The 576,716-nt window shown below is 39.7% G+C and overlaps 4 protein-coding genes across 6 annotated transcripts; 1 reads left to right on the forward strand and 3 right to left on the reverse strand.

The window, feature by feature from the left end:
• Window positions 1-64,559: 64,559 nt before the first annotated feature.
• Window positions 64,560-338,485, reverse strand: LOC128650027 (uncharacterized). Of its 2 annotated transcripts, XM_053703679.1 has the most exons (16): window positions 338,446-338,483; window positions 332,674-332,719; window positions 331,445-331,573; window positions 310,838-311,056; window positions 286,779-286,869; window positions 286,606-286,682; window positions 249,925-250,035; window positions 236,046-236,105; window positions 211,793-211,949; window positions 211,512-211,710; window positions 208,271-208,349; window positions 208,014-208,103; window positions 151,475-151,547; window positions 129,775-129,842; window positions 103,580-103,707; window positions 64,560-65,303 (listed from the first exon to the last, which is right to left on the reverse strand). In XM_053703679.1, the coding sequence occupies exons 3-16, from the start codon at window positions 331,568-331,570 to the stop codon at window positions 65,180-65,182; spliced, it is 1,602 nt and encodes a 533-aa protein (XP_053559654.1). In that variant the 5' UTR covers window positions 331,571-331,573; window positions 332,674-332,719; window positions 338,446-338,483; the 3' UTR covers window positions 64,560-65,179. The 2 variants fall into 2 exon arrangements, with proteins under 2 accessions (XP_053559654.1, XP_053559655.1); XM_053703680.1 differs by lacking the exon at window positions 332,674-332,719 and having other exon boundaries at window positions 338,446-338,485.
• Window positions 338,486-346,031: 7,546 nt separating this feature from the next.
• Window positions 346,032-351,452, forward strand: RAB33B (RAB33B, member RAS oncogene family). The gene is made up of 3 exons (XM_053703681.1): window positions 346,032-346,196; window positions 346,776-347,044; window positions 347,285-351,452. Exons 2-3 carry the CDS (start codon window positions 346,793-346,795, stop codon window positions 347,717-347,719), a joined length of 687 nt encoding a protein of 228 aa, XP_053559656.1. The 5' UTR covers window positions 346,032-346,196; window positions 346,776-346,792; the 3' UTR covers window positions 347,720-351,452.
• A 127,061-nt stretch (window positions 351,453-478,513) lies between these two features.
• Window positions 478,514-521,719, reverse strand: LOC128650029 (uncharacterized). 2 transcript variants are annotated; one of them, XM_053703683.1, is made up of 8 exons: window positions 521,470-521,719; window positions 517,242-517,337; window positions 490,711-490,926; window positions 486,830-486,889; window positions 486,361-486,498; window positions 485,353-485,499; window positions 484,938-484,998; window positions 478,514-481,496 (listed from the first exon to the last, which is right to left on the reverse strand). In XM_053703683.1, exons 3-8 carry the CDS (start codon window positions 490,873-490,875, stop codon window positions 481,393-481,395), a joined length of 675 nt encoding a protein of 224 aa, XP_053559658.1. In that variant the 5' UTR covers window positions 490,876-490,926; window positions 517,242-517,337; window positions 521,470-521,719; the 3' UTR covers window positions 478,514-481,392. The 2 variants fall into 2 exon arrangements, with proteins under 2 accessions (XP_053559658.1, XP_053559657.1); XM_053703682.1 differs by having other exon boundaries at window positions 517,238-517,337.
• Window positions 521,720-543,896: 22,177 nt separating this feature from the next.
• On the reverse strand, window positions 543,897-567,271 carry LOC128650030 (histone-lysine N-methyltransferase SETD7-like). Its single transcript, XM_053703684.1, has 2 exons — window positions 567,118-567,271; window positions 543,897-544,373 (listed from the first exon to the last, which is right to left on the reverse strand). Exons 1-2 carry the CDS (start codon window positions 567,252-567,254, stop codon window positions 544,193-544,195), a joined length of 318 nt encoding a protein of 105 aa, XP_053559659.1. The 5' UTR covers window positions 567,255-567,271; the 3' UTR covers window positions 543,897-544,192.
• Between the last annotated feature and the right edge of the window lie 9,445 nt (window positions 567,272-576,716).

The following is a 576,716-nucleotide window of genomic DNA, read 5'->3' on the forward strand; positions in this document are numbered from 1 at the left end:
AGATTTTTTTCTCACGCATCCCAGCAAATCCAGTAAAGGCTCAGGCTTTTCTGAAGTGTGTTTCAGACCTGGAGTTTTCAGGGGTAATCATACCAGTTCCGTTTCAGGAACAGGGTCTGGGGTTTTATTCAAATCTATTCATTGCCCCAAAGAAAGAAAATTAATTCATGCCAGTTCTGGATCTAAAAATTTTGAATCGTTATGTGAGAGTACCAACTTTCAAAATGGTGACTATAAGCACTATTTTGCCTTTTGTTCAGCAAGAGCATTATATGTCCACAGTACACTTACAAAATGCTTACCTTCATATTCCGATTTATCCAGATCATTATCAGTATCTGAGGTTCTCTTTTCTAGACAAGCATTACCAATTTGTCGCTCTTGTATTTGGCCTAGCGACAGCTTCAAGAATCTTTTCAAAGGTTCTCTGTGCCCTACTTTCTGTAATCGGAGAACGGGGTATTGGGGTGTTTCCTTATTTGGACGATATCTTGGTACTAGCTCAGTCTTTACATTCTGCAGAATCTCACACAAATCAACTAGTGTTGTTTCTTCAAAGACATGGAGGATCAATGTACCAAAAAGTTCCTTGATTTCTCAGACAAGGGTCACCTTTTTAGGTTTCCAGATAGATTCAGTGTCCATGATTCTGTCTCTGACAAGAGACGATTAAGATTGGTTTCAGCTTGTCGGAACCTTCAGTCTCAATCATTCCCTTCAGTAGCTATGTGCATGGAAGTTTTAGGTCTCATGACTGTAGCATCGGACGTGATCCCCTTTGCTTGTTTTCATACGAGACCTCTCCAGCTTTGTATGCTGAACCAATGGTGCAGGGATTATACAAGGATATCACAATTAATATCCTTAAATCCCAATGTTCGACTCTCTCTGACTTGGTGGTTAGATCACCATCATATAGTTCAAGGTGCCTCTTTTGTTTGTCCAACCTAGACTGTGATCACAACAGATGCAAGTCTTTCAGGTTTGGGAGCTGTCTCTGGATCTCTGACAGCACAAGGGGTTTGGAAACTTCAAGAGGCGAGGTTACCAATCAATATTTTAGAACTCCGTGCTATTTTCAGAGCTCTTCAGGTTTGGCCTCTGTTGAAGAGAGAACCGTTCATTTGTTTTCAGACAGACAATATCACAACTGTGGCATATGTCAATCATTATGGTGGGACTCGCAGTCCCCAATCTATGAAAGAAGTATCTCGGATACTTGCTTGGGCGGAATCCAGCTCCTGTCTAATTTTTGCGGTTCATATCCCAGGTATAGACAATTGGAAAGCGGATTATCTCAGCCATCAGACTTTACATCCGGGAGAGTGGTGGCTCCATCCAGATGTGTTTTCTCAGATTGCTCAGATGTGGGTTCTTCCAGAAATAGATCTGATGGCTTCTCATCTAAACAAGAAACTTCCCAGGTCCAGGGATCCTCAGACAGAAGCGGTGGATGCGTTAGCAGTTCCTTGGTGTTACCAACCTGCTTATATCTTCCCGCCTCTGGTTCTTCTTCCAAGAGTGATTTCCAAGATCATCATGGAACAATCATTTGTGTTGATGGTGGCTCCAGCATGGCCTCACAGGTTTTTGTATGCGGATCTTGTTTGGATGTCCAGTTGCTAAACTTGGCCACTTCCATTAAGGCCAGACCTTCTGTCTCAAGGTCCGTTTTTCCATCAGGATCTCAAATCATTAAATTTGAAGGTATGGAAATTGAACGCTTAGTGCTTAGTCATAGAGGTTTTTCTGACTCAGTGATTAATACTGTTACAGGCTCGTAAATCTGTTTCTAGGAAGATTTATTATCGAGTTTGGAAGATTTATATTTCATGGTGTTCTCATAAATTCTCCTGGTATTCTTTTAGAATTCCTAGAATTTTACAGTTTCTTCAGGATGGTCTGGATAGGGGTTTGTCTGCAAGTTCCTTGAAGGGACAAATCTCTGCTCTTTCTATTTCACAGAAAGATTGCTAAGCTTCCTGATATTCACTGTTTTGTACAGGCTTGGTCCGTATCAAGCCTGTCATTAAATCAATCTCTCCTCCTTGGAGTCTTAATTTGGTTTTGAAGGCTTTACAGGCTCCTCCGTTTGAGCCTATGCATTCTTTGGACAATAAACTACTTTCTTGGAAAGTGTTTTTCCTTTTGGCCATCTCTTCTGCTAGAAGAGTGTCTGAATTATCTGCTCTTTCCTGTGAATCTCCTTTTCTGATTTTCCATCCGGATTAAGGCAGTTTTGTGGACTTCATTTAAATTTCTTATGAAGGTTGTTATTTCTAACAACATTAATAGAGAAATTGTTGTCCCTTCCTTGTGTCCTAATCCTAAGAATTCTTTGGAGAGATCCTTACATTTTTTGGATGTGGTAAGAGCTTTGAAATATTATGTTGAAGCTACTAAAGATTTCAGGAAGACTTCTAGTCTTTGTTATCTTTTCTGGTTCTAGGAAAGGTCAGAAGCCTTCTGTCATTTCCTTGGTATCTTGGTTAAAGCTTTTGATTCATCTGGCTTATTTGGAGTTGGAATTACAGCTCATTCTACTAGATCAGTCTCCACTTTGTGGGCTTTTAAGAATGAAGCTTCAGTTGATCAGATTTGCAAAGCAGCAACTTGGTCTTCTTTGCATACATTTACTAAATTCTACCGTTTTGATGTATTTGCTTCTTTGGAAGCAGTTTTTGGTAGAAAAGTTGTTTCAGTTTGATTCCTCTGCTTATGTTTAAGTTTTTTTTTCTTTTCATTATGAAAATAAACTTATAATTTGGGTTGTGGATTAATTTTTTTCAGCGGAAAATGGCTGTTATAATTTTATCTCTCTCTAGTGACTCTTCCGTGGAATTCCACATCTTGGGTATTACTATCCCATACGTTACTAGCTCATGGACTCTTGCCAATTACATGAAAGAAAACATAATTTATGTAAGAACTTACCTGATAAAATTCATTTCTTTCATATTGGCAAGAGTCCATGAGGCCCACCCTTTTCTTTCATGTAATTAGCAAGAGTCCATGAGCTAGTGACGTATGGGATATACATTCCTACCAGGAGGGGCAAAGTTTCCCAAACCTTAAAATGCCTATAAATACACCCCTCACCACACCCACAAATCAGTTTTTACAAACTTTGCCTCCTATGGAGGTGGTGAAGTAAGTTTGTGCTAGATTCTACGTTGATATGCGCTCCGCAGCAGGTTGGAGCCCGGTTTTCCTCTCAGCGTGCAGTGAATGTCAGAGGGATGTGAGGAGAGTATTGCCTATTTGAATGCAATGATCTCCTTCTACGGGGTCTATTTCATAGGTTCTCTGTTATCGGTCGTAGAGATTCATCTCTTACCTCCCTTTTCAGATCGACGATATACTCTTATATATATACCATTACCTCTGCTGATTTTCGTTTCAGTACTGGTTTGGCTTTCTACAAACATGTAGATGAGTGTCCTGGGGTAAGTAAGTCTTATTTTCTGTGACACTCTAAGCTATGGTTGGGCACTTTTTTATAAAGTTCTAAATATATGTATTCAAACATTTATTTGCCTTGACTCAGGATGTTCAACATTCCTTATTTTCAGACAGTCAGTTTCATATTTGGGATAATGCATTTGAATCAATCATTTTTTCTTACCTTAAAAAATTTGACTTTTTTCCTGTGGGCTGTTAGGCTCGCGGGGGCTGAAAATGCTTCATTTTTTACGTTCTTTTGCGTCAAAAGTGTTGGCGTTCCGGATGTGGCGTCATTTTTGGCGCCAAAAGCATTTAGGCGCCAAATAATGTGGGCGTCTTATTTGGCGCTAAAAAAATATGGGCGTCACTTTTGTCTCAACATTATTTAAGTCTCATTATTTATTGCTTCTGGTTGCTAGAAGCTTGTTCACTGGCATTTTTTTCCCATTCCTGAAACTGTCATTTAAGGAATTTGATCAATTTTGCTTTATATGTTGTTTTTTCTATTACATATTGCAAGATGTTCCACGTTGCAACTGAGTCAGAAGATACTTCAGGAAAATCGATGCCCGGTGCTGGAGCTACCAAAGCTAAGTGTATCACTTTTGGTATCTGTTCCTTCAGCTGTTGTTTGTATTAAATGTCATGACAAACTTGTTAATGCAGATAAAATTTCCTTTAGTACTGTTATATTACCTGTTGTTGTTCCATCAACATCTAATACTCAGAGTGTTCCTGATAACATAAGAGATTTTGTTTCTAAATCCATTAAGAAGGCTATGTCTGTTATTTCTCCTTCTAGTATACATAAAAGTCTTTTAAAACTTCTCTTTTTTCAGATGAATTTTTAAAATGAACATCATCATTCTGATACTGATAATGGTTCTTCTGGTTCAGAGGTTTCTGTCTCAGAGGTTGATGCTGATAAATCTTTGTATTTGTTCAAGATGGAATTTATTCGTTCTTTATTTAAAGAAGTATTAATTGCATTAGAAATAGAGGATTCTGGTCCTCTTGATACTAAAACTAAACGTTTAAATAAGGTTTTTAAATCTCCTGTAGTTATTCCAAAAGTGTTACCTGTCCCTGATGCTATTTCTGAAGTAATTTCCAGGGAATGGAATAATTTGGGTAATTCATTTACTCCTTTTAAAACGTTTTAAGCAATTATATCCTGTGCCATCTGACAGATTAGAGTTTGGGACAAAATCCCTAAGGTTAATGGGGCTGTCTCTACTCCTGCTATATTTTTAGCGGATGTTGCTGCAGCTTCAACTTTTTGGTTAGAAGTCTCATACAACAACAAGTAACAGATCATAATTCTCATAGCATTATTAACAAGTAACAGATCATAATTCTCATAGCATTATTATTCTTCTATAACATGCTAATTATTTTATTTGTGATGCCATCTTTGATATCATTAGAGTTGATGTCAGGTATATGTCTCTAACTATTTTAGCTAGAAGAGCTTTATGGCTTAAAACTTGGAATGCTGATATGTCTTCTAAGTCAACTTTGCTATCCCTTTCTTTCCAGGGTAATTAATTATTCGGTTCTCAGTTGGATTCTTTTATCTCAACTGTTACTGGAAGGAAGGGAACTTTTTTACCACAGGATAAATAATCTAAGGTAAATTTAGGTCTAATAATTGTTTTCGTTCCTTTTATCACAACAAGGAACAAAAGCCTGATCCTTCATCCTCAGGAGCGGTATCAGTTTGGAAACCATCTTCAGTTTGGAATATATCCAAGCCTTATAGAAACCCAAAGCCAGCTCCTAAGTCCCCATGAAGGTGCGGCCCTCATTCCAGCTCAGCTGGTATGGGGCAGTTTACGTTTTTTTCAAAGAAATTTGGATCAATTCCGTTCACAATCTCTGGTTTCAGAACATTGTTTCAGAAGGGTACAGAATTGGCTTCAAGTTAAGGCCTCCTGCAAAGAGATTTTTTTCTTTCCCATGTCCCAGTAAACCCAGCAAAGGCTCAAGCATTTCTGAAATGTGTTTCAGATCTAGAGTTGGCTGGAGTAATTATGCCGGTTCCAGTTCTGGAACAGGGGCTGGGGTTTTATTCTATCTCTTCATTGTACCAAAGAAGGTCTATTCCTTCAGACCAGTTCCGGATCTATCAATATTGAATCGTTATGTAAGGATACCAACATTCAAGATGGTAACTGTAAGGACTATCCTGCCTTTTGTTCAGCAAGGGCATTATATGTCTACAATAGATTTACAGGATGCATTTCTGCATATTCCGATTCATCCAGATCACTTTTAGTTTCTGAGATTCTCTTTTCTAGACAAGCATTACCAGTTTGTGGCTCTTCCGTTTGGCCTAGCATCAGCTCCAATAATTTTTACAAAGGTTCTCGGTGCCCTTCTGTTTGTAATCAGAGAACAGGGTATTGGTTTTTCCTTATTTGGACGATATCTTGGTACTTGCTCAGTCTTCACATTTAGCAGAATCTCATACGAATCGACTTGTGTTGTTTCTTCAAGATCATGGTCATGGTTGGAGGATCAATTTACCAAAAAGTTCATTGATTCCTCAGACAAGGGTAACCTTTTTAGGTTTCCAGATAGATTCAGTGTCCATGACTCTGTCTTTATCAGACAAGAGAAGTCTAACATTGATATCAGCTTGTCAAAACCTTCAGTCACAATCCCTTTGGTAGCCTTATGCATGGAAATTTTAGGTCTTATGACTGCTGCATCGGACGCGATCTCCTTTGCTCGTTTTCACATGCGACCTCTTCAGCTCTGTATGCTGAACCAATGGTGCAGGGATTACACAAAGATATCTCAATTAATATCTTTAAAACCGATTGTACGACACTCTCTGACGTGGTGGACAGATCACCATCGTTTAGTTCAGGGGGCTTCTTTTGTTCTTCTGACCTGGACTGTAATTTCACAGATGCAAGTCTTACAGGTTGGGGAGCTGTGTGGGGGTCTCTGACGGCACAAGGGGTTTGGGAATCTCAGGGGGTGAGATTACCGATCAATATTTTGGAACTCCGTGCAATTTTCAGAGCTCTTCAGTCTTGGCCTCTTCTGAAGAGAGAGTCGTTCATTTGTTTTCAGACAATGTCACAACTGTGGCATACATCGATCATCAAGGAGGGACTCACAGTCCTCTGGCTATGAAAGAAGTATCTCGAATTCTGGTTTGGGCGAAATCCAGCTCCTGTCTAATCTCTGCGGTTCATTTCCCAGGTATAGACAATTGGGAAGCGGATTATCTCAGTCGCCAAACGTTGCATCCGGGCAAATGGTCTCTTCACCCAGAGGTATTTCTTCAGATTGTTCAAATGTGGGAACTTCCAGAAATATATCTGATGGCTTCTCATCTAAACAAGAAACTTCCCAGGTATCTGTTCAGATCCCGGGATCCTCAGGCGGAGGCAGTGAATGCATTATCACTTCCTTGGAAGTATCATCCTGCCTATATCTCTCCACCTCTAGTTCTTCTTCCAAGAGTAATCTCCAAGATTCTGAAGGAATGCTCGTTTGTTCTGCAGGTAGCTCCAGCATGGACGGATCTTGTTCGGATGGCCTCTTGCCAACCGTGGGCTCTTCCGTTCAGACCAGACCTTCTGTCGCAAGGTCCTTTTTTTCCATCAGGTTCTCAAATCTTTAAATTTAAGGGTATGGAGATTGAACGCTTGATTCTTGGTCAAAGAGGTTTCTCTGACTCTGTGATTAATACTATGTTACAGGCTCGTAAATCTGTATCTAGAGAGATATATTATAGAGTCTGGAAGACTTATATTTCTTGGTGTCTTCTCATCTTTTTTCCTGGCATTCTTTTAGAATTCCGAGAATTTTACAGTTTCTTCAGGATGGTTTAGATAAAGGTTTGTCCGCAAGTTCCTTGACAGGACAAATCTCTGCCCTTTCTGTTCTTTTTCACAGAAAGATTGCTAATCTTCCTGATATTCATTGTTTTGTACAAGACTTGGTTCGTATAAAACCTGTCATTAAGTCAATTTCTCCTTCTTGGAGTTTGAATTTGGTTCTGGGGGCTCTTCTAGCTCCTCCTTTTGAACCCATGCATTCATTGGACATTAAACTTCTTTCTTGGAAAGTTTTGTTTCTTTTGGTCATCTCTTCTGCCAGAAGAGTCTCTGAATTATCTGCTCTTTCTTGTGAGTCTCCTTTTCTGATTTTTCATCAGGATAAGGCGGTGTTGCGAACTTCTTTTGAATTTTTACCTAAGGTTGTGTATTCTAACAACATTAGTAGAGAAATTGTGGTTCCTTCATTATGTCCTAATCCTAAGAATTCTAAGGAGAAATCATTGCATTCTTTGGATGTTGTTAGAGCTTTGAAATATTATGTTGAAGCTACTAAGTCTTTCCGAAAGACTTCTAGTCTATTTTTCATCTTTTCTGGTTCTAGAAAGGGCTAGAAAGCTTCTGCCATTTCTTTGGCATCTTGGTTGAAATCTTTATTTCATCATGCCTATGTCGAGTCGGGTAAAACTCCGCCTCAAAGGATTACAGCTCATTCTACTAGGTCAGTTTTTACTTCCTGGGCGTTTAGGAATGAAGCTTCGGTTGTTCAGATTTGCAAAGCAGCAACTTGGTCCTCTTTGCATACTTTTACTAATTCTACCATTTTGATGTGTTTTCTTCTTCTGAAGCAGTTTTTGGTAGAAAAGTACTTCAGGCAGTGGTTTCAGTTTGAATCTTCTGCTTATTTTTTCATTAAACTTTATTTTGGGTGTGGATTATTTTCAGCAGGAATTGGCTGTCTTTATTTTATCCCTCCCTCTCTAGTGACTCTTGCGTGGAAAGATCCACATCTTGGGTAGTCATTATCCCATACGTCACTAGCTCATGGACTCTTGCTAATTACATGAAAGAAAACATAATTTATGTAAGAACTTACCTGATAAATTCATTTCTTTCATATTAGCAAGAGTCCATGAGGCCCACCCTTTTTTGTGGTGGTTATGATTTTTTTGTATAAAGCACAATTATTCCAATTCCTTATTTTTTATGCTTTCGCACTTTTTTCTTATCACCCCACTTCTTGGCTATTCGTTAAACTGATTTGTGGGTGTGGTGAGGGGTGTATTTATAGGCATTTTAAGGTTTGGGAAACTTTGCCCCTCCTGGTAGGAATGTATATCCCATACGTCACTAGCTCATGGACTCTTGCTAATATGAAAGAAATGAATTTATCAGGTAAGTTCTTACATAAATTATGTTTTTATGGTGGTTATGATTTTTTGTATAGAGCACAATTATTTCCAAACTCCTTTGTTTTGTATATGCCATGCGCCACTAGCTCATGGACTCTTGCCAATATGAAAGAAATTAATTTATCAGGTAAGTTCTTACATAAATTATGTTTTTCTTAAATCAGATGGTGATTGTCCACAATTCGTTATGTGTGGGAAATACCCCCTGACTACTAGAAGGAGGCAAAAGACACCCCAGAACATCATAGCTTTAAATCCCCCCACTTCTCATGATCCTCAGCGATTTTCTTTTGCCTCCTTGATGAGGAATGAGGTGAAAGTGAATTGCAGATTTACTTGTTGCTGTAAGGGGATCCTCTAACCGATCTGAGGCATATTTCTCCCTCGCAGTAACCTGATTTCCTGATAGGTAGACGAGGAGTTATCAGCCAGGCTGTGAATTGTCTTTTCTCACTAAATTGTCTTTTCTCACTAAATTGTCTTTTCTCACTAAATTGTCTTTCTCACTAAGAAATGTCACAGGCCTCTCCCATGTGAAATGTGGATTTGTCCGCCAATTTTCTCGTCTACATTAAACTGCTCTTTGTAGATAATCAGATTTGGATGCTGTTACTGATTTAGAGCATTGGTATTTTGCTCGCACTGTCTTGTGTGGGCTCATCTTCTGGAAGAAAGTTGTTGCAACGGAGGTAAGTACTTTTCACCTTCATAGCCCACTGGCTATTGCTATGAACATGTAGACATGCTTCACAAAGTCTGAGGACATATATTTGTATACCATACACCTTATATTAGCCGTTTATAGCACTTTTGGGGCATTAAATTTTAGCTTGGTCGGCTTAGCATGCTCAGGCATTACTTCTGAGCTGTGCACAGTATATTTTTCTTCACCTGCACTAAATGTACTTTCTTTTACAAAGATATCACGAGTCCACGGATTTCATCCTTACTTGTGGGATATTAACCTCCTGCTAACAGGAAGTGGCAAAGAGCACCACAGCAGAGCTGTATATATATATAGCCCCTCTTTTCCCCTCCACCCTCAGTCATTCTCTTTGCCTGTGTTATACTAGGAAGACATGGTAAAGTGAGGTGTTAGTTTAGTTTCTTCAATCAAGAAGTTTTTTACTTTAAATGGTACTTGTGCGTACTATTTTCCTCAGGGGGATATGGAAGAAGATCATGAGGTTTGATGATCTTAGCATTTGTAACTAAGATCCACGCTGGTTCCCACAAGACTTCTGAAGGTAACCATGAGACATCTTCAGTGTGGAGACCGGTTTCATGCTACAAGCAGCATTAAGGTATGTGCAGCCTTTTTTTCTGAGGAGACTTGGTGTATTAGAACTGGCTGGCATTATTTCCCTGTATGGAAATGGGGTAAGCAGTAAAACCTATTTTAATAAGAGGGGTGTTACTAGAGTCCCTATTTTATATTTATCATTAGTTGATATTTAAGCATTATGTGACATGGGAGACAATATAAAAAACTATGTTTTTTATTTTTGGCACTTAAAACTTATTGGTTTTATGCTTGAGGGTTATATTGTGTGTGTATTTTTACTTTAGTGCAAAAACTGCATTTCCATGCGGTGTTGTTTGGGCCTACTCCAACTTTTGACCTTAAGGGGCGGAGCCTATTTTGGCGCAATTTCTTCAGGCTTAGCAGCAAACAGTAACTCGGTGGCTCCTGGACTGTGTAGCTGGTCTGAAGGGTTGGAAACTTGATTTGAAGTACACTGGGGGCAGGTAGGCGCCACAGCAGAGCTGTGGCGAGGTGCAGAGTGTATTTTTATCTATCTTTTGACTACATGTTGATATAAGTACTTCTAAAGCCTTATTTCTGCCCTTGCTTCTGGGTGCAGTAATTTTTGGATTAACCAACAATGTTAAGTTAAATTTGGGAATAATTTAACGTTTTTTGTGCATTTTGGAAAAATTGTTCACTTTTTCTATTCTTAAAGGCACAGTACACATTTTTTCTAATGTTTATGCTATAAATGTTTAAACGACTTTTGTGGTATTACTAGTCTGTTCAACATGTCTGACATTGAGGTTTCTCATTGTTCTATGTGTTTAGAAGCTATTGTGCAACCCCCTCTAACATTGTGTAACTTTTGTACTTAAAGGGCTTTACAATGTAAAAAGCATATTTTAAATAAAGTAAGTGTGCCTAGGGATGATTCTCAGTCTGAAGAGAATCGGGATATGCCATCCAATTCTCCCCAAGTGTCACAACCTTTTATGCCCACACAAGCGACGCCTAGTACTTCTAGTGCGTCTAATTCCTTTACTCTGCAGGAGATGGCTGCAGTTATGTCAACTACCCTTACAGAGGTATTGTCTAAATTACCAGTGTTGCAGGGTAAACGCAGTAGGTCAAGTATTAATGTAAATACTGAATCCTCTGATGCTTTATTAGCTATTTCCGATGTTCCCTCACAGTGCTCTGAGTTGGGGATCAGGGAATTACTGTCTGAGGGTGAAATTTCTGATTCAGGGAATGTTTTGCCTCAGACAGATTCGGACGCTATGTCATTTAAATTTAAGCTTGAACACCTCCGCCTGTTGCTTAGGGAGGATTTAGCGACTCTGGATGATAGTGATCCTATTGTGATTCCTCCAGAGAAATTGTGTAAAATGGATAAATATTTGGAAGTTCCTACTTACACTGATGTTTTTCCGGTTCCTAAGAGAATTTCGGAAATTATTAGTAAGGAATGGGATAGACCAGGTATACCGTTTTCTCCCTCTCCTAATTTTAAGAAAATGTTTCCTATATCAGATACCATTCGGGACTCATGGCAAACGGTCCCTAAGGTAGAGGGAGCTATATCTTCCCTAGCTAAGCGTACTACTATACCCATTGAGGATAGTTGTGCTTTCAAGGATCCTATGGATAAGAAATTAGAGGGTCTACTAAAGAAATTATTTGTTAATCAGGGAATTCTTTTACAACCTATGGCTTGCATTGTTCCAGTAACTACTGCAGCAGCTTTTTGGTTTGAGGCTCTAGAAGAGTCTCTTAAGGTTGAGACTCAATTAGATGACATTCTAGATAGAATTAAGGCTCTTAAGCTAGCTAATTCTTTTATTACTGATGCCGCTTTTCAAATTGATAAATTAGCTGCAAAAAATACAGGATTTGCTATTTTAGCATGTAGAGCATTGTGGTTCAAATCTTGTTCTGCTGATGTGTCATCAAAACATAAGCTTTTAGCTATTCCCTTTAAAGGTAAGACCCTTTTTGGGCCAGAATTGAAGGAGATCATTTCTGATATTACAGGAGGTAAGGGCCATGCCCTACCTCAGGATAGGTCAGTTAAAATGAGGGGTAAACAGAATAATTTTCGTTCCTTTCGGAACTTTAAAGGAGGACCCCCCGCTTCTTCTTCTTCCACAAAGCAGCATGAAGGGGTGGCCCCCGATCCGGGACCGGATCTAGTAGGGGGCAGACTTTCTTTCTTTGCTCAGGCTTGGGCAAGAGATGTTCAGGATTCCTGGGCACTAGAAATAGTGACCCACGTTTATCAATTGGAATTCAAGGATTTTCTCCCAAGAGGGAGATTTCATCTTTCAAAATTATCTGCAAACCAGATAAAGAGAGAGGCGTTCTTACGCTGTGTAAAAGACCTTTTTACTATGGGAGTAATCTGTCCTGTTCCAGGTTTTACTCAAACCTATTTGTGGTCCCCAAAAAAGAGGGAACGTTCAGACCCATTTTGGAACTCAAGTGTCTAAACAAATTTCTAAGAGTTCCATCATTCAAGATTGAGACAATTCGAACGATTTTGCCAATGATCCAGAAGGGTCAATATATGACTACCGTGGATTTGAAGGATGCTTACCTTCATATTCCAATCCACAAAGATCATCATCGGTTTCTAAGGTTTGCCTTCTTGGACAAACATTATCAGTTCGTGGCTTTTCCTTTTCGGGTTGGCCACAGCACCCTGAATCTTCACAAAGGTTCTAGGGTCTCTTTTGGCGGTTCTCAGACTGCAAGGGATAGCAGTGGCGCCTTATCTGGATGATATTCTGATTCAGGCATCAACATATCATCTGACAAAATCTCACACGGACACAGTGTTGTCTTTTCTGAAAACTCACGGCTGGAAGGTGAACATAGAGAAGAGTTCACTTGTTCCACAGACAAGGGTTCCTTTCTTGGGAACTCTGATAGACTCGGTAGCCATGAAAGTATTTCTGACGGAGGTCAGAAAATCAAAGATTTTGAATACTTGCCGAGCACTTCTCTCCATTCCTCAGCCATCAGTGGCTCAGTGTATGGAGGTAATCGGATTAATGGTAGCAGCAATGGACATCGTTCCGTTTGCTCGCTTTCATCTCAGACCACTGCAACTGTGCATGCTCGGTCAGTGGAATGGGGATTATGCGGATTTATCTCCAAAGATAATTCTGGATCAAGAGACCAGAAACTCTCTTCTTTGGTGGTTGTCGCCAGATCATCTGTCCCAGGGGACTTGTTTCCGCAGACCCTCGTGGGTGATAGTGACAACAGATGCCAGCCTTTTGGGCTGGGGTGCAGTTTGGAACTCCCTGAAGGCTCAGGGTGTTTGGACTCAGGTAGAGTCTCTACTTCCAATCAATATTCTGGAACTGAGAGGAATATTCAATGCACTTCAGGCGTGGCCTCAGTTGGCTTCGGCCAAATTCATCAGATTCCAGTCGGGCAACATAACGACTGTGGCATATGTCAATCATCATGGGGGAACAAGGAGTTCCTTAGCGATGATAGAAGTATACAAGATAATCAGTTGGGCAGAGGCCCACTCTTGTCATCTGTCAGCGATCTACATCCCAGGGGTAGAGAACTGGGAAGCAGATTTTCTAAGTCGACAGACTTTTTATCCGGGGGAGTGGGAACTTCACCCGGAGGTATTTGCCTCATTGATTCTCAGATGGGGCAGACCAGAATTGGATTTGATGGTATCTCGTCAGAATGCCAAGCTTCCAAGATACGGATCCCGGTCAAGGGATCCTCAGGCTGAACTGATAGATGCCTTGGCAGTACCTTGGTTGTTCAGCCTAGCTTTATGTGTTTCTGCCGTTTACTCTCCTCCCACGCGTGATTGCTCGAATCAAACAGGAGAGAGCTTCAGTGATCCTGATAGTGCCTGCGTGGCCACACAGGACTTGGTATGCGGATCTAGTGGACATGTCCTCTCTGCCACCGTGGAAACTTCCGTTGAGACAGGACCTTCTCATTCAAGGTCCTTTCCAACATCCGAATCTATTTTCTCTGCAACTGACTGCGTGGAGATTGAACGCTTGATTTTATCGAAGCAAGGATTCTCTGATTCCGTTATCAATACTTTGATACAGGCTAGAAAGCCTGTCACTAGAATAATCTATCATAAGATATGGCGTAAATATCTTTATTGGTGTGAATCCAAGGGTTACTCATGGAGTAAAGTTAGGATTCCTAGGATTTTGTCTTTTCTCCAAGAAGGATTGGAGAAAGGGTTATCAGCAAGTTCCTTAATGGGACAAATTTCAGCTTTGTCAATTCTGTTTCACAAACGTTTGGCAAATGTTTCAGATGTTCAGTCTTTTTGTCAGGCTCTATCTAGAATTAAGCCTGTATTTACACCTATTACTCCTCCCTGGAGTTTGAATTTAGTTCTTCGAGTTCTGCAAGGGGTTCAGTTTGAACCTATGCATTCCATAGATATTAAACTATTATCTTGGAAAGTTCTGTTTTTGGTTGCTATTTCTTCTGCTCGAAGAGTATCTGAGCTTTCAGCATTACAGTGTGATTCGCCTTATCTCATATTTCATTCTGATAAGGTGGTTTAAGTACCAAACCTGGGTTCCTTCCTAAGGTTGTTTCGAATAAGAATATTAATCAGGAAATTGTTGTTCCTTCCTTGTGTATTAATTCTTCTTCTAAGAAGGTGCGTCTGTTACATAACTTCGACGTGGTCCGTGCCTAAAGTTTTACTTACAGGCAACTAAGGATTTCCGTCAATCATCTTCATTATTCATTGTTTATTCTGGAAAGCGTAGGGGTCAGAAAGCTACGGCTACCTCTTTCTTTTTGGCTGAGAAGTATCATCCGCCTGGCATATGAGACTGCTGGACAGCAGCCTCCTGAAAGAATTACGGATCATTCTATTAGGGCTGTGGCTTCCACATGGGCTTTTAAAAACGATGCATCTGTTGAACAGATTTGTAAGGCTGCGACTTGGTCGTTCCTTCACACTTTTTCCAAATTTGATACTTTTGCTTCTTCTGAGGCTATCTTTGGGAGAAAGGTTCTTCAAGCAGTGGTGCCTTCCGTTTAGGTTCCTGTCTTGTCCCTCCCTTTCATCCGTGTCCTATTGCTTTGGTATTGTTTTCCCACAAGTAAGGATGAAATCCGTGGACTCATCATATCTTTGTAAAAGAAAACTAAATTTATGCTTACCTGATAAATTACTTTCTTTTACGATATGACGAGTCCACGGCCCACCCTGTTTTTTTTAAGAAAGTTTTTATTTTTTTGTAAACTTCAGTCACCTCTGCACCTTTTTAGCCTTTCCTTTCCTCTTCCTATACCTTCGGCCGAATGACTGAGGGTGGAGAGGAAGGGAGGGGCTATATATACAGCTCTGCTGTGGTGCTCTTTGCCACTTCCTGTTAGCAGGAGGTTAATATCCCACAAGTAAGGATGAAATCCGTGGACTCGTCATATCATAAAAGAAAGTAATTTATCAGGTAAGCATAAATTTAGTTTTTGTTTCCTTTGGGTTCTTGTCTTTTGTGCTCATCGGTAGCGCAGGTGGGCTGGGGGTTAACAATGTTAGCACTCTTCAACACATCTTTCCTAAAATATAATCGTTTCCTGTTTCTGTGTCGCTGTAAGGAATGCTCTCAGGACTGGTGGAGGTTGTAAGGCAATCTTATCAACAGAGCTTAATTTTTAAATTATAGCTACTCCACATCTTTCTGGATGTTCAGCCCTTCTTTGTCCGAAAACAAACAGCCGAACAAGTCTACCCCATCCTCGAAGAAGGCAAGACGGTACAGCCCCTTTACCAGACCAGTCTTTGATTGGGGATAGTTTTAGTCTCTTTTGGAAAGCTTGGGAGAGATCTGTTCAGGATCCCTGGGTATTGCAAATAATTTCCCTAGGGTATCTAAATAACTTTTGTTCAATGCCTTCTCGAGAAAGATATTTTCTTTATCAAGTGAGTTGAGATGCTTTATTGGCTCAATCTTTATTTGTTTGTGTAAGAGACTTGGAATTAATGGGCTTTCCTTCCATAAGGCAGGGAGAGTCCACAACTTAATTTACTATTGGGAAATACAACACCTGGCCACCAGGCAGAGGCAAAGACGCACCAGCCAAAGGCTTATATATTCTTCCCACTTCCCCTATCCCCCAGTCATTCTTTGCCTTTTGTCACTATAGGAGGACAATCTGTGGAGAGACTCGCTCTCTTGGTGGCTCTGTACAGATCATCTGTCCCAAGGCATGTGCTTCTTGAGACCGTCCTGTGAGATTGTGACTACGGACGCAAGCCATTTGAGGTACCAAGAAGGCACAAGATCCATGGATTCAGGAGTCGTCCTCCCTTCTGATCAATATTTTGGAACTCCGGGCAATCTTCAATGCCTTGAAGGTTTGGCCCCTACTGGGTTCCTTGGCGATGAAAGAAGTATCTCGGATACTAGAGTGGCCGGAGACTTACAGAGATGTCCTCTGTCAGCGATTCACATTCCGGGTGTGAACAACTGGGAAGTGGACTTCCTCAGCAGGCAATCCTTTCACCCAGGGCAATGGTCTCTCCAACCAAGGTGTTTGCAGAGATATGCAGCGAGTGGGGGACGCCGGAGATAGATCTCATGGCATCCCGCCTCAATACCAAGCTGCCCAGGTACGGGTCGAGGGATCTTCAGGCGGAATTGATAGATGCCCTAGGTTCAGACTCATATCTTTTTCCTCCATTACCACTTCTCCCTTGTGTGGTGGCTCGCATCAAGCAGGAGAGAGCGTCAGTGATTCTGATTGCTCCATCGTGGCCACGAAGGACGTGGTTTGCGGATCTGGTTGGGATGTCCTCATCTCCTCAGTGGAAGTTACCTTGTCGCAGAGATCTGCTGATACAGGGTCCTTTTGTGCATCAAAATCTAGAGTCTCTGAGGCTGACTGCGTGAAGATTGAACGCTTAGTATTAGCCAAGACACTCTGGTTCAAGCTCGTAAGCCAGTTACTCGTCGTATTTACCAGTGTGGAGGACTTATTTGTACTGGTGTGAAGAGCGTGGGTTTTCCTGGCATAAGGTTAAGGTTGCCAGAATTGTATCTTTCCTCCAGGAGGGACTGGAGAAGGGTCTATCTGCTAGTTCCCTGAAGGGACAGATATTGGCCCTGTCGGTGTTACTGCACAAGAGATTGGCTGTGCTTCCGGATGTGCAGTTCTTTAAGTTTTTGACTAGGAGCAGACCATTGTTTAGATCTGGGGCTCCGCCTTGGAGCCTAAATATTGTTCTTAGTGTTTTGCAGCAGGGTCCGTTTGAGCCTGTGCATACTGTTGACATTAAATTGTTATCTTGGAAGGTTCTTTTTTTTGTTGGCTATTGCCTCTGTGCGCAGAGTTTCTGAGATTTCTGCTTTACAATGTGACTCCCCTTATCTTGTTTTTTCCATGCTGATAAGGCGGTTTTACGTACTAAATTAGGGTTCCTCCCTAAGGTGGTGTCGGACCATAAAATTAATCAAGAAATTGTTGTTCCTTCCTTATGTCCTAATCCTCCTTCAACGAAGGAATGTTTGCTTCACAATCTGGATGTAGTTAACGCGTTAAAGTTCTTTCTTCAGGCTACTAAGGAATTCAGACAATCTTCCTCATTGTTTGTCGTCTATACGTGGAAGCGTAAGGGGAAGAAGGCTACTAAGACTTCCCTATGTTTCTGGTTGAGGAGTTTCATCCACTTAGCTTGTAAGACAGTGGGATGACAGCCTTTTGAGAGGATAACGGCTCATTCCACTAGAGCAGTGGCTTCCTCCTGGGCTTTTAAGAACAAAGTCTCAATGGATCAGATTTGTAGGGTGGCTACCTGGTCCTCCTTACACACTTTTCTTTCATGTAATTAGCAAGAGTCCATGAGCTAGTGACGTATGGGATATACATTCCTACCAGGAGGGGCAAAGTTTCCCAAACCTCAAAATGCCTATTAATACACCCCTCACCACACCCACAATTCAGTTTTACAAACTTTGCCTCCGATGGAGGTGGTGAAGTAAGTTTGTGCTAGATTCTACGTTGATATGCGCTCCGCAGCAAGTTGGAGCCCGGTTTTCCTCTCAGCGTGCAGTGAATGTCAGAGGGATGTGAGGAGTATTGCCTATTTGAATGCAGTGATCTCCTTCTAAGGGGTCTATTTCATAGGTTCTCTGTTATCGGTCGTAGAGATTCATCTCTTACCTCCCTTTTCAGATCGACGATATACTCTTATATATACCATTACCTCTGCTGATTCTCGTTTCAGTACTGGTTTGGCTATCTGCTATATGTAGATGAGTGTCCTGGGGTAAGTAAGCTTATTTTCTGTGACACTCCTAGCTATGGTTGGGCACTTTGTTTATAAAGTTCTAAATATATGTATTCAAACATTTATTTGCCTTGACTCAGAATGTTCAACTTTCCTTATTTTTCAGACAGTCAGTTTCATATTTGGGATAATGCATTTTAATTTAACATTTTTCTTACCTTAAAATTTGACTTTTTCCCTGTGGGCTGTTAGGCTCGCGGGGGCTGAAAATGCTTCATTTTATTGCGTCATTCTTGGCGCGGACTTTTTTGGCGCAAAAATTCTATTTCCGTTTCCGGCGTCATACGTGTCGCCGGAAGTTGCGTCATTTTTTGACGTTATTTTTCGCCAAAAATGTCGGCGTTCCGGATGTGGCGTCCTTTTTTGGCGCCAAAAAGCATTTAGGTGCCAAATAATGTGGGCGTCTTATTTGGCGCGAAAAAATATGGGCGTCACTTTGTCTCCACATTATTTAAGTCTCATTTTTTATTGCTTCTGGTTGCTAGAAGCTTGTTCTTTGGCATTTTTTCCCATTCCTGAAACTGTCATTTAAGGAATTTGATCAATTTTGCTTTATATATATGTTGTTTTTTCTCTTACATATTGCAAGATGTCTCACGTTGCATCTGAGCCAGAAGATACTACAGGAAAATCGCTGTCAAGTGCTGAATCTACCAAAGCTAAGTGTATCTGCTGTAAACTTTTGGTAGCTATTTCTCCAGCTGTTGTTTGTATTGATTGTCATGACAAACTTGTTAAAGCAGATAATATTTCCTTTAGTAAAGTACCATTGCCTGTTGTAGTTCCTTCAACATCTAAGGTGCAGAATGTTCCTGATAATATAAGAGATTTTGTTTCTGAATCCATAAAGAAGGCTATGTCTGTTATTTCTCCTTCTAGTAAACGTAAAAAATCTTTTAAAACTTCTCTCCCTACAGATGAATTTTTAACTGAACATCATCATTCTGATTCTGATGATTCCTCTGGTTCAGAGGATTCTGTCTCAGAGGTTGATGCTGATAATACTTCATATTTATTTAAAATGGAATTTATTCGTTCTTTACTTAAAGAAGTACTAATTGCTTTAGAAATAGAGGATTCTGGTCCTCTTGATACTAATTCTAAACGTTTAGATAAGGTATTTAAAGCTCCTGTGGTTATTCCAGAAGTTTTTCCTGTTCCTAATGCTATTTCTGCAGTAATTTCCAAAGAATGGGATAATTTGGGTAATTCATTTACTCCTTCTAAACGTTTTAAGCAATTATATCCTGTGCCGTCTGACAGATTAGAATTTTGGGACAAGATCCCTAAAGTTGATGGGGCTATTTCTACCCTTGCTAAACGTACTACTATTCCTACGTCAGATGGTACTTCGTTTAAGGATCCTCTAGATAGGAAAATTGAGTCCTTTCTAAGAAAAGCTTATCTGTGTTCAGGTAATCTTCTTAGACCTGCTATATCTTTGGCTGATGTTGCTGCAGCTTCAACTTTTTGGTTGGAAACTTTAGCGCAACAAGTAACACATCGTGATTCTCATGATATTATTATTCTTCTTCAACATGCTAATAATTTTATCTGTGATGCCATTTTTGATATTATCAGAGTTGATGTCAGGTTTATGTCTCTAGCTATTTTAGCTAGAAGAGCTTTATGGCTTAAAACTTGGAATGCTGATATGGCTTCTAAATCAACTTTACTTTCCATTTCTTTCCAGGGTAACAAATTATTTGGTTCTCAGTTGGATTCCATTATTTCAACTGTTACTGGTGGGAAAGGAACTTTTTTACCACAGGATAAAAAATCTAAAGGTAAAAACAGTGCTAATAATCGTTTTCGTTCCTTTCGTTTCAACAAAGAACAAAAGCCTGATCCTTCATCCTCAGGAGCAGTTTCAGTTTGGAGACCATCTCCAGTCTGGAATAAATCCAAGCCAGCTAGAAAGGCAAAGCCTGCTTCTAAGTCCACATGAAGGTGCGGCCCTCATTCCAGCTCAGCTGGTAGGGGGCAGGTTACGTTTTTTCAAGTAAATTTGGATCAATTCTGTTCACAATCTTTGGATTCAGAGCATTGTTTCAGAAGGGTACAGAATTGGTTTCAAGTTGAGACCTCCTGCAAAGAGATTTTTTCTTTCCCGTGTCCCAGTAAATCCAGTAAAAGCTCAAGCATTTCTGAAATGTGTTTCAGATCTAGAGTTGACTGGAGTAATTATGCCAGTTCCAGTTCCGGAACAGGGGATGGGGTTTTATTCAAATCTCTTCATTGTACCAAAGAAGGAGAATTCTTTCAGACCAGTTCTGGATCTAAAAATATTGAATCGTTATGTAAGGATACCAACGTTCAAGATGGTAACTGTAAGGACTATCTTACCTTTTGTTCAGCAAGGGAATTATATGTCCACAATAGATTTACAGGATGCATATCTGCATATTCCGATTCATCCAGATCATTATCAGTTCCTGAGATTCTCGTTTCTGGACAAGCATTACCAGTTTGTGGCTCTGCCGTTTGGCCTAGCTACAGCTCCAAGAATTTTTACAAAGGTTCTCGGTGCCCTGCTGTCTGTAATCAGAGAACAGGGTATTGTGGTATTTCCTTATTTGGACGATATCTTGGTACTTGCTCAGTCTTTACATTTAGCAGAATCTCATACGAATCGACTTGTGTTGTTTCTTCAAGATCATGGTTGGAGGATCAATTTACCAAAAAGTTCTTTGATTCCTCAGACAAGGGTAACCTTTCTGGGTTTCCAGATGGATTCAGTGTCCATGACTCTGTCTTTAACAGACAAGAGACGTCTAAAGTTGATTACAGCTTGTCGAAACCTTCAGTCACAATCATTCCCTTCGGTAGCCTTATGCATGGAAATTCTAGGTCTTATGACTGCTGCATCGGACGCGATCCCCTTTGCTCGTTTTCACATGCGACCTCTTCAGCTCTGTATGCTGAAGCAATGGTGCAAGGATTACACGAAGATATCTCAATTAATATCTTTAAAACCGATTGTTCGACACTCTCTAACATGGTGGACAGATCACCATCGTTTAATTCAGGGGGCTTCTTTTGTGCTTCCGACCTGGACTGTAATTTCAACAGATGCAAGTCTCACAGGTTGGGGAGCTGTGTGGGGATCTCTGACGGCACAAGGAGTTTGGGAATCTCAGGAGGTGAGATTACCGATCAATATTTTGGAACTCCGTGCAATTTTCAGAGCTCTTCAGTTTTGGCCTCTTCTGAAGAGAGAATCGTTCATTTGTTTTCAGACAGACAATGTCACAACTGTGGCATACATCAATCATCAAGGAGGGACTCACAGTCCTCTGGCTATGAAAGAAGTATCTCGAATTTTGGTTTGGGCGGAATCCAGCTCCTGTCTAATCTCTGCGGTTCATATCCCAGGTGTAGACAATTGGGAAGCAGATTATCTCAGTCGCCAAACGTTGCATCCGGGCGAATGGTCTCTTCACCCAGAGGTATTTCTTCAGATTGTTCAAATGTGGGAACTTCCAGAAATAGATCTGATGGCGTCCCATCTAAACAAGAAACTTCCCAGGTATCTGTCCAGATCCCGGGATCCTCAGGCGGAGGCAGTGGATGCATTATCACTTCCTTGGAAGTATCATCCTGCCTATATCTTTCCGCCTCTAGTTCTTCTTCCAAGAGTAATCTCCAAGATTCTGAAGGAATGCTCGTTTGTTCTGCTGGTAGCTCCGGCATGGCCTCACAGGTTTTGGTATGCGGATCTTGTCCGGATGGCCTCTTGCCAACCGTGGACTCTTCCGTTAAGACCAGACCTTCTGTCACAAGGTCCTTTTTTCCATCAGGATCTGAAATCCTTAAATTTAAAGGTATGGAGATTGAACGCTTGATTCTTGGTCAAAGAGGTTTCTCTGACTCTGTGATTAATACTATGTTACAGGCTCGTAAATCTGTATCTCGAGAGATATATTATAGAGTCTGGAAGACTTATATTTCTTGGTGTCTTTCTCATCATTTTTCCTGGCATTCTTTTAGAATACCGAGAATTTTACAGTTCCTTCAGGATGGTTTAGATAAGGGTTTGTCCGCAAGTTCTTTGAAAGGACAAATCTCTGCTCTTTCTGTTCTTTTTCACAGAAAGATTGCTATTCTTCCTGATATTCATTGTTTTGTACAAGCTTTAGTTCGTATAAAACCTGTCATTAAGTCAATTTCTCCTCCTTGGAGTTTGAATTTGGTTCTGGGAGCTCTTCAAGCTCCTCCGTTTGAACCTATGCATTCATTGGACATTAAATTACTTTCTTGGAAAGTTTTGTTCCTTTTGGCCATCTCTTCTGCCAGAAGAGTTTCTGAATTATCTGCTCTTTCTTGTGAGTCTCCTTTTCTGATTTTTCATCAGGATAAGGCGGTGTTGCGAACTTCTTTTGAATTTTTACCTAAAGTTGTGAATTCCAACAACATTAGTAGAGAAATTGTGGTTCCTTCATTATGTCCTAATCCTAAGAATTCTAAGGAGAAATCGTTGCATTCTTTGGATGTTGTTAGAGCTTTGAAATATTATGTTGAAGCTACGAAATCTTTTCGTAAGACTTCTAGTCTATTTGTTATCTTTTCCGGTTCTAGAAAAGGCCAGAAAGCTTCTGCCATTTCTTTGGCATCTTGGTTGAAATCTTTAATTCATCTTGCCTATGTTGAGTCGGGTAAAACTCCGCCTCAGAGAATTACAGCTCATTCTACTAGGTCAGTTTCTACTTCCTGGGCGTTTAGGAATGAAGCTTCGGTTGACCAGATCTGCAAAGCAGCAACTTGGTCCTCTTTGCATACTTTTACTAAATTCTACCATTTTGATGTATTTTCTTCTTCTGAAGCAGTTTTTGGTAGAAAAGTACTTCAGGCAGCGGTTTCAGTTTGAATCTTCTGCTTATGTTTTTCGTTAAACTTTATTTTGGGTGTGGATTTTTTTCAGCAGGAATTGGCTGTCTTTATTTTATCCCTCCCTCTCTAGTGACTCTTGTGTGGAAAGATCCACATCTTGGGTAGTCATTATCCCATACGTCACTAGCTCATGGACTCTTGCTAATTACATGAAAGAAAACATAATTTATGTAAGAACTTACCTGATAAATTCATTTCTTTCATATTAGCAAGAGTCCATGAGGCCCGCCCTTTTTTGTGGTGGTTATGATTTTGTATAAAGCACAATTATTCCAATTCCTTATTTTATATGCTTTCGCACTTTTTTCTTATCACCCCACTTCTTGGCTATTCGTTAAACTGAATTGTGGGTGTGGTGAGGGGTGTATTTATAGGCATTTTGAGGTTTGGGAAACTTTGCCCCTCCTGGTAGGAATGTATATCCCATACGTCACTAGCTCATGGACTCTTGCTAATATGAAAGAAATGAATTTATCAGGTAAGTTCTTACATAAATTATGTTTTTCTAAATTTTACAAGTTTGATGTGAAGTAGCTTCCAGGAGAAAAGTTTTACAGGCTGTGGTGCCCTAAGAATAGGGTCCGCCTCTTTTTTTGTTCCCTCCCGTTAATTATTTAGTGTCCTCTGGAGCTTGGGAATAGTTTTCCCAACAGTTAGGAATGAAGTTGTGGACTCTCCCTGCCTTATGGAAGGATGCTTACCAGATAAATGCCTTTCCTTCCTGGCAGGGAGAGTCTACAACCCCGCACATTATTTGTTTTGATGGGCGGCTCCCTTTTTTATACTCTTTTGGCACCTTTATACCCTGTTTCTCCTACTTTTCCTTGATCCCTCGGCAGAATGACTGGGGGATAGGGGAAGTGGGAGGGATATTTAAGCTTTTGGCTGTGGTGTCTTTAACTCCTCCTGGTGGCCAGGTGTTGTATTTGCCAACATTAAGGAATGAAGTCGTGAGGGGCGGAGCCAACTACTGAAAGGGCTAGCAGCACATCCAGGGAGCTCCTGGCTTAAAACTCGAATATTGAGGCTTAATATTGAAAACTGAATCTTTTGCGAGATACTTTCAACATATTGGTTATCTTAAATACAGATCTTCAGCTGAGAGGAATACTGCATTGTTTACAAAAGGAGAAGACACTTTGCATAGGCAAGATAGAACACTGCCCGAATTGACTAGGAGACAGTGGCAATTGCTATAGAGGACGATACCTTCAGCATAGAGATTTGCAGTGGAATACCTTTTCAAGGCAATAATGCTTGAGGTATTTGAAGATAGACTCTGCAATTTGTTAGGGGCTCACATGATGGAATTGCACTTAGCGCTCATGGACTGGCGCGAGAAAATTAAGGTGCGCCACACATCCCAAGATGGCGCCGGATCACAGCTTATTACTCTATCTCAGGAGATGCCCTGTACTATACTGGCCGATAAGGGGGCCGATATATGTGCTGGTAAAAAGGGGATAGGCTTGGGCAGCCAAGAGTCACAGGTAATGGAAACACAAAAATGTATCTGTTACTCACTTCCGAATCGGAACTATACCCCAGAGCGAATGGACGTGCACACAGGAGAAGGTAGTGAAGGGGCAATTGCCTCGGATCACATGGATGCTGATTCTATCTCTGGGTCTGAGGACGGTACAATACTCCGGGATACCCAAATGGGGGCTAGCCTAGCTCAAAGAAGGCCGAGGGATGACGGAGGTAGGCTGAAACAAGCGGACAGACAGGCGACCCTGAAGCTCGAGGAGCATGATGGCTTCAATTTGCGGTTCCCAGAACACCTCATACACTCAGACCGTGTTCTTCGGCTTTGTCCCTGGCCATTCACGGAGTTTTCTGAGTTAGAATGGACAGTACGTGGGGGAGCGAAACCATGTAAAGAGAAACTAGTGTCAACATACAGACATGGCATCGGGTAATTACTTTTCTGACTGTACCGGATCCCTGCTGTCGGTTATTAGTTTTATCTAAGCTTTGAACTATGCATGATGGCTCTACTAGTTTGATGTTTTTTCACTGTCTAAGAATATCATTTATGCTGAAGGCTGGGATAGCCTGGCGTTTCACCCCTATATGAGACTGTTTTGTCATATTTAGCCCCGAAGAGGTGAATTTTGCAAGCAGACCTTCTGCTTGGGCCGTTACTTTAGCGTATACTGTTTTCTTGGGATACTGAACCTTATGAAGACTGTGAATCTAAATGTCTGTTTGAACTTTATTTCTGTGTTCTATGTTTCTAGTGATAAGTCTGATACACAATATGTTTCACACAAGTATACCCTAGTGACCCAGTTGTCATTCTATACAGGCTATATCTAAAGGGACAGAAACCAGATTTTTATCTCCTTGATCAGAGAGATATTATTTAAAGTATAGGGTGTTCCTACTTACCTTTCCAATGTTTTGGTATTTTTCTATGTTAAAGATGTTTATAGTGTATACCAGAACTAGTTTCTAGTTGATGTGTGCTATTTAATTGTGATAGACCTATATACATATTTAAATGAATCCTGATGGGTTTGAAATATGATCTTGCTATGCCACCTTTTATGTCAATATACAGCTCCCATAGATTAGCGGCTACATATATTTATCCACATCTATAGATAATATTAACATAAGACCTCTTTAAGATTTCACTAGGACGCATCATCGTTTCTGCAGTTATACAGTTTATGTTTTTAGAGAACAGTTTTTATTTAGGTATTAAAAGTAGGTATGCTACGCAATTTCTGTTCTACTTTGCAGATGTATGGTGATGCAAGTATATATGGTTAAAGCCCCCTGTACCGGTAATGCTATTGCCCAGATAGTTTAAGTTACAGTGTTGTAGCCCTCCTATTTAGATTAATATGTACCTCGTGGCTCTCTGATATGCTGTCTTATGTTATTTGAAGTGCTTAGCAACGCCCCTAGTGTAATCCATTTTAATAATATAAAGTGTCTTAGAAATGTTTTTTTTTTTTTTTTTCTTCGCCCTGTGTTTTCTCCTAGCTAAGGGGTGGATATGTTTATTTGCATAAAAAAGGTATGTGCATATTGGACTAGTTAAAGATTTCTAAGGTAGACTGTGAATATACAAATGATATGCTACTGATCGCATGTAACACTGATTGCTATTATCTCAGACAGTTATAACAAGCCAAGTGCTGTATTCTCATTTTTCTGTTTGGGGGTATAGGGCCTGTACCCACATAACAGAATTATAGTACACTAGATTTTCTCTCTTCGGCACACTATTAATACAATCCCGTAGATCCCATATCTGCAACTAGTCACAGTCATAATCTTTGTTATATTGAAGATACTTACACCCCATCTAATACTATAATCCACTTCAGCAACTAAGAACCTAAGCATTTCCCTTCTCCCATGTTAATATAACTGGTGGCAATATTCGACCTGTGAGCGGCCACAATCACAGTGAAGCATTTAGCTTTGTTTTTAGTATCTATACCACACATAGCTAGTTAATAGATTATCTTTAAACATGTGACGTGTTAGGTCTCAGATTGTTTGAAACTTGGTTCCTATCAGCCTGACCATATATATATATAACTACATTCAGACATTTTGAATGCAATGTCGTATCTCCCCTCACCCTTTCCCACTCTGTCTATCGGAGTGGGTCATATCCAATACCCCTTTTCCGTCTGTGTCCAGTGGGGACAACATTCCCTGAGGGGTGATACAGATCACATCCTTTGCTCATAGTGGTTTATTGTGGAGTTACAAATTAATACATAGTTCTCAGGTATTTTTAGGGATACTATACTTTCTTTGTGCCATGTACTCTTCCTGAGACATAATAAGCTCTATGCTTTTACTTCACTTCTCTGCACCCTAGAACTTTCTTAACTCCATATTATAAACACTGCCCCAGGCTTATTGTCTACCTGATAGTCATAGGTTCAGAGGTATTGAAGCTCTGGCTCCGCCCTCCCCCCCCCCCCCCCGGGGTTAGTTTACTAAGTAAACAAAGGAACGCAGATTCCCTAGTAATTTTCCCTATTATTCTCTATTTACCTGTTGCAATATAGCGGCTAAGGATATCCCCATCCTTCACCACTCTCTATGACATAACAGATCTAGACAATGCTATTCTTATGTTTTCTATATTCCCCATATTTCTCTCTACTTGTCCACGAGTTACAACCTATTGCTTTGGGAAATAATGTCATAGTTATAAAAGAGGTTAGTATTCCAATACACAGGACTTGTTTATATATTTCCAATCACATGAGTTTATCTGTGAAAATGTTCTTCTCCTCTGTGTGTCAGTTGTGAATTATGAGCTTTGTTTAATACTCATATTATTGTCGAGACATATGCCTATGTCTGTTATTGTCCTGTAAGCTTGTTTATGTTCAAAGCTGTATGACCTCAATAAAAATAAAATAAAAATAAAAAATAAAAAAAAGGAATGAAGTCGTGGACTCTCTGTCAGGAAGGAAAGGAATTTATCTGGTAAGCATAAATTATGTTTCTTTCATGTAATTAGCAAGAGTCCATGAGCTAGTGACGTATGGGATATACATTCCTACCAGGAGGGGCAAAGTTTCCGAAACCTCAAAATGCCTATAAATACACCCCTCACCACACCCACAATTCAGTTTTACAAACTTTGCCTCCCATGGAGGTGGTGAAGTAAGTTTGTGCTAGATTCTACGTTGATATGCGCTTCGCAGCAGGCTGGAGCCCGGTTTTCCTCTCAGAGTGCAGTGAATGTCAGAGGGATGTGAAGAGAGTATTGCCTATTTGAATACAATGGTCTTCCTGTAGGGGATCTATTTCATAGGTTCTCTGTTATAGGTCGTAGAGATTTCTTCTCCTACCTCCCTTTTCAGATCGACGATATACTCTTATATACCATTACCTCTACTGATTCTCGTTTCAGTACTGGTTTGGCTATCTACTATATGTAGATGAGTGTCCGGGGGTAAGTAAGTCTTAATTTTTTTGACACTCTAAGCTATGGTTGGGCACTTTATATGTAAAGTTCTAAATATATGTCTTTAAACTTATATTTGCCATGATTCAGGATAATCAGTATTCCTTCATTCAGACTGTCAGTTTCATTATTTGGGATAATGCATATGAATAAATATTTTTTTCTTACCTTGAAAATTTTCAAATTGGCTATTTTTCCCTGCGGGCTGTTAGGCTCGCGGGGGCAGAAAATGCTTCATTTTATTGCGTCATTTTTTTGACACTTGTGTATTCAGACGTTTTTTTGCGCCAAAAAATGTGGGCGTCGGTTTCGACGTCAGAGGATGTGGCGTCATACTTGGCGCCAAAAAATATGGGTGTTGTACTTGGCGCCAATAATGTGGGCGTTATTCTTGGCGCCAAAAAATGTGGGCGTCACTCTTGTCTCCACCTTTTTTTCACATTATTTCAGTCTCATTTTTCATTGCTTCTGGTTGCTAGAGGCTTGTTCATTTGGCATTTTTTTCCATTCCTGAAACTGTCATTTAAGGAATTTGATAATTTTGCTTTATATGTTGTTTTTTCTATTACATATTGCAAGATGTCTCAACCTGACCCTGGATCAGAATCTACTTCTGGAAAGACGCTGCCTGATGCTGGTTCTACCAAAGTTAAGTGCATTTGTTGTAAACTTTTGGTATCTGTTCCTCCGGCTATAGTTTGTGATAACTGTCATGATACACTTTCTAATGCAGATTGTATTTCCATTAGTAATAATCCATTACCTGTTGTTGTTCCTTCAACATCTAATGTTCAGGATGTCCCTGTTAATGTAAAATAATTTGTTTCTAAATCTATTAGGAAGGCTCTGTCTGCTATTCCTCCTTCCAGTAAACGTAAAAGGTATTTTAAAACTTCTCATATTTCAGATGAATTTTTAAGTGACCGCCATCATTCTGACTTATCTGTTTCTGATGAGGATCTATCTGGTTCAGAAGATTCTGCTTCAGATACTGACACTGATAAATCTTCATATCTATTTAAGATGGAGTTTATTCGTTCTTTACTTAAAGAAGTATTAATTGCATTAGATATGGAGGAGTATAGTCCTCTTGATACTAAATCTACTAAGCGTTTAAATTCGGTTTTCAAACCTCATGTAGTTATTCCAGAAGTTTTTCCAGTTCCTGATGCTATTTCAGAAGTAATTTCTAGGGAATGGAATAGTCTGGGTACTTCATTTACTCCTTCTCAAAGGTTTAAGAAATTGTACCCTGTGCCATCTGATAGATTAGAGTTTTGGGACAAAATCCCTAAAGTTGATGGGGCTATCTCTACTCTTGCTAAACGTACTACTATTCCTACGGCGGATAGTACTTCCTTTAAGGATCCTTTAGATAGGAAGCTTGAATCCTTTCTAAGGAGAGCTTATTTATGTTCAGGTAATCTTCTTAGACCTGCTATTTCTTTGGCTGATGTTGCTGCAGCTTCCACTTTTTGGTTGGAGGCTTTAGCGCAACAAGTGTCAGACCATAATGCTTATAGCATTGTTAAACTTCTTCAACATGCTAATAACTTTATTTGTGATGCCATTTTTGATATCATTAGAATTGATGTCAGGTATATGTCTTTAGCTATTTTAGCTAGAAGAGCTTTATGGCTTAAATCTTGGAATGCAGATATGACTTCTAAGTCAACCTTGCTTTCTCTTTCTTTCCAAGGTAATAAATTATTTGGTTCACAGTTGGATTCTATTATTTCAACTGTTACTGGGGGAAAGGAACCTTTTTGCCTCAGGACAAAAAATCTAAAGGTAAATTTTCGTTCCTTTCGTCAGAATAAGGAACAGAAGCCTGACCCTTCCCCTAAAGGAACGGTTTCCGTTTGGAAACCTTCTCCAGTCTGGAATAAATCCAAGCCTTTTAGAAAGTCAAAACCAGCTCCAAAATCCGCATGAAGGTGCGACCCTCATTCCAGCTCAGCTGGTAGGGGGCAGGTTACGATTTTTCAAAGATATTTGGATCAATTCAATTCACAGTCTTTGGATTCAGAACATTGTTTCACAAGGGTACAGAATAGGTTTCAAGGTAAGACCACCCGTGAGAAGATTTTTTCTCTCTCGCATTCCAGTAAACCCAGTAAAGGCTCAGGCATTTCTGAAATGTGTTTCAGATCTAGAGTTGGCTGGGGTAATTGTGCCAGTTCCAGTTCTGGAACGGGGTCTGGGGTTTTACTCAAATCTATTCATTGTACCAAAGAAGGAGAATTCCTTCAGACCAGTTCTGGATCTAAAAATATTGAATCGTTATGTAAGGATACCAACATTCAAAATGGTGACTATAAGGACTATTCTGCCTTTTGTTCAGCAAGGGCATTATATGTCCACAATAGATTTACAGGATGCATATCTTCATATTCCAATTCATCCAGATCACTATCAGTTTCTGAGATTCTCTTTTCTATACAAGCATTACCAGTTTGTTGCCCTTCCGTTTGGCCTAGCAACAGCTCCAAGGATCTTTTCAAAGGTTCTCGGTGCCCTTCTCTCTGTAATCAGAGAACAGGGTATTGCGGTATTTCCTTATTTGGACGATATCTTGATACTTGCTCAGTCTTTACATTCTGCAGAATCTCATAAGAATCAACTGTGTCCATGACTTTGTCTCTAACAGAAAAGAGACGAAGTTGATTTCAGCCTGTCGAAACCTTCAGTCTCAATCGTTCCCTTCGGTAGCTTTGTGCATGGAAATTCTAGGTCTCATGACTGCTGCATCGGACGCGATCCCCTTTGCTCGTTTTCACATGAGACCTCTTCAGCTTTGTATGCTGAACCAGTGGTGCAGGGATTATACAAAGATATCACAAATAATATCCTTAAATCCCAATGTTCGATCTTCTCTGGCTTGGTGGTTGAATCACCATTGTCTAATTCAAGGGGCCTCTTTTGTTCGTCCAACCTGGACTGTGATCTCAACAGATGCGAGTCTTTCAGATTGGGGAGCTGTATGGGGATCTCTGATAGCGCAGGGGGTTTGGGAATCTCAGGAGGCGAGATTACCAATCAACATTTTGGAACTCCGTGCGATTTTCAGAGCTCTTCAGTTCTGGCCTCTTCTGAAGAGAGAATCGTTTATTTGTTTTCAGACAGACAATGTCACAACCGTGGCGTATGTCAATCATCAAGGTGGGACTCACAGTCCTCTAGCTATGAAAGAAGTATCTCGGATACTTGTATGGGCGGAATACAGCTCCTGTCTAATCTCTGCGGTTCACATCCCAGGTGTAGACAATTGGGAAGCGGATTATCTCAGTCGCCAGACGTTACATCCGGGCGAATGGTCTCTTCACCCAGAGGTATTTCTTCAGATTGTTCAAATCTGGGGACTTCCAGAAATAGATCTGATGGCCTCTCATCTAAACAAGAAACTTCCCAGGTATCTGTCCAGATCCAGGGATCCTCAGGCGGAAGCAGTGGACGCGTTGTCACTTCCTTGGAATTATCATCCTGCCTATATCTTTCCGCCTCTAGTTCTTCTTCCAAAGGTGATTTCCAAAATTCTAATGGAACGTTCGTTTGTACTGCTGGTGGCTCCAGCATGGCCTCACAGGTTTTGGTATGCGGATCTCATTCAGATGGCCAGTTGCCAACCTTGGACACTTCCGTTAAGACCAGACCTTCTATCTCAAGGTCCATTTTTCCATCAGGATCTCAAATCATTAAATTTGAAGGTATGGAAATTGAACGCTTGATTCTTAGTCATAGAGGTTTCTCTGACTCAGTAATTAATACTATGTTACAGGCTCGTAAAGCTGTGTCTAGGAAGATTTATTATCGAGTCTGGAAGACTTACATTTCTTGGTGTTCTTCTCATAAATTCTCCTGGCATTCTTTTAGAATTCCTAGAATTTTACAGTTTCTTCAGGATGGTTTGGATAAAGGTTTGTCTGCAAGTTCCTTGAAAGGACAAATCTCTGCTCTTTCTGTTCTTTTTCACAGAAAGATTGCTAATCTTCTTGATATTCATTGTTTTGTACATGCTTTGGTTCATATCAAACCTGTCATTAAGTCAATCTCTCCTCCTTGGAGTCTTAATTTGGTTCTGAGGGCTTTACAAGCTCCTCCGTTTGAACCTATGCATTCTCTGGATATTAAATTACTTTCTTGGAAAGTTTTGTTCCTTTTGGCCATCTCTTCTGCTAGAAGAGTTTCTGAGTTATCTGCTCTTTCTTGTGAATCTCCTTTTCAGATTTTTCATCAGGATAAGGCGGTGTTGCGGACTTCATTTCAATTTTTACCTAAGGTTGTGAATTCTAACAACATTAGTAGAGAAATTGTTGTCCCTTCATTGTGTCCGAATCCTAAGAATTCTCTGGAGAAATCTTTACATTCTTTGGATGTAGTAAGTGCTTTAAAATATTATGTTGAAGCTACTAAAGATTTTAGAAAGACTTCTAGTCTATTTGTTATCTTTTCTGGTTCCAGGAAAGGTCAGAAAACTTCTGCCATTTCTTTGGCGTCTTGGTTAAAGTCTTTGATTCATCATGCTTATGTGGAGTCGGGTAAATCCCCGCCTCAAAGGATTACGGCTCATTCTACTAGGTCAGTTTCTACTTCCTGGGCTTTTAGGAATGAAGCTTCTGTTGATCAGATTTGCAAAGCAGCAACTTGGTCTTCTTTGCATACTTTTAAAACTTTTGATTTGGGTTGTGGATTATTTTTCAGCGGAATTGGCTATCTTTATTTTATCCCTCCCTCTCTAGTGACTCTTGCGTGGAAGTTCCACATCTTGGGTATCTGCTATCCCATACGTCACTAGCTCATGAACTCTTGCTAATTACATGAAAGAAAACATAATTTATGTAAGAACTTAACTGATAAATTCATTTATTTCATATTAGCAAGAGTCCATGAGACCCACCCTTTTTGTGGTGGTTATGATTTTTTTGTATAAAGCACAATTATTCCAATTCCTTATTTTTGATGCTTTCGCTCCTTTCTTATCACCCCACTTCTTGGCTATTCGTTAAACTGAATTGTGGGTGTGGTGAGGGGTGTATTTATAGGCATTTTGAGGTTTGGGAAACTTTGCCCCTCCTGGTAGGAATGTATATCCCATACGTCACTAGCTCATGGACTCTTGCTAATATGAAAGAAATGAATTTATCAGGTAAGTTCTTACATAAATTATGTTTTTTTATACAGATCTCTTTATAGTACCAAAGAAAGAGGGTGCTTTTTGGCCTTTTTTGGTTCTCAAAATATTGAACACATTTTTTAAAGTTCCTGCTTTCAAGATGGAGACAATTCAAGCTTCCTTAAGTGCAGGAGGCTCAGTTAATGTCTAACATAGACTTAAAAGATGCTTTTCATGCCAAGTTCCTAAGATTTGCTTTTCTAGGTAAGCATTATCACTTTGTGGCCCTCCCTTTCAGCCTGGCTACTGCTCCCTTACAAACATGATGGGAGTTCTGTTATCTGTAGTTCAAGTTGAAGGAATTTCTTTAGTTCTTTACATGGACGACTTTCTGGTCTAGGCTCCTTCATTTCACCAGGCTGTATATCACACTTTGGTACTTTGGTTGCTTCAGAGTCACGGTTGCAAAGATAAAGCTTCCAAAAAGCTCCTCAGACCCCTTTTTTGGGGTTTATATTTAATTCTGTGACACTAAATTTGTCCCTGACAGATTAATTCAGACTGAAGTTGAAACAGGCCTGTGCCCTTTTGCAGATGAATCCTCTCACTGCTGAAGTTCAGTGTATTAAAGTTCTGGGTCTCATCGTTGCTGCCTCAGATGCATTTCCATTTGCTAGATTTCATGTTTGGGCCTGTCAATTCTAAATGCTGCATTAATGAAATGGGGATCACAAGCATCTGTCCCTAACTTGGTGGCAAACTCAACATTCCTTGGTTCAAGGGACCTCCTTTTGTAGGCCAGTATGGGTAGTAAGTTCCACAGATGCCAACCTGTTAGGTTGGGGTGCAGTTTAAGGTTCTTGAAAAAAGCAGGGAGTTTGGTCTCCAGGAGGCGAGGTTAACCATGAATATTCTGGAACAGGCTGTCTTCAGTGCTCTCCAAAGTTGGCCCGACCTCAGACCGGAATCTTTTATGCGATTCTACTCTGTGTCACAAAAGTGGCCTATGTCAATCATCCAGGAAGAACTTGCAGGTCCTTAGCGATGATGGAATATCATCATTGCATGTTTTTTGCCATACACATTCCGGGTGTGAACAATTGGGAGGCAGACTTTCTTAACTTCCAGTCTCTTCTCCTAGGGGAATGGTCTCTGAATCAGAAAGTGTTTGACTAAACTGTGGAAAGTTGGAGTCTGCCAGAGATGGATCTCATGGTCTCCTGCTTGGATCACAAAATGTCTCTGTATTGTTCCAGGTATTGGGACCCCCGGGCAAGTCTGATAGATGCCTAAGGGGTTCCCTGGTTGTTCATCTTGATATTTTTTTTCTCCGTTTCTGTTGCTATCCAGAGTGATATCCAAAATCAAACAGGAGCAAGCCTCAACAATTCTGATTGCTCTCACATGGCCTCACAGGATTTTTTGGCAAATCTTGTGCCCTCATTTGAGGCTTCCTCTAGAAGGATTTTTCCCGCTCAAGATCCTTTTATCAAAGTCGCAAAACTCTGAATTTGAAGGCATTATGATTGAATGTTTAGTTCTATCTCCAAAGTGTTTTTTTCTGAAAAAGTTATGATTCAGGCGAGGAAACCTTTTACCAGACATATTTATCATAAAGTCTGGAAATCTTTTTTGCATGGTGTACTCACAGTGGTTATCATTGGAATTCTTTCAGAATCCCCAGAGTTCTTTTAGGTAGGTCTGGATAAGAATTTGTCAGCTAGTTCTCTGAAGGGTTTTTTCCTCTCTCTCTGTTTTGTTTCACAAGTAAATTGCTAAAATTCCAGATTTGCAGACCTTTTGTTCTGGCTCTGATCATAATTAAATAAGTTATTTGTCTAGTTTCTCCTTTCTGGAATCTTAATCTGGTTTTAAGAGTTCTTCAAACTCAAAAAAATTAAACTACCTCCTGCTGAGCCGATCCATGATTTAGACCTTCAGCTTTTATTCTGAAAGGTTCTTTTTCTTCTAGCTGAGTTTCTTTGGATTTTTTTTCATCAGGATAAGGCTGTTTTTTTTACACTAGCTATTCTTTTGTTCCCTAAGGTACTTAAAGAGACAATATACACTAATTTTCATATAACTGCATGTAATAGACACTACTATAAAGAATAATATGCACAGATGCTGATCTAAGAATCCAGTATAAAAACTTTTAAAAACTTACTTAGAAGCTCCCAGTTTAGCACTTTTGATTAGTTTAACTGGAACACCAAGTGAAAGCAGACACTCCACCTTCCTCTGCATATGAAAAGACAGTTTACACAAACAGGAGCAAGCAGGAATAGGTATACATCAGTATACTTCTATATCTTTGGGGCTTGGTTAGGAGTCAGAAAATCAGCACAATTTTATTTAAAAATAAGCAAAACTATACATTTTTTAAAAAAAACTGTATGGGCTATATAATTGGATCATCTACAAAACATTTATGCAAAGAAAAATCTAGTGTATAATGTCCCTTTAATTTGTTCCTGATAAGTAACATTCTGCCTTCACTGTTTGTCGCTCTAGCCCCCCCTCTCATTTTATGGTGATATTATGAACTTCACTGCTTGGGTATAGAGTATGTATATATACTCGCAATTGATGATTCATGGACTCCAACCATCTGATGAAAGAAAACAAAATATATGCTTACCTGATAAATTAATTTATTTCATGATGATGGGAGTTCACAAGCCCTGCTCTTTCTTTTTGTTCAGGTGGCGGCAGTGTTTGTTTTTCACATTTATGCCCGCTTCATCTTTTCTGCTTTCATGTAATTGGCAAGAGTTCATGAGCTAGTGACGTATGGGATATACAATCCTACCAGGAGGGGCAAAGTTTCAAACTTTGCCTCCTATGGAGGTGGTGAAGTAAGATTTCTACGTTGATATGCGCTTCTCAGCATTTTTGAAGCCTGTTTCCTCTCAGAGTACAGTGAATGTCAGAGGGATGTGAAGGGAGTATCACCTATTGAATGCAATGGTTTTCCTCACGGGGATCTATTTCATAGGTTCTTGTGACGGATACCCGACTGGGTAGCGCTGTCGACCGGGTCCTTCCTCTGCCTGGAACAAGTGGCTATGTAGCCCAAGAAAGTTGGAGCTGGAGCTCACCTAAATAACTAGACAGACTAGCATATTCAGGTGAAACAAGAACTGCTTTATTGCACAGAAAACACAGCTTTTATAAATTTCCAACAGATGGGGGTAGTTACTACACAATGGGAAACAAATATTATACAATGAGACAAACATCAGACAATGGTTAGTTAAACAGATTCTAATCACATCCTGACTTACAAAAGGACAATGAATGACTCACACAATAACAGAAAGACACAGCACACCTAGACTAGATAACAACAGGGGTGAGGTTATAGGGGGTAGGGGTTTATTGCACAGAAAACACAGCTTTTATACATTTCCAACAGATGGGGTAGTTACTACACAATTGTAAACAAATATTATACAATGAGACAAACATCAGACAATGGTTAGTTAAACAGATTCTAATCACATCCTGACTTACAAAAGGACAATGGATGACTCATACAATAACAGAAAAACACTTCACACATAGACTAGCTAACAACATGGGAAGGTTATAGGGGGTAGGGTTTTAACCCTTGCAGCCTGGTATCCATGACATCTCCCCCCTTCCAGTTCAGCAGACCCGGCTAGATCCACACGGGTCTACTTGGGGCTGTCCGACGAGCATTCTATTTCAGTCTGCCGGGAAAGTCCATCGGCATTCCCATTGCTCTTTCCCGGCCTATACTGAACGTCGAAGTTAAAGGGCTGCAGGGCTAAACTCCATCTTAGTAAACGTCCATTATCTCCCGACACTCGGTTAAGCCACACCAGGGGGTTGTGATCGGTGAGGACAGTGAAAGGTTTTCCATATAGATACGGTTGCAATTTCTTGAGGGCCCATACAAGTGCCAGGCATTCCTTCTCCACCGCCACATAGCCTACCTCCCTGGGCAGCAGCTTCCTACTGATGTAGGCTACAAGGTGGCCTTGCCCTTCTTCGTCTGCCTGGCTTAGTACTGCACCCAACCTGAACATGGAGGCATCGGTGTGGACACAAAAACGTTTGGCAGGGTTAGGTGCGGTCAGGACGGGGGCAGAGATCAAGGAAGACTTGAGGCTCTGAAAGGCGTTTTCACATTCTGGGGACCACAGTACCTGTCGTGGCAGTCTTTTACGAGTCAGGTCGGTCAGGGGTTTGGCGAGGGTGCTATAATTGGGGACGAACCTTCAGTAATAGTCTGCGGTTCCTAGGAAGGCTAAGACCTGGGTCTTGGTTTGAGGGGTAGGCCAGTTTGCCACTGCCTCAACCTTTGCCAGCTCCGGCCTCTGCTGCCCACAGCCCACTCGATGGCCCAGGTACTGGACTTCCGAGCAGCCTATGGTGCATTTGTCAGGCATCAGGGTCAGCCCGGCAGCTCTGAGGCAATCTAGAACGATGCCCAGGTGTATCAAATGTTCCTCCCAGGTGTCGCTAAAGATGGCAATGTCGTCCAAATAGGCACAAGCATAGTCTTGGAGGCCATCCAGCAGGTGATCCACCATCCTCTGAAAGGTGACTGGAGCGTTCTTCATCCCAAACGGCATGACCTTAAACTGGTAGAGGCCGAAAGGGGTGATGAAGGCAGATTTCGGAACGGATTCAGGGTCTAGTGGGATCTGCCAATAACCCTTGCATAGGTCGAGGGTGGTCAGGAAGTGGCCCCGGGCGATTCAATCTAACAGGTCATCTACTCGGGGCATGGGATAGGCATCAGTGGTGGTTCTGTCGTTGAGTCTACGGTAGTCAATGCAGAACCGGGTAGTTCCGTCCTTCTTGGGTACTAACACTACCGGGGAGGCCCAGGGACTGTTGGACGGTTCAATGACACCGAGGTCCAACATTCCCCGGAGCTCCCGGCGCATACTGTCCCTGACGGCCTCTGGGACCCTGTAGGCAACCTGTCACAGGGGGGTCTGTCCCGAGGTCTCCACCTGGTGGATGGCTGTGGTGGTAAACCCAGGGACAGTAGAGAATATGTCACTTCTTTTTTCCAAGAGTTGCCGGACCTGCCTTTTCTGTCCGGGCCCTAACCTATCGTCTAGGGATACGTCATTCACCCCCTGGGGGGTGTCAGTAGGTCCGGGAAGCTCCGGCATTGGAAGACTTTCAGAGTCCTCCACTGCTGGTGCACAGATAGCGGCCACATCTCTGGGTCTCTCTATGTATGCCTTTAACATGTTCACATGAAATGTCCAACGGATCCTTTCATCTGAACACTTTGCTACCAGGTATGTGGTGTTGTTCAGTTGTTCCACAACCCGGTAAGGTCCTTGCCAAGAGGCCTGTAGCTTGTCTGTTTTGACAGGCTTCAGTGCGAGGACCTTCTGTCCCACGATCAGGGTTCGGGTACGGGCATTGCGATCGTACCATCACTTCTGTCTGTGCTGAGAGGCTTGAAGGTTCTCGCATACCTGGGCAGCCAGGTCCTTCAGCCTGTCTCTGAGCTGGTGTACGTACTCTACAACAAAGTGCTCTTCCCCCCCGGTGTCTCCCTCCCAGTGGGCTCATACCAAATCTAGCGGGCCCCTAACCTTTCGCCCATATAAAAGTTCAAAGGGGGAAAGCCCAGTGGATTCCTGAGGCACCTCTCGATATGTAAAGAGGAGGTGCGGCAGGAATCTCTCGCAGTCCTTGTGAGTGGCCGAGAATGTCTGAAGCAGTTGCTTTAGGGTCCCGTTAAACCTCTCACACAGCCCATTTGTGGATGGTAAGGGGCGCTGTGCAGGGGTTTAATTCCGCACAACTCCCAGAGTTGTTGAGTGATTTCCACAGTGAACTGCATTCCCTGATCGGAAACCACTTCCCGAGGGAAGCCTACCCTGGTGAATATCCGGAGCATCGCATCTGCTATGGTCTCCGCCTTGATACTGGCCAAGGGAATATCGGGGTATCGGGTGGCATAGTCCACCACTGTAAGGATGTATTTCTTCCCTGAGGGGCTGGGCCGAGCTAATAGCCCCACAATGTCTACTGCCACTCGGCTAAAGGGTTCCTCAATAATGGGCAGGGGATGGAGGGGAGCTTTCGTATGGTCACCCGTCTTTCCTACCTTCTAGCAAACCTCACAGGATTTACAGTATTCCTTAATATCTGCTGTAATGCCTGGCCAGAAGAAGGTTTGAGTCAAGCGGTGGTGAGTCCTTTGCTTTCCTAAGTGGCCAGCTAAGGGGATGTAATGCCCTATGTTCAGTAGGTTGGACTGAAACTTCTTCGGTACGACCATCTGGTGTTTGGGCACCAATCCTTTTCTCCTCTTGGAGATCCGGTACAGGAAACCATTCGTCTCCGGGCCCCTGGGTGTCAGCACCTACTCGGGTTCGGTAAGGGGCTAGGGTTGGGTCTCTCAAGGTTTCTTTGGCGAAGTCAGAGGGGGTCGCCCAGGAGGGGGTGTCAGTAAGTTCGTGGTTAGTAAGGACGGGCAGTCGGGGAAAGGTAGGAGTCAGGGTGGTAGGTCTTACCTTGGTCCCCAGAGTTGGTGCGGTGGCTTGGCATCTGGCCTGCTGGCAGGTAGTCACTGGGTAGGTATCCAGAGAGGCATTCCCCACAAAGGCGGACACAAGGTGGCCGAGGTCATTTCCCAACAGGACCTCGGCAGGGATGTGGTGAATAACACCCACTTCTACATTGCGGGAGTCAGTTTTCCAGTCCAAATGGACCCAGGCTGTAGGAATCCTGAGGACCTCACTTCCCGCTACCCTCACAGCGAGGGTGCGCCCAGTGCAGCCTGAGGGGGGAACGAGGTGAGGTTGGATCAAAGAAACAGTGGCCCCTGTATCTCTCGTTCCTTTAGCCGCCTGCCCGTTGACCCAGACAACTTGCCGGTGTTGTTGTCGGTTGTCTTGGTTTATTGAGCTGACATGGTGCAAGACACCCACTTCTTCTTCTCCTGTCCACTCAGCATAGGGGTCAGAGCTCGCTGTATGGGCACAATGGGCAGCGGCCTGATAGGTGCGGGCTTGAGGAGACCCCCACGAAGTTGAGGCAGGGTTTCTTGGTGGCTGGGCTGGGGGGTTTCGTTGTCTGGCTGGGCAGTTCCATATAACATGTCCAGGGTGTCCACCCCCATAACACCCCCGGAGATTGCTGCTCCCAGCCGGGTAAACAGGTGGCGGCCGGGTTTGTGGCTGCCAAAAGACCATTGGGAGACGGGCTGGAGTGGAGCGAGTTGCTGGCCGGGGGGCGGTGGCCGCCTGGCGACAGCATCCACATTTTGATTGGCCAGGGCGGCGGCCTGGTCAGCGGTTCTGGGTCCCTTGTCTTTTACCCAGTCCCTTATCTCTGCTGGGGTGTGGTTGTAGAACTGATCCAGGAGGATGAGTTGAACAGCTTCGTCTAAGGTGGTGATGTGGCACCCAGTAACCCAGGAGTTCAAGGATCTAGCTAAGCTGTGGGCAAACTCAGTATACAGCTGCTCCTCTTGTCTTTGTAGTCCCCTGAATTTTAGCCGGTGAGCCTCCGGGGTGAGTCCATACTGAGCAAGGATGCGCTCCTTCACCCTGTCATAGTTGCCTTGATCTTCGGAGGGGACAGTGTGGAAAGCCTCCAGGGCCCTACTGGATAGTTTCCCAATTAAGATAGTAACCCTATCGGCATTAGTGACCCCATGCATCCGGGACAGTGGGTCTCAAACATCTGTAGGTAGCGGTCAATATCTTCGCTCCCATCATCCTGGAAGGTTCGGAAAGCCCCATGAGGTAGTTTCTTGGGCCGGGAAGGGGGGTCCAGGGGATCCGGCATGACCCCCCATAGACTTCTGAAGCTCCAACATGTGTATCTTGTTGGCGTCAGTCACTATCCGAGTAATGATCTCCTCGGCTGTACTGGAATGTCATCCGCTTTGATCACTGTCCGACCCACCACCCTGTTCGCTAGCCCGATCGTCCTCCATCAGTTCGGCTACGAGCACTGCCTTTGTCTTGTTGCCGGCGACTTTCCCTCTAGTCTGCAGCAACGTTCTCAATTCTTCCTTCCGGAGCCCATGGTACTGCTCCATCCGGCAAGAACTTCAGTTGGTGGTTTGGACGTTCCAGGTAGACGGAAGCATCTCACCGCTGCCAACCAATGTGATGGATACTCTGCTACCCCGACGGGTCCTTCCTCTGGCTGGAACAAGTGGCTATGTAGCCCAAGAAAGTGATTCTAGCTGGAGCTCACCTAAATAACTAGACAGACTAGCATATTCAGGTGAAACAAGAACTGCTTTATTGCACAGAAAACAAAGCTTTTATACATTTCCAACAGATGGGGGTAGTTACTACACAATTGGAAACAAATATTATACAATGAGACAAACATCAGACAATGGTTAGTTAAACAGATTCTAATCACATCCTGATTTACAAAAGGACAATGGATGACTCATACAATAACAGAAAAACACTTCACACATAGACTAGCTAACAACAGGGGGAAGGTTATAGGGGGTAGGGGTTTATTGCACAGAAAACACAGCTTTTATACATTTCCAACATATGGGGTAGTTACTACACAATTGTAAACAAATATTATACAATGAGACAAACATCAGACAATGGTTAGTTAAACAGATTCTAATCACATCCTGACTTACAAAAGGACAATGGATGACTCATACAATAACAGAAAAACACTTCACACATAGACTAGCTAACAACAGGGGGAAGGTTATAGGGGGTAGGGTTTTAACCCTTGCAGCCTGGTATCCGTGACAGTTCTCTGTTATCGGTCGTAGAGATTCATCTCCTACCTCCCTTTTCAGTTCGACGATATACTATCATATTCCATTACCTCTACTGATAACTGTTTCAGTACTGGTTTGGCTACCTGCTATATGTGGATGGGTGTCTTCAGGTAAGTATGTTTTCATTATTTAAGACACTCTCAGCTATGGTTTGGCACTTTATGTATTTATATAAAGTTCTAAATATATGTATTGTACTTATATTTGCCATGATTCAGGTTTCAGTATATTTCCTTTTGCAGACTGTCAGTTTCATATCTGGGAAATGCATTTTTTAGAAATGAATTTCTTACTCGGGGTGTACTCTTTTTTCAATTGACTGTCATTTTTCAAATTCGCGGGCAGAATTAGGCTTGCAAGGGCGCAAAATGCTAAAGTTTATTGCGTCATTCTTGGCGCAATATTTTTTTGGCACGAAAATACTTTTGTTGACGCAATGTGTCATTTCCGGCATGGTTGCGTCATCTGTGACGCGGCTGTGTCATTTCCGGACGTTTTTGGCGGTAAATTTTTTTTTTCTGTTTGTTGTGCGTCATACTTGGCGCCAAATATTTTCATTATTTTAGACCCCATTCCGATTTGCCTCTTGCTTTTTCTATGACAGAGGGCTATTCTGTTTGCATTTTTTCCCATTCCTGAAACTGCCATATAATTTTGCTTTATATGTTGTTTTTTTCTCTTACATTTTGCAAGATGTCTCAATTTGATCCTGTGTCAGAATTCACTGTTGGATCCCTGCTGCCTGAGAACAGTTCTACCAAAGCTAAGTGCATTTGTTGTAAACTTGTGGTGATTATACCTCTAGCTGTGGTTTGTAATAGTTGTCATGATAAACTTTTACATGCAGAAAATGTATCCATCAATAGTAGTTCATTACCTGTTGCTGTTCCCTCAACATCTAATGCACAAGATATACCTGTAAATTTAAAAGAATTTATTTCTGATTCTATTCAGAAGGCTTTGTCTGCCATTCCACCTTCTAATAAACGTAAAGGGTCTTTTAAAACTTCTCATAAGGTTGATGAAATTTCAAATGACCAGCAACATACTGAATTATCCTTCTCTGATGAGGATCTATCTGATTCAGAAGATCTTGCCTCAAATATTGACACTGATAAATCCTCTTTTCTTTCATGTAATTAGCAAGAGTCCATGAGCTAGTGACGTATGGGATATACATTCCTACCAGGAGGGGCAAAGTTTCCCAAACCTCAAAATGCCTATAAATACACCCCTCACCACACCCACAAATCAGTTTTTACAAACTTTGCCTCCTGTGGAGGTGGTGAAGTAAGTTTGTGCTAGATTCTACGTTGATATGCGCTCCGCAGCAGGTTGGAGCCCGGCTTTCCTCTCAGCGTGCAGTGAATGTCAGAGGGATGTGAAGAGAGTATTGCCTATTTGAATGCAGTGATCTCCTTCTACGGGGTCTATTTCATAGGTTCTCTGTTATCGGTCGTAGAGATTCATCTCTTACCTCCCTTTTCAGATCGACGATATACTCTTATATATACCATTACCTCTACTGATTCTCGTTTCAGTACTGGTTTGGCTTTCTACTACATGTAGATGAGTGTCCTGGGGTAAGTAAGTCTTATTTTTGTGACACTCTAAGCTATAGTTGGGCACTTTTATATAAAGTTCTAAATATTTGTGTTTAAACATTTATTTGCCTTGATTCAGGATGTTCAATATTCCTTATTTCAGACAGTCAGTTTCATTATTTGGGATAATGCATTTGAATAATCAATTTTTTCCTTACCTTAAAATTTGACTTTTTTCCCTGTGGGCTGTTAGGCTCGCGGGGGCTGAAAATGCTTCATTTTATTGCGTCATTTTGGCGCTGACTTTTTTGGCGCAAAAAATTCTTTGTTATTTCCGGCGTCGTTTTTGTCACCGGAAGTTGCGTCATTTTTTGACGTTTTTGCGCCAAAAGTGTCTGCGTTACCGGATGTGGCGTCATTTTTGGCGCTAAAAGCATTTAGGCGCCAAATAATGTGGGCGTCTTTTTTTGGCGCAAAAAAATATGGGCGTCATTATTGTCTCCACATTATTTAAGTCTCATTGTTTATTTGCTTCTGGTTGCTAGAAGCTTATTCACTGGCATTTTTTCCCATTCCTGAAACTGTCATTTAAGGAATTTGATCAATTTTGCTTTATATGTTGTTTTTTCTATTACATATTGCAAGATGTCTCAGATAGACCCTGAATCAGAAGATACTTCTGGAAAATCGCTGCCTGATGTTGGATCTACCAAAGTTAAGTGTATTTGCTGTAAACTTGTGGTATCTGTTCCTCCAGCTGTTGTTTGTAATGAATGTCATGACAAACTTGTTAATGCAGATAATATTTCCTTTAGTAATGTTACATTACCTGTTGTTGTTCCATCAACATCTAATACTCAGAGTGTTCCTGTTAACATAAGAGATTTTGTTTCTAAATCCATTAAGAAGGCTATGTCTGTTATTCCTCCTTCTAGTAAGCGTAAAAGGTCTTTTAAAACTTCTCATTTTTCAGATGAATTTTTAAATGAACATCATCATTCTGATTCTGATAATGTTTCCTCTGGTTCAGAGGATTCAGTTTCAGAGGTTGATGCTGATAAATCTTCATATTTATTCAAAATGGAATTTATTCGTTCTTTACTTAAAGAAGTCTTAATTGCATTAGAGATAGAGGACTCTGGTCCTCTTGATACTAAATCTAAACGTTTAAATAAGGTTTTTAAATTTCCTGTAGTTATTCCAGAAGTTTTTCCTGTCCCTGATGCTATTTCTGAAGTAATTTCCAGGGAATGGAATAATTTGGGTAATTCTTTCACTCCTTCTAAACGTTTTAAGCAATTATATCCTGTGCCATCTGACAGATTAGAGTTTTGGGACAAAATCCCTAAGGTTGATGGGGCTATCTCGACTCTTGCTAAACGTACTACTATTCCTACGGCAGATAGTACTCCCTTTAAGGATCCTTTAGATAGGAAAATTGAATCCTTTCTAAGAAAAGCTTACTTATGTTCAGGTAATCTTCTTAGACCTGCTATATCTTTAGCGGATGTTGCTGCAGCTTCAACTTTTTGGTTGGAAGCTTTAGCGCAACAAGTAACAGATCATAATTCTCATAGCATTGTTAATCTTCTTCAACATGCTAATAATTTTATTTGTGATGCCATCTTTGATATCATTAGGGTTGATGTCAGGTATATGTCTCTAGCTATTTTAGCTAGAAGAGCTTTATGGCTTAAAACTTGGAATGCTGATATGTCTTCTAAGTCAACTTTGCTTTCCCTTTCTTTCCAGGGTAATAAATTATTTGGTTTACAGTTGGATTCTATTATTTCAACTGTTACTGGGGGGAAAGGAACTTTCTTTCATGTAATTAGCAAGAGTCCATGAGATAGTGACGTATGGGATATACATTCCTACCAGGAGGGGCAAAGTTTCCCAAACCTCAAAATGCCTATAAATACACCCCTCACCACACCCACAATTCAGTTTTACAAACTTTGCCTCCTATGGAAGTGGTGAAGTAAGTTTGTGCTAGATTCTACGTTGATATGCGCTCCGCAGCAGGTTGGAGCCCGGTTTTCCTCTCAGCGTGCAGTGAATGTCAGAGGGATGTGAGGAGAGTATTGCCTATTTGAATTCAATGATCTCCTTCTACGGGGTCTATTTCATAGGTTCTCTGTTATCGGTCGTAGAGATTCATCTCTTACCTCCCTTTTCAGATCGACGATATACTCTTATATATACCATTACCTCTACTGATTCTCGTTTCAGTACTGGTTTGGCTTTCTACTACATGTAGATGAGTGTCCTGGGGTAAGTAAGTCTTATTTCTTTCATGTAATTAGCAAGAGTCCATGAGCTAGTGACGTATGGGATATACATTCCTACCAGGAGGGGCAAAGTTTCCCAAACCTCAAAATGCCTATAAATACACCCCTCACCACACCCACAATTCAGTTTTACAAACTTTGCCTCCGATGGAGGTGGTGAAGTAAGTTTGTGCTAGATTCTACGTTGATATGCGCTCCGCAGCAAGTTGGAGCCCGGTTTTCCTCTCAGCGTGCAGTGAATGTCAGAGGGATGTGAGGAGAGTATTGCCTATTTGAATGCAGTGATCTCCTTCTACGGGGTCTATTTCATAGGTTCTCTGTTATTGGTCGTAGAGATTCATCTCTTACCTCCCTTTTCAGATCGACGATATACTCTTATATATACCATTACCTCTGCTGATTCTCGTTTCAGTACTGGTTTGGCTTTCTACAAACATGTAGATGAGTGTCCTGGGGTAAGTAAATCTTATTTTCTGTGACACTCTAAGCTATGGTTGGGCACTTTGTTTATAAAGTTCTAAATATATGTATTCAAACATTTATTTGCCTTGACTCAGAATGTTCAACTTTCCTTATTTTTCAGACAGTCAGTTTCATATTTGGGATAATGCATTTGATTTAATCATTTTTTCTTACCTTCAAAAATTTGACTCTTTTTCCCTGTGGGCTGTTAGGCTCGCGGGGGCTGAAAATGCTTCATTTTATTGCGTCATTCTTGGCGCGGACTTTTTTGGCGCAAAAATTATTTTCCGTTTCCGGCGTCATACGTGTCGCCGGAAGTTGCGTCATTTTTTGACGTTATTTTGCGCCAAAAATGTCGGCGTTCCGGATGTGGCGTCATTTTTGGTGCCAAAAGCATTTAGGCGCCAAATAATGTGGGCGTCTTATTTGGCGCTAAAAAATATGGGCGTCGCTTTTGTCTCCACATTATTTAAGTCTCATTTTTCATTGCTTCTGGTTGCTAGAAGCTTGTTCTTTGGCATTTTTTCCCATTCCTGAAACTGTAATTTAAGGAATTTGTTCAATTTTGCTTTATATGTTGTTTTTTCTCTTACATATTGCAAGATGTCTCACGTTGCATCTGAGTCAGAAGATACTACAGGAAAATCGCTGTCTAGTGCTGGATCTACCAAAGCTAAGTGTATCTGCTGTAAACTTTTGGTAGCTATTTCTCCGGATGTTGTTTGTATTAATTGTCATGACAAACTTGTTAATGCAGATAATATTTCCTTTAGTAAAGTACCATTGTCTGTTGCAGTTCCTTCAACATCTAAGGTGCAGAATGTTCCTGATAATATAAGAGATTTTGTTTCTGAATCCATCAAGAAGGCTATGTCTGTTATTTCTCCTTCTAGTAAACGTAAAAAATCTTTTAAAACTTCTCTCCCTACAGATGAATTTTTAAATGAACATCATCATTCTGATTCTGATGACTCTTCTGGTTCAGAGGATTCTGTTTCAGAGATTGATGCTGATAAATCTTCATATTTATTTAAAATGGAATTTATTCGTTCTTTACTTAAAGAAGTACTAATTGCTTTAGAAATAGAGGATTCTGGTCCTCTTGATACTAATTCTAAACGTTTGGATAAGGTATTTAAATCTCCTGTGGTTATTCCAGAAGTTTTTCCTGTTCCTAATGCTATTTCTGCAGTAATTTCCAAAGAATGGGATAAATTGGGTAATTCATTTACTCCTTCTAAACGTTTTAAGCAATTATATCCTGTACCGTCTGACAGGTTAGAATTTGGGGACAAAATCCCTAAAGTTGATGGGGCTATTTCTACCCTTACTAAACGTACTACCATTCCTACGTCAGATGGTACTTCGTTTAAAGATCCTTTAGATAGGAAAATTGAATCCTTTCTAAGAAAAGCTTATCTGTGTTCAGGTAATCTTCTTAGACCTGCTATATCATTGGCTGATGTTGCTGCAGCTTCAACTTTTTGGTTGGAAACTTTAGCGCAACAAGTAACAAATCATGATTCTCATGATATTATTATTCTTCTTCAGCATGCTAATAATTTTATCTGTGATGCCATTTTTGATATTATCAGAGTTGATGTCAGGTTTATGTCTCTAGCTATTTTAGCTAGAAGAGCTTTATGGCTTAAGACTTGGAATGCTGATATGGCTTCTAAATCAACTCTACTTTCCATTTCTTTCCAGGGTAACAAATTATTTGGTTCTCAGTTGGATTCTATTATCTCAACTGTTACTGGTGGGAAAGGAACTTTTTTACCACAGGATAAAAAATCTAAAGGTTAAAACAGGGCTAATAATCGTTTTCGTTCCTTTCGTTTCAACAAAGAACAAAAGCCTGATCCTTCATCCTCAGGAGCAGTTTCAGTTTGGAAACCATCTCCAGTCTGGAATAAATCCAAGCCTGCTAGAAAGGCAAAGCCTGCTTCTAAGTCCACATGAAGGTGCGGCCCTCATTCCAGCTCAGCTGGTAGGGGGCAGGTTACATTTTTTCAAAGAAATTTGGATCAATTCTGTTCACAATCTTTGGATTCAGAACATTGTTTCAGAAGGGTACAGAATTGGTTTCAAGATGAGACCTCCTGCAAAGAGATTTTTTCTTTCCCGTGTCCCAGTAAATCCAGTGAAAGCTCAAGCATTTCTGAATTGTGTTTCAGATCTAGAGTTGGCTGGAGTAATTATGCCAGTTCCAGTTCCGGAACAGGGGATGGGGTTTTATTCAAATCTCTTCATTGTACCAAAGAAGGAGAATTCCTTCAGACCAGTTCTAGATCTAAAAATATTGAATCGTTATGTAAGGATACCAACGTTCAAGATGGTAACTATAAGGACTATCTTGCCTTTTGTTCAGCAAGGGAATTATATGTCCACAATAGATTTACAGGATGCATATCTGCATATTCCGATTCATCCAGATCATTATCAGTTCCTGAGATTCTCTTTTCTGGACAAGCATTACCAGTTTGTGGCTCTACCGTTTGGCCTAGCTACAGCTCCAAGAATTTTTACAAAGGTTCTTGGTGCCCTTCTGTCTGTAATCAGAGAACAGGGTATTGTGGTATTTCCTTATTTGGACGATATCTTGGTACTTGCTCAGTCTTTACATTTAGCAGAATCTCATACGAATCGACTTGTGTTGTTTCTTCAAGATCATGGTTGGAGGATCAATTTACCAAAAAGTTCATTGATTCCTCAGACAAGGGTAACCTTTTTGGGTTTCCAGATAGATTCAGTGTCCATGACTCTATCTTTGACAGACAAGAGACGTCTAAAATTGATATCAGCTTGTCGAAACCTTCAGTCACAATCATTCCCTTCGGTAGCCTTATGCATGGAAATTCTAGGTCTTATGACTGCTGCATCGGACGCGATCCCCTTTGCTCGTTTTCACATGCGACCTCTTCAGCTCTGTATGCTGAACCAGTGGTGCAGGGATTACACAAAGATATCTCAATTAATATCTTTAAAACCGATTGTACGACACTCTCTGACGTGGTGGACAGATCACCATCGTTTAGTTCAGGGGGCTTCTTTTGTTCTTCCGACCTGGACTGTAATTTCAACAGATGCAAGTCTTACAGGTTGGGGAGCTGTGTGGGGGTCTCTGACGGCACAAGGGGTTTGTTAATCTCAGGAGGTGAGATTACCGATCAATATTTTGGAACTCCGTGCAATTTTCAGAGCTCTTCAGTCTTGGCCTCTTCTAAAGAGAGAATCGTTCATTTGTTTTCAGACAGACAATGTCACAACTGTGGCATACATCAATCATCAAGGAGGGACTCACAGTCCTCTGGCTATGAAAGAAGTATCTCGAATTCTGGTTTGGGCGGAATCCAGCTCCTGTCTAGTTTCTGTGGTTCATATCCCAGGTATAGACAATTGGGAAGCGGATTATCTCAGTCGCCAAACGTTGCATCCGGGCGAATGGTCTCTTCACCCAGAGGTATTTCTTCAGATTGTTCAAATGTGGGGACTTCCAGAAATAGATCTGATGGCCTCTCATCTAAACAAGAAACTTCCCAGGTATCTGTCCAGATCCAGGGATCCTCAAGCGGAAGCAGTGGATGCATTGTCACTTCCTTGGAAGTATAATCCTGCTTATATCTTTCCGCCTCTAGTTCTTCTTCCAAGAGTGATCTCCAAGATTCTGAAGGAATGCTCGTTTGTTCTGCTGGTAGCTCCAGCATGGCCTCACAGGTTCTGGTATGCGGATCTTGTCCGGATGGCCTCTTGCCAACCGTGGACTCTTCCGTTAAGACCAGACCTTCTGTCGCAAGGTCCTTTTTTCCATCAGGATCTCAAATCCTTAAATTTAAAGGTATGGAGATTGAACGCTTGATTCTTAGTCAAAGAGGTTTCTCTGACTCTGTGATTAATACTATGTTACAGGCTCGTAAATCTGTATCTAGGGAGATATATTATAGAGTCTGGAAGACTTATATTTCTTGGTGTCTTTCTCATCATTTTTCCTGGCATTCTTTTAGAATTCCGAGAATTTTACAGTTTCTTCAGGATGGTTTGGATAAAGGTTTGTCTGCAAGTTCCTTGAAAGGACAAATCTCTGCTCTTTCTGTTCTTTTTCACAGAAAGATTGCTAATCTTCCTGATATTCATTGTTTTGTACAAGCTTCGGTTCGTATAAAACCTGTCATTAAGTCAATTTCTCCTCCTTGGAGTTTGAATTTGGTTCTGGGGGCTCTTCAAGCTCCTCTGTTTGAACCTATGCATTCATTGGACATTAAATTACTTTCTTGGAAAGTTTTGTTCCTTTTGGCCATCTCTTCTGCCAGAAGAGTTTCTGAATTATCTGCTCTTTCTTGTGAATCTCCTTTTCTGATTTTTCACCAGGATAAGGCGGTGTTGCAAACTTCTTTTCAATTTTTACCTAAGGTTGTGAATTCCAACAACATTAGTAGAGAAATTGTGGTTCCTTCATTATGTCCTAATCCTAAGAATTCTAAGGAGAAATCATTGCATTCTTTGGATGTAGTTAGAGCTTTGAAATATTATGTTGAAGCTACTAAGAATTTCCGAAAGACTTCTAGTCTATTTGTTATCTTTTCCGGTTCTAGGAAAGGTGAGAAGGCCTCTCCCATTTCTTTGGCATCTTGGTTGAAATCTTTAATTCATCATGCTTATGTCGAGTCGGGTAGAACTCCGCCTCAAAGGATTACAGCTCATTCTACTAGGTCAGTTTCTACTTCCTGGGCGTTTAGGAATGAAGCTTCGGTGGATCAGATTTGCAAAGCAGCAACTTGGTCTTCTTTGCATACTTTTACTAAATTCTACCATTTTGATGTGTTTTCTTTTTCTGAAGCTATTTTTGGTAGAAAAGTACTTCAGGCAGCTGTTTCAGTTGAATCTTCTGCTTATAAAATTTAAACTTTATTTTGGGTGTGGATTATTTTTCAGCGGAATTGGCTGTCTTTATTTTATCCCTCCCTCTCTTGCGTGGAAAGATCCACATCTTGGGTAGTCATTATCCCATACGTCACTAGCTCATGGACTCTTGCTAATTACATGAAAGAAAACATAATTTATGTAAGAACTTACCTGATAAATTCATTTCTTTCATATTAGCAAGAGTCCATGAGGCCTGCCCTTTTTGTGGTGGTTATGATTTTTTTGTATAAAGCACAATTATTCCAATTCCTTATTTTTTATGCTTTTGCACTTTTTTTCTTATCACCCCACTTCTTGGCTATTCGTTAAACTGATTTGTGGGTGTGGTGAGGGGTGTATTTGTAGGCATTTTGAGGTTTGGGAAACTTTGCCCCTCCTGGTAGGAATGTATATCCCATACGTCACTAGCTCATGGACTCTTGCTAATATGAAAGAAATGAATTTATCAGGTAAGTTCTTACATAAATTATGTTTTTCTACTAGCTGCTGCTTCCGCACGCAGAGTCTCTGAGATTGCTGCCTTGCATTGTGACCCTCATTATCTGGTGTTCCATGCTGATAAGGCTGTTCTACGAACTAAGTTAGCATTTCTTTTTAAGGTTGTGTCAAATCGCAACATCATTCAAGAAATTGTGGTTCCTTCCTTATATCCTAATCCTTCTTCATCGAAGGAACGTTTACTGCATAATCTGGATGTGGTTCGTGCCTTAAAGTTCTATCTTCAGGCTACGAAGGAATTTAGACAAACTTCTTCTCTGCCCTCAGATTAGGGTCCGCCTCTCTTTACCCTCCCGTTAGCATTCAATGTCCTCTGGAGCTTGGGTATAATTTCCCACAAGTAAGGAATGCAGCTGGGAACTCTCCCTGTATTAAGAAGGATATCATAAATTATGCTTACCAGATAATTACCTTTCCTTCTCTACCGGGAGAGTCCACAGCTCCTGCCCGTGTTCTCCGAAGGGCAGCCCTAAATTTAAATTTATTCTTCTGGCACCTTTTTCACCCTGATATTTCTCCTACTGTTCCTTGTTCCCTCTGCAGAATGACTGGGGGATGAGGGAAGTGGGGGAGGTATTTAAGCCTTTGGCTGGGGTGCCTTTGCCTCCTCCTGGTGGCCAGGTTCTGTATTACCACAAGTAATGAATGCACCTTTGGACTCTCCTTGTACAGAAGGAAAGGAAATTATCTGGTAAGCATAATTTAGGTTTTTACAATTGAACATATTTGTTCTCTATTAAGGAAGTATTGTTTACTTTCGGTATTAAGGAGTCTAGTCCTCCTAATAGCTAAGCTAATAATCGTTTAAATTCTGTGTTTAAGACTTCTGAGGTTGCTCCTGAAGTTTATTTTCCTATTCCATATGCTATTGATAATATGATTGCTAAAGAATTAACCTGGTACCTTTTTTTTTCCTCCTTCTAGGTTTAAGAAATTGTATCTTTTACTTATGGCTAGTTTAGAGTTTTGGGAATGTACTATTATTTCAATGGAAGATAGTACTTCTTTTCAGGATCATTTAAGGAAGCCTGACTCTTTCCTTAAAGAGCATATTTTCATACTGGTTATATTCTTAGACTGGCTATTTCTTCGGCTGAGGTTGCTGCTGCTTCAAATTTCTAGTTGGACAGTTTAGCGCAGCAGTTATCAGATCCTGAAGTATATAACATTGTTATTTTATTTCAACATACAAACTTTTCATTTATGTTGCTATATTTGAGGTCATTTAAGTTTAATGTCAAATTTATATTTTTAGCTATTCTGACTTGAATAGCTTTATGACTTAAATCTTGAAATTTTGACATAGTGTCCTAATCTTTTCAGGGAAATAATTTGTTTGGTTCCTCTATAACTGGGGGTAAAGGACTTTTTTTGGCCCTAGACAAGAAATTTAAAGGTAAATTTTAAGCTCTAAATTGTTTTTGTTCTTTTCGTCTGTATAGAGAACTGAAAACTTCTCATTCCCCTAAGGCCTCTGGCTCTATTTGTAGACCATCTCCGAATTGGAATAAATCCAAGCCTTATAAGGAACCAAATCTGGCTCCTAAGTCTGCATGAAAGTGCGGCCCCTCAATCTAGTTTTCTGGTGAGGAGCAGATTAAAGGGACAGTCTACACCAGCATTTTTATTGTTTTAAAAGATAGATAATTCCTTTATTACCCATTCCCCAGTTTTGCATAACCAACACAGTTATATTAATATACTTTTAACCTCTGTGATTATCTTGTATCTAAGCCTCTGCAAACTGCCCCTTTATTTCAGTTCTTTTGACAGACTTACAGTTTAGCCAGTGTCTGCTCCCAGATAACTTCACGTTCACGAGCACAGTGTTATCTATATGAAATACGTGAACTAACACCCTCTAGTGGTGAAAAACTGTTAAAATGCATTCTGAAAAGAGGTGGCCTTCAAGGTCTAAGAAATTAGCATATGAACCTCCTAGGTTAAGCTTTCAACTAAGAATACCAAGAGAACAAAGCAAAATTGGTGATAAAAGTAAATTGGAAAATTGTTTAAAATGACATGCTCTATCTGAATCATGAAAGTTTATTTTGGCCTAGACTGTCCCTTTAAGTTATTTCAAGACATTTGGACAGATTCAGTCCAATATCAATAGAGTATTGTTTCTCAAGAGTATTGAATAGTTTTTTTTAGAAGACCTTCCATGGGAATATTCTTTTTTCCTCCTATTTCAACAACCCCTGTGAAGACTCAGGGTTTTCTGAAGTGTGTTTCAGACCTAGAGTTTTCAAGGGTGTTTGTACCAGTTCCTCAGCAGGAACAGGGATTGGGTTTCTATTCAAATCTATTCATTGTCCCAGAGAAGGTTGATTTTTTCGGACCAATCCTTTATCTGAAAATTTTAAATGTTTTGTAAGAGTCCCCAACTTTTAAGATTAGGACTATTCTGTTTTATGTTCAGTAAGGTCATTTTATGTCCACAATAGACTTACAGGATGCTTATCTTCACATTTTGATTCATCCAGACCACTATCGTTTTCTGAAATTCTCTTTTTTAGACAAACATTGCCATTTTGTTTGCTCTTCCTTTTGGTCTAGCAACTGCACCAGGAATTTTCTCAAAAGATCTCGGTGCTCTTCTTTCTGTAATCAGAGAGCAGGGTATTGTGGTATTTTGGACAATATCTTGGTACTAGCTCAATATTTTGATTTAGCAGAATCTCACACAAAACAACTAAATGTTGTTTCTTCTAGACATGGTTGGAGGATCAATTTACCAAACAGTTTCTTTATTCTTTAGACATAGGTTAACTTCTTAGCTTTCCAGATAGATTCAGTGTCCATGATCTTTTTCTCTTACAGACATGAGATGAATGAAGTTGGTCTTAGCTTGTCTAAACCTTCAGTCTCTATCATTCTCTTCAGTGGCTATGTGCATGTAAGGTTTAGGTTTCATGGTTGCAGCATTGGACGCAAACTCCTTTGCGCATTTTCATATGAGACCTCTACAGCTTTGCATGTTGTACCTGTGGTGCAGGGATTATACTTGGATATCATAGTTTATATACTTAAATCCCAACTCTTAACTCTCTCTGTTTTGGTGTTTAAACCATCACCTTATTGTTTGTCCTTCCTGGACTGTGATCTCAACAGATGCAAGTCTTACAGGTTGGGGAGCTGTCTGGGGATCTCTGACAGCACAAGGGGTTTGGAATCTTCAAGAGGCGAGGTTACCAATCATTATTTTAGAACTCTGTGCTATTTTTAGAGCTCTTCAGGCTTGGCCTCTATTGAAGAGAGAACTTTACATTCATTTTCAATCAGACAATATCACAACAGTGGCATATGTCAATCATCAATGGGGGACTCGCAGTCCTTTAGTAATGAAAGATGTATCTCTGATATTTTCTTGGGCAAAATCCAACTCTTGTTAAGACTTCATATCTCTGGTGTAGACATTTGGGAAGCGGATTATCTCAGCCGTCATTCTGTACATCCGGGGAAGTGGTTTCCTTTTCCAGATGTGTTTTTTCAACTTGTACAGATGTGGGGTCTTCTAGAAATAGATCTGTTGGCCTCGCCTCTGAACAAGAGACTTAAGAAACCTTTCCAGGTCTAGTGATCCTCAGGAGGAAATGATGGATGCTCTAGCAGTTCCTTGGTTTTACCAATCTGCTTACATTTTTCCGCCTCTGGTTCTTCTTCCAAGGGTGATCTCAAAGATCATATTGGAACAATTTTATGTGTTTCTGATTGCACCTGCATGACCCCTTGGGTTTTGGTATGCGGTCCTTGTCCGCATGTCCAGTTGCCAGCCTTGGTCATTTTATATAAGACCAGACCTTTTGTCTCAAGGCCCATTTTTCCATCAGGATTTCAAATCTCTGAATTTGAAGGCATGGAAATGAAATGCTTAGTTCTTAAATCATGGAGGTTTCTCTGATTTAGTAATTAATTCTATGATACAGGCTCGTAAGTCTGTTTCAAGAAAGATTTATCATAGGGTTTGGAAAACCTCTATTTCATGGTGTTCCACTCATGATTATTCTTGGCATTATTTTGAATCCTAGGATTTTACAGTTTCTTCAGGATAGTTTGGATAAAAGGTTTTGTCTGCAAATACTTTGAAGGACAAATCTCTGCTCTTTCTGTCTTATTTCATAGAAAGATTGCTAAGCTTCCTGATATTCCCTGTTTTGTTCAGGTTTTGATTCCTATCAAGCCTTTTATTAAATCAATTTCTCCTTCTTGAAGTCTCAATTTGGTTTTTAAGATTTTGCAGGCTCTTCTTTTGAGCCTATGCATTCTTTGGATTTTTATCTACTTACTTAGAAAGTGTGATTTCTTTTGGCTATTTCTTCTGCTAGAAGAGTTTTCTGAATTGTCTGCTCTATATTGTGAGTCTCCTTATCTGATTTTCCATCAACATAAGCTGTTTTGCTGACTTTGTTTTTATTTATTTTTGCTTTAAGTTTTGAATTCTAACAACATCTATAGGGAGATGATTGTTTCTTCCTTGTGTCCTAATCCTAAGAATACTTCTAAAAGGTCTTTCATTCTTTGGATGTGGTAAGAGCTTTGAAATATTATGTTGAGGCTACTATAGATTTCAGAAAGACTTATAGTCTATTTGTTATTTTTTCTGGTTCCAGAAAAGGTCAGAAAGCCTTTGCCATTTCTTTGGCATCTTGATTGAAGTTTTAGATTCACAAGGCTTATTTGAAGGAGGGGCAGTCTCCGCTTCAGCGTATTACAGCTCATTCTACTAGATCAGTCAACATATTTTGGGTTTTCAAGAATGAAACTTCAGTTGATTAAATTTGCATAGATAGAGCATGCAATTTTAAGCAACTTTCTAATTTACTCCTATTATCATTTTTTCTTCGTTCTCTTGCTATCTTTATTTGAAAAAGAAGGCATCTAAGCTAAGGAGTCAGCCAAATGTTGGTTTGTACTCTGGACAGCACTTATTTATTGGTGGGTGGGTTTATCCACTAATCAGCAAGAACAACCCAGGTTGTTCACCAAAAATGGGCCGGCATCTAAACTTATATTCTTGCTTTTCAAATAAAGATACCAAGAGAATGAAGAAAATTTGATAATAGGAGTAAATTAGAAAGTTGCTTAAAATTGTATGCTCTATCTGAATCACGAAAGAAACAATTTGGGTTCAGTGTCCCTTTAATTTTACCATTTTGATGTGTTTGCTTCTTTGGAAGCAGCATTTGGTAGGTTTTTCAGGCAGCTGTCTCAGTTTGATTCTAATGCCTATGTTTTGAGTTTTTTTGAATTTTTTAAGAAAACAATTATTTTTTGGATTTAATTTCTGACCGGAAATAGCCATTCTTATTTTATCCCTCCCTCTCTAGTGACTCGTGGACTTCCACATCTTGGGAATTATATCCCATACGTCACTAGCTCATGGACTCTTGCCACTTACATGAAAGAAAACATAATTTATGTAAGCATGTACTTGATAAATTCATTTCTTTCATAGTGGCAAGAGTCCATGAGACCCACTCTATTTTTTGTGGTTATGATTTTTTTGTATAAAGCACATTATTTTTCCAGTTCCTCTTTTTGATGCTTTTTACGCCTTTTTTTTTACACCTCACTACTTGGCTATACGTTAAACTGAAGTATGAGTGAGGTGGTAAGTGTATTTATAGGCATTTGAGGTTTGGGAGAATTTGCCCCCTCCTGGTAGGAATGTATTTCCCATACGTCACTAGCTCATGGACTCTTGCCACTATGAAAGAAATGAATTTATCAGGTAAGTTCTTACATAAATTATGTTTTTTCAAATAAAGATAGCAAGAGAACGAAGAAAATTGATAATAGGAGTAAATAAGAAAATTGCTTAAAATCGCATGCCCTATCTGAATCACGAAAGTAAAAAATTTGGGTTTAGTATCCCTTTTATATCATGGAAACTAAAATAGGATTTCCCATACCGAATCACCCACACACACTCTTATTTCATGGCCTGCCCTGACTGAAAGATAAAACAAACTTAAATCTATTATATATAATGATCAACAACACTAAAATACTGATCCCGAGACACTGGAAATCCCAGGTGATACCCACAGAGGATGGTTAAAAATCCCAGGTAGATCAGCTACTACAACTTCAAAGGTTCCTCTATATGAGAACGGGTAAGATAGATATACACGAGTACATATTAGAGAAGTGGAAATCAGGCTAGCCCGATTAACGGGATGTTGGACCCAGGACAGCAGCTACCCCACAATTATTTTTTTTTCTCCCCTTGCCTGATCTCTAAACCAAACCCTACTAACAAAATCACCAAAATAAAATCTGTTATTTCGATTTCATTGCTAATTTTTCTTAGCTTGCCTTTTTTATCTTATATAAAGTATAATCATTTACTGGATATAGGTCTGGCCGCTTATTAACGTGGTCCATATTCTTTAAACAATTTTCTTTCTTTTTTACAAAAAGGACTATTTTATGGACTCAATCATTTACAATTAGCGGATATCAGGCCTCAGCAAAAAGTGAAAATGTAACTTTGTTACCACACACAATGCTAGATCGCGTTTTAATATGATCACAATAGAAATGTGTTATGTGAAAATTGGTATGTACCAGATCTATATATCCTTATGCTCTTGTATATGAATGTATATTTGAATTTGTATGCTCAATATTTTTTTTCTTTCATGTAATTAGCAAGAGTCCATGAGCTAGTGACGTATGGGATATACATTCCTGCCAGGAGGGGCAAAGTTTCCCAAACCTTAAAATGCCTATAAATACACCCCTCACCACACCCACAATTCAGTTTTACAAACTTTGCCTCCGATGGAGGTGGTGAAGTAAGTTTGTGCTAGATTCTACGTTGATATGCGCTCCGCAGCAAGTTGGAGCCCGGTTTTCCTCTCAGCGTGCAGTGAATGTCAGAGGGATGTGAGGAGAGTATTGCCTATTTGAATGCAGTGATCTCCTTCTACGGGGTCTATTTCATAGGTTCTCTGTTATCGGTCGTAGAGATTCATCTCTTACCTCCCTTTTCAGATCGACGATATACTCTTATATATACCATTACCTCTGCTGATTCTCGTTTCAGTACTGGTTTGGCTTTCTACAAACGTGTAGATGAGTGTCCTGGGGTAAGTAAATCTTATTTTCTGTGACACTCTAAGCTATGGTTGGGCACTTTATTTATAAAGTTCTAAATATATGTATTCAAACATTTATTTGCCTTGACTCAGAATGTTCAACATTCCTTATTTTTCAGACAGTCAGTTTCATATTTGGGATAAATGCATTTGTTTCAATCATTTTTTCAATTTGACTTTTTCCCTGTGGGCTGTTAGGCTCGCGGGGGCAGAAAATGCTTCATTTTATTGCGTCATTCTTGGCGCAGACTTTTTTGGCGCAAAATTTTTTTTCTGTTTCCGGCGTCATACGTGTCGCCAGAAGTTGCGTCATTTTTTGACGTTTTTTTGCGTCAAAAATGTCGGCGTTCCGGATGTGGCGTCATTTTTGGCGCCAAAAGCATTTAGGCGCCAAATAATGTGGGCGTCTTTTTTGGCGCTAAAAATATGGGCGTCATTTTTGTCTCCACATTATTTAAGTCTCATTTTTTATTGCTTCTGGTTGCTAGAAGCTTGTTCACTGGCATTTTTTTCCCATTCCTGAAACTGTCATTTAAGGAATTTGATCAATTTTGCTTTATATGTTGTTTTTTTCTTTTACATATTGCAAGATGTTCCACGTTGCAACTGAGTCAGAAGTTACTTCAGGAAAATCACTGCACAGTGCTGGAGCTACCAAGCTAAGTGTATCTGCTATAAACTTTTGGTATCTGTTTCTCCAGCTGTTGTTTGTATTGCATGTCATGACAAACTTATTAATGCAGATAAAATTTCCTTTAGTACTGTTACATTACCTGTTGCTGTTCCGTCAACATCTAATTTTCAGAGTGTTCCTGATAACATAAGAGATTTTTATTTTTTAAATCCATTAAGAAGGCTATGTCTGTTATTTCTCCTTCTAGTATACATAAAAGTCTTTTAAAACTTCTCTTTTTTCAGATGAATTTTTAAATGAACATCATCATTCTGATACTGATAATGGTTCTTCTGGTTCAGAGGTTTCTGTCTCAGAGGTTGATGCTGATAAATCTTTGTATTTGTTCAAGATGGAATTTATTCGTTCTTTACTTAAGAAGTGTTATTTGCATTAGAAATAGAGGATTCTGGTCCTCTTGATACTAAATGTAAACGTTTAAATAAGGTTTTTAAATCTCCTGTAGTTATTCCAGAAGTGTTTTATCTCCCTGATGCTATTTCTGAAGTAATTTCCAGGGAATGGAATAATTTGGGTAATTTATTTACTCCTTCTAGACGTTTAAGCAAATTATATCCTGTGCCATCTGACAGATTAGAGTTTTTTGGGACAAAAATCCCTAAAGTTATGGGGCTGTCTCTACTCCTGCTAATGTACTACTATTCAGGTAATCTTCTTAGACCTGCTATATTTTTAGCGGATGTTGCTGCAGCTTCAACTTTTTGGTTAGAAGCTTTAGCGCAACAAGTAACAGATCATAATTTTATAGCATTATTATTATTCTATAACATGCTAATAATTTTATTGGTGATACCATCTTTTGATATCATTAGAGTTGATGTCAGGTATATGTCTCTAGCTATTTTAGCTAAAAAAGCTTTATGGATTAAACTTGGAATGCTGACATGTCTTCTAAGTCAACTTTGCTTTCCCTTTCTTTCCAGGGTAAATAATCATTTTCGTTCCTTTCCTCACAACAAGGAACAAAAGCCTGATCCTTCATCCTCAGGAGCGGTATCAGTTTGGAAACTATTTCCAGTTTGGAATATATCCAAGCCTTATAGTAACCTATAGCCAGCTCCTAAGTTCCTATGAAGGTGCGGCCCTTATTCCAGCTCAGCTGGTATGGGGCAGATTACGTTTTCTTCAAAGAAATTTGGATCAATTCCGTTCTTAATCTCTGGTTTCAGAAACATTGTTTCAGAAAGGTACAGAATTGGCTTCAGTTAAGGCCTCCTGCTAAGAGATTCTTTTTCTTTCCCGTGTCCCAGTTAACACAGCAAAGGCTCAGCATTTCTGAAATGTGTTTCAGATCTAGAGTTGGCTGGAGTATTTATGCCAGTTCCAGTTCTGGAACAGGGGCTGGGGTTTTATTTTATCTCTTCATTGTACCAAAGAAGGTCAATTCCTTCAGACCAGTTCTGGATCTATCATTATTGAATCGTTATGTTAGGATACCAACATTCAAGATGGTTACTGTAGGACTATACTGCCTTTTGTTTAGCAAGGGCATTATATGTCTACAATAGATTTACAGGATGTGTATCTGCATATTCCGATTCATCCAGATCACTTTTAGTGTCTGAGATTCTCTTTTTAGACAAGCATTACCAGTTTTGTGGCTCTACCGTTTGGCCTAGCCTCAGTTCCAATAATTTTTTTCAATGGTTCTCGGTGCCCTTCTTTCTGTAATCAGAGAATAGGGTTTTGGTATTTCCTTATTTGGACGATATCTTGGTACTTGCTCAGTCTTCTCATTTTCGAAGAATCTCATACGAATCGACTTGTGTTGTTTCTTCAAGTTCATGGTTGGAGGATCAATTTACCAATCAGTTCATTGATTCCTCAGACAAGGGTAACCTTTTTAGGTTTCTAGATAAATTTAGTGTCTATGACTCTGTCCTTGTCAGACAAGAGAAGTTTAACATTGATATCAGCTTGTCAAAACCTTCAGTCACAATCATTCCCTTTGGTAGCCTTATGCATGTTGGGTCTTAGGACTGCCGCATCAGATGCGATCTCCTTTGCTCGTTTTCACATGCGACCTCTTCAGCTCTGTATGCTGAATCAATGGTGCAGGGATTCCTCAAAGATATCTCAATTAATATCTTTAAACCGATTTTACGACACTCTCTGACATGGTGGACAGATCACCATCGTTTAGTTCAGGGGGCTTCTTTGTTCTTCCGACCTGGACTATAATCTCAACAGATGCAAGTCTTACAGGTTGGGGAGCTGTGTGGGGGTATCTGACGGCACAAGGGGTTTGGGAATCTCAGGAGGTGAGATTTCCGATCAATATTTTAGAACTCCGTGCAATTTTCAGAGCTCTTCAGTCTTGGCCTCTTCTGAAGAGAGAGTTGTTCATTTGTTTTCAGATAGACAATGTCACAACTGTGGCATACATCAATCATCAAGGAGGGACTCACAGTCCTCTGGCTATGAAAGAAGTATCTCGAATTTTGGTTTGGGCGGAATCCAGCTCCTGTCTAATCTCTGCGGTTCATATCCCAGGTATGGACATTTGGAAAGCGGATTATCTCAGTCGCCAAACGTTGCATCCGGGCGAATGGTCTCTTCACCCAGAGGTATTTCTTCAGATTGTTCAAATGTGGGAACTTCCAGAAATAGATCTGATGGCTTCTCATCTAAACAAGAAACTTCCCAGGTATCTGTCCAGATCCCGGGATCCTCAGGCGGAGGCAGTGGATGCATTATCACTTCCTTGGAAGTATCATCCTGCCTATATCTTTCCGCCTCTAGTTCTTCTTCCAAGAGTAATCTCCAAGATTCTGAAGGAATGCTCGTTTGTTCTGCTGGTAGCTCCGGCATGGCCTCACAGGTTTTGGTATGCGGATCTTGTCCGGATGGCCTCTTGCCAACCGTGGACTCTTCCGTTAAGACCAGACCTTTTGTCTCAAGGTCCTTTTTTCCATCAGGATCTGAAATCCTTAAATTTAAAGGTATGGAGATTGAACGCTTGATTCTTGGTCAAAGAGGTTTCTCTGACTCTGTGATTAATACTATGTTACAGGCTCGTAAATCTGTATCCAGAGAGATATATTATAGAGTCTGGAAGACTTATATTTCTTGGTGTCTTTCTCATCATTTTTCTTGGCATTCTTTTAGAATACCGAGAATATTACAGTTTCTTCAGGATGGTTTAGATAAGGGTTTGTCCGCAAGTTCCTTGAAAGGTCAAATCTCTGCTCTTTCTGTTCTTTTTCACAGAAAGATTGCTATTCTTCCTGATATTCATTGTTTTGTACAAGCTTTGGTTCGTATAAAGCCTGTCATTAAGTCAATTTCTCCTCCTTGGAGTTTGAATTTGGTTCTGGGGGCTCTTCAAGCTCCTCCATTTGAACCTATGCATTCATTGGATATTAAATTACTTTCTTGGAAAGTTTTGTTCCTTTTGGCCATCTCTTCTGCCAGAAGAGTTTCTGAATTGTCTGCTCTTTCTTGTGAGTCTCCTTTTCTGATTTTTCATCAGGATAAGGCGGTGTTGCGAACTTCTTTTGAATTTTTACCTAAGTTGTGAATTCCAACAACATTAGTAGAGACATTGTGGTTCCTTCATTATGTCCTAATCCTAAGAATTCTAAGGAGAAATCGTTGCATTCTTTGGATGTTATTAGAGCTTTGATATATTATGTTGAAGCTACTAAGTCTTTCTGAAAGACTTCTAGTTTATTTGTTATCTTTTCCGGTTTTAGAAAGGCCAGAAAACTTCTGCCATTTCTTTGGCATCTTGGTTGAAATCTTTAATTCATCTTGCCTATGTTGAGTCGGGTAAGACTCCGCCTCATAGGATTACAGCTCATTCTACTAGGTCAGTTTCTACTTCCTGGGCGTTTAGGAATGAAGCTTCGGTTGTTCAGATTTGCAAAGCGGCAACTTGGTCCTCTTTGCATATTTTTACCAAATTCTACCATTTTGTTGTATTTTCTTCTTCTGAAGCAGTTTTTGGTAGAAATGTACTTCAGGCAGCGGTTTCAGTTTGAATCTTCTGCTTATGTTTTTCATTAAACTTTATTTTGGGTGTGGATTATTTTCAGCAGGAATTGGCTGTCTTTATTTTATCCCTCCCTCTCTAGTGACTCTTGTGTGGAAAGATCCACATCTTGGGTAGTCATTATCCCATACGTCACTAGCTCATGGACTCTTGCTAATTACATGAAAGAAAACATAATTTATGTAAGAACTTACCTGATAAATTCATTTCTTTCATATTAGCAAGAGTCCATGAGGCCCGCCCTTTTTTTGTGGTGGTTATGATTTTTTTGTATAAAGCACAATTATTCCAATTCCTTATTTTATATGCTTTCGCACTTTTTTCTTATCACCCCACTTCTTGGCTATTCGTTAAACTGAATTGTGGGTGTGGTGAGGGGTGTATTTATAGGCATTTTAAGGTTTGGGAAACTTTGCCCCTCCTGGCAGGAATGTATATCCCATACGTCACTAGCTCATGGACTCTTGCTAATATGAAAGAAATGAATTTATCAGGTAAGTTCTTACATAAATTATGTTTTTTCAACAATAAAGTTTATCAAAAAACTAAAAAAAAAAAAAAAAGTTATGCTACAAAAGAAACCTGTTTTGTGCTAGTAAGCAAAGGCCATTTTTACAGTTGTAATAGTAGATGCTTCAAATGGACAACAATATAATTACTCTGGTGCATAGTAATAGAATAGGATTGGTTGTCAGAAAGATAAAGCAAGTTTTTGGCCTCTTATGAGTCCCCATTGTTAGGGCCAATATGTAATGAATGCGCCCCAATAGTGAAGTATGTCACTGTAGCAGATATCACAGTAATACAAACATGCTGTACTCACAAGTGCCATCACTATTGGTGTGCCCTCTTCTTTATATTTTTCAGTAATTTTTTTGCCTACTGTGAGGTGAATTCTGAAGTGCTGATCTACTCTTTTGTTCAGGGGGTGCTCTTTTCTTTGGCCAGTGTGCGTTGTAATTTCCACAGATGTTAGCCTGCAAGATTGGGGTGTGGTCAGGGGTTGCAGAGAGTGTGGTCTCCTCAGTTGGGAAAAGTTACCAATAAACATTCTGGAACTCCGGAAAATCTTCAAGGCTCTCCAGAGTTGGACTGACCTCAGGCCGGAATCTTCTGTTTTATTACAGTCAGGCAATGTCACAGTAGTGCCTTACATCAATCATCAAGGATGCAGTTCCTTAGCAATGAAGGAAGTGTCCCGCATTATCAGTTGGGCAGAACATTACTATTGCAGGATTTCAGCTATTCACATTCCAGGTGTGAACAATGGGGAGTCATACTTTCTCATGCCCACCTCGGACAAGCACATTTTTATACAAAAGTATGAGGTGTTTAACGTTCTTTTAAATATGTAGCAGTAGTGAAGTGAAATGTAATGATCAAGTAGATATGCATTATATAATGATTAAGAAACCACCTATACTTCAAATATTGAGTAATATAATCACTCTAGGCATAAGATTGCATGTTATAACTATAAATGCTACATTTGACAATAAATAGGATTAAGAAAATTATCAAGTTGCTTATCCAAAGGACTATGTCTATAGACACACAGCTAATTTTTTTTTAAGGATTTAGTTACCCAAAAGTTTGTTCACTGACTCATTTCCCCTCAAATGTACTACTACTAATGCTACATGCTCTGGTGGTTCTATTTCAAAATACTTAATTACTTTCAGAAAAATATGATGATATTTGACATACAAAATGATCATTTAAAATTTGCCACTGAGAAAGGAATGGTCCAGATTCAGGTATGTTGTGATAAAATCAGGAAAATCTCTCTTTTGAATTATCTCCATAAAGATTTCAGCAGCTGTATGGAGCCTCTGCTTCTCCCTACAAATAGGACAATATAATGTTAAACTGTTTGCGTACATATTTTACAAAAAACATAGAAATTACTATATATATATATATATATATATATATATATATATATACACACACACACACACACACACAGCTTTTCTTTCATGTAATTAGCAAGAGTCCATGAGCTAGTGACGTATGGGATATACATTCCTACCAGGAGGGGCAAAGTTTCCCAAACCTCAAAATGCCTATAAATACACCCCTCACCACACCTACAATTCTGTTTTACAAACTTTGCCTCCGATGGAGGTGATGAAGTAAGTTTGTGCTAGATTCTACGTTGATATGCGCTCCGCAGCAAGTTGGAGCCCGGTTTTCCTCTCAGCGTGCAGTGAATGTCAGAGGGATGTGAGGAGAGTATTGCCTATTTGAATGCAGTGATCTCCTTCTAAGGGGTCTATTTCATAGGTTCTCTGTTATCGGTCGTAGAGATTCATCTCTTACCTCCCTTTTCAGATCGACGATATACTCTTATATATACCATTACCTCTGCTGATTCTCGTTTCAGTACTGGTTTGGCTATCTACTATATGTAGATGAGTGTCCTGGGGTAAGTAAGTCTTATTTTCTGTGACACTCCTAGCTATGGTTGGGCACTTTGTTTATAAAGTTCTAAATATTTGTATTCAAACATTTATTTGCCTTGACTCAGAATGTTCAACTTTCCTTATTTTCAGACAGTCAGTTTCATATTTGGGATAATGCATTTTAACATTTTTCTTACCTTAAAATGTGACTTTTTCCCTGTGGGCTGTTAGGCTCGCGGGGGCTGAAAATGCTTCATTTTATTGCGTCATTCTTGGCGCAGACTTTTTTGGAGCAAAAATTCTATTTCCGTTTCCGGCGTCATACGTGTCGCCGGAAGTTGCGTCATTTTTTTGACGTTATTTTACGCCAAAAATGTCGGCGTTCCGGATGTGGCGTCATTTTTGGCGCCAAAAAGCATTTAGGCGCCAAATAATGTGGGCGTCTTATTTGGCGCAAAAAAATATGGGCGTCACTTTTGTCTCCACATTATTTAAGTCTCATTTTTTATTGCTTCTGGTTGCTAGAAGCTTGTTCTTTGGCATTTTTTCCCATTCCTGAAACTGTCATTTAAGGAATTTGATCAATTTTGCTTTATATATATGTTGTTTTTTCTCTTACATATTGCAAGATGTCTCACGTTGCATCTGAGTCAGAAGATACTACAGGAAAATCGCTGTCAAGTGCTGAATCTACCAAAGCTAAGTGTATCTGCTGTAAACTTTTGGTAGCTATTCCTCCAGCTGTTGTTTGTATTGATTGTCATGACAAACTTGTTAAAGCAGATAATATTTCCTTTAGTAAAGTACCATTGCCTGTTGCAGTTCCTTCAACATCTAAGGTGCAGAATGTTCCTGATAATATAAGAGATTTTGTTTCTGAATCCATAAAGAAGGCTATGTCTGTTATTTCTCCTTCTAGTAAATGTAAAAAATCTTTTAAAACTTCTCTCCCTACAGATGAATTTTTAACTGAACATCATCATTCTGATTCTGATGATTCCTCTGGTTCAGAGGATTCTGTCTCAGAGGTTGATGCTGATAAATCTTCATATTTATTTAAAATGGAATTTATTCGTTCTTTACTTAAAGAAGTCCTAATTGCTTTAGAAATAGAGGATTCTGGTCCTCTTGATACTAAATCTAAACGTTTAAATAAGGTTTTTAAATCTCCTGTAGTTATTCCAGAAGTTTTTCCTGTCCCTGATGCTATTTCTGCAGTAATTTCCAAAGAATGGGATTATTTGGGTAATTCATTTACTCCTTCTAAACGTTTTAAGCAATTATATCCTGTGCCGTCTGACAGATTAGAATTTTGGGACAAGATCCCTAAAGTTGATGGGGCTATTTCTACCCTTGCTAAACGTACTACTATTCCTACGTCAGATGGTACTTCGTTTAAGGATCCTCTAGATAGGAAAATTGAGTCCTTTCTAAGAAAAGCTTATCTGTGTTCAGGTAATCTTCTTAGACCTGCTATATCTTTGGCTGATGTTGCTGCAGCTTCAACTTTTTGGTTGGAAACTTTAGCGCAACAAGTAACACATCGTGATTCTCATGATATTATTATTCTTCTTCAACATGCTAATAATTTTATCTGTGATGCCATTTTTGATATTATCAGAGTTGATGTCAGGTTTATGTCTCTAGCTATTTTAGCTAGAAGAGCTTTATGGCTTAAAACTTGGAATGCTGATATGGCTTCTAAATCAACTTTACTTTCCATTTCTTTCCAGGGTAACAAATTATTTGGTTCTCAGTTGGATTCTATTATTTCAACTGTTACTGGTGGGAAAGGAACTTTTTTACCACAGGATAAAAAATCTAAAGGTAAAAACAGGGCTAATAATCGTTTTCGTTCCTTTCGTTTCAACAAAGAACAAAAGCCTGATCCTTCATCCTCAGGAGCAGTTTCAGTTTGGAGACCATCTCCAGTTTGGAATAAATCCAAGCCAGCTAGAAAGGCAAAGCCTGCTTCTAAGTCCACATGAAGGTGCGGCCCTCATTCCAGCTCAGCTGGTAGGGGGCAGGTTACGTTTTTTCAAGGAAATTTGGATCAATTCTGTTCACAATCTTTGGATTCAGAGCATTGTTTCAGAAGGGTACAGAATTGGTTTCAAGTTGAGACCTCCTGCAAAGAGATTTTTTCTTTCCCGTGTCCCAGTAAATCCAGTAAAAGCTCAAGCATTTCTGAAATGTGTTTCAGATCTAGAGTTGACTGGAGTAATTATGCCAGTTCCAGTTCCGGAACAGGGGATGGGGTTTTATTCAAATCTCTTCATTGTACCAAAGAAGGAGAATTCTTTCAGACCAGTTCTGGATCTAAAAATATTGAATCGTTATGTAAGGATACCAACGTTCAAGATGGTAACTGTAAGGACTATCTTACCTTTTGTTCAGCAAGGGAATTATATGTCCACAATAGATTTACAGGATGCATATCTGCATATTCCGATTCATCCAGATCATTATCAGTTCCTGAGATTCTCGTTTCTGGACAAGCATTACCAGTTTGTGGCTCTGCCGTTTGGCCTAGCTACAGCTCCAAGAATTTTTACAAAGGTTCTCGGTGCCCTGCTGTCTGTAATCAGAGAACAGGGTATTGTGGTATTTCCTTATTTGGACGATATTTTGGTACTTGCTCAGTCTTTACATTTAGCAGAATCTCATACGAATCGACTTGTGTTGTTTCTTCAAGATCATGGTTGGAGGATCAATTTACCAAAAAGTTCTTTGATTCCTCAGACAAGGGTAACCTTTCTGGGTTTCCAGATGGATTCAGTGTCCATGACTCTGTCTTTAACAGACAAGAGACGTCTAAAGTTGATTACAGCTTGTCGAAACCTTCAGTCACAATCATTCCCTTCGGTAGCCTTATGCATGGAAATTCTAGGTCTTATGACTGCTGCATCGGACGCGATCCCCTTTGCTCGTTTTCACATGCGACCTCTTCAGCTCTGTATGCTGAAGCAATGGTGCAAGGATTACACGAAGATATCTCAATTAATATCTTTAAAACCGATTGTTCGACACTCTCTAACATGGTGGACAGATCACCATCGTTTAATTCAGGGGGCTTCTTTTGTGCTTCCGACCTGGACTGTAATTTCAACAGATGCAAGTCTCACAGGTTGGGGAGCTGTGTGGGGATCTCTGACGGCACAAGGAGTTTGGGAATCTCAGGAGGTGAGATTACCGATCAATATTTTGGAACTCCGTGCAATTTTCAGAGCTCTTCAGTTTTGGCCTCTTCTGAAGAGAGAATCGTTCATTTGTTTTAAGACAGACAATGTCACAACTGTGGCATACATCAATCATCAAGGAGGGACTCACAGTCCTCTGGCTATGAAAGAAGTATCTCGAATTTTGGTTTGGGCGGAATCCAGCTCCTGTCTAATCTCTGCGGTTCATATTCCAGGTGTAGACAATTGGGAAGCGGATTATCTCAGTCGCCAAACGTTGCATCCGGGCGAATGGTCTCTTCACCCAGAGGTATTTCTTCAGATTGTTCAAATGTGGGAACTTCCAGAAATAGATCTGATGGCGTCCCATCTAAACAAGAAACTTCCCAGGTATCTGTCCAGATCCCGGGATCCTCAGGCGGAGGCAGTGGATGCATTATCACTTCCTTGGAAGTATCATCCTGCCTATATCTTTCCGCCTCTAGTTCTTCTTCCAAGAGTAATCTCCAAGATTCTGAAGGAATGCTCGTTTGTTCTGCTGGTAGCTCCGGCATGGCCTCACAGGTTTTGGTATGCGGATCTTGTCCGGATGGCCTCTTGCCAACCGTGGACTCTTCCGTTAAGACCAGACCTTCTGTCACAAGGTCCTTTTTTCCATCAGGATCTGAAATCCTTAAATTTAAAGGTATGGAGATTGAACGCTTGATTCTTGGTCAAAGAGGTTTCTCTGACTCTGTGATTAATACTATGTTACAGGCTCGTAAATCTGTATCTCGAGAGATATATTTTAGAGTCTGGAAGACTTATATTTCTTGGTGTCTTTCTCATCATTTTTCCTGGCATTCTTTTAGAATACCGAGAATTTTACAGTTCCTTCAGGATGGTTTAGATAAGGGTTTGTCCGCAAGTTCTTTGAAAGGACAAATCTCTGCTCTTTCTGTTCTTTTTCACAGAAAGATTGCTATTCTTCCTGATATTCATTGTTTTGTACAAGCTTTGGTTCGTATAAAACCTGTCATTAAGTCAATTTCTCCTCCTTGGAGTTTGAATTTGGTTCTGGGAGCTCTTCAAGCTCCTCCGTTTGAACCTATGCATTCATTGGACATTAAATTACTTTCTTGGAAAGTTTTGTTCCTTTTGGCCATCTCTTCTGCCAGAAGAGTTTCTGAATTATCTGCTCTTTCTTGTGAGTCTCCTTTTCTGATTTTTCATCAGGATAAGGCGGTGTTGCGAACTTCTTTTGAATTTTTACCTAAAGTTGTGAATTCCAACAACATTAGTAGAGAAATTGTGGTTCCTTCATTATGTCCTAATCCTAAGAATTCTAAGGAGAAATCGTTGCATTCTTTGGATGTTGTTAGAGCTCTGAAATATTATGTTGAAGCTACGAAATCTTTTCGTAAGACTTCTAGTCTATTTGTTATCTTTTCCGGTTCTAGAAAAGGCCAGAAAGCTTCTGCCATTTCTTTGGCATCTTGGTTGAAATCTTTAATTCATCTTGCCTATGTTGAGTCGGGTAAAACTCCGCCTCAGAGAATTACAGCTCATTCTACTAGGTCAGTTTCTACTTCCTGGGCGTTTAGGAATGAAGCTTCGGTTGACCAGATCTGCAAAGCAGCGACTTGGTCCTCTTTGCATACTTTTACTAAATTCTACCATTTTGATGTATTTTCTTCTTCTGAAGCAGTTTTTGGTAGAAAAGTACTTCAGGCAGCGGTTTCAGTTTGAATCTTCTGCTTATGTTTTTCGTTAAACTTTATTTTGGGTGTGGATTATTTTCAGCAGGAATTGGCTGTCTTTATTTTATCCCTCCCTCTCTAGTGACTCTTGTGTGGAAAGATCCACTTCTTGGGTAGTCATTATCCCATACGTCACTAGCTCATGGACTCTTGCTAATTACATGAAAGAAAACATAATTTATGTAAGAACTTACCTGATAAATTCATTTCTTTCATATTAGCAAGAGTCCATGAGGCCCGCCCTTTTTTTGTGGTGGTTATGATGTTGTATAAAGCACAATTATTCCAATTCCTTATTTTATATGCTTTCGCACTTTTTTATCACCCCACTTCTTGGCTATTCGTTAAACTGAATTGTGGGTGTGGTGAGGGGTGTATTTATAGGCATTTTGAGGTTTGGGAAACTTTGCCCCTCCTGGTAGGAATGTATATCCCATACGTCACTAGCTCATGGACTCTTGCTAATATGAAAGAAATGAATTTATCAGGTAAGTTCTTACATAAATTATGTTTTTTGGGGGGGTAAAAAGGTGTTGGTACTCTTTGATAGGCATGGGTATTTAAATGCCTCATTAGCAACCAAGCATTTGGCTCTTTTCAGAGCTGGTTATCTTCTTGTGAAGCAGCTGGGCCTATGTATGAGGTGCTAGTCTTTAGTGTGTGTAGCTATGCCTGTGTATGAGGTGCTAATCTTTAGTGTGTGTAGCTATGCCTGTGTATGAGGTGCTAATCTTTAGTGTGTGTAGCTAGGCCTGTGTATGAGGTGCTAATCTTTAGTGTGTGTAGCTAGGCCTGTGTATGAGGTGCTAATCTTTAGTGTGTGTAGCTAGGCCTGTGTATGAGGTGCTAGTCTTTAGTGTGTGTAGCTAGGCCTGTGTATGAGGTGCTAGTCTTTAGTGTGTGTAGCTAGGCCTGTGTATGAGGTGTAAGTAGCTAGGCCTGTGTATGAGGTGCTAGTCTTTAGTGTAAGTTAAGTAGCTAGGCCTGTGTATGAGGTGCTAGTCTTTAGTGTGAGTAGCTAGGCCTGTGTATGAGGTGCTAGTCTTTAGTGTGAGTAGCTAGGCCTGTGTATGAGGTGCTAGTCTTTAGTGTGAGTAGCTAGGCCTGTGTGTGAGGTGCTAGTCTTTAGTGTGAGTAGCTAGGCCTGTGTATGAGGTGCTAGTCTTTAGTGTGAGTAGCTAGGCCTGTGTATGAGGTGCTAGTCTTTAGTGTGAGTAGCTAGGCCTGTGTATGAGGTGCTAGTCTTTAGTGTGAGTAGCTAGGCCTGTGTATCAGGTGCTAGTCTTTAGTGTGAGTAGCTAGGCATGTGTATGAGGTGCTAGTCTTTAGTGTGAGTAGCTAGGCCTGTGTATGAGGTGCTAGTCTTTAGTGTGAGTAGCTAGGCCTGTGTATGAGGTGCTAATCTTTAGTATGTGTAGCTAGGCCTGTGTATGAGGTGCTAGTCTTTAGTGTGAGTAGCTAGGCCTGTGTATGAGGTGCTAGTCTTTAGTGTGAGTATCTAGGCCTGTGTATGAGGTGCTAGTCTTTAGTGTGAGTAGCTAGGCCTGTGTGTGAGGTGCTAGTCTTTAGTGTGAGTAGCTAGGCCTGTGTATGAGGTGCTAGTCTTTAGTGTGAGTAGCTAGGCCTGTGTATGAGGTGCTAGTCTTTAGTGTGAGTAGCTAGGCCTGTGTATGAGGTGCTAGTCTTTAGTGTGAGTAGCTAGGCATGTGTATCAGGTGCTAGTCTTTAGTGTGAGTAGCTAGGCATGTGTATGAGGTGCTAGTCTTTAGTGTGAGTAGCTAGGCATGTGTATGAGGTGCTAGTCTTTAGTGTGAGTAGCTATGCCTGTGTATGAGGTGCTAATCTTTAGTGTGTGTAGCTAGGCCTGTGTATGAGGTGCTAGTCTTTAGTGTGAGTAGCTAGGCCTGTGTATGAGGTGCTAGTCTTTAGTGTGAGTAGCTAGGCCTGTGTATGAGGTGCTAGTCTTTAGTGTGAGTAGCTAGGCCTGTGTATGAGGTGCTAGTCTTTAGTGTGAGTAGCTAGGCCTGTGTATGAGGTGCTAGTCTTTAGTGTGAGTAGCTAGGCCTGTGTATGAGGTGCTAGTCTTTAGTGTGAGTAGCTAGGCCTGTGTATGAGGTGCTAGTCTTTAGTGTGAGTAGCTAGGCCTGTGTATCAGTTTGTGACTAGTTTGTAAGGGTGCTTGGAGATAGGGAAATCAGTGAAAATAAATCAACATTAAACAATATACTAGTCATTTAACAAAATGAAGCTGTATTATCAATTGCAATGTCTTCTCAGGTATGAAGGTACAATATCATGCAGCGTACAAATAATGTTTAAAGGGACCTGAAACCCAACATTTTTCTTTCATGATTTAGGTAGAACATACAATTTTAAACAACTTTCTAGTTTACTTCTATTATCAAATGTACTTCATTCTCTTGGTATCATTTGTTGAAAGAGCAGCAATGCACTACTGGTTTCTAACTGAACACATGGGTGAGCCAATGACAATCTTTATATAAATAAATATGCAGCCAAAAATCAGCAGCGGGAACCTAGGTTTTTTGCTGCTCCTGAGCTTTCCAAGAAAAACCTTTCAGCAAAGGACAACAAGAGAAGGAAGCAAATTAAATGATAGAAGTAAATTGGAAAGTTGTTTAAATTGTATGATCTGTCTGAATCATGAATGCCTAATTATGACTTTACTGTCCCTGGATACACATTGGAAAGAATACATTAGTACCACAATCTATTCAGCCAGTATTTCCTCAGCTAATGTGTATGAAAATCTGCTTGCTGCCCAGTTAATCATCAGGGGACCTTTCCCAGAGTATAACCCTTCTCATTTTAGAAACTGAGCTAATAACATAAAAGAAAACCGGAGCACTCAGGTCACAGCAGTATACAGCTAGCCTCAGCATAGACAGATCACACAAATATCAGAGAGTATGCACAACAAAACAAAATTTATGCTTACCTGATAAATTTATTTCTCTTGTGGTGTATCCAGTCCACGGATCATCCATTACTTGTGGGATATTCTCCTTCCCAACAGGAAGCTGCAAGAGGATCACCCACAGCAGAGCTGTCTATATAGCTCCTCCCCTAAATGCCACCTACCAGTCATTCGACCGAAGACAAGCAAGAGAAAGGAGAAACTATAGGGTGCAGTGGTGACTGTAGTTTAAAAATAAAAAACACCTGCCTTAAAATGACAGGGCGGGCCGTGGACTGGATACACCACAAGAGAAATAAATTTATCAGGTAAGCATACATTTTGTTTTCTCTTGTAAGGTGTATCCAGTCCACGGATCATCTATTACTTGTGGGATACCAATACCAAAGCTATAGGACACGGATGAAGGGAGGGACAAGGCAGGCGCTTTAACGGAAGGCACCACTGCCTGTAAGACCTTTCTCCCAAAAATAGCCTCCGAAAAAGCAAAAGTATCAACATTTATAGAATTTAGAAAAAGTATGAAGCGAAGACCAAGTCACCGCCTTACAAATCTGTTCAACAGAAGCCTCATTCTTAAAAGCCCATGTGGAAGCTACCGCTCTAGTAGAATAAGCTGTAATTCTTTCAGGAGGCTGCTGGCCAGCAGTCTCATAAGCTAAGCGGATTATACTTCTTAGCCAAAAAGATAGAGAAGTTGCCGAAGCCTTTTGGCCTCTCCTCTGTCCAGAGTAGACAACAAACAATGCAGATGTTTGACGAAAATCTTTAGTAGCTTGTAAATAAAACTTTAAAGCGCGAACCACGTCAAGATTGTGTAATAGACGTTCCTTCTTTGAAGAAGGATTAGGACACAGTGACGGAACAACAATCTCCTGATTGATATTTTTATTAGATACCACCTTAGGCAGAAAACCAGGTTTGGTACGTAACACTACCTTATCTGCATGGAAAATGAGATAAGGGGAATCACATTGTAAAGCAGATAACTCCGAAACTCTTCGAGCCGAGGAGATAGCTACTAAAAACAGAACTTTCCAAGATAAGGGCTTAATATCTATGGAATGCAAAGGTTCAAACGGAACCCCTTGAAGAACTTTAAGAACTAAATTTAAACTCCATGGCGGAGCAACAGGTTTAAAAACAGGCTTGATTCTAACCAGAGACTGACAAAATGCCTGAACATCTGGAACCTCAGCCAGACATTTGTGCAAAAGAATAGACAGAGCAGAAATCTGTCCCTTTAAGGAACTAGCTGATAAACCCTTCTCCAATCCTTCTTGGAGAAAAGATAATATCCTAGGAATCCTGACTTTACTCCATGAGCAACCCTTGGATTCACACCAATGAAGATATTTACACCATATCTTATGATAGATTTTCCTGGTGACAGGCTTTCGCGCCTGTATTAAGGTATCAATGACCGACTCAGAGAAACCACGCTTTGATAAAATCAAGTGTTCAATCTCCAAGCAGTCAGACGCAGAAAAATTAGATTTGGATGGTTGAAAGGACCCTGAAGTAGAAGGTCCTGTCACAGAGGCAGAGTCCATGGTGGAGAGGATGACATGTCCACCAGATCTACATACCAAGTCCTGCGAGGCCACGTAGGTGCTATCAAAATCACTGAAGCTCTCTCCTGTTTGATCTTGGCAATCAGATGAGGGAGCAGAGGAAACAGTGGAAACACATAAGCCAGGTTGAAGGACCAAGGCACTGCTAGAGCATCTATCAGTGCTGCCTTTGGATCCCTGGACCTGGAACCGTAACAAGGAAGCTTGGCGTTCTGATGAGACGCCATGAGATCCAGTTCTGGTTTGCCCCAAAGTTGAATCAACTGTGCAAATACCTCCGGATGGAGCTCCCACTCCCCCGGATGAAAAGTCTGTCGACTTAGAAAATCCGCCTCCCAGTTCTCTACTCCTGAGATATGGATAGCTGATAGATGACAAGAGTGAATCTCTGCCCATCGATTATCTTTGAAACCTCCAACATTGCTAGGGAACTCCTTGTTCCCCCTTGATGGTTGATGTAAGCTACAGTCGTGATGTTGTCCGACTGAAATCTGATGAACCTGACCGCAGCTAGCTGAGGCCAGGCCTGAAGAGCATTGAATATCGCTCTTAGTTCCAGAATGTTTATCGGAAGGAGTGCTTCCTCCTGAGTCCACGATCTCTGAGCCTTCAGGGAGTTCCAGACTGCACCCCAGCCCAGAAGGCTGACATCTGTTGTTACTATTGTCCAATCTGGCCTGCGGAAGGTCATACCTTTGGACAGATGGACCCGAGATAGCCACCAGAGAAGAGAATCCCTGGTCTCTTGATCCAGATTTAGTAGAGGGGACAAATCCGTGTAATCCCCATTCCACTGACTGAGCATGCAGAGTTGCAGCGGTCTGAGATGTAGGCGGGCAAACGGCACTATGTCCATTGCCGCTACCATTAAGCCGATTACTTCCATACACTGAGCCACTGAAGGGCGAGAAGTAGAATAGAGAACACGGCAGGAATTTAGAAGTTTTGACAACCTGGCCTCTGTCAGTTCCCAGGAAGGAAACTCTTGTGAGAGGGGATAGAGAACTCTTCTTTTCATTCACTTTCCACCCATGAGACCTCAGGAATGCCAGAACAATGTCCGTATGGAACTTGGCAATTTGGAAATTCGACGCCTGTATCAGAATGTCGTCTAAGTAAGGGGCTACTGCTATGCCCAGCGGCCTTAGGACCGCCAGAAGTGACCCCAGAACCTTTGTAAAGATTCTTGGTGCCGTAGCTAACCCAAAGGGAAGAGCCACAAACTGGTAATGCCTGTCTAGGAAGGCGAACCTGAGAAACCGAAGATAACCGAAGATAAGCATCCTTTAAGTCCACGGTAGTCATGTATTGACACTCCTGGATCATAGGTAGGATGGTTCGAATAGTCTCCATCTTGAAAGATGGGACCCTGAGAAATTTGTTTAGGATCTTGAGATCTAAGATTGTTCTGAAGGATCCCTCTTTCTTGGGAACCACAAAGAGATTTGAATAGAAGCCTTGCCCCTGTTCCTCCTTTGGAACTGGGTAGATCACTCCCATAACTAGGAGGTCTTGAACACAATGTAAGAATGCCTCTCTCTTTATCTGGTCTGCAGATAATTGTGAGAGGTGAAATCTTCCTTTTGGGGAAGAAGCTTTGAAGTCCAGAAGATATCCCTGGGACACAATTTCCAACGCCCAGGGATCCTGGACATCTCTTGCCCAAGCCTAGGCGAAGAGAGAAAGTCTGCCCCCTACTAGATCCGTTACCGGATCGGGGGCTGATCTTTCATGCTGTCTTAGAGGCAGCAGCAGGCTTCTTGGCCTGCTTACCTTTGTTCCAGGCCTGGTTAGGTCTCCAGACCGGCTTGGACTGGGCAAAATTTCCCTCTTGTTTTGCATTAGAGGGAGTTGATGCCGCGCTTGTCTTAAAGTTTCGAAAGGCACGAAAATTAGTTTTTTTGGTCCTTAATTTATTAGACCTATCCTGAGGAAGGGCATGACCTTTTCCTCCAGTAATATCAGAAATGATCTCCTTCAGTCCAGGCCCGAATAGGGTCTGCCCCTTGAAGGGAATGTTGAGAAGCTTAGACTTTGAAGTAACGTCAGCTGACCAGGAATTAAGCCAAGAAACAAATGAATTGGCTAGCTTAAGCACTTTAAGCTTGTCAAGTATATCATCCAATGGAGTTTCTACCTGTAAGGCCTCTTCCAGACTCAAACCAGAAGGCCGCAGCAGCAGTGACCGGGGCAATGCATGCAAGAGGCTGGAGAATAAAACCTTGTTGAATAAACATTTTCTTAAGGTAACCCTCTAACTTTTTATCCATTGGATCTAGGAAAGCACAACTGTCCTCGACGGGAATAGTTGTACGCTTAGCTAGGGTAGAAACTGCTCCCTCCACCTTAGGGACCGTTTGCCATAAGTCCCGTGTAGCGGCATCTATTGGAAACATTTTCTTAAAAATAGTTGGGGGAGAGAACGGTACACCTGGTCTATTCCATTCCTTAGTAATAATTTCTGAAAACCTTTTAGGTATTGGAAAAACATCAGTGTAAACAGGCACTGCATAGTATTTATCCAATCTACACAATTTCTCTGGCACTATAATGGTGTCACAGTCATCCAGAGTAGCTAAAACCTCCATGAGCAACACGCGGAGGTGTTCAAGCTTAAATTTAAATGTAGACATATCAGAATCAGGTTGAAGCATCTTCCCTGAGTCAGAAAAATCACCCACAGAAAGAAGCTCTCCTGCCTCAGCTTCTGCATATTGTGAGGGGATATCAGACATAGCTACTAAAGCGTCAGAGAGCTCTGTATTTTTTCTAGTCCCAGAGCTGTCTCGCTTTCCTTGTAACCCTGGTAGTTTGGACAATACCGCTGTAAGGGTATGATCCATAACTGCCGCCATGTCTTGGAAAGTAAACGCCATGGGCGCGCTAGATGTACTTGGCGCCACTTGAGCGGGAGTCCCTTGAGCGGGAGTCAAAGGTTCTGACACGTGGGGCGAGTTAGTCGGCATAACTTCCCCCTTGTCAATTTCCTCTGGTGATAAATCTTTTAAAGACAGAATATGATCTTTATAACTTAAAGTAAAATCAGTACATTTGGTACACATTCTAAGAGGGGGTTCCACAATGGCTTCTAAACATAATGAACAAGGAGTTTCCTCTATGTCAGACATGTTTAAACAGACTAGAAATGAGACCAGCAAGCTTGGAAAACACTTTGATAAATGTAAACAAGCAAAAAATAAAAACGGTACTGTGCCTTTAAGAGAAACAAATTTTGTTAGAAATTGAAAAACAGTGATAAAAAGCAGTAAATCTTACGAAATTTTTACAGTGTGTATAATAGACTAACAGAGCATTGCACCCACTTGCAAATGGATGATTAACCCCTTAGTTTCAAAACCGGATCAAAAAAACGATATAAACGTTTTTTAACAGTCACAACAAACTGCCACAGCTCTGCTGTGGCCCTACCTGCACATACAACGACTTTTGAAGGCACAAACACCCTTTGTAGAGGTCCTAAGTGTTCAGGGGACTCCTTCAGGGAAGCTGGAACTCTCAAGCTGCAAAAACTACTGCACAATTTAGGCCTGAAATTAGGCCCCTCCCAACCTGTACTCACAGTGAGAGGGCCATAAAAAACTATCCCTAGGCAAAATCTAGCCAGCCATGTGGAAAAAACTGGGCCCCAATAAAGTTTTATCACCAATATGTAGAAAAAAAACGTTTAAACACTTCCAGCAAACGTTATCTTATTTTCAGTGTGAGAAAGTAATAAGAATATTACCTTTTACAGCAGGCATGATACTAGTCGTTATTAAATCACTGTAATCAAACTGTAATTAAACTGTATTAACAGCATTTTCTAGCATATTCATTTCTCAAGAAAAATTTAAACTGCACATACCTCATAGCAGGAGACCCTGCACGCCATTCCCCCAGCTGAAGTTACCTCATCTCTTCAGTTATGTGTGAGAACAGCAATGGATCTTAGTTACAACCTGCTAAGATCATCAAAAACCACAGGCAGACTCTTCTTCAACTTTCTGCCTGAGGCTAAAACAGTACAACTCCGGTACCATTTGAAAATAATAAACTTTTGATTGAAGATAAACTACATAAATTCACCACATCTCTCTAGCTACTTCCTATCTTGTCGAGAGCTGCAAGAGAATGACTGGTAGGTGGCAGTTAGGGGAGGAGCTATTTAGACAGCTCTGCTGTGGGTGATCCTCTTGCAGCTTCCTGTTGGGAAGGAGAATATCCCACAAGTAATGGATGATCCGTGGACTGGATACACCTTACAAGAGAAAACATAATTTATGCTTACCTGATAAATTCCTTTCTTCTGTAGTGTGATCAGTCCACGGGTCATCATTACTTCTGGGATATTACTCCTCCCCAACAGGAAGTGCAAGAGGATTCACCCAGCAGAGCTGCATATAGCTCCTCCCCTCTACGTCACCCCCAGTCATTCGACCAAGGACCAACGAGAAAGGAGAAACCAAGGGTGTAGTGGTGACTGGAGTATAATTTAAAAAAAATAACTACCTGCCTTAAAAACAGGGCGGGCCGTGGACTGATCACACTACAGAAGAAAGGAATTTATCAGGTAAGCATAAATTATGTTTTCTTCTGTTAAGTGTGATCAGTCCACGGGTCATCATTACTTCTGGGATACCAATACCAAAGCAAAAGTACACGGATGACGGGAGGGATAGGCAGGCTCTTTATACAGAAGGAACCACTGCCTGAAGAACCTTTCTCCCAAAAATAGCCTCCGAGGAAGCAAAAGTGTCAAATTTGTAAAATTTGGAAAAAGTATGAAGCGAAGACCAAGTTGCAGCCTTGCAAATCTGTTCAACAGAGGCCTCATTCTTGAAGGCCCAAGTGGAAGCCACAGCTCTAGTAGAATGAGCTGTAATCCTTTCAGGAGGCTGCTGTCCAGCAGTCTCATAAGCTAAACGTATTATACTACGAAGCCAAAAGGAAAGAGAGGTAGCAGAAGCCTTTTGACCTCTCCTCTGACCAGAGTACACGACAAACAGAGAAGACGTTTGTCGAAATTCCTTAGTTGCCTGTAAGTAAAATTTTAGGGCACGAACTACGTCCAGATTGTGTAGTAGACGTTCCTTCTTCGAAGAAGGATTTGGGCACAAAGAAGGAACAACAATCTCTTGATTGATATTCCTGTTAGTGACTACTTTAGGTAAGAACCCAGGTTTAGTACGCAGAACTACCTTATCCGAATGAAAAATCAAATAAGGAGAATCACAATGTAAGGCTGATAACTCAGAGACTCTTCGAGCCGAGGAAATAGCCATTAAAAATAGAACTTTCCAAGATAACAACTTTATATCAATGGAATGGAGGGGTTCAAACGGAACGCCCTGTAAAACGTTAAGAACAAGGTTTAAACTCCATGGCGGAGCAACAGTTTTAAACACAGGCTTAATCCTCGCCAAAGCCTGACAAAAAGCCTGAACGTCTGGCACTTCTGACAGACGTTTGTGTAACAGAATAGACAGAGCTGAGATCTGTCCCTTTAATGAACTAGCAGATAAACCCTTTTCTAAACCTTCTTGTAGAAAAGACAATATCCTAGGAATCCTAACCTTACTCCAAGAGTAACCTTTGGATTCACACCAATATAGGTATTTACGCCATATCTTATGGTAAATCTTTCTGGTAACAGGCTTCCTAGCCTGTATTAAGGTGTCAATAACTGACTCAGAAAACCCACGTCTTGATAAAATCAAACGTTCAATTTCCAAGCAGTCAGCTTCAGAGAAGTTAGATTTTGATGTTTGAAAGGACCCTGTATCAGGAGGTCCTGTTTTAGAGGTAGAGACCAAGGTGGACAGGATGACATGTCCACCAGGTCTGCATACCAAGTCCTGCGTGGCCATGCAGGTGCTATTAGAATCACTGATGCTCTCTCCTGTTTGATTCTGGCAATCAATCGAGGAAGCATCGGGAAGGGTGGAAACACATAAGCCATCCTGAAGTCCCAAGGTGCTGTCAGGGCATCTATTAGGACTGCTCCTGGATCCCTGGATCTGGACCCGTAACGAGGAAGCTTGGCGTTCTGTCGAGACGCCATGAGATCTATCTCTGGTTTGCCCCAACGTCGAAGTATTTGGGCAAAGACCTCCGGATGAAGTTCCCACTCCCCCGGATGAAAAGTCTGACGACTTAAGAAATCCGCCTCCCAGTTCTCCACTCCCGGGATGTGGATTGCTGACAGGTGGCAAGAGTGAGACTCTGCCCAGCGAATTATCTTTGATACTTCCATCATTGCTAGGGAGCTTCTTGTCCCTCCCTGATGGTTGATGTAAGCTACAGTCGTGATGTTGTCCGACTGAAACCTGATGAACCCCCGAGTTGTCAACTGGGGCCAAGCCAGGAGGGCATTGAGAACTGCTCTCAATTCCAGAATGTTTATTGGTAGGAGACTCTCCTCCTGACTCCATTGTCCCTGAGCCTTCAGAGAATTCCAGACAGCACCCCAACCTAGAAGGCTGGCGTCTGTTGTTACAATTGTCCAGTCTGGTCTGCTGAATGGCATCCCCCTGGACAGATGTGGCCGAGAAAGCCACCATAGAAGAGAATTTCTGGTCTCTTGATCCAGATTCAGAGAAGGGGACAAGTCTGAGTAATCCCCATTCCACTGACTTAGCATGCATAGTTGCAGTGGTCTGAGGTGTAAGCGAGCAAATGGCACTATGTCCATTGCCGCTACCATTAAGCCGATTACCTCCATGCATTGAGCCACTGACGGGTGTTGAATGGAATGAAGGGTGCGGCAAGCACTTTGAAGTCTTGTTAACCTGTCCTCTGTCAGGTAAATCTTCATTTCTACAGAATCTATAAGAGTCCCCAGGAAGGGAACTCTTGTGAGTGGAACGAGTGAACTTTTCTTTTCGTTAACCTTCCATCCATGTGACCTTAGAAAAGCCAGTACTAACTCTGTATGAGACTTGGCAGTTTGAAAGCTTGAAGCTTGTATCAGAATGTCGTCTAGGTACGGAGCTACCGAGATTCCCCGCGGTCTTAGTACCGCCAGAAGAGCACCTAGAACCTTTGTGAAGATTCTTGGAGCTGTAGCCAATCCGAATGGAAGAGCTACAAACTGGTAATGCCTGTCTAGAAAGGCAAACCTTAGATACCGGTAATGATCTTTGTGAATCGGTATGTGAAGGTAAGCATCCTTTAAATCCACTGTGGTCATGTACTGACCGTCTTGGATCATGGGTAAAATTGTCCGAATAGTCTCCATTTTGAATGATGGAACTCTTAGGAATTTGTTTAGGATCTTTAAATCCAGGATTGGTCTGAAATTTACCTCTTTTTTGGGAACCACAAACAGATTTGAGTAAAACCCTTGTCCCTGTTCCGACCGTGGAACTGGATGGATTACTCCCATTAACAATAGTTCTTGTATGCAGCGTAGAAACGCTTCTTTCTTTGTTTGGTTTGTTGACAACCTTGACAGATGAAATCTCTCTCTTGGAGGAGAGTATTTGAAGTCCAGAAGGTATCCCTGAGTTATTATCTCTAGCGCCCAGGGATCCTGGACATCTCTTGCCCAAGCCTGGGCGAAGAGAGAAAGCCTGCCCCCCACTAGATCCGATCCCGGATCGGGGGCCCTCAATTCATGCTGTTTTAGTGGCAGCAGCAGGTTTCCTGGCCTGCTTGCCCTTGTTCCAGGACTGGTTAGGTCTCCAGCCTTGTCTGTAGCGAGTACCAGATCCTTCTTGTTTTGGAGCAGTGGAAGTTGATGCTGCTCCTGCTTTGAAATTCCGAAAGGAACGAAAATTAGACTGTCTAGCCTTAGGTTTGGCTTTGTCTTGAGGCAGGGCGTGGCCCTTACCTCCTGTAATGTCAGCGATAATTTCTTTCAAACCGGGCCCAAATAAGGTCTGCCCCTTGAAAGGTATATTAAGTAATTTGGACTTAGAAGTTACATCAGCTGACCAGGATTTTAGCCACAGTGCTCTGCGCGCCTGAATGGCGAATCCGGAATTCTTAGCCGTAAGTTTAGTTAAATGTACTACGGCTTCCGAAATGAATGAATTAGCTAGCTTAAGTATTCTAAGCCTGTCCGAAATGTCGTCCAGCGTAGCTGAACTAAGGTTCTCTTCTAGAGACTCAATCCAGAATGCCGCTGCAGCCGTGACCGGCGCAATGCATGCAAGGGGTTGCAATATAAAACCTTGTTGAACAAACATTTTCTTAAGGTAACCCTCTAACTTTTTATCCATTGGATCTGAAAAGGCACAGCTATCCTCTACCGGGATAGTGGTACGCTTAGCTAAAGTCGAAACTGCTCCCTCCACCTTAGGGACCGTTTGCCATAAGTCCCGTGTGGTGGTGTCTATTGGAAACATCTTTCTAAATATCGGAGGGCGTGAGAACGGCACACCGGGTCTATCCCACTCCTTAGTAATAATTTCAGTTAGTCTCTTAGGTATAGGAAAAACGTCAGTACTTGTTGGTACAGCAAAATATTTATCCAACCTACACATTTTCTCTGGTATTGCAACTGTGTTACAATCATTCAGGGCCGCTAACACCTCCCCTAGTAATACACGGAGGTTTTCCAGCTTAAATTTAAAATTTGAAATATCTGAATCCAATCTGTTTGGATCAGAACCGTCAGCCGCAGAATGAAGCTCTCCGTCCTCATGTTCTGCAAGTTGTGACGCAGTATCTGACATGGCCCTAGCATTACCAGCGCACTCTGTTCTCACCCCAGAGTGATCACGCTTGCCTCTTAGTTCTGGTAATTTAGCCAAAACCTCAGTCATAACAGTAGCCATATCTTGTAATGTTATTTGTAATGGCCGCCAGATGTACTGGGCGCCACCATATCGCGCACCTCCCGAGCGGGAGATGCAGGTACTGTCACGTGAGGCGAGTTAGTCGGCATAACTCTCCCCTCGTTGTTTGGTGAAATTTGTTCAATTTGTACAGATTGACTTTTATTTAAAGTAGCATCAATACAGTTAGTACATAAATTTCTATTGGGCTCCACTTTGGCGTTGGCACAAATAGTACAGGTCTCATCCTCTGAATCAGACATGTTAAACACACTAGCAAATAAACTTGCAACTTGGAAATATTATTCAAGTAAAACACAATGAAAAAACGTACTGTGCTTAAGAAGCACTGAAAGATATATAACAGTTGAAATCAATAAACTTTGAAAAACAAAACACAAAAAAGGCTTGTTCCCATTAGCAAAGAAAAACTAACCCTGATGGCATAAAAAAGTTAAAGAATAAACGTTTTTTATCACAGTCAACTACAATCTCACAGCTCTGTTAGATTACTTCCCTCAAACAAGCTTTGAAGACCCCTGAGTTCTGTAGAGATAAACCGGAACATGCAGGAAAAAACAATGAGCTTCTGACTGAAATTTTTGATGCGTAGCAAAAGCGCCAAAAAAAGGTCCCTCCCCCTCACACACAACAGTGAGAGAGATTAGTAAACTGTCATAATTAGATCAAGCAACTGCCAAGTGGAAAAATAGTGCCCAAACATTTTATTCACCCAGTACCTCAGAAAATGAAAACGATTTTACATTCCAGCAAAAACGTTTAACATAAATTAAAAGTTATTAAAAAGCCTGTTGCTTTGCAATTAGGCTAAAGTCTTATATACACAGTGTAATTCCAGTGAAGTACCATTCCCCAGAATACTCAAATATTAAATATACATACATGATATTATGTCGGTATGGCAGGATTTTCTCATCAATTCCATTGTCAGAAAATAAAAACTGCTACATACCTCTTTGCAGATTAAACTGCCCGCTGTCCCCTGATCTGAAGTTTACCTCTCCTCAGATGGCCGAGAAACAGCAATATGATCTTAACAACTCCGGCTAAAATCATAGTAAAAACTCTGGTAGATTCTTCTTCAAACTCCACCAGAGAAGGAATAACACACTCCGGTGCTATTAAAAAATAACAAACTTTTGATTGAAGAAATAAAACTAAATAAAATCACCATAGTCCTCTCACACATCCTATCTAGTCGTTGGGTGCAAGAGAATGACTGGGGGTGACGTAGAGGGGAGGAGCTATATGCAGCTCTGCTGGGTGAATCCTCTTGCACTTCCTGTTGGGGAGGAGTAATATCCCAGAAGTAATGATGACCCGTGGACTGATCACACTTAACAGAAGAAATATGCTTTTTTTTTCACAACCAGACAACTTCTTGAATAATGATGACCTGTGCACTCTGAAGTAGACAGAGTTTGTAATATTGGTTTTCAAATCAGCCAGAGAGCAACAGACCTTTAACCCTTGCAAAGGGATTCATCTCACCCCCAGCACAATGTTCCCGCACGTTAGTGAAGGAAAGATAAACCAGAATAGTTTTCAGAAGCTACTGCAACTCATGATGGATTACATGACCGCAATAACTGTTCACAGGAAAGCTAAAGGGGAGGTGATTCCTCTAATTACAAAACCACATCTAACAACATAATTACCAGTCAGTTTGACAAGCTGCAAAGCCTGAGCCACTTCTCATGTAAACACTAAGCTGCAGCATTACTCTCACTAAGCTGTGCACATTTCAGAATAGTGTGTTTGCACACAAAAAAAACAACTGCCGTTTACTGCAGTGTCCTAGCCAGAGTGCTGCCATCGCAGGTCTACCTGCCCTGCTTTTTCTGTAGACGCTCCGGATCTTGCTTGGTGAGGGGAAAGTCAGGGAGGGCAGAGTGCATAGTGAATGGAACAGCCTCAGCTAGGTCTGCAGCAGTTAACTTGGATTTCTGGTCCTGTGTAAGAAGTGAAAATAAAAAGGGAAGAAGAACAGCACACCTGTAACAACCAGTTTTGGTACTCCCTATGTTTTTTTGTATAGTTTTCTTATTACTTCCAATATCTGAATGGACCAATTGGTCTTTGAGACTTTTATTTCTCTTAAATGCTGTCATGGGCATATTTTTAAAGGCCTCTATTTGTGGATTACAGTCCCTAATTATATGCCAATACTTTCTCACAATCTGATTAATTTTGAGAGTAAGTCTATTATACTGAGTAATAAAAATTAGCCTCTCTTGTTCATCAACCTTATTTTTTTGTAGGTTCGAAACGTTGTTCCTGTAAACTTTTGGGCCCAACTAATGAAAATAATGGTCTTTTAAACAAAGATTTCTTCTGGTGGCTGGAGTGCTTTGGATGTATGACCCTGTGTAAGAAGTGCACAGTTTGAAATCTGGACATATGATAACACTCAGGAGGCTCTCTGGGGGTATACACCAATGACCCCAGCATAGTGCAGCATTGGTTTAAGGCTTACTTACTTTAGAAGCTGGGAATCTCGGATGCCATCCTCTACACAGTCTGCACATCAGAAACTTGCAAGACACATACTGATGTCTAGACCTGAGGGCGGAGTCAGAGATTTCCAGTTTATAATATAAATAAGTTACATTTTGCAACGTTTCCCGCTATGCCTTTTCCATCTAAAGGGGAGGAGAGTCCACGGCTTCATTCATTACTTTTGGGAAATAAGAACCTGGCCACCAGGAGGAGGCAAAGACACCCCAGCCAAAAGGCTTAAATATCTCCTCCACATCCCCCAGTCATTCTTTGCCTTTCGTCACAGGAGGATGGCAGAGAAGTGCTGAAGATTCGGAGCAGTCTCTTATGGAGGGTAGTACTCTTCGGAATGGGACTGGAGTTTTAAGTAGTCCTGTCAGCCTCTCAGTGAGAGCCTGGATGAAAGTTAGAGTCCGGAGATACAGGGAGAGTCTTTCTGCAAAACCATTCAGACTCATATTAACAGCTCCACAAGCAATCAGTGTTGACAAGTTTCGCTGCCTGCTTTCTGCACTCAAGTCCTTGTCAGGAGCGATGCTTCTACCTGTCACACTTGAAGGGCCGTGTTCCTGTTCCACGGCGTTGATTCTGGTAAGATCGTTTCATTTTTTATACATAATGATAACACAGAAGACAGGGTCACAGTGTGGCACCTTTTATCTTATGGAATCAAGGGTTAATATTCCTAGAGAGGGGGTTATTGAACAGGGGGGTTAATACATAACATTGTTTAATGTGTTATTGCTAAATTATGTGCGAGATGTGGCTCTGGCAATGATGGAACTTCAGGTTGACTTCCGGGAGTATTTGCGCGGCCTATTTTTGCGCGTTTTCTCCTTAGTGCAGGGGCGGTCTTGTGAGGCATTCCAGGTGACTGGGTGTGAGTTTCAATTCCTCTGTTGATCAGCGGCATAGGAGACAAAGCGGTTTCTGTAGTCCGGGTCATAGGAGGTGTTGAGTGCCCCAGTCATTGGAGTATAAAGGTGCCTGGTTTTTAAGCTAGTCTAGTCCATAATAAAAGCGCAAGCTATGGAGGACTCTGATACGTTAGAGGGTACCGCTTTAACAAATTCTCATACCTGTGTTTATTGTGAGGAGGTTCTTGTAGATCAGCCTGCTCAACTATGTTCCACATGCCTTGATAAAGCTGCGACATCTAAACCTAAAGGGATGTCTAGTACTACTGAGCCATCCGCCTCTGAGGGCTCCCCGTCCCGGGAGGTGCGTTCCCTGCTTTCAACTCCGAGTGCACATGCAGCACCCCAGGGTCCAACCATTACTCCTACGGGAGAGATTTGTTGGCCGTCAGATTTTGCGGATCAACTGTAAACGGCGGTATCGAAAGTGATCCATGCCTTCTGCTAAGCGAAAGCGTAGGGCGTATCAAGGTGGCCTGGCCCAGGGGTTGTCTACGCCTATGGAAATATCAGAGGCATTATATGATGACGAGGCCCACTCTGACTCTTCGGAGGAAGCTCCTTCTTGGTCGGAGTCCATGTCATCTCATCCTCCGGCTGTGGAGGAGCCTGAGTTTGGTTTAGTATTGAGAATTTGCGCTTTTTGCTGAAGCAAGTGCTTGCTACTCTGGAGGTTCCGGAACCGAAGCTCCAGAGCAACCTTTGATTCCTAAGCTTGATAAGGTATATGAGGACAGGGTGGTGCCTCAGACCTTCCGGTTCCTGTTAAGATGGCTAATATTATTAAGAATGAATGGGAGCAATTAGGTTCTTCCTTTTCCCCTTCTTCTTCCTTTAAGAAACTGTTCCCCATTCTGGACTCTCAACTCGAGCTGTGGGGGACTGTCCCTAAGGTGGATGGTGCCATCTCTACCCTCGCGAAGCGGACGACTATTCCTCTCGAGGATAGTTCGTCATTTAAAGAGCCCATGGATAAGAAGTTGGAAAACATGTTAAGGAAAATGTTTCAACACACAGGGTTTGTTTTTCAACTGGCAGCGGCTGTAGCCGCAGTTGCCAGAGCTGCGACATATTGGTGTGAATCCCTGTGTGATATGGTCGAGAGGGAGACTTGCATCAACAAGATACAGGAGAAGATTAGAGCGTTGAAGGTCACCAATATGAAAATGATTCGCCTGAACGCAAGGGTTTCAGGATTTTCTGTTTTAGCTTGCAGGGCTCTGTGGCTAAAGTCTTGGTCTGCGGACATGAGGCTGTTGTCCCTGACTTTTCAAGGAAAGATTCTGTTTGGTCCAGGATTGGATTCGATCATATCCATGGTTACGAGAGGCAAGGGAGCTTTCCTACCACAAGATAAGAAGGTAGGCGCCAGCAGCCTGCCGCAAAAGTGGATCATTCCAAGGGAACAAGTCCAAGCAGAACAAGAAGCCCGCCGAGACTAAATCTGCATGAATGGGTGGCCTCCGACCGGTCTCCGGACCAAGTAGGGGGCAGATTGTCTCTCTTCTCTGAAGCCTGGTTGCAGGACGTTCTGGACCCTGTCATGACGACAATAGATTTGAAGGATGCTTACCTTATTATGTTCCAATTCACAGGGACCACTTCAAGTTCCTAAGATTTGCATTTCTGGACCAAAACTTCCAGTTTGTAGCCCTTCCCTTCACCTGGCGACGGCCCCGAGTGTCTTCTGGAGGCGTTTCTTGCAGTGGCCAGATCCAGGGGCATTGCTGTGGTGCCCTATTTGGACAACATCTTAGTTCAGGCGCCATTGTTCAGCCTCGCAGAGGATCATTTAAGGGCTCTTCTTTTATTGCTCCAATCTCACGATTGGAAGTTCAACTCAGGAAAGAGTTCCCTGGTTCCCAAATACAGGGTGGAGACTCTATGTCCATGAAAATATTTCTCACAGATCAACAAGGCAGGAAGATTGCGTCCACCTGTCTTGCCCTTCAGTCTTTCTCAAGCCCTTCAGAGGCTCAGTGTATGGAGATGATCAGGCTCATGGTTTCCAGCATAGACATCATCTCTTTCATTCCATCTCAGACCTCTTCAATTGTGCATGTTGAGACAGTGGAACAGCGATCATTCAGATCTATCTCAGCGGATATCCATGGATGCTTGGACCAGGGACTCCCTTTCTTGGTGGATCCGTCTGGAGCATCTGTCCCTGGGGACATCCTTCCTGAGACCGTCCTGGGAGATTGTGACCACGGACGTGAGTCTGACAGGATGGGGAGCTGTTTGGGGTGCCAGATTGGCACAAGGAAAATAGACTCGGGAGGAGTCTCTCCTTCCTATAAATATTCTGGAACTTTGAGCAATCTACAATGCTCTAAAGACGTGGCCTCCTCTGGGGTCGTTCGGCTTCATCAGATTCCAGACCAACAACATTACCTTGGTGGCTTACATCAAGCACCAGGGGGGAACGAGGAGCTCCCTAGCAATGAGGGAGGTGTTTCGGATTTTGGAGTCGACGGAGTCCCACAGCTGCTCACTCTCAGCAATCCACATTCCAGGTGTGGACAACTGGGAAGTGGACTTTCTCAGCAGGTAATCCTTCCATCTGGGGTAATGGTCTCACCTCTGATATTTGTCTCAGACGGGGAATGCCGGAAATAGATCTCATGGTGTCCAGACTCAGTTGCAAGCTACCCCGATATGGTTTGAGGGATCCCCAGACAGAGCTGATAGATGCCTTAGTGGTGCCTTGGGGATTCAGCCTAGCTTACATTTTCCCACCGTTACCACTTCTACCTCGTGTAGTGGCACAAATTAAGCAGGAGTGAGCTTCGGCCATCCTGATTGCTCCTTCATGACCGTGGAGGACGTGGTTTGCGGATCTGGTGGGGATGTCATCCTCTCCTCCATGGAGGTTACCCTGTCACAGGGATCTGCTGGAACAGGGTCCCTTTCAACATCAAAATCTTGTTTCTCTGAGGCTGACTGTGTGGAGATTGAATGCTTAGTTTTAGCCAAGAGAGGTTTTTCTGAAAGTGTGATTGACACTCCAGTTCAGGCAAGAAAGCCAGTCACTGGTCGCATCTACCATAAGGTGTGGAGGACTTACTTGACCTGGTGTGAGAAACACGGATATCCTTGGCACAAGGTGAAAGTATCCAGGATTCTGTCTTTTCTCCAAGAGTGTTTGGAGAAGGGTCTTGCAGCCAGTTCCTTAAAGGGACAGATTTCGACTTTATCAGTCTTGTTGCACAGGAGACTCGCTCAGCTTCCTGACATTCAATCTTTTGTTCAGGCTCTGTCTAGAATCAGACCTGTTTTTAGACAGTCTGTATCACAAACTGGTAGTTATGTGTATAGGTGGAACACAACTGCAGAATAAATAATAATATGTATGTTACACAGGACTGTCTAAAACCTCTATTACTGAAAAGGTTTCCTTCAGTCACGTGAATAAGTTTAATATATCAAGGATTGATAACTTATTCAGCAGAAAGTGAATAAGAAAAAGAAATATACTGTTAAGATCACCCTTGGATAATAACAGGAAAGGACAAAAAGATAAAGATTCAGACAGGCAGCATTTGAGCAACAGTGAACCAAACAAGTGAAGTTGCGGTTTTTAGGCTTAAAAGTTATGAATAAACTTCTTATGTATAATACAAGTCAGAGTTGAATACGTTATGAGATATGATGTTAAACTGTAATTTGTACCTTGGAAATGCAGGCAGTCAGGAGAGCAAGCAGGGTTACCTTCGTAGGTGAATCAGAGTAGTTAGAGTGAGACCGGAGGAGACCCGGAAGTGACGTCACGCTGTGTAGCGTAATCGGGAGAATCTCACTGACAGGCTGAATGAACACTGAGGGTATGAGCTGCGGTAAAAAGAAAGCAGCGAGAGGTAATAGAAAAACACAGTAGGTACTTTACCCCACAAGGAGAGAGAGTGACTTTAAATGGAATTCCAAAGTAGTTGGTGCTGTTTAGGATAAAGGCACAGAACTCCGTATTACAAGGTAGAGAAGGAAAAGGCTGAGCAGGCAGGTAATCCTCTCTGTAGCGAAGATCATCAATACTGAGCAAGGTGTAACAGGTGAGCGGCACTCTTAAGGAAGGAGGAACAAATCAGAAATTAGTGGGTGTAGTTAGGAGGAAAATGGGTTGAACCAGGCAGAACCTGACAGAACCCCCTCCTCAAGGATGCTGTTCCACAGCGGATGGACGAGGCCGGTCAGGATGGCGACGATGAAACAAGGAGAGAAGTCTAGGAGAGTTGAGATTGGAGAGAGGCTCCCAAGAATCCTCATCACTTGAATAATTTTTCCACCTGACCAAATACTGTAGAACACCCCTGGAGATCCTGGAGTCCAAAATGGATTCAACTTCATACTCATCATCAGCAAGAGGAAGGTTTGTAGGTGGAAGAAGAACTTGTGTATCTCTTGTGGGTACATAAGGTTTTAATAAAGATACGTGGAACGTAGGATGAATCCTAAGAGTGCTGGGAAGGCGTAGCTTGACAGCATTGGTATTGATAACACTTTGGACAGGAAAGGGACCAATGAAGAGACTGGCCATCTTCTTGGAAGGAACTTGTAATCTTAAGTTCTTAGTAGAAAGCCAGACTAAATCTCCCGGGGAGTATTCAGGCGGCTTCCTTCTCCTGAGGTCATAATAATGTTTCTGGTTCTCTTGGGCCAAACGAATGTTCTCCTGGATGACATTGAAATTCTCCTGCAGAGAATTATGGAGCTGATCCAGCGAAGGTGAATCCGATGAAGCAAGGGTTGAGAAGGTCAAGGTGGGGTGATAGGCATAGTTTGCGAAGAAGGGTGTCATTTATGTAGATGCATTGGTTAAATTATTGTAGGCGAATTCGGCCATAGAGAGATAATTCATCCAATCGTTCTGTTGATAGGAACAATAACATCTGAGAAAGTGTTCAAGCCACTGATTTAACCTCTCTGACTGCCCATTAGTTTGGGGATGAAAAGCTGTAGTAAAACGATGTTCCATATTAATCAATGTACATAATTTGCTCCAAAATTTTGAGGTGAATTGTGTACCCCTATCTGTCGTCAAGATAGAAGGTATTCCATGCAACTTAATGATGTGGTCAATGAACAGGGTGGCAGTTTCAGAAGAAGTGGGAAGTTTATGGAAAGGGATGAAATGAGCCATTTTAGTGAATAAATCAATGACCACAAGGATAGTTGTTTGATTTTTTGATGGTGGTAAATCTACAATAAAATCCATGGAAACATGGTGCCAAGGCTTTTTAGGGACTGGTAAAGGCATGAGCAAGCCAAAAGGTGGTCTTCTTTCTGGTTTGCAAGTGACACAAGTCCTGCAACTGGCGATATGATCAGAAATGGTGGATTTCATGTGTGGCCACCAATAGGTGCGTGAAACGAGATCCAAGGTACGTTGAAGACCTGGGTGTCCAGCTAAGGGAATGTCATGGCATGTCTGTATAATTTGTTTTCTCAAGGAGGGTGGTATGAAGATTTTCTTATCATAGTAGTAAATGCCATGCATTTTGGTTAAAGTTGGTTCAGGTGGGTTTGAATGTTCCTTGCAGTAATTGCGGAGATCAGTCAAGATCGTCGAAGTGAACCCAATGAAACATTGAGGGGAAACAATGTCTTTTCTGACAGAGATGTGAGTTGGTCGTTCTGGTAACCGAGATAAAGCGTCAGCTTTGATGTTTTTATTAGCAGGTCTGTAAATGATAACGAAATTGAAACGGTCAAAGTACAGACTCCATCGAACCTGTCTGGCAGATAAGGTTTTATTAGATTGTAAATACTGGAGGTTCTTATGGTCTGTGTAGATATTAATTGGCAGAGTGGTGCCTTCAAGAAGGTGTCTCCAGTGTTCAAGGGATCGTCGAATGGCCAATAACTCCTTGTCCCCAATGGCATAATTTTGTTCGGCAGGGGACATTAGTTTGGAGAAATAGGAAATTGGATGAAGAGGATCAGATAGAGATTTTTGTTGTGAGAGGACTGCTCCAATGGCGAAATCGGAAGAATCAACTTCCAGAGTATATTGATATGAAGGATTTGGAAATTGAAGGATTGGTGCGGAGGTAAATCTGGATTTCAAATAACGGAAAGCATGTACAGCATCTGAACCCCATGAGAAAGGTGTTGTAGAGCCTGTTAAAACTGTGAGAGGTTTTACTATTTTGGAAAAGCCTTTGATAAATTTTCTATAATAATTTGAAAAGCCAAGGAACCGTTGCAGGTCTTTTCTAGTCTTTGGTTCTGGCCAATCCAAAACAGCCTCAACCTTCTCTTTCTGCATCTGGATTCCTGAGGGAGAAATATCATATCCTAGAAAGGATACCTGTGTTGTGTGGAATTTGCATTTCTCCAATTTGGCGTACAATTTATACGCTCTAAGTCGCGCAAGGACTTGGCGAACATGCCTGATGTGTTCCTGCAAAGTTCTGGAATAAATGAGTATATCATCTAGATATATAACAATGCATACATCTAGAAGGTCTCTGCATACATCATTAATAAAGTATTGGAAGGTAGCTGGGGCATTGCAGAGACCAAAGGGCATTACAAGGTACTCGAATAACCCATATCTGGTCCTGAATGCCGTCAGCCATTCATGACCCTCTTTAATCCTGACAAGATTGTATGCCCCTCTTAAGTCAAGTTTAGTAAAAATAGTAGCATCAGAAAGCCTCTCGATCATCTCTGGGATTAGGGGCAAAGGATAACGATTCTTAATCGTGCATTTATTTAGTTCACGATAATCTATGATGGGTCTGAGGCTGGAATCCTTGTTACGAACAAAGAAAAAACCTGCCCCTGCAGGAGAAGTTGATGGCCTAATGAAGCCTTTCTTTAAGTTGTCGTCAAGATAGACTTTAAGATGTTCCAGTTCAGGATTACTTAATGGGTAAAGGTGTCCAATGGGTATGCGGGCTCCAGGAAGGAGATCGATAGGGCAATCATATGCCCTATGATGTGGTAGGTTCTCTGCCTCGGTCTTACTAAATACATCTTTAAATTCCAAATATTGAGAGGGTAAGCCCTCAGAATCAGTAATAGTGTGCAACAAAACAGGACTAGGGAAACATGTTTCTTTGCAATAAGTGGAACAAAATTTTATTTGAAAAGGGTGCCAAACAATAGTGGGGTTATGAAGTTGTAACCACTTCATCCCGAGAACCAAACAAAAATGGGGAGAGGGAAGAACATCAAAAGAAAGTAATTCGTAATGTCCTGATATATTAAGCATGAGTGGAACAGTCTCATGAGTTATAGGTCCAGAGAACATGAGTGAACCATCTATGACTCTGATTGGTATGGGAGTAGTTTTCTTTATTAGAGGTATATTTTCCCTAATGCAATAGTCCCGATCCATGTAATTCCCTGAAGCGCCAGAGTCGACAATGGCATCACTGATCCTCAGTTGACTTTGCTCCAACTGTAGGGAGACAGATAAAGTACAATAAGGAGAATGTTCAGGGGAAGGTAGAGATGTATAAAGGTAAGTGGACTTACATTTTTTGTTCTTCAAAAGTAGGGAACAGTCCTGAACAGCGTGACTTGGGCTAGCGCAGTACAGGCATAGATTCCTTAAGCGTCTGCGTTGTTTCTCCTCTTGAGAGAGGGGACCTCTGAGGAAGCCAATCTCCATGGGTTCAGCAGAGGGTTTCATAGCAGAAACACTACTTGGGGCCGAAGAGCCAGAAGTGGGTTTAGGTTTTAGGTCTGTTGCATACTTTTCAGCCTTCCTTTCACGTAGACGGCGGTCTATCTGGATAGCTGTTTTCATAAAAGCTTCCAGGGTTGTTGGTAATTCAATTCTGGCGAATTCGTCTTTTAAAGACTCTGAAAGTCCCAACCGAAATTGATTACGCAGGGCGACTGGGGTCCAGAGAGCATCCGTGGCGAACTGTTTGAAGTCTGATATATAGTCCTCCACAGGTCTCTTTCCTTGTTTTAAACTCCTCAGACTCATCTCAGCAGTAAGCTGAATATCTGTGTCCTGAAACATTTCATCCATACTGGTGAAGAAATCTACAAGGAATCCGAGAATGGGATCCTGGTTCTCTATGAATTTATCGGCCCAATTTCTAGGATCCCCCCTGAGAAAGGAGATTGTAGTGAGGACTTTCACTCTCTCAGTGGGGTAAGTCCTAGGTTTCATTGAAAACAATAAAAGGCAGGCGTTTTTAAATTGTCTATATGCTTTTCTGTTACCACAGAAGAGGTCTGGAAGAGAGACTTGAGGTTCAATAACACTTTCAGTCTGGTTACCCTTTATAGAGATAGACTCTGTAATTACTTTTCTCAGAGCAGCATTCTCAATTTGTAAATCATGCAGGCCTTGTGCCAGTTGATCTACCTTTTGATTGAGGTTATACACTACTTGATGTAGGTCTGCTGGTTCCATATTTTTTTTTCCGGCTCAGTATTATATCACAAACTGGTAGTTATGTGTATAGGTGGAACACAACTGCAGAATAAATAATAATATGTATGTTACACAGGACTGTCTAAAACCTCTATTACTGAAAAGGTTTCCTTCAGTCATGTGAATAAGTTTAATATATCAAGGATTGATAACTTATTCAGCAGAAAGTGAATAAGAAAAAGAAATATACTGTTAAGATCACCCTTGGATAATAACAGGAAAGGACAAAAAGATAAAGATTCAGACAGGCAGCATTTGAGCAACAGTGAACCAAACAAGTGAAGTTGCGGTTTTTAGGCTTAAAAGTTATGAATAAACTTCTTATGTATAATACAAGTCAGAGTTGAATACGTTATGAGATATGATGTTAAACTGTAATTTGTACCTTGGAAATGCAGGCAGTCAGGAGAGCAAGCAGGGTTACCTTCGTAGGTGAATCAGAGTAGTTAGAGTGAGACCGGAGGAGACCCGGAAGTGACGTCACGCTGTGTAGCGTAATCGGGAGAATCTCACTGACAGGCTGAATGAACACTGAGGGTATGAGCTGCGGTAAAAAGAAAGCAGCGAGAGGTAATAGAAAAACACAGTAGGTACTTTACCCCACAAGGAGAGAGAGTGACTTTAAATGGAATTCCAAAGTAGTTGGTGCTGTTTAGGATAAAGGCACAGAACTCCGTATTACAAGGTAGAGAAGGAAAAGGCTGAGCAGGCAGGTAATCCTCTCTGTAGCGAAGATCATCAATACTGAGCAAGGTGTAACAGGTGAGCGGCACTCTTAAGGAAGGAGGAACAAATCAGAAATTAGTGGGTGTAGTTAGGAGGAAAATGGGTTGAACCAGGCAGAACCTGACAGTCTGCTCCCTCATGGAGCTTAAACTTGGTCCTTAAGGTATTGCAGAGGGTTCCGTTTGAGCCTATGCATTCTATTGACATTAAGATTCTGTCCTGGATGGTTCTCTTTCTGTTGGCCATTGCATCGGCAATGGCTAATCTCTATGGTAAATTTCCTATTTCCTGACAGAACTCCCTTAGAAGTGGTGTGTTTCATTTCTGTGCACTCTGAGGCACTAGGAAATGTACTACCCACCTAGAGCTCTCCAAACCACGAGAGCTCATAATTGTCTCACATTCTCAGAGCAAGAGGCCAGAGATGCCATAAAGCTGTACCTTAACGTTTGCTGCCTCACCCCTAAATCCTACTGCTGTAGGCCAAATATGGCTTTGGGTTGAAGATTTAAAATTAAAAGGGATTTTGTTTCAAAGTTAAAACATTTCCAAGTAAAACACTAGCAAAGAACATAGGTTAAAAATACAGTTTTCAACAAATGGCTATATAAATTTGTTAGGATAGATAATGCATTATCCTTATATTAAATATACTGAGAAGAGTTTATTGCAATCGAATGAGGTTAGTATTGTGTCCCTGGAAGAGGGAGAATCACTTCCTATACTGGAAGGAAGAATGACACCCTTCAAAGGCACAGAAAAAACATAATTTATGCTTACCTGATAAATTTATTTCTCTTGTAGTGTATCCAGTCCACGGATCATCCATTACTTGTGGGATATTCTCCTTCCCAACAGGAAGTTGCAAGAGGATCACCCACAGCAGAGCTGCTATATAGCTCCTCCCCTAACTGTCATATCCAGTCATTCGACCGAAAACAAACAGAGAAAGGAGAAACCATAGGGTGCAGTGGTGACTGTAGTTTAATTAAAATTTAGACCTGCCTTAAAAGGACAGGGCGGGCCGTGGACTGGATACACTACAAGAGAAATAAATTTATCAGGTAAGCATAAATTATGTTTTCTCTTGTTAAGTGTATCCAGTCCACGGATCATCCATTACTTGTGGGATACCAATACCAAAGCTAAAGTACACGGATGATGGGAGGGACAAGGCAGGATTAAGCGGAAGGAACCACTGCCTGAAGAACCTTTCTCCCAAACACAGCCTCAGAAGAAGCAAAAGTATCAAATTTGTAAAATTTTGAAAAAGTGTGAAGCAAAGACCAAGTCGCAGCCTTGCAAATCTGTTCAATAGAGGCCTCATTTTTGAAGGCCCAGGTGGAAGCCACAGCTCCAGTAGAATGAGCTGTAATCATTTCAGGGGGCTGCTGTCCAGCAGTCTCATAGGCTAGGCTTATTACGCTCCGAAGCCAAAAGGAAAGAGAGGTTGCCGAAGCTGTTTGACCTCTCCTCTGTCCAGAGTAAACGACAAACAGGAAAGATGTTTGACGAAAATCCTTAGTAGCTTGTAAGTAAAACTTCAAGGCACGGACTACGTCCAGATTATGTAAAAGACGTTCCTTCTTTGAAGAAGGATTAGGGCACAACGATGGAACAACAATCTCTTGATTGATATTCTTGTTAGAAACCACCTTAGGTAAAAACCCAGGTTTGGTACGCAGAACTACCTTATCTGCATGAAAAATCAGATAGGGAGAATCACATTGCAAGGCAGATAGCTCAGAGACTCTCCGAGCCAAGGAAATAGCCATCAAAAACAGAACTTTCCAAGATAAAAGTTTAAAATCAATGGAATGAAGGGGTTCAAACGGAACTCCTTGAAGAACCTTAAGAACCAAGTTTAAGCTCCACGGGGGAGCAACAGGTTTAAACACAGGCTTAAATTAACCAAAGCCTGGCAAAATGCCTGGACGTCTGGAACCTCTGCCAGACGCTTGTGCAAAAGAATAGACAGAGCAGAAATCTGTCCCTTTAAGGAACTAGCTGATAATCCTTTGTCCAAGCCCTCTTGGAGAAAAGACAATATTCTAGGAATCCTAACTTTACTCCATGAGTAAGTCTTGGATTCACACCAATAAAGATATTTACTCCATATCTTGTGGTAGATTTTGCTGGTAACAGGATTTCGTGCCTGTATTAAAGTATCAATGACTGACTCGGAGAAGCCATGCTTTGATAGAATCAAGCGTTCAATCTCCATGCAGTCAGTCTCAGAGAAATTAGATTTGGATGATTGAAAGGACCTTGTTTGTATCAGAAGGTCCTGTCTTAGAGGCAGAGTCCATGGTGGAAAGGATGACATGTCCACTAGGTCTGCATACCAAGTCCTGCGTGGCCACGCAGGTGCTATCAGAATCACCAATGCTCTCTCCTGTTTGATTTTGGCAATCAGTCGAGGGAGCAGAGGAAACGGTGGAAACACATAAGCCAGGTTGAAGAACCAAGGCGCTGCTAGAGCATCTATCAGCGTCGCTTCTGGGTCCCTGGACCTGGATCCGTAACAAGGAAGCTTGGCGTTCTGGCGAGACGCCATGAGATCCAACTCTGGTTTGCCCTAACGATGAATCAACTGAGCAAACACCTCCGGATGGAGTTCCCACTCCCCCGGATAGAAAGTCTGACGACTTAGAAAATCCAGCTCCCAGTTCTCCATGCCTGGGATATGGATTGCTGACAGGTGGCAAGAGTGGTACTCTGCCCAGCGAATTATTTTTGAGACTTCTAACATCGCTAGGGAACTCCTGGTTCCCCCTTGATGGTTGATGTAAGCCACAGTCGTGATGTTGTCCGACTGAAATCTGATGAACCTCAGTGTTGCTAACTGAGGCCAAGCCAGAAGAGCATTGAATATCGCTCTTAACTCCAGAATATTTATGGGAAGGAGTTTCTCCTCCTGAGTCCACGATCCCTGTGCCTTCAGGGAATTCCAGACTGCACCCCAACCTAGAAGGCTGGCATCTGTTGTTACAATTGTCCAATCTGGCCTGCGAAAGGTCATACCCTCGGACAGGTGTACCCGAAACAACCACCAGAGAAAAGAATCTCTGGTCTCTTGATCCAGATTTAGCAGAGGGGACAAATCTGTGTAATCCCCATTCCACTGACTCAGCATGCATAATTGCAGCGGTCTGAGATGAAGGCGCGCAAATGGCACTATGTCCATTGCCGCTACCATTAAGCCGATTACCTCCATACACTGAGCTACCGAAGGGCGCGGAATGGAGTGAAGAACACGGCAAGCATTTAGAAGTTTTGATAACCTGGACTCCGTCAGGTAAATTTTCATTTCTACAGAATCTATAAGAGTCCCTAAGAAGGAGACTCTTGTGAGTGGGGATAGAGAACTCTTTTCCTCGTTCACTTTCCACCCGTGCGACCTCAGAAATGCCAGAACTATCTCTGTATGAGACTTGGCAACTTGAAAGCTTGACGCCTGTATCAGGATGTCGTCTAGATACGGAGCCACCGCTATGCCTTGCGGTCTTAGAACCGCCAGAAGTGAGCCCAGAACCTTTGTAAAGATTCTCGGGGCTGTAGCCAACCCGAAGGGAAGAGCTACAAATTGGTAATGCCTGTCTAGAAAGGCAAACCTTAGAAACCGATGATGATCTTTGTGAATCGGTATGTGAAGGTAGGCATCCTTTAAGTCCACTGTGGTCATGTACTGACCTTCTTGGATCATGGGTAGGATGGTCCGAATAGTTTCCATTTTGAAAGATGGAACTCTGAGGAATTTGTTTAAGATCTTTAGATCCAAAATTGGTCTGAAGGTTCCCTCTTTTTTGGGAACCACAAACAGATTTGAATAAAAACCCTGTCCTTGTTCCGTCCGCGGAACTGGATGGATCACTCCCATAACTAGGAGGTCTTGCACACAGCGTAGGAATGCCTCTTTCTTTATCTGATTTGCAGATAGCCTTGAAAGATGAAATCTCCCTTGTGGAGGGGAAGCTTTGAAGTCCAGAAGATATCCCTGAGATATGATCTCCAACGCCCAGGGATCCTGAACATCTCTTGCCCACGCCTGGGCGAAGAGAGAAAGTCTGCCCCCTACTAGATCCGTCGCCGGATAGGGGGCCGTTCCTTCATGCTGTCTTAGAGGCAGCAGCAGGCTTTCTGGCCTGCTTGCCTTTGTTCCAGGACTGCTTAGATTGAGCAAAAGTTCCCTCTTGTTTTGAAGCGGAGGAAGTTGATGCTGCACCTGCCTTGAAATTTCGAAAGGCACGAAAATTAGACTGTTTGGCCTTTGCTTTGGCCCTGTCCTGAGGAAGGGTGTGACCCTTACCTCCAGTAATGTCAGCAATAATTTCCTTCAAACCAGGCCGAATAAGGTCTGCTCCTTGAAAGGAATGCTGAGTAATTTAGACTTTGAAGTCACGTCAGCTGACCAGGATTTAAGCCATAGCGCCCTACGCGCTTGGATGGCGAATCCGGAATTCTTAGCCGTTAGTTTAGTCAAATGAACAATGGCATCAGAAACAAATGAGTTAGCTAGCTTAAGTGTTCTAAGCTTGTCAATAATTTCAGTCAATGGAGCTGTATGGATGGCCTCTTCCAGGGCCTCAAACCAGAATGCCGCCGCGGCCGTGACAGGCGCAATGCATGCAATGCAAGGGGCTGTAAAATAAAACCTTGTTGAATAAACATTTTCTTAAGGTAACCCTCCAATTTTTTATCCATTGGATCTGAAAAAGCACAACTGTCCTCAACCGGGATAGTAGTACGCTTTGCTAAAGTAGAAACTGCTCCCTCCACCTTAGGGACCGTCTGCCATAAGTCCCGTGTAGTGGCGTCTATTGGAAACATTTTTCTAAATATAGGAGGTGGGGAAAAAGGCACCCCCGGTCTATCCCACTCCTTGCTAATAATTTCTGTAAGCCTTTTAGGTATAGGAAAAACATCAGTACACACCGGTACCGCATAGTATTTATCCAGCCTACACAATTTCTCTGGTACTGCAACTGTGTTACAGTCATTCAGAGCAGCTAATACCTCCCCAAGGAACACACGGAGGTTCTCAAGCTTAAATTTTAAATTAGAAATCTCTGAATCAGGTTTCCCCGAATCAGAGATGTCACCCACAGACTGAAGCTCTCCGTCCTCATGATCTGCATATTGTGACGCAGTATCAGACATGGCCCTTACAGCATCTGCGCGCTCTGTATTTCTCCTAACCCCAGAGCAATCGCGCTTGCCTCTTAATTCAGGCAACCTGGATAATACCTCTGACAGGGTATTATTCATGATTGCAGCCATGTCCTGCAAGGTAATCGCTATGGGCGTCCCTGATGTAATTGGCGCCATATTAGCGTGCATCCCCTTAGCGGGAGTTGAAGGGACACGTGGGGAGAGTTAGTCGGCATAACTTCCCCCTCGTCAGAATCTTCTGGTGATATTTCTTTTAAGTTAAAGACTGATCTTTACTGTTTAAGGTGAAATCAATACATTTAGTACACATTCTCCTATGGGGCTCCACCATGGCTTTCAAACATAATGAACAAGTAGTTTCCTCTGTGTCAGACATGTTTAAACAGACTAGCAATGAGACTAGCAAGCTTGGAAAACACTTTAAACAAGTTTACAAGCAATATAAAAAACGTTACTGCACCTTTAAGAAACACAAATTTTGTCAAAATTTGAAATAACAGTGAAAAAAGGCAGTTACACTAACAAAATTTTTACAGTGTATGTAACAAGTTAGCAGAGCATTGCACCCACTTGCAAATGGATGATTAACCCCTTAATACCCAAAACTGAATAATAAAAGCCAAAAACGTTTTTTTTCTTTTTTTCAAACAATCACAACTGCCACAGCTCTACTGTGGCTTTTTACCTCCCTCAAAAACGACTTTGAAGCCTTTTGAGCCCTCCAGAGATGTCCTGGATCATGCAGGAAGAACCTGAATGTCTCTGACAGTATTTTTAGCTGCACAGAAAAACACTAAAATAGGCCCTTCCCACTCATATTGCAACAGTGGAAAGCCTAAGGAAACTGTTACTAGGCAAAAATCAAACCAGCCATGTGGGAAAAAAACTAGGCCCCAATAAGTTTTATCACCAAACATATATAAAAAACGATTAAACATGCCAGCAAACGTTTTAAAATACACTTTTATAAGAGTATGTATCTCTATTAATAAGCCTGATACCAGTCGCTATAACTGCATTTAAGGCTTTACTTACATTAGTTCGGTATCAGCAGCATTTTCTAGCAAATTCCATCCCTAGAAAAATATTAACTGCACATACCTTATTGCAGGAAAACCTGCACACCATTCCCTCTCTGAAGTTACCTCACTCCTCAGAATATGTGAGAACAGCCATGGATCATAGTTACTTCTGCTAAGATCATAGAAAACGCAGGCAGATTCTTCTTCTAAATACTGCCTGAGATAAACAGTACACTCCGGCACCATTTAAAAATAACAAACTTTTGATTGAAGAATAAACTAAGTATAAAACACCACACTCCTCTTACGACCTCCATCTTGGTTGAGGCTTGCAAGAGAATGACTGGATATGACAGTTAGGGGAGGAGCTATATAGCAGCTCTGCTGTGGGTGATCCTCTTGCAACTTCCTGTTGGGAAGGAGAATATCCCACAAGTAATGGATGATCCGTGGACTGGATACACTTAACAAGAGAAACAGTCTTTTGTTCCCATTCTGTGGACTTCTTCCATAAAGAAGAGGTGCTGTGACACAAATGTAAATGTTTATCTGACGCTAAAATATATAGATTTTGTTTGTTACCAATATTGGATAGTTTCTTAATCTGTTCATTTGGGCAGACTTGTTGAGCCTATAGTTCTTATCTGCTGTCAAAATCTATATCTCTATAATCTGATATCTGAAAGCTTAATATGGTCAGATGTTTTGCGGAGATATTCAAAAAACAAACATGCACGTTTATACTCACTGTGTGGAATGGCACAATTCATTAGTAAGTTGAGCTTCCACTTCCTGTACTAGAGCATGAACCAGGCTTCTGGTGACTATACGGTTGTCATCCTCCAGCTTAACTTGGTGCCTCATCCACTGCCACACCTGTTGTGTCAAAATATAGTAGAGGTCCATAAACTGCAATGTCTTCAGTAAGTGCACACATTGTAAGTTGATCTTAAAGCTCTGAGACTGAATCAATTCATTTCAATAAAATGTATCTCTCTGGTGCTTTCCTGGTACAAAACCATGTAAAGCACCATAGATATTGCATTGACTTCCTAAAGAAATATAAAATAGCTACTGCATCATTAAAGACAATCACTAAATATAGTTTTTGAGGAATACAGCCTATGCCTAACCTGGAAAAGTTGTAAATTGCAGAATGTAAGCTACTTAGTGACACAGAGAACTGGAAAGGTTTATGGAAACATATAAAGAGGGTATTATTACCCACAGAAACTCAGCTAGATAAAGTGAAAATGCCTGATGAAATGGAAAGAAACAAATTCTTAAGACTGACAGATAATTTGTTCAAAAATGTTTGCTAACATAAATTAATTTAAAGGCACATTTATGCAATATAATGTCACCAGGAATTACGATGTTGAAATTTTTAAAAAGTGTAGTTTACCAAGGCAATTACAAGAAAAATGCAGCTTGATGGTCTTTTCATCATTTAGAGTTCTGGACAACTTACTTTTCACATGGAAAATAATTGATCTTTCTTTCATACAGGTGATGAGAGTCCTTGATTCATTACACCTGGGACTTACTCTTCCCTACCACTAGGAGGAGGCAAAAATTCCCAAATCCCAAGAACTCTATAAAACCCCTCCCCCTCACCAGTAGTTCAGTTTTATCTTTGCCTCCACTGAAGGTAGTAAAATAATAAAGATGTGCATTTGATTATTCAGAGAGAGGGGTTCTCAGATTGAGTTGCAGCCCATTTCCCCTCAGAGTACAAGTTGCTTGTTGAAGGGTTGTATTTGGAGTATTGGAAGTAGCAAATATTTCTCCACTGGGTATTTAGTTACAAACGTTGCTGTGGGGTTTGCAGGGATTTGTCCCTGTGGGATCCAAAGTGTTCCTAGAAGGAGGGATACAGAGCCAACATAGCCCAGCACAGTTTAATACAGAATGTGTGTATAAAGGAAAAAGGCAAACTTACATATTTCAAAGCACCTCCAGGTGCAATACCCACAGGCTGGAGCTTCTCAGCCTCCCAGCTGACTGGTTCCAAAGGTTTCAGCAAACAAAAGATTGTTCTCAAAAAGACTCAGGGATAAAGATTATCCCGAAATAAAACCCAGCAGCAAGTGTACAAATTAAAAAATACTTTATTAAAAGCAACGCGTTTCTCAGCCTCTATGGGGCTGTTTCCCCAGGCTAATGAATAAAAATAATGAACATACACATGCTATATAAAACACATAAAAAAACTGATTAGAGGAATATTAATAAGAATCATGCGTATCCAATCCAGTTAACATAGTTGTTATGGAGACTCTGGTAAACATACAGGGTGATCTAGCCAGTAACACTGTGTTATTTAAACAATGAAATAAAATGTCAATACATCCATATCTATCATATATTATATACAAAGTTTCACAATGTTTGTACCCCCCATGTATACATTGTGCATCGTAGTATAGCCCCACATACACACATTAGGGAAATCACAAATAGTCCAGATCATACAAAACATAAACGCAACTTCAGACTGCTACATGTGTTCCCACCCCCTCCTTTCTCTCACAGACATTGGTAATAGCCAAAACTAAGTGCACATCATGTAATGTTATCAAAGTGCATCTTGCACTGATAAAGCCTTCTAAACAATGTATAGTTAATCCTTCTGTGGCGGTCTGTGTGCTCAAATGATAATCCGTGTGAAATCTCAATGCGTCTCAACCGAAACTCATTCCAAAAAACGGCTGCTGTCAAAAGACATCCGGGTATCGTAGAACCGCCCACACATGTGTTAGGAGAAATACTGGCCATTGATTGTTCGTCGAAAACCTGTGTCAGATGACAACAGCCCAGACATACTGAATACCCTAATCAGTATTAGATTTAAAGGGAGAGAGGCATTGAGTTCTCTTCAAGGGTACACATATACAAAAGATAGTTATCGTCATAGTGACAACTAACAAGCGATCATAAGAAAACTTATTCTCACAAAGCAATTACTGATCCTACTCGGTTATCCTTAAACCTATATCAATAGTGAAATACTGGATATACACTACCTAAAGACAATCCAATGATTGATACTTGCTCATATGAAAGCCAATACATAGAAACTGTTATAATGTTATTACATAATACTATAAAGGCCATATGTTAATATGCTAAAATGTGTCAGAACTAATCTAAAGTGCATAAAAAGAACATCTGAAATTAAAACTCCTGATAGTTGTATGCATAGATATACTAATACGGTGAACGTGGTGTCCTTCAGTACTATAACATAATCATACAATAAAATTAAATATATAAAGTTACTAGTATTTAAAAATGATAAAACAAATACCAGTTATTAAATATATGTGTAAGAGTTAAATACCCTAGAACCATAATAGAACTCTTATACTATCAATGTGATGAATAATAATAACTATATAAATATAATAATGTGTGTCATGTGATAATAAAGAGATAAGTATGTGTAAATGATGTGTGCTGTCGAAGACAGTCCTAGCTAGTGTATCAGGGACTAAAAATGCAGTGTAATCAAGACTGCATTAATGGATTGCCTAAACAAAAACATAGTGAAACTAAAAAATATATTAGTGATAAAGTGATCCACAGTTATGTGTAATCTACGTATATGTGTGTTAAAATGTGCTTTCATGATAAATCCTAACACATCTGTATGTAAACTATCATAAACAAATCATATATAATGTGGATATAATTTAATGAACCTCAAACTAATATAGTGCCTTGTTAGAGACTAGGGCCTCGATCCGATATGCAGCGTCACCCGCAAAAGCCGGTGACGCCAAATTTTGCGCTGGTTTGGTATCACATATACGGCGTAACATAGAAGTTACACTCGTATATTTCTGCCTTCGGCCGTAGTTTTTGGGCCCATAGACAGGTATACCAAACCAGCGCAGTTTGTTATCCAATATACAGTGTAAGGACTTACGTGGCGAAAATGGAGAAATCTTACTCCATTTTCACTTTGCCACAAATTGCAGGCGTAGTAAGCCTTACGCTGTGTATTGGAGCCCCGTAACTCCCTAAACTACCTGCAAAATAAAACCTAACACCTAACGCATGCGCAATGTCTATCTACCTGTCAACCGCGAACTGCAAAATAAAACCTAACACCTAACACCTAACGCATGCGCAATGTCTATCCACCTGTCAACCGCGATCCCCCACCGCAATCCCTAATAAAGTGTTTAACCCCTAAACCGCCGCTCCCGGACCCCGCCGCCACCTACATTAAATGTCTAACCCCCTAATGTGAGCCCCCTACACCGTCGCCACCTAAATTAAAATTATTAACCACTAATGTAATCCCCCTACACCGCCGCCATCTATATTAAAATTATTACCCCCTAATGTGAGCCCCCTACCCCGCCGCCACCTATATTAAATATATTAACCCCTAATCTAATCCCCCTACACCGCCTCCACCTATAATAAATGTATTACCCCCTAAAATACTAAAATGTCCCTACCCTAAACTAAAAATAGCCCTGAAAAGGGCTTTTTGCGTGGCATTGCCCCAAAGTAACCAGCTCTATTACCAGCCCTTAAAAGGGCCTTTTGCAGGGCATTGCCCCAAAGTAATCAGCTCTTTTACCAGCACTTAAAAGGGTTTTTTGCAGGGCATTGTCACAAAGTAATCAGCTCTTTTGCCTGTAATCTAAATCGCCCTACACCGCCGCCACCTATAATAAATGTATTACCCCCTAATCTAATCCCCCTACACCGCCGCCACCTTTATTAAATTTATTAGCCCCTAATCTAATCCCCCTATACCGCCACCTATATCAAATTTATTAACCCCTAAAATACTAAAATGTCCCTACCACTAAACCTAAGTCTAAACCTACAAATAGCCCTGAAAAGGGCCTTTTGTGTGGCATTGCCCCAAAGTAACCAGCTCTATTACCAGCCCTTAAAAGGGCCTTTTGCGGGGCATTGCCCCAAAGTAACCAGCTCTTTTACCAGCCCTTAAAAGGGCTTTTTGCGGGGCATTGTCACAAAGTAATCAGCTCTTTTGCCTGTAATGTAATCTAATCCCCCTACACCGCCGCCACCTATATTAAATATATTAACCCCTAATCTGACCCTCCTACACCACCGCCACCTATATTAACTATATTAACCCTAATTATATTAGGGTTAATATATTATATATATTAACTATATTAACTATATTAACCCTATCTAACTCTAACACCCCTAACTTAATTATTATTAAAATAAATCTAAATAATATTAATAATATTAACTAAATTATTCCTATTTAAAACTAAATACTTACCTATAAAATAAACCCTAAGATAGCTACAATATAATTAATAATTACATTGTAGCTATTTTAGGGTTTATATTTATTTTACAGGTAACTTGGTATTTATTTTAACTAGGTACAATAGCTATTAAATAGTTAATAACTATTTAATACCTACCTAGTTAAAATAATTACCAATTTACCTGTAAAATAAATCCTAACCTAAGTTACAAATACACCTACACTATCAATAAATGAATTAAATAAACTACAAATATCTAAACTAAAATACAATTAAATACACTTAACTAAATTACAAAAACCCCCCACTAAATTACAAAAAATAAAAAAAGATTACAAGATTTTTAAGCTAATTACACCTATTCTAAGCCCCCTATTAAAATAACAAAGCCCCCCAAAATAAAAAAAAATTCCCTACCCTAATCTAAATGACAAAAGTAATCAGCTCTATTACCAGCCCTTAAAATGGCCTTTTGTGGGGCATTGCCCCAAAGTAATCAGCTCTTTTACCTATAAAAAAAACAACAACCCCCCCATTACAACCCACCACCCACATACCCCTATTCAAACCCACCCAATCCCCCCTTAAACCCCCAAGTGCTCCTTACCTGTCCTGAAGACCAGCGGAGAAGGTCCTGTTCCAGGCGGCGACCTCTTCTTCTTCCAGGATCCAGCCGGCGCGGAGCGGAGGAGTTGAAGACCGATGACCGCAGAGATGAAGACCGTCCATCTGGAATTGAAGACCGGCGATGCTGGAACTGAAGATCGGCGACGCTGGAACTGAAGACCGCTGGAACTGAAGACCGGAGCCGGAGCGTGGAGGATCCTCTTCATACGATCGCCGCCGTACACTGAATAGGAATTCAAGGTAAACGATTAAAAATGGCGTCCCTTGAATTCCTATTGGCTGATTTGAGCCTTCAGATTCAAATCAGCCAATCGGATGCGAGCTACTTTAATTCTATTGGCTGATTTGAATAGCCAATAGAATAAGAGCTACTGTAATTATATTGGCTGATTAGAATAGCCAATAGAATTACAGTAGCTCTTATTCTATTGGCTATTAAAATCAGCCAATAGAATTAAAGTAGCTCGCATCCGATTGGCTGATTTGAATTTGAAGGCTCAAATCAGCCAATAGGAATTCAAGGGACGCCATCTTTAATCGCGTACCTTGAATTTCTATTCAATGTACAGCGGCGATCGTATAAAGAGGATCCTCCACGCTCCGGCTCCGGTCTTCAGTTCCAGCGGTCTTCAGTTCCAGCGTCGCTGATCTTCAGTTCCAGATGGACGGTCTTCAGCTCCGCAGTCATCGGTCTTCAACTCCTCCGCTCCGCGCCGGCTGGATCCTGGAAGAAGAAGAGGTCGCCGCCTGGAAGAAGACTTCTCCGCCTGGAAGAGGACCTTCTCCGCCGGTCTTCAGGACAGGTAAGGAGCACTTGGGGGTTAGACTTAGGTTTTTTAAGGTTGTTGTTTTTTTTACAGGTAAAAGAGCTGATTACTTTGGGGCAATGCCCCACAAAAGGCCCTTTTAAGGGCTGGTAATAGAGCTGATTACTTTTGTAATTTAGATTAGGGTAGGGATTTTTTTTTATTTTGGGGGGCTTTGTTATTTTATTAGGGGGCTTAGATTAGGTGTAATTAGCTTAAAAATCTTGTAATCTTTTTTTATTTTTTGTAATTTAGTGTTTGTTTGTTTTTGTAATTTAGTTTAGTTTATTTAATTGTATTTTAGTTTAGATATTTGTAGTTTATTTAATTAATTTATTGATAGTGTAGGTGTATTTGTAACTTAGGTTAGGATTTATTTTACAAGTAAATTAATAATTATTTTAACTAGGTAGTAATTAAATAGTTATTAATAGCTATTGTACCTAGTTAAAATAAATACCAAGTTACCTGTAAAATAAATATAAACCCTAAAATAGCTACAATGTAATTATTAATTATATTGTAGCTATCTTAGGGTTTATTTTATAGATAAGTATTTAGTTTTAAATAGGAATAATTTAGTTAATATTATTAATATTATTTAGATTTATTTTAATAATAATTAAGTTAGTGGTGTTAGAGTTAGATAGGGTTAATATAGTTAATATATATAATATAATAACTATATTAACTATATTAACCCTAATATAATTAGGGTTAATATAGGTGGCGGCGGTGTAGGGGGATTAGATTAGGGGTTAATATATTTAATATAGGTGGCGGCGGTGTAGGGGGGTCAGATTAGGGGGTAATACATTTATTATAAGTGGCAGCGGTGTAGGGGGATTAGATTACAGGCAAAAGAGCTGATTACTTTGTGACAATGCCCCGCAAAAAGCCCTTGTAAGGGCTGGTAAAAGAGCTGGTTACTTTGGGGCAATGCCCCGCAAAAGGCCCTTTTAAGGGCTGGTAATAGAGCTGTTTACTTTGGGGCAATGCGGCGCAAAAGGCCCTTTGCAGGGCTTTTTGTAGGGTTAGACTTAGGTTTAGTGGTAGGGATATTTTAGTATTTTAGGAGTTAATAAATTTAATATAGGTGGCGGCGGGATAGGGGGATTAGATTAGGGGTTAATAAATTTAATATAGGTGGAGGAGGTATAGGGGGATTAGATTAGGGGTTAATAATTTTAATATAGGTGGCGGCGGTGTAGGGGGATCATATTACGGGGTAATATAGTTTAAATAGGTGGCGGCGGTGTAGGGGGATCATTTTAGGGGGTAATATAGTTTAAATAGGTGGTGGCGGTGTAGGGGGCTCACATTAGGGGTTAATATAGTTTAAATAGGTGGCGGCGGGGTAGGGGGCTCACATTAGGGGGTATAACATTTAATATAGCTAGTGGCGGTGTAGGGGAGTCAGATTATGGGGTAATATAGATAATGTAGGTGGCGGCGGGGTCCGGGAGCGGCGGTTTAGGGGTTAATATATTTATTGTTAGGAGTGAGGGGGGGATTGCGGATAGAGGGGTATACATGTCGGGCTATGTTTGGGAGGCGTGTTAGACAGTAACGGGAGATTTAATAACTTAGTCAGGTTTTTTATGCGGCGGCAGTTTCTAAAGTGGCACTTTAGCATCTGACGGCGCCGTATATAAGATAGCTCGAGTTGCGAGCTGAAACTACGGGCGGCGCAGGTTTCCACGCTTGTGCCGAAACCTGCGCCATATATCGGATCGCGCCCTAGGTGTACTAGTATCAGTATATTATATGTCTAACAATGACATATATACAAAAAAAAAATAATAATAATGAAAAAATAAATAATAAAAAATGAATAATAGAAAATAAAAGAGGTATGTAAAAAATAAAAATAATAATAGTGATGTCCTAAATGATTGTGGCCATATCTAAATTCCCATTAAGTCTCTCTTGTTGGAGAGTCCTTAACTTGGTGATCCAAAAAGATTCCCTACGTCTAAGGGTAAGAAAGGCATTAGGTTGGGATCTACTTATTTGTTCTATAGGAATAATTTTCATCACATTCTCCTTTTTATTCCCTTTATGTACATGAGCACGTCGGGACACGCTGTGAGATGTAATCTTTTTCTTAATATTATAGGCGTGTTCACTCCACCTCCTTTTTACCTTTCTACAGGTACGCTCAACATACTGACCCCACATTGACAGTACAGTAAATATATACGACAAAAGTAGATTCGCATGTCATAATACTCTTATTTAAAAATGCTCATCTGTGTGTGATTTGAATGATGATGTCCCATGTGCTATATACTTGCACATACCACAACGTTTTTAAAACATTTGGACACTCTATTCTTGTTTGGATTTTTTATCAAACCCTTGAAATGGGATGTAATAGTATAGGGTTTTTATCTCTCACTATCTTACTCTGAGCCAATGTAGTTTTTAATGTTGGTGCCCTTCTATACACCACTTTAGGCTTGGGACCAACTATCTCACGGAGTATAGGATCACTTGCAAAAATTGACCAGTGTTTACATAGGATTTAGTGTATTTCCCGATGGTTCAAATTATATTTAGTAATAAACAAAGGAGGATTTGATTCCTTACATCTTTCTTGTTTTGCTTTGTCTTTATCTTTAATAAAATATCTATCTCTATCCTCTTCTATGACTTTTTTGAGATTCTTATCAATCAAAGTCACAAGGTATCCCTTCTCTATAAACCTATTGCCAATCACTTTCTCCTGCTCATCATAGTCCTGGATGGTGGAACAGTTCCTCCTGATTCTCCTAAATTGTCCGTATGGAACATTGTTTTTCCAACAACTATACTATTGAACACTATTGATATAGGTTTAAGGATAACCGAGTAGGATCAGTAATTGCTTTGTGGGAATAAGTTTTCTTATGATCGCTTATTAGTTGTCACTATGATGATAACTATCATTTGTATATGTGTACCCTTGAGGAGAACTCAATGCCTCTCTTCCTTTAAATCTAATACCGATTAGGGTATTAAGTATGTCTAGGATGTTGTCATCTGACACGGGTTTCTGACGAACAATCAATGGCCATTATTTCTCCTGACACATGTGTGGGCGGTTCTACGATACCTGGATGTCTTTTGAGAGCAGCCGTTTTTTGCAATGAGTTTCGGGTGAGACGCATTGAGATTTCACATGGATTAACATTTGAGCACACAGACCCGCCACAGAAGGATCAACTATACATCGGTTAGGTTTTACCAATGCAAGACGCACTTTGATAACATTACACAATGTGCACTTAGTTTTGACTATTACCAATGTCTGTGAGAGAAGGGAGGGGGTGGGAATATATGTAGCAGTCTGAAGTTGCGTCTATTTTTTGTATGATCTGGACTGTTTGTGATTTCCCTAATGTGTGTATGTGGGGCTATATTACGATGCACAATGTATACATGGGGGGGTACAAACATTGTGAAACTTTGTATATAATATATGATAGATATGGATGTATTGACATTGTATTTCATTGTTTAAATAACACAGTGTTACTGGCCAGATCACCCTGTATGTTTACCAGGGTCTCCATAGCAACTATGTTAATTGGATTGGATACAAATGATTCTTATTAATATCCCTTATATCAGTTTTTTTTTATGTTTTTTATATAGCAAGTGTATGTTCATTATTTTTATTCATTAGCCTGTGGAAACAGCCCCATAGAGGCTGAGAAATGCGTTGCTTTTAATAAAGTATTTTTTAATTTGTACACTTGCTGCTGGGTTTTATCTGGGGATAACCTTTATCCCTGAGTCTTTTTGAGAACAATCTTTTGTTTGCTGAAACCTTTGGAATCAGTCAGCTGGGCAGCTGAGAAGCTCCAGCCTGTGGTTATTGCACCTGGAGGTGCTTTGAAATTTGTAAGTGTGCCTATTTCCTTTATACACACATTCTGTATAAAACTGTGCTGGACTATGTTGGCTCTGTATCCCTCCTTCTAGGAAAACTTTGGATCCCACAGGCAAGGATTCTTTTTTGGATCTCCGGCTGCGCTTATTCAGTCTGCTGGGCAACTGTGAGGTTCCAGTCTGCTTTCTTGCACCTTAGGGTGCTGTTTGTTTGTGAGTATATTTCTTGTATACTTATATCCACCCTGTGTGTTTGGTATTAGGCCATTGGGCACCTCTGTGTTCTCTTCTTCTAGCATCTAGAGGCTGTTATTTCTGCTAAAGGAGGCTCTACAAAATATTGATTCAAATTTATGCACCTGTCTAATTTTGTTTTGATGCATATTGCACATATTCTGTTAATCCAATAAACATAATTTCACTAGTGAAATATTACTGTGTCCTTCAGTTATTTGATAGATCAAAATTAAATTGCTGATCCAAACAACCAATTATTTATAAATGAAAATCATGGAAATTGGCAGGGGTGCCTAAACTTTTGCATACGACTGTGTATTGAAGCTATGGTTGAGCGACAAATTGTCACTGACAAAACAATTATTTATTGAACACGCAGATGTTAAGGGTAAGGTGTCAGCTCGCATTAGGCAGTTCTTCAAGAAGTGGGAAAAGAATATACTCACCCTGACTATTGGCTTACAACGACAAATAGTGGCACCTTTTGTATCGACTCCCTATATTTTGGAGGAGCAATTGAAGGGGAATTGGTGTTTTGTGTAATGTAGGTTGTTTTACACAATAAAGGTATAGGCCAAGGAGGCCAGGTTTAGTTTAGTTAGTTTAGGAAGGTTTATAAATGAAAAATTATAGAGAACTTGGAGAATGACATCAGCACAATTTCTGAGAATAAACGAGAAAGTATGTCTGTAGAATACACTGTATGTCTCAAACCTGTCAGCTACTGTATGTTTCTGAGTACAATCAAAGAAAACATATGTAGTATGTACTGTGTATTTAGCAACTGTTAGACTCTGTATGGTATTGATGTGTGTATGTGATCCATGCCTTGAGGTATTAAAATAAAACTTGACCTTTATTCGTCACATTTAAAAACACAAATGGAAGAATATTCAGCAAGCAGAGTGAGCGCAGCACTGGGCTTACGCGTTTCGGCTGACAAGCTATGATTACGGCTTGTCAGCCGAAACGCATAAGCCCAGTTCTGCGCTCACTCTGCTTGCTGAATATTCTTCCATTTGTGTTTTTAAATGTGACGAATAAAGGTCAAGTTTTATCTTAATACCTCAAGGCATGGATCACATTCTTTTCTTTGAAGTACATTTGCCGCATCCAGAGGATCCTTCAGCGCCGCACAGCTGATTATCCCACACTCTGTTGCAATACCCATCTGCAATCGTCCGTTGTGAAGGGGAGTGACGTCACCAACCGGAAGTGCCGGGCCACCTTAGGAACACTGAGCCGGAGACGCTGAGGGAGGTGCAGGAGACCGGGGAGCCGATTGCTTCCACCGACAAGATATCTGGGTCTTTTTTCTCTCTGGAGCTGCTGAGTGAAAGGTGGAGGGTAAGAGTGCACCACGGGTGCTAACCCCTTTAATCTTCATATTGCCTATTGATTTGGGACTTGCTTATTTGGAATTGACGTCAGAGGAGATCAGATTGGGTTACTAATATGGCAGCAGAAAGGCACCGGGTTAATCTATCCCCTTATAATGCTTATTTGCTTACTTGACACTTAACACCTCTCTACTTTTTTCTTCTGTATGATTGATGTATGTATAACACTTGTTGCTGTGCTTCAAGATTCTCTAAATAAATAAAAGTTTTTTTGGGGAAAAATGTTTCTAGTTATGAGGCTGCTATGACCTTAGAGGGTGTGGTTTTTTTTCTTTGTTGATCAAGAGTCTTACTCTGATCATTTTACTAACATCCCTTTATTTAATTTTATGTTAAGCATATCCATTCTCTTTTTAAGACCATGTTTGCTTTCCTACTTACTTTAGAGGTTACATGATCCTAAAGTAGATGGGGATATACCAGTTAAACGTTGTATACTGTTTAATCCCTTGGTGTGTTTCTTGTCACTCTCTCAGTTTCTGAGATTATATCCAGAAATTGGACTAAGTCAGGTATTACTTTTATTTCTTCTCAAGGTTTAAGAATTTCTATCCTTTCAGGCTTCTATTATTGAGCTTTTGGAAGCTAATCTCACAATGGTTGAGGCCACTTTTACTTTGGCTATATGTTCTAGCATTCTTTTGGAAGATAGTTCTTCCTTTATAGTCCCTTTAGATAGGAAGTTTATTTCCTTCCTTAGGAGTACTTATTTGCAAGCATGTTATATTTTGATTCCAGTGATATATATTGCTTATGTGGCTGTTGCTTGATTTTCTCTTGATTCTGCCAGTGAGCGTTCTAATTCCAGACTTGTATCTCTTTCTTTACAGAGAAATATTTTATTTGGTTCTGGTTTGGATTTCCATTATTTGTTCAGTGAGTTAATGAGTTTTGCTTCCTCAGGACTAGTAGTTCAAGGGTATATTTTAAGCTAAATTTTGTGTTTTCTCCCTTTCATTTGAATCAGGCTCAGAAATCTTTTTCCTCCTAGTATCATAATTCTTCTGGTTCTGTCTGGAAATAGAATGTTTTTTGCTTAATGTTTCAGTGCCTTTTAGTGAATTTGAGAACTATACCCTCTACTTGCAAGTCTGCAAAGCTAGATACTGGGCCAATTTATTTTCTCTTGTGAATGCTGACAGGGTCAGTACCCATTAGTTAAGTTGAAACAGGCCAAAGCAGTTTAAGATTTTATCCCCCATTCAAGTTTGCAAACAGGTGCAGCCCTCGATAGAGAGGCTTTGGTAGGGGTTAGGTTTCTCCTTTTTTAAGTAGTGGTTTTAGTCTGTTCAGGTTCCTTGAATTCTTATTATAGACTCAAGGATATCAGATAGGTTTCAGATCAAGGGCTCTGTTCTATGTTCCTAGGAACTCTGTAAGCTTAGGTAGATGGGAACTCCAACCTATTCATTTTTCCATAAGTTGGAAGGAGCTTTCAGATCTATTCTGATCTAGAAACTTTAAACAAGTTTCTCAAGTTTGTACTTTCGAAATGGAAACCATTTAGACTTTTCTGTGAGGTCAGTTTATGCCCTCAATAGATTTTAAGGATGCTGACCTTTATGTTCTTATTTCTAGGAACATCATCGGTTTTTGAGATTTACTTTTTTGACAAGCTTTTTAAGATTGTTGCTCTTCTGTTTGATGTGGCTACATCTCTCAGAATATTCTCTAAGGTTCTGGATACCCTCTTATCTGAAATCAGTTTTAAGGGTATTACATTGTTTCCTGGCTTGGATGATGTCTTGGTTCAAGTTCCATCTTTTTATTTGGCAGTATTTCTCTCCTGCAGACTGTTGTTGTTTCTTCAATAACATGGTTGGAAAGTCATTTTTTTAAAAAAATTTCTGATACCTCAGATAAATGTTGCTTTTCAGAGGTTTTTATAGATTCAGTTTCTATGAGATTTTCTTTGGTAGAGCAAAGACAATTAAAGCGGGGGGTTTGCCTGTTAGAATCTTCAGTCTCTGTTTTTTTTCCCCTCAGTTGGTATTTCCATGGAGGTGTCAGGTTCCATGTTTTTGGCCTTGATTGCAATTTCATTTTCTCACTTACATATGAATCCTCTTCAGCTTTGTATCTTTTTCCTATGATACGTGGACCTATCTCAGTTGTGTCCAATAACTCATTTACATTCCAAAACAACCTGCTTCTGTCTTAGTCGATAAGCTATTAGCTCTTTATGCAGGGGGCTTCTTTTGCCTTTAAACTCTACAAACACAAGTTATTTTCAGGATGGGGGTCTCAGAAGGCATAAGGAGTTTGGTTTCCTCAGGAGGTGAGTTTACCTGTTGATGTTTTAAAGCTCAGTGCAATATTAAGGGCCCTTCAGAGTTGGTCTCTATTGAAAGGAATGTTTTCTTTGTTTCAGATTAGACTAGGCTACATGTCATTCATCAAGGGGTAATGTACAGTTCCCTAGTTATTATGATAGTTCCTCTATTTATTTCCTGAGTAGAAGCTTATTACTGTTTGATTTCTGCTGTTAATGTTCCAGGACTTTTCTTAGTCTTCATTTCTTCCATCTGAAAGAGTGGTCTCTTCATCTGGTTATGTTCTATCAGATAAGAGATTTTCGGGATCACCCAGAGATAGTTCTGATGGCTTCCTGGTTGAATCTCAATTTTCCCTGGTATTTTGTTAGACCCAGGGATCTTCGAACTGTGTTTGTGGATGCTCTGGTCTTTTATTGCAGCATGATTGTCAAGATTTGGCAGGAAGAGTTTTGGTGATTCTGTTTTGCTCCAGCTTGTTCCTACAGCAGTTGGTATGCAATCCTGGTTCTGTTGTCCAGTTTCTCTCCTTGGCTGCTTTTTTGTTTTCAGACCTTCTATGTTAAAGTCCTTCTTTCTATCCAGATTCTAGTTCTCTTGGCTTGATGGCATGGAGATAGAATCAGAACCCCTTTGTTCAGTTATTGAGTTTCTTAAACATGCTTGTAAGTCTGTGACTAGGGGGTATTGTTGTTTAAACATCTTGAAAGTCTTAATTTCTTGAGGTTGGAAACACTTTTTTCTTAGCATTCTTTTTGAATTTCCAGATTTCTTGCTATTATTAAAGGATGGTTTGGATAAGGGTTTATCCACCAGTTGTTTTCTGTTCTTTTTAGTGGTGTTCCATAAGAAGATTGTTAATCTTTTTGACATTCATGGTTTAGTCCTAGCCTGGCCTAGAATTAAGCCTGTTATTATTTTTCCTCCTTGGAACCTTTATTTGGTCTTGAGGATTTTGAAGGTTCCTCTTTTTGGGCCTATGCATCAGGTGGATATTAAATTTCTTTCTGGAAGTTTGTTTTAATTAGCTATTTCATTTGTTAGAATAGTTTCCAATCTTTATTGTGTTCCTCCTTATCTTATTTTTCTTTAGGATAAGGTTATGTTGGTGTGCACGCAAGCGAAAAGGGGTTTATCGCGTCTCTTTGCGTGCACCGGAAGTAGAGTGGTATTACGCATTGAAAGTAAACGCATTTGTTCATATAACATTGTCTAATAAAAAATATTTTTAAAAAATTGCATTGAAAAGTTAAAAGGGCTCTAAGATATGAGGTCTCATGAAAAAGGACAGCTTGGGTATCAGTTCCCAGGAGTAATGAATTGTGGGCTCTCACCACCTGTATGAAAGAAAACATAATTTATGCGTACCTGATAAATTAATTTATTTTACAAGATATGACGAGTCCACGGATTACATCCTTACTTATGGGATTACACCTCCTGATTAGCAGGAAGTGGCAAAGAGCACCACAGCAGAGCTGTATATATAGCTCCTCCCTTCCCTCCCACTCCAGTCATTCTCTTTGCCTGTGTTAGTGATAGGAAGAGGTAAAGTGAGGTGTTAGTTTAGATTCTTCAATCAAGAAGTTTTTTATTTTAAAATGGTGCCAGTGAGTACTATTTTTCTCAGGGAGAAATTCGTCAGTCAATTAATTCCCAAGAGGAGTTGGAGACATCTTATTTTTCTGTCCAGATGTTGACGATCTTAGCAAACATTATCTAAGATTCTGCTGGTTCCCTCAGAGCGGTTGAAGGTAGTGTAAAGAAATATCTTCAGTGTAGAGAACCTTGTCATGCTACAAGCAGCATTGAGGTATGTTCGGTCATTTGTTTCTGGGAAGACTAGATACATCAGAACAGGCTGACATTATTCCCTAACTGGGGAGGGGTAATCAGTATGCACTATAAGACAAAAATGGTGTACCTGGAATCCCTTTTATTTTGCTCATTTAATAGTGTGTTTGGTGTGTCACTTTAAATATCTGTGTGGGCTTACGCTGGGAGATGCGGTTTACTATTTCAGGCTAACGTTATTATGGCTTCATAACTGGCTTGACAGAAATTGCTGTTGCACTATTATTAGAAAGTGCGTGTATAGAGGGGCACATGGCTTTTCTTTAGTATCATATTGACAGACCGACATGTTATTTTGTCGTCCCATGCGGGTCTCTGTACGGCTCGAGTTACGCCCACGATGGGCGGGGCCTATTTTCGCATGCTCAACAGCGCAGTACTATTCCGGAATGGCAGCAGAGTCTTGAGGCTCCAGTGGGGCCTAAGTCAGTTTGCAATTGTTGGTACAGAGAGACTTGGGAGCGCTTCTTCTGGAGGGTCAGTGCGATCCGGGGGCAGGTAGGCGCCACAGCAGAGCTGCAGGGGCCTAAAGTGTGTTAAACAATTGAATTAAAGTTGACCAAAATTGATATATAACTGGTCCAGGATCAGAGCAATATTGTTAAGTGAATTTGGGCACATAAAGGCACTTTTTATTGTTGCGAAAGTGGTTTTAACTGATTGCAGAAAAATTTTGCGCTTTTATTATTTAAAGGTGCAGTACACCTTTTTAGTAAAAAAAATTTGTCTATGTAATTTGACTTCAGAGCTCAATATATCAAGTAAAGAACGACTTGTTCTATGTGTTTAGATGCCTTTGTGGAATCCCCTCTTACTTTTTGTCCCTCATGTACTGAAAGGGCCTTACAATGTAAAGAGCAGATTTTCTTTAAGGAAAGTGTGTCTAGGGATGCTTCTCAGTCTGATGAGAATCAGGGTATGCCGCTACTTTCTCCCCAAGCGTCACAACCTTTTTTCTTTTTTTTTTTTTTAAATATTTTTTATTGAGGTTTTGAATAACAAACATAAAAAACATAGTACGCCTTTTGATACAGAAAAAGATACAAACAAACTTGAGTGAAAAAAATCGGCAGTTATAAAATACATCATTAGTAGGCTAATGAAACCTCGGTTTTGCAATAAAATAGCATAAATGATTAACCAGTTAGGAACACAATTTTAGGCCAAATGGACCAGAAATACAAAAGATAACTGACGGTCAGGAGGACAGCTCTTCAGGAGCTTCTATAATATAAGGAATGAGTATATAATAAGGGGGGGGGCGGAGATTCAGTGGGTAAGCACCGCTATGTAAATAAGGGAAAGGATGGAGGGGCGGAGCCTTACATATAAAGGTGATTTAAGGAACATGGCGGGTTCACTACGATGGTTATCAAAGAATTAGCTGTAGGATAAATTGACGATGTGGTCATATGATATTTGGCAGCTTGAGATACATGTGGGCATGAAAGCAGGTATGCCATCAGGGGGATAGAAGCTGTATGTATAGGATGATAACTGGAGGGAGAAAAGCAATGGGACATAATAGCCCAAAAAGCATTAAAGGAATAAACTCCCACTTCTTAGGCTAATATATACCAAACTAACGATTAAAAGAATAACCTAACTAAAACTGAACTATGGGTGTCTGACAGCTTCCTATTCTGCCATAAAAAAAGAGAATCCTGACCTCTGAACTGAAATGCAAACCAACTAGCTTAACAAACTGGATCTCGTTTCAGGGATACTTAGAACCTAGGCAAAGATGTGGTTAAAACTTTTGGAGATAATTAGTACTGAGCAGATATAATATTCAGACTCAAACATAAGCTATACGTTTCCAAAGAATAATCTGTATATATGATCTCCCACATGTCTTGTGTGCATGTAAATTTACACTAAATGTGATTGCATAGCCGAGGTTCATTTACAAGAAAAACTACTAGCTATGTCAGTCACTCTATGACCTTATTGAAAAAAGTGAAAAAAGATAGTGACCATAATCACTTGTAGAAAGAGTAATAGAATATATGTTATGAGAGTATATAACAGAGCTGTATATATAAAATAAGGCATAGTACATTTGCTAGCATAGTAGCAGTGTGTAATAGTAAGACTGCGAAGGCTGTGCTAAACAGACAATATCATATAAGCTGAAACTGATTTAACCATAGACTAGCGCATAAAGCGTTTCCTTGGTGGAGTTAAGTTAGAAGCAATGTCAATATACTAACGTACAAAAATAAGGTCCTCTCCAATGGGTTAAGGAAACCCATAGCTTGTGGGAGACGTTATTTTACCCTGATGAGGAATATATTAGTCTTATTCAGGTATATTTGAAGATAGTACTAGTGAAACCTAATAATGTAACTTAACATGATACCAACATAAACTATATACTAAAATAAGCTAGAGACTGGTCTATTAACCCCTATCTGCCAAAACAGAGTAGGAGACCTGTGATAATTGGGATTTATTCTATATCGGCCCTGGTACCCCTACCTGTGAAATAGTATTAGTTGTAGTCTTAATATGAGTGCAAAAATGATGAACCTCGTATTGTACCTCATTATGAAAACTAAACAATCCTATTATAGAGGCAAGACAATATAGTCCTAACTTAGTTATGCACATCCAGCATAAGGGAACAATAGGATAGATAGAGGGTGGGATAAATATATAGAATAAGATAGCTTTTGAAATAGATTCAGATGCAACCTCATGAACTGGTCTATTATAATAAACTTCTGCTTGTGCTCCTGTCATTTTAAAGGTAGCATAAAGATCCATTCAAAAAATTGAACAAATGTACGGTGAAGTGTCTAGAAACTTGTTATATAATTCTAAAGGGAAAGCAGGCAGTAAAAAAATATTGCGTTTCAGATCGTTCCCAGATGCGGTGTGGCTATGATGTTCTCAAAACAGACCTCATTATAAACTAAGTTAGCTCCCATAGTATTAAGCAAACAATATTAGAAGCAATAAACATAAAGATCAGTCAGTCACAGATAAATTGAACAAATATATAGTAACATTGGGAGTCCTCAACATAATAGGGGAATAGGTAGCCATCAATAAGTAAAAAGTTTGATGGAGGAAAGTCTAAAGAGCCCAGCAGTCACAACTCCCATCGACATCAGGGATCTCCGCTGTTTCAACCCACTCCCACTGCTTATATGAACTTAGGGGGTCAACTGACCAGCATGTCTCCATGACGATGCTGTGGCCGCAGACTAACTGTTTAACATAAACCTCTAGAGATTGCTAAGATATAGTATATATTATGCAGATTCAGAGGCTTACAAATAGTAGTATGAAAGTAGAGAACTTTGGAGACATGCAAGACAAATATCAAACAATAAAGATGTCAGAGCCTTATATATCAAACATAATAGTTATCATGGGAGGCTGACATATCAGTAAAATAGCTGATAAACGTCTATAGAGTGAAATTTTGAATTGTAAAGTCTTAATACTGGGGGTGTCATGCTATTTCATCCGATCCCTACGGCCCAGAAAAGTCTCACCCTGGAGATGCATATCTGTTCCACACTCCCCTGGAACAAATAAAAACATAGGCATTGAGCATTGACTGGAGAGTTCAAAGAATTCAGCACCTGTTCTACCACTGGCAGTAGCAAACTGATGGCTGAAGCGGAGGTAATCTGGTCTGCATACACTCCTAGTTGGGCTACAATCGTGCGTGTCCGCTCAGATGGGAAATCCGCCTTGTGACTCTTTCTCTGAAGGGGTATCTTTCGCTTCGGATAGTTGGCTGCAATCTCTGGAGAGTTCACTGGGAATAAGCAAGGATAGTCTTCTGGGCTGCGCGGCTCCGACAAGTAGACTGTATCACATCTGGTCTTGTTTAGTAGGTGAGCTCGATCCGGTGAAAGGTTCTGTCGTGCGAGATGAGCTACAACCTCTGACTCCACTGAGAATTCAGGCACTGCACAGATGGCCATATCACGAATACACAGCATCAAGCTGTCAAATCCATCCTGCATAGCTTCCTCGAAGCCTAGTAGCAGCTCCAGCACTGTAGCATAAGAAGTCTCCATTTTTCTGGCACACGTGGCGGTATTAACTGTGGGTGAAATGATAGCAAGGTGTATTTTTCGCCGTTGTCAATGCTCTTAGGTACAGTTTAGGATCTAGTGAACATCTATAGCGATGGATAGCTGATATTTAATGTATAGTCCCCTGATTTAGGGTTTAAAGCCGGGAGCTCCTCATACCCACGTCTGGCTGTACCGGCAGTTGGCTCCGCCCCCCCAAGCGTCACAACCATTAGCGCCCACCCAAGCGACGCCGGGTTCATTTACTCTGCAGGATATGGCTGCTTCATTTACTCTGCAGGATATGGCTGCAGTTATGTCATCTACCCTTACAGAGGTTTTATCTAAGTTGCCAGTGTTACAGGGCAAACGCAGCAGGACAGAAGTCACTTTGAATAATGCGACCTCTGATGCTTTGTTGGCTATTTCCGATGTACCCTCACAGGGATCTGAATTGGGGGTTAGGGAACTTCTGTCTGAGGGGGAACTTTCCGATTCGGGAAGTATGTTACCTCAGACGGATTTGGACGTCATGTCCTTTAGATTTAAGCTTGAACACCTCCGCCTGTTACTTCGGGAGGTTTTAGCGACTCTGGATGACTGTGACTCTATTGTGGTACCACCAGAGAAATTGTGTAAGATGGACAAATACTTAGAAGTGCCTGCTTACACTGATGTTTTTCCGGTTCCTAAGAGAATCTCGGATATTATTACGCGGGAATGGGAAAGACCGGGTATCCCATTCTCACCTTCTCCTAATGTTAAGAAAATGTATCCCATAACTGACACTGTTCGGGACTCTTGGCAGACAGTCCCTAAGGTGGAGGGAGCTATATCTACCCTGGCTAAGCGTACAACTATTCCTATTGAGGACAGTTGTGCTTTCAAAGACCCTATGGATAAGAAATTAAGTTATTTATTCATCAGGGTTTCCTTTTACAACCAACGGCCTGCATTGTACCAGTTACCACTGCGGCGGCCTTCTGGTTTGATGCCTTAGAAGAGTCTCTTAAGACTGAGACTCCTTTAGAGGAAATTTTGGATAGAATTAAGGCTCTTAAGCTGGCTAATTCTTTTATTACGGATGCCACCTTTCAAATTTCCAAGTTGGCGGCTAAGAATGCCGGATTTGCCATTTTAGCGCGTAGAGCGTTATAGTTAAAGTCTTGGTCTGCTGATTTGTCACCTAAGTCAAAGCTTTTGGCTATTCCTGTCAAAGGGAAAACCCTATTCAGGCCTGACTTGAAAGAAATCATTTCTGACATTACGGGAGGTAAGGGTCTTCTCCTACCTCAGGATAAAGCAGCTAAACTGAGGGGTAAACAAAATAATTTTTGTTCCTTTCGGAACTTCAAAGGAGTCCCCGCTTCTTCTTCCGCTAAACAGGAAGGGAATTTTGCTCAAGCTAAGACCGTCTGGAGACCTAACCAGGCTTGGAACAAAGGTAAACAACCCAAAAAGCCAGCTGCTGCTCCCAAGACAGCATGAAGAGGCGGCCCCCGATCCGGGACCGGATCTAGTAGGGGGCAGACTTTCTCTCTTTACTCAGGCTTGGGCAAGAGATGTTCAGGACCCCTGGACACTGGAAATTGTGTCCCAAGGATATCAACTGGAATTCAAAAATTCTCTCCCAAGGGGGAGATTTCTTCTTTCACGGTTGTCTGTAGACCAGATAAAAAGAGAGGCATTCTTACATTGTGTAAAAGACCTCTCTACTATGGGAGTAATTCGTCCCGTTTCAATACTGGAACAGGGGCAGGGGTTTTACTCAAATCTTTTCGTGGTTCCCAAAAAAGAGGGAACGTTCAGACCCATTTTAGATCTCAAGAGTCTAAACAAGTTTCTTAGAGTCCCGTCGTTCAAGATGGAGACTATTCGAACAATTCTACCATTGATCCAGGAGGGTCAATATATGACTACCGTGGACTTGAAGGATGCATACCTTCATATTCCTATCCACAAGGATCATCATCAGTTCCTAAGGTTTGCCTTCCTGGACAAACATTTTCAGTTTATGGCTCTTCCCTTCGGGTTGGCCACAGCACCCAGGATCTTCACAAAGGTTCTAGGATCCCTTCTGGTGGTTCTCAGGTCGCGGGGTATTGCAGTGGCACCTTATCTAGACGATATTCTGATCCAGGCGTCATCTTACCAGCTGACAAAGTCTCATACAGACATGGTTCTGTCTTTTCTGAGGACTCAAGGGTGGAAGGTGAATCTAGAAAGGAGTTCACAAATTCCACAGACAAGGGTTCCCTTCTTGAGAACTCTGATAGATTCCATATCCATGAAAATTTTCTTGACAGAGGTCAGAAAGTTAAAGATTCTAAATACATGCCGAGCCCTTCAATCCAATCCTCGGCCATCAGTGGCTCAGTGCATGGAGGTAATAGGATTGATGGTGGCGGCAATGGAAATAATTCCATTTGCTCGTTTTCATCTCAGACCGCTACAACTGAGCATGCTCAGGCAGTGGAATGGAGATTATGCAAATTTGTCTCCTCAGATAGATCTGGATCAGGAGACAAGAGACTTTCTTCTTTGGTGGTTGTCGCCGGATCATCTGTCCCAAGGGACATGCTTCTGCAGACTCTCATGGGTGATAGTGACAATGGACGCCAGTCTACTAGGTTGGGGTGCAGTCTGGAATTCCCTGAAGGCTCAGGGTGTGTGGACTCGGTCGGAGTCTCTACTTCCAATCAATATTCTGGAATTGAGAGCAATATTCCATGCGCTCCAGACTTGGCCTCAGTTGGCTTCAGCCAAATTCATCCGTTTTCAGTTGGACAACATCACGACTATGGCTTACATCACTCATCAGGGAGGAACAAGGAGTTCCTTAGCGATGACAGAAGTATCCAAGATAATTCGGTGGGCGGAGGCTCACTCTTGTTATCTGTCAGCAATTTACATCCCAGGAGTGGACAACTGGGAAGCTGACTTTTTAAGCAGACAGACGTTTCATCCTGGGGAGTGGGAACTCCATCCGGAGGTCTTTGCCACCCTGATTCTCAGATGGGGCAAACCGGAATTGGATCTGATGGCGTCTCATCAGAATGCCAAGCTCCCAAGATACGGATCCAGGTCCAGGGATCCTCAGGCCGAACTGATAGATGCCTTGGCAGTGCCTTGGTCATTCAACCTAGCTTATGTGTTTCCACCGTTTGCTCTCCTTCCCCGGTGATTGCTCGGATCAAACAGGAGAGGGCTTCAGTAATTCTAATCGCGCCTGCGTGGCCTTGCAGGACTTGGTATGCTGATCTAAAGGACATGTCCTCTCTGCCGCCGTGGAAGCTTCCATTGAGGCAGGACCTTCTCATTCAGGGACCCTTCCAACATCCAAATCTAGTTTCTCTGCAGCTGACTGCTTGGAGATTGAACGCTTGATTTTATCTAAGCGGGGGTTCTCTGATTCGGTCATTGATACTTTGATTCAGGCACGTAAGCCTGTTACTAGAAAGATCTACCATAAGATATGGCGTAAATATCTTTATTGGTGCGAATCCAAGGGCTACTCATGGAGTAGAGTTAGGATTCCCAGGATTCTATCTTTTCTCCAAGAAGGATTGGAGAAAGGGTTAACAGCGAGTCCCTTAAAGGGACAAATCTCTACTTTGTCGATTTTACTACATAAATGTTTGGCAGATGTTCCAGACGTTCAGTCTTTTTGTCAAGCTTTGACCAGAATCAAGCCTGTGTTTAGACCAATTGCTCCACCCTAGAGTTTGAATTTAGTTCTTACTGTTCTTCAAGGGGTTCCGTTTGAACCCATGCATTCCATAGATATTAAATTGTTATCTTGGAAGGTTTTATTTTTGGTTGCTATTTCTTCTGCTCGTAGAGTTTCTGAGCTTTCAGCGTTACAATGTGACTCGCCTTATCTTCCATTCTGATAAGGTGGTTTTACGTACCAAATAAGGTTGTTTCAAATAAGAATATTAATACAGGAAATTATTGTTCCTTCATTATGTCCTAATCCTTCTTCTAAGAAGGAGCGTCTGTTGCATAACTTGGACGTGGTCCGTGCCCTGAAGTTTTACTTGCAGGCGACTAAGGAATTTCGTCAATCATCTTCATTATATGTTGTTTTTTCTGGAAAGCGTAGGGGCCAGAAAGCTACGGCTACCTCTCTTTCTTTTTGGCTGAAGAGTATCATCCGTCTGGCATATAAGACTGCTGGACAGCAGCCTCCTTAAAGAATTACTGCTCATTCTACTAGGGCTGTGGCTTCCTCATGGGCATATAAAAACGATGCTTCTGTTGAACAGATTTGCAAGTCTGCAACTTGGTCGTCTCTTCACACTTTTTCCAAATTTTACAAATTTGATACTTTTGCTTCTTCTGAGGCTGGTTTTGGGAGAAAGGTTCTTCAAGCAGTGGTGCCTTCCGTTTAGGTTCCTGTCTTGTCCCTCCCTTTCATCCGTGTCCTATAGCTTTGGTATTGTATCCCATAAGTAAGGATGAAATCCGTGGACTCGTCATATCTTGTAAAAGAAAAGGAAATTTATGCTTACCTGATAAGTTTATTTCTTTTACGATATGACGAGTCCACGGCCCACCCTGTCATTTCTAAGACAGGTATTTATTTATTTTTGTTACACTTCAGTCACCTCTGCACCTTTGGCTTTTCCTTTCTCTTCCTAACTTTGGTCGAATGACTGGAGTGGGAGGGAAGGGAGGAGCTATATATACAGCTCTGCTGTGGTGCTCTTTGCCACTTCCTGCTAATCAGGAGTCGTAATCCCATAAGTAAGGATGAAATCCGTGGACTTGTCATATCGTAAAAGAAATAAATTTATCAGGTAAACATAAATTTCATTTTTTTCATGGTGGTGAGAGTCCAGGAAACCCCACCCAGGGTTTTTAATATTTGGGGAAATAAAGGTCTGAAAACCTTACATCAATTATGTAAGACCAATACAATGATACCAAAAACATATAACGAAGTGATGGCTGAGTTTGATCTGCCCAAGTCTAATTTCTATGCTTACCTCCAAGCTCACCACCTAATTGAAGAATTAAGCAAAAAGACAGATCAGAATTGGTCAACAGGGAAAGTAGACATTACCATCAAGTTATGTTCTTGTGGGATTGTATCTATAAACCGTCTATATAATATGCTGAATGGATTTCACGGGGAACATCAATTAAATCTATTACTACACAAATGGAATAGAATTATAGCAGATGTTTCAAGAGAACAGATCATAAAGAGTTTTTCTCTAGTGGAAAAAGCTTAGATATAAATAGGTTCAGGAGAATCCCATTTTAAATGAATAAATATGAGTTATATTACTCTGTATAATTTGAGTAAATGGTATGGCAAATCAGAAGCATGTATGAAATGTAATGCAGAATATGCAGACTTAATACACTGCTTCTGGAAATGTCCAAAGGTTTTTCAATTTTGGAATAAGATTAATTTCCGGTTAAATCAGTTTCTCAAATGTAAGTTAAGATTCAATCCATGCTTGATATTTTTCCTCATGGAACATTCACATATGTATTCCAATTCTAGATTAATCAACACAACAATATTAGTTGGTCGGAATATGATCCTAAAGGCCTTGAAGGATAAAAGGGGGCTGAAATTTAGTGGCTTTACCAAAATGATATATCATCAGGTAGTGTTAGAACAATATTCGGTTAAAATGTTCAATGAAAAACATAGCGTTTCTTTGGTAAAAGGCAGCAAGTGATACTTTCCCTTCCACAAGATGTCCAAATACAAAATGTCTCGCTTTTCAGAAATTCAGAAATAAAATATAATATTGAGATGGGCAAATTCCCTATACATTGGCAAAGGTGGGTTGTTTTTGTTTGTTTGCCCCCCCCCCCGCCTCTCTCCAAATAGACTCCATCCTTAAAGGGACATTATACACTTGATTTTTCTTTGCATAAATGTTTTGTAGATGATCCATTTATATAGCCCATGTATTCATCCTGTTTTATACTTGAGATGATTTTAAAGTTGAGCATGCACAATAGAAAGTTGTAATCAATAGTCCTACCTCACCAGTTGAGGTTAAATGTTCTTTTTTTTCTTTCTTTGTTGTTAAAAAAAAAAAGATAAAAAAAAAAGGAGACCCTACCCTGTTTTTTTCTGGGTTGTTTTTTTCCTTTTTTTTTGCGCACATATTTTCCCCTTGCTCCTATTTTGTTGGCTATTATTACTTTTCCTTCCTCTTTGTTCAGTGCTATACGTTAGAGGTACTGGTGAGGTGGGAGGGGTGTTTATTAGATTTCTTGGGGTTTGGGAATCTTTGCCTCCTTCTAGTGGTAGGGAAGAGTAATTTCCAGGAGTAATGGATTGTGGACTCCCACCACCATGAAATAAATTAATTTATCAGGCAAGCATAAATGATGTTTTTTTGTCATGGAGGATGCAGTCGTAAAGCTTCCTGCCCACTTTCACTGTTATAGGGTAATACATATAAGGGGTCTCTGTGATTTCCTTTGATATAATTTCAGTTTGCAATGAAAATAAACAGTGTATTTTGTAGTAATGTTGCTAAACGGATAATATGCTTACTTTATAGAGAAATATCCTACAATACCTGTGAGCGGGATATCTCTGCAGTAGCTGAATCTTCTACCTTTCCACAGTAAAAGAAATGCCCTTCTCCTAAAATAAAAAATAAATATTTATGTAGACTAATGCAACATAGTATAAATAGTGTTAATATTTCACTCACACGGTTAAATGGTCATATTGGTGGTGGGATGTATGGCTCGTATTTGCTAGTCGAAATGGAGAAAGCACTCTCACTTAAAATCAGTGTAACTCACTGGGGTACCTTTAGCTTAATAAACAAACATGTATCCAATCTTCACACATAGAGCTTATTAAATGTAAACAATCTGGGTGCGCAATGTTGGATAGCTAAACATGAAACAGAATAACTTCTTATCCTTTAATAACATAAACCTTAATAAATTAGGACACCTTGCTTTTTAAGTATCCCTCGTTCTCAACAAACCCATTCCCATTAACCCCTCTTCTAGGTAACAAAGCTTATATCTACCTCCAGTTTTATAATGGTATATGTATGGAAGGTAAAACTAAACAAAATGTATGCTTACCTTATACATTCATGTCTTTCATTATGGTGAGAGTCCATAAGCCATCACATGTAGGATTATTAAAGTTCACACCCCACATATCAGAGCTTTTAATCCCTATTCCTTTTCCATGACTCCCCAGTCATACATATGGCCAAGAAAAAGAAGAAATAAAGTAGGAAAGTAAAAGCAGGGTAAGAGAAGTGCAATCTGGTACCTCTGCCAGCTGCTACAGAATAAACAAGGGCGGGTCTTGTGGTAAGCATACATTTTGTTTTTATTTCATAAGATGGTGAGAGTCTACGAGCCATCACACGTGGGATCCAACACCCCAGCTGTAAAGTCCACAAGACCACAATGAAATTTGATAAAAGTATGTAAAGACTATCAAGTAGCTGCCTTGCAAATCAATGGAAAATTCAATGGAAGCTTAATTTCTAAAAAGCCCAAGAGGTGGCAACTGCTCTAAAAAAATAGTGTAATTCATTCTGGGGGAGAATTCACTGTTACTAGATATGTTTTATGAATCAAAGCTTTAAACCAAGATGCCAAGATAATTATAGAAGCTTTCTGTCCCTTGCATGGATCACAAAAATAAATGAACAATGAAGAAGAATTTCTGAATTTCTTAGTGGCTTGAAGATACAATTTCAAAGCCATAACTATCTCTAAATTTTGACGTAATCTCTATTTAGTGTTTTCTTGGTGTTTTACAGGGAGATGGAACTAGCGTATAATTACCTGATTGATATTATCAGAAGAAACAAAGACTTTATACTCATGAAAAATCACAAGTGTATTGTGTTTATATGGGTAGGTATGTATGTATATACATATTTATACATATAAATACATAAATATACATGTATTCACATATATAGACATGTATACAGTTTCAGTATATGGCAGGGTTATAACACAATATATTTAATAATTATCCTTTAAACTAAACCCAAAAATATGCATATACTAGAAACCATAAAATTAATATAAATTCCTAAATTCTTTATTATAAGTAAATATCTATGAACACATTGAAATATATTTGAAGGAACCAGAATATGAATCAATATTATACATGTTTGAATTATTAAAATATGCTATGCAAAGTTCAAAAAAGTTGCCTTATTCATAATAGCCTCCCAAATCAGAGTTGCATTTAAAATATCACAATGAGACTCCAATATATTCAGCTACTAACATTCAAGCAATGTACTCAGCTATTTAGCTACAATTGATTCTAATACAATTCTAATTAGGATACTAAAGGTACATATATTCTTAATGTAAACAGTTACTTTAAATGTCCATTTATTTAAACTGGAACAAATTCTTACGGCTAGATTTAGAGTTTTGACGGTAACGACCCGAAAAGCTAACGCTGGCTTTTTTCTGGCCGCACCTTTTAAATAACTCTGGTATTGAGAGTCCACAGAATGGCTGCGTTAGGCTCCAAAAAAGGAGCGTAGAGCATATTTAACGCAACTTCAACTCTCGATACCAGAGGTGCTTACGCAAGCGGCCAGCTTCAAAAACGTGCTCATGCACGATTCCCCCATAGGAAACAATGGGGCTGTTTGAGCTGAAAAAAAACCTTACACCTGCAAAAAAGCCGCGCTCAGCTCCTAACGCAGCCCCATTGTTTGCTATGGGGAAACACTTCCTACGTCTGCACCTAACACTCTAACATGTACCCCGAGTCTAAAGACCCCTAACCTTACACTTATTAACCCCTAATCTGCAGCCTCCGCTATTGCTGACCCCTGTATATTATTATTAACCCCTAATCTGCCGCTCCGTAAACCGCCGCTACTTACATTATCCCTATGTACCCCTAATCTGCTGTCCCTAACACCGCCGACCCCTATATTATATTTATTAACCCCTAATCTGCCCCCCACAACGTCGCCTCCACCTGCCTACACTTATTAACCCCTAATCTGCCGACCGGACCGCACCGCTATTATAATAAAGTTTGTAACCCCTAATCCGCCTCACTAACCCTATAATAAATAGTATTAACCCCTAATCTGCCCTCCCTAACATCGCCGACACCTAACTTCAAACATTAACCCCTAATCTGCCGACTGGAGCTCACCGCTATTCTAATAAATGTATTAACCCCTAAAGCTAAGTCTAACCCTAACACTAACACCACCCTAACTTAAATATAATTTTAATCTAACAAAATTAACTCTTATTAAATAAATTATTCCTATTTAAAGCTAAATACTTACCTGTAAAATAAATCCTAAAATAGCTATAATATAATTATAATTTATATTGTAGCTATATTAGGATTTATATTTATTTTACAGGTAACTTTGTATTTATTTTAACCAGGTACAATAGCTATTAAATAGTTAAGAACTATTTAATAGCTACCTAGTTAAAATAATTACAAAATTACCAGTAAAATAAATCCTAACCTAAGTTACAATTAAACCTTACACTACACTATCAATAAATTAATTAAATAAAATACCTATAATTATCTACAATTAAACCTAACACTACACTATCAATAAATAAATTAAATACAATTCCTACAAATAAATACAATTAAATAAACTAACTAAAGTACAAAAAATAAAAAAGAACTAAGTTACAAAAAATAAAAAAATATTTACAAACATTAGAAAAATATTACAACAATTTTAAACTAATTACACCTACTCTAAGCCCCCTAATAAAATAACAAAGCCCCCCAAAATAAAAAAATGCCCTACCCTATTTTAAATTACAAAAGTTCAAAGCTCTTTTACCTTACCAGCCCTGAACAGGGCCCTTTGCGGGGCATGCCCCAAGAAATTCATCTCTTTTGCCTGTAAAAAAAAACATACAATACCCCCCCCAACATTACAACCCACCACCCACATACCCCTAATCTAACCCAAACCCCCCTTAAATAAACCTAACACTAAGCCCTTGAAGATCTTCCTACCTTGTCTTCACCATACCAGGTTCACCGATCGATCCAGAAGAGCTCCTCCGATGTCCTGATCCAAGCCCAAGCAGGGGGCTGAAGAGGTCCATGATCCGGCTGAAGTCATCATCCAAGCGGGAGCTGAAGAGGTCCATGATCCGGCTGAAGTCATCATCCAAGCAGGAGCTGAAGAGGTCCATGATCCGGCTGAAGTCTTCTATCAACGGCATCTTCAATCTTCTTTCTTCCGGAGCATCATCTTCCAGCCGACGCGGAACATCCTCTTCTCCCGACGCCTACTCGTCGAATAACGGTTCCTTTAAATGACGCCATCCAAGATGGCGTCCCTCGAATTCCGATTGGCTGATAGGATTCTATCAGCCAATCGGAATTAAGGTAGGAAAATTCTGATTGGCTGATGGAATCAGCCAATCAGAATCAAGTTCAATCCGATTGGCTGATCGGATCGGCCAATCGGATTGAACTTGATTCTGATTGGCTGATTCCATCAGCCAATCAGAATTTTCCTACCTTAATTCCGATTGGCTGATAGAATCCTATCAGCCAATCGGAATTCGAGGGACGCCATCTTGGATGACGTCATTTAAAGGAACCGTCATTCGGCGAGTAGGCGTCGGGAGAAGAGGATGTTCCGCGTCGGCTGGAAGATGATGGCTCCGGAAGATAGAAGATTGAAGATGCCGTTGATAGAAGACTTCAGCCGGATCATGGACCTCTTCAGCTCCCGCTTGGATGATGACTTCAGCCGGATCATGGACCTCCAGCTCCCGCTTGGATGATGACTTCAGCCGGATCATGGACCTCTTCAGCCCCCTGCTTGGGCTTGGATCAGGACATCGGAGGAGCTCTTCTGGATCGATCGGTGAACCTGGTATGGTGAAGACAAGGTAGGAAGATCTTCAGGGTTTAGTGTTAGGTTTATTTAAGGGGGGTTTGGGTTAGATTAGGGGTATGTGGGTGGTGGGTTGTAATGTTGGGGGGGGGGTATTGTATGTGGTTTTTTTACAGGCAAAAGAGCTGAATTCTTTGGGGCATGCCCCGCAAAGGGCCCTGTTCAGGGCTGGTAAGGTAAAAGAGCTTTGAACTTTAGTAATTTAGAATAGGGTAGGGCATTTTTTTTATTTTGGGGGTCTTTGTTATTTTATTAGGGGGCTTAGAGTAGGTGTAATTAGTTTAAAATTGTTGTAATATTTTTCTGATGTTTGTAAATATTTTTTTATTTTTTGTAACTTAGTTCTTTTTTATTTTTTGTACTTTAGTTAGTTTATTTCATTGTATTTATTTGTAGATATTGTATTTAATTAATTTATTGATAGTGTAGTGTTAGGTTTAATTGTAACTTAGGTTAGGATTTATTTTACAGGTAATTTTGTAATTATTTTAACTATTTTAGCTATAGTACCTGGTTAAAATAAATACAAAGTTACCTGTAAAATAAATATAAATACTAAAATAGCTATAATATAAATATAATTTATATTGTAGCTATATTAGGATTTATTTTACAGGTAAGTATTTAGCTTTAAATAGGAATAATTTATTTAATAAGAGTTCATTTATTTCGTTAGATTTAAATTATATTTAACTTAGGGGGGTGTTAGTGTTAGGGTTAGACTTAGCTTTAGGGGTTAATAAATTTATTAGAATAGCGGTGAGCTCCATGTCGGCGATGTTAGGGAGGGCAGATTAGGGGTTAATACTATTTATTATAGGGTTAGTGAGGCGGATTAGGGGTTAATAAGTGTAGGCAGGTGGAGGCAACGTTGTGGGGGGCAGATTAGGGGTTAATAAATATAATATAGGGGTCGGCGGTGTTAGGGGCAGCAGATTAGGGGTACATAAGGATAACGTAAGTAGCGGCACTTTGCGGTCGGCAGATTAGGGGTTAATTATTGTAGGTAGCTGGCGGCGACGTTGTGGGGGGCAGGTTAGGGGTTAATAAATATAATACAGGGGTCGGCGGTGTTAGGGGCAGCAGATTAGGGGTACATAAGGATAACGTAGGTGGCGGTCGGCAGATTAGGGGTTAAAAATTTTTTATTGAGTGGCGGCGATGTGGAGGGACCTCAGTTTAGGGGTACATAGGTAGTTTATGGGTGTTAGTGTACTTTAGAGCACAGTAGTTAAGAGCTTTATAAACCGGCGTTAGCCCAGAAAGCTCTTAACTGCTGACTTTTTTCCTGCGGCTGGAGTTTTGTCGTTAGATTTCTAACGCTCACTTCAGACACGACTCTAAATACCGGAGTTAGAAAGATCCCATTGAAAAGATAGGATACGCAATTGATGTAAGGGGATCTTCGGTATGGAAAAGTCGCGGCTGAAAAGTGAGCGTTAGACCCTTTCCTGACCGACTCCAAATACCGGCGGTAGCCTAAAACCAGCGTTAGGAGCCTCTAACGCTGGTTTTCACGGCTACCGCCAAACTCTAAATCTAGGCCTTAGTTACTTATAATTAAAACCAATTCTAAAATATAAATATATATTTTGCAAAGATAAACAACTTAGCATACAAAAGACAAACTTAACACTATACAGGACTATGAACACAGTTAAAATACTGAGTGCCCCTTTAAATCTATTAAATATGATTTGACTATGTTCTTACCAATTACCTTTGTTTAAAATATTTTTAAAAATATTATAACAACCATACATCACCAGTTTGAACCAAATTGTGGTTCAATCTCCCAAAAACTTCTTTGTTTTCCAAATATCTTTAGATCACCTCATTTGAAGGAAAGTTATTGCATAGATCAAGGTAAGTTTTCAGTTCCTTGCTTAAAAGGATTGTGTCCCCAAGAGAATGGCTGCCAGTTATCAATCACTAGTGACAAGCAGATCACCAAAAACTGTCCTTGTCTTGCATTTAGCTATTCCTTATATAATCATTGATGATCTTTTTTGTTCACGCCCTCGGTGCTTGTCCCTTCTTATTGGATACTTTGGGGAACACTCCCTCATTGGCTCTGTATGTGTGTCCTAATAGAAAATTTATTTGGCTGTCATACCATTCCAATCCCCTAGGGGGTAGCAGACAACCAACAAACACATCTCACCATCCAATTTTTTACAATTTAATTATTCTCGTAAAGTGATTATTTATCAGACCATAACTTTTTGCATCAATCACATACAACCTTAATTATAGATGGGGTAGTATCAGATCATTTTCCTGATTATCCCGATACCAAATACATTTGTTTTTAACATTATATTATATCAAAGTAAATTATACTGTTAATTATTCCAAAATTATAGCATTTATACATCTGTTATATTTTAAGAGATGTGTTTAAACGTTCATAAACATTTAGTGTATAATCATATGACATGACTCAGATCATCCCATGCAGGCAATCCTGTATTTAGTATCTTTTAGCCCCATCTGAAAGATTGAAAAATCATGTTATATATACTTCAATAATGGGATTATCACAATTGCCATTTAAACTATTACAAAATTTTAATCTATCTCCCATATATACATTCAATACAGTCTGAGGTATACATTTAATATGTTATCAGTTGTATGTTCCGTAAATTTCAAAGTTACATTGTAGCATGTGCTTTTGCTGTTTCGTTGGTCAACACATATGTTGTTTCAATACACAGCAGTTATAATTAGTCTTTGCTTTTCATTAAGTTCCAAAGAAGAAATCCAGCCATTTCTCAGACATTATGTCTTTGCTAGTCAAACTTTCATTGCTTCATTTACACAGCATGGGGTCATTTTACATGTGGTTATCAAAAAGCCACAGTTCTCTGAAAATGCCTGCATCTTCAAACACTCTGATAGACAGATCGGCTCCTCACCTTGGTCAGGAAATCCATATATGGGCATGTATCCTAATCTAGGCACCATACATTATGTTATCTTTTAATTAGGATAAACATGTCTTCACCCAGCCAAAACCATTTGGTAGGGGGTTGGGATTTACAGTGGAATAGAACTGTTGTATCCAAGATTTATGAGACACAAAATATAGATGGTTTCAGAGTAGAGATAGGGGTCAGCGATCATCTGATAGGGATTTTAAATTCACACCTCAGTGGGACATCTTTTGGAAACAGTCCTTTGTTTTCAGATGTGGAATACATAGAATATACAGATGATTATCTTTGAGGCAACCTGTTTTTACTTTGAAATGGTTGTTTAAGTTAAGTAGACCAAATGTTTTATTGTCCATACTTGGACGCATTGTAACTTTGCATACTGAATGGGGGAAGATTGAACTTTTTGGTCTCAATTCAAAGCATTTAATGTTTTGTGAATGAATGAATCATTTGGTATTGATTAGCCAAATATATATATATATTAATCTTTACATATACCTTGACAACATATACCATATCTCTTGTTATCCCTTTTATAAAAATTTTTTGTTATCAATATAAAGGTTATATTTCTTTCATAAGGTGGTAAGCCATTACTCCTTGGATTCCCAAAACTCCAAAAGCCCTTAAAAACCCTACCACCTCATTGGTAAACTAGTCATATCTTTTCCTCCGCATGACGAGGGTGAAGAATGGAAGTGCTCAGGTGTTTTTCTGTGAGAGGGGATCTCAGAACGATTTCAGGCCCATTTACCCCTCAGAGACCTAATGTTTTGACAGAGGGAAGTTTATGGAGCATTGGGTAGTGGCACCATTACATCCAGTGGGAACTAGTCACAGGCCTGCCACAGGTGTCTTGGGGACCAGTCCCTAGACTTCTCCTGTTGGATCGTCGTCATACTCCACATGTTCAGATCCTCTGTTACACGTAAAGCACTGGCTTGGCTATCTACTGGAAGCGTTTTGTTTCCTACAGATGGTAGGTCTAGTAATGTGGTTGCTTGATAGCATGTAGTTTATTTATGTGAGCACTCACATAGCTTATATGTTATTAGTAGGTACACATAGGGCTAGATTACAAGTGTAGCTGTAGCTTGCGCTCCTGCACACACGTTAACCCTGCTAGACATACAAGTTGAAAGTAAAACATTGTTGCTCACACGTTAACCCAATGTGCACAAAAAGTCGAACTTCGAATATCGCAACAGCATTGACATATTCCACCATAGACATCAACAGAGCGTGAAAAGTGAAAAACACCCAACAAGTTTGTTTTCTTAAGTAGGCTAACCTAACTTGAAATATTTCAAATTCCAATGTTCTTCACATAGCAGAATATGTTTTATGTATTCTTAAATAAATATTTCTATATATATAGCTGATGTTTTTTGTAGAGATGCACCGAAATTTCGGCCGCAGAAAGTCTCAGCCGAAAATTGCATTTTTGGTTATTTCGGCTTTTGGTTTTGTTGCCTTTTATTTTCGGTAAAATTATTGTGTAGCATATTTCAAATTTGATGCCAGCCTAGAGCTGCTGTTTGAGTTCATTACTTGACTTACTGTTTTGCATATAATAATAGTTTTCTAGGACTATACTTTATTTAAATAAATTAAATCTGATTCTGTTACACTGAACTAAATAAAGAATAATACTAGCGATGCACCAAATTTTGGCCGCCGAAAATGTGCAATTCCAATTTCGTCCCAAAGAGGACAAAAATGCCTTTTTTACTCAAATCTATTCATTGTACCAAAGAAGGAGAATTCCTTCAGACCAGTTCTGGATCTAAAAAAATTGAATCGTTATGTAAGAATACCAACATTCAAAATGGTGACTATTAGGACTATTCTGCCTTTTGTTCAGCAAGGGCATTATATGTTTACAATAGACTTACAGGATGCATATCTTCATATTCCAATTCATCCAGATCACTATCAGTTCCTGAGATTCTCTTTTCTAGACAAGCATTACCAGTTTGTTGCTCTTCCTTTTGGCCTAGCAACAGCTCCAAGGATCTTCTCAAAGGTTCTGGGTGCCCTTCTCTCTGTAATCAGAGAACAGGGTATTGCGGTATTTCCGTATTTGGACGATATCTTGGTACTTGCTCAGTCTTTACATTCTGCAGAATCTCATACGAATCAACTTGTGTTGTTTCTTCAAAGACATGGTTGGAGGATCAATTTACCAAAGAGTTCATTGATTCCTCAGACAAAGGTAACCTTTTTGGGTTTCCAAATAGATTCAGTGTCCATGATTTTGTCTCTAACAGAAAAGAGATGTCTGAAATTAGTTTCAGCTTGTCGAAACCTTCAGTCTCAATCATTCTCTTCGGTAGCTTTGTGCATGGAAATTCTAGGTCTCATGACTGCTGCATCGGACGCGATCCCTTTTGCTCGTTTTCACATGAGACCTCTTCAGCTGTGTATGCTGAACCAATGGTGCAGGGATTATACAAAGATATCACAATTAATATCCTTAAATCCCAATGTTCGATCTTCTCTGACTTGGTGGTTGGATCACCATCGTTTAATTCAAGGGGCTTCTTTTGTTCGTCCAACCTGGACTGTGATCTCAACAGATGCGAGTCTTTCAGGTTGGGGAGCTGTATGGGGATCTCGGACAGCGCAGGGGGTTTGGGAATCTCAAGAGGCGAGATTACCAATCAACATTTTGGAACTCCATGCGATTTTCAGAGCTCTTCAGTTCTGGCCTCTTCTGAAGAGAGAATCGTTTATTTGTAAATAAATATTTCTATATATATAGCTGATGTTTTTTGTAGGGATGCACCGAAATTTCGGCCGCAGAAAGTCTCAGCCGAAAATTGCATTTTTGGTTATTTCGGTTTTTGGTTTTGTTGCCTTTTATTTTCGGTAAAATTATTGTGTAGCATATTTCAAATTTGATGCCAGCCTAGAGCTGCTGTTCGAGTTCATTACTTGACTTACTGTTTTGCATATAATAATAGTTTTCTAGGACTATACTTTATTTTGATAATTTGTAAATAAAAACAAAAAAACGGTTAAATCTGATTGTGTTACACAGAACTAAATAAAGAATAATACTAGTGATGCACCAAATTTTGGGCCGCCGAAAATGTGCAATTACAATTTCGGCCCAAAGAGGACAAAAATGCCTAAAAATGTACATCCCTCCCCTGTTCTATTGAGTTACATGTCTATCCTTAGCATAAGGTGAGCAGCACAGCACTGGCATGGTACACAGAGCACACACATAAGTACCATGACATAATGATATTTGAAACCAGCAGTGCCCTTTTTCTTTCATGTAATTCGCAAGAGTCCATGAGCTAGTGACGTATGGGATATACATTCCTACCAGGAGGGGCAAAGTTTCCCAAACCTCAAAATGCCTATAAATACACCCCTCACCACACCCACAATTCAGTTTTACAAACTTTGCCTCCCATGGAGGTGGTGAAGTAAGTTTGTGCTAGATTTCTACGTTGATATGCGCTTCGCAGCAGGCTGAAGCCCGGTTTTCCTCTCAGAGTGCAGTGAATGTCAGAGGGATGTGAAGGGAGTATTGCCTATTTGAATACCATGGTCTTCCTCTAGGGGATCTATTTCATAGGTTCTCTGTTATCGGTCGTAGAGATTTCTTCTCCTACCTCCCTTTTCAAATCGACGATATACTCTTATATACCATTACCTCTACTGATTCTCGTTTCAGTACTGGTTTGGCTATCTACTATATGTAGATTTGTGTCTTGGGGTAAGTAAATCTTATTTCTTTTTATGACACTCAAAGCTATGGTTGGGCACTTTATATGTAAAGTTCTAAATATATGTCTTAAAACTTATATTTGCCTTGATTCAGGATAATCAGTATTCCTTCTTTCAGACTGTCAGTTTCATTTTTTGGGAAAATGCATATGAATAAATATTTTTTCTTACCTTAAAATTTCAATCGACTTTTTTCCTTGCGGACTGTTAGGCTCGCAGGGGCAAAAAATGCTTCAATTTACTGCGTCATTTTTGGCGCAAACTTTTTTGATGCAAAATTTCGTCATTTCCGGCGCCATAGTTGACGCCGGAAGTTTTCACGTGGTTGCGTCATTTTTGACGCATGCGTGTTACAGACGTTTATTGGCGCCAAAAAATGTGGGCGTCATTTTTGCGCCAAAAAATGTGGGCGTCATTTTTGCGCCAAATAATGTGGGCGTCATTCTTGGCGCCAAAAAAAGTGGGTGTCATTCTTGGCGCCAGTTTTTTCATATTATTTCAGTCTCATTTTTTTGTTGCTTCTGGTTGCTAGAGGCTTGTTTGTTTTGCATTTTTTCCCATTCCTGAAACTGTCATTTAAGGAATTTGATAATTTTGCTTTATATGTTGTTTTTTTTCTATTACATATTGCAAGATGTCACAACCTGACCCTGGATCAGAATCTACTTCTGGAAAGACGCTGCCTGATGTTGGTTCTACCAAAGCTAAGTGCATTTGTTGTAAACTTTTGGTAACTGTTCCTCCGGCTGTAGTTTGTGTTAGTTGTCATGAAAAACTTTCTAACGCAGATAATGTCTCCATTAGTAATAATCCATTATCTGTTGTTGTTCCTTCAACATCTAATGTTCAGGATGTTCCTGTTAATGTAAGAGAATTTGTTTCTAATTCTATTAGGAAGGCTCTGTCTGTTATTCCTCCTTCCAGTAAACGTAAAAGGTCTTTTAAAACTTGTCATATTTCAGATGAATTTTTAAATGACCGCCATCATTCTGACTTATCTATTTCTGATGAGGATCTCTCTGGTTCAGAAGATTCTACCTCAGATATTGACACTGATAAATCTTCATATTTATTTAAGATGGAGTTTATTCGTTCTTTACTTAAAGAAGTGTTAATTGCATTAGATATGGAGGAGTCTAGTCCTCTTGATATTAAAACTAATAAGCGTTTAAATTCAGTTTTTAAACCTCATGTAGTTATTCCAGAAGTTTTTCCAGTTCCTGATGCTATTTCAGAAGTAATTTCTAGGGAATGGAATAGTCTGGGTACGTAATTTACTCCTTCACCAAGGTTTAAGAAATTGTACCCTTTGCCATCTGACAGATTAGAGTTTTGGGAGAAAATCCCCAAAGTTGATGGGGCTATCTCTACTCTTGCTAAACGTACTACTATTCCTACGGCAGATAGTACTTTGTTTAAGGATCCTTTAGATAGGAAGCTTGAATCTTTTCTAAGGAAGGCTTATTTATCTTCAGGTAATCTTCTTAGGTCTGCTATTTCTTTGGCTGATGTTGCTGCAGCTTCCACTTTTTGGTTGGAGGCTTTAGCGCAACAAGTGTCAGACCATAATGCTTATAGCATTGTTAAACTTCTTCAACATGCTAATAACTTTGTTTGTGATGCCATTTTTGATATCATTAGAGTTGATGTCAGGTATATGTCTTTAGCTATTTTATCTAGAAGAGCTTTATGGCTTAAATCTTGGAATGCAGATATGACTTCTAAGTCAAGATTGCTTTCTTTTTCTTTCCAAGATAATAAATTATTTGGTTCTCAGTTAGATTCAATAATTTCAACTATTACTGGGGGGAAGGGAGCATTTTTGCCTCAGGACAAAAAATATAAAGGTAAATATAGGGCTGCTAATCGTTTTCGTTCCATTCGTCAGAATAAGGAACAAAAGCCTGACCCTTCCTCTAAAGGAACAGTTTCCGTTTGGAAACCTTCTCCAGTCTGGAATAAATCCAAGCCTTTTCGAAAGTCAAAACCAGCCCCTTAATCCGCATGAAGGTGCGGCCCTCATTCCAGCACAGCTGGTAGGGAGCAGGTTACGTTTTTTCAACGATGTTTGGATCAATTCGATTCACAGTCTTTGGATTCAGAACATTGTTGCACAGGGGTACAGAATAGGTTTCAAGGTAAGGCCACCTTACTCTCTCACGCATCCCAGAAAACCCAGTAAAGGCTCAGGCGTTTCTGAAATGTGTTTCAGACCTAGAGTCAGCTGGGGTAATTATGCCAGTTCTGGAACAGGGTCTGGGGTTTTACTCAAATCTATTCATTGTACCAAAGAAGGAGAATTCCTTCAGACCAGTTCTGGATCTAAAAATATTGAATCGTTATGTAAGAATACCAACATTCAAAATGGTGACTATTAGGACTATTCTGCCTTTTGTTCAGCAAGGGCATTATATGTTTACAATAGACTTACAGGATGCATATCTTCATATTCCAATTCATCCAGATCACTATCAGTTCCTGAGATTCTCTTTTCTAGACAAGCATTACCAGTTTGTTGCTCTTCCGTTTGGCCTAGCAACAGCTCCAAGGATCTTCTCAAAGGTTCTCGGTGCCCTTCTCTCTGTAATCAGAAAACAGGGTATTGCGGTATTTCCGTATTTGGACGATATCTTGGTACTTGCTCAGTCTTTACATTCTGCAGAATCTCATACGAATCAACTTGTGTTGTTTCTTCAAAGACATGGTTGGAGGATCAATTTACCAAAGAGTTCATTGATTCCTCAGACAAAGGTAACCTTTTTGGGTTTCCAAATAGATTCAGTGTCCATGACTTTGTCTCTAACAGAAAAGAGACGTCTGAAATTAGTTTCAGCTTGTCAAAACCTTCAGTCTCAATCATTCCCTTCGGTAGCTTTGTGCATGGAAATTCTAGGTCTCATGACTGCTGCATCGGACGCGATCCCTTTTGCTCGTTTTCCCATGAGACCTTTTCAGCTGTGTATGCTGAACCAATGGTGCAGGGATTATACATATATATCACAATTAATATCCTTAAATCCCAATGTTCGATCTTCTCTGACTTGGTGGTTGGATCACCATTGTTTAATTCAAGGGGCTTCTTTTGTTCGTCCAACCTGGACTGTGATCTCAACAGATGCAAGTCTTTCAGGTTGGGGAGCTGTATGGGGATCTCTTACAGCGCAGGGGGTTTGGGAATCTCAGGAGGCGAGATTACCAATCAACATTTTGGAACTCCGTGCGATTTTCAGAGATCTTCAGTTCTGGCCTCTTCTGAAGAGAGAATCGTTTATTTGTTTTCAGACAGACAATGTCACAACCGTGGCGTATGTCAATCTTCAAGGAGGGACTCACAGTCCTCAGGGTATGAAAGAAGTATCTTGGATACTTGTATGGGCGGAATCCAGCTCTTGTCTAATTTCTGCGGTTCACATCCCAGGTATAGACAATTGGGAAGCGGATTATCTCAGTCGCCAGACGCTACATCCGGGCGAATGGTCTCTTCACTCAGAGGTATTTCTTCAGATTGTTCAAATCTGGGGACTTCCAGAAATAGATCTGATGGCCTCTCATCTAAACAAGAAACTTCCCAGGTATCTGTCCAGATCCAGGGATCCTCAGGCGGAAGCAGTGGACGCGTTGTCGCTTCCTTGGAATTATCAACCTGCTTATATCTTTCCGCCTCTAGTTCTTCTTCAAAAAGTGATTTCCAAAATCCTAATGGAGCGTTCGTTTGTACTGCTGGTGGCTCCAGCATGGCCTCACAGGTTTTGGTATGCGGATCTCGTTCGGATGGCCAGTTGCCAACCTTGGACACTCCCGTTAAGGCCAGACCTTCTTTCTCAAGGCCCATTTTTCCATCAGGATCTCAAATCATTAAATTTGAAGGTATGGAGATTGAACGCTTGATACTTAGTCATAGAGGTTTCTCTGACTCAGTGATTAATACTATGTTGCAGGCTCGTAAATCTGTATCTAGGAAGATTTATTACCGAGTCTGGAAGACTTACATTTCTTGGTGCTCTTCTCATAAATTCTCTTGGCATTCTTTTAGAATTCCTAGAATTTTAGAGTTTCTTCAGGATGGTTTGGATAAGGGTTTGTCTGCAAGTTCTTTGAAAGGACAAATCTCTGCTCTTTCTGTTCTTTTTCACAGAAAGATTGCTAAACTTCCTGATATTCATTGTTTTGTACAGGCTTTGGTTCGTATCAAGTCTGTCATTAAGTCAATCTCTCCTCCTTGGAGTCTTAATTTGGTTCTGAGGGCTTTACAGGCTCCTCCGTTTGAACCTATGCATTCTCTGGATATTAAATTACTTTTTTGGAAAGTTTTGTTCCTTTTGGCCATCTCTTCTGCTAGACGAGTTTCTGAGTTATCTGCTCTTTCTTGTGAATCTCCTTTTCTGATTTTTCATCAGGATAAGGCGGTGTTGCGGACTTCATTTAAATTTTTACCTAAGGTTGTGAATTCTAACAACATTAGTAGAGAAATTGTTGTCCCTTCATTGTGTCCTAATCCTAAGAATTCTCTGGAAAGATCTTTACATTCTTTGGATGTGGTTAGAGCTTTGAAATATTATGTTGAAGCTACTAAAGGTTTCAGAAAGACTTCTAGTCTATTTTTTATCTTTTCTGGTTCCAGGAAAGGTCAGAAGGCTTCTGCCATTTCTTTGGCATCTTGGTTAAAGTCTTTGATTTATTATGCTTATGTGGAGTCGGGTAAGTCCCCGCCTCAAAGGATTACGGCTCATTCTACTAGGTCAGTTTCTACTTCCTGGGCTTTTAGGAATGAAACTTCTGTTGATCAGATTTGCAAAGCAGCAACTTGGTCTTCTTTGCATACTTTTACTAAATTCTACCATTTTGATGTTTTCTCTTCTTCTGAAGCAGTTTTTGGTAGAAAAGTACTTCAGGCAGCTGTTTCAGTTTGAATCTTCTGCTTATCATTTCATTTTTTTTATTTGGGTTGTGGATCTTTTTCAGCGGAATTGGATGTCTTTATTTTATCCCTCCCTCTCTAGTGACTCTTGCATGGAAGTTCCACATCTTGGGTATCTGCTATCCCATACGTCACTAGCTCATGGACGCTTGCTAATTACATGAAAGAAAACATAATTTATGTAAGAACTTACCTGGTAAATTCATTTCTTTCATATTAGCAAGAGTCCATGAGGCCCACCCTTTTTTGTGGTGGTTATGATTTTTTTGTATAAAGCACAATTATTCCAATTCCTTATTTTTGATGCTTTCGCTCCTTTCTTATCACCCCACTTCTTGGCTATTCGTTAAACTGAATTGTGGGTGTGGTGAGGGGTGTATTTATAGGCATTTTGAGGTTTGGGAAACTTTGCCCCTCCTGGTAGGAATGTATATCCCATACGTCACTAGCTCATGGACTCTTGCTAATATGAAAGAAATGAATTTATCAGATAAGTTCTTACATAAATTATGTTTTTTTTTTTTTAGAAGGAAACCAAAGTTCTGAATACAGTTTTCAAAGGGGGATAAGTAACATGTTTATAAACACTTGATATTATCAGACACAGCCCTAAGCACACACAGAGAATATGTATAAGCCTTATATACCGAGCTTATACATCAGCCTCTTGTGCGTAGACATTCTATTCGCTTGAGGCAAATATGCGTGCACACTATATATGCATAAGCCCCAAGCTTGCACACAGTTGGTACAAATTAGCACCCACCAGACAGTGTATACAAAAAAAGCACAGTAACTTTCTATAACCACCTTGCACGCAAGGTCATAGCGAAGTCTGGTGGTCCTGGTGATAGGTGACAGGCAGACTCCATATGGGGCTCCGGACATATAATCTGACGGGTCAGTGTGAGACCCAAACCAGTAACTAGGCGGAGATACGATAAGAGACGATCAGGTGCTGCCATGCCCATCACACAGATAACTACACCCAAAAACAAAACACATGTCCACCTCGTATTGTTGTCTGGTTATAACCACGCTCTTCCTTGTAGAGCTCCACCAGTTTCACTGCAGATCACGCCCTACGGTACAAGTGACCATGCCCATTTGTTGGAGCTTTCCCGCCTACAAGCTCTCTCAGCTACACACACACACACACACACACCATAGAAGAAGCTAACAAGTTATTGAGCTGGTTGTTCGTTCCTGAAAGTGCGCTTCTCTCTATGTGTATTATGTCTCCCTTCAAGAGTATTAATGGATTATCAATTTTGCAAAGAGTTCTTATTTTTCTTATACCAGGATTATATTCCTAGGTGTCATTGCAGACTCTTTGAAAATACCATAGGAGACAGGAGTTACTCACAGCTTGTTCAAATCTTCATTTCTTTTTCTATTTTTAGATCTTTGCATGAAGGTATTAAGTCTAATGATAGTAGCATCAGATGCTATTCCATTTGCTTGGTTTCACATGAGGCCTTTTCAGCTTCAACAGTGATGGAAGGATCATCCTTTTGATTTTTGAGGAAGACAATTCCTGATTTTTTGGTGGATTAATCTACAGTACATTGTTCTAGGGGCATTCTTTGTCGAAAATTATAATGTGATCTTAAATAGCACAAGTCTTTTGGGCTGGGGTGCAGTCTACGGGTCTTGCAGAATGCAGGGAATTTGACCTTCAGGGAGGCGAGGATAACTTTAAATTATCTGGACCTCCATCTAATCTTCAGGGCTACTCAGAACTGGCCTCTGTTGAAAAGACTTATTTGCGTCTCCAATCAGAAAATGTCACGGTGGTGGCTTACTTCTATATTCAAGAGGGAACTCACAGTTCCCTGACGATGAGGGAGGTGTTCTGAATTTATTTTTGCAGTTTTTATTCCAGGTGTGAGCATTTGGAAAGCATACTTTTCTGACGCAAATCTCTTCATCCGTGGAAGTGGTATCTTCATCTGGACATTTTCTATCAGATTATGGATTTATAGGGTTATCCAGAGACATATCTGATGACTTCTCAGTTGAATAGCAAGCACCTCCAGATATTTTGAGAGGTTCATTGTCCTCAGGCAGAGTTTGTGGTTGCTCTAGTAGCTCCTTGGTTGTTTTTTTCTCGCTTACATCTTTCCAGCTTTTGTTCTATTACCAAGAGTGATAGCCAGGATTAAAAAGTATCATAAGTAATTGATTTCTCCAGAATAGAAGAAAAAGCTGCATATTTAAAAGGACATTATAGTCGTTTTAGAGCTCATACTTTTTCAAAAGTACAAATATTGAATACATTTTTATAAATATACATGCATTAAAAGTTATTTGTACAACAAATATTTATTGCTTCTACTGCCCATAAAATTAACCGCTTCAGACTCCAATTACCCACTAAGTTGGACGACCGACATGTAGGTCAGAGCCTGCGCAATAAATCAGTTATGCAGCTCCTCTTCCCTCTTGTAACAAGATCCGGCTGCAGTTTTAGAGCAATCTGTCAATGCAATCTTGATCCGGTGTTCTGTTAAGGGACCAAACTTTTCAAAAGAGCGAACCACGTCACTTCCTGTGACGTTACATCAGCTGTTGTACACATTTTGCCCCTAATGCGCATGCGTGCCAGCGTCATCACATACCTGGCCGCATATGTCACTATGAAACTATTTAGACTTGTGAAATTCACAAGCCTTTCTATAGCACATGCGTGGGATTCTCTTTCGCAAATGGGGGGTTTATGGAACGCTGTTTATTCAACAATACAAATGGGATTTTACATGTACAGTTGGTGAATTTCCTCCGCAATCTTCAGCAGTTATTAACTTTTAGTGAACACTGTACCTATGATTATTTTATGCTATTAAAATAATTGTGAATAAAAAAGTAAAAAATCATTACACAAGATTTAAAAAAAATAATAACAATCCCAAAATAAGTCACGAATATAAGTTTATCTATTTTTGTACAGAAAATTTCATTTGAAAATGACGCCTTTCATAAAGCTAAACTGTCCTGTAGCTAGCTGAGTGCAATCTAGACAGGATTACCCACTAGGTTCATGTATTACATTTATATTCTTTATATATTTTATAGCGTTCCATAAACCCCCCATTTGTGATAGAAAATCCCACGCATGCGCTATAGAAAGGTTTCTGAATTTAACAAGTCTAAATAGTTTCACAGTGACGTATGCGGCCAGGTATGTGATGACGCTGGCACGCATGCGCATTAGGGGCAAAATGTGTACAACAGCTGATGTAACGTCACAGGAAGTGACGGGGTTCGCTCTTTTGAAAAGTTTGGTCCCTTAACAGAACACCGGCCCCTCTAAGCACGGGCACGTATAATAACACAGGCAATGGTTGCTATAGCAACCTTTGAAACGTCCTCATAGCTAATAAAGCTCTGTATAAATGGAGCTCAACGGAGCAAAATAAATTAAAGTCATTTTGTTATGGAGCCTGTGTTTTTTTTTTGTTTAGATGATAGTTTATTTAGTATTTATTTACTTTACTCCAGTTTTACTGCTGTCTATTGCTACTCATATCTATTGAGTCATACTATTGCTGTAATATCATATGTAAATATTTAATAAAATAAATCATTTTGTAAATAGAATTTTGAAATTTGTCTCAGATTTGCAAGCATGAGACTTTCCTTTGATTGACACGCTAACAGAGCTGGTATCAACGTAGCTTAGGGATACCAGTTCCTCTGCTAACACGTCAGTAAGGGTTCCTTCTGGTTCTGTGTCAGAGTGCTAATTCGTGCACGCTCCATGTCTGATCAGCAGGGACGGATTTACATCTCAGGTGCCTGTAGGCACAAAAACCTGAAGTGCTCCCCCACCCCCCAAAAAATTTTTTATTTTTTATTTTTTTTTATTATTATTTATGACAACTAAAAATAAATATTAGATGTAAAATTACATTTTCCCTTTTATGGAGATACACAAATACCAATTGCAATATTTGTTGTAACGGAAGCTACACCAAAAATCAATATTCACTTGACTCAAATGGCCATACAATTTCTATTATGTATAACATAAACAAATCATGCTAAACTTTTAATGCAAAATATTCTAAAGAAAACCCTATTTAAAGGGACATAAAATGTGACAGTTTGCTAGGGTATTTTATTATAGCACTAGTGCTTGCACAGAAGTGTGTTAGCCTCTTGCAAAAGAGTTAAACACATAGTCAATGTCAGTTCTGAGACAGCAATACACATCTGTGCAAACCCAGATGGGCTCATAGGACATGTTTACTGACAAGTCATTAGTGTATTGCTTTTCTGGAGATGACTTTGACTATGTGCTTAACATTTTGTTGGAGTTAAACACAGTTTTGTGTAAACAATAGCAATATTAAAACTAGCAGCATGCAAGCTCATCAACAACCTTTGCAGCCAGTGGAAGAAAATTATAAAATGTAGATATTTTTTCCACTACATGAAAAAAATCTTGTGAACTCTGATATTTTTGGTACAAATACACACAGATGTAAAATTTATTTTGTTCTGAAATATAAATATAATATGATGTTGCTCTCAAAGCAAAACATGGAACATAGATTATATGTAATCCAGGGGTCAACAAATGTGTTTAAAATTAGAAATTAGAAATTCAAATTCAAAACACAAACATACCACACTTACTTGATAAAAGAACAGATTAACAATATTAATGTGATGTGTGTGTGTATGTACAGTATATATATATATATATATATATATATATACATACATACAAATATGCCATGTGAGTGGTTTACACACATACACATTTTACAGCCTTACAGTCTACAAACTTTGTTGTCAAAGTGCCCTAAAGGCTGTAAATCACAATTGGCAGATTGTAATAAAGAGCAGAGCAGCTAGTCCCACGTAACCTCCTCACCTCCAAGGCCTTTATAGAACAAAAACATACAGCCTGAAGCAGAATGTAACCCCCTGGCTATCAAAATGCACTACAGCACATAACAAGTGAATACACTGCAACCCTCTCTGGTAGCCAAGGGGTTAAAGTGCTCTGCTTGTTATGTTGTCATTCTAGGCAGCATTAGAAGCCTTGTACAGTCCTAACCTGTTGTTCTGAAGCTTTCATTCCTTCAACAAAAAATGTCTGTTACACATCAGCATGGAGCTTGGCTGTGTGAGGCAACAGAAGTACATAAAATAAAAGTGAAACTAAACATGCCTGGCGAAAATGGGAGGGGTTTAGTTTTAATCTTTGCCCCTCTCTCCTTCATGGCCCCCTCAACTGCTGTAACATATTCCCAATGAAACATTCGACTCTGTAAGCACCTGGTAGCACAATTCTTACTAAAATTAATGCCCTCACAAATTTTTTTTTTTTATTGCTGACAGGCAGGCGCCCCACACTGCAAGGCGCCTGTAGGCACATGCCTACTGTGCCTAATGGGAAATCCGGCCCTGCTGATCAGCAAGGCAAAGCTGATTGACATGGAAATAGAAGGGGAGAAAAGCCCATTTCTGAGGCGTTTAGGAACGCCTCCAAGTGGGACTATTTATTAATAAACAAAGTAAGATTTATATTAAAGTAATTGTTAAAAAAAATCTATATATATATATATATATATATGCGATTATGTTATAAGGATTATAAGGATTTTTTTCATATATAGCTTTACCACCTTTATTATGGACCTTTAAAGGGCTTATCTAGAATAAGTGTATTAAAGGATAGTTTCATTTAAATTATGTTTACTGTCCCTTTAAGTCAGTTTTCAAATTCATATTCTCTTACCTTTGAACCAGGACTCTATAAATAGAATTCCAACAGAAATATTATATTTCAGACCATACAGGGTTACTCCTCCCTAATGGAAAAAAAGTGAAATAAAAAAATAAAAATAAAAAAAAATCAGATTTTATGAATCATATTAAGGATATATGTGCTGGACAAAGATATTTAAAATCATAATGCACAAGCAAATCTTTATTTTATAAAAATGGATATCTTTTAAGCAGACAAAAATTATTGGATACTTGTTAATTACTTAAATAGTCATAAATAAAGAACAGGTCTTTCCTGTAACTGCATAAAAGAAAGAAACGCTGAGAATAAAAACAAATTGTATGCTTACCTGATAAATCCTTGGATTAAACTCTTGGCCACTAGGAGAAGGCAACAATTCCAAATGCTCTAAGAGAACTTAATGCCTCCCAACTCTTTGGAATTCCAGTCTGACCTATAGCCAAGAAGGAAAAGTACAAAGGTAGGAAAAGACAAAAAAGAGAAATTGAGGTGCAACCTAGAAATTAAAAATGGGTGGTTCTCATGGATTCTCACCACTATAAAAGAAATTAATTTATCAGATAAGCATAAATGTTGTTTTCTTTCATAAGGTGGTGAGAGTCCAGAAGCCATTGCTCCTAAGAACTAATATCCAAGCTGTGGAGTCCATGAGTAATTGGCTAGGACACATCACAAATTGGTAGAATTTAGAGAAAGTATGTTGCTGCCTTGCAAATGCATTTAATATAAACCTCATTCTTGAAAATCATAGAAGAGGAAACTGACCTAAAAAAGGGCAATAATGTATTTTGGAAAAGACTATCCTGCCTCCAAGAAAATGTTGGTAATGAAGAGATTTAACCAAAAAGCTAAAGAACAGATGTGGCCCTGTGACCCTAGCGTGGACCAAGGGACAAACAAATCAAAGGATTGTCTAAAAACTTTTGTAATCTAGAAGTTGAATTCTAATGCTCTTACAATATCTAAATTAAGTAAGAGACCATCAAATAAATTCTTTGGATTAGGACAAGGAGATGGGCTATAATCTCCTGATTGATGTTATCCGAAAAATCACTTTAGGTAAAAAATTATATTGAGTCCTTAAAACCATTTTATCTTGATGAAAATAAGACACAGAAGCTTGCAAGAAAGAGTTAAAAAAATCTTCACCTTCCTCCTGTGGAGGCAATGATAAGACTAGAATACCGGAGAGGTAGGAGGGATTAAGAGTCCTTAGAGCTTGTGAATCTTCCCTTCTACTAGTAATCAAGAGTTGAATCCCAGGAGTAATGGCTTGTGAACGCTCACCCATCTTATGAAAGAACATTATCAAAATATAGAGCTTTGATTTATTTCACTTTTTACTGTAATGCCACTGAGGTCATCTACATGAGTAATACAATTCAATTCTCTTGTACGAAATATTCTTATAAGAAAAACATTTTAGATAGCATTAATGGTAATGAAATACAACATGCTGTTAATCTGCTGTATATTATGAAATCATCCAAAAAAGACAAAATGCAAGTAAGGGTGAAAATAATAAATATTTAGATTGAAATACTTTTTATTATTGTTGTACAGTATTAACAATACATAGGTCATTTCGGTGGAAAAGACAGTAGACATATTTCAAACAAATACAAGCCATTTAACAGTCTCTAATGGTCCACCGCTTCCTCCCATTTAATAAATTCTGTTAGTCGCTCTTTACCATGTATCATCAATCAAAGCTCCTATTGAAGCCAACAATTATTTATTCAATTTTCCGTATCTAAACATATGTAACAATCAACATATCTAACTAATGTAACCCTTATGCCAGTCAACTGCATGAATCATATTAATAAATTAACAATAAACATTTCTTAAATAATAAATATTTAAAGGGACAGTCAAGCCCAAAAAAAACCTTAATGATTCAAATAGGGCATGTAATTTTAAACAACTTTCCAATTTACTTGTATCACCAATTTTGCTTTGTTTTCTTGGTATTCTTAGTTGAAAGCTAAAACTAGGAGGTTCATATGCTAATTTCTTAGACCTTGAAGGCCGCCTCTAATCTGAAGCATTTTGACAGTTTTTCACCACTAGAGGGCATTAGTTCATGTGTTTCACATAGATAACATTGAGCTCACCGAGGAGTGAGCACTGATTGGCTAAAATGCAAGTCTGTCAAATGAACTGAAAGAAGAGGGCAGTCTGCAGAGGCTTAGATACAAGGTAATTACAGAGGTAAAATGTGTATTATTATAACTGTGTTTGTTATGCAAAACTGGGAACTGGGTAATAAAGGTGTGATGATCTTTATAATGTATTAGCAAACAGCAAGGAGAGAGAACAGGAATACAGACTTTATTCAGCAGCATCCATCTTAACAATAACTGCCCGCCCCCTCCAATCACATGACTAAAATGTTAACTGTTTGTAGTGCACAGAGTGAACTAAGCATAACTATTGAACTTAAACTATAACATAAAGCATACACATCATTACATCTTCCCCTTCAAATATGAAACACTTAATATGAGACAAAGTCTTCCCATATTTTTGGTTTGATAGCTCGACCATAACGAGAGAAAGTAACTGCTGGCTCACTAGCAGTACAATCAGTGTCAGGTTGAGAGTCATTCCCAGCATTATCGCAAGCTGATACACTTATGTTGTCCTCAAAGTCCTCAGTAGACTTTACATCCATGTTAGGGAATTCTGTGCATTCATTGCTTTGCTCTTTATTGTCATTGCTGCTTGGTTCCTCGAGTAGGGTATCAGCTGCAGTGTCTGGTCGAAGATGACGCCTGTTGCGTCTCAGTTTCTGTCCACACTTGGTTTTGATTATATATGACCTTGGTGAATTAGCTTCACTGACAATTCGAGCAGGTTCCCATGTATCCCCAGTGACTCTGTGTCTCACAGCTTGCCCAACCCTGAGTGGACCAAGTAACTTGGTAGATTTGTCAAAATACAGCTTTTGCTTTTTCATGTTTATGTTCCTCTGACCTGTTACCTGATCCTGTGGGATAGTCTGAGGCTGCAATTTCTGTGGTGCAATAGGCACTGTGGTCCTCAGTGCTCTACCCTATGAGCAGCTGTGCAGGTGAACATAAACCCTCCATGGGTGTTGCACGATAGTTTAACAGGCCTAGGTACACATCCTGCCCTGATGATTGTGCTTTTCGGATAATGGATTTGGCTATGCCAACATACTTCTCAGCTAAACCATTGGCCTGTGAGTGATACAGACTTACTGGTTTGTGCCTGACTCCCCATTCACGCAGAAAGCACTGGAATTCAGCACTTGAGAATTGCGGGCCATTATCAGACACAAGTTCTTCACACACTCCATGTCTCGAGAGTATTGTTTTGAAAGCCCATATGATTGCTGATGCTTTTAGATTTCTCAGCTGTACTAACTCAAAGAATTTGCTGTAGTAATCTACTACTATCAGGTAGTGGTTGTCCTCAAAATGAAAAATATCTGTGGCCAGTCTCTGCCATGCCCGTGAAGGAGTGTTCCATGGTGTGAGAGGTTCTTTTGCATTGTTTTTTTGAAATGTCTGGCAGGTTTCACATGTCTTCACAAGTGTCTCAATATCAAGGTCCAAATTAGGCCAGTAAACCACATCCCGTGCTCTGCGCTTACAAAGAGTAATGCCCAAATGTCCCTGGTGAATTTGCTCCAATATTTCTGCCTGCTGTGATTTAGGAATAACAATACGGTCACCCATGAATATGATATCCGTATGAAAGGATAGTTCATTTCTCACAGGCCAGAATCCCTGCAACTCAGGAGAAAGCTTCTTTCGTTTTTCTGGCCAGCCATTGCACATGACACGAATTAGTTTTTCTAGTACTTTATCTTGTTTGGTATCTTGTCTAATTTTTTCCAGCCGTACATCAGCTATTGGAATATTTACTAGTACTGTATGTACCTGTTCTTCCAATTCAGGTTCATCCCGTGCTTCATGTCCTTCTGGAAACACCCTAGACAGCGTATCTGCCATCGGAATTTCCTTTCCTGGTTTATATTTCACTGTGAGATCATACTGTTGTAGTTTCATAACCATCCTCTGCAGGCGTGGAGGTATAGCAGATAGTGGTTTTTGCATGATGTACTCCAATGGTTTGTGATCAGTTTCCACAACCACTGGGCGACCATAGATATACTGGTGAAATTTCTCACATCCATTTACAATGGCCAACATCTCCTTCTCAATTTGAGCATAATTGGCTTGTGTTGTTGTCAGAGCTCGTGAAGCATATGCAACAGGATGTCCTTGTTGCATTAGCACAGCACCTAACCCAAACTGGGATGCATCCACTTGAAGCACAGTGTTGCAGTTTACGTCAAAATATTTCAGTATTGGCCCCGGATGTTTAGTGATCAGTTTTTTTACTTTCTCAAATGTCTTTTCCATGTTTGCGTCCCAAGACCAAATAGCATCCCTTTGTAGCAATGCACGTAGTGGGGCTGTCAGCTGAGCGAGGCCCCTGAGAAAACTTGGATAGATAATTAAAAATGCCTAATGATGTCTCTAGTTCCTTCCTGGAGGATGGGGCCTTCATGCTAATAACTGCTGTTATCTTCTTTGGATCAGGCTTTAAACCCTCTTTGGTTAGAAGGTGTCCAAAATATGTAACCTCTTCTACCCCAATTTGCATTTTGTTTGGATTGAGTTTAAGATTTTTCTCCCGACACCGCTTGAGTAAGGCAATAAGGTTTTCGTCATGTTCTGTACGATCCTTTCCATAAACCAGCAAATCATCAATTATTACTTCAACACCATGTAGACCAGCAATCAACTCATGTGATTTCTTTTGAAATATCTCCTGAGCAGAAGCAATGCCGAAAGGTACCCTTGTGAAACGCCATCGTCCAAAGGGGGAGTTGAAAGTGGTCAGGTGACTGCTGGGTTCATCAAGACGCAATTGCCAGTAACCAGATTGTGCATCTAGTACACTAAACACTGTTGCTCCTACTAGCTTGTGAGCTATATCATCTATGGTGGGGAGTTTGTAGTGTTCTCTCATTATTACTTTGTTCAAATCACGTGGGTCAATGCAAATACGAATTGCGCCTGTGTTTTTCTTCTCTACCACAACCATAGAACTGACCCATTCTGATGGTTCTGTGACCTTTTTTACTACCCCCAACTTCTCCATCCTTGTTAGTTCTTGTTTGACTTTAGCCTCAAGGGATAGAGGTATTTTCCTTGGGGCATGAATGACAGGCTGTGCACCCTCTTTTATACGTATGCGGCTAATCCCCGGGAGGCACCCTAGGCCTTTGAATAGATCACTGTACTCATGCTTAATGTTGTCCTTTGACAGTTCGCTGCACCCACCATCCACAGCCATAATGATCTTTACAAGTCCAATATCTTTACTTGTTTTTAGACCTAATACTGCTGGGGCTTTTGTTTCTATCACAAACAATTGTAAGACCTTTTCAGATCCCTTGTAAAAACATTTTGCATGGCAGCGACCCATCACTTTCAGCTTTTCACCACCATATCCCAACAGTTTTGGTAGGTCTTGAGTCTCTAAGGGGAATTCATTTCTAAGGAGTTCCAGGTATGTGTGGCTTGGCACACAGTTTACTTGTGCCCCTGTATCTATTTTGAATGTGACTGGAGTTTTGTGAGCCCTATCTGTAGGGTTACATTTGCTTCATCTGCAGACTTGTGTGATTTCTGTACTGCTGCAAGATATATTGGGGTGCAATCTGAGTCTAACCCTGCATTGTCATCATTGTCCTCTATGGCGTGTACAGCCTGTGTTTGTGTCCTTGCAATATGTGAAAACAGTTTACACACCCTGGCAAAATGTCCTCTTTTCTTGCATTTATTACATATCTGCCACCTTGCAGGACAGGCAGCATTTTTGTTGTGCATGTTTCCACAGTAGCCACAGGTTGCTTGTGTGTTACTTGTCCCAGTGTCCCACTTGCCTTTCATCCCCTTGTGTCCTCTTTCTTGCCAGTATCTGCTGCTTTGATTTTCTATAGCACTGATCTGGTATTGTGTTCCTCCAGTACCTGCATGTCCTTTCTTGACATTTCATATGCTCTAGCAATCCTGATGGCTTTCTCAAGATTTAAATCTTCTTCCTGCAGCAGCTTTTCCTGAACTTCTTTAAACTTACTCGCCCATCAGAATACGGTCTTTTATCATATCACCTGCATCATAAAAAGCACAGTCTTTGGCAAGCAAGCGCAGCTGTGTCACCCATTCATCCACAGATTCACCTCCACACTGATTCCTCTCATAAACATTTTCCTCTGCACTGTGGTGTTTTTCCTTGGATTGCAGTATGCTTCAAACTTTGCAAACAATACCTCTGGTTTTTTTTTTGTCATCTGCAGTGATATCCCCCACTTGCCTGCCAGGCTCTGCATACATCACGTCCCTTTTGTCCCACACATATCAAAAAGTGTGCTGCCTTCTGTTGATCAGTCCATCTGTCTGCATCTGGGCCTGCAAACACAAGTTCAATCAGCTCCCTCCATTTTGACCAATTGTCAGAAATGTTCCCTGACTCTAAATCCAGAGAAGGAATGTTCTTTGTGTTGCTGTTTGCTGCCATGTCACTTTTCACCCCACTTCTGGTACCATGTGATGATCTTTATAATGTATTAGCAAACAGCAAGGAGAGAGAACAGGAATACAGACTTTATTCAGCAGCATCCATCTTAACAATAACTGCCCCGCCCCCTCCAATCACATGACTAAAATGTTAACTGTTTGTAGTGCACAGAGTGAACTAAGCATAACTATTGAACTTAAACTATAACATAAAGCATACACATCATTACAAAAGGGATTCTCTATCTTTTTAAACAACAGAAATTCTGGTGTTGCCTGTCCCTTTAATAAAAGAGCATTTGTCTTGCACACATTAACTTGTTTAGACTGATTTTTTTATTTTATTTGAGCTTTACAGGTTAAAACATTACAGGTGATCTTAGTACACAAGTATATAGTTACAAGCATATACCAGCTGGTACAATCATTTTACATAAACACTTGCATGGTCATTTATTTATACAATAATATAAATATAAAGGACTCTTAAATATTTCCGACAGAACAGGATCATTATAGAAGTTATTATAATTCTTAGTGATATTTTGATTAATAAACCTCATTTGTATAAACTATGTAATCATAAATCCACATTGGGGCCTTTTTAATGATTAAAGGGACACTATACACTAGATTTTTCTTTGCATAAATGTTTTGTAGATGATCCATTTATATAGCCCATCTGGGTGTGTTTTTGTAACAATGTATAGTTTTGCTTAACCAAGCCCCAAAGTGTTAGATGTATACTGATGTATACAGACTTCAGACTGCTTCTGTTTGTATAATGGGTCTTTTCATATGCAGGGGAGAGGGGGGTTGTGCTATCAGCCCCTTTAATTCGGTGTCCTAGGCTTATCTCATTAACAGTGTTAAATTGGGAGCTTCTAAGTAAGTTTTAAAGGTTCTACACTGGATTTTTTATATCAGTATCTGTGCATATTATTCTTTATATTAGTGTCTATAACATGCAGTTCAAAGAAAATTGGTGTATACCGCCCCTTTAAGGAAGTCACTCTTGGACCACAACTTAGCTCAGAAAAATAAAGCTACAGAAGGCACATGTGAAATAGAGCAATAATGCAATATACAACTAGCCTAGTGTGGACTTTAAATAAAACAAATTGCTAATCATACTAATATGATTAGCATTATAAAAGCTTTCATAAATAGTGTTCAATGCTGACAATATGGACGCGTTCATGGGGAGAAATAACCTAGAGGAGCTTAACTAATTGTAGCACTGAACAGTATTACTATGAAGAGGTTTTCTAGTCTAAAGATAATGCATAATAAGGAGGTTCATAACATGACACAGACTGCTTCTCTTTCTGTTTATAACAAGACATAAAATCACTAGATGGAAAGGCAACAAGTGATAAATGTAAGATTATACTAACACTTAGAATAAAAAGCTGGCATATCTCTAGAAGCTAACTAGAGTTTAAATGGTCTCGTCCTCCATCCAACTTAAAAGATATCATACACCATGAATAAAGTTATTAAACAACTTAACATGTCTTAATCAGACACCCCCCACACTCAAGACCACCACCCGAACATCCACTTCCTAAACTCACATTCATTGACCGCCCTCAGCTGACAGACTAGACACCTTCTCTTATTACCTTAAATTGGACAGAAGGTCATTTCAAGAGCCCGATAATCAATAACACAACAGTTTGCGCCTCTGCAGGAGCCATGTACGTATGAATATATATTTATACATCCATTTGAATTGTTTAATGTATTTTCTCATTTACTTAATTAATTTCTCTCTTACCTAGCTTAAATAACTTACCTATGCAATCTAACGGCTTAGATTTAGAGTTTTGTCGGTAAAGACCCGAAAAGCTAACGCCGGGATTTTTTCTGGCCGCACCATAAAAATAACTCTGGTATTGAGAGTCCACATTAAAGGCTGCGTTAGGCTCCAAAAAAGGAGCGTTAGAGCATATTTAACGCAGCTTCAACTCTCGATACCAGAGTTGCTTACGCAAGCGGCCAGCCTCAAAAACGTGCTCGTGCACGATTCCCCATAGAAAAACAATGGGGCTGTTTGAGCTGAAAAAAAACCTAACACCTGCAAAAAAGCCGCGTTCAGCTCCTAACGCAGCCCCATTGTTTGCTATGCGGAAACACTTCCTACGTCTGCACCTAACACTCTAACATGTATCCCGAGTCTAAACACCCCTAACCTTACACTTATTAACCCCTAATCTGCCGCCCCCGCTATCGCTGACCCCTGCATATTATTATGAACCCCTAATCTGCCGCTCCGTTAAACGCCCCGCTACTTACATTATCCCTATGTACCCCTAATCTGCTGCCCTAAACATCGCCGACCCCCTATATTTATTAACCCTAATCTGCCCCCCACAACGTCGCCTCCACCTGCCTACACTTATTAACCCCTAATCTGCCGAGCGGACCTGAGCGCTACTATATAAAGTTATTAACCCCTAATCCGCCTCACTAACCCTATAATAAATAGTATAACCCCTAATCTGCCCTCCCTAACATCGCCGACACCTAACTTCAATTATTAACCCCTAATCTGCCGACTGGAGCTCACCGCTATTCTAATAAATGTATTAACCCCTAAAGCTAAGTCTAACCCTAACACTAACACCCCCCTAAGTTAAATATAATTTACATCTAACGAAATTAATTATCTCTTATTAAATAAATTATTCCTATTTAAAGCTAAATACTTACCTGTAAAATAAATCCTAATATAGCTACAATATAAATTATAATTATATTATAGCTATTTTAGGATTAATATTTATTTTACAGGCAACTTTGTAATTATTTTAACCATGTACAATAGCTATTAAATAGTAAGAACTATTTAATAGCTACCTAGTTAAAATAATTACAAAATTACCTGTAAAATAAATCCTAACCTAAGTTACAATTAAACCTAACACTATACTATCATTAAATTAATTAAATAAAATACCTATAATTACCTACAATTAAACCTAACACTACACTATCAATACATTAATTAAATACAATATCTACAAATAACTACAATGAAATAAACTAAATAAAGTACAAAAAATAAAAAAGAACTAAGTTACAAAAAATAAAAAAATATTTACAAACATAAGAAAAATATTACAACAATTTTAAAACTAATTACACCTACTCTAAGCCCCCTAATAAAATAACAAAGACCCCCAAAATAAAAAAATGCCCTACCCTATTCTAAATTACTAAAGTTCAAAGCTCTTTTACCTTACCAGCCCTGAACAGGGCCCTTTGCGGGGCATGACCCAAGAAGTTCAGCTCTTTTGCCTGTAAAAAAAAAACATACAATACCCCCCCCCAACATTACAACCCACCACCCACCATACCCCTAATCTAACCCAAACCCCCCTTAAATAAACCTAACACTAAGCCCCCTGAAGATCATCCTACCTTGTCTTCACCTCACCAGGTATCACCGATCCGTCCTGGCTCCCAAAATCTTCATCCAACCCAAGCGGGGGCTGGCGATCCATCATCCGGTGGCTGAAGAGGTCCAGAAGAGGCTCCAAAGTCTTCATCCTATCCGGGAAGAAGAGGCGATCCGGACCGGCAACCATCTTGATCCAAGCGGCATCTTCTATCTTCATCCGATGACGACCGGCTCCATCCTGAAGACCTCCACCGCGGACCCATCTTCTTCCGGCGACGTCCAACTGAAGAATGATGGTTCCTTTAAGGGACGACATCCAAGATGGCGTCCCTCGAATTCCGATTGGCTGATAGGATTCTATCAGCCAATCGGAATTAAGGTAGGAATATTCTGATTGGCTGATGGAATCAGCCAATCAGAATCAAGTTCAATCCGATTGGCTGATCCAATCAGCCAATCAGATTGAGCTCGCATTCTATTGGCTGTTCCGATACCTTCATGTATGACTTTGGAATATCTCTGATTGAAAAAGCTGAACTCTCAAATTGGTTTGCTGGTAATGTACAGGGAGTGCAGAATTATTAGGCAAATGAGTATTTTGACCACATCATCCTCTTTATGCATGTTGTCTTACTCCAAGCTGTATAGGCTTGAAAGCCTACTACCAATTAAGCATATTAGGTGATGTGCATCTCTGTAATGAGAAGGGGTGTGGTCTAATGACATCATACACCCTATATCAGGTGTGCATAATTATTAGGCAACTTCCTTTCCTTTGGCAAAATTGGTCAAAAGAAGGACTTGACAGGCTCAGAAAAGTCAAAAATAGTGAGATATCTTGCAGAGGGATGCAGCACTCTTAAAATTGCAAAGCTTCTGAAGCGTGATCATCGAACAATCAAGCGTTTCATTCAAAATAGTCAACAGGGTCGCAAGAAGCGTGTGGAAAAACCAAGGCGCAAAATAACTGCCCATGAACTGAGAAAAGTCAAGCGTGCAGCTGCCAAGATGCCACTTGCCACCAGTTTGGCCATATTTCAGAGCTGCAACATCACTGGAGTGCCGAAAAGCACAAGGTGTGCAATACTCAGAGACATGGCAAAGGTAAGAAACGCTGAAAGACGACCACCACTGAACAAGGACACACAAGCCGAAACGTCAAGACTGGGCCAAGAAATATCTCAAGACTGATTTTTCTAAGGTTTTATGGACTGATGAAATGAGAGTGAGTCTTGATGGGCCAGATGGATGGGCCGTGGCTGGATTGGTAAAGGGCAGAGAGCTCCAGTCCGACTCAGACGCCAGCAAGGTGGAGGTGGAGTACTGGTTTGGGCTGGTATCATCAAAGATGAGCTTGTGGGGCCTTTTCGGGTTGAGGATGGAGTCAAGCTCAACTCCCAGTCCTACTGCCAGTTTCTGGAAGACACCTTCTTCAAGCAGTGGTACAGGAAGAAGTCTGCATCCTTCAAGAAAAACATGATTTTCATGCAGGACAATGCTCCATCACACGCGTCCAAGTACTCCACAGCGTGGCTGGCAAGAAAGGGTATAAAAGAAGAAAATCTAATGACATGGCCTCCTTGTTCACCTGATCTGAACCCCATTGAGAACCTGTGGTCCATCATCAAATGTGAGATTTACAAGGAGGGAAAACAGTACACCTCTCTGAACAGTGTCTGGGAGGCTGTGGTTGCTGCTGCACGCATTGTTGATGGTGAACAGATCAAAACACTGACAGAATCCATGGATGGCAGGCTTTTGAGTGTCCTTGCAAAGAAAGGTGGCTATATTGGTCACTGATTTGTTTTTGTTTTGTTTTTGAATGTCATGAAATGTATATTTGTGAATGTTGAGATGTTATATTGGTTTCACTGGTAAAAATAAATAATTGAAATGGGTATATATTTGTTTTTTGTTAAGTTGCCTAATAATTATGCACAGTAATAGTCACCTGCACACACAGATATCCCCCTAAAATAGCTATAACTAAAAACAAACTAAAAAACTACTTCCAAAACTATTCATCTTTGATATTAATGAGTTTTTTTGGGTTCATTGAGAACATGGTTGTTGTTCAATAATAAAATTAATCCTCAAAAATACAACTTGCCTAATAATTCTGCATTCCCTGTATAAGTGTTTTGATTTTTTTTATATTTTTAATGTTTTAAAGCAAATATATTCTTTATTGCTGCACCAGAGCGCCTCTTCTTTTATTTCTTTTTAGAACGAAGGTTATCCTAGTTTAAATAAAGCTGGTATTTAAAGAGGTACTTTATAGTTGCAGCCTTGTATTAAATAGACCAGTGTATTTCATATATTAAATATACTATCGCTAAGTCAAGTATTATTGAGAAAAGGGTTATGTATTAATATTCACAAATTAATTTTTTATCTACTGTGAAATAGTTTAGAAATTGCATTTAAAGTTGGGACTAAATTGGAATTATTTAATACTATATTATTTGATATAGGTTTGAATTGATTATATAATATATAAATCACTAGTTATTTAAGTGAAGTACATTATTATTATCAGGTATTTGTAGAGCACCAACAGATTCCGCAGTGCTGTAAACATACATGTACATTACATATCTTTGTCTAAAACTGTGAATTATATTTCCCTGGAAATCACATTAGATAGTGGGAGTAAAGATAAGATTTAATTGTGAGAGTTGGACATAGGCGAGTCCAACACGTTGTTAAATAAGCTATATATATTGAACTGGTTAAACTTTCTGGGCTATATACAAATTGTTCTAGTAAAGTTTAATGGTAATATTTGATGTTAATTCATTTTGAGTTAAGGTTAATTTATAGAAATATTCTGTCCATAATACTGAGGTACCAGACGATTAATTGAATATTGATTAATCTAAATATTTTATAGCTTGCTTTATACTCTAATATTGTATTAACCAATTGATATATATATCTGGTCATAAGTGATATTCAGTTACTACATAAATATAATCAATGTGTCATAGAGATTAACTTGTCAAGAATTTAGGAATATTTTAAATTAAGATTAAATATTGAATTTAATAATAATTTTTTTTGGGGTACACTACAGAGATTTTAACATCTCACTAAAGTGTATTGACAAGATTCTACTATATTAATTGGATATATTGCTGACAATAATTTTGTATTGTTATTAATATTAATATTCATAATTCCATTAATCAAAAATGTTGTTACGTAAATATATAACACATTGGAGGACACTCCAGAGACGCAACATAATATTTGGAGGCACTGTTGTAGACCATTACATCTTTATCACATTGCTATAATATTTTTTGTTGTAAAGTAGAAATTATTATTAAAACATTTTAGTGATATTTTAAAATTAAAAGTTGTAAAAAAATGTTTTTGCTAATATTGTATTAGCGTTTAAGTTAATTAAATACTAAGCTAAATCACAATGTCTGTTACAAAGAAGTGACTCAATTGAATCTGTACCCAGTAATTGAAATATATACCCCAAAAATCGCCCAATTAGTCAGGCAGAAACACTTAAAACTGAAGCATAACTCACCTTAAAAATAGATTAAATATTAGGGGAGAATTAGACGCCTTATATTAAGATGCTTAAGACTAAGGCCAAAAATATTTGAAATAATATGTGGTGTGACGAAAGTGAAATATTTCAAGGATTATTAAAACTTAGCCAGCCCCCAAAACCCAAAAAGCATGATGAAATAATTTTCAAAACTTGGGATCTGCTCCTCTATGTGAACGATGAAATGTCCAGCCAGATTGAAGGACAGAACTCCCAATTGGAACAACTGAGGGATGAAAAATATTCCTTAAGACTAGGTGAAGAAAATATGGAACAAGTCCAGAATAAAATTGATGCGTTTACCCAGAACAAGGCCGCCTTAGAAAAGCATAACTGAAAATTAGTAGCCAAAATAAAATGCTTGAATGAACAACTCATAGAGAGCAAGGAAGAAAAAAAATTAAGAGAAAAATATTGTAAGGCTAAAACCCAGCACCAGCAAGAGCTAAATTAGCTAAAAAGACAGTATAGCAATTATAGGCAACCCTCCACTATTAGTGAAAATAATGAGAATAATGCAGCTATTATGAAAACCCTAAAATAATTTGTGAGAGGTGAACTACAAAGCATTAGGGAAGAAATTAAACAGAGGACCCCAAATGGCTCAGAAATATACTTCCCAACTAGGTAGTCACCTAATGTTTTAAATTCAGGAACTTCTACACTTTAGAGGGAGAGGGCAGTTATTATAGTGAGTCAGAGGGCGGAGCCAGCTACAAGATAGCACCATATAATAATAATACACATAAGGGATCTCCCGTAGTAAAAATAGGACAGATAGGGAGCTCTCTAGCCCATACAATAAGGTCCCAAGAAGAACCCAAATGTACCGCATAAGATGTATGACACCCCTCAGGATATTTAAATTCTTAAGCAAATGCAGTACCTGTATTCTCAAGAGGGGGACTTCTATAATCGACTACTTAGAGGCCAATGAAAATGCTTTGTCTATATTAAATATTAATAGTGAGCAGTCTAAAATTGAATTTCTGCCATGGTATTTGATGGTAAACACCGGAAATTCTTTGCTTCACTAAAATATATGATATCCATTCTTGGAGTGAAACAAAGCAATAGTGTAAAAGGAAATTGGGGGCAGTATCGCCCCGCCAACCGCTGCAAAAGCGGCTGTATACGGTATGAAATGTGGCCCGAATCAAAGCCAATCTAATTCTTTTCTACACTAAAAGGAGCTTACTGCATGGCAGAGAACAAACCCAAATTTGAAAGCTCAGAGTTTGTAAATTTATTTCTCTTGTAAAGGTGTATCCAGTCCACGGGTTCATCCATTACTTGTGGGATATTCTCCTTCCCAACAGGAAGCTGAAGAGGACACCCACAGCAGAGCTGTCTATATAGCTCCTCCCCTAACTGCCCACCCCCAGCTCATTCTCTTGCAGCCTCTCGACAAGAAAGGAAGTTTCAAGAGAGAGTGTGGTGACTTAGTTTAGTTTTTACCTTCAATCAAAAGTTTGTTATTTTTAAACGGTACCAGCGTTGTACTGTTTTACTCTCAGGCAGAAATCTGGAAGAAGAATTCTGCCTGGAGGTTGATGATCTTAGCGGTTTGTAACTAAGGTCCATTGCTGTTCTCACACATAACTGAAGAGTTTGGAAAGAAAACTTCAGTTGGGGGGACGGTCTGCGATTGCCTGCTTTGAGGTATGTTCAGTATATTTTTTTCTAGAGAGATGATAAGGTCTAGAAAATGCTGACAGTGCCTGGTATATTTGAGGGAAGCCCTGATACAGTGATTTAACAGCAACTGGGATCATGCTTGCAAAAAAGGGTAATATTCATGTTAATAACTCATATTACTTAGTGTAAAAACGTTTGCATGTTTTATAGTAAAAACGTTTTTTCTCTGAGGGTGATAAATCTTTATTTGGGGCCTAGTTTTCCACATGGCTGTTATTTTACCTCCTAGGAGTAGTTTTTTAAGGCCCTCTGACTTTGAGTGCATGGTGGGAGGGGCCCTATTTTTGTGCACTTTATGCGCAGTTGATATACAGACTGAGACATCCAGCTTCCCTAAAGGAGTCCTATGGCATCTAGGACCACTATTGAGGGTGTTTTTCCTGCAAAAATCGTGTTTAAGGGCAGGTAGGGCCCACAGCAGAGCTGTGGTAGTATGTTTGACTGTTTTTTTAAAGTTTTTTCCGTTTTTCTAATCCGTTTTGGGGCCTAAGGGGTTAATCATCCATTTGCAAGTGGGTGCAATGCTGCTTTAGTCTCTTATACACACTGTAAACATTTTTTAGAGTTTACTACTTTTTATCACTGTTTTTGCAGTTTATGGGGTAGTTTTTTTCTCTTAAGGCACAGTACCATTTTTGTTTAATTGCTTTTTCACATTTATTAAAGTGTTTTCCAAGCTTGCTGGTCTCATTACTAGTCTGTTAAACATATCTGACATAGAGGAAACTCCTTGTTCATTATGTTTAGAAGCCATTGTGGAACCCCCTCTTAGAATGTGTGCCAAATGCACTGACCTTTCTGACGCTTTAGTAGCTATGTCTGATATACCCTCACAATTGTACAGCCGAAGCAGGAGAGCTTCTATCTGTGGGTGACATTTCTGATTCAGGGAAGGCGTTACTTCAGTCCGACTCTGAAATGACAGCATTTAAATTTAAGCTTGAACACCTCCGCTTGTTGCTCAGGGAGGTTTTAGCAACTCTGGATGAATGTAACACCATTGTAGTCCCAGAGAAATTGTGGTAAAATGGACAAATACTTTGCAGTGCCTGTTTACACTGATGTTTTTCCAATAATAAGAGGTTTTCAGAAATTTATTACGAAGGAATGGATAGACCAGGTGTACCGTTCTCTCCCCCTCCTGCGTTTAAAAAGATGTTTCCCCATAGATGCCGGCTACACGGGACTCGTGGCAGGACGGTCCCTAAGGTGGAGGGAGCAGTATCTACCCTAGCTAAGCGTACAACTATCCCCGTTGAGGACAGTTGTGCTTTCCTAGATCCAATGGATAAAAAATTAGAGGGTTTCCTTAAGAAAATCTTTATACAACAAGGTTTTATTCTCCAGCCTCTTGCATGCATTGCCCCCAGTCACTGCTGCAGCGGCTTTCTGGTTCGAGTCTCTTGAAGAGGCTCTACAGGTGGAGACCCCGTTGGATGATATCCTAGACAGGCTTAAAGCTCTTAAGTTAGCCAATTCATTTATTTCTGACGCCGTTTTTTCATTTAACTAAGCTAACGGCTAAGAATTCAGGTTTTGCCATTCAGGCGCGCTTAGGGCGCTATGGCTTAAATCCTGGTCAGCTGATGTTACTTCAAAATCTAAGCTTCTCAACATCCCCTTCAAAGGGCAGACCCCTATTCGGGCCTGGAACTGAAGGAGATCATTTCTGATATTACTGGAGGGAAAGGCCACGCCCTTCCCCAGGATAGGTCCAACAAATTAAGGACCAAACAGACTAATTTCGTTCCTTTCGGAACTTCAAGAGTGGGCGCAGCTTCAACTTCCTCTACTGCAAACAAGAAGGCCATTTTGCCCAGTCCAAGCCAGTCTGGAGACCTAACCCGGCTTGGAGCAAGGAAAAGCAGGCCAAAAAAACCTGCTGCCTGCCTCTAAGACATGAAGGAGTAGCCCCCCGATCCGGGACCGGATCTAGTTGGGGGCAGACTCTCTCTCTTCGCCCAGGCTTGGGCAAGTGACGTCCAGGATACCTGGGCTCTGGAGATTGTTTCCCAGGGATATCTTCTGGATTTCAAAGCCTCATCCCCAAAAGGAGATTTCATCTCTCACAATTATCTGCAAACCAGATAAAGAGAGAGGCATTCTTACGTTGTGTGCAAGACCTTCTGATCATGGGAGTGATCCACCCAGTTCCACGGGAGGAACAGGGGCAAGGATTCTATTCAAATCTGTTTATAGTTCCCAACAAGAGGGAACTTTCAGACCAATCTTGGATCTCAAGATCCTAAACAAATTTCTCAGGTCCCATCCTTCAAGATGGAGACTATTCGAAACCATCCTACCCTTTGATCAGGAGGGTCAATATATGACTACGTGGATGCTTATCTCCACATTCCGATACACAGAGATCATCAACGGTTTCTCAAGGTTTGCCTTCCTAGACAGGCATTACCAGTTTGTGGCTCTTCCCCTTCGGGTTAGCAACGGCACCAAGAATCTTTACAAAGGTTCTAGGGTCCCCTTCTGGCAGTTCTAAGGCCACGGGGCATAGCAGTGGCCCCTTACTAGATGACATTCTTGATACAGGCGTCGACTTTTCAAATCGCCAAGTCCCATACGGACATTGTTCTGGCCTTTCTGAGGTCTCACGGGTGGAAGGGTGAATGAAGAAAAGAGTTCTCTCTCCCCCTCTCACAAGAGTTTCCTTCCTAGGAACTCTGATAGATTCAGTAGAAATGAAGATTTTTCTGACAGAGGTCAGGTTGTCAAAGCTTCTAACTTCCTGCCGTGCTCTTTATACCACTTCTCAGCCGTCAGTGGCTCAGTGTATGGAAGTAATCGGCTTAATGGTAGCGGCAGATGGACATAGTTCCCGTTTGCCCGCCTACATCTCAGACCACTGCAACTTTGCATGCTCAATCAGTGGAATGGGGATTACACAGATTTGTCCCCCTCTGATAAATATGGATCAAGAGACCAGAGATTCTCTTCTCTTGTGGCTATCTCGGGTCCATCTGTCCAGGGAATGAGCTTCCGCAGGCCAGAAGGACTATAGTGACGACAGATGCCAGCCTTCTGGGCTGGGGCGCAGTCTGGAACTCCCTGAAGGCTCAGGGTTCGTAGACTCAGGAGGAAGTCCTCCTTCCGATAAACATTCTGGAACTAAGAGCGATATTCAATGCTCTTCAGGCTTGGCCTCAGCTAGCTGCGGTCAGGTTCATCAGATTTCAGTCAGACAGCATCACGACTGTAGCCTATATCAACCACCAGGGGGGTACAAAGAGCCCCTGGCGATGTTGGAGGTTTCAAAGATAATTCTATGGGCAGAGGTTCACTCTTGCCATCTCTCAGCTATCCATATCCCAGGAGTAGAGAACTGGGAGGCAGATTTTTTTAAGTCGGCAGACTTTTCATCCGGGATAGTGGGAACTCCATCTGGAGGTATTTGCCCAGTTGATTCACTTATGGGGCAAACCAGAACTGGATCTCATGGCGTCTCGTCAGAACGCCAAGCTTCCTTGTTACGGGTCCAGGTCCAGGGATCCAAGGCAGCGCTGATAGATGCTCTAGCAGCGCCCTGGTCCTTCAGCCTGGCTTATGTGTTTCCACCGTTTTCTCTGCTCCCTCGTCTGATTGCCAGATCAAGCATCAAGCTTCTGTGATTTTGATAGCTCCTGCGTGGCCACGCTGGACTTGGTATGCAGATCTGGTGGACATGTCATCCTTTCCACCATGGACTCTGCCGCTGAGACAGGACCTTCTACTTCAAGGTCCTTTCAAACATCCAAATCTAATTTCTCTGCGTCTGACTGCTTGGAGATTGAACGCTTGATTCTATCAAAGCGTGGTTTTTCGGAGTCGGTTATTGATACCTTAATTCAGGCTCGAAAGCCTGTCACCAGGAAAATCTATCATAAGATATGGTGTAAAATATCTTCATTGTCAGGCCTTTAGTTAGAATTAAGCCTGTGTTTAAACCTGTTGCTCCGCCATGGAGTTTAAATTTACGTTCTTAAGGTTCTTCAAGGGTTCCGTTTGAACCTCTGCATTCCATAGATATTAACTTTTTTTTTTTTTTTTTTTAATTTGAATTTTTATTGAGGAAAAAAAGCGAAATACTACAACATGTATAAAATAATCAATGTACAAACTATTCATTTCACAGCATAAACATTTTTATAACTAGAAACTTTAGTCCTCATTTTTTCCCCTTGTATCAATATATTGGGAACTCTTGGACCCATCAGGTGCTCTTATCATAGTACAGGGGTTATTGTAACAGTTAAAAATAAAAAACTTTAACAGAAAAAAAAACGCATCTAATAGCCGATCATGTCAAATAAATTCTAGACAAGGTGATGCATAGATGCTAATGCCAGAGCTGAACACTGTTAAACATAAATAAAGTATGGACACACTACAATGATTCCGGGAATCAATTTATAAAAACTTATTGATGTGAGCAAGGTATTTCAGGGACTGCCCATACAGCGGTTTTGAAAGAGAATTGGAGCAACGACTGCAATAAAGGCTTACTACATTTTCATGTTTAAACTAACTAGTAAGCTCCAACTAGAAATGTGTGTTTGGGTAGGTTATTGTTTTATTGAGTAGTATGTGTTGGAAGGTGTCAATTAAGATAGCACTCTATATATAATATGTATTATATGCCCATCTGTAGCCCCGGCCGCGGACCACCAGACAAGGCGCTAATAAAGAGTCAACACTCAAACTACAATAAATAATATTGTGAAACCTTAGAGCTTACATTGAATATGTTCATATTAATGACCTCCCCAGGGGCCCCCACTAACCCCCAAAGGAAGCAATCGGTGACGTGCCAATATTTGCTCTAGGACAGATCACAGAGTGACTAAGTGTAAATTTTCCCAACGTTGAAAAAGGGTTATATGCATAGACAATAAAAATTAAAGTAAACATAATATGAACTGACATTCTGCTTATTACAATACAGCTTTCACACCTCTTATACCCAGGTAGCAGAACTTAACAACAGAGATAATTAACCCTTTTGCCCAATTTACAGCAAAGACTATATTACCAACATGTTAACCACCTACCTAAGATTTTTCTTTTCTATGCCTTTTACTATTTATACATTATGTAACTGGATCTGAGGCACTATGTAGCTATAAACATTAGGTGTTTAAATAAACAAGGTATGAGCGAACATTTTCTGTTTGTGCAATTCAACTTAACACACACAGGCAACAACATTTTACCTTACTAAAAACCTCTACCATTCGCACAAACAGAAACTGTATTGCCAAACTAGGTTCTAGGGTATTCCAATCAATTCTCTTTTTACAGTGGTTACCACATAGTCTCTCTTTCTGTTCATGGAGCACTCCCAAAATGGGGGCTTATACTTAGATTCTGGGTCGTGTGCGATTGCTTTAAAATTGGTGCAGTTTCCTGATGGTACTATGCGGTAAAAATATTTTTACTGCCGAAGTTGTCTTCAGCAGGCTACGGTTCATTTCAGGCTGCATGGTCATGGGGGGGTCTCCGTCTTGCAGCATGTATTCTAAGGCGGTTTCTACAGGATCGCCCGGAAGCAGGGAGTTAAAAGGTTCTGACTTCATAGTTCCCCCGGGGCTCCCCACCAAACCCCAAGGCATTTGTGACAACTCCAAAGTTATGTCCCGTCTGACTATAGAAACGTGGGTTTCTCCAGAAGAGCTCTACCTGCTTCCCAATATCATCGTCATGTCCTCCGCCACAGATGGTCTGTAGTTTTCATCTGTTCAGGCGCCATCTGATCTGGTGGTGAAGCTGCAGCGTAGGCTCTCGCTGATTGAAGAGATAAAGCAGCTTTTAGTATGTTCTTGCGGTTATTGAACATTGGCATATGGTTTTTAACCTGTCCCTCATTGGTTCTGGCGATTGTTTCTGAAAGCAGGCCAGCTGTGGCAACTTCCCCTCAACCTGCGTGTCACTCTCAATGGCCTTTTCAAAATTTGTGCGCAGGTCAGGTCCCGGAGTTGTGATTGCTGCGCTGTGTTCACTTCTTACCCTAGTGATGGGCGCTCTTTCCAGAAGAAGTGTAGTTGGCTTTCGGATAGTGCTCTCTCTATTAATGGTTGAAACAGTGCTTCTAGCCTAATGAGCATTATGTCCCACTTGTCGAGAGAGTTCTCAACCCGCATGATGCCGGTTTGAATTATTGTCCTTATTTGTTGCGGCTGAGCTGCTGAGGGATGTGTTTTTTAGTGATAGCAATGGCTAATGCCTTAGTCAATCCAGCGCGCCAAAACTGAGCAGAGATGCGATCAGCTCTGGACAAACACCCGGGTTAAACCGGGGGGAGGCGCCGCCTGTGATTTGCTGCCGCTTCAGGCCTCAGGTGTCCTGTTCCGTCTCTGGGTTCATAAATACAACAATCTTTGCATAATTTGTGTTGTAGACCTTGTAAGATCACGAAGCCAGTCGTGATAGCACTCAAAGTTGTAGGTATCGAGCAATAACCGGCAGATAATAAACTCCTCACCCGGAGCTCTGGAAAGGTGCGACTGCTCAGAGTCGCTACTTGGACACGCCCCCATAGATATTAAACTTTTATCTTGGAAAGTTCTGTTTCTAGTAGCTATCTCATCGGCTCGAAGAGTTCCGGAGTTATCTGCTTTACAGTGTGATTCCCCTTATCTGATTTTCCATGCAGATAAGGTAGTTTTGCGTACCAAACCTGGGTTTCTTCCTAAGGTAGTATCTAATAAGAACATCAATCAGGAAATTGTTGTTCCTTCATTATGTCCTAATCCTTCCTCAAAGAAGGAACGTCTTTTACACAATGTTGATGTGGTTTGTGCTTTAAAGTTTTACAAGCTACGAATGATTTTCGTCAAACATCTGCTTTGTTTGTTGTCTACTCTGGACAGAGGAGAGGCCAAAAGGCTTCGGCAACTTCTCTTTCTTTTTGGCTAAGAAGTATAATACGCTTAGCTTATGAGACTGCTGGCCAGCAGCCTCCTGAAAGAATTACAGTCATTCCACTAGAGCGGTAGCTTCCACATGGGCTTTTAAAAATGAGGCTCTGTTGAATAAGATTTGTAAGGCGGCGACTTGGTCTTCGCTCCATACTTTTTCTAAATTCTACAAAATCTATACTTTTGCTTCTTCGGAGGCTATTTTTGGGAGAAAGGTTTTACAGGCAGTGGTGCCTTCCGTTTAAGAGCTGCCTTGTCCCCCCTCACTTCATCCGTGTCCTAAAGGTTTGGTATTGGTATCCCACAAGTAATGGATGAACCCTGTGGACTGGATACACCTTTACAAGAGAAAATAACATTTATGCTTACCTGATAAATTTATTTCTCTTGTGGTGTATCCAGTCCACGGCCCGCCCTGTCATTTTAAGGCAGGTGTTTTTTATTTTTTAAACTACAGTCACCACTGCACCCTATAGTTTCTCTTTTTTTCTTGACTTGTCTTCGGTCGAATGACTGGGGGTGTCAGTTAGGGGAGGAGCTATATAGACAGCTCTGCTGTGGGTGTCCTCTTGCAGCTTCCTGTGGGAAGGAGAATATCCCACAAGTAATGGATGAAACCCGTGGACTGGATACACCACAAGAGAAATAAAATTTATCAGGTAAGCATAAATTTTGTTTTTATGAACCCTTGCCCTCCACACATCAAAGTAAATCTGGCTAGCGACTTTGATGATAACTGTTCATTGGATTGGCTGATCAGAGAGAATACAAAATTATACTCCATTCAGCAGACCAATGAACATGAGGTTAAAAGAGAGCAAAGGCCCCAACCCCAAAATAATGGTCGAAACTAGGGCATCACCTAGCCCCCTAATTTATTATCCAAAAGAAATCTTAGGCAGAGGTGACCATAGATCTGGTGGTGAAGCTGCAGCGTAGGCTCTCGCTGATTGAAGAGATAAGCAGCTTTTAGTATGTTCTTGCGGTTATTGAACATACTAAAAGCTGCTTATCTCTTCAATCAATTTATTATCCAAAAAGAAATCTTAGGCAGAGGTGACCATAGATCTGGTGGTGAAGCTGCAGCGTAGGCTCTCGCTGATTGAAGAGATAAGCAGCTTTTAGTATGTTCTTGCGGTTATTGAACATTGGCATATGGTTTTTAACCTGTCTCATTGGTTCTGGCGATGTTTCTGAATGCAGGCCAGCTGTGGCAACTTCCCTCAACCTGCGTGTCACTCTCAATGGCTCTTTTCAAAATTTGTGCGCAGGTCAGGTCCCGGAGTTGTGGATTGCTGCGCTGTGTTCACTTCTACCCTAGTGATGGGCGCTCTTTCCAGAAGAAGTTGTAGTTGGCTTTCGGATAGTGCTCTCTCTATTAATGGTTGAAACAGTGCTTCTAGCCTAATGAGCATTATGTCCCACTTGTCGAGAGAGTTCTCAACCCGCATGATGCCGGTTTGAATTATTGTCCTTATTTGTTGCGGCTGAGCTGCTGAGGGATGTGTTTTTTAGTGATAGCAATGGCTAATGCCTTAGTCAATCCAGCGCGCCAAAACTGAGCAGAGATGCGATCAGCTCTGGACAAACACCCCGGGTAAACCGGGGGGAGGCGCCGCCTGTGAATTTGCTGCCGCTTCAGGCCTCAGGTGTCCTGTTCCGTCTCTGGGTTCATAAATACAACAATCTTTGCATAATTTGTGTTGTAGACCTTGTAAGATCACGAAGCCAGTCGTGATAGCACTCAAAGTTGTAGGTATCGAGCAATAACCGGCAGATAATAAACTCCTCACCCGGAGCTCTGGAAAGGTGCGACTGCTCAGAGTCGCTACTTGGACACGCCCCCATAGATATTAAACTTTTATCTTGGAAAGTTCTGTTTCTAGTAGCTATCTCATCGGCTCGAAGAGTTCCGGAGTTATCTGCTTTACAGTGTGATTCCCCTTATCTGATTTTCCATGCAGATAAGGTAGTTTTTGGTACCAAACCTGGGTTTCTTCCTAAGGTAGTATCTAATAAGAACATCAATCAGGAATTGTTGTTCCTTCATTATGTCCTAATCCTTCCTCCAAAGAAGGAACGTCTTTTACACAATGTTGATGTGGTTTGTGCTTTAAGTTTTACAAGCTACGAATGATTTTCGTCAAACATCTGCTTTGTTTGTTGTCTACTCTGGACAGAGGAGAGGCCAAAAGGCTTCGGCAACTTCTCTTTCTTTTTGGCTAAGAAGTATAATACGCTTAGCTTATGAGACTGCTGGCCAGCAGCCTCCTGAAAGAATTACAGCTCATTCCACTAGAGCGGTAGCTTCCACATGGGCTTTTAAAAATGAGGCCTCTGTTGAATAGATTTGTAAGGCGGCGACTTGGTCTTCGCTCCATACTTTTTCTAAATTCTACAAAATCTATACTTTTGCTTCTTCGGAGGCTATTTTTGGGAGAAAGGTTTTACAGGCAGTGGTGCCTTCCGTTTAAGAGCCTGCCTTGTCCCTCCCTTCATCCGTGTCCTAAAGGTTTGGTATTGGTATCCCACAAGTAATGGATGAACCTGTGGACTGGATACACCTTTACAAGAGAAAATAACATTTATGCTTACCTGATAAATTTATTTCTCTTGTGGTGTATCCAGTCCACGGCCCGCCCTGTCATTTTAAGGCAGGTGTTTTTTATTTTTTAAACTACAGTCACCACTGCACCCTATAGTTTCTCCTTTTTTCTTGCTTGTCTTCGGTCGAATGACTGGGGGTGTCAGTTAGGGGAGGAGCTATATAGACAGCTCTGCTGTGGGTGTCCTCTTGCAGCTTCCTGTTGGGAAGGAGAATATCCCACAAGTAATGGATGAACCCGTGGACTGGATACACCACAAGAGAAATAAATTTATCAGGTAAGCATAAATTTTGTTTTTATGAAACCTTGCCCTCACACATCAAAGTAAATCTGGCTAGCGACTTTGATGATAACTGTTCATTGGATTGGCTGATCAGAGAGAATACAAAATTATACTCCATTCAGCAGACCAATGAACATGAGGTTAAAAGAGAGCAAAGGCCCAACCCCAAAATAATGGTCGAAACTAGGGCATCACCTAGCCCCCTAAATTTATTATCCAAAAAGAAATCTTAGGCAGAGGTGACCATAGAAAACAGGCCTTCCCCAAAAAGTTTTGAGTCTGCCCCTCCCTCACCGAGTCCGCAGACTGATAGAAGGGAATATACTCAAAATGGGGGCATACCCAGATAAATAGGTATCCCCAAAGAGACGAATACCCACAAGGTAATCGGTATCTCTCACGATAACCAGACACCCCAATTAAATAGTGCACCCCAGGATATTAACGCTGGACAAGTTGAACCTCAAAGACAACCTCGTCAAAATAGACACAATAGAGCTATGATTCTGAGGGATCACAAGGATCCAGGAATCACTACCCATGTGAATCAAGAAATCGGCCCATGGGTAGAAATAATCTGTACAATCAGGTAGGTCAACTTAGTACCCAGTTAAATCAATTATGTGAACAGTTTGCTAATATGAGCCAAGCTTTCACGGATCAGCAACGTAATAATCCTTTTTTAGGGGTGGCGCCAGTGGCCAACAGTGCGCCACAGGCACAAGCATAAATACTCAGATATTACCTGAGAAAAAGGGGAGACCAAATGAGATAATATTAAAAATTAAACTAATCAAATTCTCTCCCCACAGCCCAGCAACAGAAAGCCTGACAGTGAGGACAGGTTTCCTCAGCCTGGAAGTATTAATGACTATCCTCTTTTGCAGTTCTCCCTAAGCGTTATTCCCACAGGTGGATGTGCAGAGCAGTCCTCACCTGGAGAAGGAAGCCATGACTGTGACGCAATACGCAGGAAACCCATTATCCCTATTACAGAGGAGGTGGTGGGTAAGAATTATACCAGATCAGGTAAAGTGGCTGATTCAGGTAAATCGTTTTTAGATTTGAATAATCCCCATAATCAAATATATATTGACAATGATCTCTTGCAAAGATATGTCATACAAATAGATTTGATTAATTATTGCCTCTGGAGTAGGTTAAAAGGGGACCCTGAATTATTTCAGGATTAAAATGCAGCCCTGAAATCAAACCAGCAAATGTCATATGCTGTGAATATGCAGGTGTCTAATGATATTGTAATCCCTGCTGGGGTTAATACATTTATATTACCCATACAGGTAAAAAGGGGTCAGAAGTTAAAAACGCCTGAAGTGCTTATTTGCATCTCCCAGAGAATGCAAAATATGGGTATAACAATGACCCATATTCCTATGGTAAATATTGGAAATATTCCAATACATGTTATTGTGTATAACATGAGCCCACAGGATATCACCTTATCCAAGGGAACTACCATAGGATATGCTCTGGAATCTGATTATTATACTTTCGGATTCCAGAATAATGTAATTGGGGTAATAGCTGAAAGGTACTTAAATAAAGATCAGTTAATAGAACAATCCTTTGCATAAATGCCAGAAGGATTATTCACAATTCATTCTATTTATTCTTTCAGCTCAGAGGAAGGCATCTGTAAAATTAAAGAAGACTCCCTGGTATTTGATCAACCGATCAAAGAACAAAAATACTCCAATATCCAGAAACATGGGGGCAATGTACATTATAATCAAGGGGACCTCACCTCTAGGCTTGAAGAAGCCTATGAGATAGGACATATACAAAAGAACGCTGAGAGTTTAGAAATATGAGCGATTAGGTCTGAAATAGGAACCAAAAGGGAAGCTGTGTCGGCGCCTCTCCCAACACAAACCTGAGCCTGCAGACCAGGCTGCTCGCTCTCAGGTGTAAATAGCAACAAGAAGAAATGTCCCTAATGCACGGTTCCCAGACCAAAAGAAATGTCCATTGAATTTGGCACTACACAAGCACTTTACTCAAGGTTAAATGTAACAATTTATACCTTTATTCGCAAAGTCAAAGTGACTCAAGCACCAGTGTGCAAAGCTGGAGTGTGCAAAGCTGGAGGAACCACTGCTTAAATACTCCAATATAACAGGCACAAAGAAATTTCAGCAGCACAACAGTAGTGAATTATCTTCCAAATTTATTAGGTACCTGGAGGTAAAATAATGACGTTTCGGGCTCAGTAGCCCTTAATCATATGACCTCAATGCAGTATACACCTTCCTTAAATACCCAACACCACAGGTGTGGTCAATCATATCATTACCTAGCTTATACCTGCAACAATTTTCTAATCTTAGCACCACCTAGTGGTGTATGTCAATTAATACATCAAATTTTTTTTTTAAATAAGTCTAACAGTGTTACATACTCGTATTTCAGCTACATGTTACATCTCATATCGAAATTTCAGAACAATACAAAATTTTATATTTACAAAGATAGTAGTGAGGGGCAACTCTTCATCTCAACGTTCATATCTAGAGTAGGGATTTTTGTAGAATCTGCAAAATCACAAAAAGATATTAAAATCAATTTCACGGGTCATTCCTTTAGGATACAGACAATCTAGCCTATAGATCCACATAGATTCTCTCTTTTTTAAGATCAGTTCTCTGTCCCCACCTCTTCGTGGGACAGGGACATGATCTATAATTTGAAATTTCAACTGTGCAATCGAATGGCCAAAAGTCAGAAAATGATTGGAGACAGGAGCATTAAAATCGTTACATCTAATATTAGACTTATGCTGTATGATTCTATCCCTTACTCTTTGGGTGGTCTCTCCAATATAAACCCACCCACATGGGCATTTAATCAAGTAAATTGCATAATTGGTATTACAAGTGTAAAAGCCATTAATTTTGTAAACTTTACCAGTTAGAGGATGTGTAAAATTACGGCCCTTAGCCATGTTATTACAATTAGCACACCCTAAGCACTTGTAATACCAATTATACAATTTACTTGATTTACTTGGAAAACAATATACAAGGTGCAGGGTCTGACTAGTTTCGGCTTGTGGCCGTAATCGTAAACCTAACACACCATAAAACAAGATTGATTTAAAAAAAGGTACACTACTCTCTAATTGGTTAATTGACATAGGGGGTTGGAACTCATGTTTACAGATTTAACACTTAAGGTACCATGAATAATCACCTAAACATTAGTAGCACATACTTTTCTAATTAACAAAGACATCAAAATAAGTGTTGGTTAAAGCAATAATGTGCATATAAGTTCAAAGGTTTCAAGAATACATAAATAAACAGTATCCCACAAACAGAGTTTGTCCCTAAACATATTTCAGTAAACTGCTTACCAAGAAAGGTAGGAATATTGTATTCCCTTTCTATTTTTACCTAAAATCATATGGTAGCAAAAGTATATATATATTTAATTAGAACAATACATTCTGTATGTAAGAGAGTTATTGGAGAAAAATTCTTTATATATATATATATATATATATATATATATATATATATATATATACATACATTTTCCCAACTCTTTGGTAATATCGAAGTATCATGTATAGCTATAAAACCCTGTATTGTGATTATACATATAGGTGTGTATATTGCAAGCTACTAGATTAGTAGTATGTACCTTATATGAATAAATAGTGATAACTGACTATAAGTCACTTTAAACAGAATTATATATATGTCCCATCATATATAATTATCTCACTTCTAATAGATATATAGAATGAGTGTATATGTATAGAGATGAATATAAGATAGAACATATATACACAATATAACGGGTTCAATAAACAAGAGGCATATGATTTTACACAACGTATTATAGTTAGCCAATGTCAACACTAGGGGGTATCGACCGCAGGCGACACAATGAAACGTGTAAAGGGCATCAAGTGTACCAAAGGTAGCAGAGGGTCCCAAACACAGAGACATAGAAATAGAATATTTCTGATCGACTGAATCTTAGGTTTAAACTATGTGAATGTACTACCAGTGATTGATTAGGTCAAATTCAGAGTTATAACCTTCTGGTATCTGTGTCCTTAATTTGAATATCCAAAAAGTCTCTTGTTTGGCTAAGAGCTTATCCTTGTCACCACCCCTAGGGTTTTTTTTTATAGCTTCAATAGCTCTCCATTTAAAAGTGGTGACATTGCATTGATGTGTTTCTATAAAATGTTTGGAAAGTGCTGAACATGTCACTTTATTCTTAATGTAGCCTAAGTGCTCTCTTATTCTGGTGCGTACATCCCTACTGGTTCTACCAATATATTGGTGGTGATGTTGTGTGCACTCTATTAGGTATACTACATAAGATGTCGAACATTTTACAAGACCATTTGTTTCAAATATTTGATTCGTAGTACAGGAATAGAATTCTTTGCCTTCAACCAAATAGTCACAGGCTTTACATCTTCCATCGCCACATTTATATGTTCCCTGAATACTTAACCAAGAACTAGGGCGTTTAGTTGATGGCAATTGTGTTGGAGATAGAATGTTGCCTAGGGTTATGTTTTTGGAATACACACATTTAAAACCCTTATTTGTCACCTCTTTCAATGCCCTGTCTCCATAGAGTATCGGAAAATATTTTTTTAGAATAGCACAAATTTCATAATATTCTGATGAATATTTTGTGATGAACATAGTTCTATCATCCATTGTATTCCTTGGTCTGTGTTCTAGGGCCTCCCGCCTCCCAACCTTAGCCACTTCCTTAGCCACGTTTCTTACCATCTCCGGTCGATATCCCCTTTCAATTAATCTATTGACCATACATTTACTTTCATCAATGTAGTCACTTTCAGAGCTACATATCCGTTTAGTGCGTAATAATTGCCCTTTTGTTATTCCTTTGAAGACATGTCTGGGGTGCGAACTCTTATTGTGTAGAAGTGTGTTGCCTGATATTGGTTTCCTATATAATTTGGAAGTAATCAAACCTGTCTTAGGATTACCCATCAATGTTACATCCAAGAAATTAATTGAAACTTTATTCCATTCACTTGGAAAGTGAACTCCATTGTCACAATCGTTCAAATACTGTAAAAAATGATATGCATTCTCTCTATCTGATGACCATATTATTAATAGGTCATCTATGAACCGTTTATATAGAGAGATATGCTAGTAACCCCTTCAAGAAGCATATCTCTCTATATAAACGGTTCATAGATGACCTATTAATAATATGGTCATCAGATAGAGAGAATGCATATCATTTTTTACAGTATTTGAACGATTGTGACAATGGAATTCACTTTACAAGTGAATGGAATAAAGTCTCAATTAATTTCTTGGATGTAACATTGATGGGTAATCCTAAAACAGGTTTGATTACTTCCAAATTATATAGGAAACCAATATCAGGCAACACACTTCTACACAATAAGAGTTCGCACCCCAGACATGTCTTCAAAGAAATAACAAAAGGGCAACTATTACGCACTAAACGGATATGTAGCTCTGAAAGTGACTACATTGATGAAAGTAAATGTATGGTCAATAGATTAATTGAAAGGGGATATCGACCGGAGATGGTAAGAAACGTGGCTAAGGAAGTGGCTAAGGTTGGGAGGCCGGAGGCCCTAGAACACAGACCAAGGAATACAATGGATGATATAACTATGTTCATCACGAAATATTCATCAGAATATTATGAAATTTGTGCTATTCTAAAAAAATATTTTCCGATACTCTATGGAGACAGGGCATTGAAAGAGGTGACAAATAAGGGTTTTAAATGTGTGTATTCCAAAAACATAACCCTAGGCAACATTCTATCTCCAACACAATTGCCATCAACTAAACGCCCTAGTTCTTGGTTAAGTATTCAGGGAACATATAAATGTGGTGATGGAACATGTAAAGCCTGTGACTATTTGGTTGAAGGCAAAGAATTCTATTCCTGTACTACGAATCAAATATTTGAAACAAATGGTCTTGTAAAATGTTCGACATCTTATGTAGTATACCTAATAGAGTGCACACAACATCACCACCAATATATTGGTAGAACCAGTAGGGATGTACGCACCAGAATAAGAGAGCACTTAGGCTACATTAAGAATAAAGTGACATGTTCAGCACTTTCCAAACATTTTATAGAAACACATCAATGCAATGTCACCACTTTTAAATGGAGAGCTATTGAAGCTATGAAAAAAAAACCCTAGGGGTGGTGACAAGGATAAGCTCTTAGCCAAACAAGAGACTTTTTGGATATTCAAATTAAGGACACAGATACCAGAAGGTTATAACTCTGAATTTGACCTAATCAATCACTGGTAGTACATTCACATAGTTTAAACCTAAGATTCAGTCGATCAGAAATATTCTATTTCTATGTCTCTGTGTTTGGGACCTTCTGCTACCTTTGGTACACTTGATGCCCTTTACACGTTTCATTGTGTCGTCTGCGGTCGATACCCCCTAGTGTTGACATTGGCTAACTATAATACGTTGTGTAAAATCATATCCTCTTGTTTATTGAACCCGTTATATTGTGTATATATGTTCTATCTTATATTCATCTCTATACATATACACGCATTCTATATATCTATTAGAAGTGAGATAATTATATATGATGGGACATATATATAATTCTGTTTAAAGTGACTTATAGTCAGTTATCACTATTTATTCATATAAGGTACATACTACTAATCTAGTAGCTTGCAATATACACACCTATATGTATAATCACAATACAGGGTTTTATAGCTATACATGATACTTCGATATTACCAAAGAGTTGGGAAAATTTATGTGTATATATATATATATATATAACTTCCTTCCTCTCTACCCTCTGTCCACATATACAGTGTGGTAAGAATTGAAAGTTCCCACAAGCAGCCTCCGTTTCCACAACAACCGTTTCCACAGTAACTAAGTGGTTGCCTCTTGGTCCTGCATACTTATAAATTATATATATCTATATTTATTCACATATCATTTTATATTTTGATATATAAATATATACACAAATATCCGTTTGGGTGCATATTCTCTTGTCTCCCTTACATGTGCTTTGGTGTTAACACACACCATCCATTTCTACTCGTCGCTGATCACTGGTCCCTGTGATCCAACAGGTGAGCATTTATTATTATTTATTTCCATCTCAACTACCCATCACTCATCTGGGGATATTCCCATTTCTGTTTTCCTCCCTTCCACTTGCTTATGAGGAACATCTTCTGCAAGCGCTATTAGAACACACCCGATTCCTATTCTCACCACTTTAGTCTCACCCAGGAGGAATGAGACATCACTAATAGCAGCAGGCATTGGACATCCTCATAGAGCATTTCACTGCACAACTACTATTGCTCTAATTGTGGCGCAACTACCTACAACCCTCTCTCTTCGCATATATATATATATATATATATATATATATATATATATATATATATATATATATATATAAAAAATAATTTTTCTCCAATAACTCTCTTACATACAGAATGTATTGTTCTAATTAAATATATATATACTTTTGCTACCATATGATTTTAGGTAAAATAGAAAGGGAATACAATATTCCTACCTTTCTTGGTAAGCAGTTTACTGAAATATGTTTAGGGACAAACTCTGTTTGTGGGATACTGTTTATTTATGTATTCTTGAAACCTTTGAACTTATATGCACATTATTGTTTAAACCAACACTTATTTTGATGTCTTTGTTAATTAGAAAAGTATGTGCTACTAATGTTTAGGTGATTATTCATGGTACCTTAAGTGTTAAATCTGTAAACATGAGTTCCAACCCCCATGTCAATTAACCAATTAGAGAGTAGTGAACCTTTTTTTTTAAATCAATCTTGTTTTATGGTGTGTTAGGTTTACGATTACGGCCACAAGCCGAAAACTAGTCAGACCCTGCACCTAGTCTATCGTTTTCCAGCTGCTGGAATTTTATCCGTTATTCAATAAAGAAGTTTTTACTTTTATCTGGAAGAGAATGCGCCTTCTCTTTGTTTATTGCTTTACTTGGGATTACAAGGAATCCCCTCTGCAATCTCTATCAGAGACAGTACCCGTTCTTGGTTTCCTGAAAAGGCTTGCATTGGCACAGCTGAAGTCTGGAAGATCCAGTATCACCAATAGCGGTTGGAGGATTCGAAAACACCCCCTTCTTCACGCTGACGTCAGACCCCGGCGTGTTTGGGAGAAATGTTTGGAGCGGCAACGGTAACAGTGGATACACGCTGAAGATATGAGCTGCGCCTTTGGTTCTCACGATTCCCACACCGGATGAGTGACTGTTCTCCAGCAAAAGAGATCGGCAGAAGGGTGAGTGATATATTACACCCTATTCTGCTTCAGTGGATGCCTTTGGTCTAGTTTGTTTTGGGGGGGGGGTGTAGTGCTCCATATTACACTAAGAGGATTATACCGCTAAATTGACTGTTTATGTGCCTGCAAGAGCTTTATTTACTAAGTGCTAACCAAGTAAAGATATCTTCTGTGACACCATTGACAGCTTGGGAAGTTCTCTGTTGTTAATGTTAGAATTGACTATAACATAACCTTCTCTTAGTTTCCTTGGTACAAGTCTAGATCCCATCTAGAATTTATTCCCTTAGGTTCTTTTGTTCCTAGTTTAAATATCCATTTTGCCTCCCTATCCAACAGTTTTCTAAATCTGTCTCCTCCTCTCTTGTTAGCTGGTATGAAATCAATAGCTTGAAATTTGAATGCCTTTTTGCTGTCTTCAATAGAAACTCCATGATTAGTATAATGTTTGGCTATGGGTGTCTTAGGTGGATCCTTTTCTAATGATGTCAAGTGTTCACGTATCCTGTCTTTTAGAAAACGACTTGTACAGGGAGTGCAGAATTATTAGGCAAGTTGTATTTTTGAGGATTAATTTTATTATTGAACAACAACCATGTTCTCAATGAACCCAAAAAACTCATTAATATCAAAGCTGAATAGTTTTAGAAGTAGTTTTTAGTTTGTTTTTAGTTATAGCTATTTTAGGGGGATATCTGTGTGTGCAGGTGACTATTACTGTGCATAATTATTAAGCAACTTAACAAAAAACAAATATATACCCATTTCAATTATTTATTTTTACCAGTGAAACCAATATAACATCTCAACATTCACAAATATACATTTCTGACATTCAAAAACAAAACAAAAACAAATCAGTGACCAATATAGCCACCTTTCTTTGCAAGGACACTCAAAAGCTTGCCATCCATGGATTCTGTCAGTGTTTTGATCTGTTCACCATCAACATTGCATGCAGCAGCAACCACAGCCTCCCAGACACTGTTCAGAGAGGTGTACTGTTTTCCCTCCTTGTAAATCTCAAATTTGATGATGGACCACAGGTTCTCAATGGGGTTCAGATCAGGTGAACAAGGAGACCATGTCATTAGATTTTCTTCTTTTATACCCTTTCTTGCCAGCCACGCTGTGGAGTACTTGGACGCGTGTGATGGAGCATTGTCCTGCATGAAAATCATGTTTTTCTTGAAGGATGCAGACTTCTTCCTGTACCACTGCTTGAAGAAGGTGTCTTCCAGAAACTGGCAGTAGGACTGGGAGTTGAGCTTGACTCCATCCTCAACCCGAAAAGGCCCCACAAGCTCATCTTTGATGATACCAGCCCAAACCAGTACTCCACCTCCACCTTGCTGGCGTCTGAGTCGGACTGGAGCTCTCTGCCCTTTACCAATCCAGCCACGGGCCCATCCATCTGGCCCATCAAGACTCACTCTCATTTCATCAGTCCATAAAACCTTAAAAAAATCAGTCTTGAGATATTTCTTGTATTGATAGAAAAATTGTGTAAATGCGCATAAACAGCACGGGGATGATTGTAAATATGTTATTTAGGCAAACCGGATTGGTTTAGTATATTTCTTCTAAATTGGATATAAAGCTGATTTTAGCTATAGTGGTCAATACAGACTAAGCATATTGTGTATAAATATAAAATGCTATTTTGAATGGAAATAAAGATAAAAATCTAAATAGGATAAAAATCAAAAAATAAAAATCAGAATGGCGTTACTTTTGTGGTAAGCAAAATGCTTTTATCAAGACTTGAATGGGTGATTAGAACTATAAAGTCCTGCGTATCTATGGTTCGAGTTCAAACTGGATCCTAAATAGTGATACGTTGTAACATAAAAAGTATCATGCACTATGTAATTATAGGCTGGATTAAATACGGTGTAGCTATATCAATGGATGTATACTTATCATCCTTTCTAATTAAAATATAAACTTTTAAAATGATACAGGGTGGAAAATAAACACAATCTTGAGCAAATATATTAATACAATTTATTGCACATATACTCTGAGGACATATAAATAAAACACTATGGTGACCGGTCACTAAGTAAAAAAGTAAAAAGGTGTGTGGTTAAAAAATCTATAAAAATCTTGGAATAATCTTGGATAAAATTCCTTCTTGGACCTATATCATTAATTCCTATAAATGTTCCAATGAGAGAAGTTTTAGGTTTTACAGGAAGTAAACTTCCGTTTCTGTTGGATAAAGTTATCGTAGAACTTTGGTGAGACTTTTTTCTTTCTATATGTGCCCAGTTCTTTCAAAATCGTGATGAGCGTTATATTTCTTGAAATAATTAAAAGTCTGATTTTCAGACCGTGTTAGTCTAACCACACTGCCGGGCTGATACACTCTGGAGTGCTTACCTGTTCTTTGGTTGTGACTTACTGCTGTAGCACTAGTGTCTCTACAGCTTGCGGCTAGTTGGTGACATCACACGCTACGTCTGAGGTTAGATGAAGTAGATCCGTCCGATATCCTTGCTTCTTGCTTCTTAACTCTGCGCAGAGTGCTCAGCTTGTGGAAGTAGTCCCACTTGTATCCTTCGCAATCCTCCGTACCCGTTGGTATTAAGAACTGGAAATATTTGTTGTTCTTTCTTTTGTATCACCATCAACGCGTTTCGCCACTCTTGGTGGCTTTATCAAGATGGTTTAGTTATGATAGATTACTTCTTTATAAATGCATTGGTAGATTTTCATTGGTCAGTGAAAAAAGCCTCACTTTCAACTTCTCTTTATTAAAGGTGGAATTTATAGGTGACTCTTAAGGTGGAATTATCATTGTTTATTCTTCCTCATAGTCCACATCTTTAAGGATAGCATGCAAATTAATGTCATTCTCTTATAACTAAAGAAAATTTGTGCATAAATTATTAATTATGAAACTACGATGTGTTTAATGTGCAACAGTCTATATTTAACAATTTTAACATTTTTAACTCCGACATTTATCTAAAGTATTCTCAAATTTAATATTGTAATTTCTTAATGGTAGAGGTAAATCTAAACGCTATCTATATAAAGATTTTATAAATTGATACTCCATGTGCCTGTATTCTGTGCAACTGTTTTTGAAACACATAATGATACATAATGTTGATTGTGTGTAATAGAGAGGACTGAACCAGTAATATTATTAGTATAGTGATTTCTGCGATATGAAATTTGGTTCGTGTATTTTAAAGGATCAAAAATTATACAACTTAGTTGTTAAATTGTTATTGGTTCTAAATAATATTCCTTATTATCTTATAACATAATCCAGTTGATAATACATGAACCAAATTTCATATCGCAGAAATCACTATACTAATAATATTACTGGTTCAGTCCTCTCTATTACACACAATCAACATTATGTATCATTATGTGTTTCAAAAACAGTTGCACAGAATACAGGCACATGGAGTATCAATTTATAAAATCTTTATATAGATAGCGTTTAGATTTTACCTCTACCATTAAGAAATTACAATATTAAATTTGAGAATACTTTAGATAAATGTCGGAGTTAAAAATGTTAAAAATGTTAAAATTGTTAAATATAGACTGTTGCACATTAAACACATCGTAGTTTCATAATTAATAATTTATGCGCAAATTTTCTTTAGTTATAAGAGAATGACATTAATTTGCATGCTATCCTTAAAGATGTGGACTATGAGGAAGAATAAACAATGATAATTCCACCTTAAGAGTCACCTATAAATTCCACCTTTAATAAAGAGAAGTTGAAAGTGAGGCTTTTTTCACTGACCAATGAAAATCTACCAATGCATTTATAAAGAAGTAATCTATCATAACTAAACCATCTTGATAAAGCCACCAAGAGTGGCGAAACGCGTTGATGGTGATACAAAAGAAAGAACAACAAATATTTCCAGTTCTTAATACCAACGGGTACGGAGGATTGCGAAGGATACAAGTGGGACTACTTCCACAAGCTGAGCACTCTGCGCAGAGTTAAGAAGTAAGAAGCAAGGATATCGGACTATGAGATAGGACAGCCTGAAATCTTTCCATGATTTCATCAAATAGTTTAGGAACAAATCTCCTTAGCTAATGACTGTTCCAGTGATGATGAACACCAACAGCTACGAGAACTCCTGATGGAGTACCAGGACATTTTTGATAGGGATTCTTATGACTGTGGGATTACAGACCTACACATTGCAAGAATCCAAACAGATCCCAATACACCACCTATATTTGTTAAGCAATACAGACTCCCTTTAGCCAGAAATTGGAAGAAAGGGGTAACATCAGACAGGTGCAAAACTCTTATAATAATCCTATTCTAGGTATTCTTAAACCCAATGGACAATGGCGTTTGTGTGCTGACTTGATACAGCTAAACAAACAAGTGTACATGTCTGGCTGGCAAGTGCCTCACATTTACCAGAGCCTATCGCAGATGCAGGGATCTAAGATATTAACTGCCATTGATTGTGTGCAGGGATATTGGACCATAAAGGTACATGAGGAAGACCAGTATAAGCTTGCGTTTTCATTCCAGAAGGTTCAATATGCATTCACCCGGCTCCGGTTGAATACATAAATTCAGGACATGAATTTGCTGTATTGATGCATAAGGCTATGCCTGATGCACTGAAAAGGGGGACCATACCTTATGTTGATGATGTATTGAACAAAAGCACAGACTTTGAAAAATACATCACAGAGCTTAAACATGTCATCAGCCAATTTAAAAGAGCAGGTGTCAAATTATTCCTACAAAAAGCTCAATGGTGCTGCGCACTTGTGTCAATTTATTGGGACATGAAGCTACTTTTGAAGGGTTAAATCATCAGAAGAAAAAGATTGAAGCAATAATAAATTCTAACCCAACTAACTTAATGGAATTAAGATTATTCCTGGGTATGACAAATTATTCTTGCAAATTTATGGACAATTATGCAGAATTAGCTAAACCACTGCTACATTTTCTAAAAAAGGATGTAGTATGGCACTGGAGTGAGGCTCAAGAGACAGCAATAAGAGAGCTGAAGAGGAAACTCACTCAAACACCGTGCTTAGCTTACCCTGAAGGCGGTAAACCTTTCTACCTAGAGACAGGTTACACAGATGTAAGCATGAGTGCTGTTTTATACCAAAAACATGACAATTTAAGCAAAGTCATTGCTTATGCGAGCAAAACTTTATCCCCTGTAGAAATAAAATGTAATGATTGTGAAAAGCCCTTTTATCTACTGTATGGGCTCTACTAAATTTCCACAGCTACATACAGAGCGAGAAAATTATTGTAGAAACGGCCCACCAGCCTTTGCTATATTTGCAAAGTGAGAAAATAAGAGATGGGAACCCGTCCAATAGCCACAAGTCTTTCCTTACAAGGCTGGCCTTTAGAAATTTGCTATAAGCAAAACAAAAAGAATCCAGTCACACAGGGTATATGTTGATGGTTGTTCTTACCATGCCACTATTGATAATGAGCACAGATTAGTCACTGGCATTGTTATAGCTAGGGCAAATGGATTCCCAACTATTTCTGTAGGATTCAACATTGGACCAAGATCCAGTCAAGTAGTAGAACTCACTGCTATTCTAAAAACCATTGAACTGGCTATTGAACAAGGTATTCATGAATTTGTGATCATTACTGACTCAAATTATGTGCGTGACAGTTTTGTTGAATACCTGCCAACTTGGAAACATGGAAAGTTGTTCTGTGAGATTGATAAATTAGTGGTTTCCAATGGGTTAACCATACCCTGTAAAAAGACCAAGGGTCATTCCAGGATTCAAGGTCCTGATAAAGAAGGCAATGATCTTGCAGATTCATTAGCCAAACAAGGAGCCATAACTGGAGAGCTCCTCAATATTGGAAACTTAATGGGTGCGATTCATGTAGAAGCCATTACCAGAAACCAGGCTAAACAACAAAATGAGCCTAACCTGGTACAATGGAGTCAGGATTCTCCTAGTGAGGACCTGATCACTAGTAAAAAAAAGAAGACCCCATTATAGGCATCTTCTATAAACACATACAAGACCCTGAAAAAAAACCCATCTCAAAAGAAGACTGTATTGGTAAGGAAGATCTTAGATTATTAATGAAGTCCAAATCACAATTCAAATTACAGGATGGTTTGTTAATTAGAACCTCCAAAACAGGTATCCAACAATAGGTGGTACCTACCCAGTTCAGGGGTCTCATGCTTCAACATGCCCATGATGCTCCCACATCTGGCTATCGTAGTGCCAAATTAACATATGAAATATTGCGTGACTTCGCCTTTTGTCCACATATGTTGAAGGATGTTAAAACCTACTGTCAAGGTTGTTTAATCTGTCCACAGTTCCAACCCACTGCGCCAAAGCATAGAGCGCCATTGCAGAAAAGGGGGGTGGTAATGCCATGGTCAGATATACAAATTGATTTTATTGGTCCATCAGTGCACCTAATAATAGTGCTGAAACATGTGCAGCATTGCTCATTAACCACATGTTTTTCCCCAGTGAATCGAATCTGAACTGGGAACCCACTTCACTAGCAAAGTAATGACCAAAATGTGGAAATTACTAGGGGTTAAAAGAAAGCTCCATATAGCATATAGAGCTTCCTCTAGTGGTATAGAGCATTACAACCAGTATATTGTGAAAATACTCAAAACGTTTGGGAGTGAAACAGGTAAGGACTGGGATGTAAAATTTCCTCTAGTCCTAATGGCATTATGAGAAACTCCAAGTAGTGCTACTAAGATGTCACCTTTTGAATTGATTACTGGTAGAAGAATGGTTCTACCTCAACATCTACTGTACCGTACATCAGACCAGAACTTGATAAATGCTGCCAATACACATCAATATGTAGAGAACTTAAGGAAGCACCTGCAATATGTCTTTGCATTTGCTCAACAGAACATAGAAAAGCCTGCAACTGCCACTAAAACCTATTATGTGCATACAAAGAGAGAAGCGCTCTACCAGGAACGAACAACAGCTCAGTGGCTTGTTCTATGGCGATTTACCACCCGGAAGCAGCCTCTTTTAGACCAGTGTGCTTTTCACAGAAGAAAACTTTCCTGAAGTATATCAGTCTGATCCCGCCAAGTAAGGTCAGTCCAGCCCCGAAATACCAGGCAATTCTCCTCTGAACAAGGAACATGACAACCCCAGACGATCGTTTCGGCCTTCTATGGGCCTCGTCAGTGAGGTGCAGCCACATTCCTCTAAGCACACTGAGCAAGGAGTCCACGACTGGTTTCCCCCATCACCCATAGGGAGACTTCCCCAGGGTCATAATAATTTGCATACAAAGAGAGAAGCGCTCTACCAGGAACGAACAACAGCTCAGTGGCTTGTTCTATGGCGATTTACCACCCGGAAGCAGCCTCTTTTAGACCAATGTGCTTTTCACAGAAGAAAACTTTCCTGAAGTATATCAGTCTGATCCCGCCAAGTAAGGTCAGTCCAGCCCCGAAATACCACGCAATTCTCCTCTGAACAAGGAACATGACAACCCCAGACGATCGTTTCGGCCTTCTATGGGCCTCGTCAGTGAGGTGCAGCCACATTCCTCTAAGCACACTGAGCAAGGAGTCCACGACTGGTTTCCCCCATCACCCATAGGGAGACTTCCCCAGGGTCATAATAATTTGCATACAAAGAGAGAAGCGCTCTACCAGGAACGAACAACAGCTCAGTGGCTTGTTCTATGGCGATTTACCACCCGGAAGCAGCCTCTTTTAGACCAATGTGCTTTTCACAGAAGAAAACTTTCCTGAAGTATATCAGTCTGATCCCGCCAAGTAAGGTCAGTCCAGCCCCGAAATACCACGCAATTCTCCTCTGAACAAGGAACATGACAACCCCAGACGATCGTTTCGGCCTTCTATGGGCCTCGTCAGTGAGGTGCAGCCACATTCCTCTAAGCACACTGAGCAAGGAGTCCACGTCTGGTTTCCCCCATCACCCATAGGGAGACTTCCCCAGGGTTATAATAATTTGCATACAAAGAGAGAAGCGCTCTACCAGGAACGAACAACAGCTCAGTGGCTTGTTCTATGGCGATTTACCACCCGGAAGCAGCCTCTTTTAGACCAGTGTGCTTTTCACAGAAGAAAACTTTCCTGAAGTATATCAGTCTGATCCCGCCAAGTAAGGTCAGTCCAGCCCCGAAATACCAGGCAATTCTCCTCTGAACAAGGAACATGACAACCCCAGACGATCGTTTCGGCCTTCTATGGGCCTCGTCAGTGAGGTGCAGCCACATTCCTCTAAGCACACTGAGCAAGGAGTCCACGTCTGGTTTCCCCCATCACCCATAGGGAGACTTCCCCAGGGTCATAATAATTTGCATACAAAGAGAGAAGCGCTCTACCAGGAACGAACAACAGCTCAGTGGCTTGTTCTATGGCGATTTACCACCCGGAAGCAGCCTCTTTTAGACCAGTGTGCTTTTCACAGAAGAAAACTTTCCTGAAGTATATCAGTCTGATCCCGCCGAGTAAGGTCAGTCCAGCCCCGAAATACCAGGCAATTCTCCTCTGAACAAGGAACATGACAACCCCAGACGATCGTTTCGGCCTTCTATGGGCCTCGTCAGTGAGGTGCAGCCACATTCCTCTAAGCACACTGAGCAAGGAGTCCACGTCTGGTTTCCCCCATCACCCATAGGGAGACTTCCCCAGGGTCATAATAATTTGCATACAAAGAGAGAAGCGCTCTACCAGGAACGAACAACAGCTCAGTGGCTTGTTCTATGGCGATTTACCACCCGGAAGCAGCCTCTTTTAGACCAGTGTGCTTTTCACAGAAGAAAACTTTCCTGAAGTATATCAGTCTGATCCCGCCAAGTAAGGTCAGTCCAGCCCCGAAATACCAGGCAATTCTCCTCTGAACAAGGAACATGACAACCCCAGACGATCGTTTCGGCCTTCTATGGGCCTCGTCAGTGAGGTGCAGCCACATTCCTCTAAGCACACTGAGCAAGGAGTCCACGTCTGGTTTCCCCCATCACCCATAGGGAGACTTCCCCAGGGTCATAATAATTTGCATACAAAGAGAGAAGCGCTCTACCAGGAACGAACAACAGCTCAGTGGCTTGTTCTATGGCGATTTACCACCCGGAAGCAGCCTCTTTTAGACCAGTGTGCTTTTCACAGAAGAAAACTTTCCTGAAGTATATCAGTCTGATCCCGCCAAGTAAGGTCAGTCCAGCCCCGAAATACCAGGCAATTCTCCTCTGAACAAGGAACATGACAACCCCAGACGATCGTTTCGGCCTTCTATGGGCCTCGTCAGTGAGGTGCAGCCACATTCCTCTAAGCACACTGAGCAAGGAGTCCACGTCTGGTTTCCCCCATCACCCATAGGGAGACTTCCCCAGGGTCATAATAATTTGCATACAAAGAGAGAAGCGCTCTACCAGGAACGAACAACAGCTCAGTGGCTTGTTCTATGGCGATTTACCACCCGGAAGCAGCCTCTTTTAGACCAGTGTGCTTTTCACAGAAGAAAACTTTCCTGAAGTATATCAGTCTGATCCCGCCAAGTAAGGTCAGTCCAGCCCCGAAATACCACGCAATTCTCCTCTGAACAAGGAACATGACAACCCCAGACGATCGTTTCGGCCTTCTATGGGCCTCGTCAGTGAGGTGCAGCCACATTCCTCTAAGCACACTGAGCAAGGAGTCCACGTCTGGTTTCCCCCATCACCCATAGGGAGACTTCCCCAGGGTCATAATAATTTGCATACAAAGAGAGAAGCGCTCTACCAGGAACGAACAACAGCTCAGTGGCTTGTTCTATGGCGATTTACCACCCGGAAGCAGCCTCTTTTAGACCAGTGTGCTTTTCACAGAAGAAAACTTTCCTGAAGTATATCAGTCTGATCCCGCCAAGTAAGGTCAGTCCAGCCCCGAAATACCAGGCAATTCTCCTCTGAACAAGGAACATGACAACCCCAGACGATCGTTTCGGCCTTCTATGGGCCTCGTCAGTGAGGTGCAGCCACATTCCTCTAAGCACACTGAGCAAGGAGTCCACGTCTGGTTTCCCCCATCACCCATAGGGAGACTTCCCCAGGGTCATAATAATTTGCATACAAAGAGAGAAGCGCTCTACCAGGAACGAACAACAGCTCAGTGGCTTGTTCTATGGCGATTTACCACCCGGAAGCAGCCTCTTTTAGACCAGTGTGCTTTTCACAGAAGAAAACTTTCCTGAAGTATATCAGTCTGATCCCGCCAAACCTATTATGATCTCAAACCATCCAAAAAGGAATATGAAATAAATGATAAAGTTTTTCTTTATAATTTTGGAAGAGATCAGGTTAAGGAGAAAAAATTTCTTCCATCATGGAAGGGTCCTTTTGTCGTTATTGACAAAATATCTCCAGTTGCCTATAAAATTAGGATCCCTAAAAATGATACGTTTTATGGATAAATGGGTCCATATTAGTTGCAAGCATGCCATCCTAGGTCCCGACTACAAGTCATAGAGGGAGAATGAAAGTTAATTTTCCCAAATACACTAATGAAATGCTGTAGTTAAAGCATATATAAAAGAGATATAGCTAGAGAGCATAAATATGAGGATTGAAAAATAACGGACTCTCTTCTGGGAAGACTGTCTATAATGCATATACACTCACCAATAACCACTGGATTTCAGTCCATTCCAATACATGTGTCCCACATATCTTAAAATGGAAAGGGGTATTTATGTCAGGGTATAGCTGAGTGATATTTAATATATATATATCATCATATTGATTAATATTGCACCCATATAAAAGCTGTTTTGACAAAAAATGCTTTGACTATTTGTAAATGACTGAGGTGGTTTACACAGACCCCACTTACTGATTAAGATGCACTACATAGAAAGAAAGTATGTTTACTCAGACCTACTGCTGTTCAGATGTTCACTAGCCAGAACTTCTAAAGAGCAAATGTGGTGTGTTTGCTCTTTAGAGCAAACATTTGTCCCAGTCTCAGAGAAGAGGTCATTTCAATAGAGTTTTTGTTATATGGTTTTCCCAGATTAAAATTTTTCAATTAATTTACCCTAAGAAAAATTGCCTAGATCAGGATGCCACCTGTGGCGCCCGCAGACACTGAGTCTGTACTTTAGTGGAGATATGCTCAGAATCCCAGAATATGGTAAGTTAACAGATACATAAGGTAATCAACATGATGGATCACTAGGTCCTTTTGAAGTCCCAATACACAATATGCTGTCTAGAGGAGACATATTTTCATCTTGTGGAAGTTGAAAGCATATAAGATTGAAACTTTAAAGCTAAAATAAATTGTCTATAGTTTTCAAATATTTAATATGTACCTCAGACTGTCTGAATAATATATATATGAGTCTAAGAGATACATCACATGTTATACCCTGTGTTGGATATAAAGTGAATTAAAAAAAAAAATATATATATATATATATATATATATATATATATATCTGTATGATATTTCAAATGTTTAATCAACTATTTCAGAATAAATTTCATTTTTTTTATTACAGGCATATGATGTTCCAAGATATCTAAATTCTAGATTGGGCTCTGAATTGACTGATCCATCCCTAATAATTTGTACTATCAAATATACCATAATTGTGCCTTTATACACTCAAAAATGGGAGAAATATGGTGTGCACTAAATATGGAATATACTGTATTTATATTAAAATGGAATGATGCTTAAATATAGATCTGGCTATATGATTAATTACATCAGACTGCTACTTACAGCCTCCGATGAAGTGCATGTGCGTATGCTCGAAATGCGTCAGGCCATCCTGCACAGTGCCTATGATTTAAGCACATCTCAATAAATGATCTTTTAAAGCATTATACCAGACCAGTCTCGGTCTTCTTACTTGATTACAGACTATATTTATATGATATAAAATAGTAGGAAATATATATTAAAAAAAATACCCATGTTTGGACTTGAAAATACACACTCAGTTAAACTAAAAAGCCCATATAACATTGACCAGAGGCTTTATTAAAGCTAGGAAATAATAAGTATATTAAATATACATTTATAAAAATATATAAGGAAATATATTATTCCTGTAGCTGAATGCTTTACTACATGGAACTACGTTCCAAATTCCTGTTTTCCCCCGGCGTTCGATATGAGGTAATGCAGACAAAAGGTATTTGGTTACCAGGCCTGCAGAAATTACCCAGGGCCAGTGAGAGCTAAGCTCAGACTCAAAGGGCGTACCCAGAGAATTTTCATTGGAATATTTAGAAATGAAGGTGGAGTTTGTGACAGGCAAAATCATTATGCAAGAGACACACAAGGACACACTTTGGTTTGGGGCCTGACTTTAAAGAACTCTCTGTTGGAAAGAGAGATATACCTCTGTGTTTGTTATAACCTGTTTGCAAAATAGTAATACCAACATGTATGACTTTGGAAAAACCCTGAATGGAAAAGCTGAACTCTCAAATTGGTTTGCTTGTAATGTACAAGCGTTTTGATGTTTTTAATGTTTTAACACAAATACATTCTTTATTGCTGTAGTTTAATTGAAGCCAGGGGCGTGTTAACAGAGCGGCCAACAAGGGTGGTGCCTAGGGTGACGGATTTTGGGAGGCGGCACTTGTCCACACCAGTGTCCACACCAGTGACCACACTGCACTAACGCTGCTTTGAAAAAAAAAAATTTTTTTAACTTTGAGCGGGAGTTCACGGCGGCAACGGAGGTGAGACTGAGTAGTGACAGTCACAAGAATATCAGGCCGTCGGCAGTGCAACACCAGAGAGATGGGGAACAGGAAAGTAAGGTATACCAAGGCCGGAGGCCCTTTTAGTGATCATGCGAGGAAAGGCTCCATCAGGGGAGGGGTGTGTTTAACTGTGTTACACTACTAGTGTCACTGTCAGGCTGTCAGCGCATTCTCAGACACTTGATAGCGCTCACTGCTGTGAGTGTGAGCAGAAGAAAAGAGAGGAAAATGACTGAGAGAGAGGTCATAAACACTTTGCTCAGTGCTGGTAGCAGTCATTGATGTAAATGGGGACACAGAAGCCGGGTGGACAGTAGCTGGGAGGAGATTATGAGGAGAAGGGAGGTATCATGGGTGGAGGGTAAGCATAGTGTGCGTTTACTCTGTGGGTCGATTCTCATTTTTGATAGATCCCCTATTTCGACACAACACCAGCTGGATGCGTGACAGATTCCAATGTGCAGTGTGGCAGTGCGGACCTCCGACTGGTACTTGACAAACTGTTGGCTCAGCTGGCCTCCTTCTCTGCCTGCTCTCTTCATGGTACATTCCTCATTACTGGGTCTTTAAACTTTTATAAAATCTTTCAGAGTGTGCAGGGCCGAGCGGTGCCGAAGCAGTTGTTACAAATTACATCAACAGCGTTTGGCCCTGCACACTCTGAAAGATTTAATAAAAGTTTAGAGATCCATCCAGTAATAAGGAACGTACCATGGAGAGAGCTGGCAGGGAATTTCAAACACATTATTATCAAGTTCAGAAATTCCACAAGAGCCACAAAATGTTTCATAAATGTATTAAACATTTCTTTATTGTCAACATAAATTTACAATCTTGAAAATGCACATATTAATGATAAACCAATAATTTATTGATGCTGCGTTAATAACACTTTAAGTAATTGCAATTCTAATCTATGCTGTGCTGATGTTAAATTTTGTTAATCAATGAGTATATTATATATTTTTTTCTCCCATCTGTCTTTATTAAAAGAATATAGCATACACAATTCACGACATATTCAAGTAAAATAAATCTACTAATTTTAACATAAAACAAAAAGAAAAGATGGTGTCCAAACCTATAGCAAAAATAATGACAATGGAAAAATAACTTGATTGATAAGCTTACCACATTAACTAAGAGGGGGGCTATTAAAGTTCTCAAGTTTTTGTTCTCACATACAATATGCAAACAGGATTTTTTTATGTTAGTCTATGTATTAAAGCATCGATCCGCAATAAAGACACTCAGTGACTTAAAACATAAATGCACCTCCAGGTGCTGATAAATGCATACTAGGTATTCACAGTCCCCCAGATAAACTGTTCATGTATGTTTGTGTATGAGTCTATATATGTATGTGTGTGTGTGTATGTGTGTGTGTGAGAGAGTAGTTGTGTGTGGGGGGGGGAGTGGCTGTGTGTGAAGGAGAGTGGCTGTGTGTGGGGGGGGTGGCTGTGTGTGTGTGGGAGAGGGGCTGTGTGTGTGTGTGTGGGAGAGGGGCTGTGTGTGTGTGTGAGGGAGAGGGGTTGTGTGTTTATATATATATATATATATATATATATATATTCAAATTACACCATGATCAAAATATATTATGGCCAAAAAACAGCCTAAAACTTAGGGGGGTGGGGGGCAGCAGAATTTTAAGTGCCTAGGGCAGCACAAAACCTAAATACGCCACTGATTGAAGCTGGTATTTAAAGAGGTACTTCATAGTTGCAACCTAGTAGTAAATAGACCAGTGTATTTCATAAATCAAATATACTAAGTCAAGTATTATTAAGAAAAGTGTTATGTATTAATATACACAAATTCATTTTTATCTACTGTGAAATAGTTTAGATATTGCATATAAAGTTGGGATTAAATTGGAATTATGTAATACTATATTATTTGATATATGTTGAATTTATAATATAATATATAAATCTCTGGTTATTTAAGTAAAGCACATTAGATTATCTGGGTCTAAAATAGTGAATTATATTTACCTGTAAATCACATTAGATTGTGGGAGTTAAGCTAAGATTTAATTGTGAGAGTTGGATATAGACGAGTCCAAACGTTGTTAAATAAGCTATATATATTGAACTGGTTAAACTTTCTGGCTATTTACAAATTGCTCTTGTAAAGTTTAATGGCAATGTTTAAAGTTTAATTCATTTTGAGTTAAGGTTAATTTATAGAAATATTGTGTCCATAATATTGAGGTACCAGACAATTAATTGAATATTGATTAATCTAAATATTTTATAGCCTGCTTTAATATTTTATTAACCATATGTATATTAGGGCTGCATATGCAATTTAAAACCGTGATTAATTGCCACGATTTAAAAACCACGAGAGTTCGCGATTTTTTGCTAAAAAAATAAATCCTCAGATGTGGCTGTAGTGCATTGATTTGTATGTGATTCCTTGCAAAACAGCTCCATCTAATGGTTGCTTTTAGCACACATTTGTAAAATGGCTGTTTTACTTTCACTTTCTGTTTGTGATCTCAGTAGCAGTCGATCAATCTATAGAAGTCTAAAAGCAGAGCCCATGCAGGAGAGTGAAGAGGAAGGAAAGCTACTTACTTATATTTCCCCCTAGGGACGTCTGCAGTCTGAAACTTAGGGTATTTAATCATTATGGAAGCTCCCACACAATCTCCTGCTCTCTGAGAAACGGCTCAAATACATAGCAGATGCAGTCAACCCCACAGGTGCCAAAAAGGATAAAACTGCAGTCCCCTCTGCTAGCTAGATGCTGGGTTAACTGCATCTACAATGTATTTGATATCAGCAAGGCACAGCATTTCTGAAAGGAGCAGTCCCCCATCCCTACTGCTATATGCCTGTATTAGATTCCTGCACAGGAGCAGGGCTCATAATAAAACAAGATAAAATGTTTAAAAAAAAGAAGAAGAAATATATATATATATACACACACACATATATGTGTGTGTAACTGTGTATGTGATTGTATATATATATATGTGCGTATATATATATATATATATATATATATATATATATATATATACAGTTATATATATATATACACACACACGGTTTGTATTTTTATGCTCCAGAGTGTATTGGACATTGAGAAACATGTACATTAAGATTCTGTAGTCTTGAATAAAAAATTTATTGAAAAAACATAAATTATGCTCACCTGATAATTTAATTTCCATCTGTGGGAGGAGAGTCCACGGCTTCAATCATTACTTGTGGGAATTAAGAACCTGGCCACCAGGAGCAGGCAAAGACACCCTAGCCAAAGGCTTAAATACCTCCCCCACTTCCCTCATCCCCCAGTCATTCTGCCAAGGGAACATGGAACAGTAGGAGAAATATCAGGGTATAAATGGTGCCAGAAGAACAAAAATAGATTTAAGTCCGCCCACAGGGAAACGTGTGGGAGCCATGGACTCTCCTCCCACAGATGGAAATTAAATTATCAGGTAAGCATAATTTATGTTTTCCATCTTAATGGGAGGAGAGTCCACGGCTTTATTCATTACTTGTGGGAAACAAATACCCAAGCTCTAGAGGACACTGAATGAAAAAAATGGGAGGGCAAAAGGAGACGGACCCTAAACTGAGGGCACCACATCCTGCAAAACCTTTCTCCCAAAAGCCTCTTCTACCGAAGCAAAGACATCAAATTTGTAAAATTTAGCAAAAGTATGTAAGGAGGACCAAGTAGCCGCCTTACAAATCTGCTCCATAGATACCTCATTCTTAAAGGCCCATGAAGAAGCCACAGCCCTAGTTGAGTGAGCCGTAATCCTCTGAGGAGGCTTATGTCCCCCCGTCTCATAGGCCAAGCGAATAATGCTCCTCAACCAAAAAGATAGTGAAGTGGGAGAGGCCTTCTGCTCCTTGCGCTTCCCCGAATATACCACAAATAAGGACAAAGTCTGTCTGAATTCCTTCATAGCCTGAAGATAGAATTTAAAGGCTTGTACCACATCCAAATTATGAAGGAACCTTTCCTTTGAAGAAGAAGGGTTATGACACAAAGAAGGAACTACTATCTCCTGATTGATGTTACAATTCGACACAACCTTGGGAAGAAATCCCAACTCAGTGCAAAGAACAGCCTTGTGGGCGGGAAAAACCAGGTAAGGAGGCTCACATTGCAAGGCCGCCAACTCAGAGACTCTGTGTGCCGATGCAATAGCCAATAGGAATAGAACCTTCCAGGAAAGAATTTTAATGCAACAGTAGAGATAAATCCGAAATATGTCTGTCACGAATACCCCATGATTGAGATGCCAAGGGGTTAATTCTCTTTAGCCTGTGAGCTAAAAAAACATTTTTTTTTCAAGAAGAACTGTGTCCTGTGTTTATGTTGTTTGTTTTTTGTGATAAAATCAGACCCATTATAAATTGTTTCAGAGTTCCACTTGAATAAAGGTTATCATATAGGCATTGGTGCATTCAGGCAGTAAAAGTGTCGGTTTTAGAGACACAGAGCAGACACTGATAAGGTCAATAAAAGGATATGGGTATAATGTAGACATATGTTTAAAATATGTTATGACATTAGATGAAGGTAAATATGATAATTATGTCATATTTGGTATCAAATTGATTCTCACAATGTAAATAAGAGATTGCCTTTCTGTCTATATGAAAATGGATGTATCTAGCAGAAATTATTATGTGTTCTATAATTTCAGGCAAAGACTTAGAGTTTATTGACCGTCGTAAAAGATAAGGGGCTTCTAAGCCCCTGCAGAGGGTTGGGCAAGCAACCTGATCTCCTGAAAATTGTATAAAGTTTTGTGTTTTAAGATGTCAAATTGTCATTCTTACAAGGGAAGCTGTTACAAAAAAACAGAGTAAGGACCCATTGCTTCATGCCATCTCCCTGGCACACAGATTCCAATGACTAGTACAGTATGAGGTTTCTATTTTCTTCTTTTTATTTTGAAAAACTGTTTGCTTGTGTGTAATTTTATGTGCAACAACTTTTTATTAATAATGCATTGTGCATAATAATGTTTGGCATAATAAATAATTCATTTATTAAACTTTGGCCTTTGTCTAATATTTGAACCATGTTACTGAAAGAGACTGGAGTATTTTAGGTTATTTTCTGCTAAATTGTATTCTAAGAGTTAATGTGTAAATCTGGGTTTTCCTTAAGATTTCCCATATCATATAATCTTAAGTGGTGGCAGCTAGATATTCTAGTTAGTTTAGTGTGGGTGGCATTAAAGGGGAGTTTTGGGCATTTCTTTTATTTCTAGTACAGACTAGAGAGTGTTGTTAACCCTTGCACCCACTGAACTAATTCACAAGCTTACCTGGCGTGGCTAGATTCTGACATATTAGTGACAGCAGAAGGGGTCTGATAACCCTTTCTGTGCCAAACAAGTGACTGGCGCAGGGTTGGATAACCCTGGTTATCACACTGTCCCTTTAAGGAACTGGCGGCAAGTCCCTTCTCCAACCCCTCCTGTAGGAAGGACAGGATTCTGGATACCCTAACCTTATGCCAGGGATATCCAGGTTCCTCACACCAGGACAAGTAGGTCCTCCACACCTTATGATAGATGCGCTGAGTGACCAGTTTCCTGGCTTGAATGAGAGTATCAATCACTCTGTCAGAAAAACCTCTATTGGCTAGGACTAAGCATTCAATTTCCACGCAGTCAGCCTCAGAGAATCGAGATTTTGATGTAGAAAGGGACCCTGAACCAGCAGATCTCTGCGATAAGGTAACCTCCATGGAGGAGACAATGACATCCCACCAGATCTGCAAACCACATCCTCCATGGCCACGACAGAGCAATTAGAATAGCCGAAGCTTGCTCCTGCTTGATGCGGGCCACTACCTGAGGTAGAAGTAGTAATGGTGGAAATATGTAGACTAGGTTGAACCCCCAAAAGCATCTATCAGCTCTGCTTGGGGATCCCTGTACCGCGACCCATATCTCGGGATGGATAGACTATTCCCCCGGATGAAACGATTGTCTTCTGAGAAAATCTGCTTCCCAGTTGTGCACACCCAGGATGTGGATCGCTGATAGCAAACAGTTGTGGGTCTCCTGCCACTCCAGAATCTGAGATACTTCCCTCATGGCTAGGGAGCTTCTCGTTCCCCCCTGATGGTTGATGTAAGCCACTGAGGTAATGTTGTCTGACTGGAATCTGATGAATCAGGACGACCCCAGAAGGGGCCAAGCCTTCAGAGCATTGAAGATCATTTGAAGTTCCAGAATATTGATTGGGAGAAGCGACTCCTCTTGAGTCCACCTGCCCTGTGCGTTCCCGGCACCACAAACAGCTCCCCATCCGGACAGACTTTCCTCCGTGGTCACAATCTCCCAGTATGGTCTCAAGAAGGATTTCCCCTGGGACAGTTGGTCCGGGCAGCTCCACCAAGAGAGGGTTTCCCTAACCAGGATCGGACTGGGAAATCAGACCGGCCCTGGAAATTTGTATACACAGGCCCAGCACCGCCCCCTCCAGCCCAGCCACACCCCTCCAGCACAGCCACACCCCTCCAGTGAGAATTATAAAAGAAAATACAGAGTTCTGATTATGTTTATGGAAAAAAATTTTTGACTATCAACATTAAAAAAATATATTTTTATATTAATTAGTCGCATAAATGGCTAAAATGAACTTGTTCATTGCGGAAACAATCAATGTATTATGGTGAATTATATTAACTGGCTAAATATGATTATTTTGTGTTCCATGAAGTGTGAAAGGGATAACAGTTAAATATACAGTATTAGTAACATAGTAGATGAGGTTGAAAAAAGACCGAAGTCCATTGAGTTCAACCTATACAAATCTAAAATGTATACAAAAAGCTCCAGTTAAACTTAAATAATTCCACTAAAAGGTGACCCATTTAATACTAGCAATCATATCCATGAATTTTGTTTATAGACAGAAATGTATCCAAATAATTTTTAAATGTATCTAGGGTATTGGCATTCACTACCTCCTTTGGTAATGAGTTTCACAATTTTATTGCTCTTACAGTGAAAAAACTTTTCCGTTGCAGGAAATTAAATCTCCTTTCCTCCAACCTTAAATTGTGACCTCTGGTCACAAACAATTTTCTTGGAATAAACAGAGCTTCTGCCATCTCTATATATGGGCCTTGAATATATTTATATAAAGTAATCATGTCACCTCATAAGCGCCTTTTTTCTAAAGAAAACAGACCCAGTTTAGCTAGCCTCTCCTCATAGGTTAAATTCTCCAATCCCCTTATTAGCTTTGTGGCCCTTCTCTGAACTTTTTCTAGTTCTGCAATATATTTTTTTGTGATTGGACCCCAGAACTGCACTCCATTCTCAAGGTGAGGTCTTACCAGGGCTTTATATAGTGACAGAATTATGCTTTCCTCCCTTGAGTCAATGCCTCGTGTAATACGTGCTAGTATCTTATTAGCCTTTGAAGCTGCTGCCCTGCATTGTGCACCCATCTTTAGCTTGTTATCTATTACTACCCCCAAATCCCTTTCCTCCTGTGTTTGGCTAAGTCTTGTTCCATTTAAATAATACGTTGCCTGCTTATTTTTACTTCTAAAATGTAGAACCTTGCATTTTCCCGTATTAAATCTCATTTTCCATTTACCTGCCCATACTTCTAATTTTTGCAGGTCCCTTTGAAACGAAAGTTCATCCTGCTCTGACCTAATGACCTTACTTAATTTAGTATCATCTGTAAAAATAGAGATGTTGCTATTTAATCCTAGCTCCAAGTCATTTATAAAAATATTAAAAAGAATAGGGCCCAGCACTGATCCCTGGGGTACTCCACTGATTACCTTTGTCCAATCTGAGTATGATCCATTTACTACTACTCGTTGCTCCCTATCTTTTATCCAGTTATTTTTCCATAAACTAACATTTTCAGCTATTCCCAGTCCCTTAATTTTGTGCATTAATCTCTCATGTGGCACTGTATCAAACGCCTTTGCAAAATCTAAGTATATCACATCAACTGATTCCCCTTTATCTATATTTTTACTTACTTCCTCATAGAATCTAATTAGATTAGTTTGACATGATCTATTTCTCATAAAACCATGCTGATTAGAACTCATAATCTTGTTTACACGAATATGATCATCAATATAATCCCTTATAATCCCTTCAAATATCTTCCCCACTATTGATGTCAGACTAACTTGTCTATAGCTTCCTGGATCATCCCTACTTCCCTTTTTGAAGAGTGGCACCACATCAGCTTTATGCTAATCCTTGGGTACCATGCCTGAGGATAATGAGTCTTGAAAAATTAAGAGTAGAGGTTTGTCTATAACAGTGCTAAGTTCCCTTAACACCCTTGGGTGTATTCCATCTGGGCCTGGAGTTTTATTTACCTTAATATTATCCAATTTGTTCCTGATATCCTCTATACATAACCCAGTTAATGGTATGGGCTGGCATGTTCTATTTTGTTCCAAACTATCATCCAATGGTTCCTCTCTTGTGTATACTGAAGAAAAAAACTGGTTTAGTATCTCAGCCTTCTCCCTGTCACTGTTAATCATGCTACCCTCCCCGCATTTTAATGTACCTATATTGTCTTTCTTAGATTTTTTGCTATTTATGTACTTAAAGAACCTTTTAGGGTTAAATTTAGAATCCTTTGCAATTAATTTTTCAATTTCAATTTTGGCTAATTTGATTGCTTTTTTGCATGCTTTGTTACATTCCTTATAAATATGGAATTTTGAGTCTGTACTATTTTCTTTGAATAAATTAAATGCCCTACATTTTTTCCTAATTTCTCTTAACACATTTATATTCAGCCACATTGGCTTGGATTTTTTATTTTTATTTTTATAATCATATGGTATTTGTTGATATGTATATTTATTTAACAAAGTTTTAAATGTTATCCATTTATCCTCTGTATTTTTATTAGAGAATACTTTGTCCCAATTTATGTTATTTAATGATTTCCTTAAATCGTTGAATTTTGCTTTCTTAAAATTAAAAGTCTTGGTTAAACCTTTAAGACACTGCTTATGAAAAGAGATTTCAAATGTGACCATGTTATGATCACTGTTACCCAAATGTTCTTTGACTTCTATGTTTGATATTATATCTGTATTATTTGATAGCACTAAATCCAATATAGCGTTACTCCTAGTTGGCTCCTCTATTAATTGTGACAAGAAGTTATCCCTGAGAACATTTAAAAATCTATCCCCCTTAGCTGAATTACTAGTTTCATTGGCCCAGTTTATATCAGGGTAGTTAAAATCTCCCATAATTACAGCACTGTTATTAGCAGCCTTACCTATTTCTATTAGTAGTTGAGTTTCATCCAGGTCACTAATGTTGGGGGGCTTGTAGCATGTACCTAGTAATATTCTTTAGGATTTTTATCTATCAATCTTTATTTCCACCCACAGGGTCTCTACATTGTCGCCTGTATCAGAAATATCTTCCCTTATTGTAGATTTAACGTTAGGTTTAATATACATGCAGATTCCTCCACCCCTTTAATTATTTCTGTCCCTCCTAAATAAATTATACCCCTCTAAGTTAACTGCCCAGTCATGTGAATCATCCCACCAAAATGTTACATTATCGATCCCCAACAATCTATTTTAATGATGATTTTAAAATAACTATGCAAAGTAATATATTTCTGGTTCTCCCTGCAGCAAAAGGGGTTCATTTTAAAGCACAGGCGCTTCACTTGTACCCATGTGGTCTCTCCCCCCTGCCTTATCATTTGGTACTCACGGAATTTAGAGGTGTTGCTGCTGATGCCGAGCAATGCCTTCCCTGGGGTGCGGTCACACAGTTTCCTGCAGCCGTACCCTGCGTCTGGTGAGCCAGGGCTGGGTGATGAGGACTCATGTGAACATTTCACGCATCTTCAGTACCGGTGTTCACCTGTCAGGCCCACGAAACCAACAGACAGGAAACAGCGCAGCCCATCACATTGCAAAGCTCGATGGGATTGGGAGAGTGGTTTCCGGCGCACAATGGACGCTGGGATTTGTAGTTTGGGCCATAAATCCAGATACTACTTACTATAGTATTCTATGGAGTTCTGGAGCGATACTGCGCCTGCCAGTGATGGTGGCCCCGACTCGTCGACTCTGTGTACAGTGCTGCTTGCTGCTGGTGGCTCTCATTGCTGCTCTCTCTCCACTGCAGCTGAGCAGCCTCTTCCAGCCGGCGGTCCACTGGGAATTTTCCCGGTATCCCGGCGGCCCAATCCGGCCCTGACCCTAACACCAATCAACAAGTAACCCCCACAAAACAAAGGCTATCTAAAAGAACTACTATAAAAATTGCCCATTTAGCTGGGCTTGCCCTTAGAAGGAAATTTATCCACAGTACAGTGTAACAGCTGCTGAATTTTCAGACTGGACACAATCAAGGTCTTAAACTCTATACTTACAGATGGCATTGTGAGCAAATCCTTCTGTGTCACAGTTATCTCTGGCACAACATGCAACTGGTTAGGTCCATCTGTGTGCTCCTGGAAAAGCTAAGGGGGGAAAAAAAAAACATATAACAATATAACAAACTGTTTACCAACAAGAAAACAAGAAATAATTAACCAGGTTTTTCATGTTTCCAGCTTAATTGAATTACTAAAATATAATTCACATATTGATAGTGGGCAATCTTCATCAATTGTATAATTACTATTACCTTCTGCATAGGGGCTACAAGGTCAATGTCATACACCATGAATCCATCTACTCCAGCATTGATTTCAAACAGTTTCAGCCTATATAAAGAATTGACAGGAAAGCCTTATATATGCCTATTATTAAAACAAGTATTTGAGTAATGTCATTGCAAGCAATACTAACATGCTGTAATGTTTAGTTCTTTGTACATTCAAAATATAATGTAAACAGATATCTGAATTCTTTTTAGGGACATCACGTCTTTTAAAAATAAATAGGGTGCTCCAAACTGTATATCATTTGTAATACAGGTAGAAAACCCTTTATCCAAACTGCTTGGGACCAGAAAAGGTTTGGATTTCCAAATAGTTCAGATTTTTGAATATTTACATCTGTAAAATGATAAAAGAAACAAGAAACAGAGGCGCCAACATAGCCTAGTACAACCAGAACAAGAAACTTCACTTAGGACAAGTACAGATGTATACTCACAAGTGGGACGCACCCTCTGGTGCTAATGATGCAGACTGGAGCCTCCGAGTGGTCCAGCTCACTGAAGTACTCTGGGAATCAATCAGGATCCTTAGAGGAGCTTGTAGTAATATTCCTGAGTAGACATAAAACATGAACATAGCCCAGTAACGTTTGGAACAGGACAGAGAGTTGGTAAGATATAACACTTACAAGATCCAATTCACCTGCAGGTGCACTCACAGCAGACTGGGACCTATCAGTCGCCCAGTAGACTGAATACTCCAGGCAAAACCAGCGGTTTTCTCTGATGGACAGTTACCAAAAAAACGGCAAATATAAACAAAAAATACACCATAAAAGAAGCAAGTGTATGTAAATAAAATCTGGGCGACTGATAGGTCCCAGTCTGCTGTGAGTGCACCTGCATTGGATCTTGTAAGTGTTATATCTTACTACAAGCTCCTCTAAGGATCCTGATTGATTCCCAGAGTACTTCAGTGAGCTGGACCACTGGGAGGCTCCAGTCTGCATCATTAGCACCAGAGGGTGCGCCCCACTTGTGAGTATACATCTGTACTTGTCCTAAGTAAAGTTGCTTGTTCTGGTTGTACTAGGCCATGTTGGCGCCTCTGTTTCTTGTTTCTTTTATCAGTTATCAACACCACAGGAAGACCATCCTATGACTGAGAGCTGCTACGTTGTATTCGGGTTCACCTGTTTTGGAATCATCCTGCATAATCCACTTTTGGACACTATTTGGTATTTTTTATATCATTGGTTTATACACTGGTTATACCAATTTGTGGTTTTGTAGTTACCTGTTGTGTACCCATTGTTACATGTATCTTTGCTGAGGAGGCGCCCCCTAAGGGTGTGGTACACGGTGGTGTACACCACACTCTCATTACTATTACATCTGTAAAATGAGACAGCTTGGCGAGGGAATGAGACTAAGAAGTAGATTTATTAAATGTCTCTGTAGCGGATCATGTCCGCCTGACATTGCAAAACTCAGACAGCATATGCTATCTAGTGAAATGCTAGTGCAATGCCGCCCCCTGCACATTCGCGGTCGCTAGCTGGGGGTGTCAATCATCCCGATTGGATACGATTCGGATTGCTGTCTGCCACCTCTGAGTTAAGGACCTGAAACTTCGGGGGTAGATTGCAGTGCCCGCTGCTGGATAAATCATTTAGGCCATTCTTTCTCAACCGCGGTCCTCAAGTACCCCCAACAGGTCAGGTTTTGATTATGGCTGAACTAGTGCACAGGTGAAATAATCAGCTGATGGATGAGAGCAGGTTAGTAACCATGGTGTTGCTGATGAGCTGATTACTTCACCTGTGCACTGGTTCAGCTGTAATAAAAACCTGGCCTGTTGGGGATACTTGAGGACCGCAGTTGAGAAACACTGATTTAGGCAATATTTACATGTTATTATATGGCTTATACTTGCAACCTAAATGTAGTTTTATTTAAATTGTAATCAGGGGTCAAGTTGGGCGGGAACGCATTGGAACGGAGTTCCTGCACTATTTTTGCAGGAGGAACTAAGTTTCCTCTGGGCAGAGAACAGAAGCACTTCAGTAAACACTGCTGCTGCTTGTGGGAGGAGCTGGAACACAGTATGGTTAGAGGGATGGTGAGATCCTCTAGTAATGGGCAGTAACACTTCCTACAATACACTAAATGCAAGACTGTCAGCGGTCCTGCTGTTTTATTACCCCTGTTATGAATATTCTCTTTATTATCTGTTATTACACATGGTGCTTACATTTCTGTGTGACTTGCTCTGAGGTTATTTAGCTCCCCTCAGCAGAAACAGGACTATTGCACCTTAAATGGGTGAGACTCTGATAGAGGAGGATTCTCAGGCCCAAAAGCAACCCTTCAACCCTTCATTGGATTTAATTTGCTTTCATTAACTAAAGTGTATCGATTATATACATATAAATACAGTGAGTGTGTGTGTATGTATGTATGTATGTACAGTATGTGTCAATATTAATTGCGAGGGAAAATGGATGTCTTGGTGAGTTCCCACACTTTTTTTTTGTAGGACTTGAACCCTGATTGTAATACTTTTGTATATATAGAACCATCAGAACAATAGTACAGTACTGTAATCAAAATGTAATAGTTGTTTTAAATAAAGATAGACTATTATTAGACTGTTGTTTGCATTTTAGAAGACAAATACCAAAGACACAGGCAGAGAAGTAAAAAGTTTGGATTTCAGAATAAGGTTGGATATTGGAATTCCGGATTTGGGGATTTGTACCTGTAATAGGTTTACATATGGGTACTGGTTCAGCTAAAGTAACAAATGGATCCTGTTTAAATACCAGATATAAAATATTAATCCGTCCATATATTTCAAACACTAGAGGTAGAAGCAATACTATACATATTAATAATAACAAAATTAAGTTAAAAAACATAAATCCACACATTGAAAAACACATAAATAAGGATGATTACAAAATTAAATATTAATACTGAGCTGACTATAATGCTCTGATGGTCCCACAACTATTTGCAAGAAATTCCGAAACCTCTCCTTCAGATTTTTAATCAAGCTAAATATAATAAAGCAAAGAAAAAAGGGGCCAAGGGATTTTATTTCACTGAAGAGGAAGATGGTTGTAGAATATATTGCTCCCTATGTAAAACTGTAAAGAAAAATATTCTAAACCAATTGCTATCTTGATTTTAGGATAATGTGCCCCATTAATGTATTCCATTTGCAAATTATAAAAACCTAAAAAGTAGTGGAGATTCTTACCGTCTCACGGCTTCAACTACACTATGATACTCTTTGCTATTTCGCTCCTCTGGTAGCAACAGTGCAGCCATTCCTCCTGTAGCCAGCGCTCCTCTTCTGTGACACGTCTGGACAAGCAGATCCATATAACGTTTAAGAAACAACTTTTCCATATTAACATATTTACTGCGATCTGGTAACAAGAACTCAAGACGGTGACCTGAGAAAAGTATTAATAATAAAGTTGTTAAAAGTGTCAATACAACCTTAGCTCCTGTTTGCTGATTATTATATTTTCTCACCGAATTTGCTAACAAATGAGGCTGAATAATCCCAGATCCCACAGTTTAACCCAGCAGAGTGATCTCTGAGCTCAAATAAGATCTCTTCCATCTCAAACGATGCCAATACACTCTCAATTAAAACTGTGGCTTTAATGCTTCCAAGTGGCAAATTAAGCTGTGTAACAAATAACAACATAGGAAATGTTATTTTTCTTAAAATACATAAGAATAGAGACACAAATATATTAATTAAATATTAACTGCTGCCTTGAACCTAAGATTTAAATTGGATAATTGTTGGTTTGTAGTAGGGCTGGGCGATATGGAAAAAAATTAAAATCGCTATTTTGGACCCAAAAACCTGTGATTTTAAAAATAATTTTTTTTAAACATAAATTTCTCACTAAAAAATGCATTAAACTGTACAGAATCTTAAAGTACACATTTCTCACTGACCAATACAGGCTGAGATCATTAAAATACACACAACAAAACTAGTTTACGTTTATATAGATGTGTGTATAAATTATATATATATATATATATATATAAAAAAATGTATAAATTATATAAATATATATATATATACACGCACACACATTATTTAGAGTTTACTGTCCTTTAATTAAATTTGTAAAAATGTATTCTGTTCTTTACAGACATAACTTTTAAATAATATTGGTTTGGTTTAATTATTCATAAAGTCTTAAATAATTTGTATAATTATTACTCTATTAAAAGGCAATTATAGTGGAAAATATAACAATAGCTATTAAAAGTGTAATTATTTTTTTTTTAAAAAGTGTCATTATTAAAAAGTGTCATTATTTTTTTTGAAGTAATACAAAAATGTCAAATCAAAGCTTGACAGAGAGGCCACTAAATTTTAAAAAAAGTGCAAATCTGAAGTTACTGCATATGTTACGCTCCTTTGAGTGTAAGGTGCTGTGAAGCTGCATATTACCCAGCTGACCCGTTACAATCCCGGTCTAGGTAGACACTATACGGCAGTATGTACAGCGTAGCAGACATGTGGGTTTACTACAGGAACGTTGCTTTGAGTTAAGCACACAGACTCCTGTACCATGCCATGCATAGCACACGTTCTCTGCTCTACCTACCTATACAGATTAGGGGATATGAGTAAGCCCACCGGGGACCATACAGAAGTAATCACACAGTCAGTCACTGCTCCTCCTCCAGCTTTCTTTTATTATTATCAGTTATTTGTAGCGCGCCAACAGATTCCGCAGCGCTAACTTTTCTTTACACAAGGGGCTCCACCACTCTCCTACAATAAAGGAAGAACATATGGAGTATAGCGCAAGCGCAGATTCACAACCTCTTCCTTATGCCCATAAATTTCTGAATGCGTCACTGCAGAGATCAGAGGTACTTTAGTGGCATTAGTACGTCATGGGGAGGGGCTAAAAATTGTGTACTCTCGCGGTTTTTAAATTGCGGCGGTTAATAGAGATTTAAAACCGCATATGTGGTTAATCGTTCAGCCCTAGTTTGTAGTTTACTCTTCCACTTCTATACAAGTGTAAAATCCATTACTTTAGATGCAAATTTCCATTTGAAAATTTGGAAAAGAAAAAGAAAAGCCTGAACATTTTGAGCACATGTAAAATGCAACAAAATGGCCTACATTTAATAAAAGTCATTTGTGAAAAGAATATCCTGCTAAAAACAAACTAACATGCTGCTTAAAAACGGAATCATTCAAATAGATGTGTAGCTGCCCCTAATCAAAGCAGTGAGTTGTAAGATCAGCTTAATTGAAATCAATGGAGCCAATTCTATCTCACATTGGTTAACTTCCCACTGCATAGAACAACTCCTACTGTCAAGGATACCGGCATGTTTTAGAAACAATTCAATACAAATGTATAAAGGTGAGAAAAAAACAGAACTCTCTATAAAACAGTCCACACTAACATATGTACAAAAGAAAACCTGAAAACGTTAAAGTTAGTCGCATCTTTATCAATCCCATATGCTTAGCTGTGGTATAGACTAACAAATATTTGATCATTACAAACATTTACAGAACCTGTTTTGCAAACGTATTTCTAAAGTGTCTGAGTTGTAATCATCGTTTGCATTATATCATGCATTGGAATATTTACCACAACTATATATGTTACTGGCAGGAACTCCCCCTGGCAATCAGCTAGAAACGATAGGCTAAATGAGACTCAATGGATTCTGAAGATGATATCACCTGAACAACAAGGGCCGTTAGCAACCTAAGAAGCATCCATGGCACTAGCCTATTGAGTTAAAAACAACTTGTTATAGGAATAATATTGAAAGCTATAGCCATATTTGCGCATAGGCATGAGGTCCACAGCTAGGGTGGTTTATTTTTGGGTTGGCAAATTATGGATCTCAGCATTGACCTCTAGCGGCTGAGATAAAAATCCTTCTCTTTGCCCTGATAAGCTTCTGCATGCTCCCTCAATAGGAATATTGTTGGTGTGATCACATGTACATGGCATATTATCTGCAGACACTCAGAGGGACAACAGCGGGGGTGGGTGAGAGAATTTCACTGGCATAAAAAGAGGGTTAAATATGTTTATTTTGTTGACTGGTGAAAATAATGTTGAATCATGTTCATTATGTATGTTACTGGCAGAAAGAGGTTAAACCAATTGTTTTGCTGCCAGAAAGGAGTTTGATTCCTGCACACTATATGTGTAACTGGCAAAAAATATAGTTAATTCTGTACACTATGTCATGTGTACTACTGATTTAAAACTAGAAATTAACACCAAAAATACAAACATTTTCTATATCTTAGCCTGTATCCCTGTGCAATACTTACAATTTGAAAACTTTAGCCAATAGCCATGCTAACCATACAGCATAATTCGGATTGGCCCGCATGGCTATTGATAATGAGCTGAAAACGTCACCTTATTAAAAAAAATGGCAATTGCCATGGGCTGCCGGTGGCACTCACTCAGCATAAACTTGCTGAAAAACAGAATTTATGTTTACCTGATAAATTACTTTCTCCAACGGTGTGTCCGGTCCACGGCGTCATCCTTACTTGTGGGATATTCTCTTCCCCAACAGGAAATGGCAAAGAGCCCAGCAAAGCTGGTCACATGATCCCTCCTAGGCTCCGTCTACCCCAGTCATTCGACCGACGTTAAGGAGGAATATTTGCATAGGAGAAACCATATGGTACCGTGGTGACTGTAGTTAAAGAAAATAAATTATCAGACCTGATTAAAAAAAAAAAAACCAGGGCGGGCCGTGGACCGGACACACCGTTGTAGAAAGTAATTTATCAGGTAAACATAAATTCTGTTTTCTCCAACATAGGTGTGTCCGGTCCACGGCGTCATCCTTACTTGTGGGAACCAATACCAAAGCTTTAGGACACGGATGAAGGGAGGGAACAAATCAGGTCACCTAAATGGAAGGCACCACGGTTTGCAAAACCTTTCTCCCAAAAATAGCCTCAGAAGAAGCAAAAGTATCAAACTTGTAAAATTTGGTAAAAGTGTGCAGTGAAGACCAAGTCGCTGCCCTACATATCTGATCAACAGAAGCCTCGTTCTTGAAGGCCCATGTGGAAGCCACAGCCCTAGTGGAATGAGCTGTGATTCTTTCGGGAGGCTGCCGTCCGGCAGTCTCGTAAGCCAATCTGATGATGCTTTTAATCCAAAAAGAGAGAGAGGTAGAAGTTGCTTTTTGACCTCTCCTTTTACCGGAATAAACAACAAACAAGGAAGATGTTTGTCTAAAATCCTTTGTAGCTTCTAAATAGAATTTTAGAGCGCGAACAACATCCAAATTGTGCAACAAACGTTCCTTCTTTGAAACTGGTTTCGGACACAGAGAAGGTACGATAATCTCCTGGTTAATGTTTTTGTTAGAAACAACTTTTGGAAGAAAACCAGGTTTAGTACGTAAAACCACCTTATCTGCATGGAACACCAGATAAGGAGGAGAACACTGCAGAGCAGATAATTCTGAAACTCTTCTAGCAGAAGAAATTGCAACTAAAAACAAAACTTTCCAAGATAATAACTTAATATCAACGGAATGTAAGGGTTCAAACGGAACCCCCTGAAGAACTGAAAGAACTAAATTGAGACTCCAAGGAGGAGTCAAAGGTTTGTAAACAGGCTTAATTCTAACCAGAGCCTGAACAAAGGCTTGAACATCTGGCACAGCTGCCAGCTTTTTGTGAAGTAACACCGACAAGGCAGAAATCTGTCCCTTCAGGGAACTTGCAGATAATCCTTTTTCCAATCCTTCTTGAAGGAAGGATAGAATCTTAGGAATCTTAACCTTGTCCCAAGGGAATCCTTTAGATTCACACCAACAGATATATTTTTTCCAAATTTTGTGGTAAATCTTTCTAGTTACAGGCTTTCTGGCCTGAACAAGAGTATCGATAACAGAATCTGAGAACCCTCGCTTCGATAAGATCAAGCGTTCAATCTCCAAGCAGTCAGCTGGAGTGAAACCAGGTTCGGATGTTCGAACGGACCCTGAACAAGAAGGTCTCGTCTCAAAGGTAGCTTCCAAGGTGGAGCCGATGACATATTCACCAGATCTGCATACCAAGTCCTGCGTGGCCACGCAGGAGCTATCAAGATCACCGACGCCCTCTCCTGATTGATCCTGGCTACCAGCCTGGGGATGAGAGGAAACGGCGGGAACACATAAGCTAGTTTGAAGGTCCAAGGTGCTACTAGTGCATCCACTAGAGCCGCCTTGGGATCCCTGGATCTGGACCCGTAGCAAGGAACTTTGAAGTTCTGACGAGAGGCCATCAGATCCATGTCTGGAATGCCCCACAGCTGAGTGACTTGGGCAAAGATTTCCGGATGGAGTTCCCACTCCCCCGGATGCAATGTCTGACGACTCAGAAAATCCGCTTCCCAATTTTCCACTCCTGGGATGTGGATAGCGGACAGGTGGCAGGAGTGAGACTCCGCCCATAGAATGATTTTGGTCACTTCTTCCATCGCTAGGGAACTCCTTGTTCCCCCCTGATGGTTGATGTACGCAACAGTTGTCATGTTGCCTGATTGAAACCTTATGAACTTGGCCCTCGCTAGCTGAGGCCAAGCCTTGAGAGCATTGAATATCGCTCTCAGTTCCAGAATATTTATCGGTAGAAGAGATTCTTCCCGAGACCAAAGACCCTGAGCTTTCAGGGATCCCCAGACCGCGCCCCAGCCCATCAGACTGGCGTCGGTCGTGACAATGACCCACTCTGGTCTGCGGAATGTCATCCCTTGTGACAGGTTGTCCAGGGACAGCCACCAACGGAGTGAGTCTCTGGTCCTCTGATTTACTTGTATCTTCGGAGACAAGTCTGTATAATCCCCATTCCACTGACTGAGCATGCACAGTTGTAATGGTCTTAGATGAATGCGCGCAAAAGGAACTATGTCCATTGCCGCTACCATCAACCCGATCACTTCCATGCACTGAGCTATGGAAGGAAGAGGAACGGAATGAAGTATCCGACAAGAGTCTAGAAGCTTTGTTTTTCTGGCCTCTGTCAGAAATATCCTCATTTCTAAGGAGTCTATTATTGTTCCCAAGAAGGGAACCCTTGTCGACGGAGATAGAGAACTCTTTTCCACGTTCACTTTCCATCCGTGAGATCTGAGAAAGGCCAGGACTATGTCCGTGTGAGCCTTTGCTTGAGGAAGGGACGACGCTTGAATCAGAATGTCGTCCAAATAAGGTACTACAGCAATGCCCCTTGGTCTTAGCACAGCTAGAAGGGACCCTAGTACCTTTGTGAAAATCCTTGGAGCAGTGGCTAATCCGAAAGGAAGCGCCACGAACTGGTAATGCTTGTCCAGGAATGCGAACCTTAGGAACCGATGATGTTCCTTGTGGATAGGAATATGTAGATACGCATCCTTTAAATCCACCGTGGTCATGAATTGACCTTCCTGGATGGAAGGAAGAATAGTTCGAATGGTTTCCATCTTGAACGATGGAACCCTGAGAAACTTGTTTAAGATCTTGAGATCTAAGATTGGTCTGAACGTTCCCTCTTTTTTGGGAACTATGAACAGATTGGAGTAGAACCCCATCCCTTGTTCTCTTAATGGAACAGGATGAATCACTCCCATTTTTAACAGGTCTTCTACACAATGTAAGAATGCCTGTCTTTTTATGTGGTCTGAAGACAACTGAGACCTGTGGAACCTCCCCCTTGGGGGAAGCCCCTTGAATTCCAGAAGATAACCTTGGGAGACTATTTCTAGCGCCCAAGGATCCAGAACATCTCTTGCCCAAGCCTGAGCGAAGAGAGAGAGTCTGCCCCCCACCAGATCCGGTCCCGGATCGGGGGCCAACATTTCATGCTGTCTTGGTAGCAGTGGCAGGTTTCTTGGCCTGCTTTCCCTTGTTCCAGCCTTGCATTGGTCTCCAAGCTGGCTTGGCTTGAGAAGTATTACCCTCTTGCTTAGAGGACGTAGCACTTTGGGCTGGTCCGTTTCTACGAAAGGGACGAAAATTAGGTTTATTTTTGGCCTTGAAAGGCCGATCCTGAGGAAGGGCGTGGCCCTTACCCCCAGTGATATCAGAGATAATCTCTTTCAAGTCAGGGCCAAACAGCGTTTTCCCCTTGAAAGGAATGTTAAGTAGCTTGTTCTTGGAAGACGCATCAGCTGACCAAGATTTCAACCAAAGCGCTCTGCGCGCCACAATAGCAAACCCAGAATTCTTAGCCGCTAACCTAGCCAATTGCAAAGTGGCGTCTAGGGTGAAAGAATTAGCCAATTTGAGAGCATTGATTCTGTCCATAATCTCCTCATAAGGAGGAGAATCACTATCGACCGCCTTTACCAGCTCATCGAACCAGAAACACGCGGCTGTAGCGACAGGGACAATGCATGAAATTGGTTGTAGAAGGTAACCCTGCTGAACAAACATCTTTTTAAGTAAACCTTCTAATTTTTTATCCATAGGATCTTTGAAAGCACAACTATCTTCTATGGGTATAGTGGTGCGTTTGTTTAAAGTGGAAACCGCTCCCTCGACCTTGGGGACTGTCTGCCATAAGTCCTTTCTGGGGTCGACCATAGGAAACAATTTTTTAAATATGGGGGGAGGGACGAAAGGAATACCGGGCCTTTCCCATTCTTTATTTACAATGTCCGCCACCCGCTTGGGTATAGGAAAAGCTTCTGGGAGCCCCGGGACCTCTAGGAACTTGTCCATTTTACATAGTTTCTCTGGGATGACCAACTTGTCACAATCATCCAGAGTGGATAATACCTCCTTAAGCAGAATGCGGAGATGTTCCAACTTAAATTTAAACGTAATCACATCAGGTTCAGCTTGTTGAGAAATGTTCCCTGAATCAGTAATTTCTCCCTCAGACAAAACCTCCCTGGCCCCATCAGACTGGTTTAGGGGCCCTTCAGAACCATTATTATCAGCGTCGTCATGCTCTTCAGTATCTAAAACAGAGCAGTCGCGCTTACGCTGATAAGTGTGCATTTTGGCTAAAATGTTTTTGACAGAATTATCCATTACAGCCGTTAATTGTTGCATAGTAAGGAGTATTGGCGCGCTAGATGTACTAGGGGCCTCCTGAGTGGGCAAGACTCGTGTAGACGAAGGAGGGAATGATGCAGTACCATGCTTACTCCCCTCACTTGAGGAATCATCTTGGGCATCATTGTCATTGTCACATAAATCACATTTATTTAAATGAATAGGAATTCTGGCTTCCCCACATTCAGAACACAGTCTATCTGGTAGTTCAGACATGTTAAACAGGCATAAACTTGATAACAAAGTACAAAAAACGTTTTAAAATAAAACCGTTACTGTCACTTTAAATTTTAAACTGAACACACTTTATTACTGCAATTGCGAAAAAACATGAAGGAATTGTTCAAAATTCACCAAATTTTCACCACAGTGTCTTAAAGCCTTAAAAGTATTGCACACCAAATTTGGAAGCTTTAACCCTTAAAATAACGGAACCGGAGCCGTTTTGAACTTTAACCCCTTTACAGTCCCTGGTATCTGCTTTGCTGAGACCTAACCAAGCCCAAAGGGGAATACGATACCAAATGACGCCTTCAGAAAGTCTTTTCTAAGTATCAGAGCTCCTCTCACATGCGACTGCATGCCATGCCTCTCAAAAACAAGTGCGCAACACCGGCGCGAAAATGAGGCTCTGCCTATGCTTTGGGAAAGCCCCTAAAGAATAAGGTGTCTAAAACAGTGCCTGCCGATATTATTATATCAAAATACCCAAATAAAATGATTCCTCAAGGCTAAATATGTGTTAATAATGAATCGATTTAGCCCAGAAAAAGTCTACAGTCTTAATAAGCCCTTGTGAAGCCCTTATTTACGATCGTAATAAACATGGCTTACCGGATCCCATAGGGAAAATGACAGCTTCCAGCATTACATCGTCTTGTTAGAATGTGTCATACCTCAAGCAGCAAGAGACTGCTCACTGTTCCCCCAACTGAAGTTAATTGCTCTCAACAGTCCTGTGTGGAACAGCCATGGATTTTAGTGACGGTTGCTAAAATCATTTTCCTCATACAAACAGAAATCTTCATCTCTTTTCTGTTTCTGAGTAAATAGTACATACCAGCACTATTTCAAAATAACAAACTCTTGATTGAATAATAAAAACTACAGTTAAACACTAAAAAACTCTAAGCCATCTCCGTGGAGATGTTGCCTGTACAACGGCAAAGAGAATGACTGGGGTAGGCGGAGCCTAGGAGGGATCATGTGACCAGCTTTGCTGGGCTCTTTGCCATTTCCTGTTGGGGAAGAGAATATCCCACAAGTAAGGATGACGCCGTGGACCGGACACACCTATGTTGGAGAAATAAAGGTACTTTCAATATGAAGTTTTTTATACTTTATGACTGAAAGTCCCTTTTATTTGTAGCACTGGTACATCCTAGAGTTTCAAAAAGCTAGGATTTTATATCACTTTAATAGAACAACTAGAATTGCCATTAGAAAAGGAGGTATCGACAGAAGCAGAAACATTCTAGTTGTTCATATTTCATGTTCACATGAGTGTGAATGGCCTGGAGGCGCTCAGCTCAGTATAAATTTGCTTCGAATAAAGGAACTTTTAGCATGAATTATTTTATACTTCATGACTGAAAGTACCCTTTATTTGTAGCACTGGTAAATCCAAGCATTTCAAGAACTCTAGGATTTGCCATCACTTTAACTGTCAGAACCTTCACTGTCTTAAGAGGAAAAAAACTCATCTCATATAAAGCGCTCAAGAAAGCGGGGCATAATAACATGAAGTAGCCTTGGTACATAGTAAAAAGGTGCAGACTATAGATAGTTTATATGTGCACGGTGTAAAAATAACTCAGCTTTTTAGCTCTGTATTCCCACAGCATAGAAGCAAAGGGCAATTGAGGACTTCTACTGAAGGTACTCTTACCAGGCTCCAGACCGAGGCTTAATCCAGCTCATCCCGCTCACGAGGAACGAATCAGATCACGTCTTCCTTACACACCGTCTAATCACTGGCGTGTGAGGAAGTGGTGATCCAATAACCACTGTAATGACATCATTCACAAAAATTTATTATATCAAACTCAAAGTTGAATCCCTTTGTTGTTTCGGTGAGCCGAATGCTAAGTAAACAAACACCATGCAAAGGAAATCCTCACTTCAGCCTGTCTAGCCGGGCTGCCAAGCGAAATGCAAACACATGCAGGGGTGCACTGACTGACAGACAGACAGTCAATAGGCACACAAAAAAGAGGATGGTCTGCACTCCAGGATAAAAAAAAAAAAATCAAACCTTTATTGGCATATAAAAATGATACAGGTTAAAACACGCATCTTACGCTTTTTGGCATTCAGCCTTAGTCATAGATGCTCATACACACATTTAATTAATTATATATTTAAAACCAAAGCCTGTACATCATTGGTTAAAAAAGGTCACATGATACATACAGGCCCATTTATCAAAGGGCTTGCGGACCTGATCCGACACTGCGGATCAGGTCCGCAAGACCTCGCTAAATGCGGAGAGCAATACGCTCTCTGCATTTAACATTGCACCAGCAGCTCACAAGAGCTGCTGGTGCAACGCCGCCCCCTGCTGACTCGCGGCCAATCGGCCGCCAGCAGGCAGCTGTCAATCAACCCGATCGTATTCGATCGGGTTGATGTCCGGCGATTCCTGTCCGCCTGTTCAGAGCAGGCGGACAGGGTTATGGAGCAGCGGTCTTTAGACCGCTGCTTCATAAGTTGTGTTTCTGGCAAGTCTGAAGACTCGCCAGAAACATGGCCCTTCAAGCTCCGTATGGAGCTTGATAAATGGGCCTGCAAGTGTGCAACAATTCTTAAAGTGGTACATTCAAATGCATGGTAAGGCACAGTACAAATCCAAACTAAAAAATTTGTGACATATTATTATCAAAACTGATTTGTTAATTTCTTTCTATATATGACAATTTGCTTTGTACTGAATTCTCCCTTGAAGTGCAATTGATCTTTTCCATCATTGTATCAAAACACACTTATTATTCATCAAATAGATAGGTATTAATGCCAATACCCAACTGTTTATCATTAACAGAGAAAGCCATTATATGAAACTAATGCAGAACGCACCAAAGAGAGAGACTGGATAATAACTAAATGAAACTAAAAACACATGGGCACACTGACATCATTCACAAAAATTTATTATATCAAACTCAAAGTTGAATCCCTTTGGTGTCCTAGTTTCAAATGTAAGAATCCATAAAGTCTCCTGTTTAAATAACAATTTGATGCAATCACTCCCACGCTCTGAAGTATAATTGTTTGCCACAATTTTCTATCTAAAAGAGGTAACATTACATTGATGTACTTTAATGAAATGTTTTGCCAATAGTGAAATAGCATCCAGCTTTTTTATATCTAGAAAATGTTCTCTGATCCTATCACGTGCCTCACGGGTAGTACACCCTAAGTTTTGCGCTAAACCAGGTGCAAAACTATCGGCAAAAAAGTTGCGTTATTTCAATCTCCATAGCGCTGCCATTACTGAAAAGCCTCCTTGTGCGTGTGATATGGTGGCGTTAAGCTCCAAGGGCAGATTTGATGTGCTCGTGCACGCTTTACCCTATAGACATCAATGGGGAGAGAGTGTTAGAAAAAAAACCTAACACCTGAAGTGCGGAATGAAAAATCTCCGTAACGCAACCCCATTGATATCTAAGGGGAAAAAAGCTACGTTTAAACCTATAAACCCATAAACCCATAAACCCCTAGTTTAAACACCCCTAATCCGCCGCCCCAGACATTGCCGGCACCTAAATAAAGTTATTAACTCCTAATACGCCGCTCCCAACATCGCCGACACTAATAAAAGCTATTAACCCCTACTCTGCCGCTCCCCGACATTGTTGCGCACTAAATAAAATGATTAACCCCTAAACCTCCGGCCTCCCATATCGCCGCTACTAAATAAACCTATTAAACCCTAAACCTCTGGCCCCCACATTAAATAAACCGATTAGCCCCTAAACCGCCAGCCCACCCTACATCACAAAACACTAAATTAAACTATTAACCCCTAAACCTAACACCCCCTAACTTTAAATTAAAATTACAATATAACTATATTTAAATAAATAAAAACTTATCTGTGAAATAAAAATAAACCTAACATTAAACTATAAATTATTCTGACATAACTATTCTAATAAAATTAAAAAATACTACGAATTGAAAAATCTAAATTACAAGTTTAAAAAAACCTAACACTATCAAAACATTTTTTAAAAATCTAAAATTACAAAAAAACAGAATTTATGCTTACCTGATAAATTACTTTCTCCAACGGTGTGTCCGGTCCACGGCGTCATCCTTACTTGTGGGAATATCTCTTCCCCAACAGGAAATGGCAAAGAGTCCCAGCAAAGCTGGCCATATAGTCCCTCCTAGGCTCCGCCCACCCCAGTCATTCGACCGACGGACAGGAGGAAAATATATAGGAGAAACCATATGGTACCGTGGTGACTGTAGTTAGAGAAAATAATTCATCAGACCTGATTAAAAAACCAGGGTGGGCCATGGACCGGACACACCGTTGGAGAAAGTAATTTATCAGGTAAGCATAAATTCTGTTTTCTCCAACATTGGTGTGTCCGGTCCACGGCGTCATCCTTACTTGTGGGAACCAATACCAAAGCTTTAGGACACGGATGAAGGGAGGGAGCAAATCAGGTCACCTAAACGGAAGGCACCACAGCTTGCAAAACCTTTCTCCCAAAAATAGCCTCCGAAGAAGCAAAAGTATCAAATTTGTAAAATTTGGCAAAAGTGTGCAGTGAAGACCAAGTCACATATCTGGTCAACAGAAGCCTCGTTCTTGAAGGCCCATGTGGAAGCTACAGCCCTAGTGGAGTGAGCTGTAATTCTTTCAGGAGGCTGCCGTCCGGCAGTCTCGTAAGCCAATCGGATGATGCTTTTAAGCCAAAAGGAAAGAGAGGTAGAAGTCGCTTTTTGACCTCTCCTTTTACCAGAATAGACAACAAACAAAGAAGATGTTTGTCTAAAATCTTTTGTAGCCTCTAAATAGAATTTTAGAGCACGGACTACGTCCAAATTGTGTAACAAACGTTCCTTCTTTGAAACTGGATTCGGACATAAAGAAGGAACAACTATCTCCTGGTTAATATTCTTGTTAGAAACAACCTTTGGAAGAAAACCAGGCTTAGTACGCAAAACCACCTTATCTGCATGGAACACCAGATAAGGCGGAGAACACTGCAAAGCAGATAACTCAGAAACTCTTCTAGCAGAAGAAATAGCAACTAAAAACAAAACTTTCCAAGATAGTAACTTAATATCTATGGAATGTAAAGGTTCAAACGGAACCCCTTGAAGAACTGAAAGAACTAGATTTAGACTCCAGGGAGGAGTCAAAGGTCTGTAAACAGGCTTGATCCTAACCAGAGCCTGAACAAATACTTGAACATCTGGCACAGCTGCCAGTCTTTTGTGTAGTAAGATAGATAAAGCAGAGATCTGTCCCTTTAGAGAACTTGCAGATAATCCTTTCTCCAAACCTTCTTGTAGAAAGGAGAGAATCTTAGGGATTTTTATCTTATTCCATGGGAATCCTTTGGATTCACACCAACAGATATATTTTTTCCATATCTTATGGTAAATCTTTCTAGTTACTGGTTTTCTGGCCTGAACCAGAGTATCTATCACAGAATCTGAAAACCCACGCTTTGAAAGAATCAAGCGTTCAATCTCCAAGCCGTCAGCTGGAGGGAGACCAGATTTGGATGTTCGAATGGACCCTGAATAAGAAGGTCCTGTCTCAAAGGTAGCTTCCATGGTGGAACCGATGACATATTCACCAGGTCTGCATACCAAGTCCTGCGTGGCCACGCAGGAGCTATCAAGATCACCGAGGCCCTCTCCTGTTTGATCCTGGCTACCAGCCTGGTAATGAGAGGAAACGGTGGAAACACATAAGCTAGGTTGAAGGTCCAAGGTGCTACTAGTGCATCTACTAGAGTCGCCTTGGAATCCCTGGATCTGGACCCGTAACACGGAACCTTGAAGTTCTGACGAGACGCCATCAGATCCATGTCTGGAATGCCCCATAATTGAGTCAGTTGGGCAAAGATCTCCGGATGGAGTTCCCACTCCCCTGAATGGAAAGTCTGACGACTCAGATAATCCGCTTCCCAGTTTTCCACACCTGGGATGTGGATCGCAGATAGATGGCAGGGGTGTTCCTCCGCCCATTGTATTATTTTGGTCACTTCTTTCATCGCCAGGGAACTCCTTGTTCCCCCCTGATGATTGATATACGCAACAGTCGTCATGTTGTCTGATTGGAATCTTATGAATCTGGCCTTTGCTAGTTGAGGCCAAGCCCTGAGAGCATTGAAAATCGCTCTTAGTTCCAGAATGTTTATCGGGAGAAGAGACTCTTCCCGAGACCATAGTCCCTGAGTCTTCAGGGATTCCCAGACCGCGCCCCAGCCCACTAGACTGGCGTTGGTCGTGACAATGACCCACTCTGGTCTGCGGAAGCTCATTCCCTTGGATAGATGGTCCAGGGTCAGCCACCAACGGAGTGAATCTCTGGTCTTCTGATCTACTTGAATCATTGGAGACAAGTCTGTATAGTCCCCATTCCACTGTTTGAGCATGCACAGTTGTAATGGTCTTAGATGAATTCGTGCAAAAGGAACTATGTCCATTGCTGCAACCATCAACCCTACTACTTCCATGCACTGAGCTATGGAAGGACGAGGAACAGAATGAAGAACTTGACAAGCGCTTAGAAGCTTTGATTTTCTGACCTCTGTCAGAAAAATCCTCATTTCTAAGGAATCTATTATTGTTCCCAAGAAGGGAACTCTTGTTGACGGAGACAGAGAACTTTTTTCTACGTTCACCTTCCATCCGTGTGATCTGAGAAAGGCCAGAACAATGTCTGTATGAGCCTTTGCTTTTGACAGGGACGACGCTTGTATTAGAATGTCGTCCAGGTATGGTACTACTGCAATGCCCCTCGGTCTTAGAACCGCTAGAAGGGACCCGAGTACCTTTGTGAAAATCCTTGGAGCAGTGGCTAACCCGAATGGGAGGGCCACAAACTGGTAATGTTTGTCCAGAAAGGCGAACCTTAGGAACTGATGATGTTCTTTGTGGATAGGAATATGTAGGTACGCATCCTTTAGATCCACGGTAGTCATAAATTGACCTTCCTGGATAGTGGGTAGAATCGTTCGAATGGTTTCCATTTTGAACGATGGTACCCTGAGAAATTTGTTTAGGATCTTCAGATCCAAAATTGGTCTGAATGTTCCCTCTTTTTTGGGAACTACGAACAGATTTGAATAAAATCCCATTCCCTGTTCTTTTATTGGGACAGGGTTTATCACTCCCATTTTTAACAGGTCTTCTACACAATGTAAGAACGCCTGTCTCTTTAATTGGTTTAAGGATAAGTGAGACATGTGGAACCTTCCCCTTGGGGGTAGTTCCCTGAATTCCAGAAGATAACCCTGAGAAACTATTTCTAGTGCCCAGGGATCCTGAACATCTCTTGCCCAAGCCTGAGCAAAGAGAGAGAGTCTGCCCCCTACTAGATCCGATCCCGGATCGGGGGCTACTCCTTCATGCTGTCTTGTTAGCAGCAGCAGGCTTCTTGACCTGCTTACCCTTGTTCCAGCCCTGCATAGGTTTCCAGGCTGGTTTGGGCTGTGAGGCATTACCCTCTTGCTTAGAGGATGCAGAATTAGAGGCCGGTCCGTTCCTGAAATTGCGAAAGGAACGAAAATTAGACTTATTCTTGGCCTTGAACGGCCTATCTTGTGGAAGGGCGTGGCCCTTTCCCCCAGTGATGTCTGAGATAATCTCTTTCAATTCTGGTCCAAAAAGAGTTTTACCTTTGAAAGGGATGTTAAGCAATTTTGTCTTGGATGATACATCCGCTGACCAAGACTTTAGCCAAAGCGCTCTACGCGCCACAATTGCAAACCCTGAATTTTTCGCCGCTAATTTAGCTAATTGCAAGGCGGCATCTAAAATAAAAGAGTTAGCCAACTTAAGTGCGTGAACTCTGTCCATAACCTCCTCATATGGAGTCTCTCTACCGAGCGACTTTTCTAGTTCCTCGAACCAGAACCACGCTGCAGTAGTGACAGGAACAATGCACGAAATGGGTTGTAGAAGGTAACCTTGCTGTACAAAAATCTTTTTAAGCAAACCTTCCAATTTTTTATCCATAGGATCTTTGAAAGCACAACTATCCTCGATAGGAATAGTAGTGCGCTTGTTTAAAGTAGAAACTGCCCCCTCGACCTTAGGGACTGTCTGCCATAAGTCCTTTCTGGGGTCGACCATAGGAAATAATTTCTTAAATATAGGAGGGGGAACAAAAGGTATGCCGGGCTTCTCCCACTCCTTATTCACTATGTCCGCCACCCGCTTGGGTATAGGAAAAGCGTCGGGGTGCACCAGAACCTCTAGGAACTTGTCCATTTTGCATAATTTCTCTGGAATGACCAAGTTGTCACAATCATCCAGAGTAGATAACACCTCCTTAAGCAGTGCGCGGAGATGTTCTAATTTAAATTTAAATGTCACAACATCAGGTTCAGCTTGTTGAGAAATTTTTCCTGAATCTGAAATTTCCCCATCTGACAAAACCTCCCTCATGGCCACTTCAGATTGGTGTGAGGGTATGACAGAACAATTATCATCAGCGCCCTCCTGCTCTTCAGTGTTTAAGACAGAGCAATTGCGCTTTCTCTGATATGCAGGCATTTTGGATAAAATATTTGCTATGAAGTTATCCATTACAGCCGTCAATTGTTGCATGGTAATAAGCATTGGCCCGCTAGATGTACTAGGGGCCTCCTGCGTGGGCAAAACTGGTGTAGACACAGTAGGAGATGATGTAGTATCATGTCTACTCCCCTCATCTGAGGAATCATCTTGGGCAATTTCATTATCTGTGGCAGTACTGTCCTTACTTTGTTTGGACGCTGTGGCACAATTATCACACAAATTTAAATGGGGAGACACATTGGCTTTCATACATATAGAACATAGCTTATCCGAAGGCACAGACATGTTAAACAGGCTTAAACTTGTTAATAAAGCACAAAAACCGTTTAAAAGAAAACCGTTACTGTCTCTTTAAATTTTAAACAGAAAACACTTTATTACTGAATATGTGAAAAACTATGAAGGAATTGTTAAAAAATTACCAAAATTTCACCACAGTGTCTTAAAGCATTAAGAGTATTGCACACCAAATGTCAGAGCTTTAACCCTTAAAATAACGGAACCGGAGCCGTTTACAAATTTAACCCCTATACAGTCCCAGCTACAGCTTTTGCTGAGATCTAACCAAGCCCAGAGGGGAATACGATACCAAATGACGCCTTCTAGAAACTTTTCCAGCTATTTTCAGGTCCTCACACATGCATCTGCATGTCTTGCTCTCAAAAACAACTGCACAGTAATGGCGCGAAAATGAGGCTCAGCCTACAACTGGGAAGGCCCTCTCTGACTGGAAAAGGTGTCTAACATAGTGCCTGCCGTTAAAAAACGTTCCCCAAGCTTATAAATGTGAAATATCATCATAAGCATGTATAAAATGCCCAAATAAAGCAATCGATTTAGCCCATAAAAGTGTCTACCAGTTTTATAGCCCATATTAAGCCCTTTATTCTGTTTGAGACTAAGAAAATGGCTTACCTATCCCCATGAGGGGAAAAATGACAGCCTTCCAGCATTACACAGTCTTGTTAGAAATATGGCTAGTCATACCTTAAGCAGAAAAGTCTGCTAACTGTTTCCCCCAACTGAAGTTTCTTCATCTCAACAGTCCTATGTGGAAACAGCAATCGATTTTAGTTACTATCTGCTAAAATCATCTTCCTCTCACAAACAGAAATCTTCATCTTTTTCTGTTTCAGAGTAAATAGTACATACCAGCACTATTTTAAAATAACAAACACTTGATAGAAGAATAAAAAACTACATTTAAACACCAAAAACTCTTAACCATCTCCGTGGAGATGTTGCCTGTGCAACGGCAAAGAGAATGACTGGGGTGGGCGGAGCCTAGGAGGGACTATATGGCCAGCTTTGCTGGGACTCTTTGCCATTTCCTGTTGGGGAAGAGATATTCCCACAAGTAAGGATGACGCCGTGGACCGGACACACCAATGTTGGAGAAATAATAAACACTAAATTACGAAAAATAAAAAACACTAAGCTTACAAAAAATAATAAATGAAATGATCAAAAATAAAAACAATTACACAATCTAATAGCCCTATACAAATAAAAAATCCCTCTAACCTACAATAAACTACTAATAGCAATTAAAAGGGCCTTTTGTAGGGCATTGCCCTAGGTTAAACAGCTCTTTTACCTATAAAAAAATACAAAGTCCCGACAGTAAAACCCACCACCCAACCAACCTCTCAGGAACCATGAGTAGATTTAATGGGGTTAGTGTTAGTTTTAGATTAGGGCTTTGGGCAATTGTAAAAGAGCAGTGAAAAAGAGCTGAATGCCCTTTTAAGGGCAATGCCCATACAAATGCCCCTTTAGGGGCAATGGTTAGCTTAGGTTTTTTATTTTGGGGGGTTGGTTGGGTGGTGGGTTTTACTGTTGGGGGGACTTTGTATTTTTTTTTTTTTTAAGATTAGGGCTTTGGGCAATTGTAAAAGAGCTGAATGCCATTTTAAGGGCAGTGAAAAAGAGCTGAATGCCCATTAAATGGGTAGCTTAGGTTTTTTTTAAAGTTAGGTTTTTTATTTTGGGGGGTTGGTTGGGTGGTGGGTTTTACTGTTTTTTTTTTACAGGTAAAAGCGCTGTTTAACTTAGGGCAGTGTCCTACAAAAGGCCCTTTTAAGGGCTATTGGTAGTTTATTGTAGGCTAGGGTTTTTTTTTTATTTTGGAGGGCTTCTTATTTTTATAGGGCTATTAGATTAGGTGTAATTGTTTTTATTTTTGTAATCTTAGTGTTTTTTATTTTTCATAATTTAGTGCTGATTATTTTTTGTAATTTTAGATTTTAAATTTTTTTTCGTTGTGTTAGGTTTTTTAAATTTGTAATTTAGATTTTTTATTGGTAGTTTATTTTATTTTATTATAATAGTTATGTTAGGTTAATTTATTTAGGGTTTTTTTAACTTCACAGGTAAGTTTTTATTTATTTTAAGATAGTTATATTGTAACTTTAATTTAAAGTTAGGGGGTGTTAGGTTTAGGGGTTAATAGTTTAATTTAGTGTTTTGCGATGTGGGGGGCTGGCAGTTTATGGTAAATAGGTTTATTTAGTGGAGGCGATGTGGGAGGTCGGAGGTTTAAGGGTTAATATCTTTATTTAGTAGTGGCGATGTGGGAGGCCGGAGGTTTAGGGGTTAATAACTTATTATAGTATTTAGGGGTTAATATATTTAAATAGCGTTATCGATGTGGGTGGGCGGCAGATTAGGGTTTAATAGGTTTATTTAATAGTCGCGATGGGATGGGCAGCAGATTAGGTGTTAATAGGTTTAATATAGTGTTTGCAATGCGGGAGGGTGGAGGTTTAACGGTTAATAGGTAGTTTATGGGTGTTAGTGTACTTTAGTTATGAGTTTTGCAAAACATTTTTGTTACCCACAATCCATAACTACTGGTCTCAGATGGTGGTATGGATCGTGTCGGCAGGGCAGCCACTAGAAATTTTGGGGCCCCTGACTTGTTTTACCAGCTGAAGAGTAAAAAAACAATGTTAAACTATTCCTTTAAGTTTATTTTTGACTATGAGCTAGCTGGTTTTGCTCTTTGGAACCAAAGAGCTTGCAGGTGTATCAATTCTCCTTAAATTGTCACTTTTTATATACACACATACACACAAAGCCTCCTTATGTTATCTGTGTCTGTATACTTAGAGAGAACAACTGACAATGAATAGTTGAGCTTTCCATACAAAATACTTAAAGTAAATGTCAACATTCTCGAATGAAAGCCCTGTTTTTAAAAATACTATTAAAAAAATCTTACAACTTTGTCTCTCATTACAAAGCAAGAGGACAATATTATTTCTCCAAATTGTTTTAAAAAGTTTGGTTCCAAACTTGTAGCACTAATACATATAGAGATAAAAATGATATAAATACACAACATAATATAGCTAACTTCCTTTCTATTTTTTGGGAAAAATCTATTTGCACCATGTTTAAGCCATGTAATACAAGTTCCACTCTCCACTTCGCACCAATTTTGACGCAATACTTTTCGCACCAATTATGATACAAACTCCTAAACAACTCACACACACTAGTGAATTTTTCAACCACTTTTGATTGGAATATGCATAATCACATGATTTAAGACATCAGCCAATCTGTTTCAAATATACATTCTAAACTGTCACTAACGATTTAAATTGCTCGATACTTGTGTCATTGATCACTCATCAGAACTTGTAAGTGCCATTTGTTACATTGTGTATTATACTTTGAAAGTATGTATATGTGAAATTAGTATTAAAGATAAACATTGATGCTGACATTAGGACACACAGTGTAATATTTTAGACAATGATTTTAAAATTTGAATTGATGTTTGATTCAATATAATCTTAAACTGATAGCTCAAAGGGATAGCCCACCTAACATTAAACTATCATGATTCAGATACAGCAGAAATTAAAATCACCTCTTTACTGTCATGCTATTTTCAGTGTATTTCTTCCTTCTTCTGAATTTATTTTTCAGTAAGAAATGTAATTTTATATGCCAGCCCCTTTTATAACACCTGTGTATGGGTGGTTTTTAAAACTAGATTGCAATCAGGAGGGGTTACACAGGTTTAGAGAGAAAACTGGCCCAGCTCTTAAAATATCCATTGATTGCAAATAAATACATATGATACCCTGATTACATGCTATATTCGCAATTATTCCTGCTCAGAATGGTAATAAATGTACACTATATGCATATAGTGGTATAAATAAACACAGATATATGACAGACAGCATTGTTTAGAACAAAAAAAGGAACTTAGGGACATGTAAATATGTTTGCAAATATATATATATATACACAAGTATGTGCAAAGATATATGTACAAATTCTAGAATTAATAATCATTTATAAAAAAAAACATGAGATAAAAGCATATCATGACTTCTAGAAATACAAATACACATTGATTTATGTGAAAGTATCATATAACAAATAAATATAAAAATAACTTTCTATGAGATATTGTTTGTTGAGGTATAAATCTATTTCTTGGACATCAACAGATGAAAAGTAAAAGATTAGCTTTAGAGAAATGCACACATACACACAAAGCATAGAACAACTGACAATGAATAGTTGAGCTTTTCCATACAAAATACTTAAAGTAAATGTCAACTTTCACGAATGAAAGCCCTGTTTTTAAAAATACTATTAAAAACAGGGGCACTTTCATTCATGAAAGTTTACATTGAAGCCATTTTTTTAAAAATATTTACCCTTTCTTCCTAGCAAGCGTGAAACACTGGAGCAGTGATTCCTCCGCCTCCAAGTCGTCTCTTCTTACGTCAGAAATGACGAATCCGGCTTCCTCCAATAACAGCTTCCCCCTAGAGCAAATATTGCCTGAGGCCACGCCGTGATTGGAGGAAGCCAGATTCGTCATTTCTGAAGTAAGAAGAGACATCCTGGGGGTGGAGGAATCGCTGCTCCGGTGTTCCGCGCTTGCTAGGAATAAAAGGTAAGTATTTTAAAAGAACGGCTTCAATGTAAACTTGAATAAAAGTGCCCCTGTTTTTAACAGTATTTTTAAAAACAGGGCTTTCATTCGTGAAAGTTGACATTCACTTTAAGCATTGAACTATTCAGTATAAGTGACGATACAACAGGCAAAAGTAGCTATTTCAAATGACAAAATAAATCTAAATAAGTAATTTGCTATATACTCCAGCAGGTAAAATAGATCATTGGGAACACATTAAAAGGAGACATTTCTACAGTACACGGTTTAAAACAAATGCAAACAGGTGGATAAGCTGATCTCTCTCTCTCACTGTGTTACTGGTGGGCAATGGCATTACAAAAACTATCCACAATTTGACTAATAAAATGACTAATGTTTATTTAAGATATGAAACGATGGCCATACAAATGTTGAAAGAAAACTCAATAATGCCCATAATCCATCATACATAAGTAAAATATTCATAATTTTAAAATTATCCCGCAATCTCAATCCGACGCAGATCGATGCTTGCGTCATTACAGATGTTTCGAAGTCTCATTTGACTTTATTTGACCATTTTCCCAATGTATCAAACATTTAATAGGTACACTCACGTCTATTCCGACGCAGTGTACCTAGTTTTCAATCCACCACCCTTGAGGCCGCAGATGCCATAGAAATCAATGGGAGTCTGAAAACACAGAAAGCTTATGTTCGATGTTGCAAGAGAATGAAGTATTACATAATAAAAGTAAAATAGAAACTTTATTAAAATTGTATACCCTTTCTAAATCAAATCACCTGTGTAGGGGTGGTTTTTAAAACTAGATTGCAATCAGGAGGGGTTACACAGGTACAGAGAGAAAACTGGCCCAGCTCTTAAAATATCCATTGATTGCAAATAAATACATATGATACCCTGATTACATGTTATATTTGCAATTACTCCTGCTCAGAATAATAATACATTTACACTATATACATATAGTGGTATAAACACAGAGATATGACAGACAACATTGCTTAGAACAAAAAAAAGGAACTTAGGGACATGTAAATATGTTTGCAAAAGATTTCTGACATAACACACGCGCACACACACACACATATATATATATATATATATATATATATATATATACACAAGTATGTGCAAAGATATATGTACAAATTCTAGCATTAATAATCATTTATAAAAAAAAAAACATGAGATAAAAGCATATCATGACTTCTAGAAATAGATTAGCTTTAGAGAAATGTGTTTGTTCATGGACAGTAATGAAATGGTATAAATAAAGTTGGGAAAACCCTGGATAACCGCGACATCAATGACTGTTAGTTAACAACAGTCCGATGCTCATTGCGCCATACTTGACGCGTGTGTTTTTGACGTTTTTTATAAATAAGGGGATCGTATGTGGATCTGCGTCAGTGATGTCTGGCAAGCGTATTAATGCCGGCGAATGCACTGAGATTGACGTTTTGATAAATATCCCCCTATGACTTTAATCAGTAGCTGTATTAATTGTTATGCAACTGATGGTTAAAGCCTAAAAGAAATTTCATAAATCTGCACAAAGTGTGAGTGTTTTTTTTTAATTATGTATTTTTTTACTTGTGTATATGTGTGCAGTTTATAAAAGGGTCTTAATGGCTTTAACCAGCAGTTGTATAACATTTAACACAGCTAGTGATTAAAGTCACTAAGACACTTTTAAAAGAGAGTGTAAGCCTATAGCATCTAGCAGTAACATAAATGTGTCACCCACAGTGAGTCAGAGAATAACAAAACCCAATGACCTGCACATTTATCAAATCCAGTAAACTGCATTTCCATAGCATATTACAGTTTGCATTTATAAAATATAAGAAAAATAAATGAATACAAATACATACTAGTCTAATCCAGTATGGTGTGTTCTTAAAGGGCCATAATACCCAAATGTTTAAACACTTGAAAGTGATGCAGTATAGCTGTAAAAAGCTGACTAGAAAATATCACCTGAACATCTCTATGTAAAAAAGAAAAATATTTTACCTCAAAAGTTCCTCAGTAGCCACCTCCCATTGTAAAGGATTTCTAAGCAGCATATTAGTTTGTCTGTCCTGGGACAGCTGAAAGGATGAGCCTCGTGAACTCTCATATTATTTCACCAATCAGGTAAAGGAAGCTTACTATGAAATCTCATGAGAGTTAAGTGAAATCTCATGAGATCACAGTAAGAGTTCATGACCTCAGCACTGCTGATGCCGATTGGCTGCTGTTCATTTCTTCATTTTTATTTTTTTTTACCTGCAGTTGGGATCAGCTGAGTATAACTTTTTTACACAGAACTTACTCTGCTGAGGTGAGGAGATTGTGAGGTAAAATATCTTCCTTTTTTACATAGAGATGCTCAGTTGATATTTTCCTGTCAGCTTTTTACAGTTATACTGCATCAGTTTCAAGTGATTTAGCATATGAGTATTATGTCCCTATAAGCAATAGCCTAACTTTCATAAAATTGTTCTAGTTCTATTCATCTTAAAACTTATCCCTCTCTCATACAAGTTTCAATTAAAGCCACCAGTTGCAGTGTAACATTAAACACTCTTTTTATTTTAGTATAAAAAAAAAGGGAAGAGAAAGATTAGAAGTGGCCAAAACAAGCAACTGTTAAACAAGGGCATAGACCGAATTGTTAAAAACATAGATCTAACCATATTTCAGAGCAACATATTTACAGCAATAAAACAGGCACCGTAGTTCAAACCTGGTGGGAACCCTAGCTGCTTCTGCTGTGCCAGGAGCGCTCTTCCTGCTCTCTCAATCCTTATCTCTAAAATGAGGTATGTGTGCATATAAGTGTAAAATTTTAAAATGTTTTACTTCAGATCTCAAGTCGTGCTAAATATTCTAATGCAGTAGCTTTCAACTTGTAATACCAGCGCTATTTAGCGCAGACACAATATCCATTGAAAGTCTAATTGTGCTAGAATCAGACCATTTCTAATGGTACAAATCTAATCTTGCATAGGTTAACTCACCTTTTCTTCAGTCCACACAAAGATTTGATTCCAAAGTCTCGCCTCTAAAAAGCTTTCCACCTACAAAAACATAGAAAAGCAAATGTATTTTGACTGCAGAAAAAAATCTAAAAAGTATGCTTAAGTGGTAAATTAAACATTTTTTGTGATGGTGAGAGTCCATGAGCCATCACATGTTGGACTAAAGTCCAAGCTAATAGGAGGAGGCAAAACACCCAAAATAACACACTTAACCCTCTCACTTTGCCACAATCGCTCAGTCATACATATAGCCAAGAGAAAGGGGAAAGTTAGAAGAGTAGGAAAGATAAAGCAGGGTGACGTGCAAACTGGTACTGCTGTTGTTGTACTAAGAGAAGGGCAGGTCTCGTGAACTATCGCCATCATGAAATAAATTAATTTATCAGGTTAGAAATTTTTTTCTTTTTCTTTTATAAAATGGTGAGAGTCCATGAGCTATCACATGTGGGATCCTATAATGAAGCGTGCCTATGTGCCTCAAGTATGCTTTGCAAATCAAAACTTTAAAGGAGCATGACACCCATATTTTTTCTTTCATGATTTAAAAAGAGCATGCAATTTTAAACAACTTTCCAATTTACAGCTATTATCTAATTTGCTTCATTTTCTTAATATCCTCTGCTGAAAAGCATATCTAGATAGGCTTAGTAGCTGCTGATTGGTGGCTGCACATAGATACCTTGTGTGATTGGCTCACCCATGTGCATTGCTATTTCTTCAACACAGGATATTTAAAAAAGGTAGCAAATTAGATAATAGAAGTAAATTGGAATGTTGTTTAGAATTGTATTCTCTATCTGAATCATGAAAGACAAATTTTGGGTTTAGTGTCCCTTTAAGCCAAGCTGCCATTGTAATTGCTATAGCTTTCTGTCCCTTGAGCAGACCAGAAAAATGCATAAACAAGAATGAAAAATGTGTAAATTCTTTTGTGGCTTGAAGATAAAATCTCAATGCATTAACTACATATGAGTTATGGAGTAATTTCTCTTTAGCATTCTTAAAGGGCCAGTAAACCCACTAAATAATGTTATATAATTCTGCACATAGTGCAGAATTATATAACATTAGCCTAGCGCCAGCTTTCTAAATCAAAGTATTTAATTAATATTTACCTATGAAAACTAATTTTACAGACCGCCGCTCCTTGCTCTACTGAGCGGGTCTGTTTCTTACCTAAGTGCATCTGGGCACGCTGTCTAGTCACAGTAGGCTTGATCGCGTAATTAAACTAAATGTAGCTTGCTGCCATCAAATTGAGAGATTTAAGATCTTGAACAAAGAATGGACCTTGAGAGAGAAGGTCGTTCCTGAGAGGAAGATGCCAAGGAAGATGACATCTCATCTGCGTACCAAATCCTGCAAGGCCATGCCGGAGCAATCAGAATCACTAAGACAATTTCCTGCTTTATCCTGGCTATTACCCTGGATAGTAACCCAAAAGGAGGAAATTTGTAAATCAGATTGAATGACCAGGGAATCACTAGTGCATCTATCAGAGTTGTTTGTTGATCTCAAAATCTCACACAATGCTGAGGTAGTTTGTGATTCAAGTGAGAATCCATTAGATCTATGTCTGATGTGTCCCAAAGATTCACAATCTCGTTAAATACCTCCTGGTTCAAGTTATCAACACCAGGAATGTGTACTGCTGAAATCATGCAGTGATGGTGTTTTGCCCAAGTCAGAATGCGGGCAAACCTCGGTAAGATGCTTTGAATACCGCCTTGGTGATTGATATAAGCCATTGCTGTGACATTCTCTGACTGAAAACTCAGAGAAAAATTCCAGTCTTATAAAAAACAACCCTGGAGAGCCCTGAAGATTGCATGGAGTTCCAAGATGATTGGTAACCTTGCCTCCTTAGGAGACCAAACTCCCTGAACTCTCCAGGTACCACAAACTATGGCTCAACCTGACAAGCTGGCATTCGTGAGGATTACCAGCCAAGTTGGATAAAGAAAGGAGGCCCCTGAATCAAAGATTTTGAGCTTGCTACCAAGTTAGAGTCTTGTCTTGAAGTCTAAAGAGATATTCACATTTGTTGCAATCTCCGTTCCATTGTATCTGCAAATTCCATAAATAGAAACTGGCAAAAGGTAAGGCCTCTGACACCGATACTATGAGACCAACCACTTCCATGCATTAAAGCACTGTAGTAATACGAAATTGTTGGAGAAGGGCACAGACATTATGCAATTTGAGTCTGTGTTGATCTGTGAAAGGTAGTCTCATTGAAGGAAACCCTGGTTTGAGCAGGTAGCCTGCTCTTTGGGAGGTTGATTTCCAACCATGGATATGAAAGAACTGAAGAAATGTGTCTGTATGTTCCTGAGACATCTGGAGAGAGGTAGCCTGTACCAGAATGTCTTCTAGGTAAGGACCTACTGCAGTTCCTTGAACTCTCACTACCGACAAAGGAGCTCTGAGGATCTTTGTGGAGATTCTTGGGGCTATTGCTAGACCAAAAGGGAGAGGAAATATTGGTAAATCCTGTTTAGAAAGGCAAATATCAGGGATTTTGTATGATCCCTGTGGATAAGGATATGTATATGTATATAACTATATAAGTATAGTTACCATATGTTACTATATAAGTATAATGAATATCTTCTTCATTTTGAGTTCTAGAGATTCCTCTAAGCACACTGGATAAGAAGTACATGTCTGGTTTCCTTTATCACCTTTAGGAAGACTTTCCCAGGATTATATTACAAATACATACAGAAAGAGATGCACTCTAACAGGAAGGATCAGACTGATATGCTACAGGTGGATGTACCATTAATTGCAGAGACAAGAAGAAATCTTGCAAGAAAGGGGATAGGCCTGTCAGGCTCTAAGTGTATATTTTGAACAACCCACTGACAATGCCCCTGACGCGCGTTTCACATAACGCTTCTTCAGAACGCGCGTCAGGGGCATTGTTCACGAGGTCATAGTACCTCACTGCTTTTAGCCGCTCGCTCGCTAATATACTTTCTAATAATTATTGAATATATGCGTGTGTGAAATTGGAGCAGACTAACAGTAATACAGTCTCCGATATAGTAGAGACTTTTGTAGATCGTGATATGAACGTTTGAGTGTTATTAGCTAGAGGTAATATTAATAACAGCCTCCGCTATAGAAGAGGCTTACTTCAGCCAGGGGTTATGAGAGTTTCTTACTTCATTAAATTTGTATAACTGATACTCAGCAACACCTTAACCCATATATGTTTGGCAACTAAGGTGGCAACTTGATATTTGTGCTAGGCTCACCTTAATATCACAACTAAAGGAATAGGTTAACTAAAATCTATGATACTGATATATAGGTTATAAAATCTGTGGTACATCACATAAATACCTGTATATACATGCAATGGTAACCCGGCATTAACCAAAGTTATAACAACAGTGCAGCCTAGCATATATCTGTTTATAACTGGGAGACATTAGATATTGGTTTATGTTTTCGGCTGTGCTAATATGTATCAAATATACGAATGTAACCATTAGTGAGCACGCACATACCGGTTAAACCATTGAGAATATTGGGTCACAAAATACCGCATAGGTCAGACCTAAAATACATATTTTTTCTCTGAGCAACATTGCTGAAAGCTCCCAGTCATATTTCAATTTATTTAATTAATCTCTGAGATAATCGAATGTTATTTGGTGTTCACCATTTTTTGCACATATCATCTATATTATCTCTGAACAACATTGCTGAATTTAAGCTTTCAGTTATACTGTAATACAATCAATTTATCTCAGTGATATTAAGTGCTACCTTGTGCTCACCATCAGTGCACAAACCACTTAACCTTATGACACCCTGAATGCTAAAATTATAGACGCTACATATATATATCCTAGCTATCATTTCCCTGTACACACCATCCAAAGGTCTATCATTTACTGTAGAACAGTTATTCTGCACATTATTAATAATTTTAGGAATCTTTTAGCATTTGCTCATATTAGATATCCTTAAGAATTCCATTTGCAGAGATTACTACCTAAATATTATTTCCATTTCCCACGCTATATATTGCATTCTCCTTAATTAAGAAATGAGCTTGAGCTATTTTTAACCAGTGTATGTGTGAATGTTTGTCTGAGTCCTGCTGGACTATATCCTTTGTCTCCTAATAAAGATTTTTTCAGTATGAATGGTTTTCTGAGACAATTTTAACTTCACTCTAAGTTCCAAATTGGATATATGGGGTTCTATTTACTCCCTGACATAGAGCACTGCTCTCTTCTATGAATTACCATCTTGTGCTGATAATTTAAATCAGTGGGTTGTTCAAAATATACACTTAGAGCCTGACAGGCCTATCCCCTTTCTTGCAAGATTTCTTCTTGTCTCTGCAATTAATGGTACATCCATATGTATCCTTCCTGTCTCTCTCTTAAAATTATAGGGCTAATATACTTATAAGTCTTTATCATATATATTTTTTCCCTATAATTTTTTACTTAGTCTTAACCCACTAGCCCTCAGCCCCCCTTTTTCTACTTAATTGTGATATGCTACAGGATATTTAACCTGTGAAAAGGCATAGTGAGCTAAAAGACTACACCCTGAGTGACACTGGCCTTGCGGACAAGCATGGAAGGGTTTCCAGCTTTTGTTCGGTTTCAGTTGGCGGTGGCTCAGTTTCTCAATGCTTCTCATAATGTGGTATTAGGAAGGGTAGGTAACATTGGGTTTCTGATCTTGTTTTCAAATAAAAGTTTTTTTTATACATATTTTATTTATTCAAAACGTTTAGAAACATATACAAGCATGTTCAAACATTAGGATTATTGCTTCTACTGAACTCTACACGTCCACACAAAACATAATAAATTGTGCTGTGTTAGAAAATGCAAAATTCGAGTTAGGCAAAACAAAAACTTTTCTTTTCACCACTATTCTGGGCTTAAAACGAAAAACGTATACATACTGATAGATGCAAACTACATCTAACTCAATTCTGAACAAACACCCCTTATCTAGGAAATGTGTGATATGTTAAGTTTATTAAAGATGCTACTCAATATCTCCATTATTTCTAGAATACTTTGCTAGAATCCCGAATATGTTGTGTCTTTGTGTGCGCCCTATTCAGTAAGAGATGTGGTTGGTTGCCGATTAGATACTCGTCCCTTCAGAGCAGCACCATTCAATAGACCTCTCTGTGTTTGTGACTCCAAAATTAAAAGTGGGACATGATAAATGTCCATTTGATCTACTATTAAATAAGGATAATGTTGAAGTTCTATGGTATTGGTAAGGTAACTAGTGTTAGGCAGTCTTAGATCATAGGTACATGTATAGCTTTCCTCTATTGATGAGTCTTTAACAGAGTCTATTTCATAATCTACACTTGGATTTGGAGAGCAGTGAAAGAGAAAGACAAGGGTTCATGTTTATGTGACTCTGTAAGATATTGTTAAAGATATGGAACTCAAAATGTAAAGTGCTTTAAATGTAAAGATCTATGCAAAATATACTTTTCAACAAATTCCTTCATATTACAAATGTCTCTCATTTTATCATAATTTAAAAATAAAAATTAAATTTTTTAAACCCCCCTGTGGGACTCATTATGTGTGTCCTATCAAGGGGGTCTACCTGGGTAGCAGTTGAGTGCCAAGGACTTGATGATGTGCATGCGTTAGTTGGGCATGTAATTTTCACTGCTGTATTATTGAAGTCTGTATGCGGTTCTGCTGCTGCATATTTGGTAAGAATATTGTTCTCCTAAAAACTAATTCCCCTGGTCTAACAAGCAAATCATTAAATCAAATTATATAAGAAATAAACACCTAGATTACGAGTTTTGCTTTACTGCTTTTAACGCTGAAAAAAATGGCATTTTCAGCGTAATGGCCAGAAACGCATATTACGAGTCGTGTCGGTATAGCTATACCGCAAGCATTTTAACCTGTAACGCAACGTCAATCCCGCACTCAAAAAATTCATTTGCGCGGGATATTCATAGCGCCAGTATTACAGGTTGTGCAATGAGGCTAAAATGCTTGCGTTACAGCCTATACCAACACGATCCATACCGCCATCTGAGAGCGGTAGTTATGAGTTTTGTGTAACAAAAATGTTTCCCAAAACTCATAACTAAACTGTTACAAAGTACACTAACACCAATAAACTACCTATTAACCCTTAAACCACCACCCTCCCGCATCGCAAACACTATATTAAATCTATTAACCCCTAATCTGCCGCCCACCCACATCGCGACTATTCAATAAAGTTATTAACCCCTAATCTGCCGCCCACCCACATCGCCAACACTATTTAAATTAAAAAAACTATTGCCCGCACCGCGACATCGCCGCCACTATAATAAAGTTATTAACCCCTATTCCGCTGCTCCCCGACATCGACACCACTAAATAAAATTATTAACCCCTAAACCTCCGGCCTCCCACATCTCCGCCACTAAATAAACCTATTAACCCCTAAACCGCCGCCCCCACATCACAAAACACTAAATTAAACTATTAACCACTAAACCTAACACCCCCTAACTTTAAATTAAAATTTCAAGATAACTCTATTTAAATAAATAAAAACTTACCTGTTAAATAAAAATAAAACTAACATTAACTTATAAATTAACCTAACATAACTATTCTAATAAAATTTAAAAAACTACCAATTAAAATATCTAAATTACAAATTTAAAAAAACCTAACACTACGAAAAATTTAAAAAATCTAACGGCTAGATTACGAGTTGTGCGTAAGGGTAAAAAAATCAGCGTTAAGAGGTCCTAACACTTTTTTATGCCCGCTGATATTACGAGTCTTGAAGGTTTAGGGTCACCGCACACTTTTTGGGCCTTACCGCAAAACGACTTACGTAAACTTCGTAAAGTCTTTTTTCTATGGGACTTCCATAGCGCCGGTATTACGAGTCTGTCCTGGGAGGCCAAAAAGTGAGCAGTACACCCTACCCCGTCAAGAGTCCTAACGCATTTAAAAGTCAGTAGTTAAGAGTTTTATGGTACAACGCCGTAACATAAAACTCATAACTAAAGTGCTAAAAAGTACACTAACACCCATAAACTACCTATTAACCACTAAACCGAGGCCCTCCCGCATCGCAAACACTATAATAAAAATATTAACCCCTAATCTGCCACTCCGGACACCGCCGCCACCTACATTATATTTATGAACCCCTAATCTGCTGCCCCCAACATCGCCGACACCTACATTATATTTATTAACCCCTAATCTGCCGCCCCCAATGTCGCCGCCACCTACCTACATTTATTAACCCCTAATCTGCCGCATCCAACGTCGCTGCCACTATAATAAACATATTAACCCCTAAACCGCTAGCACTCCCGCATCGCAAACATTAGTTAAATATTATTAACCCTAATCTGCCGTCCCTAACATTGACGCCACCTACCTACATTTATTAACCCCTAATCTGCCGCCCCCAACGTCGCTGCTACTATATTAAAGTTATTAACCCCTAAATCTAACCCTAACCCAACACCCCCTAACTTAAATATAATTTAAATAAGTCTAAATAAAATTCCTATCATTAACTAAATTATTCCTATTTAAAACTAAATACTTACCTATAAAATAAACCCTAAGATAGCTACAATATAACTAATAGTTACATTGTAGCTATCTTAGGGTTTATTTCTATTTTACAGCAAGTTTGTATTTATTTTAACTAGGTAGAATAGTTATTAAATAGTTATTAACTATTTAATAACTACCTAGCTAAAATAAATACAAAAGTACCTGTAAAATAAAACCTAACCTAAGTTACACTAACACCTAACACTACACTATAATTAAATAAATTAACCAAATTAACAACAATTAAATCAATTAAATTAAATTGGAACAGCCAATAGAATGCAAGCTCAATCCTATTGGCTGATTGGATCAGCCAATAGGGTTGAACTTCAATCCTATTGGCTGATTGCATCAGCGAATAGGATTTTTTCTACCTTAATTCCGATTGGCTGATATAATTCTATCAGCCAATCGGAATCTAAGGGACGCCATCTTGGATGACGTCACTTAAAGGAACCTTCATTTAGTAAGAAGACTTAGTTGGAAGAGGATGCTCCGTGCCGGATGTCTTGAAGATGGACCCGCTCCGCGCCGGATGGATGAAGATAGAAGATGTCGTCTGGATGAAGACTTCTGCCCGTTTGGAGGACCACTTTGCCGGCTTGGATGAAGACTTCTCCAGGCTTCGTTGAGGACTTCGGCCTGGCTTGGATGGAGACTTCTCCCGGTAAGTCGATCTTCAGGGGGTTATTTTTAGTTTTTTTTAAACGTGTATTGGGTGGGTTTTATTTTTAGGTTAGGGACTTTGGGCTTGCAAAAGAGCTAACTGCCCTTTTAAGGGCAATGCCCATCCAAATGCCCTTTTCAGGGCAATGGGGAGCTTATGTTTTTTTAGTTAGTATTTTACTTGGGGGGTTAGTTGTGTGGGTGGTGGGTTTTACTGTTGGGGGGGGTTGTTTGTATTTTTTGTTTCAGGTAAAAGAGCTGATTACTTTGGGGCAATGCCCCGCAAAAGGCCCTTTTAAGGGCTATTGGTAGTTTAGGCTAGGGGTTTTTTTTATTTGGTGGGGGCTTTTTTATTTTGATAGGGCTATTAGATTAGGTGTAATTAGTTTAAATATCTTGTAATTTGTTTACTATTTTCTGTAATTTAGTGGGGTTTTTTGTACTTTAGCTAATTTAATTTAATAGATTTAATTGTTGTTAATATAGTTAATTTATTTAATTATAGTGTAGTGTTAGGTGTTAGTGTAACTTAGGTTAGGTTTTATTTTACAGGTACTTTTGTATTTATTTTAGCTAGGTAGTTATTAAATAGTTAATAACTATTTAATAACTATTCTACCTAGTTAAAATAAATACAAACTTTCCTGTAAAATAAAAATAAACCCTAAGCTAGCTACAATTTAACTATTAGTTATATTGTAGCTAGCTTAGGGTCTATTTTAAAGGTAAGTATTTAGTTTTAAATAGGAATAATTTAGCTAATGATAGGTATTTAAGTAAGGGGTGTTAGGGTTAGATTTAGGGGTTAATAACTTTAATATAGGGGCAGCGACGTTGGGGACGGCAGATTAGGGGTTAATAAATGTAGGTAGGTGGTGTTGATGTTAGGGACGGCAGATTAGGGGTTAACAATATTTAACTAATGTTTGCGAGGTGGGAGTGTGGTGGTTTAGGGGTTAATATGTTTATTATAGTGGCGGCGACGTTGGGGGCGGCAGATTAGGGGTTAATAAGTGTAGGTAGGTGGTGGCAAACATTGGGGGTGGCAGATTAGGGGTTAATAAATCTAATTTAGGTGTCAGCGATGTTGGGGGCAGCAGATTAGGGGTTCAGAAGCATAATGTAGGTGGCGGGGCGGTGTCCGGAGCAGCAGATTAGGGGTTAATAAGAATAATGTAGGTGTTGGCGATGTCAGGGGCGTGTCAGATTAGGGGTTAATAAGTGTAATATTAGGGGTCTTTAGACTCGGGGTTCATGTTAGGGTGTTAGGTGTAAACATAAAATGTGTTTCCCCATAGGAATCAATGGGGCTGCGTTACTGAGTTTTATGCTGCTTTTTTGCAGGTGTTAGACTTTTTTTCAGCCGGCTCTCCCCATTGATTCCTATGGGGAAATCGTGCACGAGCACGTACGACCAGCTCACCGCTGACTTAAGCAGCGCTGGTATTGGAGTGCGGTAAGGAGCAAAATTTTGCTCAACGCTCACTTCTTGCCTTTTACTGACGGGTTTCTAAAAACTCGTAATACCAGCGCTGCAGGTAAGTGAGCGGTGATAGAAAACTGCTCGTTAGCACCGCATAGCCTCTAACGCAAAACTCGTAATCTAGGTGTAAGTTTACCAAAAATAATTAACACTAAAATCACGAAAAATAAAAAACACTAAGATTACAAAAAATAAACAAAATTATCAAAAATAAAAACAATTACACTTAATCTAATAGCCCTATAAAAATAAAAATCAGCTATTTTACCTGTAAAAAAATACAAAACCCCCCCCCAACATTAAAACCCACCACCCAACTAACCCCCCAAAATAAAAAACCTAACTCTAAAAAATAACCTAAGCTACCCATTGCCCCTAAAGGGGCATTTGTATGGGCATTGCCCTTAAAATGGCATTTAGCTATTTTGCGATGCCCTTAAAAGAGCATTTAGCGCTTTTTCAAAGCCCAAACTGTAATCTAAAAAAAAAAACACCCCGAAAAATTAAAAAAAATACTAACACTAACCCCAGAAGATCTACTCACGGTTTCTGAAGTCCGGACATCCATCTTCATTCAGGTGGCGAGGTCTTCATCCATCCCGGGGGCGTCTTCTATCTTTAGCCCCGGCGGCGCGGAGCGGAGCCATCCTGGAAGCTGATCCCATCCTGCGCGGAGCGTCCTCTTCATATGGTCGCCATCATACACCAAAGTTGAATGCAAGGTAGCCGTTTCAAAATGGCGTACCTTGCATTCCTATTGGCTGATTTGATTCTTCAAATTCAAATCAGCCAATAGGATGAGAGCTTCTGAAATCCTATTGGCTGTTCAAAACAGCCAATAGGATGAGGCCTACTAAAATCCTATTGGCTGTTCAAATCAGTCAATAGGATTTCAGTAGCTCTAATACTATTGGCGATGTTGGGCGGCAGATTCAGGGTGTTTAGACTAGGGTTTTATATTAGGGTGTTAGGTTTAAACATAACTTTTTTTCCCCATAGACATCAATGGGGTTGTGTTATGGAAATTTTTCATTCTGCGCTTCAGGAGTTGTCTTTTGATGTCCATTAATGTCTATGGGGGAAAGTGTGCACGAGCACATCAAAGCAGCCCTTGGATTTTGTGCAGTATGGAGCTTAACAACACTATATCGCACGCACAAGGAGGCTTTTCAGTAACTCGTAATGGCAACGCAATGGGGGGTGAAATAATGCAACTTTTGTTGCGTTCGTTTCGCACCCTGTTTAGCGCTAAACTCGTAATCTAGGTGATTGTGATTTATGTTTTACTTTAATTTATTATATACATTTATTATTTAACATCAAGACTTTGGGACTCCACTGTTAGAACGATCAAACACAGATTCAAGTTAAAAGTCCTCATGTAACAAGTGCATCTCTGTATTTTCTATGTGAATCTATGTGACAGGTAGCTTGCTGAAAATGTCACAGAGTAGCGCTATTGAAACAAAGCAATGCCTGCAAAAGAAGAGAGCGCAGTGTGTGGTTAATTCAAAGTGCACATGCGCAAAGTCAGTGGTACGGACTGGAAATAGAATGTTCAGAATCCAGTGCATGCATTGGAGTACTGCGTACGAGTTATACAGTGGCAACGGCTAATTTTAATACTGCCCTTTTTTAGGGGTTGTCTTACATTATGTCACAATACAAATAAAATTATTTATTTTTTAAGAAACACAAGCTTTGTTTTATTAGAACAGCTAGTTCTTTTTATTACTCTTACGTTGCATAATCAGTTGGTATGTTTTAATTAGCACAAATTTTGTAGAGATTTATAATCCTTTAATATGAATTAGCATCTCTTTCCAGTAAGCCTGGACTTAAAGGGACACTGAACCCAAATTTTTTCTTTCGTGATTCAGATAGAGCATGCAATTTTAAGCAACTTTCTAATTAACTCCTATTTTCAAATTTTCTTCATTCTCTTAGTATGTTTATTTGAAAAGCAAGAATGTAAGTTTAGATGCCGGCCCAGTTTTGGTGAACAACTTGGGTTGTCCTTGCTATGCACACTAGTAACAGCAACTTTATGGAGCAAGTGCCCGTGAAGACTGGGAATCTGCCCATTCCCCAAATTCACATATAGAAACAACAGATGTCCACAGCACTTGTAAATAAATGTCAACCTTTATTCCAAAACTTCTGAAGTTTTGGAATAAAGGTTGAAATGTATTTACAAGTGCTGTGGACATCTGTTGTTTCTATATGGGTTGTCCTTGCTGATTGGACAGCACCAATAAACAAGTGCTGACCATTGTCTGAACCAAAAATTTGCTGGCTCCTTAGCTTAGATGCCTTCTTTTTCAAATAAAGATAGCAAGAGAACAAAGAAAAATTGATAATAGAAAAAAATGTGAAAGTTGCTTAAAATTGCATTCTCTATCTGAATCATGAAAGTGAAATTTGTGTTCAGTGTCCCTTTAAGGACACATTCACCAACTGTAATACAGCACACCTACTTCTTCTACAAACATCCACGTCATTCAGTGCCAGTTTGTCACAGGAGGCGGGTTTTGCCCTGCCGGTCTAAGACTCCGATTTGTGGAGTAGTGTTTTTACTATTCCCTATCCGTATCCATCCGGACTTGTGGCTTACTCGATTGAGACTCCTCATATGTGATAGAAATACTGTGCATTTGATGGTTTTATACCTTTTTATAATTTTAATAAAATGTATATTTTCAACTCATCTCGTGGATGACTGTTTACCCACCAGTATAAAAAAGGGTGTGCGCATAAAATAGAGCTAAACTTAGATCTATCAAACGTGAGTAGTGAATCTTCACAACTACATATAGCAGCATATTCTATTTACAATATTATGCTATGTTATATCCTTCTTCTATTTGAGGAACACCTGGAAATATCTCTTCATATTATTACATCTATATTTGATTAAAACACCTTGGATACCTTCTTAAAGACACAGTCCTGAACTGCTTAAGATCAAACATATCCTTTTTTCTTTTTTTTTTTCTTTTTCCCCCCCCACAAATATCACATTTATTGTCACTTATTTGTTATATTGTAAATTATTGTATATTTATTCCACACCTACTTTTCAACATCCTCTCTAATATCTGTCAGTAGCTTCAGGTTAGTCTCAAGCGTTGATGTGGAAAATGCTTATTTGACTATTGATCTAAACATTTTGAGCTATTGGTGGCATGGCACCTGGGTTGCCATGTCCCTATACCAACTGTTAAATTATGAATGGAGTGTTACCGGGCTAGGGTTTAATAGAATTGAGTAGGATAGAGATAAAGCTTATCTCATGAGTGGTTCCATAATACATAGTTTCTTACAATGCCAGATCTATCTTTGTATGTGAATAGGTAAGGTCTCAATTGATGCAGAGGGAATCCACATTTACAGAAACCAACCAGGTCAACTACCTCCTTCAATTTGAGATTCCAATTAACTCTAATATATAGAAGATGCAGATAAGCCTGTGGCTGCTCAATGGTCCATCTGGAACAACAAACCTGCTTGGAATGTAAGGTTGGTGAGTACAGGTGTAAGAGGCAAAGAGTTTGCAGAAATTTGTGAAAACGTATTCAAGATTAGTGTCCACGCCCTATAGATTTTTAAAAATTGCACATCCTCAGGGATCTGTCAAGACATGGAGGAGACAGCCAAATAAATTCAGTGATGTTTGGAGCTTGGAAGTGTGTTTCCAGAAAACATTCTATGTCTATCCATAGGCTCCTTCAGTCTTGACACATCTCTAAAATATTAGGTTTGAAACAGGACGATTCTTGGAAGTATGTCTAATATTTAATTTAATTAACTTTGGATGAAATACAGAGCTTATTTCTGAATCATCAATAATAATCTATTTTATTTGTCCTTATTATCATACTTGCTCAACTTCCTAAACTTAGGACAAGCCTGAATTCGGGTTGAATTCCGGCGATGTCTGTCCGCCTGCTCAGAGCAGGTGGACAGGTTATGAAGCAGCGGTCTTTGTGACCGCTGCTTCATAACTGCCAGAAACACGGGGCATCAAGCTCCATTCGGAGCTTGATAGATAGGCCACTTAGCTTCTACTTAAAAAATATTTAGCTAATGTAGTATACCATACCTTGGATAAATAAAAGAAGGGCCCACTTTCATTTTCATATAGTCTTCTACCAGCATGGTACATCAATAACCCAAAATCAAAAAGGGGGCCTGGTATTTCTCTGCCATTAACCTGTACAGGATAATAAAAAAACAAGGGAAATAAACATGCTAGACAGTATAGTAAGCTAAATATATCTACATTCGCAAAACAAAGTAAGATAAGTATATATTTATATACTTAGGGCCAGATTACAAGTAGAGAGCTAAATATCGCTTTCATGAAAGCGATATTTGTGCTCCACTGTGAAAAACTAGCGCACGCTAATGTGTGGTGGCATTACAAATGTTTAGAAATGCGGATGCATTGCTCTGAAGCATTGGGCTCATGAGATGGCATCAGAACCTAAGCGCAGCAAAGGGGGCAAGTAGCGCAGCAATGGCAGCATATTTAAATATATATGTATATGCTTATAATCATATATATATATATATATATATATATATATGTGTGTGTTAATATGTGTATATACACATATTAACACATAAATATACTGTATATGTATATAAGCATATATATTTATATTTACTAGGAACACATAGACTGCAATGTAAAGGCACCCTACTCTTGACAACTTTAGCCCCAAAATACTGCCTAGTGCAGTTATTTTATTAAAAAATAAAGTTGCTGCTATTTTTATTTTTTAATAAGATACACTAGATTGTATTTTGGGGGCCTTTTGGGCACATTTATAAAATGAACCAGAGATTAATAACCAGCTACTTGTAATGGCTGATTAATTATCGAGCGCCTGCAAACGGGCACACAATAATTTAGCGCTCCACTTGTAATCTAGCCCTTAGTATTTAAGCTGCTCCCTCCTCTTTCTCTCTAAAAACCAAAGAAGAATCATACAAACTTACGGCTAGATTTAGAGTTTTGTCGGTAACGACCCGCGTAGCTAACGCTGGCTGTTTTCTGGCCGCACCTCTAAAATAACTCTGGTATTGAGAGTCCACAGAATGGCTGCGTTAGGCTCCAAAAAAGGAGCGTAGAGCATTTTTAACGCAACTGCAACTCTCGATACCAGAGTTGCTTACGGACGCGGCCAGCCTCAAAAACGTGCTCGTGCACGATTCCCCCATAGGAAACAATGGGGCTGTTTGAGCTGAAAAAAAAAACTAACACCTGCAAAAAAGCCGCGTTCAGCTCCTAACGCAGCCCCATTGTTTGCTATGGGGAAACACTTCCTACGTCTGCACCTAACACCCTAACATGTACCCCGAGTCTAAACACCCCTAACCTTACACTTATTAACCTCTAATCTGCCGCCCCCGCTATCGCTGACCCCTGCATATTATTATTAACCCCTAATCTGCCGCTCCGTAAACCGCTGCAACCTACATTATAGCTATGTACCCCTAATCTGCTGTCCCTAACACCGCCGACCCCTATATTATATTTATTAACCCCTAATCTGCCCCCCACAACGTCGCCTCCACCTGCCTACACTTATTAACCCCTAATCTGCCGAGCGGACCGCACCGCTATCATAATAAAGTTATTAACCCCTAATCCGCCTCACTAACCCTATAATAAATAGTATTAACCCCTAATCTGCCCTCCCTAACATCGCCGACACCTAACTTCAAACAGGGGTTAATAAATATAATACAGGGGTCGGCGGTGTTAGGGGCAGCAGATTAGGGGTACATAAGTATAACGTAGGTGGCGGTTTAGGGGTTAAAAAAATTTAATCGAGTGGCGGCGATGTGGGGGGGACCTCGGTTTAGGGGTACATAGGTAGTTTATGGGTGTTAGTGTACTTTAGAGTACAGTAGTTAAGAGCTTTAGGAACCGGCGTTAGCCCAAAAAGCTCTTAACTCCTGACTTTTTTCTGCGGCTGGAGTTTTGTCGTTAGATTTCTAACGCTCACTTCAGACACGACTCTAAATACCGGAGTTAGAAAGATCCCATTGAAAAGATAGGATACGCAATTTACGTAAGGGGATCTGCGGTATGGAAAAGTCGCGGCTGAAAAGTGAGCGTTAGACCCTTTTTTGAATGACTCCAAATACCGGCGGTAGCCTAAAACCAGCGTTAGGAGCCTCTAACGCTGGTTTTCACGGCTACCGCCAAACTCTAAATCTAGGCCTTAGAATGGTACTTATATGAAGACACTGCTAAAGTATTTCTTCTATGTTTTATAGCAGTAAGAAATATTTGGACAGATTACGAGTTTTGCGTTATGAGCTGTGCGGTACTAACTTGCATGTTATTGTCACTGCTCACTTACCTACAGCGCTGGTATTACAGGTTTTTCTAAACCCGGCGTTAAAAGGCAAGAAGTGAGCGTAGAGCAAAATTGTGCTCCATACCGCACTCCAATACCAGCGCTGCTTAAGTCAGCGGTGAGCTGGTTGTACGTGCTCGTGCACGATTTCCCCATAAACATCAATGGGGAGAGCCGGCTGAGAAAAAGTCTAACACCTGCAAAAAAGCAGCGAAAAGCTCCGTAACACAGCGCCAATGATTCCTATGGGGAAACTAAATTTATGTTTACACCTAACATGAACCCCGAGTTTAACACCCCTAATCTTACACTTATTAACCCCTAATCTGCTGCCCCCGACATCCCGACACCTACATTATACTTATGAACCCCTAATTTGCGTCCTCCAAAATCGCTGACACCTACATTATATTTATTAACCCCTAATCTCCTGCCCCAATGTTGCCGCAACCTACCTACACTTATTAACCCCTAATCTGCCGCCCCCAATGTCGCCGCCACTATAATGAACATATTAACCCCTAATCTGTCGTCCCTAACATCGCTGCCACTATACTAAATTTATTAACCCCTAAACCTAAGTCTAACCCTAACCCTTACACCCTAACTTAAATTAATTAAAATAAATCTAAATAAAACTTACTATTAATAACTAAATAATTCCTATTTTAAACTAAATACTTACCTGTAAAATAAACCCTAAGCTAGCTACAATATAACTAATAGTTACATTGTATCTAGCTTAGGGTTTATTTTTATTTTACAGGCAAGTTTGTATTTATTTTAACTAGGGGTAGAATAGACTATAGTTACTAAATAGTTATTAACTATTTACTAACTACCTAGCTAAAATAAATACACATTTACCTGTAAAATAAAACCTAACCTAAGTTACAATAACACCTAACACTACACTACAATTAAATAAATTCAAAACAATTAGCTAAATTACAAAAAAAAAAACTAAATTACAGAAAATAAAAAACAAATTACAAGATCTTTAAACTAATTACACCTAATCTAATAGCCCTATCAAAATAAAAAAAGCCCACCCAAAATATAAAAAACCCTAGCCTAAACTAAACTACCAATAGCCCTTAAAAGGGCCTTTTGCGGGGCATTGCCCCATAGAAATCAGCTTTTTTACCTGTAACAAAAAATACAAACAACAACAGTAAAACCCACCACCCACACAACGAACCCCCCCAAATAAAACCCTAACTAAAAAAATTTCTAACGCTCACTTCAGACACGACTCTAAATACCGGAGTTAGAAAGATCCCATTGAAAAGATAGGATACGCAATTTACGTAAGGGGATCTGCGGTATGGAAAAGTCGCGGCTGAAAAGTGAGCGTTAGACCCTTTTTTGAATGACTCCAAATACCGGCGGTAGCCTAAAACCAGCGTTAGGAGCCTCTAACGCTGGTTTTCACGGCTACCGCCAAACTCTAAATCTAGGCCTTAGAATGGTACTTATATGAAGACACTGCTAAAGTATTTCTTCTATGTTTTATAGCAGTAAGAAATATTTGGACAGATTACGAGTTTTGCGTTATGAGCTGTGCGGTACTAACTTGCATGTTATTGTCACTGCTCACTTACCTACAGCGCTGGTATTACAGGTTTTTCTAAACCCGGCGTTAAAAGGCAAGAAGTGAGCGTAGAGCAAAATTGTGCTCCATACCGCACTCCAATACCAGCGCTGCTTAAGTCAGCGGTGAGCTGGTTGTACGTGCTCGTGCACGATTTCCCCATAGACATCAATGGGGAGAGCCGGCTGAGAAAAAGTCTAACACCTGCAAAAAAGCAGCGAAAAGCTCCGTAACACAGCGCCAATGATTCCTATGGGGAAACTAAATTTATGTTTACACCTAACATGAACCCTGAGTTTAACACCCCTAATCTTACACTTATTAACCCCTAATCTGCTGCCCCCGACATCGCCGACACCTACATTATACTTATGAACCCCTAATTTGCGTCCCCCAATGTCGCCGCCACTATAATGAACATATTAACCCCTAATCTGTCGTCCCTAACATCGCTGCCACTATACTAAATTTATTAACCCCTAAACCTAAGTCTAACCCTAACCCTTACACCCTAACTTAAATTAATTAAAATAAATCTAAATAAAACTTACTATTAATAACTAAATAATTCCTATTTTAAACTAAATACTTACCTGTAAAATAAACCCTAAGCTAGCTACAATATAACTAATAGTTACATTGTATCTAGCTTAGGGTTTATTTTTATTTTACAGGCAAGTTTGTATTTATTTTAACTAGGGGTAGAATAGACTATAGTTACTAAATAGTTATTAACTATTTACTAACTACCTAGCTAAAATAAATACACATTTACCTGTAAAATAAAACCTAACCTAAGTTACAATAACACCTAACACTACACTACAATTAAATAAATTCAAAACAATTAGCTAAATTACAAAAAAAACAAAACTAAATTACAGAAAATAAAAAACAAATTACAAGATCTTTAAACTAATTACACCTAATCTAATAGCCCTATCAAAATAAAAAAAGCCCACCCAAAATATAAAAAAACCCTAGCCTAAACTAAACTACCAATAGCCCTTAAAAGGGCCTTTTGCGGGGCATTGCCCCATAGAAATCAGCTTTTTTACCTGTAACAAAAAAATACAAACAACAACAGTAAAACCCACCACCCACACAACCAACCCCCCCAAATAAAACCCTAACTAAAAAAAACCTAAGCTCCCCATTGCCCTGAAAAGGGCATTTGGATGGGCATTGCCCTTAAAAGGGCATTTAGCTCTATTGCGGCCCAAAGCCCTAACCTAAAAATAAAACCCACCCAATACACCCTTAAAAAATCCTAACACTAACCCCCGAAGATCCACTTACCAGGAGAAGTCTTCATCCAAGCGGCAAGATGTCCTCAACGAAGCCAGCAGAAGTGGTCCTCCAGACGGGCAGAAGTGGTCCTCCAGACGGACAGAAGCCTTCACCCAGACGGCATCTTCTATCTTCATCCTTCCAACGTGGAGCGGCTCCATCTTCAAGACATCCGGCACGGAGCATCCTCTTCAATCGACTTCTTCTTGCTGAATGAAGGTTCCTTTAAATTACGTCATCCAAGATGGCGTCCCTTAGATTCCGATTGGCTGATAGAATTCTATCAGGCAATCGGAATTAAGGTTAAAAAAATTATCCAATCAGCCAATACTATTGAGCTCGCATTCTATTGGCTGATTGGAACAGCCAATAGAAAAGGCCCTTTTAAGGGCTATTGGTAGTTTAGTTTAGGCTAGGTTTTTTTTTTTTTTGGGTGGGCTTTTTTTATTTTGATAGGGCTATTAGATTAGGTGTAATTAGTTTAAAGATCTTGTAATTTGTTTATTATTTTCTGTCATTTAGTGTTTGTTTTTTTTGTAATTTAGCTAATTGTTTTGAATTTAGTTAATTGTATTTAATTTAGGGAATTTATTTAATTATAGTGTAGGTGTTATTGTAACTTAGGTTAGGTTTTATTTTACAGGTAAATTTGTATTTATTTTAGCTAGGTCGTTATTAAATAGTTAATAACTATTCTACCTAGTTAAAATAAATACAAACTTGCCTGTAAAATAAAAATAAACCATAAGCTAGCTACAATGTAACTATTAGTTATATTGTAGCTAGCTTAGGGTTTATTTTATAGGTAAGTATTTAGTTTTAAATAGGAATGATTTAGTTATTAATAGTAGGTTTTCTTTAGATTTATTTTAATTATATTTAAGTTAGGGGGTGTTAGGGTTAGGGTTAGACTTAGATTTAGGGGTTAATAAATTTAATATAGTGGCGGCGACATTGGGGACGGCAGATTAGGGGTTAATAAATGTAGGTAGGTGGTGTCGATGTTAGGGACAGCAGATTACGGGTAAATAATATTTAACTAATGTTTGTGAGGCGGGAGAGCGGCGGTTTAGGGTTAATATGTTTATTATAGTGGCGGCGATGTCGGGAGCGGCAGATTAGGGGTTAATAATTTAATTTTATTGTTTGCGATGCGGGAGGGCCTCGGTTTAGGGGTTAATATGTAGTTTATGGGTGTTAGTGTACTTTTTAGCACTTTAGTTATGAGTTTTATGCTACAGCTTTGTAGTGTAAAACTCATAACTACTGACTTTAAAATGCGGTACTAATCTTGCGGGATAGGCTGTACCGCTAACTTTTTGGCCTCCCAGGACAAGCTTGTAATACCGGCGCTATGGAAGTCCCATAGAAAAAAGACTATACGCAATTTGCGTAAGTTGATTTGCGGTAAGGCCAAAAAAGTGTGCGGTGCCCCTAAATCTGCAAGACTCGTAATTCCAGCGGTAGTAAAAAAGCAGAGTTATGAGACTTAACACTGCTTTTTTACTCATAACGCAAGACTCGTAATCTAGCCGATTGTTTTACTTTATTAGAAGGCAACATACAATGAGTGTGTATAAATAATTAATGATGTGTATAAAATTAATATACACTAACCCAGTATAGTCAAAAGTAAGTGGACACCCCTACTAATTATTGAGTGTTTACCCACACCCATTGCTAACAGGTGCATAAAATCCAACATATAATAATGACGTCTCCATAGATAAACATTGGTGGTGCAAAGAGTCATACTGAAGGGCTTAATGACTTTAAATGTGACACTATTATAAGATGTAGGTAATGACAGAATGTCCACAGCACCTCTTAAATATAACTTTCTTTATTTAGACATCATAAAAGATAAGCGACGTTTCGGGAGACCACACAAATAGTTAGGGAACGTATGAGCCAGCATCGCTCCAATATCAGACGAAAGAACATGGAGGCCCCCCTGTCCAAGCACTTCCTGGAAAAAGGTCATGGCATTAGCCAGTTGATATGGCAAGTCATTGAACAAGTTAAGACGTCCAGGAATGGCATGGACAGAGAAAAATTATTGAAACAAAAAGAAATGTGGTGGATCCACAAACTTGAAAATTTGATTCCAAAGGGCCTCAACAGAGATTTTGATTTGGCTTGCTTCTTTTAATTCCAGCTTTATTGAACGTTTTTTCTTAAAAAAGTTTTTACTTAAAATATTTTTACTTATAAGGGTTTTTCTTTTAAAATGTTCTCTATATATTGTTGTGCTCAAAATGTCTTTTCTATAAAATATTGCTCCTATAAAATGTTTTTACAAATAATGTTCTTCCCAATATGGTTACAAGTAAGATTTTTTTTTAAAGAAGAGATTTTACTTAAAGAATTTTTAGAACATATCTATCCCTAGGGTGTTCGTCCTTACTAGTTAGCTTTATAGAGTGGGTACTATAATACTAATTTTAATACTGAGTCACTAAAAAATTACCACAAAAAAGTCACTTTTGAATACAGTGGTAATATCGTACCATCTAATTAGTAACGCAGGGCCCACAGAAATGTATATTGCTATGAACATAAATTATGCAGAATATTCGCCTAGATTACAAGTTTGGCATTAGAGGCTGTGAGGTGCTAACGAGCAGTTTATGCTCACCGCTCACTTACAGACAGCGCTGGTATTACGGGTTTTTACAAACCCGGCGTTAACCGCAAAAAAGTGAGCGAAGAGCAAAATTTTGCTCCACATCTCACCTCAATACTAGAGCTGCTTACGTTAGCGGTGAGCTGGTAAAACGTGCTCGTGCACGATTTCCCCATAGGAATCAATGGGGGAGAGCTGGCTGAAAAAAAGTCTAACACCTGCAAAAAAGCAGCGTAAAGCTCCTAACGCAGCCCCATTGATTCCTATGGGGAAATACATTTATGTCTACACCTAACACCCTAACATGAACCCCGAGTCTAAACACCCCTAATATTTTTTTTTTTTTTTTTTTTTTTTTCAAAAGCTTTATTGAACATAAAATTACTGCGTACAACGCAGAATTAAAACAGTTACATATGCAACAATGTGGTTACAATGATTCCATATACATAACACAGTGTTTCGACATATATGAGTTGTAGATATATTTACCGTTCAATAGGCAAATTTAGATTGCATAGGTAAGTTATTTAAACTAGGTAAGAAAAAAGAAAAAAGGAAACAATTCAATTAAGTGAATGAGAAAATACAATGAACAATTCAAATGGATGTATAAATGTATAATCATATGTACGTGATTCCTGCAGAAACGTAAATTGTTGTGACAGTGATTATCGGGCTCTTAAAATTACCTTCTGCTCAAGTCAAAGTAATAGGAGAAGGCATCTGGCTTGTCAGCTAAGGGTAGTCAGTGAATATGCATTTAAGAAGTGGATGTTCGGGTGGTGGTTTTGGGTGTGGGGGTCGTCTGATTAAGATATTCCTCCCACAAAAAATATATTGAGTCATAGTCGGCTACTTGTTTGTTACGAGTAAAGCGATATTTTTCTAGTTGAAGAGATTGGGTGGTTGTTTCTCTCCAGACCTGGATAGATGGAAGTGTATTGCATTTCCAGTTTTTGGGAATTAGTCGTTTTGCTGAGTTTGTCATGATGGTCAGTAGGGCTAGTCGGAGTTTGCAAGTTATTTTGGTAAATTTATTAAAGATGAAAAACCAGATGTCGAGCCTGAGACTTAGAGATAGAACTTTTTCGAATTCGACTCTGATAGCTTCCCAATATGTTTGGGCTGTTGGGCACGTCCACCAGATGTGTGTGGGAGTGCCAACGTTGTGGCAACCTCTCCAACACTCCGGTGAGTGTGTAGGGAAAATGGTGTGAAGTCGGTGAGGTGTATAGTACCATCTATATAGTAACTTAACATTCATTTCCATTACATAAATGGATGAGGAGGATTTTGTCATGCAAGAGAAGATTTTTTGCCATTCCTTAGGGGTTTGTGTAGTGCATATCTCTGTTTCCCACTTTTGCGTGTACGAGGGGAGAGATGTGCTGCTCGGTTGCGTAAGTAATTGGTATGTAAAAGATAGAAAGCCCCTGTGTAGGGTGTCATAGATGCAGCTGCTTTCGTAACCCGTATGGGGGCGAAAAAGTAATAGCTTATGTGGATGTTTGACAAGGAAGTCTGTTAGTTGTTGGTATTTAAACCATTCTATATGTATTTTGTCCAGGATGGGGGCCAGTTCGGTTAAGGGTTTGATTTTCCCATTTTGGATGACTGTAAGGCAGGGAGAGGAGTTTATAATGTGAGGTGTTTGAGATGTTTGTGTGGGGAATGGTATTGGAGAATCTGGATTTTCACAAAGGGGTGTTAGTGGGGAAGGTACAGTTGAGATATGGTTATGTTGTTTTATGGATGTATCCCATAGTTTTAAAGTTTCTCTAGTAATTATTGGTAGATATGTAGGTAAGTTTCTTTTGGAGGGATGTAGCCAGCATTTGCTGCCAAGATGTGAAGTATTCGATAACGAGTGCTCTAGAAGAACCCATTCTTTGTGAACTGAATGTCTGCACCAATGTATTATTCTGGTGTAGAAGCTAGCCAGTCTATATTGGGTAAGGTTTGGGATCCCAAGGCCGCCCAGTTCTTTGGAGCGATAAAGGGTGGCAGTAGCTATCCGAGGTCTTTTGTGTTGCCATATATAGGAAATGAAGGATTTTTGAAGATTGTGTATCACAGATTTGGGGATTGGGATCGGTAGTGTTTGGAAGAGGTATAGTAATTTGGGGAGAAGAATCATTTTGACTGAATTAATTCTGCCTAGCCATGAGAGTGGTTTATTGTTCCAGGAGCGCAGTATATTTTGGATTGAATCGGCTATGGCTTTATAATTGGTGTCCAGTGTGACTTGCGTGTGGTGGGAGATATATACACCGAGGTATTTTATAGCGCGTGGTTGTATGCGAAAGTGAGCGAGTGCTTGTATGGCAGTGATTTCCTCCGTCTGTAGTCCAAGTGGGAGCAATTCTGATTTGGTAATATTTATTTTGAAGTTTGAAAAATTGCCGTATTGGTGTATTGTTTGAATGAGGGGGGGAAGTGAGTTTTGAGGTCGTGTTAGTGTGAGAAAGAGGTCATCAGCATATAAGGTAGCTTTATATTCCTGGTGAGCAATTTTGAACCCCTGTATGTCCGTGTTGTGTCTAATATGTGATGCTAGGACCTCCATTGCAAGGATAAATAATATAGGGGAGAGGGGGCATCCCTGTCTTGTTCCGTTTGTGATTGAAAATGGTTGGGACAAGGTATGGTTCAACTTTATTTTGGCTTGGGGACTGTTATAAAGGGAGAATATTTTTCCAGTGAAGGTCGAGTCGAAGCCAAATTGGGAAAGTGTCTCCTTCAGAAATTGCCAGTTTAGCCTATCAAAGGCTTTCTCCGCGTCCATAGAGATGAACGCGGAGGGGATATGGTTGTGAACTGCATGTTCCATTAGTAATAGAATTTTGGTCGTATTATCTTTAGCTTCTCTAAGAGGAGTGAAACCTGCCTGATTAATATGTACAATTGTTGGGAGTATTAGGTTGATGCGGGTGGCTAATATTTTAGCGTAAAGTTTGATATCTATGTTAAGGAGGGAGATTGGGCGAAAGTTAGCGGGCGTTGTAGGGGGTTTACCTGGTTTTGGGATCACTACTACTTGCGCTTCTAGCATGGATTGGGGGAACGGGTTAGTGTCCGTTACTTCGTTGAATAATTGAGTGAGATAAGGGGATAGTTGAGAAGAGAAGGTGTGGTAGTACTTTCCAGTGAAACCGTCTGGCCCTGGGCTTTTCCCATTGTTAAGTGATTTTATGGCCGTGGTGAGTTCAATTTGGGTAATGGGTTTGTTAAGGGTGTTAAGTTGATCAGTTGTTATAGTGGGTAGATGTGCGCTGGAAATATAAGAGATCAGAGCTGGGGTAGGGCCTTGAGAGGGTGCACTTCTTTGAATATTATATAAGGTGGAATAGTAGTCATGAAAGGATTGTAGAATTTCTTTAGTAGTTTTTAGGGTGTGGGGACAATTAGGTGTTTGTAATTCGTTAATATAAGATTTCAATCTCTTTTTTTTCAAGGCTCTTGCTAATAACTTGCCTGACCTATTGCTTTCATAATAAAACATGCTGTTAGTTTTTGCGCGTAGTGTCTGGTATTCTATTTGTAGGAAACCGTCTAATGCTTGTTTAGCGTTTTGTAAGTCAGTCAGTATATCAGGGTTTGTAGGGGATTGTTTGTGGGCCAGATCCAGTCGGGCAAAGGTGTTTGATAGCTCATTATATTGCTGTCGATGTAATTTTTGGAAATGAGCCTTTAATTTAATTAATTCGCCCCTGAGCACGCACTTGTGTGCTTCCCATATTGTATATTTGTTGGCCGTTGAGGGGATATTCAATCTAAAATATTCTTCAATGGTGCTAGTAAGTTTCTTAATTGTGTCTGGATTGTTAAGAAGGGAGTTGTCTAGTTTCCATGTATATGATGTTAGTGGGGTGTTTGTCCATGATATGGTTAGTTTTACCGCTGAATGGTCTGACCATGATGTGGGGGAAATAACGCATCTGTTGACTAAGGCTAGGGCAGGTTGATTGGTGAAAATGTAATCTATGCGACTATATGTTCTGTTAGGATGGGAGAAAAAGGTATTGTCTCGGGTGTCCTGGTGGATAAAACGCCAAGTGTCGTGGAGGTTAAGGTTTCTCAAACCTGTCCATAATACATTAGTGACTTTTTTTGATATCGCTATTGTAGGATTGGAGCTATCCTTAGTAGGGTGAATGGGAACATTAAAATCCCCTGCAACAAAGATGGGTCCTTTTGCGATGTCTATAATGCGGTTAAATATTTGTTTAAAGAAAGGGGTTTGTTTTACATTTGGGGCGTAAATATTTACCAGGGTAATAGGTCTACCATAAAGTAGACCTACTAGGCCGAGAAAACGGCCCTCAGTGTCTCTAGAGGTTTGGATATGGGTGAAGGGGAGAGACTTATGCAGTAGAATACTGACTCCACCTCTTTTTGAGGTGTTGGAGCTGTGGTAGTGAGTGGTGAATGTTTTCCCAAAATATTTGGGCTCTTTGTTTTTTTTAAAATGGGTCTCTTGTAAGAATAAGATGTCTGCCTGTCTTTTTGAAAGGTCTGAAAGGGCTATAGATCGTTTGTGGGGTGAGTTGAGTCCCTTAGCATTTTGTGTAAGAAGTGTTAGTTTACGAGTTTCATCGTTCTTATTTTTGGGCAACATAGTGTGTTTGTTGGGGTATGTTGTTTAATTGTGTGGATGAGGTCACATAGAGCACTTTACGTATATGTATCTTACAAATGTGTGGGCACATCTCTGCAGGAGAAAAACATTCATTTGACAGGTGATAACTTAAACAGTTTCTCATAACAAACATAATAACATTATTAACCATAAAAAACATTGACATATTAACCAAAAACAAAAAATCTCTCTGCCTATCATAGGTCATAACTGAGAGTAAGTTGGGGGCAGTACCATAAAGTGCCCTGAGAAGTTGACATTTTTTTTTTTTTAAATTATATTGAATAAGAATCCTAGAGTGGGGAAGGTGAGGTAGATAAGTCGGAGGGGTGGGTAGGGAAGGGGAAAGGATAGGTGGTAAGGGGGGGAGAGGATGAGGTAGGCATGATGGAAAAGGAGTTGTCAGAATCTATCTTTGCTCTCATTCTGCTAATAGCAGAAGGTTCTAAATTGCTGAGTTACAAAAAGACTAGACTAAATGATGATGACCTGTACTTGCCTTTCCCGAAGGGGCAACATTCGCCAAAATGTCCATCTATTTATTTAGTATTACTGAGATAGGTGTAAAAGAGTTCACAAAGGTGAGTCTTCAGAGGAGGTCAAGCCGGTAGTGGGTTGCCTTCTTGTGGTGGCTTCTTTTGCTTTGGCTTTCTTAGGAAGGGCTGTATGCCAAGACTCATTCAGATTGATTTGTCCCTTGGAGATTTGTGAGTTCTGTGGTTCAGGTAGTGATTCCATAGGTGGTTCAAGGCCAAGTGCTGTACAAAAAGTTTGAGTGTCCTCTGGAGTTTTGCAGATGACACGGGTGTTATTGCTGATGGTCCAAAGATGTGTTGGGAAGCCCCATCTGTAGGGGATTCTCTTATTTCTTAACATGGTAGTAAGAGGTGAAAATTCTTTCCTGCGTTGTAAGGTGCGGGTTGATAGGTCCTGGAAGAATTGTAAGACATTGCCTCTAAATCTTACAGGCTGAGTTTTGCGGGATTGTCGTAAGAGCATTTCTTTTTCTTGAAAGTTCTTTAAACAGATCACGATATCTCGTGGCGGAGCTGAGTCAGGAGGTTTTGGTCTCAAAGTTCTATGAGCTCTGACCCATAGGATATCCTCAGTATAGGAAGATTCTTTCAGATGTCGAAATAGATCTTGCAAATAAACTGGGAAATCCCTGGGCAAGACTGACTCTGGCACTCCTCTGATACGCATATTTTTGTGCCTGCTTCGATTCTCGAGGTCGTCGAGCTTATCTTGAAGAGAAAGTATGGTCTCCTGTTGAGAGGTTACTTGGTCAGTTAGTTGCTGTACATCCTCTTTAATAGTTTCTTGGTTACTTTCAAGAGATTCAACTTGGAAACCTAAGGTGTGAATGTCCTGCTTTAATTCGGCCAGCTCTTCTCTAATACAGGAACGGACTATGTCCGCAATGTCCTTTTTCGATGGTAAATTTTGCAAAAATGAAGGAGAGAGTTGGCATTCAGCTGGTAAAGTTCTGTTTGATTGAGATTCCTGTGACAGGGTTTGAGGGGTTTTGTCACCAGTTTTTTGGGAAGCAGGAGAGGTATTCATTGTGTCTGAACTATGCAAAAAAGAGGACATAAGGCTTGATTTCCCTGTAAGAGATTTTGACATTTTGTCATGTTTGACATTGCGTTTAGCCGTCATGTTGGGCCAGAGATACTCGTGGCGTAACTCGTGATTCTCCTGCGCCAAGATTGTCTTATGTCAAGAAACACTTATGAGGTATATGGAGGTGTTAGAACAAGTCCTCAAAACAGGCAAAAGGATCTTGTAATCACTGCCAATAAATAAAAGATGCACAGCGGTGGTGTATTGCGGCTGGAAGGGTTAAAGTCTGTACTAGAATGTACTAGAATCACGGCAACAAATGTGTGGTTTTATCTCCAGGCTAAGTTTGAAAGTCAGGTATTGAATGTTGCTGAGGATTTATGTTTCAAAAGAGCTGCAGAGTCAGCAGAGTCAGTGGTTAAAAGCAGCAAAACTGTTATTTATTTCCTCTTTTGCACAAAGGGGTATTTGGAGTATTTGAGTTGCAGACCCTGTTTCAGTAATTAGGCATGAAAGTTAGGTTAGAGTGCGCAGCTAGTCTGTGTCTGTAGCTGGTCCTGTAGTAGGTCTAATCCCCAGGCTCAGTATGTTGCAGAGGCCTGCAGAGGTCATGCAGGTGTTAATTATATATTGTGGCCAGATTACAGTTAGGGAATGTGCTTGTCTCAGTGTGGGTAGGCTGATTTAGTAGGGTTTATAAAAAGTTCTTACCCTGGAGAAAGCGGAGTTCCGGAGTAGGCCCAATCCCCGGGCTAAATTTATTTTCCGGTCCGACTCGAAAATCGGGTGCTGTTTTTCAGTCTTGGGGCCCTTCGTTTTAGATTGTGGGCCTTCCTAGGAGCTTGGTTGTGGCCCCTGATGACCAGCAAAGGGGTACATTTGTTGCCTGATGTCAGATGTGGCCTGAATTCGGCCCGGAGTGCTGGGTGTCTCTGGTCCAGGGGGAGATGAAAGGATTATCCCTCAGAGTTGTAGCTACAGGTTTTAGAGGTGCTGGGGAATGTTGTAGGAGAGTTTAGGGGCAAGGATGGTGAGGATTCATAATGATATAAGGGCCTTTACAGCGGAGCTCCGGAGTTATGCTGCCATCTCTGCAGCTGCCGGCTCCGCCCCCCCTAAACACCCCTAATCTTACACTTATTAACCCCTAATCTGCCGCCACCGACATCGCTGACACCTTCATTATATTATTAACCCCTAATCTGCCGCTCCGGACACCGCCGCCACCTACATTATACTTATGAACCCCTAATCTGCTGCCCCAGACATCGCCGACACCTACATTATATTTATTAACCCCTAATCTGCCGCCCCCAATGTTGCCGCAACCTAACTACACTTATTAACCCCTAATCTGCAGCCCACAACGTCGCCACCACTATAATAAACATATTAACCCCTAAACCTAAGTCTAACCCTAACCCCCCCTAACAAATATAATTTAAATAAATCTAAATAAAATTACTATCATTAACTAAATAATTCCTATTTAAAACTAAATACTTAACTATAAAATAAACCCTAAGCTAGCTACAATATAACTAATAGTTACATTGTAGCTAGTTTAGGGTTTATTTTTATTTTACAGACAACTTTGTATTTATTTTAACTAGGTAGAATAGTTATTAAATAGTTATTAACTATTTAATAACTACCTAGTTAAAATAAAGACAAATTTACCTGTAAAATAAAACCTAACCTAAGTTACAATTACACCTAACACTACACTACAATTAAATTAACTACCTAAATTAAATACAATTAATTACAATTAAATACAATTATCTAAAGTACAACAAAACCACACTAAATTACAGAAAATAATAAAGAAATTACAAGATTTTTAAACTAATTACACCTAATCTAATCCAACTAACAAAATAAAGAAAGCCCACCCAAAATAAAAAAGCCCTACCCTACACTAAATTACAAATAGCCCTTAAAAGGGCCTTTTGCGGGGCATTGCCCCAAAGTAATCAGCTCTTTTACCTAAAAAAAAAATACAATTCCCCCCAACATTAAAACCCACCACCCACACAACCAACCCTACTCTAAAACCCACCCAATCCCCCCTTAAAAAACCTAACACTAATCTCTTGAAGATCACCTTACCGGGAGACGTCTTCACCCAACCGGGCAGAAGTGGTCCTCCAGACGGGCAGAAGTCTTCATCCAGACGGCATCTTCTATCTTCATCCATCCGGCGCGGAGCGGGTCCATCTTCAAGACATCCGACGCGGAGCATCCTCTTCTTTCCACGGCCGACGACTGAATGAAGGTTCCTTTAAATGACGTCATCCAAGATGGCGTCCCTTCTTTTCCGATTGGCTGATAGAATTAAGGTAGAAAAAATTGGAACAGCCAATAGAATGCCAGCTCAATCCTATTGGCTGATTGGATCAGCCAATAAGATTGAACTTCGATCTTATTGGCTGATTGCATCAGCCAATAGGATTTTTTCTACCTTAATTCTGATTGGCTGATAGAATTCTGTCAATCGGAATTGAAGGGATGCCATCTTGGATGAAATCATTTAAAGGAACCTTCATTCAGTCGTCGGCCGTGGAAAGAAGAGGATGCTCCGCGTCGGATGTCTTGAAGATGGACCCGCTCCATGCCGGATGGATGAAGATAGAAGATGCCGTCTGGATGAAGACTTCTGCCCGTCTGGAGGACTTCTCCCGGCTTCGTTGAGGACTTTGGCCCGGTTGAGTGAAGACGTAAGGTGATCTTCAGGGGGTTAGTGTTAGTTTTTTTTAAGGGGGGTATTGGGTGGGTTTTAGAGTAGGGTTGGTTGTGTGGGTGGTGGGTTTTAATGTTGGGGGGGGGAATTGTAATTTTTTTTTCAGGTAAAAGAGCTGATTACTTTGGGGCAATGCCCTGCAAAAGGTCCCTTTAAGGGCTATTTGTAATTTAGTGTAGGGTAGGGCTTTTTTATTTTGGGGGGCTTTTTTTATTTTGTTAGGGGGATTAGATTAGGTGTAATTAGTTTAAAAATCTTGTAATTTGTTTATTATTTTCTGTAATTTAGTGGGGGATTTTGTACTTTAGATAATTTTATTTAATTGTAATTAATTGTATTTAATTTAGGTAATTAATTTAATTGTAGTGTAGTGTTAGGTGTAATTGTAACTTAGGTTAGGTTTTATTTTACAGGTAAATTTGTCTTTATTTTAACTAGGTAGTTATTAAATAGTTAATAACTATTTAATAACTATTGTACCTAGTTAAAAAAAATACAAAGTTGCCTGTAAAATAAAAATAAACCCTAAGCTAGCTACAATGTAACTATTAGTTATATTGTAGCTAGCTTAGGGTTTATTTTATAGGTAAGTATTTAGTTTTAAATAGGAATAATTTAGTTAATTTTAGTAATTTTATTTAGATTTATTTAAATTATATTTAAATTAGGGGGTGCTAGGGTTAGGGTTAGACTTAGGTTTAGGGGTTAATAACTTTATTATAGTGGCGGCGATGTTGGGGGCGGCAGAATAGGGGTTAATAAATGTAGCTAGGTGGCGGCGATGCTAGTGCCGGCAGATTAGGGGTTAATAATATTTAAATAGTGTTTGCGATGCGGGAGTGCGGCAGTTTAGGGGTTAATATATTTATTATAGTGGCGGCGATGTCCGGTTCGGCAGATTAGGGGTTCAGATATTTATTTTAGTGTTTGCGATGTGGGGGGCCTCGGTTTAGGGGTTAATAGGTAGTTTATGGGTGTTAGTGTACTTTTTAGTACTTTAGTTAAGAGTTTTATGCTACGGCGTTTAAATGCGGTACCAGGCTTGACAGGAGAGGGTTTACTGCTCACTTTTGGTCAGACTCCTAATACTGGCGCTATGCAAGTCCCATTGAAAATATAGGATACGCAATTGATGTAAGTGGATTTGCGGTATTTCCGAGTCTGGCCAAAAAAGTGAGCGGTACACCTGTACCTGCAAGACTGGTAATACCAGCGGGCGTTAAAAAGCAGCGTTAGGACCTCTTAATGCTGCTTTTTAAAGCTAACGCACAACTCGTAATCTAGGCCATTGTATGCTACCTCTAAGCCTGTCACAGCCACAACATTGTTTTTAATTTTTTGCTACATAGTCTTACATGTAAAGCAATGAGATGACCACTAGAGGGAGTCAGTGTGCAACAAATGACTGACTGACGTGAAAATCTAAGGTTTAAAAACAGAGACACTGTGTATTGCAATGTATAGCATGACTAAGGGGATAACCCCCAAAACGTTGCTTATCTTTTATGATGTCTGAATAAAGAAAGTTATATTTAAGAGGTGCTGTGGACATTCTGTCATTACCTACAATTTGGTGGGGTCAGGCAGTTTACCCCAGTTTTCACGAGCACCACCACAGTAGTGCTGGCCCATACCTTTGTTTTTTACTATTATAAGATGCGACCTTTGTCATAAGTCAGTTTGTGAAAATTCTGCCATACTAGAGCTACCCCAGTTAACTGTAAGTGTGAAGTGGAAGTGTCAAGGAGCAACAACAGCCAAGACACGAAGTGTTAGACCACACAAAATCACAGAGTAGGGCTGCTGAGTGTTGAAGCATGTAGTGCATAAAAATTGCCTGTCATCTGTGCATCACTCACTCCAAGTTCCAAATTACCTCTGGAAGCAACATAAGCCCAAGCAGCTGTACACAAGCCTAACAAAATGCGCAGTGTCATGCGCTGGCTGGAGTCGTGTAAAGCATGCCATTTAACTCTGGAGCACTAGAAATGTTTTTCCTTAAGTGATGAACCGCACTTCACTATTTGGTAGTCTAAAAGAAGAATTTGTGTGTGGCAGACACCAGGAGAGGCTAAATACCAAAATACATACAGTTAGATTACGAATACCGCTCACTTTTTTGGCCAGACTCGGAAATACCACAAATCCACTTACGTCAATTGCATATCCTATATTTTCAATGGGACTTGCATAGCGCCGGTATTACGAGTCTGACAAAAAGTGAGCGGTAGACCCTCTGCTGTCAAGACTAGTACTGCATTTTAAAGTCAGTAGTTAAGAGTTTTACACTACAACGCCGTAGCATAAAACTTTTAACTAAAGTGCTAAAAAGTACACTAACACCCATAAACTACCTATTAACCCCTAAACCGAGGCCCCCCCCCCCCCACATCGCAAACACTTAAAAAAAAATTAACAACTATTCTGCCGAACTGGACATTGCCACCACTATAATAAATATATTAACCCCTAAACCACCGCACTCCTGCCTCGCAAACACTAGTTAAATTTTATTAACCTCTAATCTGCCGTCCCTAACATCGCCGACACCTACCTACATTTATTAACCCCTAATCTGCCACCCCTAACGTCGCCGCCACTATATTAAAGTTATTAACCCCTAAATCTAAGTCTAACCCTAACCCCCCCTAACTTAAATATAATTTAAATAAATATAAATAAAATAACTCGTTAACTAAATTATTCTTATTTAAAACTAAATACTTACCTATAAAATAAACCCTAAGATAGCTACAATATAACTAATAGTTACATTGTAGCTAGCTTAAGGTTTATTTTTATTTTACAGGCAAGTTTGTATTTATTTTAACTAGGTACAATAGTTATTAAATAGTTATTAACTATTTAATAACTACCTAGCTAAAATAATGACCTGAAGTACCTGTAAAATAAAACCTAACCTAAGTTACAATTACACCTAACACTACCACTATAATTAAATTAATTCCCTAAATTATATAAAATTATCTAAAGTACAAAAACAAACAAACACTAAATTACAGAAAATAATAAAAAAATTACAAAATTTTTAAACTAATTACACCTAATCTAATCCCCCTAACAAAATAAAAAAAGCCCCCCCAAAATAACATTGCCCCAAAGTAATCAGCTCTTTTACCTGTAAAAAAAATTACAAATCTCTTTCCCCCAACATTAAAACCCACCACCCACACAACCAACCCTACTCTAAAACCCACCCAATCCCCCCTTAAAAAAACCTAACACTAACCCCCTGAAGATCGACCTACAGGGAGACGTCTTCATCCAACCGGGCAGAAGTGGTCCTCCAGACGGGCAGAAGTCTTCAAACAGACGGCATCTTCTATCTTCAAGACATCCGACGCGGAGCATCCTCTTCTTCCGACGGCTACGACTGAATGAAGGTTCCTTTAAATGACGCCATCCAAGATGGCGTCCCTTCAATTCCGATCGGAATTAAGGTAGAAAAAATCCTATTGGCTGATGCAATCAGCCAATAGGATTGAGCTTGCATTCTATTGGCTGATTGGAACAGCCAATAGGATTTTTTCTACCTTAATTCCGATTGGCTGATAGAATTCTATCAGCCAATTGGAATTAAAGGGACGCCATCTTGGATGACGTCACTTAAAGGTACCTTCATTCAGTCGTAGCCGTCGGAAGAAAAGGATGCTCCGCGTCGGATGTCTTGAAGATGGACCCGCTTCGAGTCGGATGTCTTGAAGATAGAAGATGCCGTCTGGATGAAGACTTCTGCCCGTCTGGAGGACCACTTCTGCCCGGTTGGATGAAGATGTCTCCCGGTAGGTCGATCTTCAGGGGGTTAGTGTTAGGTTTTTTTAAGGGGGGATTGGGTGGGTTTTAGGGTAGGGTTGGTTGTGTGGGTTTTAATGTTGGGGGGAGGGATTTGTAATTTTTTTTACAGGTAAAAGAGCTGATTACTTTGAGGCAATGCCCCGCAAAAGGCCCTTTTAAGGGCTATTTGTAATTTAGTGTAGGGTAGAGCTTTTTTTATTTTGGGGGGGCTTTTTTATTTTGCTAGGGGGATTAGAATAGGTGTAATTAGTTTAAAAATCTTGTAATTTTTTTTATTATTTTCTGTAATTTAGTGTTTGTTTGTTTGTTTTTGTACTTTAGATAATTTTATTTAATTTAGGGAATTCATCTAATTATAGTGGTAGTGTTAGGTGTAATTGTAACTTAGGTTAGGTTTTATTTTACAGGTACTTTTGTATATATTTTAGCTAGGTAGTTATTAAATAGTTAATAACTATTTAGTAACTATTCTACCTAGTTAAAATAAATACAAACTTGCCTGTAAAATAAAAATAAATCCTAAGCTAGCTACAATGTAACTATTAGCTATATTGTAGCTAGCTTAGGGTTTATTTTATAGGTAAGTATTTAGTTTTAAATAGGAATAATTTAGTTAATGATAGTTATTTTTATTTAGATTTATTTAAATTATATTTAAGTTAGGGGGTGTTAGGGTTAGACTTAGGTTTAGGGGTTAATAACTTTAATATAGTGGCGGCGACATTGGGGGCAGCAGAATAGGGGTTAATAAATATAATGTAGGTGTCGGTGATGTTGGGGGCAGCAGATTAGGGGTTCATAAGTATAATGTAGGTGGCGGCGGTGTCCGGAGCGGCAGATTAGGGGTTAATAATATAATGAAGGTGTCGGCAATGTCAGAGCGGCAGATTAGGGGGTTAGGTGTAGACATAAATGTATTTTCCCCATAGGAATCAATGGGGCTGCGTTAGGAGCTAAACGCTGCTTTTTTGCAGGTGTTAGGTTTTTTTCAGCCAGCTCTACCCCATTGATTCCTATGGGGAAATCTTGCACGAGCACGTACAGCCAGCTCAGCGCTAAAATAATCAGCGCTGGTATTGAGGTGAGATGTGGAGCAAAATTTTGCTCTATGATCACTTTTTTGCGGTTAACGCCGGGTTTGGAAAAACCCGTAATACCAGCGCTGTCTGTAAGTGAGCGGTGAGCATAAACTGCTCGTTAGCACCACACAGCTTCTAACGCCAAACTCGTAATCTAGCTGATATTGCCTAATGTAAAGTTTGGTGGAGGAGCAACAACGGTCTAATGTTTCAGGGGTTGGCTAGGCCTGTTAGTTCCACTGAAACATCTTAATGCTAGAGGATACCAAAACATTATAGACTATTGGGTGCTTCCAACTTTATGGCAACAGTGCCCCTGTGCACAAAGGCGTGGAGGAACCCGAGTGGCCTGCACAGAGCCCTGACCTCAACCCCATTGAACACCTTTGGGATGAACTTGAACGCAGATTGGGAGCCACACATTCATGTCCAACATCAGTGCCTGACCTCACAAATGCTCTTTTGGATGAATGGGCTCAAATTTCCATAGACACTCTCCAAAATCTTGTGGATGGCCTTGCAGAAAAGTGGCGGCTGTTATAGCCACAAAGAGAGGGGGGGGGGGGGAGGCTCCATAAAAATGCATATGGTTTTGGAATAATATGTTCAACAAACTCACATAGGTGTGATGTGGTCAGGTGTCCACATACCTTTGGCCATATAGTGTAACAATATTTATGGCAGTATGATTATTTATTTTGTTATGTATAAAATGAATATTATTCGGGGGCGTGTCTTAGCAGCGATCCTGGTTGGTCGGACACTCCTAGAGCTCCTGTTGATACTCTAAAAAAACGCTGATTTTAGGAGTCCTTTTACAGTATAATCATCTGCTTTGCCCACCACTGGGCACTAGCACACAGTGGCACATTATATATCCTCAATTGCACTGTATTCTTGACACCGGAGCACGGGACAAGACAGAAGAGGCCTGGAGCAGCGGCTCATTACAGGTGATGCAACCCTTCTCGGTAAGCCAAGGTTTTCTGCCAACACCATGTCAGGGTACAGGTAAATGACATATATGTATATATACTAATATATATATATATGTAAATAATATAAAAAGGATGTGTGTATATATGAGGCTGTATATTTTATCAGATGTGCTGTAGAAGCACAATTCTGATGTAAAGGATTGATTTAAAACCCAAAGTCAGTCCTCCCCCACTTCTTTCAATTACACAGGACACTCATAGAAATCATTTCAAAAGAGACATTTCTAGCTAGGGTGTGAAAATGAAGTCCATATCAGATTGTAACTGAAATTTTCTTCTGACACTAAAGCATTTGGCTATCAACCCCTTTTAAAACTTCAAAATACAACATTTGCTCCTTAATTGGAAGTGCAAACTTCAGAACACTCTTTACCCCATACAGTGAGTGAAGACAACGTGTCTGGGATATGTCTTTGAGGCCTAATGAGATGGAAATTGGCATGCTGGAATCTCAAAGGAGCATGCCCATATATGGGTTTCCTACCCAAAATGTAGTCGCTCTGTCTAGGTAAAAGGCTTGAAATCACAAACATTCTCAGGGACTATACTGTTAACAGCCATGTGTAAATTATCTCCCATGGAGTTTCCCATGTATCAACAAAACAGCAGAAAATATGTTGTATTGTAACTTTGAAATTCACTGAAAATATAACTGGTATAGTTTTGTTTCTTATAGAACAATGATTTATCTGCTGTATTTGGTATGAATATATATATTTACATATATTCAGACAACATATTAAATATGCCTCAGATTGTATTACATATACCTATGGACATGGGAAATACAATTCAGAATTGTAATAGATTAAATAACAATTTTAATAATCCCATGTTTGAAATATATATATAACATGTTTTCTGTTTTTCCAGATGGAGCTAAAAGATGATACATACAGGATTGCCTACATGGGATGAACTAAGTCATATCATATGATTATGCACTAAATGTTTATAAAATTTTAAATACATCTCTTGAAATATAGTGAGATGTATATATGGAAGTCACTTTGATGTGATATGACTATAAAATATTGATGTTTGATATCAAATTGTAAATTTTCTGTTATGCTAAAAGAAATATAAATGCTAACAAGAAAGCTGTTGCGTGGGAGACAGTCAAACTATAAGCAAATTGGGCCATACTTTGTCCTATCAATTGCAATTACACTTATTTTTATATGAGGTGAGATTGTTCCCATTAAGAAATACTGGATATCGATTGGTGTTCATCTTGGTAATGTATTAAAAAATTGCTGTAGTAAATAAATTTAAAGAGTAGTTTATATTTTAGCTCATATTCATAGTCTATGTATTATTAAACATATATCCTTAATGCTAGTTTGTTTTATCTGTGCAAATATAGAGTTATAATTCAGAGTTTGGCTATTGGCACAAATAATATATACAATTTCTGATGTTTTAATAGAAGTGTATATTGTACTATTGTTTAACTTAGCACTGTTAAATGTATTGCCGAATGTGAGTAGCTGCTATCTTAAGTCTCATTGTGATATTTTAAATGCAACTGAATGAAATTCTATTGTGAGTAAATTTTAAAGGTAAACTTTTATGAATTTTGCATAGCATATTTAAATAGTTTTTAAACGCGTATAATATTGATTCATATTCTGGTTCCCATAAATATATTTCAATTTGTTCATAGATATTAACTAATAATAAAGAATTCAGGAATTTATATTAATTTTATTGTCTTAAGTGTATGCATATTTGATTGTGGGTTTAGTTTAAAGAAAGATTGTTAAATATATTAAGTTATAACCCTGCCATATACTCACATATTATTTGGAGAGTACTGCTAAGATTCTTATAAATATACTGACAACCAACCATCTCGTTATGGACCCTAACTATAATACTTTCTCACAAGAGGGAGGGAACATATCTATTAAGAAGACAACTGGTAAAAATAAAGGGACTAAACGCAAGAGACTCATACATTCCTGTAGCTAAAATGGTCCCCGCAGTGGAAGTAACTCCACAAAATAACATAGACATCCACATGGCCAGATTTAAAGAACGGTGTAAACAACTCATCGCCAATGCTCCATATGACTACCTAATGGGTCGATTGAATGCCATGAGCATGGCGGTCACATCTAATGAGGGCGAGAAAACAACGCTGTCACCAGATTCAGACACATGGCAGGAGAGCTTCCGAAACACAGAGATTAATCTCGCAACAACACTTAAGCTACCGCATAGAAAGGTGAGGCTGAATTCTTCATATAGAACACTCAGATCCAGGACTCTGGCTAGAAACAAAGATCACCGCTAAGGAGCTAACGGATACATGAGAAAACTATCTACCAGCGAGAGAACAATCATCACCTAATACAGCTGAGGGGGAGCTAATGGGGAACCCCCATGAAGCCAAGACAGCACACTGGGATTGCTAACATTTCTCCAGAAGACAACTTTAATGAAAGAGATCAGCTGACAGAAATCTTGCGCAAGAGAATTGACTATATAAAGCCCGCTTCTCTTGCGGAGGGAGCATCGGAAGAACCAGAGGTCTGCCGCAAAGTTTGTACATCCCATGCCCTTAGGAAATCATGAGGGGACACTAGAGTAGAGTGATCAGAACATACGATCGATCCTGTGGCATCACAACAACTATTTCCAGAAAATCTTCCATACAACTGGAAAGACTCAGCCTCTGTCAGGGACAAAATCTTGGGGCTAAATTATAATCATCCTCTGTCACACAATAATAGCGAGGACACTGTTGGGACATTCACGTATGTTACACTGTTTTTAATATGTTATATGTTTATTTAATGTTGTCCTCTAGCTGGGAACTAGTGAAATACTCTCTACAAGATAGATGGTAGTGAACAAGAGGGAGATACATATCATAGAACAAAACCAGTTTGCATTCATTGATTCCTACTTTATAACATAAGTCATGCCCTGCCGGGACATATATGTAGGATGTACTGTATTGAGTGTACTATCTCCCACTCAGATCTTTTATTTAACCCCTTAATATTCTATATTTTTGCTATATTTTATAAATTATACTGTTAAGCACACCCTAATGAGGGAAAAAAGCTAGTTACGATTCCTAGGACAAACCGTACTACTTAAATGATTTATACACATATGTTGCCCTCACATTAGAAAGATCTATCTACTCTTTAGAAGTTTTATCATTCCTTCAGCATACATACACAATATTAAAACACCCCTTCTCCACGTGGCTAGCGGCTGTAGCCGTGGGAAAGGATAAGAAAAACATAATTTATGCTTACCTGATAAATTCCTTTCTCCTGTAGTGTGATCAGTCCACGGGTCATCATTACTTCTGGGATATTAACTCCTCCCCAACAGGAAGTGCAAGAGGATCACCCAGCAGAGCTGCTATATAGCTCCTCCCCTCTACGTCACACCCAGTCATTCGACCAAGAACCAACGAGAAAGGAGAAGCTAAAGGGTGCAGTGGTGACTGGAGTATAATTTAAAAATTTAGACCTGCCATAAAAAACAGGGCGGGCCGTGGACTGATCACACTACAGGAGAAAGGAATTTATCAGGTAAGCATAAATTATGTTTTCTCCTGTTAAGTGTGATCAGTCCACGGGTCATCATTACTTCTGGGATACCAATACCAAAGCAAAAGTACACGGATGACGGGAGGGATAGGCAGGATCTTTATACAGAAGGAACCACTGCCTGAAGAACCTTTCTCCCAAAAATAGCCTCCGAAGAAGCAAAAGTGTCAAATTTGGAAAATTTGGAAAAAGTATGAAGTGAAGACCAAGTTGCAGCCTTGCAAATCTGTTCAACAGAGGCCTCATTCTTAAAGGCCCAAGTGGAAGCCACAGCTCTAGTGGAATGAGCTATAATTCTTTCAGGAGGCTGCTGTCCAGCAGTCTCATAGGCTAAACGTATTATGCTACGAAGCCAAAAAGAGAGAGAGGTAGCCGAAGCTTTTTGACCTCTCCTCTGACCAGAGTAAACGACAAACAGGGAAGATGTTTGTCGAAAATCTTTAGTTGCCTGTAAATAAAATTTTAGGGAACGAACTACATCTAGATTGTGCAGAAGTCGTTCCTTCTTTGAGGAAGGATTAGGACACAAGGATGGAACAACAATCTCCTGATTGATATTCCTGTTAGTGACTACCTTAGGTAAGAACCCAGGTTTAGTACGCAGAACTACCTTATCCGAGTGAAAAATCAGATAAGGAGAATCACAATGTAAGGCTGATAACTCAGAGACTCTTCGAGCAGAGGAAATAGCCATTAAAAATAGAACTTTCCAAGATAACAATTTTATATCAACGGAATGAAGGGGTTCAAACGGAACGCCCTGTAAAACGTTAAGAACAAGGTTTAAACTCCATGGCGGAGCAACATTTTTAAACACAGGCTTAATCCTGGCCAAAGCCTGACAAAAAGCCTGAACGTCTGGAACTTCTGACAGACGTTTGTGTAACAAAATGGACAGAGCTGAGATCTGTCCCTTTAAAGAACTAGCGGATAAGCCCTTTTCTAAACCCTCTTGTAGAAAAGACAATATCCTAGGAATCCTAACCTTACTCCAAGAGTAACCTTTGGATTCGCACCAATATAGGTATTTACGCCATATTTTATGATAAATCTTTCTGGTAACAGGCTTCCTAGCCTGTATCAGGGTATCAATTACTGACTCAGAGAATCCACGTTTTGATAAAATCAAGCGTTCAATCTCCAGGCAGTCAGCTTCAGAGAAATTAGATTTTGATGTTTGAAAGGACCCTGAATCAGAAGGTCCTGTCTCAGAGGCAGAGACCAAGGTGGACAGGATGACATGTCCACTAGATCTGCATACCAGGTCCTGCGAGGCCACGCAGGCGCTATTAGAATTACTGATGCTCTCTCCTGTTTGATTCTGGCGATCAATCGAGGAAGCATCGGAAAGGGTGGAAACACATAAGCTCTCCCGAAGGTCCAAGGTGCTGTCAAAGCATCTACTAGGGCCGCTCCCGGATCCCTGGATCTGGACCCGTAACGAGGAAGCTTGGCATTCTGTCGAGACGCCATGAGATCTATCTCTGGTTTGCCCCAACGTCGAAGTATTTGGGCAAAGACCTCCGGATGAAGTTCCCACTCCCCCGGATGAAAAGTCTGACGACTTAGGAAATCCGCCTCCCAGTTCTCCACTCCCGGAATGTGGATTGCTGAGAGATGGCAAGAGTGAGACTCTGCCCAACGAATTATCTTTGATAATTCCATCATCGCTAGGGAGCTTCTTGTTCCTCCTTGATGGTTGATGTAAGCTACAGTCGTGATGTTGTCCGACTGAAATCTGATGAACCCCCGAGTTGTTAACTGGGGCCAAGCCAGAAGGGCATTGAGAACTGCTCTCAATTCCAGAATGTTCATTGGCAGGAGACTCTCCTCCTGAGTCCATGATCCCTGAGCCTTCAGGGAATTCCAGACAGCGCCCCAACCTAACAGGCTGGCGTCTGTTGTTACAATTGTCCAATTTGGCCTGCTGAATGGCATCCCCTTGGACAGATGTGGCCGAGAAAGCCACCACAGAAGAGAATTTCTGGTCTCTTGATCCAGATTCAGAGTGGGGGACAAATCTGAGTAATCCCCATTCCACTGACTTAGCATGTACAATTGCAGCGGTCTGAGGTGTAGGCGTGCAAAGGGGACTATGTCCATTGCCGCTACCATTAAGCCGATCACCTCCATACATTGAGCCACTGACGGGTGTTGAATGGAATGAAGGACACGGCAGGCGTTTTGAAGTTTTGTTAACCTGTCTTCTGTCAGGTAAATCTTCATTTCTACAGAATCTATAAGAGTCCCCAAGAAGGGAACTGTTGTGAGTGGAACGATTCCACCCATGCAATCTTAGAAATGCCAGTACAAACTCTGTATGAGACTTGGCAGTTTGAAAGCTTGAGGCTTGAATCAGAATGTCGTCTAGGTATGGAGCTACCGAGATTCCTCGCGGTCTTAGCACTGCCAGAAGAGCCCCCAGAACCTTTGTGAAGATTCTTGGAGCCGTAGCCAACCCGAATGGAAGAGCTACAAACTGGTAATGCCTGTCTAGGAAGGCAAACCTTAGATACCGGAAATGATCTCTGTGAATCGGTATGTGAAGGTAAGCATCCTTTAAATCCACCGTGGTCATGTACTGACCCTTTTGGATCATGGGTAGGATTGTCCGAATAGTTTCCATTTTGAACGATGGAACTCTTAGGAATTTGTTTAGGATCTTTAAATCCAAGATTGGTCTGAAGGTTCCTTCTTTCTTGGGAACCACAAACAGATTTGAGTAAAACCCCTGTCCGTGTTCCGACCGCGGAACCGGATGGATCACTCCCATTAGTAAAAGATCTTGTACACAGCGTAGAAACGCCTCTTTCTTTATTTGGTTTGTTGACAACCTTGACAGATGGAATCTCCCTTTTGGGGGAGAGGATTTGAAGTCCAGAAGATATCCCTGAGATATGATCTCTAACGCCCAGGGATCCTGGACATCTCTTGCCCAAGCCTGGGCGAAGAGAGAAAGTCTGCCCCCCACTAGATCCGTTCCCGGATCGGGGGCCCTCAATTCATGCTGTCTTAGGGGCAGCAGCAGGTTTTCTGGCCTGCTTGCCCTTGTTCCAGGACTGGTTAGGTCTCCAGCCTTGTCTGTAGCGAGCAACAGCTCCTTCCTGTTTTGGTGCAGAGGAAGTTGATGCTGCTCCTGTCTTAAAATTACGAAAGGAACGAAAATTAGACTGTCTAGCCTTCGGCTTGGCTCTGTCTTGAGGCAGGGCGTGGCCTTTACCTCCTGTAATGTCAGCGATAATTTCCTTCAAACCGGGCCCGAATAAGGTCTGCCCTTTGAAAGGTATGTTGAGTAACTTAGATTTAGAAGTAACATCAGCTGACCAGGATTTTAGCCACAGTGCTCTGCGTGCCTGAATGGCGAATCCGGAATTCTTAGCCGTAAGTTTAGTTAAATGTACAACGGCATCTGAAACAAATGAATTAGCTAGCTTAAGTGTTTTAAGCTTGTTTGAAATTTCCTCTATAGTTATTGAGTCAAGAGTCTCTTCCAGGGACTCGGACCAAAAGGCTGATGCGGCCGTGACAGACGCAATACATGCAAGAGGTTGCAATATAAAACCTTGTTGAACAAACATTTTCTTAAGGTAACCTTCTAATTTTTTATCCATTGGATCAGAAAAAGCACAGCTATCCTCCACCGGGATAGTGGTACGCTTAGCCAGCGTCGAAACCGCTCCCTCCACCTTAGGGATTGTCTGCCATAAGTCCCATGTGGTGGCGTCTATTGGAAACATTTTTCTAAATACAGGAGGGGGGGAAAAGGGCACACCGGGCCTATCCCACTCCTTAGTAATTATCTCTGTAAGCCTCTTAGGTATAGGAAATACGTCAGTACTCGCCGGTACCGCATAGTATCTATCCAGCCTACATAATTTCTCTGGAATTGCAACGGTGTTACAATCATTCAGAGCCGCTAATACCTCCCCTAACAGTACGCAGAGGTTTTCAAGCTTAAACTTAAAATTAGAAATGTCTGAATCCACTCTAATGGGATCAGAACCGTCACCTGCAGATTGAAGCTCTCCGTCCTCATGTTCCGCATACTGTGACCCAGTATCTGACATGGCCCTAGTATTATCAGCGCACTCTGTTCTCACCCCAGAGTGGTCACGCTTCCCTCTAAGTTCTGGTAATTTAGACAAAACCTCAGTCATAACATTAGCCATGTCCTGCAATGTGATTTGTAATGGCCGCCCTGAAGTACCCGGCGTTACAATATCACCAATCCCCCGAGCGGGAGATGCAGGTACTGACACGTGAGGGGAGTTAGTCGGCATAACTTTCCTCTCGTTGTCTGGTGAATGCTGTTCAATTTGTACAGATTGACTTTTATTTAAAGTAGCATCAATACAATTAGTACATAAATTTCTATTGGGCTCCACTTTGGCTTTAGCACATATAGCACAGAGATATTCCTCTGAGTCAGACATGTTTAACACACTAAGCAAACTTGGAAATACTTTTCAATTCACTTTTATAAATAGTATGAAAAAAAAAACGCACTGTGCCTTTAAGAAGCACAGAAAGATATGACAGTTGAGTACAATAAAACAGATAATTTTATGAAAACAAACTTTTTTCTCAGTAAAAATACAATTTTAGCAAAGGATTGCTCCCATTAGTAATGGATAACTAGCCCTTTAATAGCAGAAAAAAAGTACAGAATGTAACGTTTTTTATCACAGTCAAGCACAATCTCACAGGTCTGCTGTGAGTGATTACCTCCCTCAAAATAACTTTTGAAGACCCCTGAGCTCTGTAGAGACGAACCGGATCATGCAGGGAAGAAGAACAGACTTGTGACTGAATTTTTGATGCGTAGTAAAAGCGCCAAATTCAGCCCCTCCCCCTCACACACAACAGTGAGGGAGATCAGTAAACTGTCATAAATCAAACAAAATGCCCGCCAAGTGGATAAAACTAATGCCCAAATAAGTTTTCACCCAGTACCTCAGAAATATAAACGATTTCACATACCAGCAAAAAACGTTTAACATCAATAAATGTATTTGTCATAAAAAGCCTGCTGCAAGCCGTTTTTACTGCAAAATAGGCTAAAGCTTTATGTAAACAGTATTATTTCAGTGAAATGCCATTCCCCAGAATACTGAAGTGAAAATATACATACATGACAGCCTGATACCAGTTGCTACTACTGCATTTAAGGCTGAACTTACTTTATATAGGTATTTGCAGTATTTTCTAGTCAATTCCATTCTCAGAAAATAATATGCTGCTACATACCTCTTTGCAGGTGAACCTGCCCGCTGTCCCCTGATCTGAAGTTTACCTCACTCCTCAGATGGCCGAGAACAGCAACATGATCTTAACTACTCCGGTTAAAATCATACAGAAAAAACTCAGGTAGATTCTTCTTCAAATTCTCCCTGAGAAGGAACAACACACTCCGGTGCTGTTTTAAAATAACAAACTTTTGATTGAAGTTATAAAAACTAAGTAAAATCACCACAGTCCTCTCACACATCCTATCTATTAGTTGGGTGCAAGAGAATGACTGGGTGTGACGTAGAGGGGAGGAGCTATATAGCAGCTCTGCTGGGTGATCCTCTTGCACTTCCTGTTGGGGAGGAGTTAATATCCCAGAAGTAATGATGACCCGTGGACTGATCACACTTAACAGGAGAAAGAATAGAGTGGTGGAAGAGAGATAATTATATTACAGCATGAGGTCAAAATCCATTGCAGACAAAATCTACCCATATAAGTATATATTCCCTGGAGATCTAGAAAATGATGTCACTTACAGTTACCTATCGCCATGGTTAATATTGTCCTCTGCAGTTTACTGATCCTGAACAATAAACAGGGATTATTTATCAAATGCTAAATTAGTCTTCAGTCCATCACCTTTTTATGGTGCCTGTTTCTAGCTTTGTATCTTTAGATTCCCTTCAGCGTGAAGTGTATGCTCCCTCTCCACACCCAAAATTGGTTTTCACAGGGTACTATATAAACAGGCTGAACATTGATGTTAAAAGGTTTGGTTTTGGCCTTTAAGTTGAAAGCTTCATAATACTCAGTTCATATAATTATTGGTATATTTTAACTATTATATCCCTACTTATCTTTATCTATATAAAAAATGATGGACCCAAAAGTGGTCTGAACTGAAGCAATCAGCGATAATAAAATAAGAAAATGAGGGTTGTTACTTAAGATGTGCAAAAATGCTTGTTTGTATTTTAATGAGCAATGTTTGTATTTTTCTTTTGCTTTCAAATATGACTGTATAATAATAAGTAATAATTGTATTGCACAACTCCTCAATATAAAATAAAAAAAATGAATATTATTCATGCATATAATCTTTGCGCTGTCCCAATAATAAATAACAATATTTATGGCACACTCAGAACAATAATTATGACTTTACAAGCTTTCACAGTGATAAATTAAAGCACATATAAAAAATTAATAATAATCTTTCACAAACAAAGGTGAATATGTTTTATTTAATATTAGATAACTGGTATTGCTATAACTCACAATCTTGATATAACAAGGCATATTCACTTGGAATATTTGGCTGTGCATAAAATATATGTACAAATGTAGAGGAAAATTATATTTTTGTATGCCAATGTTTTACATTAAGGCAGGATACTGACTGTACTAGTCTATAGGTAGTGAGAAGCAAACTAATGGAGATCTATTATTTTCTTTAGATGATAAGTGTGAATATCCAGCGCATTGTTTTCCTTGAACACTGTAATGAATACAGACAGCATAAAATGATGATAGGTATATAAATAGAATACTTGCAATGGTAGCAAATCTTTTCTTAAGATGCTTCCAAGATTTTGAGTGAAAAATAAGTTTGATGCTAAGGGGGGTAGTTATCAACGCGTCAACTTTCCTGCCTTCGCCAGCCCAATACGCCCGCCTAAGCTCGCCTCACATCGCCGCCGCAGACCTGAAAAAATTCGCCTAAGTTATCAAATAAAGCTGTCAAAAAGCCGCGGGGCGATGAGCAGCGGACTGTGAGAGTTATCACTCATCCAATCTCGCTGCTCTTCGGCTTTTTCCCAGCTTTATTGCTAGCCTGTCACTAAGCACTCACACTAAACTGCACTGTTCTACCCCCTATACCGGTGCCCCCCGCAACTAAATAAAGTTACTAACCCCTAAACCGCCGCTCCTAGACCCTGCCGCAACTCTGATAAATGTATTAACCCCTAAACCGCCGCTCCTAGACCCTGCCGCAACTCTGATAAATGTATTAACCCCTAAACCGCCGCTCCTAGACCCTGCCGCAACTCAGATAAATGTATTAACCCCTAAACCGCCGCTCCCGGACACCGCTGCAACCTACATTATACCTATTAACCCCTATCCTGCCCCCCCTACACCGTCGCCACCTATAATAAATTTATTAACCCCTATCCTGCCCCCCACTACACCGCCGCCACTGTAATAAAATTATTAACCCCTAAACCTAAGTCTAACACTAACCCTAAGACCCCCCCTAACTTAAATATTAATTAAATAAATCTAAATAATATTTCTATTATGAACTAAGTTAATCCTATTTAAAACTAAATACTTTATAAGATAAAACAGAATGGAGGGGCGCCTCATGTGTGGTATAAGGGAGACAAGAAATACGGGCACCACATGTGCAGACTATTAATGGTACAACCACAACAGATTCCTTAATGTGGAGGGTACTCACATATTCCCAGAGCACACCAATGTGCTTGTAGAAGCAGGCTGCAGATTGGTAGGGGTGTGGCAGCTCACCCAAACTCTAGGTATCTTGATATTTGTATGATAATGTGTTCCCTCAGGTGCTGGGCTGGTCTCTCATAGGTGAACAATGGCAGATGGTGGGTAGAAATTAATCCACTCAAAGGATAAAAGATATATCCAAATTTATTTAAAAAAGCATAAAAGTTTAAAAACAACAGCACAATGATTGCTGATGAGAGTGGATAACAGGGTGTCCAATAATCACCCAATCATGCAACGCGTTTCACGGTTCACAGACCGTTTCATCAGGCATAAAAAATGATCGAAACAGCCAATAGAATGCGAGCTCAATCTGATTGGCTGATTGGATCAGCCAATCGGATCGAACTTGAATCTGATTGGCTGATTCAATCAGCCAATCAGATTTTTCCTACCTTAATTCCGATTGGCTGATAGAATCCTATCAGCCAATCGGAATTGAAGGGACGCCATCTTGGATGACGTCCCTTAAAGGAGCCTTCATTCGTCGGTAGTCCGTCGGTAAAGAAGGATGTTCCGCGTCGGCGGGATGAAGATTCAAGACCCGGCTTGGAAGATGACATCCCCCGGATAGAAGGCTTCTTCAGCGCCGCTTGGAAGATGACATCGCCCGGATGGAAGAATTCTTCAGCGCCGCTTGGAGGATCACTTCATCGGATGGAAGATTTCTTCAGCGCCGCTTGGAGGATCACTTCTGCCGGTCCGGGTTTCTTCTTCAGTTCCATCAGTGGCTCGGCTGAGTGAAGACGACTAAAGGTAGGATGATCTTCAGGGGATTAGTGTTAGGTTTTTTTAAGGGGGGTTTGGGTTAGATTAGGGGTATGTGGGTGGTGGGTTTTAATGTTGGGAGGGTTGTATTTTTCTTTTACAGGCAAAAGAGCTGAACTCTTTGGGGCATGCCCCCACAAAAGGCCCTTTTAAGGGCTGGTAAGGTAAAAGAGCTTTGAACTTTTTTAATTTAGAATAGGGTAGGGCATTTTTTTATTTTGGGGGGGTTTGTTATTTTATTAGGGGGCTTAGATTAGGTGTAAGTAGCTTAAAATTGTTGTAATATTTTTAAAATGTTTGTAACCTATTTATTTTATTTTTTGTAACTTAGCTTTTTTATTTTTTGTACTTTAGTTAGTTTATGTAATTGGATTTAATTGTAGTTTTTGTAGGTAATTTATTTAATTAATTTACTGATAGTGTAGTGTTAGGTTTAATTGTAACTTAGGTTACAATTAAACTTTTGTATTTCTTTTAGCTAGGTAGTTATTAAATAGTTAATAACTATTTAATAACTATTCTAACTAGCTAAAATAAATACAAAGTTACCTGTAAAATAAATATAAATCCTAAAATAGCTATAATGTAATTATTAATTACATTGTAGCTATCTTAGGGTTTATTTTACAGGTAAGTATTTAGTTTTAAATAGGAATAATTTATTAAAGTATAGTGTAGTGTTAGGTGTAATTGTTACTTAGGTTAGTTTTTAGTTTACAGGTACATTTCTCTTTATTTTAGCTAGGTAAGCTATTAAATAGTTAATAACTATTTAATAGCTATTGTACCTAGTTAAAATAAATTGAAAGGTACCTGTAAAATAAAAATAAATCCTAAGATAGCTACAATATAATTATTATTTATATTGTATCTATATTAGGGTTTATTTTAAAGGTAAATATTTAGTTTTAAATAGGATTAACTTAGTTCATAATAGAAATATTATTTAGATTTATTTAATTAATATTTAAGTTAGGGGGGTATTAGGGTTAGTGTTAGACTTAGGTTTAGGGGTTAATAATTTTATTACAGTGGCGGCGGTGTAGTGGGGGGCAGGATAGGGGTTAATAAATTTATTATAGGTGGCGACGGTGTAGGGGGGGCAGATTAGGGGTTAATAAATTTAATATAGGTTGCGGCAGGGTCAGGGAGTGGAGGTTTAGGGGTTAATACATATATTATAGTTGCGGTGGGCTCCGGGAGCGGCGGTTTAGGGGTTAATACATTTATTATAGTTGCGGTGGGCTCCGGGAGCGGAGGTTTAGGGGTTAATATGTATAGAGTAGCTTGCGGTGGGCTCCAGGAGCGGCGGTTTAGGGGGTAATAACATTATTTAGTTGCGGCGGTGTAGGGGGGACAGATTAGTGGTGTTTAGACTCGGGGTACATGTTAGGGTGTTAGGTGCAGACATCTCCCATAGAAATCAATGGGATGTCTGTCAGCAGCGAACTTGTACTTTCGCTATGGTCAGACTCCCATTGATTCCTATGGGATCCGCCGCCTCCAGGGTGGCGGATTGAAAACCAGGTACGCTGGGCCGTAAAAGTGCCGAGCGTACCTGCTAGTTTTTTGATAACTAGCAAAAGTAGTCAGATTGTGTGCGGAACATCTGGAGTGACGTAAGAATCGATCTGTGTCGGACTGAGTCCGGCGGATCGAAGTTTATGTCACAAAATTCTACTTTTGCCGGTCTCTAGCCTTTGATAACTAAGGCGAATCAGCCTCGCCACAAATACGCTGTATTTGAGGTTGACGGCTTGATAACCCCCCATAGAATAAAATAGTTCATTCCAAACAAGAAATACCAACTCTATGGAAAATCACACTCTTTGTAAAACTATATTTCAATATTCTTGTGGTCAAATATTCTGACCGTAAATCTGTGAAAGATCCAACAGATCTTTTAAAAAATGTAGCTTGAAAAAATATATATAAAAAAATAAAATGAAAAAATATATGTTACCATCATATCATGCTCCACCATGTTCCAAGCTCTTGGTCTAAGCATTAATATAGGGGCTTTGGAAATAGGTGGAATGCCTGAGAACAAATGTGAAAAGAAAAATTATAAAATTAATTAATTTAAATTGTTAAATCATTTAATAATATATACAACTTTATTAAAATACATCTCACCTGGAACTTTGCTGTGAACAACTTGATACACGTTAAATATTCCCTTGACTTGATTGAAAAATGTTGGACAATTGCCATCATCGAAATCCACCTAAACAGTAAATAAATATTAAAGTCAATTTTATACATGCAAAATATATATAATCAGTTTTCAAAAGATCTGTATTGGGAAAAAATGTTTACTATGCATTCAAAACTTTTTTATGCAAACAGGGGTTTACTCCTTTGCGATTTCATTTAGGAAAAATAATTTAAGAAGGAATAACACTTTATTTAACATATATACAAATGAACAGGTTACCATAAATTGGATCAATAGAGAAATGGGTATTGGACTTCCATTTCTAGTAAGTCATAATGCTTGTGATTCAATAATAATTTAAAAACAATAAGGCTAAAAATTCTATTTAGGGTCTCACTAAGTCGCTAATTTATACTTTGACTATTTAAAATCCCTTTAAATAAAGTTATGTTAACTTATAGGAGTCTATTTAACAAGGGCCGAATGGCCGCTTTTTCCCTTGTTTCTGCACGAGCCTTCAGGCTCGCCAGAAACAGGAGTTGAAAAGCAGCGGTCTTAAGACCGCTGTTCCTAAACGTTCCTAAACTCATACGCTGCCTCTGAGGCAGCGTATAGAAACCCGCCCGATCATGTACGATCGGGCTGATTGACACCCCCTGCAGGGGGCGGTATTACACCAACAGTTCGCAAGAACTGCTGGTGCAATGATAAATGCTGACACCATATGCTGTCTACATTTATCGATGTGCGGCGGACATGGTTCGCTATAGCGGATCATGTCTGTCTGCACATATATAAATAGACCCCATAGAATGGAAAAGCCATTAGTAAGACACAGGTCTCTTTCTTTGCTCATATATTTAGAAGCATTCAGACAAGAAGGTCCATATGTCATTACACAATTTAAAAAAAAGGCTCACTTAGGCTCTGATCATACATTTCCTAACAGTTCAAAGGGTTGCAATAAATATAAAATAACATGTGTAAACAAGACTTTAATACAGATAATTTAATGGAACTCTTGCCCAGGCTATACAGATGGAAATAAAATAAATTGTCCATAGAGGTTTAATGTCCTCTAATAAAAATCAGCCATTATGTGGTAATGAGAGGATAAGATCTGAATACCAAATACCAACCTAAGAGTATCAGGGAACTTTAAAGGTACCCAGGCCTCATTTTCTATATATTGGAAGAGAAAGAAAACTAAAAAGGAACCTCTCTATGGGAGAATTGAGGATCCCTGTGATCATCAGACCTTATTTCTTATTATAAGAATTTTAGGAATAAAAATGAACCTCTCTCTATGGAAGTCTTATGAAACCAGCAGCACCCATGCCACTTCCTCAGCATGTGTGTCTCAGTCCAAAAACAAATGTTTACTTGATAAATTCATTTTTCTTTTATACAGGTGGTGAGAGTCGACATTCCATTACTACTGGGAATTACTCTTCCTTACCCCCAAAACTCTATAAACTCCCGCACCTCATAGATACCTCAGTCTTTACTTTGCCTCTGATGGAGGAGGTTGAAGAATTAAAATGTGCATTTGATTCTTCAGAGAGAGGGGTTCTCAGTCTATATTGAGGCCCGGTGTCCCCTCAGAGTACAGTGCTTGTCAGTGAGATGTATATTGGGTATGGTTTGTGGCTTTTTTTTTGCCTCATGGGAAATCTGTCACAGACCCTCCATATCTTGGGGACGCTCCAGAGACAGTTGATGTGTTTATCCAAAGACTTTATTGTAAGTCTATTTTATTTGAGCTTTTCTTCCTTCTATGGATCTACAACATACTCTTATTCCATAACCTCTGCTGATATGTTTCAGTACTGGTTTGGCTTTCTGCTGGTAGATGAGTGCTTATTGGTAACTTTATTTATTTTTCATTCCAGATACTCTATAGCTTTAATTTGGGCATTTATAGATTGTATATATTGTATATAAAGTGTATATATATATATATATATATATATATATTAATATATATGACCCTGGGATAGAATCCATACATTATTCCCCTTGCTTTTTTGTGCGTCAGGTTTTTTGTTGAGCTTAGTTTACATTTTGCGCTTCAGCCTTTGGGTTTACATGCGTTTAACGCACGTCAGTTTAAAACCAGTTGAGAAAGCGCACGTCTGTGTGCATTATAATGTTAATCCTTTCTCATGCCTCGGCTGTTTTACACGCAACGGATTAGCGCATGTATGTCCTTGGTCTTGCGCATGTCTGGTTTGGCACTGCCAGTTTTTTCGTGCATGTTCTTCATTACTGCTGTGCATTACCTAAACTTTGAATGTGAAGTTCATAAGTCTCCTTTGTTTTTAAGTTTGGCCTAGCACACCTTGAATTTGTAAGGTTTCAAGCTACTTTAGGGGGTATGTTTTTTCCATTACTCAAAATCTTTATTTTTAAGGGTTAAGATTGTTCATTGCTTTGCTTTCTCAATGCTATAATGGGGCAGTCTGATTCTATCCCTAAATCTACCTTAGAAGCCAAGTCTCTTGAACACCTTCCTACCAATATTAAGTGTGTCTATTGTGAAAAAGCTGATGCTTTACGTCCAGCTTATTTATGTGACTATTAATTTATGATAAGGCATTTAGACAAACCTAATGCTGTTTCTATGGGTATTTCTGCTCTGTTTGTTTTTCAGAAGAGAAAAATCTAATAAAATCTGCAGATTCTGAAGTGTTGGCTGCTCTCTCTCCTTCAACTAAACATAAGAGGTGAGTTCAGAATGTACCTTCTACTAGTTCTTTAACCTGCTAAGGTTAATGTTTCTAGTTATGAGGCTGCTGTGTCCTAAGAGGGTTTGGTTGTCTTTGTTGATCAAAAATCTTCTTCTGATCATTATTCTGACATCTTTTTAGTAATTCTCTTTTAGGGAATTTTTTTCTTTCTTACTTACTTTACATTTTGCTGTTCCTAAAGTAGATGGGAATAAAACTGTTAAGTTATTGTTTTTTAAACCTTATGTTAAATCCATTGGTGCAATTCTGCCCCTGTTGCCGTTTCTGTGTTTATTTCCAGAAATTAGACTGAGCCAGGTAATTTTAGAATTTGTTTCAGGCTTCTATTACTCAGTTTTGGGAAATTATTCCCAAAGTTCTTGGGTCCTTTTTTTCTCTGGCTAAAAATTCCATTTTCTTTTGGAAGATACTTCTTCCTTTATAGTCCTTTAGATATGAGGTGATAATCCTTCTTTAGGAGTGCTTATTTGCAAGCAAGTTATATTTTCAGTAATATATTTTGCTGATGTGGCTGTTGCTTATGCTTTTAGTTATATAGTCTTTCTGAGCAGATCTTTTTTTATGTCAAGAAACCCTTTATATACTTCTTTATATTTTTTTAATGTGCAATAAATGTTTAATATGCTTTCCTTTGTGATGTCTTCTAGTCATCATTCAGTTATGCTAGTGTATGGGGCCTATTTATCAAGCCGTCAACCGAAAATACGCCATTATTCTGCAGCGTAATTGTGGAGAGGCTGATTTGCCTTATTTAGCAAAGCCTACAGACCTGTAAAAGTAGAATTTTGTGACGTAACATACGATCCGCCGGTCTCAGTCCGACACAGATCGATGCTTACGTCACTACAGATGTTCCAAATGCAAATTCGGCACTATCTGACAACTTTCGCAAGTTATAAAATATCTACCTGGTACGCTCGCCACTATTCTGGTCCAGCGTACCTGCTTTTCAATGCCATAGGAATCAATGGGAGTCTGAAAGCAGCGAGAGCTATGTTCGCTGCTGCCCGATATCCCATTAATTAGTATGGGAGAACAAAAGTTATGTTAACACCTAACACCCTAACATGTACCCCGAGTCTAAATAACCCTAATCTGCCGCCCCCTACACCGCCGCCACCTACATTATACTTATTAACCCCTAATCTGCTGCCCCGACACCGCCGACACCTACATTATACTTATTAACCCCTATTCTGCCGCCCCGACACCGCCGACACCTAAATAAAAGTTATTAACCCCTAATCTGCTGCTCCCGACAACGCCACCACCTACATAAAGTTATTAACCCCTATCCCGCCACTCCCAGAGCCCACCGCAACTAAATAAAGTTATTAACCCCTAAACCGCCAGCCCCCCACATCGCCATCAACTAAATTAACCTATTAACCCCTAAACCTAACAACCCGCTAACTTAATATTAAATATGAACTTATCCCTATCTTATTATAAATGTAAACTTACCTTTAAAATTAAATTAAACTATATTAAACTATTAGTTAATCTACCCTAAATATTATACTAAAATTACCTTAAACTATATTAAAATAATAATTAATCTACCCTAACTATTATACTAAAATTACCTAAACTACAAATTAAAATAACTATATTCTATATTTAAACACCTAACCCTATTTAAATAATTTAAATATACACTAAAAAATTACTAAGTTATAAAACACTTACAACTAAGTTATCAAAAATTACAAACACACTAAGTTACACAAAATAATAAACACTAAGTTACAAAAAATGAAAAAGAAATTGTGATGAGAGCAGGAAGTGATGTCACTAGTTTGGGGGTGGGGCTTAGGTCCGGTAGTCTGTGTCGCAGTTAGTTACTGAAATCAACCTGACTAGATGTATGTTTCTGTGCTCTGTAATAAAATAGAGTTGTACCATCCTTGCTGTGTCCTGCATATGTCCTGCATCTCATGACATGGTGTCAGAAGTTCTGGCCTACGCTTCTGTTCCTGATCGATGCCGATGTCAAAGTTTACCCCACCTGAGCCTTTTGACTTCTCTCAGCCTGCAGCTTGGCCCACATGGCGTCAGTGGTTTCAGCGCTTCAGGATTGCTTCTAAGCTGAACAAGGAGAGTGGTGAAGTACAAGTTAATTCTCTTTTATACTCTATGGGGAAGGATGTTGAGCCAGTGTTCAATGCTTTTATTTTCCAAGAAGGGGAAGAATTTAACTTTGATATAGTTATGGTTAGTTATGGATAAACTCAGTGCCCACTTTGTGCCCAAAAGAAATGTGATTCATGAGAGAGCTTGTTTTCACAAACGTAATCAGCGTGTGGGAGAATCTGTGGAGTCATTTGTGCGCAGCCTGTATGAACTAGCTGAATTCTGTGAGTTTGGTGTTGCTAAAGAAGAGCAAATCAGAGACAGAATAGTTATTGGAATTGCAGATGCTGAAGTCTCACTGAAGCTGCAGTTAGAGCCTGATTTAACATTAGATGGGGCTATTAGGATGGCCCGCCAGAGTGAACTGGTGAAAAAGCAAAGTGCTGATCTGAGGTCTGAGAGTATTGTCGATGAAGTGCAAAAGTCCAGGAAAACTGCTAGTGAAAGGCACAGTGTGAGCGGTAGATCTAAAATAACGGATAGACCTAGAAGTGGATGGGGGCAGCATGCCCGATGCACACGGTGCTACCGTGCCCATGATCAGAGTGTTATACGCCCGGCCAGAGATAAAAGATGCACAAAATGTAATAGAATGGGCCATTTTGAAGTGGTGTGTAAAACTGAATACATTAAGGAGATGCAGGTGGACAGTGACCAGGAGGGTCAGGAAGTGTCTTTTGTGGGGTCTGTTGTGGAACGGCCAAGTTCAGAGGAAGATTGGAAGGTTACTTTTACTGTAATGGGAGCCAAAGTTGATTTTAAGATTGACACAGGAGCAGATATTACTGTAATGTCTCTCGCTGCATTTATGAAACTGCCTCGACAGCCCCAGCTGGCAAAGGTTACTACAAATGTCCATAGTCCTGGTGGTCGCATTGATTGTGCGGGGAAATTTCTTGCCAGCTGTGAGTACAAGCAAAGGAAATTCACTATGTGGGTGCATGTGATTCGAGGTCAGTGTGTTAGCAATTTATTGAGCAGAAAAGCAGCCTGTGACTTGGGCCTAGTGGCCAGAGTGAATGAGATCTCTGAAGATATGTTTGGTGAATTGGGCCTACTGAAATGCAAGCCAGTCCGTATAGCACTTAAAAGTGACGCAGTCTCATACAGTATTTCTACTCCCCGTAGAAAGTGGAGAAGGAGCTTATGCGCATGAAGTCTATGGGGGTTATTGAAGAGGTTGTTGAAGCAACCCATTGTTCCTGTTGCAAAGAAAGATGGAAAGGCGCGCATCTGTGTGGACCTGAACAGGTTGAATGAGGCAGTGAAGAGAGAGACATTTGTGCTGCCGACATTAGAAGACATAGCTCCAAAGTTGGCTGGGGCGAAGTTCTTTTCTACATTAGACGCTTCTAGCGGCTTTTGGCAGATCCCCCTGGATCCAAAGTGCCGCAAACTGACTACCTTTATTACACCGGTAGGTCGGTTTTGCTTCTGCAGACTCCCCTTCGGGATATCCTCTGCCCCAGAAATTTTTCAAAGGGAAATTAGTTCTCTCCTAAGTGACCATGTGGGCACAGCAGTCGTCATGGACATTCTACATTCGACATTCTAGTGTATGGGTCTACAGTGGAGGAGCATGATCAGCATTTAAGCTGTGTGCTGCAGGCTATCAAAGAGGCTGAAGTTAAATAAAGAAAAATGTCATTTTAGGAAAACTGAGTTATGTTACTTTGGGCATATCATCAATGGGGATGGCATCAAGCCAGACACCGAGAAGATTCGTGCTATTGAACAGATGAAAAGTCCTTCTGATGTACATGAGCTGAGACAGATATTGGGCCTTGTAAATTATGTGGGTAAGTTTTTTCCAGATTTATCTACAGTTCTACACCCTATCACTGAGTTGCTAAAGAAAGACGTTGCCTGGGTCTGGGGACCTTCACAAGAAAAATCTTTTATGCAGGCCAAGTAACTGCTGGGGTCTGTCCCAGTGCTGGGGTTCTACGACCCTTCTAAAAAGACTATGGTTAGTGCTGATGCAAGCAGTTATGGGTTGGGGGCTGCTCTCCTGCAGTTAAATGAAAATAAACTACAACCCATCGCCTACTGTTCCCGCACACTGACGGCTGCTGAGTCAAAATACGCTCAAATTGAGAAAGAGTGCCTGGCTGCAGTTTGGGCCTGTGAGCGCTTTCAGCGTTATCTAGTGGGTTTAGAGAAATTTAGTCTGGAGACTGACCATAAACCGCTAGTCCCTCTAATCAACTCTTATGATATCGACAAAACACCCCTAAGATGCCAGAGACTTTTAATGAGACTACTCAGGTTCAATGTTCAGGCAGTGCATGTGCCGGGGAAACAACTGGTTGTGGCAGATACACTATCCAGACTCCCGCTGGCTGCTGCTGAAGAATCCTCAACCGAATCTGATGTGAAAGTGTATGTTGATTCGGTTCTGGCCTCAAAGTCCATTTCTTTAAAGGGAACTGGAAGAAATAAAGAAAGAGACATATTTGGACACAGGTCTGCAAGAGGTTATAAAGTACATAAAAGAAGGCTGGCCCGAGAGTCGGGCAGCCTGGATGTCTAAGTTCTTACCAGTCAGAGAGGTCGCAGCTCACAGAGCTGGAGGGGTTGGTGCTGTTCCAAGACCGCATCGTTATTCCTGTCAGCATGAGGAAGGAGATGTTAAACAGGATTCACGATGGCCACTTAGGCATTACAAAGTGCAGAGAAAGGGCAGCTTCAGCTGTGTGGTGGCCTGGGATCAGCTCTGACATTGCAAATCACGTGTCTAAATGTGCCTTTTGCCGGGAACGCCAGAGCATCCTCTTCTTCCGACGGACTAACGACAAATGAAGGTTCCTTTAAATGACGTCATCCAAGATGGCGTCCCTTAGATTCCGAATTGGCTGAAAGAATTCTATCAGCCAATCGGAATTAAGGTCGAAAAATTCCTATTGGCTGTTGCAATCAGCCAATATGATTGAACTTTAATCCTTAATTGGTTAATAAGTGTAAGATTAGGGGTGTTTAGACTCAGGGTTCATGTTGGGGTGTTAGGTGTAGACATAAATGTATTTTCCCCATAGGAATCAATGGGGCTGCGTTAGGAGCTTTACGCTGCTTTTTTGCAGGTGTTAGGTTTTTTTTCAGCCGGCTCTCCCCCATTGATTCCTATGGGGAAACCGTGCACGAGCACGTTCAGCCAGCTCACCGCTAACGTAAGAAGCGCTGGTATTGAGGTCAGATGTGGAGCAAAATTTTGCTCTACGCGCCCTTTTTGTAAAAACCCATAATACCAGCGCTGTCTGTAAGTGAGCGGTGAGCATAAACTGCTCGTTAGCACCGCACAGCCTCTAACGCAAAACTCTAGGTGAAAGTGTGCTGTGTTTTATCAGGGCTCAAAGTGATCACAATGTGAGGGGATGGAATAAGAGCAAGTCCCCACATTATAGTCCAGAAGAGCATTAATACTTATCAAATGCTATTTATATGGAATATCTTAAATATAGCTCCTCTCATCAGTTCATCGCTGGCAATAGAGCAGACCTTCTGGTCGAAGTGCAGTGAAATGAGGGTAGTCCAGATCGATAAAAGATGTAACCACAATAAAACCACTTAATTCCTCAACGAGAACATGAGCGTGCGTTAGCAACTTCAATCTTCCACCGTGGAGGCCGGCCGCTTCTCCCCGGCATGGTAAATAGTATTCATTTATGACTCTCTCAGGATAAGGATCAGGGTCAAATAGTTACTGTGGCGCTAAATTCTGTGAAGTTTGAAGTGGCTTCATGTTAGAGTTCTTGTTGAATCTCATGTGACAAACGTCCCACATCTCGCCATGAAGAGGGGGAAAGGCATCAGAATATGTTGGCATTATGCCAGTATGATATATACCACTATCCGATATCTTACTCATAGAGGAAGTACCTGAATAATGTGTTGCCAGTCGCTGTATTGACAAAGGCTCTGCTTCTGGGTTGGTAAATAACATGCCATTCTCCTCCCAATCTTTGTTTTTCACTGTAGCAATAAGGTCAGAGATACACCTATCTAATTTGTGATCTAACTCTTGTATAGGTGCTTGTAATAGTATATGTAATATATTAAATGATGAGTGAGATTAGTTGATGACAGTTTTCTTATAACTGTATTACCCGTAGGGGGGAGGGGTGTTAAAGTCTCATCTCTAGGCCGCCTCCTAAGGTTTCAACGGACCAGATCATCAGTCATATTCTCGGTAAGATTGGTATCTTTAGATTCAGTACTGCTTGATCTATGCAATGTTATTGTGTATTTGAGCTGATGTTGCAGATATAGCTCTGTAATCGGCGGATTAAGGAGATCACGATAGGAGCTCTAGATTTTGCAGCCTATCATGGCTACTGCCTGGACACGCCCCCCCCCCCCCCCACACACACACACTGGTCTTATTTTGGCTAACACCTGAACAAAGGCCTAAATATCTGAAGGAGTAGCCATGTTTCTACAAAATAAAAACAGAAAAAAATAAAATGTGACCCTTCAAAAAACTTTCAGACAAACCCCTTTATAATCCATCCTGTAGAGATTCAGCTGACACACAGCCCTCTGCAACAGCTGAATTTTAAACTATATTTGCCACAGTTTTTAAAGAAAATTCACAGACCAACTTACTTCAGCTGACACACAGCCCTCTGCCATGTTTCTATTTGTCACAGTCTTTAAAGAAAATTCACAGACCAACTTACTTCAACTGACACACAGCCCTCTGCAACAGCTGAATTTTAAAGTATATTTGCCACAGCCTTTAAAGAAAATTCACAGACCAACTTACTTCAGCTGAGACACAGCCCTCTGCAACAGCTGAATTTTAAAGTATATTTGCCACAGCCTTTAAAGAAAATTCACAGACCAACTTACTTCAGCTGAGACACAGCCCTCTGCAACAGCTGCATTTTAAAGTATATTTGCCACAGTCTTTAAAGAAAATTCACAGACCAACTTACTTCAGCTGACACACAGCCCTCTGCAACAGGTAGCCTCTGGAAGATAGTTCTTTCATTATATTCTACCCTGTTATTACTAATGTGTGTGTTGTAATACGTATGTAATATGTATTGGCTATTATTTTTATTCTTTATTTTAAATGCATATTGGAGCACATTGATGGACCATATGCTTGTTTAATGGTTTTATTTCCCTCAATGGATACCCGTAGGGGGGAGGGGTGTTAAAGTCTCATCTCTAGGCCGCCTCCTAAGGTTTCAACGGACCAGATCATCAGTCATATTCTCGGTAAGATTGGTATCTTTAGATTCAGCACTGCTTGATCTATGCAATGTTATTGTGTATTTGAGCTGATGTTGCAGATATAGCTCTGTAATCGGCGGATTAAGGAGATCACGATAGGAGCTCTAGATTTTGCAGCCTATCATGGCTACTGCCTGGACACGCCCCCCCCCCCCCACACACACACACACTGGTCTTATTTTGGCTAATACCTGAACAAAGGCCTAAATATCTGAAGGAGTAGCCACGTTTCTACAAAATAAAAACAGAAAAAAATAAAATGTGACCCTTCAAAAAACTTTCAGACAAACCCCTTTATAATCCATCCTGTAGAGATTCAGCTGACACACAGCCCTCTGCAACAGCTGAATTTTAAACTATATTTGCCACAGTCTTTAAAGAAAATTCACAGACCAACTTACTTCAGCTGACACAGCCCTCTGCAACAGCTGAATTTTAAAGTATTTTTGCCACAGTCTTTAAAGAAAGTTCACAGACCAACTTACTTCAGCTGACACACAGCCCTCTGCAACAGCTGAATTTTAAAGTATATTTGTCACAGTCTTTAAAGAAAATTCACAGACCAACTTACTTCAACTGACACACAGCCCTCTGCAACAGCTGAATTTTAAAGTATATTTGCCACAGCCTTTAAAGAAAATTCACAGACCAACTTACTTCAGCTGACACACAGCCCTCTGCAACAGCTGAATTTTAAATTATATTTGCCACAGTCTTTAAAGAAAATTCACAGACCAACTTACTTCAGCGGACACACAGCCATCTGCAACAGGTAGCCTCTGGAAGATAGTTCTTTCATTATATTCTACCCTGTTATTACTAATGTGTGTGTTGTAATACGTATGTAATATGTATTGGCTATTATTTTTATTCTTTATTTTAAATGCATATTGGAGCACATTGATGGACCATATGCTTGTTTAATGGTTTTATTTCCCTCAATGGATACCTCTCTTATCTCTGTAATTTTTTAACTTTCCCTGTGTTTTTTGCCTGTATGACCCCTAGCTCAAATGTCCATAGATACCCCCTCCCTTAACTTTTTTTGCAGGCCAATCTGACACTAATATATATCTCTCCCCCAGCTGAATTTTAAAGTATATTTGCCACAGCCTTTAAAGAAAATTCACAGACCAACTTACTTCAGCTGACACACAGCCCTCTGCAACAGGTAGCCTCTGGAAGATAGTTTAATTGTGATCTCTGAATCGTGGCTAACTGCAAAAATACCTGACTCTGCCATTGCAATACATGGGTATTCATGCCATAGAATTGACAGAGCAAAGAGAGGAGGCGGCATTGTAATTTATGTTGACAATTCTACAGTTCACACCCTTACAAAAATCTAGCTCTCCTGCCACCTTTGATTTCCTTTCTGGCACAATTGAGATCACGTGCAGTAAATCAATCATTGTTGCAGGAATCTACTGCCCACCTATCTCCCCTGTGCATTCCCTTTCTGACATCTCCTTAGTGAATCCTTAGTGAATCCATAGCTCAAAACCCAAAAAGTGAAATTTTGGTTTTTGGAGATTTTAATATTGATTGGCTGAATCCAAAAAATAACAGTTGTCACTCACTGTTTAAATCTTTGCAGCTAGCGCAATTAATCTCCTCCCCGAACTCGCATAAACATCAAAAGCCATAATCATACCCTGCTCGACTGGATTCTCTCCACTTCTCCTGACTGAATCCAGGAGGCAGGTGTTCTCCCTAACAATTTCAGTGACCACTGCTTAGTGTACTGCGTGCACAAAATAAAGGCAACTAAATCCTCTCCCAAGGTTAAAATCACCAGCTCCTTCAAAAAATGTAATCTTCAATCATTTCTAAATTACATCAAGAACCTCCCCTGGCACAGATTAAACCTAATCCCAGATCTAGACTCTGCAGTTGAATTCTTTCAGTCTGAACTCCTACAAGTTTGAAATTTACATGCCCCGCTGCGTAAGGTGAGAGTAAAAGGAGCACACTTGAATTGGATCACAGCTGACCTCATTCAAATGTACCAGTTTTGGGATTCACTGTGGTCAAAGTTCAAGCATACTGGCTCTATGAACGATCACTGTGTATATAGATAATGGCGAAATATATGCACTAAACAAACAAAATTGGCCAAGGCCCAATATTTTTGTGAAAATCTGAACATTAACATATCTAACCCTAGAAAGTTTTGGAAACTCATAAATAACTTACAAAATCCACCAATCCACTCCCAACCCTCCACTGTCAATGTGGACAACCAAACCCTGCAACTCCCCTTAGAAGTAGCAAATGCCTTTAACAATTATTTTGTCGGATGCTCCACCACCCTGATTGACAAACTAATAAATGGCACGCATCCTGAAACTACAAATGTGGATCAGGCCCTACTAAAACAGCAAAGACCCATTATAGAGAAGTTCAATTTTAGACCTGTACCCATCAATGTCATTAAGAAACACCTTAATAATCTAAAAATGAAAAAACAGTCTGGATCTGACCAAAATGCTGTTGAAGCTCAGTGCGCCAGCAATTGCTAAGCCTGTGACAACCCTAATTAACGAATCCTTGATGTCTGGATACATACCCAAACTCTGGAAAACTGCAAGAGTAGTGCCAATTCATAAAAGTGGGGAGTTAACCTTGGTTTATAGCTATCGCCCTATATCATTGCTCCCAGTATTGTCAAAAATCTTAGAAAAATGTGTCTATACGCAATTATGAGAGTATTACCAACTTTCTAACTATCTGACCCCTGATCAATCAGGTTTTCGCCCAAATCACTCCACTACAACTGCCCTCCTAAAAGTTTGCAACGACATCCAAACTGCCATGGAACAAGGAGACCTAACTGGAGCTATTTTCCTTGATTTTGCAAAGGCCTTTGACACAGTAGACCACGACATACTACTGCTCAAACTAAAACACTCTGGCATTGCTGATTGTCCATTAACCTGGTTTCGATCATATGTATCGGATCGATCTCCAATATGTCTCTCAGTGTGGTGTTCCCCAAGGTTCCATTCTCGGCCCCCTACTATTCACATTATTTATAAATGATCTGCCTAATGTCTGCAAATCCTCAACTGTACACATGTATGCAGATGACACGGTAATCTATGCAAACAATTCCGATCTGCCGCAGCTTGAAGCAGTGCTCCAAGACCAGTTCACAGAGGTAGAAAAGTGGATCTCAAAAAACAAACTCTTTCTAAACACTGACAAAACTGTCACAATGATCTTTGGAACGGGTCCTAGATTACACAAATTACAAAATTCCCATCTACGCATCAAAACAAAATCCAATTGCACACTGACCGCAGTCCACTCTTTCAAATACCTGGGTATGTTGTTAGACCCTAATCTATCTTTTGGCCTCCACATAGAAAAACTTGCAACTAAACTTTATCCAAAACTAGGTGCCCTGTACAGAAACAAATCTTGCCTCAGCCCTACAATAAAGGAAAAGATTGTACAGCAAATGCCGATGCCTATCATGGATTACGGGGACGTAGTATATGCACCTGCACTGCAAACTCACCTTAATAAACTTAATACATTGTATAACTCTTTCTGCCGCTTTGTGCTACAATGTAACTACAGGACCCACCATTGTGGCATGCTAAAATAACTAAACTGGCTGACGCTGGAATCCAGACACACCTTCCATCTTTCCTGCCTTGTGTTTAAGAGCCTTTCTGGGAAGCTCCCACCCTACCTGAGCAGAATGCTCTCCCCGGCTATTCCCACCTCCTATAACCTCGGATCCAGTACCAGCACATTATTTAGCTTGCCTCAATACAAAAAGAAAGCAGCTTGATCCTCCTTTTCCTACAGAGCACCACAGTTATGGAATGACCTCCTGCATACTTTCAAACCTTCCCCAAGCCTAATATCCTTTAAGAGATCCCTCTCTACATATCTCAAAACAGAATGCACCTGTCATGGTTGATTATATATTTCCTACCTGTTCTATGTTACATTTTTGCATATATTGTGTATTATTATTGTTTTTGAATTTTATTGTACCCTATTGTATCAATGCAATGTTTTGTGGACCCAGGACATACTTGAAAATGAGAGAAATCGCAATGTATCCTTCCTGGTAAAATATTTTATAAATAAATGTAAGATTTCTTGGAGTTTTTAAAAGAGGGCCAATGAAATGTATTTTCGTTTATACAATTATATTTACCAGAAATGGATCTTGATCATAAGCAACACCTTCATGCAGATTTTTTTTTTCTGTGCTTGGACTTCAGATTAAGATAGATTAACTATTTGGATGCCACATTGATATGTGACTGTGCATCTCAGTCTGTTAAAACCTATCACCAAGAATAGAACTGTGCAAAAAAAATAAAGAAATATCTTCCTATTTTATAAGCTACAGGATGTAGTAGCGGCAAGTTGCCATTTTTCATATAGATGTAATACATCTCTGTGGAACATTTTGTCGCCTATGAAATTACCTTTTAATATGCAGAATAACTCATGGTTACTGCACAAGGGTACCTTTAAATGTGCCAACAAAAAAGTAAAATGTTTGACTTTGTTATGGCTACTACTTTTTTTTTTTAAATATTTTTTATATTTAAGGTTTGAAATAAGGCATACATGTAAGAGTATAGCATAATAAAAATATGAAAATACAGACAGTATATAGTATATCAGTTTACATTTTCAAAATATATTCCTGCAAAGTAAACATCTATTATGTCAAATGATTGCCTAATGTTCTATATACCTCCCAAATGTTATATGATGCCACTTTTGGACCTCCACAAATAATCAAATCAGCTATAGGAGGTTGTTGCCATACTGGAGACCACTTTTGGATCTCTAATGATAAAACTCATTTTAAAAAAATATATATATATTTTAAACATACATATAGTTAACCCCTATAATCAAATGTTAAAACTATTAGCATTACTATTAAAAGGGAGCAATAGCGGAGACATATCCAGTATTAGACCTATAAGGCTACTCAAGCATTTTGGGTTAAGAAATAACTGAAGGACTATAATAATATGGAGCACTTTAGTGTATATCATATTGTACAAAAACTTGCCACGCGTACCGCCATCTCGGTCCTAAGAGTATCTACATTATGTGGCACCTTCCACTCGCACGGCTGCACGACACAACCAGCGGTAAGTTCAGGGTTCAGTGAGGCGCGTGTGTGGTGCGGTCTCTCTGTATTTGAGGCATCTCCACGCTGCCTGTGAGTTGGTTATTGCTCCGTAAGCAGCTGGAGCTTAGATCTGCTGATGGGCGTCTCTAACTTTAAGAGAAATATGTTCGCTTCAAGTAAGGCTGTGGCGTCCAATATGTTCCCCTTTGTAACACAATCCTGGAGATCTTGTGCTTCTGTAGTAGAATGAGAGGTTACAAGTTCCTCCGTAGTTTGTCTCTGTGTTTGCTGACTCTCTTGTTCCATCCCAAAGGCCTCACACAGGCGTTGTTTGATGGATCGAAAACATTCTTGTAGGAGCTGCAAAATCTCTGATTCACATCTGTGTAACATCCTAGTAATTAATATACCTTCAATCTTGAATAGCGATATAAAAATAGCAGTGATATAACACTGTTTAACCCCGCTTCTGGGGGGGGGGGGGGGGGGGTTTGAAGTCCTCTACCACTGTGGGCTGCCACAGGACTCAACGCTCCGGATCGGTAAAAAAGTGCAGTTCCTCAAACAAATTCTTATAGCAATCGAAATAACTCAGTCTCCTTAAAATAAAACTTGCATTTTCAGAAATAGATGAGTAGAGGAGCTGCTGATAATTGGCGATTTAACAGTAGTTTGCACAGAGCTGCCAATATTGCTACCATTCAAGGTGCTGCCCAGAGACCTTTTTTTCAGTGACGTGCAGTCACTAGAGGCAGGTGAGGCAGGGCTTCACCTCTCATATGGTCAAAAATATATTTTTTTATTGGCTTTAAAAAAAAAATATTGCAATTTGTTTTCCCCCAACATTTTTTTTTTTCACAGCTACATGTTGTGAAATGGAGAGGAACAAGTAGGTCTCCCGACTGCTGCCCTCCATTACACAACATGCTGCGCCACCTACTGGATAAAAGTGGTTAAGATCATTGCATGGCCCATAAGTGCTTATTTGAGGCAGGCCTCTTTTGGGCTGAACCAATCCAGTGAGAGGCATCAGTCAGGGGAACTTAGGGTTGGGGCTGAATGTTAAATCATATAAAACAAAACAAAAATGGAAAAAAACAACTTTCATTTATTTTGTTGCTGCCCTGTTCAGCTGCCAGCTTTGCTTCAGTGAAAAAGAGAGTTCTGTACTTCCCCTCCAAGTGCAGTCGAATGTTCCACTGTCACTTCCTTACAGAGCAGGAAGAGACGCAGAGAGCAGTGTTTTAGCCACATTTTATTGAAGTAAGTGCTGCAACCTTAGATTTTGCTGAAAGGAATTCTGTTAGTGAAAATTATAATTTAATTAATGTGGTTTAGTGTTTTTTGTTTTTTTACTCTTTTACAGCAGTTTAAGGATCGCTTTAGTATTTTGTTTACTCAAACTTTACACCCACTACCTTAGCAGCTTGCCTCTGTACTGCACACTAGTTTATAGTCTCACTCTCTTTCTCACTATAGTCTAAATCTCTGTAGCTCTGCAACTGTTTATTCTCACAACATTATCTTACTATTATGCTGTTTGTATGGATGAGTTGTTATTTGACCAGAGTAAGCTAGACCAAAAGCATGGTAATGTAAAATTAAACCAAGCAGTTTAGAATGAGTTATAGCAAATATTCTCCATGGCTCCTGTAGCTATAGTATTTCATTTAAAGCAGTGATTCCTTAGGTGTATGTTGGACAACCCTGATGTAAACAACAAATAATAATTTATTAATGCTCCCATTCATATGTGCTGTTCTGTTTCAGATATTTAAAATAGATTGTAGACTATTAGCATTTGATAGTCACTTAAAATATTACTTAAAAATTCCGTGGTGTCTCCCCCCTTTCAGTGGTCCCTCTCTCCCCTCCCCTTGTGTGTCTCTCTCCCTCTCTCTCTCTCTCTCTCTCTCTATCAATCTCTCTTTCTCTATCCATCTGTCTCTCTCTCTATCTCTATCTCTCTCTCTATCCATCTCTCTCCATGTCTCTCCCACTCCCTCTGTCTCTCTTCTTATGTGTCGTTCTCCCCCATGGTCTCTTTCTCTCTATCTCTCTTCCTCCCCCTCTGACTCTCTCATCCCTTATGTGTCTCTCTAACCCTCTGTGTGTGATTGTGTCTCTCTCTCTTTCTCTCTCTCTAACCCTCTGTGTGTGTGTGTGTGTGTCTCTCTCTCCCTGTCTCTCTCTCCCTCTCCCCCGTCTCTCTCTCCTTCTCCCCCAAGTGCTTTTCTGTGTTTCTGTCTACCTTTTATTTATTTAATTAATGAATTGGTGGTGCCATCTGAGGATGTGGCTTTATTTAAAGGGGTGGGGTCAAGCGCCCCACCATCTTTAAATTTCACCAGCCGCCACTGGATCAAGACATTTTTATATTTACTAAATAATGAAGGAATCTATAAGCATAATTTGCAGCATTAAAGTAAAAAGTATGTTTTAAACATATTTTAATGGGCCTGGATTTCTAGATCTCATAATCAGAGCAAGCATTTTGTTATCTGGCAAGAGTTTCTGTTACAATCCTTTAGACTAAAATCAGATGTTTACTAAGTTGACGAGTTTTCCAAGACACCATTTAAAGGGACATGAAACCCATATGTTTTATTTCACGATTTAGAAAGAGCACGCAATTTTAAATAATTCCAATTTACATCTAATATCTAATTTTCTTCATTCTTTTGATATCCTTTGTTGAAAAACATCTAAATATGCTCAGTAGCTGCTGATTGGTGGCTGCACATAGATACCTCATGTGATTGGCTCACCCATGTGCATTGCTATTTCTTCAACAAAGGATATCTAAAGAATGAAGGCGTATCCTAGCCACTACCTCATCAGCCTCTGACATCACCGCACGTCACTGCTTTTTTTTAATCTTATGTTATGGGTAGAAAACATGTATTCAAGGTGAGATCATGTATTAGGGAACATCTCAGCAATATAAAGTGTGATTGAGTGTTTTCAGCTTTAGCTAGATACTTTGTACATTATCACAAGAAAAAGGTTAACTCCTTTAGGTGGCAAGAGATTGAAATGGTTATGACTCCATAAAGGGATGGCGATAGGTTGAAATGTCTTAGTCACCGTGAAATGTTTTGGATTTTTAAACTAAGGCACAACTACCTAATGGCTTTAACTCAAAATACGATACTATTAATATTTTGGAGTAACAAGGTTTACTACTGCACTCTTTACATAGTATAATTTTGCTGGTAGCTTTTCAATTTGAACTATATGTTGTTAGATTGTTAGAGCTACTACTGTTGGAGCACTAAATTATATTTTGGATAGGCTATAATGTTGTAGTAAAATTCTTTCATTTTAATACATGGCTTCCTTTGTATATACATTAATTAAGTCTGAGGAATGTATTATAGAATATGTATTATGAGTTATTTTTCCCTTCCAACATTTAGTAATAGATATACATTTTAGCTTAGACGTTTTTTATAATAATGTTGCTTATTTACCAATATTTGTGTTTAGGTTTCTATCAGCACAATGTTTTATTATGCTACACTTTTAGGTGGCATTATACAATTTCTAAAGGGGCACTGAGCCCAATTTTTTTTTTTTTGCATGATTCAGATAGAGCATGCAATTTTAAGCAACTTTCTAATTTACTCCTATTATCAATTTTTCTTTGTTCTCTTGCTATCTTTATTTGAAAAAGAAGACATCTAAGCTAAGGAGCCAACCAATTTTTGGTTCAGCACTCTGGACAGCACTTGTTTATTGGTGGGGTAATTTATCCACAAATCAGCAAGAACAACCCAGGTTGTTCACCAAAAATGGTCCGACATCTAAACTTACATTCTTGCTTTTCAAATAAAGATGCCAAGAGAATGAAGACAATTTGATAATAGGATTAAATTAGAAAGTTGCACGAAATGCGCTAGTTGCCACTTGGGTATGCTTTTGTACTTTCAAGGTTTCCCTGTTTTTGCTCACACTATGAGGCCCATTTATCAAGCTCCGAATGGAGCTTGAGGGCCCGTGTTTCTGGCGAGTCTTCTGACTCGCCAGAAACGCAAGTTATGGAGCAGCGGTCTAAAGACCGCTGCTTCATAACCTGTCCGCCTGCTCTGATGAGGCGGACAGACATCGCCACAATTCAACCCGATCGAGTACGATCGGGTTGATTGACACCCACCTGCTGGAGGACGATTGGCTGCGAGTCTGCAGGGGGCGGTGTTGCACCAGCAGCTCATGAGAGCTGCTGGTGCAATGCTGAATAAGGAGAGTGTATTGCTCTCCGCATTCAGCGAGGTCTGTCGATCTGATCTGCACTGTTGGATCAGGTCCGACAGACCTTTGATAAATAGGTCTCTATATGTTATTTCAATGTTTTTGAATAAACTTTTATATTCTTAACATGGATTGAGCCCGTCTGGGATTTTTTTTCTCACCCATAAGTTCTAGATCAAGAACAGCTTGAAAGAAGGTATTTGCCTTCACTGGATCTTTCTGTACTAGGAACAGAAGAAACCTTCCCTAAGGAGGTTTAAATTTAAAGTCTTTTCTGTGACCTTGATGCTATGGTTAAAACTAAGAGAATCTGAATTGACTGAGATCAAACTTGAAACTTTGAAAAAAGGTTAAATCTGTTCCTTACCAGAAATTGATCTGGATCAGAGGCCGCACATTCATGCATGCAGACTTACCGGAGGGAGAAAATGTTTTTTTTTTTAGTCCTTGGGCTTTTACCAACTAGAAATTGACAGCTCTGGGAAAGTCTGACTTTTGGGTGCAGGAAAATTATGCTTTGTTAAGCATCTAGTCCAGGGCTAAACAAATCTTTCCTTAAAGGAAGAGAAAAAGATACGTGCTAATGATAGCTCATATTACAAGCGGAAAGTTATAGTTTGCGCTCAGGCGAAAGCTGAAACTACGCTAGAATATTTAGCTTGACCTGATATAAAGTGTAAGGGGCATATTTATCAAGCTCCATATGGAGCTTGAGGCCAGAAGTTATCAAGAAGTTATTAAGCAGGGGTCTAAAGACCGCTGCTCCACAACCTGTCCATCTGCTCTGAGGCGGCGGACAGAAATCAACCCGATCGAATTTAATCGGGTTGATTGACACCCCCTGTTAGCGGACGATTGGCATACATATATACTCATATAAACAAATATATACAGTACACATGTATATATATATATATATATATATATATATATATATATATATATATATATATATATATATATATATATATATATATATATATATATATATATAAAACACGGAAGGGGACTGCACTCTCAGATCAGACCCGGTACACATCCCATGACCCTGCAACATGCTCAGCCCTGGGTGCTCACTGGCACTCCCAGGAAGCTGTGCTGTCCCCAGAGTCACAGGCAGTTAACCCCAGACAGGTCTGGGTGCAAGATGCAAGAACCATAGGGGAAATTACAAAACAAATTAATACAACACACAGAGAAAGTCCAGCACTCACTTACAAGCTCTCAACTAAGATTGAAAGCAAAAATGGAAGGGTTAGTTACCGCATTTGGCCAAATGGGACAAGCCCAGGTACCACGTCAAGGTCCCTTCCAAAAACCTGGGACCCTAAAACAGCCACACAATGCAAGCTCTCAATCCAACAAAACTGGGAACAAGTGAAGGGTGCACAGGCTTATGTAATCACCCCAGACATATACAAAACACGGAAGGGGACTGCACTCTCAGACCTGACCGGGTACACATCCCATGACCCTGCAACATGCACAGCCCTGGGTGTTCACTGGCACTCACCTCTCTCTCTCTCTCTCTCTCTCTCTCTCTTTCTCTCTCTCTCTCTCTCTATATATATATATATATTGAGCCCTTCCCAGTCAAATACCTTGAAACATGCAATTACATTTTTAAACTATTTTAATATTTTTATGTGTTTTGAATAGAAATACTTGACATTACTATGTTCTTCAATTAGAAAAAAATGTTGTTCTAATTTAAAAAAATAATTATATATATATATTTATATATATTTGTATATACAGGGAGTGCAGAATTATTAGGCAAGTTGTATTTTTGAGGATTAATTTTATTATTGAACAACAACCATGTTCTCAATGAACCCAAAAAACTCATTAATATCAAAGCTGAATAGTTTTGGAAGTAGTTTTTAGTTTGTTTTTAGTTATAGCTATTTTAGGGGGATATCTGTGTGTGCAGGTGACTATTACTGTGCATAATTATTAGGCAACTTAACAAAAAACAAATATATACCCATTTCAATTATTTATTTTTACCAGTGAAACCAATATAACATCTCAACATTCACAAATATACATTTCTGACATTCAAAAACAAAACAAAAACAAATCAGTGACCAATATAGCCACCTTTCTTTGCAAGGACACTCAAAAGCCTGCCATCCATGGATTCTGTCAGTGTTTTGATCTGTTCACCATCAACATTGCGTGCAGCAGCAACCACAGCCTCCCAGACACTGTTCAGAGAGGTGTACTGTTTTCCCTCCTTGTAAATCTCACATTTGATGATGGACCACAGGTTCTCAATGGGGTTCAGATCAGGTGAACAAGGAGGCCATGTCATTAGATTTTCTTCTTTTATACCCTTTCTTGCCAGCCACGCTGTGGAGTACTTGGACGCGTGTGATGGAGCATTGTCCTGCATGAAAATCATGTTTTTCTTGAAGGATGCAGACTTCTTCCTGTACCACTGCTTGAAGAAGGTGTCTTCCAGAAACTGGCAGTAGGACTGGGAGTTGAGCTTGACTCCATCCTCAACCCGAAAAGGCCCCACAAGCTCATCTTTGATGATACCAGCCCAAACCAGTACTCCACCTCCACCTTGCTGGTGTCTGAGTCGGACTGGAGCTCTCTGCCCTTTACCAATCCAGCCACGGGCCCATCCATCTGGCCCATCAAGACTCACTCTCATTTCATCAGTCCATAAAACCTTAGAAAAATCAGTCTTGAGATATTTCTTGGCCCAGTCTTGACGTTTCAGCTTGTGTGTCTTGTTCAGTGGTGGTCGTCTTTCAGCCTTTCTTACCTTGGCCATGTCTCTGAGTATTGCACACCTTGTGCTTTTGGGCACTCCAGTGATGATGCAGCTCTGAAATATGGCCAAACTGGTGGCAAGTGTCATCTTGGCAGCTGCACGCTTGACTTTTCTCAGTTCATGGGCAGTTATTTTGCGCCTTGGTTTTTCCACACGCTTCTTGCGACCCTGTTGACTATTTTGAATGAAACGCTTGATTGTTCGATGATCACGCTTCAGAAGCTTTGCAATTTTAAGAGTGCTGCATCCCTCTGCAAGATATCTCACTATTTTTGACTTTTCTGAGCCTGTCAAGTCCTTCTTTTGACCCATTTTGCCAAAGGAAAGGAAGTTGCCTAATAATTATGCACACCTGATATAGGGTGTTGATGTCATTAGACCACACCCCTTCTCATTACAGAGATGCACATCACCTAATATGCTTAATTGGTAGTAGGCTTTCGAGCCTATACAGCTTGGAGTAAGACAACATGCATAAAGAGGATGATGTGGTCAAAATACTCATTTGCCTAATAATTCTGCACTCCCTGTACAGCATATCTCTCTCTATGTAGTATATATATATATATATATATATATATATATATATATATATATATATATATATATATATATATATATCTGCATATATTCATATAGATATATAGGAATATATATATATTTTACAAAAAAAATAATCTAATAATGTATCTACTAAAGACAGTGACATTAGAAGTACGTTTGCACATATCTGAAGAAAGCATAACTGCCAAATTTCCAAAATGGTGGAGCAACTAAAATCTTTAATGTATGGGGCAAAATTTCAGAATTACTTCTCTGTGAAATACTTACAAAAGGTAAACAAACACCTATAGAAAGAAATGCAGGATTAATCTGAATATAAATAATGAGATCCAAATAAGCAATGGAAAGTTGAGCTGATGAGCTCAACAGGAACAAGATTACAAAGAATATAATGTAATAGTATATGAAAATCATCTCCCTTCTAAAGGATGTAATCCTATATAATAAAAGGCCAAGTATGTTTGTCCGATGCAGTCATACGCAGTAGAGACTGCGCAAGGACAAATATACCTGGCCTTTAGGATCTGACAGCAGAGCAGAGGGTGTGCGGGGCATGGCCAGGGGCGTGGTCGGTCGGAGCGGCCGTGATGAGTGTCGTGATGGGGCGTGGCCGGGCGGGAACTGGTCGGTGGGCATGGTAGGGCGGAACTGCCATGACGAGTGGGCATGACCGGCAGGAGTGCCGTGATGTGGCGTGGCGTGGCGGGAACGGGTCGGGTGGGTGTGGTTGGGTGGGAGTGGACGTGGCCTGAGAGAGCGCAAAAGAGAAGGAGAGAGCGCAAAAGAGGGGGGAGAGAGAGCAAAAGAGGGGGTGAGAGAGAGAGCAAAAGGGGGGGGAGAGAGAGAGCAAAAGAGAGGGGAGAGAGAGCAAAAGAGAGGAGAGAGAGAGAGCAAAAGAGAGGGGAGAGAGAGCGCAAAATATGGAGGAGAGAGCAAAAGAGAGGGAGGAGAGAGTGCAAAAGGGTGGGAGAGCGAAAGAGGGGGAGAGAGAGAGCAAAAGGGGGGGTGAGCAAAAGAGATTGAGACACCAGAGAGGTGGCAGAGACAGCTCTTGGAATGTTTGAGTATCTTTGCCTCCTCCTAGTGGCCAGGAGTTGAGTCCCAGAAGTAATGGCTTGTGGACTCTCACCACCTTATGAAAGAAACATAAGCTTTCTTATTTATTTATTTCCAAAAGCAATAACTATCTTGTACCTGGATTCCTTGGGCAGAAGACAGCAGAGCCCTGTTAAAGCGTTCAGTATTACATGGTGCTGTGTCTCCAATATCCACATGTCTGGTCTGCAACCTTCTTGGGACAGGAGATACCATCCAGCTAGTATCTTCTCTAATATGAGCAGTGTCTGGTGAGAAATCTGGATAACTATTATCCAGATCAAGCTGGACCTTTCGAGCGATTCTATGCCACAAAATCTGCAAATAGATTATACATTTTAGAACACTCTTAGTTATTTTTAACATAAATATTATTTTAATTTTAAATGTTACAGATAAAGGGTCACGTAAAATATAGAACTTATTTTCCCCCCAATCTACTGTGAGTTAATTTGTCCATTTATATTATTTGATTTAATTACTGAGCATATGTACATATCCTGCTCCTGACTGGATAACCATCCAAATCCTTATCAGGAGTAATGGGAGTCCATTTATCATTGTGCGGACGGACATGATCCGCTATAGCGAACCAAGTCCGCCGCACATCGATAAATGCCGACAGCATACGCTGTCGGCATTTATCATTACACCAGCAGTTCTTGTGAACTGCTGGTGCAATGCCGCCCCCTGCAGATTTGCTGCTTCATATCTTGTGTTTTTGGCTAGCCTGAAGGCTCACCAGAAACACGGGGCATCAAGCTCCGTTCGGAGCTTGATAAATAGACCCCATTCACTCCACCTAGATCAAAAAATGTAAAGGGAACTTTGTTCAAAAATAAAAGTGTTTTTTTTTACACTAGGACATCCTTTTGAATTCTCAATTAAGTGTGTGATAGGCAGATTTTAAATGGACAATATACTTAGACAAGCTAATAAGTGTTTGTTGTATCCAAAGATTCTACAGGAAAACCCTTTCAAATTGGCTCTATGTCCCTTCCCCCTGTCCCCCCTGGAAATTCTGTTGCTGCCTCTTGTATAAGTAGGTTTTCTATAGCCAATACTGCAGTTTTTAAATTGTCAGCATATGTGACGGTGTCAATCGTCAAAAGTAGCTATTTCAAATGACAAAATATTGGTAAAGGACCTATTTCTAAGCAATTTAATACACTCTGGGATGTAAAATGGATAATTGGGAATAAAGTGGTGAAAATTTAGACATTATGAATTGCACTACACATATATCACAGGTTACATGCTATGAATGCAGTGCCAAAACTATAACACAATTTATGCTTACCTGATAAATGTATTTCTCTTGTGGTGTATCCAGTCCACAGATCATCCATTACTTGTGGGATATTCTCATTCCCAACAGGAAGTTGCAAGAGGAAACCCACAGCAGAGCTGCAATATAGCTCCTCCCCTAACTGTCATAGCCAGTCATTCGACCGAAAACAAGCAGAGAAAGGAGGAACAATAGGGTGCAGTGGTTACTGTAGTTTAAATTTAAAAATTACCTGCCTTAAAATGACAGGGCGGGCTGTGGACTGGATACACCACAAGAGAAATAAATTTATCAGGTAAGCATAAATTGTGTTTTCTCTTGTAAGGTGTATCCAGTCCACGGATCATCCATTACTTGTGGGATACCAATACCAAAGCTAAAGTACACGGATGAAGGGAGGGACAAGGCAGGAACTTAAATGGAAGGAAACACTGCCTGTAAAACCTTTCTCCCAAATATAGCCTCCGAAGAAGCAAAAGTATCAAATTTGCAAAATTTTGAAAAAGTATGAAGCGAAGACCAAGTCGCCGCCTTGCAAATCTGTTCAAAAGAAGCCTCATTTTTAAAGGCCCAAGTGGAAGCCACAGCTCTAGTGGAATGAGCTGTAATCCTTTCAGGAGGCTGCTGTCCAGCAGTCTCATAGGCTAAGCGGATTAAGCTTCTTAGCCAAAAAGAAGGAGAGGTTGCCGAAGCCTTTTGATCTCTCCTCTGTCCAGAGAAGACAACAAACCAAGCAGATGTTTGACGAAAATCTTTAGTAGCTTGTAAGTAAAAACTTTAAAGCACGGACCACGTCCAGATTGTGAAACACAAGGATGGAACAACAATCTCTTGATTGATATTCTTGTTAGATACCACCTTAGGTAAAAACCCAGATTTGGTACGCAGGACTACCTTATCTGTATGAAAAATCAGATAAGGAGAATCACATTGTAAGGCAGATAACTCGGAGACTCTACGAGCCGAGGAAATAGCTACCAAAAAAAGGACTTTCCAAGATAAAAGTTTGATATCTATGGAATGAAGAGGTTCAAACGGAACTTCTTGAAGAATCTTAAGAACCAAGTTTAAGCTCCATGATGGAGCAACCGGTTTAAACACAGGCTTGATTCTAACTAAAGCCTGACAAAATGCCTGAACGTCTGGAACATCTGCCAGACGCTTAACTAGCTGACAATCCTTTTTCCAAACCTTCTTGGAGAAAAGATAATATCCTAGGAATCCTGACCTTACTCCATGAGTAACCCTTGGATTCACACCAATAAAGGTATCTACGCCATACCTTATGGTAAATTTTCCTGGTGACAGGCTTTCGTGTCCGTATTAAGGTATCAATAACTGACTCGGAGAAGCCACGCTTTGATAAAATCAAGCGTTCAATCTCTAGGCAGTCAGCCGCAGAGAAATTAGATTTGGATGGTTGGAAGGACCCTGAAGTAGAAGGTCCTGTCTCAGAGGCAGAGACCATGGTGGAAAGGATGACATGTCCACTAGATCTGCATACCAGGTCCTGCGTGGCCACGCAGGTGCTATCAGAATCACTGATGCTCTCTCCTGCTTGATCTTGGCAATCAGTCGAGGGAGCAGAGGAAACGGTGGAAACACATAAGCCAGGTTGAAAGACCAGGGCGCTGCAAGAGCATCTATCAGCGTCGCCTTGGGATCCCTGGATCCGTAACACGGAAGCTTGGCGTTCTGGCGAGATGCCATGAGATCCAGTTCTGGTTTGCCCCAACGATGAATCAGTTGTGCAAATACCTCCGGATGGAGTTCCCACTCTCCCGGATGAAAAGTCTGATGACTTAGAAAATCCGCCTCCCAGTGCTCTACACCTGGGATATGGATAGCTGATAGGTGGCAAGAGTGAATCTCTGCCCAGCGAATTATTTTTGAAACTTCTAACATCTCTAGGGAACTTCTTGTTCCCCCTTGATGGTTGATGTAAGCTACAGTCGTGATGTTGTCCGACTGAAATCTGATGTACCTCAGAGTTGCTAACTGAGGCCAAGCCTGAAGAGCCTTGAATATCGCTCTTAGTTCCAGAATATTTATTGGAAGGAGAGACTCCTCCTGAGTCCACGATCCCTGAGCCTTCAGGGAGTTCCAGACTGCACCCCAACCTAGAAGGCTGGCATTTGTTGTTACAATTGTCCAATGTGGCCTGCGAAAGGTCATACCTTTGGACAGATGGACCCGAGATAGCTACCAGGGAAAAGAATCCCTGGTCTCTTGGTCCAGATTCAGTTGACTGAGCATGCATAGTTGCAGCGATCTGAGATGTAAGCGTGCAAACGGCACTATGTCCATTGCCGCTACCATTAAGCCGATTACTTCCATACACTGAGCCACCGAAGGGCGCGGAATGGAAAAAAGAACCCGGCAGGAATTTAGAAGCTTTGATAAGCTGGACTCCGTCAGGTGAATTTTCATTTCTATAGAATCTATCAGAGTCCCTAGAAAGGAAGCTCTTGTGAGTGGGGATAGAGAACTCTTTTCCTCGTTCACTTTCCACCCATGCGACCTCAGAAATGCCAGTACTACGTCCGTATGAGACTTGGCAATTTGGAAGTTTGACGCCTGTATCAGGATGTCGTCTAAATAAGGGGCTACTGCTATGCCCCGCGGCCTTAGGACCGCCATAAGCGACACTAGAACCTTTGTAAAGATTCTTGGGGCTGTAGCTAATCCAAAGGGAAGAGCTACAACTGGTAATGCCTGTCTTGGAAGGCAAACCTGAGAAACCGATAATGATCTTTGTGTATCGGAATGTGAAGATAAGCATCCTTTAGATCCACTGTAGTCATATATTGACCCTCCTGGATCAGTGGTAGGATGGTACGAATAGTTTCCATCTTGAACGACGGAACTTTGAGGAATTTGTTTAAGATCTTTAGATCCAAAATTGGTCTGAAGATTCCCTCTTTTTTGAGAACCACAAACAGATTTGAGTAAAAACCCTGTTCCTGTTCTCTCCCATAACTAGGAGGTCTCATACACAGTGTAAGAATGCCTCTCTCTTTATCTGGTGTGCAGATAATTGTGAAAGGTGAAATCTCCCTTTTGGGGGGGAAGCTTTGAAGTCTAGAAGATATCCCTGGGATATAATTTCCAATGCCCAGGGATCCTGAACATCTCTTGCCCACGCCTGGGTGAAGAGTGAAAGTCTGCCCCCTACTAGATCCATTACCGGATAGGGGGCCGTTCCTTCATGCTGTCTTAGAGGCAGCAGCAGGCTTTTTTGACCTGCTTACCTTTTTTCCAGGTCTGGTTTGGTCTCCAGACCGTCTTAGATTGAGCAAAAGTTCCCTCTTGTTTATTATTAGAGGAAGTTGATCCCGCACCTGCCTTGAAGTTTTGAAAGGCACGAAAATTAGACTGTTTGGCCCTAGATTTGGACCTGTCCTGAGGAAGGGCATGACCTTTTCCTCCAGTGATATCAGCAATAATCTCCTTCAAACCAGGCCCGAATAGGGTCTGCCCCTTGAAGGGAGTGTTAAGTAGCTTAGATTTTGAAGTCACGTCAGCTGACCATGATTTAAGCCATAGCGCTCTGCGCGCCTGTATAGCAAAACCAGAATTCTTAGCCGTAAGTTTAGTCAAATGAACAATGGCATCAGAAATAAAAGAATTGGCTAGCTTAAGTGCTCTAAGTTTGCCAAGTATGTCATCCAATGGAGTCGCTACCTGTAAAGCCTCTTCCAGAGACTCAAACCAGTACGCCGCAGCAGCAGTGACAGGGGCAATGCATGCAAGGGGCTGTAGGATAAAACCTTGTTGAATAAATATTTTCTTAAGGTAACCTTCTAATTTTTTATCCATTGGATCTAAAAAAGCGCAACTGTCCTCGACAGGGATAGTAGTACGCTTTGCTAGAGTAGAAACTGCTCCCTCCACCTTAGGGACTGTCTGCCATAAGTCCCGTGTGGTGGCGTCTATTGGAAACATTATTCTAAAAATAGGAGGGGAAGAGAAAGGCACACCTGGTCTATCCCATTCCTTATTAATAATTTTTGTAAACCTTTTACGTATTGGAAAAACATCAGTACACACCGGCACTGCATAGTATTTATCCAGTCTACACAATTTCTCTGGCACTGCAATGGAATCACAGTCATTCAGAGCAGCTAAAACCTCCCTAAGCAACACACGGAGGTGTACAAGCTTAAATTTAAATGTAGAAATATTAGAATCAGGTATCTTCCTGAGTCATTAACATCACCCACTGACTGAAGCTCTCTTTCCTCAGCTTCTGCATATTGTGAGGCAGTATCAGACATGGTTCTTAAAGCGTCAGTATGCTCTGCATTTTGTCTCACCCCAGAGCTATCTCGCTTACCTCTAAATTCAGGTAGTCTGGCTAATACCGCTGACAGTGTATTATCCATGACTGCCGCCATGTCTTGTAAAGTAAACGCTATGGGCGCCCTAGATGTACTTGGCGCCATTTGAGCGTGAGTCCCTTAAGCGGGAGTCAAAGGGTCTGACACATGGGGAAAGTTAGTCGGCATAACTTCCCCCTCGTCAGATTTCTCTGGTGATAAAAAATTTTAAAAGAGAGAAAATTATCTTTATTGCCTAAAATGAAATCAGTACATTTGGTACACATTCTAAGAGGGGGTTCCACCATGGCTTTTAAACATAATGAACAAGGAGTTTCTTCTATGTTAGACATGTTTATACAGACTAGCAATGAGACTAGCAAGCTTGGAAAACACTTTAAATCAAGTTAACAAGCAAATATAAAAAACGGTACTGTGCCTTTAAGAGAAACAAATTTTGTCAGAATTTGAAAAACAGTGAAAAACAGTGAAAAAATGCAGTAAATCAAACAAAATTTTTACAGTGTATGTAATAGACTAGCAGAGCATTGCACCCACTTGCAAATGGATGATTAACCCCTTAGTTCAAAAAACGGATCAAAAAACGAAATAGACGTTTTTTAACAGTCACAACCAACTGCCACAGCAAGCTGTAGCCCTACCTTCCCCAATAAACGACTTTGGAAAGCCTTTGGGCCCTTTAGAGATGTCCTATAGCATACAGGGGACTCCTGAGGGAAGCTGGATGTCACAGTTTGTAATTTTAACTGCACAAAAAAGCGTTAAAATAGGCCCCTCCCACTCATAGTAACACAGTGGAAAGCCTCAGGAAACTGTTTCTAGGCAAAATTTAAGCCAGCCATGTGGAAAAAACTAGGCCCCAATAAAGTTTTATCACCAAAGTATATATAAAAACGATTAAACATGCCAGCAAACGTTTTATATTGTAAATATCATAAGGGTATTACCCCTGGGAGTAAGCATGATACCAGTTATTATTAAATCACTGTATTCAGGCTTAACTTACATTAATCCGGTATCAGCAGCATTTTCTAGTGTTTTTCAATCTCTAGAAAAAGTTATAGCTGCAAATACCTGATAGCAGAATAAACTGCACGCCATTCTCTCGCTGAAGTTTTACCTCATCTGTGTAATCACAGACATAGTGAGAACAGCAATGGATCTTAGTTACAACCTGCTAAGATCATAGAAACCTCAGGCAGATTCTATTTACTGCCTGAGATAAAATAGCACAACTCCGGTACTATTTAAAAATAACAACTTTTGATTGAAGAAAATAAACTAGCTATATTTAACCACTCTCTCTTACGACCTCCTTGCTTGTTGAGAGTTGCAAGAGAATGACTGGCTATGACAGTTAGGGGAGGAGCTATATTGCAGCTCTGCTGTGGGTTTCCTCTTGCAACTTCCTGTTGGGAATGAGAATATCCCACAAGTAATGGATGATCCGTGGACTGGATACACCTTACAAGAGAAATATAGATTATAATAACACCAAAAAATTATTTGCATGCAAGTATTCACCTGAGGATCCATTGCTAACACTAACATCTTCTTAAAGTGTAATGTCTATGCTCTATGCAAACAAAATCTATTTTGTTAGCTGTATCTCTTTTCATTCAGCACATTTAACAACACAGTAGCCATAAAAAGCCTAATCACTGCGACATCCCATCCAGCACCTTTATCGGTAGCAACTAACATAAGCAGCATAGTTCTGGCACTGCATTCAAAGAACTAAAATAAAACCAACAATCAGGGCTGGATTTATAATAAGGCAGAGTAGGCATGTGCCTACAGACACCCTCCATAGAGGGGCTCCTATCTCTGCCTATTATAAATACCTGTCAGCTGGTGACCTTAACTAAGACAACCGCTGGCAGTGAAATAAAAGCACTGTGCATGCGTGGCGGCTATCTTTGTTAAGGTGAACGGTGAGCAGGGAGAGCGGGAGGCGCTTGATAGACCCAATAAAGTTTTAAAACAATGTTTCCTGAATTTCCCTGAGTTTGGATTTTTGCTCTTGTCAAGTTACCGCTAGAGCAAAAAAAGTTTACCTTCAACTTGTAATACCAACGCAATCCGACTAGTGCAAAAATCTTAATTCTAGAGGAGTTTTGGCTATAGCGAAAACGCAAAATACTGCTCCACTTGTAATCTGGCCCTAAATGTATTAATGGTATACTTCATAAATATATAATTATTGATGTAAGGTTTGGACTTAAAATGCACAATACAACAGCTTTACACCTGTATGCTACCATCTGAATGTTATTGTATTTATTACCATTTTTTATACTAAATTGAACTGCCCACATCATTAAAGCCAAACATTTTCTTTCATAATTCGGATAGAACAGGCAATTTTAAAAAACGTTCTGTTATACTTCTACTATCAACCCGTCTTCGTTTTCTTGTTATTCTTTGTTGAAAAGCATGAAGGTAAGTTCAGGAGTGTACTCGTGTCTTATGAGTAAGACAATGTAGCCGAAACATATAAGGTGTGATCTCCTGGTTTTTAATGTGACTTCAATAAAGATTCAACATCTTAATCAAAAGGGTGCCGGCTACACTTCCTTGTGATAGCACTATTTCCTGTCATGTAATACACTAATCTAGCAGGGTCAATTCTCTAGCGCCTCATCTTTCTCACTACCAGTTTAATAGCACTATTTCCTGTCATGTGATAGCACTATTTCCTGTCATGTGGTGCTGCAGACATGGGCACGCTACATATCTGGATATCTCGTTATTAAAGAATAACATGAGCATGACAAAATTTTGTCATAGAAGTAAACTGGAAACTTATTAAAAATTGTATTCTCTATCTGAATGAAGAAAGAAAAATTTGGGGTTTCATGTCCCAATAAGCCTTTACTATTTAACTTTCCACTCAAACAACAATCTGTTTCCCTAAAAATTATTTACCAGTACCTTCAATCACTGCACCTGTATTGTAAGCCTTTGATGAACAGGGCTCCACAAAACTGTAACTGATTATCACCCCATTTTCTAGGCTACCCTGCAGAGTGCAAGAACCTTTTTGGATAGCTGTAATTTAACAGCTCTGGCAGGTAGTGAAGGAGTTTACCTGCTGTGAGCTATGTACTAATAATATTTGATACATACTGTAGCTCACGCAGCTAAGATTTCCACTTTTCTGCACTTTTGTCTGTGTTGTGGCTGTGTAAGAGTTATTGTGACTGTCTACCTCCTGACACTTTCATAAGCTGTTTCATCAACCTCCTGTTACTTTACATTCCAGCAAAGAGTTGTCTGCAGCACACACGTGGTGCTGTTATTTCACTGTCGGCGGCCATCTTAGTTATGGTCGCCAGTACAGTTGTGAGCACAGGGCAGGGGGAAGCTTCAGGGGGTCCATCCGATAAAAATCGTCGCCCGCAAAAGCCGGCGACGCCAATATTTGCGCGGGTTTGGTATCACATATACGGCGTAACCTAGAAGTTACGCGCGTATATTTCTGCCGTCGCCCGTAGTTTTTTGGGCTATAGGCAGGTATACCAAACCTGCGCAGTTTGGTATCCAATATGCAGCGTAAGGACTTACGTGGCGAAAATGGAGAAAACTTCTGTTCCGATCAGCCAATAGAATGCGAGCTCAATCTGATTGGCTGATTGGATCAGCCAATCGGATTGAACTTGAATCTGATTGGCTGATTCAATCAGCCAATCAGATTTTTCTAACTTAATTCCGATTGGCTGATAGAATCCTATCAGCCAATCGGAATTCGGCGGACGCCATCTTGGATGACGTCATTTAAAGGTACCTCATTCCAAGTTCAGTAGTCGTCCGGGATGGATGCTCCGCGCGGAGCGAAGAAAGAAGATTGAAGATGCCGCCGGAAGAATGAAGACTTTGCTGCCGCTTGGAGGAAGACGTCGCCGGAGGAAGAATTCTTCTTTGCCGCTTGGAGGAAGACATCGCCGGAGGAAGAATTCTTCTTTGCCGCTTGGAGGAAGACATCGCCCGGATCGGATCAGGAGTTCGGCCCGGTGTGGTGAAGACAAGGTAGGGAGATCTTCAGGGGGGTAGTGTTAGGCTTTTTTAAGGGGGGTTTGGGTGGTTTTAGAATAGGGGTATGTGGGTGGTGGGTTGTAATGGGGGGGGGGGGTATTGTATTTGTATGCAAAAGAGCTGAATTCTTTGGGGCATGCCCCACAAAAGGCCCTTTTAAGGGCTGGTAAGGTAAAGAGCTTTGAAATTTGTTTAATTTAGAATAGGGCAGGGAATTTTTTTTATTTTGGGGGTTTATTATTTTATTAGGGGGCTTAGAATAGGTGTAATTAGCTTAAAAATCTTGTAATCTTTTTTTATTTTTTGTAATTTAGTGTTTATTTTTTTTTGTAATTTAGTTTAGTTAATTTAATTGTATTTTTAGATAGATGTTTGTAGTTTATTTAATTTATTGATAGTGTAGGTGTATTTGTAACTTAGGTTAGGATTTATTTTACAGGTAATTGGGTAATTATTTTAACTAGGTAGATATTAAATAGTTAATAACTATTTAATAGCTATTATACCTACTTAAAATAATTAACAATTTACCTGTAAAATAAATATTAACCCTAACATAGCTACAAAGTAATTATTAATTATATTGTAGCTATCTTAGGGTTTATTTTATAGGTAAGTATTTAGATTTAAATAGGAATATTTTAGTTTATAAATGAATTAGATTAATTTAATATAAATTTAGTTAGGGGTGTTAGGGTTAGATAGAGTTAATATAGTTAATATAAATACTATAGTAACTATATTAACTATATTAACCCTAATATAATTAGGGTTAATATAGTTAATATATATAATGTAATACCTATATTAACTATAATATACTTAGGGTTAATATAGATAATATAGCTGGCGGCGGGGTAGGTAGATTAAATAAGGGGTTAATCATTTTAATAGAGATGGCGGCGGTGTAAGGGGCTTACATTAGGGGTTAATAATTTTAATATAGATGGCGGCAGTGTTAGGGGCTCACTTTAGGGGGTTATAGATATAATATAGCTGGCGGCGGGGTACGGGAGCGGCGGTTTAGGGGTTAATAACTTTATTAGGTTGCGGCGGGGTACGGGAGCGGCGGTTTAGGGGTTAATAGCTTTTTTATTGTTAGGATAGTGAGGGGGGATAGCGGATAGAGGGTTATACGTGTCGGGCTATGTTAGGGAGGCGTGTTAGACTTGTCGGGCTATGTTAGGGAGGCGTGTTAGACAGTGCGGGTGTTTTAGACTTTAGTCAGGTTTTATAGGCGCCGGCAGTTTCTAACGTGGCGCAAGTCACTGGCGACGCCAGAAATTTGTACTTGCGCAGATTTCTGGACATCGCTGGTTTGTCAGACTTACGGCACGTTAGCATCTGATGGCGACTTATATAGGATAGCTCGAGTTGCGAGCTGAAACTGCGGGCGACGCCAGTTCCCTCGCTTGCGCCGCAAACAGCGATCTATATCGGATCGCGCCCCAGATTTGCAGTGAATCAGAATTCCCCTGTGTAGTGCCCAAAAACATAATAACCCTTTTATCTAACTTATTTCTATTGCATTTTGGCCACAAAAATATTTGCAGTACCCTGTATAGGGAGAATGTGATAATGGTAGTCCAATCATTCCAATTTATATTCTAAACCTTCAGAAAATTAAAACACATATTTGTTATCCCCTTAAGAGATTTATCCCAGTTTCTTGCTTAAAAGACCATAATTATGCGTTCTCTTGTTAAGTGCACATATACTTATTTTATGCCGTTTTTAACAGACAAACAGTGCTTTCTTGTGATACTCTTTATGGGTACATAAAATAAAAATAAATAGGAATTTAATACTGAAAAAAAGCATTTTTTGCAGTTTTCTTTACAACCATTTCTACAAAACTAGTGTAGCTAAAGAAAAATATCTCCAAATAGATTATGTTGTCCTCATTTTAAGAATACCCCATATGTCTAGGTATCTTTCAGGTAGATTACGAGTTATGCGCACTATAGGGAATTTAACCAAAGTTGCGTTATTTCACCCTCTATAGCACAGCCATTACAAATTTTGAAACAGCCAGCTTGTGCGTGCGATATGGTTGCCATGAGCTCCATACCACATAAAATACAAGTGCTGCTTTGACGTGCTCGTGCACGCTTTCTCCATAGACATCAATGGGGAGAGAGTGTTAGAAAAAAACTAACACTTGCGATTGCGGAATGAAAAGCTCCATAACGCAACCCCATTGATGTCTATGGGGAAAAATTTTTTAATGTTTAAACCTAACACCCTAACATAAACCCTAAGCCTAAACACCCCTAATCTGCTGCCCCGGACATTGCAGACACCTACATAATGTTATTAACCCTAATCTGCAGCTCCCGATATCAGCGCCACCTAAATAAATCTATTGACCCCTAGTCTGCTGCTCCCGATATCGCCGCCACTATACTTAAGTTATTAACCCCTATTCCCTCGCACCCAACATCGCCCACACTATAATAAATCTATTAACCCCTATTCCGCTGCACCCCAACATCGCCGCCACTAAATAAAGCTATTAACCCCTAAACCTCTGGCCTCCCACATCACTACCACTAAATAAGCCTATTAACCCCTAAACTGCCAGCCCCCCACATCACAACAACCTAAATTAAACTATTAACCCCTAACCGTAACGTAACCCTAAACGTAACCCTAAACCTAACACCCCCTAACTTTAACATAATTAAAATAGAGCTAAATTAAAGTTACAATTATTAACTAAATAGTACCTATTTAAAACTAAATACTAACTTACATGTGAAATAAAATCTAAGCTAGCTACAATATAACTAATAGTTTTATTGTAGCTAGCTTAGGTTTTATTTTTATTTCAAAGGTACGTTTGTATTTATTTTAACTAGGTAGACTAGTTAGTAAATAGTTATTAACTATTTACTAACCACCTAGTTAAAATAAATACAAACTTAACTGTGAAATAAAACCTAAGTTGTCTTACACTAAAACCTAACGTTTCAAAAAATAAAAAAACTACTATTACAAAAAATAAAAAACACTAAAATTACAAAAAATAAAAAAACCTATCATTACAAAAAAATAACAAACAAAATTATACAAAATAATAAAAATTATTCCTATTCTAATACTCTTTAAAAAAAAAAAAAACCCCACGCCAAAATAAAAATCCCTAATCTATAATAAACTACCAAGGGTCCTTAAAAGGGCCTTTTGTAGGGCATTGCCCTAAAGAAATCAGCTCTTTTCTACAAAAGAAAAACAAACACCCCCTAACAGTATACAAACCCCCACCCCCCAAACACACAAAATAAAAATAAAGTAAAACCTAATCTACCCATTGCCCTGAAAAGGCCATTTGTATGGGCATTGTCCTTAAATGGGCATTCAGCTCTTTTTCCAGCCCTTAATATGGCATTCAGCTCTTTTATGAAATGCCCAACCCCTAATCTAAAAATAAAAAAGCACCCCAAAATGAAAAAAAAAATTACACAAAATAACAAACAAAATATTAAAAATAATATAATACAATTATTCCTATTCTAATACCCATTTTCAAAAAACAAACCCAAAATAAAAGAAACCTAATCTAGAATAAACTACCAATAGCCCTTAAAAGGGACTTTTGTAGGGCATTGCCCTAAGTTAAACAGCTCTTTTACCTGAAAAAAAATATAAAGACCTACTAACATTAAAAAACCCCACCCACCCAAACCCACAAAATAAAAAAACTATCTAAAAAAATCTAATCTACCCATTGCCCTGAAAAGGGCATTCAGCTCTTTTGTTGCTCTTAAAAGGGCATTCAGCTCTTTTAAGAGTGCCCACCCTAAACTAAAAAAAAACACCCACAAAGTTTAAAAAAACCTAACACTAACCCCTCTTTAGGTACTCACAGTTGTTGAAGTCCCGTTTGAACGATTTTCATCCCGGTGGCTCCATCTTCATCCAGACGGCATCTTCATCCAGACGGCTCCATTTTCATCCATCGCGGGACCGGCATCTTCTTCATCCCTGTGGAGGCGGAGCATGGATGCGCGGAGGCGGAGGTCCAGGCAAAGGTCCAAGGTGGAGGTCCAAGGCGGATAATCAGCCAATAGAATGAGAGCTGCTTAAATCCTATTGGCTGATTTGAACAGCCAATAGGATTTTAGCAGCCCTAATTCCTATTGGCTGATTCAAATTTTTCAGCCAATGGGAATGCAATGGTACCCCCAGTTTAATAGGGGTACCATGCATTTCAATCCTCAGTGTGCGGCGGACGATCGCATGAAGAGGACCTCCACGTCGGATCAATGGACCTCCGCCTTGGACCTTCGCCTGGACCTCCACCTCCGCACATAGATATTTTGTAATTTTTATAGTAGTGTTAGGATTTGTTAATGTGTATTTTAGTTTTCTTTAATTGGTACTTAGTTTAATTTTAGTTTAATAGTTATATTAGTTTAATTGTTAGTTTAAACTTTTTTTTTAATTTGACAGGTAAGTTTTAATGTAATTTAAGATAAGGAAATTGTAATTTTAATATAAAGTTAGGGGGGCATTAGGTTTAGGGGTTACTAGTTTAAATAGGTGTATTGCTATGTGGGGGCTTTTGGTTTAGGGGTTAATAGTTTAATTTAGTATGTTTCGTTGTGGGGGGCTTCCGGTTTAGGGGTTAATAGTTTAATTTAGTACATTTTGTTGTGGGGGGCTTCTGGTTAAGGGGTTAATAGTTTAATTTAGTATATTTCATTGTGGGGGGCTTCCGGTTTAGGGGTTAATAGTTTAATTTAGTATATTTCGTTGTGGGGGGCTTGCTGTTTAGGGGTTAATAGGTTTATTATAGTGGCGGCGGTGTTGGGGAGCAGCTGAATAGGGGTTAATAGCTTTATTATAGTGTAGGCGATGTTGAGGTGCGGGGAAAAAGGGGTAAATAACTTTAGTATAGGGGTGGCAATGTCGGGGAGCGGCAGAATAGGGGTTAATAAATGTTATTAGTGGCGGTGATGTCGGGAGCGGCAGATTAGGGGTAAATAACTTTATTATAGTGTTTGCGATGTGGGAGGGCCTCAGCTTAGGGATTAATAGGTAGTTTATGGGTGTTAATGTACGTTGTAACAGTTTAGTTATGAGTTTTATGTAACAGTTTTGTAGCGTAAAACTCATAACTACTGCTCTCAGAACGTGAAACGAATTTTGTCGGTATAAGCTGGAACACAAGCTTTTTAGCTTCACCGCAAAACTCGTAATGGCTATACAGCTATACCGACAAGACTTGTAATGGCTGCGGTGCTGTTTTAAACCAAAAAATGACATTTTTTTCAGTGTTAAAACCCGAACGCAAAACTTGTAATCTAGGTGTTTGTAATTTATAGCAAATATAGGCCAAATAGTACAAGGGTGGAATTGTTGGTTTAATTCTAAAATGTGCTATGTTTGGACAATAAGCGTAATAGCAGGAAATGGCCCATGGGAGTTTTGTGGGCAAAGCCATGACTGGAGGGGTGGTACCACAAGTTGCTGTGGATGGGGTTGGGCGGAGTTGGCACAGGTCATGATCATCTGTAAAGTGGGAAAAGGGAAAACAACAAATAGTGCAGCAAAGTAGAGCTCCCCATCTGTCCTGGAATATGTGGGACAGTGGTCAATTCTGATTATCTAATTAAGAAATTAAAATACATCTGAGCTGCTATACAATGTTTTTGTTTACAAATTCAAACTTATTGGAATGGAGCCCACTGTTTTTTATTGCTATTGCCAGATAACAAAGCTGAATTATTAACATATTCCCAGGCATAAAAATAAGTTTTGTTGCTTGAAGCAGCAACTAAGAAACTGAGAATATTTTCTTCTACAGAAGTCTGATAATAAAAGTATATGCAGATACAGGTATGAAATCTTAGATCTTGGTTGAGTCTAGTGGTATTACTATTATTTTTTTATTATTATTATTATTATTATTATTATTATTATTATCATCATCAATATTTATAAAGCGCCAACATATTCTGCATCTCTATTACATTAGGTAAACAATGGCAGGGGAAGAAAACTCTGCCTGTGAGTTACAGTTTAATGTACAGTACCTTTATGCAAAATGATACACAGCAGAGTTTTTCAACGCCAATCCTCAAGACCCAGTAACAAGCAAAATTTTCAGGATGTCTGAACTATAGCACATAATCATCTGCTCAGTTATTGTTATCAACTAATCTGTTCTCATCCACGGTAATCCTAAAAAACTGGTCTGCTAGTGAGTTCTGCAGACTGGAACTGAAATCCCTGATCAACTCGTAGAAATGGCGATTATTTTATTAAAAGCCAATAAAAACAAAGTAGTGAATGCCATGAGCATACAAAAATCTCCCCGAGAAACGTGTTGCATTGTAAGGGGAGATTTTTGTGTGCTCCCCAGCATTCACTACTTTGTTTTTATTTACTTCTATGAGTAGTTGGATAATGCCTGGTTTATACAGCGTGACATATCTGATAACACTTCAAGGATTCCTGGGCTGATCCTGATACCGGCAGTGGGTGAGCTGATACACCTTAAGCTGCGTCTACTAGCACATTAGGGTGCTTGTTTTAAATGTGAGTATCCATATTTATGTGCACACTATCACTCTAGAAAAGACTGTCTGATATGCACATGAGGTGCCTCTCTATTTGTTTAAAAGGCTTACAGCATTTCACAAGAATTGAGAGAGCTTCAGGCATACCCTGGGAACTCCCCTGTTCAGCCCAGGGAACTCTCCTGTTATACGCACTTTCTGAAGCTCTGTTTTACTTTAGAGAAAATACAGCGTACAATGTAATTAGTAAAAGGTACACAGAAATTTACAAAGTATGATTCCAATTCATTAAAGTAACACTGAAACATTCAAAACATGTTCAGAATTTGTAAAATCACTGCTGGATCTAAATCTAAATGTATTAAAATATAAAATAGAAATGGCAAAACCTAAATCTGAAGTGTAATATAAAATACAAAGCACAAAGTGTAAGTGTGGCAAAACTCTCATGTCATGCAGTGCTATATTGCGCTGGGCTAGTCTCTCCTTCACATACAAAAATGCAGGGCATGCCTCTTAGACAAGTATAGCAAAATTTATCTGTCTAGAATCTTGTGAGAGATCTCGCAGTGCTGGAAGGTTCTGCCCTTTTTCTTTTAGCATTTAGTGATTTCAGCCCCTGTGAAGTCTGCTCTACAGTGTCTCTCCAAGCAGGAGAATCTTTTATCATCAGGCCCATAGTCACTTTTCCTGTTCAGAAGCAGAATAATAAGAGTTTGATCTTTACTATTATCAGACCATCCTATGCCTGGCTTGTTAGTAGTGTTATAAGGTACACTCATTCACGTTTTAGTTTATTCAGTAACTGTATACTGGGAAACAATTCAACTATTTTTTCTCTATTTTCCCAAAAATAAGATAAATGTAGAAAACTATAATTTTCACTCCAGGGATACTGAAAGGTACCAAAGGAGAGACATTATTTCAAATATCAGTGGTCTAATCAAATGTATCTTTGTATTATTAAAATGGGCCTTACAGGGACATTAATAAATTGTAGGGTACATCTAGAATAGCATGGTTACTACTCACTATGGGGCCTATCTATCAAGCTCCGAATGGAGCTTGATGCCCCGTGTTTCTGGCGAGCCTGCAGAAACAGCAGTTATGAAGCAGCGGTCACAAAGACCGCTGCTCCATAACCTGTCCGCCTGCTCTGGAATTCAACCCGATCGAGTACGATCGGGTTGATTGACACCTCCTGAGTCTGCAGGGGGCGGCGTTGCACCATCAGCTCACAAGAGTATTGCTCTCCGTATTCAGCGAGGTCTGGCGGATTTGACCAGCACTGTCTGATCAGGTCCACCAGACTTTGTTAAATAGAGGCCTATGCCTTTTTATTTTCTAATGCAAACAAACAGCTCGGGCTGTGCAATTCAATATGAGGATCAAAAGCACAAAATGATGTAAAGTAAGCAGCACAATGTATCTATGCGTGCTGGCTAAAACAATGTATCGCTTTATCCAATTGTGAAACAATTATGGTAAACCTGTGTTGAACTGTGGCAATTGAATACAAGAACCGTTAACCCCTTACATTCGCAAGACTCATCTTTGTAAACAAAACATAAGCCAGATAATTCTAGCAAATATGAAAACGTGTAACAAACTCACTTAATTCTGAGAATGATATCCGATGTCAGATGAGATCCAGGAAAACGGAACTATTATATCCACTTTCAGTAGTGCAATTTGTTGCAGCAGTCACAGATACTGCCTGTGTTCATAGCAGCATCCCGGCTTGTTCCACAGGTGTTGGGAAGGGCTCCCCTGCTAAGCCCTCGTTTGTGGTAATGAGTAAACAGAAATTTTTTTTCCAACACCTCTGAGTGAAAAAATAAAGCCCAATAATCGAAAAAACAGTAAGGCTGATGAAATAAGTGTTAAAACTTCACCTTTTATTGAAATTCCGTGAGTAAAAAGACAAAGGCACAGCACACAGACTAGACTACCGCTGACGCGTTTCCTGCCCTATTGGGCACTTCATCAGAGCTACCTAACAGGTGTGTAAGGACTCCTTAAAAACAGGATATGAGCCCTACACACCTGCTGCATAATTAATTATAACAACAAAAAATTGTATTGTGAAATAAACATCCGATCAAACGTGAAATATAATAAACATTATGCATAACAAATAAACTTGAAAATATCGATCATAAACAAAAAAATATATACATTATTACATACTAAGACATATGCTTTCATATAAAATTGTATCATTTAGTAAGCACATTAAAAACGATAGTACAATTCTGCTTGTGGGCGATAACGATTCTTACTATTACTTAATATATGAATATCTGTCAAATACTTCCCAGTTTACTGTGGTTGGTATACACATATTGAGAACAATTGATATGAAAATATAAGAATATAAAGAGGGATTTGATATTCTAATAAACCTTAGTTAAAGCAGGATGTAAAATATATTCATGTATTGAGAAAAACACGGAGAGCAAAAGCAGTTACATGTGCCAACGTGTATTATATTATATAAAAGTCAAATGCCACAGAGTATAAACACATTGCAAAGACATAAAACTGCCTGCTCACCGTGAAACCAAACATGAATGATATATTACTATGTATTTGTATGATCTAGGCTATTTAGATCTATTATAAAATCCAGATCCTAGATGTATATATAGAAAAAAATAAATGAATATTGAAACAATGAGGGCATTAAAAAACAAGAAGATATAATACTAAGGATACATGATTCCATAATCTACGTATTATCAATAAACAATTTGATGTCACTTATTTTATTAATACCAAAAGGAGCACCAGTTTTCAAGGTATGTATCCAATAGACTTCTAGTTTACTGAGTGCTGCATATCTATTCCCACCTCTGGGTCCTAGTTTAACCACCTCAATCCCTTGAAATGTAAAACCAGTTGAACTAATTCCATGTGAAGCAAAGTGCTTAGCCACAGGGGTTTTAGGAATTTCTGCCTCCAGAGAAAGTAAGTGCTCTCTTATACGATCTTTGAGCATTCTTGAAGTTAACCCTGTATATTGAAAATTACAGGACCTACAGGTCAAAAGATATATGACAAAAGTGGAAGTGCAAGAAATATGCTCTTTAATCTTGAATGTTTGACCTGTACAAGTAGAGGTAAAAGTATCCCCACATGTGACATATCCGCAACTCTTACAAGGTCTAACATTGCATTTATAGAAACCTGGTTTCGATGTTAACCAACTTGTCGACTGTATAGAATGTGAGCTCTTCTTGCTAAAATTTTATAATAGATCTAAATAGCCTAGATCATACAAATACATAGTAATATATCATTCATGTTTGGTTTCACGGTGAGCAGGCAGTTTTATGTCTTTGCAATGTGTTTATACTCTGTGGCATTTGACTTTTATATAATATAATACACGTTGGCACATGTAACTGCTTTTGCTCTCCGTGTTTTTCTCAATACATGAATATATTTTACATCCTGCTTTAACTAAGGTTTATTAGAATATCAAATCCCTCTTTATATTCTTATATTTTCATATCAATTGTTCTCAATATGTGTATACCAACCACAGTAAACTGGGAAGTATTTGACAGATATTCATATATTAAGTAATAGTAAGAATCGTTATCGCCCACAAGCAGAATTGTACTATCGTTTTTAATGTGCTTACTAAATGATACAATTTTATATGAAAGCATATGTCTTAGTATGTAATAATGTATATATTTTTTTGTTTATGATCGATATTTTCAAGTTTATTTGTTATGCATAATGTTTATTATATTTCACGTTTGATCGGATGTTTATTTCACAATACAATTTTTTGTTGTTATAATTAATTATGCAGCAGGTGTGTAGGGCTCATATCCTGTTTTTAAGGAGTCCTTACACACCTGTTAGGTAGCTCTGATGAAGTGCCCAATAGGGCAGGAAACGCGTCAGCGGTAGTCTAGTCTGTGTGCTGTGCCTTTGTCTTTTTACTCACGGAATTTCAATAAAAGGTGAAGTTTTAACACTTATTTCATCAGCCTTACTGTTTTTTCGATTATTGGGCTTTATTTTTTCACTCAGAGGTGTTGGAAAAAAAATTTCTGTTTCCTTTTTATTTTCTCCTGTGCATGCAAAGCTCTTCAAAGCCATTCTCATATTTAAACCCCTTACATTTTCATACTGGGCACCACCATCTTGGAACTTAGATATTCCTGTATCCTGTGATAAAAAGCGGTGCACATTTACAGATCAGTGTGGTTGTTCCAACTCTAAATTGTGCATGTTAAATCAAAGCACACAATACAGCTGTCAAAGAGAAAGCAATGTCCTTAATCTGTGAACATAGACCGCTTCTGTCACAGGGTGCATGGATACCTAAGCTCCAAAAGGAGTTGCCCAGTATGAAGATGTGGAGCTTCACCAACTAGCACCTGTAAAGGGTTAGAGCAGCTTTGAAGCACAGTAGTACAACTAATGAGCAAACATGGTTGCCAGCAGTTTAATGTACTTTTAATATTAGAAATATAAAAGTTAAATGTTGCCTCACCTTATCAACATCTTTGTCAAAAGCACAGGTGAGTTGAACCAAAAAATGAACTGCATCTGGTGTTAGCAGTGTATGGAATTCATTCTCCAAACCAGCAGGTGGATCGCTGAGATCTACCATATCCATTACCTGCAGATAAAAGCAAACAAAATGCATTCATCATACTGAGTGCTTAATATCTATTAGGGTTATGTTGGGGTTATTGTTAAGGTTTAAAGCACAGGAGGTTGTGGTATAATTATAGTGGGTGATCAGGTACAGTATAGATCAGAGCTTTCCAAACGTTTCATGTTGGTGACACACTTTTTAAACCTACATAATTTTGCGACACAGTAATTCAGCTGTACTAGCAAACAGGAGGTTAAACTAACTTGTTTGAGATACGGACACATACATAAATGATATAATACCAAAATGTATTTACAAGTAACAGTATGTATGTGCAAGAATTAAAAAAAAGTTTAATAACACCAATAGCTTCTTACTATTTTAATGGGATTTATGAGGTTGATGGGATGAACACAGTTTCTGAATATTTGGTGAAATATTAGATAAAGATACTCGCATTTTTAAGCTTCCACTTCCTATCCATATATCAAGAGCAGGAGCAGCAATGCACTACTGGGAGCTAGCTGCAAAAAAAACAAAAACACTTTGAGTTCTGACTTCAGCTCAGCATTTAAGCTGCCGCCCTTAGAGCTCTGTGAGTCCGACTGACCCGTGCTGCAAACACACTGCTGTCCCACTCACTGACTACACATGCAGTCATGAGCCGATTGAGGAAACTACATGTGCAGTCAGGAGCCAATGTGCCGCCAAAGCCGCCAATGGCAATAGTTTCAGTTCCCACTGAGCTGTGCCAATAGGTTAAGATGATCTGTGACCCACTAGGTATCAATCACGTGTCAACCACGTGATATGCGTAGCAAGCAGGCAGAAAGTCAGATTCCCAAAAATAATTTAAATTAAAAAAAAATTGTGCTGAAGCAGGGACACACCTACAGACTGCTGCCGACACACTAGTGTGTCACGACACACAGTTTGGAAAGCACTGGTATAGATTAATGCAGTGGGGGAGGGATCACAGTTAAGAATAGTGTGGCAGTGAAGAACCTAGGGGGCTGATAAGATACCTTTATTATAAGAATAACTGATATTTATATAACATGTATCAGTGATTGCTACTTGAAAAATGTGTATTACAGAATTTACGAGTAGTCATTACTTACACCTGGAAGAAGCTGTTAGACTGAAGAAACCAACAATCAGTTCTCCCTCAAAAAAGGAAAAATATGGAGCAGCTTTAAAGGTATATAAAACAGAGTTCCTAAGTTACAACATTGTTAAATTTAAAGTAAATAAAAAAGAAGCAGATTGTATTTAAAAAAACAATCACTACATTTCTTGCAAAATCAGGATAGGAAGGGAGGTGCCATGATAAAACTTAAAGTGATACTAAACCCAATTTTTTTTTTCTTTCATGATTCAGATAGAGTATGCAATTTTAAGCAACTTTCTAATTTACTCCTATTATCATTTTTTTTTCGTTCTCTTGGTATCTTGGTATTTGAAAAAGCAGGAATCTATGCTAAGGAGTCGGTCCATTTTCGGTTCAGCACCCTGGATAGCGCTTGTTGATTGGTGGGTACATTTAGCCACCAATCAACAAGCGCAACCCTGGTGCTGAACCAAAAATGGGCCTGTTTCTTAGCTTATGTGAAATAAATGTGATAACAAAAATCATAAAAGGAAAACCAAATAAAGTTCTGAATAAAGGATATGTCTGTGTCCTCTGGATGAGTTTTTCAGCTTGTTAGCATTCCTCAGTGAGATCCCATAAAAAAGGAAACAGAAAATTGCAACATAGTGTGAATCTGTAATGGCACTTTGAGGAAGTAGTTGTTTTGTAACAAATGACTACTCACATTTGTTGGAGCTTTCCACTAAGCTCAAGGATATGCGCACTCCCACTTTATACTGATGGGAAAACAGTACACTAGGCAAAACTTGGATACAAATTTATTTTAAAATATATAAAAGCGTCACATAAGCCTTGATAACACCACAATGTAAGGGTACAAAAGCAGATATGCTGTAATAAATGCTTCAAATCGCCAAACTTGCAAAGAGGTAAATGGATCAGCAGGAGTGTGACCGCCGAAACCAAAACCTCTTTAGTAGCAAGACAGTAGCGCTAAGCCCCCAGGTGTCCTGGCTAGTGTAGAGACGTGATAAAACTCAATATAGAACAGTTCAGTTCCGACGTACGTTTCGCAGGTATGCTTTGTCAAGGAATGTCATTCCTTGACAAAGCATACCTGCGAAACGTACGTCGGAACTGAACTGTTCTATATTGAGTTTTATCACGTCTCTACACTAGCCAGGACACCTGGGGGCTTAGCGCTACTGTCTTGCTACTAAAGAGGTTTTGGTTTCGGCGGTCACACTCCTGCTGATCCATTTACCTCTTTGCAAGTTTGGCGATTTGAAGCATTTATTACAGCATATCTGCTTTTGTACCCTTACATTGTGGTGTTATCAAGGCTTATGTGACGCTTTTATATATTTTAAAATAAATTTGTATCCAAGTTTTGCCTAGTGTACTGTTTTCCCATCAGTATAAAGTGGGAGTGCGCATATCCTTGAGCTTAGTGGAAAGCTCCAACAAATGTGAGTAGTCATTTGTTACAAAACAACTACTTCCTCAAAGTGCCATTACAGATTCACACTATGTTGCAATTTTCTGTTTCCTTTTTTATGGGATCTCACTGAGGAATGCTAACAAGCTGAAAAACTCATCCAGAGGACACAGACATATCCTTTATTCAGAACTTTATTTGGTTTTCCTTTTATGATTTTTGTTATCACATTTATTTCACATTTTTTTTTTCTTTGTGATATTTGGTATATTTATTGTAACTGTTTCTTAGCTTAGATTCCTGCTTTTTCAAATAAAGATACCAAGAGAACGAAGAAAATGTATAATAGGAGTACATTAGAAAGTTACTTAAGATTGCATACTCTATCTGAATCATGAAAGAAAAAAATTGGGTTTAGTATCTCTCCTCAGGGATACTGTCATTTGATTTGTGCATCAAAAGTCCTCTACTGAACATTGCAAAGAACCTGACTTCCTGTTACTTGAGTACTCCTTAATACATTTCAGCACAGTGTGCTATTGATGGTGATGCAAATCTGTATGTGGTACTGCACTCACCTCAATTAAAGATCCACAGTTCAAAGAAACAACAGCACTCACCAGTCTAATTATCTATTTATTTCACTTGTCTATACCTTGCATATAGTGACATATGTGTAAGCAGTCTGTGATATTAAACATTTATTGTGATGATTATCCACTAGGGAGTGTAATAATAGATGGTATATTGTGGTTTATGAAGAGTTAAATATATAGTGCAATTAGTAGGTCTTTAAAAATGGTTCTTGTTTGAACTACCTTTTGCTGACATGACCATGGGCAAGATGCCTGAAATGTTGTCTTTTGTACTTTGGGATTTTGTGGCTTAAGACTTGCGAGTGCTGCTATTTGTTTGACCTGTGGTTCCTGTTGCTGTAGCACAATAAAAGCTGGTATATGTGTCTACTAGCAACCATTTAAAAGGGGAAGTTCCTCCTTTGTCTTCCCTTAGAGACCACAGCCCCCTTGTGGGACTGTGACAGAAAGTAATAGACCCAGTACAAAGTAAAAAAATAGATACAGGTAGCCCTCAGTTTACGCCGGTGTTCTGTGAAGGGACCTAACTTTGTAAAACAGCGAACCATGTCACTTCCTGTGACGTTTCATCAGCTGTTGCTCTCAGTTTGAGCCTAATACGCATGTGTGGCAGATTCTTCACATTCCTGGGCGCATACGTAACGGTAAAAATATTTTCAATTGTGAAATGCTGAAACTATTGTCTAGCGTATGCGTGGGCTTTTCTATCACAAATGGGGGTGTTTTATAGAACAATGTTTATTGAACACTGTACATTATGCTGTGAAACAGAAATAAATGTATAGTTATTTATAAATATTTATTTATATATAAGTTAAAAACATACAAACATTCAAAGCACTAACATGAAAAGATGTTTATTCCTCCCTGCATGACAAACAGCCACTCGGATATCGCCACTGCATATCGTATTTCACAGTAAACATAAAGTCAAGTGCTTTGAATGTTTGTATGTTTTTTAACTTATATATAAATAAATATTTTTAAATAACTATACATTTATTTCTGTTTCACAGCATAATGCGCATACAGTGTTCAATAAACATTGCTCAATAAAACACTCCTATTTGTGATAGAAAAGCCCACGCATGCGCTATACAATGGTTTCATAATTTCACAATTGTAAAGAGTTTTACAGTTACGTATGCGCCCAGGAATGTGAAGAATCTGCCACGCATGCGTATTAGGCTCAAACTGAGAGCAACAGCTGATGAAACGTCACAGGAAGTGACATGGTTCGCTGTTTTACAAAGTTCGGTCCCTTCACAGAACACCGGGGTTAGGTTTTAGGAGGAATAGTTGTAAACTGAAACCGTTGTAAACTGAAACCCAGTTTAAAATGTAAGTCGATGGGAAGTGAGGGAGTTAGGTTCCAGGTCCCTCTCAAAATTGTCATAAGTAACACCTTATACATTATTTTTAAAGCTTTGAAATGAAGACTTTAAATGCTAAACAGTATTATATCCCTAATAATATAGATTGTATCATCATCAAACTAAGTTTAATGAACAAAAACATTTGCTAACAGCACCTAATTAAATAATCACACAACAGACTGTATCATCATCAAACTAATTTTAATGAACAAAAACATTTGCTAAACATCACCTAATAAAATAATCACACAACAGACTGCATCATCATCAAACTAAGTTTAATGAACAAAAACATTTTTTACTTGCATTTTTCTGCAATCAGTTCTCTGCATTGTTAGCATGTTATATAATATTGGGTCTGCACCTATTCTATGCATTTCAATCTGCAGTGATTAATAGGCAGTTAGACACCCTCACCTCAAGCAGCTGGACAGGAAGATAATAGGGAAGTGCCTGCTAAAACTTGTGGCTCAATAAGTCTGGTCTGATCTGTGTACTTAGAGAGGGAGTGGCAATTTCAGGCTGATAAGTTACATAACTGCTGCAAAACAAGCGGACAGCTCCACCTACTGGCTATTTTAATTAGTGCACATGATTAAAAAAAAAGGTTGTTATTCTGAAACGGCGCAAATTGAACCGGCGTAAACCGAGGGCCACCTGTATAAGGTAAAATCCTTTTAAAATGCATAGTAATACATATTGCAATGATTTCTATGAAGTGTAACCCACTGCTTAGTGTTTTTTATTACAACAATGTAACATACTATTTTATATCCGTTTAAGGAACAAGTACATGCAGAAGTTTCCTTATACCGTCTTTTAAAAAATCCAATTTTAACACAATGTGAATAGAATGTGAAAATGTTGTCTACCTTTAAAGGCCCCCATCAACTGGTGCTAAAATCGAACATGCTGGCTTACTGACCAAGGATTTTTGACTTGTCTTAAAAATCTCTCTCTCTCTCTCTCTCTCTCTCTCTCTCTTTCTCTCTCTCTTTCTTCTTTTCTCTTTCTCTCTCGCTCTCTCTCTTTCTTTCTTCTTTTCTCTCTCTCTTTCTTCTTTTCTCTTTCTCTCTCTCTCTTCCTTCTTTTCTCTTTCTCTCTCTTTCTTCTTTTCTCTATCTCTCTCTCTCTTCTTTTCTCTTTCCCTCTCTCACTCTTTCTCTCTCTTTCTTCTTTTCTCTCTCTCTCTCTTTCTTCTTTTTTCTCTCTCTATTTCTTCTTCTCTCTCTCTCTCTGTCTTATTTTCTCTCTCTCTTCTTTTCTCTTTCTCTCTCTTTCTTCTTTTCTCTTTCTCTCTCTTTCTCTCTCTCTTTCTTCTTTTCTCTCTCTCTCTCTCTCTTTCTTTTTTTCTCTCTCCCTCTCTTTCTTCTTTTCTCTTTCTCTCTCTCTCTCTGTCTTCTTTTCTCTTTTTCTCTCTCTCTTTCTTCTTTTCTCTTTCTCTCTTTCTTCTTTTCTCTTTCTCTATCTCTCTCTCTCTTTCTTCTTTTCTCTTTCCCTCTCTCTTTCTTCTTTTCTCTTTCTCTCTCTTTCTTATTTTCGCTCTCTCTCTTCTTTTCTCTCTCTCTATTTCTTCTTCTCTCTCTCTTTTTTATTTTTCTCTCTATCTCTTCTTTTCTCTTTCTCTCTCTCTCTTTCTTCTCTTCTCTTTCTCTCTTTCTCTCTCTCTTTCTTCTTTTCTCTCTCTCTCTTTCTTCTTTTCTCTCTCTTTCTTCTTTTCTCTCTCTTTCTTCTTTTCTCTCTCTCTCTTTCTTCTTTTCTCTCTCTCTCTTTCTTCTTTTCTCTCTCTCTTTCTTTCTTCTTTTCTCTCTCCCTCTCTTTCTTCTTTTCTCTTTCTCTCTCTCTCTCTTTCTCTCTCTCTCTTTTTCTTCTTTTCTCTTTCTCTCTCTCTCTCTCTTTCTTCTTTTCTCTCTCTCTCTCTTTCTTATTTTCTCTCTCTCTCTCTTTCTTCTTTTCTCTCTCTTTCTATATATATACTGTGTGTATATATATTTAAAATGCTTTTCTCTTCACCTCATCACATGTGTAAGACTATTACTATTAACAACAATTTAGAGACATATTTATGTTTTATAATTTAGTGCTTTCACTCAATTGGGCATAAATATGATTGTTGGGTGCAAGTTTAGTATGTCATCTAGTCATGTGATGCAATGAAGAGAGCATGCTGAAAACTTAATTCAGAAAAAAGTAAGTTAAAATATATATACAATCAATAAAGCAATACAAAGTACTTAATATGCAACAATTAAACCCACACATATGTTAGTGCACATAAACACACACATGCGCACACACACTTTCCTTATCATCTACCTATTATTTCCTCTGTATTTCTTGATAAAAACATAAGTACAAGGCCATAACATAGTTATCTTATAAAGACTCACTGTGCTTGTGAAGTTGCCACTTGCAGTCTGGTTGTTTGGAGTTAGAAAAGTGAAATTGTGCAGTACAAGTACTTTCCTATGAATATTTAACAGTAATGGCCTCAGACTTTGACCTGTGGCTTTAAACATTTTTAAAACCAATCTGCGACATTTCTTAGCAAAATGCAACACTGATTACCATTTTAGCTGCTGCCTAACAGCCTGTGAACTTTAGTTAAAGGGACAGTACACTGTAAAATTGTTTTTCCATAAATGTATTTTAAATGACTTGTTATACCGACTGCAGAGTATAAAATTTGTGAGAAATTGCATTTTCAGGTTTATTTGTGTATCTGAAGTAGCTGGTTTTGTGCTTTGAAACCAAAGCCTATTACAATGGGTTGAACTTAAAGGTAATATCAGATCTCATTATGTTATCACTTTTATGTACACAGACTTGATTCCTTATCTTATATTTGTCTGGAACACCAAAGCTCAATACATAGAGAGAACAATGGAAAATTATCATTTTATTACTTAACTATCATGCCCCCCACTGAGGGTGTAATCTCTTCTGCAGGCTGTATTTACTTAGGCTTGTCAATAGCGTATACGCCAGTGTCAAAACTTTCAGTATAGGTTGGGAAACCACAAGCTAAATCAGCTATTTCAAATGCTGAAATATGAGTAAAGGAGCTACTTGCAAGCAATTTGATACACTCTAACAGGTAAAAAGGATCATTGGGAATAATTTAAAGGGGAGAAAGTTTTTGGGTGAACTGTCCCTTTAATGTCATCTCACTGTGCCAGCATAAACATTCTATACAGAATACAAAGTTTAGTTCGGTCTCTGAACATTCTTAATCTACCACATTAACTACTACAAACAACTTGCTCTAATTATAATGCATAATGATCAGCATTTTCACTCGATCACTGGCTTTGAATTAGGTGCTTTCTGGCCCAGAGAAGAGAGGACTTTAACTAGTTTTGTAAACAAAAAGTCTATGGACAAAAAGGTTTTTATTTTTCACAGTAAGTGTAAAAAATACACCAAATTTATTGAATTTGTTTAAAAGGACAGAAAAGTCAAAATTAAACTTTCATGATTGAGATGGTTCTTGTGATTTCAAACAACTTTCCAGTCTACTGCTTTTATAAAATTAGCTTTGTCCTCTTCATATCCTGTATTGAAGAGTAAACCTGGGAAGGCTGATAGGAGCTCAGGAACATGCATGTGTATTTAGCAGTCTATGGCAGCAGTGTTTGTATCTATGTATACCATTAACCTTTTAAAGCCGTTATGACGTTCTATTCCGTCATAATTAGACTGGGCTTTAAAGCCGTTATGACGGAATAGAATGTCATAGCTAACGTCTGTCCTGAAGCCTTCTGTGCTTCTAGGATTTAATCGCGGTCTGGAGGGCGTTCCTAGGATTGTAGGGACGCCCCCCAGATGCGATCCAATAATTGAAATCTCGGGATCGTATGCTCAATCGCGTAGTTTCAATCTGTCTACATCGGAACAGTTGTTCTGATGTAGGCACTTTAACCCTGTCACGAAAGGGTTAATATAAACAATGTTGTAAACACTGCTGCCAGATGGCTAGAGATTAGGTTGCCACCTTTCCTGTCTCACCGGGAAAGTCCCGGTCTGGGACTGTATGTCCCGTGTCCCGGAACGAGCCTTCAATGTCCCGGCCTGCCCAGCTACCTGTCACTCACGCAACAATTTATTTTATTTTTTTTATACTTAGGTGGCCTTGTGAGTTGTGAGTCTGACATGTGTGAGTGAGTGAACTGGGCGCCTCCCCCCCATACTGTGAGTACAGCACAGAAAGTGACGAATGGCTCGGTACTGGCCTGGTGGGTCACTGACATCAGCGACTAATTCCAGCCTGCTGCCTAATACTGATCTGTTGTTCGCGTGAGCCTGGCTGCAGCAGGAGAGCCCGGGCCGGGAGGAGCTGATGCTGCAGCTGAAAATGTGAGAGACTTTAGGCTGTCGGTGCAGACGGAGGTTAGAGAGGCGGCGCGCGGAGTAAGGTGAGCTGGGCCTGGGGGCGTCCTGTGAGCTGGGAGCGTCCTGTGTGTAACTGTAAATAGTTACTATATACACAGTCAGTGATATATCGCCTACATGCATTGCACTCATTTGTGCCGACTTTATCACCCACTGTCACTGAAGGCTAGTGCCCACAATGCGCTGTTAGCACTCCTGCCAAGAACAGCACGTATCTTACTTATTTTTATGTCACTCACATGCACCCTGTCAGGAACACAAGGGACTAGTAGTACCCCACTATATCATTCCCTCCTTGTCACAGACAGCGATGTTTCGGGTAACGCAGACCCTTAATCTTAATTAAGGGTCTGCGTTACCCGAAACGTCGCTGTCTGTTCATTATGTCACCTTAATAAAGGTTATTTCACTTTTTAAAAAACAGTGCTGGAGCCATCTACTTTTTTCCTTTTGGATTTATATATTGGAGGTGAGCAGGACCCTCTGGCTACCGTGCACTCTGCTAACTATTCCTGAACTGTTGATTTGTGCTGGACCTATTGCTTTCTTTATATATATATATATATATATATATATATATATATATATATATATATATATATATATATATATATATATATATATATATATATATATATATATATATATATATATATATATTATTATTATTATATATAATATATATATATATTATATATATATATATATATATATATATATATATATATATATATATATATATATATATATATATATCAGTGACGTGCAGTGACGTCAGCGGCTAGTGAGGCACTGACAATGATACGCACAAGAATCACACACACATATATATGTATATATGTGTGTGTAAATATATATATATATATATATATATATATACATACATATACATACATATACATACATATACATACACACACACATATAAATATCACTAAATTACTGGCACCAACAAATATTTTGCACCTGAAAAGAGTTAGTTATGTTCACCTACAGCACAGGGCTCATCAATTGTGACCCTCCAGAGGTTTTGGAACTAGATTTCCCAGCTGAAATGGTGGCTGAGCATTATGGGAAATAGCACATAACACAAGTACTGGACTCACACACACAGACCCACACACACTGAAATAGACCCACACACAAACAGATGCACACACAGAGACAGACCCCCAAACACACAGACAGAAACACACACTCAGACAGACCCCCCACACACACAAAGACACACACAGGGACAGACCCACAAACACAGACCCCTACCAAACAGACACACACATACCCACACAAACACACAGGTATACACACAGGGACAGACCCACACACACACACACCCCAAACACACACACAGAAAAATCCACACACATAAACACAGACCCACTCACACAGACCCCCAAACACACAGACATACAGTCACACAAACACAGACACACACACATCCACACACAGACAGACAGACAAACCCACACACACAGATCCATACACACACAGACCCCCCCCAAACCCACACAGACAGTAACACACACACACTGTACATATCAAGTGTTGTGTTCTGGCTCATGCAGGGATAAAGGAGGGGAGTTTTTAAAAAATAAAATAAAAACAGGAATAATTCAATATATAGTAAAAGATAAAGCACTACTAGTACCACTGAGCACTCTTCACTAAGTTCACTTGACTCAATGACAAACAGACTTGTATACTAAGCTTACAAATGCACACACAGTGTTTATAAAGAGCCATGTGCTTATTTATATTTAATATTTATATTTATTTTAAAAAGCATAGAGTTTAATGCAATTTGTAAATACTAAATATGCAAATCCAGTACTCATAACTCATGGAAATAGATAAATATTTGGGGTTAGAGATAAGAGATGTGGTTATTTTTAGGGTTTGGGATAAAGGCTAAGAAAAGTTTTGCAATCCATAATCAGCAGCAATGTTGCAAGCTACATTTCTGTGCTGATTTTCACTGTAATATATTTACATTTTCCCCCTATTTCCAATAAGAACCAGAGCTACAAATCAGCAAATTCATTATATTCCCCCAGAAAGGACAGGAATGACCCAGGCACAATGGGAAGAAAATTCTTCTTTAACTTTAAATGCCAACTGCATGCATTAGTGATGTGCTGTGTGTGTTGCAATGCAAACTGACATGTGGAAATGTAAAATGAGATTTATTCTACACAATAGCTAGCTGTGTAGGGAAGGCTTACAAAGGAAGGCAGAGTGCTCTTAATTTACAAGGTGCCAGAGCTACTGCATTCCATTGTAAGCAGTGTTCATTAAAATCCACAGGCATCAAAGAGGTTAACTAGTAATTGATAACACAGAAAATAGTGCACTCCCTAAATACATACATGCACCTTTTCAAGTAGAGATCCACAATCCATGAGAAAACACAGGTTAGAGATAGAGTATTCTTACATAGCAAACTAAGAAGAAGGGCACATTCCTTACATAGCAGCACTAAGCAGCAGGAGGACGACAGGCTCTTCCCTGAGAACGAAGGGGTTGTAAATGCAGGGCTGGGCTACTGAGGGAAGGATTTGATTTATAGTTCTCTTATCAGGCAGCGTTCCCACTTGTCATATAACAGCTGCCGTTGTAGGCTGCATTTCCCCTCAGTTCTAAATCACTTAATATATTGTGCTAAGGTAGCAGGCTCTGTGTGTTAGTTAGAGCCGTTACAGGAAAGTGCTGAGCTCAGTATATGGAATTGCCTGAGGTCCCTAGCCCCCTACTGACTTCACAACAGTGTGTGTCCACCGGCTGCAATATACTTTATTTCAGGATCATCTCTCCTCCTGGGCACTCTGTGTTGTTAAGCAAGTTCTCACTGCAGCAGTATGGCTATGTGATGAGATCGTGACATGATGTTATTTTTTTCCTGATCTAAGGGACTGAAGATTCAGAATCATTAGCATTTCCCATTAGAAAATGCTAATGATTCTGAATCTTCAGTCCCTTAGATCAGGAAAAAAATAACATCATGTCACGATCTCATCACATAGCCATACTGTATTACAGCTGCAGTGAGAGAACTTGCTTAACAACACAGAGTGCCCAGGAGGAGAGATGATCATGAAATAAAGTATATTGCAGCCGGTGGACACACATTCTTCTGAGTGACTGCTCTAGTCTGCTGGCCTGGCTGAGAGGGTATGCGAGTGACTGTGAGTGTGTATAGCATGGGGGGGATTGGGGAATAGACCTTGATGACCCAAATAAACTGTTATTACTTACCGGTCTGTTTACTCTGACACCGGTCTCTCAGACAGTCCACTCTCTTGCTGCAGCTCCCCCTGTTCACTATTTCCCGCCAACAGCCGTCCCAGTCACTGCTTCAAACAAGCCCGGCCGGCACGCCTCCCTAGCAGCACTGATGCTGATTGGCTGTGGTCACCTCCATCTCATAGCGGCGGTTAAGAGAACCGCCTCTATTGGAGAGAGGCATGGGCCCGGTGAGACACCACTGGGTGGCGCTAGCTCATAGTGAGCACTAAACAGTAGCTAGCATCCATGTTGCGCAATTAATGGAGGGCAGCGGAGCAGCTCACTGCCTCTTAATTGCGCAACATGGATGGGAATGGATGGTATTGCATCTGTGGAGCCGGCAAGGGGGGGGGGGGTATTGTAGCTGGGGGGGGGCGTGGTCACAAAATGTACAAAAAAAATTACACAAACTTTTTTTATTTTTTTTAATCATAAATAAAAACTTCTTTTTCTGATTGGACAGGGTAGGCACTGCCTCCCTTGCCTCCTATTACTGCACGTCACTGATATATATATATAAATATTGATTTCATAATGAATTTGAGGCCGCGAGAAGCCACGGCCCAAACCATGTCCCAAGACACACCCTCTCCACGCCCACTTAAAAAGTGTCCAGGAATTTTCTGGGCAAAAGGTGGCAACCCTATTAGAGACACATGCACCCTCCTGAGCTCACCTACAACTAATCTTTAACAAAGGATGCCAAGAGAACCAAGCAAAATTGATAAAAGAAATAAACTGGAAAAGTTATTTAAATTATACTCACAATAGCTCAGACTATGTTAAAGGGACAGTTTACCCAAAAATGTTCTCCCCTTTAATTTGTTACTAATGATCCATTTTACCTGCTGGAGTGTATTAAAGGGACATAATACTCATATGCTAAATCACTTGAAACTGATGCAGTATAACTGTAAAAAGCTGACAGGAAAATATCACCTGAGCATCTCTATGTAAAAAAGGAAGATATTTTACCTCACAATTTCCTCAGCTCAGCAGAGTAAGTTCTGTGTAAAAAGTTATACTTCACCTGCTCCCAGCTGCAGGCAAAAAAAAAATGAACAGCAGCCAATCAGCATCAGCAGTGCTGAGGTCATGAACTCTTACTGTGATCTCATGAGATTTGACTTAACTCTCATGAGATTTCATATAAGCTTCCTTTACCTGATTGGTGAAATAATATGAGAGTTCACGAGGCTCATCCTTTCAGCTGTCCCAGGACAGACACACTAAAATGCTGCTTAGAAATCCTTTACAATGGGAGGTGGCTACTGAGGAACTTTTGAGGTAAAATATCTTTCATTTTTACATAGAGATGTTCAGGAGATATTTTCTAGTCAGCTTTTTACAGCTATACTGCATCACTTTCAAGTGTTTAAACATTTGGGTATTATGGCCCTTTAAAGGGATACTAACCCCAAATTTTTTCTTTCATGATTCAGATAAAGCATGCAATTTTAAGCAACTTTCTAATTTACTCCTATTATCAATTTTTCTTTGTTCTCATGTTATCTTGATTTGAAAAAGCAGTAATGAAAGGTTAGGAGCCGGCCCATTTTAAGTTCAGCACTTGGGTGGTTCAGGGTTGGTTCAGGGTTGGGTGCTTATTAGTTTGCTACATTTTGCCACAAATCAGCAAGTGCTACCCAGGTGCTGAACAAAAAATGGACTGGCTCTAAAGCTTACATTCCTGCTTTTTCAAATCAAGATCGCATGAGAACAAAGAATAATTGATAATGGAGTAAATTAGAAAGTTGATTAAAATCCCATGTTCTATCTGAATCATGAAAGAAAAAAATTGCGTTTAGTATCCCTTTAAGGGCTAGATTACAAGTGGAGCGCTAATGGATCATAATTTTAGGTATTTCTGCATATGTTATTTCCTTACAGTACACAATGTGCTAATTCTGCTGAAATACTGGTGATGACATTGTGCGTGACAGCACTAACACTGATATTTTGATGCCAGGAAAAGCAATTGCAAACATCTACAAGCTTCGCCGCAGTTGTAGGGGGTGGCAATTCCATGTGAAAGAGTTAAATATTATACAGACCATAAGGATACGTGAGATCAATGCGGCCATCTCTGTTTTGGGCATCTCGGTTTTCTAAATAAAATCATAGTATGTAACTCGTAGCACCAGCGTGGTTATCAATCTTACTATAAAGGCGTTTCTCATTATTAATATTCTTATTATTTAATAACAGGTTAAGTAGCATTTTACAATAGATTTACATACGTCACTCACGATACCCAAATGTAGCACCGCCTGCTTAGAGGAAAAGAAGGGCGGGGAATAGAAATGCGAGCGGAACTGTTTGTCAGCGGAGGCACAGTTATATTTGTTACAATCTTGCTCTTGTTATAGGCGAACTTTTTTTTTTTTACAGCAAAATAAATTGTATTGCTTGTGATTGCAGTGACTGTCACCTTTACCACCGGCCACTCGATACCAGGAAGCGGCGGGTGAGTTAGCGTGCGCGCTACTGCAAGTTAGTGATCAGCTGGAAGCCCCTTTACTGCCCGGGTGTCCGTTACAGGCTTTCGCTAGGCTGAATAGTTTCGCGACGTGGCGCTCGTGGCTGTTCTATTCCCCCAACCATGGTCCTTGTTCCAAATAAAAACGAAACCTAATGTTTCAAACCAGACAGCGTTGCTTAGCTTCAATTCTTGCACACAGTGACTGGATACTTTATATACAATATATTGTCCAATATTGTGTTTTTGATAATTAAATTGGATGATATATGCTTATAACTGGGATGACATTCAACACTGGTTTTACAAACTACTTGGCCAAAATCAGCAAATTAAAGTGACTAATATTACACAGAAAATAAATCAGACGTGTATGGTGATTATGAGAACTCATTAAGAGATTACATCCATATATATATATATATATATATATATATTTTGATGGTTATGGAACAAGTTATCTGTAGCCCACATGTATTATACTTCCTATTTTTTCTTAAGGTCAGTGTTGTGAGTAGAATGGAATACTCTGCACTTTTGTTCCACTCATTGTATTTTATGTTTTAGGTTGGTTGTTGGTTAAAATGTCTGGAGGACCGAGTGGAGGTGATGGGGGTTTGCTTGAGTCCTCACTGGAAGCAAGCATAAACAGTATGTGTTCATTTGGATCTACCCGTGCCAGGATCTTCAAGATCATTGTGATTGGCGACTCTAATGTTGGCAAGACTTGCCTGACATACAGGTTCTGCACAAGCTGCTTCCCTGACAGGACAGAGGCAACAATAGGGGTGGATTTCAGGGAGAGGAGTGTGGAAATAGATGGGGAGAGGATCAAGGTGAGGATCTCATTCATAAATGGCTATTTTTTTCTGATAATAAGGACATAAGTATGAATCTGTAAAATGTAAACCTTACTTTTTTTTCTGTGCATATTTAATTATATAAATATGGGTAATTGGTATATTTAACATAGCCCAGTTGTTGACAGTTAAAGGGAATGTAGTATAATGCATAATATAGTTCAGCATTTACAGTGGACCAAACTGTTATGCTTTTTATTTATTTATTTTTTACAGATCCAGCTATGGGACACAGCAGGACAAGAGCGTTTCCGAAAAAGCATGGTGCAACATTACTACAGAAACGTCCACGCTGTAGTCTTTGTGTATGATGTCACCAACATGGCCAGTTTCCAGAGCCTGCCAGCTTGGATTGAAGAGTGCAAGCAGCACTTGCTTACTAATGATGTGCCTCGTATCATGGTGGGCAATAAGTGTGATTTAAAGGATTCTATCCAGGTACCTACAGACCTGGCTCAAAAGTTTGCTGACTCTCATAGTATGCCAATGTTTGAGACCTCGGCCAAAAACACAACTGATCATGTGGATGCTATTTTTATGACATTGGCCCACAAGCTAAAGAGTCATAAGCCACTTATTTTGAGTCAGCCTCCAGAGAATACGGTGCAACTGAATTCTAGAGAAAAGACTTCCTTTCCCTGTGGGTGTTAAACATGTTTTTTTCTGCAAATGGTGTTGAAATGTTGGACATAGTTTCTGAGGCCTAAACATCTTGTCTTCCCGTAGATAACACAAGAGGATGCTTAACAAAGAAGCCAGAAATATGCATGGTTTGATTGGTCTTAATCATGAGGACTTACTAGGATATTTATTTGCGGAGGGCATTCTTTGATATTCCTGGCATTATTTCTACTAAGCAATTATGATTGGGAACTCAACTATTTAAGAATTGTACAGTTTTCCATTTGGTTTTAAAACTTTATTGAACTTGGCAAGTTTAGCTGTAGTTCCTAAAGAAGCACATTGTCAAACAGTGTCATATATTTTAACATTTAAAAATCATTCTAAAAGGGTATAAGAATTTGTTATATATATATATATATATATATATATATATCTATCAGTAATTTTAGTGATAAAATTACATGCTCTAACAAATTACAGCATGTACTTTTATCACTTTATTGGCCCTTTAATTTGTGTTCACAGAATGCAGTGAGCCAGTTCATTTGATTTGTAAGAAGCATCATTTTCTGGTCAGCACTGTTGTTGCCTTTAATGGTAACTCCTTATTGGGTCAGTAATTTGTTACCTTTTTATAGTTAACTTTTTTCTTTACGTAATTATCTGTGTGTGTCAGTCAGCGCCTGTTGATAAAGGTTAAAGAAAGAAATGTTCAAGGCATTAATTCAAATGTTCTTTAGGTCAGTACAAATGTGTTCAGAACAAAGGAGACAGTTTATTTTATTCTACTTAAAATCAAATATGAAATCTGCCATAAGTTAACACTAGTATATTTTTTCCAGCTATGCTTTCATTTAATCTTATGTTTTATAGATCAGGCACCATACTAATATTTGTAAAGCTCAGTTACACATGGGGCAGATTGATGTATTGTATATTTTTCTTTTAGATACTTAGTATTATGCATTTTTGCTGTGTTTCTTAGCTGGTCACAGTAGTTTTGCATTTCAAGGGAGCGTAGGTATTCAACTAATTTGCACTGCTTCTGTGAGTCATTTGAGCTTGGACAGACTAGTTATATTGGGTGTTTAAAATAGGCTCTCAGACTGCGCCAATGGATGAACATTGTTTTATCAACATTCAATACTAATTTAATCACTGTCATTATTAGGGATCGGCTAATGCATGTGAAACATAGGAGCCAAATATAGTTTTATGAGCCATTTAAGATTTTTGTATATAGCCACAGGTAGAGTAATCCTAAAAAGAACCATAATCAAACTTTTAGAAGCTATGGCAATGTGGCTCTTGGGATTTGTCAAGTCCTTTATTAGTTTATAGTTTTTTCTTTTTCTTTATTTTTTTTTATTGCTTGTTTGCACATTTAATGCTCAATCCAGTTAAGATTTATTTTACATGAAAAATCTAAATAAAAAAAAAAAATCTATCTATAACAAGTACACAGCTTCTCTCACCCTTTATCTTAAATAGTATGTGTAACCAATCAGAAGGCAAGGCGTCTGTGCATTGCTTTCTTGTGATGAGACTAGGACAAGTCAGGGCGATGCTTGCATTAACATGCTTCTGGTAATGCAACGGCGGTCAGTTTTGTCAAGTATGACAGAATGTGACTTTTAATGTCTGTTTAAATACTTAGTCTTTTAAAAGATTTGCTGACATGAGTAAAAAATAACAATATAATTTAGAGGTAAGCACATTTTTATTTAGAAGTGGGAACAAAATACAGTTTAGTGCAATTTTCAACCTTCAAATTAGGTTCTCGCAGGGGGGATAAGGCTACATGCCTTACAGCATCCTAATGCCACACAGCACTTTTTTATTCCCATTGTGCTTTTCAATTACATAAATTCCTTGCAATGACAATGTCCCTTTAATGAAAATGAAGCTCTTCTGTCTATTTTCAGTTCAGACAGGCAATTAAAAAGGCAATTTTATTGGTCTAATTTGATAACTGGTAACAAAGGGGTTATACACCAAAGGCCCAATTCTCAAAAACTTGCCAGCGTGGTGATAAATCATCATCTTGTTTTACTGAGCATTCTATTATAATTCAAGTGCCTCACATAAAGAACATTAGGGAACTCCTCTTAATAAGATACACAGATCCCAAGGTGCAAATTGCCTTTAAAACAGTCCCTGAGGGCACTCACAATACTGACAGAGCATCTTATAGAATCTTGTCAGACAAGAAAGTTTTAGAGAATTGGGCCCCTAGTCCTACTCACCATAAGGAGCTGCAATGCATGAGCAGGACATGACTGGTGAGCCAATCAGGAGCTGCATATGCATGTAGCCACCAATTGCTGGCCGTGTTCTATTAATGAGCATATCTGCAGTGTGTATGGTGCTGGAAATAAACTGTTTAACCTCTATAGTCATAACACAAGATCCATAGACTCATCAGGAGTACGCTCTGCTCAGATTCTATGGGATGGGCAGTACAGGATTTGGCGGTCAGCTTCACTGCAGCAAGTAGGAGTATGAATATCTATTTGCAGTGCTGCAGAGCAATAGATTAGGCATATTTCCTGTCAATCTTACCCATATATGCCTGAACTAGAACATATACTTTTTTTTTTCTATATGAGATGAATGGTTTCATGCATGCTGTAATTGGTCAAATTTGGAAAAACAAAAATAGGCCGTTATGTATCTTGCATTTTTGGCTGTGTTAAAAAAATAAATAAGGGGCATTGTAATGCAAAAATTTCTCCTTTTAATGTATAAATTTTACCTGCTGGAGTTTATAAAATTGTTTACAAATAGCTCCTTTATTTTGTCATTTGCTGCTATATCTTGGTAAAACCACCATAAAAATATTGAATACAACAGTATTCATAAAGCTATGTGAACAAGAGACAGAAGCATAAATTAACCTCACAGTGGGCGCTGAGTGATTGGACCATTTCAAAGGATTCTTCTGCAGCTGTTTGTAAAACAACAAACTTACTACTTGCCCAAGTACATTGTTCCTTTAATCCTTTCCATGCTGAAATATAGGTTTTAATACGCATAGTTGCTACTTTTTCAAATTTATAACAATTGTTTTTCGTACAATGTCCCTTTTAAATTATAGTCAAAAATAAGTGTGACATTTTATGTGTATGTGAAGATCAGATTTAAGCCATATGAAATCTGTTTGTTAAAAAGAAAAAAAAACACATGGTCTTTCTCTGACCAATAATGTTTCCATCTTGGCATTAAAATGTTTACTTATGTTCTTGGGGGGGAAAAGAGAGTACTTTGTTAATGTTTTTATGATTTGACTTTTACAAAAGGGAATACATAAACCTTAAAAGGGAATATTCTGTTTTTTGTTTAATACAAATGTACTGTTCTTTAATCTTTGCATTATTCAGCCAGAGAGCTGGATCTGCTGTCAAGTTTAAAAGGTAAGTATTTTTTCACAACGCGAGTTGATTGTAAATTTTGATAAATTAAAGTGCCCCTGTTTTTAATCAAATTTTTAAAAACCGGGCACTTTAGCATCAAAATTTACATTCACTTTAAATTAGGACATAACATTTCTCCTTTAGATTCTATACTATATCTAGCTGTAACAAGGTTACACCTGAATAGGCTTATTTTCTGGTAATTCTACCATTTTATTAAAATCCAATGCTGCTTAATACATTAAATCTTACTTGACCCGATTTAATACTTTTTATTTTGTTTTAATAACCTATTTGTTCTCTAATGATGTGATATTGTTTACAATAAATATTGATTCTAAATGTTTTATGTTTGCCTAATGTGTGTTTTTTTTTTTTTTTTTTTAATGGTCTATGTATTATGTTCTTTTACTAGTGTGATTTGATTTCTTTAAAGGGACATAAAACCGTTACAGCCATCATTTTGATAAAACTTATCTCCTCTTACATAAATTGCACAGCACTATTTGTGGATTTTATTACCTATATATTCTTTGGTATCTGGCATCGTAGTTTCTGGTAACAGCCCTGCGTTTGCTACCAAGTGCACAGCGAATAGGTGTTCACTCCATATTTGGCAAATTTGTATTTTATCATTTAAAAAGTACTTTAAACAGCAAGTATCAATTAAATATTGTTAGCTTTACATTAAACATTTTATTGCCTTCTGTCTTACAATATTATATATAAAAATAACTTTTTGTTATAATGCAAAAAGTGTGTGTGTGTGTGTGTATGTATGTATATATATATATATATATAATTTATATATATTGTGTGTACACACACACACTACTGTGAAAAAATGCTTTAAAAAATAGATGTTTATTGTTCTCAATTGAACAAAATGCAAAGTGAGCGAACAGAAGAAAAATCTGAATCAAATAAATATTTTGTGTGACCACCATTTTGTCTTTAACAAAAGGAATTTTAATTTTTCACTTTATTGTACATGTTTACTGGTCTCATTACCCAGGTTAATTCTGTAGCACACTTTTACTCAGTGCTGAAAGGTTACTGTATTAATTTGTGCTACTTTAGCACCATTATGTTTTATATTCTCAAATGTATTTAAAATGCTCAATTCTTTGTCTTTTATGCTTACACAGAGGGGGCCTATGTTTGACCACATAAACAATATCACATAGTTTGTCTTGCATGGTCACTATTTAGATTTTGGATTCAGTAGTTTTTGTTTTTTTTTGGGGGGGGGGGTTCATATCTTCTATATCAGCTTTTAAGATCAGCATTATCATCTTCAAAGATTTCAACGCTATTACTGATTTCACTTAAACTTTCATTATTACTTCAATTTCATTTGAATACATTATTTAATTAAATTAAAATCCTCTTTAGTGCCCATATTAATTAGACTAGCTTTAGTTATGGATACAGAGTCTGTATTTTCTGATCTTATATTCTCTGAATGTGAATAATTACTGGGGAAGTCCTCTTTTTGTAAAAAAAAAAAAAAAAAAAAAAGTCTCTCATTGGAAAAATAGGAATTTTTAGTATAAGCTTATTTTATTCCTCTGTTTTTTTTTAGTTATTTTTATATAGTTAATAAAATATTGTATTTCTTACTCATTTACTTTATTGGTGTAATTTTGTTTATAATGGGAATTTTATATTCAGATCTATTCTCAGTAGGATAACATTTTATATCTGTAATTGAGGGGGATATATTAAAATAAACTTTCCTAGGGCCTGATGACCTAAAGCTCTCCGCTCAGGTGAGTTGATCTAAAATGACTCTCTAGCACTGCAAGATCCCTAGTGAAATTCTTAAAGGCAGATTTTGCTGTAATTCTCCAAGTGGTGTTCCCTGTATTTCTGAATGTGAAGGAGAGACAAGCCCAGTGCAATATAGCTGGGGCTGATATAAAGGCTCAGTTTGCATTAATTACAAATGAAACTGAAAGTTTTCACTACAATTTAACTTGTTTTTGCCTATAGTTTAGTATATATTCCTTTTCTGTCAGTTAAATACTGTAAGGGTATTGTGAATTTTGAGCAAACGTCACCTGCATACAGCTGGCGAGAAAAACCAGTGAGACCAGCTTGTTTAAAAGGCTTACAGTATTTCACATGACTTGTGAGAGCGCTTCGGACATTCCCTGGGAACACCGTGGTCCCTCCCACTTTCTGAAGATGTGTTTTATTTTACAATAGATAACATACCAAGTGAAATGTCATTTGTGAAAGATACATAGAAATATACAAAGTATGATCCTAAGTTGTTAAAGTAACAAAGAAACTGTCAAAGCATAATCACTGCTGGATCTAAATTTATTAAAATAGTGCAAAACTTGAATGTAATAATACTGAAATGACCAAATTCTGAAGTATAAAATACAATGCAAAGTGTAACAAAACTCACATATCATGCAGTGCTATATTGCACTGGGTTTGTCTCTCCTTCAGATACAGAAATGAGATCTTGCAGTGCTGGAGATTTCTGTCCCTTTTCTTTGATCATTCAGCGAGTCCATTTCTTATTAAGTCTGCACTTTGAGTATGACCAGCTTTTTTCATCTTGCCTTATCTTCACTGCTTCCAAGTTTGCTTTCTTAGCTCACAACTTACATTTTGGGACTCGGCTCTGCAGTTTTTCTCTTCAACATAACCTCCAGTTACTCACAGAGCATGCTTACTTTCCTTGCTCTGCCCATTATTTCACTTCTATCCTTCAGTGTCTCACTTGTGATTGCGTCCCGCATGAGGTGGCTGCTCCTCTGACAACAACCCCTGTGCTAAACCTCAGGTCCTAAGTTGAAGATGACCCTCTCTGCCACTGGGAGCAAAACATCTCCTGCCTCTCAGAACAGGGTTCTTCTTCAGGAATGTTTTCGTAGGATCACCTATTAGGGGGCTGTAGCCAGCAAAACAGCTGAGATTCTGGTTGTCAGAGCTCAGGCACAGGAGTTTTGAGGAGAGGAGCAAACTTTGCAAGATGCCCTAATGCATAAGCAGCTAGTTCACTACTTCAGCTTTTGGTTTATTATATTTTTAATATGGGGCTTAGTGAATTCAGCACTTACGGGGGTTTGTGATGGAGGAATTTAAGGTGGTGGGTTAAAAGGGAGATAGTTTTAAAGTTGGATTTTTTTTTTAAGGAGAGTTAATAGTGGTTATGGGGTTAATTCACTGGAGAACTAAGGGGACAGTGTTCTCTAAAATTGGTTTCCCTTAATGGGCGCCAAGCCGGATTTACTGCATGGCTATTGGCTAAGAGGTGAAAACGTCACCTTTTGTAGCAAAACCGCAATCTGCCGTGGGCTTCCTTAGCATCTCAGAACAACGATCACTTGAAACAAATAAAGGAGATTTCTGCATGAAGTATGTTATACTTCATGAATGAAAGTCCCCTTTATTTGTTTCAATAGTCAATCCTAGCGTTTCAAAAACGCTAGGATTGACTTTCACTTTAAGGGGGAATAAAGGTTTTTGTCACCAGTTTCCAAACTACCACCTCATTGGAAACTAGTCCTTAGTTGAATCTTGTATATTATAGCATCTAAATAAAGACTTTATATAATAGTTTTGTGGATACTTTAGTAAGACAATGGATAAAGTGCCCCTGTTAGCTTTTTTTGTTCAAGAAATACATCTCCATTGGAAAGATAAAATAATTATATATATATATGTATGGTAGAGGGTATTTTAACTTGCGCTGTGTGTGTAGAAACTGTTTATTTTGATATTAAAAGTTCCTCCTGATGTATTTCAATAGCAGCTATATCTGAATATTCCACTATCATTAATGGAATGTGAAGTGTAGGGTCCAGATATCAGAGCTCATAGAAGAGAGGAAACATAAACAAAAGAACAAATTATGGTGCAGTATGAAAACACTGGTGTATAGTGTGGCAAAAAAAAAGAGTTTCTTTCATGTAATTAGCAAGAGTCCATGAGCTAGTGACGTATGGGATATACATTCCTACCAGGAGGGGCAAAGTTTCCCAAACCTTAAAATGCCTATAAATACACCCCTCACCACACCCACAATTCAGTTTTACAAACTTTGCCTCCGATGGAGGTGGTGAAGTAAGTTTGTGCTAGATTCTACGTTGATATGCGCTCCGCAGCAAGTTGGAGCCCGGTTTTCCTCTCAGCGTGCAGTGAATGTCAGAGGGATGTGAGGAGAGTATTGCCTATTTGAATACAGTGATCTCCTTCTACGGGGTCTATTTCATAGGTTCTCTGTTATCGGTCGTAGAGATTCATCTCTTACCTCCCTTTTCAGATCGACGATATACTCTTATATATACCATTACCTCTGCTGATTCTCGTTTCAGTACTGGTTTGGCTTTCTACAAACATGTAGATGAGTGTCCTGGGGTAAGTAAATCTTATTTTCTGTGACACTCTAAGCTATGGTTGGGCACTTTGTTTATAAAGTTCTAAATATATGTATTCAAACATTTATTTGCCTTGACTCAGAATGTTCAACTTTCCTTATTTTTCAGACAGTCAGTTTCATATTTGGGATAATGCATTTGAATTAATCATTTTTTCTTACCTTCAAAAATTTGACTCTTTTTTTCCCTGTGGGCTGTTAGGCTCGCGGGGGTTGAAAATGCTTCATTTTATTGCGTCATTCTTGGCGCGGATTTTTTTGGCGCAAAAATTATTTTCCGTTTCCGGCGTCATACGTGTCGCCGGAAGTTGCGTCATTTTTTGACGTTATTTTGCGCCAAAAATGTCGGCGTTCCGGATGTGGCGTCATTTTTGGCGCCAAAAGCATTTAGGCGCCAAATAATGTGGGCGTCTTATTTGGCGCTAAAAAATAAGGGCGTCGCTTTTGTCTCCACATTATTTAAGTTTTATTTTTTCATTGCTTCTGGTTGCTAGAAGCTTGTTCTTTGGCATTTTTTCCCATTCCTGAAACTGTCATTTAAGGAATTTGATCAATTTTGCTTTATATGTTGTTTTTTCTCTTACATATTGCAAGATGTCTCACGTTGCATCTGAGTCAGAAGATACTGCAGGAAAATCGCTGTCTAGTGCTGGAGCTACCAAGCTAAGTGTATCTGCTATAAGTTTTGGTATCTGTTTCTCCAGCTGTTGTTTGTATTGCATGTCATGACAAACTTATTAATGCAGATAAAATTTCCTTTAGTACTGTTACATTACCTGTTGCTGTTCCGTCAACATCTAATTTTCAGAGTGTTCCTGATAAACATAAGAGATTTTATTTTTTAAATCCATTAAGAAGGCTATGTCTGTTATTTCTCCTTCTAGTTTACATAAAAGTCTTTTAAAACTTCTCTTTTTTCAGATGAATTTTTAAATGAACATCATCATTCTGATACTGATAATGGTTCTTCTGGTTCAGAGGTTTCTGTCTCAGAGGTTGATGCTGATAAATCTTTGTATTTGTTCAAGATGGAATTTATTCGTTCTTTATTTAAAGAAGTATTAATTGCATTAGAAATAGAGGATTCTGGTCCTCTTGATACTAAATCTAAACGTTTAAATAAGGTTTTTAAATCTCCTGTAGTTATTCCAGAAGTGTTTAATCTCCCTGATGCTATTTCTGAAGTAATTTCCAGGGAATGGAATAATTTGGGTAATTCTTTCACTCCTTCTAAACGTTTAAGCAATTATATCCTGTGCCATCTGACAGATTAGAGTTTTTTTGGGACAAAATCCCTAAGGTTATGGGGCTGTCTCTACTCCTGCTAAATGTGCTACTATTCCTACGGCAGATAGTACTTCATTTAAGGATCCTTTAGATAGGAAAATTGAATCCTTTCTAAGAAAAGCTTACTTATGTTCAGGTAATCTTCTTAGACCTGCTATATTTTTAGCGGATGTTGCTGCAGCTTCAACTTTTTGGTTAGAAGCTTTAGTGCAACAAGTAACAGATCATAATTTTATAGCATTATCATTATTCTATAACATTCTAATAATTTTATTGGTGATACCATCTTTTGATATCATTAGAGTTGATGTCAGGTATATGTCTCTAGCTATTTTAGCTAGAAAAGCTTTATGGATTAAACTTGGAATGCTGATATGTCTTCTAAGTCAACTTTGCTTTCCCTTTCTTTCCAAGGTAATAAATTATTATCTCAACTGTTTCTGGAAGGAAGGGAACTTTTTTACCAAAGGATAAAAATCTAAGGTAAATTTAGGTCTAATAATCATTTTCGTTCCTTTCCTCACAATAAGGAACAAAAGCCTGATCCTTCATCCTCAGGAGTGGTATCAGTTTGGAAACTATTTCCAGTTTGGAATATATCCAAGCCTTATAGAAAACCTATAGCCAGCTCCTAAGTACCCATGAAGGTGCGGACCTTATTCCAGCTCAGCTGGTATGGGGCAGATTACGTTTTCTTCAAAGAAATTTTGATCAATTCCGTTCTCAATTTCTGGTTTCAGAACATTGTTTCAGAAAGGTACAGAATTGGCTTCAGTTAAGGCCTCCTGGTAAGAGATTTTTTTTTTCTTTCCCGTGTCCCAGTTAACACAGCAAAGGCTCAGCATTTCTGAAATGTGTTTTCAGATCTAGAGTTGGCTGGAGTAATTATGCCAGTTCCAGTTCTGGAACAGGGGCTGGGGTTTTATTTTATCTCTTCATTGTACCAAAGAAGGTCAATTCCTTCAGACCAGTTCCGGATCTATCAATATTGAATCGTTATGTAAGGATACCAACATTCAAGATGGTTACTATAGGACTATCCTGCCTTTTGTTTAGCAAAGGCATTATATGTCTACAATAGATTTACAGGATAGTGTATAGTGTGGCAAAAAAAAAGAGTTTTGCTCACCTTTTTTGACCTTAAACTTGTGAGGTATGTTTGAAGTGTGGAGGGGATTTAATCCCTATCTGTGTGAGAGATGTTAACGTCTAGGTAATCAGTTTGAGTATGGTATTCCTTTCTTCCAGTAGCCTCAGGGTCTGGTGAGCTTTTCCTCTGTTTGGATGAGGTGAGTTGTGACGTCTAGGGCGGTGACCAACAATCAACAAGCCGCACGCATCAGAAGAGGAAGTGACCGATACCCAGCTGACTGACCTCAGAAAGTTCCCGGGCGCAACTAGCGACACAGCATCGCAGGGCAACAAGAAAAAAGTCTTGGCTGTAAGAATTCCGACGGAGCCCTGTGCCCTGGGTTAAGAGTGAGAACGGATCAGCTAAAGGTCCCCCATGATCGAATGCGGTAAGTCGGCTGTCAAGATCACCAAGTTTCGTTTGTTTGCAGTGTGTGGGTTCTTTTGACATTTGACTTATCCTCGGAGCGTGGGAATCAGCTCATATACCACATATGCAAAGAACTGTATACCTATCCACAATATAGAAGGGAAGTGAGTTTTCAAGATGACAGACACAGACAGCAGCTCACAATTACAAGCATGTACTTTCTTTCATGTAATTAGCAAGAGTCCATGAGCTAGTGACGTATGGGATATACATTCCTACCAGGAGGGGCAAAGTTTCCCAAACCTCAAAATGCCTATAAATACACCCCTCACCACACCCACAATTCAGTTTTTACAAACTTTGCCTCCGATGGAGGTGGTGAAGTAAGTTTGTGCTAGATTCTACGTTGATATGCGCTCCGCAGCAAGTTGGAGCCCGGTTTTCCTCTCAGCGTGCAGTGAATGTCAGAGGGATGTGAGGAGAGTATTGCCTATTTGAATGCAGTGATCTCCTTCTACAAGGTCTATTTCATAGGTTCTCTGTTATCGGTCGTAGAGATTCATCTCTTACCTCCCTTTTCAGATCGACGATATACTCTTATATATACCATTACCTCTGCTGATTCTCGTTTCAGTACTGGTTTGGCTTTCTACAAACATGTAGATGAGTGTCCTGGGGTAAGTAAATCTTATTTTCTGTGACACTCTAAGCTATGGTTGGGCACTTTGTTTATAAAGTTCTAAATATATGTATTCAAACATTTATTTGCCTTGACTCAGAATGTTCAACTTTCCTTATTTTCAGACAGTCAGTTTCATATTTGGGATAATGCATTTGATTTAATCATTTTTTCTTACCTTCAAAAATTTGACTCTTCCCTGTGGGCTGTTAGGCTCGCGGGGGCTGAAAATGCTTCATTTTATTGCGTCATTCTTGGAGCAGACTTTTTTGGCGCAAAAAATTTGTTTCTGTTTCCGGCGTCATACGTGTCGACCGGAAGTTGCGTCATTTTTTTGACGTTATTTTGCGCCAAAAATGTCGGCGTTCCGGATGTGGCGTCATTTTGGCGCCAAAAAGCATTTAGGCGCCAAATAATGTGGGCGTCTTATTGGCGAGAAAAATATGGGCGTCGCTTTTGTCTCCACATTATTTAAGTCTCATTTTTCATTGCTTCTGGTTGCTAGAAGCTTGTTCTTTGGCATTTTTTCCCATTCCTGAAACTGTCATTTAAGGAATTTGATCAATTTTGCTTTATATGTTGTTTTTTCTCTTACATATTGCAAGATGTCTCACGTTGCATCTGAGTCAGAAGATACTACAGGAAAATCGCTGTCTAGTGCTGGATCTACCAAAGCTAAGTGTATCTGCTGTAAACTTTTGGTAGCTATTCCTCCAGCTGTTGTTTGTATTGATTGTCATGACAAACTTGTTAAAGCAGATAATATTTCCTTTAGTAAAGTACCATTTCCTGTTGCAGTTCCTTCAACATCTAAGGTGCAGAATGTTCCTGATAATATAAGAGATTTTGTTTCTGAATCCATAAAGAAGGCTATGTCTGTTATTTCTCCTTCTAGTAAACGTAAAAAATCTTTTAAAACTTCTCTCCCTACAGATGAATTTTTAAATGAACATCATCATTCTGATTCTGATGACTCTTCTGGTTCAGAGGATTCTGTCTCAGAGGTTGATGCTGATAAATCTTCATATTTATTTAAAATGGAATTTATTCGTTCTTTACTTAAAGAAGTACTAATTGCTTTAGAAATAGAGGATTCTGGTCCTCTTGATACTAATTCTAAACGTTTGGATAAGGTATTTAAAGCTCCTGTGGTTATTCCAGAAGTTTTTCCTGTTCCTAATGCTATTTCTGCAGTAATTTCCAAAGAATGGGATAAATTGGGAACGTTTTAAGCGATTATATCCTGTGCCGTCTGACAGATTAGAATTTTGGGACAAAATCCCTAAAGTTGATGGGGCTATTTCTACCCTTGCTAAACGTACTACTATTCCTACGTCAGATGGTACATCGTTTAAGGATCCTTTAGATAGGAAAATTGAATCCTTTCTAAGAAAAGCTTATCTGTGTTCAGGTAATCTTCTTAGACCTGCTATATCTTTGGCTGATGTTGCTGCAGCTTCAACTTTCTGGTTGGAAACTTTAGCGCAACAAGTAACACATCATGATTCTCATGATATTATTATTCTTCTACAGCATGCTAATAATTTTATCTGTGATGCCATTTTTGATATTATCAGAGTTGATGTCAGGTTTATGTCTCTAGCTATTTTAGCTAGAAGAGCTTTATGGCTTAAAACTTGGAATGCTGATATGGCTTCTAAATCAACTTTACTTTCCATTTCTTTCCAGGGTAACAAATTATTTGGTTCTCAGTTGGATTCCATTATTTCAACTGTTACTGGTGGGAAAGGAACTTTTTTACCACAGGATAAAAAATCTAAAGGTAAAAGCAGGGCTAATAATCGTTTTCGTTCCTTTCGTTTCAACAAAGAACAAAAGCCTGATCCTTCATCCTCAGGAGCAGTTTCAGTTTGGAAACCATCTCCAGTCTGGAATAAATCCAAGCCAGCTAGAAAGGCAAAGCCTGTTTCTAAGTCCACATGAAGGTGCGGCCCTCATTCCAGCTCAGCTGGTAGGGGGCAGGTTACGTTTTTTCAAGGAAATTTGGATCAATTCTGTTCACAATCTTTGGATTCAGAGCATTGTTTCAGAAGGGTACAGAATTGGTTTCAAGATGAGACCTCCTGCAAAGAGATTTTTTCTTTCCCATGTCCCAGTAAATCCAGTAAAAGCTCAAGCATTTCTGAAATGTGTTTCAGATCTAGAGTTGACTGGAGTAATTATGCCAGTTCCAGTTCCGGAACAGGGGATGGGGTTTTATTCAAATCTCTTCATTGTACCAAAGAAGGAGAATTCCTTCAGACCAGTTCTGGATCTAAAAATATTGAATCGTTATGTAAGAATTCCAACGTTCAAGATGGTAACTGTAAGGACTATCTTGCCTTTTGTTCAGCAAGGGAATTATATGTCCACAATAGATTTACAGGATGCATATCTGCATATTCCGATTCATCCAGATCATTATCAGTTCCTGAGATTCTCTTTTCTGGACAAGCATTACCAGTTTGTGGCTCTGCCGTTTGGCCTAGCTACAGCTCCAAGAATTTTTACAAAGGTTCTCGGTGCCCTTCTGTCTGTAATCAGAGAACAGGGTATTGTGGTATTTCCTTATTTGGACGATATCTTGGTACTTGCTCAGTCTTTACATTTAGCAGAATCTCATACGAATCGACTTGTGTTGTTTCTTCAAGATCATGGTTGGAGGATCAATTTACCAAAAAGTTCTTTGATTCCTCAGACAAGGGTAACCTTTCTGGGTTTCCAGATGGATTCAGTGTCCATGACTCTGTCTTTAACAGACAAGAGACGTCTAAAATTGATTGCAGCTTGTCGAAACCTTCAGTCACAATCATTCCCTTCGGTAGCCTTATGCATGGAAATTCTAGGTCTTATGACTGCTGCATCGGACGCGATCCCCTTTGCTCGTTTTCACATGCGACCTCTTCAGCTCTGTATGCTGAAGCAATGGTGCAAGGATTACACGAAGATATCTCAATTAATATCTTTAAAACCGATTGTTCGACACTCTCTAACATGGTGGACAGATCACCATCGTTTAATTCAGGGGGCTTCTTTTGTGCTTCCGACCTGGACTGTAATTTCAACAGATGCAAGTCTCACAGGTTGGGGAGCTGTGTGGGGATCTCTGACGGCACAAGGAGTTTGGGAATCTCAGGAGGTGAGATTACCGATCAATATTTTGGAACAGAGCTCTTCAGAGCTCTTCAGTTTTGGCCTCTTCTGAAGAGAGAATCGTTCATTTGTTTTCAAACAGACAATGTCACAACTGTGGCATACATCAATCATCAAGGAGGGACTCACAGTCCTCTGGCTATGAAAGAAGTATCTTGAATTTTGGTTTGGGCGGAATCCAGCTCCTGTCTAATTTCTGTGGTTCATATCCCAGGTATAGACAATTGGGAAGCGGATTATCTCAGTCGCCAAACGCGAATGGTCTCTTCACCCAGAGGTATTTCTTCAGATTGTTCAAATGTGGGAACTTCCAGAAATAGATCTGATGGCGTCCCATCTAAACAAGAAACTTCCCAGGTATCTGTCCAGATCCCGGGATCCTCAGGCGGAGGCAGTGGATGCATTATCACTTCCTTGGAAGTATCATCCTGCCTATATCTTTCCGCCTCTAGTTCTTCTTCCAAGAGTAATCTCCAAGATTCTGAAGGAATGCTCGTTTGTTCTGCTGGTAGCTCCGGCATGGCCTCACAGGTTTTGGTATGCGGATCTTGTCCGGATGGCCTCTTGCCAACCGTGGACTCTTCCGTTAAGACCAGACCTTCTGTCACAAGGTCCTTTTTTCCATCAGGATCTGAAATCCTTAAATTTAAAGGTATGGAGATTGAACGCTTGATTCTTGGTCAAAGAGGTTTCTCTGACTCTGTGATTAATACTATGTTACAGGCTCGTAAATCTGTATCTCGAGAGATATATTATAGAGTCTGGAAGACTTATATTTCTTGGTGTCTTTCTCATCATTTTTCTTGGCATTCTTTTAGAATACCGAGAATTTTACAGTTTCTTCAGGATGGTTTAGATAAGGGTTTGTCCGCAAGTTCTTTGAAAGGACAAATCTCTGCTCTTTCTGTTCTTTTTCACAGAAAGATTGCTATTCTTCCTGATATTCATTGTTTTGTACAAGCTTTGGTTCGTATAAAACCTGTTATTAAGTCAATTTCTCCTCCTTGGAGTTTGAATTTGGTTCTGGGAGCTCTTCAAGCTCCTCCGTTTGAACCTATGCATTCATTGGACATTAAATTACTTTCTTGGAAAGTTTTGTTCCTTTTGGCCATCTCTTCTGCCAGAAGAGTTTCTGAATTATCTGCTCTTTCTTGTGAGTCTCCTTTTCTGATTTTTCATCAGGATAAGGCGGTGTTGCGAACTTCTTTTGAATTTTTACCTAAAGTTGTGAATTCCAACAACATTAGTAGAGAAATTGTGGTTCCTTCATTATGTCCTAATCCTAAGAATTCTAAGGAGAAATCGTTGCATTCTTTGGATGTTGTTAGAGCTTTGAAATATTATGTTGAAGCTACGAAATCTTTCCGTAAGACTTCTAGTTTATTTGTTATCTTTTCCGGTTCTAGAAAAGGCCAGAAAGCTTCTGCCATTTCTTTGGCATCTTGGTTGAAATCTTTAATTCATCTTGCCTATGTTGAGTCGGGTAAAACTCCGCCTCAAAGAATTACAGCTCATTCTACTAGGTCAGTTTCTACTTCCTGGGCGTTTAGGAATGAAGCTTCGGTTGACCAGATTTGCAAAGCAGCAACTTGGTCCTCTTTGCATACTTTTACTAAATTCTACCATTTTGATGTATTTTCTTCTTCTGAAGCAGTTTTTGGTAGAAAAGTACTTCAGGCAGCGGTTTCAGTTTGAATCTTCTGCTTATGTTTTTCGTTAAACTTTATTTTTGGGTGTGGATTATTTTCAGCAGGAATTGGCTGTCTTTATTTTATCCCTCCCTCTCTAGTGACTCTTGTGTGGAAAGATCCACATCTTGGGTAGTCATTATCCCATACGTCACTAGCTCATGGACTCTTGCTAATTACATGAAAGAAAACATAATTTATGTAAGAACTTACCTGATAAATTCATTTCTTTCATATTAGCAAGAGTCCATGAGGCCCGCCCTTTTTTTGTGGTGGTTATGATTTTTGTATAAAGCACAATTATTCCAATTCCTTATTTTATATGCTTTCGCACTTTTTTCTTATCACCCCACTTCTTGGCTATTCGTTAAACTGAATTGTGGGTGTGGTGAGGGGTGTATTTATAGGCATTTTGAGGTTTGGGAAACTTTGCCCCTCCTGGTAGGAATGTATATCCCATACGTCACTAGCTCATGGACTCTTGCTAATATGAAAGAAATGAATTTATCAGGTAAGTTCTTACATAAATTATGTTTTTTACTCTTTAATGAGTGTTACAGAAAGAGACGAACATATCAGAGAAATTGAGGCTATCTTTTCTACGGATCCTACAAAACTCTCCCTGACCGCATTGTTTGAGGATATGGAACAATTATTAGTCAAGGAAAATAGACTTAAGTGGGACATTATAACACTTAACAAATATAATGAATTAGGTTTAATACCCAGGGGATTATGTATAAATAAATTCCCCACGTTTCAAACTGAGGACAGAGAATTTATAAAGTTGTGGAATGACACATTAACTGAATGTTCATCTAGATTTATGTCATTGTTAGTCCAGTATAAAACAACTCAGTTAAGTGTTATTAGTGACAAAATTACTTTGATACAAAATGAGCTCAATATCCGTAGTGGGGACCTAGATTACCCACTATTAGATCAGATTTTGCAGGATACTGTAGCAGAAGCTAAACAGGTGCTGCTAGAAAGGAAACATAGCAAATTTGTATGGGATCAGACTGATTTCAGTAATGATCAAGTATACATTTGGAATCGAAGGGAACGTTTTTCTAGACGTAAGGATACTAACTATAGGGGAGGTACAGGAAATAGAAGAGGCAATAGACAAAGAAACAGGCAGGGGTCGAAGGGGTCAGCGCAGAATTCAATTTGTAGGTGATGATACGGATTCACAAGGGGACAGTTCGGGCTCAGGAGGGGAGGATACAGATAGTAACTACACTCCATACCCCCTTAGCATTACTGAACCCCATAAAGATCAGCCAAGCACCTCACAAGCAGCTAGACCCAATGACCAATCAAGTACCTCACAAATAGCTAGACCTAAGGAAGGGAATGTACCAATAGTGCCTATTCTGAAGAATGCCAAGCCTTACACTTATTCAAAATATAATATACAAAGACCAGCAATTACAACTGGTAACACTGATCACATAGCGACAAATACAGAAATAGCACAAGCGAATCAGATTTTTTGCATTGCCCCCCCCAAGAAGAGACGTGGGGGGGGGCAAGATACAAGAGATTCACAGAAAGGGAGATACACTCTGAGGAAAAAGTAAAAGATTCTGCAGCCACAAGCATTATCAATCTTTCCCCATATGAACTGAATGCTCAAGAACAAAGAGTTTTGGAACTGGGATTAGGCTTTGTGCCTACCACCAGTTTCAACCTCTTTAACACACTCCTCGATGTGAATAAACTGGTGAGAAAGCTCACATTGAGGAAACATTTCTGTAAGATGAAACACGAGGGATCTATTAGAGCAGAATCCAGTACCTCAGAGAGGCTAGAAGAGGAAATGTTGCCAGATGCTACATTGGATTTTGGGGAGCAGTGTGATGTCAGAGTCCTTGAATTACTTCTAACAGAAGGGGGACTGGAAATAGGCACTGAACAAACTGCTCTCCCAAAATTCAAAAAGACATCCATGTTCTATCCAATACAAAATAGAGGTTCTGTAATAGAGAAATTCCATTCTAGAGTGGAAAATGATCTTACCAATCTTTATTACAAAGACAAAAACTACAGGCAAAATGTCACACATGCAGAGAGACAAGCATTACAGAATCTGGCCAAAAACCGAGAGGTGGTGGTTCTGTTGTCACCATGAGTACAAAAGATTTAATTGGAGAGGCAACAAGGCAACTCTCGAATGAAAAAGAATATAAGGCACTCAGATCTGACCCCACTAGATTGTTTCAAAAACAACTCAAAGACCTCATAGATGATGGCCTTGAGATGGGGATATTTGACAAAGGAACATGTGAATTTTTGTACATAGAGCACCCCAAGACACCTGTGTTTAACCACCTCCCCAAGGTGCACAAGTCACTCACAGAGGTCAAGGGTAGTCCCATAGTCAGTGGCATTGGGTCTCTCCTTGAACCTCTGTGGCTTGATGCCCTCTTACAGCCTATGATAAAACGGCTGACCAGTGACCAGTTTTGTTTTGGACACAAAGCATATTCTAAATTTGGTGTCCAAAATAGACTGGAAAGATGGATACTTATGGATAACAGTAGATGTGAAATCTCTGTATTTATCAATACCTCATGCACAAGGATTAAAGGCTGTGGGTTACTACATGAACAAATATCATGGAATGAACCCAGTACTGTGTGAATTTGTGTGTACAGTGACTGAATATCTACTTACACACAACTTCTTTGAATTCAATGGCCAGTTCTTTCTCCAAATATGTGATACGGCAATGGGGGCCAAATTTGCCCCCTCCTACGCCAACCTCTTCATGGGTTGGTGGGAGGAGGACCACATATTTGGAGAAGGAAATCCTCACAGACAGAATATAGTCTTCTATAGAAGATTTATAGACGACCTTCTGTTTGTGTGGAAAGGGGGTGAGCATGAGATCCCACGGTTCATTGAATATCTAAATACCAACGACAGGGGCATTGAATTCACTTCTGAACACAATGAATGCAGTATCAATTATCTGGATGTAACCCTTTTTGGTGTTCCAGGGAAAAAAGTGACCTCCACTATTTATCGTAAACCAATTACAGGCAACACATTGCTACATGCAAAAAGCTGCCACCCAGAGAATGTGTTCAAAGCTGTAGCAAAAGGACAATACATGAGGGTAAAAAGAAACTGTAGCCAACAGGGACATTACGAAAAGGAGAGCAGGGACCTTACCACTAGACTCAGAAATAGGGGCTATAGTCATGGCATCATAAAGAATGCCAGGGACTCTGTCAAGATTATGGACAGAGCTACCCTATTACTACCTAAGGGAAAGAAAGAGAGGGAAAGAGAAAAGAAACCTTGTGACCAGGCCCCTTTCTTTATTACTGACTATTCAGTGGAGTACACTAAAATTTGCAACATCATCAGGAAGAATTATGCTATGCTTTCAGCAGATAATGACTTGGCGGAAGTATCCAAGCAGGGTTGCAATTTTTCCTACAGGAAAAACAAGTCCATTGGAAACATCGTGGCACCCACCAAATTGAAAACGGATGAGCCTAGTGGGCCAGCCTGGCTACTGGTAAAGGGTATGCACAGATGTAACTATAGGGACTGTGTAGCATGTGAAAAAGTGGACTGTGGTGAATTTTTTCAATCCACAGTCACAGGACAGCAATTTGGAATAAAAACATGCATTACATGCAGATCCAAATTTGTTGTGTACCTGATAACGTGCGTTTCATGTAAAATTCAGTACGTAGGGTTGACCACAAGAGAGATAAGATCCTGCATAAGGGAGCATCTCTCCACAATCAGAAATGGTAAATCAAGCACTCCATTAGTGCAACATTTCGTACTAAAACATGACAAAAGTGCAGAGAGCTTCAGATGGAAGGCCATCGAAAGTGTTCCTGTTCCCCCACGAGGGGGAGACAGGGAAAAGGCACTTGGCAGACAGGAGGTGTTCTGGATCTTCAAGTTGAAGACCAGAACACCTTCAGGACTAAACTCAGCCTTTGATGTAATAAACTATTGGTATTAAATGGTTAAACACTTTAATTATTAATACCCTTTAAACCTATATTTAGGGTGTACAATAAATCCCTTTGATTAGGATATAGTCAGTGTACATCATCGTTTTTACAATTTTTTTGCTAAAAACAACACTGGTATAGTCTAATAAACACATTCACTGATTGCATAAGGACTTTACATACAAATAAACCGTGCTCATCCTAGGTTTCAATTCTAGTCTCCATACTTAGCATCTAATACGTAAATCCAATTTCATAATGGCAAGCATAACAGACTAAATATCCATTTTACATAACTATCTTGCTCATTGCCTATTTGATACACTAGAATACAACATTAGATCTAAGTTTATAGGCAGCGCCTAAATGTTAATTGTATGCTGGTATATGAACAGGTATATATTGAATACTCACAGGCATATACACACAGTCTTCCTATAAATAGAGTTGAGACAAACAATCGGTGCACATAAATATTTGGCCACCCCTTCTGGCTTTGGGAGGCTGAGAGTGAAATTTACAATAGAATAGAAAATTTGTCAATGCCTACATACCCCTTCATGTATATACATATGAATACCCCTTCTCACTTGATATAATTTACGGCACCTTTGGGGTGCGAGCTTGAGAAAACAAATGACCAATTAATATACACTGGAAATACAAAAATGTAAAAATGTATATGTAACATCCTATACTATAAAAGGCCAAGTGTGTTTGTCCGAAGCTGTCATGCGCAGTAGAGACAGCACGAGGACAAACACAGCTGGCCTTAAGTCCCTACCTGATTTGCCGACTGCCGCGAGCAGAAGTGGGCATGGCCGAGCGTGCGCGGGGGAGAGAGAAAGAGGGGAGATGTGGAGAGAGAGGGGAGAGAGAGGGGAGAGAGAAAGAGAGAGGGGGGAGAGAGAGTGAGAGAAGATGTGGAGAGAGAGAGGGGAGATGTGGAGAGAGAGAGAGAGAGAAGGGAGAGAAAGAGGGGAGAGAGAAAGAGAGAGGGGGTAGATAGAGAGGGGAGAGAGAGGGAGAGAGAGAGAGGGGGGAGAGAGAGACAGTGGGGGGAAAGAGAGACAGAGGGGGAGAGAGAGAGGGGAGAGAGAAAGAGGGGAGATGTGGATGGAGAGAGAGGGGAGAGAGAAAGAGGGGAGATGTGGATGGAGAGAGAGAAGGAAGAGAAAGAGGGGGAGAGCGAGAGGGGAGAGAGAGAGGGGGAGATAGAGAGAGAGAGGGGAGAGAGAGAGAGAGAGAGAGAGAGGGGAGAGAGAGAGGGGGAGAGAGAGACAGAGGGGGGAGATAGAGAGAGAGAGACAGAGGGGGGAGCTAGAGAGAGAGACAGAGGGGGGAGATAGAGAGAGGGGAGCGAGAGAGGGGGGAGATAGAGAGAGGGGAGCGAGAGAGAGGGGAGAGATAGAGGGGAGATAGAGAGAGAGGGGGAAGAGAGAGAGAGAGAGGGGGGAAGAGACAGAGAGGGGGGAAGAGACAGAGAGGGGGGAAGAGACAGAGAGGGGGAAGAGAGAGAGAGGGGGGAAGAGAGGGGGAAGAGAGAGAGAGGGGGGAAGAGAGGGGGGGGAGAGAGAGAGAGAGGGGGGAGAGAGAGGGGAGAGAGAGAGGGGGGAGAGAGAGGGGAGAGAGAGAGGGGGGAGAGAGAGAGAGGGGGGAGAGAGAGAGAGGGGGGGGAGAGAGAGAGAGGGGGGAGAGAGAGGGGGAAGAGAGAGAGAGAGAGGGGAGATGGAGAGATGGAGAGAGAGGGGAGATGGAGAGAGAGGGGAGATAGAAAGAGAGGGGAGATAGAGAGGGAGCGAGAGAGCGCAAAAGAGGGGGAGAGAGTGCAAAAGAGAGGGGTGAAAGAGAGAGCGCAAAAGAGAGGGGGGAGAGAGAGAGCTTAAAAAAGAGGGGGAGAGAGAGCGCAAAAGAGAGGGGGGAGAGAGAGAAAGCAAAAGAGAGTGGGAGGGAGAGAACGCAAGGGGTGGGACCACTGTACTGCAAAAAATAGCCCGTGTGAACGGGCTTTAGGACTAGTATGTATATATATGAATATCTAACCGCACTATGAATAACCAAATTCTAACAGTGAATATTATAGCTTAGAATATCTAAGGATTGTAACACATACTAGAGCGCTGTCATAGTATTCTTGTTGAGATCGGTTGTGTTCTTACTCTTATGCATGCTTGTTAATTAACTTAATTGAGAGGATTGGTTCTTTTGGCTGACCAATGGGATGAGGAATGGCCCTTGAAAAGGGCGCTTGTTTTAATAATTTTTATCAGCTAAGATTACGGCTGAAAAGCCGAAACCCGTCAGCTGTTTCTTTCCTCCTACCATTTGCCATCCAACTGCTGCCAGTGTCTTTTGCAGTAATATTGGGAGGTTATCCTAATGTACACATGAACTGTGAATCTTTATTTGTACAGCGCTATTTTTTTGAATAAACGCTGTACTTCTCATCTGCCGGTGCTCCTGTCTCCTTATTATGCAGCAAGTGTAACTTGATTCCCTTGCAGTGAGCACGGATACAGCAGGCATTCCCCTGGTGGATTGCCTCCTCCCCCCTCAACCTTGGATAGGACGCCAACACTCACACCTGGTTGTGACGTCTAGAGCGGTGACCAACAATCAACAAGCCGCACGCATCAGAAGAGGAAGTGACCGATACCCAGCTGACTGACCTCAGAAAGTTCCCGGGTGCAACTAGCGACACAGCATCACAGGGCAACAAGAAAAGAGTCTTGGCGGTAAGAATTCCGACGGAGCCCTGTGCCCTGGGTTAAGAGTGAGAACGGATCAGCGTAAGGTCCCCCATGATCGAATGCGGTAAGTCGGCTGTCAAGATCACCAAGTTTCGTTTGTTTGCAGTGTGTGGGTTCTTTTGACATTTGTTTTAAAGGGACAGTCTAGTCCAAAATAAACTTTCATGATTCAGATAGGGCATATAAATTTTAAACAATTTTCCAATTTACTTTAATCGCCAATTTTGCTTTGTTCTTTTGGTATTCTTAGTTGAAAGCTTAACCTAGGAGGTTCATATGCTAATTTCTTAGACCTTGAAGGCCACCTCTTTTCAGAATGCATTTTAACAGTTTTTCACCACTAGAGGGTGTTAGTTCATGTGTTTCATATAGATAACTTTACGTGCATGAGCACAGTGTTATCTGGGAGCCAGCACTGATTGGCTAAACTGCAAGTCTGTCAAAAGAACTGAAATAAAGGGGCAGTTTGCAGAGGCTTAGATACAAGATAATCACAGAGTGTTGGTTATGCAAAACTGGGGAATGTGTAATAAAGGGATTATGTATCTTTTAAAACAATCAAAATTCTGGTGTAGACTGTCCCTTTAATACAAAAAAACTCCTACGGAGTGAGTGTCCATGAGCAAGACTTATATTTTTTTATCTTTTATCCTGAACTGCATTTTTTATATGTATATCAGAGTCTACAAAAATGCAGCTAAATCGATGTCCTTATTGAGACCTATTGGTTGCAAAGTCTTTAAACGATGTATCCAATAGGTCTCTCTCTTACGTAACTACAGTAGTCTCTCTTTACCTTTAGAGATAGGTATGTGTTCAATTGCTTTAACTGTAAAATTGTCACTGTTTTTGTTGTGACATTGTTCAAAGTGTTTTCCAATGACGTATTCGAAATCAGCATCCTTAATGTTGTTTATATGTTCCAAAACTCGTTTTTTTAGACTTCTTTTTGTACGCCCTATATAGAATTTCTGGCACGAGCACTCTAACATGTATACCACAAATGTTGATTTGCAGTTAAAGAAACCTTCTACGTATAGGTACCTGTTCATTGTTCAGAGTGCTCCTGCCAGAAATTTTTTTTTTTTTTGTATTAAAACATTATACATAAGTATTTCTCTCCTATCTCCTAGTGTGTGTGTGTATATATATATATATATATATATATATATATATATATATATATATATATATATATATAATCACATGGCAAACACACAATAGCAGGTTTCTAGTTAAACTATGATTTTATGTGTGCATAAAAAAACCACATACGTCATGTAAATGGCACACATATTATATACACACATAAAATAAATATATAACCATTGGACCATTTTATACAGGAAATACTGGTATGGCAAGTTAGCCATTTCAGGGGACCTTGTTAGATCCCATGTCATGTGCGAGTTATGATAATTAAATCTTGTTATGAAGTAGTAGAATATAAATTGATATTGTAAATAGTATATAAATTTGCATATTAGTTTTCAGCGGGTAAGCACCACTTGAGATAATAATCAGCGGACAATAGCCGCCTTTAGGTTTGGGTGGGTGGGGCGGAGCCTTTTAGATCAATATAGGGAAGTTTATGTGTTGCCGATCTATATGTACATATGTTCGCTTGAGATTAACTAATACTATAAGCACAAAATAGTTAAAAGGGACATACAACTCACTCTTTCTCAGGAATTGGTAGGTGCATTGTGTGGTACATAGGGATTATCTAGAAATCAACATCCAGATTTCTATTGTTAAATATTACTATCTTAACCTAGTGTTTTCTAAATAATAACCAATGGGAAACTTATAGTATTACCTACACAAGAAAATACTGGTAGTGTCTGGGCTATTGTGTGGTTTATTGCAAAACAAATGGGCTATAATTATGGCTAGGTTATCGTAAACATCCAAGTATTAATATCTCCTTCTCTACAGAACGAGTCCAGATCTCTTCAGTTATAGAACTAGAGTTATGTAAGTGAGGTATTACACATGAAGGCTTAAAATATATAGAGACAGGAGTAGGAGTAGCTATTGGTACATCAATCCCAGATCAAAGCTTACAGAGCAACATTTCTCTAAGTACTTGATATCTCCTGGCTATAATTCTATGTATTTTACTGCCTCGGCCGCAGGCAGGTAAGAAATAATATCCAACTTGAGGGTCATAAAAAATAGAAAAGGAGATATATGAGCTTGAGTTGGTATAGGTACCCCTAAGTGTTCAAGTTGATGTAAGTAGCTCAATTATATAATATGTGCTGAGACAGGACCGCCAAAGCTCAATATAGTTTGTGAGGAAATAAAGGATAAGTGTAAAGGAGAGATAAAATAATTTTGCCTAAACAACTGGGTTTATGTATAGAACATAGTAAAATTTACTCTGGTCACTTCGTGTTAAAGGGACACTGTACCCAAATATTTTCTTTTGTGCTTCAGATAGAGCATGCAATTTTAAGCAACTTTCTAATTTACTCCTATTTTCAAATGTTCTTTATTCTCTTGGTATCTTTATTTGAAATGCAAGAATGTAAGTTTAGATGGCGGCCCATTTTTGGTGAACAACCTAGGTTGTCCTTGCTGATTGGTGGATAAATGCATCCACCAATCAAAAACTGCTGTCCAGAGTTCTGAACCTAGAAAAAAGCTTACATGCCTTCTTTTTCATATAAAGATAGCAAGAGAACGAAGAGAAATTGATAATAGGAGTAAATTAGAAAGTTGCTGAAAATTGCATGCTGTATCTGAATCACAAAAGAACAAATTTGGGTACAGTGTCCCTTTAAGGTTAAAAATGAAGAACTATGAACTAATCAATTTCCCAACTCCTGTCCGAACCTAAGAATGCGGTACAATACTATAATAGGAACTAGGTACTTAAATTGTGAGATCAAGCTAGCTAGTGAGTAGGAGCACCTTCTTTTAGGTTTACTTCCACTAAGGATCTAGGGGTGTAATAACAATTATTGAGTTTTTGACTTTATCTAAAAGGAGAGGAATGGAATAAATTAATCAAGATCATAACATCTCAGTGGGTAATAAAACTTTTTAATATGACAACATGAGCGTGTATTGGCTCTTAGATAGGTACACTAATTAAGAGACTTAGCTATAAGCAAGTACATTGTAACTGAGGCATCATTAGGTAACAGTGGTTTCACAAGAGGTGTCGAGAGATATTGCTGTATGAACATGTCAGAGGTTCAATTTATCTTAAGGGTAATACACAATACCGACATAAGTCTCCTTCACATTGAACAGGTTTGCTCTGTAACCTCATCTGCTACTGTTTTTAAGGTACATAGGAGTTATGGATCAAATGCAGACTTGGGTTTTCTGATATATATGCAATATTAAAATACAACAAAATGCAAAAGGAACTCATATCTAGACATCAGAAGCCGATATACGCCCAGCTTCTTATAGCAAATTTATGGTATAGATCAACTAATAGTGCAAGTCAATTAAACTACTGAAGCAAGATCCGTAGAACATAGGGCTTATGTAAGAGAATGAAACTGCAGGTGGCTCTATAGCATACTCCTAAACCTATAATAAGTCACGGTAGTAGCGAAAGTGTGCAGAAATACAAAAGGACTACACATTTGCTTAATAGTACTGTGTGTTTCCATAGTTAGATTAGGTAACTAGCTCTAAGTATAAAAACAAGTTAAACGACTATTATTTTCTGAGCATATATCTTATATCCACTATAGTGTCTACTTGGTAGAGATATGAGGAGAATGTTGTAGTTAGCTAAACAATAACCTAGAGTACTGGGAAAGAGGGGTACATGTTATAGAGTCAGTAAAGGGGATTTTCTGCACAGCGTTTGTGAAGGATTGAGACAGGTGAGCGATAAACAGGTAACTAGGTACCCCGAAGTATAGTGCTTTTAGTAGTAGCTTTACTAACCCACACCTCTCCTCTGTAACCGATCCGCTCTGTCCATATAGTTCAGGGAACACTGTAACCAGTTACAAAAGAGCCGCCAGATGTCCGGGAAGTTCAGCCGGCAGCGGGGGCTCGAATAGACAGATGACTCAAGTAGCCTGTGAAGTTGATCCTCAAAACTTCCATTGTGTAGTGACAAGTCTCCTCTCGGCTTCCGATCCGGTTAAGCCACAACATCTCGGGTTTCAACTGCAGTGGACTCAGCTCGAAAATTACTCCCCTGCATGACAGTATCAGATCCAGTAGCGACAAAACCACTCTCGTGTTTCCGCTCAGGTGAGGTAGGTTTCTGCTCTATTTGTGTCTTTCCGTCACCCACTGGCCAGCTCCAGTTATGTTCTGTGATATGGATCAGGTAGTATTCATCAGCTTGGGGTTCATGTGCTGCCTGGCGACCTCCTCCTCCGCAATATTGTTTGTGTCGATGTCTCCCTCCGTGCAAGGAGTTCTGACTAAAAGTCTAAGTTCATCAAAGCAGCTACTCATCTCTTAGTAGCGCCTGGATCAATAAATACTGATCATCCATTACATGAAAGGAAGATCCCCTACCACGTGGCTCTGTCAAAGAATATAGGTCGGCAGCATGTTCACTGAGAGACTCTCTGTCTTCAATATGAGCCCCAAGGGTTCTTGAGTGCTTGGGTATTATTTTCAGCTAAATTTCATAGCCTTAGATAGGAAATCATCCCTTGATATTAGGCATAGAAGTCAGGAGCTATACAAGAACATGTCCTGTTGATTTGGCAGTAGACTCCTCCCCAGGACATCTTTTTTTTTAAAAATACCTACCTGGACATTCTATAGACACATTAAGGTAGCGTTTACATTACATCTTCTTCATCTTGTGTAAAAATGGAAGCTACCATTACTCAAGTTTTACCCTCATCACCAACTCCAGGGTATTAGCGTTTTTTCACAGAACGCTTGTTGCACACAGACAGTTACAAACCCACTGCCAAAAAAACAATTACAAGCCCATTTCTCATCTGAGACTTATTTACCAGGAGAACAGAAACATTTTTTTTTTTTTTGGGGGGGGGGGGTTCACCCTGAAAATCATCCTTTTAAATATCATTCTATCACAAACAAATTGTTTGTGTTTTTAGTCTGTGCATAATAAAGTAGTTTTATTATTCATTTATAGAGCTTGCCTCAGAAATTCATTTGCTCTGACTCAAATCCACCACAGATTGTACTCCATATAGGAGAAGTGTTAACTCACTGCCACCACTTAGAGGTTTCTACCCATACTCCATAGAAAAAAATTCCATACTCCATAGAGGAGCTTACCATACCTCACATTAAAAAAAAAGTGCACCATACTCCACAGGGGAGAAGTACATCATTCTTCGCAAAGGAGAGACTCACCTCATCCAAACAGAGGAAAAGCTTACCATACTCCGCAAAGGAGAAGCTCACCAGACCCTGAGGCTAGTGGAAGAAATGAATACCATACTCCAACTGATTACCAGACGTTAACATCTCTCATGAGGTCAAAAAAGGTGAGCAAAACTCTTCTCTTTTTTGCCACACTATACACCAGTGTTTTCATACTGCACCATAATTTGTTCTTTTGTTTATGTTTCCTCCCTTCTATGAGCACTGATATCTGGACCCTACACTTTATATATACTGTATATATAAAAAGAGAAAAGAGTTGTGATTATCGGCGCAGAGAGGACCTCAAGAACTGTATCAGCCGTATGCTGCTCAGGTCTATCTATCAAAACAGGAGTGTCCCTATGTACTCCTGGTTTGATGTAGTAAAAAATGCAAGAAGAAGAGGAAATTATAGAACTATACGGCGCACTTAGTTATTACAAACAAGTGAAAATTGTGAATAATACTATTATTAAGAGATGTTGGTAGGATCGTATGTCCGAGTTATGTCTCAATAGTGGGTGAGTAAGTATGTAGTACACTCTACCAATTTGGTAATAAGCAAACTCTCAATAAATAGCTATATATTAGTAACAAAGTTAATAAGATTGGCTTTAAAATAGTATAATTAGCATAAAAAGTATAAAAAGTACAAAATAATAATAGTAATACTGACCATCCAATATTATAAAAATATCACAATCTATATGTCAAAATAGGATAAGTAGCAATTTGTACAAAATACAATAAAGTACTGTTAAGTACATAAAATACTATGCAGAAAAATATATATAGTACATTAAATGCAGTAAATTACAGCAGAACCCATGTGTATGGTACATAAAGTCTTTCACAGTGGAATTGCAGTGAAGGAACTTAGACAAAAAGACGTTACAGAAGATACAGGGAAAGGGAGACTGGTCTTGCAAAAAAGGAATACAGGGATTTACCATACTCTGAGAAGGAACAGACACCAAGTTGCAGAGGGATCACTGACCGTTGTCAGTGCTTTGAAGATTCCACCTTACATCAAGAGGGAAGCAGATTTCCATAGGAGTTGATTTGTGCTTTACAAACACCTTACCTCATAAGATTGAGGTTTCATTCTGTAAGTTTGAATTGCTGCCATATTTACTAAAATTGTATATTAATAGACTGTTCTTACAAACTTGAAAACAACAGCATATGTATCCCATAAATTTATGTTGATATCTGTTTTTATTATGTATTTTCATCTCTAGAGCATATCAGATCTAGATCTATATACCCTTTATTATAAGTATATATAGTATATCAATAAGAATTTACACTACAGAACCAGCGCTACTAGATCTCTTTTTATGTCCTCTTGTTCCCTATATAAATACATATGTATACATATATAGACATATACAGTATATATACACATACATATCCATCTTTATACATGTATATGTATGTCTAAATTAAAGCCCTTTGCCAGCCAGCTTTCATTTTCTAATACCTGAGATCTCATATTTTTGAGCCCTTATAACTTTTATGTGCAATATTTTTTAAATAATTTTTATTAGATGGTGTTATTATGAATGTAAGTGTACTTTGTAATGTATTTTTGATGAGTTTTGTGACACTTTTTTTGTTTCGCAAAAGTTAATCACAGCTTTGAGGACATGGTAACCCGACGAGCCTTAACTTGAATTGCGCTCAAGCGATCGTGTTTACTTTCAACTTGTAATAACAGCACAATTTAACCTGCATGCAAACAAATGCGAGAACCCAATATCGCTTGTGCGCAAACATTTGCGCTCCACTTGTAAAGCTGCACAAATTAACCTGAAGAAGAAAAAAAAGGCACAACATAAAAAAAGTTAACAAAGTAAAAAGAGGTTACATGCAATCTCAGAAGCAGGGTTACAAACCCAAGGTATTCATTTAGAGAATATCCAGTGATGAAGAATAAAACGTCCACCCAGGGATATGATAATACTTAGAACTATACATTTAATATCTGCTTTGCCTCTAGGGAATCTGAGAATTTAAAAATACCTTCATATGATGACTTTAGAAAAACATAGGACTCTCGTGTGATCATATGCCTAAGGGACCAAGGCACTCAATATAAATGGAGGCTTTTTACTAATCTGTTTTGATGTATATTTGATATTTCTATCCCATTTGTATCAAAAGAAGCCCAGAAGTAATAGGCTGAGGCTATATATATATATATTAAATTGCTAATGTATGTTAAAAATGTGAACAGTGTCATTCATTTTAGGCTGTGAAAAAGAGGTTATTTTCTCTGAAAAGAGGTGTGAATGTTATTAACTTGTGGTGGTCCAAATAAAATCTATGAAAGTTTTTTTTTAATTATTTCTTTATTCTAGCGAGATTACATTTTAGTATGACTTGGACTCAAGAAATTGTATAACTGTATTTCTGAAAGTGTGATTTGATTTATTATGTATTCCTGAGTTTAACATTTTGTTTTGGTATTGTACTTATAACACATTTTTTATGTCTTCCTTTTACCTTTCTTTCTTTCACTTTTTTCTTGAAGGATGACTCAATTAAATAGAAATGAAATAGACATCACCTTTGATAAAGTATGAAATTGTTCATAGAGGTCTACATTTGAAATTTGTTGTAGTATAACACTAATATATCAAATATAGGTGCAAATCGGCAAATACAGAATTCCAAAATCCAGACTTTTTCAATTTATATATATATATATATATATATATATATATATATATATATATATATATATATATATATATATATATATATATATATATATTATTATAATAAATGTATTAAAAATGCCCATTTCTCCCTGCCAGTTAGTTACAATCATCTCTACAAGCATCTTTGGTTTGTTTTTTTGTGTTATAAAACAAGAACTTTTACCTTTCTGATTTCAGTACTATCTGATGGTATACAAAAGTATAAAAAATATATAAAGCTACCTGTAGACTGCATGAATAAATGACATAACATATTGTTGTTTATGCAAATATACAAATATGTGTTCTCTGTAACCCCGCACTTCCGGTCTCATCAAAACAAAGGGTCTGTAGTAAAAAGCAGATGATCCTTTATTTCATATGCATTTTTAAAACCACAATAGTAGAAAGCCGTAAAAACAAATGTTAAAGGACCAGTCAACACAGTAGATTTGCATAATCAACAAATGCAATATAACAAGACAATGCAATAGCCCTTAGTCTTAACTTCAAATGAATAGTAGATTTTTTTCTAACAATTTTAAAAGTTATGTCTATTTCCACTCCTCCTGTACCATGTGACAGCCATCAGCCAATCACAAATGCATATACGCTTATTCTGTGAGTTCTTGCACATGCTCAGTAGTATCTGGTGACTCAAAAAGTTTAAATATAAAAAGACTGTGCACTTTTTTTATTGGAAGTAAAATGGAAAATTGTTTAAAATTGCATGCTCTATCTGAATAATAAAAGTTTAATTTTGACTTAAGTGTCCCTTTAATCCAGTAAAAAAAGTCCATCGGTCTGGTCTAGCTCATCACAATGTGACAAACATGTTTCGGACTTCCGCTCAGCTCTTGTTCACTGGCGTAGTTAGTGCTTAGACCAGAGAGCATTTATAAAACTTAATAATCATAGGCACCTGAAACAGGTGTCTCTTAAAGGGATATATTCAATTTGTTGTTATATAAAACATAAATGGCTTTATGAAAAAAAAAAAAAGTAAATTAAATTGTGAACAAAGGAATTCAAACGCCCAGGAAAGAGGAAGAAGAAGAAAAAAAATGTCAGAAACTTCTTTGCATGAATCTTTGGGTTGTTATTTGTGTTCTACAATGTTAATGCACCTCTATATTTATATTAAAATGTTTTCCTTTCTTTATGCTATCTTTATGATCGTACTATGTATACAAATGATATACTACATTAAGGTTGCATCTATAATCTGTATTATGACATGTGAATAATGCCTAAATGACATAACTCAGTGTTTCCCAACCGCGGTCCGCAAGTACCCCCAACAGTCCAGGTTTTCATTATAGCTGAACTAGAGCACAGGTGAAATAATCAGCTGATGGATGAGAGCAGGTTGGTTACTGATCAGCTGATTACTTCACCTGTGCACTGGTTCAGCTATAATGAAAACCAGGCCTGCTGGGGGTACTTGAAGACTGACATAATATATTGTTGTTTACACTTGGTCCCATTTTACATATGTAAATATCCCAAAATCCAAACCTTTTCTAGTCCCAAGCAGTTTGATAAAGGGTTTCCTACATGTACTAGTAATCAGTAATAATAAATCATTTTGTGCATGTTTTTTTGAGTTATTAACCATTGACTGTTTACTTCTTATTTTAACACTATAGTAGTCTGCAAAACACTTGCAAAAACTCCTTTTTCTCTCAAATTTATCATTTACAAAATTTAAGCAAGCAAACAGATTTAAATAGATAATGAAATTGATACTCTTCTAACGGGTTGAACAATATTTATTGTATGAATGTGTGTTTGTAACGCTGAAAATAAGTATTTAAGGTTACTGAAGCCAAAAATCTTCTGGATAGAAACATAATACCAAATACATATATTGCAAAAAGGATACATATATACTACTTCCTTTACAAGGGCCATTTTAGTAAAACAAATTACATGCTCTAATCCATTAGACTGAGCTTGTCATTTTAAGACTATGAACCCTAGACTACTGTGTGATTTACCGCCGCAAAGGGGTTAAACAGTAGAAGTGCTGCTTGGGATGTGCAGAGCACTGCTGGCCCAGAGCATAAACACCTGCCAATCCAAAAAGCAGCACTAGTCACATGACTCAGATGTGAAACTAGTGCTGCTGATTGGATAAGCAGGGATTAAACACACAATAGTCTAGGATCGATAGTCTTACAATTACATGTTCTAATGTATTAGAGCATTTCATTTTTTATTATAATGGCCCTTTAATTTCTGTTTCCTTTATAATTCTCCAAATATGAAAGAGAAAAAGAAATACAGTGTAATACAGTCACAATATCTTATATTATTCACACAGACAAAATGTACTCATACATTTCAGAGCTATTATCACTAATGCCTGTTTCACCCTGACTTCCTGGTAATCACAGATCTCTGGCTCTTGTAGCTTAAAATATTTATTGCAATATAGATGTATAAAATAAGAGAGAGAGAAGCCTTGAGAAAGCAACAGTGGTCTGGCAAAACGCTCATTGGTAAATTTCACTGAGAGGGGGCTCACATACATTTTCATGAGTCAGCTAGAGCATGAATTTAAAAAGAAAAAGAAAACAAATTCATCTCAATTATCAAATTGCACACCGTTTTTATATGCACACATTCTGAGGCACCAGTTCCTACTGAGCATGTGCAAGAGTTCTTATTTTGTATGTATATGAGTCTCTGTTTCTCTGATGGCTATCATATGATACAGGGGGCAGCGAAATGGAATCTCAAATTTGTCCGTAAAAAAATCTAGTGCTCATTTTAAATTCAGAGTGAATGTTATTGCATTCTCTTATTGTTATGTTTGTTGATTATGCAATTTAATTGTATTTATTGGTCCTTTAATTCACATGCAAAGTGTTTTTAAAATGTTATGTCATTCTAATCTAATTAAAAACTTTGATATCCACTTATCACAAGATTTGTGCACTATAACATGCCCTATATCTTTTTATGTGGAAGATTTGACACTGGTATTGCTGTTGTATTACTTCGCTATTAAAGGTTTGCATTTATTTAATAATAATAATAATAATAAAAATAGCATAAGGGTTCACAAGTAACCTTAACCTTAAATCTTCCCCATATAATTTTACTTCTGTTATTATGAAGGACCCAAGAGTGGTCCCTTTTTTGATGTTTAAAGGGTTAAAAATGAGGACAGTAACACTGTTTGTATTTTCTTTTTGTTTCGCAGGCTTCTTATTTTTTAATTGTGATGAATGTCTTTATGTCTTCTTTTATGCCTGCACGACATGTTTATTTATGTTTGACCTCAATAAAAATAAATAAATATTCTACTACACATTATGCAAATAAAATGTACTATACTGCTATATTTGTCAATTGGACTGTTTGGTAAAAATAGGAAAGGAAACCCTAACAAAGTTGGGGGGGGGGTAACTTTTTGTAATTGTACTAGGTAACTGAGTGTTTAGAATTAAGGTGTTTTTGTGTTAGGTGGGTCACTAATAACAGAAGCAGTGAAGTACGGTTCAGCCATTGGAAGTTAATGGTGGTGGGATTGATTGGCGTGAGGCAATCAGGTCAGCCATTAGAGTTAATTGCAATGGGGGAGTTAAAGGGACACTGAACCCAAAAATTTTCTTTCGTAATTCAGATAGAGCATGCAATTTTAAGCAACTTTCTAATTTACTCCTATTATCATTTTTTCTTTGTTCTCTTGCTATCTTTATTTGAAAAAGAAGGCATCTAAGCTTTTTTTGGCTCAGTACTATGGACAGCACTTTTTTATTGGTGGATGAATTTATCCACCAATCAGCAAGAACAACCCAGGTTGTTCACCAAAAATGGTCCGGCATCTAAACTTACATTTTTGCATTTCAAATAAAGATACCAAGAGAATGAAGAAAATTTGATAATAGGAGTAAATTAGAAAGTTGCTTATTCTATCTGAATCACGAAAGAAAAAAAATTGGGTTCAGTGTCCCTTTAAAGCGGGAAGCTTTGTGGTAGTATCATTTGCAGGTAGAGAAGTGGTGCTTTGGTTTATTTGGTCTAGGTTTAAATATGGTGAGCAGCAGTTAGGGTTTAGATTGTAAGCTTGAGAGACTTTCGAACTGTAGCTCACTTTAATAAAGGTGCATCTACTACTAATTCTGGTCAAGGGCAGGGCTCACCTCACCTTTTGTGGAAACTTCTATTTTTATGTTTTAAAGTGATGGTAAATCCAGGTGTTTAACAAACGCTAGGATTTACCATCACTAAAAATAATGTTGAGTTTAAGTGATCATTTATTAAAAAAGGTGCTAAGCTCACCCTTTCTGTGCTGCAACTCACTACAGTGAGAGCATCTGGCTGCCCACAACTCTTCTACCAATGAGGTGACGTTTCCACCTTTAAACCAATTGGTTTAAATGCTCGGATTTACCATTACTTTAAGGAACTTTTTATATTGCTTGCTAAAATAAATTTGTGGAATGTATGTAACTTACCTTTGTATTACATGTCATTGTAACTCTAGTACGGTTTGCACCTTAATGAATGTTATGTACTGTTATGTAAAGCTCTGCGTAAAATGTTGGTGCTTTATGTAAATAAATGTTAATAATAATAATAATAATATTAGGCTATAACACTGATACCAGAGGCGTAACTAGAAACCTCAAGACCCCGGTGCAAGAATCCATTAAGGATCTCCCCCAGTATGTAGAATGATGCATCCGATTCATTTTAACTTGTGCCCTCAGCGCCCGCTCCACTCTGTATTTATTCCCCTCTTATAAAAACCACACAGTGACTCAGAACTTCCCTTAAAGGGACAGGAAACCCAAATGAGCCAATCAAATGAGGCATCTATGTATGTGCAGCCAACAATCAGCAGCTACTGAGCCTATTTAGATATGCTTTTCAACAAAGTATAAGAAGAGAATGAAGCAATTAGATAATAGAAGTAAATTTGAAAGTTGTTTAAAATTGCTTTCTCTTTCTAAATCATGAAAGAAAAAAATGTGTGTATTTCATGTCCCTTTAAATGTTGCCATGCATTCTGTTTATGCACACTATCTATATATGTAAAGAAAGGTAAAGCTTATATTTTTAAACTATGACCATATTTTACACAAAGATGTAATTCACCTAGATTACGAGTTTTGAGCGCTATAGGGAAAGTAAAGAACGCAACAAAAGTGGCGCTATTTAACCCCCTATAGCGCTGTCATTACAAGTTTTAAAAGCTCCATACCGCACCCAAAACAAGCGCTGTGTTTGACATGCTCATACACGCTTTCCCCATAGACATCAAAGGGGACAGCCAGCTAAAAAAAAGCCTAACACCTGCAATCGCGGAAACAAAAGCTCTGTAACGCAGCCCCATTGATGTCTATGGGGAAAAAAAAGTTATGTTTAAACCTAACACCTTAAAATAAAGCCTATGTCTAAACACCCCTAATCTGCCGCCCCCAACATTGCCGATGCCTGCCTACAGTTATTAACCCCTAATCTGCTGCTCCCGATATCGCCGCCACATAAATACAATTATTAACCCCTAATCTGCCGCCGCTACTATACTACATTCATTAACCCCTATTCCGCCGCACCCCAACATAGCCCACACTATACTAAATTTATTAACCCCTATTCCGCCACTCCCCAACATCGCCGCAACTAAATAAAGTTATTAACCCCTAAACCTCTGGCCTCCCACATAACTAACATTAAATAAATCTATTAACCCCTAAACCGCCAGCCCCCCACATAAACTATTCACCCATAAACCTAACGCCCCCCCTAACTTTATATTAAATTTACAATTTCCCTATCTTAAATTAAAATTAAACTTACCTGTCAAATTAAAAAAACTAAGTTTAAACTAACAAACTAATATAATTATTAAACTAATAAAATTAAACTACCAATTAAATAAAACTAAACTACAAATTAAAAAAATCCTAACGCTACTCTAAAAATTACAAAGTATCTAATTACAGAAAATAAAAAAATAACAAACACTAAATTACGGAAAATAACAAACGAAATTATCGAAAATAAAAAAGAATTACACCTAATCTAATAGCCCTATCAAAATAAAAAAGCCCATCCAAAATAAAAAAAAAACCTAGCCTACAATAAACTACCAATGGCCCTTAAAAGGGCCTTTTGTGGGGCATTGCCCCAAAGATATCAGCTCTTTTACTTGTAAAAAAACCCCACAAAGACCCCCCCCCAACAGTAAAACCCACCACCCAACCAACACCCCAAAATAAAAAACCTAATTCTAAAAAAACCTAAGCTACCCATTGCCCTGAAAAGGGCATTTGTATGGACATTGCACTGCATTTAGGGCATTTAGCTCTTTTACTGCCCAGACCCTAAACTAAAAAAAAACCCCACCCAAAAAAAACCTTAAAAAAGCCTAACACTAACGCCCTGATGATCCACTTACAGTTTTTGAAGTCCCACTTGAACGATCTTCATCCCAGAGTTAAAGTCCTCATCTAGGCGGCGAGAAGTCTTCATCCAGACGGCCTCTTCAATCTTCATCCCGGCGCTGAAGTCCTGATCCAAACTGTGAAAAGTCTTTATCCAGGTGGCCTCTTCAATCTTCATCCAGGCGGCATCTTCTATCTTAATCTTGGAGGCGCGGAGCGGGTCCATCCTGAAGACATCAAGCGCGAAGCATCCTCTTTATGCGGTCGCCGCCGTACACTGAATCTTCAATGCAAGGGACGCGATTCAAGATGGCATCCCTTGCATTCCTATTGGCTGAAAAATTTGAATCAGCCAATAGGAATTAGGGCTGCTAAAATCCTATTGGCTGATTTGAATAGCCAATAGGATTTTAGCAGCCCTAAATCAATAAAAACAGTCATCAGAAACTATTTGTAACATAGCGGTTTACCTTAATGTGCCTTATCCCATGTTTTGTCTAGTATGCACAGCTTATAGTTTTTTTTCAAGTGATCTATACATATATCAATCCTGAGCAGTTTGTTGGTCTTCTATTACTGTTAGCCTTATAACACTTTACATGTCCTGCATAGAAGCAATTCTCCATCCAGTGTAAATTCTTATATAACCTCCCACTTAACTTTTGTACAGTATTATACCGTTGATATTAAACAAAATACAAAAACGCAGGGATATAGACACACACATGCAGTAGGGATACACAAAAACATATACATGTAATATAAACAGACACATACAGGGAAAGAACCAGACACACACTCAATGGCAGAGTTAGAGATGTATAAGCAAGGATAGAGATAGACAGACACACATATACATGTAGAGGCTCAAAGACACACAGACATGCAGGAATTTAAACACATTACAGTACCAAAAAGTAGATTCACTTTTGGTTTAATTTTTTTATAATCATAAAATATACCAGTCAAATTGGAAGGTTCTTGTTCACTGTATTGTCCAAACTATTAACTATGCAACCTTGGTTAAAAGAAAGCAGATTTGTAACTTCCTTAAAGGGTTAGAAAACTTAGCCCAATGGTACTGAAATAAAAGACAGTATTAGAATTAACAGCATTTATATAATAAAATAAACTTACTTTTTCCTGTAAATGAAGCATTTTAACACTTTATAAAATACTTTGAAAATCTCATAACCCGAGTGGATTGACCGCCCATAAAAGTAGGCAGTGGTTTTTTTTAAAAAATGTAACGTGTTCCATCCAATAGTGCAGCAGTTGTCATTTTAATATTCATGACCGGATCATCACCACAACGTATGCGTACTTGTAATCTACTAGAATCACATGCACAGTTTAACATAGAATGCTCAGTGGCCATATTTACTATGCTGATGTTATTATAAGAAATAGTAAATTGGATGTGACAAAGGTTAATTATTAACATCCAAATTTACTATTGCTTATATTCTTTGCATTGAGAGTGAGACAGACTGAGACTGGTAGGTTAGGACTTAGGAGGAGCAAGCGGCAGTCTGCCTTCAGTGGCACTGAACAACAACACTAATGTATGTTACGGCTCTTAAAATATAGTAACATTCCAGTGATGAGTATATTAAATAGGTGAGTGTTCTGTTGTGCAACTTGTGCTGTGATATATGGTGATCCATACAAAATATATTTATCTCTCCAGCAATCTAGTTGTGACAAACTGCATTGCAATTTCAGTCGCATTTCAGACATGCAATATAGCGGCTGTCCCGTCGCTGTCAAGATTGGGATTGACAGCGGTGGGTCAGCTACTATATTATTGCATGTCTAAAATGTGAATGAAATCGCACTGCAGTTTGTCAGAACTAGACTGCTGGAGAGATAAATATATTTTTGATAGATCACCATATATAATATCACAATGTTGATTATGCTGTTGAGCCTGTCAATCGGATTTGATCCAGAGCAGAGAGGACAGTAAGTCACTGTCACAGAGTGGCAGATAGGAGTGGCAGTATGACTATAAATGTGATATAGTCACTGACTGAAGTGCCGTCCCCTGTCAAGTGCCGGCTGGGTCCGTAATAGTGGCCACACGCTTTGTACTGCTCTGGGAATTCAGTATTCAGAAGGGATAATGAGCCGCCTTTCCTCAATTATACCAGCGCCTATGTCACTATCCCTGTATCGAGCACTTTGTTAATGACATGCCGCAGGAGAGGAGGGGGCTGAATAAGCGCATGTGTTAGCTTTTAAAGACTTTAAATGTGCATGCGGGTCACCATGATGTTTCTACCTAGGTAGAACATCGTTATAGGGCACACATAAGATAAAAACTGGGTTTGGAGAAATAAAGATTTTTAATGACAAATATCCAGAAAACGGCTGAAAACTTTTAATAGGTACTTATTACAAATAATCAAAATATATATTGAAGTTTTAATAAAGATTAAAAAATTGAGTTTACTATCCCATTAAGTAGTACACAGTGACTAGTTATGCGCAGAAAGTTTATATTCTTAAAAAACTTTAGAGCAGCAAGCCATGACTTTATTATGTACTGTACTTGTGTCTTATAATAAATTCAAATACAAACAGGACTTTGGTCACTATATAAATTTTTATCCTTAGCAGAACTCATACCTCTGCTGCTGTGATCACCAGAAAAAGAAAATTTATGCTTACCTGATAAATTTGTTTCTTTTTAGACACGATGAGTCCACGGATTTCATCCTTACTTGTGTGATATTCACCTCCTGGTCAGCAGAAGGAGGCAAAGAGCACCACAGCAGAGCTGTTAAATAGCTCCTCCCTTCCCTCCCACTCCAGTCATTCGACCGCAGTTAGGAAGAGAAAGGAAAAGCCAAGGTGCAGAGGTGTCTGAAGTTTACAAAAATTAATACCCTGTCTCAGAGAACAGGGCGGGCCGTGGACTCATCGTGTCTAAAAAGAAACAAATTTATCAGGTAAGCATACATTTTCTTTTCTTTTTAAAGACACAATGAGTCCACGGATTTCATCCTTACTTGTGGGATACAATACCAAAGCTAGAGTACACGGATGATAAGGGAGGGACAAGACAGGAAACCTAAACGGAAGGCACCACTGCTTGAAGAACCTTTCTCCCAAAAACAGCCTCAGCCGAGGCAAAAGTATTGAATTTGTAAAATTTAGAAAAAGTGTGAAGAGAGGACCAAGTTGCAGCCTTGCAAATCTGTTCTACAGAAGCTTCATCTTTGAATGCCCATGAGGAAGCAACAGCCCTAGTAGAATGAGCCGTAACTCTTTCAGGAGGCTGCTGTCCAGCAGTCTCATATGCAAAACGGATTATACTCTTCAGCCAAAAAGAAAGAGAGGTAGCCGTAGCTTTCTGACCCTTACGTTTTCCAGAGAAAACGACAAACAAAGAAGACGACTGACGAAAGTCCTTAGTCGATTGTAAATAAAATTTCAAAGCACGGACCACGTCCAAATTGTGTAAAAGATGTTCCTTTTGAGAAGAAGGATTAGGACACAGGGAAGGAACAACAATCTCTTGATTAATGTTCCTGCTTGAAACAACCTTAGGAAGGAACCCTAGGTTAGTACGTAAAACTACCTTATCATGAAGAAAAAAGAAAATTTATGCTTACCTGATAAATTTATTTCTTTTTAGACACGATAAGTCCATGGATTTCATCCTTACTTGTGGGCTAATCACCTCTTGGTCAGCAGGAGGAGACAAAGAGCACCACAGCAGAGCTGCTATATATAGCTCCTCCCTTCCCTCCCACTCCAGTCATTCGACCGCAGTTAGGAAGAGAAAGGATAAAGCCAAGGTGCAGAGGTGTCTGAAGTTTACAAAAAAATAATAACCTGTCTCAGAGAACGGGGGGGGGGGGGGCCGTGGACTCATCGTGTCTAAAAATAAATAAATTTATCAGGTAAGCATACATTTTCTTTTCTTTTTAAAGACACGATGAGTCCACGGTTTTCGTCCTTACTTGTGGGATACAATACCAAAGCTAGAGTACACGGATGATAAGGGAGAGACAAGACAGGAAACCTAAACGGAAATCACCACTGCTTGAAGAACCTTTCTCCCAAAGGTAGCCTCAGCTGAGCCAAACGTATCAAATTTGTAAAATTAAAAAAAAAATTGTGAAGAGAAGACCAAGTAGCAGTCTTGCAAATCTGTTCTACAGAAGCTTCATTTTTGAATGCCCATGAAGAAGCAACAGCCCTAGTGGAATGAGCCGTAACTCTTTCAGGAGGCTGCTGTCCAGCAGTCTCATATGCAAAACGGAAGATACTCTTCAACCAAAAAGAAAGAGAGGTAGCCGTAGCTTTCTGACCCTTATGCTTCCCAGAGAAAACGATAAACAAAGAAGACGACTGACGAAAGGCCTTAGTCACCTGCAAAGAAAATTTTTAAAACACGGACCACGTCCAAACTGAACAGAAATCCTTCCTTCTGAGAAAAAGGATAAGGACACAAGAACAGAACAACAATCTCCTGATTAATGTTCCAATCAGAAACAACTTTTAGGAAGAAATCCTAATTGTAGTACATAAAACTACCTTATCTGAATGGAAATAAGATAAGGAGACTCATACTGAGAAGCCAATAGCTCTGACACTCTATGAACAGAAGAAATAGCAACAAGAAATAAAACTTTCCAAGATAATAACTCAATATCTAAAGGAAAGAATAGGCTCAAAGGGAGACCTTTGAAGAACTCTTAAAACTAGATTCAGACTCCATGGAGGAGTAACTGTATGAACACAGGCCTGAACCTGACCAAGGCCTGACAAAATGATTGTACATCTGGAACATCAACCAGAGTTTGTGTAACAAAAAAGAGGGAACTTGATGATAAACCTTCCTCCAAACCATCTTGGAGAAAAAACTAAATTCTAGGAATCCTATGTACTCCATGAGTAGCCCATGGAATCACCCAATAGAGATATTAACACCATATCTTAAGATAAAAACTGACTAGTAACAGGCTTTCGAGCCTGAATCATGGTCACAATGACCGAGTCAGAAAAAACCCACTTGGATAATAATAAGTGTTCAATCTCCAAGCAATCAGCTTCAGATAAACCAGATTTGAGTGAAGAAGGAGCCTTGAATTAGAAGGTCCCTTCTCCATGGAAGCCCCCAAGGTGGCAGAGATGACATGTCCATTAGATCTGCACACCAAATTCTACAAATTCTACAAGGCGAAGTCGGTGCTATGAGGATCACCAAAGTCCTCTCCTGCTTGAGTCAAGCAATGACCCAAGGAAGAAAAGCAAACGGAGGAAACTTCCGGATAGAGTTCCCACTCCCCTAGATGAAAGGACTGCCTGCTCAGGAAATCCACCTCTCAAATGTTCCACCTACGGGATGTGGCTTGCCAACAGGTCATCAGTAAGGAACTCCCCTGATGATTGATGTAAGCCACTGATGACATGTAAATCGACTGGAACCAGACAAACTGGGCCAAGCTTAACTGAGGCCAGCACAAAAGCACAATGTAGATTGCTCTCAGTTCCAGAATGCGTATAGGAAATACAGACTCTGACTGAGTCCAAACCCTCTAAACCATTAGGGAGCTCCAGACTGCTTCCCTAGAAGGCTGGCGTCTGTTGCCACAATCACCCAAGATGGAGACAAGTATCGATAATCTTTGAATTCCTGACTGTTGTCAGAAAAATCTTCATTGAAATGGAATTTATTATGGTTCCCAAGAAGTTACCCGGTGCTTGGGACTAAGGAACTCTTTCCAAATTTAACTCCACCCGTGAGATCGCAGGGAGGATAACAATATGTCTGAAATCTTGTTTGCTGTAAGGATGGCGCCTCGACTAGGATGACGTCCAGATAAGGCGCCACTGCAATGCTCCGTAGCCAAATCACAATCAAAAACAATCCCAGAGCCTTTGTGACAACCCTAAGAGCTGTGGCAAGACCAAAGAAGAGCCACAAACTGGAAACGTTCATCCAGTAAGGCAAACCTTAGAACTTGAGACGATTCTAGTGAATAATACATGAAGGAATGCATCTTTAATTCCACTCATAAATTGACCCTCTTGGATCAAGGGAAGAATGGAATGAATAGATTCCACCTTGAAGGACGGTATACTAAGAAATTTGTTTAGACTCCTGATATCTAAAAAGTGGTCTGAAGGTGCCTTCTTTTTTGGGAACCGCCAATTGGGATAAAAAAAACAGACCCTGTACCTGTATTGGAACTGGAACAATTACTCCCAGATCTAAGAGGTCTCCTACGCAGTGTAAGAACGCCTCTCCACTTGACTGATCTGCAGATAATCTTGAAAACCAGAAAACTGCCTATGGGAGGAAAACTCTTTAACTCTAATTTGTATCCCCGGGACACTATATCTACTGCCCAGGGATCCTCAAACCCAAGTCTGAACAAGGAAGGAAAATCCGCCACCTACAAGATCCGGTCCCGGATTGGAAACATTTCCTTCAGGCTACTTGTATTCTTTTTTTTATATTTTGAATATCTTTAAATTTCAAAGCTCTGACCATAAGGCTCTGTGAGCTGGAACAGAGAAACCTGAAACCTATGCTCCCTCTGGAAGGAAGCATTCGAAATAAAGGAATTAGCCAATTCGCTTTTAACCTATCCTGGGCTTTATCCAGGGAAGTTTCTGACTTAGCAGCATCAGGCCAATAAGCCGTCACACTTGTGACTGTAGCAAAGTACACAGCTGGTTGCCACTGTAAGCCCTGGTGTACAACTTTTTTTTTTTTTTTTAACTTTTGTCCATAGGACCTTTGAAAAACCCAATTATCCTCTAATGATATAGTTGTTCTCTAGCGAAACTGGAAACTACTTCTTCCACCCTAGGGAATATTTGCCCAGACTCCGTAGCTGAGTCAGCTATGGGGAACATGTTTTTAAATATAGGAAATGCTGCTCTTCCATTCCTTATAACTTACTGGACGCACTAGAATAGATTACTCCAGTAGTGTCGGAGTCGCCCAGGGTAGCTAAAACCTCCTAAAGTAACCAATGGAGGTGTTTCAACTAAAAAAAATGAAAGAAAAACAACCTCAGGATCAATAAATATAGTATTCATCTGAGTCTGAGAATGCTCTCTCAGATAATCCCGAAGTTTCTTCCTCTTTCAATTAACAGGGAAGAACCATTCGGAAAAGGTACTTTAAAATACATCTTGGAGCACCTGAGAATTTAACAACCAGCACTGGAAGGTGGATTTGAACTCTGGACCTTCTGCTTGCAAGCCCAGTAAGTAAGCCACTAAGCCACAACAGAGCATTAGTGAATCAATCACCCTAAATGATTGAAAATAATTCCTCTAGTAATGATTTTCTACTACGTGGGAAAAACATAGAATGCATAAAATGCAGAGTAACTCCGGGTGGCGTGTGAGAGGAAACGCAGGACACTGCATGAGGGCCATAAAAATTTACACTATAGGAGAAAATTGTGGCATAGATTGACCATTGTCAACAGAAAATGAGATAAAAAATTTTAATAAAAATTAACACATAAAAAAGTTAGTCTCTTTAAATTTTAAAAAGTAACTATTTTTTGTGTGTGCACTTGTTCCATCCCATCACAAAGGATGAATCAAACAAATAAACAGTTGAAATTCTTAATTTAATTATTAAATTAAGATAAAAAAATGTTACTGTCTCATTAATTTTTAAAAGTAACTTCTTATTTCTGAGCGCAGAAAAAAGCAAATTAGCATGTCAACATTGCTGTCAATAAACATTGTCATAACATTAAGGAAACAATGTCTTGTACCGCAAGTCCAGATGGTAAATAGCAAGGAACCGCAGGGCACTGCATGTGAGGAGAAAAAAAATAATGCACACTTGTTTAATCACCCTGCCTCACATATAGCAGAATAATGGAATAAAAGAAACTTAACCAATTGCAAATAGAATCAGTATATGACAAGTGGTACTGTCTCTTTAAATGTTAAAAAGAAACACAGCTTTATTATTATTAAGTCAAACAGTGAAGATGCAGGAATAACTTTCCATCTATACCCCAGTTTGACCCAGCTAAAACGTCAGACAACCTGTCTACACGAAGCTGAACTATTGTAGATACCATATAAAAACGTTACTGTTTCTTTAAATTAAAAAAGTAACTCCTTATCCTTGAGTGTGGTCTTGTTCTATCCTAAGTTTCACAAACGATAAATTAAACAAATAAACATCTTAAAATCTTTTAATAAAGATACCATATAAAAAAACTTTACTGTTCCTTTAAATTTTAAACTGTAACGTTTTATTCTTGTGCACAAAAAAATGAGCCAGAGTAGCACGCAAATAAGCATTTACTTACACCTCAGATATAGCATGCTGAGGTGCTCACCCACCAGTACCTACTACTAAAAAGTCATACAACAGTGACATTTAGAACTCCTATGCAAATCCAGAACGCAGCTGTAGCGCTATCCGGAACTAAATGATAGCAATGACTCTGAGTATTGTGCCTAGTAAGGAAAAACAACACTTCCTCTTTTCTTCCGATGAATGGAATAAATGGACCAAGAGCCGTCTAAGTCGGCTAAAAACCTAGCTCCGCCCCTTGTGGGCGTGATAACCCATAACTCTGATGTCCTATTTTTTAATGGAGCCCATAGATCGGAAAATTGTGCCAAACATAACCACACACAACCTCCCGGTCGACATTAGTGTTTTTAGAGGTAGGCCACCGGGAGACAACTGAACCCTGCCTTGTAACACCTGGGGCAAATTGTAGTACCGATGATAGGTAGTACACCAAGCATCACCCCTCCTGAGCCTTTTCATTATTTTTTCCAGCTCGGAGTAAGGGAATAAACACTCTTGATATAAGAGCCCCTCTCTCAGCCCCAGTGCCTGATAGTAATAAGCTGTCACAGGATCCCCTTTCATACATACATAGGAGATATGTGTCCCAGAAAAGTGCTCCACTTCTTCTGTCCTGAATTTTTTCTTTACCTCAGACCCAGAATAAAAGTCAGCACTTACCTTTAAAATCTGCCCGACAGCAGGGCAGCTCAGCAGGTTTAGGAGGTCCTCTCCCTCCCATAGCCCTGTGGATAAAGATAAAGCCTGAGTAAAGTTTGCTTAGGCCATCAGGATAAGGGCAGCATCAATGTATGGGAGGCGCAGTGAGAATTATGTTCCACAAGTTCCCATTGCTTTAAAGCCACCAAAAGCTCTACTATAGAGACTGATATGGACTACGGCTATACCCTAGAACAAAGCAGCCCTCTCTGGCACTACTTTAAAAATAATAAAGTTTGAAGAATCTTTTCTAACACCTCACTTTACTTCTTCCTATCACTAACGTAGGCAAAGAGAATGACTGGAGTGGGAGGGAAGGGAGGAGCTATATATAGCAGCTCTGCTGTGGTGCTCTTTGCCTCCTCCTGCTGACCAGGAGGTGAATATCCCACAAGTAAGGATGAAATCTGTGAACTCATCGTGTCTTTAAAAAGAAATAAGGTAAGGAGAATTGTATTGTAATGCCGAAAGTTCAGACACTCTTCAAGCTGAAGAAATGGCAACAAGAAATAAAACTTTCCAAGATAACAATTTAATATCTAAGGAATGCATAGGCTCAAACGGAACCCCTTGAAGAACCTTGAGAACTAAATTCAGACTCCATGGAGGAGTAATTGGTTTAAACACAGGCCTGACAAAAGGATTGAACGTCTGGGACATCCACGAGACATTTGTGTAACAAAATAGATAAGGCAGAGATTTGACCCTTTAGGGAACTTACCGATAAACCCTTCTCCAATCCTTCTTTGAGAAAGGACAAAATTCTAGGAATCCTAACTCTACTCCATGAGTAGCCCTTGGATTCACACCAATAAAGATATTTACGCCATATCTTATGGTAAATCTTTCTAGTCACAGGTTTACGAGCCTGGATCATGGTCTCTATGACCGAATTAGAAAACCCCCGCTTGGATAAGATTAAGCGTTCAATCTCCAAGCAGTCGGCTTCAGTGAAACTAGATTTGGGTTAAGGAAGGGCCCTTGAATGAGAAGGTCCTTCCTCAACGGAAGTCTCCAAGGTGGCAGAGATGACATGTCCACCAGATCTGCATACCAAATCCTACGAGGCCACGCAGGAGCAATGAGGATCACTGATACCCTCTCCTCTGATTCTGGCAATGACTCGAAGAAGAACTGAGGAAATAGGTATGCAAGATTGAAGGACCAAGGAACTGCCAGAGCATTTATCAGATCAGCCTGGGGATCCCTGGACCTCGACCTGTATCACGGGAGCTTGGCATTCTGACGAAATGCCATGAGATCCAACTCCGGCCGACCCCATTTGAGAATCAGGTTGGAAAACAATTCTGGAGGGAGTTCCCACTCTCCTGGATGAAAAGACTGTCTGCTCAGAAAGTCCGCCTCCCAGTTGTCCACCCCTGGGATATGGATCTCTGACAGATGACAAGAATGGGCCTCCACCCACCGGATTATCTTGGCTACCTCGGTGATCGCTAAGGAACTCCTCATTCCTCCTTGATGATTGATGTAAGCCACTGTCGTTATGTTGTCCGTCTGGAATCTGATGAACTGGGCCGAAGCCAATTGAGGCTAGGCCAGAAGAGCATTGAAGATCGCTCTCAGTTCCAGGATGTTTATAGGAAGAACAGATTCTGCCAGAGTCCACACTCCCTGAGCCTTCAGAGGACCCCAGACAGCTCCCCACCCTAGAAGACTGGCATCTGTTGTCACAATCACCCAAGATGGTCTGCGAAAGCATGTTCCCTGGGATAGATGTTCCAGGGACAACCACCACTGAAGTGAATACCTTGTCTCCTGCTCCAGGGTTATTCGAGGAGACAAGTCTGTATAATCTCCATTCCACAGCCTGAGCATGTTTAACTGCAGAGGTCTTAGGTGAAACCGAGCAAACGGGATGATGTCCATTGCCGCCACCATCAGTCCGATTACCTCCACACACTGAGCCCCTGAAAGCCGAGGAGTGGACTGAAAGACTAGACAAGTATCGATAATCTTTGATTTCCTGACTTCTGTCAGAAAAATCTACATTGATACGGAATCTATAATGATTCCCAAGAAAGTTATCCTTGTGCTTAGGACTAAGGAACACTTTTCCAAATTTACCTTCCACCATGTGATTGCGGGAAGGATAACACTATGTCCGTGTGAAATCCTGCTTGCTGTAAGGATGGCGCCTGGACTAGGATGTTGTCCAGATAGGGCGACAATGCAATGCCCCGTAACCGAAGCGCCGCCAACAGCGATCCCAAAGCCTTTGTGAACATTCTGAGAGCTGTGGCAAGACCGAAAGGAAGAGCCACGAACTGGAATCGTTTGTCCAGAAAGGCAAACCTTAGAACTTGAGACGATTCTCGACAATGGTACATGTCCTTTAAATCCACAGTTGTCATAAATTGACCCTCTTGGATCAAGAGAAGAATGGAACGAATAGTTTCCATCTTTAAGAACGGTACACTAAGTAATTTGTTTAGACTCCTGAGATCTAAAAAGTGGTCTGAAGGTTCCCTCTATTTTTGGGAAACACAACCCGATTGGGATAAAAAAAAAAAACAGACCCTGTGCCTGTAGTGGAACTGGAACAATCACTCCCAGTGTAAGAATGCCTCCTTTTGTCTGATCTGCAGAAAATCTTGAAAGCAGAAACCAGCTTCTGGGAGGAAAACTTTTGATCTCGAACCCAAGTCTGAGAGAAGACAGAAAGTCTGCCCCCTACAAGATCCAATTCCGGATCAGGGGCATGTCCTATATGCTGTCTTTGATTCAACAGCAGGCTATGTGTTTTTCTTTCTTTCTTTTTTTTCAAAAGAGATTATTTCCGAAAAGCCAGGTCCGAACAGGGTCTTCTCCTGGTAAGGAATCATTAAAATCTGAAACTTAGACCATATATTCGTAGAGCAAGGCTCTAACTATAATGCTCTGTGAGCTGGAACAGAGCAACCGATGCTCCCAGTTTGATAACTTGAAGGGAAGAATTTGAAATAAATGAATTAGCCAATTTGAAAGCTTTTATCCTGTCCTGGATTTTATCCAGGGAAGTCTCTGACTTAGTAGCATCAGACAACGCATCAAACCAATATGCCGTTGCAGTAGTGAACGGTAGAAAAGTACACAGCTGGTTGCCATTGTATGCCCTGGTGTACATCCCATTTCTGAAATCCAACTATCCTCTAAGGGTATAGAAATTCTCTTAGCTAAGTGGAAAACTACTCCTTCCCCCCTAGGGAACGTTTGTCCAGCCTTCCTTATAGAGTCGGCTATGGGAAATAGTCTTGTAAATATAGGGAATGCGTCCATCCTTATAATTTACTGGACGCACTAGTATAAAATACACCGGAAATGTCTTTACTGGACGTACTATGACGGGGTCGCCCAGGATAGTTACTCCTAAAGTAACAATTCCATCTGAGTCTGAGAATTCTCTCTCAGATAATCCCAAAGTATCTTCTTCCTTCAGTAACATGGAGGAACCATTCGGAATAGCAACTACTGAAATAATTCCTCTAGGAATGTTTTCTACCTCGTGGGAAAAACATATAATGCATCATAACTCCGAGTGGAGTGTGAAAGGAGGCGCAGGGCACTGCATGTGGGCCATAATTTTGTGGGAGAAATTTGTGGCAAAACCATTGTCAACAGACTTCGAAACAGCAACTGCCTTAGAGGGAGTAGGTTCAGAATTTCTCTCTTTTTTTTTTAATCAAATTTACACATAAAAAAAAGTTACTGTCTCTTTAAATCTTAAAAGTAATTCTTTATTTTTTGTGTGCATTTGTTCCATCCTAAGTTCACAAGGGATGAATTAACAAATAAACAGCTGAAATTCTCTTAATAAAAAATGTACACATAACAAAAGTTACTGTCTCTTTAAATCTTAAAAGTAACTTTATTTTTGTGAGCTTTTGTTGCATTCTAAATCACAAAGGATAAATTAACAAATAAACAGCTGGAATTCTTTTAAGAAAATTTACACATAAAAAACGTTACTGTCTCTTTAAATCTGAAAAGTAACTATTTTTTGTGTGCTTTTGTTGCATCCTAAATCACAAAGGATGAATTAACAAATAGACAGCTGAAATTCTTTTAATACATTTTACACATAAAAAACGTTACTGTGTCTTTAAATTTTAAACTGTAACCCTTTTATTTTTTGTGGGCATAAATGTGAGATTAGCACGCAAATTCGTGGCATCTACAAACACCTCAAAAAACAAAGTTGCTGAAGTGAACCATCAGCACAAAATATTTAAAGGCAATAAAAAACTTTATGACTTAAAGGGCCATAATACCCAAATGTTTAAACACTTGAAAGTAATGCAGTATAGCTGTAAAAAGCTGACTAGAAAATATCTCCTGAACATCTCTATGTAAAAAAGAAAGATATTTTACCTCAAAAGTTCCTCAGTAGCCACCTCCCATTGTAAAGGATTTCTAAGCAGCATTTTAGTGTGTCTGTCCTGGGACATCTTAGGGGATGAGCATCGTTAACTCTCATATTATTTCACCAATCAGGTAAAGGAAGCTTACTATGAAATCTCATGAGAGTTAAGTCAAATCTCATGAGATCACAGTAAGAGTTCATGACCTCAGCACTGCTGATGCTGATTGGCTGCTGTTCATTTCTTCATTTTTTTTATTTTTACCTGCAGCTGGGAGCAGGTGAAGTATAACTTTTTACACAGAACTTACTCTGCTGAGCTGAGGAGATTGTGAGGTAAATTATCTTCCTTTTTTACATAGAGATGCTCAGGTGATATTTTCCTGTCAGCTTTTTACAGTTATACTGCATCAGTTTCAAGTGATTTAGCATATGAGTATTATGTCCCTTTAAGAAAATTTTTTTACTGTTCGAAACAGATCCGGAGCGCACTGAAGCGCTATCCGGACCTAAATAAGAAAGAGAGCACTGATAACTGTGTAGAAAGTAATACCTTTCTACCTCCCTATGAACGGAAGAAGATAAACTAGCTCCGCCCCTCGTGGGCGTGATAATGCTCATCTCTGAGTTTCCTAGAGATTAAAAATTGCGCTTTCCAAAAACGGCGCCAAACTCAACCCCGCCCTTTGTGGGCGTAACAACACACGCTCTCCCGGTCGCCATTAATATCTGAGAGATAACCGGGAGATGACTGAACCCATGTTAGAGAACCTGGAGGCAAATAGTAATACAGACTAAGGTATAAAACACAACCCCTTGCATAACATATACAAATTATACAGGGGATAGAACCAGATACCCTATAAAATAAAGTGGACTAGCTCTCATCATGCCCTCAAAAAGCCACTCTCCTTAGCCCCAGTGCCTGCTACTAACATGCTGTCACAGAATCCTCCTTAGTATATATATATATATATATATATATATATATATATATATATATATATATATATATATATATATATATATATATATATATATAAGTTATATGTCCCAGTAAAGTGCTATACTTCCTCTGTCCTGAATTTTCTTCTTTTGCTTCAGAGCCAGAGAAAAAAACTCAGCACTTACCTTTGAAATCTGCCAGACAGCAGGGCAGCTCAGCAGGTTTAGGAGGTCCTCTCCCATAGCCCTGTGGAAAATCATACGCCTGAGTTTACTATGCTTAGGCTGTCAGGAAAAGGGCAGCATCAATGTATAGGAGGCGCAGTGAGAATTATGTTCCTATTGCTCTAAAGCCACCAAAAGCTCTACTGAAGAGACAGATATGGGCTACGGCTACACCCTAGAACAAAGCAGCACTCTCTGGCACTACATTAAAAAAAATAAACTCTTGATTGAAGAATATTTTCTAACACCTCACTTTACCTCTTCCTATCACTGACAGCAAAGAGAATGACTGGGGTGGGAGGGAAGGGAGGAGCTATTTAACAGCTCTGCTGTGGTGCTCTTTGCCTCCTCCTGCTGACCACGAGGTGAATATCCCACAAGTATGGATGAAATCCGTGGACTCATTGTGTCTTTAAAAAGAAAACAGAAATGTCCCTAAGCATGCAAGTCTCCAATAGCGCATGCAAGACTCCTACTCCGCCTGCAGCAGCAGAACAAATAGAGTTTGTGTGCAGAAATTAAATAAATGCATTTAAAAATTCAAAAAAGTAAATATGCAGTAAAATAAAAATCTCCTTGGTAACTGTATTTAACCCCATGGAAGGGGTTAACATCTAAGTAACTCTTCCACTGCTATAGCGGCAAAGTGTGTAATGCTACAGAGTTCTCTGGCGGGACACTAAGCTATAAACAGCATGAGAGTCCAGCAAGCTAACCCAATGCCTCTTAGGTCCCAGGCTCCAGCACCACACTTTCACAAAGTACCTTCAATTTAGGCACGCACTCATTCCCTCGCCAGACTCCACTTACACTTACAGGCCCATTTATCAAGCTCCGTATGGAGCTTGAAGGGCCGTGTTTCTGGCGAGTCTTCAGACTCGCCAGAAACACAAGTTATGAAGCAGCGGTCTAAAGACCGCTGCTCCATAACCCTGTCCACCTGCTCTGAGCAGGCGGACAGAAATCGCCGGAAATCAACCCGATCGAATACGATCGGGTTGATTGACACCTCCCTGCTGGAGGCCGATTGGCCGCGAGTCTGCAGGGGGCGGCGTTGCACCAGCAGCTCTTGTGAGCTGCTGGTGCAATGTTAAATGCGGAGAGCGTATTGCTCTCCGCATTTAGCGAGGTCTTGCGGACCTGATCCGCAGTGTCGGATCAGGTCCGCAAGCCCTTTGATAAATGGGCCTGCATGTGTGGCTTGTCACACTTGTGCTGTTTTAAGGCCAACCCTGACAGTCCTTAACACCCTACCCCTGGTAGTTCGCCGGCCCGTGACGTCACCCCTAGAAACGGCCCTGATGGAGGTATTGCGGCACCCACCCAGCACACCACAAAAATTTGCTTCACAGCTGGAATTTATTTCTGGAAGTGGAGGCATACACCCGGCTTACTGTTTTTTGCAATCCTAGGAATTAGTGGATTGCATGAACCGGTAGGCAAGCCGAGTGTATGCCGCCACTTCCAGAAATAAATTCCAGCTGTCAAGTTAATTTTTGTTGTGAGCCGGGTGGGTGCTGCAATGTCTCCATATTATGTGTAATGCTTGGGGGATAATTCCGATTATCCTAGCTTGTGAAGGTATAATCTAGATTTTATTAAAGACACAGAGATGAGTATTTTGCATATCTTTCTTTATACTACTCAATGCAGCATTTTAAAGTGATGATACAGAAGTGAATAAAACATTAAAACAATACAGATAAAACATGGTAAGCATAAGTAGCCAATGAAATGGGTACTTTTGAGAAAACAGAAAAAATGGACCAATAGGATGAGTCATAGCTTCCATAAACTGTCCAATACGTTCCCCAACTTCCTCTTTCTTGCTTGATGCTGAAGATCCAGAAATTGATAATAACCGAAAAAAGTTCCATCATGAAAACAGAAAACAACAGAAGCAATAAAATCCAACTGGAAATTAAAAGACTTCTTTTTATTCCAAAACCCAGATGAGGAGAGGATAAACAGGATTCTTTGAACTGGGGAAAGAAATTCTGAGGATTGGACGGGATTGATTGTAGTGAAGAGTGGAGAGGGATGAAACCACTTTTCAATAAGTCTTCATGATTAGTTGGTAACTGAAACCAAACAAAATGTTAATAATCAGAAACAATAAGGGAGGGTAATAAACAGAGGTGGGAAAATTCTCGTTTCTGTGTCTTTAATAAAATCTAGATTATACCTTCACAAACTAGGATAATCGGAATTTTATTACAAGACCTGAGACTCCTATTTTGCTAGTTTAAAGCATACAATTAAATAAATAAATTGTTAACTGGATGAAGAATGGGCTTGAAATAAAACTGTTTAAATATAGAGTCAGAAGACCAATCTGCAGAAATTAAAATTTGTTGTAAAGGGGCCGCTTTGAGGAAAGCTTTAGAAGCAGCGGAACCTCTTACAGAATGAGCAGAAAAAATTGAAATATCAATACCAGCTTCTTTCATAATCCACTTCACCCAGCGGGAAATAGAAGTATTAGTGACAGGAGAATGAGGATGAACAAAGGAGATAAAAAGTTGATTAGAAGATGGAGATCTGAAAAGAGAAGTTCTAGAGTCATATTCTTTGAGACATTTAACCACACAAAGGGAAGGTTCAGAAGGTAAATAAGGGTAGAAAATAGAAGAAGAAAATGTTTTTGTTCTGCGGGATAAGAAAAAGGTGACACCTTCGGGAGAGAAAACTTTAGAATTAAAATCTAAAGCACCAACATCAGAAACTCTACGAAAATAGATAAGACATAGTAAGGTAGCTAATTTAGCAGAAAGTTGTTTAAGGGAAAGAAGGTTATTAGAAGGCCAAGATTTGAAAAGAGAAATAATTTTATCTACGTCCCAGAAAGAATTATATTTAGGAGTAGGAGGACGTTTTAGTCTAATGGCTTTTAAAAGTCTACAAATAAGTGGATGTTGCCCAATAGGAAAATTATTTAATAAAGAATGTTTAGCCGAAATAGCAGATCGATATAAATTGATAGATCTGTAGGCTAAACCAGATTCAAAAAGAGAGGTTAAAAAATTGATAATATGATTTATATCTGCTGAAAGGGGATCCAAGTTCCTAGCCAAGCACCAGCAAGACCACTTTGTCCATGCATAAAATTAAGATTTTCGGGTGCCTGGGAACCAAGATTCTTGCATGAGAGATTTTGCTTCTTCAGAAAGTCCTTCGATAGAAGAGGAATCCCCGAAATTGACCAAGCGATGAGACAGAGTGAGTCTTGAAGAATTAGGTCGTGAAAATCTCCTTCTGGATTGGACAACAAGTGAGGAAGATGAGGAAGGAGAATAGGAAGTTTGAATGACATTTCCAGAAGAGAAGGGTACCATGGCTGAGTTGGCCAAAGGGGGGTTATTAGCAGAAGAGAAATGTTGTCCCTGCGAACCACAGCAATTGTTCTCGAAATCATCGAGAAAGGAGGGAAGGCATATGCTCCCTGAGGAGGCCAGAGTTGGAGAAAGGCATCTATTGCTGCTGCTTCTGGATCTGGTCTCCAACTGTAATAAGGAAGAATTTGGAAATTTAGACGAAATGCAAAAAGATCGAGATTGAAGAGACCTCTGTCATGATCCTCCTATTCCACCTTAAATGTGTCAAGCAAATACTATATACCACCTTTACATCTTGTTAACTTCCTACCTGAACCCAATATAAACCTGCTTCCTCCCATGGTCCTTTGCTGGTTTATTGAAGTGTAATAGCTACAGTTCCAGTCCTTACCTTTTCTACAGCATAACAGGATTTAAACTGTGTATTTATTTCCTTTTTCTCAGGGGACCGCTCCACTTTTCGTCAATTTCGTAATGCATGTTTATTGCTTTTTGATTTACGCCCTAGGACCTACCCCACTGACAGGGCCAAAGTACTAACCATCCTATCATACCTTAGGGGAGAGCCAAGGGTCTGGGCTGACTCTTTCTATGAGTCACAAGACCCAATACTGAATTCCCTGGACTGCTTCCTTAAAGCCCTCTCCTCTCTTTATGATGATCCCTACCGCCAGATTACAGCTGAGGGCAAACTCAGAGGTTTAAAACAGCTTAAAGCCCCAGTTGAAGAGTATATCACTAGTTTTAGGATATGGGCCAGAGATTCCCTCTGGAATGAGGTTTCTCTGAAAAACCAGTATCGCCTTGGTTTATCCGAAGACATTAAGGATGAACTCGCCAGAGTAGGTATTCCAGACCGCCTGGAAGAACTGTACGTCCTTACCACTACTATTGACCGTAGACTTAGGGAAAGGAGGCAAGAAAAAAGCCCCTCTAACCCCCCTCAGCGCAGGGTTTTACAGACGCCATCTACTTCACCACCTGAGCAACCTATGGACATTAGTTTTCTACGTGGACCCCTCTCTCCACAAGAGAAATTGAGACGCCGTACATTAAATTTGTGCATGTATTGCGCATCAGCAGACCATGTTGTTAAGGAGTGTCCACTACTATTCAAACAGAAGATAGGTAAGGTACACCCTTTCAACCATTGCCTAAACACAAAAAATATTGCCACTGCCTATCTAACATTACCCTTATCCTTGCAGTGGGAACAACACAGGATAAAGTGTGAAGCCATCATAGATACCGGAGCATGTGCCAACTTTATTGATTTGAGTTTAGTCACTTTTAATAAAATACCTTCTTCTTTCAAAAGCACACCTCTGCCTCTCAAAGTTATTGACGGTTCACATCTACCATCTGGTCCTGTCATGCAACAGACTATTCCCTTACTGGTTACTACTGCCTCTGGTCATTCTGAGACCATTACCTTTGAAATCATATCATCCCCTCTCTATCCTATAGTTCTGGGAATTACCTGGTTACAGTTACACCAACCCTCGGTGCATTGGGACACACTTACTCTATCCTTTCCCTCTTCTTACTGCTCTAAGACCTGTTTTCCAACTGCTCATTTACTCTCTACCTCTGCTCCTTCTATTCCTCCTCAGTATTCAGATTTCTCTGATGTCTTTGATCAGAAAGAGGCCGAGTCATTACCTCCACACAGGTCCTACGATTGCCCCATTGACCTGTTACCTGGAGCCACCATTCCCTACGGCCATATCTATCCCCTGTCCAGACCTGAGTTACAACATTTAAAAAACTACATAACTGATAATTTAAAAAAAGGTTTCATCCGTCCCTCCACTTCCCCTGCCGGTGCCGGCATCTTTTTTGTAAAAAACAAGGACGGGTCCTTGCGCCCTATTATAGATTATCGTGAATTAAATAAACGCACGATAAAGAACAGGTACCCGCTACCTCTAATCCCAGAATTGGTTGAGAGGTTGAGTGGCGCTACTATATTTACTAAACTAGACCTTAGGGGTGCATACAACCTTGTTAGAATAAGGTCCGGGGACGAGTGGCTGACAGCATTTAGGACTAGGTATGGTCTTTTTGAATATACTGTTATGCCATTCGGTCTGTGCAACGCCCCGGCGACATTCCAGAATTTTATCAACGATATCTTTAGGGACATCTTAGACACTTTTCTGGTGGTCTATCTTGACGATATTCTAATCTATTCTTCTTCCCTTTCAGAACATGTCATACATGTCAGGCAAGTTTTGTCCAGACTAAGGTCACATAGTCTTTACGTAAAATTAGAGAAATGTCTCTTCCATGTTACAGAGGTCTCATTCCTAGGTTACCGTATCAGTCAAAGTACCATTATGATGGAAGACAATAAAATCAAAGCCATCACATCTTGGCCTACACCAACCACTATCAAAGAAGTACAACGCTTCTTAGGCTTTGCAAACTTTTACAGGCGCTTTATCCATAATTTCGCAGCTATTACTAAGCCATTAACAAATCTCACTAAGACGACAAAACCTTTCCTCTGGACCCCCCAGTCTCAAAAAGCCTTCAATGACCTCAAGTCCCTGTTTGTGTCATCACCTATTCTTCAATTACCAAACAGCAAAGCTCAGTTCATATTAGAAGTTGACGCTTCCGAATATGCCATCGGTTCAGTTCTTTCTCAAAGGTCCTCTCCTGACAAACAGATCCATCCTGTTTGTTATTTCTCCAGACTTTTAACACCCGCTGAGTTGAATTACCCCACAGGGGAAAAAGAGTTATTAGCCATCAAGTCATCCTTTGATCAGTGGAGACACTTACTGGAGGGGGCAGAACACCCTATAACTATTCTCACCGATCACAAAAATCTCCAATACCTCCAAACCAATCGCACTCTCTCTGCTCGCCAACTTCGTTGGAGCCTCTACTTCTCCAGGTTCAATTTTACCATAAGCTACCGCCCCGGTTCAAAAAACGGTAAAACTGACGCACTCTCACGCAAGGACCATAAGCCCCACTCTGATCCTTCCTACACAACTATAATCCCTAAAACATCCTTCATTGGTTTCATGTCCAAGGATTTTTCAGAGCTCAAAACCCAACAACAATTGGATCCCACTACAAGTTCCTACACTTTATCTATGGATGACAATGGTATCCTATGTAACAACTCTAAGTTTTATATACCTCCCTCTCTCCGTGAAAAGGCTTTACAACTCACACATGATTCTACACTGGCTGGACACTTAGGTGTACAAAAGACACTGGATCTCCTACAAAGACATTTTTGGTGGCCCTCCATGAAACACTCAGTAAAAGCCTATATCAAATCCTTCCCCACCTGTCAGACCTCTAAGCCTTCACACCAATTGCCTATTGGCCTATTACAAAATCTACCCATTCCAGATTGCCCATGGAAAAGCCTCTCTATGGACTTTATCGTTGACCTCCCTAAATCCCAAGGAAAGACTGCCATATTTGTCGTAGTGGATCTATTCTCTCGTATGGCTCATTTCATACCAACTGACTCTCTCCCTACAGCACAACAAACCGCCAAGCTGTTTATCAAAGAGGTTGTGCGCCTTCACGGATTACCTACATCTGTATTGAGTGACAGAGGCTCGCAGTTCACCTCAAAGTTTTGGAAATTTCTCTGTTCCTCTCTTTCCATTCAGCAACCTCTCACCACCTCATACCACCCTCAGTCAAATGGTCTCTGTGAGAGGACCAACCAGTGGCTAGAGCAGTACTTAAGATGCTTCTGCTCTAGCACCCACGAATCATGGGTCTCCTTCATACCTCAAGCGGAATTCGCATACAATAATACTACTAACTCTTCTACCTGATTTTCACCTTTCTATATCAACTCAGGACTCCATCCACGTTTCCATCCCTTATCATCCTCTCACACTCCTTGTCCTCAGGTTAATGATCTCATCAATTCTATTAAACTAACATACAATGTGGTCCAAAGCAATATCAAGCATGCACAAGCTTCTCAAAAGCGCTACTATGATTTACGGCATCGTCCACAACCTAATTACAAGGTTGGGGACATGGTTTGGTTGAGCACAAAAAATCTTAGAATACCCTCACCATGCAGGAAGTTTAACAATCTTTTTGTTGGTCCTTTTCCAATTGTAGCCATTCGCAACCCACTTACTGTTACCTTACAGCTCCCTGCTACTTACCGCATCCACCCGACTTTTCATATATCATTGATCAAACCCTGTGATACCTCTCGTCTTCTGCCTCTTCCTGCTCTGGTGTCCCCGACGCCGGATCCTGAATATGAAGTACATTCGGTTTTGGACTCTCGTTGATGCAATGGACAACTGCAGTACCTTGTCCATTGGGCTGGATTTGATTCCTCTGAAGATTCTTGGGAGCCTGCAGCCAACCTCTCGGCTCCCCAGCTGGTGTCTCTCTTTCATAGGCGCCATCCCGATCGTCCCGCACCCTGATCCCTTCTTGATGGATCTTTGGGGGGGGGGTGTGTCATGATCCTCCTATTCCACCTTAAATGTGTCAAGCAAATACTATATACCACCTTTACATCTTGTTAACTTCCTACCTGAACCCAATATAAACCTGCTTCCTCCCATGGTCCTTTGCTGGTTTATTGAAGTGTAATAGCTACAGTTCCAGTCCTTACCTTTTCTACAGCATAACAGGATTTAAACTGTGTATTTATTTCCTTTTTCTATCAGCATACCTCTATTTCAGCCGGAGCTGACATTACATATCTGCAGCAGGACTTCACTCCACACCTCCCCCATCCAGGGTCTGTTTGTGAGTATTCCTAACAACCTGGCGTGACACGCCACTCAGCAAACAGGAAACGCAGGGACCACAGCGTTCACACTGCTCACCAAGCTCATTGGGACCGGATCTCTGTGCTGCACTCATCACACTCACAGCAGCTGCAGTTTGCTTAAAGGGGAAATCTCATTCAGCGGCTTCTGGACAGGTGCTGTATAAACTTTCATAAACACACTGTGCAACTCTCTTCTGAAGTACACTTAAACATACTACAAGTGTAAGATTTGTATAGTGAAGCTGCTTGCATTTAACCGTGAACTCTCTCTACTAACTGCATCCTGAAATACAATTAACCTCTGCATTACTGTTTGTAAACTGAAGCTGCTTGCATTTAACCCTGGTCTCTTTCTACTAACTGCATCCTGATATATAATTAACCTCTGCAGTACTGTTTATCTCTGTATATCCATTGCTACGAATACCTGCCAAAGTCAACTCCCACTAATAGACACTCCAGTTACTGGGAGCTAGCTGTCCGGCAAAATTAACAACAAGTGTTATACAGTTCACTAAAAGCATATAGTGTACTGTCATCCTCAACTCTTGTAACACATCCTAAATTTTACATGATATCTTGGTTGTTACAATTACAAGTGAGTTGATTGTTACAACCTCTGAGGTGAGAGAGAGAAAGAAAAACTTCTCTGTCGAGTCTTCAATTGCTGTAATCCATCAGAAAACGGGAACCCCAATCTGCTGCTGTGTTTGAGAGACCCGGAATGTATTCTGCTTTCACAGAAATATTCCTGTCTAAACACAAATTAATTAAATCTTTGGTAATATTGGAAAGATCTCTGGATTTCGTACCTCCCAAACGGTTCAGATAACGAACTGCAGAGATATTGTCCATGCGAAGTAAAATGGTAACTGGAGAAGAGTTTTTTACAAAACTCTTGACAGCGAAAGAACCCGCTAGTAGTTCTAGACAATTTATATGGAATCGCTTTTCTGTCAGAGACCATTTTCCTCCTGTGATGGAAGGACCGCAGCAAGCACCCCAGCCGGACCTGCTGGCGTCTGATTCGATGATAAGATCCGGGGAGTTGCCAAAAATAGCTCTCCCATTCCATGCTTCCATATGAGAGAGCCACCAAGAGAGTTCCTCTTTGGCTTCTGGAGAGAGTTGAATCAAATGAGAGTAAGAAAAACCTTTTTGTAAATGACAAATCTTGAGACGTTGTAATTCCCGATAGTGTAGAGGAGCAGGAAATATAGCCTGAATGGAGGATGAAAGTAACCCTACTATCCTGGATATATTCCTTAAAGGAGTAAATTGAGCTGAAAGGGCACGAGATATTTCTTTCTTGATGTTTTTTATTTTGTCTGGGGGTAAACTGAGAGTAGATTTGGAAGTATCTATGGAGAAACCCAGAAAAATTAGAGATTGAGTAGGAATCAGGACAGATTTCTGTTTGTTTATTATAAAACCTAGATTCTCCAGAAGATGAATGGTCAAGGATTATTGATTTTGAAGAGAAGTGAAACTCTGATTCATGATCAGAATGTCGTCCAAGTAAATAATTAGACGGACTCCTCTGTGTCTTAACCAGGCCATAACTGGTTTTAATAATTTTGTAAATATCCAAGGAGCCGAGGAAAGGCCAAAAGGAAGACAAGTAAATCTCCACAATTGGTCTTTCCAAGGAAAAGTAAGGATTTTCCGATGTTCCGGGGCAATAGGAACGCATCTGTAAGATCTAAGCGAATTAGCCAATCGTTTTCTCTGAGACAGTCTCTTAACAGATGAATTCCTTCCATTTTGAAATGATGATAGGAAACAAAGGAGTTTAATTCTCTATGTGGGTTATTAGCATTGTCACAAATTTTGGGGTCTATTTTTCTTAAAATATTTTTTCTACGTTCAATGATTATAGCTGAGTTAGCATTTCCAATAAAGGAAAGGATTCTTTGAACCCATTCTCTAACTAAAAAGGGGTCTAAGGAGGAATTTTCTAATACAGCCTGTTCAGAAATTTCGAAAAGTTTGGAAATTGGACCAACAGAGTCTAATAATTTGTCTTGGCATGTTTTCCATGCCCGATCCATGCCCTTCTTGACTTTATAACCAGGGGGACCTATAAATTTAATTATCTTGGGATCAATTTCAGGAGTTATGCAGGAATTCTTAGGAAGAAAGGGAACGAGGGCATTCAGCTCTCATTTTGTTACGAGAGTCTGTTTTGAGGGGAAATTTTAACTGGAAATCAATAAAAGTGGCTACGTCTAATGAAGGGCACCATTCAGAGGATCTCGGGTGGTGAAGGTCATCTGCACAAAATCTTGGGTTACCAAGACAATCAAAAAATTTTGAATCCTCATTTTTTGAAGATGTAGATTTTTTAATTTTCAAAAGAGCTTTATTTTGATAAACAATACATACATGGCATAAATGAAATGAGCACTTAGTACACCAAAGCTATTACAGTAAAATGCTTCAACACAATAGTCCATTGTACAAGCTGTATAAAGGTGTGAGGAATGCTTATGAACATTCATTTCAGCACTTGAAGACACCTGTTAGATTCAGTGTATGTCTTAATTGATCCCAATTTTCTAACTATGTAGACCACTCTTGAGTCTGTAACAGATACACACATGAACAGTATTGGGAATATATAGCGGTGAGGGGGGGGGGAACTAGGGGTAAGGAAGGCAAACAATTTAAGTATAACATTTTTAGGATAGCGAATTGGTCCCAATTTTCTAACTTTATAGACCACTCCTGGGTCTGTGACAGATACACATATGAACAGTATTGGGGATATGTAAAGATGAGGGAGGGAGTTAAGGGTAAGGAAAACAAACAATTTAAGTTCAACAGTTTTAGTAGAGTGAGTAACTATACCCAATCAATAGTTCTTATTAAGCAGTGTTCAATTATGACTATCTTGCTGGCAGAAGTATGCTTAGATGAGTGGATGTGAAGTTAGGGAGCATTAGCTACAAAATATGAGAGGAGCTTAGGAATTATGCAACAGGTTAGTTCCTCTTTATATATATCCTGGGGTAAGTCTTGATCACCTATTGGTGAAAATGGGGAGGAGTGTGCAATATTTATCTTAAAGGAAAGATTTGAGGGGAATAGGGGTTAAATATTAGCAGGTTAGTTCTGCAAGAAAAATGACACAGATTGCAACTTTATTTTCAAAGTATGTTATTTTCTCTTTTTGGTCCTGGTCGCTGACTACAACAAAAGGGTTTTGTATGACCTATGCCATTGTGCCTTTTTAGTCTATGAATATGTGGCTACTCAGATACTAGCCCTTTGGATGTGTGACATTGCCCCACAAGCCCCTACATAGCGACGTGATCTAAATGGGGTATTATATCTATGCATGTGGTAAGTGGTAGTCGCTAAAGTCATTGATCATTTGGCCCACAGTTCGAATCATATTTTAAAGCCCATACCACCAAACATAAACACCTTATTAAATATTTACACAAAAATAATCTTAATACGTTTCTAAAACTTTCCTCATACAATATAACATCTCCATCTTAGTTTTATTAACGTCCATTTAATGTGGCTTTAGATGGACGTGATCGCTATCATTCCCCAGGATCTTGCTGGCTTACTCTAGACATTTTATAGACCGACAGGCTTCTTGATGGTGATATTGATACTTATGCTTCCCCAAACAAGAGAAGGAAGGATAATTGAGAAGCGTGTCTTTCACGTAAGTATAAACGTCAAACATTGCAACATCTCATGTTATAATAAAGTAGTCATAACTATTATGGGGTTACCAGAGTCCATTTTATGTAGCGGTGGCTGAAGGCATCTGTTGCACTGAAGGACAAGACCAGCCCCATGCTGTCTGAGAGGGGTATCTGCGGGCTACCCCACTCCTATCTTCGGGATATGACCGCCGCTGCATGAGCAAAAAATGCTTTGCCAGAAGCTGAATTGGGATATGGTCGTGGGTCTCCTCGCCTTCTCACCTAGCAGCTGCGTTGCCGATGTAGAGAAGTTGCGTTGCTCTGCTGTCCCCTCTGCCGTAATGCGCAGCCCCGGGGTTTCTGTTGGAAGCGTCTTTTGAGGCTGGGTATCATGGTTATAATGCTTCCTTATAATGCCGGCAGAAGGTGACAGCGGTGAGAAAGGTTTCGTATGCGGTACTCTGCAATTTGCTTTGCTGTGCTCCATGAGGTCTCTCTGTAATGGCGGATAGCCATGCTGGATCTTTGGTATACTTATTTGAGTCAGAGGTGTTGTACCAAAAAGGTTCTCTTTTTCTGAAGGCTTGGGTGGGCTTGCTTGCATGCGTTGTAACAGGTAGTCGTATGGTGCCCTGTCCATTAATTTTTGCATGAGGAGCTCAAGTTTCCTTAGGTGGTTGTCTGGCTGCTGTATATGACCTACTTCTGCCATGGCCATTACACTGAATGTCTTCCGAGTGTATCAGGAGAAGAAAGGCGCTGATACTGCTGTCCCCCAACAACCTACTTTCCCGTTATTGATCAACTGTGAAGAAATTTCAGCAAGCCGGGTTATACCGACAGCGCTGATACCCCGTTTCTTCTTGGGGGGAGGTGTATGCCTATCAGTGGGCCGCCGCCCTAGGCCTCCTTATTCCGATCTGAGTCTCTGGGATCATAAAAACAAACAAGAAGTCAAATGTCAGGCCACAGTTAGTGACTTTGTGATGCCTTGATGTAGTGTGGTATTAATCTCGCTGTTGTTAATAATAATCAGCGGATTATTCGTTTTTCTGCCGGAGCATTCAGAAGATGCGTCCTAACCAGAAAGCTGCACGGACACGGACACGCCCCCCGAGGATTTAGATTTTTTAAGAGATTTTTTACATTTTTTGGCTTTGGGGGAATCTGAATCTGTGGATAAATTATCCGATATATCCTCAAAATCAGAGTTAGATAATTCTTCTGTAGAAGCATCAGAGTTAGAAGATAGGACAACTTTTTTAGATTTTTTCATGGATAAAGTCTCAGACATTTTTTATCCCATTTGTAACCCCTTGGGATTAGGGGAAGATTTTGCGGATGTTTTCCTTCCTTTGCCGCCAGGAATTGAAGAGTCAGTTAAAGTCTGGCGAGAGTTAGAAAGTCATTTTTTGCTTGCTAAAATAGAGGCAGAAAAAGGTATTTTTCTTTTAGAAATGGCTTTAGGGTTTGGCTGTTGTGATAAAAGTTTAGTCATATGAGACATCATTTTCCCCATAGAGTTCTCAATCATAGACTGCACAGATTGTGCAGTAAGGGGTTCATTAGGTTCAGATATTTGTGACATGTTAAATAAAAATTATATAATATATTGAAAAATTGAAGAAAATTTTTTAATAAAATCTTAAGAACTTCAGTCAATAAAATAAATACCTCAAAATCTTGTAATAAAAACGATATAAATATAAATGATTCGTTTTTTTAAACAAACTAGTTAAAACAGAATAAGCTGAAATAAGATGAATATTTATATACAGTGCAATAACACCATCTACTGGTAATTAAATGTATAATTTAGGCAAGAAAAATGGATACAAATTTTTGTCAGAGTATCCGGAGTAAACTGTTGTTGCAACAGGAGCCCAGCTGATGTGAGGGGAGGAAATGCGGCTACGTCACTGGGCGGGAAGAAAGGAGTCGGGAACACAAGGGAGAAAGAAACAATGACGAAACAAGATGGCGGGCGGCTGCACGAGCCGTCAACTGAAATACCACTACGCAACAGAGGCAAGATAACAATGTTAAGGTAGAGGGGTAAAAGTGAAAGCACCGGGTAGTGTGGCGGTAGGAGCGATGTAGGAGGTAATAGATAGAAAATGTAAACTTAAAGACAAAAGAAAATAAAACACTGAAAAACATCATTTATGCTTACCTGATAAATGTATTTCTCTTGTGATGTATCGAGTCCACGGATTCATCCATACTTGTGGGATATTCTCCTTCCTTACAGGAAGTGGCAAAGAGAGCACCCACAGCAGAGCTGTCTATATAGCTCCTCCCTTAGCTCCACCCCCCAGTCATTCGACCGAAGGCTAGGAAGAAAAAGGAGAAACTATAGGGTGCAGTTGTGACTGAAGTTTTTTAAATAAAAATATACTGCCTGTCTTAAATAAACAGGGCGAGTCGTGGACTCGATACATCACAAGAGAAATAAATTTATCAGGTAAGCATAAATTATGTTTTCTCTTGTAAGATGTATCGAGTCCACGGATTCATCCATACTTGTGGGATACCAATACCAAAGCTTTAGGACACGGATGAAGGGAGGGACAAGACAGGTACCTTAAATGGAAGGCACCACTGCTTGTAGAACCTTTCTCCCAAAAATAGCCTTCGAAGAAGCAAAAGTATCGAATTTGTAAAATTTGGAAAAAGTATGAAGCGAAGACCAAGTAGCCGCCTTACAAATCTGTTCAACAGAAGCCTCATTTTTAAAAGCCCATGTGGAAGCCACTGCTCTTGTAGAATGAGCAGTAATTCTTTCAGGAGGCTGCTGGCCAGCAGTCTCATAAGCCAAATGGATGATGCTTTTCAGCCAAAAGGAAAGAGAGGTAGCCGTAGCCTTTGACCTCTCCGTTTACCAGAATAAACAACAAACAATGAAGATGTTTGACGGAAATCTTTAGTTGCTTGTAAGTAGAACTTTAAAGCACGAACCACATCAAGATTGTGCAACAGACGTTCCTTCTTTGATGAAGGATTAGGACACAGTGAAGGAACAACAATTTCCTGATTGATATTCCTATTAGAAACAACCTTAGGAAGAAACCCAGGTTTGGTACGCAAAAACACCTTATCTGCATGGAAAACAAGGTAAGGTGAATCACACTGTAAAGCAGATAACTCAGAAACTCTTTGAGCTGAAGAGAAAGCTACTAAAAACAAAACTTTCCAAGATAGAAGCTTAATATCTATGGAATGCATAGGTTCAAACGGAACCCCTTGAAGAACTTTAAGAACTAAGTTTAGGCTCCATGGCGGAGCAACAGGTTTAAATACAGGCTTGATCCTGACCAAGGCCTGACTAAACACTTGAATGTCTGGGACATCTGCCAGACGTTTGTGTAAAAGAATAGACAAAGCAGATATTTGTCCTTTTAAGGAACTAGCTGATAATCCCTTCTCCAATCCTTCTTGGAGAAAGGACAATATTATAGGAATCCTAATCTTACTCCATGAGTAACCCTTGGATTCACACCAATAAAAATATTTGCGCCAAATCTTATGATAGATCTTCCTGGTGACAGGCTTTCTAGCTTGAATCAGGGTATCAATGACCGACTCAGAGAAACCACGCTTTGATAGAATCAGGCGTTCAATCTCCAAGCAGTCAGACACAGAGAAATTAGATTTGGATGCGTGAATGGACCTTGGATTAGAAGATCCTGCCTCATTGGCAGAGTCCACGGTGGAACCGATGACATATCCACTAGGTCTGCATACCAAGTCCTGCGTGGCCACGCAGGTGCTATCAGAATCAGAGAAGATCTCTCCTGCTTGATTCTGGCAACCAGACTTGGGAGGAGAGGAAACGGTGGAAATACATAGGCCAGATTGAAGGACCAGGGCACTACTAGAGCATCTTTCAGTACCGCCTGGGGATCCCGGGACCTGGACCCGTAAGGAGGAAGTTTGGCATTCTGACGGGATGCCATCAGATCCAATTCTGGTGTGCCCCATAGCTGAGTAAGCTGGGCAAATACCTCAGGATGGAGCTCCCACTCCCCCGGATGAAAAGTCTAACGACTTAGGAAATCCGCCTCCCAGTTCTCTACCCCTGGGATATGGATTGCTGAGAGATGGCAAGAGTGATCCTCCGCCCATCTGATTATTTTGGTTACCTCCATCATCGCTAGAGAACTCCGTGTTCCTCCTTGATGATTGATATAAGCTACAGTCGTGATGTTGTCCGACTGAAATCTGATTAATTTGGCCGCAGCTAGCAGAGGCCACGCCTGAAGCGCATTGAATATCGCTCTCAGTTCTAGAATGTTTATCGGGAGTAGAGTTTCCTCCCAAGACCATAAGCCCTGTGCTTTCAGGGAGTTCCAGACTGCACCCCAGCCTAGCAGGCTGGCATCTGTCGTTACTATGAGCCACTCTGACCTGTGGAAACACATTCCCTGAGACAGGTGGTCCTGAGACAACCACCAGAGAAGATAATCTCTGGTCTCCTGGTCCAGATGCAGTTGAGGAGATAAATCTGCATAATCCCCATTCCACTGTTTGAGCATGCATAGTTGCAGTGGTCTGAGGTGTAGGCGGGCAAAAGGAACTATGTCCATTGCCGCTACCATGAGTCCAATTACCTCCATACACTGAGCCACTGATGGCTGAGGAATGGAATGAAGAGCTCGGCAAGTGGTTAAGAGTTTTGATTTTCTGACCTCCGTCAGAAATATTTTCATTTCTACCGAGTCCCTAGGAAGGAAACTCTTGTGAGAGGGAAGAGAGAACTCTTTTTTATGTTCACCTTCCACTCGTGAGATCTCAGAAAAGCCAACACGATGTCCGTGTGAGACTTGGCTAGCTGGAAAGTTGACGCCTGAATCAAGATGTCATCTAGATAAGGCACCACTGCTATGCCCCGCGGTCTTAGAACCGCCAAAATGGTCCCTAGCACCTTTGTGAAAATTCTGGGAGCCGTGGCCAACCCGAAGGGAAGGGCCACGAACTGGTAATGTCTGTCCAGAAAGGCGAATCTGAGGAATTGATGATGATCTCTGTGAATAGGGATGTGTAGATACGCATCCTTTAAGTCCACGGTAGTCATATATTGACCCTCCTGGATCAACGGTAGAATAGTCCAAATAGTCTCCATCTTGAATGATGGTACTCTGAGGAATTTGTTTAGATTTTTGAGATCCAAGATTGGTCTGAAAGTTCCCTCTTTTTTGGGAACCACAAACAGGTTTGAGTAAAACCCTAGCCCTTGTTCTGCTTTTTGGAACTAGGTGGATAGGTCTTCTACACAGCGTAAGAACGCCTCTCTCTTTGTCTGGTTTGCAGACAATTGAGAAATGTGAAATCTCCCCCTTGAGGGAGAGTCTTTGAAGTCCAGAAGATATCCCTGGGACACAATTTCTAAGGCCCAGGAATCGTGACTGTGCCTTTAAGAGAAAAAAAGCTGCACAAACTCTGCAAAACAGTGTAAAAAAGCAGTAAACTCAACAAAATTTTTACAGTAGCATCATAAAGCCTTAGTAACTTTGCACAACTATGCAAATAAACAATTAACCCCTTAATGTAAAAACCGGATTGACAAAACGTCAAAACCGGTAAAAAACGTTCAGCACCTTGCCACAGCTCTGCCTTTTAGGAAAGATTTGTGGGGGGAAAAAACTTCTTTACAGCCCTCAAACACAGTAGGAACCTCTGAAGAAGCAGCTGGATGTCTCTGAGGAAAAGAAACTGCGCAACTGAGGCGCGAAAATAGGCCCCTCCCACCTCACTTGATGTTATGGGGCCTAAAAGAAACACAACAGAGTGTTTCTAAAACTAGCCATGTGGGTTAATAACCCTTAAACAAGCCACAATGACCCCTTAAAGTCCATCAAAAAACGTTATATTTGCAATAAAACAAAAACGTTTTTTCCTATCAGTGTCACCAGTAACTAATGAGCCCTTTATGCAAGCTGGGATTCCTACTAAGTGTCTGAATACAGCTTACCCTTCCCTCATGGGGATATTGCCAGCCTTTTCTAGAAATAACACAGTCTGTCTAGAAAAAAATAGACTGAACATACCTCAATGCAGTGATGTGCGGTGACTTCAGAGGCTGGTGAGGCAGTGTCTAGGAATCGGATACGCCTTCATTCTTTAGATATCCTTTGTTGAAGAAATAGAAATTGCACATGGGCGAGCCAATATCTATATGCAGCCACCATTCAGTATCTACTGAGCATATTTAGATATGATTTTCAACAAAGGATATCTGATTTTCTTCATTCTTTTGATATCCTTTGTTGAAAAGCATATCTAAATATGCTTATAAGCTATCGAGCATATTTAGATATGAATTTCAACAAAGGATATCTGATTTCCTTCATTCTTTTGATATCCTTTGTGGACAAGCATATCTAAATATGCTCAGTAGCTAATGAGCATATTTAGATATGATTTTCAACAAAGGATATCAAAAGAATGAAGGAAATCAGATATCCTTTGTTGAAATTCATATCTAAATATGCTCAATAGCTACTGAGCATATTTAGATATGCTTTTCAACAAAGGATATCAAAAGAATGAAGAAAATCAGATATCCTTTGTTGAAATTCATATCTAAATATGCTCAGTAGATACTGAAAGTTGGCTGCATATAGATATTCAAAATTCAGTTCACTGTCCCTTTAACCACAATCATAGCGAATGCACATCTTGTAAAAATCCCACCCGGTGTCTCCTGAGCTGTATCCCCTAAATAACTCCAGAGATGTACACACTGATTTAGCCTACACCCCAAGCTCTGTTCCTAATCCAGAATCATTCAGCAAGCAACATCCTTTACCTCCAACCTCATCCTGCATCCCACTGCGATAATATCACTGAAACAGGTCATCACCAGTCAATAGTGAGTATTCCCAGTATGCTAGCATATTATTTTTGGTCAGTTAATATCTAGATCAGCAATACATAGAAACCTATCTGCAGGTGAGCATTTATGATTGTGTAGTTAGTAATCTGGGATCAGGTTCCTTTATGATGTGCATCACAGTATGGGTAATATAGTGCAGTCAGATCTTGCAGTGGTGGTGTATTAACAAAATTCTAATAAATTAATAAATATAACATGTATTCTTTATTCAAGGATCACCATTTTACTTGAGTCTTTTATAGTCTTACTAGTCCTAAAGCCCGTTCACACGGGCCATTTTTTGCAGTACAGTGGTCCCATCCCTTGCGTTCTCTCCCTCCCACTCTCTTTTGCTTTCTCTCTTTTGCGCTCTTTCTCCCCCTCTCTTTTGAGCCCTCTCTTTTCCCCCTCTCTTTTGCACTCTCTCTCTATCTCCCCCCCTCTCTCTCTCTATCTCCCCTCTCTCTCTCTCTCTCTCTCTCTCTCTCTCTCTATCTCCCCGCTCTCTCTCTCTCCCCTCTCTCTCCCCTCTCTCTCTCTCTCTCTCTCCCCTCTCTCTCTCTCTCTCTCTCTCTCTCTCTCTCTCTCTCTCTCTCTCTCTCTCTCTCTCTCTCTCTCCCCTCTCTCTCCCCTCTCTCTCTCTATCTCCCCTCTCTCTCTCTCTCTCTATCTCCCCTCTCTCTCTCTCCCCCCTCTCTCTCCCCTCTCTCTCTCTCTCCCCTCTATCTCTCTATCTCCTCTCTCTCTCCCCTCTCTCGCTCTATCTCCCCCCTCTCTCTCGCTATCTCCCCTCTCTCTCTCCCCTCCCTCAACCTCTCTCTCTCTCTCCCCCTTCTCTCTCTCTCTCTCTCTCTCTCTCTCTCTATCTTCCCCTCTCTCTCTCTCTCTCTCTCTCTCTCTCCCCTCTCTCTCTTTCCACATCTCCCCTCTCTCTCTCCCCTCTCTCTCTCTCCTCTCTCTCTCTCTCTCTCTCTCTCTCTCTCCCCTCTCTCTCTCTCCTCTCTATCTCCCCCCTCTCTCCCTCTCTCCCCTCTCTCTCTCTCTCCCCCCTCTCTTAAACAGAGGGAAACACTGTTATAGCGCTGCTGCCTCTGCAGAATAATATTTGCTCTTCCGGAATTAACTACTTCACTGCCAACGCAAACTGTGAATGTTAACAAATGTTTATTTGCACAGCAAATGCTACCGGCTGGGGACCAATAAGCAGTCAACTCCGTCCGTCTGACAACAATAAATAAATAGCTAACCTATCTCAGTAGTATACATGTTAACCCATTGGCTGCCAGAGGGGATACAGCAATCCCTGACAACCAAGGGAGAGTTAACATTTGGTTGTGCCCGATCTCACTTATAAAACGTGCGTGTCACAGCAAGATCCTCAGTTATGCATCTAATTGTAGGCAATAACCAAATGATCCTATAACAGTATTGCACTGAATATTGAGCATTCTCTCTTGGCCCTGAGTCTGCCATGGTGTGGGTTGGCACCATATCAGTATAATATTGATAGAGGGCATCATGCCACTGATTATTGTGTGTCAGGAGTCACTGGTTGTAAATAAATGTGATGCCCTAGCACTGATTTATGTATAAAGTAATGCTTTCCTTATTAGTGTTTCATAGAAACACTTGGAAATTGCATTAATTGTTTTAGAAGATGCAGATTTATTTAACAAATGTCTATTTCCAGTAATACATTTCCTATAAGCAGAGAATTGTTGCAAACATGTAAAAAAAATAATAATTGTATTTTATGGCCGCCCTGTAATTCAGTATCCTATTGATTTGAATGGAAAAATAAACTTTATACACAATTGAAATATTCGATAGTAATAGATAGTTATGATTAATAGTTATGATGTTATAACTAGAATACACTAACAGTATTATTTGTGTATGTTTTCGGTTCTGTGTATTTTTGCATTTCATTAAAGTTATGGGAATTGGGCGTTAAATACTTGAAAACATTTGTTTAATGCTGTAATAATTTCAGGATCTAGAAAAACTCTAGATAAAATAAACAGGATGGGACCAAATACTTTACCTAAAAATGCCCAAACTATATATATAACATTACAATACAACACAAACGATCTACAAAACAAAATGCCTTATTTCCTTCCTGAAAATAAAGTTATTTTGCGTATTACTAAGTAGTAAATGGAAACCAACGTTTTCTCCAAATAATTATTTTAAAGCCTTGAAGAGATATAAACAGATAATGGCGAAGAAAGGATTATAATTTATTTATATATATAAAGTAGTTATTCTGTACCTTTACAAGTGTCAAGCAATCATGCAGATAATACAACTTATAAACAAAGCAAAATGAGTTGTGTGTGAAGCTTTAACTTACCTTCCACTCCATTCTTCTTCACTCGGTAGTCACTGGTCTGGCTGTGACACTGCTGCTGCCAGTCTGCCGTGCTTTCCAGAGTCTCCCACTGGACCGGACCCAGGGCTTTCCACAGACCACTCCACGTCTGACTCTAGTCTACTCTGCGTTGAGCTGCTCTGAGACACGTGACCGCACGCGGAAGGATCTATTTAATTCCCGCCCGGCACTCAGAGACAGCCAGCCCCAGTCAGATTCAGATGAGTTCTGAATTCTGAATCTGACTGGCTGAGAGTCAGACTAGTAGTGAGACGTGAGAGGCGGCCAGGACGGAGGCTAGCCTCCTGTGGAAGCGTATGGGGCGCATTGGAGAACACTGCATTAGCACCTTTTCTCCTCTGGTGGCAGTCTCTCAGCGTCCCATACACTTCCACAGTAGTCAATGCATTCATATTGCGCAATGCAAGGACAGCCGGCTGTCCTTGTCTTGCGCAATATGAATGTATTGATGTATAAACAAACAGTGAGTCGGTTTTAATAAAATTTACACACAGAATCATGATTTTGGTGGAGGGGTGGGGGGGGTCACCTTATTTTATAAAAAAAAAAAATATGAAAAAAAAAAAAAAAAAAATTTTTATTTTTTAATTTTAAATAAATGCTGCCTGTAATTACATAGATTGACCAGGGGAGGCGCTGCCTCACCTGCCTCCTGTGACTGCACGTCACTGCCTCAATGCAGTTTAGCCTGAAAACCGTTCCCCCAACTGAAGTTTTCCTGTGCTCTTCAGCCCTTGTGAGAACAGCAGTGGATCTTAGTTACAAAGCACTCATCATCCTCAGTGTATCTTAGTTACAAAGTGCTCATCATCCTCCTTGCATAAATCTTCATCCCTTTTCTGCCAGAGAGTAAATAGTACACACCGGTACCATTTAAAATAACAAACTTTTGCTTGAGAAAATAAAAACTAACATTTTTGTCACCACACTCACTTTACCCTTCCTAGTACTTTAGAGTAGGCAAAGAGAATGACTGGTGGTGGAGCTAAGGGAGGAGCTATATAGACAGCTCTGCTGTGGGTGCTTTCTTTGCCACTTCCTGTAAGGAAGGAGAATATCCCACAAATATGGATGAATCCGTGGACTCGATACATCTTACAAGAGAAATATGGGAATGTTTAAAATAAAATAAAATAAAACTCGTAAATAAAAAGGTACAATAAGGAATAATAATGGAAATAAATATACATAAAACAAAGGGAAGTTGGGGACTTCCGGTGGGCGGGCACGGCGAGAGGATGCAGGTTTGCTGAGCTCCGTATCTCTAAGCTCGCGGACCTGTGTTTTTAGCCACCCAAAGTGCCAATAAGCTGCAATCCTTGGCAGGACATTCATCGGACACCTGCCCGGACAAGATAAAGTGAGGGGCGCCTTCAATCCGCTCCCCCGCCAGCAGCCGTACAGACAAGTAGCGGAAACACGATCGCGGCGGCGATCAGAAAAGCCAGACCTCCCATACCACCGAAAAGGAGTAGGTGAGAAGCCAAATAGGCTGGGGGTTAGCAGAAGAGGGTTAAATCCCAGTCTCTTGAAAAGCAGAAACAGACAAGGTAATCTGCCCCAACACCCAGAGAACCACGCATCAAACTGACGGCGGCCATCTTAGGTATCGGCCAGACTATAATAGTGCTAAGTAACAACACTCACCGGCAAAAGTGAACTGCTTTATATTTGGGGGCTCAATAGCCTTATTATCTCCCCTCTCCTCCCAAGTTTATTATACTGTTCCTGCCACCTGCAGGGGAACCTGCCTACCACTGGGAGGCCGCCAGCAAAGAGCCTAAGAAAGCTGTCAGCGTTACACAGATAGATCCCACGTGGGGAAGAGATGACTCTGTAACACAGCAGTGCCAGACTCGCAGGCGAGGCGGACAACTAGGGAAAAATCCACCTTACCATAAGACTGACTACCAACAGCTCAGTTGTTAAATCTACTTAGGGGGCCACAATAGATATGGCACACTAAACCGGAGCCACTGTACCCCCCCTCCCCAACCACAAACCTCCAGACATAGAAGAGAAACTAAATCTCCTAGTCCTATGGGAAAAGTTTAATCCCCCTACTAAGTTACACCTACAGTACAACCTTTACTGGGATTTGCCTGTATGCAAAAATACTATACCCCATATACTAAAAAGACTGACAACATGGCAGGTAGACAGAAGCAAACGGAGAGACGCCAGAGAACCCAAACTGATAACCAAGACCTGACTCAGTCAATGCTAGAAACATCCATTACCTCGACACAAGATACACATCCTATTGTATCGCAATTATCTGCGCTCTTCTTGCCTAAAATAGAACAGTTGCAAACAGGAATGGACAGCTTATCCACAGACCTCAGAGCCTTCTCCACACGCCTAACGGCCGTGGAACAGAAAACAGCAGAGGGAGAAGAAAGACACAGGGACACAACTTCCTCCATTACTACTCTCCAAAGGCAAAACAAATTGCTACAGGCCAAAGTAGAGGACTTGGAGAACCGTTCAAGACGGAACAATTTAAGAATAGTTGGAGTGCCAGAATCTGTCCCCTCGGGGGACCTAATGAACTTTGTAGAGACTATTCTCCCAGGTATACTCAAACTCCCACCTACAAGTATACCTTGCATAGCAGAAAGAGCTCACAGAGTGGGAACTTCCCAGCAAGATGGTGCACCTAGACAGATAATGGTACGCTACCTAAATTTCAAAGATAAAACGCTAATACTCAGAGCGTACAGACAAAAGACACCTATTGATTTTGAAGGGAGGAAAATTTTTATCTTCCAGGATTATTCCGCTGATGTCTCAAAGAAAAGGAGAGAATTCACGCCTTACTGCAGAGACCTTATAGCTCAAGGTGAATCCATAGCACTTCTCTACCCAGCCAGATTGCGACTTCAGACGCCACAAGGCCCAAAGATATTCGATTCTCCAAAACACCTTCAACTGTTCCTAGATCAAATCAAGAGGCGTGCAGACAGGCCAAGGCAGGCCCAGCAAGAAGAAGAAGAAGACACATGAAGTAGGAGAGAACCAAGCAAGATTCAAAATCCTCAACTCAGGACTTTTTAACCTATCAGGACTCACTGGAGGGACATAATGCACAGAAATTGGTGCAACAAACTACATATATATCCTTTTCAAAGTGGGAGGGGGGGAGGGCTTTTGGGATTTTGTAAAGTTTGACAGTTGAATAGTTTACAAGTTCAGTTACTGTTTGAAATTTAAACAAGTCAGGAATTGCTGATACATATTGCTAACTGTAAACAGCAGGAAATAACACCTATCTGTGTATGTATTTATTGTGCTAATTTATAATTTAGAACTTATTGTTTACATCTGCAGAGAGCTGATCAACAGTACTGCTGCCTTAAAACATTTGGATAATCATACCCGCTCTCCCCTGGGCAGTTGGCGGTAAGTAAAAAAAAAAGACAGACTTACTCCATTTTTTCTCCTACCACTTTCTCACATTCCCACTGCACACACCCCTTCTAGTTTCCCCATGAAATTAGTTTCCTGGAACGTGGGGGGCATCACGTCCCCCATCAAAAAAAAAACATTTTAAAACATTTAAGGAACCAACATGCAGACATAGCAATCTTGGAAGAAATCCATTTAACTAACGCAGAGCATCAGAAACTAAGACAGGGATGGGTGGGTGAAGTTATCCACACTACGTATGAAAGGAAAAGAGCCAGAGGAGTAGCTGTCCTCTTTAGGAAAAATCTAGTTTACACTATAGTTAAACAACTGACAGACCCCGAGGGTAGATACTTGTTAATAAAACTCAAACTCAATCATAAACACATTATTATAGGAGGAGTCTACAGCCCGCACACTGATAAAAAGGACTTCTGGGGAAATTTCAGCACTCTCACAACAAAATTTGCTGACTCCCCGATAATTCTAGGGGGAGATTATAATATAGCCCCCCAAACCCCAGCAGACAGATTCAGAGATCCAAACTCTGCAACAAGACATAACACGACCTATAGAAACGCAAAGAGAGATTCCCTGATCCTGTCCAAATTCAAACACTCTTTAGCACTGACTGACATATGGCGAGATCAACACCCAGAAGAAAAAAATTACACTTGTACCACCACAGCCAAAGACACCCTTTCCAGAATAGATCTATTCCTCACAACACACACCCTGGGACACCAGATCACCAACACCTCCATAGATCCTGCAACCATATCTGACCATGCCCCCATTAGCCTCAAAATCAATCTCATGCCAGCTAGAGAGGGACCCCGTAGGTGGTTCTTTCCCACTTATTTATATGGGGACATAAATTTTAAGAGATATCTAAAGGGAGAATGGAAAACTTACATGACTCTAAACTCCGAACACCGAAATGACACCCTACTACTCTGGGAGGCGGGAAAAGCGGTGATGAGGGGTCTTATATCCTCTTACATAATCAGAAGGTCCAAACGCCTGAAACAAAAGAGCGAGAACCTACTGAGAAGGGTGATCAGTGCTAGGAATAAATACTTACGAAACCCCAACCTGACAACGAAAAAACAATACACTGATGCAAAAACACTTAGAGACCTATCACTACAACAAAACACTGTCAGGGAGATGACAGCAACTCAAGCAAATTTTTACAGACACGGAGAGAAGACAGGGAAACTCCTGGCCAGACTCACTAAATTTGCTAAACCCAATAAATATATAGGAGCCATCAAAGTAGGGAATACTACTCACACCACCACATCGCAGATACAAACCGCCTTCATGAACTATTACAAAACCTTATATAAAGTGGAGGCAGTAGACAGTACACAGAAAACATCCTTTTGGGAAACCATACACAACCCTACCATCTCAGAAGAACATCTAACTCTCCTCAACACACCCATCTCAGAGACAGAAATAGTAAAGACCATAAATACTCTGCCCCTTGACAAAACCCCTGGTCCGGATGGACTACCAGGAGAGTTTTACAAACTAGTGAAGGAGGAGGTGGTGGTAACACTTACCACTCTCTACAATAAAATCATGAAAGGTGAGGAAAAGATCTCTACCCGCTTCACAGAAGCTAACATCTGTGTAATTCCCAAGGAAGGAAGAGACAATTTACTCACCCAATCCTACAGCCCAATATCCCTGTTAAACCAGGACTACAAACTGCTAACCAAGATCCTGGCGGATAGACTCGCAATAACCCTACCCACACTGATACACCGAGACCAGACGGGGTTTGTGAAGGGTAGATCCTCGGTATTAAACATTCGCAAGCTCCAATTTATACTGACACACTTCTGGAATCAGGCCGGCGAAGGGGGGGACTCAGACATAGATGCCTGCGCCCTGCTTATAGACGCGGAGAAGGCCTTTGACATGGTCCTTTGGGACCATCTTTTTAATACCTTAGATAAATTCGGTATCAAGGGCCCTTTCGCATCCACAATCAAATCCCTATACGCGAGTCCACACGAGTCAGTTTTGATTAATGGCATTCCCTCACCTCCATTCCAATTGGGCAGGGGTACAAGACAGGGCTGCCCACTGTCACCCCTCCTTTTTGACATTGCCATCGAACCCCTGGCTATCAAGATTAGAGCAGAGCCAGAAGGACTGTGGGTGGGTAAAGTCCAGTGCCATCTGTCCCTCTTTGCAGACGACATGATTCTGTACTTACAAAACCCAAAAACAAACATCCCACACGTCATGCAAATCATACTCCAGTTTAGTCAGATCTCAGGCTACAAGATAAACGCGGACAAGTCAGAGTTAGTCTGGCTACTCCCAAGAGCACCCTGCGCTACCCTACCATATAACTTCAAACAAGTTACCCACTCTTTCAAATACCTGGGAGTCAAGCTATCCCACAACCCCGGAGAGTGGTACCACCTAAATTACCGTCCCCTGATAAAAGACCTCCAAGAGACATTGCTCAGATGGAGTAGCCTCCCGGTAGCATTACCAGGTAGGATCGCCCTCGTCAAAATGATCATATTCCCGAAACTCTTGTACTTATTTCAGATGATACCTCATTACATCCAGAAAGCGGATACACAAACACTAAATAAAGCGATGCTCGCTTTTATTTGGGCATGGAAAAAGCATAAAATAAACTCGTCTAGACTGACGGCGGAGATCAATTCAGGGGGCTTAGCTGTCCCCAACCTCGAGGCATACTGTGAGGCAGCCCAGGTCAAATATGTACTGGACTGGTTGACAGAAAAAGGACACTTCACACTGCCAGATCTTGAAAAGCAGGCTACGGCTCCATGGTCCCTACAGGCGCTCCCACATATGGCACCGTCAAGCACACTCAAGCTAACTAGAAATTACCCACTAATATCTCAGCCCCTCTCTACTTGGTGGAGACTATGCAAGAGATCCCGATTTGACCCTACCTATACAAAATACCTCCCTCTGAGAGGTAACCCAGGATTTCCCGCAGGGATTGATTCCCCAGTGTTTTCCACATGGGAGACTAAGGGGTTGACTGCTGTGTCCCAACTGATAAATGGGTTGGACATGAAGGTCAAGCCCTTTCAGGAACTACAAACCCAATTCAATCTACCCCGCACACACCATTTCGCATACCTACAAGCAAGACACTACATCCAAGACTTACTAGGACACATAGAACTTACTGACCAAAACTCTGACGTCAACAGACTGCTACATATGACAATGCAAGGTAACACGTCTATCTCCCCAACTTACAGACAGCATATGTGTAAGTAACTGACAGGAAGTATAGCAAGTTAATTGTATATGGATCTTCAACTGCAGATCTAGATGGAATGTTTCACTCAGCACCTGCTTATCATATGTAGAAGAGAAGCGTATGGCTTGGAGTGATTTAATATATCTTGAAAAGAACAGAGTGACACAGGTTAAAACCTGGAGCAGTCTCTTACAGAATCAGCTGTTAGAGAAAACAGGAACCCAAGGGGTTAAATAATTCAGGTAGGAGTTTAAATAACAAGGAACCATTCAGTCACAGTTTCACTCTTACCAGAGAGTGGACTTTAGCTATCCGTTGTAACAGCTGATCTGTCAGATTAGGAGAGAAGAGAAATCCTCAGGCAGCGTGTGAACGGTTAGAACTGAGGAGCTGCGCTGATAGTAATTAGTGATCCAGTGAAGCAGGTAGTTTCAGGAGTGAAGAAAGATTTGCACAAGCAATATAAAAGTTCAAAACGATATTCAGAATTAAATCCTGTTGTAACAAAAGGGTAATCCAAAGAGCACAATATGCAGTGTTAGCTCAGCTACCAAACTCATTAACTAAGCACCTGTCTGCCCTCAGGAAAAGGTTTAAGTAAGGTAAAAAGGTGCGGCTTCGTAGTTAAGGTGGAATTACAGAATATCAGATGTCAGACAGTTAAGGTGGAGAGATGAGTTCTGACATGACCCCCCCTTCAGGCAAGCCTTCCCAAGGCTTGCAGCCTGGGGCGATCAGGGTTCCTCCTGTGGAACTGAGCAACAAGTCTTGGAGCATTCACGTGAGATGATGGTTCCCAGGTATCCTCATCTGGTGGATAACCCTTCCATCGGACAAGGTACTGGAGTTCACCTTTAGTAATCCGAGAATCAAGTAATTCTTTCACTTCGTATTCTTCTGCATCCAGAATCGGTGGCTTGGGTGGTAAAATCTGTGTGCCGGAGGAGGAAGCTGGTTTGATCAGAGAAACGTGGAAAGTGGAGTGGATGGCCAGAGAGGGAGGTAATTGAAGTGCTACTGCATTTTGATTGATGATTCATATAATCTGAAACGGGCCTATGAACAGACTGGCTAATTTTTTGCTTGGGATTTGCAATCTCAAATTTTTGGTCGAAAGCCATACCCAGTCACCGACTACGTATTGAGGTGGTGGTCTTCTTCTCAGATCATAATATTTTTTCTGGGCATTTTGAGCAGATTGCAAATGTTTTTGGAGTAATTGCAAATTTTGTGTCATCCTATCAGCTATATCATCAATTTTGGGACTTGGAGAACTGGTGGTTGTGAGAAAGGACATTTTTGGATGGAACCCATAGTTGGCGTAGAAGGGAGTCATTCCAGATGAAGAGTTGAGTGTGTTGTTGTATGCAAACTCAGCGGTTGATAAATAATTCATCCAGTCTTCTTGGTGGAATGCACAAAAGGATCTAATGTACTGTTCTAGCCATTGATTCAGACGCTCTGTTTGGCCGTTCGTCTGTGGGTGATAAGCTGTGGTGTACCTATGGTTTATTTGTAGTTTCTGACATAGATTCCTCCAAAACCTGGAGGTAAACTGAGTCCCCCTGTCGGTGGTCAGAATGGTTGGTATGCCATGAAGTTTCAGAACATTATCTATAAATAACTGGGCTGTTTCTGCGGAGGTTGGAAGTTTCCGATATGGGATGAAATGGGCCATTTTTGTCATCAAATCAACAACTACCAATATCGTGTTCATTCCAAGTGAGAGAGGCAATTCGACTATAAAATCCATGCCCAGGTGGGTCCATGGTTTATCAGGAACTTGTATAGGCATCAATAACCCATATGGGGGTCTTCTTTCTGATTTCGATGTGGTACAGATTGTACAATCTTGTATGTATTCCTTGATACTCATGTTCATCTTAGGCCACCAATAGTTCCTTGCTATCAAATCCTTCGTCCTGGAAATTCCTGGATGGCCAGAAAGAGGAGAGTCGTGGTGTTCCTTGATTAACTCCTGTCTTAGAGTCTGGGGTACATAAATCTTGTCTTTGATGTATCCTATCCCATCTGAAGCGGTATGGAGTTGTGATGGAGTATCCAAGTCTTGGACCAAAGCCTCTTTGAGTTTAGAGGCGAAAGTTGAAGTGATACCAATGTATCTATCATGTGGTATGATTTCCTTTGGATTGTGGTCATTTACTGGCTTTGGGTCCTTCCGGGATAAGGCGTCAGCCTTACCATTCCTTGAAGCGGGTCTGTATATGATCTGAAAATGGAATCTGCTGAAATATAGACTCCAGCGAACCTGTCTGGCAGAGAGTGTCTTGTTCCTTTGGAGAAATTCCAGATTTTTATGATCTGTATATACTATGATGGGTAATTGTGTTCCTTCTAAAAGATGTCTCCAATGCTCAAATGATCTTTTTATGGATAACAACTCTTTCTCTCCTATTGGGTAGTTGATCTCCGGAGGAGACATAACTTTAGAATAAAATGCTACTGGATGAAGAGGATGATTCAAGTCTTCTCTCTGGGATAAAACTGAACCTAAAGCGTAATCTGAAGAATCCACTTCTAAAAAGTATTGCAACTCCGGATTTGGATGTCGGAGTATCGGAGCAGAGGTGAACGCAGTTTTCAATGTGAGAAAGGCTTGAGCCGCTGATGGATTCCACAAAAAGGGTGTTGTGCAGCCCGTAAGGGCAGTTAGGGGCTTAGCGATAGCGGAATAACCTTTGATAAATTTCCTATAATAGTTACTAAACCCGAGGAAGCGTTGAAGCTCCTTACGGTTAGAAGGTGTTGGCCAATCTTTTACCGCTTCCACCTTGTTATCCTGCATCTGTATTCCCTCTGGGGATATATCATATCCCAAAAAGGAGATCTTTTCTGTATGGAAAAGGCATTTTTCTGCCTTGGCATATAATCGATGTATTTGTAATCTTGATAATACCCATGTGACGTGTTTAATGTGATCCTCCAAGTTTTGGGAGTATATTAAAATGTCATCGAGATAAACTATCACACATATGTCAAGAAGATCCCTGAAAACATCATTGACAAAATGCTGGAACGTTGCCGGAGCGTTACACAGACCAAAAGGCATTACCAAATACTCATATAACCCATATCTCGTTCTAAATGCTGTCAACCACTCATCTCCCTCTCTTATGCGTATGAGGTTGTAAGCCCCCCTGAGATCGAGCTTTGTGTAGATCTTAGCTTGATGTAAACGCTCTATAAGTTCAGGGATTAGGGGGAGAGGGTAACGATTCTTCACAGTAATTTTATTAAGCTCCCTATAGTCAATAATTGGCCTTAAAGTCTGATCTTTGTTCGTCACAAAGAACATGCCGGCTCCGGCAGGGGAGACAGAAGGTCTGATAAACCCCTTCTTCAAATTATCATCAAGATAGGACTTTAAATGACTTAATTCGGGCTGGCTCAATGGGTATAGATGTCCATATGGGACGCTAGATCCCGGTATTAAATCAATGGGACAATCGTAACTCCGATGCGGAGGTAAGCTCTCAGCCTCTCTTTTGCTGAAGACTTCTGCATATTCAGCATAAACCCTAGGGATAACTGTAGTTTCTTCTGCACAATGTAGAGTATTTATGTCATTATAACACAACTTACGGCAATGTGTGGAATCTAATGTGAGTTTTAATGTTTTCCACTCTATGTTAGGCTCGTGTAGTCTTATCCACTGCATACCTAAAACTATGGGAAAGAGTGGGGAAGGAAGTACATCAAATCGTAAATACTCATGATGATTGTCCTGAGTAATAACTAATAGAGGGATTGTGTGATTGGTGATAGGACCGCTTGATATGTAAGACCCATCAACTACTCTGATAGACACAGGAACAGACTTTTTTTCAAGTGGGATTTTATTAACATTCACATACTCCAAATCAATATAAGCCCCATAAGCCCCAGTGTCAATTATAGCCTCTGTAGTCGAACGCTTACGGTCCCATTGCAAAGAGAGAGAGATGGTACAGTAAACTGGGTTATATTGAATATGAGGCATAGTATTGGTCATAATGTACTTACTCTTTTTATTTCTCTGCAGTACAGGGCAGTCTTTAACAGTGTGTGCTGGATTAGCACAATACAGACACAGTGCCGCGGCCTTCCTTCTTTGCTTCTCCTCCAAAGATAAAGGACCCCTTAACATGCCTATCTCCATCGGTTCTTGAGGGGCAGCAGCACTGCTGAGGGATTGGTTAGGTGCAGAGGTTCTTTTATACGTAGGTTCTGAGGAGTGGCGTTCGCTCTTTCTCTCCCGTAGTCTCCGGTCTATTTGAATGGACAGTCTCATCAACCCTTCCAGACTGTCAGGAAGTTCCACTCGAGCTAACTCATCTTTTACTTGATCAGAGAGACCTAACCTAAACTGATTTTTTAGGGCTATGTGATTCCATTGGGAATCTGTAGTAAACTGCTTAAAATCAGTTATATATAATTCAACTGATCTGTTGCCCTGTTTCAAAGCCCTCATCTTTGTTTCAGCAGTTAACTGCGAGTTGGTGTCCAGATATAACTCATCCATGGCAATCAGAAAATCATTTGAGGAGTTGATGATAGGGTTGTTGTTTTCATAAAATGAATCTGCCCAAATTCTTGGCTCCCCTCTGAGGTAAGATATTACCGTGAGCACCTTTATTTTATCATTCTGGTAGGTCTTTGGCTTTAAAGTGAACATAAGTAGACAGGCATTCCTGAACTGTCTATACATACGTCTGTCCCCTGAAAATAAATCAGGAGGGGATATCTGTGGTTCTGGGCATGCATCAGGTGGTACCACTTTAGCAGATAGGGAGTCCTTGATGACCTTCCTTAACGTTTCATTTTCAACTTGAAGATTACTTAGAGCCTGACCGAGTTGGTCTACCCTCTGAGATAAGCCATAAACAACTTGAGGTAGATCCGCTGGATCCATTATTTTGGGCTTAGTTAATCTGTAAGTAACTGACAGGAAGTATAGCAAGTTAATTGTATATGGATCTTCAACTGCAGATCTAGATGGAATGTTTCACTCAGCACCTGCTTATCATATGTAGAAGAGAAGCGTATGGCTTGGAGTGATTTAATATATCTTGAAAAGAACAGAGTGACACAGGTTAAAACCTGGAGCAGTCTCTTACAGAATCAGCTGTTAGAGAAAACAGGAACCCAAGGGGTTAAATAATTCAGGTAGGAGTTTAAATAACAAGGAACCATTCAGTCACAGTTTCACTCTTACCAGAGAGTGGACTTTAGCTATCCGTTGTAACAGCTGATCTGTCAGATTAGGAGAGAAGAGAAATCCTCAGGCAGCGTGTGAACGGTTAGAACTGAGGAGCTGCGCTGATAGTAATTAGTGATCCAGTGAAGCAGGTAGTTTCAGGAGTGAAGAAAGATTTGCACAAGCAATATAAAAGTTCAAAACGATATTCAGAATTAAATCCTGTTGTAACAAAAGGGTAATCCAAAGAGCACAATATGCAGTGTTAGCTCAGCTACCAAACTCATTAACTAAGCACCTGTCTGCCCTCAGGAAAAGGTTTAAGTAAGGTAAAAAGGTGCGGCTTCGTAGTTAAGGTGGAATTACAGAATATCAGATGTCAGACAGTTAAGGTGGAGAGATGAGTTCTGACAATATGAAACAGACGAATGTAGCCACGATCACGCATATCAGTGACACATGGACACGCACCCTAAACACTGAAATCACACCAGACGTAATACAGCGCAGCATACAAAATACAAGAGGAGCAACTTTATCAGCAACTACTAGAGAATCACATACCAGACTGTTGCAAGCAGCATACATACCACCTAAGACATTCAAAAAATGGAGGCCAGAAACAGAAGGTCACTGTAAGAAATGCAAAGCAGCAGATGCGGACCTGCCCCACTTGCTGTGGCTATGCCCTAGGATACGGAAATTTTGGGGCATGACAGCATATTGGATAAAATCCACGTTCCACACTGAACTGACAGTATCCCCCAGACTGATAGTGTTCTTGGAGATCCCAACCTCTACACCTAACTCCCTTAAAAAAATGATCACTAACATCATCTTACAAGCTAGGAAACTCATATTCAAAAATTGGTTGAGCCCGAGGTCACCCACACTATCACAACTCAAAACAAACATCCAGAAACAGCTTACATATGAGGCAGCAGACGCCCTAAGAGATGTACAATTGAGAACCAGACCTTTTCTGAAAAAATGGGAGCCCTACATACACACTCTACATACCACTGTACAAACACAGCTTTTATTCCCCCTTAGAAACACTGAGATCCTATTAGAACAACACCTGAGAGGTAAATGGGGTTTTCTGTATGAAGAGAAACATGAAACATGAAAGATGAGTTAGTAGACATCTGCCTACACAATGCGAAGTCTGTCTTTCTGCTACTGCCCAGGGGAGAACAAAAGACCTAACTATGAGAGACGGTCAAGATCCCAACAGATCAATGCAGAGAGAGGATCGAATTCAACTCTGATTGTTACCGTTATGATGATTATTATTTGTATCAAGTTAGTATTGAACGCTGTACTGTTGGGAGGAGTTGGGGGGGGGGGATGAGGGAGGGATGGGAGGAGACTGAGAGAAGGAAAAGGAAAAGAGGGATTTATCATGGACTATTGCTGCAAAAAGAACAACTCTTGGGACACAGTTCGTAGAACTTCCTTTTTGCCTTAAGAGAAAAACTTGGAAACACCTGCTGAGAGACTGTATGTAATATTACCACTCGTAACAAGATAGACCTAGTTTTGCAGTGTAAACACTTAATTGTAACATGTTTTTGTTTGCCATTGATCTGTGACCCATGAGAGAGACATCTCCACATGGTAACCCTTGTTATGATAAATAAAAGTTTTAAAACAAAACAAAAAAAAAACAAAAAAAAACAAAGGGAAGTTATTTATATAGAAATAATCTACAGAATATCAAAAGTTTATATATAATAATAAGAGCAAATTTGAAACTTATCCTGCAATGAGCAGCAAAAGAAAGAGGAAGTTGGGGAACGTATTGGACAGTTTATGGAAGCTATGACTCATCCTATTGGTCCATTTTTTCTGTTTTCTCAAAAGTACCCATTTCATTGGCTACTTATGTTTACCATGTTTTATCTGTATTGTTTTAATGTTTTATTCACTTCTGTATCATCACTTTAAAATGCTGCATTGAGTAGTATAAAGAAAGATATGCAAAATAGGAGTCTCTGGTCCTTGTAATAAAATCCACTATCAGACCGAACTCGGCCAGTAGTCTTCTTATTCCGGCGTCAAGCCAGAATGATAGGGAATATCCCAGAACAGAGTAAGTTTGTAAGATGAGGTAAGCGGCACTCACCACAAGCAGGATGGTCTTCGACAGCAACAGGCAGGGAATCAGAGAAAGGCAGGCAGGGTTTGTCAAGGTAAAGCAGTCCACAGGTAAACCACTAGAATGGTCAGGCAGGCAGGGTTTGGCAATGGTAAAGCAGTCCAAGGGTAAACCACTAGAATGGTCAGGCAGGCAGGGTTTGGCAACAGAGAGGCAATCCAGAACAATAGGGGTTAAACAAGCAGAGTGGTCAGACAAGCAGAGTTCAGCAGCGGTATATCAATCCAGCAATTTAGGGGTTAACAAGAAGAGTAGTCAGACAAGCAAAGTTCAGCAATGGTATATCAATCCAGCAATTTGGGGGTTAACAGGCAGAGCAGTCAGGCAAGCAGAGTTCAGCAGCAATATATCAATCCAGCAATGTAGGGGTTAACAGGGAGAATAGTCAGACAAGCAGAGTTCAGCAACGGTATATCAATCCAGCAATTTAGGGGATAACAGGCAGAGTAGTCAGACTGGCAGGGCTCAACAACAATATATCAATCAGAGTAGAAACGATCTATCACACCCAGGAGCACACAAAGTAACACCTATACTTGGGCAGTGATAGATCGTTTTGAAACACTTAAATAGGTGCAGGATTCACACCACGGGTGTCCGGACCGGCATCAGAGTAAGAGGAGCGTGCAGCAATGACGTCATCGCAGCACCCATCCGGACCCGACACAGCCCCTGGCAACGAGCAGAGAAGGAGACGCCGCGCCCCTAGCAATGGCTACAGCGGCGCAGCGTGACATAGCCCCCTCTCAAGGGTTCCCTTCAAGAACCAGAGTTGGCCTCAAAGGATGAGCAGCATGGAATTTGGAGACCAAAGATGGAGCATGCACATAATGGGCAGGAACCCAGGAACGATCTACCACAGAGTAACCCTTCCAATGTATCAGATACTGTAGTTGTCTGCGCCTGTATCTGGAGTCCAGGATCTACCTCATATTCAGGGTCACCACGGACCAGGAGCGGAGGAGGAGTAGCTTGGAGCTAGGTATCTATTCTATTCTTTTTTTTTGTATATGTCTTTTGTTCAGTCAGCAACAGGAATGCTTATACATTGTTACAATAGCAAAGAAAAAAAAAGAAAAATACAATTCTTGTCTATATAAGCATAATCTCTGCTACAAATCAAATATTCAAATTTTTTTACTCTAGCAAGTGATGCATTTTTAACCTTTTATCACAGAAGCCTGTTGCAATTTTATCCATTATACAATGACAAAACCAAAAACACATCTCTCTCTTATTAATACCTAGCTACCGATACTCAAATTTTCTAATATAATGTTCTGTATTTAACAAACAACAATAAACAATTTTCCCTTTCTCTCCCCTTCTCTTCTCCTCCCTTTTTTCTCCCCTTTTCTTTTTTCTTTCCTTTTTCCTTCCATAGTGTCTAATTCCACACACAAATATGACCTCACACAAATTAAATTTATAGAGACGCAAAATCAAAACGGGCATCTAAGAGATTACCTCGGAAGGAAGAGAGAGAAGAAAAAAAAAAAAAAAAAAAAACAGGCTCAGCACTCCTCCTCTTCCACACCCTACTCCCCGCCTGACTCCCTACTATCATTAATCCATGCACTAGGAAAATGTCCAGCTAATACCTGTAATTGGACATAAGCAGTATCCTTAAATGGTTTGATTAAAGTGACTTGCGCCTCAACTGGAAATGATAAAATAAACATTTTCCAATGTTTAAAAAACAACGCTAATTGGGCATCAGTAGCATTTTGAAGATTACATTGTTCAAGTGTATAATGTGAACTTAAGGCATTCTTAAGCTCTTTCAGGCAAGGCGCTATTTTAGTTTTCCATGATCTCAGTATTAAGTTACAGCCAAGCAATATTATCAAGTTAATTAATTTGGAGTTTCGCAAGGCTGGCTGTGGCTTTATTAAAAAAAATATTTCTATCGGCTGCATATGATATTCTAATTTAAGGACAACATTCATCCGATGCATTACTTTAGACCAAAATTGCCCAATCTTAGGGCAGACCCAGAAACAATGCAAAAGGTCTGCCTTACGTGAACTACATCTGGTGCATACATTATTTGTTTTGTACCAACTAGATACTCTTGCCGGTGTCAGATATGTCATAAAAGTTATCTTGATCTGCGACTCTCTCCATGTAGTCAGGACCAAATTTTTATCAGTTACTTTAAAAGCATTCACTATGTTTTGATTATTTATCTCAGGAAAAAACTTAGTCCATTTTGCGACTATATATTCCAGTTGCTCTGCCGAAGATCTTTGCTTAAGGAGCATATAAAACGGAACTATAGAATATAAGCCCTTTTGAAAGATGTTAATCCTAGATTGCACCTCCCTAAGTGACCATTCCATCCCGTACTTTTGCTTTAATTCAAATACAAAATGTCTTAACTGCAAGTACGCATAGAAATCTTTATTCGAGAGCCCGAATTGCTTGGTTAAGTCCATAAAAGTTAACGGGACTAGGTCCTCATCTAGCATTTGAATAACAAAAATCATCCCTTTAGTGAACCATAGTCTGAATACTTCATCTGTCAAACCAGGAGAAAAGGTTGGATTCCCTATGATAGGTAAATATTTGGAGACATACGGGGAACAACCTGTAAGCCCACAAAATTTTTGCAACGCTATAATAATGTTTCTAAACGTTATAAGTGAGAACAGAGTCGATGGGAGGGCTGTCATTGGACAGTGTAAGATAGCATCTAAACGAAAAGGTGCTACTAGGGAGGCTTCCCATGCCACTGCAGAAACTTTTCCTTGTTCTGTAAACCAGTCAACCGCAACCTTTACACGAGCCGCTAAACTATAAGATTGTATATTGGGGAGGTTAAGACCTGCCGCTTTGTTATTATTCATAAGATGCAACACTGAAATAGGGGCTCTTGCTCCTTTCCAAAGCAACTTAGAACACGCCTTGTTATATTTATTTATATCCGTATTATGAATAGGGATTGGAATATTCTGTATAAGATAGAATAGTTTTGGAAAAAGAATAGTTTTTATAAGCATAACCCTAGCTGTTAGGGAAATGGGAAGATTTTTCCAGTCTTCCATTTTTTCCCTACATTCTAGGAAGCAATTGCTGAAATTCAATTTATACCATTCCTCCGGATTCACACTTAACTTAATGCCAAGATAAGTTATCTGTGCAGTTTCACTAAATGGATGCTTAATATTTTGGTCTTTTTTATTTAGCCATAAAAGTTCAGATTTAGATTAATTTTGTAACCAGAAATTGAACCAAAAGTTTCAATAATATCTAGTAAAAGGGAAAGACTTTTCTTAATATTACTCAGACATAAAAGTATATCATCTGCATACATTAATAACACCAGTTTCTGATCTCCTATACAAATCCCATCCAGTTGTTGTCGAAGCAAAATTGCCAATGGTTCCAAAGATATATTGAACAACAATGGGGATAATGGGCAGCCTTGGCGTGTGCCCCTTTGTAGCACCAGGCGCTGTGAAATCTCGCCGTTAATAAGTAACGATGAGATTGGGGCGAAATATATTAAGCGAATAAACTCATATAGGTGTCCACTCAGGCCAAATTGCTCTAAAGAGAAGTATAAATGCTTCCACGAGATACGATCGAATGCCTTCTCTGCGTCCACTGTTAAGGCTAAGTCGACCATATCTCTGTGTCTTGATGTTCTAAATTTGTTCCAAAAAAAATCTAATAATGTCATAACCTTTCGAATATTCTTAGTTGGGTTCCTCCCGGTCATAAAGCCTGCTTGATTTTCGTGAATTATTAAGCCTAAATGCGGCTTTAATCTTTTTGCTAAAATAGATGTTAAAAGCTTATAATCCGTGTTTAGTACAGAGATAGGCCTATATGATTCTGGGAGTTCTAAATCTTTATTCTTTTTAGGAATTAAAGATTTTGTTGCAGCTGCAAAATATGGTGAACATTTATTATTCTTAATGAAATAGAAATTAAACAATTTCTCGATGGGATAATAAATGGTTGAAGAATCCTGTAAAATTCAATGGCAAGGCAATCTGGGCCTGCTGCCTTATTTGTTTTAGCTGTCTTAATTGCCGCAAGAATCTCATCTACTGTGATAGGGGTCTTAATTTTATCCCAAAAGCATTTCTTTTTATCTATTGGGTGTTCCTCTGCACTATATAATTCACTGAAATACTCATAAAAGATTTTAATAATATCTGGGTTGTTTGTAAACCTTTCCGTCTTAGATCTGATGGCCGTTTTAACATTTCTATTAGTTGCTTTGGTTAATCTAGCCAAAAATTTAGCAGATCTACCAGCAAAGCCGCCGTACAGCGCTTTTTGTCTTTGCATCTCTAATGTAGCCTTTTGACTAATGAACACATTGCGCGCAGACTTGGCACTTGTATATTTCCGCCAATTCTCATTGGTACGATCTCCCAGATATGCTCTGTAAGCATTCTTTACTTGATTGGACATCTGGGATTCCTGTTGTCTGCTTCTCCTTTTGAGTTTACACATATACGCTTTGATCTTACCTCTTAATACAGCTTTGGCTGCTTCCCAATACACCTCAGGTCTATCTTTATATGTTTTATTGTAACACTCATACTCTCTCCACTGGTCATTCAGCCAATTGTGAAAGTTAATGTTGTTCAGAAAATATTTGGGGGGAAAAATAGTCTGATTATCAGACATTTGATTTCTTGATGTATTAAGCATTAACGTAATCACTGCGTGATCTGAGATTATTATCTCACCAATATCCGCTCTCCACTCTGAACCAATCATGGTCTCTGCAACCAAAAAGAGGTCTATTCTGGACAAAGATTGTTGTCCTCTCGACAGACATGTGTAGGATCTTAAGTCTGGATTTTGGGAGCGCCAAATGTCTATTAGCCCTAGTTGTGAACAGAATTTCTGCAGGATACGTGTCTTCCTATCCCGTATGAACCATCTATTCTATTCTTGATGTAAGGCTTGAGTAGTGAGATGTGGAAGACTGGGTGTATGCGCAGGGTTTTGGGCAAGGACACTTTGTAGGCAACAGGAGACAGTCTTTTCAGGCCCCAATTTGTGACAGGGTTGGCGTAGACGAATATGTTGAGTAGAGACCCAAACATGTTCACCTACTGGGATGGCACGTACAGAAGCTCTATGACGATCAGCAAACTTTTTATATCTAGAGACAGCTGAATGTAGCTGAGAGCGAATATGTTGCCAATGAGTGGTGAGTTCAGTAATGTGTCGGTCTGCAGCAGGAATCCCAGTGGACTAAGCAGAAAGAGGGAAGACACGAGGTTGATACCCTGCTGCGGCTTGAAATGTAGCACATCAAAGAGAAGAGTGCCAATGAATGTTTATTGCCAGCTCAGCTAGGGGCAACAACTATTTAGCATTTCAGGATGCGTGTGCTCTATCTACACTAGAAGATCTGTATTTAGATAACCATAATAATCAAGATTCTAACACAAATCATGTGCCCCGGCCTCCTAAACATCATTCTGACTTTTATCCAAAGAACTCTAGAGGCCCTTTGGTAAATGCTTTCCAAAAAGCAGTTCAGGCCGATATATTACAGTTAGAATATTGGCAACAATGCTGCCTCCCCTAATCTTACGTATAAAGAAAGACAAGCCATTAAGTCTTTAACTCATAATGAAAATATTGTTATACGCAATTCTGATAAGGGAGGCAGCATTGTAGTTATGAATAAGACTAGCTACTTCAATGAAGCTTACAGACAGTTGTCTGATAGAGGCACATACAGACTACTGAATAATAATCCTACTAACATTTTCAAAAACAGCCTTAAACAACTTATAGCAGATGGTATTACTTTAGGAGTCTTCAAAGAACAGGATATGAATTCCTTGGTACCAGAAAACCCAATATGTCCAGTGTTCCACCATGTACCTAAGATACATAAGAGTTTAGATTCCCCACCGGGTAGACCCATAGTGGCCGGTATTGGATCTTTATTTGAACCATTAGGAGAATGGCTAGATTCTATTCTACAGCCAATTGCCACTTCACAACTAAGTTATCTTAGGTATAGTTCACACCTTTTAAACACATTAGACGATATCAACTGGCAACCTGATTTTTCCTGGCTTGTTATAGATATTACCTCTCTATACACTTCTATCCCCCAACATTTGGGCATCCAGGCAGTAGAATTCTTTTTGCATAGGGATTCTGACTTAGATTCCCCTACAATTGAATATGTCTGTGAAGTACTAAGGTTTCTCTTGTGGCATAATTATTTTTTATTCGACAGTCAATACTACTTACAAACCTGTGGCACCGCCATGGGGGCTATGTATGCACCCTCTTTTGCTAACATCTTTGTCGCCTGGTGGGAGCTACTCTATGTCTATACTCGAATGAATTCTTGGTGTGAAGATATAGAATTATTAGTACGGTACATAGATGACCTTTTTTTTTTTTTTTTTTTTTTATTGAGGTAACATTAAGCATTGATGCATTTACATTGTGTGGACACGTTACATCACATCTTGTTTATAGACAATATTACATATTATAACAGTTAGTGATGACATGACCAAAATTGGTTACTTTAACCTCCTCTTTTTTTTTTTTTTTTGAATACAGAAAGAAAAAGAAAAGAAATATAGAAAGAAAAGGTTTATGGCTATTCGCTAAAGCGCAGAACCTGTTTTAAATAGCTTGTTCACGTTTACATCCAAGATATGTTTCCCATGTCGTACATCATTTATTGTACTTACTATATATGTACTCTTCCCAAATAAAAAGCATCTCATGAAAGAAGTCTTGTTTCCTTATTTTCATATAATGGTATTCCTCCAGCTGTAGAGTTTTATGTATAGTGTCTACCCATAGAGCTATAGAGGGGATTTGTTCTTGCTTCCAATGTTGTGCAATTAGTACTTTGGCACTGTTAGAAATGATTTGAAATAAAGCTAGGTGTGATGCAGGTAATTTTTTGGGAGGTTTATTTAAAAGCCCCAGTAAAGGGTCTAATGGTATGTTTGGTTTCAGTATCTTTTCTGTATGTGTTACTACATCTCTCCAAAAGAGGGCGATTTTGCTGCAACTCCACCAAATATGTCCCATGTTCCCGACCTCTTTTTTGCATCGCCAGCATAAGTCAGATCTTTGAGGGTATAAGGTCTTTAAGCGTGCAGGGGTGTAATACCAGCGGTGCAGAATCTTAAAATTGATTTCTAATATCTTGGCCGATGTAGAAGCTTTCATAGTTCTTTTAAATATTTTACATGAATCTCTAGGGGGTATATTGATTTTAAGTTCTTTTTCCCAACGTTTCATATAGTGATATTCTGTGCCTATCGGGACCTGTTGCAGTATGTTGTAAATTATGGATAGGGTGTGTCTAGTAGGGAATTTTGAGATGCATAATTTTTCAAAGTTTGTTGGGGAACGTATCAAATTATTTTTCCCTTTATGACATTGGAGAAATGAGTGAGCTGGCAAGTAGAAGTACCAGTTACGAAAAACATGTAGGTTATTTTCTATGAGCTTCGATCTAGATTGCAATGACCCAGCCTCAGTGAGAGTATAAAAAGGTAAATTACTTAGCCTATCTAAAGGGTTTAGTTTATTCATTTCTAGACCTGGAAGGAATTCTGGATTCCCTAGAAGCGGTGTTAGAGGTGAAGGCTTGGAAGAAAGTAAAGGGTACACAATCATCAGTCTATCACACATTTTAAAAGTTTCTACAATTATATAGTTGTCCATTAACTTTGTCCTTCTTTCAGATTGCTCCGTCCAACACAAAGAGCCTAAATGATGATGGCAGCCTATTTGGTGTTCTATCTTAACCCATATTTTGTCCTTATAATTAGTGTGCCAATCTACTATTCTTTGGAGGAATATCGCCTGTCTATACTTTACCAAGTCTGGAACACCCAATCCCCCCGATATTTTGGGGAGGCACATTATTGTTTTATTAATTCGGGGATGCTTTCTGTCCCAAATATAATAATTAATGATTTTTTGTAGGGAAGGTATATAGGATGGAGGGAGGGGTATTGGAACAGTTTGAAAAAGATACAACAGTCTAGGTAAAATGTTCATGGTTATAGTCCCCATTCTCCCCAACCAATTAAGACGTTTAGATCTCCACGAGCTTAGATCAGCTATTATATTCTTCTTGAGGGTATCATAATTAAGAGAAATTAAGTCTGAGTGATGTCGTGTCAACGATATCCCCAAATATTTAATAGCGTTGGTTTGCCATTTAAATGGACAAATTTTTAGTGTTTGGTGAAGTTCTGTCTGACTTAAATTAAGGTTCATAATTTCTGACTTCGAAAAATTAATTAGAAAGTTAGATATATGTCTAAAATCATCAAACTCTCTCATTAATTCTGGGATTGACAATCTAGGGTTAGTGAGTGTGAGGAGTATGTCATCCGCGAAAAGAGATAATTTATATACATCTGTTTGGAGAGATATTCCTCTAATAGCATTATTTTCCCGGATTTTTATGGCTAAAATTTCGATAGCACAGGCAAACAGTAGGGGCAACAGGGGGCACCCCTGTCTTGTTCCATTTTTAATATAGAAAGAATCGGAGAGAGTACCGTTTACTAGGATACGGGCGCTTGGATTATTATACAGAGCAAATATCTTTCCTAAAATACCTTCTCCAAAACCAAAACGCTCTAGAGAGTGATATAAAAACGTCCAATCTACACGATCGAACGCTTTTTCTGCGTCCGTGGAGATCAAAACCGATTGAGTGTTGGTATTTAAAGCGTGTTGTATTAGGTGCAAGGTGCAGATTGTGTTGTCTTTTGCTTCTCTGTTCATAATAAAGCCTACTTGGTTCCCGTGAATAAGGTGAGGTAAAAGCGGGCATATTCTATTAGCCAAGATTTTAGCAAATATTTTCGAATCTGTATTTAAAAGGGAGATTGGTCTGTAGTTCATAACCTGATCAGGAGGTTTCCCTGGTTTGGGAAGTAAAACTATTGTGGCCTCCAGTGATTGTTTTAAAAAAGGGTTATTTTTATCTATTCCATTATAAAGGTTACATAAGTGGGGAGTCAATAGGGAGTGATATTTTTTATAATAGAGATTAGTAAAGCCATCCGGGCCAGGAGCTTTACCGTTAGGTAAGTGTTTAATAACATTGGTAACTTCCTCCGTTTGGATTGGTCGGTCTAAGTATTCTTGTTGCTCTTTTGATAAAGAATGGATCCCAATGCCATCCAAATATTTTGCTATTTTATGTTTAAGAGATTTATCATGTGTAGATGCTATGGGGTCAGATTCATTAAGATTATACAATCCTTCAAAGTAGTCCCGAAACGCTTTTGCTATAGCTGTTGTACCTAAACAAGGGGAGCCTTTTGTGTTTTTAATGGACATGACAAAGGTCTTGTTAATTCGTCTACGTAATTTTCTCGCCAAAAACCTACCACTCTTATTATCGCTATCGAAATAAATTTGTTTAAGTTGAAGGGCTTTACGTTTATAGATATGCAACAATTGTGCATTCATATCTTGTCTTTTAGACTGTAACTCGTCGAGAATGAGATTATCCTCAGGAGTTTGTTTATGTCGGGATTCCAGAATAGTTATTTGATTTAATGTTTCTTCTAATCTAGCTCTTTTTTGTTTATTCAGCATGCTTTGGAGGCTAATACATTCACCCCGTATTACACTTTTATGAGCTTCCCAGGTTATTCTATTGTCTATGAGTGGGGAGATATTAATTTCAAAGTATTCCTTAATAGATTTCCCCAGCTTCTCAGTTATCAGAGAATCATCTAGTAGTGATGGATCAAATTTCCAATTAAAGTGTTTATTAGGAATGTCAGGCCATTTTAAGTCACAACTCATGTAGGAGTGGTCTGACCACGTACAGGGTAGAATTTTACTCTGTCTGACATATGAAAAACTAGTGACATCCATAAGTATGTAGTCTATCCTGGAGAACAGTTTATGTGGGGCTGAGTATAAAGTGTAGTCTTTTATTAAAGGGTTGAGAGTCCTCCACACGTCATGTACCGCTAATTCTCGTAAGCATTGTTTAATTGCATTTATCCTTTTTAAGGGGATAGAGGTTGACTGAGTGGAGCAGTCTATGGATGGGTCTAGTGGTACGTTGAAGTCACCTCCAATTATTAAAGAGCCTTTCATAATATCGAGGAGTGTATTAGATATGTTTTTGAAATAACGGTGCTGGTTAAAGTTTGGGGCATATATACATGTCAATGTCACAATCTTTCCATATAATGTGCCTATCACAGCTAAAAATCTACCTTCTTTGTCTTTGTGGGTTGCAATCTCCTGAAAGGGGACATTGTGTTTTATCAGTATCCCTACTCCATTGGTTTTAGATAGGTTGGACGAGTAAAAACTTTGACCGAACTTAAATTTAAATGTTTGAGGTTCCCTACCCCTTTTGAAATGTGTTTCTTGTAACATCACAATGTCACTTTTTGTCTGTTTAAAGTCGTGGAGGGCAGAGTTTCTCTTCAGAGGGGAATTAAGACCTTTACAGTTAAAGGAACATTAAACCCAAATATTTTCTTTTATGATGCAGATAGAGCATACATATGTAAACAAATTTTCAATGTACTTCTTTTATCAATTTTGCTTCATTCTCTTATAATCCTTTCTTGAAGAAGCAGCAATGCATTACTGGGAACTAGCTGAACACATTGGTAAGCCAATCACAAGAGGCATATATGTGCAGCCACCAATCAGTAGCTAGCTCCCAGCTTCTGAGCCTATCTAGATATGCTTTTAAACAAAATATACAAAGAGAACAAAGCAAATTAGATAAAATAAGTACATTGGAAAGTTGTTTAAATTTGTGTGCTCTGTCTAAATCATGAAAAAAAAATTTGGGGTTTCATGTCCCTTTAATAGATATTACCTTAATCTGGTTACTTTGTTTGTTTGTCATGTTGAGGTATGGGTAAGTGGAAATATATTATTTTGTAGGCAAAGAGTAGTGTGTCGTGGATGAGTGTGATCATTTATGTAGGCAATTGCGCTCCCCCGAACAGCCATTATCAGAGGTAGAGAGAAAAGAAAGTAAAACGTAATCAGAGAAGAGAGGAAAAGGAACATAGGTAAATGGAGTGTGTTACAAACTGCTATTTGTAACTGGCCCTTTAAATGGAAAATTGCCCTGCTTCCCTGGATTTTGGAGAAGCCTATTTGCCAGCCTCCTTCCACATGACTATGGCCCCTGGAAGATTGTGCCCCTGAAAACATATTAACTTTTATTGGGTGTGTATGGCCCTTTAAGAACCGTCTGGGGACATATTGTGACTTTGGTGAACAATGCCCCTTTAAGACTATGTCCCCAGACCTGTGAAATTACTTGTCCCTGGCTTTCTCCCACTTGGTTCAGTTTCATTGTGTGCCATTAAGAGCTATGTGACAGACCCTTCGGTCAGAACTACAGAGATAACTTTGTTCAGCTTCAAGAAGCATTCTAAATACAAGTTTGCTGGGATCAGCTCTAATTAAGTTTAGTGATAAAACATTCCCATTGTCTAATCAGACCTATTTCTGACCCTCTAACTTGCAGCTTTGACTCATGTTTGTAGGGGACAGCTTCAGCTATAATCACTACAGGGATTGCTATGTTTTTCATACTCCCTTAGCTACAGGGATTGCTACAGAAGGAAGAGGTTCACCTACTGGAGCCTGGTCGTAGGTCCAGGGCGCAGAGCAGACGGCGAGATACCAGCCCAGCAGTGGTGGTTCATAGAGTCTGCATTACTTATGGTGGCTACGCAGCAGTTATAGAGTGTCTACGGTCCTGCTGCTCCTTTGGTGAGCGCTAGGAGCATCCTTTTCTACGGTCCAACTTCCAGCCAGCCTGGAGGCAACCGTAACATTTGGCGGCAGCGGTGGGATCGCGTCCTAGCGCAAGGAGCAGCACCACAACAGCACTGGTATCGTAGGAGAGTAATTGAGGGCAACGCTAGCCACTGCGCAGCGTCCTTACCTACAGCAGCATGGAGCTGACAAGACACTGGTCAGAACCCTGTGAAGAGCACCTCAACCTGATCCGTCGCTATGAGGGCGCTGATTTCGTTCCAGAGGTAAAGAGGCGGCTAGTCCGATATGGTGCAGACCCTGCACAGGAGGTAGTCAGTCGCCTCATCCGGGAATTGGCTACTGAGAACGAAGCGGCACAAGCCTTTGAGCGCCAACTGTGGAGTTTGAGGGTATGGACACCTGGTCTCTCTCCCCAGCCGCAGCATGTTCCACAGGGAGAGGAGAGCAGCGACCTCCCTCCCCAGCGGCAGTATACTGTGCAGAGGGAAGAGACAACCGGTCTCCTTCCCCAACCCCAACCAGAGATACCAGAGGCAGCAGGCCTCATAGACTGGTCCTGGGAGGACCCCCAGCAGGCAGGTGGAGATGGGACCGCAGTCTCTCTACCGGCCCAACAGGGATGCTGGGCAGGCGGCCCAGATCCCCAGTGACAGACCCAGCTACAGGGAGGGGAGAGCATCGACCTCCCTCCCCAGCCGGAGTGTGCCTTCCAGGGAGAGGAGACAACCGGTCTCTCTCCCCAGCCGCAGCATGTTCCACAGGAAGCGGAGAGCATCGACCTCCCTTCCCAACGGCCGCCAGAGTATCAGGAGGAGGAGGTAAGCCAATCTCCCCCTCCCCAGCTAACTCCTAACTTGGGCCCAGGGTTAACAGTGGAGATGTTAACCCCCACTGACCCCCACGTTCCCTTTGCCACCGGGCAGGACTATGCCCCAATTCCCCCAGCAGAAGAGCTGGCATCAGGACAGAGCGCTGCTGGCCTCTGCCCTACAGACCTTGTCCTTGTTACAGGACTGACCTGCAAACCCCTCACCCCAGCAGAAGCGCTGGCACCAGGGCAGAGTGCCGCTGGCCTCTGCCCCCCAAGTACCATCAGCTATTTGCCCAGCTGCGCCAGGAAGGCCGAGGATGCTACACTTTCATCCTACAACCTGGAACTTACAGGCCAGTACTACGTATTGTGGGGGGGCTACTTTGCTGCTAACGATTATTTGTGGGTGGGTTGCGAGACTAACTTAGGCACTGACCGGCAGAAGGTCAGATGCCTGGTTAGTCTCCCTCCAAAAGGGGAGATATGTTACAAACTGCTATTTGTAACTGGCCCTTTAAATGGAAAATTGCCCTGCTTCCCTGGATTTTGGAGAAGCCTATTTGCCAGCCTCCTTCCACATGACTATGGCCCCTGGAAGATTGTGCCCCTGAAAACATATTAACTTTTATTGGGTGTGTATGGCCCTTTAAGAACCGTCTGGGGACATATTGTGACTTTGGTGAACAATGCCCCTTTAAGACTATGTCCCCAGACCTGTGAAATGACTTGTCCCTGGCTTTCTCCCACTTGGTTCAGTTTCATTGTGTGCCATTAAGTGCTATGTGACAAACCCTTCGGTCAGAACTACAGAGATAACTTTGTTCAGCTTCAAGAAGCATTCTAAATACAAGTTTGCTGGGATCAGCTCTAATTAAGTTTAGTGATAAAACATTCCCATTGTCTAATCAGACCTATTTCTGACCCTCTAACTTGCAGCTTTGACTCATGTTTGTAGGGGACAGCTTCAGCTATAATCACTACAGGGATTGCTATGTTTTTCATACTCCCTTAGCTACAGGGATTGCTACAGAAGGAAGAGGTTCACCTACTGGAGCCTGGTCGTAGGTCCAGGGCGCAGAGCAGACGGCGAGATACCAGCCCAGCAGCGGTGGTTCATAGAGTCTGCATTACTTATGGTGGCTACGCAGCAGTTATAGAGTGTCTACAGTGCTGCTGCTCCTTTGGTGAGCGCTAGGAGCATCCTTTTCTACGGTCCAACTTCCAGCCAGCCTGGAGGCAACCGTAACAGAGTGTAAAAGGGGTGGTGTACCGGAGACTTCCATTTAAGAGGTAATAAGAGGATTGAGGATATATTTCAAGTAAATATTATTGTGAGCCTCCTAACTATTTGGTACATTAGAGAGGGGAAAAGCAAATACATTTGATCAACATTTCACTCAACAAAGATTCAACCTAGATTTTGCTTTTCAAAAAGTCAAAGTATATAACATCTCTAACAATAAATACCTTTCACAAGACACAGGCAATGCAACACAGCTGAGATAGGCTAGAAGAAACCAGGCTGTCCTCACATGAGTTATTTAAGTGGTAACAGTATTGTCTCTAGTCTTTTCCATAGCTTCCTATAACCACTTGTGTTTTGACTGTCTAAAACGTCATCATATACAACATTAAGTTTAACTGAAATAAACCTGCAAAAAAGATAATTAACAAACCTAAAAATAAATAACAAACACAGAACACATACAATGCAGCACAGCAAAAATAAGCTTAAAGGATAGTTGCTGCCCTTTCAGGGAGCTATTAAGTGAATTCTATTCCATCTCTAGACTCTCCAGAGTTTCAGGTGACGGTTTCAGAGTTCAAATCTGGTTGGGTTATCTTCTGTTTGAAGTTTCTCTTCCGACGATGAACTGTAGCCCACTCTGGACGCCTTTCTTTCAAACGAGACGATCCGCCCTGTGTCTCCATTGAATTGGTTTGGTCTGTGGGGATAGGGAATGTCAGATTGAGACCTTTAGAAAAAGAGTCCAAGTCGTTCAGGCTTCTATATATCCATGTTTTGCCATCCAGGAACACAATTAGACCAAATGGATATCCCCAGCGATATATTATGTTGTTTTTCTGCAGCACAGAAGTGATAAATTTAGAGTCTTTTCTTTTCTGTAATGTGAGGGGGCTCAAATCCAAATATGCTTGTAGTTCATGGTCCTGATATTTGTAGTTGGGATTGTCCCTGAAATGTTGCCAAATAGTATCTTTATCTTTGAAATTTAGGAATTTCATAATGACGTCACGAGGTGGTGCTTGACTTGGGGGTTTCGCTCTTAGAGCCCGGTGAGCCCTCTCTAGTGGAATCATTATTGCAGGTTCTGGTGATCCTGAGAGAGTATGAAACAAAAGTTGCAGATAGTCTTCCAAATCAGCTGATTCTATTGTTTCAGGGATCCCTCTAATTCTCAAATTATTCCTGCGACCTCTATTGTCCAGATCTTCAATCTTGTCATTCAAATCCTGTATCAGGGTAGATTGTTGTTCTTGGTGTTCAGTTATGTCTTTGATATCTTTCACTGTTTCATCTTGCATAGTTTCTAGAGCTTCAACTCTGTAACCAATGTCTGTTATATCTTTTCGAAGTTCAGAGATCTCCGTTTTAATCAGATCTTTCAAAGAGTCTATATCTGTTTTAGATGGGAGTTTGCACATTTTAGATAGGATTTGTGATAACTGGTCTTGCTGTATTCCAGCCATAGGGTTCTCTGGTGCTGTTGTTTTGTCAGGTTGTTTCGGATTTGAGGGCTCCTGCCCCGGGCTCTCCCTTTCTTGGGATTGGAAAAAAGTTGAGACTGATACAGGAGTCGTATTGTGAGGTTTAAGAGACTTTTCAGGCTTTGTTTGTCTTCTTGATGTCATTCTTGTATTTATAAGAGATTAAAACAATTAGAAATTATAATTCCCTTTTTGAGTCACTAGATGGAGCTCTTGCTATGATAATGAAGCCTTACAATCAGTAGTTAGGCTGCACAGTAGAAATAACAATATTATGTATTCATAACATTATGCTTTTTTTTTTATTTTTTATTTTGTCTCCTTTTTATTATTGCATTAAATTTCCCCTCAGGTTGTCATGTGGATATGTTTTCAGATGTGACAGTGTCATTTATTTCAGAGTAAAAATGTGCAAAGTGGTGTTTACATTATCTTCTGTAATTTTACTCCATTTTTTAGTTAGCAACATTAAGCAGATCTACAACAACTTTGAAAATGTTAAAGGATAGTTGTCTCCACAATACTGTTGCTTAATTTAACCATTCACTTCGTGTTTTTGGTTAATTCAGGGAACTGGTGAGGTAAAGCTTTATTGTAGCATACTATCCCCTAAGGCTGTACTGCATTAGATATATCCTGAGCAGCTGCGTAGTGCCTGATGTGGGCTACGTTTGTAAGTAATTTGGGCTTGTCCTATTCTGACTCTATGTCTGGGGTCAGATCATATATGTAAAGGCATGGGTGTGAGATGCATTTAACTTTTATTTATCTGCACCTGATGCTGGGCTTAGATGCGGCGATCCGACTGCCTCATGGAGCAGGCTATTCAAGATGGCGGCGGCATTTCAGTTTGTGCAGCTTGCGCACCGGACTCCTACTGAAATATAGCGATCAGAGACCTGTGAGAACGCTTGAAGGTAACCGCTGCAGTCCTTGAGCTTTCCCCCAGCGACTGAGGGCTTTTATAGGATCCTCTGCTGTAACTTATGCTGGGTTTGGAGCTCCGGTCTCACGGAGCTAACTCACAGAGCGGCCATGTCCTGGCGTGGCCAAACTCCGCCCCTAGATGACCTTCTTTTTATAATTAAAAAACCACTTGATGATATATTGTTCAATGAATTCATTGATTTTTGTAACAACAATGAGATGGGTCTAAAATTTACTGGAGAATACAGTAAAGTAAGTGTCAATTACTTGGATTTAACCCTCCAAATCATTGACAATCATATAGTGACCAAAACATTCAGGAAAATAACAGCTGGTAATACCATCCTTCATGCTACTTCTCAACATCCACTACACCTTATTGAATCCATACCTAAATCACAATTTATCAGACTTAGACGCAATACCAAATCTGACAAGATCTATGATCAGCAATCTATAGAACTTAGAAACAGATTAACTAAAAGAGGGTATAAGTTTCATAAGTTAGAAAAATGTAGAAAATTGGTTAGCACTTATAATCAAGATGCCATCCACACAAGTTCAAGAGAAGATAGCTTTGATGATTCAATAGTATTTACTACTGAATTCAGTCAACAATACCAAGAAATAGTAGGCATTCTCAAGAAGCACTTACCAATACTGGCCACAGATGATGTACTTAGTAAATACATCAATAAATACAAATTTGTCCCCAAAAGATCAAAAACATTGGGGCAAATACTGTCTCCCAGCATGGTTAAGAATAATTCCCAAGATATGCCAAAAAATTGGTTGTCTAAAAAAGGCACCTATAAATGTGGAGCCAAAATCTGCTATGCTTGTCCCAATATACTACAGGGTGATACCATTCGTTGTACTGCTGATAATAACACTTATAACGTAGACTTTTATGCTAATTGTTCCACCCAATATGCAGTTTACTTACTTACATGCAAACTTTGTTCCTGCCAGTATGTAGGCATGACATCACGTCATGTAAGAGCTAGATTTAATGAACACATTAGGGATACTAAGAACTATGACTCTGATTCAGCTGTTGCAAATCATTTTAACAATATCCATTTTTCAAATAAAGCAGATCTGTCATTACAAATCATAAATATAGCTACAGTTCCCCCAAGAGGAGGTAATAAATCTAAAATCCTAGAGAAGAAAGAATTATACTGGATTTTAAAACTCAAAACATGCCATCCAACTGGCATGGATAGGGAATGTGATGTTAGTTATTTTATTGACAGCTAAGTCCAACTAATCCATGAGATCATGAATAAAGTGGTATCTATGGCTCGTGCTTCATCACTTGCTTTATCACTTGCTTTAGATTGTGATTTACAAAGGTAATTAATGAGAGTTTAACACTTTTTGTTTATTTTTTAGCTAGTTTAGCTTATTTTTTCAAGAGGGTTTCTCCCATTACCCATTAAATATTAAATATGAAAACACAAACAACATATAAATACAATAAAAAATGTTCAAAATCACATATATATTATAATAATATTTTATTTTATTTTTTTCTGTTACCCACAATGCAGTTTTCTCATTTTACATTTACTTAATGTCATTTGATGCATTTACTTATATGTATTTAGTTCTTTGATTTATTGTCTGTGTACCTTGTAACTTTGTGAATTTCTTTTTCAATCATCCTGTGTCCACTCAGATCTATCTATGTTTTTAACCAGTTTTTATCCGGCTGCTGAGGGGTTAATATCTTCTTTTTTTCAGCCTATAAATTGCTAAGGTTGTAACATAGACAACAGTCTATGAGTAAGCGCCACTAGGGGGCGCGAAACGCGTAATACCTTTGTATGTTCTGTTCCCCTGCCTGTCAGTCTGCATTTTTTAACTTAGCCTAGAGCTACAATAAAGTTTTGTATTTTTTTTACCCTTTTTCCGCCTGTGGGTCTGCTTTGAAGTGCCTGCCACCTCTTCTTCATGTGTATTGTTACACGGTCTTATCCTCCGTTTTTTGGCTACGGCACTCCGTGAGTCACCTGGGGACTTTACAGTGTCCTCTATTCGAGGAGTGTATTTCCGGTTTATGCCGAGGACGCTACAGCTGCGATCACCTTCCTTCTCTCGCAACAACTCAGACCAGTTGGTATGGCGAGCGTTGACAAAGGCTCTAAGAAAGGCTTCAAGATCCTGGTTTACTCTCTCAGTTAGTCTATTGGTCTGAGGATGGTAGCCAGGAGACAAGGAAACAGTGGTTCCAATCAACTTACAAAAGGCTCTAAAAGGTAGAGATGAACTGTGGACCTCTGTCGGAAACAATATTCACAGGAAGTCGTACCTCATGCAAGAGAAAAAGAGACGATAGTTCTTGGACAGAAGGCAGTTTTGTTAGGGGTACAAAATGAGCCAGTCTAGAAAAGCGATCCACCACAACCCAGATAACTATATGGTGGTCAGAAGGAGGAAGGTCCACAATGAAATCCATTGTTATGTGTGTCCATAGTTGTTTGGGAATGGTCAATGGTTGGAGCAAGCCGGGAGGCAAGGATCGGGGAGTTTTGTTGGCAGCACAAGTTGTGCAGGCGTTCACATACTCCTGAGTGTCAGACTTCATAGTAGGCGACCATACATGTTTGGAAAGATGCTTAAAAGTCCTTGTTAAACCAGGATGTCCTGAGAGTTTACTATCATGAGCCCAGGACAGTACAGGAGTGCGTAGGTTCAAAGGTACAAAAAAGATATCGGAAGCCACGGGAGCTTCAGGATGTTTACTAGGCTGGGCATGTTGCAGTCTCTGAAGAAGGGTGGTATTTAGTTGAGCTACCACACAGGAGGGAGGTATGATGTGTTCAATAGGGGCTTCAGAGGAATCACTTGAGTGAGGGAACTGATGGGAAAGGGCATCCACCTTCTTGTTCTTGGGAAGATCTTCCCAGGAAGATAAGAGACCACAAATTTAAAACGGGAAAAGAACAAGGCCCCCCTGGCCTGTCGAGGATTTAGTCGATGAGCGGTCTCTAGGTAAGTCAGATTCTTGTGGTCGGTGAGAATCTGAATGAAATTAGCAGTGCCCTCTAACCAATGACGCCATTCAGTCAAAGCCATCTTAATGGCTAAGAGTTCACGATTACCCACATCGTAATTCCTCTCTGCAGGAGTAAAGCTTTTAGAGAAAAAGGCTACAGGGTGTGACTTGGAAGTCAAAGGATCCCTTTGGGTTACAACTGCTCCAGCCCCTATCTCGAAGGCATCAACCTCTAAAGTGAACTGTAGGTAAGGATCAGGATGATGGAGCAGGGGAGCAGAACAGAAAGCCTTTTTCAGATGAGAGAAGGCATTTATGGCTTCAGGAGGCCAATGTTTACAGTCCTTGTTCCGTTTTGTCAATTTAGTGAGTGGAGCGACTGTTTGAGAAAAGTTCTTTGTAAACTTGCGGTAATAATTGGAGAACCCCAAGAATCTCTGTAATTCCTTTAATGGAGTAGGTTGAGGACATTCTAAAACTGCGGTGAGTTTAGCAGGATCCATGGCAAAACCCTCCTTCGAGATGACATAACGTAGGAACTGGATCTGAACTTGGTCAAACTCACATTTTTCTAGCCTGGCTACCAAAGAATTGTCTCTGAGACGTTGAAGTACCTGTCTCACGTGCTTATGATGCTCCTTCAGAGTGGAAGAGAAAACAAGGATCTCATCCAGATAGACGACGACAGTGCGGTTGAGAAGGTCACGGAAGACATCGTTGACAAATGACTGGAAGACTGCAGGGGCGTTAAACAGCCCAAAGGGCATTACAAGGTATCCGTAATGCCCTGATCTTGTGTTGAAGGCGGTCTTCCATTTGTGGCCTGGAAAGATACGAATCAGGTTGTATGCCCCACATAAGTCCAGCTTGGTGAAGAAGCGAGCATCCTGGAGTGAGTCATACAGTTCTGTGATCAATGGAATGGGATAGCGATTCTGGATAGTTATGTTGTTCAAGACCCTGTAGTCGATACATAGTCTGAGCCCACCATCCTTCTTACTGACGAAAAAGAAGCCTGCCCCAGCAGGAGAGGAGGAAGGGAGAATGAAACCTTTAGCTAGGTTCTCTTGGATATTCTCCTCCATGGATTTGGTTACAACTTTCGAGAGTGGATAAGTCCTCACTTCAGGAAGTGGGGCTCCGGGAAAGAGGTCGATTTTATAGTCATAAGGACGGTGGGGTGGCAGCACGTCAGTTGCTTTTTTCTCAAAGACATCTGCAAAGTCCGCATATACTGAGGGAAGGTTTGGAGGAGTCTGTATACTGGCTATGGAGATACTTAGCAGAGGAGTAACTTTAGCAAGGCAGGAGTGGAAACAGGAGGTACCACAGGAGACCAGTTGTCCTTCAGCCCAGTCAAACTGTGGATTGTGTATCCGAAGCCAAGGGAGACCAAGGATGACAGGCTGTGCTGGGGAATGAATGACTTTGAACTGCAGCTGTTCCGTATGAAGGACTCCCACAGTCAGGGTCAGGGGTGCTGACTCATAATGGATCAACCCTGAACCCAGGGGGTGCCATCCAGAGTAGTTATTTTGAGACAATGTCTTTTCTGAAAAAGTGGCAAACCAGCTTGAATCATGAAAAAGTGATCCAGGAAATTTCCAGCTGCCCCTGAATCAATGAAGGCTTGAGTATGGACAGTATTCTGAAGGAAGGTAAGGGTAACAGGTACCAGGATCAGAGAGGAGTGAGGGGATTTAGTAGAGATAATGCTTAGAGGTACCGCAGTGTTATCCCCTAAGCATTGGCTTTTCCCGGCCAAATGTCACAGTTCTTTAGTTGGTGGGAGTTAGATCCACAATAAAAGCATAGTCTCAGTCTCCTTCTTCTCTGTCTTTCAGACTCTGTGGGTTTGAAAGAGGAGAGATCCATGGGTTCCTCTACTGGGGTGACTGTAGAAGTTGAAGGAGTAGAGGACACTGCAGAAACCAGATGAATAGAAGGAAGGGAGGGAAGGATTCTCCCGAGTTCTGTCTCTCTCGGCTTGTCTCTCCTGGAAGCGAGAGTCTAGACTGCTACAAAGTGTTATAAAGTCATCCAAAGAAGAGGGAATATCACGATAAGTGAGTTAATCTTTGATGCGTTCATGCAGACCCCTCCTAAAGGCTGCCTTGAGGGCACCGCACTCCCAACTGGTCTCTAGTACCAAGGTGCAAAACTCAATGGCAAATTGTGCCACAGTTCTATTGCCCTGGCGGAGATCTAGGAGAGAAAATTCTGCAGCAGAAGTACGGTCAGCAGTCCCAAACACAGAAGTGCAGAAATAAACGCATCAGCGTTGCTCAGGAGTGGATCGTTCTGTTCCCAAAGGGGAGAGACCCAGGCTAGGGCCTTGTCTTTCAGTAAGGAAATGATAAAGGTGACCCTTGACTGGTGAGACTGAAAGGTGTGAGGATCATTGCGGAAGTGCAGCCTGCATTGGTTAAGAAAACCCCTGCAATCAGTAGCACCCTCATACTTGTCAGGCAATGGTATCTGGGGTATACTTCCAGAAGCAGAGGAAGAAGCCGCAGTACTAGGAGAAGAGACTGGTTGTACAACAACGGGAGCGGTATTCCTCGCTGTAACAAGTGCAGAGAGTTGAACGATTATAGCCTCTAGTTTGGAATCCATACTCTGCAACTGTGTGGTATGGGTTACCAACATCTGTCCCTGAAGATAAACTGCTCTTGCCACCTCATCTGGCTCCATGACCCAAGTATAATGTAATGCTTGTGGGATAATCCACTATCAGACGGAACTCGGACAGTAGTCTTCTTATACCGGCGTTGAAAGGTAAACCACTAGAATGGTCAGACAGGCAGAGTTTGGCAACAGTGAGGCAGAGTGGTCAGACAATCAGAGTTCAGCAGCGGTATATCAATCCAGCAATTTAGGGGTTAACAAACAGAGTAGTCAGACAAGCAGAGTTCAGCAATGGTATATCAATCCAGCAACTTACATAGGCACAGGATTCGCATCGCAGGCGTCTGGACCGGCATCAGAGTAAGAGGAGCATGCGGTGATGATGTCAGCGCCACATGCATCCGGACCTGACAGCCCCTTGCAACGAGCAGGGAAGGAGATGCCGTGCCCCTAGCAATGGCTAGAGCGGTGCGTCGTGACATTATGCCTGTGCAGTGCTCAGTCCACTCCTGCACGCCCAGATATTGGCTCACTGTGTGTTGACTGTTCACTACCCGCAGTCCGGTCCTCTCTTCCACAGCCACTCTTCCCGCACCAGCTGTAGGATGAATGCCTCCTCCAGGCTCCACAAGAAGAGTGACATAGTAAGTCATGTCACGTGAGGTCACTGAGCAGACCTGATTGGCTCCCGAGGCTGCTAAGGAGAGCAGCCTCTATTGGGAGAATATTGGGCCGTGAACAGAACAGCGGCCTGCAGGCAATGTGGGACAGACAGCACATCAACTCAGGGGGGCCACAGGGGTGGCCAGGGACATTTTACAGGGGCATTGGCCCATGTAGGCCCCCGTGTAGAACCACCACTGTATACCGCTAACCTCCGTGTGGGAAAATAGGTTATATTAGGCTAACCAAATGGATCTTAGTCATCTTACAAACTATACTCACTATAGTACTTCAAAACTAAGCATATTGTTGAAGCTTACACAGTAATCTTCGGTTACTTTGATATATTTTAATAATGCTCTGCACATCTCATATTTTGACACTAGCCATTATAATATAAAGCTATATACACAGAAGTTTGCTACATATTAAAGCTGTTTGGATCCTGCAAAATCAAAATTGTTACACATATCAAGGTTACAAGATAACAATAATACAGAATTTACCCCGTCTTCATTAATTAAATAGATAAATTATAGAGATAAATTACATTGTTTGCTGCTCTAAATGATCTTCTACTGAAGGGGCAGACGTCTCCTTGCGAAAAACAGTGGCAGGCGAGATGAACATTTAACCCCCTGGGTGCCATAGTCCCCAGGTTATAAATCATCCTGGACTCGCACTGCAAAAACATTCTAGCTCTAGACAAAAGCCCAACATGGGATAAGGCACATTAAAGGGACAGGAAACCCAATTTTTTCTTTCATGTTTCAGATAGAACATACCATTTTAAACAACTTTCCTATTTACTTCTATTATTTAATAAGCTTCCTTCTCTTGTTATACTTTGCTTAAAGGTTTCATCTAAGAAAGGAGCAGCAAAGAACCTAGGTTCTAGCTGTGGATTGGTGGCTGCATATATATTCCGATTGTCATTGGCTCACCTATCTGTTCAGTCAGCATTGCTACTCGATGAACAAAGCTTACCAAGAGAATGAAGAAAAAAATTATAATAGGAGTAAATTAGAAAGTTGCTTAAAATTTCTGCTCTATCATGGAAGAATTTTTTTTTAGTTTTCATATCCCTTTAAGGTAAACCGCTATGTTATAAATAGTTTCTGATGATTGTTTTTATTTTTATTTTCACTACTCGCATAAGGACTACCGAGCGGTGTCCGGTTGCCACTAGCAACCGATGATGTAGGAATGAACCAAGTGGTCGCGGGGACTTGCGGAACGCCGCCGGAGCCGCGGGTGGGAGTTAGGATCTTTTAAAAGTAGTTAGGTGCACTGTTTGTATTGCATAATTTGTCTGAGGACGGGGGCAACCCCAAAACATCACAACTAAGAATAAAATTCTAAATTGTCAAGACCCGGTGAGTGCTTTCCTTTCTAGATATCTGTATTTACGTATTGAAATGCACCCCGGGCATTTATGTTTTGCTGATACAGCAGGAGTATCCGTAAGTGCTTTTATCAACATTTGGAACTATATATATATATATGGAAATGTAATAAAGGGCTGGCGTACTCGATGATTTAAAGAGACATGAAACACAAATTTTTTCTTTCACTATTTAGGAAGAGCATGCACTTTTAAAGAACTTTCCAATTTACTTATACTATGTAATTTGTTACATTCTCTTTATATACTTTGTTGAAAAGCATATCTAAATAGGCTCAGTAGCTGCTGATTGGTGGCTCCACATACATACCTTGTGTGACTGAGTCATCCATGTGCATTGCTATTTCTTCAACAACGGATATCTAAAGAATTAAGCCAATGATATAATATAAGTATATGGAATGTTGTTTAAATTGTATTCTCTATCTAAATCATGAAATAAATATTTTGGGTTTCATGTCTCTTTAACCACTCTCTAAATAAACTCTCTGTAAATAAACATTCCTTGTGGGCATAAAGGGGAACACATAGAAAGAGGAAATAGCAGATATTGCTCAGACTTGAACTTCACATGTAACAATATAATATTTTGAAGAAAAAAAACAAGCTAGCAGCAGCATTAAGTGTGGACTTAATTTTACATACAGAATATTATTCAGTTAAAAAAAAAATGTACCTACCAGTAAATAATTTTCCCATAAAGCACCAGTTATCACGTCAGAAAAGATTCTTTTCATCCCACCAAAAAAAAATCCCCATAATTTTTTTTACAAAATTGTGTTTGACTGTGTGCGCAACAGTGGCGGCTCATGGGTTATTCAAATGGGGGTTCACAATACTGCCTCTCCTCTCACTTGCTCCGACTCCGTTTCGCCCTGTCTCTCTTGCGCTCTCTCTCTCTCTCTCTCTATATATATAGATAGATAGATAGATAGATAGATAATTTCATTATTTACATTATATTGAGGAATTTAATAAGATTGAAGTTTAAATGTGAATTAACTCCTAAAACCACTTGGCTTTATTTTGAAGTTTAAAAAAACTAAGGGTGAGATATCACAAAGTTTTACCCAGTGAAACAAAACAGAGGATAGTATATATTTCCAAAAATGCATAAATATTGCCATCTGTACGTTAAAGAAAAAAAATAACTCAATTCTATGCAACTCCAGGGGCGAGATTACATATACGGTGCAGGATAAACTAGCGATGTCCAGAAATGAGAGTAAATACAAATTTCTGGAGTCGCTAGTGACTTACGGCACTTTAGAAACTGACGGCGCCTAAGAAAAGTAAAAAAAAACTAATCTCCCGTAAAAGTCTAACACGCCTCCCAAAAATAAGCCTGATACGTAAAACTTCTACATCCGCAATCCCCCCCCTCACAACTAATAATAAATGTATTAACCCCTAAATCGACAACCCCCACAACGCAATATGTCTAATTAAACTATTAACCCCTATATCCGCCATCAAACCCACACGTCAAGTAATAAATAAATTATTAACCCCTAAATCCACCAACCCCAACTACCTATTAAAACTATTAACCCCTAATCAGCCATTAACTCACAACGCAAACTACCTATTAAAGTATTAATCCCTAAACCGCCAAAGCCCACAACGCAATAAACCTATCAAAGTATTAACCCCTAAACCGCCAAAGCCCACAACGCAAATAAATAAATTACTAAGCCCCCTAACCTAACAACCCCTAACCTAACACCCCCTAAATGTACCCAAATTATCTAAATTACAAAATACTAAAGTTACTATTAAAATAAAAAAAACTAACACTACTTTAAAAATAAAAATAAACTAAGTATAAATTAAAGAGACAGTCTAGTCAAAATTAAAATTCTGGTGTAGACTGTCCCTTTAAGCTGCAATTACAGAAAATAAAAAAATCTAAGATTACATAAAATAAAAAACAAAATTACCAAATTTTAAAAAATTATACCTAATCCCTATGAAAATAACCCCCCCGCCCCAAATAAAAACACACCCTACCATAAGAATAAACTACCAGTAGCCCTTAAAAGGGCTTTTTGCAGGGCATTGCCCCAAGATAATCAGCTCTTTTACATCAAAATACACATAGTCCCCCCTAACAATAAAAAACCCCCACTTAACTGTTTGGAATACACAATCATACCTCTTTCATCTGCATTTGGATATATATATAGAGTAAATGGGCATATTAAAGTAGTGTTTTTTTGCCAGCAGGCAAGTACCATTTATAATAATATAACCATGAATGACTGAAAATATGGGGATAGAGTTGGACAGATAGAGAGAAACCCAGGAGAAAGATAAATGACCAACCTATAGAGCTAAACTTTAAATTAGGCTATGATTAACAATCATACCACAATGCTATAAAATGTTATTCCGCTATTACATGGATTTTGTGTAATAACCCAGTACCTGAGCTGACTTAAGCATAATCTGTAATAGACAAATATATATGTGAGACTATTGGCAGTCCTCAAACAATGTTAGGCAGAAAGTATGTAACAGTCTAACATGGTGGTTATAAGTTCTCCAAAAAGCAGTAGTAGAAGTTAAATAGAGACATCTAAGGTTTATATGTGAGATGTAATCCAGATGGGATATATTTACAAAAGTATCTCTAAGTTTGAAGCCTGTGGGAGGTAAAATGAGCAGGTGTTTAGCTAATTTGTTAACTTTTCTCACCACAATTGTGATATGTTCTCTTATCCAGTGTCCAGGAGATTTACTTGTCTATTATGCTTTATATTAGATGAGGGTAGTACAGACTGCCAAATATTTCTAAGTTACGTGTATAGACACTTCAGCTTTTAAGAAGAAAACAAACAAGTGTCCTAAACATGAATGAGTGTTAACATGTATCTTTGCTGCCATCTACAGGGCCAGAAGAGATATTATCAATAAATTGAAAAAGGGAAACCGATTACAAACATGCAGTCAACCAGTAACTATAATAATATAACTTTCAAAACAATCAGCCCGGATGACCAAATAAAATAAATGTATGCTATACTTAGCACAAAGTCCAATGTTAGTGAAATGAAAAAGTTATCTCCCGGTGAACCCTGCTACCACCAGCTGCATAGCACGGTTGTAGCCCAGCGATAAAATGGTAGAGCCACTGATAGAGAGTCCATCACAGGCCTATCCAATGCCGCACCTGGAATCAGTATGACTCAAAAGTGGTGAGGGAGAGTAACGCATCAAATGTCTGAATAATAAAATGTCCAAGCTCGTGCCAGCCTTGTATTGCAAAACTTCTGTTGTCAGGAGAATCCTGTATATAGTGATCCACTTTTATGCTCACATATTTTATAACACTGGCTGTGGCTTGCTTTAACTGTTCCCCAAAAGGGTAAGCGAGTGTACAAATATATGAGGAAGGCAGACCCTGGAGGGCCAGATATGGTGACTCTGGAGCGCTATCCTTCGTGCCTAATGACTTCTTTATTACTTCCTTTGGCGCTACTCCCTGATTACAGTCAAGACTCTCTGGGACAATCTCAATAAACATCCCTGTTGAGGCTGAATCAATGCCCACCGGGTCTTGAGTAAGAGAACAAAATGCTTCTTCTATAGATTCCAGGAGTCTCACATGGTGCTTATCCAGTAAATCAGCCAATGCTGTGAAAAAAGTGGAAGGCTCCATCATCTACCAGATGCTTGATAGTTTTGAACACGAGTGTAGCTTCGAGCCCTATAGACTGTACTAACATGTAGGAAAAAAAGAAGGCGCCACAATAGTGCAGCATCAATGATATCATGCACTTCCCCAAATATCCCTCGAATCTACTTACAAGAAAGAAAGCACTTGATAAGTGCCACAAGCGTGGACTGTACTTAATAGTCGTACAGCTGACTATCCTCCATCTCTGTCCGAGGTCCCCGCAGCAAGATGTTGTCTATTGGTCTCCAGCGTATCCAGGAGTGGCAGTTGGTGCCGTTTCAGTGACCACAAAACATGAGGAGATACAAGGGAGAGATAGCACAACAATAGTGCCGCATCAATGGTATCACCCACTCGACCCCTCTTGTACTAATATCTACTTACGAGATGGAGAGCACTTGATAAGTGCCACAAGTGTAGGCTGAGCATTTACAGTCACACAGCTGACTATCCCTCGGCTTCTCTGGAGCTCTCTGTACTCCGCTTTAATCACTACTCCGGCTGTTCAGGTTCGAGCCCTATAGAATTATTAGAACCAGGTCAACACAGTCAGTGCTTGGAAATGTTGTGGCGTAGTTAGAAATCACCGTTGCATGTTTTCAATCCTGTGCAGTTCAGGTAATAAGCAAATCACCAAGCTACAGCCCAAAAATAATTATGTAATTGGTATCTCCATGTAGCTGGCAGATTTAGTTGTTTATCGTTCAACTTTTCAATATCATTGTACTCTGTAATTATATGCTTTAGGCTCTTTTTTTGGCCATCCTTGCACAGAGCTTTTCTCTTAAGCGGCCATCACTGTCGGCTCTTGGCTCCGCCCCCTAAATTAGGTTAATCTGACATACCTTTCCCAAAGTAGCTAATAGATATACATGTACATACATATACTTGCATTATACCATTAGAATCAATTGAAAAACAGAAATAATATATTAAAGTTTGAGAATTAATTAATATTGTCACATACGATAATATGAGAGAAACCTATTACTGTCTACCTGTGCCAGTAATTTATTATATCGTACTCAGAGTTGAAACCTGCAGGTATCAAACAATTGAGTTTAAAAATCCAATAGGTTTCTTGTCTGCACAGGGCAAACAGTTTATCACCACCCCTTGGTTTCTTGGTGATTTGTTCAATGGCTTGCCATTTAAATCTGGTCACATCCTGATTATGAACATCAAGGAAATGCCTTGACAAAGCAGAGCAAGGCCTCTCGTCTGATATATACAACAAATGTTCCCTGATTCGGTGCCCTACTTCCCTGGTATTTCTACCTACATAGGATTTTGAGCACAGGGTGCAGTCTATCAGGTAGATGACAAAGGTGCTCCTGCAGTTGATACACCCTTTGGTCTCAAAATTATCACCAGTATTGTGAAACCTGAATGTTCTGCAGATTTTAATGTGATCACAGGATGTACATATACGTTTACTACATTTATACATTCCATTGTGGTATAGCCATGAACTTGATTTCTTGTCTCTAAGCATACTGGGGGAAAGTAAGTTACCTATAGATGTAGCCCATTTAGCAGCGAACATGCATCCTCCCTCCACCTTGTCTCTCAGATTGGTGTCACCCATCAATATGGGGAAATTTTTCTCAACTATCCTACAGATCTCGCTATATTAATTGGAGTAGGAAGTTATAAATTTAGGTTTTATGTGCTTCTAAGAGGACCTACCCTTTTTACTCTTCATACCAGTTAATAAAGTAGTCCTATTCATTTTGGAACCTTATGGGCCTTTTCCACCAAACCTCCAGGGTAGCCCCTCTCCTTGAGCCTATTTTTAGGTCAATACACTCCTCCTGAAAAGCAGCTTCTTGGGTACAATTACGTTGCACCCTCATAAATTGGCCTTTAGCAATACCACTAAACACATGTTTAGGGTGATTGCTTTTGGCATGCAATAGGCTGTTACCAGAAATAGGTTTTCTGTATAATGAGGAGACAACCCTACCTTCTTGAGGCAAGCCTTCAAGAGAGATGTCCAGAAAGGAGATGGCATCCCTGCACCACCATTAATAGGTAAATTGGATACCGACTTCATTAACATTGAGATCCTCAACAAAAGTCCTTGCCTTTTCCTGATCAGCTGCCCAGATCATGAGCAGATCGTCAATGTACCGGATATATTTAACAATATATCCAGATGGACGAGTACTACTACCTCCATAGACGTGGGACCTCTCCCACAACCCCATGAAGAGGTTAGCGTAGGATGGGGCAAATTTAGCCCCCATAGGAGTCCTGGTGGAAGACCTCAAGTGATTTACCCCTGGCATGAATGGGATAAAAGGACGATCTTGGTTTGACTTTTGGTATGGCCATAGGGGGGTACCCTGTCATATCCCCTCCCTCATGTAGTAAACTCTCTAAAGATATTGCAGCACATGTGTCTTCAAAATATAGATTATCATGTGCAACCACATCCTGGGAGTTGTAACGTGTCACCGCCGTGATTGGAATATCCTGTATCAGAAAAATATTTGCAGACAGTAAGGTCACGGACCAGCTTGTTTACATCAACTATGGTCTGGAATAAGTCAAAAGTCTTTGACGGTATAAATTCCAGACCATAGTTAAGTACTCTGCGCTCAACCTCAGTTAACTGGTACTTCGATATATTGATTACCATGTCTACTGCTATTTGCTTTGTCTTTTCTTCTCCCTTAAAGGATACCTTGTTTGTTCTTGGTTTACCATCTGGGGGTTTGGGGTAGTTATAGCTCTCTTCCCTCCCCCCTGGAATTGGTCCTGAGCCCCGTGAAAAACCTGGCGTTTGGATACCTGTGAGACTGAAGGCCCAGTTTTAACTTTAGGTTTGGCTCCCTGATCACCTGAACTTTTCAGGATACCTTTATAGAAACTGCTGGCCTGTGCATTACCATATAGCTGCTCTATTTGTTCTTATTCCCCTGCTGTTAGGTTGTCTCCTGAGGCCCCCTTAGTACTTGAGGCAAATCTGTCCTCATCAGAGGGGTCCACCTCTGAATCTAAAAAGGTAACCTTTTTGGGGGTCTCATGAGCTGAGTTAACTAGTTCTTGTCTATTACCGTTGTAGTGGCGATAGCCTCTTCTCTTGTTCTTATTTTTGTTTTTATTGGTGTTCTTATTGCTATTGCCTTCACCTAAAGGAACATCCTGGTTTCCAGAACTGAACCAGGATTTGTTCCTTTGGCGGCGCCATAGATAAACATTACCTAGTGTGTAATCTTTTGGTCACGTAAAAACTTTGTATGTTTAGTTTGTATTACCAACTTTTTAGATTCCTCTAAGGTTTTCTTAAATATAATATCAAATCTTAGAAAAACTTCATATTCCCTGAATCTATCCATATCCAATTGTATGTTAACAATTTTAGTTCTACCTTCAGTTAACAGCATATCCTTATATTCAATCAGAAGGGAAATTAAAGCAAGGGAGCAGTCTGTCAGGGCCAGATTCCAACGTCTGATGAAGTCTGGATATTTGACCTCATATGTGGGGAATTTATTCAGCCTCAAGCCCCTGGGTATCATCTTAAGTTGTAGATATTTGTTCAAAATACACTTATCCCACTTTAATTTTTGTTCTTTTAATTTCAGATTCTCATAATCCTGAAATAAATCTCCAAGTTTGATCTTTGGTAAGTCATATTTGAATACATCCTCTAAATGCAGCAAATCTAGATTGTCCTCATCAATATCTTTAAAAAGTGAGCACGCCATCTCCATTGTTGTCTCCATCACTAGTGGCAGTTAACCACTAGCAAATATTCTCTAAAGATATGTCAGCCAATAGAGAGTTAATTCGGTGCAGCTTAAGACTTGAATCACTTCCACTCTCAATCTTTAAGTTACAATGTATATGCTCCACATTTAGTACAGAGTAATAAGCAAAAAGGAGATGAACAAATTAAATGTGTAGACAAAACATATGTAATGCTGTGGCAGATAAAATATTTCACACTTTAACACAAAAGTCTGGTATAAAGAGCCCTTCCAAGCGTTATATGTCCCAAAAACACCCCAAACGGCTCCCCAGCTGGAAAGGCTTGCGTCCGTAGTCACAATCTCCCAGGACGGTCTCAAAAAGCACGTGCCTTGGGACAGATGATCTGGACAGAGCCACTAGGAGAGTGAGTCTCTCGACAGAATGTCCAGCCCAATCTGTTGGGACAGATCTGAATGGTCGCCTTTCCATTGTCTCAGCATGCATAGTTGGTCAGAGATGGAATCTGGCAAAAGGAATGATGTCCATGCAGGACACCATGAGTCCGATTACCTCCATACACTGAGCCACTGAGGGTCTCAAGGAGGCCTGGAGGGCAAAACATGCAGAAGTTATCTTGCAATGTCTCTAATCTGTGAGGAATATTCTCATGGATATGGCGTCTATTACAGTTCCCAGGAAATTCACCCTTGTACTTGGAGTAAGAGAACTCTTTTCCAAGTTTATCTTCCATCCATGTGATCAAAGAAGACTGAGAAGGGACTCCGAATGTTCTTCCGCTAGACGAAAAGATGGTGCCTGTACCAAGATATTATCCAGGTAAGGCGCTACTGTGATACCTTGTGTTCTAGCAACGGCTAGAAGAGCCCCCAGAACCTTTGTAAATATCCTTGGAGCAGTAGCTAGGCCAAACGTAAGAGCTATAAACTGGAAGTGAGCTGCGCAAAACTTCAAAAACGAAAGTGAAACCTGTTTGTTCCAAGCCAAAAACGCAGCCTATGAGCCTAGAAAAACTCTGACATTAAGCAGATATAAATCCCCAAACTGTCCAATTAATCTCCCTGAAGGAGATATTAACCCTTCATCCTATCAAAGGTATAAAGGAGCCACACTGTGACCCTGTATAGCGTCTTAAAATGGATATATATATATATATATAAAAAAAAAAAAACAACAGTCTTACCCTCCAGGATCCATGCTGTGGAACAGGCACAGCCTCTCAAGTGTGACAGTCTTGCAGCAGTGATTCTGACATGGACTTGAGTGTATAGCAGCAAGCAGTGAAACTCGTCAACACTGATTGCTCAGGAGCTGTTAGCAACAGTCTGGATGGGTTTGCAGAAAAACTTTCCCTGCATCTCCAGACTCTAACTTTCATCAATACTCTCACTGAGAGGTTGACATGATTACTTAAAACTCCAGTCCTATCTTGAACAGAACATACCCATACAGGATTATCCATATCTTCTGACACTTCTCTGCCACCTCAAATAGTGACGAAAGGCAAAGAATGACTGGGGGATAGGGGAAGTGGGAGGGATATTTAATCCTTTGGCTGGGGTGTCTTTGCCTTCTCCTGGTGGCCAGGTGTTATATTTCCCAACAGTAAGGAATGAAGTTGTGGACTCTCCCTGCCTTATGGAAGGAAAAAGGATTGGCTTAAAAGTCATTAAGCAAAGTGTAAATATCACATTTTCTCTGTATAACAATAAATAAGGGAAAAAAATAGCGTAACATTAGTAACATATGGTGGATTTGTCCGATATATACCTTGACCCCAATATTAAATACAGTGAATGTGAGGGGAAACCTGATATAACTAGGTATATCTGTGACTGCTAATAACCTGTGGGCTATGTTAGTGCATCTTGTACTTACCCAAATAGCACCATTCTGTTGTGCTTTCTTAGCTGTAGAAACTTCTTTCAGCAGGGAGACCATCCAGTGCTGTGCAGGCCACAGCAGAGACTATCACAAAAAGTATGATTAGCCAAAAGGAAGAGGCAAGTCCCTGCAACAGACTAACCCAGCAGAAGGTGGCTAGGGACCAGCCCCTGCAACACCTGTAATAGGCTACTGATAGGCAGTGAATTTAATTTCCCTGCGGGAGTTTAAGTACTCTGACATTTCCCTCTATGTAAATCCAGGAATCCTGAGAGGGAGAAAAGGTCTCACATAAGTGAGAATCCTTTTTTGTTCATAAAGAAACTGGAGCACCTCACTTCAACTTTGTACTAAAAGGCAAATATTAAGTCTGGGATATCAGAGAGGTGAGAGTGATTAGAAGCTTGTGGAGTGTTTGGTGTCTTTACCTCCCCCTGGTTGCCAGGGGTTGGGTTCCCAGGAGTAATGACTTGTGGACTCTCACCAACTTATAAAAGAAATATAAGAACGTTTACTAGAAGCAGTTTAGCCATTATAAATATACTTAAAAAAAGTTTATATTTCAAATTGAAAGGATTGTTTCAGTCTATCCCTTTCCGTACTATACTTCCTCAGATGCCTCTTCACCCTTGGTCTTTAGAATGGAGAAGCATAATGCCCTGTAAGTATGTTATTTAGGAAGTATTTACCTGAGCAAGGTTAGATAATGCTAGGGGTGTGTATTTGGATGCTTTGGCAGCATCTAAATGAGGAAGTTGTCAATCATTGAAGATCACTCAAAGTTCAAAAATTTTAATCGGGAGGAGGGATTCCTCTCAAGTCCATAGGCCCTGTGCCTTACTGGCACCCCAAACAGCTCCCCATCCTGAAAGACTTGCGTCCGTAGTCACAATCTCCCAGGATGGTCTCAAGAAGGATGTCCCTTGGGATAGGTGAACTGGACAGAGCCACCAGGAGAGCGATTCTCTCGACCGGTTGTCCAGAGAAATCTGTTGAGACAGATCCAAATGATCGCCATTCCACTGTCTCAGCATGCACAGCTGAAGTGGTCTGAGATGGAATTTGGCAAAAGGAATGATGTCCATGCTGGACACCAGGAGACCAATCACCTCCATACACCGAGCCACAGAGGGTCTTAAGGAGGTCTGGAGGGCAAGACAAGGGGAAGTTAGCCTGTAACATCTCTGGTCTGTAAGGAATATCCTCATGGATATGGAATCTATTATAGTTCATAGGAATTCCACCCTGGTATTGGGAATAAGGGAACTCTTTTCTAAGTTTATCTTCTATCCATGAGATCGAAGAAGAAATAGAAGAGCTTTCAAACGGTTTTCTGCCAGACGACAGGATGGTGCTTGAACCAGAATATCGTCCAAGTATGGCGCTACTGCTATACCCTTGGTTCTGGCCACTGCAAACAGAGCCCCTAGAACCTTCATAAAAACTCTTGGAGCAGTAGCTAGACCAAACAGAAGTGCAATAAAGTGGAAGTGCTGGTCCCGGAACACAAACCTTAGGAACCTAAAGTGTTCCTTGTGTATTGGAAAGTGAAGGTAAGCATCCTTCAGATCTATCGTGGTCATGAACTATCCTTCCTGAACTAAGGGAAGGATAGACCTTATTGTCTCCATCTTGAACGAGAGGACAGATAGGCATTTGTTTAAGCACTTTAGGCCCAGAACCGGGCAGAAAGTTCCCTCCTTCTTTGGGACCACAAAAAGGTTTGAGTAGTATCCCAGACCTCTTTCTGCGAGAGGTACCGGGACAATGATTCCCAGGGAGGAGAGATCCCTCACACACCCTAGAAAGGCCTCTCTCTTTTCTGGCCTTGAAGACAGGTTTGACAAGAGGAATCTGCCCTTGGGTGAATGGGACTTGAAATCTATCCTGTATCCCTGAGCGATGACCTCCAGGAGCCATGGGTCTTGCACGTCCCCAAACCAAGCTTCCGAAAAGAGTGACAGTCTGCCCTCTACCAGATCCAGAGCTGGATCAGGGGCCACCCATTCATGAAGACTTTGTCTCGGCAGGCTTCTTGTTCTGCTTGGATTTATTCCAGGACTGAGCCGGCTTCCAAGTCCCCTTGGATTGCTCGGGCTTTGCGGAGGGCTGCTGATGTTGGGATTTATCCGAACGAAAATTAGGACCTTGTCCCCTAGGTTTGTTCTTTTTATCCTGCGGTAAAAAGGCACCTTTGCCTCCAGTTACCGTGGAGATAAGAGAGTCCATGCCTAGACCAAATAGAATCTTTCCCTTAAATGGGAGGGAAAGAAGACTTGACTTTGGAGTCATGTCCGCAGACCAGGACTTCAGCCAGAGTGCCCTACGGGCTTGAACAGAAAAACCTGGAGCCTTGGCATTCAGGCGAATAATATGCATATTTGCATCACAAATAAAAGAAATAGCCACCCTTAAGGCCTTAATTCTTTCTTGGATTACGTCAAGGGGGCCCTCCACCTTGATCAACTCAGATAAGAAGTCGCACCAGTAGGTAGCCGCTCCAGCAACCACAGCAACAGCCGCTGCTGGTTGAAACAAATATCCCATATGTTGAAACATCTTCCTTAACAGAGTTTCTATTTTATTATCCATGGGCTCTTTAAATGATGCACTATCCTCAAGCGGGATAGTAGTGTGTTTAGCAAGCTTGGAGATAGCACCATCCACCTTGGGGATGAAATCCCACAACTCCAATTGAGAGTCCGGAACCGGGAATAATTTTTTAAAGGAAGAAGAAGGGGAAAATGAAGAACCAATTCTTTCCCATTCATTCTTAATAATGTTTGCCATCTTTACGGGAACCGGGAAAGTCTGTGGTACTACCCTGTCCTCGTAGACCTTATCTAATTTAGGAATCAAAGGTTCCTCAGGCTCTGGAACCGCTAAAGTAGCCAAAACTTCCTTTAGTAGAAAGCATAAATGTTCAATCCTAAATCTAAAGTCTGGTTCCTCCGCAGCTGGAGGCTTAGAGGGAGCAGATTCCAACCCAGAAAGAGCACCCTCTGAAGTATCAGAGGTGTCTTCATCATCGGATAATCTTGTATCAGATAAATCCAATAAGCTAGCAGATGACCCCCGGGAAGGATAGTAATAATTGACCTTTCGCTTGCTCTTAGCAGGGTGAGGTCAAGCACTAAAGGCCACAGACACTGCCGTTTGGTAAAAGGGCCCCTCCAGATGGAGGATTAGGAGTGCTATGGGAAGCTGCATGTGTATTAGGAGATGACTGTAGGGTGCGCACCTCACGGAACGGAGACTCCTCAGAGGTGGACGGCTCAGTGGTATCAAACATTAACTTTCTTTGACATGATTACTTTATCAAGGCATGTGGAACATAATTGAGCAGGCAGGTATACCGCGGCCTCCTCATAATATAGACAGGTATTAGACTTAGGTAAGGGAGTACCCTCTAACGCATCCGAATCCTCCATAGCTTGCACTTATAAAGCAGACTATTGAATAATAAGATAAAACGGCACCTTTATACCCCAAATAGCTGGGGCACTCACCACCTCCTATGACCCAGGCCAAACAGAGAAACCGCTTCTTCTCCGGTAAACCGCACGGTCAGGAAAGAGGAAATCATTGTAACCAAACTCAGTGCTCAATGAAGGACCGCCACTGCTATAATAGTAAAAAAACATGCCAAGCTTTTCAGGCTGCACAGCTTCCAAAAACAAAAGTAAAACCTGTATCTGCCTGAGCCTCATCTCACACATGTCGCAGCATAATCATAATAAAAAAAAATAATGTGATTAATACCCCCTGTTCAATATTTCCCTTCCGGAGATATTAACCCTTGATTCCATACAGATAAAAGAAGCCACACTGTGACCCGGTCTTCTTGCGTTATCATATGTGTATAAAAAATGAAACGATCTTCCCGGAATCTATACCGTGGAACAGAAACACAGCCTCTCAAGTTTGACAGTCTTGTAGCATCGCTCCTGACATGAACTTGAGTGATGGAAGCAGGCAATGAAACTCATCAACACTGATTGCTTAGGAGCTGTTAATACGAGTCTGGATGGGTTTGCAGAAAGACTCTCCCTGCATCTCCAGACCCTAACATTTATCAATGCTCTCACTGAGAGGCTGACAAGACTACTTAAAACTCCAGTCCCATTTCGAAGGGTAGATACCCTTCATAAGGAACTACCCCGAATCTTCTGACACTGCTCTGCCAACCTCCTGTGACAAAAGGCAAAGAATGACTGGGATTTAAGGGAAGTGGGGGGAGTATTTAAAGGGATAGTAAACACCAAAAATGTTAGTTTAAAAAGATAGATAATCCCTTTATTTACCATTCCCCAGTTTTGCATAACCAACACTGTTATAGAAATATACTTTTTACCTCTGTAATTACCTTGTATCTAAGCTTCTGCTGACTGCCTCCTTATCTCAGATCTTTAGACAGACTTGCATTTCTGGCAATTAGTGCTGACTCACAATCTTGCAGGAGCACAATGTTATCTGTTATCTATATGAAACACGTGAACTAACGCCCTCTAGCTGTGAAAAACTGTCAAATGCATTTAAATTAGAGGTGGCCTTCAAGGACTTAGAAATTAGCATATGAGCCTACCTAGTATTAGCCTTCAACTAAGAATATCAAGAGAACAAAGCAAATTTGATTATAAAAGTAAAATTAGAAAGTTTTTTAAATTGACATGCCCTATCTGAATCATGAGAGTTTAATTTGGACTCTACCATCTCTTTAAGCCTTTGGCTGGGGTGTCTTTACCTCCTCCTGGTGGCCAGGTTCAATATTTCCCAACAGTAAGGAATGATGCCATGGACTCACCTCATATTAAAGGGACACTCACATCAAAATTAAACTTTCATTATTCAGAGAGAGCATGCAATTTTAAATAACTTTCCAATTTACTTCTGTTAAAAAAAAAGGTGCACAGCCTTTTTATATTTGAACTTTTTGAGTCACTAGCTCCTACTGAGCATGTGCAAGAATTCACAGAATAAGCATGTATGCATTTGTGATTGGCTGATGGCTGTCACATGGTACGGGTGAATGGAAATAGAAATAAATTAAAATTGTCAGAAAAAAAAATCTACTATTCATTTGAAGTTCAGACGAAGTGCTATTGCATTGTCTTGTTATCTTGCATTTGTTGATTATGCAAATCTACTGTGTTGACTGGTCCTTTAAGAAGGAAATAAGGTTTAAATGTATGTAGCAATAAATACAATTCACAACAAAAAGCTCAGCAGTGAAAGGGTTAAAAGCTGAAGGATGTTTTCCATTTTTTGAGGCTCAAACAGTTGCATTCTAGGTCTCCCACTTTATGATTGATTAGAAGGACAAACAAGGATTTATTCTTTGACAACAGTTTTCCCAACCATCTAGGGTGGACAGGATCTTGTGAATTGTGTTTTTTTTTTTTTTTTTTAGTAGACTAACGGTTCCAATCCCTTTGAAATAGAAGAGGACTCACCCAAATATATGCACCTCTTGTAGATAAAAAAAAAATCTTAAGTCGCCTAAACAAAAACAAGCATCATAAATAAGTTCTGGTGCAAGTTCATTTTGTGGAAATTACCACGGCCCTTTTTGTATAACTTTTTTCGTGTACATTCAGATTCCTTATGCAACATTCTGCATGGTGGTACAAGGGTTTGATGCTACTTCTGCACTATATTGTATGAGCCTCTCCCTACGAAATAGATACTCCATAGGCTTGTCTTAGATTTTTTCCCTCTTGTCAAGTAGGAGTCTCAGTAAGTGATTGTCAAAGTACAGGAAGGAGTATTTATGTAGTCATATTGAGCTATTTCTTCCTTGGATGTCACTCCTTTTAGTTAATGACCAGTTTAGTATCAGTTTTTGGTTCAGAGGGGTAGTAGCTGTCATGAGATGCAGGACATATGCTGGACACAGCAATGATGATACAACTCTATTATATTACAGAGCACAGAAACATACATCTGGTCAGGTTGATTTCACTAACTGCGACCTAAGCCCCGCCCCCAAACTAGTGACATCACTTCCTGCTCTCATCACATCTTCCCCCTTTTCAAAGGGCGAAGCATACATTTAAATATAACAAATAACAGGGTATACACAGAGCATACAACAACATTTTTGAACAGTATATAGCAAATTGGTTACAGAAAAATAAACAACATTAATTACATCCTGACTTGGACATCGGGGTAGACTACCCTAGTCCACAGTGACCATAGGATTATTCTGCCCATACTTCCGGTCACTGTTGTAGCTAAAGTCAGTCCCTGTATCGGGCCGGAAGTTTCACCACTCTTCCACTTCATGTAACTTTGCATAAACTGCCCTCTGATACAGAAGAAGGTGAATAAGAGTCTGCTGGAGGCAAAGACATATTCCCGCTGTGATCTTGCTGAGGGGAAGGCACCTCTCTTAGAACAGGGGATCCCACCAGTGGTGGTACTGAGGCATCCAGTTCCAGACTCTCAGGTACAGGCTGAAGAGGTCTTTGGTTACGGCGTGTAACCATCCCTCTATCAGTAAAGACTGCATAAGACCTTGGTTCTGGAGAGCGTCCAATTACCGTAGCAGGCGTCTTCCATTTCTTCTCATCATCCAGTTTAATTCTGACACTTTGACCCACATTTAGTTCCTGTAAGGGCCTGACAGAATGTCTACTGTCGTAGAAGAAACGATAGCCCTTTTTGGCCTCTTCATCCCTCCTAAGGACTTCGTCCCGAGGAAAAGAGCCAGTCGTCTTGAAGACACCCACTGAGGGTAAAGTGGTGCGAATCTGGCGTCCTAGCATCAGCTGTGCCGGGCTAAACCCGGTGGCTTGAATGGGCGTCGCCCTGTATGACAAGAGGGCTAGGTACTGCTCAGATTGCTTTAAAATTCAGCCATTCCGTTGGCCTGCGGGTAATGTGGACTTGACATGGAATGTACAAAGTCATATTCCCTGCTGAAAGCACTGAACTCTGTAGAAGCGAACTGCATGCAATTATCACTCACCAGCTCCATCGGAATGCCCCACCAGGCGAACAAGCACTTCAGACGAATGATAACGGCTTGACTCGTAATATCATTCAAAGGTGCAATATCCAAATACCTGGAATAGTAGTCGATCACAACAAGAAACTTTTTCCCATGCAGTTCACACAAATCAGCAGTTATTTTCTGCCACAGCCCCACAGGCAGCGGAGTAGAAATCAAGGGCTCCCTTCTCCGAGTAGGCCGGCGTTCCCGGCAAAAGGCACATTTAGACACGTGATTTGCAATGTCGGAGCTGATCCCAGGCCACCACACAGCTGTAGCTGCCCTTTGTAATGCCTAAGTGGCCATCGTGAATCCTGTTTAACATCTCCTTCATCATGCTGACAGGAATAACGATGCGGTCTTGGAACAGCACCAACCCCTCCAGCTCTGTGAGCTGCGACCTCTCTGACTGGAAAGAACTTAGACATCCAGGCTGCCCGGCTCTCGGGCCAGCCTTCTTTTATGTACTTTAGAACCTCTTGCAGATCTGTGTCCAAATATGTCTCTTTCTTTATTTCTTCCAGTTTCCTTGAAGAAATGGACTTTGAGGCCAGAACCGAATAAACATACACTTTCACTTCAGATTCGGTTGAGGATTCTTCAGCAGCAGCCAACGGGAGCCTAGATAGTGTATCTGCCACAACCAGTTGTTTCCCTGGCACATGCACTGCCTGAACATTGAACCTGAGTAGTCTCATTAAAAGTCTCTGGCATCTTAAGGGTGTTTTGTCGATATCATAAGAGTTGATTAGAGGGACTAGCGGTTTATGGTCAGTCTCCAGACTAAATTTCTCTAAACCCACTAGATAACGCTGAAAGCACTCACAGGCCCAAACTGCAGCCAGGCACACTCTCAATTTGAGCGTATTTTGACTCAGCAGCCGTCAGTGTGCGGGAACAGTAGGCGATGGGCTGTAGTTTATTTTCATTTAACTGCAGGAGAGCAGCCCCCAACCCATAACTGTTTGCATCAGCACTAACCACAGTCTTTTTGGAAGGTTCGTAGAACCCCAGCACTGGGGCAGACCCCAGCAGGGACTTAGCCTGCATAAAAGATTTTTCTTGTGAAGGTCCCCAGACCCAGGCAACGTCTTTCTTTAGCAACTCTGTGATAGGGTGTAGAACTGTTGATAAATCTGAAAGAAACTTGCCCACATAATTTACAAGGCCCAATATCTGTCTCAGCTCATGTACATCAGAAGGACTTTTCATCTGTTAAATAGCACAAATTTTCTCAGGGTCTGGTTTGATGCCATCCCCATTGATAATATGCCCAAAGTAACATAATTCAGTTTTCCTAAAATGACATTTTTCTTTATTTAATTTCAGCCCAGACTCTTTGATAGCCTGCAGCACACAACTTAAACGCTGATCATGCTCCTCCACTGTAGACCCATATACTAGAATGTCGTCCATGACGACTGCCGTGCCCATGTGGTAACTCAGGAGAGAACTCATTTCCCTTTGAAAGATTTCAGGAGCAGAGGATATCCTAAAGGGGAGTCTGCAGAAGCAAAACCGACCTACCGGTATGATAAAGGTAGTCAGTTTGCAGCACTTTGGATCCAGGGGGATCTGCCAAAAGCCGCTAGAAGCGTCCAATGTAGAAACTAACTTCGCCCCAGCCAACTTTGGAGCAATATCTTCTAATGTCGGCAGCTGCCTCATTCAACCTCTTCACTGCCTCATTCAACCTTTTCAGGTCCACACAGATGCGCACCTTTCCGTTTTTCTTTGCAACAGGAACAATGGGGAGGCACACCAATCAGTTGCTTCAACAACCTCTTCAATAACCCCCATAGACTTAATGCGCATAAGCTCCTTCTCCACTTGAGGCATGAGCGGGAACGGAATTCTACAGGGAGTAGAAATACTGTATGGGACTGCATCACTTTTAATTGCTATACGGACTGGCTTGCAATTCAGTAGGCCCAATTCGCCAAACATATCTTCAGAGATCTCATTCACTCTGGCCACGAGGCCCAAGTCACAGGCTGCTTTTCTGCTCAATAAATTGCTAACACACCGACCTCGAATCACATGCACCCACATAGTGAATTTCCTTTGCTTGTACTCACAGCTGGCTAGAAATTCCCCCGCACAATCAATGCGGCCACCCGGACTATGGACATTTGTAGTAACCTTCGCCAGCTGGGGCTGTCGAGGCAGTTTCATAAATGCAGCAAAAGACATTACAGTGATATCTGCTCCTGTGTCAATCTTAAAATCAACTTTGGCTCCCATTACAGTAAAAGTAACCTTCCAATCTTCCTCTGAGCTTGGCCGTTCCACAACAGACCCCACAAAAGACACTTCCTGACCCTCTTGGTCACTATCCACCTGCATCTCCTTAAAGTATTCAGTTTTACATACCACTTCAAAATGGCCCATTCTATTACATTTTCTGCATCTTTTATCTCTGGCCGGGCATATAGCACTCTGATCATGGGCACGGTTGCACCGTGTGAATCGGGCATGCTGCGCCCATCCACTTCTAGGTCTATCAGTTATTTTAGATCTACCGCTCACACTGTGCCTTTCACTAGCAGTTTTCCTGAACAGTTGCACTTCTTCCTCAATACTCTGACCTCAAATCAGCACTTTGCTTTTTCACCAGTTCACTCTGGCGGGCCATCCTAATAGCCTCATCTAATGTTAAATCAGGCTCTAACTGCAGCTTCAATGAGACTTCAGCATCTGCAATTCCAATAACTATTCTGTCTCCGATTTGCTCTACTTTAGCAACACCAAACTCACAGAATTCAGCTAGTTCATACAGGCTGCGCACAAATGACTCCACAGATTCTCCCACACACTGATTAAGTTTGTGAAAACAAGCTCTCTCCTGAATCACCTTTCTTTTGGGCACTGAGTTTATCCATAACTATATCAAAGTTAAATTCTTCCCCTTCTTGGAAAATAGAAGCATTGAACACTGGCTCAACATCCTTCCCCATAGAGTATAAAAGAGAATTAACTTGTACTTCACCACTCTCCTTGTTCAGTTTAGAAGCGATCCTGAAGCACTGAAACCGCTGATGCCAAGTGGGCCAAGCTGCAGGCTGAGAGAAGTCAAAAGGCTCAGGTGGGGTAAACTTTGACATCGTCAACAATCAGGAACAGAAACGCAGGCAAGAACTTCTGACACCATGTCATGAGATGCAGGACACAGCATTGATGATACAACTATTTTATTACAGAGCACAGAAACATACATCTAGTCAGGTTGATTTCACTAACTGCAACACAGACTACCAGACCTAAGCCCCGCCTCCAAACTAGTGCCATCACTTCCTGCACTCATCACAGTAGCCTTGGGAATTTCCCCCTTCCTTTTAGAGCTCAGTGTACCTATGGCTAGATGAACAAACATGCACATAAGGTTTGGTTGCCTCTTCTTCACATGCCTTTCTAAAAGAATTTGGAGGGACTTGGCAGTACTGACAACAATTCTTAAGAGAATCTCACCAGACCACCATGATGATAATTCCAACTTATAACAAGGTGTTAACAGGCTTGCTATTTGCTAAGAAATGGGGGCCTTTTAAAAAAACAAACTTAGTAACAAATTAGCAGGATTACACCAAAAGCACAACGACATTGGTCTTCATATGTATGATCCAGAGAGAGAGAAACCCTAATCTAATTTTTTCCAAATAAACAATTCTTCACACTCCATTTAGAACTTTATTAATTTATCTTCTCTTGTTATGAATTAGTATACCAGTCAGCACAAGCTTTCTTTCCTGCCCTGCTTTATCTTTTTAATGCATAATTCATTCTATTCAAAGGCCATATAGAACAATTATAAATAGAATCATCCCCCCACAATGAAGAGAAGCCTTATATTATTATCCTTCACCTTTTTCCATCTGCTTTAAACTATACCAGTAACAGGATAGGAAAAAGTTTGTTTTTTTTAAAAAGAGTTAACATTGTAAAAACAAAAAAAAAACAAAAAAAAAAAAATCACAAAAACAAACACAACCTACCATTGAATGGGAGGCTTACACTGGTCAATGCCTGGGGTATTTTCTAGACAACTGCAACATTTCACTTTATTAAAAAGGGACACAAGTCAAAATTAATATTTTATGATTCATCTAGAGTATGCAATTTTAAACAACTTTCCAATTTACTTCCATTAACCAAATGTGCAGTCTTTATTTACACTTTGAGTCACCAGCTCCTACTGACCATGTGTAAGAATTCACAGAATATACCTATATGCATTTGTGATTGGCTGATGGCTATCGCATGATACAGGGATAGAGGGAGTGGAAATAGACATAACTGAAATTAGTCTGAAAGAAAAAAACAAACAAAAAACTACTACACATTTGAAGTGCTATTGCATTGTCTTTATCGTGACTGTTGATTCTGCAAATCTACTGTTCTTTTAAAATTTGTTTGTTCTTTAGCAGAAGTCCAGTGAGTAATGTGTAGCATTGCCCTAATTCAGCATTTATATATGGTTAGAGTGGTTGCTTCAGTGTTACTACACTTGGTAGTCAGATGTGAATTTGTTTTTGTTACACATTCGTAACAGGTGAACTTTTTCACCTGTAGTTTTGAACATTTAGATTTAACAAAAAAAAACTAAATTTAATTAAAATTTGGGATTCGTTTCTTTTTAAACTAAACTAATACTGTACTGAATAGTGCAACCAACAAATATTTGGGGAAACAAATTTCCCAAAATATTAGTAATGAAAATTTCACTCTGAAACCATTTTTCTTGGCTGCACAAGTCTAGTAGACGTGTGGTCTGGCTTGCCTCTTAGGAGGTAGACTTTTTTTTAATCTGAGTTGTTACCAGCAAGCACCTTAGATTTGTGATATTCTCTTGCTCACAAAAACTGAACAAATATACATCAAAAAAAGTATTTATTAATAACTTAATTCCAATATATACACATTTTAAAAAAAAAATATATAAAGATTACAAAAAAGTAATTTGGAAAACACTTAATAGGGACAAAAAAAAATAAAAATTGTGCATATTACATGATTAAAATTGGCACATCAAAACACTTGAGATTATACTAGTCCACCCCTCACTTTCTTTATTTGTTGGATTCAGAGCTTGCATTGTGTGGCTGTTTTAGGGACCCAGGATTTGGAAGGGACCTTGACGAGGTACCTGGGCTTGTCCCATTTAGCCAGATGCAGTAACTAACACTTCCATTTTTGCTTTTAACCTTAGCAGAGTGCTGGAATAAAATAATTATATATATTCCTCATTTAAGTCCTAAAGATCGAAAAGCATTTGAATTTATGTCCAGCCAGCAATCAGCAGCCTATCTAGATATGCTTTTCAACAAAGGATATTGAAAATGAAGCAAATTAGATATAAATTGGAAAGTGAGGCAAATAGTGTAGTGTTTCTGAATTTCGTATTTTTAAATTAAGTTGACTGTACCCAAAATAACACCTGTATACAAAACTATAGACAAGGATATTTTAGTACATAGATTGTAAAAAGTGAAATATTAATTGATGTTAAAAACCATGCACTACCTTAGTATTAGATGACATTCTTATAATAAATGACTATTTTGGTGCAGTCAGAAAGTTTGCAACAATAATTACATTAGTAAACCTACAATTGAAAACTTGTGCTCCAAAATAGTACATTGAGCTAACGTTCTCTGTGGCTATTAAAAGGTCCATTATATGGGGGAGGGGTTGCAAGCTCATTTTGTAACTTTAATACTAGTTATCCTGCAATGCTGTGTTTAAGTACCACTTGGGAGCTGCAGAGAACTGCTGGTCCAGAGTGGAAACTACCACTATTGATTGGGTCAGCAGCAGTCTCATGATCTAGCAGTGTAACTGCTGCTGTGGAGTGGGTCAGAAGCCGTTTCTGCAGCTCCTGATTGGTACTTTAAACCCCAATTTTTTTCCCACCGTTCAGATAGAGAATACAATTTTAAAAAAAGGTTTCCAATGTACTATTATTAAATTTGTTTTATTCTCATGTTTAAGAGATTGTGTGCACAAGTCTGGAGCCCTAAATGACCGGGAAACAGTGCTGCCATCTAGTGCTCTTGCTAGTGTATAGCACAGGTGCAAAACTGCTGCCATAAAGTCTGGCAGAGACGCGCACTCTCCTGAACTTATCCTTTATTGAAAAACAGGAAGGTAACAAGAAAAACTAATTTTACATTGGAAAGTTGTTTAAAATTAGAAGTTCTATCCGAATCTTTAAAAATATTTTGGGTTTATGTCCCTTTAAACTGTGTTTAACCCATTTGCAAAGGTTGCTAGTGTTAAAATGTAATGAACAAATTAGTATAATGGTCCTTTAAGAAGGCTTTATACATTTTAATTTCTCACACTGCTCATAACAGTTTAGCTTTATTCATTTGTGCAGATTTATCTGCTGTGTTTATAAATAGGACTCAGTAAAAAAAACTTAACAAACGCCTTCATAAAAATCAGTTTAAAAAAGCATAACAAATAATTTAAGAGGACAAGTGAAAAAAAAAAAAAAGTAAATGGCAATGAATTCATAGTCAACATTCAGAAAGTTTGTGTCGTTTATGAAAATCTAATGTAAGGGGGAGGTCGTGAAAACTCCTCTTCTGTTTCTGCAGCGCTCTCTGTGAATGGTACAGGAGAATTGAAAATCCTTTCATCACCACCTGGAGGAAGAAATCAAAAACATCATGCAAAGTTTAAAAAGCATAATTAGTTACAAATATTAGAAAAATGATTAAAGGGACAGGCTAGTCAAAATTATAAACCTCATGATTCAGATGTTCTTTTATCATCAAAATTTGCTTTGTTCTCTTGGTATTCTTTGTTGCTCATATGTAATTTCTAAGGCTGCATTTTTAGCATTTTACACCTTGACAGTGTGCCATATAGATAACATTGTGCTTACTCCCATGGAGTTATTTATGAGAGGACACAGATTGGCTAAAAGGTTAAAAAGACTGAAATAAGGGGGCAGTCGGCAGAGGCTTAGATACAAGGTAATCACAGAGGTAAAATGTGCATTAATATAACCGTGTGAACAGGGTTGGCTCCAGAATGAATTAAATGAGGGGACACGCATTTACAAATCATGTACGAGTCAAAATAAGAGCAGACCTACATATTATGCAGGAAAGTGTAGCTTCTGGCTGGCTTATCCCCCACTATTAACATTTGGAGAATATGTGCTAAATCACAAGGTAAAAGAATAAAGTCTAAATCCTATGCAGTGCACTAAAACAGAGCCCCCCAGTGCAATAGCTCCTTAAAAACAATTCACCCCTTAATCACCATGATACAAAATCTCAATCATGTCCCCTAAACAGCCATCCACCCCAAACCCCCAAATGCAATTAACCCCTTTGTTTGCAACAACAGTGAGGATTTTCAGGTACTGGTAATTTTGTAGATTAGATTTAGCAATACCTGTTTTGCAATAACTAACAGATAGGCTACTTAGTACAACCTATGTACTGTGAACCTATAAGAATATGATTGTATCATATAAATGTGTCTATAAATTGCTACCGGCTTCTAGCGACGCCTCAAAAGTGCACTGTGATCTTAGGCCAGGCCTAAGATCACATCAATAGAAGCCGGTAGCAATTTATAGACTTATATTTATATGATACAATCATATTCTTATCGTGGTCTATTGTTTAAGAAAACGAGTAACTCACGATAGTTCGGTAAAATGAATAGGATTAAAGACAAGACCAAAAAGCCTCTAACTTCCAATTCCAAATAAGGTTAAGACATGGAGCTCCTTGCAGATGCGACTTCACAGTTTGGCAGTTAACTCCGCCCCCAGCATGCAGCATTACATAACAATTCATTAGTTTATTTATTATTTTTAAAGTGTATTTGAGGGGGCACAGCATTCCATTGGGTGGGCATTGCCCCCCCAATGCCCCCCCTTGGAGTCGACCCTGCGTGTGAATGGGTAATAAAGGGATGATCTATCTTTTTAAACAGAAATTCTGGAGTAGACTCTTTAAAAAGGACAGTCTACACTAAAATTGATATTGTTTAAAAAGATAGATAATGCCTTTACTACCTATTCCTCAGCTTTGCACAACCAACATTGTTATTAATATACTTTATATAACATTTAAGCCTCTAAATGTCTGCCTGTTTCTAAACCACTACAGACAGCCTCTAATCACATGCTTTGTTAGCTTTTCACAATAGGAGTTCATGTGGGCCATATAGATAACAAAGTGTTCACGCCCGAGGAGTTAAAGACTTAGCACAACGCAGTACTAAATGCAAGTCACTAGATAATAAATAAAAAAGTCATGTGATCAGGGGGCTGTTAGAGGAGGCTTGGATACCAGGTAATCAGAGGTAAAAAGTACATTAATATAACTGTTGGTTATGCAAAACTTAGGAATGGGTAATAAAGAGATTATCTATCTTTAAAACAATAAAAATTATATTGTAGACTGTCCCTTTAAATTCTTTTTTGTTCTGCAAATACTTCAACAATACATACCAGAAAATGTTGTGTGATGCAGACAGATTACTTTACATGCTTTTATAACTTGACATATTTTATAATAACTTTTGGTGCACACAGATTAATTTACTCCTCATTGAGCTCCTACATTTACAGTGTGCAAGAGACAAGTGTAAAATGTATTGTTTTTACAAAAATATGTCGCAGGAAGAGACAACCAAGCTCCATTTTGCATAGAGAAAATTACCATTTTGAAATCTCTAGTTTAGCTGACTAGTTTAAGAGATGTTACTACAATTTAAAAATCCATTTCAATATATTACCCTTTCTACAAGCTAAGTATTTCCATTTAAAAAGGATCAGGCTACACCTTAGTCATCTTAAAGTCTTACTTTAGATTAAGCTGTAATTATCTCCTACACGCCTTTCTATATTGTGCATCGATAACAGTAAAAAAGCTATTTTAAAATGAATAATGGTTTCTGGTCACTTTAAAGGGACAGTCTACACCAGAATTTTTATTGTTTTAAAAGATAGATAATCCCTTTATTACCCATTTCCCAGTTTTGCATAACCAACACAGTTATAATAATATACTTTTAACCTCTGTGATTATCTTGTATCTAAGCCTCTGCAAACTTCCCCTTTTTTCAGTTCTTTTGACAGACTTGCAGTCTAGCCAATCAGTGCCTGCTCACAGATAACACTGTGCTCGTGCACGTGAAGTTATCTATATGAAATACGTGAACTAACACCCTCTAGTGGTGAAAAACTGTTAAAATGCAATCTGAAAGAGGTGGGCTTCAAGGTTTAAGAAATTAGCATATGAACCTCCTAGGTTAAGCTTTCAACTAAGAATACCAAGAGAACAAAGCAAAATTGGTGATCAAAGTAAATTGGAAAATTGTTTAAAATGACATGCTCTATCTGAATCATAAAAGTTTATTTTGGCCTAGACTGTCCCTTTAAATTGGCTGCCAAGCTCTGCCCACTGATGACATCACAATCTGGGCTGCATCTATGCACTCTTCTGAATAGCATTGACTACAATTAGTGAGTCTTTTGTAACTAGTGAAGCCTTTAATGCAGAAACTATAGTCATTTTAAAATAACCTTTTCACTGTTCCAATTGCATGATATAGAAAGGGTATAGGAGGATATTTGCAGCCTCATCTAAAGTAAGACTTTAACATGACTAAGGTGAAGACTGCCCTTTTAATCTCTAAATGACCACAATGTACCTTGTAGGTTTTTTTTTCCCATAATAGGCAAGACTTAGCTGTTACAAACTCTGCGATAGCACTGTCTCACCGCTGGTGGCCAGACTGTGCCATAGAGAAAAAAAAAAAAAAAAACCCCACAAGCCGCATTGAAAGACCAGCAACGTACTGGGTACGTCGCTGGTCCTTAAAGGGTTAAATAAAATTGCATAATCAACACATGCATGACACCAAGACAATGCAATAGCACTTACTTTTTTTCAAGTATATTTTGCTTGTCCAGTTTCATATGACAGCCATCAGCGTATCAGGCTCGTATGTATACGCTGAACTTTTGCACATGCGCCCTAGGACTTCATAGGGGAATGAGCAGGCAAACCACCACCTGAATACTTTATTTTTAACTTCTCACAATGCAATGATCTCACCTCTAAAAGTGCACACCAGTTCAACAGTCTGAGGCTGCTCATGTGTAGGATGTAACCACTCCTGAAACGGTACAAGTGAGAAATGACATAGAATGGATTCCTTTTTTTTTTAATCTAAAGCACACAATACTAATAAATGGAAATGTTACTACATACAGATGTAGTGCACCACTAAAAAATATCCCTAAAATAATGTAGGTTTTCTAACATATTTAGATTACATAGCACCTTGTAAAATGGCCACCCCCTTTCATCTCATGTGGATTGAAGTATCACTGCTCTGCCTTCCCCTCCATCGTATAGTATGGTTGTAAAGTGCGTAGTCATTGTAAGAAATATAGTTCTAATAAGTGATAATGCAAGAGCTAGCGAGCTTACACTTTCATAAAACTATGCACAGAGGTTCCCTACTTACCATTCCAGTGATGTTGTCATAGCACATACAATGTGGCAAACTTCTGCAACCCATGTATGAAATACACAGGACCACAAAAAGGCTGACAAAGGAAGAGATAAGCATTGCTATATTTGCTCCTTGCACGAGTCTGCCAAGTATGAATTTCTGAAGGGGGATGAAAAAAAAAATAAAAAAAAAAAAAAAAAGTTAAAAAATTAAGTCAAAGATACAATATAGATAAGTGATTATTTATTGCACTACTGGGCATCTTTCTTGATCAGTATGTCCCAACTCCAGTCCTCAGGACCCATAACAGGCCAGATATTTATTATATCTTAACTAGAGCAAAATTAAAATAATCAGCTCACCCATCAGCTAGTGATGATATGAATATCTGGCCTGTTAAGGATCCTGAGGAATGGAGTTGGGAGAAAATGTTCTTGACTGTTGCAATTTGTGGGTAAGGACTTTGAACAAGGCACTATCATTCTATGACAACCTGGGGAATTTGAGGCACGTTATAAGCAAGTCATCTCTGTAGCTGAGCTATTTGTTTTCAAGGTCTTTGTTTTGAAAGCTAACCTCTGTCTGCAGTTTGGTTGACAGAAAGTCAGAGTACTTCTATAGAATTCTAATCACATTGTTCAGTTTATGCCTGGGGGATTTATTTATATGTACACATATTGAACCGCCACTTTGCAGCACAGGACTTTGCACACTTGAGGGTGGTACAGTTTGTTTGTCTTTTCAATTAAGGAGTCTTTTCTATGGTTTGGAAACTTGAAAGTTGGTTACAATATTCACAAAATGTGTATACACGCTTGTTAAAGGTTTGAAAGGTACCAGGATACTTCTAAACCACAACTTTAAAGTTTAAACCCTGCAGATACTGGGTTGAATATGTTAAATATTTTCAGATTATAGTATATTTAATTGTATTTGCCAGCGTGCTGTTCACTAGACTATATTCACACAACATTACACTATTCTATACACATGATATATTCCTGTTTTTCAAGCACTTACTGTGTGAATAATATGGACAGGTGTGTGAGCAAACACATCATCATCCTCCTCCCCATATGCCAGCGTCAGGCAAGCATATACAACAATGATCAGTGTGGTAAAACACGAAAATACCGATGCAGCAATAAGTGTGTTCACCTGGAGAAAGAAAAGCAAATGTTTCCAACGCAAGTCATGTAGCTTAGAAGATAAAAAGGGTGCAGATTGCTAACACTAACACTAGGGATTGCATTATGCTGTTCTACAGTAAAAGGACTACTCTTCAGCTAGTGGGTTTGTTAAATGAAAACAGATTCCAAAATAGGAAAACTAGGCACAAGAACTATGGAAAACTATTGCTTGGTTTAAAAATAAATCTTCTCCCCCCTCCCCATTTCTGACTTCAAGAGTTTAAAAAAAAAAATAAAAAAAAATGTTAATTTACGGCTCATAGTACTGGGAAAAATAATAGAATAAATATATATCTTACCAATACTGGGTTTTTCTTCTGAGAAGAAAATAAAGCCAAAACTCCTGGGACAGTCATGATCTGCAAGAAATGAAAATAGTTTACTAAATTCATGTAGGATTAGTAAGAAAGCAAAATGTGGTATGGTTTAAAACATCCTATGATTTAGTTAGATTTAGGCTGTTTTTACAGCAAAACTAAATCTTCCAAAGACAAAACTAGTAAAAAGTACAGAAGCTTTTTCCATGGGCTACTACAGGTGTCTCAAACTCAACTTACCAAGGGGCCCAACTGGCCAAGTCATGTTCTCCTATGGGGCAGCTTGAACAAAAAAACAACAAATTTCCAAAAAGTATAAAATCTTTATTTCTTCATAAAAAGAAACTTAAGGTGTTAAATTCGTTATATCGGCAATATATAATACAACAGTCATGTTAAATTAAAACTCAATTCTTGCTGCTAGACACTTGGCAGTGTTTCTGCTGAGTCAGGTGGCCCACATTTGCTTAGGCGGAGTTGGCAGTGTATATCCTGACAGTCCTAGAGATGGGGAGTCAGGAATCTATTTTTTATTTTTTATAAGTTCATAGTTGAGAACAATTTCTCACAAAGATATGAGCTTCCAAATAAGCGCATGACTCGCTTGAACAGCTCTAAGAAAGGTAGGTGGTAACTCTTAGAATCAGACCAATCATTTGTATTTCCTTGTGCCTCTCTAAATTTGGTTTAGAAGTCAGTTCTGTACTGCAGGTCTACAAGCTCCATTTGGAGCACTGTTCACATCAAAGGAGAAGGGGTCAGCAAACATCTGGGAAATAACATAGTAACTATTGAAAAACAAAATTGCTGATCAAATTCCTGTTGTAGTTTATTAACCTCTTCCTGCCGGTACTAATTTGTTACATCGAAACAAAGTTTGAGTAAAAAATTGAAAATCACATGATCATACATGCGATCGCTTGATTACAATGTATCGGGTCTGAGTGGAGTGCCTATGACGCTAGGCACGCCCTCTAGTCCGCAATCCCAGTCAGGAAGGCGTAGCTACTTCAGTACAGCTAGGACATTCTATGCCATCCTGAAGGAGATAAAGTCCAGCGCAGTTAGGACGGTATGGAATGTCCCAATGGCGTTAAGGGGTTAATGGCAGCAACAATCAGAACAAAAGTTAGACCTCCTGCCCTCCTCTTCTGGATAAAAAAAAAAAAAAAAAAAAAAAAAAAAAAAGACTTGCAGGTCGGAAAATGGCTGAGATTTGTCTGAGCGGTTTACCCTAATCCGAGCTTTATGGCCCCTGTAGTTTTAAGTTGTTAGTGCAGCTCCTGCGTGATGGCAACACACAATACTAGGTCCATTAGCCACTTTGGATCAAGATCAGAAATATCCAGTATATCCTCCGTGAAAATGCAGACTTCCTGCATCAGTTCAAAGAACCTTTACAGGACAATGTCGCTGCTCAGCCAGTGCACCTCTATAAAGTCAGTCACAAACTCAGAACAAAAATCAGTTGTCCATCTTTCTTTACCTCTTTTCCTGTAATTTATATTTGAGAATTGTTGACTTTACAGCAAGAAGATGAAGTGAATACTCAAACATTAGAAACTTAGTAATCTATAACTTAGTTTTTAATTTTACATAAGAGCAAATACCCTACTGTAACTTAGAAGTAATGCAATTACTGCAAGGTGATACCATTTTGACTCATTTAAGTGACAATACAGAGGGGTGTACTCATTTCTGTTGTATACTGTATATTTGGTGTTCAGGAAGTACAAAAACAAAAAAAACACAAAACGATTTAAAATATGCATTGGTGTTCAAGGGGGAAGCAAAATCAAAAGTTGTTGGTGCATAGAGCGCAATTGCCATTAAAACTATGTCCCACGATGCAAGATGCTCCCTGAATCACGGCTCACAACGCGGCTCATAATCGGCTTCCACTCTCCTGATGTAAGCTGCTTTCTTTGCTGCTACTGCCTGTTTCATGCTGGGAGATGTAGTTTTCTCCCTTCTGACCATATTGCAGGCACCAGGTCGGATCTACTTTAATTTAAACTGACGATTGGCTGGCCACATTAAACGGAGGCAAATGGCCCACCAGTTTTGAGATATTTGTATTACTGTTTTTGTATTTTGGCTGTACAACTCAATAAATTATTTTCAAGGGTTAAAATAAAATGCTAATGACTAGTAAGTCTTCATATATCATATTTTGCTTACTATATATCTGTATGCATTGATCCTTAGACAATTCAATGGATATGAAATATACCTATTTTATGAGAATTGGGGAAATTATTTTGTGGAAAATAGTAAATGCAAACAATGATTGGTCTTTGTTGTTCCCTTGCATAAGTAGCAGGAGTATGTGTGGTTTGAGAAATTTAAAGACTAGGCCGATTGTTTTAATAAGTAAACTATACACTTCACTTGTTTACTTTCATAGCTACATACTGAATCAGAAAGCTGAAATCACAATGTGCAAGCTGGTGCCAGAGTTTCATGTCCCTTTAACCCCCACAAATGTGTCTTGGGGGCAACAGAGAACTGCTGGTCCAGAGTGGGTACAAAAGCTGACAAGCTACTGATTGGCTTTGTAGCAGTGTCTGCAGCTCCTGAGTGATACTTTAACCTATGCAAAAGGAATAAAACAGTGCATTGCAATGTAGTCCTACAGTTACATATTCTAATGAATTTATGTATGTACATTTTACTACTATAAAAGCCATACAAGTCTGAAATAGAGGTTCAAAAACTGCATCAATAAAGGTGGGTGGGCGCTGAATAGAAGGCAGGTCTAACTTAATATTTTTATGTCTGGTCTAAAATGCCACTATGGCTACCTTAAATTCATCTATGTAAAACGGGTATGTATACAATATCTTTTTATGTCTGGCTTCATAGATTTTGTTTTCCCACATTGTAGTTTGTGGTTTTGTTTGTTACAATAATAAAAAAAAAAAAAAAAAAACTAAGTCCCAAAATTTAAAAAAAAATTAGAAGAATGTCCGTCCAAAAGTGATGTGCTTTTGAGAGAAGAAAGCACAAAATAGTGTAATACTGAAACCAGCAGGGTAACTTGGTTAAAAGGACGATTGGCTACTCACAACTTTCTTACCCACCTTTACGTCAATACGTGCCAGTGACGCTTAGGGCGGAGCACAACTTAGCCGGTCTTTCTATCCGCATCCATCCGGCATTTTGGTTTGCTGTGGACAGTGCTCATTTATATTTTTCCATTTGGATCCCTATGTACTATGTATTTCACTGAGCATTTGTGAAATATTTTAATGTTTTAATAAATATTTTATCTTAATCGTTGTGGGATACGGTTTGCCTACCAGTATAAAAGTAGGTGTGGGCATACCATAGAGCGTGTGTAAGCTCCACCACATGTGAGTAGCCAATCGTCCTTTTAACCAAGCTTTACCCAGCTGGTTACAGCATTACACTATTTTGTGCTTTCTTCTCTCATTTGAGGACCTATTGAAGATTTGTGTCACTAGATTGCTCCTTGTCAACATCACTTTTGGACAGACATATCCTAATAATTTATTTAATTTTGCACTTCAATCACATTTATTTTTCATTAATTCACGCTTTGTGATCTTTGTACATTTTATATAATAAAAAAAACAAAAAACAAAACAAAAACACAACACGCCACCACCTTTGTTTTTTTGGGAAACCAACATCCCAGCACTAAATAAAAAAACAACTTCTCGTCTTGCACCTGTGGAAGCTGGCCCTACCAGCCAGTATACAAATAGAGCTTCACCTTTAAAAACAAAAAATCTCCCTAAAGTATTATATTGCACACAGAGATATTTAGCTTTTACCATATTCAGTGCAATGTTTTGACAGATGTAACAATAGGGAGACATTAAAGAAAGATACATTACCACTCCTGCCCAGAGTGGTGCTCTGGTGTTGCCCAGTGTAGATTCCTTTCTAAAGGCCCCATCCATAAAACCACAAACAATGGTCACTCCAGCACATGCAATCTGTATAATGCCCAGCATCACCATGCTCCTCTGGTTAAAAATAAAGTAACGGTAGCGATCCATCACAAAATGACAAGACTTTGGCTTAAAGATCAGTTCACCAACAGCTTTTCTCTAAGAAAATAGAATAAAAGAAACACAAATAGATACATTTAGACTTTCTGTAGTTCCTGCCAGGGTAAACTCTGATGAAGGGCCACTGCATACTTTTGTAAATGACGACTTCACTACAGTAAGAGGTGGTCAGTTAGAACTAATCTTGTTATTAGCAGATTATGTTAATTGATTAATGCATAAGTAAAAGGGACATGAAACCCAAAAATGTTCTCATGGATTCAGATAGAGAATGCCCTTTTAAACATTCCAATTTCCCTATATTATCTAAATTTGCTTCATTCTTTAGATATTCCTTAATGAAGAAATAACAGTACACATGAGTGAGCCAATCACACAAGGCATCTATGTGCAGCCACTGAGCCTATCTAGATATGATTTTAAACAAAGGATATCAAGAGAATAAGCAAATTAGATGTGAATTGGAAAGTTGTTTAACATTGCATGCTCTCTTTCTAAATCATGAAAGAAAAAAAATGTGAGTTTCATGTCCATTTACAATGAACACACTAAAAGGGACACTCAAGTCAAAATAAACTTATGATTCAGATAGAACATGCAGTTTTAAGACACAATTTACTTCCATTATCAATTTTTTCACAATCTTTATATTCACACTGATCCTACTGAGCATGTACACAAGCTAACAGGGTATACGTATACTAATCTGATTAGTTGATGGCTGTCACATGATACAGGGAACTGGAAAACGGGGGGAAAAATAAAATGTGTCAGATAACCATCTATTGCTTGTTTGTCTTTATTATGCACTTCTACTTTAAACAAAGTCAAAATTTCCCCTACCTTAAGTTAAAGGGACACTAAACCCAATGTTTTATCATGATTCAGATAGAGCATGCAATGTTAAGCCACTTTCTAATTTACTCCTATTATCAGTTTGTATTTTGTTCTCTTGCTATATATTTGAAAAAGAAGGCATGTAACCTAAGGAGCAAGCTTTTTTTGGTTCAGTACCCTGGACAGTACTTTTTTATTGGTGGATGCATTTAGCTACCAATCCGCAAGCACAACCCAGGCTGTGGGCGAAAAATGGGCCGGCTTCTAAACTTACATTCTAGCTTTTCAAATAAAGAGCAAGAGAATGAAGAAAAAACAAAAATGTATACTTACCTGATAAATGTATTTCTTTCTTGACACGATGAGTCCACGGATCATCTAATTACTATTGGGAATATCACTCATGCCCAGCAGGAGGCAGCAAAGACCACCACAGCAAAGCTGTTAAATATCACCTCCCTTCCCTTTAACCCCAGTCATTCGACCAAAGTAAAAGAGAGAAAGGAAGCAACAAAGGTGCAGAGGTGTCTGAAGTTTATAACATACCAACAACCTGTAAAGAACAGGGCGGGCCGCGGACTCATTGCATCAAGAAAGAAATTTATCATCATCAGGTAAGCATAAATTTTGTTTTTTCTAATGACACGAGTCCACGGATCATCTAATTACTATTGGGAATCAATACCCAAGCTAGAGGACACAGATAAGGGAGGGACAAGACAGGCAAAAGTGTCAAATTTATAGAATTTTGAAAAAGTGTGAAGAGAGGACCAAGTTGCAGCCTTGCAAATCTGTTCCACAGAAGCTTCCTTTTTGAATGCCCAAGAAGAGCAAACAGCCCTCGTAGAATGAGCCGTAACTCTCTCAGGAGGCTGCTGACCAGCAGTTTCATAGGCAAACCGAATGATACTCTTCAGCTACAAAGAAAGAAGTACCCGTAGCTTTCTGCCCCTTACGTTTCCCAGAGAATACCACAAACAGAGCAGAAGACAAAAATCCTTAGTCGCCTGCAAATAGAACTTTAATACACACACCACGTCCAGATTGTGCAGAAGTCGTTCCTTCTGAGAAGGAGGATTAGGACACAAGGACGGAAAAACAATCTCCTGAATAATGTTCCTATCCGAAACTACCTTAGGGAGAAACCCTAATTTAGTATGTAAAACCACCTTATCCGAGTGAAAAATAAGGTAAGGAGACTCATATTGTAATGCTGAGAGCTCTGACACTCTACGAGCAGATGAAATAACAAGAAACAAAACTTTCCAAGATAACAACTTAATATCTAAGGAATGCATAGGCTCAAATGGAGCCCACTGAAGTACCTTAAGAACTAAAATTAAGACTCTATGGAGGAGTAACTTGAACACAGGCCTGATCCTGACCAAGGCCTGACAAAACGATTGCACGTCTGGGACGTCCGCCAGACGTTTATGTAACAAAATAGACAAGGCAGATATTGGACCATTTAGGGAACTTGTCGATAAACCCTTCTCCAAACCTTCTTGGAGAAAAGACAGGATTTTAGGAATTTGAACTCTACTCCAAGACTATCCCTTGTATTCACACCAATATAGATATTTACGCCATATCTTATGGTAAATCTTTCTAGTCACAGGTTTACGAGCCTGAATCATGGTCTCAATGACCGATTCCGAAAATCCACGCTTGGATAAGATTAAGCGTTCAATCTCCAAGCAGTCAGCTTCAGAGACACTAGATTTGGATGAAGGAAGGGCCCTTGAAGTAGAAGGTCCTTCCTCAACAGAAGTCTCCAAGGTGGGAGAGATGACATGTCCACCAGGTCTGTATACCAAATCCTGCGAGGCCATGTCGGTGCAATGAGGATCACCGACGCCTTCTCCTGCTTGATTCGAGCAATGACCCGAGGTCAAAGAGCGAACAGAGGAAATAGGTATGCGAGACTGAAATTCCAAGGTACCGCCAGAGCGTCTATCAGTACAGCCTGAGGGTCACTTGACATGGACCCGTACCTCAGAAGCTTGGCATTCTGCCGGGATGCCATGAGATCCAATTCCGGCTTACCCTATTTGAGAATCAGGCTGAAAACACCTCCGGATGGAGTTCCCACTCCCCCCGGGTGAAAGGTCTGCCTGCTCAGGAAGTCCGCCTCCCAGTTGTCCACTCCTGGAATGTGAATCGCTGACAGACAGCAATTGTGGGTCTCCGCCAACCAAATGATATTGGCTACCTCTGTCATGGCCAAGGAACTCAGAGTTCCTCCCTGATGGATAATATAACCTCAGTGGTTTACATCAACCGACTGGCACCTGATGAACCGAGCCGAGGCTAACTGAGGCCAGGCCAGAAGAGCATTGAAGATTGCTCTTAGTTCCAGAATGTTTATGGGTAGAACAGAGTCCATGTTCCCTAAACCTTTAGAGAGCCCCAGACTGCTCCCCATTCCAGAAGGCTGGCATCTTGTTGTCACAATCACCCAAGAGGGTCTGCGAAAGCAGGTCCCCTGGGAGAGATGATCCCAAGACAACCACCAAAGTAGAGAATCCCTTGTCTCCTGCTCCAGCTGTAATCGCAGAGACAGATCCGCATAACCCCGTTCCACTACCTGAGCATGCTTAAAGGGACACTGAACCCAAATTTTTTCTTTCATGATTCAGATAGAGCATGCACTTTTAAGCAACTTTCTAATTTAATTCTATTATCAATTATTCTTCCTTTTCTTGCTATCTTTATTTGAAAAAGAAGGCATCTAAGCTAAGGAGCCAGCAAATGTTTGGTTTCAGAACCATGGACAGCACTGGTTTATTGGTGCTGTCCAATCAGCAAGGACAACCCAGGTTCACCAAAAATGGGCCAGCATCTAAACTTACATTCTTGCTTTTCAAATAAACATACCAAGAGAATGAAGAAAAATTAATAGGAGTAAATTAGAAAGTTGCTTAAAATTGCATGCTCTCTGAATCACAAAAGAAAAAATTTTGGGTACAGTGTCCCTTTAACTGCAGAGGTCTGAGGTGGAAACGGGTGAACGGGATGATGTCCCGCTACCATCAGCCCGATTACCTACATGTATTGAGCCACTGATGGCCAAGTAGAGGACTTAAGAGCTAGGCAAGAATCGAAAATCTTTGATTTCCTGACATCTGTCAGAAAAATGTAATTGATAAGGAATCTATTATGTTTCCCAAGAAAATTACCCTTGCATTTGGAACAAAGGAACTCTTTTGCAAATTCACCTCCCATCCGTGAGACCGCATGAAAGCCAACAACATTTCCGTGTGTTATCTCGCTTGTTGAAAGGAAGGCGCCTGAACTAGAATGTTGTCCAGATAAGGTGCCACTGCAATGCCCCACAATCGGAGCACCGCCAGAACCTTTGAGAAAATTCTAGGAGCTGTGGCAAGACCAAATGGAAGAGCCACGAACTGGAAGCGATTGTCTAGAAATACAAACCTTAGAAACTTGTGATGGTCCCTGTGGATGGGAACATGCAGGTACGCATCCTTTAAATCCACCGTTGTCATAAACTGACCCTCCTGGACCAAAGGAAGAATGGAACGAATAGTTTCCATCTTGAAGGACGGCACTCAGAAATTTGTTTAGACTCTTGAGATCTAAAAATTGGTCTGAAGGTTCCCTCCTTTTTGGGAACCACGAACAGATTGGAATAGAGCCCCAGACCCCTTTCCTGCATTGGGACAGGAACTATCACTCCCAGGTCGGAGAGGTCCCGTACACAGTGTAAGAACGCCTTTCTGTGTCTAGTCTACAGATAATCTTGAAAGCATACATCTGCCCCTGGGAGGAAAGGTCTTGAACTCTAGCTTGTATCCTTGGGACACAATGTCCACCGCCCAGGGATCCTGAACATCTCAAACCCAAGCCTGAGTGAAGAATGAAAGTCTGCCCCCTACAAGATCCGGTCCGGGATCGGAGGCAGGCCCTTCATGCCGTCTTAGGGGCCTAGTTATCAAGCCGTCAACCTCAAATCCGCTGGAATTCCGCAGCGTATTTGTGGCAAGGCTGATTCGCCTTAGTTATCAAAAGGCTAGAGACCGGCAAAGTAGAATTTTGTGACGTAAGCTTCGATCCGCCGGACTCAGTCCGACACAGATCGATTCTTACGTCACTCCAGATGTTCCGCACACAAGTGCGGCACAATCTGACTACTTTTGCTAGTTATCAAAAAACTAGCAGGTACGCTCGGCACTTTTCCGGCCCAGCGTACCTGGTTTTCAATCAGACGCCCTGGAGGTGGCGGATCCCATAGGAATCAATGGGAGTCTGACCATAGCGAAAGTACAAGTTCGCTGCTGCCAGACATCCCATTGATTCCTATGGGAGCTGTCTACACCTAACACCCTAACATGTACCCCGAGTCTAAACACCCCTAAGCTGTCCCCCCCTACACCGCCGCAACTAAATAAAGTTATTACCCCCTAAACCGCCGCTCCCTGACCCCGCCGCAACCTATATTAAATTTATTAACCCCTAATCTGCCCCCCTACACTGTCGCCACCTATAATACATTTATTAACCCCTATCCTGCCCCCCACTACACCGCTGCCACTGTAATAAATTTATTAACCCCTAAACCTAAGTCTAACACTAACCCCAACACCCCCTAACTTAAATATTAATTAAAAAAATGTAATAGTATTTCTATTAACTAAATTAATCCTATTTAAAACTAAATACTTACCTTTAAAATAAACCCTAATATAGCTACAATATAAATAATTATATTGTAGCTATCTTAGGATTTATTTTTATTTTATAGGTAACTTTCAATTTATTTTAACTAGGTATAATAGCTATTAAATAGTTATTAACTATTTAATAGCTACCTAGCTAAAATAAAGAGAAATTTACCTGTAAAATAAAAACTAACCTAAGTTACAATTACACCTAACACTACACTTTAATAAATTATTCCTTTTTAAAACTAAATACTTACCTGTAAAATAAACCCTAAGATAGCTACAATGTAATTAATAATTACATTGTATCTATTTTAGGATTTATATTTATTTTACAGGTAACTTTGTATTTATTTTAGCTAGTTAGAATAGTTATTAAATAGTTATTAACTATTTAATAACTACCTAGCTAAAAGAAATACAAAATTACCTGTAAAATAAATCCTAACCTAAGTTACAATTAAACCTAACACTACACTATCATTAAATAAATTAAATAAATTAAATACAAAAAACTACAATTAAATACAATTACATAAACTAACTAAAGTACAAAAAATAAAAAAAGCTAAGTTACAAAAAATAGGTTACAAATAGGTTACAAACATTTAAAAAATATTACAACAATTTTAAGCTAATTACACCTAATCTAAGCCCCCTAATAAAATAACAAAGCCCCCCAAAATGAAAAAATTCCCTACCCTATTCTACATTAAAAAAGTTCAAAGCTCTTTTACCTTACCAGCCCTTAAAAGGGCCTTTTGTGGGGCATGCCCCAAAGAAAGCTGCTCTTTTGCCTGTAAAAGAAAAATACAACCCCCCCAACATTAAAACCTACCACCCACATACCCCTAATCTAACCCAAACCCCCCTTAGAATAACCTAACACTAATCCCCTGAAGATCATCCTACCTTTAGTCGTCTTCACTCAGCCGAGCCACCGATGGAACTGAAGAGGAGATCCGGAGCGGCAGAAGTGATCCTCCAAGGGGCGCTGAAGAAATCTTCCATCCGATGAAGTGATCCTCCAAGCGGTGTAATTAGCTTAAAATTGTTGTAATATTTTTTTAAATGTTTGTAACCTATTTTTTGTACTTTAGTTAGTTTATGTAATTGTATGTAATTGTATTTAATTGTAGTTATTTGTATTTAATTTATTTAATGATAGTGTAGTGTTAGGTTTAATTGTAACTTAGGTTAGGATTTATTTTACAGGTAATTTTGTATTTCTTTTAGCTAGGTAGTTAAATAGTTAATAACTATTTAATAACTATGCTAACTAGCTAAAATAAATACAAAGTTACCTGTAAAATAAATATAAATCCTAAAATAGATACAATGTAATTATTAATTACATTGTAGCTATCTTAGGGTTTATTTTACAGGTAAGTATTTAGTTTTAAATAGGAATAATTTAAGTATAGTGTAGTGTTAGGTGTAATTGTAACAGGTTAGTTTTTATTTTACAGGTAAATTTCTCTTTATTTTAGCTAGGTAGCTATTAAATAGTTAATAACTATTTAATAGCTATTATACCTAGTTAAAATAAATTGAAAGTTACCTATAAAATAAAAATAAATCCTAAGATAGCTACAATATAATTATTATTTATATTGTAGCTATATTAGGGTTTATTTTAAAGGTAAGTATTTAGTTTTAAATAGGATTAATTTAGTTAATAGAAAACATAATTTATGTAAGAACTTACCTGATAAATTCATTTCTTTCATATTAGCAAGAGTCCATGAGCTAGTGACGTATGGGATATACATTCCTACCAGGAGGGGCAAAGTTTCCCAAACCTCAAAATGCCTATAAATACACCCCTCACCACACCCACAAATCAGTTTAACGAATAGCCAAGAAGTGGGGTGATAAGAAAAAAGTGCGAAAGCATATAAAATAAGGAATTGGAATAATTGTGCTTTATTCAAAAAAATCATAACCACCACAAAAAAGGGTGGGCCTCATGGACTCTTGCTAATATGAAAGAAATTAATTTATCAGGTAAGTTCTTACATAAATTATGTTTTCTTTCATGTAATTAGCAAGAGTCCATGAGCTAGTGACGTATGGGATAATGACTACCCAAGATGTGGATCTTTACACGCAAGAGTCACTAGAGAGGGAGGGATAAAATAAAGACAGCCAATTCCTGCTGAAAATAATCCACACCCAAAATAAAGTTTAATGAAAACATAAGCAGAAGATTCAAACTGAAACCGCTGCCTGAAGTACTTTTCTACCAAAAACTGCTTCAGAAGAAGAAAACACATCAAAATGGTAGAATTTAGTAAAAGTATGCAAAGTAGACCAAGTTGCTGCTTTGCAAATCTGATCAACCGAAGCTTCATTCCTAAATGCCCAGGAAGTAGAAACTGACCTAATAGAATGAGCTGTAATCCTTTGAGGCGGAGTTTTACCCGACTCAACATAGGCATGATGAATTAAAGATTTCAACCAAGATGCCAAAGAAATGGCAGAAGCTTTCTGGCCTTTTCTAGAACCGGAAAAGATAACAAATAAACTAGAAGTCTTTCGAAAAGACTTAGTAGCTTCAACATAATATTTCAAAGCTCTAACATCCAAAGAATGCAACGATTTCTCCTTAGAATTCTTAGGATTAGGACATAATGAAGGAACCACAATTTCTCTACTAATGTTGGAATTCACAACCTTAGGTAAAAATGCAAAAGAAGTTCGCAACACCGCCTTATCCTGATGAAAAATCAGAAAAGGAGACTCACAAGAAAGAGCAGATAATTCAGAGACTCTTCTGGCAGAAGAGATCGCCAAAAGGAACAAAACTTTCCAAGAAAGTAATCTAATGTCCAATGAATGCATGGGTTCAAAAGGAGGAGCTTGAAGAGCCCCCAGAACCAAATTCAAACTCCAAGGAGGAGAAATTGACTTAATGACAGGTTTTATACGAACCAAAGCTTGTACAAAACAATGAATATCAGGAAGATTAGCAATCTTTCTGTGAAAAAGAACAGAAAGAGCAGAGATTTGTCCTTTCAAGGAACTTGCGGACAAACCTTTATCTAAACCATCCTGAAGAAACGGCAAAATTCTCGGAATTCTAAAAGAATGCCAAGAAAAAAAGATGAGAAAGACACCAAGAAATATAAGTCTTCCAGACTCTATAATATATCTCTCTAGATACAGATTTACGAGCCTGTAACATAGTATTAATCACAGAGTCAGAGAAACCTCTTTGACCAAGAATCAATCGTTCAATCTCCATACCTTTAAATTTAAGGATTTGAGATCCTGATGGAAAAAAGGACCTTGCGACAGAAGGTCTGGTCTTAACGGAAGAGTCCACGGTTGGCAAGAGGCCATCCGGACAAGATCCGCATACCAAAACCTGTGAGGCCATGCCGGAGCTACCAGCAGAACAAACGAGCATTCCTTCAGAATCTTGGAGATTACTCTTGGAAGAAGAACTAGAGGCGGAAAGATATAGGCAGGATGATACTTCCAAGGAAGTGATAATGCATCCACTGCCTCCGCCTGAGGATCCCGGGAGCTGGACAGATACCTGGGAAGTTTCTTGTTTAGATGGGACGCCATCAGATCTATTTCTGGAAGTTCCCACATTTGAACAATCTGAAGAAATACCTCTGGGTGAAGAGACCATTCGCCCGGATGCAACGTTTGGCGACTGAGATAATCCGCTTCCCAATTGTCTATACCTGGGATATGAACCGCAGAGATTAGACAGGAGCTGGATTCCGCCCAAACCAGAATTCGAGATACTTCTTTCATAGCCAGAGGACTGTGAGTCCCTCCTTGATGATTGATTTATGCCACAGTTGTGACATTGTCTGTCTGAAAACAAATGAACGATTCTCTCTTCAGAAGAGGCCAAGACTGAAGAGCTCTGAAAATTGCACGGAGTTCCAAAATATTGATCGGTAATCTCACCTCCTGAGATTCCCAAACTCCTTGTGCCGTCAGAGATCCCCACACAGCTCCCCAACCTGTAAGACTTGCATCTGTTGATATTACAGTCCAGGTCGGAAGAACAAAAGAAGCCCCCTGAATTAAACGATGGTGATCTGTCCACCACGTCAGAGAGTGTCGTACAATCGGTTTTAAAGATATTGAGATATCTTTGTGTAATCCCTGCACCAATGATTCAGCATACAGAGCTGAAGAGGTCGCATGTGAAAACGAGCAAAGGGGATCGCGTCCGATGCAGCAGTCATAAGACCTAGAATTTCCATGCATAAGGCTACCGAAGGGAATGATTGTGACTGAAGGTTTCGACAAGCTGAAATCAATTTTAGACGTCTCTTGTCTGTCAAAGACAGAGTCATGGACACTGAATCTATCTGGAAACCCAGAAAGGTGACCCTTGTCTGAGGAATCAATGAACTTTTTAGTGAATTGATCCTCCAACCATGATCTTGAAGAAACAACACAAGTCGATTTGTATGAGATTCTGCTAAATGTAAAGACTGAGCAAGTACCAAGATATCGTCCAAATAAGGAAATACCACAATACCCTGTTCTCTGATTACAGACAGAAGGGCACCGAGAACCTTTGTAAAAATTCTTGGGGCTGTAGCTAGGCCAAACGGCAGAGCCACAAACTGGTAATGCTTGTCCAGGAAAGAGAATCTCAGGAACTGATAGTGATCTGGATGAATCGGAATATGTAGATATGCATCCTGTAAATCTATCGTGGACATATAATGCCCTTGCTGAACAAAAGGCAAGATAGTCCTTACAGTTACCATTTTGAATGTTGGTATCCTTACATAACGATTCAATATTTTTAGATCCAGAACTGGTCTGAAGGAATTCTCCTTCTTTGGTACAATGAAGAGATTCGAATAAAACCCCAGCCCCTGTTCCAGAACTGGAACTGGCATAATTACTCCAGCCAACTCTAGATCTGAAACACATTTCAGAAATGCTAGAGCTTTCACTGTATTTACTGGGACACGGGAAAGAAAAAATCTCTTTGCAGGAGGTCTTATCTTGAAACCAATTCTGTACCCTTCTGAAACAATGTTCTGAATCCAAAGATTGTGAACAGAATTGATCCAAATTTCTTTGAAAAAACGTAACCTGCCCCCTACCAGCTGAACTGGAATGAGGGCCGCACCTTCATGTGGACTTAGAAGCTGGCTTTGCTTTTCTAGAAGGCTTGGATTTATTCCAGACTGGAGATGGTTTCCAAACTGAAACTACTCCTGAGGAAGAAGGATCAGGCTTTTGTTCTTTGTTGAAACGAAAGGAACGAAAACGATTATTAGCCCTGTTTTTACCCTTAGATTTTTTATCCTGTGGTAAAAAAGTTCCTTTCCCACCAGTAACAGTTGAGATAATAGAATCCAACTGAGAACCAAATAATTTGTTACCCTGGAAAGAAATGGAAAGTAGAGTCGATTTAGAAGACATATCAGCATTCCAAGTTTTAAGCCATAAAGCTCTTCTAGCTAAAAACAGAATTTATGTTTACCTGATAAATTACTTTCTCCAACGGTGTGTCCGGTCCACGGCGTCATCCTTACTTGTGGGATATTCTCTTCCCCAACAGGAAATGGCAAAGAGCCCAGCAAAGCTGGTCACATGACCCCTCCTAGGCTCCGCCTACCCCAGTCATTTGACCGACGTTAAGGAGGAATATTTGCATAGGAGAAACCATATGAAACCGTGGTGACTGTAGTTAAAGAAAATAAATTATCAGACCTGATTAAAAAACCAGGGCGGGCCGTGGACCGGACACACCGTTGGAGAAAGTAATTTATCAGGTAAACATAAATTCTGTTTTCTCCAACATAGGTGTGTCCGGTCCACGGCGTCATCCTTACTTGTGGGAACCAATACCAAAGCTTTAGGCCACGGATGAAGGGAGGGAGCAAATCAGGTCACCTAAATGGAAGGCACCACGGTTTGCAAAACCTTTCTCCCAAAAATAGCCTCAGAAGAAGCAAAAGTATCAAACTTGTAAAATTTGGTAAAAGTGTGCAGTGAAGACCAAGTCGCTGCCCTACATATCTGATCAACAGAAGCCTCGTTCTTGAAGGCCCATGTGGAAGCCACAGCCCTAGTGGAATGAGCTGTGATTCTTTCGGGAGGCTGCCGTCCGGCAGTCTCATAAGCCAATCTGATGATGCTTTTAATCCAAAAAGAGAGAGAGGTAGAAGTTGCTTTTTGACCTCTCCTTTTACCGGAATAAACAACAAACAAGGAAGATGTTTGTCTAAAATCCTTTGTAGCATCTAAATAGAATTTTAGAGCGCGAACAACATCCAAATTGTGCAACAAACGTTCCTTCTTCGAAACTGGTTTCGGACACAGAGAAGGTACGATAATCTCCTGGTTAATGTTTTTGTTGGAAACAACTTTTGGAAGAAAACCAGGTTTAGTACGTAAAACCACCTTATCTGCATGGAACACCAGATAAGGAGGAGAACACTGCAGAGCAGATAATTCTGAAACTCTTCTAGCAGAAGAAATTGCAACCAAAAACAAAACTTTCCAAGATAATAACTTAATATCAACGGAATGTAAGGGTTCAAACGGAACCCCCTGAAGAACTGAAAGAACTAAGTTGAGACTCCAAGGAGGAGTCAAAGGTTTGTAAACAGGCTTGATTCTAACCAGAGCCTGAACAAAGGCTTGAACATCTGGCACAGCTGCCAGCTTTTTGTGAAGTAACACAGACAAGGCAGAAATCTGTCCCTTCAGGGAACTTGCAGATAATCCTTTTTCCAATCCTTCTTGAAGGAAGGATAGAATCTTAGGAATCTTAACCTTGTCCCAAGGGAATCCTTTAGATTCACACCAACAGATATATTTTTTCCAAATTTTGTGGTAAATCTTTCTAGTTACAGGCTTTCTGGCCTGAACAAGAGTATCGATAATAGAATCTGAGAACCCTCGCTTCGATAAGATCAAGCGTTCAATCTCCAAGCAGTCAGCTGGAGTGAGACCAGATTCGGATGTTCGAACGGACCTTGAACAAGAAGGTCTCGTCTCAAAGGTAGCTTCCATGGTGGAGCCGATGACATATTCACCAGATCTGCATACCAAGTCCTGCGTGGCCACGCAGGAGCTATCAAGATCACCGACGCCCTTTCCTGATTGATCCTGGCTACCAGCCTGGGGATGAGAGGAAACGGCGGGAATACATAAGCTAGTTTGAAGGTCCAAGGTGCTACTAGTGCATCCACTAGAGCCGCCTTGGGATCCCTGGATCTGGACCCGTAGCAAGAAACTTTGAAGTTCTGACGAGAGGCCATCAGATCCATGTCTGGAATGCCCCACAGTTGAGTGACTTGGGCAAAGATTTCCGGATGGAGTTCCCACTCCCCCGGATGCAATGTCTGACGACTCAGAAAATCCGCTTCCCAATTTTCCACTCCTGGGATGTGGATAGCAGACAGGTGGCAGGAGTGAGACTCCGCCCATAGAATGATTTTGGTCACTTCTTCCATCGCCAGGGAACTCCTTGTTCCCCCCTGATGGTTGATGTACGCAACAGTTGTCATGTTGTCTGATTGAAACCGTATGAACTTGGCCCTCGCTAGCTGAGGCCAAGCCTTGAGAGCATTGGATATCGCTCTCAGTTCCAGAATATTTATCGGTAGAAGAGATTCTTCCCGAGACCAAAGACCCTGAGCTTTCAGGGATCCCCAGACCGCGCCCCAGCCCATCAGACTGGCGTCGGTCGTGACAATGACCCACTCTGGTCTGCGGAAGGTCATCCCTTGTGACAGATTGTCCAGGGACAGCCACCAACGGAGTGAGTCTCTGGTCCTCTGATTTACTTGTATCCTCGGAGACAAGTTTGTATAGTCCCCATTCCACTGACTGAGCATGCACAGTTGTAATGGTCTTAGATGAATGCGCGCAAAAGGAACTATGTCCATTGCCGCTACCATCAAACCTATCACTTCCATGCACTGCGCTATGGAAGGAAGAGGAACGGAATGAAGTATCCGACAAGAGTCTAGAAGTTTTGTTTTTCTGGCCTCTGTCAGAAAAATCCTCATTTCTAAGGAGTCTATTATTGTCCCCAAGAAGGGAACCCTTGTTGACTGAGATAGAGAACTCTTTTCCACGTTCACTTTCCATCCGTGAGATCTGAGAAAGGCCAGGACAATGTCCGTGTGAGCCTTTGCTTGAGGAAGGGACGACGCTTGAATCAGAATGTCGTCCAAGTAAGGTACTACAGCAATGCCCCTTGGTCTTAGCACAGCTAGAAGGGACCCTAGTACCTTTGTGAAAATCCTTGGAGCAGTGGCTAATCCGAAAGGAAGCGCCACGAACTGGTAATGCTTGTCCAGGAATGCGAACCTTAGGAACCGATGATGTTCCTTGTGGATAGGAATATGTAGATACGCATCCTTTAAATCCACCGTGGTCATGAATTGACCTTCCTGGATGGAAGGAAGAATTGTTCAAATGGTTTCCATTTTGAACGATGGAACCTTGAGAAACTTGTTTAAGATCTTGAGATCTAAGATTGGCCAACCAAGCCCAAAGGGGAATACGATACCAAATGACGCCTTCAGAAAGTCTTTTCTATGTATCAGAGCTCCTCACACATGCGACTGCATGTCATGCCTCTCAAAAACAAGTGCGCAACACCGGCGCGAAAATGAGGCTCTGCCTATGATTTGGGAAAGCCCCTAAAGAGAAAGGTGTCTAAAAAAGTGCCTGCCGATATAAACTTCCAATTTGAGAGCATTGATTCTGTCCATAATCTCCTCATAAGGAGGAGAATCACTATCGACCGCCTTTACCAGCTCATCGAACCAGAAACACGCGGCTGTAGCGACAGGGACAATATCAAAATACCCAGATTAAATGATTCCTCAAGGCTAAATATGTGTAAATAATGAATCGATTTAGCCCAGAAAAAGTCTACAGTCTTAATAAGCCCTTGTGAAGCCCTTATTTACAATCTTAATAAACATGGCTTACCGGATCCCATAGGGAAAATGACAGCTTCCAGCATTACATCGTCTTGTTAGAATGTGTCATACCTCAAGCAGCAAGAGACTGCTCACTGTTCCCCCAACTGAAGTTAATTCCTCTCAACAGTCCTGTGTGGAACAGCCATGGATTTTAGTAACGGTTGCTAAAATCATTTTCCTCATACAAACAGAAATCTTCATCTCTTTTCTGTTTCTGAGTAAATAGTACATACCAGCACTATTTTAAAATAACAAACTCTTGATTGAATAATAAAAACTACAGTTAAACACTAAAAAACTCTAAGCCATCTCCGTGGAGATGTTGCCTGTACAACGGCAAAGAGAATGACTGGGGTAGGCGGAGCCTAGGAGGGATCATGTGACCAGCTTTGCCGGGCTCTTTGCCATTTCCTGTTGGGGAAGAGAATATCCCACAAGTAAGGATGACGCCGTGGACCGGACACACCTATGTTGGAGAAATAGCTAGAGACATAAACCTGACATCAACTCTGATAATATCAAAAATGGCATCACAGATAAAATTATTAGCATGTTGCAGAAGAAGAATAATATGAGAATCATGATCTGTTACTTGTTGCGCTAAAGTTTCCAACCAAAAAGTTGAAGCTGCAGCAACATCAGCCAATGATATAGCAGGTCTAAGAAGATTACCTGAACACAGATAAGCTTTTCTTAGAAAGGATTCAATTTTCCTATCTAAAGGATCCTTAAACGAAGTACCATCTGACGTAGGAATAGTAGTACGTTTAGCAAGGGTAGAAATAGCCCCATCAACTTTAGGGATTTTGTCCCAAAATTCTAATCTATCAGACGGCACAGGATACAATTGCTTAAAACGTTTAGGAGTAAATGAATTACCCAAATTATTCCATTCTCTGGAAATTACTTCAGAAATAGCACCAGGAACAGGAAAAACTTCTGGAATAACCACAGGAGATTTAAAAACCTTATCTAAACGTTTAGATTTAGTATCAAGAGGACCAGAATCCTCAATTTCTAAAGCAATTAGTACTTCTTTAAGTAAAGAACGAATAAATTCCATTTTAAATAAATATGAAGATTTATCAGCATCAACCTCTGAGACCGAGTCCTCTGAACCAGAAGAGTCATTAGAATCAGAATGATGTTCATTTAAAAATTCATCTGTATAAAGAGAAGTTTTAAAAGATTTTTTTATGTTTACTAGAAGGAGGAATGACATAGCCTTCTTAATGGATTCAGAAACAAAATCTCTTATGTTATCAGGAATACTCTGAACATTAGATGTTGATGGAACTGCAACAGGTAATGGTACATTACTAAAGGAAATATTATCTGCATTAACAAGTTTGTCATGACAATTAGTACAAACAACAGCTGGAGGAACAGCTACCAAAAGTTTACAGCAGATACACTTAGCTTTGGTAGTTCCAGCACCAGACAGCGATTTTCCTGAAGTATCTTCTGACTCAGATGCAACGCGAGACATCTTGCAATATGTAAGAGAAAAAACAACATATAAAGCAAAATTGATCAAATTCCTTAAATGACAGTTTCAGGAATGGGAAAAAAATGCCAAGGAACAAGCTTCTAGCAACCAGAAGCAATGAAAAATGAGACTTAAATAATGTGGAGACAAAAGCGACGCCCATATTTTTTTAGCGCCAAATAAGACGCCCACATTATTTGGCGCCTAAATGCTTTTGGCACCAAAAATGACGCCACATCCGGAACCCCGACATTTTTGGCGCAAAAGGACGTCAAAAAATGACGCAACTTCCGGCGACACGTATGACGCCGGAAACAGAAAAGATTTTTTGCGCCAAAAAAGTCCGCGCCAAGAATGACGCAATAAAATGGAGCATTTTCAGCCCCCGCGAACCTAACAGCCCACAGGGAAAAAGTCAAATTTTTAAGGTAAGAAAAAATGATTGATTCAAATGCATTATCCCAAATATGAAACTGACTGTCTGAAAATAAGGAAAGTTGAACATTCTGAGTCAAGGCAAATAAATGTTTGAATACATATATTTAGAACTTTATAAAAAAGTGCCCAACCATAGCTTAGAGTGTCACAGAAAATAAGACTTACTTACCCCAGGACACTCATCTACATGTTTGTAGAAAGCCAAACCAGTACTGAAACGAAAATCAGCAGAGGTAATGGTATATATAAGAGTATATCGTCGATCTGAAAAGGGAGGTAAGAGATGAATCTCTACGACCGATAACAGAGAACCTATGAAATAGACCCCGTAGAAGGAGATCATTGCATTCAAATAAGCAATACTCTCCTCACATCCCTCTGACATTCACTGCACGCTGAGAGGAAAACCGGGCTCCAACCTGCTGCGGAGCGCATATCAACGTAGAATCTAGCACAAACTTACTTCACCACCTCCATAGGAGGAAAAAGTTTGTAAAACTGATTTGTGGGTGTGGTGAGGGGTGTATTTATAGGCATTTTGAGGTTTGGGAAACTTTGCCCCTCCTGGTAGGAATGTATATCCCATACGTCACTAGCTCATGGACTCTTGCTAATTACATGAAAGAAATATTATTTAGATATATTTAATTAATATTTAAGTTAGGGGGGTGTTAGGGTTAGTGTTAGACTTAGGTTTAGGGGTTAATAAATTTATTACAGTGGCGGCGGTGTAGTGGGGGGCAGGATAGGGGTTAATAAATGTATTTAGGTGGCGACGGTGTAGGGGGGCAGATTAGGGGTTAATAAATTTAATATAGGTTGCGGCAGGGTCCGGGAGCGGCGGTTTAGGGGTTAATACATTTATAAGAGTTGCGGCGGGGTCTAGGAGCGGCGGTTTAGGGGTTAGTAACTTTGAGTTGCGGGGGGCTCCGGTATAGGGGGTAGAACAGTGTAGTTTAGTGTGGGTGCTTAGTGACAGGCTAGCAATAAAGCTGTAAAAAAGCCGAAGAGCAGCGAGATCGGATGAGTGATAACTCAAAGTCCGCTGCTCATCGCCCCGTACTTGGTGCACGGCTTTTTGACAGATTTATTGTTAACTTAGGCAAATTTTTTTCAGGTCCGCAGCGGCGATGGTAGGCAAGCTTAGGCGGGCGTATTGGGCCGGCGAAGGCAGGAAAGTTGACACGTTGATAACTATCCCCCTTAGCCTCAACCGCAGGCTTCTTGGATTGCTTTCCCTTGTTCCAAGACTGATTGGGCCTCTAGGAAGACTTGGACTGCTTCTGCTTGGAGGAGGGAGTGGAAGGATTTCCCTTGAAATTTTGCATGGAACGAAAATTACTCTGACATCCTTTTTGTTTATTTCTCTTATCCTGAGGGAGGAAATGTCCCTTTCCTCCCGTAATATCAGAAATTATTTCCGTCAAAACCAGGACCAAACTAGGTATTTTCCTTTAAGGAATCGCCAAAAGTTTAGACTGACACATATGCAGACCAAGATTTTAAACCATAAAGCTCTGCGAGCCAGAATGGCAAAACCTGAAATCTTAGCTCCCAGCTTAATAACCTGAAGGGAAGAGTCTGTAATAAAGGAGCTGGCCAACTTAAGGGCCTTAATCCTAACCTGGATTTCTTCGAGGGGAGTGTATGTCCGAATTGATTCAGACAATGCATCAAACCAGTATGCGGCCGCACTAGTGATCGTAGCAATACAAACTGCGGGTTGCCATTGTAAACCCTGTTGTACATACATCTTCTTGAGTAACCCCTCTAACTTTTTGTCCATAGGATCCTTAAAGGAACAACTATCCTCTATTGGAATAGTAGTTCTCTTGGCTAGTGTGGAAATTGCCCCTTCCACCTTGGGTACCGTCTGCCAAGATTCCTTGATAGAATCTTCTATAGGAAACTTTTATAAATATAGGAGATGGAGAAAAAGGAATACCCGGTCACTCCCATTTCTTAGCAATGATCTCTGTAGCCCTATCTGGTACAGGAAATACCTCCACCATGGAGGGCACGTCAAAATTTGTTTGGCTTACTAGACTTCTTAGGATTGACTACAACGGTAGTGTCGGAGTCGTCCAGGGTAGCTAAAACCTCAAGTAACAAAAACGGAGGTATTCTGGCTTAAACCTGAAGGATACAACTTCAGTATCAGCAGGAGGAATTACACCGAGTGAGATTTCACCCTCAGATGCTACAGAATTATCCTCCTCCTCAGGCTTCTGGGAGGGTTTTGAAATAGCAACAACTGCGTCAGAAACCTCACTTACTGATTGTTTACTTTTCCTCTTGGGCTTTCCCTGCAGCACGGGAAAAATAGACAATGCATCAAAAACCGCAGAGGACATGAAGCGATGTCTTGCAAAGTAACTCTAGATGGAGTAATGGAGGAAGCACAGGGCACTGGCTTTATGGACGCTAAGTTTTGGGACACTTGAGGAGAAAGCTGCAACATATTTTGAACATTGTCAGAAAGCTTCTGAACAGCATCCGCCCTAGACAATGTTGGCTCAGAAAAAAAGTCTTTCCCTATAATGTAAAGTTCTCTCAATACATGTGGAACAGAAAGGGATTGGTGGTTCAACATTAGCATCAAAACAAACATGTAACATCTTACAGGGCCTCTTGGTCCATCTTTATTCACTCCAAAAAGACTGAATAATTAGATAGAAATTTGATATTTTATTAAAAAATACCTCACAAAAAAAAAAAAACATTACTGTTCCTTTAAATCTTTTAAAATAAACTGCCTTATTTTTTAGCAAGAAAATAAAAAAAAAAAAGCTTAACTTTGCTGAGGTGCTTACCTGCCTAACACCGGAGATTATAGGCTGTTAGATGATCCGGACATAATCTATTTATTCTGGAGATGAGGTCCACAATACGGCCAAAAACTAATTCGAAGTCTTCCATGTCACAGAACCCCGGAACTATGGAGGGGAAAGTGCGCAACAAATTTTGGCGCTTCCATTATCCCTGCCCATCGTAGGGGTTACAAGAAGAAAACAAACTTCCCTCAGGTCTTTAAACCATAGTAAAGCCGTTTTGTTACACAAGTTAAAAACACCACCACTGAGCCTGTTCCTCATCCCCAGTGCCTGCTATTACTGCCCAAAATAATTATTCTCCAAGTCATAAGAGAATCATTATATTATGTCCCATTATATAATTTATATTAAAGTGCCATCTTTATTCTGAATGTTTCCCCAGAAAATAAAAAGTCAGCACGGCAGCTCACTAGGTTTGAGAGGCAAGATCCCTCACATGTGGAAAAAAGCGAAGACTGAATAATCTTATTCAGGCTTTAGAAATAGGGCAGCATCAGTATATGGGAGGCGAAGTGACGATTATACCCCACAAGTTCCCATTGCTCTAAAGCCACCACTGCTCTACTGAAGAGACTGATATGGACTATGGCTACACCCTAAAACAAAGCAGCACAATCTTGCACTACTTTAAAAAAAAAAATTTTTTAAAAAATCTTGCTTGAAGAATCTTTTTCTAACACCTAACTTTACCACTTCCTTGCTCTAACGTAGGCAAAGAGAATGACTGGGGTTAGAGGGAAGGGAGGTGATATTTAACAGCTTTGCTGTGGTGCTCTTTGCCGCCTCCTGCTGGGCAGGAGTGATATTCCCAATAGTAATTAGATGATCCGTGGACTCATTGTGTCATTAGAAAGAAATTGATAATAGGAGTAAATTAAAAAGTTGCATGTTCTATCTGTATCATGAAAAATATGTGGTTTCAGTGTCCCTTTAAAAAAAGGGACATTGTACACTAGATTTTTCTTTGAATAAATGTTTCGTAAATCCAGTTATATAGTCCATCTGGGAGTGTTTTTGTAACAATGTATAGCTTTGCTTTTTTTTTTAATTTTTTTTTATTACATTGTGTCAATTTTCAGACTGCTAACGAAGCCTCACTGTGTCAGATGTATACATGCTTTTACAGGCTCTTGATTTTCCTCTTTGTGTTAACTGTCTTTTCATATGCAGAGAAGGGGTGAGGGTCTGCTCTTTCTGCTTTCCCAGCCCCTTTCACTGGAAGTACCAGCCTAACCTCATCAACAGTGCTAAACTGGGAGCTTCTAGTAAGTTTTTAAAAGGTTTTATACTGAATTTTTAGATCAGTATCTGTGCATATTCTTTATAGTAGTGTCTATTACAGGCAGCTATATGAAAATGTGTGTACTGACCTGTTTTTTCTATAAAAACATGGTTGCAGTAGTATTTTATCACATCTACAATCAAAATTAAACTTTCATTATTCAGATAGAGCATGCCATTTTAAACAACTTTCCATTAACAAAATGTGCACAGTCTTTTATATTTAAACTTTGAGTCACCAGCTCTTACTGAGCATGTGCAAGAATAAGTGAGTATGCATTTGTGAATGGCTGATGGCTGTCACATGGTACAGGGGGAGTGGAAAAAAGACAACTTAAAATTGTCAGAAAAAAAATAAAAATCTACTACTCATTTGAAGTTTAGACTAAGTGCTATTGCATTGTCTAGTTATCTTCCATTTGTTGATTATGCAAATCTACTGTGTTGACTGGTCCTTTAAAACCACCACTAGTAAGCAGTTTGTTTTAAATCATACTTCCAATCTTCTAGGAAAATAAATACATCTTTTTAAAAAAAAAGAAACAAACAAAAAAAAAAAAAACAGAATTTATGCTTACCTGATAAATTACTTTCTCCAACGGTGTGTCCGGTCCACGGCGTCATCCTTACTTGTGGGATATTCTCTTCCCCAACAGGAAATGGCAAAGAGTCCCAGCAAAGCTGGTCACATGATCCCTCCTAGGCTCCGCCCACCCCAGTCATTCGACCGACGGACAGGAGGAAATATATATAGGAGAAACCATATGATACCGTGGTGACTGTAGTTAGAGAAAATAATTCATCAGACCTGATTAAAAAACCAGGGCGGGCCGTGGACCGGACACACCGTTGGAGAAAGTAATTTATCAGGTAAGCATAAATTCTGTTTTCTCCAACATTGGTGTGTCCGGTCCACGGCGTCATCCTTACTTGTGGGATATTCTCTTCCCCAACAGGAAATGGCAAAGAGTCCCAGCAAAGCTGGTCACATGATCCCTCCTAGGCTCCGCCCACCCCAGTCATTCTCTTTGCCGTTGCACAGGCAACATCTCCACGGAGATGGTTAAGAGTTTTTTGTAGTTTTATTCTTCTATCAAGTGTTTATTTTAAAATAGTGCTGGTATGTACTATTTACTCTGAAACAGAAAAGGATGAAGATTTCTGTTTGTAAGAGGAAGATGATTTTTAGCAGACAGTAACTAAAATCGATTGCTGTTTCCACACAGGACTGTTGAGATGAAGTAACTTCAGTTGGGGGAAACAGTTAGCAGTCTTTTCTGCTTAAGGTATGACTAGCCATATTTCTAACAAGACCATGTAATGCTGGAAGGCTGTCATTTCCCCTCATGGGGACCGGTAAGCCATTTTCTTAGTTAAACATAAAAGAATAAAGGGCTTCAAAAAGGGCTTAAAAACTGGTAGACATTTTTCTGGGCTAAAACAATTGCTTTACTAGGCATATTATGCAGATTCTAACTAATTATTGGTATTATAATCTTGGGGAACGTTTAGAAAAACGGCAGGCACTGTGTTGGACACCTTTTTCAGATGGGGGCCTTTCTAGTTATAGACAGAGCCTCATTCTGGGACTGTATAGGGGTTAAATGTAAAAACGGCTTCGGTTCCGTTAATTTAAGGGTTAAAGCTCTGAAATTTGGTGTGCAATACTTTTAATGCTTTAAGACACTGGTGAAATTTTGGTGAATTTTGAACAATTCCTTCATACTTTTTCACATATTCAGTAATAAAGTGTTTTCAGTTTGAAATTTAAAGTGACAGTAACGGTTTTATTTTAAAACGTTTTTTGTGCTTTGTTGACAAGTTTAAGCCTGTTTAACAAAAAGGTATGCCGGGCCTTTCCCACTCTTTATTTACTATGTCCGCCACCCGCTTGGGTATAGGAAAAGCGTCGGGGGGCACCGGAACCTCTAGGAACTTGTCCATCTTACATAATTTCTCTGGAATGACCAAATTGTCACAATCATCCAGAGTAGATAACACCTCCTTAAGCAGTGCGCGGAGATGTTCTAATTTAAATTTAAATGTCACAACATCAGGTTCAGCTTGATGAGAAATTTTTCCTGAATCTGAGATTTCTCCATCAGACAAAACCTCCCTCATGGCCCCTTGAGATTGGTGTGAGGGTATGTCAGAACAGTTATCATCAGCGTCCTCTTGCTCTTCAGTGTTTAAAACAGAGCAATCGCACTTTCTCTGATAAGTAGGCATTTTGGATAAAAGATTTGCTATGGAGTTATCCATTACAGCCGTTAATTGTTGCATGGTAATAAGTATTGGCGCACTAGATGTACTAGGGGCCTCCTGTGTGGGCATAACTGGTGTAGACACAGTAGGGGATGATGTAGTATCATGTTTACTCCCCTCATTTGAGGAATCATCTTGGGCAATATCATTATCTGTTGCATTACTGTCCTTACTTTGTTTGGACACTATGGCACAATTATCACATAAATTTAAATGGGGAGACACATTGGCTTTCATACATATAGAACATAGCTTATCTGATGGTACAGACATGTTAAACAGGCTTAAACTTGTCAACAAAGCACAAAAAACGTTTTAAAATAAAACCGTTACTGTCACTTTAAATTTCAAACTGAAAACACTTTATTACTGAATATGTGAAAAAGTATGAAGGAATTGTTCAAAATTCACCAAAATTTCACCACAGTGTCTTAAAGCATTAAAAGTATTGCACACCAAATTTCAGAGCTTTAACCCTTAAATTAACGGAACCGAAGCCGTTTTTACATTTAACCCCTATACAGTCCCAGAATGAGGCTCTGTCTATAACTAGAAAGGCCCCCATCTGAAAAAGGTGTCCAACACAGTGCCTGCCGTTTTTCTAAACGTTCCCCAAGATTATAATACCAATAATTAGTTAGAATCTGCATAATATGCCTAGTAAAGCAATTGTTTTAGCCCAGAAAAATGTCTACCAGTTTTTAAGCCCTTTTTGAAGCCCTTTATTCTTTTATGTTTAACTAAGAAAATGGCTTACCGGTCCCCATGAGGGGAAATGACAGCCTTCCAGCATTACATGGTCTTGTTAGAAATATGGCTAGTCATACCTTAAGCAGAAAAGACTGCTAACTGTTTCCCCCAACTGAAGTTACTTCATCTCAACAGTCCTGTGTGGAAACAGCAATCGATTTTAGTTACTGTCTGCTAAAAATCATCTTCCTCTTACAAACAGAAATCTTCATCCTTTTCTGTTTCAGAGTAAATAGTACATACCAGCACTATTTTAAAATAAACACTTGATAGAAGAATAAAACTACAAAAAACTCTTAACCATCTCCGTGGAGATGTTGCCTGTGCAACGGCAAAGAGAATGACTGGGGTGGGCGGAGCCTAGGAGGGATCATGTGACCAGCTTTGCTGGGACTCTTTGCCATTTCCTGTTGGGGAAGAGAATATCCCACAAGTAAGGATGACGCCGTGGACCGGACACACCAATGTTGGAGAAAAAAAGTTTTATAGACAAGCTGAAGTGCCAGATTGGGGGGTGATTATATAATTATATAAATATATTATATATTCTTTCTATACTGTTATTTAATGCAATTTCTTGTGTTATAAATAAACACTAAAAAAATAAAAATTTGCATGAAAATAGCCTTATATAGAGAACATTTTCTGCCAACTGTAGAAAGAATGATCAAAAAAGGAAATAGATAGGGCCAATGGAACCTTTGGAGTCAAAATGTAGCAAGTGTTATGCCCTGCCCCCTTTAGCCTAGGATGCAGATTAGTCTTATTTTGTAAATTGGCTTCTATAGTGAACAAAAAGATCACTCAAAAAAGTGTGTGACTAAGCTATGTGCAATATGTAGCATGTAATATACTATGTATTAACTATAGTAGCGTTGTGACCAACACCATCTTGAGAGTAATTTCAGCATCAATTTGCTAATTAGAAACAAAAACAGTGTCACGTAATTAACACAACTTATCTTCCTTGCTAACAATTTGCCTTCCCTCTAGCAAACAGCAATTTATTTCTCTGTTGTATAATGGTCACATAATGGGTATAGTAATTGTCCACAAGTCTTGCTGTATTGCTTCTTAACCCATTCATGCTAGGGGGGCAAGTGCTTAGAACAAAAAGTTCTGATGTAAACACTTGCTGGAAAATTGAAATTAAGATATTTCAAGGCCAGGATTGGATTATGGGGGACTGCGTACGCTGCTAGGCATGCCCCAGTCAGAATTTTCACTAACTAAAAAAAGAGGAGGCTGCAGTACGCCATATAAGATAGGACGTTCCATGCTGTCCTAACTGCGTTAAAGGCCAGGGCTGTTAGAATGGCATGGAATGTCCCAACTGTGTGAAGGGGTTAAAAGGAACAACAAACATCTTGAGATTTTAACAAAATGCAATATACTTTTATTATTAAAGGGACACTGAACCCAATTTTTTTCTTTCGTGATTCAGATAGAGCATGACATTTTAGGCAGCTTTCCAATTTACTCCTATTATCAAATTTTCTTCATTCTCTTAATATCTTTATTTTAAATGCAAGAATGTAAGTTTAGATGCCGACCCATTTTTGCTGAACAACCTGGGTTGTACTTGCCGATTGGTGGATAAATGTATCCACCAATAAAAAAGTGCTGTCCAGGGTTCTGAACCAAATAAAAAGCTTAGATGCCTTCTTTTTCAAATAAAGATAGCAAGAGAACAAAGAAAAATAGGAGTAAATTAGAAGGTTGCTTAAAATTGAATGCTCTATCTGAATCACGAAAGAAAAAAAAAATTGGGTTCAGTGTCCCTTTAACTTTGCTGAGGTGCTTACCTGCCTGACTAACACTGGAGATTATAGGCTGTTAGATGATCCGGACTCAAGCTATTTATTCTGGAGAAAAGTCCGCAATACGGCCAAAAACTAAGATGAAGTCTTCCGTTTCACAGAACACTGGAACTATGAGGGGAATGTTGCCCCTTTTAAAGGGATAGGGAATTCAGAATTAAACTTGCATGATTCAGATAGAGCATGTTATTTTAAGACACGTAAAAAGGGACATAAATATGTACTGTACTTTAATTACAGTACCTGCAAATTTATACTGCAGTGCCTCGCCATTAACCCTTTCTTTCTAGTTTCTAACACACACACTTCCTTTTATGGCTTTATCTATTGTTTTGGTAGAACACAATAGTGAATAGTGATCATCTGCTGGAGCTTGCTTAGAAGCGGTGCACTCAGTTAAAAATACAATGCCTGTGTCTAAACACTGATAAGGGGGGGGGGTGGAGCAGACAGCATGGTTTTGTAACTAATTGTTGAAAATTATTTTAAAATACTTGCCAGCAATTTTAAACAATTTTTAAATACAAACTATTTTTACTTAATTACCCCTTTTGGGATATGCACAGATCTAAACATGGTTTTATGGCATTTTAAATTTACTTATTTTCAACTGTATTTTGTTCTCTTGGTATCTATTGTTAAAAATAAAAATAAAAAATAAAAATGAATATGTACATATCCTACACTAGTGTCCAGCTGACTAGATGTGTTCAGATGGCTCTCAGAAGTGCATTGCTACTCCGCCAGCAAAGGATATCAATGCAATTAAGCAGATTTGATAAAAGAAGTAAATTGGAAAGTTATTTAAAATTGTGTTTTCCATCTTAATTTCTGAAAGAAAGACAAAATGGGGTTTCATATCCCTCTAATGTAATTTAGCTGTGAACATTGTGCTTTTTTTTTTTTTTTTTAATTCTCAGACACAGAAACGTACACTGCAGACTAACCCAGCTACATATCTTTCCCTAATTGGATTCAGCTGATAAGGGCAAACAATTAGCGTTATACTTACTTACTTAATGACGGTAGCTAGCCTTGTCTGCCAACGCAAGCTCAAATTTTCTCCTCCAAATAAGGCAAGTGGTTGGTAGAGTTTGGCTGTTGAAAAACAACTGCAGACGACAAGATGTTAATTTGCTTTAAAAATGTTAATACTCGGCTGATGTTATTCTTTAACAAAAACAGATTTTTATGGTTTGTTACTACAATGTGTTTAATGTCCCTTTAAGTTTCATTAAAGAACTTTTCAAGGTCTAATATCAAATGGCAAACATAATAAAAGTAAAAAAAAAAAAAAAAGGGAATATTTATGACTTTTATTAGAGTCTATAATGGTGTAAAAGCTCATTCTACTTAATGGAAGGTTTAGTTAACAAATAAACCTCAAAACATACAAATGACAAACCTGTGCTTTTATGTATGAACCAATCTGTTAAATGTTGCAATAAATCAGTGGGAGTGGCACTAAACACAGGTGTATATGATGTTTATGCATCAAGTGTCTCACCCAAAAAGCAACTGAACTGCCGCACTCCTCCAAAGCAGAGATACCATTCTTTATCTGCAGAAGGTCTCAGGTATTGCCACTAATCAAGCAAATACATTATGTATAGGAGTGGTGATAAACAGTGATATACAGAATACACCACTTACATAACCTGTTTAGTGTCAATCTTCCATAAAAACAATGGCCAATATCTTTGAGTAATTCATAGTATCCTGTAGATCAGGGTCTCTACCTTTTTATAGCAAGTACCCCTTCAGGCACACATTTTTGTCTTCACTACCCCCAAATGTAACATGTAAATAAGTTTGTTTTAAAAAACAAACAAACTACCGCTTACTCATTCCAAGAAAGATCACTCACCAATTATACAACATCGGCCAGGGTGCCAGACAATTAATATAAAATACAGACAAGGAGACCCTCACTGGTCCTTTTAAAGTGGTAGCTTTAATATGCTTAAAGGGATATGAAACATTTTTTTCCCCTTTCAGGATTCAGACAGAGCATGCAATTTTAAGCAACTTTCTAATTTACGCCCATTATCAATTTTTTCTTCATTCTCTTGATATATTTGAAAGAGCAGAACAGAAATGTAAGCTTAGGAACCGGCCCATTTTTGGTTCAGTGGATAGCGCTTGCTGGGTGCTGAACCAAAAATGGGACAGCTCCTTAGCTTAGATTCCTGCTTTTTCAAATAAAGATAGCAAGAGATCAAAGAAAATTCATAATAGGAGTAAATTAGAAAGTTGCACGCTCTATCTGAATCATGAAAGAATTTGGGTTTAGTATCCCATTAACTGCAGTTGAGAACTAAGGAGTTATTAAACTTATGGGAATTTGCAATTACTCTTTGGATAATTTGCACTGGGAAGATCTGGGGGAATAGAGTTGCATTTATTTAAAATGGGGGGTTACAAACTGGTTGGCACCTGACAGCTCATCACAACAAACAGCCTATCGATACTATTTATTGAGCACAAGTACTAAATTGGTTGCTAAATAGTAGTGGCCCTATTCTCTACTTGTCAATATAACATAGCTGCTGTAAAATGCTGCAGCGCTATTTAAAGCGACATAATACCCATATGCTAAATCACTTGAAAGTGATGCAGTATAACTGTAAAAAGCGGACAGGAAAATATCACCGAACATCTATGTAAAAAAAGGAAGATATTTTACCTCACAATTTCCTTAGCTCACCATAGTTAAAGGGACACTGAACCCAAATTTTTTATTTTGTGATTCAGATAGAGCATGCAATTTTAAGCAACTTTCTAATTTACTCCTATTATCAATATTTCTTCATTCTCTTGGTATCTTTATTTGAAAAGCAAGAATGTAAGTTTAGATGCCGCCCATTTTTGGTGAACAACCACCTAGGTTGTCCTTGCTGATTGGTGGATGAATTTATCCACCAATCAAAAACTGCTGTCCAGAGTTTTGAACCCCAAAAAAGTTTAGATGCCTTCTTTTTCAAATAAAGATAGCAAGAGAACGAAGAAAAATTGATAATAGGAGTAAATTAGAAAGTTGCTTAAAATTGCCTGCTCTATCTAAATCACTAGAGAGAGGAAAAAAAATTGGGTTCAGTGTGGTGTAAATAGTTATTTTAGTTACTGCCCAGCTGCAGGAAAAAACTAAACAAAAAAAACAAAAACAAATAAATAGCTGCCAATCAGCATCAGCAGTGCTGAGGTCATGAACTGTTTACTGTGATCTCATGAGATTTCATAGTAAACTTAATAGGGAAATAATGTGTGCATGAGGCACAGTCCCTTGCAAGTCCCGGGACAGTTTTTGTAAAAAGTTACCATTACAAACAATTTTTTTTTTTTTTTTTAAAGCAATACAGTGTAAACCTATCTTGCAAAGTGTTCTAAAATCACATCTTGGCAGCTATGTGGTTAACCATTTTAATTTGGCACTTTAAAAACTTGTTAACCTCTAGGTTTCCATGCAAGACATTAACCTTTTAACGCCATTATGCCGTTCTATTCCATCCTAATTACACTGGGCTTTAAAGCCGTTATGATGGAATAGAACGTCATAGCCAACGGATGTCCTGAAGCCTACTGTGCTTCTCAGATTTGATCGCGGTCTGGAGGGCGTTCCTCGGGTTATAGGGGCGCCCCCAGACCCGATCCAATAATTGAAATCTCACGATCATGTGCACGATTTCAGTTTGTCTACATCGGAACAGTTGTTCCGATGTAGACACTTTAACCCTGCCAGGAAAGGGTTAATGCATTAATTGGTAATGCAAAGCTGCCATGTCACCACAACAAAGTGACATGCCGTTTGAGGTCTGTTCTTCACAAAAAGAATGAGGGAATTTTTTTTATAAATTTATTTATTTTTTAAAAGGGAGGACATTATGTAGATATCTTCCTGTGTGATAACACATACTCAAGTCTATTAAAAACTCGTCATCTTAAAGTCACAAAAGGTTCTTACAAAAACTAGATTTCATAAACTGTAACTATTTTATTTTTAATATACAGAATCAGTTTTCCAGATTCAAATTTTAAATATTTTTTTGTGATCAGCGTACACTTAAAAAAAAAAAAAAAAAAAAATTGGAAAAAAGAAGGGAGTGAAGAACATAGGGTGCAAACCAAACCTGTATTTTACCAACATGGCAGATATTTTTTTTGGTTCAGGTAAATGTAGAAAATAAAGAATATCAAAATAAAATCCATATCATATTCAAACTTCTAAGTGTGTTGCAATAGAATTGAAGGGATACAAAAACCCAAACCAGTAGCCACCAATAAACAAGCGCTATCCAGGGTGCTGAACCTAAAATGGGCCAGCTCCTAAGCTTTACATTCCTGCTTTTAAAATGATAGCAAGAGAACAAAGAAAAATTGTTAATAAGAGTAAATTATAAAGTTGCATGCTCTATCTGAATCATGAAACACAGAATATGGGTTTAGTATCCTTTTGACATTTCTTTCATATATAAGAGAAATGATGTGCCCCTTTAAGAACAGTAGTCAATTTCTCTAATAAAATACCTCAAAGCTATAAATTAAAAAAGTGTGTGTATAAAAAAATATATATATATATATTTTATTTATACCAATGTATCACTTAAAATAAATAAGTGGAATGTAGGATTCGCAGCATTCTAAGCAAATAGGGGTTTTACATTTCTCAAGGAACAAACAGAGCTTATATAGGGACATCATCGACCCTTAACTTGTAATTAAAAGTGAACATCCCATTAAAAGATAGTTATTTAGGAGGGAACGGATTAACCATTGACAGAGGGAAGATGGCTGGGAGGATTTTTTTCAGCTAGTGATGTCATTTCCCTGCAGGAAACAGGAGCAGAAGGTGCGGGGCGCAAACAGTAACTACTCGCACCAAAACACCATCCGCACTAGAAGCACGGCGGGCTGGGAAGTAAAATAAAGTCTACCAGGCAGTGACCAGACATTGATTGTCCGCGGATTACAAGTTACACAAATCATCTCTTGTAAGAAAAATTAGATTCCATATAAAAATCGGTGCAACAAATATAAGTCATAGGAACAAAAACGTACATGTCAGCCACAGAAGAAAATAAACCGAATTACAAGGTATGCAGCGAACAGTATAGTAAGGGGTTTAATTCACAAAGTTAAATACAATCGAAAAAAAACAATCAAGCACCAGAATTACTAATGACAAAGATATATTACAAGTTCCCTCTGTTCTGTCTGGATTTTTATATAAAACAAATTTACACCTACCTTTAGATGCAGAGCTGTGGGGTTAGTACGTATACCTTATCTTTTAACATAAAGAGAGGCAGCAATCCGTTTCTAAGGAGGAAAACTCCCACTGTACCACAGGTGTGAATCAAATTGGAAATCCCCTCCCCTGGCTGACTTGTATGAATATAACTATGGAGCCGCCCCTTCCTGAGACAGGTGTGAATCTGACACTTTAATAATAATTTCCACTGCCAGACAGGTGCAATAGTAACACTACAAAACGGCCTCTGATGTGTGACAGGTGTGAATGCAAAATGCTTCAACAGTTCTGCTAGAGGTACTTTAATTACATCTTTTCACTTACAAGACCATTTAACTTTCTAAGAAAAAGGCAAATGGGAATCTTTTTCTATAAATAGGGAACATTCTTTGTCATTGATAACATAATAACTATTGTATTTAGTAGGTAGTAATGTATTGATTTGAATAAACCCTATCAGCCAAATGTAACACAAACACTACTCAGTCATTATCATAACAACAATGTACAATGATTGTTTTACACTTTAATGGTGCAAATAAGGCTGATAAAGCATTTATCATATCTCAATACTCATTAGAGCTTTACTTATTTAACCCCATCTTCTTCATTTCACACCTCATCCTCTCTGATATAGTAGCTGCACACAGTCAAATAAATCTCATCTCACAGTCACATTCAATTTAGCACCTTAACCCCTTCACTACTGGAAATGTTAGAGATAAACTTGTTCAACATACAGAATATTTTTTTTTATCATTTTTGTTTTTGCTCCACTTAACAGAATAGAGCCTTGGTTATTTTTTAATTTACCTATCATGTTTACTAATCAGCTGATTATTTCACCTGTACTCTAGTTCAGATATCCTCAAAATCTGGCCTGTTAGGGAGGCCTGAGGACAGATTTGAAAACCAGTGATCTAGGCCCATTTCAGTATATTTCATGCCACCATTTCACTGCCAAATGCAATCATATTAAAAAAAAAGTTAAGATTTTGTAGTTTTTCACAAACTTTTGGTTTCTCACTTAAACAATTTACATACCGCTTGTGCAGTCATAACACAAATTGTTGTAAAAGCTTCTCTGGAATCCCCTTTGTTCAGAAATAGCAGACGCATGGCATTGCCATTGTTTTTGGTAATTCAAAGGCTGCTAATTGCATACCACACTTCTGAAATTTCCGGCAGTGAAGGGGTTAATTAGTTAGCTGGAAAGGGTAAAATTATTGTACTGTAGGTATTACCCTCCCACCTGATACCTCCCTGATCCCTCCCTAACAGCTCTCTAACCATCCCCCCTCCCAATGGTCACCACCACCACCTTAGGTATTGGCAGTTGTCTGCCAGTACCCAGTTAACATAACTTTTTAAAATTTTAATTATTTATTAATATTTAGTTTTTCTGTAGTAAGGGGTGTCCCCCCCTCTAATAAATCCCTTTGTCACAGTGTAGGGACCCATTCCTTCCTCTCTCCTAATCATATTTTCTGCAGCGTAAGGTAACCTTCCCCTACCACCCCCTTGCTACGATGGGCCACCCACCTGCCTCCTTCCTTCCTCCAACACCACTAATGGCACCTCCGTAGCAGATACAGACAGTGACACTGTCTTTTCCACTGTCTGTATTGACGATCTGGCTTCATATGGTAAAAGGAGCACAATTAGTTCTCCCTTACCATATGAAGGTAGATGCCTTCTGATCCCAGCTGCAGTCTCCGGTGTCAAAGCTGACATAGGACTGCAGCATACGGCACACTGTTTGAAGTTGGTTCTATGTCAACACAGTACGTGGAGCAAAGTACTATGTGACGTAAGGACAGAAAAGTCTAGAATAAACTTTCAGACAGTTCATGTAATTTTGAACACATTTCCAATTAATTTACTTGTGTTATCAAATTTACTTTGTACTCTTGGTATCCTTTGTTGAAGAGCATACAGCACAGTGTTTGAAGTAGGTTCAATGTCAACACAGTACGTGGAGCAAAGTACTATGTGACGTAGTACCTATGTCCATTTGGCGCAAGGACAGAAAAGTGTAGATTAAACTTTCAGACAGTTCATGTAATTTTGAACACATTTCCAATTTATTTGTGTTATCAAATTTACTTTGTACTCTTGGTATCCTTTGTTGAAGCGTAAACCTAGATAGGCTCAGCAGCAGCAATACTCTACCAGGAGCTAGTTGAGCTCATTGGGTAAGCCAATGACAAGAGGCATATATGTGCAGTAACCAATCACCACCTAGTTCTGAGTAGTGCATTGTTGCTCATGAGCCTACCTAAGTATGCTTTTCAAAAGGTACTATGAGAACAAAGCAAATTTAGTAAAATGGAAAGTTGTTTAAAATCAGATGCTCTGTCTGAATCATAAAAGTTTAAATTTGACTGCTTTTGGAGGTAATTGTGGCACCCCTACACTTACTGAGCATACAAGGTGGCCAAACCAAGCCAAGCCCCAGAAACCCGGAAGTGCCTGCCTGCTCGTTGAAAAATAACTCACAGTAGGGCTTATATTTAGGTAGTATTAAGAAACTCCAAAACGGCTCAGCACAGTGGTGGGCAATGGCTCATCAGTTAAGGGGTTAAAGGGGAAGTGTACTGAAAATTGGTTTCCTCTTAATGAGTTTCCGATGACTTGTTAATCCAACTGTAGAGCATAAAATATATAGGAAATTGTTCCTGAAGGTTTATTTTGTGTATATGAAATAGCTTTTTTTGCTAGTTGAGATCACAATTCATTACAATGAGCTTGCAGGAAGAGCTGACATCCTTATCTGTTTTTCTCTCTCTATACAATGGGCTCCTCTATCTTTGTCCGATTACACAAAAGCAAGTGCAATTGAAAATGAGCATTTTAGTACACATATCTCACACCATCACTAAAAAGTTATTTTTTTTCTGAAGCTTCATGTTTACGGAGCTTTCAAATAGCCAGTACTTAAAGGGACAGTCTACACCAGAATTTTTATTGTTTTAAAAGATAGATAATCCCTTTATTACCCATTTCCCAGTTTTGCATAACCAACACAGTTATAATAATATACTTTTAACCTCTGTGATTATCTTGTATCTAAGCCTCTGCAAACTGCCCCTTTTTTCAGTTCTTTTGACAGACTTGCAGTCTAGCCAATCAGTGCCTGCTCCCAGATAACTTCTCGTGCACGAACACAGTGTTATCTATATGAAATACGTGAACTAACACCCTCTAGTGGTGAAAAACTGTTAAAATGCAATCTGAAAGAGGTGGACTTCAAGGTCTAAGAAATTAGCATATGAACCTCCTAGGTTAAGCTTTCAACTAATAATACCAAGAGAACAAAGCAAAATTGGTGATAAAAGTAAATTGGAAAATTGTTTAAAATTACATGCTCTATCTGAATCATGAAAGTTTATTTTGGCCTAAACTGTCCCTTTAAGTAATTATAAAGGACCTATTTTAAACAATTTAATACACCCCAACAGGTAAAATGTATCATTGGGAACACATTAAGGGCTAGATTACAAGTTGAGCGCAAAATATTGTTTCCTCGAAAGTGATATTTGCGCTCAACTTAGTAATACCAGCACATGCAAATGTGCGCTGGTATTACAAGTGAGCGCAATGCGAACGCGACCTCATGTTTGCATTGCATGGAAGCATTGCGCTCACAAGAGCGCACTTCCATAGGCTTCATTGGGATACTCGTTCTCATGCCGTGAGACACAAAGCATGAGAACTAGCACAGCGAAGGGGGTAAGTCGCGCAGCAAATACATATATATATATATATATATATATACATATACACATAAATATATACTGTATGTATATAAGCATATACATATATATTTACTGGGAATACACAGTCCCCATAGACCGCAATGTAAAGGCACTTTTCAGTGCCATTTTTTTTAGCCCCCAAAAACCGCTTAGTGCAATTTTTTTTATTCTTTTAAAAAGGGACCTCACATGTTTTTGGGGGGGAATTGGGGGACATTTAAAAATTGTCTATGATTAAGGCATATATTGCTGAAACACGTAAGACAGTCACTATGCTGTGGATCATGTTTTAATTCCTATGTTCTCCATTAAATAAATATTTTTGGATATATTAAGTGCTTGGAGTATAGCTGTCTTTTTTGGATGTTTTGAGACATTTAAAAAATTAACAAGGGTTCTGACCTTTGGTTAATTTTTTAATCACTAATTGTAAAGGCTGGTTATTTATCGTGCACCCGTAAACGGGCGAATTTGCCCATTTGCGGGTGACCGATAAATTAGAGCTCCACTTGTAGTCTAGACCTAAAGGGAGACATTTTACGGTACACTGTCCCTGCTTCCTCCTGTTTGTGTAAAGAGTATTTTCATATGCGGGGGGGGGGTCTGCTTTCCCAGCCCCTACCAGTGTGTGTCCCTGCCTAACTTCATCAACAGTGCTAAACTGGGAGCTTCTAAGTAAGTTTTTAAAATGTTTTATACTGGATTTTTAGATCAGTATCTGTGCATATTCTTCCTTATAGTAATGTCTATTACATGCAGTTATATGAAAATTGGTGTACACTGTCCCTTTAAGTAATGAAATAAATATGTATATACATCTATATAAATAGATACAAATAATATTTATATCAAAGTGAACATAAAAGGTACATCATTTGACTGTTTTAAGTAGTGCAGCTTTGTCCATTACTCAGTTCTCATGTGGCTTGTCTAGATGTTTATTTATACCCCCTTAAAGGGACAGTATATTGAGTGTATTGTGAGTTTTTCTCCCCTTTAATGTCTTCCCAGTTATCAATTTTACCTGCTGGGGTATATTACATTTTTTACAAATAGCATTAACCTTATTTTGCCATTTTAAATTGCTGTTTTTGCCTCTTGTATCCCCACAGATATTGAAAATTGTATTACATACAGTAAGTACTGATTGTAGGGGAAAGTTAACACATATGAAGAATTGCCTGTGCAATGCTATATATAGGTAATGTATGCACCCCCTGCAATTTCTAGTCTAGTCAGCGATAAATCTGCCTCTTTATGTGTATATTGGGCTAGATCACAAGTGGAGCGCAATAAGCGCTCAGAAAATTAACCAGAGATCAGATCTCTGGTTAATTTTCTAAAAGTGCCCCCAAAATAAAGGGTCTTTTATTTTTTTTATGAAAAAAGCAGCTTTTTTTCATAAAAAAACTACTGCACTAGGCAGTTTTTAGGTGTTAAAAGTGTGGGGTGTCACTGAAAAGTTTACATTGCAGCCTATGGGAACTGTGTGTTCCCTATAAATATATATGTACAGTATATGCTTATATACATATAATATATACATATAATATATACATATTAACATATAAATATATATGTATATAAGCATATACAGTAAGAAATTATGGTTAAAGGGACAGTCTAGGCCAAAATAAACTTTCATGATTCAGATAGAGCATGTCATTTTAAACAATTTTCCAATTTACTTTTATCACCAATTTTGCTTTGTTCTCTTGGTATTCTTAGTTGAAAGCTTAACCTAGGAGGTTCATATGCTAATTTCTTAGACATTGAAGCACACCTCTTTCAGATTGCATTTTAACAGTTTTTCACCACTAGAGGGTGTTAGTTCACGTATTTCATATAGATAACACTGTGCTCGTGCACGAGAAGTTATCTGGGAGCAGGCACTGATTGGCTAGACTGCAAGTCTGTCAAAAGAACTGAAAAAAGGGGCAGTTTGCAGAGGCTTAGATACAAGATAATCACAGAGGTTAAAAGTATATTATTATAAATGTGTTAGTTATGCAAAACTGGGAAATGGGTAATAAAGGGATTATCTATCTTTTAAAACAATAAAAATTCTGGTGTAGACTGTCCCTTTAAGCACATCTAATAAAAGCATATGTTTTTAAATGCACATATTGTGGAGTGCTGCCAAAGTGACCAAAATGAATATAATAATAAGAGCAGGTATTGGCGCACCTCAAGACACATGAGACCACAAATTATTTCACATATTTTAACTTTTTTCCTTAATGCTGCAAAAATTGCCTTCTTAATATTTCATAATTTTTTTTTTTTTAAATAAAGATGGGATCTTAGTCACACAATATGGCCATATTCTGCTTAGCCAGTCACCACTTACAAGGTGTCCCACATAAAACTGGTCCTAACTCTATGAAATTTAGCCAAGCTAAGCTCAAGAATACAATTCTAATATATCAAAATAGAATTTCCAATCTCTCATCCAGACTGCATGGGATGAGGCTTCCTGGCTACATGTTATTACACATACTTCAAACTTGTTTCCCAATGCTGCAAAAAATTGCCTTCTCAACACCTCTTAACACTATGAAATTAGCCAATACAATTCTAATATACCAAAATAACATTACAATACTATACCTCTCATCCAGACTGCATGGGATGAGGTTTCCTGGCTTTATATACACACAGTTAAATATCTGTGTCTGGAACACACCTGAACTGAGCAGAATATGAGCAGAATATGGCCATATTGTGTGACTAAGATCCCATCTTTATTTAAAAAAAATTATGAAATATTAAGAAGGCAATTTTTGCAGCATTAAGGAAAAAAGTTAAAATATGTGAAATAATTTGTGGTCTCATGTGTCTTGAGGTGCGCCAATACCTGCTCTTATTATTATAAGCATATACATATATATTTTTATTTGCTGTCCATCGCTGCACAACTTACCCCTTTCACATTATGAGAACAAGGCTCAAATTGGAGCCTATGTAAGCACGCTCTCGTGAGCGCAATGCTTCTGTGCAATGTGAACGTGAGGTCGCGTTCGCATAGCACCTCACTTGTAATACCAGCGCACATTTGCGTGCCTTGTATTTCTCAGTTGAGCGCAAATATCGCTTTTGTGGAAGAGATATTTTGCGCTCAACTTGTAATCTAGCCCTTTATGTTGTTGAATCATGAAAGTTTAATTTTGACTAGGCATCTGCATTTGGATCTTTTGTGATAATCCAAATGCGATAGAAGGTGGCATTCTGCTCTTTTCAGAGCCAGATACCTTCTTGTGAAACATAAGATCTATGCAAATCAGAAGACTTCTTACACAACAAGTGAATGATTAATTCAGGTATACCATAAAACATTATCTTTATGTCAGTGACTGTAAGTCAACACTTCAAAAACTGACTACTAAAGGACCACTAAAGTCAAAATTAAAATTAGATAAAGCATGCATTAAAAAAAAACTTTCCAATATATTTCCATTATCAAAATGTGCAACTTTTTATAGGCACATTTTCTGTGGCTCCTACTAAGCATGCGCAAAAGTGCACAGTATATACATGTATGTATTTTGTGATTGGCTGATGGCTGTCACGCCAGGTGACCTATTTACTAAAGCCCGGACGTAAAAAGTTTGCCTACGGAAACCTTGTCTGCCGGGCATTACGGCGAGCAGGGCCGGCCCTAGCCATTGCGGGGCCCAAGGCAGGATGACACAATGGGCCCCCCCGCGCTCTCCCCCCCCAACCCCGCCCAATCTCTGCCCCCAACCACGCCCAATATCCGCCCCCAACCCCGCCCCACAGCTTTTAAAATGAAAAAATAAAAAATTTAAGGTAATGCACAACATTTTATATATATATATATATATATATATATATATATATATATATATATATATAAAACAATCCACTATTGGAACAACTGTTTATGTATATAATGAAGAATTATGCTTACAATTAGGAACAGTTGAGTTGAACTGGGCCTTATTTTTATGTGTTTTCTTATGATAACAAGAACATTACAGAGACGCCAGGGCCGGCCCTAGCAAGTGCAGGTCCCTAGGCAGATTGACAGCCCAGGGCCTCTACCCAGAACAAAAAATACTTAAAAGAAATGGGGCAATGCACTGTACCACACAAACACACAGATATAATACACATAGAGATACTTATATACACATACATCCACATACTCAGACACAACACACACAGCCCACACACACACAGCCCACACCCCACACACACACACACACCCCACACACACACACAGCCCACACACACACACCCCACATATGGCCTCTGTAGTCCCCTTTTTTGCCAGCTATGTGACTAAGAGGGAACTATTATCTCAGATCACATACATGCCCATGCAGTTCAACTGTCCCAGAGGCTTCTGTATGGCTTCAGATCATATGCTTTCCACATGCAGCCCCCTTAATGAAAATGTTATGTCAAATGAAATCCCAAATCAGATACATATAAACTATTGCCCCTTTAGTGCCAGTGATATTCCCTGGTGAAACCTCAGAACAGATGTATGGAGCTCGAAGCCCACTTTATTTCAAAATAAGACAATTAGCAATGCAAACAAAAAGCAGTAAGCAAAGTATTGTGAGCATCAGGTGGACCCCAGTCTCTTTTGTACCTACTGATGTTCTGCCCTGATTATTGTCTTTGAAAATCATTTCCATATATTAATAATTACTAAAGTTCAGATCTCAGATGACCAGAACATTAAATGCTCTTAATCTAGACCCCCACTTACACTGCACCTGCTTCTTATACATAGACCCCACTACACCACTCATACTACTTATACAGAGAGACACCACAGTTATACACCATATGACATATACTGCTTATATAGAGACCTCAATTACACAAGGTGTATTCATTATACACAGAAGACCCACTTTTACACAGTCACTGTACACAGCACACACTACATATTTAATAAAAGCCTCACTTATACAGATCATACAATATTGATTTAACACAGTAAAACCTCAATTACATATACATACAACTTATATACAGAAAACCCATTATACATTTCACATGCAGCTTATATACAGAAAGACCCCCATTTCTATTGCACATACTTTACATATAGATATAACTGTCACGGATACCAGACGGCTAAGGCTACCCCCCACCCCCCTACAACCTCACCCCTGTTGTTTCTCAGTGGTTTTGGGCTCCTCAGAGCAACCACAATCTCTGGAAGCTTTTGGTTGCATGGTTTTGTGTTCCAAACTTGTTTAGAAAAGAGCTTGTGTATGACCAGGAAAACCCTCCTAGGCTGGCCGGGCTCCTGGAACTCCCGGTCGGCCGCCTCACAACGGACACCCGCCTAACCCCTCTCAGGCTGTCCAGGCTCCTGGAACTCCCGGACAGCAGGACACCCCTCGTCGCTCCAGCAACCATGTGCCCCAGAGCTCCGCTCTTTTGGGGATTAGTAGCCCCTAGGGAGGACAAGAGGTGGACAAATTACCGGAGGGGAGCTCCTTTGGGAACTGGGGGTTTTGGACACCCCTAACCCCATAACTTCAACGGACTGTAACTCCGGAAGTGCCGCCGTTCCACTGGGATCACCCGAAACCGCCACCCCTAAGTATTGGGATTATGTGAGACTGTGGCTCCTATGGAGGTGCCGGGCTGTCTGGAGGGGCGGGGATGGCGGGAAGATTGTCCTTTGTGTTATCAAGATGAGATGTGTGTTCTCAATAAAATCAGTTCTTGATTCACCTGAAGGCTAGTCTGTCTAGTTATTTGGGTGAGCTCCAGCTAAAATCACTTTCCTGGGCTACATAGCAGCCTGTTCCAGGCAAAGGAAGGACCCTCTGGCAGAGCTACTCAGTCGGGGTAGCCGGAGTCTGCCACAGGGTGGGACCCTGAGTACGGGTGCTGTCGGGTATCAGGGGTGGCTACAGGCTGTGGTCACTTGCCAGCTACATAGCTGCAGTCGGCAGGGAGGATGCTGGACCCGTTTGGCGGAGCTACCCAGTCGGGGTAGCTGGGGGTATCCGTCACAATAACCCATTACGTCAAATGTACTACTGCTTGTATACAGAGACCCCCTTAGTTTGAACATATTGCTTATATACAGAAAGTGTCAACTTTAATAACTATATGGTATTGGAATATTCTAAGGAAATAACGAGTATTGTTGACCATTAGTATCTGATGAAGGAGGTTCACTTCACTTATAAAGACCTCGGAATCTGCAATCCAGTCTTGTATGTAAAGACCTTCTCCTATGCTAACCTAAATACTAAAACAGATATAAGGGTTAGGAAGCACAAGACCAAAAAATGGTAACTACCCATGTAATAAATGTAAAATGTGCAAGTTTATGATTCCAGGAAATAAGATTGAGGACAGTAAAGGACAAGTGCATAAAACTAAATGATTTATAACCTGTAAAACTTATGGGGTGGTTTATGTTTTGTCTTGTTCATGTCCCAAATTATATGTTGGGAAATCTTATAGAGAGTTCAAGGAAAGGATGAAGGAGCACAGACGTGATATTGTAAATAAAAAAATTAAAACCAGTGGCATTGCAAGACATTTTTTTGAGGCTCATAATAGCAGTGAACCAGTGATGAATGTTTGAGATTTATTGGAGCAGAATATGTTGGTATTCATGAAAGGGGGGTGATTGGGACAATTTACTACTAAAAGCAGAATGCAAGTGGATATTTAACCTGGACACTGTCCAACCAGGAGGATTAAATGAAGAGCTAAATTTTGCTCCTTTCCTATTATGAAAATGCCCACTTGTTTTCTCATTGTTTCCAACACTCTCAATTTCGTCTTATTACTGTACTTAGGAAAAGATGAAATAGGATACCCTGTACACATAGTTATTATAAGAAATTTCATCCTTTAACAAAGCAATATTTGTCATATTTGATGCACCTTTATTTAAATCCATTATTGGATGTTACTAATGATTATTTAGTGTGCTACAATATGAATGGACAACATCGACTGGAAACAGTGTATAATCTATTGGTCTGACATAGATATTTCAGTAATGCCATTGCTGCCATAACATTAAGTTAGTCATTTAATACGGACATTAGATATTATTATTCTTGATTCTGTGAGCAATAAGCTCAAATGTTTATATAGAGGCACTGAATGTGTTAATTCACCTGGGACTGATCTCAATAAAAGGCGAACTATACGTCACATAGCATCACATGCCTGAGGAAGCCCAATCAACACATACGTTTGGGTGAAACACGTGTAGCAGTTGGTTTGTCACGCCCACTGGAGCTCCGTGAGCATGGAAATGTTTGGGCGCGTTGTTTGGCACTAGGTGAGGTTGAAGGAATACGCTGTGAGTCGAGAGGGTGAAGATTCCACAGGAGCGGATAAAATTTCTGCAGCAAATACGGCACAGCGGTGGTAGTGAGACGTCACTCCCGCGAGTAGAAAGTTGCTGGTAAGCTTTACAATTTTTTGTCATCAAGTTTGACAGCCCTCCATAACGACTCTGCACGAATGTTCTCGACCAACCTATTAGCCACTAGCGCCCAATGTATACCGACCTTATATGTTTCTATCTTGCATTTGGCTGGACTACCAAGGATTACTAACTAACCACTTTACCAACTTTGAGACTGGTTTTGGAAAGATTGTCATCATTCTATATTGGGGACTGTCTAATTATGCATACTAACCAAGGCTTGCTTATTCTATGCTGACATTGCCTGGCTGGATTAACCCCTTCCTCTCTGTTGAAATATTTGGTAGCTACCACAGCAAGATTTTATCTGTGGATTTTTCACAGGTTTTTAAAATTTTTGTTCATTGTCCTCTACCAAGGGGAAGGTATACATGAACGTATTTTTATTTTAGGTTCAGTGTTTTCATTTTTTTGATTGTTTAATAATAAAGCACAACACTACATCTTGCATTTGGTCTCTGACTCCATTTCTTTTGGTCACTGGTTTCCAACATTGGTTATTGTTGCTTAATGAGCTTGTGCTGGTTAAAGGTATAGCTGCACATTTTTTTCTTATATTTTGTTATATATATATACTCATTTTGTTAATAAGAATTTATTTCAAAGGGCATTGTTTCAAGTTTGTTTATGTGTTTTATGCAAACTAACTGATGTATAGAATATTTTTATAACCAAAAAAAAAAGAGCTCATATGACATTATGATATATTGTAGTATATATGGCTTTGACTTGGTTACAAAAAATAAGGTATGTCAGATAAATATATTTTAAGTAATTAAATTGATATAATAGGCATAGGAAAAAGTTTTTCAGTGATCTTATGTTGAAAAAGAAAGTATTCATGTTTGCTAAAATTGCACTTTTCAAATTAAACATTTAATTTTTTTAAATATGTGATAGCTTACATTTAGACCATGAAGCGTATTCAATCACTCTAAACTGTAATCTTCTTGAAAAAATTTGTGTTTACTTAAATGATTCAGTTGTGTACACAGAGAAATTTCAATTTAGTGTGATTGAATATGCTCCATGGTTTAAATGTAAGATATTGCACGGTGTATTTTAATATATTTTTTTTTAAATTAAAATTATTTTTAATTAGAAAAGTGCATTTTCAGCAAACACTTTATTTTATGACATAGTTGGTCGAGGGCTATATTGCAACTCTAAAACCACGCTGAACATATTAAGCCACCAGTATTGAATGTTTTGCAAATTTAAAGGATTACTTTCTGTTATAATTTTTAAGCTAAACAACTAACATATTAAAGTTAATAAACATTAATTAAAACCTACTGACCTATATTTTCTCTAAAACGAAGTTTCATAACGTTCTAAAAGTTATATCTTTTATTTGCCGATGATGTCACGTTATCCTGCCCGCTATTTTCAGCACTGCATGTTCAAAATACTTAAACCAATAACTTTGTGTTTAAAGCGCCATTTTGAAACCTAGGTATTGTAAACGGATTGGTACAGAGCAAAGGATACCCACGGAGTGGGTTTGGAAAACAATTAAATTTGCAGACAAGATTTCTGATATACGGTAGAGATATGTTAATGAAATGCTATTGATAAAAAGCGTATTTGGGGTAGTTAGTTAGTAACAGGCATAGAAAATATTTACTTACAGTGGCCCTTTAAGTAAACCCTCTCATCACCAAGCAAAGTGTCTTTAAATGCCTCTTTCTGATAGTACCTTCAATTATGACATCGAACCCTTTATTACATTTTGCAGGAAATCTCAATTGCGATGCAAAAAACTTTTTAACATAGCACGGTTTCGATCATCAGGCCCTCAGAGAGGTCTAGAGTTTGCACTTTTTGGGTGGGGGTGGGGGTGGGGGATGCATTTAATGCTATGGGGTAAATGTTTTTTTTATTCATCTGTTGTCCCAAACCTCATTTCTGAGGCATAGTGAATTCATATACTCCTACCCTCATAAAGCATATTTATGTTCTCTTTCATGGATCCTATAGATAGGCAAGGGGCCTCAAAGAAGAACGTTTTAAAAGCCAAAATAAATATAGAGGTAGACTCTCTTACTTTTGCCTTAAAGGGACATGAAACTCAATTTTTTTTATTTCATGATTCAGATGGAGAATACAATTTTAAACAACTTTCTAGTTTACTTCTATTATCTAATTTGTTTCATTCTCTTGGTATCTAAACATATGGGTGAGCCAATCAAAATCAATATATACAGTGTATATATATATATATATATATATATATATATATATATATATAATCCAAGTTAAGGAAAACATAATTTATGCTTACCTGATAAATTCCTTTCTCCTGTAGTGTGGTCAGTCCACGGGTCATCATTACTTCTGGGATATTAACTCCTCCCCAACAGGAAGTGCAAGAGGATCACCCAAGCAGAGCTGCTATATAGCTCCTCCCCTCTACGTCACACCCAGTCATTCGACCGAGAACCAACGAGAAAGGAGAAACTAAAGGGTGCAGTGGTGACTGGAGTATAATTTAAAAATTTAGACCTGCCATAAAAAACAGGGCGGGCCGTGGACTGACCACACTACAGGAGAAAGGAATTTATCAGGTAAGCATAAATTATGTTTTCTCCTGTTAAGTGTGGTCAGTCCACGGGTCATCATTACTTCTGGGATACCAATACCAAAGCTAAAGTACACGGATGACGGGAGGGACAGGCAGGATCTTTATACGGAAGGAACCACTGCCTGAAGAACCTTTCTCCCAAAAACAGCCTCCGAAGAAGCAAAAGTGTCAAATTTGGAAAATTTGGAAAAAGTATGAAGAGAAGACCAAGTTGCAGCCTTGCAAATCTGTTCAACAGAGGCCTCATTCTTAAAGGCCCAAGTGGAAGCCACAGCTCTAGTAGAATGAGCTGTAATTCTTTCAGGAGGCTGCTGTCCAGCAGTCTCATAAGCTAAACGTATTATACTACGAAGCCAAAAAGAGTGAGAGGTAGCAGAAGCTTTTTGACCTCTCCTCTGTCCAGAATAAACGACAAACAGGGAAGAAGTTTGTCGAAAATCTTTAGTTGCCTGTAAATAAAATTTCAGGGCACGGACTACATCTAGATTGTGTAGAAGTCGTTCCTTCTTTGAAGAAGGCTTAGGACACAATGATGGAACAACAATCTCTTGATTGATATTCCTGTTAGTGACCACCTTAGGTAAGAACCCAGGTTTAGTACGCAGAACTACCTTGTCTGAATGAAAAATCAGATAAGGAGAATCACAATGTAAGGCCGATAACTCAGAGACTCTTCGAGCCGATGAAATAGCCATTAAAAACAGAACTTTCCAAGATAACAATTTGATATCAATGGAATGAAGGGGTTCAAACGGAACACCCTGTAAAACGTTAAGAACTAAGTTTAAACTCCATGGTGGAGCAACAGTTTTAAACACAGGCTTAATCCTGGCCAAAGCCTGACAAAAAGCCTGAACGTCTGGAACTTCTGACAGACGTTTGTGTAAAAGAATGGACAGAGCTGAAATCTGTCCCTTTAAGGAACTAGCGGATAAACCCTTTTCTAAACCTTCTTGTAGAAAAGACAATATCCTAGGAATCCTAACCTTACTCCATGAGTAACTCTTGGATTCGCACCAATGTAAGTATTTACGCCATATTTTATGGTAAATCTTTCTGGTAACAGGCTTCCTAGCCTGTATTAAGGTATCAATTACTGACTCAGAAAATCCACGTTTTGATAAAATCAAGCGTTCAATTTCCAAGCAGTCAGCTTCAGAGAAATTAGATTTTGATGTTTGAAGGGACCCTGGATCAGAAGGTCCTGTCTCAGAGGCAGAGACGAAGGTGGACAGGATGACATGTCCACTAGATCTGCATACCAGGTCCTGCGTGGCCACGCTGGCGCTATTAGAATCACTGATGCTCTCTCCTGTTTGATCCTGGCAATCAATCGAGGAAGCATCGGGAAGGGTGGAAACACATAAGCCATCCCGAAAGTCCAAGGTGCTGTCAAAGCATCTACCAGGACCGCTCCCGGATCCCTGGATCTGGACCCGTAACACGGAAGCTTGGCGTTCTGTCGAGACGCCATGAGATCTATCTCTGGTTTGCCCCAACGTCGAAGTATTTGGGCAAAGACCTCCGGATGAAGTTCCCACTCCCCCGGATGAAAAGTCTGACGACTTAGGAAATCCGCCTCCCAGTTCTCCACTCCCGGGATGTGGATTGCTGACAGGTGGCAAGAGTGAGACTCTGCCCAGCGAATTATCTTTGATACTTCCATCATCGCTAGGGAGCTTCTTGTCCCTCCTTGATGGTTGATGTAAGCTACAGTCGTGATGTTGTCCGACTGAAACCTGATGAACCCCCGAGTTGTTAACTGGGGCCAAGCCAGAAGGGCATTGAGAACTGCTCTCAATTCCAGAATGTTTATTGGAAGGAGACTCTCCTCCTGAGTCCATGATCCCTGAGCCTTCAGAGAATTCCAGACAGCGCCCCAACCTAGTAGGCTGGCGTCTGTTGTTACAATTGTCCAATCTGGCCTGCTGAATGGCATCCCCCTGGACAGATGTGGCCGAGAAAGCCACCATAGAAGAGAATTTCTTGTCTCTTGATCCAGATTCAGAGTAGGGGACAAATCTGAGTAATCCCCATTCCACTGACTTAGCATGCACAATTGCAGCGGTCTGAGATGAAGGCGTGCAAAGGGTACTATGTCCATTGCCGCTACCATTAAGCCGATTACCTCCATGCATTGAGCCACTGACGGGTGTTGAATGGAATGAAGGACACGGCAAGTATTTTGAAGCTTTGTTAACCTGTCTTCTGTCAGGTAGATCTTCATTTCTACAGAATCTATAAGAGTCCCCAAGAAGGGAACTCTTGTGAGTGGAAAGAGAGAACTCTTCTTTTCGTTCACCTTCCACCCATGCGACCTTAGAAATGCCAGTACTAACTCTGTATGAGACTTGGCAGTTAGAAAGCTTGAAGCTTGTATCAGAATGTCGTCTAGGTACGGAGCTACCGAAATTCCTCGCGGTCTTAGTACCGCCAGAAGAGCGCCCAGAACCTTTGTGAAGATTCTTGGAGCCGTAGCCAATCCGAATGGAAGAGCTACAAACTGGTAATGCCTGTCTAGGAAGGCAAACCTTAGATACCGGTAATGATCTTTGTGAATCGGTATGTGAAGGTAAGCGTCCTTTAAATCCACTGTGGTCATGTACTGACCCTCTTGGATCATGGGTAGGATTGTCCGAATAGTTTCCATTTTGAACGATGGAACTCTTAGGAATTTGTTTAGGATCTTTAAATCCAAGATTGGTCTGAAGGTTCATTCTTTCTTGGGAACCACAAACAGATTTGAGTAAAACCCTTGTCCGTGTTCCGACCGCGGAACCGGGTGGATCACTCCCATTAGTAAGAGATCTTGTACACAGCGTAGAAACGCCTCTTTCTTTATTTGGTCTGTTGACAACCTTGAAAGATGAAATCTCCCTTTTGGGGGAGAGGTCTTGAAGTCCAGAAGATATCCCTGAGATATGATCTCTAAAGCCCAGGGATCCTGGACATCTCTTGCCCAAGCCTGGGCGAAGAGAGAAAGTCTGCCCCCCACTAGATCCGTTCCCGGATCGGGGGCCCTCGATTCATGCTGTCTTAGGGGCAGCAGCAGGTTTTCTGGCCTGCTTGCCCTTGTTCCAGGACTGGTTAGGTCTCCAGCCTTGTCTGTAGCGAGCAACAGCTCCTTCCTGTTTTGGAGCAGAGGAAGTTGATGCTGCTCCTGCCTTGAAATTATGAAAGGTACGAAAATTAGACTGTCTAGCCCTAGGTTTGGCTCTGTCTTGAGGCAGGGCATGGCCTTTACCTCCTGTAATGTCAGCGATAATTTCTTTCAAACCGGGCCCGAATAAGGTCTGCCCTTTGAAAGGTATGTTAAGTAATTTAGATTTAGAAGTAACATCAGCTGACCAGGATTTCAGCCACAGTGCTCTGCGTGCCTGAATGGCGAATCCGGAATTCTTAGCCGTAAGTTTAGTTAAATGTACTACAGCATCTGAAACAAATGAATTAGCTAGCTTAAGTGTTTTAAGCTTATTTGAAATCTCATCTATAGTTATTGAGTCAAGAGTTTCTTCCAGAGACTCGGACCAAAAAGCGGCCGCAGCCGTGACAGACGCAATACATGCAAGGGGTTGTAATATAAAACCTTGTTGAGCAAACATTTTCTTAAGGTAACCCTCTAATTTTTTATCCATTGGATCTGAAAAGGCACAGCTATCCTCCACCGGGATAGTGGTACGCTTAGCCAGAGTAGAAACCGCTCCCTCCACCTTAGGGACCGTCTGCCATAAGTCCCGTGTGGTGGCGTCTATTGGAAACATTTTTCTAAATACAGGAGGGGGGGAAAAGGGTACACCGGGCCTATCCCACTCCTTAGTAATTATCTCTGTAAGCCTCTTAGGTATAGGAAATACGTCAGTACCGCATAGTATCTATCCAGCCTACATAATTTCTCTGGGATTGCAACAGTGTTACAATCATTCAGAGCCGCTAATACCTCCCCTAGCAGTACACGGAGGTTTTCTAGCTTAAACTTAAAGTTTGAAATGTCTGAATCCACTCTATTGGGATCAGCTCCGTCACCTGCAGATTGAAGCTCTCCGTCCTCATGTTCTGCAAATTGTGACGCAGTATCTGACATGGCCCTATTATTATCAGCGCACTCTGTTCTCACCCCAGAGTGATCTCGCTTACCTCTAAGCTCAGGTAGTTTAGACAAAACTTCAGTCATAACATTAGCCATGTCCTGTAATGTGATCTGTAATGGCCGCCCTGAAGTACCCGGCGTTACAATATCACGCACCTCCCGAGCGGGAGATGCAGGTACTGACACGTGAGGCAAGTTAGTCAGCATAACTTTCCCCTCGTTGTTTGGTGAAAGATGTTCAATTTGTACAGATTGACTTTTATTTAAAGTAGCATCAATGCAATAAGTACATAAATTTCTATTGGGCTCCACCTTGGCTTTAGCACATATAGCACAGAGATATTCCTCAGACATGTTTAACACACTAGCAATTAAACTAGCAAACTTGGAAATACTTTTCAACTCAATTTACAAGTAAAATGACAAACGTACTGTGCCTTTAAGAAGCACAGAAAAAAATTATGACAGTTGAGTAACAATGAACCGGGGAAACTATAAAATCAAATTTTACCCGGTAAAAAAACAGAATTTATGTTTACCTGATAAATTACTTTCTCCAACGGTGTGTCCGGTCCACGGCGTCATCCTTACTTGTGGGATATTCTCTTCCCCAACAGGAAATGGCAAAGAGCCCAGCAAAGCTGGTCACATGATCCCTCCTAGGCTCCGCCTTCCCCAGTCATTCGACCGACGTAAAGGAGGAATATTTGCATAGGAGAAATCATATGATACCGTGGTGACTGTAGTTAGAGAAAATAAATCATCAGACCTGATTAAAAAACCAGGGCGGGCCGTGGACCGGACACACCGTTGGAGAAAGTAATTTATCAGGTAAACATAAATTCTGTTTTCTCCAACATAGGTGTGTCCGGTCCACGGCGTCATCCTTACTTGTGGGAACCAATACCAAAGCTTTAGGACACGGATGATGGGAGGGAGCAAATCAGGTCACCTAGATGGAAGGCACCACGGCTTGCAAAACCTTTCTCCCAAAAATAGCCTCAGAAGAAGCAAAAGTATCAAATTTGTAAAATTTAGTAAAAGTGTGCAGTGAAGACCAAGTCGCTGCCTTACATATCTGATCAACAGAAGCCTCGTTCTTGAAGGCCCATGTGGAAGCCACGGTCCTAGTGGAATGAGCTGTGATTCTTTCAGGAGGCTGCCGTCCGGCAGTCTCATAAGCCAATCTGATGATGCTTTTAAGCCAAAAAGAGAGAGAGGTAGAAGTTGCTTTTTGACCTCTCCTTTTGCCAGAATAAACAACAAACAAGGAAGATGTTTGTCTGAAATCCTTTGTAGCCTCTAAATAGAATTTTAGAGCACGAACTACATCCAAATTGTGCAACAAACGTTCCTTCTTTGAAACTGGATTCGGACACAAAGAAGGCACGACTATCTCCTGGTTAATATTTTTGTTAGAAACAACTTTCGGAAGAAAACCAGGTTTAGTACGCAAAACCACCTTATCTGCATGGAACACCAGATAAGGAGGAGAACACTGCAGAGCAGATATCTCTGAAACTCTTCTAGCAGAAGAAATTGCAACCAAAAACAAAACTTTCCAAGATAATAACTTGATATCAACGGAATGTAGGGGTTCAAACGGAACCCCCTGAAGAACTGAAAGAACTAAATTAAGACTCCAAGGAGGAGTCAAAGGTTTGTAAACAGGCTTGATTCTAACCAGAGCCTGAACAAAAGCTTGAACATCTGGCACAGCCGCCAGCTTTTTGTGAAGTAAAACAGATAAAGCATTTAAACACCAAAAAACTCTAAGCCATCTCCGTGGAGATGTTGCCTGTACAACGGCAAAGAGAATGACTGGGGAAGGCGGAGCCTAGGAGGGATCATGTGACCAGCTTTGCTGGGCTCTTTGCCATTTCCTGTTGGGGAAGAGAATATCCCACAAGTAAGGATGACGCCGTGGACCGGACACACCTATGTTGGAGAAATACAATTTAGCAAAGGATTGCCCCCATTAGCAATGGATAACTAACCCTTAAACAGCAGAAAAAAAAAAAGTACAGAAAATAAACGTTTTTTATCACAGTCAAAACACAATCTCACAGGTCTGCTGTGAGTGATTACCTCCCTCAAAATAATTTTTGAAGACCCTTGAGCTCTGTAGAGACGATCCGGATCATGCAGGGAAGAAAACAGACTTGTGACTGAATTTCTGATGCGTAGTAAAAGCGCCAAAATAGGCCCCTCCCCCTCACACACAACAGTGAGGGAGATCAGTAAACTGTCTTAAATTAAATAAAACGACAGCCAAGTGGAAAAAAACAGTGCCCAAAACAATTTTTCACCCAGTACCTCAGATAAATAAACGATTTAACATGCCAGCAAAACGTTTAACATCAAATAAAATGAAGTATCATTAGAAAGCCTGCTGCTAGTCGTTCCCACTGCAAGTTAGGCTAAAAGTTTTATGTATACAGTATTATCCCAGTGAAGTGCCATTCCCCAGAATACTGAAGTGTAAATATACATACATGACAGCCTGATACCAGTTGCTACTACTGCATTTAAGGCTGAACTTACATTATATCGGTATTGGCAGTATTTTCTCAGTCAATTCCATTCCTCAGAAAATAATATACTGCTACATACCTCTTTGCAGGTGAACCTGCCCGCTGTCCCCTGATCTGAAGTTTACCTCACTCCTCAGATGGCCGAGAACAGCAAAATGATCTTAACTACGCCGGCTAAAATCATACAAAAACTCAGGTAGATTCTTCTTCAAATTCTACCTGAGAAGGAACAACACACTCCGGTGCTGTTTTAAAATAAACTTTTGATTGAAGGTATAAAAACTAAGTATAATCACCACAGTCCTCTCACACATCCTATCTATTAGTTGGGTGCAAGAGAATGACTGGGTGACGTAGAGGGGAGGAGCTATATAGCAGCTCTGCTTGGGTGATCCTCTTGCACTTCCTGTTGGGGAGGAGTTAATATCCCAGAAGTAATGATGACCCGTGGACTGACCACACTTAACAGGAGAAAGCACAATCTTACACAGATAGATTGCCAAGGTGCTCCGCAAACCACAATACAAAAGTTCTCCACAAATGCAGGCACTCACTAGTCTTGGTTAAAACAAGATGATTTATTTAATTCATTAAAAAGCTATTCATGACGTTTCGGTACATTCCTGTACCTTTATCAAATGTTACCGCTATACTAACAAAAAATTAAAACCTCCTGACAAACTTACCTACATCTTACTCCTAAATACCCCCAGTGTTCACTGAATAGCCGCCACAATGCTGTGATTTCTTATGCAATATGATTTGTCATTTTATACAGTGATCTATCATCAGTGGTGTTAATTTGTAATATAGCTAAGATTAGCGATTAGTCACACCAGAGGTTATTGGTTTTATTATTGTACACTTAATGATAACGATCGTTGCTGCTGCACTTTTCATATACAGATGCCTTAGAGCTGTGACATATGATTCCTTGAGTCTAAAATTGATATATTGCTAGGATCGCATCCATGTACAGAGGCAGGACAGCAACAATCTAATAGCTTTCATATGAATAGCCGTACGGGCCGGTTGTTTAACGGAGGTTGCTATGGCAACTTTGGCATTTCAGTGATGACGCTGCGCATAGTGATGCGCATTGATGACGTCAGACGCCTACTCCGTCGACGGCATTGTGGCGGCTATTCAGTGAACACTGGGGGTATTTAGGAGTAAGATGTAGGTAAGTTTGTCAGGAGGTTTTAATTTTTTGTTAGTATAGCAGTAACATTTGATAAAGGTACAGGAATGTACCGAAACGTCATGGATACCTTTTTAATGAATTAAATAAATCATCTTGTTTTAACCAAGACCAGTGAGTGCCTGCATTTGTGGAGAACTTTTGTATTGTGGTTTGCGGAGCACCTTGGCAATCTATCTGTGTAAGATTGTGCTTTCCTTAACTTGGAAAATATATATATATATATATATATATATATATATATATATATATATATATATATATATATATATATATATATATATATATATATAATATATATGCAGCCACCAATCAACAGCTAGAACCTAGGTTCTCCGCTACTCCTGAGCTTGCCTAGATAAACCTTTCAACAAAGTACAAAAAGAGAAGGAAGCAAATTAAATAAGTAAATTGGAAAGTTGTTCAAAATTGTATTCTCTATCTGAATCATGAAAGCATTTTTTTGGGTTGCATGTCCCTTTAAGCTAAATTAATTTGCAGGTTGCTTTATGGTCATCAGAATCCTTCACTTTAGTCCATAATTTTAACAGATGAGAGACTTAGAAATAACCCCTATCACATTCTACTAACATGATGTAGAATATTATGAGTTAAAGATTCAGTAGACTAGATATATCCTCCAAAGCTGAAGGATTTTGCCATTACTAAATGCACAAGAAATTTACAGTTCAACTGTAATAATAATAAAAAAAATATATATAAAACGTTCTTTTAGTGTGACACAATATATGTTAATTTGTAACATATATACACAAAACCCTTACATTGAAAATATATAAACAATATAATTATCCAGTGAGTTTTATTTCCATTTGGCATTTGTAAAAGAAAAAAACAAAACGATAAATAAAATTCTGCTGTCACACTGATTTGCCTAAGTGTTAAATGGAATTTCCATTGTCAAAGTCCTAAACATTTGATACTGGACTAGTCAGGCCTAATATGCTAAAATAACATTTCAGGCTAATTAGGTTTTCCGGTAATGTTTATTAGTTTCCAGATGTCCTATCTTCTGTAGAAATATAATGCATAGATCATTTTACCCAAATTCCCCCCAAACCCTGTAAAAAGTAGCTGCTGTTCACTTCTTCTGGGTCACTTGAAACTCCATGAGTTGCTGCTGGTACCATTCTGGTGCCTCAGGTCCATTCTTTTCTGAAGAGTTGTGGTCATAACCATAGGCCACAGTCAGCTCCTCATCTGGTTCTACAGCCATTATTGTCCGGATACACTTTATGGAACCAAAGCGAGGGTGGGTAAACCTAAAACACCAGAAGGTGCACATTTTAAAGTTATCTTTAAAAAAAAAAAAAAAAAAAGTAAACTAAAAGTAAAAATTAAATGTTCATGATTTAGGTAGAACATGCAATTTTAAACAACTTTCAAATTTGCTACCATTACTTTCTGAGGCATCAACTCCTACTGAGCATGTGCAAGTCTGTGATTAGCTGATGGCTGTGATAGAAGTGGCAGGGAAATGGAAAGACATTTTCTAACTTGTCAAAAAAATATCTCATTTGAAATTCAGAGTAAGTGTTATTGTATTTTCTTTTTATTATGCATTTTTATTAAGCATTATTGAACAGAGAAATGTTTTCTAAAAGTGTCACATTGCACTCCAATTTGTAAAACAACATATTGGGCACCCCTGTTTATAAAGCCTGCGGGATTGCTGGTGTGTAACAGTAATCTAAGCCACTGTGTTTTGCTATTGAAGAAATTAATGAATCTGACACTTATAATGCATCAAATAAAAAGCATGATTTAGAAATATAAAGCACTGGCTGCATAATCTGTGTATAAAGGGACACTGTATTCAAACATGTTCTCTATTACATCTGAAAGATTTACAAACCTTTTACTATTCTTGAAAAAAAAAAAAAAAAAAGGAAGATGTCCCTTCGCTGTAGAAAGTAACAATTTCTAGGGGAATTATATGAGCCAGAGGGCAATATATTCCTAGATATCCATCAAACACATACATACACTTCTTGTTAGTTTTACTTTAAATTTAAACTGCTTTTATTTGATGGGACATAACACATATTGTAATTAAAATACTTTACTGTAGAACTGCAATACTGACTGGGTGTAAAAACTTTGTGAAAACATTAATACCTTGCTTGCTTCAATTATTTTTCAATGGCCAAACTCTCCCAAACATTTGCCTTACTTGGAGGAGCCAATTCGGACTTGCTAATGGAGTAGATAAGTACCATTTATTTAAAAGGAGGGAGGTCCGATCAAAACCAACTATATTTGGCGCCAAAGATTAAAGTCAGCCGTGCACGTGACGACGATAACGTCACTTCTGGTACGCCATTATTGACGTACCGTCACTCCTTTTAAATAAACACAATAGATCTAGCCTCATTATGTCTTGAGAAAGGCCCTTGTATAGGGCTGAAACGCGTAGACGTTATTCCGCAGCAGGATTTGCGAGCCTATTTATCTTTCCAGGATCGTTTGTTTGGGTGAGTCTATTACCTATAGAACCCGCAAGCAACTGCAGTTTGTATAGGTTTTTTCCCTCTTTTTCTTTTATTTAGGTTTTCATCTATATCCGGATAATACAAACATAGGATAACCTTGGAACAGGATACACCTATTTGTTTCACCATCATTGCACCCATTGGTCACCACATTTGGGACTCTCTAATTTGTTAAATATCATTAGGACCATAAGTGTTGGCCCATGGACGTTTATACTTACTAATTTTTAGAGATCTTTCTTTTTTTTTTTAGTTGTTTTAGTTTATTAGTGTGCCGGCACTCTCTTAGTGGCCATAAGCCAATTTTTATATCATTCTTTATATTATTATTTCTGTATTTTTTCTTATTTGTAAAATTTTGCATAGTTCACATTATCTGTCATTTAATCAAGGTATTTTGTGACACATTATCCGAATTGTATATTTCTTTTATTCTCTGATGATATATCTTATATGAACTCTTCTAGATTATATTGTATTCTTCCTGGCATATACCAGTGTGGACCTTTTATTAAATTTTTATCCGTGTACATTATTTTTAATTTTATCCTCATACTAGTATTCTATGATATATTGTATTCTTACATTTTATCGTATCTTGAGAGATTGCTCTCTATAAATAAAAATATATAGGTTTTACTAACTATTTGACTTATTGATCTGAGTTTATTCGTCTACCTGTTTAATTGGTATAGTAATTTTGTCCCCATAAGCACTTTTGACATTGTTTGGTTATTCCAGTTGGCTCTGCCACCTTCTTTTTAAAGAAACCTGTGTAATACTTTAGCCTTTGGCGCTCCTATACATTACAACTGCTATTATCCAAGAATCTGTTAGGGACTCTTTTATAGTGAGCTTGTATTCCATCTAGGCGCCAGTTACTATATTATTTTTGAGTGTTTTGAATTTTTCCTCTATCCCACCCTCAGCTAACAAGTTTGGGGCTTAAAATTTATATGGCTTTTTTTTTTAAACTATATTTTGTAGTGCGCTAAAAATGTGAAAAAATAGAAGTTTTATATTTTGAACAAAATTTTGTAAACATCATTGTTTTTAAAGGTATATATATATATATATATATATATATATATATATAAATATTAAAAAACAAATTATGCTTACCTGATATCGTGGGGAGGAGAGTCCACTGCTTCATTCATCACTTGTGGGAAATAAGAACCTGGCCACCAGGAGGAGGCAAAGACACCCCAGCCAAAGGCTTAAATACCTCCCCCACTTCCCTCATCCCCCAGTCATTCTGCCAAGGGAACAAGGAACAACTTTTCTCGCCGAAGCAAAAACGTCAAATTTGTAAAATTTTGCAAAAGTATGTAAGGATGACCAGGTAGCTGCCTTACAAATCTGCTCCATAGAAGCCTCATTCTTAAAGGCCCAAGAAGAGGCCACATCTCTAGTCGAGTGAGCCGTAATCCTCTGAGGAGGCTTGTATCCCACTGTCTCATAAGCCAGACGGATCATACTCCTCATCCAAAAAGATAGAGAAGTTGCAGAGGCCCTCTGCATCTTCCAGAATACACAACGAATAAGGACGACGTCTGTCTGAACTCCTTCGTGGCTTGAAGATAAAACTTCAAGGCCCGAACCACATCCAGATTATGAAGTAACCTTTCCTTTGAAGAGGATGGGTTAGGACACAAGGAAGGAACCACTATTTCCTGGTTAATGTTACGACAACACTACCTTAGGAAGAAATCCCATTCCGGTTCGCAGAACGGCTTTGTCAGCATGAAAAAACAAGTAAGGAGGCTCAAATTGTAAGGCCACCAAATCAGAGACTCGGCGTGCCGAAGCAATAGCCAATAACAACAGGACCTTCCATGAAAGAATCTTAATGTCCAGAGCATGCATAGACTCAAACGGAGTCCTCTGCAATACCTTAAGCACCAAGTTTAAGCTCCAGGGAGAAGCCGGATTCCTGAAAACCGGTCTCATCCTAACCAGAGCCTGAACAAAGGACTCAATATCAGGAAGCTCCGCGAGCTTCTTGCGCAACAGTACGGATAAAGCCGAGATCTGTCCCCTCAGGGAACTGGCGGCAAGACCCTTATCAAGACCATCCTGGACAAAGGCTAAAATCCTGGATACCTTGACCTTGTGCCAAGGGTATCTTCGTTCCTCACACCAGGACAAGTAGGTCCTCCACACCTTGTGGTAGATGCATCTAGTGACCAGCTTCCTGGCCTGGACGAGAGTGTCGATCACTCTCTCCGAAAAACCTCTCTTGGCTAAGACTTGGCATTCAATCTCCACGCAGTTAGCCTCAGAGAATCGAGATTTTGATATAGAAAAAGACCTTGAACTAGCAGGTCCTTGCAACAAGGTAACTTCCACGACGGATAAGACAACATCGCCACTAGATCAGCAAACCACGTCCTTCGCTGAAGCTTGCTTCTGCTTGATGCGGGCCACTACTCGAGGTAGAAGAGGCAACGGTCAAAATATGTAGATTAGGTTGAAGTTCCAGGGTACTGCCAAGGCGTCTATTAGTTCCGCTTGGGGATCCCTGGATCATGACCCATATATGGGTAGCTTGCAATTGAGTCTGGACGGCATGAGATCTATTTCCGGCGTCCCCCAACTGCTGCAGATCTCCGCAAACATCTCGGGGTGGAGAGACCATTCCTCTGGATGAAACGTCTGTTTAGAAAATCCGCTTCCCAGTTGTCCACACCCGGGGGTGGATCGCTGAGAGTGAACAATTGTGAGTCTCTGCCCATTCCAGAATCTGAGATACTTCTCTCATTGCTAGGGAGCTTCTTGTCCCCTCCCTGGTGGTTTATATAAGCCACGAGTTGATGTTGTTCCATTGGAATCTGAAGAATTGGGACGACCCCAGAGGGGGCCAAGCCCTCCGAGCATTGAAAATCGCTGGAAGTTCCAGAATGTTTTATAGGTAGGCTTGATTCCTCTCGAGTCCATCTGCCTTGTGCCTTTCTGGCACCCTAAACAGCTCCACAACCTGATAAACTCACATCCGTGGTTACAATCTCCCAGGAAGGTCTCAGGAAAGAAGTTCCCTGGGAAAACTGCACCGGTCGGGTCCTACAAGACAGGGATTCCCTCACCGGTCTATCCAGAGATATCTGTTGGGACAAGTCTGAATGATCGCTGTTCCTTTGTCTCAACATGCACAGCTGCAGAGGTCTAAAATGAAACCTGGTGAATGGAATGACCTCTATGCTGGATACCATAAGCCAGATTACCTCCATACATCTGGTCACAGATGTCCTGGAGGATGCCTGCAGGGCTAGACAGTTGGACGCCAGCTTGCAACGTCTCTGGTCTGTCAGGAATATCTTCATCGCAGAAGAATCTATTATCTTACCCAGGAACTCCACCCTGTTGCTGGGGACCAATTAACTCTTCCCTTAGTTTATCTTCCACCCATGGGATCGAAGTAGGAGAGCTCTCGAATGATCCTCGGCCAGACAAAAGAATGGAGCCTGGACCAAGATATCGTCCAGATACAGAGCCACTGCAATTCCTCTGGCTCTCGCTACTGCGAGAAGAGCTCCCGGAACCTTTGTAAAGACTCTTGGGGCTGTCGCCAGACCAAATCGGAAGGGCCACAAACTGGAAGTGCTGGTCCAGGAAGGCGAACCTTAGGAATTTTAAATGATCCTTGTGGATTGGAACATGAAGGTAAGCATCCTTCAGGTCTATAGTCATCATGAATTGCCCCTCTTGAACCAGGGGCAGAATTTACCTGATCGTCTCCATCTTGAACGATGGGACTGACAAAAACTTGTTTAGGGCCTTTAGGTCCAGGATTAGACGAAATGTGCCCTCCTTCTTTGGGACCACGAAAAGGTTTGAATAATACCCCAGACCTCTTTCTACATGAGGAACTGGGACGATTACCCTGAGAGATGAGAGATCCCTCACACACCCCAGGAAGGCTTCTCTCTTTTCTGGTTTTGAAGAGATGTTTGACAGGAGGAACCTGCCTCTGGGCGGATACAATTGAAACCTATCCTGTACCCCTGGGCGACGACCTCCAGGACCCAAGGGTCTGTAACGTCTCCCCTCCAGGCCCCCACAAAAAGAGATAGTCTGCCCCCTACCTGGTCCAAGGACGGGTCGAGGGGCCGCCCCTTCATGCCGACTTTGACTCGGTGAGCTTCTTGTTCGGCTTGGACTTATTCCAAGAGTTTGCTGGCTTCCAAGATCCCTTGGATTGCTCAGATTTTGCGAAAGGCTGCTGGCGCTGAGACTTGTCTGCACGAAAGGGACGAAAAGTAGATCCCTTAGGTTTGGCTTTCTTATCCTGAGGTAAGAAGGCGCCCTTGCCATCCGTGACTGTAGATATAATAGAATCCAGGCCTGGGCAAAACAAAAAAAACTTTCCCCTTGAATGGAAGGTAAAGCAAGTAGGACTTAGATGTACTGTTAGCAGACCACGATTTTAGCCACAGAGCCCTGCAAGCTAAAACAGAAAATCCTGACGTCTAAGCATTCAGGCAAATAATCTGCATCACAAATGAACAAATGCGCTACCCTTAAGGCTTTGATTTGATCCAAAATCTCCTTGAGGGGGGTCTCCACCTCGACCATTGCTGCTAGTGCGTCACACCAATTGGTAGCCACTGCAGCGACAGCCGCCAGTTGGAAAAGGAACCCTGTCAGTTGGAACATCTTCAGCAACATGGACTCCATCTTTTTATCCATGGGTTCTTTAAAAGAGGAGCTATCCTCAAGCGGAATGGTCGTTCTCTTAGCGAGCGTGGAGATAGCACCATCCACCTTAGGGACAGTTCCCCACAGTTCAAGCTGCACATCTGGAACGGGGAAAAGCTTCTTAAAAGACGACGAGGGAGAAAAGGGTGAACCTAGTTTCTCTCATTCATTTTTAATAATGTTCGCCATTTTGATAGGAACCGGGAAGGCCTGGGGACACTACTGTCCTGGTAAACCCTATCCAATTTAGGAATCGAAGGTTCCTCCAGTAGCTTCGGTTCCGGAACCTCCAGCGTAGCAAACACTTCTTTCAGCAAGAAACGCAAATGCTCCATCTTAAATTTGAAATCTGGTTCCTCCATGGACGGAAGCCTAGAAGTAGCCGATTCTGACTCAGAAGCGACATCCTCCAACAAGTCGGAATTGTCCTCCTCCGCGGATAATCAGTCCGAGATAGCCAGCGGAGTCAAAGACCCCTGAAACGAATAGCTGTGCCGTACCTTCTGCTTAGTAGGACGAGGCATCGCATTTATGGCCGCAGAGACCGCCGTCTGCAATTGATTGGCGAAATCTGAAAGCCAAAAGGGCCCCATCCCACAGGAGGGTTAGTAGTGCCCTGGGGAACTGCTTGTGTAATCGGAGATGCTTGTAGGGAACGCACCGCGCCGGACGGAGAACCCTCAGAGGTGGACGGCTCGGTTGTACTAAATACCTTTTTCTTTTTGGAAGGAGTAATGTTGTCACAACATGTGGAACAGAGCTGTAACGGCTGTTCCACCGGAACCTCCTTACAGTATACACAGTTAGTAGAGTCGCCGGGGCACTCACCACCTCCTATGACCCGGACTACAAGAAACAGCTTTCGTGTCCTCCGAACACAGGTTGAGAAAGAGGAAGTTACTGAGGCCACACCCGGTCACATGGAGTGCCATGCAGGACCGCCCCTGCACTGATTGAGAGACACGCCAAAAAGGCCCGCCTCAATCTCTCTTTAATTGTTCCACACTGACAGAGCTTCATCTCACACAAGTGGAGCAAAAAAACACAAACATTATTATGTATATTAAAAATCCCCCCTGTTCCATAACCTCCTTCCGAGGGTAATACCCTAGATTCTATACAGATAAAAGGAGTCCCACTGTGACCCTGTCTTCTTGCTTTTATCACATATATATATATATATATATATATATATATATATATATATATATATATATATATATATATATATATATATATATATATATATATATATATATATATAATGAAACGATCTTACCAGCCCCAAGGCAGAACATAGTGCGATCTGCGAACTGAAGCTATTTTTAGGGCTGCCGGTTAGGAGGGATCTGTCGGGGGAAATGGATTCAGGGGGCCCCAGCATCCTCAGACCAGAGGAATCCCCCTCCGGACTTGTGAGCACAGCCAAAAGACAGGAGAGGCTCCTTAACTTCCCAACAAATAAAGCAGATGAGGGAACTGAGCATTCTGTGTCCCTCCTACAGTGCCGTAGAGAGGAGGAGAGCAGGGAGTGTTAGAGGATTCAGGGCAGTCAGGCAGGCACGCACGTAGTAAACATAATATTATATGTTAAGAGGCTCAGGCTGGGAATGAAAGGGAGGCACTTCTCAGTGTCACATCTCACATGTACTGTGTGCTTTCAAAACAGACTACGGAACGGCAATAACAAATTCTGATTTTCAAGAATGTCATTTTGTAATATTGCCGTTCCGAAGTCTGTTTTGAAAGCACGCAGTACATGTGAGATGTGACACTGAGAAGTGCCTCCCTTTCATTCCCAGCCTGAGCCTCTTAACATATAATATTATATTTACTACGTGCGTGCCTGCCTGCCTGCCCCGAATCCTCTAACACTCCCTGCTCTCCTCCTCTCTACGGCACTGTAGGAGGGACACAGAGTGCTCAGTTCCCTCATCTGCTTTATTTGTTGGGAAGTTTAGGAGCCTGTCCTGTCTTTTGGCTGTGCTCACAAGTCCGGAGGGGGATCCCTCTGGTCTGAGGATGCTGGGGCCCCCTGAATCCATTTCCCCCGACAGATCCCCCCATAACTGGCAGCCCTAAAAATGGCTTCAGTTGCAAGATGGTACTGCAGGCTATGGGCAAGGTGCTAAGGTACAAGACACTGCTATGGGCACTAAATTTGCCCCTAGTTACGCAAATCTGTTCATGGGAATATGGGAAACACAATTCCTACAAGAGAGCCCCTTCAAAAATAATTTCATCATGTATAAAAGATTTATTGATGATCTCTTCTTTGTCTGGAAAGGCACAACACAAGATTTAAATACCTGCTTAGAACATATGAACAACAATCAACTTAATCTAAAATTCACTGCAGACTACAGTACAGAGAAAATACATTATCTAGACCTAGAAATTAGCATAGAAAATAACGAGCTTCTCACAAAAACCTATTTCAAAGAGGTCGATGCAAACAACTTCATACACGAAACAAGTGGTCACCTCAAGCGGTGGAAACAAAATATACCAAAGGGTCAGTTCCTTAGACTCAAAAGAAACTGTAAAAAAGACACAGATTTTGAAATCCAATCAAAGAGACTTAAAGAGAAATTCATAGAAAGAGGATACACAGAGGAAGAAATAGAAGTGGAAAGACTTCAAGTACAAAAAACCAACAGAAAGGACATACTCAAATATAAACCCAAAGATAAAACTAACACTATAGAAGAATCTAAAGAATGGTTCATCCCTTTCATCACAGAGTACAGTGAGGATAGAGGTGAAATAGAAAAAATTATCAAATCACACTGGAAAATACTACAACAAGATCCACACTTAGGAGAGAAATTACCACAAAACCCAAAATTCATTTACAAAAAGGCCAAAAACCTAAAAAGTTCACTAGCTCCAACCATAAAACATAACAAACCGAAAATCCAAAAAGGAGTTCAAGGTGAAACATTACAGGGATTTTATCCCTGCGGTTTCTGCAAAGCATGCAGACATGCAAAAAAAGCTAAATCATTCAAATCCAGCATCACAAACAAGGAATATAAAATAAAAGAGACTATAAGATGTACAGACACAAACATAATATATCTTATAACATGCACAAAATGTGACAAACAATATATAGGTGAAACGGAAAGGATGATAAAAGAACGAATAAGGGAACACATATTATCAATAGAAAAATCGGAACTAGAAAGAAATAAAGACCTGCCAGTTCCCAAACACTTCAGAACTTGCAATAACAGCAATCTAAAATATTTCAACTACACAGCTATACAAAAAATCAAACAAAATATAAGAGGTGGTAACCAGGCAAACAACCTACTTAAAAAAGAAGCAAAATGGATCTTCGAAATGCAAACCTTAAGACCAAAAGGTCTGAATATAGACTTCAGTCTAAACTGTTTCTTGAATACTTGAACCACAAAAAATCCTGCATGCCAACACCAAAAACCCAATCTGATAACAACACTTCATAAACAATTCAAAATTTCACCAAAAATTTAAAAAAATCGTTTTATAATACAATCCTTCAACAAAGGCTAAAAGAGAACAACCACTCCAAATTCGGAAGAGAAACCCAACAGGTTGATACACAACTAATAATAATGGATGTTCTATATCCTTGAACCAATACAATTGAAATGATGAATACCAAAAGATTAACCTGCTCTTCAACAAAAGATTATAAAAGAACAAACACTAAAAATAAATAAATTACAAAAATAGGAATAAAAATTCCAGAACCAATAATAATGCATGTTTTACCAAAAACCCAATCTGATAACAATACTTCATAAACAATTCAAAATTTCACCAAAAATTTTAAAAAATCGTTTTATGACACACTCCTTCAACAAAGGCTAAAAAAGAACAAACACTCCAAATTCGGAAGAGAAACCCAACAGGTTGATACACAACTAATAATAATGGATGTTCTATATCCTTGAACCAACACAATTGAAATGATGAATACCAAAAGATTAACCTGCTCTTCAACAAAAGATTATAAAAGAACGAACACTAAAAATAAATAAATTACAAAAATAGGAATAAAAATTCCAGAACCAATAATAATGCATCTGATAACAACACTTCATAAACAATTCAAAATTTCACCAAATTTTAAGAAATCGTTTTATGATACCCTCTTTCAACAAAGGCTAAAAGAGAACAAACACTCCAAATTCGGAAGAGAAACCCAACAGATTGATACACAACTATTAATAATGGATGTTTTATATCCTTGAACCAATACAATTGAAATGATGAATACCAAAAGATTAACCTGCTCTTCAACAAAAGATTATAAAAGAACGAACACTAAAAATAAATAAATTACAAAAATAGGAATAAAAATTCCAGAACCAATAATGCATGTTTCATATACTTGCACCAAAGCAATAATAATGGAAATAACGATTATTAATAAAAAAACTGCTTTTTAACAAACGATTACTAAAGATCAAACAAGAACACGCAAAATTGAAATTTCCCATTCCACTGTTATATTAAATTGCATCATCAAAACAAATGACTAAACCTCTAATTTACCAACCCTAGAATTGAACCAACAATAAAATATGAATTCTTGCACTAAAGGACTAAATAGAACATAATAAATATTCAAATTGGCATATACCAAAAACCTTATACTGACTCACAAACCCTGTAAGGACAGATTCTCTGACGTACAAAAAGTTATTTATGTTTTTATTATAACAATACATTCGTATTTGTGTTTACTACTGGAACAAGTTTTCATAACGTTTTATGCATTTACTTGGTCATCTGATACAAATAAGTGAAAATTCCCCCATCACCGTGATAAACTGAACCATTAATAGGTCACATGCTAAGGAATGACCAATCAAAAGCACCGACACAACAACCAATAGGATCACCAGATTGTAAAGATACAACTACCTAGGGGATCCAATAGAATCAAATCACAGAATACAAAAACCCACTGTTTACAACTGCAAGGATATGCTTGATAAAGGCTGTATTAATCAGCTGAAACGCGTTGCCTACTCCTTGCTACACTGAACATTTTCATAGTCCATTTTCGAAGTGGACCGCCAAGACTACATCAAACCACGGACCAACAAATACGCTTGAAAGATATTCTGAAGCGTTCAAGAACAACCTTCAAAGCACCTAGTCCTCCTTTCAAAGGACCGCCAAGAACAACTGAAATACCTTACCTAATAATTGGGCCTAAAGAAACCTGTGGACACCTGCAGATCGGATACTCTGAAACAAATAGAGTACGGATCTAAACAGAACACATTCGCAACAATTCAAGAGGTTTTGAAAACCTGAACCAGGCAAAAAGCCCAGCCATCTGACAAAAGGATTAACGGTTAAAGCACACTACCACAATACCCCAGCATCTACTTCTTCAAGTGTGTGTAATCGCAGAGACAAACCAACTCGACATACTGAAACCACTACAACACCGGCAGCGGCTATCCCGGCTTCCGATCCACATTCATCACAGTAAAGATTGAATTGGGTACAAAAAGAAACTAGACCAGAAACAAAGTATCCCAAAAGAAACAACGGGTAAGATTTATTATACCTACACCAACTAAGGAAGTTAATGTGAAGGACAGATAACCAAAACTACTTAACAGTGACTTATAATCGCAATATATATAGCAATTAGATAAAAACGTGTTGCAGCACGCCCGCACATACTATCCCCACGGAGGACTTAACAACAGCGCTTTTAACAAAAAGCAATTAACAATTACTCTAACGATCACGGCAGAAAGACTTTATCTTTCATAACTTATACGATTTTTACTGTATCACTTTATTTTTGTTTCACTTTTATTATTTGTTACTATTGTTGATACCATTGACGCTATTTTAATTATATTGTTGATACCATTGACGCTATTTTAATTATGTATGTTCAGCTTTAAACAAACGAATATGGTAAATATGGTAATTAAGAATTAATATTGCGAATATTCTTTGTGGATACCATACTTCTTCACAAGTCCACTATATCAAATCCATAAAAAATATCTGCAATTAAACCAAAATTCAAAAATTCAAATATACAGATATGTTTGTATAACACACTAAGTAACAGGGATTGGAAAACATATTATATCATTTTATTCACACTGTATGGTTGGCCAACCAGTTAGATTTGTTTTAAGAATCAATTTCTATTGTTTTAAATTTTATTGTATGTATTTATAATTCTAAAAATAAATAGATCTCATTGAATCCAACTACATAGTAAGACTATCTTTCCTTATTGGGTAATTAAGCACAAGCGCTTAAGAGTCTCATCCAATCCAGATTTTACAAGACACTGTTTGCTAAGCTCCCTAAACTGCTCCGTTGGCCCTTGGCATATCTGAGCAGCTATGACTTGTTACATTTGTAGCTTTAGATAACGTAGACTGTTCCCTGACTCTATTACTGCTTTAGTCTAGTTTAATTAGTGGGTTCAGCGAGTCTATGGATTTGTTTATAAGTGTGCCTGGCTGGTGTCTGTGGAGCTCTAGATTCCTTGATATGCTGTGAGGTGCAGAAGGGAATAATATGCTGAACAGCAGAGGGCGTTCAGGTGATGAGGACTTCAGCAGCTCCTAACGCGTGTTGTGTTAGCTGGAGGAGTTGAGGTTGTCAGGATTGTTAAACCAAGAGACAGCCAGCATCGAGCAGGGGCGTTTGTCAGGAAACTAGTGTTTGCACATTCATTGACCGTAAATACATATAACAGGTGCTTTCTTGGGTCCCTTTAAATATTTAGGATAATTTACCTGGGGTTTTCCCTCCAGAAAGTGTAAACAACAACTGGATCAATGGTCTCAATGTTTTGTTTTTTTGGGTTTTTTTTTTGGGAGGGGGGCATTTAAGTGTTTATAAAATGTGACAACAATGGTTTTATTTATTGCATTTGTACACTTTCACATTCATCTGAAGGCTCTGATATGGTCACACAGTAATCATAATAAAATCAATATGGTGGGGTATATGTGAAGTGAAAGTATGTTTATATAATATATTGCAGGGGGTATGCATAAAAAAACCAGGGTGATATGATATGCAGGGGGGGGGGGGATTATGCATGAAGAGACCATGGTGATATGATATGCAGGGGGGGGGTATGTATGAAGAGACCATGGTGATATTAATATGAGGGGGGGGTTATACATGAAGAGACCATGGTGACATGATATGCAGGGGGGGGGGGTATGTATGAAGAGACCATGGTGATATTAATATGAGGGGGGGGGGGTTATACATGAAGAGACCATGGTGACATGATATGCAGGGGGGGGTATGTATGAAGAGACCATGGTGATATTGATATGCAGGGGGGGGGGGGTATATATATATATATACACACACACACACACACAATTTAAAACTGAATTTTATTGAAAAATGACCTGCAGAAATTTTTTTACTACAAAAAAATCTCATTGCAGAAAGTGAAAAAAAGTTCTGCTTCTGGGCTTACCAGAATCAATGCCGTGGAACAGGAACACGGCCCTTCAAGTGTGACAGGTTAGTAGCGTCTCTTCTGACATGGACTTGAGAGAATAAAAGCAGGCAGCAAAACTTGTCAACACTGATTGCTTAAGGAACTGTTAATAGCCCTTCATCTCCAGACCCATGCTCTCACTGAGCGGCTGACAGGACTACTTAAAACTCCAGTCCCATTGCGAAGAGTATTACCCCCCATAAGAGACTACTCCGAATCTTCTGACACTTCTCTGCCAACCTCCTGTGACGAAAGGCAAAGAATGACTGGGGGATGAGGGGAGTGGGGGAGGTATTTAAGCTTTTGGCTGGGGTGTCTTTGCCTCCTCCTGGTGGCCAGGTTCTTATTTCCCACAAGTGATGAATGAAGCAGTGGACTCTCCTCCCCTTTAGATGGAAATAAAAAATAAAGACGATATGTCTTTCAAAAAAAGATATGTCTTTTAAAAAAGAAATGTTTCTCAAAAAAAGATATGTCTTTCAAATAAAGATGGGTTTTTGATATCATATTTCTATAGTATTTCACTTCAATATTTTTTAGAGTTAACTATACACACGACTTAATCACCACTAAAAAAGTTTTTGTTGCAAATACGTACTGCTCGTGATTTTTTATATAACAGAATTTATGTTTACCTGATAAATTACTTTCTCCAACGGTGTGTCCGGTCCACGGCGTCATCCTTACTTGTGGGATATTCTCTTCCCCAACAGGAAATGGCAAAGAGCCCAGCACAGCTGGTCACATGATCCCTCCTAGGCTCCGCCTTCCCCAGTCATTCGACCGACGTAAAGGAGGAATATTTGCATAGGAGAAATCATATGATACCGTGGTGACTGTAGTTAAAGAAAATAAATATCAGACCTGATTAAAAAAACCAGGGCGGGCCGTGGACCGGACACACCGTTGGAGAAAGTAATTTATCAGGTAAACATAAATTCTGTTTTCTCCAACATAGGTGTGTCCGGTCCACGGCGTCATCCTTACTTGTGGGAACCAATACCAAAGCTTTAGGCCACGGATGAAGGGAGGGAGCAAATCAGGTCACCTAAATGGAAGGCACCACGGCTTGCAAAACCTTTCTCCCAAAAACAGCCTCAGAAGAAGCAAAAGTATCAAACTTGTAAAATTTGGTAAAAGTGTGCAGTGAAGACCAAGTCGCTGCCTTACATATCTGATCAACAGAAGCCTCGTTCTTGAAGGCCCATGTGGAAGCCACAGCCCTAGTGGAATGAGCTGTGATTCTTTCAGGAGGCTGCCGTCCGGCAGTCTCATAAGCCAATCTGATGATGCTTTTAATCCAAAAAGAGAGAGAGGTAGAAGTTGCTTTTTGACCTCTCCTTTTACCAGAATAAACAACAAACAAGGAAGATGTTTGTCTAAAATCCTTTGTAGCATCTAAATAGAATTTTAGAGCGCGAACAACATCCAAATTGTGCAACAAACGTTCCTTCTTTGAAACTGGATTCGGACACAAAGAAGGCACGACTATCTCCTGGTTAATGTTTTTGTTAGAAACAACTTTCGGAAGAAAACCAGGTTTAGTACGTAAAACCACCTTATCTGCATGGAACACCAGATAAGGAGGAGAACACTGCAGAGCAGATAATTCTGAAACTCTTCTAGCAGAAGAAATTGCAACCAAAAACAAAACTTTCCAAGATAATAATTTAATATCAACGGAATGTAAGGGTTCAAACGGAACCCCCTGAAGAACTGAAAGAACTAAATTGAGACTCCAAGGAGGAGTCAAAGGTTTGTAAACAGGCTTGATTCTAACCAGAGCCTGAACAAAGGCTTGAACATCTGGCACAGCTGCCAGCTTTTTGTGAAGTAACACAGACAAGGCAGAAATCTGTCCCTTCAAGGAACTTGCAGATAATCCTTTCTCCAATCCTTCTTGAAGAAAGGATAGAATCTTAGGAATTTTTACCTTGTCCCAAGGGAATCCTTTAGATTCACACCAACAGATATATTTTTTCCATATTTTGTGGTAAATTTTTCTAGTTACAGGCTTTCTGGCCTGAACAAGAGTATCAATAACAGAATCTGAGAACCCTCGCTTTGATAAGATCAAGCGTTCAATCTCCAAGCAGTCAGTTGGAGTGAGACCAGATTCGGATGTTCGAACGGACCTTGAACAAGAAGGTCTCGTCTCAAAGGTAGCTTCCATGGTGGAGCCGATGACATATTCACCAGGTCTGCATACCAAGTCCTGCGTGGCCACGCAGGAGCTATCAAGATCACCGATGCCCTCTCCTGATTGATCCTGGCTACCAGCCTGGGGATGAGAGGAAACGGCGGGAATACATAAGCTAGTTTGAAGGTCCAAGGTGCTACTAGTGCATCTACTAGAGTCGCCTTGGGATCCCTGGATCTGGACCCGTAGCAAGGAACCTTGAAGTTCTGACGAGAGGCCATCAGATCCATGTCTGGAATGCCCCACAGTTGAGTAATTTGGGCAAAGATTTCCGGATGGAGTTCCCACTCCCCCAGATGTAATGTCTGACGACTCAGAAAATCCGCTTCCCAATTTTCCACTCCTGGGATGTGGATTGCAGACAAGTGGCAGGAGTGAGTCTCCGCCCATTGAATGATTTTGGTCACTTCTTCCATCGCCAGGGAACTCCTTGTTCCCCCCTGATGGTTGATGTACGCAACAGTCGTCATGTTGTCTGATTGAAACCGTATGAACTTGGCCTTTGCTAGCTGAGGCCAAGCCTTGAGAGCATTGAGTATCGCTCTCAGTTCCAGAATATTTATCGGTAGAAGAGATTCTTCCCGAGACCAAAGACCCTGAGCTTTCAGGGGTCCCCAGACCGCGCCCCAGCCCATCAGACTGGCGTCGGTCGTGACAATGACCCACTCTGGTCTGCGGAAGCTCATCCCCTGTGACAGGTTGTCCAGGGACAGCCACCAACGGAGTGAATCTCTGGTCCTCTGATTTACTTGTATCGTCGGAGACAAGTCTGTATAGTCCCCATTCCACTGACTGAGCATGCACAGTTGTAATGGTCTTAGATGAATGCGCGCAAAAGGAACTATGTCCATTGCCGCTACCATCAAACCTATTACTTCCATGCACTGCGCTATGGAAGGAAGAGGAACGGAATGAAGTATTTGACAAGAGTTTAGAAGTTTTGTTTTTCTGGCCTCTGTCAGAAAAATCCTCATTTCTAAGGAGTCTATTATTGTTCCCAGGAAGGGAACCCTCGTTGACGGAGATAGAGAACTCTTTTCTACGTTCACTTTCCATCCGTGAGATCTGAGAAAGGCCAGGACAATGTCCGTGTGAGCCTTTGCTAGAGGAAGGGACGACGCTTGAATCAGAATGTCGTCCAAGTAAGGTACTACTGCAATGCCCCTTGGTCTTAGCACCGCTAGAAGGGACCCTAGTACCTTTGTGAAAATCCTTGGAGCAGTGGCTAATCCGAACGGAAGTGCCACGAACTGGTAATGCTTGTCCAGGAATGCGAACCTTAGGAACCGATGATGTTCCTTGTGGATAGGAATATGTAGATACGCATCCTTTAAATCCACCGTGGTCATAAATTGACCTTCCTGGATGGAAGGAAGAATTGTTTGAATGGTTTCCATTTTGAACGATGGAACCTTGAGAAACTTGTTTAGGATCTTGAGATCTAAGATTGGTCTGAACGTTCCCTCTTTTTCGGGAACTACGAACAGATTGGAGTAGAACCCCATCCCTTGTTCTCCTAATGGAACAGGATGAATCACTCCCATTTTTAACAGGTCTTCTACACAATGTAAGAATGCCTGTTTTTTTATGTGGTCTGAAGACAATTGAGACCTGTGGAACCTCCCCCTTGGGGGAAGCCCCTTGAAATCCAGAAGATAACCTTGGGAGACTATTTCTAGCGCCCAAGGATCCAGAACATCTCTTGCCCAAGCCTGAGCGAAGAGAGAGAGTCTGCCCCCCACCAGATCCGGTCCCGGATCGGGGGCCAACATCTCATGCTGTCTTGGTAGCAGTGGCAGGTTTCTTGGCCTGCTTTCCCTTGTTCCAGCCTTGCATTGGTCTCCAGGCTGGCTTGGCTTGAGAAGTATTACCCTCTTGCTTAGAGGACGTAGCACTTGGGGCTGGTCCGTTTCTACGAAAGGGACGAAAATTAGGTTTATTTTTGGCCTTGAAAGACCTATCCTGAGGAAGGGCGTGGCCCTTGCCCCCAGTGATATCAGAGATAATCTCTTTCAAGTCAGGGCCAAACAGCGTTTTCCCCTTGAAAGGAATGTTAAGCAATTTGTTCTTGGAAGACGCATCCGCTGACCAAGATTTTAACCAAAGCGCTCTGCGCGCCACAATAGCAAACCCAGAATTTTTCGCCGCTAACCTAGCCAATTGCAAAGTGGCGTCTAGGGTGAAAGAATTAGCCAATTTGAGAGCACGGATTCTGTCCATAATCTCCTCATAAGAAGGAGAATTACTAGTGATCGCCTTTTCTAGCTCATCGAACCAGAAACACGCGGCTGTAGTGACAGGGACAATGCATGAAATTGGTTGTAGAAGGTAACCTTGCTGAACAAACATCTTTTTAAGCAAACCTTCTAATTTTTTATCCATAGGATCTTTGAAAGCACAACTATCTTCTATGGGTATAGTGGTGCGTTTGTTTAGAGTAGAAACCGCCCCCTCGACCTTGGGGACTGTCTGCCATAAGTCCTTTCTGGGGTCGACCATAGGAAACAATTTTTTAAATATGGGGGGAGGGACGAAAGGTATACCGGGCCTTTCCCATTCTTTATTTACAATGTCCGCCACCCGCTTGGGTATAGGAAAAGCTTCGGGGGGCCCCGGGACCTCTAGGAACTTGTCCATTTTACATAGTTTCTCTGGGATGACCAAATTCTCACAATCATCCAGAGTGGATAACACCTCCTTAAGCAGAGCGCGGAGATGTTCCAACTTAAATTTAAATGTAATCACATCAGGTTCAGCTTGTTGAGAAATTTTCCCTGAATCTGAAATTTCTCCCTCAGACAAAACCTCCCTGGCCCCCTCAGACTGGTGTAGGGGCCCTTCAGAAACAATATCATCAGCGTCCTCATGCTCTTCAGTATTTTCTAAAACAGAGCAGTCGCGCTTTCGCTGATAAGTGGGCATTTTGGCTAAAATGTTTTTGATAGAATTATCCATTACAGCCGTTAATTGTTGCATAGTAAGGAGTATTGGCGCACCAGATGTACTGGGGGCCTCCTGTGTGGGCAAGACTGGTGTAGACGAAGGAGGGGATGATGCAGTACCATGCTTACTCCCCTCACTTGAGGAATCATCTTGGGCATCATTTTCTCTAAATTTTGTGTCACATAAATCACATCTATTTAAATGAGAAAGAACCTTGGCTTCCCCACATTCAGAACACAGTCTATCTGGCAGTTCAGACATGTTAAACAGGCATAAACTTGATAACAAAGTACAAAAAACGTTTTAAAATAAAACCGTTACTGTCACTTTAAATTTTAAACTGAACACACTTTATTACTGCAATTGCGAAAAAGTATGAAGGAATTGTTCAAAATTCACCAAAATTTCACCACAGTGTCTTAAAGCCTTAAAAGTATTGCACACCAAATTTGGAAGCTTTAACCCTTAAAATAACGGAACCGGAGCCGTTTTTATATTTAACCCCTTTACAGTCCCTGGTATCTGCTTTGCTGAGACCCAACCAAGCCCAAAGGGGAATACGATACCAAATGACGCCTTCAGAAAGTCTTTTCTATGTATCAGAGCTCCTCACACATGCATCTGCATGTCATACTTCTCAAAAACAAGTGCGCAATACAGGCGCGAAAATGAGACTCTGCCTATGATTAGGGAAAGCCCCTAGAGAGTAAGGTGTCCAATACAGTGCCTGCCGGTTATTTTACAAAATTCCCAAGATTAAAATAATTCCTCAAGGCTATGGAGAATAAAATATGTTTATATATAAATCGATTTAGCCCAGAAAATGTCTACAGTCTTAAAAAGCCCTTGTTTACTGTCTGTAATAAAAATGGCTTACCGGATCCCATAGGGAAAATGACAGCTTCCAGCATTACATTGTCTTGTTAGAAAGTGTCATACCTCAAGCAGCAAAAGTCTGCTCACTGTTCCCCCAACTGAAGTTAATTCCTCTCAACAGTCCTGTGTGGAACAGCCATCGATTTTAGTAACGGTTGCTAAAATCATTTTCCTCTTACAAACAGAAATCTTCATCTCTTTTCTGTTTCAGAGTAAATAGTACATACCAGCACTATTTTAAAATAACAAACTCTTGATTGAATAATAAAAACTACAGTTAAACACTAAAAAACTCTAAGCCATCTCCGTGGAGATGTTGCCTGTACAACGGCAAAGAGAATGACTGGGGAAGGCGGAGCCTAGGAGGGATCATGTGACCAGCTTTGCTGGGCTCTTTGCCATTTCCTGTTGGGGAAGAGAATATCCCACAAGTAAGGATGACGCCGTGGACCGGACACACCTATGTTGGAGAAATATATATATTTTTGCATAATCTTTCATGTAAATATTTCATGTACAATTTTTTCTTGTATTATCTCTGGTATATAGATCTACTGCACAATCTAAATGCTTTTACTCCAATCCTCATTAGTTCTAACATTCATCAAAATCGAACAAAATGTGGAGGTATCTTCAAACATATAAGGAATGCGGATTAAACTGTGAAAAATCATGGTAAAACAAAGTCATATGACTTTCTTTCATCTATCCACATGACCCTCTCTGATCCAATCACAGAGAACCACAGTGTATTTAAATTCATGAAAGACCACAATGAGCATCTTGATAAAGGCCTGACTAGGCTGAAACGCGTAGAAATTTGCTCATAACTTGTGAAAATAAGTAGTAGGTAAGGTGGTTGAGACCAACTCTAATTCACAGAGTTGTTTTTCTCTTGGAAATACCATCATACCCATGATCTACTTTCTTCTGTCCAGCACTGGAATCTGAATAATATGGACGCTGTTACAAACTCCATTTGCAATACATCTGCTTGACTTACATATGCGGTAGGTGCGGTGCATTGAGCCACTTTAATATAAGAATTGACTCTATATGCGTAATTCCCACCCATGACCCACATTTGTTAAAAGCAGTCTGATTCATTTTAACTTCAAAGAAACGAAGTTTGTCGTTACCTACCATTACTCCTGCAATTTGACCTCCTGACTGGAACAGGCCCACAGCACGGGACATCCAGCAAATAGGGCTGTGAAAGTGTCTTTGAAATTTAACTCTCAGTCATTGGATACAAGCCAGAAGATTCTGCAAGTTTTTCGCTGTTTTATAAACAACGCAGAGGGAATCACCCAAGTTATACCTGCATTCATATAAACAGCTGGACCAAACACTCTAATCATTGGCCTGATTGTGTTAAGGACGGTAACATTGACTCTGTTTCAATTTTAACATTGTGTTATTTTGCAACATATATTTTTTCAGCTACTTACATCATTACACACTGATGTTTTACATTATATGTTGATCCTTATCCTATTTTAATTGTACTATTTTACTTTGTATCAGATGCCGGCATCGGTTATTGTAATACAAATATTTGTAATACATTTATAAACTTTTATTATAAGCTTGTGTAATCTACATTCCTTATAAAGTTTTTTACCTCTCATATGCTGTTTTTTACAGCGCGTTCCCATATCCCCTTGTTCTTTAATAAAAAATAAAGAGCAGGGTAAGTAACCAGATTGGAGTTGGTATAAATGACAGATCTCCCAGAGCAAGCGGCTAAATTTGTAGTTGTAAATTAGTTACATTACAGAAACTATTACAGGAATTGATGGCCAGTAAATTTATATATAAAAAAAATGTTTAATGTAGAAAAGTTAGATGCCCCAGAGCTCTCGACTAATATTTCAATAGTCTAGACCTAGATTACAAGTGGAGCACAAAAATGTTAGCGCTATTGTGCTTTAATTTCACTCAAGCAAAATCAACAGAGCTTCCATATGTGCTCATATATTACAAGTCAAGAGTTACCTTTTATTGCTCAAGCGATAGTCTAGGGCGAACTAACATCTGTATGTTGCTGTGTTTTATCCTGGACCTATTTAATGGTCGCATCAACCAGCTAATTTTATTGGCCACCCGGAGAAAATTTAACCCAATATTACTTTAAAATTAGCCAATTACATTTTTGCATTGTTTAATTGCAGATTTTTAATGATAATTTGTGCAATAAATGTGTGCTTTAGATAGCAGAAAATGATATAATAATAAATAGTATTACACTGCCCCACCCAGCCGACAACGTTTTCTGTGTAGAACACTGGATAGGGATGGTGCACTAAATCGCTCACATAACGCACATCTATATGGGGGGGGAGTAATATGTTGAATATATCACTTGAGCGCTAAGCTGAGGATGAGCTAAGCTGATAGTGCACAAGTAGTGGAGTTCTTCATGCAGTTCTGTGTTATACTATTAATAATGGATTACTTCAGGTCTTAATTTTACAGTGGTAATATTTAATGTGCTTCTGCGCATCACTTAACTCAACACTTGTAATACTAACCCAATGAGTGCGCTAATAGTGCTTCCTACAACATCTATTTAAAGTATAGGGTGCACTAAAAAAGTTTCAGCCACATTATGATGTTTTGGTTAAACTATTAAAACATCCACCTGTAATACCAGATTAGTAAACATTGTTATTTTACTTGCTGTCACTAAATATAATCCTGAAAACCTGGCTTGTTAGGGAGGCCTGATTTGTAACTCTGGCCTCACGCTGATTTTGTTAAACAATGTGTTTTTTATGCTTGAAGCATTTCTCCAGTTTTTATTAAGTTATTTTTATTAAGTCAATCAGAAAATACTGACAATATTAGAAGTGGCAAAAAATTTACATTACTTAGTAACGTGAAGCATGCTATAATTAGCAATAAATATATAATATGTTGTAGACAAATCCAAGGCATACATTAACGGGCTCCCTACATTACACGGACAAAGATAATAAAATATCGACCAAACATTAAAAGGTGCAAAACCTACATAGCATAGAGTATGTATGATGAAATAAATTAAATGTATTTATTTGGGAAAAAGAACAGAGAAAAGAGAGAGAAAAAAGGGAGGAACCATGGGAAGTATAGAGCAAAATGAAATAAAGGGATGTGAAGAAAAAAAAACAGGAGAACATAAAAGATAAAAATTTACAGGCATTAAAAAAGGAAGGTAAGAAACTACAATAATTCATACAATAATTCAGCCCATCAAACAGGAGTTCTAAGAACAAGGTCTTGTAGAAAAGAGTAATACTTACGTATCATATATACAGTTAGGCGTGAAGGAATGGTTGGCTTTGTGTCCAAGGGATGCACAATATTTGGCAGTCTCATTGTATGGCTCTGGTACATCAATAACAGTTTCATCATCTAAAGATATTGTGCTGCCATTCATAGCCCAGTCTCTACTATCCACCTTAGGGTACAACAATGCAATATAAATTACATTTATTATTTATATCAAATTATTATAATGCAATAAGAAAAAAAATTCTACTTGTTTACAAAAATCTTTTTAGAAGGTTTAACTTTTTAGCAAATTTTATTATGAGTACTTGTTATTACTAGTCCACTCAATGTTAAAGATCATATACACAAATACATACACACACACACACACACACACACACGTAGTCATGGCGAAATATATTTGCACCCCTGCATTTGTCAGATAATGCACCACTTAGCCCAGAAAATTGTTGCAATTACAAATGTTTAGGCTTTCTTATGTTTATTTCTTTTGTTTGTATTGGTATGACACAAAAAAGTGGAGAGAAAAAGCCAAATCTGGCACATTCCACGCAAAAATCAAAAAAATGGACTGGACAAAATTATTGGCACCTTCTCAAAATTGTAAGAAATAAATGCATTCCAAGTTTGTGATGCTTCTGTAATTAATAATTCAACTCACCTGTATCAATTAACAGGTGCTGACAATACAGAAATCACACTGGCAACCAGTTAAAATGGTGAAAAATTTACTCAACCTTTCTGTTGTGTGTCTCTGTGTGCCACACTGAGCATGGATAAGAGAAAAAGCAGCACATAAGTGTCTGAGGATTTGAGAACAAAAATTGTGGAAAAGCATAGACAATCTCAAGGTTGCAAATCCATCTCCCGAGATCTTAATGTTTCAGTGTCCACTGGGCACAACATTTTCAAGACGTTTACAGCCCATGGTACTGTAGCTAATCTCCCTGGATGTGCACGAAAGAGAAAAATCAATCAAAGATTGCAGCGAAGGATTGTTCGAATGGTGGATAAAGAACCTTGATCAACTTCCAGACAATATCAAGCTGACCTTCAGACACAGGGTACAAATGTGCCAGCTCGCACTATACGTCGCTATCTGAATGAAAAGGGACGCTATGGTAGGAGACCCAGGAGGACCCCACTGCAGATACAGAAACATAAAAAAGCCAGATTGAAGTTTGCCAAAACTTACCTGAGGAAGTCAAAATCCTTTGTGCTGTGGACAGACAAGACCAAATTACAACTTTTTGATAAAGCCCATTATTCTAATGTTTTCAGAAAAAGAAATTAGGCTTTTAAAGAAAAGAATACAGTCCCTACAGTCAAACATGGTGGAGGTTCACTGATGTTTTGGGGTTGCTTTGCTGTTTCAGGCACTGGATGTCTTGACTGTGCATGGCATTATGAAATCTGAAGACTACCAAAGAATTCTGTGGTGCAATGTAGGGCCCAGTGTCAGAAAGTTGAGGTCATGGGTCTTACAGCAAGACAATGACCCAAAGCACATGTCAAAAAGCACCCAGAAATGGTTTACGACAAAGCGCTGGAGAGTACTAAACTGGCCAGCAATGAGTCCAGATCTAAATCCCATATAGCACCTGTGGAGAGATCAAAAAACAGCAGTTGGGGGGGCGGAGCCAACTATCACAGGGACAAGACGCACATTTTCAGAGCTCCAAAAAAAATCTCGCAATTTTAAAGGATTTAATGCATATTTTGCTTATTTTTTTATTTTATTTTTTACCCCACCCTGCAGATTCATAGGGAAGGTTATCTTCTTGCTGCATTGAAGGTAACTTAGCAGTATTAAATACTTTCATGGACCCCGTTTCTATTCTCTTCTGACACGCTACACGTGAGTAGCCATGGCTGCGCTCATTCTAAACCAGATAGTGGCACTTTTGGAGCGCCATAATGAGGCGCTTTTGAACACCATAGCTGAGGCTTTCAAGCCCTGCAACACATATATTGCCACCTCAGAAGTTCTGACCGAGGGCGAGAAGAGGCGATCAGAAACTGCAGCTGAGCCGCATCAGTCGCCATCTTGGATGACAACATCAGAGTACTTCTCACTGCTCTGCGGCTTGGAGGTCACAGAGGAGCAGAGGGTTGACGAGGAATCAGATACTACCAAAGAGCCACATGGCTCTCACCCGGATGCGCCCTATCGAGACCCCAGAGCAGCGGTACCGCTTACAGTCATATCCCAGAGTGGTAAAGAGGGGAATCGGCAGTGTGAGCCGCATATGACTGTCGCCTACGGGGCAGCCTCCTACCCTTTATTTACCCCTGATACTTCTGGCTTACTCGGGGCTGGATGTAGCCCTAGCTTACCACTGGCACTTTACCTCACAGGCGATTACCAGCAGTGGAATGCATGCACCTCTGGAAAAATCTTATGGGTAAGCCAGAGCATCTGCAGCAGTGACGGGACCTCTCTTCTAGCCGCACACTTGGATCTGTTATCTAACCGCACATGCGGTTCCACTTTTTTAAAGACATGCCTGGTTCAGCTGGAACATTTGACGCTGAGAGATTGCCCTGGATTGCGGCTTGGTGTGGGGTGAAATTAACTGTAATATTGCATTACCTTACTGTCCCCTATCCTACCCCAAAGACAAAGACAATAGTGAGCCAATGTGTTTTGTGATTTCCTGCAGATTTACCCTCACCTCTACGTTGGTTCTTACCCTTTAGATGCTGTCACCTTTATACTACTTAACCCTAACTTGCTTAGTTGGTTTAGCTGATCTGTTTCCTCGCCAGATACCTTGAACTCCCACTGTTATTGATATTACTACTATTATTTCCACGCATGTTGAACAAGGTTCATATACATTTACTCTATCTTAGGCTGTGTTAGGATAAAGTCTTGCATGAAAGACATATTATTTATCAAATTCTGTTAGCCTCTGTTTATGCCTGACATGAAAAGTCTTACTCACTGATGTTACCCTTAGAGAAAATCCTTGGCATTTGCCTCTTCATACAATCTCAAAGCCTTAATGTCTTTGTTGGCCCGTGTGACTGTATGTTAAGAATCTGGCATATAGAATTGGAATGTATTGTATTTTAGGTCACCCAGATATGGTATCTTAAGCTTGAGTGATCTTTTGAAAAGTTATGTCATTACAAAACGCTTATGATTGTTTGATTTGAGTTTATGTTAAAGATTACATTGGCCTATACCACTTACGTTATAGAGATTAGCACTTGCCATCCCATTTTATCTTTATTTTTTTTCTGTATCCAATTGACAGCTGCTTCCCACAAAACTATATTTCCAGCTTAAAGTTTGCTGCCTCGGTTCAATAGATGTTTATTACCCTCTAAAGGTCAGCCTTTTATTTGCCAAATGCTCTGTTAGACAGAGGCTCTAATACCCACAGTATTTTTATTGTCTCCCTAGGACTCCCCTATCAGAATGTTTACTGCTAATCTTGATATTCAGTTAAACTGTTTGTGTTACTTTTGTGAGATCTGGTTGGTTTACAATATGCTCTTGCTACGTCATCTTCTACAACAGCATACAGCCCCTTTAACATTATATAGCTCCTTTAACATTATACAGCTCCTTTAACATTATGCAGCTCCTATAGGATAACAGTTATATATATTACTCCATATTTACAGATAGCCCTAATATCAGTCCTTCACAGGCCTTATGTTCTCTCACTTAGGGTTTGGAAAAGGTTGTTTAGCCTGTATGGTATTTAGCAACTTCTATGGCCTAGTTTCACAACTGTTTGCCTGAGCTATACCTTGGATAGTCAGTATTAAAGAGTATGTATGTAGCTATGAGGGTAGAGATAGGGTCATTATACTTATAAACTTCTTCCTTACCAGTTAGAAGGCAATATGTTGACTGTAGTTTAGGATCACACAGCGACCTTTTATAAGGACATACACAACTTTCCGCCATAACTAATACACCGACCTTTGGGTATAGGGCCCGTACCCGGGGGATACGGTCTTGAAAGGTGCAGTCTTCAAACTCACACTTAGCCTGGTCCTGTTATAACTACATTTATGCTCCCAGTCCATATAAGGAAGATTGTTGCTGAATCAGTAGACCCTTATACCTAGTCATCCTTTCCCTATGGTACTAGTTGAAGGCCTTACTAGAGCACGGCTCTATAGGAGAGTACCAGATTTTAATAATAATTACCTTAGGTTAGTAATGTTTTAGGGTAAAAAGTTAACTCAGCTAATTGCACGTTTAAGACCCTAGCTTCTAGTTAGCTACCTTCTAGTTTCCAGCGAATGCATGGAGGCCAATCCACAAGGGATCCCTGTTATGGTTAACTTAATTTTTCTAAAATACCACCTCCTCCCCCCCCCCGTATTAACGTAACCTCCACTTTGGAGGGTCTCAATAAGCGGTTTGTCTAGCTTATACCGCGCCTTAACTACTACTTTTAACCACTTCTTCAATCTTCACTTCTGCATAATACCAAACCATCGAGCCTGTATGCCCATCTAGACCAGCCGGACTGGTCAATCTCATAATCTTTCATTATAGATTCTACTTATCACTAAATAGAGTTTGGTATCATATTATATGCAGCATTGTATTATGTACTTTGATATTCTTTCAACACCTTATTTGCTCCAAGGAAGTTACTATTTGCACTATTTATACCTACCTACATATTTCACCACAGTATTTACGTAGCAAATTGATATTTCTACTCTTGCCAATATTCATAATAACACATAGTAATTTACTCTAAGTCTACAGGTCCAGAAGTGATTATTTAAATTGTTAATTTTAGTTCATACCGAGATAATATAGAAAATGAGGTTTCAGTCTTACCTATTAGAATATTTACATGAAGAATTTTGTCTTTTTATCCATGTACCAATTGTTAATTTGAAATGTTCCGTTTATGCTTGTTTCCCTAATATGGTGCCCCATATTAGCTGTATTGTTTTCGCACAACCTCAATAAAAATTTAAAAAAACAAAAAAAAAAAACAACAGCAGTTGGGAAAAGGAACCCTTCCAATCTGAGAGACCTGGAGCAGTTGGCGAAAGAAGAGTGGTCCAAAATTCCAGTAGAGAGGTGTAAGGAACTCATTGATGGAAAAAAAAATAACTGAAATCAATTGCTTCCTGTAACCAAGGGGTGTGCTACCAAATATTAAATTGAGGGTGCTATTAATTTTGTTCAGTCCATCTTTTGAGTTTAGTGTGGAATGTGTCAGTTTTGGCTTTTTTTTTTCTCCACTTGCTTGTGTCATATCAATACAAACAAAAGAAATAAACATGAAAATGCCTAAACATTTGTAATTGCACAATTTTCTGGGCGAAGTGGTGCATTATCTGACAAAAATGCAGGCGTGCCATGATTTTTGATCATATATGTATGTATGTATGTATGTATGTATGTATGTATGTATGAACACACATACATACATATATACACACACACACACACACACACACACACACATATATACGAGAGAAGAAAAAAAAACTTTATCCCAAACCAGGCATAGTAAACCTGATGCTTGTATTGTGCCTTTTTAAAGGTAATGGTACAGACCCTTTATATAAAATAGCAAATTACTTATGAAAGAGCGATATAGGAGGATAACCATTTCCTCCTGTAAATAAAGGGAATTCAGCACTCTTAATATATCAAAACAATCTTATTTATAATCAAATATGATTCAAAGAAAATCTGTGTAAAACACATAATAAAAGAAACAAAACAAATTAGACCTATACTGCACATACCCGAGTACAATGTAACCACTCAGCTAAAACTAGCTGCTATCCTAGGTGACAGACTAAACAGACATTCATAAGTGATAAACAAAAAAGCGTACAAATATACTGCTTTAGCACATAAATTGATACAGAGCTAAAATGCTGCACATTGCACAGGTTGTAGATATCAATAGGATTCAAAGTCCAGGATAATCCTCCCGGTATGTGACCGCAGCATTCGCAGCACTCTAGGTCAGTCCGGACTGGAAAGTTAATCCTTGATGTATAGGTGCAATGTTAGTGCCAATATGCAATTCGCTTATGTGATCCTGTGTGGAGAGGCTTACCTTCCCCTCCTGGGACTCCCTTTCATGAGAGCTTGTGTACAAACGAGTGGCATAGTTGCGTCTTGTAACCCCTCCTGCTCCTCTGACGTCACTGTGTTTACTCAAACGATACAGATATGATGATTATAAGCCTTTCAAAAATATCGCTGATACATGGGACATCTAGCTTCTGGGAGAGAGCGGCCGTCTCCTTACCCCCAGAATGCTTTCCCCAGATCTTTTCAACACAATATCCAGCAAACAAAGTGACCGGCTATATTAGAGCCTCTGCTCCCGTTGCCAAATAGGATCAACTTGAAAAAAGGTGCTCTGTACCTCACACTTATGGATGTAAAAGTCAGTATAGGAATAAGAATAAAATGTCCAGACTAGAGTCTCTTGGTAAAGCATAAAGAAAAGGCCTTTGCCGACAACATATGTGTTTCACCCCACAGGCAATCTCATGCTGGGGCTTCGTCAGGGCTATAATCTCCTTAACTCAAAACAGCCTTTTTAAACCTGATGTGGCCCAACCTAGTTTCTGCAAGCTACCTGTTAGCTCTTAAAAGGACATTTTCCCTTTGCTCAATTACTTAGCTTTACATTAGTCATACTCCTTACATAAAAAGAAATAGGGATGATCTTCTCTATCAAAGTAAACAAAAAGATAACACCAGACAAATAAGATTAATTGCAACATATAAAAACCAATAGAAAAACCTCAGATATACACTTGAAAAAAAATCTCATATTCTGCATCTGGATCATAAGGTGAAAGAGGTGGTGGGAGATTATCCACTGCTTTTAGCAAAAAGAGCTCCCAACTTGAAAAATAAATTGCTAAGAGATAAGTTTGAGAAAAGCCACTCTGCAGCAGGATGAATAGGAGCATAAAAGGAAGCTTCCCATGCGGGAAATGTGTTTATTGTCCCTATATGGAAATGGGTCATAGATTCTTGGGCAATTGCAATAAAGAATTTGATATTTTTTTCTTCAACTGTGATTCAGTGGGGGTAGTATATTTATTGCACTGTGGTTGCCCCCGGTTTTACGTAGGAAAAACTAAACGCATCGTCAAAGATAGGATCCAGGAACACAGAGATGACATATTATGAGAGAGATACAAATGTTGCTAGACACTTTAAGAAATATCATGTAGGTGAACCAAGCTCTCTTAGATGTATGGATATCGATAAGGGGGATTCTAACAATAGGGGTGGGGATGTGGACAAACTACTTCTTCAAAAAGAGACCAAGTGTATCTCTGTGTTAAAAACAAGATTTCCTCTAGGCCTCAATAATAAATTGGATTATGCATGTTTTCTCTAATAAAATATGAATAGTTGACAGTGACTTCAAAGTATGTCTGAGCCTTTGATACATATAAGAAGACTTGATCAATGTAAAATAGGAGATACTATCTAATGAAATTGCTTTTGGTGTCTGAGGAGGTGTAAACACTTTGTTATGAAAGAGACAATTCTCTTTGTGAATAGATGTATGCATTTTTTTATGTAGGGAGTATGTCTAATGTTAAGCTAAGTTATTGAGCAAAGGAAAAATGTCCCTTTAAGAGCTAACAGGTAGCTTGCAGAAAGTAGGTTGGGCCACATCAAGTTTAAAAAGGCTGTTTGAGTTAAGGAAATTACAGCTCTGACGAAGCCCCAGCATGAGATTGCCTTTGGGGTGAAACACATATGTTGTTGGCAAAGGCCTTTTCTTTATACTTTACCAAGAGACTCTAGTCTGGACATTTTATTCTTATACCTATACTGACTTTTATATCCGTAAGTGTAAGGTACAGAGCACCTTTTTTCAAGTTGATCCTGTTTGGCTCCGGTCACTTTGTTTGCTGGATATTGTGTTGAAAAGATCTGAGGAAAGCATTTTGGGGGTAAGGAGACGGACGCTCTCTCCCAGAAGCTAGATGTCCCATGTATCAGCGATATTCTTGAAAGGCTTATAATCATCATACCTGTATCGTTGGAGTAAACACAGTGACGTCAGAGGAGCAGGAGGGCTTATAAGATGCAACTATGCCACTCATTTGCACACGAGCTCTCATGAAAGGGAGTCCCAGGAGGGGAATGTAAGCCGCTCCACACAAGATCACATAAACAAATTGCCTATTGGCACTAACATTGCACCTTTACATCAAGGATTAACTTTCCAGTCCAGACTGACCTAGAGTGCTGCGAATGCTGCGGTCACATACCGGGAGGATTATCCTTGACTTTGAATCTTATTGATATCTACAGCCTGTGCAATGTACAGCATTTTAGCTCTGTATCAATTTATGTGCTAAAGCAGTATATTTGTACGCTTTTTTGTTTATCACTTATGAATGTTTGTTTAGTCTGTCACCTAGGATAACAGCTAGTTTTAGCTAAATGGTTACATTGTACTCAGGTATGTGCAGTATGGGTCTAATTTGTTTTGTTTCTTTTATTGTGTGTGTCACACAGATATTCTTTGAATCATATTTGATTATAAAGAAAATAAGATTGTTTTGATATAATAAGAGAGTGCTGAATTCCCTTTCTTTACAGGAGGAAATAGTTATCCTCCTATATCTCTCTTTCATACACACATACACACACACATATACATACATACATACACACACACACGCACACACACACACACAGTATCTCACAAAAGTACACCCCTCACATTTTTGTAAATACATTATTTTATCTTTTCATGTGACACTGAAGAAAAGTAAATTTATGCTTACCTGATAAATTAATTTCTTCTATGGTACGACGAGTCCACGGATTCATCCTTTACTTGTGGGATATTATCCTCCTGCTAACAGGAAGTGGCAAAGTGCACCACAGCAGAGCTGCCTATATAGCTCCTCCCTTAGCTCCACCCCCCAGTCATTCGACCGAAGGTACAGGAAGAAAAAGGAGAAACTAAAAAGGTGCAGAGGTGACTGAAGTTTAAAATCAAAAAATATAATCAGTCTTAAAATGACAGGGCGGGCCGTGGACTCGTCGTACCATAGAAGAAATTAATTTATCAGGTAAGCATGAATTTACTTTTCTTCTATAAGGTACGACGAGTCCACGGATTCATCCTTTACTTGTGGGATACAATACCAAAGCTACAGGACACGGATGAACGGGAGGGACAAGACAGATGGCTAAACAGAAGGTACCACTGCTTGAAGAACTTTTCTCCCAAAAATAGCCTCCGAAGAAGCAAAAGTATCAAATTTGTAAAATTTGGAAAAGGTATGAAACGAAGACCAAGTCGCAGCCTTACAAATCTGTTCAACAGAAGCATCATTTTTAAAAGCCCATGTGGAAGCCACCGCTCTAGTAGAGTGAGCTGTAATTCTTTCAGGAGGCTGCTGTCCAGCAGTCTCGTATGCCAAACGGATGATTCTTTTCAGCCAAAAGGCAAGAGAGGTAGCCGTAGCTTTTTGACTTCTACGTTTTCCAGAATAGACAACAAACAGAGAAGATGTTTGACGGAAATCTTTGGTCGCTTGCAAGTAAAACTTCAAAGCACGAACCACGTCCAAGTTGTGCAACAGACGCTCCTTCTTAGATGAA

This window comes from Bombina bombina, chromosome 2 (genome assembly GCF_027579735.1).
Source record: "Bombina bombina isolate aBomBom1 chromosome 2, aBomBom1.pri, whole genome shotgun sequence".
Taxonomy (NCBI): domain Eukaryota; kingdom Metazoa; phylum Chordata; class Amphibia; order Anura; family Bombinatoridae; genus Bombina; species Bombina bombina.

Excerpts from the sequence above, each read along its gene's own strand:
- LOC128650027 (XM_053703680.1), bottom strand. The coding sequence starts at position 331,570 with ATGGATATGGTAGATCTCAGCGATCCACCTGCTGGTTTGGAGAATGAA. Across the intron at positions 286,870-310,837 it reads CTTCTGCCCAAGGAATCCAG|GTGGATTTCGATGATGGCAA; the intron begins GTACAAGATAGT and ends TTTACTGTTTAG. Across the intron at positions 208,350-211,511 it reads GTAGTTGAAGCCGTGAGACG|GCTGAAACTGTTTGAAATCA; the intron begins GTAAGAATCTCC and ends TTCTTTATATAG.
- RAB33B (XM_053703681.1), top strand. The coding sequence starts at position 346,793 with ATGTCTGGAGGACCGAGTGGAGGTGATGGGGGTTTGCTTGAGTCCTCA. Across the intron at positions 347,045-347,284 it reads TAGATGGGGAGAGGATCAAG|ATCCAGCTATGGGACACAGC; the intron begins GTGAGGATCTCA and ends TATTTTTTACAG.
- LOC128650029 (XM_053703683.1), bottom strand. The coding sequence starts at position 490,875 with ATGGATCGCTACCGTTACTTTATTTTTAACCAGAGGAGCATGGTGATG. Across the intron at positions 486,890-490,710 it reads CACCACTCTGGGCAGGAGTG|ATCATGACTGTCCCAGGAGT; the intron begins GTAATGTATCTT and ends CATTTCTTGCAG. Across the intron at positions 481,497-484,937 it reads ACTGGTGTGCACTTTTAGAG|GTGGTGATGAAAGGATTTTC; the intron begins GTGAGATCATTG and ends TTCTTCCTCCAG.
- LOC128650030 (XM_053703684.1), bottom strand. The coding sequence starts at position 567,254 with ATGAATGGCAGCACAATATCTTTAGATGATGAAACTGTTATTGATGTA. Across the intron at positions 544,374-567,117 it reads CCTAACTGTATATATGATAC|GTTTACCCACCCTCGCTTTG; the intron begins GTAAGTATTACT and ends CTGGTGTTTTAG.